This window comes from Diprion similis, chromosome 7 (assembly GCF_021155765.1).
Source record: "Diprion similis isolate iyDipSimi1 chromosome 7, iyDipSimi1.1, whole genome shotgun sequence".
Taxonomy (NCBI): Eukaryota; Metazoa; Arthropoda; class Insecta; order Hymenoptera; family Diprionidae; genus Diprion; species Diprion similis.
In genome coordinates, this window is record NC_060111.1 from 2,599,997 (window position 1) to 3,081,380 (window position 481,384).

The following is a 481,384-nucleotide window of genomic DNA, read 5'->3' on the forward strand; positions in this document are numbered from 1 at the left end:
GGTATGAGAATAAATAATACGGCCATTGTGCAGACGCGCATTGTTTAGTACAGATTACAGATTTCACGAAATTCACGTGCGAAGGAATAAGAACAAGTAAAAATAGAAGAAGAAGAAGAAGAAGAAAAAGAAGAAGAAGAAGAAAAAAATTTAAATACAACGACTAGGAAGGAAGGAAGGAAGGAAAGTAATAATTTTTGCCATATTATATGTGGGTTAAATATTGGCAAAGTTTTTTTTTAACTCTCGCCAGTGTAGACACTGTTCGTGAAACTCGCACGTGCGCTTCGCCGCCAACTCTGGTCTCTGGTCTCTGGTCTCCTCGATCATTTTTACCAAACCACACATTCGGCGGTGCCGCATGGAAGAGAAAGCTATAATGTGCCTTGGAAGGCCATGGATCGCGAACGTTGGAAGCGATCGGTGAACGCTACGAAGCTACTGCACGCGTATATACGTATCTACCTATCTTATAAACCTTATCTGCCTGTAGATATACAATATATATATATATATATATATGATGCACATACATACTTCTTATGATTCTATATATAATAGAAATATAATTGAATTTTTTTTTTTTTTTTTTTTTTTCGGAAACATAAAGGTGCAACGTAATCTTTAATGCATTCGTAATACGTCGTAAGAATCTTACAGCTTGCTTGTAATTCATGCAGCAGTACGTTATAATACGCGTGTATACAACGTAACGTAACGTAACGTAACGTAACGTAACACGTATAAAATGCAGAAAACGGGACCGTTTGAATAACGTAACGCGTCGTGCAAAAATTACGCGCTACTATATATTTGCATGTATGTATGTATGTATGTATGTATGTATGTATGTATGTACACACACACACACACACACACACACACACACATATATATATATATACACGTAAATCCATCTAAGGTGGATTTTTATAAACCCGTGTCGTTTAAAAGTTGGGCAAGCTTTGCGCGGGCGATTCGAAGGACGCTGAATCGGTGGGAAATCGTAACGGTTGTAATATTGTAATACACCCGCGTTGCGATCACCGATATGTTATATATATATATATATATATATATATATATATATATATATATATATATGTGTGTGTGTCTTGAGTCTGTGTGTGCAGACGGTATTATACATATATAGGTATAGATACAACGTACGTACAGAACTCCGGGGTTAGAGCTGCGAAAAGGGTAAAAAAAGAAAGAAAAAAAAAAGTGTAAAAACAAAAGCAAGGAACAAAGAAATAAATAATTGCATCGCAAGAACGATTATATACTACTACTAGAAAGAATACGTAAATTATGTCTAAAGAAAATGATGAATGATAGATATAATAAAAAGTACGTAGGATTACTGTGGGAGGGGTCAAAATAATAACAAGAGTACAATTGGTTAATTGAAAAATAACGTTTTTACTTTATTTCGTGGAAAAAAAAAAAAAATAAAAAACAAAATAAATATATATATATATATATATATATAATGTGTGTGTGTAATACATGTATACATATATATATATGTATCTATGTACGTCTAATCAATGTCTTAAATAATCTTAGCCTTTGTAAATAATACTAACTATAGTTTAGTAATCGTGCAGCCAGGCATTTCAATCTCTGAACAATTGAAAACACACGTATTACATACATACATACATACACACACACACTCGCGCACCAACGCATAGTTCAAATACACATAATCAGGACTCTCGCGGTCATTTTAATACCGCTTTAAAACCGGGTCGCCCGGTTACATACATATGTATATGCTTGACGATGATGATGATGATGATGATGATGATGATGACGGTTAAAATGATGACAATAATAATAATAATAATAATAATAACCATGGTGATGATAATGATGAGGATGATGACAACTACAGCTATCGATCGCAGTAACAAAACAAACAATAACAATGAAAACAAATCAACAACGAAAAACGCTAACAAATGACCACGTTAACATTAATTATCTGCAATAATAACAGTATTGGTAATAATAATAATAATAATAATAATAGTAATAATAATAATAATCATGATCATGATGATGATGATGATGATGATGATGATATCACCAGAAAACACGTAGCAACGGCCGAGGATTTATACGTTAATTAGCAAAGTTTGAAAAAATAATTGTGAATATTTATGATAATAATGTGTTATTAATTGTTATTATAATGGAAAAAAGAACTATCATCATTGTCATTGTCATTAGAAACTAATCGATCTAGAGAATTCATATGATTGATGAGAGCAAAATTAATGCCGATAATGATGATGATGATGATTCCTTTGAAACAATTATTCGTTGTATAAGATTAATGTTTGATACAGATATATGCAAATATTAAACGAAGGAATTGAATCACCGTTCACATCATAGCAAATCACAACGACGACGATGACGCAGTCGTACAATAAGTACAATAAAGTGTGTGTGTGTGTGTGTGTGATTTGTGTGTGCGTGTATGTGTATGTATCTACTATCTATGTATGTATAGTACTTAATAATTGTATAGTCTTATCGTTCTCTTTGCAAAAATTCGGTAATATGTTGAAAATTTCATAAGGCTCGATCAGCTCGCCCGTCCGCCGTTCACGATCTTTCTTTTAGAGAGAGAGAGAGAGAGACAGTTTCGACGAAATTTATAATCACCGAAACAGATTTTTTTTTACAAAGAAATTTATGTGCGTATCTTTTTACGTATACCGATTTACGACAAACGGAATTTTCTGCCATTGAAATTTGCCGATTTCTGACTGTGGTATTATAGAAAAGAAAGAGAAAAACTCCCTTTTCGTTCGAAAAATAAACTTTGATATTTTTTTTAATTTTTTGTCACGAATCGTTTTGCCAAATTTGAGCGCCACTGCCTCTCTGATTTCAGATCGATTCAGCCGTGGAATGTTTATAATATACGGGACTCACTTCGCCTAGTTGAAAACTTATGATCTACCTACACTTAGGGTGTACCTCTATATGCGAATCCACGGAACACCCTTCGTGACCACCTCGCTAAAAATCAAACCGATAATTTCTTTGCCGGAAACTCGTCCGATGCATAGTTTTTTAATTATAAACGATAGCGCTAGGCCGATCCGTGTGCAACATTTAAATCCGTATTTACCGCCAAGGAAATTGCAGTTTTGTTCGTCTGGGCAAAGAAATTCTCGTTTCGAGTTTGGCGAGGTATCACGATGGCTCTTTCGCGGGTGTTCGAATTGAGGGACAACCTACATATCTATATATACATATACATATATATATATATATATGTATAGAAAATTTACATTACTGAACACATGGGTTTTCTTTGACGCGCACGGAATGAACATACATATAATAAATAATATGCCATTTGCAGTCGAATATATATATATATATATATATATATATATATATATATATATACATATTTGTACGAGTATATAGACGTCGCGAACTTGTTTATAATATATTGGTGTCTTTCTGTGTGCGTATGTGTATCCATCCATACACCTTTAAATATTATATCATATTACCTTATACAGTAATTGATTAATTCATGATAAATATTTGACGCGACGTATAACGATCGATGGTAAAAATCTTTCTTTCTTTCCCCCGATCATTACATGTTATACTTCGGGATGAGAGAATTGACAAAAAAAAAAAAAAAAATAGTTAAATACCGACCGTTCAACCGTGACGCAGCTAATTATATAGGATATTCACACAAGTTCGTCGATCAGTAATGGCACTATTCACCCCCCCCCCCCCCCCCTCACCGCCCTTCCCTTTCCACCTATCTGTCTTTTTTTTTTGCACAACACTCTTCCCAATCAAACGGAAAGTCAAATAAGGCCCAAGATCGATCGATCGATCGATCGATCGATGGATCACCCGTTAGGAACTACCGTGCTTTCGGGACCCGCAAAACGGTCGCTTTAGTGACCCCCGACGTTTCTTAAGGAACCGGTCGCCCATTCGAGGGATTCGAAGTCGATCCCCTCGAAGGCGCGCTGGTTTAGACAGACCTTGAACGGGTCGGGTGTTACCGTGATCCCGGCGTTTCCCCGGAGGCTGGGAAGCGACGCTCCTTCGGGCAGGCTGATGTCGAAGGTGTGCAGCAGCGAACTGAAGAAGAGGAACAATTCCATTCTCGCGAGCACGTCTCCCAAGCACATACGACGGCCCACTCCGAAGGGTATGAAGTACTCTGGTTTCGTCACCTTACCCTCCGCTGACAAGAAACGCTCCGGTCTGAACGCCTGCGGCTCGTCCCAAAGCTCCGGGTCCATGTGGACGGCGTGGAGGAGCGGGACGATCTGGGTACCAGCCGGTATCGTGAAGCCGCTAAGCTTAACGTCCCTGGAAACAAGAAGGAGAAGACATCGTTGAGTAAAGAGATACCGATGGACCTTTCGTATAGACATATGTATACTGAAATCGGCGTCGTCGCAGCCGCACGCGCGAAAGTCGAAGTGATTTATAGCCGCGGAGATGACCGGGAGTGGCTAGAACTGAGCCCAGCTACGTCTACACCGTGTCACTGACCCCGGACCGTGTCTCGAACGGTGGGCTCGCGGCGGCTGGCTGGACATTGCTTTCACTTTTCATTACAACGCGGCTTGTCGAATCTGCTGTTACAATGATCGCGCCTCTAAAACTGTCTGGAGACATGTCGAATGGGGGGGCTCACCTTGTCGTCGCGTGCGTTGTTCCGAGAGGGACGATGCTCGACCTCCGCAGCACCTCCAGGATCGTCGACTCTGTTATCGGGAGGAACGGGACGTCCTCGAGAGCCGGCATTCGCGAACGACCGACCACGTGGTCGAGCTCTTCTTGCACAGCTCGGATCGCCTCAGGGTGGTGGAGCATCAACACTACCGCCCATTCGAGTGTCGTTTTTATGGTCTCCATACCCGCTGAGAAGAGGTCACCAAGGATCTGCTGCATCTGGCGGTCTGGAAGCAGAGAAAGTGACGGCTGTTATTTGAGGAAATCGAATTGACGAACATCGATTACCAGGGTGCTGAAGAGTCAATGTCTTACCGTGATTCATTCCTTGGAAGAGCTGCGCGTCCCGACCCTCGCTCTTGGCCTTCTGGATCTCGAGGAGGTACGCGTCGACTAGGTCGCGGATGTTACCCTCGTCGAAGGTCGCGCGGTGCTGGTCTACCGTCTCTTGGAAGAAGGTCGCCATCTCGGAACGGTTCTCCCTTATCTTGTCGCGGATCTTTTGGATGCCCGGGAGGAAACGGATCACCGGAATGAAGTTCACCGCCACCATGCTGCCGAACAACCTGAAGCCCTCTTCGATCAGGCTCATGAACCGTTTGAACCGGCTGTCGCCGTGGTGGAACCGCACCCCCATTATTATCGAGCATATCACGTTGCTTATCGACATTCCGAGCGACATTGATATGTTCGTTGGGGCGCCTTGTTGCACCGACAGCAAACGGAGGAAGGATTGAACTTCTTTCTGCAAGAGGGGATCAATTTTTTTTTGTTAATTATCACGTTTTTTTTTTGAGGGGGGGATTTTTCACGACACTGAACACGAGAGTCTGGGAAGCGAGGGTGAAAAACATTACTGTAAACACTCACCATTATCTTTGACTCCATCATCTTTTTCCCGGCGCCGAGATACGTCATTCCTAAACTCCTGAGGTTGTCGTGGAGGAACCTTCGCTGTTCTTTCCACATCGCTCCCTCGGAGTTTACGATACCTAAATCAATAAGCGACGGGATTTTTTTAGTTTTCGTTCTTAGTGTTGAACGGCACGACGCGGCGGACGAAGATAAGGCCTCGACGAAGGTGGTTTATTGAAAACTTACCGTATCCGCCCAGGATGTTCATGAATTCGTTGTGGGGTCTGCCGTTGAATTCCTCGCGTCTAAAAGTGTCGCGAATAGCCCTGTAATCGCTGAGCACAACGACGAGCTGGGAACCGAGTCTGGCGCTGAACATGGATCCGTACTTCTTGGCGAGCTGCCCGAAGTGGAGATGGATGTCACCCTTGAGAAAGGGCAGGTATCCAACGACAGGAAGGCCCCATGGCCCCGGCGGCAAAGAACGGGCGAACTTTAGCCACTGGGCCAGTCTGACGATCGCGAACACTCCGGCGAACACGACAAGTGTGAACATAACATTCTCCGGTGATCCGCCGAGCACCCTCCATGCCCACTTAACCGCGTACTCCACCAACATGTCTGAAGAGGGGTCGAAGTGGACGGATCACGTCTCGGTGAACACACCGTCTACGGTACAGTCTCTTATAAACGATTTAAACCGTTTAACCCACGGATTTTCAACCCTCTACGTGTACTCGTAAAAACTGGAAAACCGATACTGAACAAATACTGAGCCCGAGTTGCCGCGGTTGGCCTGATCAAAGAAGCGCGATGCTGCTCGATCGAGGATTGCGGCTAATACGGCTGAGGCGAAGAGACACGGTCGGCTGCTCTGTAACGTGCGAACTGTACGAGTCTGAGGAAGAATGAGTGTGTACTAACATACACCTTCGTGTCATTGCTGTCTTATATAGTGACTCATCAGCCGAGGCCTGCTGTCCGTGGCGGTTAAGGGGGGGCGGCCAGGGTGGAGGGGATCTATAGCATCTATAGCTTTGCGAGGGCGGGCCTCCCTGGCGCGCGACCACCCGTCCGTCTTTGGAACTGTCGATTGGAGGGGATGGTGGCGAGTGGAGGGGATGCCCGGCCAAAGTCGAGGGGCATAAGTCCCGCGCGACAGATGGGACCTGGCGCCGGGTCCGAAGGCCTGTCGCTGTTCGCGCGTCGCTCAGCCGACGGAGCTCGACGCCACGCGGTTGTCTGCTGCTGCTGCTGCTGCTGAAGCCCGTGCGGTAGGTCGCGTCGAAAGAACTCGGGCCATGTAGCTGCAAGCCGCTTCTTTGCGTTAAACGGTGAAGGGGTACCCGGGCCAACGCGGGGGACGGACGATCTCCGTCCTTCCTGATCGCATTCCGATTCCCCGCATCCAATGCCCCCTGCATCTCCGCACCCGTGGGTCGACGAACCCTGAGCTACTATGACGGCGGTGCCCCAATATCCCCCCCCCCCCCCCCCCCCCCCCCGGCTCTCCCATCAACCGTCCAGAGACGGACCCCGAAATACCAGCTATCCGTTTCACAGCGTTAAGGGGTGCAGGTCTCCCATCTGTGTCGAAATTTTTACTCCTTCGTTGGGGCCTATGGACGCGTCTATGTGTGGAATATCTACTTCATTTTTCACACGTATTCTTTCATCTTGTTTTTTTTCTTAGTTTTTTCTCTCTGAGAATGAGATGTATGCTTATACGACTGGTTTTTCGAATAAGGGGGAGGGGAAGCGAAATAATTGTTGTTATAATTTTGTTTCTTAATCCGAGTCTTTTTCTTTCTCTGCGTCATGATGACTGTGTTTTTTCACTCACGTTCCGAAGAATCATCTCGTAAATCCCATAGATATAGCTGTGTTAATCGGATATATGTATCAATGGCTTAATTTATTCACGGAATTTTGCCAAACGTCTAAATGATCTTTCATTCTTGGTAATTCCCCTTGGAAATTTATCATTCAACGTAGAAAATTTATGTATGTATCATTCTTATTTTAGGATATGATTTTCCTACGTTTCTGCTGCACGTGATTCGGTGCACCCATCTGCGACTATTTCGTATAGGTATACATGTATATGTACATTCAAAATTTCACGCTAATTGGCTGTTAATTTTGCCGCAGGACCTGCAGCCTGTTGCATCTGCGTCACGGCGTGGGTGCAGCTATCAAAAGAAAGGACGAAACCGCGACAGCCAGTTCTCACGTATTCGATGCTGACGTAGGTAGACACTGCATCGACGCAAATGATTATAAAACTCTCGGAGTTAAGTTCGCCTTTTATTTCTATCTCTGACAGTGCAGTTTACACTATTGTTATACACGTTTGACATTGGTTTTGTATAATTTACAAAACATTTTGACCGATTTGACCGTTTCATTTTCGAAAAAATTCTTATCCCACTAAAAATCGTTTTTCACGGCCCTGACTCACTGTAGCACGTGAATTTATCACGTCGGTCGCATTGATTCTACGTAATGATAATAATTCGTATGAATATCAAAGTCTAACACCGGGACCGAAACTTATTGTCACCGAAACGATCTGAGATCGGTGACGTTCGACTCCATATTATATTTATCTGTTCTGGTCGTTCACCTCGTGTCGACAGATATTCCCCGAGTGGTTCCTGATGACGAGGACGCGCTGTTGACTGATGTTTCTTCTAATCTGACCGATACAAAAGAAAACAAAAATACAGATTATTCTCTTATCGTTTATCGCAGCACTGTGAATATACCTTATATATATATATATACGTCTACCCTGAATCGTTCGGTTCACGATTCGGCAGTCGACCAAGCGAAGGCGTCCGGCTGTTGAACGGCCTTTCCTCACTGCCGAGAGAAAGAGGGAAGAACTCGTGTCCTGGGTCGAGATCCGGGGCCAGGTGATAAGTCGAACGAGACCAGGGAGCGGAGAGGCTAGACTCGCGTAAATCGCGTTATCGTCGGTTCTGGGTTCGCGTGGGTGGAGGTCGGGGAGGAGGGAGGCCGAGACAAATGAGTAAAATAATGGGGGTCATTGACCGGCGTATCGGTACCATTCAGTAAGTCGGTAGAGTCGCAGTTGCGGCGAATGCGCGGGACCCGATCGCGCCCATCCCGGTGAACATGCGGCAACCTCTCGGAATATTAAATAGATACAGTTACCGAGGGCCTCGAGCAATTTGCGATTGTTTACATGTGAGGCCGTTGCCCAGAGGAGAAGAACTTTGCTCACCACGCGACGCTCTTTCGATCACAGAGCTGCGCCTTCAGCCTTCTACCTGCACCGCACATGCTTCACACGTCCTGGTGCAGCGGCGGCTACTCGATGGAAATGCGCTACACGCCATCACCTGCGCGGCATACCGTAGAGAGTAGAGAGACTACCAACGTCAAACTCGTTTCCTACCCTGGAGCTCGTTGTTAGATTGGATATTCTCACGTTCTTCTTGTACCTTGCACCATGACTCACACCCTGATAGCGGATGGGATGAATGAACATTTCTGCAAATAGTTTTACGCTTACACCGTATCGGTTTTAAATGCGATTTTATCGCGTCACTCTGTATAACGATTAAGCCAATGGAGATTACAATCGGGATCATCGTACGGAAAAAGTGTTCACACAGAGTTATTCTTCTGCGATACTTTACTTACATCGCGTTTCGGTGAGAAAAACCAAAGCGTTTCGTGGATGGACGGTTAAAGAGGCCGAAAATCTAGACGATCGGCTATATAGCCGGAACACGTGAGGTATATCAAGGTATAAGACGTATGGCTGTATGGTGTATGTATAAGGTACGTGTAAGAGGTTCGTTCGTTGTCTTCCGTGGAGTGTGGGGCGGTGCTGGCGCATGGCGGTTTTTATCGATGGAATCGAGAACGCGCGAGGCAAATTGCTTAATTGGGTCAGCACACAGCTCGAGCAGCACTGTTCGAGTGCCATGCCGGGGCAAATTTCGAGTCTTTAAATTCCCGCAATAGGTATATACGGTGAATCGCGGTTTTGGCGAAAAAACGAAAAATCTCATTTCTTTCTTCGTCAATCTTTCATTTTTCTCTTATTTTTCTTTCTTTCTCTCTCTCTCTCTCTCTCTCTTTGTTACATTGCACTCCCGTCATCGGAAGAAACGCTCTTCCATTGTACACGCGTGATGAACTTTTACCACCGCCATCATCAACGCGTGTTATCTACAGACCCTGGAGGTCCGCAGAAGGTGCAGTATCGAGTTTCCTAGAAAGCTCGCGGTGCTAGCCGGAAATCAGGACGACTCGCGATCGTCTCTGCGGTCCGATGATCGAATTCGCTAAGTTTAAACCGTTACCGGTTCGCGTTTAGGTCGGACCGATAAATCCTCGGGCGATTAGCTCGGTACCGTGCACCCAACTCCCCATTGTTAACTCGCGAATATCCCGCATTGCGGCGATTCCTCCTCCGGGATCGAGCGAGCGTGCGCATAAACACCGACGTAAAACGGCGATAAGGCTCGTCGTCGTCGTCTCTCTGGATCTGGGTCAGCCTAGGACCCCGGTCCCCTAGGACCCCGCCACTGGCTCGGCCATCTCCGTGACGGAGGGCGACGTCGCGTACCTCGTGATTTACGGCCACCTCGGTGTGCGGAGGAGGATAGCGGGACCCGGGATATCTGGTCCTTGGAAAGGAACAATACGCGAACCGGGTCACCCGCGGGTCGATCTCACCGCAAAACGACCAGTTTAAACCAGCGCGCCCGGTTTTGCACGCCCGGTTATAAGCCGAGACAATATCATCCGATTGTACGAAAACTAGGATACGCTGGCACGTGGGTGCGGCATGCGGGGTTACTGTAATCAGTCCTTCCTTCATCCCGGGATATTTCTACCTTCGAACATCAAGACTCGCAAATCTTCCTCGAACGACGACGAGGACCATGCAGGACCTGCAGCCGGAGATCGGTGATCGGTTTGATCGGTGCGTCGGCGTATGCTGGCTTGGTTTATTCTGCTTTTAGTATTCCTGCTGAATGCACTGAAGTAAGGTCGAATTTCGCAGGAAATATGAATTCTGATAACGATATTTTGCAACCGCGGGTAATAACGATCGAAAACATTAAGTTTATCGAATTCGTGAACCGATCCGTGAAATTATCGACACCTCTGTATATGGGATGAATAAACACTTTATTTTTTTTCAATTTTTCATTCCACTGTGTTTCTGCATCGGCATAGATACACATGTATGTTACTTGTTCATTGATAAAAGATGAAAATATTTGACGACACGCTTATCTTAAATGTTTGATTTTTTTTTCGTTTATGATGCGTGCAATGTGATCTAGTATAATGTTCATTGCATAGACTTGTAACTACGTTTTCAATACCTCGAACAGTTAGAAAATAACCAGCCGTAATTCAGGATTTCGCATACATCATTACATCTTGTTAATTACCAGGATTATAATTATACAAACAAGAGAAACGTCGTGATTCTTTATAAGTTAAAATTCAACCCGTTGTGAGGAATCTTTCCCAACAATGCCTTCTATCCCTGTATACGATTGAATAATTATATACCCGTACCTAATATATGCAGATCGTAAACGATCGTGAGTTGAGGCAAATTAAACTTGGATCAGAGTGTATGATTATAAAACACGGGACCGCAGGTCTTCCGTTCTCCGTTACGTGTAGTTTCGACGTAGGAGCGCCGTTACGTAAGCTTTTACAGGAGCGCTGCGCATAGAGAAGCTCATCATCAGTGGGAACCCAACGACGAGACACACCTCCGTTAATTTTTGTCGGATCGAAACGAGAGACCTTTGGGATGTTAAAATCGTTCAAAACTAGCCAAGCGAGTGATGAAAACTTAGGCATACATATACACAATCCATGATGATCGCGAAAAGATTTCAAGTTAGAAAATAGCGCGCGGCGCTCGTTTCGCGCTTCCACACGTCACGCATGAATCGAATGTGGAATCGAGTTGATCGGCGGGAGGGGGGAGGGGGTTTCGAAACCGCGTGTGGCAGGAAGAATGCAAGTAATGCGATTTGGGCAGCATTTAAACAGTCGAAGCGCTTTCGAAGAAGCCATCTCAGCTATTAACCCGCGATTGTCACAATTGGCACCGTTCATCGAGCGAATCAAGTGTTACATAACCGACCGCTATACCCGTCTCGACCTATATTGCAAACTTGTGTACAGTCAATACACGTGCATTATTTTATTCCAAAAATAAAAAGCAAGCTAAGCAAATCGTGTACGATATACGCGATACAAACCGTGCGTATAGCGACGAACGAATTGACTTATATACGTGAGGAGCATTCCGTTCAGCTAACGAAAATCCAACACTATATCGACGTACCGATAATCAACGCTCGGAAATGTGCTTGCCCCTGCGATATTCATCACCGATTTATTCCATACGACAACTACAACCATCACCTTAAATCTCGCCCAAGTCCTGGCATTGCCATGCACTAATTGCCAAGAGTAACGCACCTACACTATAAAAAACATGGCGGTGTGATGGAAATTGAACAGGATTCGCCGGTGTCGATTACTATCGATCAATTTTTGTTGCCAATTCATCGTCCGACAGTGTTTGATTGATATTAGCTAGCATAGAAATCAGGATAGATATCTTACAACCACTCGAATAACTTCCAAACTTTCTTTCAATCTTCTACCAAATATATATATATATATACTAGATAATACTCAAGGCACTACCTAATTTCCAAACTCCACGTGTCCACGTATGCTATCTTCCGCTTAGAAGGAACCATTAATTTCCACCTCGGGCTAGGAATACTGTATCGAAATGATAACAATAGGCGTACCAAGTCTATGAGTATTCGAGGTAACGTAGTAATTTTGGAATCGGTTAAGACGTCGTACTCGTCTACGTACGTTAAACGATATAACGGAGTCTTCGAGTAATAATTAGAGTGAAAATAATATTAGTCGGTTTTCACAATCGGTATATATACATTAGACTGTATCAAAAAAATTGACTATTTTTTTTCTAATGGTATACTGAAAATATTGTTCAAGATGACGAAAAAGAAATACCATAAAAATTTCAGATTTTAATATTGATATTTAGATGTGCCTCATCGCGATTTTCTACTTTCCATAAGAATAACATGGCAAAAATGGTTCTTGCTCCTTGCGATTTTTATAACTAGATAAAGACGCGTCGTACAGAAAATTCATAAACATGTTTTTGTAAGAAATTGAACGTTTTCAAAAGTTATTTGAGGTCAAACACAAATATATGTATATATAGGCCCCTTGTTGATGTTTGACCTCAAATAACTTTTGAAAGAATAGATTTATCGTAAAATGACAAGAGACCTTTTTTGTAGAACGTTCAATTTCCTACAAAAACATGTTTATGAATTTTCTCTACGACGCGTCGTTATCTAGTTATAAAAATCGCAAGGAGCAAGAACCATTTTTGCCATGTTATTCTTATGGAAAGTAGAAAATCGCGATGAGACACATCTAAATATCAATATTAAAATCTGAAATTTTTATGGTATTTCTTTTTCGTCATCTTGAACAATATTTTTAGTATACCATTAAAAAAAAAAAAAATAGTCAATTTTTTTGATACAGTCTAATATACATATATCGAGTGTAACTCGAGTGTAATACACGATCGCTTATAATTTTTAAGCATCGAATGTGAAACTCGAGATCGGCGTAACGACGACGCTTCTGTGAAAATTGGAGAGCCGAAGAAATCGGAAAGCCTTCGAGAGCCCTTTGGCGTTTTTTAATTGAATAACGACCGTCAGCGCCCACGTATCCGAGCGTTTACGAGGCACGTCAGGTGTCAGGTGAAGGACCGGCGGTACGGCGGCGCCCGTGATCGACGAATTGGACGGTTACTCGATCGGCCATACCCGTTACCGTCACTGACCACCGCCAACGGGTCAACGACCGCACAGCCCTCGGTACGAGAAGTCGCATGTGGCACCCCTCGTGCCCCGGAGTCGAGAGTCTGGCGCTTAATTCGCTCGGTCACCGATCTCTGGTCCACTCGGATATCGGCGCGATCTACCCGCCTGCACCACGTCTCTGTCGATCCCTGCGATACGTAGGTATAACCCCGAGGTGATCCAGTCTTGGAGCGTATTCTAGACGGAGATCTAATAAAGGTCAACTTCGCCAAACGGTGATCAAGCGGACTGGAATTTTATTCATAACTTACCGCCGATCGAGAGATCGGTAAAAAATCGTTATTACTTTAGCGTGATTTTTGAACGCGGGGAAAACAGAGAAACGAAAAGTTTCGATTAACGATTATTACCGATCGAAGGTCGACCTTCGATCGGTAATAATCGGTAATCCAAAAATTTCGTTACTCTATTTTCCCCGCATTCCGAGACTACGCTGAAGAAATAACGATTTCTTATCGACCTCTCGATCGGCGATAAGTTATGAATAAAATTCTCATTATCAGGTGTTTATTTTTTTTTTTTTTCTCTTTTTCTCTTCACCCCATCGGAGAGAATCGGTTGTGAAATTACCTTATAAAAGACGCAGGATTTTCGCGCAAGGAGCAAAAGGACCGAGAGTAGGATCACCCGTTAAGCGATGGTTTACCTTCGACGTGTTCGCGGACGTGGACGTGGACGTGGACGTGGATGCCGTTTGGTTGATCAGGTAACAAGAGCATTGTGTTGTGCTCGATGGTATCGAGTCGTTAGTAGTGTTAACTGTACATAATCAACGATCGAGCAATCGACAGCTGAAGTGTATCTTTGTGATTGAACTGGGGCACGCCTTGACGAGCGGTATACATATACATACATAGAGACGATAGGTTGAGCTAGCCGTAAAGTTGAACGACCTCTCCATTAGTTAGTCGTCTGTGTGTGTATAAATACCTATATTTGAGCATTATATGCTCTTTCGGCAAACGACTTTCGGCAGCTGTTGTCCGTCTTTTGTACTCGCGGTTCGATCCTCATTCCCAATTACGGAAACGACATTAGACGCGGGTCATACAACACAACGAGATTTGTCCGACGACGCCGAGAAAATCACCGGTTAACGACCCGGCCAGACGGTCAACTTCTGGATTCCCCATCGCAGAAGAAGAATACGGCACCGCATTACCTTCACGGCTCAGCGTCGTGCTCATGTCCCGCTCATGCACCTATTTTCTCGCGATTACAGTCTCTTCGACCATTGCCAATCGTCCCCTTAATGCCACCGCGATCACTTTTTTGCGCCAAACAAATCGATTGACCATCGGCAACCGGGATTCGATTGTTGCCGTTGCATGGACGGAATTTGGCGCATTTTTTTTTTTCCTTTCCTACTTTGCATCGGAAGATCCGGAGGCGGAGAGGGAGGAGGTTGTAGTTTAGCTCATCAACTCGCTTTGGGACACGGAATCGTCAGAGGCGAGGCGTGGTCAACGGGCTCGTTGTACGTACCTACAAACCGCTGCACCTTGGATCTGGACACTCAGATCTGGGACGAATTAAACGTTTACACCCATCGATGTACTTGTCGAACCGACGAACAATCCGCCAATAATTTCACCCAGAGATATTCGGTATTCATACGTCTCAGTAGCAAGGAAGGTATCCTAAGTCGATATCTTCGATTTGATTTTTTTTTGTAGTATGTTACAATATTTTATAGTTTTTTTTTTTTTTTTTCATTTCTCGTTATGAGAAAACTTTTCCAATTGAATTGATACTGCCAAATCGCTCATTGACATGCTTTACTTTGGAGGGTGGTTTCATCCCCTTAAAATGCTTAAATGGCAGACAAAAACATATACCATATCACAAAAGAAATCAAATCGGAGAGATCGATTTTCAATACCTTGCTTTTAAGTGAAGTAATACGCGCATTCTGATCGGAGGATCGTCGTGCTGGGTCGACGAACTCGCTCGTTTATTATTGACGTAAAATTGCATACCTATATAACTACAACAATACGTTGTACAAATATATTTAACAACGGTGATGCGGTAGCAATTACGCAATGCGGAATGACCGTTGACGCGTGTATTTTACTTCTGCATTATCGTATTACTCTTGCGGTCATCTCGTTCACCTTGCCTTTTATTATGCATATCCGCTTTTCACCTGTCCATGCCTCGCGTTAAAACACCCGGAAATGTCTCCGATTGTGGAATTTTTTACCTGCGGGAGGAAGGACCCCTTGAACTTTTGGACAAGGCCCCATTTTCACCGATCGTTCTTAGGACCGGCCCACGCGGTTAAACTTGTGAGTTGAGACCCATAAACCGGCACCGTTCGCATTTGGTTTCCCTAACGGAATTTGGTTACAAACGGGCTTCCTATTCGACTCGGGTTTCGTCTGCTGTACGTACGCTGCACTAGACTGCACGATTCTATTACACTTTAGTTTTTTTTTTCAAGTGTTGGTATAACAATGTGATATATGTATATAACATTAAGTTTTGCCAAGAGTTGGGGAAATTTTTACTCGTATCATCAGTTATATGATCAGGGATCACGCCATCAACGTTGCGACTTATATCCGCCTGCGTCTGAGGACTCGAGTCGTCACTCCGTGCGAAACAAAAAGACCGTCGTCGGACGGAAGACGACGAGAGAAATGACCCCTGGATTTACGCTTTCGTTCTAGCTGCGCAAATATTTACACGGTACGGGGTGAGGGGACGACGAATTACTTATTCCTAGCTCTGCGTCTACGTCGTTTATATATATACGTACGTTACCCCCTTACGGTGTCCAGTAAAAAAATTTCTAACAAATTCAAGGACATTAATAATAGAACATTTTATACGACACAAGAAACATTCATTGATACTTTCCAAAAACTTTGAAGGAGAAGCGAAATTCAAGGACATTTCCAGGACCACTGGACACCATGAGTCGTCGTACGTTTCTCTCTTACAATTAGAGGCAAAGACCTCGGTGCGTTGGTAGCGCGGCTTACGTCGATAGTGAGAGTGAGAGTGCGAGTGCGAGAATTCCTGGGAGGGCTGTGACCGTTGACAGCAAGTACACTCATCGGCGGTGACTTTGGTTCGAGAGGAAAAGTTAACCGATCTCCAACGTTGCTCGTTTCGATATTATTGGCTAGGTATACAGATGTGCACGTGCGTAATTATAAGTGTGTGTGTGTGTGTGTGTGTGTGTGTGTATTTCGGGATGACGCATGACGCAACGCGGTCCTTCGGACGCTCTTTAGACTTGGATAAAATCAGAGCACCCTTGACATTTTCACGGTCACGTTGTTTACTGCATCGCGACAAATTCTTCCGTGTCAAAGACTTCGCGATTCCCTCTCATTCTCATTTCTTTTTTATTCATGTTTTCTTTTCTTTTATCTTGTCTCTCCATTCCTCAAACTTATTCTACTCTGTTTTATCCTCGTATGTAGGTATGGTATATTTCATCGTCTCTCATTATGCGTCGTAGCATCCGGTCTTCGACCGTATACCCCGATCGAGGACGAGGAAAACCCGAGACTCGAATCTGTATGTCTGGGTAAATATTCACTCTTACTTATACCAATGAAGCAGCGTGCTTTATATCATGCATGTATTCCGTCGAGGGAAGTTTCTCATCTTCGTTTCAATGCAGGATCAAGTTATGCTATCTCACCATCTTCCTCCAACGATATTACGCATCGCGTAACTCCCTGTTACTGAATTGACTGGACCACATATTATTTTCTCTTCCAGAGTCTTCTCGGTTACGGTCTCATACTTATACCTACGTTGCACCTATATCCACCTTCTACCTACTCTACCGATATACCTACTCATAAGGAATGCGAGCGGTTGATCGATACTGCGAATCCGTTTAGTCCTTCGTCGAATTCCTTCGCGAGAGGAGCAGATCTTCTTCCAAACCAGAACAGATCTGACCAGATCATGGTGACTTGCGAAATGATCCTCCGTCGTTATTCTTTAGTGCGATTTAATGCACCAGCTGAACCTCTTCTTTCGACTCATCATCGATCATCTGCATATACTTATACCGATCATGTAAACCGGTGAACTTGAGTTCTTCTCATTGCCAGCTTCCAGAGGTACCTGTAGCTGCGCTTTTCGCGCGTTCCCATGTTCAGTTCGTACCTTCGAGTCTCCTTCGCTTGTCCGGGTTATTAATAAACCGATCTATTCCCCTCTTTCTCTCTCTTTCTCTCTCTTTCTCTCTCTATCCTTAACTCTCTTCTCGGTCGTGTGACGGATGCGTAGGAGTTTCGGGTTACCGCGTGTCGCATGCCGCTGGTATGCACACCTGAAATTCGAACGATTCCATCGTCGAGCTCTGTAGCTCTGTTGCTCGGGTAAACACCGTTGGACAAGGTCACGTCTGTCTTCGTGAACAACGTTGCTACGGGGCTGAAAAGTCGACTTGGTTTCAATCCGAGCTGCTTTTGGTCCGAGGAAGAGGCAGTGTAGCAACAAGACGTCGGTTCGTGCACTTGAATCCCAAATTTTCATACGTTTTTCATTTACTCTCATAAAATTTCAGCATCATTTTATCTGCGGCGCGCGATGCGTACGTGCGCTTTTACTCCGACCCTCAAACACATGGACGTTTATAACGTAGCACGTATAGTATATACCTAAAACGACGTTGAGTTGCGCATGGAATCTCCAACTTGCAAGGTGACACTTGGGAGCATGAATATTCTCAAGGACTGCGCTGCAGCAGCGAGGATCGGTACAATTCGTAACCGTGATCGCTATCTGATCCTCTTCGACGCTTGGATTCTAGACGTCTTCAAGTCAGGCGTCAAACTTTGACTCTCGACGAACGACTTATGAGTTGGAACGAAGTTTCAGCAAATACATCTTCTTTCCTCGTTCAGCTCACTGAAGATCCAACTTGAGGGGGTGCGCTGATCGGTTTCGACGTTAAAGTCTATACATATCTCGAAATATCGAAATCCACGTATCTCAAACGTGACTTGCCATTTCGATATTTTTGTATAAAATAAAAGTTCATTTCGGTGTCGAGCCTTGTTTCACGTATCAGATACGTGGACTTCGACATTTGGAGATATGTAACACATGGTGTAAGGAAACAAGGTGTGTTCTTGTGCATCCACCGTCGCTTCATGACGTCATTTATGTTCAACTATATTTGGCGTGATGTCATGCGGGGGCTATCACGTGACTGTGTTACTGCGCGTCTCTCCGTTTAGAGCACGCACCTCGTTTCCTTACACCATGGATATACATATCCGTTAACCTCAAAATCGACCAAGTCACCCCCTTAAGGTTATCTGCAGCATTGACGATCCCGGGTCTGGAATTCAACCGAATCGAAAACAGATCGATCAGAAACGAATCCTGAACGTTGCAGGATTTCTGTCAACAGCAATTTCCGAGAAGAAGACTCAAGCACAGCAGGCTACCACCGGGGAACCGGACTCCCTCAAGCTCATGAATGGGACGTTCTTCGCCCGTGAATCACGCCTGCTTCTTTCCTCGGCCCCGAGGACGTTTCCAAGAAGCATTATGCGTCGTGCATTTACCGGGATCGTCCGAAGGGCGTCAGCCGAAGAAGGGGGGCTGCTGCTCCAGGCTGTGTCGAAGTCGACGTCACTCTCGACCCTGGCCTTGGCCGAGGACACGTCACTGCACGTACTACGCCCGAAGCCCTTCCACTTGCTGCGCTGTTATTGTCACGGGACGGGATATAAGATCAAACAAGGGGGGTGAGTCCGTGGTGCAAGGTAACAAGGTGTGCGTCGTAGCAGAGATGCGCAGTAGCAAAGTCACGTGATCCCCGCGTGACTTAACGACGAAGAAAATACGTTCCTGTGTCGTAAAAACGTTAAAACGTACAACATAACCTCTGTAACCAATTATTTAACATTTTAATATTACTCTCAGATCAAACCAGATTCGGTGCAATGGGACGACGTAAGATTGAATGGCTGCTTTTATAACTTTTAAAAATAGTTATCAAAATTACGTCATCTCGAGGGCAAGTTTTCATTCCCCCCTCCAAAGCCGCAGTGATGCGCCAGAACATAACCTTTTTTCATTACACCATGGGTGGAGCAGGTGAAACTGCGACGTTTTTCGTCACCCGCGATTCTCCCAGGGTTTACCTTTTTTTTTTTTTTTCTCTCACTATTGCAAGGGCGACTGACGTCACGCACTGTAAGCTATAAATTGTTAAGATCTTCGAAATATCTTCCAGAACATTCGCAACAACGCAATTCCGACGCTGCAGGGATGATTTTTTTCATCACACAGTAGTAAAGGATCAACTGCTGACTCATCGCTTTGGGTCTTCTTTTTCTGGTATTCCTTTACACCTTAGTTATCGACCTAACGTGTGCCAATTACACGTTCGGAGATCAGCTCGCGGCGATCTGGAGCTTCGCGATTCGTGCAACTCTTATCCTGAATATGACAAAAATTCTTTTTACCTCTCATTTGCATTTCTCCCTCTCTATACTTGCTTCGGTTTTGTGTGCTGTCGTTGTTTTTCTCGTGACTGTCCTGTTTATTTTTTGTGTACACACACACACACACCAGCAGATATCTCGTTTGTGCACAAATATTACAACAGGTTTTTCGTATAATTGATAAATCTATGTTTATTTATTTGCATTGTACACGTTGTCGGTATAATAATCACCAATTGCTTAATATATCGACGTATATTAGACGCGAGTATGTAGGAGCCGAACCGTGAGCGACGCTGCGATAATAACTTAGGATCGTTAAGGATTCAAAAATACGTCTATTGGATTGTCGAAATTTCGTCGATTAACATAAGGAAAAAAAAAAAAAAAAAAAAAAACAAATCGAGCCACATATAATAAATATATATTCAAATCAAACCCAGTTCAACTGTAACATATAATACGAATATCAACCCTGAACAATCTATCTCGAAATGTTCCTGTTGCAAGTGCAATAAGTACTTATTAATAATATTATATACGAAATTTCGAATTTACAGAAAATCTTTTTCGATCCGTATCTACATGTAAATTCTACAAGGTTCAACGAAACGATTTTTCTCTCGGTCTATGTTATTTATAATACAGTTTTGAAAATATTTGCTCGGGTCGATCCTCTCATATAAGTATACCCAAGAACTCTGATAATTATATATTTATAGTTTATAGTTGTATATGTCACGTGCGCTATCCAAGATATAAGACCAAATACATTGACCAGTGCAGCAAGCAGTCACGAATTGCATTTCAAATAAATGCATAATTTCGGAAAATCGCGATTAGAAAAAACACCATCAATCGCAGAAAAAGAGTACAACACAAGTACAAAGAAAAAAAAAATCACTTTGCTCCAGGAAAACTGCAAGACAATATCATTAAAATCACGTCCATTACCATGAGTTGATGTTTCTCGATTATAAAACTATATATATAGTATAACCTATGTACCACTGTAGGTATAGGTATAACTCCTCGAAGTGGCGTATAATTCGCGAAAGTTTCACGCAGACCGCCGCCGCCGCCGCCGCCGCCGCTGTGCGAACAGAGAAATTTCAGCATGGAAGCCTCCCCCCCTCCCCCCCCCCCCCTGCCGCCGCCGCCGTATAAAAATGTCTAAACGAAAAATGACTCGATCATGCCGATCGATGATCGTTGCGCAACTCCAGAGCAGCAACAACCTGCTTGAGTATATGTATTATACTATATATATATATATATAGTAACAAGTGTGCAAAGTGCGTAAATGTGCGTCTTGATGTATTAAATTTTATGTATCTGGGTATTTGGGCAGTCTCTGTTTGGTAACCTTGGGCCCGATTGTGGTGACCACTGGCACCGATCATCCCGATATTCGGTTCATTGCTATGCCGGCGATTATCGCTTCGGCTCGTGTCGTCGGCTGCCATGCGTTTGCAGACTCGGCCGCGCCTTTGCGCAATTACACGCTTTTCGACAACGCGACCAGTTTTGCTAGCGCAAACACAGCCGCGGTTTTCATCCGCGCTAGCCCCCCCCCCCCCCCCCCCCCCGAAAAAAGACAGAGAGGGGGAGAGAGAGTGAGAGAGAGAGAGCGAGAGCTTTCCAATTTTCGTTCGGGCAGGCGTCGCGACGCAGACGGAGACCCGAGACCATGTCTGCAGGAAAAAAAGAGCAGAAAACGAGCTGCGACTGTCGAGTACCGCCTAATAAGGTCTGCCTGCCACTGCCACGCAGCTCGGGAATGATCAGAAGTCTCCCCGAAGGATGTGGCGGAAAAATTATCGCCGAAAATAACCAGCAAACCAGATATTCTCGTAGCCGATGGTCTTGGAGCTGTGGGTCGTGTTTTGTCGATCAACGATCTCGATCGATGATGTTTGGCGATTTTTCATCACCGAATTGCCAAATTCCGGAAGGATGTGTGAGACGTCCTGTGCATGGAGAGTCCGCGGGTCTTTGCGCAAGACGATGGCACATGCACGAATGTCTCGAACGATTCTTTGGACGTTTGCTAAAAATCGAGGATCATCCGAGAGCTGGAATCTGTGTTTCGGTGTTTCCAAGTCAAGGTTTGCAGACGCAGGTTCTCCGAATCCAAACTCCGAGGCTCGATCGGCGATATAATGCTAATGCCGTACTGAGAATCGGGGGTCTTATCTTCTGGTGGAAAATACACAGCGTTTATATACATTTTCGACTACGTGGATAACGTATGGCGTCTGTCGTCTGTACGGTGGTGAATGAGAAACGATCCGTCGAACAAATCGGTTCTGTTACCGCGGAGGAAAATACCGTGATGTGGGCAGAGTAAACAGATGAACAGAGAAACACGAAACTTTGCCGGCTGACGTCACTCCCTAAACATCTGATTTGTTATTTTCATCGTTTTCTATACTCTTGGCAAATACTTTTCGAAATTTCATCTTGTTTGTTCATATATTTATGTTTATCGTATGGAAACACATATTAGTTATCAAACTTTTAAATATCTTCAAATTCTATACAAATTACCGGAATATCTAATCAAGGCTCTACATTCTACGTGCAAATTTCAAAATTACCAATAAACGAAAAATTGTTTTATCAAACCATCGACAAGCCATGGTGAGAAATCGTATTTTAAACCGTCATTCGACTTACCATAACCTCACACACGTTGCATTCCAGAATTTCCATTCACTCGGTCATCGTGCTCGATAAGAATTTCTCTCGGACATTTAAGTGAATCGAAAATCTCCGTTTCCAACCTAACCTGCGACTGATGATCGATCATTAGCTCAAATATACGCGAATTTCAATACATTCTAACAAACGAGTTAAAAGACCACAGACGGTAAAAAAAACTTATTAATAATTATTATGTATACTAGAGTGGTTATTTATTTTTTTTTTTCTCACAATATTTGTCACAAATTTTTCGATTGAAAACTTAAAAAACAAAAATTTAAAAAACGTACCACCCTAATGTATACCGACAACCGTTGAAGATGCTTTGTATTCCGTCCAGTCGATCGATCGTTGCAAATTCCGTCTTGATCGCGCTTGTGTAGGTATCTCGCATTTGGGGATCTGGTATACAACACACATAATTCAGTGAGTCATTCTCTGTCAGACGGTAGAACGATTTCGATAAAGTCTCAACGCTTGTATGCGTCGCGTGTCGACGCCGTTCGTTTCCACACCTATTATAATTCTGCAACGAAATTTGTAACCACGGTGGTCGCGATTTTTTGGCCTATACGTAACAATTCTAACGCTAATACCACCCGGTTCTTCCTCAAACCCTCACTTTCTCATCCCCTTTTTTACCCCCGTAGTCCTGCTGCCACCAACCCGGATCGGGCTGTCCTGCTCGACCCAGTCCACCCCGTAGTTGCTCCTCGAAACCGAATTCCTGCCCCCCGAATTCCCCGAGGAAAATCTGCATCGTTCCCCCGATTAACCAGAAGCCACACTACATACCCTGCTGCGTAAAAGTCGACGGTTTTCCCTGCAAAGCTCATCAACATCCGCATTACACGATAAGATTCAGTGACGCCGATATAGCCATGCAGTATTAACGAAAGACTCGTAATTTACTGGCGGAGTGAAGAAACTAATCAATCAATTATCGAGCAAAACGACGCTATGTGGATGGAGGAGGCTTTACGGATTCTCCATTTACTCTTAAGAATCCTTACGATTGTTTACGGCAAAGGATTCCTTTTTACATTCAGTCTTATTTAATTGTGATATAATAATTTTTCTTTGGAAAATGTTCGGGGGTGTCCCATGACTGTGAATTCAAGTTTGCCCGAGGGGGGAGGGGGATTGTTGAGCTTCAACCACCATCTTGGAAAACACGTTTTGTAAAATATCTCCTGAATCATGAATCGTACGATAAATCCGATGAGAACCTTTCTCGTAGGTAATAAAATTCTTTAAAACTTTTATGGAGAAATTTTTCCTGTATAGTGAATAGATTTTTATACACAACGCGGCAAATTTCTCCCGAAATTGTTATTGACAAACATATAATTAACGGTTAATGAAACTGTAAAAATCGCAATAACGAAATCTGTAGAACTTAAAATTTCCAATAAATTATATTTCAAGGTTTTTTCCATAAAATTTTTTTTTTTTTTTTTTAATCTAAAAATGACAAAGGTTCGGTGCGTTATAAATGAAAGCTTGAACATTATACAGAAATAAGTTTGCAATAAATGTTGTAGAAAATTTTATTATCTACGAAAAGGGCCCCTAATGTTTTTGTCGTACGATCCACGGTTCAGAAGATATTAAATAAAACGTGTTTTCCAAGATGGTGGCTGAAGGTCAAGCCCCCCGTCACCCAAATTTGAATTTACATCCATGGGACACCCCCCTAGATTTTCCACCAAGAAAATGAATTCTGCAGAATATTGAATTGCGAACTTACTTTTTCTGCTACGGCTCTCGTCCTATATTCCCACAACATGATCGAATTTCAAGACACAACTGCACGTATTCTAAAATAAACAATATTGACAATCAATACCTGCAACGTAATTGTTTATGTTATGTATACATATAATATTTGATATTCGTTGCAATAACCATAACACAAAGTGCTGAGGAAAAGTTATCGCGTCGCGAGAGTTTTCGCAACTACAAAACACCACGGCAAAATTTTTAATTATATACCATATATACATAGGTATATATGTACATATAATACGTGCAGGTATGCATGTGTGTTATATGTATATAGTTAAGGAGATTCACGTTCGGCTCGTGCAGCAGCTGCAGCTCGACGCTGTGCACTCCACCTACCACCTTATACCTATGTAGCAAGATTCTTGCACCAACGTCGATCGGCCGCATGACGTCAACGGCTGCATCATTCCGCCGGCCAAAAACCGCGTTGAGCAGGTCATGGTTCTCTTCATATTCACGTCCGCGTCGTTGCGACGCGCCGAAAACACGGAGACACGTTCCTCCTCCGACATTTTCAGGCTTTTACAATTTATACGTTATACAGCTTGGATTTTACTCATACTTATGCCATTACGCCTACATACTTGAGCCGCGATTAACAAGTCGATAAATAATCGATATATACAGGAGCTTGCGAAGTACGAACAGCTGTTCATGTAGGTATTATGGTAGGGGTGTAAATGAGAATTATTGCAAACAGACTATTTTTTTAATTTCTTATTTTATTTATGCGTGTACAGAAGGTCGTCCAGATTATAGAAATTCGAGAGTTCCAATTTTCTGCTGGATCAAGGCTACTTGTTATCTGAGAAATATAAAATAACAACCAAATAAGCCGTTTATTCTCATCTTAAATTTTTCCCACACCCGTCTGGTTTTTTTTTTTTTTTTTTTTTTACACGTGGCTAAATTTTAATGCTTTGATTTGGGAGAAGAATGGCGGAATACCCGCTTCCGGAAAGTTGTCGCTTTTCTCATCGATAATTCAGAGTCCCGGGGTTCGTTTCGGGGGACGGTAAATCGAATCACCCGTCGGTAACTTCTCCCAAGTTTTGTAACAACAGAATATCGCGCGCGTTTTCATCCCTTCTTTCGAGGAGTTACACGGGTTTCGAAGGTTAAGAAAAAGCATATTTAAAAAAAAAAATTATTTTATTTTTTTCTAATATTGTAAAAGAATTTTTTTATTCAAACTTGAGGTTTATAAAAGTACAATATTTAAACGATGTTTCATAAAAAATTTCATTCAAAAATTTTGAACACTGTCGTTCAGAACTGGTTTTTGGACACCCGGTATATTCGAGGTGGGCACCATAACTCGTGTTAGCTTTATCTGAAATGAAACAATCAAACATTTTCTGTTAGTAGGTGGAGTATAGCTTGGACTTGGACGAATGATTGAAAAAAAAATGAAATTTTAACTTTTTGGCATAGTTGTATGCAAATAAGTCCAATTTGCAACATCATATGTATCGCCTTGTGAAATAAATTGTAAATCGAAGGGAAACAAAATACCTTCGTCCAAGTACTATTTAATCCTATCTATATGAAATGTGCAAAAATTCAATAGAATCGGTGCATTAGTTTTGTGAGAAATCGTGTTCACCGACTACAAAAATATAGTTTTGAGAAAGGAACGATATAATGAGAGAAATTTCTAAGGACTCTCTCTCCTAGACTTTTACTACAATGGACTTGAAACTATCGGGAAAGTTGCTTGATTTTTTGAAATTTCCGAACCCATGTAACCCCTAAAAAAACCTCGATTTTCCGCCGAAAGTCTCCACTGCGATAATCGTATTGTAACAAGAGAGATTTTTCCGATGGTCTCGTTACTGCGCATCAACAAACCCCGCTGCACCGAAGTCATTGACTCCGGAGTTTTCGAAAAGCCGTTAATGAAGAGAGATGAAAGAGGAAGTGAAAAAAGCGGGTGAAAAAAACTGAACGAAAGGATCTCACGTGGTCGCTCGGACTAGCACCCTCGTCACGCTGAGATAGGCTGAAGCGTCAGTTTTTTTCGAGTACATCGGAGCCTCGGCTATTATACAATAAATATAACGTTATTAATATTTAAAATTATTTAAATCTTAGGCACGAACAGGTAGGAAGTTATACATAAAAATCAGTTTCACTACCTCCGAGCGATTTCCGATTCTTTTCTTTCTTTCACTCTTTCGACTTCAATTCCGCTTTACCCGCAACCACAAAAATTTTCACGGCCGTGCAAAAACGGCGTTATTTACTCTTCGACTGAAATGCGTCGGGTAATTGTATCAGTTATTGTCACGTTTAGTCCCAATTATTAACCCTCTTATTTTCCAAAATTATATAAATTTACAAACCGAACTGTGTGAATCTCGCGATATGACTAATTAACCATTTTCTAGATCATTAGACACTAGAAATTCATGTTTTTCATCATTTTAAAACTAAGGATCGAACAAATACGAGCAAAAAGCTCAATAACTGGGACAGGGTCAATAACTGGTACACTTACCACCTTACACACCGTGTGTTAGACGCAGAGTTCGTTCGGCAGCCATAGGATTTTAGAGAGATTTACTGCAAGCCGGTAAAAGAGCACGGCGGTAAAGGGCAGAGGTGGAAGAAACCACCTACCTACCTACCTCCCTACCTACCTCGCTGGTTCCGATCGCCGCGTGCAGCCTCAAGGCGAATATCCCCGCCCTGACAACCACGAGACCACAACCGATGACACAAATTGATTTCACTTGGAATTCGCGTGGCGATAATGTAAATCCGTAAGCCGTATACGCCAGCCGTGCTCGCTTCGCGTTGTTTCAGCAATTCGGAGACGAAATTCTAACGTTATCCATGATCTGCTGTTTCGGGAGGGATCTGAAATAAAAAGTGAACCCCAGACTGAACGGGGCACGTGGCGTTGGAAAACCGGGATTAGAAAGCAATATATACAGTATATACGTATAACTATATGGAGGAGCGTCGTCGGTAACCACTAAAGAAAATTTTTCAAGATGGATACACATACTATGTATATATTTGGTCGTTTGTTCCTTGTTTTTTTTTTTTTTACTTTTAGTCCAAGTGCGAGGTGAAGGAAAGAGAAGAGAAGAGTAAGATAGGGCAATTATCGCTGCTGGCCCAAATTTTTTCCCACAGTTCGAAGAGGGCATTACCTCCCCGCTTTCTTTCATTTTTATTTACCTTCTCTGCGGTGGTGGTGGTGGTGGTGTTTTTTTTTTTTTTTTTTTTTTTTCGTTTTTTTCACCGCCTTCTCTTGTCGCCGGTCTTGGGGTGCGGGCGTCGAGAAGAGCTCCCTGAGGTCATTCCTCCCGAATTCCATACCCTTGCATCCCTCCGCGTGTTGGAATGACTCTCTTAGAAGGGTCCGTGTGGTACCCAGTCTGAGATGCAGGGACCGATCAACAGATAACTTTTTTCCGCCTTTTTTTTCCGCCCCCTTTTCCTTCCTTCTCGCCGTTGTTGTTCGGGACTGACCTGCACCCAACTGTGCCGGCAGCCTGCACATTCTAAGGGCGCGCCTTTCTTTTCACGTCAGGAAGAAACGAGAGGGGCCTCAAGCCTGCGGTGGGAAAGAAGGATTCTTCGGGGCACAAAAAGGAAGGAAAAAAAGGAAACCGAAAGGAAGAAATAGAAGAGGGGTCTAGCCTGGCGTGGACTGACGTTATTATGAATGATGCAATTTTCGAACGGTCCTTCTAGGAAACCGGGCGTCGATACTCAGGCTACGGAGACCTGCGACTACGACTATAACCTCGGGCCCTCGTAAACCGGAGAAATTCCCATCCCCATAAATTGTTGTGCCGATCCAACGGCGAGCCAGCTTGTAAAAACCCGAGGGCTCCGAGAGACCCGTCTCTCACACTATTCTCATACGGCCAAAGTGAAAACACTTGTCGTTCGGGAATCGGATTTCTTCTACCACGTATAATAATTGTTCGGGGAAGATTCCAGAACCTCGGACCAGCGGGTTTTAGTTCCTCGATGAAACGTCGCTGTCTTGGTGTAGGTGGAATTTTCTAACGTGAAAATATACATCCTTCAGAGAAATCGGTACCCATCGTTTGGACTTTTCTGTTTTTCCTGGTTTTTTCGTGCCAACGCGTTCATTGTCTTGGTCAAATGAAAGGAAAGAATGTATAAGCGTTATGTGAAGGATGAATTTGCCCCCCCCCCCCCCCCCCCCCCTGGGGCTTTGAAATAATTGGGAAATCTCCCTGAGGGTATTTTCTCCTACATCAAAACCGTCTAATGCCGGTTCAATTAATTATCCGGGATTTTTGGAACCGCGAATATCGCGCCGTGACTAGTCTTCGCCGAAACCAACTTTATAGTTACGTGGATGTACGGTATAGATGGGAAACCCCGGGGTAGGTAGGCGTCGAGACGCCTGGCGCCGTCCTATCGAACGACTTGGCTCGCCTAGGAAAATTGGCCTTCCTCATTTCCATCCCTGTAAGTATGGATTACTGGCAATGCATGATTCGACGAATATTTATCACGGCTTACTTCGCGGAGAAAAACTTTGCGTCTTGGTAAAGGGCGAAAATACGTGTTATTTATAGAAACGATGATCGACCTCATTTTCAGTAATCCTCGATCTATTCCTAGACCGGAAGTTGTGGTTTACATGTCGAGGACTCTAGTTTTGATACGCGCAATAAAAATTCTAGTCCATTGCGAAAGTCTGGTAAAAATAAACGGAGGAAGGACTAGCTCTCGAATTCAAATTGCTACGGAAAGGGCTCGTCTCATACCAGCAAACACGAGTACAAGGTTGAAGGTAAATGTCAATCGGAGTCTGCTTTGAAACCTATTCAAGGCCGTTGAAGCGAGATACGCTCATCGTGGATCGGAGGTCGGATCACGTTGGCAAGTTTTAAAAAATTCAGGGTATCAAAGTGAATTTTTGTTGGGTTGGCTCCGTAGCGTCGTCGATTCCATTTGATAATGTTGATTTATGCGGAAATTGACTTTGCCCTTGTGTCTCATTGTCGATTTCGTAATTTTCTTCTGAAAAATTAATCGTCACATCGGTTAGGAAACAGCCTCTTCCGATCCCCGGACAACGGAGAGAACCCGACGGCTCAACCGGATGTCGGTCAAGGTCTCGCTCGAAGGGACTTGTGTACCCTAGATTGGCGATCGACGAGTAGGGCACAAAGTGGTCCACGGCCAAGCCCTTCTAAACCGAGCCTTTCCTAACCGAAACGGTCGACGACCCATCATCCGGCGTCCTTGCTGATTGAGTAATTGAATTACTCGACGCGTCGGTTTGGATACAACCAAGTTCGAGGGTCCCGCGATGCCCTTTTGATATCGCGCTCTAATTAGCCAGCGAAACTCGGGACCAGGGAACAATGCACCCGCGGAATCGGAGGGAACGGGTCAACGACGAAGCACAAATGGAACTGTCGAGAGGATTTCTGCCGCAGGATACCTCCGCAGCATTGACTACGAGGTCACAGAGCCATGCCAGTGTCGAACCACCGCGCCCAGTCTTCATAATGCAATCCGCCTGCACTAGCATTGACCCGATTCCAACTGCAGCGATGATCCGCATAGCGAAACAACAGACTCGAACAACTATAGAGGAGAAAAAACTCACCCTGCATCTGGCAGGGATGCACAGTCTCGAAGAAAGAACCGAAAGAGTGACCGAGCAAAGCGGTTTTTAGATCCGGTATATGGCAAAACGATAATGGCCGCAAGTCAATTTTCTGTACGACATCCGTTGCGCCATGTCCACTTAATTTATTCAAGGCCATTCAAGCCGGCGATCGGTTCGTTAATCAAAAATACACTTTCATTCAAATGACAAGTTGCACGGGTTTCGATATGGGATTTGCGAATCTGTTCATCGCCGATTTGCCAATTCTTCTAATTTATGCTCTTCGAACGGTTTCTTATCTCTTCGCTATTCACCGTCATTCCAATTTTAATGCTCACCCCGTTCCTCAACGTATACTTACGTGACGTCATCTTGACAGCGCCAAGAATAAGTACGAATCTTTTCGATCGGATCAGCATCGTCATCGATGTCTTGCATCACTGCCATCGAGTCCTAAGAAGCCTGGACGAATCGATGACCAACGGCATAGCAACACCATGCGAAAAAAGTCACTTCAGTAATCACGTCAGTCACGTGAGGTTGGTACGTCGAGGTCGAACGCACCTCAAACCGTCTCCATAAGTTTCTTTGAAAAATTTAATACATTTTCAATTGCGGTGTGTCGATTTGTTCACCTCTTGACCAACAAACTTTCGGGGTTGTGATACGGTTGTGCTAAGTCGCGGTGTTACATGAGGCCCGGACGCATCGTACGGTATCCACATACACGTCCTCCGGCTAGCGTAACGTCCTGTTACATCACGAGGCGAGTAGACTCACCGTGTCAAGGACACGAGTAAATTCTCTCTCGATCTAAAAATTCTCCTCACACGCATCACGAGGCGCTGTGTACGATGGGCAAAATGGGCAACCATGCACCGGCTCACGTGTATACAAGATACAGACGATTGATAGATTACGCGTCGAATGAAAATCGGTGGAATTCACATATATTCACGGTGTGGCAGTTTATATGCGTTTTTTATAATACCTGTTTACAACCGGTCGAATAAATATTTGCATAGATGATTTCCCAAAACCGCTCTCTACGATCCGTCAATGGAACACACATACGTGCCTTGGTGTAGAAATGAAATCCTTGCGCAGAAAGCGAAAGACATACCAAACAAACTCTTATACGCGATCACTCCGCGGGTTGACAGTTATCGCCGACCGTTAAGGTCTCCAAGTCACGTATGACAAACCATCTAACTACTAACTAAACTTCTGCTTTATTTCACTCTCGAATGTTCAAAACTATTACCGAACTACACAGCTGTTGCCACTTGCCATAGTGTGTCAGCAATTCGTACCTCATGGAATATCCGTCAGTCTAGTAAAGCCTCCGTATTTTCTCTCCTTTTCCACGACTTTCACAGAGATTCACCAAATTTGAAAATGACAGGATTCGAAGTCCTTTGATTATTTCTGAAGACGCTGTACCAGTCAATAATCTACAGTCGATCAAACGGTTTCTTGCTGTATTATACGTTGCGCAATTGGTACAAAAGGGAACGTGTGGGTGGAATACGTGAAAATATACATATTTAAAGAGGAGAGATAATAGCTGTGGAAGGAGGGAGGGGGGGGGGGGGGGGAGGATCGATCGGTAACGTAATTTATTGGCTTGCGCAAATTCGATTGACGCCGATGATGATGATCGCTTGGATGATGACTGCATATGTATGTACGTACATACGATATGCGCGGCTCACCCCCGGAATACAAACAAGGCCCAGCTCGGGCCCGTGCGCACCTATGTATAAAGTTTTGCAAGAGCACGCTTTTTCTCGCCGTGACAAAGGTTTCCCTTCTCTGCCTTCGCTGCTTTTGGGTATAGATATATCTACAACGTATATGTCTCTCGGAGAGTTAGAGACGCGGGATTCTTAATTCAAAGCCGGGTGTCGACGACAGGTATTGAAATTCGCGGTGTAACAGAAAGCTGTGGAATTTCGGGTGGGTTACGAAAGGTTGAAAATTCTCGCTGGATTTACGTGTCGAATTAATCCGCAAAAGCTCGTCGTTCAGGTATCTTGAAAGAGAGCTTTAGAATCGATACAAACTTGCCTTGGCGCCGGAAATAACGGAGGCGCTCCACGTGCATGGATGAAACTGGAATTTTTTACCTTCACCTCAGCACGAGTCGTAAAATCACTGCTTCCTCTGCTGCATAATCGAGGATAGAAATTAGTTTTCCGGGTATACCAATTTGCGAAAGAGGCTGAAATAAAAATTACGGCCTGTTGTTATACCACGTGGTGGATATGTGCAGGCGTACGCAGGTCTATTTTTAAATGCAAAAATAGACACGATGGTTTTACTTGTCAAGAAACAACGCAATAGTTATGTACCTACTCGCCGTAAGCTAAGACAGGGATTCCCGCGTTAATTGGCTCCGCGGTGGCACATGCCACGAATCCGGAATGACAAAGAGTCAGTCCCTATTGCGAAACTGAACGCCAGTTTTGAAATGACTTGTTAGCTTCTGAGCTCGTAACGACGTACACTGTATACCGATAAGCGGAATCATAGAAGCCTGAATATACCGAATATACTTGCGTTAATAGATACGAAATTATCAAGATATTTTCACCGTGAAATAAACAAGTCTACGGTGAAACGAACAAATTGTGTAAAAGGCAAATGTACCTTATAATGATCAACAAACTCGAGTTCTCCGGATCTTTTAAATAAACCTGTCACCATGCCTTGTTTTTTCGGCTTTAGAGAAACGTCGAAACTTATTGCGCTTGAGACTTGACGAGCGGTACTTTTATTATTCATTTTATCAATCCGGTGTACATTAGCCGGAGATGAAAATTTTCCTTGATTTAAAATCGATCCTCGCGAAGGCGTCGATGGACGAAGATAATGCGCGTTGATCGTTCGATTCATCTTTAGAAGATTTAATGGCGCGAAGTTTGAGTGCCGAAGCACTTGAAGCTGGGCAAGCAAGCAAGCAAGCAAGCAAGCAAGCAAGCAAGCACACGCAAGTGTGCCCCTCGCCAATCAATAGTCCTTCATTGATTTTTCTTCAAGCCCATTCTGCGGCACAGCAGCGTTGCAGCTCGTGCATCGAGCTATGTGTCATTCGAATGGTGTTGCACTCACCAGACGAGTCGGTCTTGGTCATTACAAACACCCATGGGCGTGTGTAGGTACCTGTATTCTCACGTAAACGTGCCGCGTGTATTATTCTAGCGGTTCAAACTGCATGTGCAACCGATGCAACTGGCCCCACGCAGGAGGCAAGATGCACCAAGGCTTCGGCAATGAACTAGATAAGTGGGGAACAGTGTGTCTAGGTTAGTATAGCAAGAACTGTGCATACACAGTAGCTGACGTATTAAATGTGATTGCAACGACGACCGACAGGACAGGACAGTGCCTCTCATTGTCTCAGTCACGTGCATATAGTGTCTTACTCATCGATGAAGTGCACGTTGTGTCCAATGCTCGAAGTCGATCTCGTACAGTTAACGAAATCTCCGTTATGTACATACATACACCTGGAAGCTGTTAGTCGACGACGAACAATTAGGGATTCGTTTCAGTCTGAACACCCGATTTCTTCTACGATTGTTCGACAAGATTGAGCGACGCTGCAGTCTCTTTTATGTTGAGAGCTGCAAACGACAGCGCGTGTTTCTTCTCAGTAAAGAAATTATTATTCTATATTCATCGCGGCATATATTAATGTTTATACCGTCGAATGGCAATGATCTACATTATACGTACGCTGGTACACAGTTGAATGGCGAACGTATATCATCGCGGTAAATACCGTTTAAAATTATCTCGGTATAAAGTAGTAATATCTCGCTAAACGTAGTATATACCTACTACGCAAAGGAGAAGATGATATCAATTTCACACAAATAGGTCAACCACCTGCATATTCAACGGTGCAACTTTCATTGGTGTTAAAACTGAATCACGATATTCCTTATACGGAATTTGTTATTCAACATGAACCAATCCTCTGATTAGTTCACAGATGCTTCTACACAGTGTTATGTAGTACTGCTAAAAATGATCAGGAATCTTCTTAGCATATTTAAAAGACACAAAGAAAAAACGAAAAAAAAAACAGTTGAAACTTTTAAAATAACAATTGACCTTCAATAACGAATGAAGTCAATTCATTCACGCGGAACAATTCTTCCTAACAAATCTTGTCATGTCTTGTTCGTCAGCCACACTACCAACCATTTTCCCACTCCCGTGCCTAAATGGTGCAACGAACGAAAGATGCGGGACTCGCGACGTTTTCATGCTTTCACGATCAAGTTTGAGGGGCTGGCATTGGCCTGTGCTTTAGCGAGATCTCGACACTACCGAGCGAGCAAAGCTATCGGAACTGAACTCTCACCACACGTCATTCACTCTCTGAGCTCGACCGTTCGTATTCACTCTCTTTCGCCTCATCAGGCTGCTCGTCGAGAGGCCTGCACATTCCCTCATCTATCCGCACCGTCAGCTTGGTAAAGGAACCGATGAACTATCGATGAAAGAAACTTGACGGATCGATTGCGACGCGACACTTGCGTGTGGCAGTCGGATCTTCTTATAGTCTTACCTACCAACTCGCGAAAGTCCGGAATCAGGTTTTCCCGATACGCCTACGAAGCCTAACCTGAAAGGCACGATCCGCTCATCTCGGTGGTTGGTGTCTTCTCTCCTATAACATTTGCGGAGAGGATAAGTCGGCCAGAGTATAAATAAAGGTGCAAGCGGTGTGTTGTTGCAGTCTGCTCCACTTGCAGCACTTTCATGACAACCGAGACTTTCGAGTTCTCTCGCCGTAACGCGCTTGACGCCGCGCTCTAGAGGTCGAGAGGCTCCTTTGCTTCTCCTTACTCACTTCTCTCCTCCTCGTGGACCGGAGAGACACGCGATCGCCGAAAGGTCCTCGTCAAGAAACGAGGCCGGCATCCAGCAACCGAAACGGACAAACAAAATACGTATGCGCACGTGACTTAAACTAGCTCACCTAATGGAACTCGTTCAGTATCCGATCGAACCTCCTTGGCGTCCAACAGGTGAGAAGCGTTCTTGGCACTCGAGTGCATGACGAACGATTTAGTATCCCCCCAACGCCGAATGGCTAGAATATTTCGTAATCCGACGGATCTGTTCATGCATCATGAGAGGTTGAAGACCGAGTTCCTCTTCGGTGAAACGAAAAAAAATCCGGCCAAGGTTACCGGCTAAGAAAAACGACGAACGAGGTCGTTCACCTTCTCTTCCGAAGAGGAAGGAATCGAAAATAGATACCGAGTAAATTTCCGCCCATTGGGGAAACCGAGGGGTTAAGAAGAAGAAGAAGACGACGAAGAAGAGATTGTCAAAGGTGGGGGATCACACGGATGTGGGTCAGTTGCGGGCGCGCAACAGCGTCGCTCCGCATCGTAGCGATGATTTTGAAAATGCGCGTCCCACTTGCGACGCGAGTACTTTCACGGTCAGTAACCCGAAGCAGGCAGTGCGAGTGACCAGGGATCATTCTTCATCCGAATATCAAATAGCGAGACCAACGAAGCGCCACTTTATCTTGTACACTTCTTACCGGAGAATGCGCGCGACCTTTGCAATGTCGAACGATTCTCCACACGCGTCACCAAATCTGGATCGTTGTGGAAAAATGCCTGCTTATTGTCAAAGAAAAGCGTCTCCTCTTGGCATGGAAACGTTGCACAGATTGCTAAGCAATGTTTGAACTGGCACTAGTCTTATTTGACTAAACATCGCGACGACGGTGATTTGATCTTGATTTGGTTTATTCAAACGTACAAACGTCGCGTCTCTCTAGTCTAGCATATTTGAAGGAAACTAAGGTCAGCGATTCTGAAATACGTTTCTTTTCTTTTCTTTTCTTTTCTTTTATTTTCTCTTCTTTTTCTCATACCCCACCGTCTATCTCGCGTTCTGTTCCCGCAAGGTAATTGCCACGATACGGATACCTGCTTGAGGACCGGTAACATAATAGGAGAAATTTTATTAGTTAACGAGGTAACCTATATTTATCCGGTTGATGATCGTATGGGGAAAACGCGAGTTCTTCTCCCCTCTGCAATGAAGACAAGAAAGGCAAGAAAGGCAAGAAAGGCGCGAAAGACTCAAATGACATGAAAGTTTTGGACATCCTCCGAGCAGACTGCGTCGCACTTTTGTACTGTGACTGGGTCGCGCACCAGGCACCATGCACTCTTTGTCACTTTGCACTCTGCATTGCTGCAGCCAAGATGCATACGAATAAGATTTTCATCTTGAAAGTTGGCCTACTATCCTTTGACACTATCGCGGAAAGGAACCTTCGCCACGACGTTCGACGTCAATCGTCCTCCTGAGAATCAACCCTTTTAAATCAACTCACGAGAAACTAGCTGGCTATAACCGCTGACCATTAAAGCTAAAATCGATGCAGTCCCTCTGGTCCCTCGTCACGTATGTGCTATCGAGAGCAAAAGTGGAAATGCGATGCGCGATTCGAATATTCGACTCTGCTGTCGAGTGGGTGTCAAGACTTATACACCCTCCTGAGTATACAGGATGTACCATATAGCCAGGGGAAAAAAAGGAAAAATACCAGAGAATTGAATAGCCTCGCTATAGAAGTTGCGAGGCCATGACCGAACTGCGTTCTTGTTTACAACAATTCTTTCTACTCTTCTTTTTGTTATCTGTATAGAGGATGAGGTAGGTAGGTAAGTAAGTACGTGGTTATAGTGTCCGACAAACTTATTCCAGGCAGCGCGAGACTACATTGATTGTGACAGAGTTATCAAGCCAGTTTCGCGTCAACTCCGATGGGTCTCGGCATTTGCCCAGGGCTTCGCCAGTAAACAATTGTCTCTTTTATTCTCATTTTCTTATTCGTCTTCGACTTCTTCTTCTTCTTCTAGTTCTTTTATCCTCTCGACAACTGGACGTAAACAGAACCAACAAGCCTGAAATTCACTGCTTACTGCCTCTATCTCTTGATCTTTTGATGGTCCAAAGACATTTGCCGAAAACCCTAAGCACCATAGAGGGCCAAACAGGAAGTGGCGTACGTGCGGAGAGCTCAAGGTTTCATGCGTGTATCAAGTGTTGATTATCCCACCAAACTTGAATTGGAAAAAACACAACTTTTAACCATACCTTGGACCACGAATCGTAGCACGCTGTTTGATAATTCCAGAGTCAAAACCCCCATCAGACCAAGAATAAAGTCACGTTCGTCGCCGTGTATCCCAGCCAAGATTTACCTCATATTTCTCATTCCTAGTATAGTACCAAGTGTGGAATGTAATAGAGCGAGTGAATTATTCCCTCGCCATTAGCAAGCTACGATATGTGTATAATAATTATAAGCGAACAGTCTAGCCAAGAGTCTATTCCGGGGCTTAGGACAATTAATCACACTCCTGAAAAAAAGAGTATATAAGATGTTCTTCTTCTTTCCACCAGCTTAGATTTTGCTCGTTCGTTTATCATATATAGCAGCATTACATCACATATACATGGAGTTTACCACGCGGACCGTGTTTCTCCGGTTTTGAATTTATTGTTAGCCCGATTTCATACACATTCTTACTTCAGACCCGCGTCATTAGTGTATAAATTCTACCAGTCCGCGACTAAACTGGTTCGAGACTTTTTATCAACGATTTTTTACTTTTCTCGTTTATTCGAGAAAAAACACTTGGCATGCCTTGGCTATTGACCCGGCGGCGGCGGCGGCGGCGGCGGCAGTTAATTCGTCGACGAACGAACGTTCCTAGTTAATTAATACATATTTTCGTTACTTCCTGAATAATCAGACGCTAGATCATTACCTATTTGGCAATGTTGACGCCGGTCTCTGGACACCAACGTGGCGCCAAGATCGGACGACGCATGTGTTATCTTGATACGAGAAGAGAGTATACGTCGGTGTTTGCGATACACCTATGAGTTCAGTTATATACGAGACTTGAAATTTTGTAGAACACCTATTGGGTCGTTCTAACGCTATTCGTCCAGATACCTACTTATACTTAGGTGAAAGCCACGCGGATGAGAAGAGGAGGTATCGTTTGTTTTTTTACCTCCGCCTTCTTCTGCTTCTTCTTTAATTGCCAACGATTCCTTTACGGAAAGTGAAACTGCCCGAGCTCTGCTGTTGCTGCTGCTGCTGCGTACAGGTATGAGATTTAGTGTTATAGTATACGAGGAAGCACGGGTTCTAGGTAAGGACAACGACCGGCGTAATCAATGGATGACGCAACAAGCTTACCTTGCGGTTGAGGTACAGGACGATGACCAGGCGCCGGCAGTTATAATTCTTGGTAAATACCTAACCATTTGTCGTCTCGTGTTCTGACGAACAATTAACAACCAACCAGGATATATAGTTTTGCCTTTGCCGCACGTGCCAACCTCCTCCAACGCTTCTTCGAGCAGGATTTTCTTGCACCTTGTGCCCTGAATACCGCCCTATAGTGGTCCACAAGAATTTGGACCAACACCCGAAAAGCTGCGGCAAACTTCGTCTTGGCTTTGCAGCGAATCGATAACCTACGTAACGCTGCAAACTGCTGAGCTACAGGTATGCGGGATGACCCGAGAGTCGGTCTTCAATTTGCTCTGCGACGACGGGGGTCCGGTCAATTGGTTCCGGGCTAATCACGTGACTTCCGGATTTAAACGATTTCCTCGTACGTATTATACCGGGAATAGTAACTGCCTATACCGCTTCGCTTGATAGGAATTTTTTATTGTGTATGCAAGGTGTTGATCACATTTCCAGCTGAGTCCTTGACTACTTTTTTAATAACTTGAGATGATGGTTGGCGGTGACCGCAGCTTCTCACCGTTCTTACAATTTATTAGAGCACTGGTTCCGCCCGCTTTCTATCGCTCAATTAGGACTGAGTTTTTCGAGGATACGGTCAATACCGTCGCTGCATTATTCTTGATTGCTCCTGGCCAGCGTCCCGAATACCCAGCAACATCATCTCGGCCACCCTATAATGTCGATCAAGAGGATTATAGCCGTATTTTTGGGGTTAGAGAAGTTATAACACACGTGGCTAGATCGAGTCCGAGCAACGGTTTGCGATGGCACCGTGACCTTGAGGGACGACCTCTGGACGAGCCTCGCGTGGCAGGAAAGGTGACTCGTAGAAATGGCGCAATCCAGTTTCCCCTTCGACCCAATTTTGGCCGAGCACGCGCCTGCCGTTAGAGTTGAAATAAAAATCGAAACGTCGAATGCGAGGCTTTCATGAACACAGTTTTGGAACATCCGCGTGACGAGGTTAAATCAGGACGATGGCAAATCCATCGGCGAGTCTAAATCGACTGATCGAAGCGGAAGCTCATGCATCTAGACATCAACTGCGGGTCAGCTTTTTCCGGGTGAAAAAACAACGGCGAACCTTATTCCGGCACGTGCCAGCAACTACGACGCCAGTGCAGATTCGTCCGACGAGAATCTTTCACGAATATAAAACACTTGAGGATAAGGTTCATGGCACTCGCCGCGGCTGGAAGGCCAAGAGGAACTGCGTAGTTGTTTGCGCCATCCTTATCCTCCGTGGCCTTGAGGCAAGTCCTCCCAGTCCGTCCAAGGAACTAATCTACTACTCCGATGACGCAATCAGACCTCTTGACGTTTTACAATGTGCGATCACACCTATGAGATTCCGTGATCAAGTGACCAACCGCGCAGGTCCATCATTTAGTGTCACTGAACGCGTTAACATCCATACATGCAATGATTCTGCGACGCCATTATCCGTAGAATAAGTTCTCTCTTCTCTCCGTGCGCTCCCATAAATCAGAAGCAAACAAGTTCCTGATCATCATCAGCTCGTTTCAAACATTTGAACTCCGGTTTTAAAAATAAAAATTGAAGAAAAGAAACATCTGTCCATCTCGTTTTTCGTTGGTTCCGCGTGTGCGTTTACGTTCACCTGATACATGTTGGCGTTAATCATCTTTTGTTAGTATAGTTGGTACGGTGCAATTTGCGAGTCAAGATTAAAGATGAAGGAAAATTTTTGCATCATCACGTATGAGCAAGAGGCAACGATACATGTCGCTCAGGACACCATCGTCACGTTGTCGCTCCGGCTTCGAGAATAATAGAACACCGTGCTCAAGGGACTTTGACCTCGTGACCAACTTGAAGGGCGATGTACCTCAAAGAAGGGGAAAGGCTCTACGGCGTACCTACGGGTACCTAATTGGAGGCAACGAACCTGGCTGCGACTCGTTCAGGCGTACTGACCAGGTAGGTAATTGACCACTGCACGCTGTCACACTCCCTTGTCCTACTTCGAGCCCGGAGGCACTCTTCTTCTCCGTTCGCTCGCTGGCTATGCACTACTTTCATCGGCTATCGACCCCTGAGCGGTACAATCTGCCTAGTAAAAACTGTTACCTTCTCACACCGCCGAATGAGAGGTGCCGGTCGCAATTAAGAGACCAAAATGGAAATGTACAATGTCAGTGGGATGGTTGCTCTTCAAGGAACGAAAACCGGTAACTTTCTTGGAATGAGTGGAAGAAAACTGAATTGCTCGATAGTTCTGAACAGTTTTTCCAGAAAACCGACTTCGCCTTACGGAAGATGAATGAGGTAACTTTATCTGTTTCAATATCTACTCTCTAGATTTAAACGAAAAACAACTCCGGACGCCGGGAGGCGGCTAACGTTAGACTTCGCTAACGTATTCAAAACTCTTCTAGTCATTTCGAGATGTCGAATTATGCTTTGACAAAGATTTGTTTGACGTGAAAATTTTTCACCAGAGCAACAAGAAATTAAACATTGACTTGTCGGATAGCAAAAAATTCTTATATCTACTAAATAATAAAAGCATTACAAAATTGTCCTTGTAAGAATGTCAAGAATTACCGAAGCGCACAATGCGATATTTAAGCAAGTTTCAAAGCAAAAAGTAAAACAGGTTCATGTTCTCGAAGAATCAAAAAGTCATGAAAAAGAAGTCGAACTTGACTAGCCAAACCGCATCCTTACAGACATACGTCGAACTCTCGACACTCTCGGTACGGAGTGACAATGAAAGTTGAAAGGCGGAAGACGTCATCGATGAGCGGAGGCAGCTCCGGAAGAGTCCGTAACCTTTCAGACGAATGGATTGTTAAGAAGCTCAATGCGCACCGACTCGGTTAAGGACCCCACCCACCCGCAAAGTGTACCGTAGCTAACAAGGAAGGTATCCGAGGTCGATCTCTCCGATTTCATTTTTTTTTACAACATGTTATAGCAGACCAAAAACTAAACGACCCGTTTTTTTTTTTATCTACCATTAAACACTTTAAGGGGATGATACCATCCTCCAAAGTAAGTCATGACAATGGAAGATTTTGCAGTTTCACCCAGGAGAACGTAATATTTTCAACCAGTAGTAAAAAAATGTGATTTTCTCAATTAACAAAAAAAAAAAGAAAAAAAAAACTGCCAAATCGTCTCTTGACATGCATTACCTTGAAGGGTGGTTTTACCCCCTCAAAAATGTTTAGTGGCAGATAAAAAAAAATACGTATCGCTTAGTTTTAAGTCTACTACAACATATCAGAAAAGAAATGAAATCTGAGATATCGACCTGAGATACCTTCCTTGTTGTTAGTGTCAAAGTGAGCTCCCGGACCACATTGAGTTTTAAAGGTCAAAGGAGCGCGGGCGGCAAGCCTCCCTGCGGCACCCGGGGGTGGCGTCACCCCCGCCACCCTTAGCGCAAGGGTGCGGAGCGGCAGTGCGGGTGCGCGACGCAGTGGCGCCGTAGTACCGGCGTATTCCGTCGTCCGTCTCGGCGCCACAGTTTCGCCGCATGTCTGGGGCCGGCTAGCCGCTATTCGCAACTGGCTTGCAATCGACGCGAGCAAAATGGTAAGTCGAAACCTTAAAGGCCGTTTTAACCTAACCCCGGGTGTCGCCGCCGCCGCGGGAGATCGTTTCCGCGTCAAATTATCGCATCGCTTTTAAACACCGAAGGCCGCAGAAATTTTATTCACTTCCTTTTTCTGCAAGACGACAGAAAATCAACTACTCCGAAATCGGCGACTGTGTGTGATAATCGTGCATTCCTGCGTCGTTTTGTTCTCTCTGCGGGTTACATTACTTTCTTATAAATCACCTTCCTGGTTTTTTTTTTTTTACAGTTGTTTCATTTTTATACTAGATATATGCCTAAAGTGCCCGCCCATCGAATGGTGCTTGGGGCAGAGCGATGTAGGGTAGAAATTCACATTTGCCTTGTTGGTTTAGACCTTCGTGCGATTGATCGGACGAAATGTAAGTTCGGGCTGTAATGTCGTGTTGAACGCTTGATTTGTCGCACCCAAGCTATTTCTAGGTAGTTTTTACGAGTCCTTCTTCGTCCTGTTTCCCCCTCTCTAGCATTATGCCCTGTTATCTTCTTTTCCGGTGTTTCATACGCCTTGACAACCTGATAGACTTATTACCAATGAGCGGAAGCACGCTCGGCGCACTTGACAATGTGGTGATCACAGCTGACGTGACTCATCGAACTTACACACGCGGTTCCCAGGCTTACCGCGAGATCGCACCAGCTGACGGTTCACTAATTTCACCAAAAGAGTTTCCTACGTTCATCGAGGATATGAACCATATGTTGATAATGAACATTTTAAGATCGTGTAGTATTTATCATCAAACTAATAATTACAGGAAATTAAGTTTCACCTTGGACACTTTTTGAAAGAGCCAAATTACGATCTCCTCTTTGGTTTAAGATAATCGAAAAATCTGAGTTACGGGTCTGTTATGCTGCATTGCCATGTGCAGCAAACGCGTTTCTGAACGCACTGCGGGGTTGACTTCCGGTTCAAATTGCCCATACCTTTTCCAAACAGTGAATCTCGACAAATATAACGGGGAACCACCGGACCACCGGTGCTTCGTTTGAACTGCCAATAAGCTAAAGCGAGATTTGTTACAGGTGCTCGCCGGCACGGGACTCCCGGACAACGATCGAAGCGGTTTGGCGAACGGAAATGTGGCGGCTGGTATAACCGTGACAAACTTGACTGACGGTGAGACCCTGAGTTATAGTTTGGCCCTGGTGCGAGGTCGAGCGCCGATGGGATGCGGCCGGATCACGGTGCGCAATGCGAGGAGCGGAGTTTTGGAGTGGCCGGTAGTCGGTGGTGAGTTCCGGGCGATAGCAGAGCTCACTAGAGGAGAAAACACCCTGGAGCTCGAGGCCGGGGGGCACAAGCGTCGCTTGGGGCTACGACACGAGCCGCGTACAACGCGGATGCGAGTGACGCCGGTTTACGTTATATGCGCCGGACACAACGGCCAGTTCCAGGGGCCCCAAGGCGAGGATTGCTCGGTCGAAAGCGCCGCGACGAGGATCGGTCTTGGGGCCCGTTTGCTGCAGACCCTCACCGCCGAGAAGCTGCGGGAAGCCGGACACGGCCGTAAGACCTTCCAGCTCGAGCGTGACCTGGACGGCGCCGAGTGTCTCGTGATGCACAGCATGCTCCACGTGGACAGGGCGCGCGCAATGACGCAGCGTCACCTCTGGGAGCTCGTTGCTAGGGAACTGATGACCGGCCCTCTGGCGTCCAAGGACCGTAAGTACCTCGCCTTTCTTTCCTGCACCCGCTACCGCGGCGCCCCGAGTCCCAGGACACACGAGGACACGCTCGCCCGCACCGAAGGTCACGCGGCCCTCGGAGGCGGCGGTCTCGCACTCTTCGGATCGGCTTGCCTCCACACCTGGCCCACGTGTCTGGGCCAGGTGCTCCCGCGGTTTCTCGACGCGACGGTTGTCGACACCGAGCAGTTCATGGATGACAGCAACTACCGCGGCACCCACGCTGGCTGCCTCGCTACCACCCTAGGCTCGGTGCTCCACGAGCTCGGGCACACCTTCGATCTCGGGCACACACGCGAGGGCATCATGGGACGTGGATTTGACTACGTCGACAGGGTGTTCGTCGGGCGCGCTGGTATCGACTTGAACCGCAACCCCATCAGACGCGACCCCCAGCATACGACCGTCGCCCTTAGCCGACCCCTCAGCGTCACCGTCACCGTTCAGGACGCATTCGGTGGCGGCAGTCCCCGCAGGGGTCGCCTTCTGTCCGAGACCTCCAGGCCCTCGCCTTCCCACAGTCCCCGGTTAAACCCCACACCCGGGAGGCTCTCCGCCCCCGCAAGTCCCGAGTTGAACAGATCCCTGTCACGGAGTCTCACAGCGTCCGAACCACCGCCGCAACCCGACAGAACATTTTGGGGACCATCCTGCGCCACTCTCTTGGCTTACCATCGCTGGTTCAACGAGGAAGTTGACAACTTACCTAACAGGGGAATGGACATCAGATACGACGCAAAGAGGTGAGTCGAGTTCTTCGCCTGGTATAAGGGGGTAAAAATGTAGAGATCGGAAAATTAGAGGGTCACAGTATCGAATAATCGAAAACGCCGACTTTTTCATAGGATTTAAAGAAGAAATTTAGTAAGTTCACGTTGTTTAACTGACCCTACTATTTTTCTAATTTATTTACATTTTTATCCCCACAGCACCGGTGATACAGATTTTTACCATCTGCAGTTTCTGCATGGTTCTGGAAAACGTATATCATTTCATAAAAGTTGACGTTGCACGTATTCAGAGTTATACGATTCACGCATAACATTCTTATGACAAAAAACTGCCGTATTCGAATCAACTTCGGTTCAAATGCATCGCAGATATTTCCGGTGTCTGGACTCTACGTGGTTTATTACTCCGCGGTTTTTTCATATGATAAAATAGAAATGTGGTGCGGTCGAGATGCGGCGTTCGGATGATGGAGCTCAGAGAATCCGCGGGCGAGATGGTCGTCGGATCTCGACAATTTCCGGGGCCCCGCCCCCCCATCGAAGCCCTGGTTCCGCCGCCCCCGCCGCATTGCCTCGTCCCGCTGACACTCGTCGCTGAAGACTCAGCCGGTAACATTCTAAAATACCCCATGCCCACGGCCTTTTAGAATTTATAATCTATAGCCCGCGCCTTCCACTACACGTTTCTAGTCTTGAAAATAATTTGGAATACTATATAATTTTAAGAATAATAGGTGAGAGTAGCTTTGCATTCACTTCATCTTTCCATACTCGCGTAACATCTACATACCTAATGTTATTACGGAAATTTGTCGCCTTAAGGCTAGATCAGGTACTTAACACAGCTGATGTGTACTTCTTCATACGTGGATTAATCACTAAGCCGCAGTAGAAAGATGTGTTGTGTAGTCAGTATTAATCGAGGTAAGGAACAGAGGTCATATACATAGGTATAAAGTCGGTCGTACGATAACTACTCGGTTTTTCATCTTCAAGTGTATTAAAGATTTGATTCGTCGAATCGGAAGACGGAATTACCTGTGAAAAATAGTTTTACCAAACGGTCACTAATTTCATTTTATCAATTTCTTTCCTATTTAATATTATTTCGGAAAGCTGAATAAAATTTAACCCATCCGTTTGTCAATATAGCATCCATACCCATAAGTATTTATTCACTCTTCGGACAGACGACCAGAAATTTTAGTACAGGAAAAAGTTCGCGATAATGATAAATAATATCTAATACTCACGTAATATTTTACAGGTATTATAATATATCTACAAGGTTGAATTAATTTAATAAATATAGTTAGCTATCTATTACCAATATTTCCTAATATATAAAATATTTTAATACGCATACGTATAAACGCTTGCCGCGCAGCGTCTTATAATCTCGAATCGTGATTATACCTATAGTGACTATTTACACATATATGTAAAATGATATTATATTATACTGATATACCAAATCAGCGTGACTAAGTAATGGGATTGTAAGATGGAAATATTTTTAACTAAATGCCACGCTGCTGTAGTGTGCCTCCTGATACTTAGGATTATACTTCAATCTTCCGAAATTTCGCGGTTGTATTATTAAGAATTATAACAATCTCCGCGTTGATGGGAAAATGAATTTTTATTTATTTAAAAAAATAAATAAATAAATAAAAATACCCTGAACATGCTATGAAAAATAATACTACACTGAATTAAATCTCACAAGCTCATTCAAAACCGGCTCGCAGAGGTATACTATATACAGTCACTCGATAAGCAGTATTTCGAATGAAACATAGTCATTTTCACTAACGAAATATTACTAATCCGTCGACTCACGTAAGTGTAATACAATAACGGCTTTCGCCTAGCGATGTATTATTATTAGCAATAATTTGACTACACCTACGTACACCAATGCAGGCGATACCTAACGTATATTGTAGTCTTATAGTATAAGCACTCCGTAGTTGTAAGCTATAGAAAAGAAATCGACGAGCATGATGGTAATAATAATAATAATAATGAATCAATATATTGTACTTGTATATGAGCCTCGTGCGTGTACAAAATTATTTTGTTATATCGTAAGGTAGTCCAATAATAATGATAACAATAATAATATATAATTATTACCATTTAACTTTGAAGACAATATTGTAGCACATATTATGGCATACACACAGTATATAGGTATATGACATTATATTATACGTACTTATAAACATAATAAAAGAAATGATAAGATCGTTAATTATATTACAGGTTAACCTGTGAAAAAAACAGCCTCAAATGTTCCTTGATCAAATTTCTGTGTGCTATATTTTGTAAAAAAAAAAAGTGCATTATAAAATCGCAGATACGAATTGGATACCTTTTGCTTATATCATTATTATTACATAAATTCTTCGTAGATTCGTTATCCGTGTCCGATCGAGTCGCGCTCGATACTAGTGCGAGCCGTCTACCTAAAATACACACAACAGAGCATGTTTACTTTGACTCATTAGCTATAGTCGTGCCTTAGATAAGATAAGAATATAACGACCGGACACTTGTTGCTATACTAACTAGATCTCAAAATATACGTGTGACAATTTGTCGACATCAAATCTAGTCCAGTGTCAGCATCCTTCTAGTATACATATACAGTCTTGCCGAACGGTTTGCTACTTCATTGTAAATCGTCGTTGTAAGAATTTTTTGTGTTTAATTCTGTTTAATTGTTTGTGTAAAAAAAGATTCTCTACCTGTCAGCCCAGGTCAGTGGTTCAAATTACAAATGACATTATGAAAGAGCCCGGATTAATTTGCGTGCTCTGTAATTCGAGTTGATTTGTATGTTTAATAGACAAGTTTTGCGTGTAGATATTCGTCGCGTTGTAGATTCTACCTGCACATTATTATTCTTCGTTCGATTTTAAATGCATATCTGCCATCTGGCATATTTACGCAAAAGTGTAATCTACGTGTGGTATACGTATAAATTGATAAGCGTGAGGAAAAGCGAATCTTGAAGCGTCACGATTGTTGCTCATTTTGCGACCACGGGAATTTCAAATATTTAAAGGCAATTGTTGTTAGTTGCTACGCGCGCCGAACACGTGATCCGTTTGGCTGAATAACAAAACTGTACAGATAGTTGATATTTTTTGAATTTTTTGACCCGAAGTCGACCAATCAGGGAGGTGATCTTGAGTTTAGGCCGAAACTGTATAAAATATAACACTGCCAGTCCTGATTTATTTACCACACCTTCAATTTCGTCTGAAATTTTCCTACAGAGTATAATAAGCTCTGATAATAATAATATTAATCGAATTGAGCTGTTTAAAGACCGTATTTAAACAGTTGCCGTAGATGAATATGTGGCAATAATGGTTCGCGCGATGCGCGGCTGTATATTTTGCAAGATTTACGGAGACGCGTGAATGAATGATGTAAGGCGGCCGCATACGATTAAGGCATTTGGTGGATGACTATACAACAGAATCGTTTTTAAAGTTGAAAAAATATATATATATGCATATAAATTTCTATCCATATAGGACGAGGTATACACAAATATGTCTTCATCAAACGCCGGGGTTCAACAACACGCCATTGACGCCACAGCCGATGATAATTTCGTTAAATTCCCTCCCGTTATCGACGGCAAAATAAACACCGCAGAGTTTTTAGATGCTGCGAGGGGCGTTGTGCGGATGGTCGGTAAGTACCACACCACACGTGCGTCTCGTCTCGCACAGCTGTCATGCTGCGAACATAACCTAGATTCAAACACCGAGGCGGCATTGGATTGGTGTAACACGTGCCATTATGAATAGCGATGCAGCGGTGAGTACTTACTTATCGCAATTATAACTAAAAACGGTTTTTTACTTATTTCAGATAAATTTGGAAAGCTCTTTGCACCGGTTAAATATGACATGCAGGGAAACATTGATGTGAGTTTAACCTTTAATCGATTTTGGACGTTAAAGCCTTGAATGTATCCGACTTACGTAAAATTACTGAATTCGATGGAAATCTTTATAGAAATTGAACGCAAAGTATGTGGCTGACAAAGAGAAACACTCGACGTTGCATGACATGATCTTATTGGAAAAAATTTCAGGGAAAACCTTAATCGCCACAGATGCTCTCCTCTGGCTGCGAAGGTATCAAATTAATCAATTCTATAGAATTTCAGGTATCAAGTAATACATGCAGGCTTCTACTCTAAAGTTTGTATACTTAACACATCACAGAGGCCTCCACATGATCCAGTTGTTCTTTGAAAAGATTATTGAGGACCACAAAACTGGAAAAGCTAGCGATGATCTGGTTGCTTTTCTGAAAAAAGCTTACAAGGAAGCCCTGGAACCATATCACGGATGGATGGCACAGCAGCTGTTCGGAGTATGTATAAGCATATATTTTGATGGTATAACTTAATTTTCTGCTGCAGCATTAATAAACTTGCAATTTGTTTCGTAGCTCTTATCAAGGACGGTACCGACACGATCCCAACTGCTGCACGCCCTTGCTAATGAGCAAAGGAATAAAGATGACTTGATAATACAGGAGCTAGACGTGTTTTTGGTCATCCTAAAGGAAAATTTGCAAAATCTACTCGCGTTTTACATAGAGCACAACCTGGAAAATGATGCGAAAGTATAACAAACAGTTACTTGAGCAAATTTTATAGCTACTTTGAAAAGCATCTTAATTTTTTCTTTGTGAATTCCAAGTTTGATTTAACCATGTCTCATTGATAACATATTATTATCCAGATATTCGAAAATACTTTTCAAAATTGATCTATTTCGGAATTTTATCAGGAGCTTTGAATATAGGTTCAGAAGCAAACTGGTGATATGAGGTCTTGAAACTTGACCTACAAGTTTTTCAATGTGCAGCTTTTACATTTTAGTACAAATATATTTTTACAACGAATACTTGAAATGTGTTCAACACCAGTTGTGTTTGCTGCAAAAGTAAGCATCAAATGACTGGCTGCTTTTCCACAGATTAAATTATATATTCACAGCATTGTGATGGTCGCCAAATGAAACTAGGTAACGAGTGATTGTTGATCGTAAATTTATTACTTATCTTTATATGTTCAGATGAAAAATATGTATGTTTACATATATGTTTTATCCGAGGTTAATGGTTGTATAATTGAGTTATGAAATAATTAAGTGATGAATAGTTCAACATTTCACATATACAAGCATTACTGTTCAAAGATATTTCATCGGTTTTACTCTAGTTTTTCACCAATTTCGTAAAGTTGTGCAAGATAAAATCTTTTTGCGTGATGATTGGCTGAATTTCTTAATGCGATTGTTCCGGTAATTATTTCAGTGATTAGGAAAACTATCATAACACTATTTATTACATGTTCTCCTCTACCTGGCAGCATCCTACCATCAACTAGAGTGAACATTTGTAGAGGAAATTGTATCAGTGTTGAAATCAACCAAAAACAAGCCAACTCAGGAATCTGAAATCATGCAAATATGGTCATTTGCTCCATGAAATGTTATTGAAATTTTTTCAAATTCACGCAAGTACAACGACTAAACCTTTTCTGCCAAATTCCCGAGATACCCCAGGTACAGTCGTATGCATTCCGAAACGGCAACAATTACAAAAACGCCAACAGTTATAAATTTGTAAATGTCCGATAGTTTATGATACTGAAAAAAATCATAACTTTAGTTAAGCTTGGAGTATTAGTACATTCTTGATGATGAGTTGACTACAGGTAATCAATATTTAAGTGGTCCTGTGATTACCGCGGTTTAATAGGGTTAAAATATCACCGACAGAGTTGCTATTCGTTAAGAGTAGTTACTTTTTGATCGAGAAGATTCAAACTGATGAAAAACCAAAAGGGAAATAGCCAAGTATTGAAATACAGTGCCATTTGTAGCGGTAAACTGGACTTGATCTGGTTTCCTGTAAAATAGTAAAAGTAACATAGTATATAAACATCAACGATGCTGGTCATTCAGATATCGTCCAATAGATCGCAAGACTGCGTTACCTATGTCATGAAATTCTTTTATTCGATTGTGATAAGCAAGACCTGGAAATATTCTATCTGATGCACTTATTACTGTATTCTTCCACATTGCATGGGAAAAGTTATTAATCTAAATGACGCTGTATGTGACAACAACAAAAGTTTCAGGAACCATAAACCAAGAATATTTATTGAGAGAGAGATCTCTACGTAGTAGAGATCAGTGGAGTAACCCCTTGATTTAAGGTGCCGCTGACCTGACTTGAAAATATCAAATCGTGACGTCATAAATACGTGCAGCGCCTCTGAACGTTGAACGGTGAACTAAAGCCGCTGATTTCATTGGCTTGTTCTGTTAGATCCAACCAATGATGTCAGTTACAGATCGAAACATACTTCTTGTGGACCATAAACGGGCTGCTGTCACATGAAAAACGCGTATACGAATCGAGCCATGTTTACAAAAAAATTATTGATAGTATAAGTTTTCCCGGATAACGTGTGTGCTTTTGTACGTGTGAATCTCCCTGGCGAGGGTGAAAGAAATTGTCGAACAGTGCAATCAGTGAATATTCAACATGCGGTAGCTCCGATCGGCCATGTTTGTTGTCGCGTGATTTTATTCACTTCATCATTCTTTATTATAAACATTATCAGCGATTTGCCTGAGCAGTGACTGAGATTCACACGTGCACTATTATTCAAGCTACGATTTAAAATATTTCCGAGTAAGATTCATACTCTCGTTATCGCAGGATTCGTATAGGCTTTTTCACCCAATTTCCCCGCTTCTGACGTCACGAAATATATATATGACATGCCAGGTCAGCGGGGCCTTAATAACCCCCACTGACACGGAATAGATTTTTCAAAATAATTTTCGAAGTGATTCGACGGTCTCAACGATAAATGTATGAGTAAATCTTGATATACAGTAATATATGACGGCAACCAATCGCTTGTCTATCACTAATCTCTATTACAATAGTAATATTACAATAGAGATCAGTGATGTTTATGGTTACAGTATTTACAGTAGATACCACGAAGTGTAGATACCTGTCGTATCATGAAAGCAGTGAATACTAATTAGTGGTGACACTATCATACGGCAGTTTGTTGTGCGTTTAGGAACACGTGCTGTGGTTCGCGCCGCGGTCACGTCACTTATTCGTAGGCCAATGGCCACCAATAGCCACTGCGATACATCAAACAGATCCAAACAGCGTTCCCCCGTAGATTAATCAGGGGTGTAAGTTAGGGTTCATCGTTCGATTGTTTTGTTAGTTACCAGGGTACAGTTTATCGAAGCATGGCCGATAATGTGCTGAGTTTGGATGACATAATCAAGAAGTCCAAAATGTCAGCAATGAAAGGCCGAGGGTGAGTTGAGAAATTGTTATTTTCTTCAAATCTCCAAAGTTATTCCGGGAGTAGAGCTCGTTACTTGAGCCTCACTTCACCATGTATGTTATAACCTTAAAAACACATCTACTGACCCACAGTCATATCTGATGCTTGATTTCCAAAGTCCCACCCCTTACTCATTCGTTACCGAAAAGTTTAAAATGTCTCACCAATACTTCAGGTCAAGAAGAGGCATCAACAGAGGTACTCTGCGGACAAACGTATCTTCGAGAGGTCGAGGAGGACCAGTAATTGCCGATGCTAGATTCAAAATCATCCAGAAGAATCGTGAGAAACTCACTGATGCTCGAGATAAACTAGCCCAAATAGCCAAGCAGTCCGATGCTAGGTTGAAGTTGGACAAATTACGCGCCACTCATTTGAAAACTGTCGATTTACCTCTCAGTGGAATTTCTCGTCAAACGGGCCTCAATGGTCGAATTACATTGACGACCAATAAACTCCACAATAAAACCATGCATCCGATTCCTGCTACAAATTATTTGGCTCCAGGTTCTAGAGCTATGGAGTACAGAGCACCGTCCATGGTCGAAACTTCATACGTTGATGATATGGAAATGAACTTTAATGATGGTACTCATTTTTTTTCCTATCTATTTCTGACCCAAGCTAGACTTTGATATTATATCCTTATTTTGATTGCACATTGAATATATTCTAGAGATATTCTGTAATTTCAGTCATATTCTGTATATTTTGTCAACTTCTTGCACTGATATTTGCTTTCAGAATTTCATTTTGCCAGACTTGTTTCCGAATCAATTTCCTTGAACATTCCGAAACATTTAATTGTCTCCACCAATATAGTTCGTATGTTGTCCAAGATTCTCTCCAGCATTACGATAGATTGTGTTATGACAAAATATAGATTCTTCCAACACTTGTGGAAGAAACTTGACTAAATATTTCAATATGTATCAATAATATTGATAACCAATTTTAAATGAGTCTCATGACATGCATTTTGACTGCTCTTTATTTAATACTGGTGATTCAATCTTCTCCATTCCTAGATTACATGATGGATTCAACACCCCTGAGGCGTACTGTTAACAACGAATATGTACCTGTGCCACCTCCACCACCACCTTCATTCAACTTGTCCCCGACCAATGATTACACTTGGGTGAAGCTACCTGGTAGTAGTCTTGGAAGGATGGGTTCTTCTAGGCCAGTTGAGGTCCAGAGACCACGTGACTTTAAGATTGTGGCCCGTACTTCAATGGTAATTAGAGATTTTTATTGTTTACAAACGTAGACTTTATGGATTTTGTAAGCATTTAGCTTACAAAGTAATAAAAATTCAATAAAATTTGTAGAGTTCTGGGAAAGCAGAGGTTTTAAATATTATAATTGTTGACTACTTTCAGGGCAAACCAACAGCTTCTTCAAAGGACAATTGGAATTTTGGATCAAAGGCAAGGTATGTCCTCACTGCTTCGTTAGACTATGGTTTTAATTCATCTCTTGCTGTTTAATCACTGCTGTATAAATCGTGCTCATATATTTACAGAACCATCTTGACCGAAGATACTATAAATGACAGATACTTGGACATCAGGGGTCGTAGAGATGTTGGCGTTAAATCGCGACTGGATTCATTACCAAATAAACCACGGACCATGGGTATTTTATCTCGTCCAAAGTCGAGCTCAAATTCAACATCAGTAACGACTGGTTATCGAATCGTTGTATCAAATCTCCAGGCCAATGTAACTCAGGAGGATATAAAGGTAAACCTAAAATATTCATGTCTATTTTGGTCGTAATTACGACGTGGAAGCCTAGTATTTATTATACAATGCACCTCTAGCCATGTACGTTAGATGTTAAATTCTTGTTATTAAGGAACTGTTCGAGGACGTCGGAGAATTGTTGGTGTCTAGGCTAGTGCGCCCGGGAACAGCTGAGGTGATTTATAAGACATTAAAAGACGCAACGAAAGCTGTGGAAACTTATCACAATCGACAACTTGATGGACATCCTATGAAATGTTTATTAGTTAATCCTCGACCAAAAAATAATCCAACTGGCCCAGCAGTTAGGCCATTGCCCGAGTAAGCAAAGTTGTATATTTGTATACGTTATAATGATTATTTTTGATATCTTCCAGTTCTGCTCTTAAGGATCTCGATCTTTGTTCACTTGAGGTCAACTTTTCAATTTACAGAACAAGACGGAGTGCGAGTTCGAGTTATGTGCAGCCTAGCCTTGGCGCAGTTCATCGTGCACTATTTGATGACTGAACAATGAACAACATATTTGAAGCATCATGAATTCAATACGAAACATATTTATAATTCATGAATCATACATACACCTATTCGGTATACAAATAATGTTGCTACGACGCGTCATAATGATTGTGATTAAAAAATTTTGTTACTTCATGGCCCGTAATTGTTAGAAGCGTGATATACTAATGAGTATTGAACTCTTGAATATAAACTTGAACAAAGCGATAAAAGACTTTGATCGAAGATAGAAGATAAAACTGCTCTTAGTAGTTGGTATAACTTCATGCCATCCTCGAGTCATGAACTGATCAACATCGATTCATCATTCATTTCATATTAACAATTGCAACGTTGACAGCTAGGTACACATTACTGTACATCACGTATGTAGCGATTGTACAATAAAACTACATAGCATCAAGCCATATACATCTGCGTAGTATCATATCAAATCTATGGATTCCATTACGTTATACTTATTCGTTCCGAATATTTTACATTCAATTCCAAACAGAACAGTGATTATTGATTCCAAAACGCACAATAGATTGCAAAAGAACAATAATGTGTGACTTGCAGCGTTAATTCTTTTACATCCCTCTTCATTTTAGGTGTAAGTACGAAAGTACGTTTACTCTGGGAGAAAAATAGTTGTATCGAAAATTGTAGAGAATTATATTTTCTACAAATTTAGTTATTACCATTTTTAGTGAAAAGTTGAAGATAACCGACTTATTTGAAAAGAACAAATTCTCCCTTATATTCAAGATGGCGGCCGAAGCTTGTGCCGCATCTGGTCGAAAACAGCAGAGTAGCCGTTTGGTTCACTCGGCGGGACACGAAAAGTAACCTTAAACAGCTCAATATAACATAACCTTTTGTAGGTTAAGTCAAATAGCAAAAGTTAAAAATTGTGATTAAATTTTCATTTTGTAAATTGGAATTGTTAATTTAATCGGGAATAAATATGAGCAAGGAAAATACAAGTAAATCAACGGTCGCTGCGAAACATGTCGAAGACGAGAAAAATCCATATGCATATTTGGACAGAGCTGACTTTACTTCGGAAAAATTTAAGATAGAAGTACGCGGTCTCCCAAAGTATTACGGTATTAGCGAATTCAAGAGGCTCTTGACCGAAAGGCTGGAGTTACGCTTAGGTAAGGTGAAGCCACCAAAGCGAGGCAGTGGTTGGGTGTATGTCTGTTTTCGCAATGAGGAGGACCGTAAAAAAGCCATCTGTGCCATAAATGGACTATCTTGGAAAAATTCTAAGCTCACAGCTCAGGTATAAATGCCAATTCCTGCCGGTATGTCCAGCAGCCTATAAATCGTACTTCAATTTTTTTGTACTATTTACAGGCAGCAAAACCTGCTCCAGATCCATTTGTTAAACGGAAATTGGAAAGAGCGGTAAATCCAAGCGCGAAGAAAAAAAAGGATGATGACGCCGACGCGATTCCACCAGCTGAAAGAATTAAAATGAGTACTACACCTCTGTGGGATATGCCCTATGATGATCAGGCGAGTACTTGGACATAATTTGAACCTTTATTCCTATTGGGCTGCTAAGTTACCTGTATTGTTACATATTTCAATAAGTGTTTTGCATGAATGAGTGCCAAGTATCGAACAGATGACTTAGCAATACAGTATATAAGTTTCTAACAATAATGTGTCCTAACGATAGATTTTAAAGTAACAAGGAAAAATTGTATTTTGTAGCTGAAGTTGAAAGAGAATGAGATAAAGTCCGTGCTAAAAAAATTGGGGCAACAGATGAGTAAGGAAAACAACGATCTCACAGATTGGATTGAGTCGCAAAAAGTATTGCACCAGGGATTGTTGTGCGACGTACAACCAATACTTAGAGCAGACATGATAGATGGTTACAGGAACAAGTGTGAGTTTACAATTGGTAAGAAGCATGAATATTCATCAAGTTCTGTATGAGCATCATAGATTCTACGAAGTTGCATCACAGTACAAATAGTAATGAAAATATTTTATCCGGATTTATTGAATTAATAGGAAAAAGTGAAATGAGTGACACTGTTACAATCGGATTCAGATTATCCAGTTATGCAGCTGGATGCACCGCAGTCGGTCCTGTTGAAGATCTTAAACACATTCCTCAACGAATGATTGAGGCTGTTAAAGTAAGCCACAAACAACACCGTGTAGGGGCTACCTAATTATCAAATTAACATTAAAAAATCGTGAAATAAATTTGTCAGCCAAATAACATAGGGTAGTTGTATAATACATTAGATTTTCTGTCGACGTAATAGGTATTTGAGGGATTTGTTAGAAAATCCAAATTGGATGTATTCGATCCAGTAAATCACAGTGGCTACTGGAGACAAGTTACTGCCCGAACTTCACGATCAGACCAATTAATGCTGATTGTAGCGATACACCCTCAAGATCTAAACCAAGATCAATTGATCCAACTAAAAGCTGAAATTCGGGAATTTTTTGACAGCGAAGAAGGTTCCAAAGCACGTGTCACTTCACTCTATTTCCAAACGATTACAAGAAGGTTTGTCAATTAATCACGCTCCATATCTTGAAAAAGCTGTGATGGCTGCATTTTTTTAACAACATTTGATACCAAATCCACATTTCATGTAACAGTAGCTTGCTTTTTGTCGCAGAGATGTAGGTGGTGAAGGCGGTATCGTTTTAGATCATTTAAGCGGAACAGAATACATTGAAGAAGAACTGCTAGGCATGAAGTTTAGAGTATCTCCAAGAGCTTTCTTCCAAATCAATACATTGGGGGCTGAGGTACTGTATAAAGCAGCCATTGATCTCGCCCAGCCAACAATGGATACTACAGTTTTAGATGTTTGTTGCGGTACAGGAACTATCGGCATTTCATTTTCAAAAGTTTGTACTTGACCATGCAATCTTTATGCTTTGCTTTCGCCTCATTTGGGATAAATTTATTACTTATAATCTTATAACTAACATAATGAATAATCAATTTAAAATTGAAAAAAATTTGCTTATTTCTTTTATATGTATAATAAAAATTACAGGTTTATTTTCATATCCAAAATAAAATTTACAGCACTGCGGTGAAGTCTTGGGTTTGGAGATGATAGATGATGCAATAAAAGATGCTAAACAAAATACTTTGACAAACGGTATAACAAATTGTGAATTTTTCGTTGGTAAAGCGGAAGATATTTTGTCACCGGTTATTCAGCGTGCAACTAAACCCAATCTTATTGCCATAGTTGATCCACCACGGGCTGGTCTACGTGAGTATACTTCCAGTTCTACTTTACCATTAACATTTCATTTTGAAACACACATTTGTCTAATCTCCGATTTCAATAATTCTAGATCAACGAGCCTTGGTAACTTTACGAAAGGCAAAAAAACTGCATAAATTGGTATATATTTCATGTGATCCAAAAGCTGCGATTAAAAATCTAATAGATCTAGCACGACCGACATCAAAGCAATATCAGGGTGAGCCGTTGATTCCAATTAAAGCTGTGCCTGTTGACATGTTCCCATATACTAAACATTGCGAACTTGTAATTTACTTGGAAAGGTTCTCTAAAGCAAAAACATCTGGCAATCAAACTGGATGATTGTATTTAAAGTGTAATACAATTTCTACATGTATATTCCAACTGTTTGTAGATTTTACAAAACAAGGACAACTGAAAAATAAATTTTGAATATACCGTATTGTTCCTAATATAAGCCCAAATTTTTTGTCATAGACAGCACCTGCCTGTGGCTGTGTGTGGCTAACCAAGAAAAATACCCTGAAATACTGTCTCAGAATTGGGAGACGTTTTATACTCTGAACAACACGATATGTATATATATTCTCCCTATTTAGCACATTTACATAATCATTGACAGTATTTGTATGATATATTCAAATGTGAACAGTCTTCCCCCTCAAAGTGATTAAGTTACCTCCAAGTTACCTATATTGCACAAAAAGGCCGAAATTACGACGTATAGTCACTGTGGAGCTTAAATACACACTTTAATATTGTCCTACTATACAATCGCTTTTAATCTTAAATAACATTTGAAAGTTTTTACATACCGTACTTTCTAACACAGACTATCAAATTATAATTTGCTACCTTCTTCATGGATAATATTTACAATCGGAATTCGTAAATTATTACTGTGCGCATTCTGATTAGTGGCAGAATCGAACTTATCGAGTAGTTTTTCAAGCAGTATCACCTTTTTATTTTCCATAGCAAGAATATCCTTGTGCATGCTTTGCAACAATTCCAAATGCCTCTTCTCCTGCTCTCTGTACTCTGTCAAAAAATGAGTAAACCAGAGTGGCGGCTGTTGTTGATTTTGATCAACTTCAATTCCTATCTGCTCATCCCCATTGTACTCTTCACAAACAATCTCTACCGGGCCATTCTCATCCTCTGTATTCTCAATTACATCTGTTAATTCACACGCTTCTTGCTCGTCAAGCAAGTGGGTGATTTCTCCTATGTCTACAACTTTCACGTGAACATTTTGGCCATCTGAAATTTTTTAAATTTATATTGAAATTATTAGAATCTCATTCAAATCTTTAACTGTCATAATTTCCACTTCTCAATCATAAATATTACGGAATGAAGGTATCACCACGACCTGCAGTTTTGTACTTGTGGACAACGGGGTGTTTAGGTATTGCTGGTGAATCACCAACTACTGGATGCTCAATCAAAGCATTTAAAATCTTTGGATCTTTCCCCAACACGTCTTCTAATACGTCATAATAGGTCCATTTTCCATTATTTTTGCGACGCTGGCCTGTATAAATGTCCTTAAAAGTCTTTTTCAAATTTCGCCATTTCTTGTCGCATGCATCATCCGTAACATTGGTGTAACCTCGGGCACGAAGGCAAGCAGCAATGTTCTTCCAAATTAGTTTTTTCTTTACACTTGGATCCTTGAAGCTCTGTTGGAATCGTTTGTACTCCTGAATTAAGGCTAAAGTCATGGATCTCTCCCATACAAATTTGTCTGAAAGTTGAGAAAAAAGGTTAACTATGATTACTATAGATTCTTTAGAGATTAGAGGAAAAAGCATCACAGACAAAAAAGATTATTCTAAATTTTTTCTACTGACATTCACCTCAACACGTTTGTTCAAGTTAAAGAAACGTGGTCAGAAATTGATCGAGGTAGAATAAATTTGTATTTTAAAATCTGAACGAACCGCTTTTTGCAACGCTTATAAAACGTTCGGCGAGAAGTTGGAACGTTTCAAAAATTGTGTGATTGGCTTGAAATTCAAATGGATTTTTTCTTACCATTAGAATCGAAGTCCTCATTATTTAAGATTACAACTTTATCGTTCATGTTATAACCCGTATTTTTTTAGTTTTTCATGCGATATCAATATTATAATTGCAATTAATGTCGTAATGCACCTTGCGTTGCGTCAGATTTTAGACCTAGTTTACAATTACGCAAACGTGAAGCTAGATTTACGTAAAAAGGCGTTGACTGAAGAACAAGTTGCCTATCGTCCAAAGCTATCGTCGGTAATACAGGAATCTATTCTACCGCCGTGTCGACAAAATTCATTAGGGGAACTAAACCAGGGTTGGCAGTCTTTATACGTCACAGCCAACGATTGTCAAGTTACTTCATTCGGGTTTCGTTTCACAGAAATTTACGGCCCTGCGGCCACTTACGGCATATGTCACCAAAGCGGTGTGTGTGTTCATGCCTTTTACCTCCATGGATCGTGTACGGGGGAGCGATTGAATATTAATTATATTAGGAATGTTTTTATTAAAATAACGCAAGTGGTAGACGATGTGAACGACAAGGTTTCAGCCATCATAATAGGAAATAGTGACAATGGAAGTTCGGGCTGCAAGTTTGTTCGGATCACAATTAACTTGTATCAGTATATGCGGCCATGTTTTCTTGTAGCAGAAATCTTCCCCATTAATAATTTGGAATTGTTGTTCGTTTGTGGATCTCGAAAAGGAGCCTACAGAATGCCGAAATGCGATGTGAAAACAAGATACCTGCCAGCAACGTTCGCGTGGACGCTTCTACTTAGCACTACCACACTCTTCTTCTACTTCCCGTAAGTCATCTTTCAATGTTAAATTCTACCTGGATATCGACTTTAAGGTTTACCAGAAAGGTTGAAACCTCTTCCACTTAATTTATTTTAAATACAGCTTAGCTAACCTAGGAAATAAGTAAAGAATTTATCCAACAATCTTGACTAACAGCTGACTACATCTTCTCAATAATTGAGTCATAGTGTCGTGGTCAACTCCTATGATATTTATATTTTCACTTTCACTATACCATCACCACGACTTTATTCATTAATATTCATTCATTATGTGTCACGTAATTAGCTGATAAGATGTTATGTTGAGAAAAGACTTATCTCACATCTTTCTTCGGTTTGTATATGTATATCTGCTTAATCGATAAGAGAAATCTTGTTATCAGTCTTTCACTGTAACGTTCACTATTCAACGGTTGAACAATATTTTCAGATGCCGGTATTACATATCCAATTATATATGGGTACCCGCGCTCCAAGGAGTCATTACATTCTTTGTTTTGGCAAACTTTACATTGGCCACTTTCATGGACCCTGGTGTTATACCAAAAGGTATGTTCAAACCACGGAGGATATATTGCAGATGTGCAACTCGTTGGCATCAATGATAATCTCACCTCTGCTCTTTCAATAATAGTTCATTTCTAATAGCTGTACATGAATTTTAAACTTCAGCACCTCCAGACGAAGACAGAGAAGATGATTTTCGAGCCCCACTTTACAAAAACGTTGAAATAAATGGAATTACTGTGCGCATGAAATGGTGTGTCACTTGTAAATTTTATAGACCGCCGCGGTGTTCGCACTGCAGTGTTTGCAATCATTGCATAGAGGTAAATATCGATATTCACATTTCTGCAAAATTTGAGGAAAGTGAAAAAGAAATTCACTAATCTGAGTAAAAAATATTAATTTATTACAGACATTTGATCATCACTGTCCATGGGTAAACAATTGCATTGGTCGAAGAAACTACAGGTTTTTCTTCTTTTTCCTAATGTCGCTCAGCTTTCATATGCTCAGTATATTTGGACTTTGTCTGTACTTTGTTCTCGACAAGAAAGAAAACCTGGGGGAAGTGGACACGATCGTTGCGTATCCTTTCTCGATTCGGAATTTATATTCGATTTATTTTGTTTAAACTATTGATATCGATGTAGTTTTAAACACGTTTGTATTTTAGAAATATCATGAGAATTTACAACCTTGTTCGTATCATCCTTTACCTTTAGACAACAGTATGGTATTAATGGGTGTGGTAACGCTACTTTTCATTCCCATATTTGGATTAACTGGATTTCACATAGTACTTGTGTCCAGAGGTCGCACAACAAACGAGCAAGTGACTGGAAAGTTCAAAGGAGGTTACAATCCCTTTTCTCGAGGATTTTTACATAATTGTTGTTATACGCAATTTGGTCCACAATATCCAAGGTGAGAAAGAGAGAGAGAAAGATAGCGAATAGAGATCCGAATGGAGACCGTAGATCATGTATTACACTCTTCCAGAACAAAAAATTGAAATATAAATTCCGAAATTCTAATGTGCCATACAATTCTGATAGTAAGTAACCTCAATGTCTATGTAAAATATATTTAATGTCTTACTTTATGTTTTCAGTTTAATAAAACCTGAAAAATATTCAGGGAAAAGGCGCGGAGCGTGCACCTCAGAGATATCTACTATAGATAGCGAAAACCAGGTAAAAACCTACATGGATAGCAGCAACGGTGTTAGAAATGCCAGTTCAAATGCTTACAATAAGGTAAGAGCTAGTGCAACACCATTTAATTTCAATCTCTGCACGAGGATTTTACTTAATTGGTTCTTGATCCATTTTTTCTTTTTTTCTCTCAATCCTATGCTGTCATTGCGCACAGTATCTAAATATTTTAAGGGACATATTTTCTATATGTTCTTCAATAAACATCGAATGATTCATCAATGATTCATTAATCAGCCTGGCTTATAAATTTTCACATAATTATCGTACTGTTGTAAAATTCTATAAAAGTTCTCAGATTGGTATCATGTAATTGATTCGTAACTGTGGTAATCGTCTTTCTGTACTTATATTACGATAGTGTTATTGCCTCGTGCATAGATTGATCATTGCTTTTTATGATTAAAGCTCGAGTACAGTATCAGTAGCGGCGGTCAAGTATAAATCTGTTGTAGTCGTAATCATCCTTTGATACTCGTTATCTGAAAGTAAACAATTCAAGGTATTAAAGCACGCATCAAAATAAATTGTTAATCGACATAGAATTTCAACGTACATATTTTATTGCATCATATTTTGCAGTCTTTGCTTGTCAATTAATTTATTCTTGTCAGTATCTAAAATGCTAATAATTGAATACTGGAAAAAAACGTACGAAAACTTCATTTGCTGAATGTAAAGAAACACATTTTTATCAGCATGATCTGCTTTTTTTACTTATCTCTTCGACCTTCAGCCTTAGCCTAATATTTGACATTGCCCGTGCGCTCTAGATGGATAGTAGTTAATTACATGCTACACTTAACTTCATCAGTACACAACCAATTTTGATAGAAGATTTTTCATTCATATTTTCCAAAGATTATCTCGTAGTGCCTCTGCTTCTAAAATAGGTATCTCAGCTTTCCTGCAAAATTGAATATATTTTTGTCTTCAAGTTATATTCTACTCTGCAAATTGTACTGCTAGAGCCTTTCATAACTATAATTCACAGTTGATTCACTTATGTGATCACTCAGCTACCACTTACTGCGTAATTATTCTTCTTTAGAGTCTGAGTACTACTTCACAGGAGACTCCAACGTCTGAGGACTATGGTAGAAACAGACCAAGGCACATTCTCTAGACTCCTGTTCGCCTCCCGTATCAATCCGATTTTCCATGATACACCCATGTTTAACCACAATGTGTATTTTCACGTAAAGTACCTCCTTGTCTCCTTCCCATCATATTCTAACTCTCAATAGGATATTCACGACCTATATTTGTTCATATTTCAAACTTGTTGGTTCCTCTTATGACTCAAAGGATACAATAAGTCACAGATCTAGCATGTTTCATTACTCAAGGGTTTATTATAAAATTTAGTGTAAAAATATCAATGTTTAAGCACGCTTATTTTCTAATAGAATGAAAAATTTTATTCATCTTTAAAATTAAGCTTATTACATTTCTCCAATTTATCCTTTTATAATTATTGTTCAATTCGTTTGCCTAGTTGGTGAAAATTTTATGATACTTACAACGTGTTCAATTCGTCTTCTAGCAAATATTAGTTTATGCATAAATACTGAAAATTCACGTAAATCAGTGACGCAACACTATTTTCCAACTGCAGTTGTCCCCTGGTCGAGATGGGTCGGACACAGATATGGAGCCCACTGCTTCGCAATCGGCTGATTGTGAACCAACACCACCATTACAGAGACATGGGTCTAAAAGCAACTTCTTTCTACCACCTGTAGAAGGTAGCGATTCTCCAAGGCACCCGCCATCTTCGCAACATCGTCATCCAATGCATTACCCCAGAGGCAGTCCACACCCAAGGCCAAGGTTTGAAATTTCTCCTACCGATTCTACATTTGAATTCATGATAAATAAATTATGACATAAATAATGACATCCCATGTAATACAAAGCTTTCTTATGTTCCTTCATGTTGTTCGTATATTTCATTGAACAAATTCTTTGATAGTAATTGAAACCTCATTTCGTATTCCAGAGGCATGGACGGATCCCGAAGTCATACTCCTGACCCTCTGTCACCAGAGGCAGGTGGCGGTTCTCCAGCCCAAGGACCTCAACGTGGTCAAGGACAAGTCGGGGCCAGTCCTACCATGCAACAACGCATTAAAGCTATTGGAGTGCCAACACCGCTTGCTATTTCCAGCCCTATTCGAAGGTATGTTTTTATCGATAATCAGGAGTAAATTTATCACACGAATGTTATTATTCTCTAAGAACAAGTTGCCTAATACAAGTAATGGCAATATGATTATTACTACCTAATTTCTGTTTATTTCAAAGTTATTATTCACACAGTTCCATCTTGAATGTGCAAGAAAATTTCTTTAACTAAAACTATCTTTGTGTCTACACATACGTCTTTTCACAGCTTTTTGTGTATACAAATACTTATCTACGGCAATCGTGATAGCTGTTTCACGCTTTGCTTCGTACAACGATGGAACCAATTGAAATATGAACTAACGTTGATGTTCAGTTTTTGAAACAATTCGTTTTTCTTTCATGCAGTAGTTTAAAAGTTTCTCGTCGAACGGATTATTTCTTCATTGAGTCACCTATATTGCGATCTGTGGAATTTTTATGTTTTTAAAATGAGTTTGTTCGTTCTTCAAATGGCAAATAAAAATACAACATTTTTCACGACCAGTGCACGCATAGTTATTACAACGTCGTACAGGTTGAATTTTAAAGTTATACAGATGGTATTATAACAGTGTACTATGAGAAACGAAAATATTCTAGTGCGATAGTCTGCATGTATGAAAGGTACAGGTATATGGTATATAGATAAGTTTGTGTCCCACCGCAGGGGGTGGTAACTCCAAGGAGCTGTTCTGACGTCATGTTGCGACCTATGGCAGGTAAACACGAACTTGATCCTATGAGGAACTACTGTAGTTTAAAAACTCCGCTTTCTTGTACACACTTAGGTATTGCTATGTATTTTCATTTACTTCACTAGTTGCCTTAAATTTTTTGAACAGGAATGACGCGCTGCTCCTGTATGTCTCGCCAGAGCCGTATTTGTGTGGCTGCAATGCTCAGCACTCGCATACCCGTTGGTTCACTGTACATTGCTATGTTACGTACATGGTAACGCTAGTTCACGCTCAATGATCAAGATTAAATAGGTGAATGGAATGTCTATGTTACAGATCCAACCCTGGTACACCGACGCAGGTACGCCGTCCAGATTTCATTGGCGTAACCGAAGCTCCTACGTACTATGACATACAGCAAACCCTCCACGGTCCCCAGGCTAACAATGGCACAGGGGCAGCAACTAACTACAGTCCCCAAAGACGTTTTCTTTCCGAAGGTGAATTAGTACGCCAGGGAAATGATCTCCCTTATGCCAGGACAACAAATACTGTTGACAATATACGAGAGTTAGCCAGCTCTCCACAGCGAGGTGTTTACATGTGGAAGGATACCTCGCCAGGCAGTTATCCAGTTCCGGCTGGTATTCCGGTTCATCAATCCCCCTCGCAACGACCTCCCCCACCTTACGATTACTATCGTTCAAATCCCACTAGTCCTACACAGCAACCATACACCAATGCTCCTAGGGCAGTTTATCACCCTGCAATGCGTGGCGGTGTTCCAGTCTTCCCACCTCATCAGCCCCACCAGTCTCCTCAAGTGAAGAGAAAAACTATGGCCACGCCGACAACTCCGACATCGGGCGACGGACGTCGCAGGCCAATGTCGTTCGTAAGGGCCCTGGAAATGACGGATTCTATGGAAATGGTAGCTGCGCCTGGCGACTCAAGATCTCAGAGGCCTACGACTCCTACGCCTGATCGTGCGAGTGTTTACGATATGAACTATGAAATATCGGTATAACCCACAGTTTCAATCTCCATTCCATCGTATGATTGGGTGGAGGCCAGTAACAAACCACTAGCCATATTACGGTTCGTTGACTCGAAATACACCGGGACTTATACGGGTTATGAAATATCTGTTTGAATTATTTATCAATCTGTGTCCCAGTCGGTATGTAATGATTTACGCGATGTCGTACTACGGTATAATTTTCATATCGTACCCCCCCCCCCCCCCCCCCCCCCAAAAGTAATCCAGGATATTCACATTACGGTTCATGATTTTATTGAATTCTCAACGATCATATCCTCGAGGATTAGAGACCTACACAAGACAAACCTTGACAGAAACCTAGAGTAGTTCCAGAAAATCTGGCTGTATATTCGTGCTATTCACAGACACTGTTAAATTTTGGAAGTAGAGAATGCTTCTTCACAGTTTTGGTTACACCATATGTCTTGCAACAGCAACATATTACATACCGCATTGTTCCGAATATAAGTCGACCCTGGACATTAGTCCAAGTTTTAAGCAAGACCCCTAGTCTTCACTCTGCATTTCAGGATTTCATTTTAGATACTGAATATAATTCGCCTTTTATGACAAAATTGATATCACAAGAGTATATTTACATATTAATTTATAAATTGCAATTTTCTCAAGTAAGTATGTTAATCAATGAAACTTGGGTAGATTAAAATGTGACAGTTTGAATTCCATTGGTCTAATTTGATCATTTAACAATTCATCAAAAACAATTTCAGTCTGCAAGGTAAAGTTCTCAAAAAATCCCGAATTTAAGTCGACCCCGCGTATAAGTGTAGGACGATTTTTTGGGGTCATGTTAGCAAAAAAAAAAACCTCGACTTATATTCGGACCAATATGGTACTGTACGATACAACAGAAGTAACAACGTCATACCATTGTTGGCACGAGACTTACCGTACTACACACAATTCGATTACTTTATGCGCAAAGAAAAAAAACTTTCTTTCGTATTGCAGTAATCACACAAAACTCGTCCAACTATTGTAGTATAAAGAGAACGTTGGTAGCAAATGTCATTTCAAGTAACTTTAAGACGGCAGAAGATGACTAGAGTTTTTGTAATCCATTCTCCAATTCTGCAAAGCATCTGCTCCTATTAGTATTTGTTGCTATTGATTCGAATTAATCTATTTTTAGTATTTGTTGAGACCGGTTTACACTTTTATACAGTGTTATCGTGGCTTGAAAGTAAAAACCACACAAAAGATGGATGTTTTTATTTGGGTGTTTATCACGTTGTGGTTATCATGGTGAAATGAACCTTAGCGATAACAATTCAGACAACCCTTCAAATAACATGTCTCCCTGTCCATTAACAAAGTTACTTAATCGACTCAAGTCATGATAAGAAATAGAATAACAAATTCATATGTGTAAAATAATCGTGAAATGTGTAGTAAGTTTTTAATATACATATTTAAAAATATTTATACACAAATAATAAATACAAGACTTTTTAATTTTTTTCTATTTGTTACGACCTTTATATTAATTTAGCAACGTGCCCGTTTAAATCTTAAACGATTTGTTTGGCCACAGATTCTTGACAAAGGAAATGCCAAACCATTAATCAATAATCGCGTATTCGGTATTTTCTTTATTTTCATAGTTTGACCGACAGTTTATGTGACTGGCAGAAAAGAGACTCATTTCGCGGTGCAGAAATCAATTTGTAATATAAACGTTAAACCTATATAATAGTTATAACTTCATTGTCCCTGCAATTCTTTGTATGATTCAATGTAATTCTTATTCATCCTGTACAGAACTATAAGAATCCGAATTACCTACTATTTTGTCGGCTTTAAGCATACCAGTACTGGACTCGATATTGTGTATACAAGTTGTTGAACACAAGATACATAATTGACGATAATCACTGTTCGTGAAAGGATTACAGTAATCGTTATTGTTACTATTAATGATGCTACTGTAGCTATTATTTTTACAATCATCGTCAGTATCATATTTTTTCTATTTTCCTATCAAGTTGAAATTTTCCTAATTTTTCTGTCATGATAGTTGCGTAAACAGTTATGCGTGTATAAAGTCAAAGTATTTGTTTGAAATTAACGTCACTGTAACGACGTCGTTGGATTACTCTTGTATAAACGTATACCTATGTATTAAAAGAATAATTTGATATAAAGTGATCTACTGACTTAAGTTTCAATGTGCAAGAATATGCGCGTGACTTACAATGATTACCCAAGTTTCCCCTGTATTGCTGTTGTAGTTATTGTGTGAAAAGTAGAATGTTGTAGATATAAATTCAATCAAATTCAACAAACGCAGCTGCAATGGGACCAGTCGGCTAAGTTTTTCGTTTCCCATTTTTTCTCACCTTCGCTGTTCATGGCATTATATTGATTGTAATATGCTGAGAAAGAAATATTGAATTAAATTAGACTATGTAATAGAGTAGATTAGTGTGGGTTTGAATGAATTATTTTTCGAGGCGAATAGTTTTGTTTACTGAAAATGTCAGCTGTCAGAATTTTACAAAGAGAAAATTGCGCCTATCTTGGATGCAAAAAAAAAGAGGAGCCTGATTAATTCATTTATCATCGTAAAATTTGTTTAACATTTTATTGGGCACAGAGTCGTTTCTTTACGTGCTTTGATACTTCTCTAGGGCTGTTGGACTAAATTATCCGAAAGAAATTATTGAAAGATGTGAGAAAATCGTTCAATGAGTATGAATAACAAGTTCTGTTATCTTATGTAAAAAAATTCATTTCATTTATATTATAATGAATACAATTAAATTATTTGAATAAAATGAAGATAATTGTATGAATTGAATGTGCAATTTATAATTTATTAGTAAACTGTAAGTGAGTGTAGATCACTCAGCTGTCATGTCCACACTGAGGCAATCTTCACCCATATTGCTTGGCGATGTTTCCAGTTCTCCGACTTCGTTGGACTCACTGAAAAACGATACAACTACCAGTAATTACTACTCTGCATCGAATTTGAAGGACTCTATTGCTACTACAGCCCCGAATTCAATTTGGTTCGAGATAAGAATACTTTGGAAGAGAGAGCCTTTGGAATAAAGTAAAACAAGTTTCACCTGTCCAATGAAGGATCATTGCTGAACATTTCTGTGGGTACTGTGGGTGGCGCCTTCTCTGGAACAAGTTCGAGGTATGTCTGGCGTGATTCTAAATGCCGTTCTACTTCTTCCGGTGTCATATGACCGTCGGACATCAAAGATATAGGTAGCATATTATTGGATGAATGCACCTTCACATGGAAGAAAAATTTTAGAAATTTAACAAGAATGCTGCTTTTAAACGGGCAATAAAAATGTAAACATATAAGTATTCTTTGAATACTGTTATTAATTATTTCATTATTTCACTGGTCTTAAGAGACTCACAATGAGTGATTAAAAATAAAGACCTTTAAAGGAAGAAAGATACTTACTGCAGGTGTATTCTGTGCCTTGGGTGGTTTGGGAACAGGTTTTTTCTTTTTACTAGTACTGAGAGGTTTCATGGGTGCTGATTGGTGATGAACTGAATGGTTGTTAACGTTTGCCTCAATTTTTTTTCTGAAATTCAATTATAGTTCATTTTTTTTTGTTCAGCCGTCATAAGTGATACCTAAGAATGGGAAATTTTAGGACACCTTTTGGAAGTATCAAGTCTAGAAGCTTCGTCATCGGATGATTCAGTTTCATCACTTTCACTGAATGAAGCATCAACTTTTTCATATTGTAGTAATCGATCGAGTAGAAAACTTTTGTCTCTGTTGACTTTTAGCAATTTCCGTTGCGTCGATCTCAGAGCTTCTTGAAAACATTCATTTTCCTATTAATAAACCAAGCAATTAGTCTATTACAAACTGCAATTTATTTTCTGGGTATCATGAACCAATCATTCACTTACATAAATGAGAAACTTCAGTTTACGTTTCAGGCTTCTGTATTGTGCCTTGTAGTTTGGAGCCTCTTCCTCTGGACTGTCTTCGTCATCATCCTCTGCATCTGCGTTGTTGTTTGCGATGGACCGGCAATACCATCCTTCCAACATTGATCATCTGTAACTAAGGTAATAAGTTGAAGTTGAACGGTACCGAAGATTTTGAAATATTAGAAATTTGAGGGGAAAAAACATGATTCTCTTTCACCTTCTTATTGAAATGATCGAGGTTAATTTTCATCCGTTAAACATAATTACATTATACATTCGATTAGTAACAATCGTGACGTCTGTGGGAAAGGTAAAAACGCTTATTAGATTAATACTGTATTAATTCAACTTACCTGAAACACCAGAGATATTTTCTGGACGTCGTAAAAATTTGCGCCGATTGATTATTATGAAGGTAAATAAGATATTTGTGACTGACTTCCATTCCAGGATTTGTTATCGATTCTTCCAGTATTTCAACACTCGTTGCAAATCGACCGGAAACCGGAACCTATTTACAACTGACAACAGATCACCCTCCACACCGTATACCAATATTCTGTTGTGTCGACCAATCTACCTCTATTGCATTATCTCCGGTTTTCTTCCCTGTCCATGTATTCTAGTATTTTGGCGCGAAATGTCATAACCGTAATCATTACCGTGATGAGCGAACGATGACTGCAATTTCAGGCCCCAAAACATTTGTAACAAACTAAAACGAATATTTTCTGAATTATGAAAAATAGGCTGTTAAATATCGACACGTAGCTGACGTAAGTTAGTACTTATTATATTTTCCTTACAAAAATGTTATAATAAGGCTGAAAACGAATTGTCTAAATGTTAAAAGTATCTACTGTTAGATTTCGAAGCTATTTATCGAAAATCTTATATAAATTATATTATAATAATGTTACAGCAATAAAATGACGACTACAGAAACATCAGTAAACGTTCATAGTGATTTTCAATCAATGGCTGGTGATGACTCGAGCTCAGGAGATGATGTTGTTGTACAGCGTAGAAGTAGAAGTAAAGTCTTACCTTCTGACGACGAAGGAGACGAAGGTGATACTGATTCTGCAGAACTGAAAATGGTCGATCGAAATGTTGCCAGTCACAAGGAAACAACAAGTTTAAATAAATGTGAAGTGTCAGATGTTGGAAATATAGGCTGTGAAGATAATGAGATGTCAGAAGATATATGTGGCGGTTCACAAAGTAATGGCAAAATATCTAAAAGATCCAAAGAAGAGCTAGACATTTCTACAAATTTTTCCAAAGCGATATCACAGAGTGATGATAATGTCAGAAACGAAGAGAAGTCCTGGAATCCAACTAGGCTTTCACGTATTCTAGACAGTGATTCTGAAGATGAAGATTTCAATTCACTGTTTACACAAAAAGCGACCAGTAAAATCAAGAATTCTTCTCTGCAAACTCCTGGTTCCGATGACTTTTATCAAACAATTGACGGTCATAAGAGTGCAAACGGTAATAAACTTAAAAGAGTCATAGGCAGTGATTCAGAAGATGAGAAAGTCGCTGATAATAGAGAACTTTCAAGTATTATCAGTGTGGCTGATAAAATTAAAAATAACAAAAATATCTTGGTAAGTATTTATTCGTTTGTTCTACAGTTATGTTTGAAAAACTGATCAATTACATGGTCTAGTGTTCAAGATTTTTTTAAGAATAACACAAGGGATCGTTTAGAAGTAAAAAAATAATTTTTCACCTTGTGCAACAATGAAAGTAGTAATCTGTTATCACCTATGTTTCTTGTAATTTCCTGGAAAATGTGTCGAAAAGTTTTCAATTGATTGTAAACAGAAGCCAGATAAAATCAGCGCACTAATTGATACGGATTCTGAAGATGATCTCCCAACCAGGCGTGAATTTGAAACATCATCAAATGAAAATGAGCATTCCGCCACATCGACTAATGTTATAAGCAAAAAAGGAAAGTCGGAGAAGAAACGAAGTGTGCGTAAAATTTCTATAGCTATGTATGGTAATTAAGTAATTATATTGCTAATAATTAGACCAATAATCTGGTATGTGTAATTTTAGGGATCGATCAGAGCAGCGAAGGAAGAAGCGATGCGTGAGATACATAGTGAAACGCAGAGAATGCTAAGAGAAAGCCAAGTTTATCTACCTTATCACAGACCCAAACAACGCACGCTACAAGAATTTTTGAACAGGAAGAAAAGTTTGCCAAAACTACCTGCAACACTGGCTACTGCAGCGAAAGTTAGAATGTCTGGTGAGCTTGTGGGGTAAGAATCTGAATTTTCTATTATTCTTGGAACGGAAATGTGTAATGAGCTATGCATTTAGTGTTCGGACATATATTAAATTAGGGATAATATTTGCCGGCAGCAAAGTTTTGGAGGAGAAGGAGAAAGAAGCAGAACTCTTTTACAAATCATCATCAGAATCTGATAGCGAAGACCCTGGTTCCACTGCCACCAACACACAGCTACAAGCAAACGTTGTTAATAATGATGTGAAAACTATTCCTATCGAAGACACTCAGAAAGTCACAACTAATGACCTCCAAAATTGCCAGAATAAAAAAGAGATTATTAAACAAGGAGATAAGAACATTGGTGTGCCAAGGAAATTGTTTAGCGCCGAGAATGAATTCAACGTAGCTGATTGTCCCTCACCTGTTGAAGATGATGATTTGGAAGAAATGTCAAGTGTAAATACACACCCCAATCAACGACGTAAAGAATTTAAACATGGTCTAAATAGTGTTAGCATACCAAGAAAATTATTTGAATCAGAATGTGAGGAGCCAACGGATGCAAATTTTACAACAACCCAGGAAAGTCAGGATATCAATACCGTTGACAAAGTTCAGGAAAATTGCGAGGAAGGCAGTAAGCAATTGACAATTTTAAATGAGTTAGATCCGCTGGTAGAGAGTCAAAACGCTGATCGACTTGTGGAAAATCAAAACACTAGGATAAACGAATCAACCGAAGATAAGGAAAATTTTGAACTCAAAATGTCAGAAGATCCATTTGAATTGGTGGGGAAGATGACAGATCTGCAAAGCAATAAAGTTACGAAAGTTGGTGAAAACAAATTTGAAGCTATAATAGATACGCCGTTCATTAATAATCATGAGGTTTTTGAATTGAACGACAAAAAGAAAACAGAATCTGAGATACGTATTGCTAATGAAATTTTAGCGGAGAATAACAAGACTGAATCTAATGAACTTCACTTGGGCTCATCAGAGTCTTCCGAATTGTCATCAATTGCTAGCAAGTCACAGCGCAATAAAGAAGATCAAGAATGTGAAGATGAACCAATAGGTCATGTTTATGGATTACCACTACCAGAATTCGATGGTGAAAAGCCCAGAGTAATGAAAACTTTAATTCTACCAAGCATTATGAAATTAATTCCGAAACTTCAAGGGTCACCAGGTATGATGGTTGAACTGTCGTCTCCAAAAGCTGGTCTTGACGAATTGAGGAAAAGATTTTTAAAGCACTCTGTTAAAAAAACTTTCGATTCTAGTTCAGAAGTTACTGTAATGCACACAGAGCAGACCGCAAGTGGTCTCAAAGTTATAAATGAAGTTCTACCGTATAAAGCACCAAGTAATGAAAATAACGAGGTTTCGGAATTAAGCAAACCTGGCACAAAATTCATGCGCTTGAAGAAAGAGTTGCAGCATCAGATGGCAGTACAACGCACCAATGAATGGAAACAAAAGGAAATGGAAATTGAAAACTCAAAGAACGATGACGTTTACGATGATGAGTTGTCTGATTGTGAAATGGCAGATGATGCTAACAAAGATGACGAGCTGAGCGATACTGAAATAAGTGAACCTGAAGAAGATGACATACCCATCACAGATAAAAAAGAAACTTACAAAAGTCCTTTTTTGGATGGGGAGGCTGAAGTTAGTGGAGAGGAATTAGAAGAAAACCAAGAGGAAGAGTTCAGCGAAGTGGATGATGCTGAGGACACGGACAGCAATGAAAGTATTAATGATAATGAAGACGTATGTGAAGAAGATGAGCAGAGTGAAAATGAAGATAGTCAAAACAATAAGTTTGGCAAATTAAAACGCATAAAGAAAGCTTTCGAAGATGACGATTCAAATGATTCCGAAGCAGAGGATACTGGAACTGGTCTAAATAAAGAGGGAAAAAGTAGTATCAGAAGAATGAAAACAGATGTTGATATATTTGCAACTGACAACAATAGCCAAGATGACTCAATGAGTAGTACAGAGGGTGATTTACCCGTGTATCAACGATCAGACGAAAGAAGTCAGTCCTGTGCAACACCATCAGTGATAAATAATTCACTTAGTTTAATTTCACCGATTACACAATTGACAGCTTTGAACACAGGCTCAGAATTAACTAGTACAGATTTCAGATCAGTGCACAATTCTTCGCAATCAATGACGCCGTTAGGTGTGGGAGATACCCCAATAGAAGAAAAACATTATCGTACCTACAGTCCTGAAAAACGTGAGAAGTTGCAAAAACAATTGTTCGCTGATAACAAGGGTTCACCAAACGAGACTGAATTAATGAGTTTATGCTCCGGTCCATTTTTCAGTCCAAGTGACAACAACGAATTGGATAAACTGATGCATACGTCAAGAAAAACAAGCGTATCTGATGCAGAATTACTGGAGTTATGCTCAGGAACCTTTGCAACTCAACCTGTTGATATTGAAAAACTTGAAGCTTCGCAAACGAAAGAACAGATGAAAGAAAAACAAAATGAAACAGATGATATGAAATTTTTGAGCCATAGTTCAAAGAAAATATTTCAGCAACCTCATTCAGATTCGAATGAACTTAAGATAGTATTTTCATCCGATGATGAGGATGACACTTTTTCTTTGTATTTAAAAAATAGCAAGTCAAGAAAATCAAGGAAAAAGGTAAAAACATTGAAACTATCAGATGATGAGGACGAAAATGATGGCGAAATTTCGTTGAATTTCAATGAGAAACAAGATGTTGACGAAAATTTTGTTGACTACGATTCTGAAGAAAATGAGATAATAGTACCAAAGAAGGATATCAAAAAAACTGCCGCTGGTTTCCTTGATGAAGAGGCAGAATTATCTGAGAGTGAATGGGGATCTTCGGATGAAGATGAAAAAGATTTGGATAAACTTGATATGGAAGAGGGAGATTTAGAAGACATTGATCAAGATCAAGTTAAAAAACAATTGGAGAAGATGCATATGAAACAAGTATTGGATGAAGATCAGAGAGAAGTTAGACTGTTACAGGAAATTTTGTTAGAAGATGGAGAACTACATTCGGATGGTGCAAGTCGCCAACGAAAATTTAAGTGGAAAAATATTGGTAAGCTGTTTGACACTTTTACTGTGATGCGGTTATTGTGTTTTGTTCAATTCTGTTCTACCAGGAATCTTGGTGACCCAATAAAAGTAACCATTTTGCAGGTGTATTGAACACATATTAACATGTACGATTGGCATCTTTCATTTAGATAAATTGGGGGATGATAATGAACAGCCGTTGCAGAATATAGATGAAGAAGCTAACACTTTAGAAGATCCCACTGAAGTAGAAAGTGAATTAGAATGGCGTAAACAGAGACTGGAACGTGAGCAATTCTTAAAAGAGCATAAGGTATGCAATTACAAAAAATTTTCACATGTCCATTGTACTCATTCGATATGAATGAAGATTTTCCAATGTCAAGTTATCTCTGATTTGTAGATAAATGCAGCTGAGAAATTGGAAAAGGAAATGGACGATAGTCAGTTATTCGAACTTGGCCTGAGGGCCTTAAAGAGAAACAAATGTAACAAGACTTTGAACAAAAATTCATCAATTGACAGTGAAATATCGGGTTTGCCCGTTCCGCGTAATACCGTTGCAGATTTATTTGCCAAGCCAGGTTCTGGAACAAAAACATCTGCAATCCAAGTGAGTACAATCATGTTCTACGCATAATAGGTAAGATGTCCGAGTTGGACATTCTTCTGTATTCTTTCATTTTTTCCAGACCGCCATTCACCGAGGCTCGTTCTTAGCCAGGGGAGAAGAATCCTTGGCTAGGCTTTCTTTAATAACTAAGCAGAATAGTGACCAAACCACCATTAGGACAAAGAATCCAAGGAATTTTGTATTCGCTCATCTCAGTCCCGCTATCGAAGTTTCGGCTGAAGATGATACGAAGTCATATTCCCAAGAAAATGATAATACTGCAGCTGCAAAGGTGACAACCATTTAAAATGCGTACTTTTACGATTACATAAGTTCAGTATACATGCGTTCAGTACCTCGTTCTGAGAGCTTTCAAGTAAATCTCTCATATTTAAAAATCATTACGTTCAATTCGCAATGCCGACGTTATAATGGTTTATTTTTCAGTCACGAAAACGGAAACCAGCATTCAACATGACGCCGCTTGCCTCGAAGAAATCAAAGAAAGAATTTCACAAAAATAGTAGAAGTAAACTGTTTGATTAAAATGTCGAACATGTAGCAATATTTTTTTACCCTACACAAGTGATAGTGATAACAATGTATATATAATATAGCCATTTGCATAGTGTAGTTATACCCGCGGTGTTATATCTATATATCAGTGCTTATGTGTCACGAAAAACGGCAACTCTTAAAACGTTAACGTGTTGCATGTTGCTTATCCAGAGTTTGACAGGCGCAATCTTTTTAACATTTTCGGAAATTTTTATATGACTGCAAATTATAATAAAAATATTTTCATAAGGAGTTATCGCGTTTTCGTTTGAAATCTTGTAAACGTGGTCCGTCGTGAAATTTACCGTATCGTTTCCGCTTCCTTGAATGACTTGATGGTGTATTGTGCTGATATTACACGCCATACTCGTATGTATGCGTATTACAACGTTGCACCTGCCACAGCAACCAATGTTTGGTACATGGGGGCTTCGGTATGCGAACGGTATAAGACAACTATTCACGTCTCGTTCCGCACCCATAAAGTATTAATTAGGCAGTTTTGTCATCATTGTTGACATAGGACCATGTGCGACTAGACCATCGTAAAGGCACTTGCATAAATCTGAGAAGCACGATGATGCAAACACGCTCCGCAGTTTATAAAATGATAAAGGAGACTGCTCACGAAGAAAGACAGGTAATATAGGTGAATAAAGCCTTTATTATTTGTACCAGTCATGTACTATCGTACAGGCCTATAAATCAAATCTTAGTAACAAATCGTAGATTCATTATCTTATACATATAGGTATATATTAAATGAGTAAATATATATAAATATTACATTATATTTTTTTTTTATTGATTTACAAAAGTACACCTTAGGAGAATTTGAACTGAAAAATGCAAAGAATATCTACGTACACAGGTATCTAAGTGGCAGCCACCATTCTCATCAGACGCAACTCCATACATGGAAAGGGATTTCGATATTCGGGTCCGTAAGACATGTACAGCTGAACGCCCTTTATTGATACCTAAGATATCAAAAGTTATCGTGCTCGGAGATGTGGCTGTCGGCAAAACCTCCTTGGTCAATCGGTACGCACTATAATGCCACGCGCCTTTTCAAATTATAATTTAATAACGGCGAATTTAATTATTTAATTATTACCGTACCAACATCTTACAGATTCTGTCACAAACTCTTCGACAATAATTACAAAGCAACCATTGGGGTGGACTTTGAGGTGGAACGATTCGACGTGTTGGGTGTTCCGTACAATTTACAAATGTTAGCATTTTCGAAAATTCTTTTCTTTCTTATACCCTATAGTGTATTTCCACTTGCATACTTATTTGCTATTAGTAAATGAATTTACCTTTAGATGGGATACGGCAGGTCAGGAAAGGTTTAAATGCATCGCGGCATCGTATTACAGAAGCGCGAATGGTTTGTACATATAATGTATATTTATAATGATGAAGAATAGGTGTTTTTGTTGATTATGTCTATGTTGTTTATGTAAATGTATATCACATTTGTTATTACCGATGCATGGATACAGCTTAAAGTTTGTGTAATGTTTTCAGTAATCGTCGTTGTCTTCGATTTGGGAAGCTTGATGTCGTTGTCTCATTGCCGACAATGGCTCGATGAAGCGCAGCGATGTAACAGCGGCACAAGCCAAATTTTCTTGGTTGGCACCAAGAGAGACCTATTGGTAATTAAGACATTATAAGAATACATCGTAAACTCGCACGCCTTTATACAGGTGCATAATACTATATCTTTGCGGTATTCCGCATTAAATGCGTCAACCTTCGACCCCGACCATTTTCGATTTGACCTACTTTTTGTCATTGTTTATTCAATTGTGACTGGAGCTGTTACAAAGTTTTCAAGATTCCTTCGTACACTTAATTCTTATATTTGTGAATTATCACATTATGAAAGAGGTTCGGGTCAATAAGGCTGCCCCATTTGACGGGCAATCCTGCATTTTATATTGATGTATTGATTGTAACGAATGTATTTATCGTATGTGGACAGTCAAACCCTGTTTACGAAGTGATCGAAAGACGCGCATTTGCGGTGGCGCAAACATTGCAAGCAGAATTTTGGGCCGTTTCGGCTAGAACTGGTGACGGTATTCAGGAGCTGTTTTTGCGAATAGCTGCGTTATCATTCAATGCCCTGCTTCTGCAGGAATTGCAAAGTGTTCGAATGCTTTCCACAGCGGGCTCTGACATTGTCTGTGAGTATGTTGGTCAAGACGTGTTAAGATTTACCGCATTAGAAATACGACATCATTTTCAATTCATGCCATTACGTTTCAGCTCTGAATTCGAAACAGAAAGACATTCCAGAAAAAATGATTGGTCCAAGGTGTTCCAATAGTTGTTTAAAATAAGAATTAAAAATATTTGCGTTGACTAATATATATATCATCGGTCAACGATATTTGATTCTACGATTGATATGTATTTTTATGACGGATTTTATGTGAATAAAAAATAGTCATACACATTGCAAAAATCCCTGACCTGATGCTGCAACTATTTGATGAGACTCTCATCGGAGAATCGGCGCTTCCTTATTCACAGTCAGACGCCGAATATTGCTTCGGACAAAGGTAGGGCAACTAGGGTGCGCCACATTCGACAGGCCCGTTGGGCTTATTGTTACCTGTGTCAAGAAAAAGTGCCTATTCTTATTGATCCGTTGCTCGCAGCGTATTGGGACTGCGCTCAATCGATTTCTCTCGCAAAATTACGTCAGAATAGTGCCCTCAAAAATTGATTACAGCACTTTTCAACGTCGAAATTTTCGCCAAAAATGCAAAGGGGTTAGCCTTACTTTTTTTGCGATTTTTGGAGCCGAAAATTTCTGGTCTCCGAACTGATTTGTATGATCGTTTCTTGGCTAATTAAAACCCCAGGAACTCAAAAACCACATTAAAAAGAGCGTAGGACCAACAGCAAAGAAATGACGATGAAAATCTGCAGTTTTTTGGCTGTAACTTTTGATCCGTTGCTCGCAGCGTATTGGGACTGCGCTCGATCGATTTCTCTCGCAAAATTACGTCGGAATAGTGCCCTGAAGAATTAATTGCAGCACTTTTCAAAGTCGTTGAAATTTTCGCCAAAATTCCAAAGGGGTTAGCCTTACTTTTTTTGCGATTTTTGGAGCCGAAAATTTCTGGTCTCCGAATTGATTTGTATGACCGTTTCTAGGCTAATTGACGATGAAAATCTGCAGTTTTTTGGCTGTAACTTTTGATCCGTTGCTCGCAGCGTATTGGGACTGCGCTCGATCGATTTCTCTCGCAAAATTACGTCGGAATAGTGCCCTGAAGAATTAATTGCAGAACTTTTCAAAGTCGTCGAAATTTTCGCCAAAAATCCAAAGGGGTTAGCCTTACTTTTTTTGCGATTTTTGGAGCCGAAAATTTCTGGTCTCCGAATTGATTTGTATGACCGTTTCTTGGCTAATTGGAACCCCAGGAACTCAAAAACCACATTAAAAAGAGCGTAGGACCAACAGCAAAGAAATGACTATGAAAATCTGCAGTATTTTGGCTGTAACTTTTGATCCGTTGCTCGCAGCGTATTGGGACTGCGCTCGATCGATTTCTCTCGCGAAATTACGTCCGAATAGTGCCCTAAAGAATTAATTGCAGCACTTTTCAAAGTCGTCGAAATTTTCGCCAAAAATCCAAAGATGTTAGCCTTACTTTTTTTGCGATGTTTGGAGCCGAAAATTTCTGGTCTCCGAATTGATTTGTATGACCGTTTCTAGGCTAATTGGAACCCGAGGAACTCAAAAACCACATTAAAAAGAGCGTAGGACCTACAGCAAAGAAATGACGATGAAAATCTGCAGTTTTTTGGCTGTAACTTTTGATCCGTTGCTCGCAGCGTATTGGGACTGCGCTCGATCGATTTCTCTCGCAAAATTACGTCGGAATAGCGCCCTGAAGAATTAATTGCAGCACTTTTCAAAGTCGTCGAAATTTTCGCCAAAATTCCAGAGGGGTTAGCCTCACTTTTTTTGCGATTTTTGGTGCCGAAAATTTCTGGTCTCCGAATTGATTTGTATGACCGTTTCTAGGCTAATTGGAACCCCAGGAACTCAAAAACCACATTAAAAAGAGCGTAGGACCTACAGCAAAGAAATGACGATGAAAATCTGCAGTTTTTTGGCTGTAACTTTTGATCCGTTGCTCGCAGCGTATTAGGACTGCGCTCGATCGATTTCTCTCGCAAAATTACGTCGGAATAGTGCCCTGAAGAATTAATTGCAGCACTTTTCAAAGTCGTCGAAATTTTCGCCAAAAATCCAAAGGGGTTAGCCTTACTTTTTTTGCGATTTTTGGAGCCGAAAATTTCTGGTCTCCGAATTGATTTGTATGACCGTTTCTCGGCTAATTGGAACCCGAGGAACTCAAAAACCACATTAAAAAGAGCGTAGGACCTACAGCAAAGAAATGACGATGAAAATCTGCAGTTTTTTGGCTGTAACTTTTGATCCGTTGCTCGCAGCGTATTGGGACTGCGCTCGATCGATTTCTCTCGCAAAATTACGTCGGAATAGTGCCCTAAAGAATTAATTGCAGCACTTTTCAAAGTCGTCGAAATTTTCGCCAAAAATCCAAAGGGGTTAGCCTTACTTTTTTTGCGATTTTTGGTGCCGAAAATTTCCGGTCTCCGAATTGATTTGTATGACCGTTTCTGGGCTAATTGGAACCCCAGGAACTCAAAAACCACATTAAAAAGAGCGTAGGACCTACAGTAAAGAAATGACGATGAAAATCTGCAGTTTTTTGGCTGTAACTTTTGATCCGTTGCTCGCAGCGTATTGGGACTGCGCTCGATCGATTTCTCTCGCAAAATTACGTCGGAATAGTGCCCTAAAGAATTAATTGTAGCACTTTTCAAAGTCGTCGAAATTTTCGCCAAAAATCCAAAGGGGTTAGCCTTACTTTTTTTGCGATTTTTGGAGCCGAAAATTTCTGGTCTCCGAATTGATTTGTATGACCGTTTCTGGGCTAATTGGGACCCCAGGAACTCAAAAACCACATTAAAAAGAGCGTAGGACCTACAGCAAAGAAATGACGATGAAAATCTGCAGTTTTTTGGCTGTAACTTTTGATCCGTTGCTCGCAGCGTATTGAGACTGCGCTCGATCGATTTCTCTCGCAAAATTACGTCGGACCAGTGCCCCAAAGAATTAATTGCAGCACTTTTCAAAGTCGTCGAAATTTTCGCCAAAAATCCAAAGGGGTTAGCCTTACTTTTTTTGCGATTTTTGGAGCCGAAAATTTCTGGTCTCCGAATTGATTGGTATGACCGTTTCTTGGCTAATTGGAACCCCAGGAACCCAAAAACCACATTAAAAAGAGCGTAGGACCTACAGCAAAGAAATGACGATGAAAATCTGCAGTTTTTTGGCTGTAACTTTCGATCCGTTGCTCGCAGCGTATTGGGACTGCGCTCGATCGATTTCTCTCGCAAAATTACGTCGGAATAGTGCCCTGAAGAATTAATTGCAGCACTTTTCAAAGTCGTCGAAATTTTCGTCAAAAATCCAAAGGGGTTAGCCTTACTTTTTTTGCGATTTTTGGAGCCGAAAATTTCTGGTCTCCGAATTGATTTGTATGACCGTTTCTCGGCTAATTGGAACCCGAGGAACTCAAAAACCACATTAAAAAGAGCGTAGGACCTACAGCAAAGAAATGACGATGAAAATCTGCAGTTTTTTAGCTGTAACTTCTGATCCGTTGCTCGCAGCGTATTGGGACTGCGCTCGATCGATTTCTCTCGCAAAATTACGTCGGAATAGTGCCCTAAAGAATTAATTGCAGCACTTTTCAAAGTCGTCGAAATTTTCGCCAAAAATCCAAAGGGGTTAGCCTTACTTTTTTTGCGATTTTTGGAGCCGAAAATTTCTGGTCTCCGAATTGATTTGTATGACCGTTTCTTGGCTAATTGGAACCCCAGGAACTCAGAAACCACATTAAAAAGAGCGTAGGACCAACAGCAAAGAAATGACGATGAAAATCTGCAGTATTTTGGCTGTAACTTTTGATCCGTTGCTCGCAGCGTATTGTGACTGCGCTCGATCGATTTCTCTCGCGAAATTACGTCGGAATAGTGCCCTAAAGAATTAATTGCAGCACTTTTCTAAGTCGTCGAAATTTTCGCCAAAAATCCAAAGGGGTTAGCCTTACTTTTTTTGCGATTTTCCGAGACGAAAATTTCTGGTCTCCGAATTGATTTGTATGACCGTTTCTAGGCTAATTGGAACCCGAGGAACTCAAAAACCACATTAAAAAGAGCGTAGGACCAACAGCAAAGAAATGACGATGAAAATCTGCAGTATTTTGGCTGTAACTTTTGATCCGTTGCTCGCAGCGTATTGGGACTGCGCTCGATCGATTTCTCTCGCAAAATTACGTCGGAATAGTGCCCTAAAGAATTAATTGCAGCACTTTTCAAAGTCGTCGAAATTTTCGCCAAAAATCCAAAGGGGTTAGCCTTACTTTTTTTGCGATTTTTGGAGCCGAAAATTTCTGGTCTCCGAATTGATTTGTATGACCGTTTCTGGGCTAATTGGGACCCCAGGAACTCAAAAACCACATTAAAAAGAGCGTAGGACCTACAGCAAAGAAATGACGATGAAAATCTGCAGTTTTTTGGCTGTAACTTTTGATCCGTTGCTCGCAGCGTATTGGGACTGCGCTCGATCGATTTCTCTCGCAAAATTACGTCGGACCAGTGCCCCAAAGAATTAATTGCAGCACTTTTCAAAGTCGTCGAAATTTTCGCCAAAAATCCAAAGGGGTTAGCCTTACTTTTTTTGCGATTTCGGAGCCGAAAATTTCTGGTCTCCGAATTGATTGGTATGACCGTTTCTTGGCTAATTGGAACCCCAGGAACTCAAAAACCACATTAAAAAGAGCGTAGGACCTACAGCAAAGAAATGACGATGAAAATCTGCAGTTTTTTGGCTGTAACTTTTGATCCGTTGCTCGCAGCGTATTGGGACTGCGCTCGATCGATTTCTCTCGCAAAATTACGTCGGAATAGTGCCCTGAAGAATTAATTGCAGCACTTTTCAAAGTCGTCGAAATTTTCGCCAAAAATCCAAAGGGGTTAGCCTTACTTTTTTTGCGATTTTTGGAGCCGAAAATTTCTGGTCTCCGAATTGATTTGTATGACCGTTTCTCGGCTAATTGGAACCCGAGGAACTCAAAAACCACATTAAAAAGAGCGTAGGACCTACAGCAAAGAAATGACGATGAAAATCTGCAGTTTTTTAGCTGTAACTTCTGATCCGTTGCTCGCAGCGTATTGGGACTGCGCTCGATCGATTTCTCTCGCAAAATTACGTCGGAATAGTGCCCTAAAGAATTAATTGCAGCACTTTTCAAAGTCGTCGAAATTTTCGCCAAAAATCCAAAGGGGTTAGCCTTACTTTTTTTGCGATTTTTCGAGCCGAAAATTTCTGGTCTCCGAATTGATTTGTATGACCGTTTCTTGGCTAATTGGAACCCCAGGAACTCAAAAACCACATTAAAAAGAGCGTAGGACCAACAGCAAAGAAATGACGATGAAAATCTGCAGTTTTTTGGCTGTAACTTTTGATCCGTTGCTCGCAGCGTATTGAGACTGCGCTCGATCGATTTCTCTCGCGAAATTACGTCGGAATAGTGCCCTGAAGAATTAATTGCAGCACTTTTCAAAGTCGTCGAAATTTTCGCCAAAAATCCAAAGGGGTTAGCCTTACTTTTTTTGCGATTTTTGGAGCCGAAAATTTCTGGTCCCCGAATTGATTTGTATGACCGTTTCTGGGCTAATTGGGACCCCAGGAACTCAAAAACCACATTAAAAAGAGCGTAGGACCTACAGCAAAGAAATGACGATGAAAATCTGCAGTTTTTTGGCTGTAACTTTTGATCCGTTGCTCGCAGCGTATTGGGACTGCGCTCGATCGATTTCTCTCGCAAAATTACGTCGGACCAGTGCCCCAAAGAATTAATTGCAGCACTTTTCAAAGTCGTCGAAATTTTCGCCAAAAATCCAAAGGGGTTAGCCTTACTTTTATTGCGATTTTTGGAGCCGAAAATTTCTGGTCTCCGAATTGATTGGTATGACCGTTTCTTGGCTAATTGGAACCCCAGGAACTCAAAAACCACATTAAAAAGAGCGTAGGACCTACAGCAAAGAAATGACGATGAAAATCTGCAGTTTTTTGGCTGTAACTTTCGATCCGTTGCTCGCAGCGTATTGGGACTGCGCTCGATCGATTTCTCTCGCAAAATTACGTCGGAATAGTGCCCTAAAGAATTAATTGCAGCACTTTTCAAAGTCGTCGAAATTTTCGCCAAAAATCCAAAGGGGTTAGCCTTACTTTTTTTGCGATTTTTGGAGCCGAAAATTTCTGGTCTCCGAATTGATTTGTATGACCGTTTCTGGGCTAATTGGGACCCCAGGAACTCAAAAACCACATTAAAAAGAGCGTAGGACCTACAGCAAAGAAATGACGATGAAAATCTGCAGTTTTTTGGCTGTAACTTTTGATCCGTTGCTCGCAGCGTATTGGGACTGCGCTCGATCGATTTCTCTCGCAAAATTACGTCGGACCAGTGCCCCAAAGAATTAATTGCAGCACTTTTCAAAGTCGTCGAAATTTTCGCCAAAAATCCAAAGGGGTTAGCCTTACTTTTTTTGCGATTTTCGGAGCCGAAAATTTCTGGTCTCCGAATTGATTGGTATGACCGTTTCTTGGCTAATTGGAACCCCAGGAACTCAAAAACCACATTAAAAAGAGCGTAGGACCTACAGCAAAGAAATGACGATGAAAATCTGCAGTTTTTTGGCTGTAACTTTTGATCCGTTGCTCGCAGCGTATTGGGACTGCGCTCGATCGATTTCTCTCGCAAAATTACGTCGGAATAGTGCCCTGAAGAATTAATTGCAGCACTTTTCAAAGTCGTCGAAATTTTCGCCAAAAATCCAAAGGGGTTAGCCTTACTTTTTTTGCGATTTTTGGAGCCGAAAATTTCTGGTCTCCGAATTGATTTGTATGACCGTTTCTCGGCTAATTGGAACCCGAGGAACTCAAAAACCACATTAAAAAGAGCGTAGGACCTACAGCAAAGAAATGACGATGAAAATCTGCAGTTTTTTAGCTGTAACTTCTGATCCGTTGCTCGCAGCGTATTGGGACTGCGCTCGATCGATTTCTCTCGCAAAATTACGTCGGAATAGTGCCCTAAAGAATTAATTGCAGCACTTTTCAAAGTCGTCGAAATTTTCGCCAAAAATCCAAAGGGGTTAGCCTTACTTTTTTTGCGATTTTTCGAGCCGAAAATTTCTGGTCTCCGAATTGATTTGTATGACCGTTTCTTGGCTAATTGGAACCCCAGGAACTCAAAAACCACATTAAAAAGAGCGTAGGACCAACAGCAAAGAAATGACGATGAAAATCTGCAGTTTTTTGGCTGTAACTTTTGATCCGTTGCTCGCAGCGTATTGAGACTGCGCTCGATCGATTTCTCTCGCGAAATTACGTCGGAATAGTGCCCTAAAGAATTAATTGCAGCACTTTTCAAAGTCGTCGAAATTTTCGCCAAAAATCCAAAGGGGTTAGCCTTACTTTTTTTGCGATTTTTGGAGCCGAAAATTTCTGGTCCCCGAATTGATTTGTATGACCGTTTCTGGGCTAATTGGGACCCCAGGAACTCAAAAACCACATTAAAAAGAGCGTAGGACCTACAGCAAAGAAATGACGATGAAAATCTGCAGTTTTTTGGCTGTAACTTTTGATCCGTTGCTCGCAGCGTATTGGGACTGCGCTCGATCGATTTCTCTCGCAAAATTACGTCGGAATAGTGCCCTAAAGAATTAATTGCAGCACTTTACAAAGTCGTCAAAATTTTCGCCAAAAATCCAAAGGGGTTAGCCTTACTTTTTTTGCGATTTTTGGAGCCGAAAATTTCTGGTCTCCGAATTGATTTGTATGACCGTTTCTGGGCTAATTGGGACCCCAGGAACTCAAAAACCACATTAAAAAGAGCGTAGGACCTACAGCAAAGAAATGACAATGAAAATCTGCAGTTTTTTGGCTGTAACTTTTGATCCGTTGCTCGCAGCGTATTGGGACTGCGCTCGATCGATTTCTCTCGCAAAATCACGTCGGAATAGTGCCCTAAAGAATTAATTGCAGCACTTTTCAAAGTCGTCGAAATTTTCGCCAAAAATCCAAAGGGGTTAGCCTTACTTTTTTTGCGATTTTTGGAGCCGAAAATTTCTGGTCTCCGAATTGATTTGTATGACCGTTTCTGGGCTAATTGGGACCCCAGGAACTCAAAAACCACATTAAAAAGAGCGTAGGACCTACAGCAAAGAAATGACAATGAAAATCTGCAGTTTTTTGGCTGTAACTTTTGATCCGTTGCTCGCAGCGTATTGGGACTGCGCTTGATCGATTTCTCTCGCAAAATTACGTCGGAATAGTGCCTCAAAGAATTAATTGCAGCACTTTTTAAAGTCGTCGAAATTTTCGCCAAAAATCCAAAGGGGTTAGCCCTACTTTTTTTGCGATTTTTGGAGCCAAAAATTCTGGTCTCCGAATTGATTTGTATGACCGTTTCTTGGCTAATTGGAACCCCAGGAACTCAAAAACCACATTAAAAAGAGCGTAGGACCAACAGTAAAGAAATGACGATGAAAATCTGCAGTTTTTTGGCTGTAACTTTTGATCCGTTGCTCGCAGCGTATTGAGACTGCGCTCCATCGATTTCTCTCGCAAAATACGTCGGAATAGTGCCCTAAAGAATAAATTGCAGCACTTTTCAAAGTCGTCGACATTTTTTGCCACAAATCCAAAGGGGTTAGCCTTACTTTTTTTTGCGATTTTTGGAACCGAAAATTTCTGGTCTCCAAATTGATTTGTATGACGGTTTCTCGGCTAATTGGAACCCCAGGAACTCAAAAACCACATTAAAAAGAGCGTAGGACCAACAGCAAAGAAATGACGATGAAAATCTGCAATTTTTTGGATGTAACTTTTGATCCGTTGCTCGCAGCGTATTGGGACTGCGCTCGATCGATTTCTCTCGCAAAATTACGTCGGAATAGTGCCCTGAAGAATTAATTGCAGCGCTTTTCGAAGTCGTCGAAATTTTCGCCAAAAATCCAAAGGGGTTAGCCTCACTTTTTTTTTGCGATTTTTGAAGCCGAAAATTTCTGGTCTCCAAATTGATTTGTATGACCGATTTTTGGCTAATTGGAACCCCAGGAACTCAAAAACCACATTAAAAAGAGCGTAGGACCAACAGCAAAGAAATGAAGATGAAAATCTGCAGTTTTTTGGCTGTAACTTTTGATCCGTTGCTCGCAGCGTATTGGGACTGCGCTCGATCGATTTCTCTCGCGAAATTACGTCGGAATAGTGCCCCAAAGAATTAATTGCAGCACTTTTCAAAGTCATCGAAATTTTCGCCAAAAATCCAAAGGGGTTAGCCTTACTTTTTCTGCGATTTTTGGAGCCGAAAATTTCTGGTCTCCGAATTGATTTGTATGACCGTTTCTTGGCTAATTGGAACCCCAGGAACTCAAAAACCACATTAAAAAGAGCGTAGGACCAACAGCAAAGAAATGACGATGAAAATCTGCAGTTTTTTGGCTGTAACTTTTGATCCGTTGCTCGCAGCGTATTGGGACTGCGCTCGATCGATTTCTCTCGCAAAATTACGTCGGAATAGTGCCCTAAAGAATTAATTGCAGCACTTTTCAAAGTCGTCGAAATTTTCGCCAAAAATCCAAAGGGGTTAGCCTTACTATTTTTGCGATTTTTGGTGCCGAAAATTTCCGGTCTCCGAATTGATTTGTATGACCGTTTCTGGGCTAATTGGAACCCCAGGAACTCAAAAACCACATTAAAAAGAGCGTAGGACCTACAGTAAAGAAATGACGATGAAAATCTGCAGTTTTTTGGCTGTAACTTTTGATCCGTTGCTCGCAGCGTATTGGGACTGCGCTCGATCGATTTCTCTCGCAAAATTACGTCGGAATAGTGCCCTAAAGAATTAATTGCAGCACTTTTCAAAGTCGTCGAAATTTTCGCCAAAAATCCAAAGGGGTTAGCCTTACTTTTTTTGCGATTTTTGGAGCCGAAAATTTCTGGTCTCCGAATTGATTTGTATGACCGTTTCTGGGCTAATTGGGACCCCAGGAACTCAAAAACCACATTGAAAAGAGCGTAGGACCTACAGCAAAGAAATGAAGATGAAAATCTGCAGTTTTTTGGCTGTAACTTTTGATCCGTTGCTCGCAGCGTATTGGGACTGCGCTCGATCGATTTCTCTCGCAAAATTACGTCGGACCAGTGCCCCAAAGAATTAATTGCAGCACTTTTCAAAGTCGTCGAAATTTTCGCCAAAAATCCAAAGGGGTTAGCCTTACTTTTTTTGCGATTTTTGGTGCCGAAAATTTCTGGTCTCCGGATTGATTTGTATCACCGTTTCTGGGCTAACTGGGACCCCAGGAACTCAAAAACCACATTAAAAAGAGCGTAGGACCTACAGCAAAGAAATGACGATGAAAATCTGCAGTTTTTTGGCTGTAACTTTTGATCCGTTGCTCGCAGCGTATTGGGACTGCGCTCGATCGATTTCTCTTGCAAAATTACGTCGGAATAGTGCCCTAAAGAATTAATTGCAGCACTTTTCAAAGTCGTCGAAATTTTCGCCAAAAATCCAAAGGGGTTAGCCTTACTTTTTTTGCGATTATTGGAGCCGAAAATTTCTGGTCTCCGAATTGATTTGTATGACCGTTTCTGGGCTAATTGGGACCCCAGGAACTCAAAAACCACATTAAAAAGAGCGTAGGACCTACAGCAAAGAAATGACGATGAAAATCTGCAGTTTTTTGGCTGTAACTTTTGATCCGTTGCTCGCAGCGTATTGGGACTGCGCTCGATCGATTTCTCTCGCAAAATTACGTCGGAATAGTGCCCTAAAGAATTAAGTGCAGCACTTTTCAAAGTCGTCGAAATTTTCGCCAAAAATCCAAAGGGGTTAGCCTCACTTTTTTTGCGATTTTTGGAGCCGAAAATTTCTGGTCTTCGAATTGATTTGTATGACCGTTTCTTGGCTAATTGGAACCCCAGGAACTCAAAAACCACATTAAAAAGAGCGTAGGACCAACAGCAAAGAAATGACGATGAAAATCTGCAGTTTTTTGGCTGTAACTTTTGATCCGTTGCTCGCAGCGTATTGGGACTGCGCTCGATCGATTTCTCTCGCGAAATTACGTCGGAATAGTGCCCTAAAGAATTCATTGCAGCACTTTTCAAAGTCGTCGAAATTTTCGCCAAAAATCCAAAGGGGTTAGCCTTACTTTTTTTGCGATTTTTCGAGCCGAAAATTTCTGGTCTCCGAATTGATTTGTATGACCGTTTCTTGGCTACTTGGAACCCCAGGAACTCAAAAACCACATTAAAAAGAGCGTAGGACCAACAGCAAAGAAATGACGATGAAAATCTGCAGTTTTTTGGCTGTAACTTTTGATCCGTTGCTCGCAGCGTATTGAGACTGCGCTCGATTGATTTCTTTCGCGAAATTACGTCGGAATAGTGCCCTAAAGAATTAATTGCAGCACTTTTCAAAGTCGTCGAAATTTTCGCCAAAAATCCAAAGGGGTTAGCCTTACTTTTTTTGCGATTTTTGGAGCCGAAAATTTCTGGTCTCCGAATTGATTTGTATGACCGTTTCTGGGCTAATTGGGACCCCAGGAACTCAAAAACCACATTAAAAAGAGCGTAGGACCTACAGCAAAGAAATGACGATGAAAATCTGCAGTTTTTTGGCTGTAACTTTTGATCCGTTGCTCGCAGCGTATTGGGACTGCGCTCGATCGATTTCTCTCGCAAAATTACGTCGGAATAGTGCCCTAAAGAATTAATTGCAGCACTTTTCAAAGTCGTCGAAATTTTCGCCAAAAATCCAAAGGGGTTAGCCTTACTTTTTTTGCGATTTTTGGAGCCGAAAATTTCTGGTCTCCGAATTGATTTGTATGACCGTTTCTGGGCTAATTGGGACCCCAGGAACTCAAAAACCACATTAAAAAGAGCGTAGGACCTACAGCAAAGAAATGACAATGAAAATCTGCAGTTTTTTGGCTGTAACTTTTGATCCGTTGCTCGCAGCGTATTGAGACTGCGCTCGATCGATTTCTCTCGCGAAATTACGTCGGAATAGTGCCCTAAAGAATTAATTGCAGCACTTTTCAAAGTCGTCGAAATTTTCGCCAAAAATCCAAAGGGGTTAGCCTTACTTTTTTTGCGATTTTTGGAGCCGAAAATTTCTGGTCTCCGAATTGATTTGTATGACCGTTTCCGGGCTAATTGGGACCCCAGGAACTCAAAAACCACATTAAAAAGAGCGTAGGACCTACAGCAAAGAAATGACGATGAAAATCTGCAGTTTTTTGGCTGTAACTTTTGATCCGTTGCTCGCAGCGTATTGGGACTGCGCTCGATCGATTTCTCTCGCAAAATCACGTCGGAATAGTGCCCTAAAGAATCAATTGCAGCACTTTTCAAAGTCGTCGAAATTTTCGCCAAAAATCCAAAGGGGTTAGCCTTACTTTTTTTGCGATTTTTGGAGCCGAAAATTTCTGGTCTCCGAATTGATTTGTATGACCGTTTCTGGGCTAATTGGGACCCCAGGAACTCAAAAACCACATTAAAAAGAGCGTAGGACCTACAGCAAAGAAATGACAATGAAAATCTGCAGTTTTTTGGCTGTAACTTTTGATCCGTTGCTCGCAGCGTATTGGGACTGCGCTTGATCGATTTCTCTCGCAAAATTACGTCGGAATAGTGCCCCAAAGAATTAATTGCAGCACTTTTTAAAGTCGTCGAAATTTTCGCCAAAAATCCAAAGGGGTTAGCCCTACTTTTTTTGCGATTTTTGGAGCCAAAAATTCTGGTCTCCGAATTGATTTGTATGACCGTTTCTTGGCTAATTGGAACCCCAGGAACTCAAAAACCACATTAAAAAGAGCGTAGGACCAACAGCAAAGAAATGACGATGAAAATCTGCAGTATTTTGGCTGTAACTTTTGATCCGTTGCTCGCAGCGTATTGGGACTGCGCTCGATCGATTTCTCTCGTGAAATTACGTCGGAATAGTGCCCTAAAGATTTCATTGCAGCACTTTTCAAAGTCGTCGAAATTTTCGCCAAACATCCAAAGGGGTTAGCCTTACTTTTTTTGCGATTTTTCGAGCCGAAAATTTCTGGTCTCCGAATTGATTTGTATGACCGTTTCTTGGCTAATTGGAACCCCAGGAACTCAAAAACCACATTAAAAAGAGCGTAGGACCAACAGCAAAGAAATGACGATGAAAATCTGCAGTTTTTTGGCTGTAACTTTTGATCCGTTGCTCGCAGCGTATTGAGACTGCGCTCCATCGATTTCTCTCGCAAAATACGTCGGAATAGTGCCCTAAAGAATAAATTGCAGCACTTTTCAAAGTCGTCGACATTTTTTGCCACAAATCCAAAGGGGTTAGCCTTACTTTTTTTTGCGATTTTTGGAACCGAAAATTTCTGGTCTCCAAATTGATTTGTATGACGGTTTCTCGGCTAATTGGAACCCCAGGAACTCAAAAACCACATTAAAAAGAGCGTAGGACCAACAGCAAAGAAATGACGATGAAAATCTGCAATTTTTTGGATGTAACTTTTGATCCGTTGCTCGCAGCGTATTGGGACTGCGCTCGATCGATTTCTCTCGCAAAATTACGTCGGAATAGTGCCCTAAAGAATTAATTGCAGCGCTTTTCGAAGTCGTCGAAATTTTCGCCAAAAATCCAAAGGGGTTAGCCTCACTTTTTTTTTGCGATTTTTGAAGCCGAAAATTTCTGGTCTCCGAATTGATTTGTATGACCGATTTTTGGCTAATTGGAACCCCAGGAACTCAAAAACCACATTAAAAAGAGCGTAGGACCAACAGCAAAGAAATGACGATGACAATCCGCAGTTTTTTGGCTGTAACTTTTGATCCGTTGCTCGCAGCGTATTGGGACTCCGCAAAATTGCGACTAAATAGTGCATGAACGCACTTTTTTCATTCCTTCAAATTTTGTCGAAATTTCTAACAAAAATCCAGAAGTCTTCACATTGTTTTGGCTCAAAATTTCGCCGCACATAGTCTATTCGTATGATCCTTCTACAGTATTATCCAAAATCTTCCACAATTTCAGCCAAAATTGAACAAGCCCGAATTTTCGTAGATCTTGTCATTAAAAATATGTCACCTCTGGATCTAGTCATACGACTTCTCCTAAACTACATGGATCTCAAGGATCCCAAGGGAGTTGTTCGAATCGTTGTGGCGCCAGGGGCTGAGAAAATGCTAATCAAATATGGAAAAATTCAATCATTGATTCAGTTTAATCCAGGTTATACAAATAGTCACAATACAGGAACATATGTAATATATTGTATTATGCAGAAGTGCGTTGCTCTTATGTAAACAAACCAGAACTCAAACTGTATGTTTATTAACCACGACAATGACTCTCTGATGTAATATTTTTCATATTCTGCTTAAGATAATTCATAATTGATTTGCATTCTTTTTGTCTTTCACTGATGTACTATTTGGTACCTTGTTACATTACCATACACTGACACACGAACACATGTACTAGAATTAAGGAATACTGAATAAACAGCTGATAGCACTTGGTGGCTATAAATTTGGGATTTTTTTCTTCTCTCTTTTGAAAACCCTGTGCAAATATAATGTATTTTCATTCTCACTTTTGATCCATTGGTGATTAAACATGCTCTGTTCGCGCTTTTTGAACCCAGAAACTTTTTCAGTCTGAAATCGACTTAGAAGCCATCTAGATTATCGTCGCAGTGACAGCTGGAAAAATACTGAGAAACTTCATCGTTTTTCTTAAATATGGCATAAACGCAATATATTTCACCAGACCTTACAAAGTTTATATAGGAGTTTATAACTGCGAGGAGATGAAAAACCTCACCCGTTGTTTCATAAACGACGGAATTTCATGATTCGTGAAGTTGAGTTCTTGTATTCAAACATGTTAACATTAATAATTAACAGATATAATGAAGAAAGGAAAGAAATTTACTTTCGACAAGATAAATTTATTCTCCATACTCAACACTCAGTCTTTTTTCTATCCTGTTTCTCTCTCTTTTTACGGACCAAGCAATTTTCGATCCCAATGTATGGTAGAGCATGTTCTATGTCTACATAAAGCAGGATGCGATTGGATGTCATTATATCTACTGCTACTATCGGCAAATGGTAAACTAAATGGACATCAGGGACGGAGAAGAGTAGGAGGCAGGATGTTCGATATAACTTTAATTCTCGAATCCTCGCATAGCCGAGATACGTCGGTAAATAACTTAAACTATCGTTGCGTTCATTTAGACTGAGGAGTTTCGATTGTACAGATTCGTTAGACAAATAAACAATGTAAAAGATCCTCTACTGGAAGATCAGTAACAGTTATACAAATAACATACATCAGCATAACCCAGCATATCTAAAATCACGTTGCTTTTCCTACGGAACAGAAACATAGTTACGTCTGACTTTTCGTAACTATAAATCTGCATGAGTTAGCAAGTTGAAAATTTCGAGATTTCAACAAGTTTTCTTCTTTTTTCTTTTTGATCAGTCAGGTTCATTATGATGCACGACGTTTGATGGAAATCTTTCCACGGCTGAGTTGGTATATGTATATTCTGACCTTAGTATTGTCAGATACTTTCTTTACCCAGATCTGTAAGATAAAAATTATATACGAACTCTTCGTTTAAAGCTCTTACTTAATTAAAGCAAAAATAAATAAAGTCTACTCACAACTTCAGTTCCAATCGCTGAAATGTTACCAGCGAAACGGGGTAGGTCCTTGCCTTCGACATAAACAGGTTGACCGCGGTGAAACCTGCAAATCGAATGCAAAATATAAAGTCATTTGCAAAATACAAATTTTTTGTTGCATCGCTTTCGAAAGAAAATCACGATGTGTAAACATTGATGTGAGCTCTAACCATCTTCTTTCATAGAGTAATTTTCCATCTTCAATCCTTGTCTCTACTAGAGGAGCATCAGGAGATGGAGTGACATGCTGAGTTGGTAGATTAACTGCATTGCAAGTAGTCATGACCGCTAAAAAATTAAAAAAGCATTACTAAAAGTTATTCAAAATCAAAACCAAAAATCAGTACCTGGTTTTCGCACAGTAGATAGTATTTTACAACGGCTGATCGCTTTTAAGTCATTCTCAATCTCCTTCTCATCGAGTAAGTAATTCAACTGCGCTGGAGGTGGCTTTCTACGTTTCTCTACCTTCTCAGGTACAGGGTCATTAGGTCGCCGGCGCAGTTTTCTGGTCATAGGGGGTTTCACCTGAGTACGAACGATTCAAACTAGTTATGGATAATCATTTTGTATCACATTATGAATTTTTCAAAGAGTAGGAACACTGGATAAAGGCTTTTACCTCCATAGAATCACCAGTAAGTTCCATTGTGTGACGGTCAGATTCAATCATTTTACGCTTCTCTTCCATATCGGTTAGTAAATTTTCCTTCAAGTCTATTTTTTTCTCTTCAAATTCTTTGGCTGCTGCTTTTTTCTCAAGTATGTAATCTCTTTCTACCCATTCGGTGAGGTAATCACGGTAAATTCCATTCAACCGTAACCTGAATTTAATTGCAGAAAATTAGTATTTTGCAGGATAACTTTTCAACTTCTAAAAATATGTTCTAACGTATTTCAGGAATGCCTCACCTTTCCTTATACTGCACCTCCAGGCGTTTCAGCTTACGATTGTATTCCGGATGTGTGCCATCCTTCAATTGTTGAAGTTGTTTTTTTAGACTAGCTAATTTATCTTGGTACATTCTGCAGAGAAAAAAATGTTCGGTTCAGAAGCGATTATTCAAGAGTTGTAATTAAAAATATTGTCAAAATTGTTAACTGCTTACTGTTCCTTTATTTCAGTGTACTTTTCTGACTTCCCCATATCGGGCTCACTAGCCTCTTCCGTATCTGAAAATGAAGACAAATTAAAGTTATTATTATTGAAATTTTTGTGAGTGCATACGCAAAATTTCTTCATCAAAAAATCGCAAAACGTCTGACCTTCGTCACTTTCATCCTGATCCTCCAAATCACGATCCTCTTCCAAGTACTCGTCGTTGTCGTCGTCGACATCATAATCGTCCTGACCATAAGGCGTTGAAAACGGAGAACCTTGAAACGACATGTATACAATACTATAAGCTTCTGCGCCAAACAAATCACAACGATGTCAAATTTACACTTGATAATAGTTAACAATAGTTTTCGAAACAAGTTCTCTCTGGTTAAGGTTTTCAGGTAAAAGGTTATGTTTTGTATGCACACATGCTCACGAAAGGAATGTCATTGGCTTCATCCGATAAACACGTACACGCGTCTGTCGACTTTACCGACAATACAGAAATCTGTAAAACCCCACTTGTTGTTCGCTATTCAGATAGCTTCTGTAAGTATTACATGTAATAAAATATATGTCTATTCAAACGTTTTGAAATTCCGACCAGGAGGTTTGTTAATCATTTTCTTTGCTTCTTTTTCTCATTTCTCTTTGTATCTAACGCCTCTTTCGAAATTTTATGGATCCTGATGAATTATCCTACACAGAAATGGAATCATCTTCGACGAAATCAGATGTAGTTGGAATTACTGCAAACGAATTGAGTGGAGTTTCTTGTGGAAATTGTGATTCTGAAGTCTATGGAACATCAGTAAAATCGCTGGACTATCACGTGGCCCATTTGAAATCTTCAAAAAGGAAGATAAGATCAATTACATTGTGGATTGTTAAACTAAATGATGATGACCAGGTTGTTGTCGAAGGAAATTTAGAATGGTATGTTGTTGTTAAAACCTTACATAGGGAATACGTACCTGATACAGAGACTTCCCATACATAGTTTCAATAAAATAAACTCCTATGTTGAGTCTGGGAGATATTACTGCATGTTGAATAATTTTAAATCCCCCTTATAATAAACTTTGACTGACAGTGGTACGAGAGTTCGAACTAAATCAATAGCGAAGAGAATCACCTCGTCAAGGATTTTATCCAAGTTCAAACATGCCTATCACCTAATCGGAAACATGGCTGATTTACAATGTGGTATGCATATAAATCTCAGTCACACTCACGCAAGAACTATGCTGTTATTACATGAGAAGTAATATCATAAATGTTGGATTTTTGCTGCATCATGTATACAAAATACTTTCGATTAACAATCTTATATTTATCTTTCGCTTATTCATAAATATTTCCAACCATTTTCTGCAGAACTTCCAGTATTTGTTCGCCGCAAATTTCATCACGGTTTTCCAGAAGATTGGGAAGCTATTATTAGCATTTGGAAGAGCTTCATTATTACCTCTGAATGCAACGAAGCAACACGATCATTGTGTACGCCCGAAGGTCTCTTTGTCAATGAAAAGCTCACTATTGATGGTTTCAATGAAAATTCTCGTTTTATTCAAGACGTCTCTAAAGGTACAAGGGTGGATGAGCCGACGTACCCTATGAACAAAAATGGTACTAATGGAAGCATCAGTGAACATTATCAGAATGATAAACTGGTTGATTCACTTGCCGAAACAGAGACCGGCAAGTCAATTTTGGATCATGATGTGTGTGACAAAATATCAAGAACACCAAATTATACCAAGCAGCTCACAGCATGGACACCACTCCTGCAATTTGGTGACAATGCAGGATGCTACTTGTCCTTTAGGGGAACGTTGCTGAGGTGAGTCACACAATACTAAGGATTATCATTAAAGTGATACATTACATGACTAATTGTAAATATTTACAATAGTTAATTGTATATCAAAGAAGTTGATATAATGCTGTAAATTATTTTATTACATACCTTGAATATTCGTGAAATTTTGCACAAAATACATGATAAATTTTTTCCAGTTCAATGGGTCATGCTGTAAACAGGAATCATGTAACAGGTATTGTTCGTCGAAGAATTTCTCCAAGGATCATTGAAACCATTAATCAAGAATTTTATGAATTGATGGGCGATCTCAACAACACTAAACATAGTATGTATGAATGCAATGATGTGTATTCTGAAGTCAGTAGAGTCAAACATTTCTTATCTTATATTTGACACTCATAATCGTATGCCTAATTCATTGCTGCGATTTTTAAATTCTAACGATATTGGAAGTTCTGATTCACATTGCAGCGCCCCTTAAAAATGTATATCAATTGTTTGGGGATAATAGTACTGAACTTTCACTTGGCAGGTATTCCTAAGGAGTTAATTTTGTGGTGTCGCAATGGATGTCCAAAGCAAATAAATTTGTTTTGTGAACAATGGAGATTATTGAAAAGTGATGAAATAGAATCTTCTAAACGTTCAGTTAGCGGCAAGTGTTCCTTGTATTTCACTTATTTTTCCGCGTATTGAAATGAAATATATTTTCGATTTGTCGAAACTATTATTATTCAATGACCCAAATGTTTTACCTACACATTCTAACTTCAAGTTTTCCTGATGAATCATCAGTTTATCAGTATTTAAAACAGAAATATTATTCTTAATTTTATCTAGATGGAAAACTGAAAGACGAAGACAATGATGTTTCGCATACAAATCATCATAAGGAATCAGGCAGTTATAGCAAAAAGGTTCATGCGTTGTCACCTATGCAAACTCCAAAAAACAGGATTAAAAGAAAAAGAATCTTGACAGACTTAAATGATAACAGAGACACCAATAATTCAATCATCAACTACACGGTATATACGAGTAAACACAAAGCATGCTCGATTTCTTGAGACGATTTGTAATAAGGTGGTAAATAAATATTGAATTTAGGGTCCGTCACTAATACATAATAAGAAGCAAAATCCACGGGGTTTAGTTAAATTCATGGGATACCTCAGAACTGTTTAAAATATAAAATAATCTATATACATTCCAGACTTCTAGCAAAAAAGAAGCCAGCAAAACATCGACTAGCACTTTGCAAGTTAGCAGTTTGTCCAAAATAAGACGAAAACTTTCAACTTACGGCTTCGAAAACTCCAAGGAGGATACAAATATTGCAGATATTGACTTGGTACTATTGTTCATCTATTGTGACACAATGGTCAATGATTGAAACAAAAAAGTAATTACTTTATGGTACACTATTTCGTTATACTCTCAACATCCGTTTTTATCTCCACAGGATGAGAATTTCAAGTCAATGGAAGAAATCCGTCCAACTACTAAGTAAGTTTTTACTTCGAGCCTGTAATAATTCGTCAAATCTTCAAAAGAACAATCATATTAATTCAAAGAATGTTCAACTTTACAGACACAATACAAAGCATCAGCGATTGCCGTTGAGTCAAGAACCAGTTATATCGTACATTTATCATGAAAGTTTTGAAGTCAACGACAACGATTTGTCTGATGGTGTGTAAAATATGGTATCAAATCATTTTATTCATTTTATTTATCTACGTATGCATTTAGCTACGGAAATAATTGTAACGCTTATTCCATTGACATGTCAAGGAATAATATGGTAGCAAATATAGGACGTCTTTCAATCTAAAACAATAGATATATTCCACGCTATCAAGAGCACGCACACATCTAGGCAAGTCTTTGTATACATATAATAACCGAATTCATTATTTTTTTTTTAAGCTAAACGAATGTAAAGTCCCATTACATGACCAATACACCCATGTTACGTGCTCCCACATAATATTAACTTATTTATATTACTATTATTAATCGTACCATTATTACTGTTACCATTATTGTTATTCTTATTGTTACTACTTATCATTATTTACTTTTATATAAACGGGCGTATTAAATACATGTGTTTGAGTATACATATGTAGCCGAAATAATCAGTTACACCAGGCAATATGTATAACATTTTTCTAATTTTAATACGAAACCATAATGAGCGGTTAAGCTAAATTAATTTTCATCGTACAACGGAGTACCGTCTCCGCTAAGAGACATACTCCTGGGACTCGAATTCGTATGTGGGGTTCCTCTCGGTGATTTGTATGACGGTGTACGTGCTGTTGGTGGCCTGTTGCGGGGTGTAGCTCGACCTGATCCATCGTCGTATCCCCGCGGAGTTTTTCTCGAGTCTTCATATCTAGGAGTGCTGTTCCCACTGAAATAATGTAAATATCATTTGAGCGTAGAATTTATCTTGATAACAGTTCTATCCAGAGCATTGATTGTATTACATTAGAATTCTAGTGGAATTACGATATTCTCTACAAAGTGTCGATGGGACTTGTTAAATATACTTGTGAAATAGTGGGTAACAATTCAGCAAGTAATAACGAGTTGTCAGAGTTTCAAGAAGACAAAATCGAGGAGGCACATCTTTTGGATACATACGAGATCCTGGGGGTGATCTGTTTCAGTTTAGCCCATGCCTCGGCGGCCTTTTTCCAATCCATCGGGTCCCCGGCCAGTGTGGACATGTGCGGTGTCGGCCGATGTGAAGGTGTTGTTCTATGGTGAGCAGACGTCACTGTGGTTGGCCCAGGATGAACAAACTGGCCTTGGTGATGATTTGGTGTTTGCTGGCCGTATCTGGGCGTTGGCTGACCATGGTGAGGTGTGTGGTGGGGAGTCTGATACGGGGTCATGAATGGCGTTTGTCCCGATGGGGTGTAAGGAGTATTGGGATAGGTATGCATGCCTCCGTACGGTCCAGTGCTTGCTGCGCCAGGAGTATGCGGTGGATAATGGTGCGGAGTTTGATTTGCGACTTGAGACAGAGAATGAAGCATGTGATGCGGTAGATTCTGGGCTACTCTTTGTATCGCCTCCTGATTCATACCTATTAAGAACATGAAAGAGATTACCAATTAAGTTACGTTGTGGTTCAATGGAGATGGTCTCAAATTAAGCATTACTTACTTGACATATTCACACCAGGAGTATTATGGTATGGTGTTCTAGACGTCATTGCACCTCGAGGTGTGCTTGGAGTTCCTTGACCAGGGACAGGGTCTCGGAAATGTTCCTTAAACCAACGAAACAAGGCGTTGACGTTGTCGAACATTTGTCCCCGGAATCTGAATCCCTCTGGTGTAACGGTCACATATTCGTGTCGGCAGCGAACGCGAGGTAAATAAGACAATACAAATTTTCCAGGATAATTCTGCAAGCGAATAAGAAACGAGGATAACAATTGTGCGTTTCAATTTAATCAATCTCGATGGACGTATGTTTAAATTACCTTTGCGGCGGATATGAAATAATGAATCTTTCCAGGATTCTTTTTCTTCTCATCTTTTAATAACTCTTCTGCTTTGTCCTTTAAGCCACCTTCCGTGTCCTTATAGTATTTAAAGTACAATAAATCTCTAGCATGAGCAGCCATCGGATTAACATGTCTGGCAATGATTTCGTCTAGATCCTCAAACTCTTCATTACCGATCCATAAACTCTGGCCAAGAGAAAAGGTATTCTCTTTACCTTCTTCCCGAACATCGATATGTTGACAGATTTTGTCAGTCACTTTCCACGTTACTGTGAGGTGATCTGCACCTTTGCTACTTGGTCGAACTATCGCTTCACCCTGATCCATATTTTGCATGAATTTCTCAGCTTCAGCAAAACTGATATTATGAAATGCTGGATGTACAATGACGCGTTTTATGTAAGTCTGTCGTTGTTTTGCTTTTTTCGCATCTTCCTCTATCTGCTGATCCTTCTGTTCCGCCTCCATATCATAAAACGGATCTCTTTGCGGTCTGTAAATGAAAGAATATAATTGAATAAACATAATCGATCGTTAGTCTCCAAAATTTCAAGTTGAAATTGATTAAGAGTAAAAAGTTTATCATTTTAAAACCTATCAATTTAACGAAAGTTATCGCAACAATTCGCTTACCTCCATTCATGATTTTTATCTGCAAGATCACTGCTTTTACTAGTACATTCCACACTGAATCTGTCTACCTCAATCTTTATTATACGGCAGTGAATGATTTGGCCAACTCTGACCCTTTCCTCGGGATTCGCTACATGTTTATCAGACAGATTTTTGATGTGAATATATCCTGATATATTATTTTCCAAGCGCAACCTGACACCAGTAGCTTTTCCTGGGCAGGCTCCAGCATCAAAGTGATTCCATACTTCTGACAACTCAGGGAAATCATTCTTCAAACAGAATGGACACTGCCAAAGGCCTGTCTCATCATTTCTTACCGGATTTGCCTGATCTAGTTGTTCACCTTGTGGTTTTCTGTGAGTTATGCCACATACAGTGGCTTCAACCATTTTGCCGATATAGAAAGTTTCCGGTGTCTCCTTGGTCAATACATCGAACAATTTTTCAGCGCTAAGAGTTTGATACGGTACCCTAAGGTCTTTGTACCTGCTATTTAATTCCGCTCTGATGTCATACAGCGTTATGCATTTGTTACCAAAACCTTGTCTTTCTAATTCTTCAGCAAACGCGTCTAAATCAAGATCCTTCAATCTTTCCGGCGATTCTAAGATTTCCTCCAATGCCCCTGCTGGATTTGCATCCTCGTCGTCATACTCCAATGCATCTACTGCCATTTTTCTGGCCCATTCATATGTCTCTGGATGAACACGCGAGCCATCAAGCACTTCCACATATGCTTCGGTGCTAAATAAGATAGAGAAGAATTACAGCTAGTTAACAGTATAGACTGAAATTAGGAATGATTCTCACTATGATCTTGCAAAAAAGAGAATAAAAGAGTGGGCATATGTAGGGATGTTAACTTGAATATCTTCACTCACCTATCTCCCAAACTGTTTGTGTCAATCTTGATAAAACCGGCGCAATTGATAAACACCTTAGGACCCATATGACAAGCTGTGACCAATTGAGTCCTATTCTCTAATCGTTGATTAGTTTGCTTTAGCATTTTAATCAAGGCCTGCCCTTTTCGAGGTCCCAAACCGCAGACGAATTGTACCAAGTTTCCAGCATAAGCTTGTTGGACTGCTTTGTTCACATCAACACCAACCTCATTTACTCGATTAACGAATTCCAAATACAAATTTTCTAAAAGGTCTTCCTTAGGGAGTTGATCCTGCGAGAGAAACACGTGATTTCACGCTTTTGAGTTACTGATTCAAAGAAACGATGCTTATTAAGTATTTATCATCAATAGCTGTGGGATTATTCCCACTGTGTGCTAAGGGAAACACTATATTTAAGGACAGGGACATGGCTCAGTTCTTACATAAGCTTATTGATATAAAATGTGACCACGTGTCTTAGAGTTTGACTTACTTGTAAAGGATGGTACTTTAGACACAAGATTTCTTCATCCGCTGTGCACAGCTGTGAAAATTCCACCAAAGGATCTTGCATACGCCGTGCCATTGAGATAGCTTCTCTAAGTAATTCCGGATAATCCCTGAATTCTGACTGTAATAATAAATGTGAAACATGAATGCAGACACCTGTTTTCAGTCTGTTTCGCCTAGATAATAACACATTATTTATAACGGTAATTACAACTAATCTTAGTATCAGAGATGAAATCAGATATTTGGATGAAAACTAACCACTCCTTTATTACTGTTTGAGTAGATCTGGGCGAGCTCGTTGTCACAAACTTCTACTTGAATGGAGGGAAATTGTTCTTCTTCGACCAGGTTACTTATACACTCTTTGATATCAGCAACAACCATTGTCGCCTCCCTGGATGTACCACTCACGACAACAACATGTGGTTTCTTGGTTGCAATAAAATTACGAATAGCCAGCAAGTCAGCTTCCTGAAAAAAACATGATTTAGAACAATCCTTGACAAGTTTGTAAATTTTGCAAAACCTTCCACCCCGATGGAGATGTCAGAAGCTGTGAGCTGTGCAAAATTACCTTCATAGCTTTTTCATCCTCTCTGAAACTATTTTTCTTTTTCATTAAATGTGGTAGCCGCAGGTAATCTGTACACTCGCCATCAGGTGCAACAAGACATGTAAATGCTGCTTTGGAATAATCGGGCACATAAGATACAGCCATCACACGTAACCCCTTGCTCGTATCCCACTCTTCATCTTCTTCTTCAGGGAAATCGCAGCTATACGGAGCCACTTTGAGCCAGTTATACATCTTTCGGCAGCAAGCTCGCATCACGCATTCTTTAGCTTCTGCAATTAGATTTGCCTTCAACTCCTTCTTCAATTCGGGAATCACCATTTTTGTTAAAGCCATTTCCACGCTTGCTACCCTCAATGCATTCCAGTCTTGAACATTCTTACTAAATTCATCCTGTGAATAAAAAAGTGATATTAACCAACGAAAGAGACAATTTGTAGATGATACGTTCTCCTTCTGGGATTATAAAGGGTTAACAAAATGAAATGGAATGAGGGATCAATTAATTGGTAATGAATGAAAAATTTATTTCTCACCCTGTAATAAAGTTGCTTCATTTCATCTACATAATTGTTACTAGTATTGCCCTCAATCGAATCACTGAGTGAAATGGTGATAAGTTTATCTTCTTCAGCAATACTTAGTTTCAGGAATTGATCGCCGACAAGATCTCTTACAGGTTTGTCTTTCAGATACTTCATTCTGCAATGACACAAAGAATTCAATAGAAATCAATTTGAATTACTGCCAATCAATAGAAGTTGTATCCCCGATTGTGTAAAACATTTTTCCGGCGTAACTAACAGTGTAGAAGGAGTAATTTCTAAAAGATGGTTTCATCACTGGTAAAATGGATAATGTTGCAAATACTGAAACTCACGTATATATGGGATGGTTTTCATCAATCTCTTTTATTCCTGTTTTGGTAGGTGTGACGGAGAGTTTGGCTCTTTCCATATACATTTCCCTAACGCATTTGCGAACAAGAGGTTCCCTTGCAAGCTGAATGGCAACCATCAATTGCGTGGCCTTCAAGGCTTCTTCCGGAGTCTTAAATTTCTTACCACAGAAGTCATTAGCAACTACAGAGGGTTCCGTTGGTTCCTGATCAACTTCATGACGTTGGTAGTTATCACGAAGATTCTCCGCATAATGCTCTGGTGACAAACCAAACCTCTTAGCAAGACCGTCCAGGCCAGCCTTTCTACAAATAGTGTAAGGCCCAGTTCTGACAGCTTGTTTCAGCGTCTCGTCAGCTTCTTCTTCTTCATCAGCTTCAATGTCGTCTTCTGGAGGAGGGTCCTCCCCATTTTCTTCAGCATCAGCTATCTGCTGTCTTCTTTTAGCTGCTCTTGCCGCAACTCGTGCCTCTCTCTCCTTCTTGCGGACAGCTTCTTGCATAGGTGGAATCTCATGGCTGTAATATAACATGAAGTGATGATGAACATCGTTCAATTCTTCGCTGGTTTGAACATTTCGTAATCTCTCGATATCGTCATCCTTTATCAGTCGCAGTCCCTCTGGCAGAGGAGCCTCGGCGTTTTTCATAATTTCATCCAGTTGATAATTTCTCATTTTTTCAAACAGTTGTAACAAGTTTTCTTTTCTTTGACGAAGCTGACACCATTTCACGTCAAATTTGTATACTTTCCATAGATCGTTTATGTTTAGTTCAGGTAAAACATATTCTTTTCGATAAAATGATATAAACGGAACCTCAAAGTGTTGATTACGCATAAAGTCCAAGGCTTTTTTGATTTTTCCTACTGTCTGTGGTCCCTTACGCGCCCTTTCTTTGGCCTCAGCATTTAAATGAGAATCTTGAACGGAGACCGATGGACGACAGAATGCCTGTTTATAAATCCACTCTGCTTCCAAATCCAGTTCATCTGATCCCTCTGGTACTGGGACAACAGGTACTGAACGTAGTTGCATTCGCTCAGGTATATCAGTATTACGAATCTAGGAAAATTTATCACATGTTTATTCAATAGGTACATGAAAAGATTTGCAAAGGAAAAACTTCATTTGTGGAAGATTTGTCTCACCTCGTTATCCATGTCAGTAAAGTGTCCTCGCTTGAGTTCACTGGGTTCATATATTTCAAATATACTTTTCCGTGTTGTTTTCTTTTTGGGTTGTTTTTTTGGACGACGCGGTCGTTCCCCGTCACCATCTTCGTCAACATATTCATCTTCCTCGTCCTCGTCTTCTTCCTCTTCGTAATCCTCTTCCCCATACTTTCCAAACTCGTCATAGTCAAAGTCAACGCCAAAAATATCTTGAGCTTCTTGCAACGCGCTAATTTAAAAAAGAAATAAAGATAAAAGTTGATCTGTAGAAAATCTATCCAAAATTGAGGACAATGTGGAAACTTACGCATCAGAGAATATTGGTTTCTTCTTTCTTCGCCTTTCAGCAATAGGTCTTCCATCATCATCGACAATAAAATCATCACCCTCGGAATAATCTCCATCGGAACCTTCCTCGTCAAAAGTCTCTGGTTCTGGCCTATGGCTACGTTCGCTCCTTCTTTCATCCTCCTAATACACACCATTCAATGATTATGGATAATGAGAAGGTGATCGAAATTCAAAATAATTTAAGGTAAAAACAGTAGAAAACTTTTAACTCCAACAGAACAACACTATTCCTGGTGTGGATGTTGGAAGTTTTCAGATGAATACTTCGTGCAAAAAAAAAAAAGAAACTCACATCACCAGACCCCTCGAACAATTCATTGGCAATAGCATCCCGTTCTTCTACAGCTTCGTGCTCCTGCTCTTCCTCAGACTCCTCATCTTGTATTCGACGTAGACGTTTAAAGCGTTTCTGGTCAAGTCAATAATTTATTTATCAGTACCCCAGGTGAGATAAAGAAACACTTAAATGCCCCATGAATATAGTCAGAAAAAAATTAAAACAAAAAAAGTAGGAAAAAATAACAAGTAGCAAAAAACCGTTATGCATACCCTTTCCACTTTGACGCCCAAGTTTTCCTCAATAAGATCATAGTCCTCATCTTCCAGTCGATCATCAAAGTCTTCATCGTCACTCTTTTTACGCTTTTTTGAGCCACCAGAACCATCGCTGTCCTCTCCTTCACTCTCTTCAATAGGATTATCATCGATAAGATCCTCCAGTTCTTCACGAAGACGGTCCTCATCATCTAAATACATCAGATTACAATATTACGAACCAAAAAGTCAGAAACAGAAGAACAGAGCGTCAAGCTTTAAGCATAAGGTACAAGAGGCTACCCATGACAAACTATTGCCAATACTTACCTTCATCATCTTCGTCACTCTCCTCGACAGCTTTTATTTTCTTCAGTTTCTTCTTTTCGTTGTGATCTAACTCCTCTTCCTCCTAACACGATAACAAATACGACAATAGAGTAAAAAAAAGTAAGATCAAAATCAAGAAAAGAGCTAAATTAACGCGCTGCAAGTATTGAATTGCGGATCGCCAAGCTAGATATTATGCATTTTATACTGACCTCACTTTCTTCCGCCTCAGAGTCGATGAAGTCTGCCATTTTTTTTGGGGGGTTAACTTTTCTCGGAAAAGCAAATGCTATTTGCGACTAGCCAGTTGGAAAGTTACAGGTTCAAGAGTCGACGTTGACTTAAGAATGAGTCTTGACTCGGGTAACTAAATGATTATAATTCTGGGCATGCTAAGAATATCGAACCTAGTAGAACCGCAAGCATTGCTCTGCGTTCGCACAGTCCTCAACGTGTGTCATTACCGTCCAATAACCACTGGAGGGATAACTTTTTCTCCTCGTTTCCAGTCGGCGGCTTGAAGTGAGCCCGTATTAACTAATGGCCTAGAAACACAAGGCACCCGACACCATGCCCGGATACTCAGAACCATTAAATTTATCGAATTCCATGAAATCCTGGTTTAACTTATAACAAACCACAGCAAACACCCGATATTTCCGTTCAGGCATATGAGCCATCCAGCAAACTTTGTGCCATACCACTGACCATAGACTACAAACGCGGTTGATAGGCTTGACACCTCTGACTGCTCCACCTGTTGGTGAATATTTTGAAATTGCACTCCGGTCGATAAGACAGAAACCGGATTATTTGTACGGACATGAATGTTTCACGCGTGAAGGCGAGGCGGTGATAAGCGATTTATAACACCAATCAAAAGGCAGCTTTGAACGGAAAATCTTCTTTTTACAAGTAAAAAATAGGTCAGAATTAGGGATGACATTAAGTAATTTCACTTGTCACATTATCCTGATTCAATGAAACAATGAAAAGCATTTTTATACTTGTTTGGTTATTTGTCCAGAGTTCGACTCTAAACCTAATCGGAATAGGATGAGTGAGTGAGAGGGTGAATAAATAAAGTCCCGCTTCGCTTATCGGCATAAAAACCCTCACGGTTTAGAGGAACCTCAGGTCACCAAAAGCTAGACCCCGTTCCCATAACCAACCCTAAACACACGATCCTTAAAACTAATGAAATGGAAAGAACTCGACTCCTAACCGAGCGCGGGAAGAACGCGGTAATCGCACGCACGGGCAGAATTGGAAAATTTAGCAGTACGCCCTACCTACCCGAGCGCTCGATTCTCAGTGAATTGCGCGCGCGCGCGCGCCCGTTAGCTCCGTTTTCGCACAGAGCGCCGCCATGCGGCCGGGTACCTCAGCGTCGCGAGGTACTCTTGAGGTACTACACTTTGGGTGCGTTCCGAAACTAGCTGGCAGCGCTAAAAACTCCCTAGGGCCGAGACGAAGCTAGTAATAAACTCGGTAGCGAAAAAGAGATGAAAGATAGTTGACAGCACTGGAAGCTAATTTCGGAACGTACCCTTTGAATGACCAGCAAATACCAATGCTCTAAGAAATATCAGCCGCTAGTTACAAGATTCAAAATTTACTGTTACTGGACTGCCACAGTTCCCTGGCGGAATACACCCAAGAAATACGGCCAAAAAACGGAAGGCCCATTTTTTCTTGAATCTCTGCTGCTGGTCTTTCCTTCCTAATTTCTCTGCTGTTGTTCCTACGCTATTTTTCATGTGTTTTCTGAGGTCCTGGGGTTTCGATTAGTCGAGAAAGGGTCGTACGAATTAGTGTAGATTGGGTCATACAAATCACATCAGAGTCAAAAGATTGTTGCTGAAAAAAGTGAGGTTAACTCCTTTGGACTTTTGGTCGAAATATCGACGATCTTGAGTGATGCTGAAATCGATCCTTCGATCCATCCATCTATGTAACTTTGCGATAGGAATCGATTGAGCGCAGCTCGATAGTGAGATTACCTGCGACTTATGTGAGCAACAAATCAAGGGCCGGCTTCGTGCATAACTCGCAACGTACACAGACATATATATCGGATTACCCGACAAATTATTCAATTTCTTCGGATGAATTAACATACCGCATCAAATAATTACGCGAACATAAGTGTCTTTTATTGACACGCGAAATCCTCTCGGAGAGAATCATCAATTAGTGTGAGGTTAAGTTAGGTTAGAGTTTTTTTCGTATGTTCCATTACCCTATTCACAGCTGCCCTAATTGTGTCAAAGTGTTCACAAATAGTAAGCGTCTACATGCCGTGATCTGAGAATTCGTACTGATATTGGATATTTTATCCTCACCAAAAACAACTAAGAAAGTATCACCTTATTCCGAGTTTCACTCAAAGTTATTACGAATTTTCAAAATCGAAAATCAAGGGTGTAATGAACTTGAGGAACTTCAAAGTAGTCTATGTACGTCCAAAAATGCATATATAACCTTTCAATTAAATACGTGTCTAATTTTGTACATATGCGTACAAAAGCATCTGCGATCTAAGGAAAGCACTCATACTTTAAAAACAAATCAATGTTTTGACAAATTTAGTGATTTTTTTTAATATCCCATACCATTATAATAGATACAATATTCATACATCAATTTACCCACAATATAAAGCGCTACACTCGCCAATACATGTGCTTTACATGTTTAAAATGGAAACTCCGGGTGCTTCTCAATACCCTTGAAAAATCCAAAGTCACAAATCCGGGCTGATGTCCCCTGATCCAGAGCGTTTAATTCATTGAAATCCTCCGGCGTAAGTTCCCAATCAAATAAATCAATATTTTTTCTGAGCCTATCTGGGTTAGTACTTTTTGGAATAGCAGCTATTCCTCTCTGAAGTGTGTATCGAAGCAAAATCTGAGCTGGTGTCTTCTTTCTTCTTTCTCCTATTTTCACAACTACTGGGTTTGATAACAAGTCGGGCAGAGAATCTACCTTTCCCATTAGTTTGACCAGTCCTCTCGATCCCAGCGGCGAATATGCGGTCACTGTGATTCCATTTTTTCTGCAGAATTCAACCTGTGAAAATAATTATAGTATGTAGTTCAATGCTGATACCCTTCAGCATTAGTTTCAACTAGAATCTTACCAATTCTTTTTGTTGGAAGTAAACATGCAGTTCTATCTGCAAGTTAGAGATTGGTAATTTTGATACTGACAATACTTTTGTTATCTGCTTTATATTGAAATTCGAAAGACCGATTGCTTTTGCGCGACCAGCTTCGACTTGTTTCTCCATTTCTGACCATATTTTCAAATGATCTGTGCTTGTGTCCAGTCTGATTTCTCCATTCTTGTCTACTGGATGTAATTCTTCGTTAACCTCTTCCAAACTAAATGGAGTGTGTATCAAGTAAAGATCCAAGTAGTCCAATTGTAAATCTTTCAGTGATCTTTTAATCCATTTCTCTACTCCTGAAGGTCGATTTCCAACAGGGGGAACCTTTAGGTGTTTAAATATTCACTTTCAGTACAAGTTTTCGATTACAGAACACAATGTCGACATTTTGGTTTCTCGGTGATATAACTTTATGTACAATTACAATTTACATGTAGATAACAGTTGTTTTTACCTTGGACACGACAAACAGTTCATCCCTCCTCAATTTTCCAGAGCTAAGCCACTTGTTAAGTACCTTACCAATTACATGTTCATTTTCATATACTGGCGCTGTATCTATGTGCCTATAGCCTGCTTCCAAAGCTGTATTCAGTGCAGCCTCTAATTCAGCATCTGTCGCCTGTAAGATTATTCAAATTTTTCTTCAGAATTCTTAAGCAAAATAAATATTGTTTGTATGTACAGTCCCTCCTCGCTGTATTCAATCATAATCGGTTCAAAATATATAATATCCGGCACTCGTAATCATTCTCATTTAGTTAAGTAGATATAATACAAAATGTAACATACAAATAATGTTTGGGAGCTACTAAACTTACCTGCCAGGTTCCAAATCCCAAAGCTGGCATAACTTGCCCAGTTGGCAATGTTAAGGTCATCTTAGAGGCCATGGCTGTGTAACTTGTTACCTGCTCGGACTTATATTTGGGACTAATTGATGTACAGTTATCTGTGATCCTCAATGCTGTAGAGAAATATTTTTCAAGTTCCCCACCATTCCTACCACTTAAAATGGCCGCATATAGCTGACTTTTTTTTCTGAGAACCTTGAGGGCCTCGATATTACTCCTAGAACTAACTTTCTCCTCTCCACATTCTTCTACTTGTGTTCACTCATCCAGCAAGGATACTTCTCGTAAACATTGTTATGCACGTCAGAAATGTGTAGCTCGGTTCAAGGTCATGAAAATGTTATATGAACAAACACACCATCAAAGTCTCTAAGGCAGCAAAAAGATATGTTATCACATCTTACGGTCAAAAAGATCACGGCCCTAGCGAATTTAGTAATTAAATCCCGAAACTATTTTGCTTATCTCTTGAAAGAATATAATATCAAATGTGTTTATGTTGCTGGTTAAATATAGATTTTATATTAGCATAATCAAGGGAATATTTCTACTTGGGTGTACATTCGTTTTTATCATAACTTATACACGTCTATTAACCATTTGAAGGTCTTGCAAGTAAGCAATTATAAGATATTCTATGTATATGGTTGCAGGCAGAACTGCACATGTATATGAATCGGCGTTTAGATTTTCCATGATACTAATATGTATACTTGCATAAAATGTGGCGCAGAAGTGGATGAATTGTACCGAAGGTATAGTCCAAGTGTCCTCAAGGTTTCAAAATGTGTAAGTTTTTTTACGTCCCTTCCTTTCCTACTGAGTTACCTAATTCCCTAATGATGTCTAATTAATTTTATGATATCCAATTGTTGAATTGTTTCTTATTTTAGGATAAATGTGACAGTATAGCAGATAAATACATAGAGTATGATCCAGTAATTGTTCTGGTTGACCTAGTTTTATTGAACAAGTCCGCATACAGACATTTACTGTATAACAGTGGTTTCAAGTCCTATTGGAAACTAATAGTCGTACTTGTCCTTGGAGAGTCATTTAGGATCTGGTCTTCAGTTGGATCTAAGGAGTCAGTGCAAACTGCCCTGCCACTGCATAAAGATGATAAAGATGCATACGAAGGAGAAAGAAGCTTTTATATATTGGTGTTACATACAACACTCTCACTTGGTGCATTTTTTTGCGCAGTAATTGGTGTTACTGAATTACGGTGGTTAATTTCAGGGCACAAACCTAACAAATATAGTGCTCTTGATTTAGGAAGGGCTTTGACTGTGGGGGGTTGCGCTAAACTTATTGGATTGCTCGATATGGTCTGGGGACACATTTCTCCAGATCCTCACTATGCTCTGATACATGGATACACTGTACTGTGTCTCCTAACAGCTTATTCAGGTGATTGAGAGACGATATGTTTCATTATTATATGCTATCAAAAACATGTTACAAGTTCTTCTTGAGGTATTTAGTTCTTTATTCACTACAGGATATGGTTGATAACATCACATAATAACATGGTACAATAAAATAATTAGAGACTTGTTTCAGTGGTTTGCGAAAGTGGGAGAAGCGGATCATTAGTTGGGCTGGCTGGTGGGATATTAGCATATGGATATGTTACTGCCAATATTGCATGGATACAACGAGCATTTGCCAATACTGCCAACTCTACGGCGATAAATGCCATGGTCCACTGAATATGAGGTAAAATCCTTACTAAACGTCCTTAACTGGAAGTATGCTCCAGCCTAATACCAGCCTATCAAAACCGCACGAAAATAAATTGCAGATACCTCCATCCTCTGCCCAAGCAACGGAGCAAACCATTCGTCTGTGACCCTAGTGAAATAAATTCCACAGATTAAAAGACAGTGCAATCCAAAAAACTATATCACTTGTTAACCGCAGGAAGACTCCATTGGATAATTAATAAATTACATAATATAGTACGTGTATTATGAAATATTTCATCATCATATACCTGTCTGCTCGTTCTCGGAAGTCTGGCCAGCCTTTGTCCACTGAGGTCAAAGAGTCTGATCTGTCTGTTGTCGTGCGGTATAGCTACTACACCACTGCTCGAAACAGCCAATCTGTTAGCAGCACTGTCTGCACGGATGGTTGCTAAAGGGCTACGAATATTGCGTAGCTCCCAGACCTTAACACTTCGATCGTCCGAGCTTGATACTATCTTATCTTCTCTAGTAAATACTGCAGATGTTACCGTTCTACAGAAAAATATCCGACATTAAACTCACGAAAGTGCATCACAAAGGAAACAAAGAATATGAGATACCAGAAATTAATGAATAAAAAACATACTCCGTATGTCCCTGGAAGACTGAGACTGAATGTATAGGTTCCCTGAAGTCCCATAGTCGAAAAGTACTGTCCTTGCTGGACGTAACGCAGAGCCTATGAACATGATGGGTTGAAACATGGGTCAGCTCCTGATCGTGTCCACACAGAGTATGAATGACTTCGCCCGTTTCCGTATCATACAGATTAGCAGTTCTATCCCAAGAAGCTGTGACTAGTTGTTCTGCCCCTGGTAGCCAATCTGCGGCTATGACAACTCCTGAGTGACCCAATAGTTCCCTCACAGGTGTCCTCAGAGTGGGCAGTTCCTCCTGTTCATCGATAGACCCTACACCCGTTGTCGTCCTGTCTGAAATCAGGCCTGCAATTTCCTCTGAAGAAGGTAGTTTTTTTGCTTGGTCCCAATTTACCGCAGCTTGCCAAACGTGCGCAGAGCAATCCCCACTTGCAGTTAATGCCAGGTCTCTGCTCGGATGAAATCTAACGGAATTAACTGATCCATTATGGCCTGTGTATTGCAAGAGACAACGACCACTGTCAATCGCCCAAACACGAGCAGTATGATCCGTGGAAGCTGTTGCTATTATTGGCTGACCTAACCGCCCCACCGTTACTTCCCAGATCCCATCTCTGTGCCCTACGTATTCCCTCTGCATGGTACAAGACATGGTGGGATTTTTAAAGCTGGAAACAATCTTGCTGGTTTGTGCCTTCAGCTTGTGAGAAGTCTTCACTTTCTGGGCAGAGCCACCACCCATGGCTGCAACACGTAACGTCACGTTAACATACAATGAGTCGAGCGATCAACAGGCCACAACATTTTTTTTTATTAATAGCATGCTTACATTTTTGTTTAGAGAGATTTTTCGTGTCCGGGTAATCGGTTAGATCCCCAGGGGGTAAACTGCGCTCTCCAGAACCGTAACATTCTCTTTCCAGTCTTTCATTTAATGCATCTACCTTCTCTTGAACTGAAATTCCAAATTTAATGATATGAGTGTTTTTTTCACAACAATTCACAGTTCTGTAATTAGTGTCGCCTAAGCGGAGACGATGAAGGTCTACTTACGGCCAACATTTTCTGTGTATAACATCTCAAACTCTTTTTCTATTTGCTGAAACGCCTCATGTAATCTGGAGCGTAGAAATTGCGGGACACCCCCATCGTCAGGGTCGGATCGAAAACTGACATAATGCAGGGCTGTTGGCTGCAGAGGAGTTGATCCGGCTTGACTCTGCTGAGATTGCAGTTCCGTATCTGTGCTGCTCTGTACGCGAGGAATGGAAATCCTCTTTGTTTTGCCACTGGATTTTCCTCCCGATGTGGTCGATGGATCGCTGGGCATATTTCACACGTGGGAGTAAACTATTTAATCTCAGTATCAGTAATTCGCATTTATGAATGCAGGAACTGTCACTTCTGAATTGAATAACATGAAAGTTTTTATTTTTTTGTGTGTTCAATAAAAATCAAACTGGTGTACTTATACAGTGGTTGACTTTAAATGTCAAAAATCCACCCGAAAATTAGCGAAAAAAAAAAGATCAAGCTACGCAAAACTCGCGAAGTGATTGAAGCTGGATGAAGAGTTATCACGAATTATGACTCCCTTCGTCGTTGTTGATTTTGACCATTTTAGGACAATGTCACATTGTTTCGCGAATAAATCTATGAAAATTTTGCGACACTGTGCAACCACATTTGTAGACGGGCTGCTAGCACGTCAGGGGTAAACTCATTGACTAAAGGAGTAGAGATTGCTGAAAACGGCGCTGATAGGAATTGAGATACAAGCAGTTTTCTACTATAACCGACCAACGTAATTCACAATCCCGGTTGTAGCTATACCTATATATATACATCACTGCATTGATTACAGACGCATCTTCTTTCTAACTTCAAATCGCCTCGGGATTTACATCTGAAGGCATTCCCTATCAAATAAAACACACGGCGTATCAGAATTGGTCGATTCTCATTAATTAATATTTGACGAATTGCGTTCAAGTAGACAATAACATTCCACTAGTCGTAAGTTAGGTTAAATTTAACATACTTGAAGCAGCGTGAGTTTATTTGTTTATACTCTGCTAATAATACGGCAATTGCAAACGCCGGTAAGAAGCCGAATGAATTAGTTCTAATATACATTATTGGATATAAAATATTCGGGTACCAGTGAATGTAATGCGGGTTAGAAAGACTTTGGCCGTCTTTGGAACAGGGCTGGTGTTGGCAGGATGTGTTATGCTTTATCTCATGATGGATTTGGCACTATATCCAAATGATCGGGGATCAAAACTTCCACTTAAAGATGTAAGTTATTAAACAAATGCCACGTCATTTCTATTTCACAGAGGCTTATTTCTATTTGTGTTTCCACAGAGCCAGTGGCTACATTTTGAAGATCGGCTTACCAAGCTGGAAAAGGATTTCATTCAACATCATAAAGCCATGAATGCCATTCAGATCGCTGCTCAATCTAGAGATGTGGTGAATTCAAATAATAATGTGAACAATCTAGTCAGATCAACACCGAAACCATTTTATGTGGACCACCTAATCAACACCAACAAGAAACAGTGTAGCTTTTCACCAGAACAAGTACCACAGGTCGACATTCAAATGTTGGAAGTATACAAGAAATTAGAGTTTGACAACCCCAACGGGGGCGTTTGGAAACAAGGCTGGGCAATAGATTATGATGAGAAACAGTGGCATCCCACAAGAAAGTTGAAAGTATTTGTTGTGCCTCATTCCCATAACGATCCTGGCTGGTTAAAGACCTTTGAGAAATATTATCAGACCGAGACGCGGGATATACTTAATAATTTGGTAACAAAGCTTGCTGAGGATAAAAGACGCAAATTCATATGGGCCGAGGTATCGTTCCTTCAACTTTGGTGGGATGAACAGAACAAAGAGACTCAGGATGCGTTCAGACAGTTGGTTCATGACGGGCAGTTGGAAATCGTTGCTGGCGGTTGGGTCATGCCCGATGAATCTAGCGCCCATTGGTTGGCCCAGCTAACTCAATTGACCGAAGGTCACCAATGGTTGAAAAATAATTTAGACTTTGTTCCCAAATCAAGTTGGGCGATCGATCCATTTGGCCTATCGCCTACTATGCCTTACTTATTGAAGGGTTCAGGAATGGAAAATCTATTAATTCAAAGGGTACACTATTCTGTTAAGAAACGATTAGCCAGAGATAAACAGCTGGAATTTCGATGGAGGCAACTCTGGGACAACGATGGATCGTCTGAGATGTTTACACATATGATGCCATTTTATAGCTATGATGTACCTCATACTTGTGGTCCCGATCCAAAAGTCTGCTGCCAGTTTGATTTCAAGCGACTTCCAAGTTATGGTCTTACTTGCCCTTGGAAAGTGCCACCCCAAGTTATTAGCAGTAATAACGTTGCAGAGAGATCCATGCTCTTGTTGGACCAATATCGTAAAAAGGCACAGCTGTATAAAACCAATGCATTACTGGTACCATTGGGTGATGATTTTCGGTACAATCATCGCACCGAGTGGGATGCTCAGTACAACAATTACCAGAGACTTTTTGACTACATGAACTCGCATCCAGAACTCAATGTTAAAATTGAGTTTGGAACACTTAGTGATTATTTTGATGCTGTTCGGAACGAACAGATAGCAGAAAATTTCCCAACCTTGTCTGGAGACTTTTTCACATATTCGGATAGAGACGACCACTACTGGAGTGGTTACTATACTTCAAGGTATTTAGTTTACCAAACAAATATTAAAACATTACTAATTCAAAGTAATATTATTTCATCCAGGCAAATATAAAAAAATGCATGGCATTAGTTAGAACCAGTAAATAGATTCAGGAGAAGTGACAAGTATTGTAAACTGATAATATTTTCAGACCATTCCATAAGAGATTAGATCGTGTACTACTAGGATCGTTACGGAGTTCGGAGATCCTTGCTGCCATAGGATGGGTTCGAGGCGGTGATCAGTTAGCAGAAAAAAGTCTCTTTGACAGACTGCAACGTGCTAGGAGGTCACACTCTCTGTTCCAGCACCATGATGGCATAGCGGGAACAGCCAAAGACCACGTAGTCATTGATTATGCTGAAAAAATGATAACTGCCTTGAAAGACAGTGAGCATGTTTTGCAGCAATCAGCTATGCATCTATTAAAAAGTCAGCAAGAATTTCCTATTGACCCTAAAACAACATACTTCACTCTGGATGAAGCCAGGTTTGTATTTCAATCGTGTCATCTGTATTTAGCATTAAATTTTCTTACTCTTTCTACTCACACAGAAAAAATTATCTATTCGATTACAATTATATTATAAAAATAATTATTCTTTACATCCAATTGGTCTACTCCTAAAGATTGGATCACACGAGTCCTGGAAGTAAACATCTGCTCACTTTCGAGGCAGAGAAACTGTCAAAGAGAGTGATATTCTATAATCCACTACCCAGACAAAGGACTAAAATTCAGACATTGCTTATATCGACGCCGTACGTAAAAGTGACTGATCGAATGGGTCATCCAGTCCTGTGTCAACTATCTCCAATTTGGGTGGAAGTGGGAAGTTTATCTCCTGCGAAATTCGAACTTTCTTTTGAAGTTACTGTACCTGGCCTGGGTCTTAGCACATACCTAATTCATGTTCTTCCCAGTATTTCGTTAGCACCGTGAGTGAACCAGTCATAGAATTATTAATTAATCATAATATTATACGGCTATTTGGCAAACAAAATACATCAATGAATAATCTAAGTTATTGGTTTCATTTTCTATTTCAGACAAGTTCACATCGCTAATGTTACCTTATACAATGCTGCAGCCCGACCGTCAGTTGTCCCAGGATTTGCTCATCTTCAAGCTATTCCACAGAAACGGGAATTTTCTATTCAGCAGAGGTCAGAAATTGTGGCATCATTTACAGAGTCAGGACTTCTGAAAGCAATGCGAGTCGGCAACAATACAGTTCCGATCCATCTTGAATTTGTAAAATATGGGACGAAGCCCTTTGGAGACAAAAGTGGGGCATATCTTTTCTTGCCCAACAAACCAGATCCTGATGTGATTCCTGTACCACATGACACGATTGTTCACGTTGTGGAAGGACCTTTGCTATCAAGGGTTTATATACAATTACCTCACCTCTTTCACACCTGTACCCTATTCAATTCCCCTGACAGCGATGGGCTTGGTCTACACATACAGAACGAAGTTGACATTTCAGAGACACAAAACTTTGAAATTGCTATGAGATTGAACACAGGCATTGCATCCAGGGACCAGTTCTTCACAGACTCGAATGGCCTCAATGTAATTATTACTCTACCAGTTCCAGTTTACGCATTTCAGAGATATTAGAATTTGACGTACGTTGAAATCCTGAGCTCAAATATGAAACATTTCACAGATGGTGAGACGTCAGAGATTTCCTAAGCTACCAACACAGGGAAATTATTATCCACTGCCTGCAGCTGTATATATTGAAGATGAACAAATGAGACTGACAGTAGCTACAGCACAGCCGCTGGGTGTTGCTTCGATGGGAACAGGTCAAATTGAGGTAAAGTAAAGAAGTGATCTGTAAAATTTTGAAAAAAGATGTTTTAATTAAAGTTGTGAGGTCTCGATGACTGATATGAATTAATTGAACAAAAACTGATCAAATGAGATCATAAATGACATTGGCAGATTCGGAATCATATTTAAAATTTTTTTGTTTTTATTCGTTCATATAAAACCAGTCGCATGTTACAGAGCGACCTGCATCTTATTATGTGGTTATGGGGATTCATCTACTTTGTAATATCATATTACAGATTATGCAAGATCGACGACTCATGCAAGATGACAATCGAGGCTTAAGCCAGCCGGTAACGGACAATCTCTTGACCAATCATATATTCAATCTGGTCTTGGAAAGACGAACTGCCATGCCTTGTTCTGGAGCGTCACCAGCCTCAAACCATCCAGCAGGTTTACTGTCACTGGGTGGTTATTTGGCTACTCAAGGATTACTACATCCAATTATGGCTCTCCATCCTTCAAATTCGACATCAACTGAATTGCGTCCAGAGTTGTCGTCCCTAAGTTTTGATTTTCCTGCCGATATAGACGTAGCCAATTTAAGAGTTTTCCCAGTTCCCGAAGGGGCTGGCAAAGGTATGGGACTGGTCCTGCATAGGCAAGCCTTGGATCTCTGCTGGGGTGATAAGTCTTTCGCACACCGGACTAGAGTATCAGACGATGGAGAAGTTGATTTGGGAAAGTTCCTCGGAGATATGGAAGATTGGACAATAAGTGAAGCCCCGCTGACCTTCACTAGTGTTGGACCAACTTTAAAGTCCCCAATAATTAATTTGTGTCCACACGAAATACTACCGATCTTATTTCACCGGGCACAATCTTAGTTTTCATGTATTGTTACTTGATGGAATGAGTTTAGTCTGTCTTAGGGTTGACAATGCACAAATTCTGTTTGCTAAGAATGATGTAATGTACCTTTTCTGTGGTATAAGGGTTTGTGCTGTCAAGCCGGTACCTGAAATGACAGTGGGTCTTCTGTTATGCAATACTCTTGTGACGAACAAAATCTCATCAACTAAAGCATAGTTTTTAAAGTTTTAAATAATAATACAATTTGAATACCCAAGAGAATGAGAAAACGATATTGCTGCAGGATTGTGTTTGAAGACAGTCATAACAACCTTTTGCATTTGGGTTTGAAAGGCCATTGATTCCAATGCTTGCATCATAAAACGGCCTAATCCTCTGCGCCTGGATGATGGTTCAAGCTGTATTTCATAGCTGCACAGAGCAGAGAAAATGAAAGATTACGGTCCAAAATAAAATAATATTAAATATACAACCATGAACACAAAGTAAGATATGTGGGTTACACAGCTCTTCGAATTTAAATGATGAATAAAATTTGATAAGTGGATGCAATTCGATTTCAATGTATCAGTAGACTAGAGGCTTTTAGTACGAATTCATCATTCACCACTTTTCTTTCACCATGGAAATTCTGTCTCGATCACTGATAAATATATCATCTATTGATTTACCAGTACAGCACTTCTACACCATAGTCTATATCAAATCTGAAGTGGGAAAAACCGATTGGTATGTCGTCAGCAGATGCCACTAAATACCAAGCAGCTGGTTCTAATAATTCAGTCTGCTTAGCCTCAAGGTCCCAGCCCCATGCAGACTGCTCGTACATTTGTTTCATGTTGCGTTCCATGAGATCAAGAATCCAAGATACGGTCTGTTTTGACAAATCTTTAACCCTCTGACATGTGACCTCAATTAAAGCTCCGTCTTTGGCTTTGTATTTGCGAAAACATTCTAGAGTAGCAAGTGGATCTATCAGAGCATTTGCTTTTTCTACAAGTTGTTTGGCAGTTTTTTCTTTTTCTGCCTGAAGTTGGCGTCTTGTCTTATGTGCTCGTCTCTGAAAAATGCAACCAAAATTTGTTATTCCTCAAGAGTAATAAGGGCGTGAATTCAATACGCACCTTCATGTTTACAATTTTGCGAGAGAGGTCGATCAATTGTCTCTCAAATTAAATTTCGCAGTCAAATGCCTGGTGCTGCATTTGTGGTATTTATTATTTTCGTGAAATACTAACAAATACATTTCCAGAAGTATGTAGCAGCTTTTTAAAAACCAGCAAACATTAGTGAAACGATTGAAACTAACTTTGGCACATCTTGGTTTGGGGCAACTGGTATAAGTGGAACCTGGGTTAGAAATGCAACAATTCAGAAATGTAGTACGATACTCTGTGAATTTCCACGTTTGAAACCAACAATTGGAAAAGTACGAATGATCCTTTGGCATGCGAATGACTCTGAAATAAAGTAATACACTTTCATCTCGGTGGGTGTCTCGGTTTTTCTTACTTTGTCGAGCCTATGCTGACTAAAAGTTAAATTGCTATTGTTGTTATACTAGTTTCGGATTACACTGTGATATGCCACATCAGAGCATCAATTTTAGCATCGAGTAACCACATTATTTCAGTGTATAGTTTGCAGTGCCATAGATGCATTCCATCGTGACCTCATGATGAATCAATCAATATATGCACAGCAGTGAGGGGACGCTCAGCCATGCCAACAATGGATTTTGATGAGATCTGGGTATGTTGTGGAGGTATTTGCCCTAAGTACCAAGCTGACTGAAATTCATGCACCAACGTTTGGTTTCCGAGCAAATTGACGATGAAATTTTACACGGGGTATATACTATTTTTTTTCTTGTTCATGTACTCAATCTTACTAACTATTAAAAACAAACATTGCAATAGAAACGTACGGGAAAAAATTACCGTACAACATACGGTTATTTAGTAATTTCAGTTATTTTATATTATATATACATGCAACAATCATGTGGGTGGTATTTATTTTGTGATTATTTAGTAATCTCGCGCTGTCTGATCCTATGACGTTTTTTTAATCGATCAACCCAAGTCGAGCTAGTGGTGAAATGAAAGAAATCCGATAAAAATGGAAGCACAGCTTTCATTGCCCACTGATGTAAAGTCCGTGTTGTCACCTGAATAAGAATAAAATTAATTAATCGTAGCATATCAGACGCATGTGATTCTATTGTTTTTAATAATAAGAATACTCTACACTTTTCTCCAATGTGTTATTTACATTTTATAAAAATGTTTACCTGTTCCAAATTTTTCCGTGCTTCCAGAAATCGTTTGTATACTTTACTATCAATAGTTTTTCATTTGTTAAAGTGAGTTCTTTCTTTTCTTACATCGTCTCTCAATCGATAAAGTTGTGTCATATGTTTCAAGCGTTTCAAACATTTCAAGTGAGAGCATCCTTTTGTTTGCATGGTTTTCAAGGACCACTTTGGATGGGCTGCAGCAAGAGCAACTGTTCTTTCTTTGTATGATAATGGAATGTAATCATTTGGCTCTGGTGCGATTTCTTCAGGAATGTATTCCTCATCATTTCCCGCATCACCCTCGCACTGCAAGATACATTATTGGGAATTTTAATACATTCGCACAAAATGAAAACCAACTCATACTCGTAGAAATTCAACTTACCGCTGAATATTCTTATTATCCGTCTAACTCATCAATGCCCATCACTTCCTCATCGGTAATGATTTTTCTGTCTTCTCTCTTTTCTGTATTCAATGTGTTCTCTAATTTTAACAGACCTCGATCTAGTGGGTCTTCTTTTATTGTCAGAGCATCAGTTTCCTCCATCTTACACTTTTTTTATTTTTGAAATTTAATCGATATAGATTATTTGATATAGTGACCCCTACTATTTGCGTTACTTCATACACACTCTGTTAAGACAGGCTGTGAATGACTGGGGAGCTAGAATTACGTTAGGATCTTCACGGAATTTCCATGCCACCACCATGAGGGGGGGGGGGGGGGGGGGGGGGGGGTTAGTAAGAGTAAACGCAGGTATTTAACAATGCCGAAATACTTGGAATTTCCAATGTGTTTCCCCGCAATTTTATAACGCAATCTTTGTTATTGATATTTAGTAAGATTGAATACGTGATCGAGAAAAACAAATAGTGTACATCCCACGTGAAACTTTACCGTCGATTTGCTTGGAAACCAATTCCTAGTGCATAAATTCCCAGCAGCCTGGTATTTAGGGTAAATATCTCTGCACATACCTGAATCCCATTAAAATCCATTATTAGCATGTTTGAGGGTCCCCGTTGAGCTGCGCTCGTTGAACAGTGAGTAATTCTTTCCAAAGAAGAGGTTCTTCAAAACAATTTTTTGAACTATATTAATCGACAATTAACAGAACGGTTCTTTCAAAACAACACAGTTATTAATCATCAGAGAGAGGCCAATCGCTCACAAATAACTTATAAGATGTAGCTGAACGCGCTCTACAGCCGGTCTTCTAATCAGGCTCCACCACTAAGGAACGCCGCCATTATTTTGACCTGATAGAAACATGCCGCGACAGCGCTTCGCCGTCGGCGCCAAAAGTCGCTGATGGTAAGTATGGAGACCAGTGTTACCGACGCAACGATGAAATGACATCGTCAATGCATTTTCATGAGCGATTTATACCGCCGCGAGAACTTGCCACCCATGGAAATTCAGCCAGATGGTGCTTGTTAGTTTTCTCGAAAGAGGGTTCAATCTTTTTCAATATTCAATTTTCATTGTGTGCGCCTTCTGGAAAGAATATTTTATCCACGTTTAACGATGGCCTCCCGTAAATATTTTCAAATTTAAAACGGCTCTGATAGTCAAAGACGTCCATCTGTCGATTCAAGGTTATGGTGAAAGTCACTTGTGTATTTATTTAGTTTAACAGACGTTTTGTGCGGTTCCAATAAAATTTCCCGATTATGGAATTCAGGGGAAATTCCAACAACGGCGCGGAGACGAATTTAATCGACGTTACGATTTTCGGTAGCCCGCCACCGCAAGCCTCGTCCACTGTTGAAAGAAGGCCCAGGTACGTTATTACCGATGATTTTTTTTTTTTTTTATTTCTGAATACCATGCATAATTAGTTAAAGTATCGCATCAACGGCTATTTTTTGTTCCCATCTTTTCCCTCGTGTGCTTTTCTCTGTGTCATCCCTAACTGAAAATATTCCTGATACTCGTTTCATATTTTGAATTACTTCGATTTTGCAGCTTAAAAACTTGGGGAGTACGCCAAGCAGCACAGGACAATAACAAAACCAAGTATTCCGTTCTGAATGATACCGATGTGAAACAAAGTACCGTGAATTCGTCGCTAGGAATCCTCAATAACATATCATCCTGTAAGTTTCTTGGTATTTTTTTTTCAACTAGTACCATGTAAAGTGAAGCGAGATTGTTTCATTCTTAAAGTGATGACAGTGATCGATTGTTATTTACTAATAAAGGTTGGTACAGAAAAGTTTATATTGCTTAACAAATATGTAATATCACAGTGCTCGAAGACAGCGGTGTTATGGAAGGAAAAAAGAATTCCAGCATTTCTAACAAAATAGAAACTGAACGAGAACTTGCTCGAAAGCTGCTCCAACGATGTAGCGCACCTAGAGGAGCCACTCTAACATCGGGTAAATATTAAATCGCGTGGCATTCTTTACTCCAAAATAGATCTACAGAACTGATAAAACTAATTTACCTGCAGACTGGGACAAAGAAAATGATGGGAATATTCAAAACCTATCAAAGGATCATACTCCCTCCACTTTAATGGACTCAGGGCAACAGAGTTTACTTAACAACAGCGATACACTTGAAGAAAATACAGCGGCTAATCAGGTATGACGATCTGAATTGATTTTGTGGGTAGAATTTTCAATATAATCTTTATCTTGACCTGAACTTTGTTTAGATAATTTTCAAGCCTACTGAAATATCCGCACGTTCCTCAGTGCTGAATAATAGTTTCGATAAGAGCATTGGATCATCTACCTCGTCGAAGAGCAGAGATGGCATTAGTTTTGATACATCTGCTGCTGCGGAGCTTATTGCTCAGTTTGGAGACGAAGATTTCCAATCTGGATCCAGAGTTGAAAGTCGAATGGTGGCAGATGAATTGTCATGGAATCAAAACTATCCTTATGCTATGCCGATGAATACTTTAAGCAGCGGTGAAAAGGAAAGATTAGAGTTATCTTGTTTCTCGGGAATCGTTGGAGATTTTGATTTGTCATCAGCGTGAGTTTTAAGCGCATTTTAGTAGAGCTAGATATTCATTTTTTCATTACCTTTTTACATTAATGATGAGTTTTATCTTTATCTATTATGATTAAATTTTGATTCTTTACCCTTTATTTTTAGATCTTCTACCGGCCGTAGAGTTTCAGTTGGTGAATTTTTTCAACGTAAATGTGGTAATATTGGACAACTCCAGGAAACTGATTCGGCGCCAAGACCAAGTTTTGGTGTAACAATTAATAGTCCAATAAAGCATCGTCCTCTAGTGCCATTAGTGGATGAAACAGCCATGACTGCGGGTAAGAATTCGGTATTGCATTCAGTATTCGGAATTCATATTTATCAATCGACACGCCGTTGCCGATAGTAAATGGTAGCAATGTGTCACCAGGATCTTGATCTCAATCTCAACCATTAATATTCTATACTTTTGCAAATTATAGAATCAAGTCTGAGAGAAGTAAATAAGGGAGACATGGAATCTGTGAATTGTACAAAACAACACAGTTTAATGAGTTTGAGCAGTATTGCACAAGTACTTTCTGATGTCGATAATGGTTCTCCACGCCGTTTGGTGGACGAACTTATTAAAGCCAAAAGAAGAAAAAATCTTCCCCCGTCTCAGCTACTCAATGAGCCAACGACCCAAAACAGGGAGACTTTTACTTGTCCGCCTCATAGTTTGCCATTCAATTCGTTGGCAATGTCTGTAAATGAAAAACCTGAAAGAGACACAACAATGAAAGGGCATAAATTCCCATTAAATTCTCCTAAATTGTCACTGGATAGTAAAACTGTACAAGAATTTCTGACCAACAAATCAAAATTAAGTAGGATGTCTCTGAATGTGGGATTGGGTGCGATAGAAAATCATAACAAAAGTGACACTTATAATTTCATGGAAAAATGCACTGATGGCCAAAAAAAAATGAGTAGTGCAAAATTGGAAAAGACTTTCAACGAACCAAAAGACACAAATAAGTCTTGCATTTACCGATCCAGTGCCACTCGTAATTTATTATCTTGCTTGGATGATTCAATAGATGCTCAGAAGCCGAATCTAAATGTTCAAAGTTTTGAGCAAGACCCAAATATTTCTGGAAAAAACCTGTACGACAATCAGGATTTTTGTCAGACTCCCAAGAAATCACAAAGTATGCTTCAGAATTCAATGACATTCCAAAATATTACATCGGCACCGATACGGACTTCTGCAAGTTTCTTGAAAAATATGAAGATTGAAAATAATAAGACGGCAACTCCAGGGTTGACTTCAAGTTTTAAGAGATCCTTTGAAAAAACTTTGCACAGTGCAGGGACGTCGTCTCTTGAATGTAATGCAGATCCTGAATCCAGTTATGACATTTCTCAGTTCAATCAGAATGAAAAAACAGGATCACACGGTGAGTTTAGAGTGAATTTAATTGCGTCACTTATTACAGAAGTCGATTGAACATTGTTACATAATGCAATTGTTTCTGTAGGGGATGATGTAACGGCAAAGAATACCAACGAATTATGTAGCTGCATTGTTGGTGTACCAAGGGAAGCTGAAATTGAATTATCGAACGGTACTGACCGTTGGATGAGTTGTACTCTAACATTATATCAAATACAAGGAAGCAAGGAAAACATAGTGTTGAAAATGCCGAAAGATGCTGTATTGGTAGCACCCAACGATGGAAAGCTTGTCAAAGTCTGGAAAATTTATACAACAGTAACTGCGAGATTATGCAGTACTAAGTCATTTTTTAGAATATGTATCTATACGTACATATCTATCTTCCAGATTGGTGTGATCGTGCGTCAAATGAGAGAACCTGTAATCGTGGTGATCAACATTGCAGTATCAGATGTGGTGACGCGGTCCAGCAAAGTAATCAAACACGTCATGTGTTTTGTACCTGAGGAACCACAGGTGCGTCAGGCGGTTCTTTTAAAACCAGACAGTTATACATGCAGCAAATTTCCTTTCATTATTACATCTTTCCACAGATTGGAGTCATGATTCATACTGGGCAAAATAAAATTGATTTTCAAATCGTAGCTGAAAAATGCAGCAAAACATTCCCCGTCACATTAGAAAACAAAAACAATGCTGAACTTCCCATAAGATTAATTATTGTAAAGGTGAGCTAATAATTGCACATCAGTCAGCTGCGGAACAGTACTCGGAAGTTATCACATTACCAAGTTAAAATATATATTTATTATTTTCAAAATTTTCAGCATCCTAACCAACCTCAAGTATTCAGTATTGATTGTTCTGCTGACGAAACTGCGTGTAGTCTCAACGAAAATGAAGTCAAGTACAACTTGACTCTTAAGCCTCATCAACAATCTACTGTCAACATTCAATTCAATGGAATTTCTTTGTCCTCATTCAACGGTAAGAACAATTCATGAATACTGTAAGAGCAGTCTAATGCATTTCAAATTTCGTTCATATCGAGCTTTTACTTTGTTCTCAGAAAGACATGTATAGAGGTATGATTTCAGTCTCATTTCCATTTGTTACAGTACAAAAGGCTCTCTGTCATGCTACAGGAAAGCTTTTCGTCCAGCTTCGTACAGATGATAGCAAGGGCTTACTATTCAGAGAAATATCACTGGCTGGTTCTATTGGTGTATCTAAAATAGACTTGGTCGATACGCAACTACCTATAGTTGTTCCAAAAAGAGATAGCAAACCGATAGGCCTTGTGAACTCAGGAGTCCTTGCAGTCACTTTAACTACCTCACTTGTTGAAAATGACAAGTCGACCAGTTCTGCAGGTGATTTTTCAATAAAACCAAACACCCTATTCCTTCAAGCTGGTGAAAAGGGCATTATCCTCGTTACACACAAATCCCGGATGAACGACTCTGGAGAAAGGTAGTGATTTGAAAGATTGGTTATTCACACATTCTGTTATAACAAATGAACATTTTTTAACGAAAATATACCTAATCTATTTCTTACACAGCAGACAAGCGGTCATCAAAGTAATTGCCGGTGGCAACGAATACTACTATCCAGTAATAGGGGATAGTACCCATCTTCGTGACCAACTTTCTCCAAGCAACATGCAGCGCAGTACGACACCACTATCTCAAGAAAGAAAATCGAAATCACCTACATCACCACGGAGTTCAGCATCTACTCGGTAGACGTGATTGATAAACAGTAATATTTTTACAGACTGGGACGAGTACTATTCATGTTCTATAATTTTCCATGTCATTCTACACCCGTAGCTCCGGTAATTCTGGACGGCATTCACCCTGCAGTACTGGTTCAGCATCAACGATCTCAGGGGATGTAATTCCAATTCAGGCAACACATGCAGCACTCGTATGGAGCAGTATTAAAACTGGAAAGTCGGATATCAAGGAGTTTTCAGTTTTGAACAAGAGTGAGAACAAACTCAGACTTCAGGTCAACATTGTTGATAACAACAAAAGTTTCAAAGTAAGTTTCCCACCTGCGTAACTTACAGAGGTTGAGGTTCGCACAGGATATATTGTATCTTCCTGTGGAGAAACACAAGGTTTAGTCACTAAAATTGTAATTTTTACTCCAGTTTCTCAAGGATCGTCACACAGTTGGGACAAATATGGTGTTAGCTTTGCAGCGCATGACAAGCAAAGTGATATCTGTTCAATTTAGCCCAAGCAATCCCGGAGCATGTGCTGGAAAAATATTATTCTCCCATTACAGCGGTGGAAAAGAGCCGGAAGAATCTTCACACCGAAAAACAGTCTGTATTAAATCTGCATTTCATTATTAAAATTCAATGGGACAATTTATTGTTAAATATGATATAATTTTAGATATTTTTATATGGCTACGGAGGTGTTGGCAAAGTTGAAATTTCACAAGCATTTAAAGATACCAGCGGGTTGATGTGGCTTTCCCTTGGTCATATGGATACAGTTGGGAATCTAAGTGCAAGAATCAAACTGCAAAATACGGGAAATTTATGTTCATATGCCGTTGTCAAGGTGATACCAAAAGGTCAGTTTCAGAGGTCGTGTAACTTTAAATTTCAAGTAAATATAATACCCTTATTTTTATTTTACCATACTATTTTAGCTTTGTACCCGGAGATGATATCCAGTTGGCACGTGACTCCTTCAGAGTTGTTACTAGGGCCTGGCGAGATTCAGTGGATAAGATTAGAGTTTCATCCGAGACGAGAAGACCTCGCTTTACTACGGCGTGCAGATATATCTCAAGTAATTGGAACTCTGTCTATTACACACGGAGATGAGCCGACAAGATGGCGTATTCGTAGGTAAATGATCCATCCCAATTGACTCTGAAAGTTTGGTTCTAGTTTCATGCTTCGGGGCTGACTGATTTAATCTTGGCGTATTATTTGATTCAGTTACCTTCTAGTAGATAATTGATGCAATGTCAGTATATACTATCAATATTACGTACATTACATATACAATAGACAAGTTATCGTTACATGTAATCAACCTATGTGAAGCTGGCTCTCAATTTTTTAATTGAAATTTTAACTCAGTATTACGGTATTTTTCATTACAGGCTGTATAAAAAATTGAAAGAATCCGGTAAATTTAGAGGACAAGAGGACGATATATTTAAAAATATTGTTTATCCATTGTGCAGAGCATTCCCAGGAGAGGAATTGGTACAAGATTTGAGCATCATCAAAGAAACAGTTGTAAGGAATTTTTATCTCATATCTATTAGTAGATCTAAACATATAATATGTGTGCCAATACATACCTATATTTCAATTTGTTTGGGTTCTCAAATAATGCATCTGTTCTACCGGGTACAAGAGACTTAGTAATCAGTATTCAAAAAATGTCTTTGTTCTGACATTGTCTAAAACATTCCAGCAACATCTTGGTGATCTCTGTCGTGGTGTCTACCAGCATCAAGTAATGTTGACGGTGGAAGTTAACGCGGATGATACGTTGACAGTGTTGAATGACAACGCTGATGACACACAGATGTTTAATTCTGTCTGCAGTGACAGCAGTAGTATATTCACTGCTGGATGCAATAGTTATATGCTATCAGAGTAAGGAAATATTAAAATTTGCAGTAGTAGCTTTTATTTTGAAGACCATATGTAAGTGGATAATTAAGATACATTACCTAAAATCTTTCAGGACAATCGTAGATGGAAATGGGAGAGAAATGTCTGAAAGTGATTTTACGGTGACACCGTCAGTTGTAAACTTGACACCGCCGTTTAGAACTGAAGCAACTGTAACAGTTTCCAGCTTTTGTAGCGTCGCACAGCCATTTGAAACAGTCTTGTCCCACAGCGAAGGGGTAAGCGTTGTACCCACGGAAGGCATGATTCCAGCTAAGAGAAGTTTCCCATTAAAAGTGCAATGCAGCAAGCAAATAAAGAAAAATACAGAAGCCGTACTTCAGATATTTATGGAAAATCAGAAACGATCAGTTTTAATTACCATATCGTCCAGCAATTGAAAGTATCCAATTTTAGTATTAATACCATTATTTTTGCACGTTCGTAATATAATTTTTTACTGCATTTTTATACTATACATATATTATACATTCCTGTATGGTCATGACATATTAACTTCCAGTGGTGAATATGTCATAGCTAATGTTGATGTAACCAGTAAATTGTGCTTGAAAATTTTCAAAAGAGGAAAAGGAATTTATTTGATACAGACTAGGGTTTGCTTAGTAATAGAATACAGCTGTTAACATTGGTTTCTTTATTCTCTAATCATCCATACATTTCTCGTTAATGCAAAATATGTTTAGTACATCAACGAGCAAGTTTCAGTTTATAATCTTATCATCTCAATTCCCTAGCTCAGTTGTAATCTCGAAGTCAACTTTACAACCCATTCCCAACATTTGAATTATTCTAGTCATGTTGTAGGTGTCATCTATTCCCGAATGTAGGTGACCTGTGTGCGGTAAATCAAGGTGTCTAAGCATATCCGCTAAACTTTTCGGATAATGTCCCGTCGCAGTATAAAATGATGTTTTCAAATTGATCCATTTATGAAAATAATCTGGGATGACCGTTTCAGTGATTGCGCATTGCTCAGGTAGCATTACCTTCAAGTCCCAATTACCACAAGTTACAAATGCACCGTTACTGGTACCCTTCAAAAAATTTCCTTTGTCCAACCATTGTTGAAACTTTAAAAATATTTCAGGAAAGTGTTGACGATCATCCACCATTTCTTGTATAATACCGGTTAAATTGGTACAATGGGAAGTCAGTACAGGATGGATCCGAGGCTTGATATACTCGTGAAATACATCTTTGACTTGCCAAGTTCTAGTGCACAGTGCCAAGCATGGCAGTTCTATTATCTCTTGAGGACTTAACTTCACATCTTTTGTGCACGTTGCCTCGAAATCGAGAACAAGCAAATGTTTAAAACTTTGTGTCACATTTTTGCTCTTGTTTATTTTGAATGCCGGGTGAAATTGCAGGAAACGGTGCGCCATCATATGAATATATACATGTGTCGGCTGTGCCTAACCTCGACGTAACCTCAAAACTATGTCAAAATACGATTGAAGTTTCCGAGTTGAAGTATCAGCGAAAATTCATTAAATACCTAGTATCCAAGTTTCTCAGTAATACAGAAAATTGCCTCTGTTCGTTACATTTTGGGTAAATTTCTTCGCAATAATAACAGAGAGACTACGGTTTCTCCTTTGTTGTATTTCAGTGTCGTACTACAGTCTCAACACACCTTGCAAATTCGAGATACAATACATTCATACCTTATTACTGTATCCATTAACTTTTCAATCTTTTGCAATTATGTCAATTTTAATCATATGATGAATAATTTTGCATTGTGAGGTAATAATACTACGTTAATACAATGCGTAAATATGTATTAATAAAAATTTGAATCCACCGGGAAACAAAACGCAACCGGTAGTTCTAAAGGAATTTAACATTTGATTAGCGATTTTCCAGGAATTATAAAGTATTATTCAGTGATTTTGCGTCTAGATGAATTTATTTATGATTTTTGCGATTAATAGGATTCGCTAGTAGATGCCAGTATTGCAAAATGCTTATTGACCGGCTGGTTATGTGGACGTCGGTAAGTCATGATTCAATTTTTTTGATGCCAGCTTGGACAAACTCTGAATCGAGTTTCGAATCTTAGTTCACTTTGTTGTTATGGCTGTATTTCGCGCGGCGAATTGGTGGCAAGTGCGTCCGTCGACAAGTTTTTGAGGTTGAAAGTTGGAATAAACGGAATAAACAAAGTAATAATTAATAAACAGAAAGTAGAAGCTTGTATTCGTAAATTAATCGGCGGTCATTATGACGCAGGAAACACCAGCAGTTGCTAATCTTCCATGGTAATTCTTAAGCCACCCTATCTTTTTCAAATTTATATAAGGTGAAAATTTATACATGCTATAAAGGTGATTTAATGCTTTCGACAGGGTTGAAAAGTACCGTCCAACAAAATTAGAAGAACTTATATCACATGAGGAGATAATAAAAACAAGTAGGTGGCAAGTTTTAAGATAATTAAAACGCATGCTGTCATTACTGCAGCTATTTTATGAATATCATAGAGATTTATTGGATTAGATTTTCAGATACTTAATTTTTTTTCAGTCAACAAATTTATCAAAGAGGACCAATTACCTCATCTTTTGTTTTATGGACCACCGGGAACAGGAAAAACTAGTACCATACTGGCATCAGCTAAACAGCTCTATACTCCAGCTCAATTTAGCTCAATGGTCTGTATGATTTTGAAAAAATGTACCAAGTGATTTTCAATTGGGAAATTTTTACAAAACATATCTGATTTATTGAAAATCATTCGGCAATATATTATGACATTTTTATCAGGTATTGGAATTGAACGCTTCCGACGACAGAGGAATCGGTATAGTTAGAGGACAAATTCTAAACTTTGCCAGCACTCGAACAATTTTCAAACACGGATTTAAATTAATTATTCTTGATGAAGCTGATGCCATGACAAATGATGCTCAAAATGCTCTTCGAAGAAGTAAGACGAGTTAAAATTACTCTTTCACTTGATGCTAAATTCAACGATCGACTGAACGTAATTTCATATTCTTACAGTCATTGAAAAGTATACAGAGAATGTCAGATTTTGCGTGATCTGTAACTATCTAAGCAAGATTATTCCAGCAGTGCAATCGCGTTGCACTAAATTTAGATTTGGTCCTCTGGCACCTGAACAAATAATGCCTCGTCTTGAGTACGTGATTGACAAGGAAAAGTAAGAGATATTTTTCTGCATGAAATTCTTTTTTTTTTCTACATTTCAACGGATTCTTGAGTCATAGAAATCATAATGTACAACATTTTTACAAACTCAAATATCGTATTACTCAAAGCCTAACAGTCGAAGAAGATGGAAAAAAGGCGTTGATGACGTTGAGTGGCGGCGATATGAGGAAAGTCTTGAACGTGCTCCAAAGTACATGGCTTGCTTATGGATCGGTAACTGAGGAAACGGTTTACTCTTGCGTCGGACATCCTCTTCCTAAGGACATTACGAGCATTGCCAATTGGCTACTGAATGAAAACTATGTACTCGCCTATTGCAGTATCCTTTCACCAGAAAAGTGGCAGAAGTTGCCAATCGTTCATGCTTTTAATAGTTATTGTAATTGGATGGTACCTTAACAAATTTCACAGAAATACAGGACTTGAAAATGAAGAAAGGATTAGCTTTGCAGGATATTTTAACAGAGCTTCATTCCTTTGTGAATAAAAGTGAGTTGCAAAGGCAAAATGCGATAACTTCTCAAGTTATCATATTCGAATAGTTATGTGCTAATTTACTGCATCGTAAACGTGCGTATAATTACTACAAGCATGATTATTATTTTTCAGTCGAGTTTCCCGATGATATACTCATCAATTTGGTGGTGAAAATGGCTGATATAGAGCGAAGAGTTGCGACTGGATGCACAGAGGCTGTGCAATTGAATGCTCTTGTTGCAGCATTCCAATGTGCTCGAGAAATCGAATGTTAATTTAGGTGCTATCGAATGAAGGTGCATTCGTTATTTCAAATATTGTGTCATAAGCTCGTTAAGAATTAGGAAATATATATGAATTTTGATACGTAGAGGTGAGAAAAATTCGGTATCACTATAATTTGACAAAGAGAACTACATTCGTCTTGAAAAACTATAGTGTTACCGAAGTAATCGATGATTTTACAAAATGAAAGTGTTTATTTTTTTTGGCAATTACACTCACTTTAATTTACGTGAAATTCGCACGTCTCTCTATCTCCACTCTTGCACAGAGGAGATGAGAGCATTTGGAACGGAAAGTACAGACAAGCGTAATTAGTAAGTAGGCAGTCGTCCTACTTTCGTGAAGCTTTTCCCGAGTCTCTGGTTCGGGCCCGTCCGGCGGGTTCCGCTAACGGGCTTAAGCCGTGTCCACCATATCTATTTGCGTGTAACTTACTACGTGAAAATTATCCACCGAGTGTACAATTTTTGGAAAGAATCGAGCGGCAGAGAAGCTATTTTTAGCTCGGGACTGCCGCAATGAGTTACGTTCGGTGTAAAGATTTTTCTGCAATGCCGGAATGAGGGGAAGAAAAAAGAGGGATGAAATTCTCGCTCAGACTGCAGGACCCTTTCGGGTTGGGGATATAATTAAGTTCACGAGTAGTTATTTAATACGCGCATACGTGTGCAGTTGCAGCAATGGAAGAAAAATAAGGAAAAATAATTAAATTAAAAAAATATCAACACATTACTGTACAACTTTCAAAAAGTAGGGCAATCGCAAGTGAACCGACTCGAAACCCGCTAATGTTCCCATTATTAGACCATCGTGTTTACCACAAACCCACGAGCGGCCCGCGCACTCTGAATCATTCAAACTGCATGTCGCACCTCAGCAGTAGAAGCAGGATTAACCGGAGTAGAAAATAAGTATGTATCTACTGAAGAGACTCAAGAAAACTTACAGCCTCTAACATCGACGTAAATTACAAGGAACATCGGTATAATCGAGTTGCGAAAGCCATTAATAATCAAGAATCCACGATCGAGTGGATGTATGTTATAGACGACCGGTATTATAGTTACAAAGAAACAGACATACATCCACGCGGTGTGATATAAATTGGAGAAATTCAGGTTAAACTTGAAACATCCGGGGTGAGAGAAGAAATAATCTTGTAAATTCCTTTAAATTCCGACTCGAATCTCTCTCTCTCTCTCTCTTTTTGTCTATCTTTCTTCTTCTCTCTGTGAACTGGAAGATGAAAAATTGAACAGAAGAATCACGGAAGAAATTAGCCATTAGTTGTAGAATCGTTCAGCGGGTGAAAACTGTAACTAGAAAAAGAAAAATTCAAGGACGCTAAGGAAAGGTGATCAACCCTGACCTCGCGTCGACGCGCAACGGCCGCTCCGTTCCCCCATGTGTGATGCGAATGACGCGAGTGACGGATGACACACTTTCGGGGTTCCCAGCCTCCCCTCCCCCCCTCTCCCCCCCGCCCTTTTTCGGAAGGGTCGGACCTTTTTTCTCTCTCCCGCCGCCCACCACCGCGGCCTCAAATTTCCCCCTCTTCCGACGTCGCGGTTTCCTCCATCTACGATTGGTAGGAGTTGCTTCGCGTCGTCGCAACAGCGGCCTGCGAGAGAGCTTTTCCTCGACGACGAAACGAACTCGTCGGCACTCTGTCGCGAGAGTCCCGCTCTGCCGCAGCTGATTTGGTAGCGTGACGTTTAAAAGGAAGGAAGGAAGGAAGGAAGTCGACGCGACCGACGTCGTCTTTCTTTGATAGTTTTTGTTATTGTTGTTGTTGAGTTTTTTTTTTCTTTTTTTTTTCTCCTTCTTCTTCTTACCTTTCACGCGTCGTGAAATCGCTTCTTGTCGTAATATGTTATTGATATAATATCCTCGCGTTAATTATACACGTTTCGATAATACGTCAAGTTTTTTTTATAATTTGACTTATATGTTACCGATTATTTCGAGTTTATAAAATATATCGGCACGTTTCGTTGTTACAATAGTTGTTTGTTGAATTAATCTTATTGTTGCCGTTTTACGCGTGCACGAGTTTGGATACTATTTTATTTATATATATTTTTTTCTTTCTTTCTTTTCTTAACTTCAGTGCGTCTTTAAAATTCTGTACGTATACAACTGTTGTTGCTGTGAGGAGGAGGAGGAGGAGGAGGTCTTCGTACAAGAACGAAAGGAGGGCGTCCCTTTGAGAGACGAGCTCCGTTACTCTCGCCGTGGTTCTCAACGCTGTCATTATACTTGTGTGAAGAATCTCGCCTAGTTTCAGGTAAACAGAAAAACAAAAACAACGAAAGAATTGAAATAAAAAAAAAACTAACAAATTTAATCAGAATAATATCAATCTTGTATGATTTTTCAATTTCATTAGGACCGAAGATTCTTGATATATAAAAATTTCAAATTCCAATGGCTCAGGTTGATTTTTACTTTTATCGGTAGAACGATATACTTGACACAACCAGTTTTTTTGAATGTGTCATCTTGTGACCGTTCTTATACGTGTACTCTTAATCCGATCCCCGATATCCTTTATTTTCATATGCATTTGTGTACAAGCAACCGGTACTCCTTTTAAGTGCCGTGTCATCCGTTTGTTGAATATCAATTCCAAGGATATATACGTATCGTTGATACCATGCATATATGCGCTCAATCGCTTTATGGACTCGACGTGCCTCCGTTAAGAAGATCAGGTTTAAGCGATGGAAGAGTTAAAAAGCTATTTTTATCCATCTGGAAAAGTTATGATGATAATAATAATATAATTAACAAAATTAATGAACGAGGTCCTGTTTTTATGAAAATTTTTCATTTCTACAGGAATGTGAAATATATACTCCTAAGGATCTTGCAGATTTTTTTATACAGAATTATTATCATTACTTATTGAAACAGCTGTTGTTCTTTTTCTTTCCTCTCGGATTTTATGAAAACCTGATCAAATTCCACAGCCATTAATGTATTCCTAATGACGCGTCATCGGCTTCTTTCTCATCCTGTTATATACATACACGATTGTATATCTAATATCTTCTCGGGGCGAAGAAATTTCTGTTCTTTATCCGTGCAGGGATGTAACTAATCGATTGTGTCACTCAAAATGGGGAACACTTTAAATAATAAACGCGCGCGTCAAACTCTCCTCACCGAGAACTATTTTAGTATACTAGACCAACGTTAATGAGCCATGAATGTCGATCAAAACCCGTAAAAAACTCGCTGACGTCGTAAGTTTTTTTGTTTGTCCTTTTTTTTTCACATGTATCAAGCCATTTTTAAAATGCGCCTATGTTGATCTATAAGGAAATTATTTCAAACGGTCATTTCGTCATCTCCGAATCTCTGTTCGATATTCTATCACTTGTACATAAATAATAATATAGAGAGTCGTTATCGCTTTCGAACTTTGAACTTGAACCTTCGAATTTGTATTGCAAAAACCTGCACTTGATCCGAATGAATTATGAGCTGTACGTATACAGTGTTACGTATTTGTGTTTTTTAGTTCGTAACAATCAACAAGATATCGTTTCTCAGAAATGCTTGTATCAATTCGTTCGTAGAAAAATTGCTATCTAATTTTTTCACTTTATTATTCTCAGCTCTTATATTATTTTTTAATCATTTTTCAAGCTATATAACTGCGTATTTTATACTCTTTTTTTTTTTTTTTAATCTTTATTGAATTTCGAATCGTCGTTATTTTCGATTGTATAGTCAGAAGATGTGTGGGAAATTTTATTTTTCAATGTCATCTTGACTCTGAAGAAGTTGGCTGTAAAAAAACATAATTATGTTTTATCTTTTATGCTTTAGTAAATCTTAGGCAATCCTAAAGTTGCGAAATAACGATTTTTCTTCAACACGCATCACTGCAGTAACAAAACGTTACTATAACTTCAAAGTCATTAATTCTCACTGTATATCGCAAAAATCGGCGTGTGGATTTGTCGTATCTTACAGAGGAATCACATGTACAATGTATACGGTATAACGTATAATTAAATCTGGAGAAAGTGTTGCCGTCGAGATTTGCCTGCGAGTGTGATGATTCCTAGGTGCACATTAACATCATATTATAACTATATCTATTTCCACGTAACTCTAACATCGCAAAAGCAATTCTACTCAGTTGTTAAGTACAAATTGGTTTTCCCTAAGCGCACCGATACGTCGAAATCGTCATTTTCCTAATGTCCATAAATGTGTTTACACTCATGGTCAGAGACAGGATCGCAGTGTGCTGATACACAATGCTAATTGGAAAATGCACAATTAGTTTTTATCTCGCAATATTGTCTTTGACGTGAACCTATTGCGATTGTAACATCGTATGGAAGTGATTTTTCAAAATATGAACAAGTTTTTTTTATTATTATTTGCCAATGACCACCGACCAAAAATCAGCTATTGGCTGAGGAAACGTTAAGAGTACACTCTTTATTCCGGGAATTTCTTGTACCTCTTCAGTATGGAACGTCTTTGGATTACGATTTTGTTGGCTTGCTGCACGACGTGGGGTTGGCGCGGAGTTTTTGCGGAGGATTCGGCTGCAGGTTCGCAAGACGAACTTGCCCGGCACTACAATTCAAGATACTCAGTTTTCGACGAACCGTACAACGTCGAGTTCAAGTATCACAACTATGATCAGATGAGCCGATTTCTGAGGGCCACTTCTCTTCGGTACCAAAATCTGACCGCTCTCTATTCCATAGGGAAATCAGTGAAAGGTATCGTCGCCGTTTCTTCTTCTTGTTTATCGTACTACTGCTGGACGTTTATTCATTTACTTAGAATCGTTCTGCGTACAATCTTTCAGGCAGAGATCTTTGGGTGATCGTTGTTTCGTCTTCTCCATACGAGCACGTCATTGGTAACCCGGATGTCAAATACGTTGCCAATATTCACGGAAATGAGGCCGTTGGTCGAGAGCTTATGCTGCATCTTGTCCACGTAAGTCAGTTATGCAGATTTTAATATGACTGTTAGAAATTTTTTTTTTCTTTTACGATTCATTCTCAATTTGACCTTCTGCGTATTTAAATAAAATTGTGTTTATAGACCGTCAAAATTTGAAGGAGAGAAAACTAAGTTACTTTGTAATAAATGTCACATGGGTGGGTGTGCAATGGGTGGATAAAATTTATTACTCTCAGTTATACGAAAAATATTATAATACCGTATGCCCGTATTATCGTTTCGATCATTTAAAATATCACCAAGCACGAAAGGCTAACACATCAAACACAAAGATTTACAATAAAGAATATTTCGCTCAAAGGTTCTCAATTATTTCAAATTCAGCGAACAGCATTAATTTAATAACACCGATGGTATGTAATTTCTCTAAATTTATGTCCATTTTGTCTGGCCGGGTTAGCTCTTGGTGACCAAATACGGAACCGATCCCTACATCACCTGGCTTTTGGACAAGACGCGAATTCACATATTGCCCTCCATGAACCCTGACGGTTTCGAGGTGTCGAAGGAAGGAACTTGCGAAGGTGGCCAAGGAAGGTGAGTGATCGTTAAATTAATTGTACGCAATTAAGCCAATTCGATCATTCTCGTTTTACTTTTTTTTTCTCTCCTCCCCAGGTACAACGCTCGTGGGTTTGATCTGAACCGAAACTTCCCCGATTACTTTAAACAGAACAATAAGTGGAGTCAACCAGAAACGGAAGCCGTCAAGGATTGGGTCTCGAAGATACAGTTTGTACTCTCCGGAAGTCTTCATGGCGGAGCTTTGGTCGCCAGTTATCCCTTCGACAACACCCCAAACTCGAGTAAGTTTTCAAAAAACATTACAATCAACATCCATTCTTTGGAAATAATTACATTATATATTACGCGTTGCACAATCGTGGGATGTTTGAATTTGTTTTTATTTTTCTTTTTACAAACATTATTACGATGCAGGTCATACAGCTGCTGTGACTATTATTATCAGAGTTAGAAAGTGTATTATATGCATATTAAGTTTCGTTTGACAATGAACAGATTATCATTGCGACGCGCCACGTGTATGGTGTTATTATTATTATTTTTTTTTTTTAATTCTTTTCATCAGTATTACGTATTCACCATGCGAGTGCGGACTGAATGAAAACGTTATCCTTCGCGTGTGATTCCATTTTACATAAAATGTCCCTGTGAACGCATCCGGTAAGTGCGAGGACCGTAACAGGTCATACAGAGTTTGATGATAATCTTGATGATTGTTTTTACACCTCGACAACGCAGTTGAGAACTGTGGGGAAATAATTTCGCAATGAAAGATTTCCAAGGAAGACATTTCGTTTGTTCAGTGAGTCAATTGCATCCGCAATGACTTTGCGTGTATATTTCTATATATACTATATACTAAATTTTACCTGAAAAATACTTTTGCATCTCCACCTGATATTTGGTTAGGATATTTATTATTTACGTGTGGGTTTCACGCAACAAGGAATTTGTCGTTCGGCCCCGTTATGCGCAGGTATGCTAATTTCAAATAAATCGTAATAATTAAATCCTCAAATAAGTATACGTATAATTTTCATTATTCCTCATCTTATATAGACATCCGTTAGCGAATATATCCATTATACATATGCATATACATATAGATGTAGGTGTGGTAGGTACGTTGATTTATATTTATAGCAGTAATAACCTTCCCGATTGATTATATTATAAATGGCTCGCGATGAGGAGGTCACTGGGTCATTTATATTACATACAGACATACGTCTAGACATCGGCGACTCTCATTTTAATTTACTATTAACAAGCCGATTTACACAGTGTTCCAGAGCTACAGCTCAACGCCTAGCATATCACCGGACGACGACGTCTTCCGTCACTTATCCCTGACGTATTCCCGAAATCACGGCACCATGCATCGTGGTGCTGCCTGTTCACCGACCCAACCGGGATTTAAAAACGGCATTACGAACGGTGCCGAGTGGTATCCGCTGACCGGTGGAATGCAGGACTTCAACTACGTGTGGAACGGATGCATGGAGATCACCCTCGAGTTGTCATGCTGCAAATATCCACCAGCCGAGGATCTTCCCCGTTACTGGGCCGAGAATCGCGACGTAAGCGTCTCCATCCTTTCATCCGTCGGCTATTGGCCGTTTCAGCATTTACCTTTCTCTTTTTTTCTGACGTATTATACATGTATGCGTTTCTTTTTTGTAATTTTTTTTTACTTTTTCCCACATATGTAGGCACTCGTCAAGTTTCTAGCCGAAGTTCATCGCGGTGTCCAAGGCTTCGTTGTCGACGAGAATGGCAATCCTGTAGAACGTGCCTCTCTCAAAGTGAAATCGCGGGATGTCGGTTTTGTCACCACTAAATACGGGGAATTCTGGAGAGTTCTTCTTCCGGGAATCTACAAACTCGAGGCATGATCATATTATTAGACACACGATTAGAATCGTGAATGTTTTCTATATTATTTACCATCATATTCTGTAACGTAACCATCAACGTTCTGACGCATTTCAGGTCTACGCCGACGGTTACTTGCCGCGAGAGGTCGAGTTCATGGTAATCGAGCAGCATCCCACACTTCTCAATGTCACTCTTCGCGCTACCAAGGTACATAATAATTTAACTTTTAAAAATTAGTAACGATTTTCGTCGTGAGCGACGATTATTGTCTTCGTGCAACGCTGGTTGCGGCCCGTAAGGCGGGCGGACTTTACCGTTAAAGTTACCGTTAATTGTCTCGCGTATATATTGACCGATTAGCCCACCTTCAAGCAATATTGAAAACTGTGCTGGCTTACGGACTGGAACGATATCTACCTCCTTGATGTTTTGCAAACTACCAGCAAAACTTCCCTACGTACATACGTTACCGTCTCCTCTTGTTGACTCTGACCTGTGAATTCCAACTTGTTCCTCTACTACACATACCTACAAAGTCCTACGTATCAGAGAAACTGGATTTCCTTATTTTTATAACGACCAAGAATTATTGTGGCTGCTGAGTCGTTGAAAGGCTCGATACTTGGACGAAATACGTATGACACGCAAATTTTCTTTCGGACAATGTGTCGATCGAAGGTGCTAAATATTGGTGAGGGTTGAATGGGCAGAGATGGTCGTGTCTCGTTTCAGAGATGGGAGTATAATAGTCAGCCCAATCGAGCGAATCAGGAATCACCTCGGGACTACATACACGCTACTACTTCTTACACTGTTTCGTCAAATCCAACTGCACAACCTATCCGAGATGTTAAGGAAAACGTTCCGAATCAGGGCGACGAAACCGTTCACGAAGCAATCGCCGTGCCCACCGCAACGGCCGGAGACTTCGTATATCCCTCCTCCTAATATAACACTAATCGTCTTGATAACAATGACCCCCTAACTTCGGCTAATCTCACAAATTATGTAAGTATTTTTCTCTCACATCGCGTTCGAAAGCGAAAATTAACGAAACGGCGTTCAAGCTGCCGCTGCTTCTTGTATAATGTGCAATCTATTATCTCATCTCATCATATCACGTTCGGGTATTGTTGTTCTCTCATTTCTATGTGAAGCTGTTATGTGCCTATTTCAATTACCGATCTCAATTTGAATTATAGATTCAGAATAGCTTGATCGACTTGAGGATATCATCTTTATGTGTACGAAAATACGTTGTACGTACATTTGACACCTCGTCGATGACTGATCGTTGACTCGTGATCCCGGTTCAATCAATCATATCCAATCTCAGCAAGATCGAAAAATTACTCCTTCCGGAAAATCTCATCGTGCGTCAAGATACACGAGAAATCCGTTGGGAAATCACCAAGTGAAAAAGATACGCGATGATAATAAGAGCCGCGCGGTTTCGAATTGCTATATACGGGCTTACCATTAGCTGACATACTATACTTATACACGTATATTGCATATACCTGTATATAACGCGACCACTGATAGCATTTTATACCAATACCCATACCTGAACAGTAGCTTTGCGTTACGTCAGGAAGTTTATACACTAATGAAAAATCATTACTACTTTGTTCATCCGTTCTGCTGCACAAATATTTTTTTTCCATTATACCATCCAATTTAAATCCGACGTTCAATACCTGATTCTATTTCTTCTCTCATTCATAATTCATAAAACCACTGCTTCTGCATGCATCTAACGTGTCTTTTTTTTTATACACCATGCGTTTGATGTCACTAATAATAAAACTGATATACGTAGTGAATGTTGTTTTATAATAATAATAAGAAGAAGAAGACTAAGAAGAAGAAGAAGAAAAAGAAGAAGGAGAAGGAGACTAAACATCGCAAAATAATCAATATCATTTTATAAATTATTTCAACAATTCTTTAACTGCAATTCATGCGCAGGTGCTGAATGAAACGGATAAACTTGCAAGATGAATTCTCACCGTCTTGCCGTATTTCTAATTGTTCTTTTTCGCAGAGGCAAGACCACATTGGCGGGAACCAAGGGACCGTGGGCGTATACGCAGGACGACCATCTGAAACCCACCGGGAGCAGAGACCATCGCCTTATTACACTCAGGGTCATTACAGGCCGAATTCAGGCGCAAACACGGCAGCCGGTGACAATGGGAATGGGATTTTTTCTTCCATCAGTAGCGGCTTCAACTCGATTGTTACGAATCTTTTCGGCTAGTTGGAGCAGCATTGAACTGTTATAAAATTCAGACAAATAGCCACACTATTCAATTAGATATTATTTTTTAAAACCGCCACTGACGATCGCGTATATGATGATTTATTCACATATACGTGGATTTACGAATTTACCTACGCGTACCACAATATTGTTTATAAGGTACATACGTTAGACGCGTTACGTATGCATGTTGTAAGGATTATTTACCCGTAGGTTGTTTTACTTGTTGTTAATTAAATATAGGGGGACCAATCGATCGAACATCCATGGATTCGATACATAACGTGAATTTTTCGGTTATAATCGTAAATCACACTTGATATTAACCGGTGAAAACCGAAAGAAAAACGTGTGATGATGATCCGTGGATTCGTCAATGTGCTACGTACGTTTGTAGAAGTTAATTTCACCCTGCGGCAGAGTATCTCATTGGGAAAATCTTTTTCATTGTTGTTTTTCCAATAATTGTCTCAATTAACTGCTATACTCACGTGGTTCACCGTTCTTTAGACTACTGCCTATAATTATTTATTTTTATTTATTTTCTTCAACTAACAATTATTCAAATCACGATACTGCAGATGGTGATATATATATATATATATATATATATACATTATATATATATATATATATATATACATAATTCAAGTGGATGCTGCAATGCATTTCTCAATCTTAACTTTCGTCTAATTATATGATATATGCAGTTTTCGTTACGTAATATTCATGCTGCAAATACGTTTGCAATGAGCGCATGTGCGTAAATTGATGATAAAAATCAATATCTACAGAGAATTCTTTCGTTGTAACTATATCTATAGTCTTCCGATTTATTTTCACCCCAGGTCGCATGGTCATCGGCATTAGAGAAATTCTTATGCATAGATGGAAAATGGTAGTCGGATGAACAATTAAAACGATTGCAATATTGCGTAAATGTGCTTCAGCTTCGTGTACGCTAAGAGAGGAAAAAAAGAGTAAACAATAGAAACAACTGTATCATTACCGAACTAAAATAGCAACACAATTAACAGTTCTCATCTCAGCGATGACGGTAATAGGTAAAATATTGAGTAAATAACGATTCCCTGAATAGATCCGAGAAAGCGCAAGATTGATAAAAGGAAAAAGAAAAAAAATCGATGTATAAAGAGGAAAGATATAGTGGAGTACCTGTCGACTCTTTCTCTCACATTCCATTTATGAAAATATTTATACATATATACAAACATAATATGTGTGTATGCATTCAAGACAAAATCAATACATAGATACCTAGATTGGACAAAAAGCCAGTGATTATATTGACGATCATTCATATAAAACGATATACATATAAAGACGAAGGAAAATCTATGACTAAATCTAGTATGAAAATAATCGTTGTTTAATATTTGAAACAAAAAGTGAAAGTAAATACAAAAAGAAAAAGAAATAAAAATTAAATGTGAAAGTATTTTTTTAATACGCTATCGGAGCAGATTACGCGCAAAGTATAATATATATAGGTTATAAAATTTTCATTTTTAATGATCTATAATACAATATATTGAACTGTTCATTCGTTACGTGAAAATATAATACGCAATTGAACTACGGTATACGTATAATGTATCCGTACATAATATTATATTTATTGTTAAGTACAAGAATTATCACAATAAAATATTATTAATTATAACAATAAATGAATATATCTCAAAACAATTCCTCAGTCGTTCTTACGGTCTATTGTACAAATTGAACGGGTACTTAGTCGCGACTATAATTATATCTACTACATTATATTTCTAGATCAGAAAAACGGTCGGATACGTTATAATCGTCCATATTATGTCTAACACGCTTCAAAAATTTATTTGTACCTGTATAATATAATACTTCCGTTGACATTATCACTCGAAGATTTACTTACTTTTTTTTTTTTATCGTATATATTTTGTGAATGAACCTTTACTATAGCCTGGTTTACACTGCATACCTGTGCACCACTGTGCTAAGATATAATACTTGAACATTGTGCGTTCGGTTCAGAATTAAGTACACAAATAATCATCCATACATTAATTTGAGCCAACTATAGCGTTACTTGAGTTCTGCAAAATACTTTTAGAGCTCAAATAATGATAGTTTACTACGCATAATATCCCAAATGAAGTTTGAAAATTCTTCGTTCGTGATATATTATATTCTTATACGAAGAAATGAAATTTCTTACTCAATTTTACTAATTCAAATAACATACACATGCATACGCACAACTCTATAGTAGGTACGTATATACATGATGTACACACGTATTGTACAGGTCTATTCAATTATTATAATAATCATACATGGGCGCTTACTGTATATAGTGGAGGGTCGTCTCTACACGTCGATGATGCTGTTTCGCTTCTTATCAGCATCCGTGACATCCAAGTCGTTACCGAGACTTCCAACGCGGCTGCGCATTCCAATTCCACCCCCTTGCCCTGTTGCCTTAAGTTTTTCCTGCATCTGGGCGAGAATGTCTTGCATACGGCGTATCTACAATAGATGATAAAAAGAAACATGAAACGTCGCGATGATACTCAATCATACCGTAATTCTCACCTCCTCGTCTTTTTGCAACAGCAGCCTATCCGTGTCGGATATACTGTGCTCAAAGTGCGGTCCGGAGTCCCGTTTAAGTTTGCTTGAGAAAATGATCAAACAGTTAGTAAATCGCCGGACAAAAAAAAGCTGATATGCTGATTTATTATAATATAACATATATACCTCCGTTCGCGTATCGCTTGTTGCGAAATTTGCGATATGCACTGGGCGCGAAAGTTCTCATAGTGCACGTCCTGCGTTACGTCTTTCAAGTCCTGCATGTGAGTTGATATCAGCATAGTACGTAGCTTCACAAAATCGCTGTGTTTCGGATTTTCGACTGTAATGAATTCGCAAGGACAAATTAATCGTTAATTTTCGATCAAGCTCAGCTTACTCGTTTAAAATGCATGTAATTTTATGTCCTGCGTATTTATACCTTCAACCACACCCCAGGGATACTGTCGACCGCGTACTTTTCTTCCGGCAACCTCGAGGACCGTTGAACTTCCGATAACAGCAAACGGGGTGCAGGCCTTCAGCTCTTTGTCCTGCTGCTTGAAATCCTCATCCTCGTCGCTGTCGCAGTCCGGAAATTGGTATATCTTCGATTGAAATGACAGAGGTGTGTGAGAACTGACACTCAAGAATTACAGTGCGAGGTTTATGATCATATACGTAATTTATCACCTGGATTTCGTGTTCGTCTATGTCGGCCAAAATTCTCTCCTTCAGCTTTTTAACTTCGTGGGCTGTGAGCGTGTCCGCTTTTGCGATAACCGGTACTATATTCACCTTCCGATGCAATCGTCGCATTACTTCCAAGTCCATTTGTCTCAAGCTGTGGAAACAAAAATATATAAACCGCGATCCTTTCTAGAGAACAAGTCCAGGAATTAAGACTTGTTCGAATTTTCAAATGCAACTGCATTATGCAATTCCTGCTATGATCGTTCATTCTCAATCAGGCTGAAGTTTGTAACGTTATTGTAATGATGATAATGTTTAGAAAAATACGTTCTTTTGCAACTTTAGGATTACCTGAAATTTAGCAATACAGCGTCAACAAACTGAGATTTTGGAGGTGCGAAATAGTCATTTTTCGCTTCAACGTTTCGATACGTTAACGTTATTAACTTCAGCCTCGTCAATCTCACACGACTTACCGTGAAAAATTAAAAAAATTAAATAAAATAAAAATAACCCACCCGTGGCCATACGGCGGTATGAAGTACAGGCAGCAATGCACTCTGTTGTCTTGGATATTTTTTCTATTCAATCCACTTTCGTCTGTGAAATACTGACGGAATTGTTCGTCTATGTAAGCTGAGCAGGCCTTCCACGTGTCATCACAATTTACAGAATCGCCAAATCCTTGCGAAATAATCAAACAAATAGAAATTATTAACATAACTGAATGAAGCAGCGTTAAATCCTTAGCGAAATCGTAATTACAAAATTGAAAAGACGAAATCATTTATTTCGATCTGTAAGTAGAAAAATTTACCTGGCGTGTCAACAATCGTTAGTCGAAGTCTCACTCCGCGTTCTTCGATATCCATAGTTTTTTTTTCAACCGTTGTAGTTTTCTCGACACGTTCTGTAATTATTTAAAATTTCGTAACGTACATATACTGCGTTTGACGATGTCATATACGTGTGCGATAAACGCCCGCGCGAATTATAAATATGTTATACCCAGAGCGTCGGGAATTCGACGATCTTTGTAGAGATCCCCAAGGAAGAGACTGTTTATCAGTGTTGATTTACCCAGGCCAGTCTCGCCCACAACCATTAACGTAAATTCGAATCCTCTTTTCACAGACTTTCGGTGAACTTGCTCCGGCAAAGTCGCAAATCCAATATAGTCCCTGTCTTGCTGAATGAAGTTCAATAATTTTCTTTAACATTTTTTACAAGACGTGCAGGCTATGATTAAGCGATTAACACAAGATTATACCGCAATATCTCTTAACACATGATCGCAATCTCGCGGCGAAGATAATTATATTACGCAATAGTGTTTATTACATCTGAAAAGAACGCAATTTTCAAAATATAACGGATAAAAATTGGCTTATTCTATTTCACTTACCGCCAGACATATCGAAGATGTTATACGTTGTACGTCACTCAGATGCAACAACAATGAGGACAACAATAACACTGCGACAATCAACTATACCGTTTTCAATTAGAGATCAGTTCACCAATACGATTTCATCGGTATATACCTTACAACTATACGCACAGCCTAGCCCAATGATGTTTCTCCAGGCCTTTATCTCCTGACAATAACGAGGAAGTAGCGGGATATGCCCGCCGGCAGGGCAAACTTGCGAGGGGTGAATGCGTTGAACTGCGTCAGCGCACAACACCCTCGCAATCACGCAACCTCCCGCTCTCGATCAATATATCCAGTTCTAATTTACCTCCTCGCCGTCACCGGCGACGATACCTCGATGCAAGATCTACCATTGAACGTATATATGCCCCCCCCCAGCCCCCCCCCCCCCGCGGGTATAATGCTCGAAAGAAACCTTTTTGAAGAACCTCAGGTGTATTTGCTGTTTTTAGGTATATTGTATACCTGTACGGTTATTCATAAAAGTATTGCATTTACGCCTGAATACGTTATTTTTCACAACTCAAAGGGATGAAAACTGGGGGAACTAGTGGAGAAATGGTTCGTTATTTTTCAACGCGCGCGTAATTCGTTGAGAAATAGCGTCTTTTGTTAGTTTTTAACTCTCTTTTATATTTTTATATTGTAAAAAATATCGTGTATGTACAACTCGTACAGGGCAATGATCACGATTCTGAATTCGCGACTAACTTCGCGCTTACTTAGAATCGTAACTTTTTCCCACTCGTTGCAGAATATACTATTTCCGTCTTCATATCGATTGACTGTAATTTCAATTCGTCAAAATCGGGTATATTTAGTTGGTGACACCAGATGCACCAGATCATAGATAAAAATACTTATATAATAACACCAGTGATTTATTTCACTATTGGTGAATAAATAACTGCCGCAGTTACATAACAAATTCAAAATTTTATTGAAATAAAATATGGCAGATAAAAGTTTTTTTCTGTTTGTTTGTTTTTTTTTTTTTTACACTTGTTTTAGAATACTGTAAATTCTATTTGTGATATTGTGCAAGCCCATTCGCAGAATCGACGAAAGTTTTGGCAACAGTCGTGATCTGCAGGTTGCTGATGGAATGAAAGAAAAATAAAAGAAAAAAAAAGTCTAACAATGAAATAACATTTATTTTATATTATCACTGTAACACATACAAAAGCGATTATAGTTTTAACAGTGCGTAAGCTAATATTGTATCTTTTGATTTTTAAATTAAATTAAAAGGAACGATCAATTTGCCTTATTTTCACTGCAAAGGACAAAAATACTTATCGTGAATTACATCCACATGAAACGACATTATGTTGAAGCTGTATTCAATCCTAGTACGAACAAGGAATACCCGCAATATCAACGCCACAAAAATCGTATTAATACCGGTAGCGAAATTTCATCCGCGTGGCCGTACAATTGCATAAAAGAATGAACACCTCGCTATTCTAACTATACATTGCACTACATTTTGACTACAATAAACTCTGCGTGACAATTTACGTGGAAAGTATATATCTCACAGATTATTTTGATTGCTTGGATACTTGGAAATTAATCAATCTTTTAACGGGGAAAAAATTGAACTTTTTACAAATATCAAATTGTGCAGTGCGTGTTGTATACGAACACTCGAACGGTTCTCGGTTCGTCAGTAATAAATACAGTAATATACTTGTTATTTTTAGAACGTAAATAATCGAGGTGTGGCGATTGCTGGCTGCAAATCTCGACACATTTTCTAGGAGGTTTCCTGCAGGCTATGACCAGGAGAACCATGAACGATTTGCTGCTTCCTTTGCGGTTTCTTGGCTAGGCGATGACGGAACAGAGGTTGAAGGTGTAGTAGTTGCGGTGGGTGACATAGGTTCGGTAGGCTTGACATTGACTTTCTTGTTGGTTTCGGATTGCATGTTTGACTCGTATTGCCGTACGTCTTCCAGTGTCATTCCATACCAATCGTCTATCCACGCGAAAGCTTGTCGATGTCCAAGTAAAAGTATATCCCGTATGCACTGTGAAATATTTTTGAGCGTTAGAGTTATTTTTACAGTTCAATGTTGGGTTTGACTGTGCAGCCTTTAGCTAGAATTCTATTTAACAATTGGAAGGGAATAATTTCTCACTCTGTGAATGAACTCCTCGACTCGTGTCCTCATTCCCCACACGTCGAACGAGGCCTGGACCAATTTATACGAGCACATTATAGGCTGCGTAACATCTCTCCATCCTTCGACGAGAGGCCCTCGTCCAGTTACTTTCGATTTGAAGTATTTTGGATCCTAAGTAAAAAATGAGAGGTTGCATTCAGTTTCATGCGAATAACATATGACAGAGAGTAAAAGTCCAGGCATCATACCTCCTCCTCTTTGTAGTGTTTGGCAGCTATTTCGTCATACGCGATGTCAATGAAATCAACTTCCCGATGAATAAGTTCCACAGGAGTTAAATCTAAACACTATCCATTGACTAGATCTTAGCATCAATGACTATAACAGTGAAATATATATCATCCAATATTACAAGTGCATAACTCACGTTTTCATTCGAGCCATTGTTGTTTTCGTATCTGGTATTGATAGATATGTGAAATGTGGGTATGAACGAACACTGAAATACAAATACACCCGTTGTACAATGCATATTGGTATTTTAATGAAATTTTAATACTCACTGTGTAAACTGTGAAGATCGTCATCGCCCCATGCAACAAAATATTACATATTATTTCATTTGCAGGGAATGGAAAATTTTTCCAAGCAAATAGGGTAACGTTTGTGTGTTTTAAGGCACTTGGGAGTTATTTGTTGCCGATTTGAATTGAATCACCTTTAATTTCCAAAAAAAGTCAAAGCATCTCACCTGTAATTGTGAAAGGATAGTAGTTCCAAGCTTTTTCAGTAATGTAAAATATCTTCGGTACAAATGATTGGATCCAATACGGTAGTTTACTGAAATGAAGGAGAACGGATGACGGTTGAAACAATATAAAAGCACAGATGTTGAAAATTCCTTTGTTATTCATGAAGTAAGAATAAATTACTTTGAAAGATGAATCCTCTTCTCCGTAAATTGACCTGTTCCATGAGTGGCATGTTCGCAGGGCGATGTCTCAATAACTTCGACACCTTCATCAGAATCAGATTGCTCGTGACTGTGTCGCGCAATCATATACAATTGTCCGATTTGATACTAGAATGATAAACGATGAGAAAAATTTTTCAATCTTATTTCTCGAACATTATTTGCCAAATACAGTAACTAGGTCGTAGTTACTTGAATCGATATTTGAATTCTCACTCGTGAATGAATAATTGTTGATGCAAAATGTTTGGATTAATATATTTGTTTTAATGCACGATTATTCATTAAAATTAAATATAATAATACATGCAAATCAACATGTTTATATAGAATTACCGATAATCGTTGTGATATCAATTTTATTCATAATTGATTCGTGCATAATTAAAAAAAGAATTTTAAATTATAATCTCATTACCTCCTCCGTGGTAAACGGCATGCATATCCGATATTCCTTAGTCAACACCATCGTAATCTCGACAAGTTATAAGTTATATTTAATCCGACACGATTAGAAGTTAATCCTCCGATGTGAGATTGGTATATTTCAGTTATAAAATCGTAATGTAAATTGGGAAAATTTACCAGACGAAAAACAATTTTCGAAACTATGTATACCGCAAGTTCACATACGTGGTCTGCTGTGATGGGACGAACCATAGACGACGAAACACCATAAGATAAACAAACGCGAATAAGTATCAAAAGCAGCGTACTTCAAGCCGCGCTTATCTCGACAAGAATCGACGTGAAAGAATCGATACATCGTTACAACTCATACGTAGCTCACTTCGCATTGTACGTAATATATGTACTACGTGTGTATTTATATTACGTGTACCAAATTGAAGTGACTGACAAGTTTTTCTGTGATGTGGACAATGATTACGTTATGATAACGCGAAAAGATGAACGACAGGCAATTGTAAAATAGGAAAGAGAATAGCCTGTCAGAGGGTGGAAATATAACTGTCATTAAATGGCTTATCAAACGTTTAGGCAGGAATACCTGCAGATGCCCGTGGTGACACGGGCTTATACGACTGCTTGTGTCATCACAACTCTAGCCGTGGTATTAATACGTATTTTATTATCGTCGTACGAAATTTGATCTATTGGCGAATTATTTTCCATCAGAGTTTATCCGATTCCCGATTTTATTCAGATTGCATGTTACCCTCGCGATTCATGTACTTGCTAGTATTGACAAAACGTACTTCATTACGGCGAGGTTAAATTTGTGAAAAATTTAATTTTTATTCTTTTTCTTACAGCAATTGGACCTTGTCTCTCCATTCCAATTATACTTCAATCCGATTTTAATACTGAAACAATATCAGGTAATTTTCTCAAACAGTTTCTATGATAGAAAATATAAATATCGTTTCACAGAGAGTTAATATCTCTGTCTTGTTAATTATACTTTTGCAGTTATGGCGACTGATCACAGCTTTCCTATTCTTTGGGACGGTTGGATTTAATTTCTTCTTCAATATGATATTCACGTATCGCTATTGTCGGATGCTGGAAGAAGTCTCGTTTCGCGGTAGAACCGCCGACTTTGTTATGATGTTCATATTCGGTGGCATCTGCATGATCGTATCCTTGTCTATGAACGTTTCGTCTCTGTTTCATTTTGTTATTGTTTCATTTATATTGCCTTAGTTGAGTATTATTCCTCAATTTCTTACAGATATTTGCATTTTTTGTTAATTTATTGTTTCTTGGCCAAGCACTCACCATCATGTTGGTGTACATATGGTCAAGACGGAATCCTTTTGTCAGAATGAACTTTTTTGGACTTCTCAACTTTCAAGTACGCTTTCAGATAATTAAATTGGGAAAATAGAAGCAAATTCGATTTTGATTTAATCGACTCATTGCAATTTTTTACATTTTACACAGGCGCCATACTTGCCTTGGGTACTCTTAGGATTCTCCGTTCTATTAGGCAATGCAATTTGGGTCGATTTGATCGGAATGGCGGTAGGACACATGTACTATTTTGCTGAAGATGTATTTCCACGACAAAATGGTGGTTTTCGCATACTCAAGACTCCTCAGATATTGTGAGTTATTTGGATTTACCGACTGTCTTCAAATTAAGGTCATATTTCTCAAAATAAATTTTTGTGTTCAGAAAAACGCTGTTCGATGCACATACAGAGGATCCAAATTACACACCGTTACCTGAAGATCGGCCGGGCGGTTTTAACTGGGGTCAAGGTGCTAACGTGCAATGATTCGTAGACGAGTTCGCCGAATTAACACCATATTATTATCATCACCCGAGCGTTTCAAGTAAATCCTTCTGTTATTTTCTTGTCATATATAATCGTTACTTCAATTTCTAAATATCTTGTTCCACGTTGACATTTTCTAAGGCCAATCAAAAATTGAGTAATAACGGAAAACTACTCGAAAGAGTTCCTGCCGTTACTTTTATAGAATCACTAAATCCATTGGAACGACAATCTTATGTTCCGATTATACCGTAAATCTTACGTACAAGTAGCATAGGTAGTTATGGTAATAGAGTATGATTGAATGATCGAACGTTGTGTTGCTGCCATAATTGGATGATATTGAAGGCATTAGGAAACAAGTTTCCGCAATTTATCTTACATGCAATTCTCAAATTATATAATTAGATGTTGGTAGTAAACTTGAATAATCGTTTGGAAAACCTGATTGAAAACATGGCAAGTATTAGTTTGCATCTCAATGGTCTATGTAAGTTTTGTCATAATATATTTATATTTGTGTAAAATTTCTTACTATCTGTGATTTAGCTATAAAAATAAAGTATCAATTAAAATTTGACACGCGAAATGAACTCGGAAGTTTTTGCATCAGATAATGCCAGGATGATTCTGAGGCTTTAACACTGATAGTTATGAATTCATGTGCACAATGTCTAACTAGAAATAGAATCTTTCCAATTAACCATTAGAGCTCAGCTACAAATGTAAGCAGTATATTTTATTGATAACATCAGTCCATGACTATAATTTCTTAAAATCAAACTTACAGTGCAGAAAATAAAAAAAGGCAATCTTCACATTCTTAAAACCATTTTCCAAAGATCACCTTTAACACTGGTACAATCAACAGCACCTTATCAAAATATTTAACTATTACCGTGTAAGCGTTAATTTGTTCATACCTCGCAACATTTGGTTTTTGCCGTTAAACGTTGTGGATATACAGTTAACCGGAGTCTATTATATTTTCGATTGTCTTTTGAATAGTTAAGGTAATTCGACATTTTATCAGACTTCCATTATTAGCTATTTAAATAACGATTTGCCCACTATTCATTTTTTACATGCATAACACGTTCGTTGTATAGTAAACGTTAATTGAGTGTCTGAAATGAATTCATTAGAGTGAATCATGATTTGAAAAATCATTTATTTAGATTTAAATAGTAATAGGTCAGAATATTGGGATAGAATGATGTGCAACTTAATACATATATGCAATGACATGGACTATAATACAATGATCAGGGCTCTATTATACACATTTTTTAGTTATATCGCCACTGTTGCTAGAAGCACCGTGATATCATCTGGTTTACCACCTGTAACAAATAAATATTTTGTTTTTCATGTTCTCTGAAGTGAAAATATTGCATGAAAGTTTCGCAAGAGCAAAGTACGTGTTGAGATCGGTGCAGAGTGAGCGATGGCTTCGTTGAATGCCGAGTACTAACCTATAGCATCTATTCCATTTTCTCTAGCATTTTGGGCAAATGGTGACATAAAAGCCCCGTCGAACGCAAGACTGCGGGCCATCCAGGCTATTGAATTGGCAACACCCTGCAATTTCGTAGGATCACGCTCTCCTTGGACTTTGCGCATCTCAGTGACTAACAACTGGTCAGGTACATTGTCGAAAACTCCGTCAGTTGCTAAAAGAATAACATCCCCATCTTCCACGCCAAAGCTGGAAGTGTCCGCAGCTTCGGGCCTATAGAAATATTACTAAACTTGTAAAATATTGTCGGGTTCAAACTTCTAGCAGGGAATCGGCATATCATACACGCATATAATTGTTTGTATTTAAAGTTTAGATCCCGAAATTATAATCCAATTGTAAATAGCGTGAAGTTTGTTAAAGAAAGAAAGGTAAAAAGAATAAATATAAAATAGAGAATAAAAACACCCTATTTATAATTATTCAAAGTCTAATTATTAATTATGTCAACTGTATTTGGGATTCAAAAATGGCATTTAATGTAAATTAATTGTTTCTCACCTATCGCTAAGTACCAACCCACTGTGGCCAGGAGGTGGTGACGACAATTGAAACGGAGTGTTGAAGTAGTGCTGCTGTTCCGATGAACGATGGACTACTTCTCCTCTCCTAACGACCACGAATCCACTGTCTCCTATATTAGCTGCATAAATGCTGCTGGTCTCTTTATTTAATACTATGACGCACGCGGTGCTGCTGCCTAAATTTAATATGTTTAAAAGGAGATGCATTAGTGTCTGAATTTCAAGTATAAAGTTTGACAATAATATTGAGTATATTTTTAAATAATCCTTACCGGGTATGGGCTGCTTATTTTCCAATAACTCATAGTAGCTACGCGCCAGTAAACCTGCAGGCTCTGATGGGGTAAACCTACCCATTGTGACTAGCCTTTCACAGGTTCTCATTAGAAAATTTGAAAACTCTCCAGGATCAATTCCATAGTGTCTCCACCCACCTACGCCGTCGGCGACACCTGGTATTAATAAATAATTGCATGATAACTTAGAATTATTAACTGAAAGTCCTACATCGAATTTTTGTTTGTATGATACTGAGGTAAAATTTCATGTTGGTTGAAAATAACAAAAATTATTGCAGACATATAAGACTCGGTAAAAACAAGTCGGGGAAAAATGGTTGGCAGAAATATAGAGTATATCTAATTCCGTCGTGTTTGTGTAATAATATAGCCACGTAACGAGACAAGTGAATATCTATACATATTTCACTGGTCACAGGATCGCATCTGTGCATCGCTCACGTGCCGCGAAATAACGTTTGATGTTTCTTTTTTAACAGAAACTAAAAATAAACTGACTTGTGAATGTGAGTCAATTTTGGCAGCGTGCATTTAAGGTAGAGGGGAGGAGGGGTAATATTTATAAGTTTTGAATGGTTGCCACAGTGTCACACGCTTGGAGTTTCATTGTTGTCACACTTTTTTACTCTCTCCGAATACAGTATATATGCGTATTCTTAGACAAAACAATATTTTTTTTCAATCCTAGGTTACATTCGACGAGCGAGATTCAACATAAGCAGATGCTATTATTATTACTATTATTGTTGTTATTGAGTAATTTTGTAAAAATTAGATATTTACTGTGAAATTATTATTTATGCGCTGAATATGAGTCAAAGTTTATCAGCATTGCTTGTTCACATTGAATGGACTTTGGAGTGGCAAATCTTTCTACAGTCCTGAATTCTTCTACTTTCGTTCTAAAATCTTTTTATTATTATCAAACAACTTTGAAAACTCATAGCTGTGAATCTTCATCGTAAAAACACATTGAATTCCCAATCAATCGGATTACAGAGGATATCGTAGCTGCGTCAGATAAACAGAGACTAATTAAAATAATCTATTTCGTCCAATCGTGTAGAACATGGGCATTGATGCTGTTGAAAGTCATCACTGTTGTGCAATAGGTCAGAATAATGTTTGTATACATTTTGAAATGCAAAATTAGATAATGTTTGAAAAATACGTATTGGTAGTCGGTGGGCAAAGCACTATACGGAAAACGTATCCAATTATCGGTATTACAAGATTTTATTAGTAGGTAAAAATCGACGATCAGCTGACAAGATCAATCTAAATACATGTAGACGAGTTTCACTGACAAGTGTGATGATATGCGTGATTATTAGGTTGATTCGTATCGCTTACCAAGCACTTCGACAGTTTTGAATTTAGCGTTGAACCAAGCATCGTCCCCGAATTGTCCTTTACGTATTCTGCCGCGAGCAAAGTCTTTCGGAAATCCACATACCGCAGAGACGAAGGATGCCTCTCGTCGTTTATTGGCGCAAGGGTCGGTGCATGCCGTATAATTTGATATTCCGTTCCATAACGCTCGAGACAGCAGCCTCCCAGTCCAATAAATGGACTGCATTATACAATTGAATTAAAACTTTGACACACGCATGTCTTCAGGTTCCAAAGATTAACGTTGCATAAGAAATCGAAATTAATTAATATCTCATGTTTAATCTCGTTGGTTATATTTTAGGCTTCGTCAGGTACCGCGGTTCAGCGTAAATAATTCAATCGACACTTGCAAATTTCTCGGACAAACAACCTCCCCGATGTTACCGTTTACTCCGACAACGTTTTCTTTCCGTCGCAAATCCCCAGCAAAGACAGACCCAACCACCACCACCCCCGCTAATTTCCCTTCGCGATTCTCTCTCTTAGATCACCAACAAAACATTATACGAGATCGAAATCGCTACTAGAAAATCCAGTCTTAACCTTGACAAGAATTTTCAACAAAGGGCATACACGTGATGACAATGAATTGTCAACTAACCTAGATACTCGTCAACCGCTGATTTTCCGACATGTTATACTTGTGACTACCGTCTAACTAGTCGGCTAAGTATGTATCCACTTTTGGGGCGACGTGCGTGTCTCGTCTGTGGAGGAACGTCGTGTTTTATTGCGTAAACGTAAAATTATTCGAACTGATTTAATTCGAGCGATAATATTGCACCGATTCTTCGATATACGTTGCGGCAGAATGGTAATGGTTAGTGGATTAATGCGAGGATCTGCAACCAATTCATCGAAACAATTGTATAAATATTTACTGCGAGAATGGCGCAAGCTTCCTCGGGGTGCGCAGGAATATTATAAACACTCAGTCAAACAAGTTAGTGTAAATTTTCAGCTCGTGTTTTCTTATCATTTTTCCAGTATACACTACTCGTATAATTATCGAGCATAACCTAGAATTGGAATTCAATTTTAACAGACTTTTTATTTACAGAGCTTCAAGCAACACGCGAACGAACCAGATGCTGAACGGGTCAAAGAAATCATAGAAAAAGCTTACGCAGACTCGAAATGGGTTATGAACAAGGTAGAATTAACTTTAGTTGCCGTTATAGTCATTGCATTTTATTAGATTTCGCTTACCTCTTCAACAGTATGATCATTTTTATTTTTCAGTATACCAAAGATTCTGGACAAGCCTAAAGTGATGTTGAATCCGAACTTCATCCATCTACTTTGCTTCCTTTTTATAATTGCGAGCCAATAATCTCGATAGGACAGGAAAGATGAATTATGAATCAGTAGTTTCTCACGACGGTGTTGGTACCTGCGACTTCTGGAAGGCAGCAAAAATATGGCTCAACAATGCTCATGTTGTGAACCGCAGAATATTGACAGTAAAAAAATTGCTTTTTTTCCAGTCAAATGCCGAGATTCAATCTATCCATTCATCTCAATGGATCAAGAGACTGGCGAGTATTGCACAACTGTACAAGAATTGTGCAGCCCCTAGCGAAACAGATCATTTACTAGCATTAGAGTTGGAGGCACCGTGCAGTGAATTCTTAAGTGATGGACTTGACGATCCCTTAAACAATGGATCATTTATATCCCTTCAAAAATTACTTCCCCGTAATCCAGAGAAATTTTCACATACACTGCAGTTGGCAATCATTAACAAAGCAAATGGACGAATTAGCTTTTTTTCTCATTTCCTCGAGGAGTCTAAGCAATCTTTAGGACCCAAATGGTCGTACAGGATGGAACATGATGCAGTACTTAGTAAACTTTCATTGTATGTTGATGGGAAAGAAGAAGTATGCGAAGATTCTAGCTTTAAGTGGCTGAAGGAACAATTTTTTCCACGTTTTGTCAAGTGGGCAAACTCTGATAGTCCTGGTAGTAGTCTAATATCAGGCTCCTTGAATTTAATTTCCGCTGAGAAATATGCAATTTTATACAACAAGTTGAAAATAAAATATGGTACTGAAATGGTTAAAGTCTGGCCTGAAAACACCGATCCTGCAAAGTTTGTCTACGAAGATGTCGCCATCGCAACTTATCTTTTGCTCATATGGGAGATGGAAAGAGCAACGAGAGATATTAAGGAGAAGCAATCGTTTGTTGATCTTGGTTGCGGAAATGGTTTGTTGGTGCATATATTGGCCAGCGAAGGGCATCCGGGATTCGGTATCGACCTACGAAAGAGGGGAATTTGGGATTTATATCCTAAAAGTACTCGCTTAGAGGTACATTGACATTTATATGCACAAAACTTAATCCAGAGGCTAACAAAGCATTTATGCTTATTTTTCAGGTCCGGACAATAGTACCTTCGGCATCGAGTCTCTTTCCTGAAATCGATTGGCTGATAGGAAATCATTCAGATGAACTGACTCCATGGATACCTGTCATAGCTGCACGTAGTTCTCATCGGTGTCGATTCTTTCTTCTACCTTGCTGTGCCTACGAGTTTAATGGACGAAAATACCAGAGAGATAGCGCAGCTAAGAGTCAATACTTCGAATACATGAATTATATAAAAAATGTTTGTCAGCAATGTGGTTTCAAAACTGACATGGATAAACTAAGAATTCCATCCACAAAAAGAATTTGTCTAATTGGTAGGGACAGGATATATACCAAGGATCGAACAGATGTACAAGAAGCTGCTATTCGGGAATTGATCAATGCCAGGTCTGCTAGTAGAAAAGATAACGTAACGGATTCTTCTGATCCATCTGATCAAAGTTTGTGGTCAGCAGATTTCAAACCTAGAGAAAATGTAGAACGAGTAAGAAATTGCACTAAAATTGACAGAGGACTTATTTCTGACATAGTTAACTTAGTAGCGGAACAACTTTTGTGCAAAGTTCGGATGATAGATATACAATCGTCAAACGAAAAATGGAATGCTGGGGGTCAAATAGAATTGAGCGAGGTTGCGCGACTGTTACCTCAAGAAGCATTGAAAGAACTAAAGAGTGAATGTGGTGGCGTACAAACGTTATTGAAAAATAATAGCCATATATTTCAAGTGATACAGGGAAAGGTTCAGTTCAGAGTACCTGGCACTCGTATAGATGTAACGCCGAAAAAAAATAAGCGAAACAATTCTAAACTTGCAAAGAAGACAAAGCCCTGTTGGTTTTACCTGAATCACCCTAATGGATGCCCGCTTAATGAGGAAATATGTTGTTACAAACACTGACTGGAAATAAATTGAATCAATGTATGTGTTTTTTACTTATTAGCATGAACTATATCATAAGTAAATGATTATATGCTGGTCAGTCGATGTGCCGACTTTTTAATGTCCAGATTCCTGACGGCAGTTTTAAGAGTTTACTGAATTTTTCAGTCAATTCAGAATTTTAGAACTCGCCAAAAATCAGTCTACTCTGCGATTTTTAGATCCATGAAAAACAATAATGGTACAGAGAAAGAAAAAAACTTGAATGACCTGTGAAGATATTTATTATCTTGACAGTGTTTTTTCAATTTTATACAAGTACACAATTAAGGTGTTTATATGATGCCGATTTTGTTAGCAACATCAAGGGCATCGTAGTCACGTGCCAATCGAACGTACGCTTTCTTCTTGCCATCTGGCCTGATTAAAGTGTTCACTTTAGCTACGTCGATGTCGTAGAGTTTCTTGACAGACGCCTTGATGTGATATTTATTGGCGCGCGTGTGGACAATGAAGACCAAGGTATTGTTGTCCTCAATTTTCTTCATCGCAGCCTCAGTTGTTAGTGGAAACTTGATGATATTGAAAGCATCCATGCTAAAAATAACGAATACATTATTGAATACCATGTTTAAGTTGTAAATTGACCGTTCTCTTACAATCAAATTGCTCAGAATTGTGTTTATTTTTTCTATTTCATGAGTATCAAAGAGATTCCCACACGAAAAATCATCATCAAAAAACGGAAGACAAATTAATGGACAAAAAGTAAAACGTTTACCGGTTTCTGTTGGGCACAGATTTGCGTGGATACTTGGGATTTCTCGGCGGCCTGAATGTCTTTGGCCGATGGAAGTGCACCGACGTCCGAATCTTTCGAACACGGGAACCGTGTACACCCTTCAAGATCTGGAAAGAAAAAAAGTTAGGATCAATGATACTGCTTAACGAACTGAAACATTGTTATAAAAGGTAAGTAAGCATTTAATCAGTTCTGTGTATCAAATTTTGTTTTCATACTATCTCAAAGAGATTCCCACACATGAATCATCACGTATTATAATCATAAACAAAGTTTAGACTTCGCCGATAGATATCAAACACATTCCAATCCCACATGTCTTACCTTCTTTTGTGCCTTAAGCGCCTTCTGCACTGGCTTGGAAGGAGCCTTCCCACCTTTGGGAGTCTTTTTCGCAGCGACATTCTTCTTCGGCTTGGCGATAGCTGGCTTGGATGCTGCAGGTTTAGCAACAAGCTTAGCAGCAGCTTTGGCAGCAGGCTTAGCACTCGCTGGCTTCTTGGCGGCAGGTTTGGCTGCAGGCTTGGTCACCTTTGACGTCGAAGCAGCTGCAGCGGGCTTCTTTTCTGTCTTCTTCTCTGCCTTCTTCTCGGCAGGCTTGCCTGGACATTTAGAAAATATATTAGATATGCCTTGCTTCTGGGATTTAACATCAAACAATTTGAGTTCGTATAATGTTGGAAAGGAGATGGTCGATGTTGCCTCTAATGCGGTCGGTAAATGACGTATGATTTGAGGGTTAGGACATATCGCCTCATGACGCCAAAGAACGATAGTTTTGTTCTTGATTTTTGATTCGAGCTGATATTGAAGATTTGCGTTGACTGGTTTTTTTTTTTAAGTAAACGGCATAAACAACACTTCGAGAATTACCATGTGGTTACAAATGAACGACCGCGTGGAGGAATATTTGTCAGTATATCATTCGCGTTCGATTGAATCGTTTTTGAATATCTACCGATGCGCATTTGTGACTAAGAAAAAATCCTTTTCAAAACCTTCGCATCGTCCATTCGCAACGCATACATTATTAACCATAAATAAGGTAAAGTCTTACTTGGTTTTTCCGTGGGCTTCGGTTTCGGAGCCATTTTGATGAAAAGGACAAGAACACCGAGCGGAAGAGACGGCGCTGATTGTCGCTCTATAAACTCTCTAAAATCTTTCGACTACGCAAGTTGTTGACTAGCTAAAAAGTACAACTGACGTAAAAAGTTGTAATAACTTGATAAATTAGATTTCACGCAACGGGCTGATTAGGAAAAATATTTATTGCGCGAATTTATTCTCACAATTTTCATCAAAATAAAGGCGCGATGCATTTGATGTGGAATTTTGCACGCCACTAGTGTAGTGTATGAGGAGTGGAAATTTATTAGTTAAGTCAAAAACATTCGCCAATCAGATGTTACACTCATACAAACCATGAGCATCTATGGCTAGTAAATTAATCTCCAATTTTATTCAATCCAAAGTATTGCACGGACGTAAATTCTTTTAGATTTTTGTTTATCAATGAACAACGTTATGGCAGCAGCAGCAAAAATATCTAAATTGCACACGATTCAAGCCACAGCCAATCATACTGCTACATTGATTTTTTTTCACGGTTCAGGTAATAATTATCTCAAAGCCGGAATACGATGCAAACTGTGTAACCTCAAATCTGATTAAACTGAATCATTAGCTACGCACCGCAAAGTACTTTCTTAATATTATGCTGTATCGATCGACTTACAACTAGGGCTGAAATATTTTCATAAGATTCCTAGCTATGCTTAGGATTGCCAGTCATTTTACAGTATGAATGTATTTTCTTCCAGGAGATACCGGAAACAACGTGAAGGATTGGATAAAGCTTTTAAATAAAGAGGAACTGAAGTTTCCACATATTAAGATCGTCTATCCTACCGCACCACTTCAGCCATACACTCCCAATAACGGAGAGGTGATAAGTTGACCTAAATCAACGACCCTTCTTTTCAACGCGTCATTTAACGCTACTTCCGTTTTCAGCCAAGCAATGTTTGGTTCGATCGTTCGGCAATATCCAAGTTTGCTCCGGAACTACAGGATTCTATCGATTCCATGTGCTCCGAAGTGTCGGGCTTAATGGAGAAAGAAATCGCTTCCGGAATACCCATCAACAGAATAGTTCTCGGTGGTTTCTCAATGGGAGGAGCTCTGTCGTTGCATATGGCTTACAGGCATAGGACATCGGTTGCTGGGTGCTGTGCCATGTCATCTTTTTTAAATGACAACTCTTTAGTTTATGATGTATGAAAGTAATTACTGCAAGAATAAGTTACTCAGTTATTTATAATCTCTGAGATATCCTACGGTCTTTTACTGCCGCCGTCTCATTCGATAACTTCAATTTATTCTGTTACAGGCTTTGAAGACTGCCGCTACTGAAAACACTCCGCCACTTTTACAATTTCATGGCGTACGTGACGATTTAGTCCCCATTGAATGGGGGGAGGAAACATTCAAACTTCTTACAGACTTAGGCGTAAAGGGGGAATTTGTACCATTAAAAAATGCGTATCACGAACTAACTAAGCTTGAAATTCAGAAGTTCAAAGAATGGTTGCTCAATGTTATTCCAGAAGAATCCTCTTAAGAATCTCATTATTTTGTAAACCAGCCTGAACCTGTCTACATAATGGAAGAGAGTTTAAAGTAACAAAGGTAACCTACTATAACTAGATCAAATGTTGTAAAGAGAGAACTCAAACTTTAATTCCGATACGAAAATATTTAAATTGTGTCAGGTACAGTTCATCTTATATTTTTCAGGTTCAAGGATCGTGATATTTTACATCAATAGAAAGAAAAGCATTAACTTGCTTGCACCTCGCAATCCTATAGTTAGGAAAAAATATAAACTTGCACCTTGAAGAATACCACAATTTTTATAAATTTTCGGCAAATCCTTTCGTTTTCATTTCTCATTTCGGTTGATGCACGTATGCATATATACGATTGTACATAGAATTTTCTGTGAATTATTCTAAGCGGAGCAACAATTGTGTACATAGTAGCCACGAATGATATACAAAATAGGATTAAAACGGGTTTTCTAAACACAATACACACCATGTACAGCAATACAATCCATGTCGTTTCCTTAATCTTTTGTAATTTTTAGTACCTTTGAACTGTGAAACGGTTGACAAACCGTAAAAGTGAAAATTTCATGGTGAGTAAATATATTACGAAAATCGCTCACGTTCGCGTTATAAATTTATCACGTCGTAGCTCGTTTAAATACAGCAGTTTGTTTTTCAGCATTAAAATCACGTAGAGTATTCAACAGAGCTGTTCAAACTTGGCTTTGGTATGGCATCTTGAATCGATCTGTTGCGCAATTTGTTCAATAATAAATTTGACAAATGATCGGTGTATGTAATTACAAAACAATCCGCATCACGGAAATGGAGATGACAGCATAACGAGTGTTCTGATTACACAGCATTTGATTACGAAGTTGCATACAACTGTAATAAAATTCTATCACAATACGTAAAGTTTTTTACGATTGAGAATTTTGCGTAGCTGCGGTTCAAAGTATAAAAAAAAAAAAAAAAAAAAAAAAGAAAACGAAATTATCATTTGCTCACCGAATGATAAACAAGTTATTTGTTATTCAATTAATTAACAATCAGTTATACCCTCGACGCGATTAATCGGGCGTTTGAATGCTCTTTTCTATAAATCTTAGGTCAACGGAAGAAATCGACCCCTGCGCAAAGTGGTAAATACGGGTTGTTAAATAGCGGAGTGGCACGACGCCGGCGTCGCGACGTCTCGTCGACGAGACGAAGAGGAGGAACGACGTCGGTTCAACGCCTACGAAAAAGAAAGGGACGGCGATCGACCAACGACGCCACCGCGAAACTACCACCATTCTAAAATACCGTGACGACGACGCAGTTGGACGCAGTCAGAACTCCAAGTCGCTTGATAAGTCAGTCGGTAGTTGGTGGTGGCTGCGGCCTGCGGTAGTTCTGGATTCCGGTCTCTGATTTCCGATCCCGATCCCTCGGAAGAAAACATCCCCCATCATCTGAGAGGAACCGGAGCCGAAGACGCGGCTGTTTTCGGTTTTCGTTATGTAACAGGATCCCTTCTCCAGGGAATTCACCCTGATATCATGGAGGAGAAGCCTCCACCCCTAGAGGAGTAACATTCGAGTGTTTATAAAGACATAATCGAGGAGGTGAGTGACTGATATTCCTCGTTTTCTCACTCTCATACATACTATTGCAAATTATTAGACAAATTTTATTACCCATGAGACTCGAGGGTTTAGTTTTATCCGAGGTGTCATAACGTTGAAATGGAATTTTTTTTTCTTATAAACGTGTCAAAATATTCTTCCTTATTCCTATCACCGTTCACTTGGTCTCTTATTATTTGACATGCACATATCTACGTATAATGTACGTGATGCAAGTACATACTGCACATGAAGTTTATTCAGCTGACATCTTAGACATTTCATATCATCGAACTCGTGAAAAAATTGCCGACCTTAAATAGCTGCAGGACAGCTGACATGACTGTAGAAAATACGATTATCAAAAGGGTGCGAAATGAAGAAATTGTGCTTTAATCAGTTTTCAGACAAACTGGATTATGATGATTTCAGCGGCTTCCGTAGCTCGAAATAAAACTGAAATTATGACCGCGTTAAAACTGACACATAATCTTCGATCGCAAACTCGCCAGCTGTGTTTTCTGTATATGTTTGTTTCTTATTCGTGAGGCTTTTTACAGTGTGGATGTTTGTATATGTATATATCACGTAAACTATATATGTAGGATATGGTCAGTTCACCGTAGTCTTATCAGTCATAAGGTGATAAAACGAATTATTTTTTTTTTAATTCTTATTACGAATTAGCTTGAAAAAGAGTCAAATAAAGGAGGAGAGAAAATTAGAATTTGAAAGTGTAATAAATCGTGGGTGATAATCGGGAAGGTGAAAGGTCTGATAAAACATCACTGCTATAACGATAAATTCTGATTACCAATATCAGTTACAATTCTTACACGTAGATTTTTTTTTCTCTCCGAAGAATGTTATTACGCGCGTCTGTTTGTATTATCGATTTATATATAGTTAAAGCGCGAATAACAATTTTCTTTGTTCTACGGGTGAACTGCTAATTAACCCAACTATGTATAATATTCGCATTGATTATTAATAATACTCATGTAAGTATAAATTCAAATATTATTAGGAACGCCAAGGGCTCACGGGATGATGCATATCCGCTTGTTTGACGCTATTTTGGCGCTCTATAAATCATAACATTCATCATTCTGATCACGGACAAAAGTTTGGATGAAGTATTACGTTTCTAACGCTCTGAAAATCTTAATTAATTAATAATACCGACACAGCAGCAATAGAATCACAATATGCGACTGAATGCCGATCGATCGTTATGAAACCGTGTTAGGAAACACTGTAGCTGCGTCGATTGTAAAATTGTAAACAAACCGTATGATCCCACCAAATCCGTATAATTTATTAACGAATCTATTAGCCTAACTATGTATATGTTATGTTAACGTGAATTAGTAATTTCACAATTCTGAAAGCCTCGGTTCGTGCACCCTGAAGCGAAATATCCTAAATAATAGATGATAATAAACGTCGGATAGTATTCCATTTATATTAACGTTAACATGTATGTTAAGGTTAACTAATGATACGTATTTATTCGTCGGCTTGATTTTTTCTTACAATTGTCACTCGAAACGACAGCGAGACGATATAATCAATATTCTGCGGAACAATACCATCATTCAGGAATGACAACGCGGTCATTTTAAATTTCCATCACACTGAAGTTAGCAATGTTATCGTAACGATTCATGCTGAGGAAAAACCGTTATTTTGGAATTATGAAATTTTCTGTAATTCACCTAGTTCCTTGAAAATCATTATATAATTAAGAAAACAGCGATTTATTCCCCAATGTTTCGTTACGATAACGTTACTAACTTCAACCTCGTAAATTTACAGCAAATGCTGCTCCATTAAAATTCGTTTTACAAATGAGGTTGAAGTTAGTAACGTTACTGTAACGATGCATATTTAGCAAAAATCATTGGTCTTCACACCTTTAGGAATATTTGAAATTTAACAAACCATGATAAACAAAATATAATCTTATTTTAAAAAGCCAAATCCTTGAGAGTCGTTCTAAAATTGCGCAATAATGATTTTTTCTTTAATGTTGCTTTAAATCGTTACGTTAACGTTACTCACTTCAGCTTCATTTTTACAAAGCGTCTGTCTACTCTTCGCACACTACAGATTATGCGTAATTTCTACATTAGTAGCATTAATTGGTAACTACCCACGCCATAATTCTCGCCCATTCTTGTCTTATGCGTGTAATATAATTACCGTACTTATGTATGTACGTACGTAAAACATCACGTATCGTAATGAGACTTGCGATATCGAGCAATTGCAGACATTTTAAGAAAGCCGATCAGCTAATCGACTCACGTATCGCAACGGCTGACATCGGACACAATAGTCACTTTCACTCGCAATATAATCTATCCCTGCGGGCGTAGTGAAAGATCTAATGAAAAGTGCATTAATAAAAATTAGCCCAAAGCTTAAATCATGTTGAAGTTAGTAACCGTACCGTAACGATTCGTGCTGAGGAAAAACCGTTATTTTGGAATTATTTGAAGCTCAGTAAACCGTAGTAAAACAAAACATACTCATATTTTGCAATCTTAGTTCATTATAAATCATTGTAAAAATATAAGTGTTTTTTTTTCCCAATGTTTCATTATGATAACGTTACTATAACTTCAACCTCATAAGATTCACTTATCTTTAAGCGTAGAATTACACAAAATCTGTAGTGTGTAGATTATTGAAACAAACGCACAATGCCCTGTATTTGAATTCCATGTAACACGGTCCAAAGATAACGTTAATATTGTACTAATGCGGTTATTCCAAATTCTCGTCAGTATGTATACATGGTACAATGAATTTCATCATGGGGGCTAAATCAATGCCATGAGTAAATTTGATTAACTCATCGTGTGTTCACTTGGATAGGTTGTATATGTAGGTCTCATTGTTGGTTGGATTACGTTCGTACACATCGTCGATGCGTTTTTGGCTTGTTCACACGTTAGAGAATATTCGGAGGAAGTAACGTACGTACGAGCAGTGTATCTATTTTTATCCACCAGTTCAATTTTCACATTCCAGGCTTCGCGTTGTTCGTTTAAATTTTCGAAACGAACCACGATTCGGTTTCGCCAAAATAGGTACGCAGGCTTAGTTTATTAGCGATACTGGCAGATAGCCATTTGGCGCCTTTGGTACTTGTGCATTATACCCACGTGTCTACACACATTTACCTCTATACGGTACTACATTTGAACCGCATTGCGGTTTGAAATCAGCGGTCAAGGTGAAATTCGATCGCCTCGTGGCGAGAATTTTGCTAAAAAAAAAAAACAGAACAAAAAACTTACGGGTGTACGTATGTGTTATATAATTATTATTTATGCATGAGCACGGTCACACGGTCACATGCGTGATGGTATTTCAGTGGCCTACAGGGTATCAATAATTGTGAGACGGGACGTGACCAATCCAAAGAGGTTCTCGTTTAATTGCGGCAAACGGTAAACAAATGTCGTTAGAAAATATCTTACTTCACGATGGAGTGAAACAATCGCATTTTGCTCTTTTATATTTAATGCGTTACGATATTTGAAAAATCCTTCTTGAATTTTGATGCATGAAACTGACCTCAAATACGTGACAATTTATATACCTGGAGGATTCCTTGAGGATTAATGATGCGAATGATATTTCGCCGACAGATAGGCAACTAAAGTTACATTGGTGTAGTTATCGGGTATGAAACGTATAAAATGTAACTTCGGTTGCCTATTCGCCGGCGAAGCATCGTTCGCATCGTTAACTCTCCAGGAATCCTCCCGGTATTTACTTCAGAACGAGCAAACGAACAGAAAGATAAAATGTCGGTTTCAAATTTCAGGTGAGATGAGCAGCAGCAGCGGTGGCGGAGGATTCGGCGTCGGCGTCGGAGTCGCGGGAGGTCCGGGCCTCGCCGCCGCTCAGCAGGGTCAGGGTGTCGCGGCGCTTTTAGTCATGCTGGCCGTCCTCTGCTTCATATTTGCCTACTGTTGTTGGGGCGCTCCGTTCTGCAGGTCTTTGTGCAGAAAGCACTGCTGTTGTCGCCTCGAGGATCCGGAACCGGATCCACGGTTTGGTAGCACGGATCAAGCGATGGTCGCAACGCCGACGATCATCCTCCTTCCACACGGAAGAATGCTGGTCGTTGACGGGACTGTTTTTACGCAGTTTCAAGCCGATACCACAGGTAATTTGTAATTAAGCTTGTAGAGGTAAAATCGAACGACGTATGTATTTTTTTTTACCATCGTTTAAAGGTTTGGATCTCGTCGAGCTCGGGGAGAGCGTTATTCGAGCTCAACGAAATCCCAGGAGTTTGAACCGGCACCAACTCAGGAGCAGTCAGGGTAGCATAATGGAGATGGACGCTGAAACACCCAGCAAGGAGAGCCTCGGTTCTTTGGGAGGCTGTTTCGCTCCGCCTACCTACGAGAGTATTTACGGAAAGGACGAAGGAGACATGCCGCCATCCTACTCGGACATACTCTTGCATAGGTGGGGTGTACACTGGGTTGGGTTAATTTTTCGAATGTAAATAACTGTACGCAGTCGTTTTATAAACGTTTTATGCAACATTTCAGGTTCGGGAACCTCCCCTACGAGTTAGACGTGCAAGAGTTTGCTCAGGACGGGAAAGAAGAGATCGAAATGCAGACGCTGGAAACGCGGCCGCGAGTGATTGAGAACCCAGCGAACGTGCAGGGGAATAATTTTTATTACGCTGGTATTGGCAGTTTTTCCACGCCGAATTTCCCCCAGCAAAATGTCACTAGGAATCCAACTTTGACAGATAATCCACTGGACGAGTATTACGCCGACGTTAATTTGAATGCCTATACAATATCCACTGGCATGATCGGATCTCACGATTACGACCGCGAGGCCGGAGAAAATTACGTACTTCGTAACGAAAGTAGCAACGAAAGTTTTCATAATATTGTGCACAACGAAACTGAGATACTAAGTGCAGATCATCAGTTAGGCGTTAGCAGCTTAAGTTACGTTAACGAAAACTTGAGCAACAACTCTGCCGGAGCCGGGGAATCATTGAGGAATCGTTACTCTTCGCCGAGTAGAGATACGAGATATGATCATAGATCGGTCCTTTCGGAACCAGGTTCATCCGACGAGGGTGAGCCTGCAGGAGACTTTGGTACACTACCTGACATTCGAGAGAGCAGAGTGTGAACAAACAAGAAACAAATAAGATGAACAATCGATATTATTGCATTGAATTTAATATTTATTATGAGATTATATAACCCGTATTGATTATAATATTATCGAAAGAGGGCGAAAGAATATTGAAGACACTCGTTGCATTACATTATTATAATACTACAAGGGCGAGAGTGGACTCAATGAATGGTCGGATCAGCATCGAAACTTTGTTCGGAGGTACAAGGTACCTGGATTTTTACTTTCGTAGATTGAATCGTTTTTACGTTCCTTTTTTTGTTACTTTCCGCAACATCGCTGGTAGTCGCACATTACCGAACGGATTTGAACGGCATCTGTTACATGTGTGCAAGCTGCAATACTGCAAACATCGTAGCTGTTCCGTATATCGAGTTGCATACTCGTTAGGCACTGCCGTGCTTTGTTTCTGGGTCAGATTCACGGATCCATATAAATCGCATGTGTGCATGCATACATGCGACTAGGCGCGAAACGTGCCGTAGAGTATGAATTGAAACCATATTGTGAACGCAGAAGTGGTCGATAGTACTCGCAGAATAATTTCATTTTCACGAGAGAGTGATGGTAGCTACAACATTAATATTGTGAAATATACAAATATATATTTTGGTATTTCATTAACCGACAGTTCGTAGTATAATTAGGTATATGCGGCTGAATATGCTTAGGAATAATAGGTATACATACATACACATAAATTCATCCACCCAATGATATTTGTTGATACTCAAGAGTTGCTCGCAATCATGATCATCATTCAATTAATAGGAAAGTTCGTAGAATACAAACCGTGTGCATTCCGAAATCCGAGGGTTGAAATCTGTATATTTATTTCTTCGTTTTAGCCGATGAGAGAGGAATGATATCCGTATGGATGTTATACGTTTACAAGTATATTCGTACGATTTGTTTTGCGCGATGGATGAATGACCCAAGGTCTGAAAAGATTGTTGTAAGGCATTCCAGTTTGGCAAATGTGTCACGATCGTGTTTCGCCTGGGTGAAATTTGGCTGAACTTAATTATCGTATTCCATGAATCAAATACTCTTTCGGTCGAATGGTTGATTAATCAGGGCTGAATGGTTGATTTGAAGTAATTTAAAGTTTCGTAGTCATGAAAGTTTACGAGAATGGGCAATGTGTACAATCGTAAAGTCTGTTACCAAAAAATTAGATATACCCGATCGAAGCGTAATTTGAGAAATGTTACGATTTTAATGTTCATCAAGATGTTACAATTATAAAGACGAGAATAAAATAATTATGTATATTAAATATTTAATATCTAGCTGTACTATATTATACATACACACAATAAAATCAAACTGAAAACGTTTGTACAAATAGCGATAGTATACCTTGTACAAAATTGGTATACATTTCTTTTCAACATTGAGTGGTTCATTTAGGTTTTTTTCTTTGTGAATAATATATTTCCATCTTTCTAAATACTTGACGTACTGGTTGCCCAAGCAAATTCTATTTCATCATTGTACGCTGTTGTTGCAACGTCAATATTTTAATTAATGTTATTTATTCGGCTTTGATATGAGCCTTGTAGTTCTTCACTAATTGTTTATGGTTTAGAAGACTCAATCATCGCTGTCCATTTCTTCAGGGGCGGACGAATCCGCTTCATCGTCCTCTGCATTTTTGTCCCAATCTTTCAACTTTGCTCCCATCATGAAATCGTCCCTCAGAACATTCCACGTTTTTTCGTTATCGTCCTTTAACAGACATGAAAATAAATATCTCAGATTTCGATACGCAGGCGATTTGGCTGACGTAATTCGTACAATTACATGGACATTTCAAAAAATGATACCTTTTCCATTTGCATGTCGTTTTGTTTTTCAGTTTTAACTGGACCGTCAACGGAGATGCTCTTAGTACCACCCATAAGAACGTCTAAGAATGCCCGTTTGTCAATATTTTTCAAAACCATTTCACGTTTCCTTTCCAGTGGTCCGGCTTCTTCCAAACGTTTGTCGATATCCTTTTGCTGTTGGCGTACAGCATTGAATAACTGTACTACACCCCTGAAATATACAGTAAAACTTTGTAGCGCTGCCTATCAGCATAACATAAAGTTGTTCATCCGCTATAAAACTTACTTTGTCGCTATTTTCTGTAATGTTCTTTCTCGTTCTCTATCAAGCGGCGTAGGTTTTACCCTAATTCCAAGATCTATCTCTCTTCTTTTCCTCATACCATGTTCCGCCTCTTTTTCTTGCTTATCTTGGCTTGTTTTCAATTCTTTTGATGCTTCTTCCGTAACACTCTTGTCATTCCCGTCGACTTCAAAACCAGGGCTATCTATTTTAGCTTTCGGTACTACATCGCACAATTTTTTCGCCTTTGATAAAACTATGGTTGTCTTGCGTTTGGGCTTTTTTGTTCGTAATATTTTTTTCATCGCGTCTGCCCACCCGGGATTTCCTATGGATTTGTCATTATCGCTGTCGGAATTTGGGGCAGTCAAATCGTCCTTTTCTTCCACAGAGTCTGATTCTGCATCATTACTCCCCGATGCATCTTCTATGTCACCTTCATCCGCACTCTCGACAATATTTTCCTCGGTGTCCTGACCTGAGTCCACGTCCCCATCGTCCGACGATTCAGCCTTATCGCTTACGAATCGTAGTTCAACTGGATAAAACAGAAAATTTTCTGTTAGACTAGACGTTGAAAAAATAAAATGTATAACTCCTACTATTTCATTGAGTTTTATGTGTAATTCGAAGCAGTCTGCATTGTGTATGTTGATTACATATAACCTAAAAATTATTGATACGATTAAAGCAAGCGGCTTACGATAAAAACTTACTTTTCGGTTTTTTAGGCGACTTGTTCATTCTTTCTGCCGTTTCTAACGCAATCATTGTTTTAATGATGTAGACCTTGTTCTCAAATTTGATCCTACGACATTCACGCGCGCATTGATGCCTGTTTTAACCGCAATCTACCACGTGGAGTTGACAATCGCTATCGAGCATTTTCGATATGTGCTCAAAATGTGTATGTCGTGAAGTTCGAATGAAATTCAAGACGAGTCATTGATAAATTTACAGTTGTTTTACCCGCTTTCTTTTACCTCTAATTGCAAGAATGTCAGAACGCTTTTATTAACAATATCAACAACGTGCAAATCGTATCTTGACTTCCGATTACTTGTCAAATTTAAACGAGTTTGAAGTTTACTATTTTCAAGTCACTATCTCCTTGATTCAACAATAATTTTTAAGGAACTATAAGATTCCGAAATAAGAGTGTGTTTTGTTTTATTATGGTTTGGCTGATTTTCAGACAATTCAAAAATCGTGAAATAACGGTTTTTCCTTAGTATGAATCGTCAAGATAACGTTACTAACTTCAACATGATAAATTAAAAAATTAAAATATTCTTAATTTAGAAATTGTATCATGCACGCTTTGTAGTAATTGTAGTAGTATTAATATCAAGTCCGTGCCAAGGCTAGATTATAAATGTGAACGGTTCACAGGAGCAAAATGCAATTACAGGTGAGGACTGAGAGTTTCAAGCCACATCAAGTTTTGCTTCATGACACAGACATTCCAGGATCCTCAATCTATTCCAGATCCTTGATTGTTACAAAATATGCTCAGTGTTTACGTGCCCAGGGCTGTAGCTGCGGTTCTTACGTTTTTTGAATCCAAATACACGTAAAACAGACTGAGGGTAAGATTCCCATGATTAATCATCGATACAATTGACTGTTACAACCAATTTCTATGACAATTGAAGAGTGCCGTTGAACATCAATGTTCTTTTAACCACTGGTAGCCAAAAATTAGGACACGAAGAAGCAGAACTAAAGCAATGCAATTTTCAATTTGGGTCTGGCTTCAGATTTTCCATTTTTAAATTTGTCATAATGAAAACATACTTGAGAACAAAGATAAGTTTCTGTACAAGTTGAAGTTATAAAAGGTCCTGGAAAACTTTATGAGACGCAAATATATTTATGGGAAATTGCGAATTAAAAAAAATTTATTCACTGCAGCGGGTAAAATTGAGACAAACATTATAACGGGTAGGTATTAAACATAATATTCTATACTATCTCCAATATTTTCTATTACGCATCGGTATGTAAAACCCTCATCCTGAACGAGCTAATTAGGGTAAAAAATTTTTGGAATGAAATAAAAATTTTCATTCATATATTTGTGTGGAATTAATAAATAATAGTCTGATCGAAATTCGGAATTTTTGTAATTCAGCATATAAAAAATAACAATTTTGTCGTGTAATATAATGTAATTGTAATTTTTTATATGCTAAATTCAGATGAGTTTCGACCAGATTTACAGTCGCTTCTGTCATCATCTCGAATTTATATTCCTATATCATTTTTGTGTGATAGATGTGAAATTGACAATTTTAGTTCGATATTACAGCCGTTAGGGTGGCGACGCGAAGTTGGTCGCGAGTGGTTCTGAAAGCGCGGTAAACAAAAGAATAGCCACGCTCGATTCAAACCGGGCAACGAACTTCTCTCCGTGCGAAGATCAGAACTGATCGAAACAGTTGATACGCGACGGTCGTGAGATACGGATCTGCTCTAGTCTGTATTCGTACACAAATACGTTTTCGCGTATTGATAAACGTATATCGAAGTTTATTTGTGTGCCTGAGATGCTTGCGAGTGATTAATTCGACGCATTACGTTGACTTGACACGGATGCATGTCGGCAAAAAAAAATGTAATAATAAAGTTCGAACGGACAAGGTTTATGCATGGTGCGTGAGACTCATACGTGCGGTTTAATTAGTTTTTACGAAGTGTTGCAGAATTATCGTGCTCGTATATCTTTTTACGATATTTTTTACGTCTGTACGAGATAAGTATCAGTTCATTTTTATATTTCGCGTGTGAAAACGATGGATATAATATCTTTGTAAACAATTGACGTCTAAACGCACGGCGATAATTAAAACAAGTGAAACTCGGGCGATTGTTTTTTGTTCAGTGTTATTATTGTTTTTGGGATTCTTATCCCTGAAGATTTAAGTTTTGTGAGTTTAGTTTTTTGTTTCATTAGTTGTGGACAGAAAAATCAAGTTCAACGATGAAGACTTTGGAATAAGACTAGATCTAAGTGCCTGGATAGATTCGGAGAAAGAACAGATCATCTGCAGAGTCGTCGGTGAGTTTCATGACTTAATTTCTAAATTAATACACATGCTATGACGATGATAAATAATACTAAGTATATATGTGAATGTGCCAGATGAAAATTCGGGGGGGTAATGATGTCACAAAACAATGCATGATTAAAGCACAGAACGGCAAAAAACTCTGCTCATTTATTAGCTTCGATTACATGGTTTACATGATTTTCGTTTGACTAGCAGCCACTGGTAATCGTGAATAATGTATATTTCCATGAAAGAATCGCTCAAATGTTAGTTTTGTGAATTAAAAAGATAAAAGTTGGTATCTTAAAATCCAAGCAAATAGTTGATACCAATTGCTTTGGACGAACGTTAAAAAATATTCAAATCCCCGATTACGAAAGGAATTTTGATTTCTATTCGACAATCGTTTCTTAGCTTAACTAAATTGGTAAAGCATAACGTAATTTGTTAGGACACCAGCTAACGCATATATTGTATACTCTTTTTAACGTAGATTCAACATCGAATCCGTTTCAAGACCCAATATTATTTTTCAATAAATTTTTCGTCTCTTTCTCCTGGTAACCTGTTACAGAATTAATGTTTTTTAAATTTCATTATATACCTAATCAGAATTCTTCAACTAATTTAAAATATCTTTGACTTGTCGAACGTACCACAGGCGTTGCTTCCTCCTCGCTACTTGACGGTCCGTGACGATGTGTCATTCTCCTGCTTTGTTTTTCATTTGTCGGCGATTTATTGACCAATCTCTTGCCGCCCCTCCCGTTACGTGTCTAAAATTAGAAAGAAATTAAATTTTGTATACTCTGATTTGGACTATCGATTATAATAGTTCAGATTCGATTATTTAGAAGATGAAATCTGATAGACGATGATAAACCGATGCGTTATCGTTACCCATGAGTGGTGGCTGGTTGATCCCTGGTTCTCTGTTATTTCTGATAGAATTCTCGCGTTGCCCAAACCACTTCTGTTTCTATGTTCAGTCTCCAATTGCGACGAGTCTTTTGAGACTTTTGGTGTTCTGTTAGAGTTTTTAGCAGTGGCTTGTGGTAACGTTGGTTCAGAGATCGTTGTTTTATTCTGTGTCGAAGATAAAATCATCTGTCAAGTGTTTTGTATATGTACTATCGAAAATCTAACGATATGTTGATATAACTCACAGGTGAGGTCAATAACTTTTTCGAAATAGTAGAATTTGCTGATGACAAAGTTGCGTCGGGCATGCCTGGGCTGTACACTAATTTCTGATCTCTTAGGAAAACTCTTTCACCTTGACGACAGAAGAAATATATTAAAATTAAACAGGTTCAAGTTTAATATTAACAGCTTCATTTACTCTTCCTGATAATTTTCTAAGTTGGGTAAAAAATTTTATAATAAAAATCTACCGTTCCAATAATCGAGGCGTGGTAGTATACGACGGCCTCGAGAACTCATTCGCATGCTAAAATTCTCTGAATCACTATCAGGGAGTCTCTCGTTCTCACGACCGTTGACTGCAATAAAATTATACAGGATATGAAAAAATGTGCTGATTTTAAAGTCAGGAACATAATACGTTGATATAGATGGCTACCAATTATATTTCAATCTCACGGAACACAAGAGTGCGACAATAATTGCGGCATATTTACCTACTTTACGACGCTTCCGTAAAGATGCTGTTTTCTCTGATCTAGAGGGTGTGCCATTGTTATTTGAACTGGCGTTATGCTGATCGAGGTTTACTTTAGTTAACCGAACTGTGCAAGAGTTAGCGATGAGTTCGGGTGTAACATTCGGATTACTTGTATCGACTGATTTTTCAAGATCTTTAGTTAATCGAGTACCAGTTTGAACATGATCGTTGCATTCGTTGTTCGCAAGTTGCAACTTTTCATTCGGCGTTTCCTTCTGATGATTGTGTTTGCTCGAATCGTGTGTTCTTTTCTCAATGTTAACTGCCGTAGTCTTTTGACAAGGCCCGATACAAGAATCAATAATCGAAATATCAGAATCAACCTCACCAGATATACCTTTGCCTTTATTGACTATTTTTTCGGTAGATACAGACGAATGTTTTGGTCCTAAGATTCTTCTGAAAGCTTTGGTTCCTGGAAACGAGTGATTAACTAGACCAGTTCTTGCGTTATTTTGACTCGCTATATCCGTATCAGAATCGGTAGTGTCGAAGATTAATTTTTCATTGTAACGACGTTTTTTACTTAATTTTCCTGGACTTTCAACTCTAGATAAACTTGGTGTTGCCCGATAATCTCTGTTTTTCTGGTGGTTACTATCGTGTATGGGAGTTGTTTCTCTGACCAGATTAGAATCGCTTAGGTTATTACTCATGAGATCGCTACGTTTGGGTGTGTTTTTTTGTGCAATCGAAGAAACTTGGGGTTTCAGTGTTTCCGGTGATTTGCAATTGGTAGTTTTATTATTTCTCAACCTGGTCGTTTCACGGCACATAAATGTGTTTTTTATCGGCGGTAATTCTGGTTCAGATTCACTGGAGCTAGCCAAAGACAAAGAACTGCAATCGGATGTCGCCCGTGCTGTTTGTTTTGTATTTTGAAACTTGGAATTGCTTCTATCTCTTGAGCCGGTGACTTTTTCTACATCCTTGTTATTTACAGAAATAGCTTTATCGGGTGTAATTTGAGTATTATCTGTGGACGACATGGTAAACAATTCGTTGATACAATTAATAGCTTCGATAACTTTGTGAATATATTCCTTGGAACAATTTTTATCCATCAGATTATCGATTATGACATCAATTTTCCATTTTGGAATATTGTTAGCAGACTTTTGTGAGAAAAGTTCCTCCTTCGATAATGTATTTGTACTTGACAGTCGATTATTACTTTTCGAATGATCGACCAGAGTTTGGCTTGTTTGTTCCATAGAATTCTTACAACTGGTTTGCAATGCCTCTGTCATTTTAGCTCGAACACTGGAACTTTCAACTTCCGTTAACTGAACCGACGCGATGCTCACATCTATTTCTGGAACATCGTCGATCCTTGACCTGTTCGTTGTTGTTTTCGCGGCAAATTCATTGGACGGTACAGTCGATAAAGGAGTTTTAGGTAATGTTTCAGTCTTTGTTGAACGGAAGATTGGTAAGTCTGTGATATCGCTTAGGAGATCATCGTCACTATCCGCTATCGGTCTTGGCCATCTAAAGCGTTGGCTGCAGCCCGACGCGACATAGCTCTGCCATATTTGTCGGACATTTTCCCAGTCCGTGGGAAAGCCGTTGAAAAATTTGCCACGAATGTACTCCGGAAGTTCTGTTTAAGAAAAAAAAAAAAGAACATTTTTGTATCAACTTGTGCGTGGCTCGCTGATGCATATTTTAATCTGATGAAAATTATTACTAATTAATGAGATGTTAAAGATTGTTTTTAAGATTCTTACCCTCTTTTAAATCGTATATATTTCCCAACAAATGATACTTGTGATGCATTACAGAGACGACCGTCGTTGCATTCAGTCTCTTTTTCACAGCTTTGCTCCGCACGTGTTCTCCGCTGCGTTTAAAATCATATTGTATCAGTCACCCTATTTAAATGGTTTAGAAGCATTTAATATCACTTGAGAAAATAGCTCGTATCACAAGTATCGACGAGCGTTGAAGGAAAATAATCTCACAATCAATCCGTCCGAATAACTTGGACTATCTTAAAAACCGTCGTACCTTTCAAGTTTTCCCTTGATGCATATTTGCCCGTGATCGTTTAATCTGACGATCCAATTCATGAAAAGTCTACCGTTTCGTTTTGAAGTTTCGTTACTTCTATTCCCTTCTTTCGGGGATCCAAAATTTACCGCCGCGTTAGGTTCGGTAGAAGGCGTTTCGCATCGAATAAAGTTATCCGAGTTACGGGCACCGCAAGAAGCTTGACCGTCGTAATTGGGCAGTGGCGATGTACCGGTCACGGAATCGATAGCCTGAGTCGAATCGTGATGGTGTTTTCTCTGCTTTGCTAGTTGGGATGATTTTTGTTTATGATAATCAACGGCCAGTGACGACGACGACGGTGGCGGCGGCGGCATCATGGCTCTGTCGTTATTCATCTTTTCACTATCCAGACTCTGTTCCATTACCGACGAGGTACTGGGATTGACCAATCTTTGGATTTTTAGATTATTCGATAGAACTTTTCTGAAATTTATACTCGAAGTTATGACGCTTCCTGCCCTAGACGAGTTGAACGACGGACTACAATAGCTAACGTCTGACAACGCGCTGTCGCCTTGGATGCTCGATATGACTGACATTGACGATTGAGGAGAAGATAATAGCCGCAACGAACCGTTGAGTCCTTTAATTTGATTCAGTTTTAAACGACGTTGTAACTTTTTCAGCCTCTCGTCATCCTGCAATGCCTTGAAAGATTTTTCCTGAAAATTTCAAATTTCAACAATTAGTCGATGAGGTTTAAATATTTATACTACGATTCGGTGCGATAGACTGTAACTTAGTTGCCGGTGGGTAGGAATTTTAGGTTAGAATCGTACCCGCGCGGCAATTTCAATCTATTTACAAGACAGAATTCAATCCGTATTCACTCACGTTTGATAATTTTTAAATCTATCGTTACTGCGCCGGATATTTCACCCTTAAATCGACGAGGGATAAACTCGTCAATTTATCTATAACGGTAACACGGCTTTGCTTCAATTATTAAATAACGACTTTTACCTGCTCAGCCATTTCCAATCACCATTCGTACAGTTCGTATCCAACCTTTTCTCGCCTATTTATCTTGAGTATAACTTTTTTCAACCCTTCTCGGTAAGAATCTCGATTATCGTGTCGACAACTCATCTGTACACATATTGTATACATACATATACCAACTGTATCAACTATGCATCGAGTGATTGATACAAATATCTTGTTTACAAAATTGGAATGGAAAAAACCGGGCTGCGCCGTGATTCAGGCAATTTGATACACGCGCGTCTCATGCCTCCCCCCCCCCCCCCGCCCATTTGAAACGCGATTGTTTATAAAATTGAAGTGGAATAAGCCGGGCTGCGCCGTGATTCAGGCAATTTGATACACGCGCGTGTCATGCATGCCTCCTTCCCCCTCTCCTGCCCTGGCGTTGCGAAACGTGATCCGCAGAATGACTAATAACAGAGATTTGCGGTGTGCTATGATTGAAATTCAACATTCAACGTGAGATCTTTTTACTTTTCATTATCTTTGGTGATATAACCCTGGTGAAAATGATTTTCACGAATTTTCTACGAACTTTTGGGGAAATTGAGAAATTTCGTAAGATTTTTTTTTTTTTTTTCACAAAGAATTGTTTTAGTACAAAATCCGGACAGACCGACAGACTCTTATTCTCTTTTACTTGATGATGATAAGTATAGAGCGAAAAAAAAGTGTTTTTACGGCTTGTTTTCTTATAGGTATATATTCTACGTACTTACTATACTCGCTGGGTTGTTATCGATTAATTATAACAATGCGGAAAGTTATAATAGAGTTTTATTTATTCATATATATACGGTCGACCGGAGTGTCACGATAAATCTAATAATACAGTTTTATTAATTAATTAATTAATTAATTGATTTATTTTTATTTCTTTATTTATTTCTTTATTTATTCATTTATTTATTTATTCTTAAATATGTACGTGAAGGCGAAATAAGATTATACATCTCAAGTTCTGATCGTCCTGAATTATCAGATGGCTTATATATTAGTAACACAGTATATCATCCTGTAATGTATAATAATATATAGTAGGTATACGTATACAGATTTCTACCAGAGTATTATTTTCATTCTATTTTTCATTCCCCCCCTTTTTTTTCTTCTTCTTCTTCTTTTTTTTTTTACTTGTTTTTCTTTTGCCTCTTATTATTAGTACGAGCTGAACAATTTTAATTTCACCAAAAGTTTTACAATAAATATATTATAAGGAATTATTACTGCTTGCATTATCATTATTATTATTAATATTAATATTAATATTATTACTTTGTTTATTTATTTATTTATTAACGTTATTATTTGTTTTTTAAAGGGTAGTCAAGTTCATTATGACATCACTTACGGGTTTCTTTTTTTTTAATTTTAATTTTTTTGTTTTTGTTTTTAAGGGTATATATATATCTCTATTTATATAATTATACGATGTAAATAAACACCAAACGAATACTTATATAGGAAGACATTTAGTATAATAATGTGATAAAAATAATGTGAACAGTTTAACAAGTTTGCGCATAGCGCTTGGCCGGGGGGGGAGGGGGGGGGGGGGGGGGGGTGTGTGATAAGAGAGCGCTAATATTATACGGATTTGGCTGCATTTTGCTTTTGCTTTTGCTTTTGCTTTTTTTTTTTTTTAAACTTTCTTCCTCTTCTCTTCGTTATACATAAATACGAAAGTGAAATTGTATGTATATGTATAACAGAGTCGTACGTCGTCGATTAATATGATCGAGTAGACTCGCGAAGAGCATCATAATAATTAGTTAAATAGTATAGTAAAGAAATTTTGAAAATATGTTTAAAGAAAGTTGAATATTGAAAGATTAATTATCATTCCTACGCGTGAATCTCAAACTATATTTAAAACACACAGTATAATATATTATTTATATTTGCTATAGATTTTTCATATTTTTTATATGCATATTGTATAGATAATATATACATAATAATAATAATAATAATAATAACATTATCCTTGATCCTAACAATGTCGAGTTAATTACCTTAATTGTTATTTATTTATTCATTTGTTAATTTTTTTTTTTTTCCTTTTTTTAAATCCTCTCCTCACAATCACAAGAGCAACTAGTTTAGGTATGGATGTGTGTATATATATGTATATACATACACACACACACACATAACAAACATCGTGTTGATTCGCATTTTTATTTAAATATTATATTTTGAAAAATAGAAGTTACGATTTGGAGATTTGCAATCGATTTTCTTTTTTTTTTTTTTTTTTTTTTTGTTTTTCATTTTTCCATTTTTCTTTTCAACCTTTTTCTTCCTCTTATCTTTTAATCTAAACAATTTTAAATATTATATATGTAAAAACATTAAGTTTTTTGTATGCATATACATATATGTATATATATATATATTTATTAGTATTTTGAGAATGTGTCTATAAGGATGAGTTATATATACTACGTTAGTCGTTCTCCATATATATGTATGCATGCTCTAATCGAATTTTATTTTATTTTATTTCTATTTTTTTTTCCTTCTTTTTCTCTCTTGTTGTTTTCTCCAATTTTTTAATAACCAATTACAATTTGTTTCTTTTTTTTTTTCTTCTTCTCTCTTTTTCACTCTTATTTTCAATATACATTATATATTAAATGCATATCATACTTATTCATATAACAGACCGATAGTGAGTAATTTTTTATATTTTTCTTATTATTTATTATTCATATATATGTATATATGTATAATATGGTTAGCGTGAGAATTGAGCTCGTATTTTTTAACAGAGTGATGGATTTTATACGAATAGATCATGTATGCAGGGGTCGTTATATTCATTTACGCACGTACGTACGTACGTATGTATGTATGTATGTACGTACGTTTTACATACACGGTTTAAACGAGGTCTACGTATATATATGCATACGGCTATTTATGTAGATTATTACATTTCATGCGTAGAAAGAATCGGGTATATACGGGGGATATTCCACGACAACTCGACTGCAGTGTTAAACTATGTGTTTTCCGTGATTCACTGGATTTTTGACAATATTTTTTTTTTCAGATTTAAAAAAATCGGCATTCGCAATCGACTTGAAATATTTATAAAAAAAATTTCAAAAAATTGAGGTCGCGTTTTTTTACCGAGTAGAATGTTGGTAAAAAAAAAAAAAAAACAAAAAAAAAAAAAAGGGCACGAAATGATTTTGAGATGCGGTCGGGGTTCAAATACCGGTCGAATTGGCCATGGAATACCCCATATATATATATATTTTTTTTTTTAATTAGATCATTCAAGTCGTCATCATGTATAGTAGAGTATATCAATTATGCAGTATTACAATGAAGTTGTAGACGTGGTATGTATTATAAGATCACGTATACACGCAACAGCACTTTCGAAATAAGAAGAGCTTGGAAGACTTGAGACTTTTGAGATGTGTAGTTTATAAGAATAGAGATTTTGAACGAGAATTTAATATAGTTGTTTTTTTTTTTTTTTTTTTTTTTTTTTTTTTTTTTTTTTTTTTTTTTTTTTTTTTTTGACAATGCAGGTGTATGTCATTATATATATATATATATATTTTTTTTTTTTTAAACAATAAAAACCGATTACAGTGGATAGTTTATACGGTTTAATCAACACTTTGAGTCACACATTATTATTGTGCCGAGTAAATTTTTATAACAAGATAGTATTCTATGGTTTTTTGAAATCGCTGCTGATTACGAATCGGAGAGCGGATTTAAAAAATTAAAGATGGCGGATCAAATATGGCGGCCAAACAAAAAATTTAAAATCTGATCGAATAAGGTCAAAAAACTTTGTGCAGGAGTTTTCCGGGCTCGCTGATTGGATTTCAGATTCGTAATAAACGACCCCGAAAATCTTTGGGCAGAGTTTTTTCTCCGGCTAATTTGATCGAGTTCAAAATTATCGTCCGTCATATTAGATCCGCGATCTTATATTTTTAAAATACATTTTACAAATTCGCTAATCAGCGAGTCGAAAAACTTCTAATTTATGTAAAACATGCAGTCGAGTAATAACATTTCTCGGAAATGACTTATTCCTTGAAATATTTTTCAAGATTTCTTATTTCTTCCATCAATTTCCTTCTAACAATAATAACAATTTACATTATATATATATATATATCGCAATAATTACTCTCGAGTATTTCAAAAATCTATTATTATTATTATTATTGTTGTTATTATTATTATTATACTATCAGAACTATATAGCCAAAAAAAGTCGCAAAGAAATATCTTGGAAAGTTCTCTTAACTAATATAGAAAAAAATTTATATTATAATATGTTTATATATATATATATATAGGTGACGAAAATACTTGCTACTACGACTCAAAGGGTTAACCAGTGGTTTAAACATTATGTAATTAATAACCTTTAACGCGGGTGTTAAGTTTTTTTTTTTTTTTTGTTTGTTTGTTTTTCTGCTCCTCTGTTTCGTTTTTTTTGTTGGTTTATTTGCTTTTTTTTTGTTTTTTTTTTGCTTCTCTGCCGCCAATCGTTAGTTACAACGTGATGATAATCTACAATGATTCAAATATATATATATATATATATATATGACGCGTCATCGCGGTTTTGGCAAATTGGACAAATTCGAGGTGCGTTTGTTCGTTATGTGATTTTTTTAGTATTAATTATTTATTTATACACACACACACACGTATTTTCGTGGACGATCATTGCTGCAGGCTCTCATCGCAATCGCGAAGGGATGGATCATGTATTGTATTGCCACTTAAACGATTGACTCTTAATAATTTATATTACATACGTAATATGTATATCAGTTTTAATTCTACACGCACAGGCACACGCACACGCACACGCATCTGCATCTGCATAAACGGTGTACACACAATTGTATGTATATTAACGATACATGATATGTTTGGTGGTAGAATACTTTTTTACTTTTTTATTATTTTTTTTTGTTTTTTTTTTTCTTTCTCACAGGGGAATTTGGAACAATTAGTTAAATTGACGTATGGATTTATTTTAAAGCGATAGTATCGTTTAAACAATCATAGACAATTTATAACGCGTGTATTATATTGTAACGGAGTTATATATTTCGTAGAATTAAAATACTTTGACATGATTTTTTTTTTTTTTCTACAATTTCATTCACAATTTGTGTATATATATATATATATATATATATATATATATATATATACATATGTTACGTACGTGTAACGCTTGTAATGTGTAATACGTGTAACGCGGAGAATGTTCGTTGAAACGTGTTTTTAACGCACGTTGTTTGTTACATTATTATGGATATTATTATAATTCTGTAAAGTGACGAGAAACTGTTTCATTCGTAGTTGAATTTTCTCTCTCTCTCTCTCTCTCTCTCTCTCTCTCTCACACAGTGAACTCCGTTATTCAATTCTTCAAGCTTCTTCTCTATTATATAGAAAAGAGTAGAAATTTAAGGTGATAAGAAATTTACAAGTTACAAGTTTTTTTTTTACTGCTTTTTTTTTTTTTTTTTGTTTTTGTTTTTGTTTTTTGACAATTAAAATTTTTCTCTTCTCTATAGGCGTTGACAAAGATCATGATGATGATGATGATGATAACGGTGATGATGTTTTTTATGGGGCTGTGAGGATGGGTCCTTGGAACATATTGTTCGTAAATTTAATGAAGATGATGCGCCACACTTGTTCCATTCTCCCCCCTTTTATACTTATAATATCAATGTTTCAATATTGTTTTATTAATTCTATTATTGATTTGCTCGCGCGGTTAGGAAAAATCAGTTACGATACGAACCGATGTAACACACACACACACACACACACACACGCACACACGATAATATACGAGATCAAGAATTAATACATACCTCTGACGTATAATGCATAGTTGATTAGTTATGTTATGTATTGGTTGTGAAAAGACTATACACTATATGCATACAGTATAATGTAGTAGATATAATATTATTTTCTTTGGATATCGTATAGTATATATATATATACATATTTTTTTTTTTTTTCGTCCTGAAGTAACTTCGTCTTTTTATATATATATATATATATATATATCATAGCTATAGCAGATTATACAAGTTTGAGATGAATAATTGAGGAAGAAAAACGTATTAATTTTACTTCTATCACTGCTCGTTCTACCGATATATGTATACGCATGTATATATATTAGACTGTATCAAAAAAATTGACTATTTTTTTTTTTTTTATGGTATACGGAAAATATTGTTCAAGATGACGAAAAAGAAATACCGTAAAAATTTCAGATTTTAATATTGATATTTAGATGTGCCTCATCGCGATTTTCTACTTTCCATAAGAATAACATGGCAAAAATGGTTCTTGCTCCTTGCGATTTTTATAACTATATAACGACGCGTCGTAGAGGAAATTCATAAACATTTTTTTGTAGGAAATTGAACGTTCTACAAAAAAGGTCTGCTGTCATTTTACGATAAGTCTACTCCTTCAAAAGTTATTTGAGGTCCTTTGCTGATGTTTGACCTCAAATAACTTTTGAAGGAGTAGACTTATCGTAAAATGGCAAGAGACCTTTTTTGTAGAACGTTCAATTTCCTACAAAAACATGTTTATGAATTTTCTCTACGACGCGTCGTTATCTAGTTATAAAAATCGCAAGGAGCAAGAACCATTTTTGCCATGTTATTCTTATGGAAAGTAGAAAATCGCGATGAGGCACATCTAAATATCAATATTAAAATCTGAAATTTTTATGGTATCTCTTTTTCGTCATCTTGAACAATATTTTCCGTATACCATTGAAAAAAAAGTAGTCAATTTTTTTGATACAGTCTAATATGTATATATATATATGTATATACGCACTATAATACGTTATAGTAGTGAAATTCATAATAATTACAATATACGATGAATAGATTCAAGTTATTCTCTTGGTTTCTATACTTTAATCATTCTTATTATAATAAATATAATTACTGCTGTCTGCACTGGATAATAATAAATATTGTGTACATATATATATATATATATATATATATATATATATATATATGTATATATGTATATACGTATATGTTATACGTATATTATTCTCTTCACTAATACGCTCATTTTATTATACCTATCAATTGCTAATAAATTTCTACGCAACTGCATACCTATACATATATATATATATATATATATATATGTATATATATATGTATATATATATATATATATATATATATATATATATATATATAATAAGTGTATACGTATATAATATTAATAATAACAACAATAATAATGATAATAACGATAATAAAAACAACACAATATTATATTAAATGCTCGTAAAGAAAACTGTCGTCTATACATACAATAATTCATTTATACAACGAATCTCAATCAAACAATTTATAATAACATTAACGATGGTCAGTAGAGAAGATGGCAATATATATATATATATATATATATATATATATATATAGTTTTGATTTGGGTTGAGAAAAGAAGAAATAAAAAAAAAAAAAATTTAATAAAATTCATAAAAAACGAAAAATAAAAAACATAAAATTAAAAATAAAAATAATACGATGAACTCGTAGAGTAATATCTTTGTATACGTATACCCATACCAATGGCGGTTCGATACACAACTCTGGAAGGCAATGGTATGTATAGGTATATATAACCCGTATGGTATAACTACTGATGAGGTAAATGCATGCCGGTAGTAGGCATGTATACATATATATATATGTAATATGTAATCTAAATCGGAGCTTCCGACCGAGGCGTCGTCTCTCCGTCCGTTTGGCGTTGTGGCTAATGTGTATAACGATGAATAATATTATCGTGGCAAGTAATTATAGTAGTAGTAGTAGTAGTAGTAGTAGTAATAATAATAGTAGTAATAATAATAATAATCAAATATTATTGTTATTATAATAAGAACAACGATAGTGGTAATGAGACTAAAACCCAATGCACGAGACTCGCGTAAATGCGTGTGTATTAGGGTGGCGCAAAAAAACAAACTATTTTTTTTTTTTTTTTGAGTCTCGTGTGACAAAATGTTAGTTTTTGATGTTTTAAGAGCCCACTCCAAAGGACAGTTCAAAAAAAAAAAAATTTAAGAGGTCACTCCACATTTTTTAAAACGTCAGAAATCGTCAAAAACCAATTTTTTTTCTAATTTTTTTTCTCGGCACGGTATAATTTTATAGAAAAAGAAAAAATAAGTTTCCGAAAGTTTCAGTTCAAAATTTGAATCTTGAAAGGTCGCTCATAATTTTTTTTCAATTTTTTGGTGCATTTCTTTAGATCTTTTCGAACGACCTTTTAATATTCATATTAAAATTTCATAAATTTTTTTCTTCAATTTAGTAAGAAAGCATCGATAACAATACACCACGACATGAATTAAAAATCAAACAAAATACTGAAAATATAATTTTTTTAATTTAATTTTTTGACGATTTTTGACATTTAAAAAAATTTGGAACGACTTCTTAAAATTTTTTTGTTTTGAGCTGTCCTTTGTAGTGGGCTCTTAAAACATCAAAAACTAACATTTTGTCACACGAGACTCAAAAAAAAAGAACAGTCGGTTTTTTGCGCCACCCTAGTGTGTGTATATATATACTGTATATGTATATAGTAGAATTGTATAGTACATGTATAATGTATATATAAGTGTTGTTGTACATGGAGGTATAGGTATTTTACAATTGGAATTAAATTGGCAATTGGCAATCGACGATCGGTGATTCGTACTTATAATACACGTACGATCAGCTGTTGGCAGACACCAGACTGCAAAGATTCTCACGAGGGTATCTCTATCGAGTTGTTTTTTAGGTGACAATATACAACCTGCAATTTGTATTTTGCACAGGTGTATATTCGCAATATACCTATATATATGTGTGTGTCTGGATATATAGGTATAGGTATGTAGATACAGAGTCGGGGAAGATGATGATTAATAATTAAATGTGCTGAACAAACTCGGGATTTAGGAAAGAGAAACCCATGAATTCTGTTTGATCCAAGTTCATCATGAACAACTTGTCGGTTGGTGTGAGATCCGTTTTTTCCGATGTAAATTGCTTGTCGAAGTTGCTCACGTCCTTACGATGTTTCTGATGAAATGGACGAAACACGTGTTAAATTTGGATTATAAATATTGTTGGGATGTTGAATTACAACGAGGACGAGAAACTTACTATTTTTGGTTTGAACGGTGGTTGAACCTCTCGATTTTCGATTCTGTCCCAGTCTATGCGGCGGAAAAAGGCGTGATTTCGAACGTCCTCTTCACCGCGTAATCCGCAACCCAATCTCTTGTTGGGATTCTTCGTGAGAAACTGAAAGCAAAGCCGTGACGTTATATATATATATATATATATATATATATATATAATTATATTTATATATATATACATTAGGGTGGCGCAAAAAGACCGATTTTTTTTTTTTTTTTAATCTCGTGTGACAAAATGTTAGTTTTTGATGTTTTAAGAGCCAACACTCAAGGACAGCTCAAAAAAAAAAAATTTAAGAGGTTGCTCCAAATTTTTTAAAATATCACAAATCGTCAAAAAGTTAAATTAAAAAAATTATATTTTCAGTATTTTGTTTGATTTTTAATTCATGTCGTCGTGTATTGTTATCGATGCTTTCTTACTAAATTGAAGAAAAAAAATTTATGAAATTTTAATATGAATATTAAAAGGTCGCTCGAAAAGATCTAAAGAAATGCACCAAAAAATTGAAAAAAAAAATTATGAACTACCTTTCAAAATTCAAATTTTGACCTGAAACTTTCGGAAACTTATTTTTTTTCTATCTATAAAATTGTACCGTGCCGAGAAAAAAAATTAAAAAAAAAAAAAAAATCGATTATCGACGATTTCTGACGTTTTAAAAAATGTGGAGCGACCTCTTAAAAATTTTTTTTTGAACTGTCCTTTGGAGTGGGCTCTTAAAACATCAAAAACTAACATTTTGTCCCACGAGACTCGAAAAAAAAAAAAAAAAATCGGTTTTTTTGCGCCACCCTAATACATATATATATATATATATATATATATATATTTCTTTATTTGGTCATGGGAATAAACTAAAATTATATCAGTTTTTTATCATGGTGATTGTTTTTTTTTTCATTTTTGTACATAATATTTTTCTTCAATTCGATTTGAATTTTATAGTAATTTATTGAAAGTTATTTAAGTCCTGGAAATACTTGAAATGTCGTGAAATTTTTCGCATCACCATGAAAATGCGAACGACACACGTAACGTATCGTGTCAGCACTCTTTTGTTTCAATATGATCATCGAAGGCTTCTCACCCCTTTGCAGGCCTCTTTCGCCTCCTTCGAAAGACTCTTGGGGTAGCTGACGTTGTGATCGGTTATCGCGGCGAATAATTCCTCCTCGTCTTCACCGTCGAACGGAGGCTGCCCGACGAGCATCTCGTACAAAAGAACCCCGTATGCCCACCAATCCACGGATTTTCCATAAGGTTGATAGAGTATGATCTGTACGTATTATACACGTCGAAGGTTCAGACCTTGCATCCATAATTATGCTAAATATTTTTCTAACAAGTAATTCGTGCGGATATGCAAGTATAGCTGCACCCTGGTGGAAATAATTTCGACGTCTAACTATTGTTTTTTTTTTTTTTTTTTTGGGGGGGGGGGGAATCGAAATTGGAAAGAGTTTACTTTCTAAAAATTTTACGCGCCAATGACTTATTCCTATGTACAGCGATGCGAGTGTAATGCGGTAGAAACGAAGGATACGTTGATCATATCTAATCGTAAGGTGGAAATAATATCGACGCGTGGCTACGGGATTTTATTTTACGATTAAGTAGAGAAATTTTGACGCTCTCGTCATTTTGGAATACAATTATAGTCGTATTTTATGGATAATTCTGTCATAGAATGGCTCGCATTCGGGCGATTGTTTTCCTTGTATCAAACGTTGAAATGGATATGATTTTTTGTGGAATATCGTAGAATTCATAGCTTAGAAAAATAAGAAACGTCGATTCATACGACTCGCCTGTTGAGACGAGGTGAGTTCAAAAATATACGACAGATTCTCGAAATTTGTCGGGATCATACTCGAAAGATGCGAGAATCGATCTTCGAACGTTGATCCAAGTTTTTGGAGGTTTACTTCACTTGTCTGCGATAAGTTTTCCTTGCGAGAGAGACGCGACGTTATAAGGTGGTTCAGAAATATTATTTCATACTTTCTCGTCCGTATTCGTAATCTCGACGATCTATAATCGAATTCTAAAATTGTCGATCGTCGCAATTTCATGTAAAAATTCGCACTCTTTTACGAGAATCCACGGAGAATTTACAAAAACTTGCACTTTTCATCGAAACTCTAACAATACCACAAGAAAAAAAACATCCATGTCGTCTCTGTCCGAAATAATGTAATTATCTTTCATAGAAGAATTGTGGATTTTTTAAAATAATTTTTCTCTATAAATTGCTAGTTATTTTTACAAAATCCTACGAGTTTCTACGGAAAAAAATCCATCTTGTCCGTGTCGGAAATTGTAACAATCTTCTATAGAAAATAGTATATTTTCATAACTTTTCGTAGGAATTTGTAACTTTTTATTTAAAATACTAGGATTATCGAGGATTTTTACACAAAGTTGTACGCTTTTTAACGATTTTTCCAATATTTCCTACAACTTTCAACGAACTGCTGCACTTCGTTGCAGTTTAGGGGTAAAAATTATTTCCACCAGAGGGTATATAGTCCAAGGCTTCTAACCTCCGGCGCAATGTAGTCGGGTGTACCACAGAACGTTTTCGTCGTTTTGTCCCCGGTTATTCCCTCCTTGCACATCCCGAAGTCGGCGATTTTTATGTGACCGTCCTGATCCAGCAGAACGTTGTCAAGTTTCAGATCTCGATAAACGATTCCCCTCGCGTGAAGGTAAAACAAACCAATCGCAATCTCGGACGCGTAGAATCTGCGGATTATTTGTTTCGACGATCATTCAGGATAAATTTTAACCACAAAACAAGTAGCGCAGTTTTACATTGCAAAAAAATTGACGGTGTCAAAACTGACCAATATAAGCCAGTCTGGACTACTACGGAACAATGTTTTTGTAGTTAATTTATAACTTGAGCGTCAGTTAGTGTCAGATTGACACCAAAAAATATTCTACAAAAGTCCACACCGTCTTTTTTTTACAGTGTACCACGACCATCAAGGTTGCTTACACGGCCACTGGTTCTTTGAACTTTCCACACTGCTGAATTTGGAACATGAGATCACCACCGTTGACGTATTCCATGACGAAGTATAATCGGTCCTGTTGTATTTAAAAAAATTTCAATAAATATGTGGTGTAATAAGGTGTTGGTGCAATATTCTGCGCGATTATAAAAGAATCGAACCATCGTCTGAAAGCAGGAGTGAAGCTGAACGAGGAACGGTGGTTTGCTGGAAAGTGCCAGGACTCGCTTCTCGACCATTGTACACTCCACGTCATCGTCCTGAATGATGATGTCCTTTTTCAATATCTTTATGGCGTATAACTCGTCGGTCCCCTTTCTTTCCGCCAGCATCACCTATCGGAACAGAGACGGAAACGTTAGTTAATCATTAGAAGACTGGTAAAGATTTGGATTTTTTATATTCTTTTCTTTTTTTTTTTCATCACCTTTCCGAAACTCCCTTTGCCGAGGACCATAAGGAAATTGAAATCGGTAGCTCGTATCACGTCGCTCTTTCCCATATTGTGCGGCACATCCTTGTCTTGTGTCATTGGTGTCTTTTTCGTGACTGATGTCTTCTGAAAGCAAGCCGAGACGCGATTTTAAACTCTGTCAAACGATACCTTTTTGCGTTTTTATAACGCGCGAATTAGTTATGGAGAAATTGGTCCAACCCGCATTTTGGTCTTCAGTTCGGCAAGGTCTACGCCTTCCTCCGGTACCGGGACGTTGTAAAACTCGCCCTCCTCCTGGGTCAGCAGTTTGAACCATCCGGAGGCTGGTGCCTTGATGATCTCCGATATTCCGAAGGATAGCGAGCCCATAAAATCGTTGCGAGAAGTACGATCCCAATCCCATATTTCTAACAGAAGTCGACGGTCCTTGTCTTCCGGTCTTAACTCACTGTAATATCATCTGACTGTGAAAATTTTGATCAAAATTGATCATCTCTATACATAAATACTTATAAGCGAGTGCAAAAAGAGGTGTAAGTAGAGTAATACGGAGATTTTTATGTACAGATCCCGATACCGACATTTACCGACATTTTAGCCACCTCATAGCTCAGACGCAAACCCTTTTTTCGGGTGCGGGTTATTCCTACTCTACTCAGCTTTATCGACCGTCGGGGAAAAAAGGGTTCGTGTCTGAGCTGTGAGGTCGGTAAAACGTCGGTATTGGGATCTGTAGGCAAAAACGAAATAAAAAAAGAGAAATAAAATAAAAATCTCTACTGTTTTTAACAAGATAAGCAGCACCAGCGACAAGCATTGATGCGTAAGGTTTCTTCCAGCCTTGATAAACAATAGCATACATAACAACCTCTAAAATCATCGCGGTTGATTAAATCCATTGTCTTTAATATAGCCGGATGACTGCCTATGACAATGAGCCAAAGTGAAATGTCCGATAATATGCCGACTAGTGCGGAACGGCGAGAGGTGAAAATTAGAAAATTATCGGAACTGGGTCAAGTGCCAATATCTGTATAGACGTATTAATAAATCCGCACATGCATGTGGATGCATGTATACACACACGTGTCTCGTCTCGTCTCTCCCATACATCTGACGTATGTATATACAAATGGGTGTTTCATATGCGGTAAAGTGTGCACGTGTTAACACATTCACCCACAACCGGGGTATAAGTAATTGGATCAGAGAAGACAGTCAACATAATATAATGGCTGTGTAACGTATGACCTGTATAATAGCTCTCTATAGTCCATGCTAGATAATCTGATAATGCATTTATTCATTCCGTAGGCATCGTTACTATATGCTTTATACGTGTAAGTATATAATCTCGACGTTGTTCCTTAAATATCTTCATTCAAGTATCTCGGTACGAAAGAGAAGAGATGAAAGAAAGTCAATGACCAAGAATTTATTTCTCGAAGATCGGTTCGCAGGATTAATAATGATCGTTGAGATTATATCTGAAATATATTCTTTCATTATTTTTTTTTTTTTTTTTATATTCATCGATTCGACGCAGATACTATTTACAAGTTATCTTATTTCAATCTGATTAGGTGGTGAGGTGAAGACGAAGATGAAAATTTCTTTAAATTTAAAAAGCAAACGACGAATGCGATTCAACAATAAATTTACTAATAAATGTATGGATTTTTTTTTTTTTTTGTGCATTTAAATTATACTTACAAAGTTAGCGTTTCATTCCATTCAGGATTTAGCGAAGATTTGATTGTTTTAGTTTTCTTCTTAACGTTGTCTGAGTCTGGAATTAGTTTCAATTTTACGTAAGGATCCGACAGTCCGTTTGGATCCATTGGGATAAGGTTTCTCCCCTGTTTTACTGCGAATAAACAGGACCAAGAAACAAATTGAGTTAATAAGTACATTAGTAATGTTAGGTATATGTATGTATGTACATAACGCTGCGATGAATGTTATCCAAGGCTTCTCGACCTTTTTAAATTCGTAGGCTAGGTTGAAAAGAATATTTCAAAGGAAACCAACAAAATATCATAAGTCTCCCGTGTAATTCGTCGGACGGTAATTGAATAGGTATAAATAACCTGGTATACATATAAGTATAACGTAAATATATAATGATAATATATATATATATATATATATATATAACTACGTTACGTTTGTAAATTCGCTTTCCTATAGGTGTATATATATATATATATATATATATATATATACATTATATGGTATGTATATATTGTTTATCTTTATTTTTAAATATTTGGTCAAGAATAATACGCAGAAATCGTCGACGTCGAAAGAAATTTTCTAATTCTGAGATGATTCGTTATTCGTTTTTCCTCTTTTCTCTCTCTCTCTCTCTCTCTCTCTCTATCTCTCTCACTTCGACTATCTTTTTGTCTCTTGTTCTTTTTTCGCACGGTTTAACCCTTTGATTTACTCACTGATTACGAATCTAAAACCAGATTTTAAATATTCAAGATCGCGGATCTGATGTGGAGAATGAAAATTTCAAATTTCATTGAAAACTTCTCTAAATTCAGACAAAAAAAGTATATATATATATAAAAGAATTTATATCATACAAACGGTGAGAATACTCACCATCACTATGACTCAAAGGGTGAATGCCAAGTACTACGTTATAATAGCAAGATTAAGAAAGAAAGAAAGAATGAAAGAAAGAACGAAAGAATGAAAGAGAAAGAAAGAAAGAAAAAACGCGGGGTAAGCAGGTACGCGATCGATCCACGGAACGAAACGCCGGTGGTTCTTTTATAATCCGTATACCCACATATATATAGTAATACGTTCCATATTTCATTATCTTCGTCTTATAAAACCTAAATTAAGGCTAACCGTTCCACGTCAAAGAAAGGACCTCGTGACTCAACTCGACTCGACTCGACGACTTTGGATCGTTAGAAATAATCCACCATGCATAAAAAGCGAAACAAACCGAGTTCATTATATAATATATATTACTCTGAACATTGATATTAAATTTTACCATCAGATATTGAGCTCGGCGAGTCTCTTATTTTATTTATAATTTCGCGATTAAACATATACCCTCAACGAGACCGCGGATCGAATGACTTATTAATTATGTAACCTGTTAGGTTAAAGGCATTACGACTCGAGAGAGAGTGAGAGAGAGAGATCCAAAAAGTTGAAATTCCACAGCGTCGACTCGCCCCCCCCCCCCAACCGTTAACGTGTAAACAGAAATTATTTTTCTCATTACCGCTTTCCTGCGGTGTAAATAATATTCTCTCTCTATATATATATATATATATATATATATATATAAATTAACCGTAAATTTTTCATTAATATTTTTCAATACGAACCTTCGACGGTGAGTTTGTTGCCGATACAGGTAATGTGCAGCTGGATTCTACCTCGGCGCTCGGTGTGATCGCAACCGCAGAGATTCGGTACGCTCTCCTCGCATCGTTTGTGCACGTTCATGTCACATGCTGCGTATATATTCATATATAGAAGAAGAAAGAAAAGAAAGAATAACATTTTTAATTTGTTAAACACTTTTCAAGACAATTTTATACATACGTTGGGTTTTTTTTTTTTTTTTTTTTTTTTTTACAAGTATAAATACGAAGATATTCTTCTCATTATGCGGATAAGTTTTTGGAACAAAAGATTATGGATTCGCTGTATCAAGTGAATATATGATTATGATTGAAAAAGAGATTTTCGAAAAAGTGAGAAAGATATTGATATTTGATATCACTGAAGGAAAAAAAAGTCATTGAATCGATGAAAATGTGTGAAGTAAATATTGATTTTGTCTTAATTGAAGATCTATCGGTCTGAAGAAAAAGTAAATTGTTTAGTTGATTGAACTAATTTTTGTTAGACGAGAAAAAAAAGTATTTTGTTGAATGATCAAGTAAGTATATTACGTTCGGTGTGTTTAGTTGAATGAAACGTTTATCATTTGATTCAAATAATCCTTTTCCCTCTGTGGAGTAATTGAGAATATTTCTTTTTTACGATCTTGAGATTTAAGATTTGGAAAGGATTTACAAGGAAATTAATCTTCGGTGATATCAATAAAGGAAATTGTATAATTATACACTAATTATCTGCAATTTTTTTTTTGGGGGAATAATAACACAATTATTGGTAACGATCTTCACTTGACCGTGGATACTTGGAAATACACTGTTCGAGTTATATACTACATATGGAGAATATTTTATATGGTATATATACATATATGTATGAATAATGTATAAAGTATATACGTGGAATTAAGATGTGGGAAGATATTGGCAGTGATTGTATTTAATTGGAAGTTAAACGAGCATCGTTTGAACGGTGAGAAAATGAAGTAACAGATGAGGTTGAATCAATGACGATTCTGATCATCGGTTGTTACCTACTATATATATATATATATATGCATATTTATTGTATGATAAATTCTTGATAAATTTGATGAAAGTTTTAATTAAAGAAGAAATATTAAAAAATAAGATTTTGACAGAGTCAAATAGTTTGAAAGTTGATTCTTGAGATCTCACGGTATGATAAAAACAGGGTTGTTTTTTTTTCTTTTTTTTTTTGAAATGAGGGTGAAGTGATACGAAAGAAAGAAATTTTGCTTACGATTTTACCCTACTCGGAACGACTTATTTTATATTGTAATTTTAATTTATTATCCAGAACCTTATACCTAAATTTCAAATCACATCAACCTAAAGTCTTCAAAATTATAGGAACCATTGGTAAGTTGGCAAAACGAATAATCCGACTATCAAGTCCTGAATATGACAATAAAAATCTAGACCTTATACCTAATGTGTTACGTTTGAACGATTATCCCCAAAAATATGACATCCAATTTATTTGTTAGTACTAATAACAACGATTTAATCATTCTGATTCCGATAAAGTTAATACGCTTCCAAAGAATAAACGTTAGAATCTCGTTTACAAAGTACCTTGTAAATATTGCAGCCAAGTGTGTATTGGACAGAGGAAAATACACACTAACAATAAGATTAACGAACATAGTAGGAACATTGTTGAAAAATTTATGAAAATCACACTGTTCTCACTAGACACATATGTTAACGACTGATGGAAGAATCTATCATAGAAATTTGCAATATTATGGGTCATTCAAATAGTGTCGAATTACGGAAAGACATTGAACGCCTACGTGATACGTATGTGCATACAGTCTGTACTCGGTCGGTAATGTTCTGACTACTCTTACCGACCGATATGCAAATTACTAGTTACGCAACTGATTGTGAATTCCAATGGTTACTCTGTTCGAACATTATAATTCTATGGAGATCATTTTTACCGCTTGCCTCTTGCGTTGTTTATTTAAAAGAAGAATTTTCCAACCACGAATATTTGGGAGTGGCGTATTTGCCTTGTATTAATCTTTAATAACTATTTTAAAAGTGAATAATAATCAGTTAAATGTAATTCTATAAATAATGTAAAGAAAATCGACGCTGCCTATAGATAACGAAGGCAATTCAGGTTAAAGTTCACACAAGTATTATGTATAATACTATGACAATCTTTTTTTTTTTTTTTATACATTGTAAATCTGTTTTTTATCTCGTTGAACAGATAATTTTCAATACAAATAATTTATTCCGAGTAGGGCTTAAAGGTATACAAAATTTCTTTCGTATCAATTCGACCTTCATTTCTAAGAAAACAATTCTGTTTAAAGAAAAAATTATATTTTCCTCTTTCGGCAGCTGCATCGGCGTGGGAAAAAGATAAATTTCGAAACTAGTAGTGTAATATCTAATATAATGTATGAAGCTACATTTGAATTTCAATTCGTAAAGAGCTTTGCACAAAGGTTGCCTGTATATACAAATATATATCTATATCTATATATATATACATATATATATATATTTGTATATGATATGGATGCCGGATGTATTCGACTGTGAATTGCACTGCAGCTGCAGCACGAAAAGCGAATGAAAAGAGCAGCTCCGTGTGCTCTTGCCGAAACAAATATTGAAAGTCCGGTTGGCCGGCAGTTTTCTCTATATTATGTGTAGATATTCCTCGAACTTTTCCATCACTGGCCAAGTTACCGATATAACACATATATATATATATATATATATATATATATATATATATATATATATATATATATATATTGCAGTAGGTATACTGTAATGTATGTTCAAGCTCACTCAGGCAAGTAAGGTTCAAAATACATAGAGGTATATATGTATATATATATATATATATATATATGTATATACAGGGAATTCCATGCGAACCCAACCAACGTCTGACCCTCACCATGTGTTGAAAAATTTTTCTGCAATTTTCCAAACTCGTGAGATATTACCCTGAATTATTTCACATTTTTTTGTTTAACTGGTTAGTTGTTTTTTTTTTTTTTTTTTTATTTTTATTTTTATTTTTTTTTTCAATTTTTGAAAGAATTTTCAAAAAGTCGTATTTTTTTTCAAACATTTCAATACGTTGATTGTTTTATTTAATTTTTTTTTATTTTTCGTCCATTATTTTCCTACCACCCTTAATTTTTCTCGATCGACTAAAACATTGTTTAAAAACGGTCTGAGAATTCGCCTGAAAATAATTAATTCTCCTAAAACTTTTGTTTATCATTTAAAAGACTTCTAAACCGGTTTCGTCGCGAAGTCGATAAGAACAAAGGAGAAATGAATTTTTTTTTTTTTTTTTAATGTGCCAAAAAAATACGCAAAAGATGAAACTGGTCTATAAATCTTTCGAGTGAAGAATTTCAAAGTTTTCAGATTTTTTTTGAGAATATTCAAACCGTTGAAACAACGTTTAAGTAGACTAAAAAATATTGACGGTACAGTTTTTGGGATTTTTTTTTTTTTTTTTTTTTTTTTTTTTAAATCCAATTGCAAAAAACCTTCACTTCAATACCACTTTAATAAATATTTATAAATAATTGAGTAGTTGAATGAAAAAATTTAAGTAAAAATTCCGGGTTACCATTGTAGATTTGGGACAATTGCAGAATAAAATTTTAAATAAATTACTCTGAAATGGCAAGGGTCAGTCGTTGGGCGGATTCGTATGTAATTCCCTGTGTATAATTGATTGTTAATATATTTGGTTGCAAATGACCTGCAAAAGGTCTCACCACTTGTCAATATTTATTAATATTATAATACCTGTAATACGCGTTTACGTATAATTATATGTATATATCATGCGAAAGGATAACTATCGACTTGTATAAATAGAAGAGGAAAAAGGTGGTTTTTTTTTTTTTTTTTTTTTTCTTTTCTTCAATTATTCTATAGTTGCACAATATATGAACCGAGCTTATGAATGAAAAGAAAAAAAAAAAAAAAAAAAAAATTACTGTTCTACGCCAAACGCATGCTTCTCTATAATAATAATAATAATAATACGTAATAATTATCAATTTTATATGTTTATTTAGTTTAATTTGATTTATTTTTTTTAATTATTTTTTCTATCTTCTTTTTTTTTTCGACAGAGAGAAAATCAATCAATCAAGTCCAAGGTATATAGTATGCATACATGTAAAATAGCAGGTATAATATTGGATACATACATATATATATATACATATATATGTGGGGCATTCCAAGTGAAATCGAGGAGTCGTTTGCCTCATGTCATCAGATCCTTGCGTAACTCTTTTTTTCGCATCGATTCCGCTTCAAAAGAAGCGTAATTTTTTTTGAAAGAATTTTCTCGCCACCCCTTGAGGTTCAAATTCTGCAATTTTTCCACAGGTTTTGGGTCAAAAATAAAGAAAAAAATAAGTAAAAGTAAAAGTAAATGTAAAAAATAAAAAAATATGAGGCAGCCGCAGCCGACTTTGTAATTATGATAGATATTATTTATTTTTTATCCAGAATTGGTGGTAAAAATTGCAGAATTTTAATGATGGTGTTTTTTTAGTTATCCCTCCCCCCCCCTGTTTTTTTTTTTTTTTTTTTTTTTTTACACAAAAACGATCATCGCGCCACCCGAAGGGGCGGTGAAAAAATTTAAAAAAAAAATTAGACTTCTTTTGAAGTGGAATCGATGGGAAAAAAAAGTTATGCAAATATCTGATGACATGAGGTATGTAAATGACTCCTCGATTTCAATTGTCAGAATGCCCCATGTGTATATGTATATGTATTATAGCAAAATCAATACAATATAGGGAAAAGGATAATAATTTATATATGTTTAATCACGATCTTGTATTTACTGTTAATTTTCAATTCCAGTACGATTTCGTATGTTTCAGCGGAATTATCTTAATTATAAGCTGCTTTTTTTTTTTTTTTTTAATCATTCTTTGGCCGATCGTATACCGTGAATTATTATTATTATTATTATCATTCTTGATGTTATTGTCGTTGTTACGGATCTTGGATCTGGATTCTATAAAGACATTTTATTGCCCAACCAAATCGCGCTAACATTAACGAAATGTGGCCATAAATGAACAATTGCTTTTGGTCTCGATTTATCAATTAATAACAGTGAAAGCTCGTCGGGCAGTTCGGGTCAAAGTGCACGTCACACGTGTACATTTTATGCCGTTTTTATTTTGGTAGACGAGCCGTTTGTGGTGTTTATTAGAATTTGGAAACGGAACGTGTATTTTTTGCTTCTTTTTTTTCGTTTTTTTATTTTCAATTTCTGTCGTGCTTGAGTGGCGAGTTTTTTTTTTTTTTTACGAGGTTGAAGTTAGCAACGTTATTGCAACGACTCGTGTTGTTTAGGGAAACTTGTTACTTCATATATTCAGGATTGTTTGAAAAGTAAACGACGATAAAGGAGAAAAAAAGAAAAATAATTATATTCATATTTTGAAAAGCCAAGCTCATTGAAAGTTATTGTAAAATTAAACAACAACGAAGTTTTCTTGGATGTTTCGATACATGCAGTGACGTTACTAACTTCGTAACGTTTCAGGGAAATTTTTGTCGATCCTGATCGATTAATTATCATTGAATATATACGTTATTGGGAATAGTTGGAAACACAGAAATTCTCTTTAAGCCCGACTAAATACCGGAGAACTGCTATGCGGTTGCAATTGTCGTTATTGAGTGTGCGTTATGTGTAGTATGTAATGCATGTAATATATCATAACTGGGGCATGCATTATACTAAGTATATCTCTTAAATAATCAATCGAGACGCTTAATAGACTAGTTGAGTCGAAGAAGTAACATTTCGTATGCAAGAGGTGTTGTTATTATAAAATAGGGGTTTGCGAGGACTGAAATTCTTCGGCTCAGGTCCGGGAAAATGGATTACTTTTGGCTTGGGGATCCAAAAATTTCGGATACTCGAAAATTTCGAGTTGCCCAAAAATCCCAGGTCGGCTTTACCGAAAATTGCGGACTTTTAGAAAATTTTTATTGCGGCTGTTTTCGTTTCTACAAAAATACTTATATTTCTAAAACTAACAAAAATTTAAAAAATTTTGGACTATCCGAAGATTTTGGACTACTCGGAAGTTTTCGGACTACCCAGAGTTTTTGGACTAAGAGAAGTTTTCGGACTACCCGAAGTTTTTGGACTACCCGGAGTTTTTGGACTAATCGAAGTTTTCGGACTACCCGGACTTTTTGGACTAATCGAAGATTTCGGGATTGCCAAAAAACCCGACCCGAACCAGAGTTCGAGCCCGCACACCCCTATTATAAACCCTTTGAGCCATGGTGATAAGTATTCTTACCACCTATTTTATATCCATTTTTTGTATATTTAGAGACTTTTTCAATACATCTTTTTGCCGTTTTTTCCCCACTTCAGATGGTATTATAATAGGTTTTCAATACTCGAGACTAATTGTTGCGATACAACGTAAATTCAAAATTCAAAATGGCGGATGAAAATCTCAAACTAGATCGAATCCGGAGAAAAAACTCTGTTCCGGGGTTTTTGGGGTCGCTGATTACAAATCTGAAATCGGATTTCGAAAATTCGAAAGATGGCGAATTCAATCGGTGACACCGAAAACCCCATGTACAGAGTTTTTTGACCGTATTCGATCAAGTTTGAAGTTTTCGTCAACCATATCAGATTCGTCACCTCAAATTTTCGAGAATCTAATTACGGGTTAGTAATCAGCGACCCGAAAAACTCTGGATTACTATCTTGTTTCAAAAGTTTACTCAGCACAATAACGCGTGACTCAAAGGGTTAATGGAAATACAGTAACGTATAAAGGGTCGTTTCGAATTTGCTTCAAGTCGTAGGTTAGGTTAGTATGCAAAATCGAAGGGAAAGATGGCGGGTTGGAACTACGTTATAATTAATATAAAATGGTGGTATAAAAACAACGTATAAATCACCTACGGAATCACAAGACCTGGAAGATACTAATTGTAAGAAATTCGAAATACCGATAACCTCCAAACTCTAAACGATCTACAAACTCTAACGTTTATCATATATACCTACACTTATTTATAATAACAATTTTAGTCGGATCTGGAAAACATGGCGGCTTTGAGTATACAATCTCACAATCGGACACCAACGAAAGTTTAATGAGTGGGAGGGGGGGTGTAAAAAAAAAAAAAAGTTAACAACAACAATGTCCATACGCGAAAAAATTCATACGCCATGTATAGATAATTAATGTGATCCTAATTTTTCAAACCCTACGATACAATGTATACGCATGACTGATGAAATTTACGCAAGTATAACGTATAACGTATGTACATACATACATACATACGTGCGTGCTGCTCGACGTTTTTAATAATAAGGATCGTTAACGATAACACAAACATAAATAGCAATGATATACAACAATAACGAAAGCGACGATGCATATACAATAATAATGTGTATAATAATAATGAATATATGAAAAAAAATAATTACGCCGTCTGTACGGATGAAAAATGATGAGTTGAATATCAAATTATACGTTTGATATTCATTTATATAAATATGTATGTACACATTTAACCCGGCATATAGGGGAGGGTGGGTCTTAACGGCTCCCCTAAACCGGTTGTTACTTTTTGTGCCTTTTTACCACGAAGTTAATTTATTTTTATTCTACTACTTTGAACAAATTCACCGAAATTTTACCAAAACTATGAATGAACGAACATTTTTTTTCTCTGGGCCGCGACGGTATCCTTGTAAAAAAATGGTCACAAAAAAATGGTCACAAAAAAAAAAAAAAAAACACGACATTTTGATAACATTTTTTTTTTTATTTTATTTTTTTTATTTTTTTTTTCATTTCTTTCAAAGGTCCATTTTCCCCAGGATACGGTAAACTTGACTTAAATATCCCGTAAGTGAATGAATATACATACTCGTAAGTTTACGACAACTTGGCAGAAGACAAAAAAAAAAAAAATAAATAAATAAAAGAAAAAAATGTTTTTTTGGCCAAGTTTTTTTAGGGAATCGTCGTGCGCCACCCTCCCCTACCTACGCAGTTTTTGACTCTTTGAACACGTGACGGATTTCGGTACACGCGGCAACATCGATAATGCGCTGCTTTCATATATTCAACTGCGAACCGGGGTGATGAAATTTCTGTGATTATAGAGTTTGGGTGCGATGAGGAAGGAGGGGTGCGTTAACTGAACGTTACTCTTCAGGGTTAGGCTAGTATTACTCCGAAAATTTGATGAAATCTTTGGGACAGCCGTACCTACGCTAAATATTAATTCAATACAATATACACGCATTATTTCACGCCGGTCGAAAGATGATCGTGAGTGTTTATAGTCATCGTTCGGATTATTAAGGATCTGTCCAAATTGACGACACGAATTTCTCCAACGATTTAAACAATTATGAGATAAGCTAAGTGTACCAGTTATTATCGACACGCTTAGAACCAATTATTGACACTTTTATTTTTCAAGACTGTATAAATATTTACGAAAGAAATTGCAAATTTCTCGATAACTAAAACCAATATTTTTATAGACGGTTAGACATTGGAAATTTAATTTTTTTTTTTTTTTTTTTTTTTTTTTCCCGCCAATTTTCGAACTCGGGATCGAACAGATAAAACAAAAAAATGTCAATTATTGGGAGACAGGATCGATTAGTGATACACTTACCTTAGTACTTGATTATGATTCCTCTCATTGACATCTTTTTTTCTTCTGTCAGTACAATATGCACCGACTACCTGTGATGCATGTATATTGCATATTAGGGTGGTCGTTGTTTTTTTTTTTTTTTTTTTTTTTTTTTTTTTTTTTTTTTTTCTTTTTTTTTTTTTTTTCTTACGTTTTCGGAAACTCAATGCTGGATGGTCGTAGGTCGGCCTTAAATATGAAAAAAAAAAACAAATCTCTAATTTTTCTCAGACTCTTATCTCGAGCTCTGAGAGTCTCCCTGGTGGTCTTTTTTTTTTTTTATTTTACTTAATAATATGAAATAACAACGATTCGAAATTCAACCAAAATTAATAGAAAAAAAAACAACATATATATACACAATTATACATATATAAAAAACGACGTTGTGTAGCTTGAAAAATGATGGAAAAAAGTAATGCGATAAATTAAAACACCGACAATTTTTGTGAGGTATACGATTTGGGGGGGGCGGGGGGGGGGGGGGGGGGGGGCAAGAACTGAGAATATGAAAAAATTAGAGAGCAAATTTCTTCTACATATCGAACCTTTTTATCACCATCCAATATGATCTTTTATTTAACGACCACCCTATAATGTATATCATAATGTAATGTACGTACTTGTGAAGCGTAAGGGTGTATAGTTATTAGGAACGAAAGATATGAATGCAAGTACAGAATACACTGCGAAACGTGGGGCTAATTGATGTCAAAAGTAATTAATATAATCAAGACTCTCCGAACGTATGAGAAATAGTTTATTTCACGAAGCAAGGTTGTTGTTTTTATTATTATTATTATTATTATTATTATTGTTTATTTACAATTTTCTTTGTTACGTGGAACGTAAGGGAAAAACAGAAGGTTGAAGTTAGTAACGTTAACGTAACGAAACATGTATAATGTAAAAAAAAAAAAACTTTACTTTTGCAAAATATGAGCAAGTTTTCTTTGTTGTTGTTGTTGTTATTATTATTATTATTATTATTATTCCGCAAACTAAATTTTTTAAAATCCTTCTATGAATCGAATTAACGATTTTTTTCCCAAAGTGCATCGTTAAAGTTGCGTTAATAACTTCAACCTCATATGGAAAACGCGACATGATGACGAGCCCACGTTTCACTCTGCACTGCATTGCATTTGCATTGCACGTAACTAATTGATCCGTTATCAGTGTCTCTACTCGTGTACTATGATTCTTCCACCTGTAATGGCGGTTCACGACCTGGTCTTCTCACGGTGCATAGTTGGATACAAAGTCACGTTTAAGATTGCGCCATTCGTGTTGGTACCTACATGTCATGAGGTTCTCTAGTGTTTACAGTAGGGCTATCATTACCATTACCATTATCATTATCATTATCATTATCATTATCATTATCATAATCATTATACGTATTGTGTACGTATGTGCATAGATGAGATTGGTCAGCCGACTACCTGAGCATTTGAGTCCCTGATGCGTGATGCCGTGCAGCATCGAACCACAATGGTCGCAGAAGGTGGGCGTCAGGTAGGTGAACACCTCCCATTTGTGATGCGCGGTCACGGCCTGAGAACACAAACACGGGACCCAGGCCCGGTTTTTCATACCTTTGAATATCACACATGGTATCACATGCCTACCACCACCCAGCACCATTCCCAAAGTCTACATTTCCACTTCCACTTCCACCTCCTCCATCTCCTTCTCATCCTCATCCTCATCCTCAACCTCGTCTCTTCAGACCAATACTAACGCTACCCGCGTTTCATACATTGCACCTCAGTCAGCGGTTTCTATCGCCTGCCATTCGCTCTTTTCACCCTTTACTTTACACCCCCATTACACGCCCCCTTCCGATTATCCTTATCTTAAGATCATACGAGGGACCTAATCCGAAACCCTGCAGCACAGGAACGATATGCAACAGTTTTGATGGGTTTAGAATTTTTTTATACTATTATATATGCTAATTTTCTTCCAGCAGCAAAAACCATACGTAGGTACCATGTAGGTATACATACAAGTATACAGGATATTTATTATCCGCATTGTGCTGGAATAATTTTTTATCATCGTTATCATCGTTTTGTGTTTTATACGTTATATAGTTGACGAGTGTTTAAATACTATTTGTAAATTATAGACTAAAATGACGATTATGCGATGATATACTTTTGAATGTTATATATGTATATTATTATTTGTATGTGTCTGTGTCTGTGTGTGTGTGCGTGTAATGATATTTGAAATTATTACGATGTTTATGAGATCTTCGTTTACCCGCCATATCTGTGTAACGGTAATACGATATTATTATCCTATCAAATATCAATATGTGTGAAACGTTAACCATTTATTACAATTCATTTCGGTTTCTGCCGCCAACCGCACCACCACCACTCGATGTTAAGATGATAATAGCAGCGTTAATGTTAGCAGCGTTATACCGGCCTGCGATATTGTAGGTACTGTACTATACATATATCCAAGGTTTAACGATTATAACGGAACTTATAGAACCGTTTTGCTTCATCTCAATAATTTTTCCCCGATATTGTCGGTATTATGTATCGCAAATTTTACTTTTCCCAGGATAAAAATAATCCTCGGAGAGCTTTTCACCAAAACTCTGCGTTTATTCTCTCTAGAGATAATTTCCCAAAAATTTTATATACGTATACATATATTAGGGTGGAGCAAAAAATCGACTATTTTGTTAGTTGAAATGTTAGTTTTTGATTTTATAAGAGCCCACTCCAAAGGACAGTTCGAAAAAAAAATTTCAAGAGGTCGCTCCACATTTTTTAAAACGTTAGAAATCGTCAAAAATCGATTTTTTTTTTCTCGTTACGGTATAACTTTATAGACGAAAAAAAACAAAAATAAAAAATAAGTTTCCGAAAGTTTCAGTTCAAAATTTGAATTTTGAAATGCCGCTCATAATTTTTTTTCAATTTTTTTGATGCATTTCTTTAGATCTTTTCGAGCGACCTTTTAATATTCATATTAAAATTTCATAAATTTTTTTTTTTTTTCTTAATTTAGTGAGAAAGAACCGATAACAATACACCAAGACATGAATTAAAAATCAAACAAAATACTGAAAATATAATTTTTTCAATCTAATTTTTTGACGATTTTTGACGTTTTAAAAAATTTGGAGCGACCTCTTGGAATTTTTTTTTTTTGAGCTGTCCTTTCGAGCGGGCTCTTAAAACATCAAAAATTAACATTTTGTCACGCGAGACTCGAGAAAAAAAAAAAAACAGTCGGTTTTTTAGCGCCACCCTAATACATACATATATATATATGACGTTCGATTCTACAGTCGTCGAGTATTTGTTTTTTCTTTTTCACTTTTCTTTTTTTCTCATTTTTTTTTTTTTTGGTTTTGTTTTTAAGCAGAGAATTTAACAAAAGCGAAATAAAATTTGGATAAACGAAAGTTGGAAATAATTTTTTATACGTCGAGAAATAGACGCGGAACTGAATTCAATTGATTATGATTATTGTTTATTTATTTATTTTTTTTTTCGGTCTCTTATCAATAGTAGGTATAACAGTGAATAGTAGCAGTAGTTGAAGTAGTGAGTGGTAGCAGTAATATAGTATAATAAGGTACACCATAAAAGAATTGGATAATTGAATCAATTATCTGTAAAAGGGTGCAGAAGGAGTGAGAGGAGTTGAGTGAGAAGATCAGTGTGTGTATACATATATAGTTATATACATATATGTATATATATATATATATATAATGATATTAACAACAATTTTTCAAATAATTCAGGCAAATAATTATTTCTTTTATATATATAGGATGACTATAGTAACATCCAACTATACGAGGCATACAAAAATATTGGATATTTGCATATTATAATATATATGTATCTTTATCGTATATCTTTTATACGTAAAATGTTTAAAATTATAAAATCGTTATTTGCATCCTTTTAACAAACAAGCAATTCAGTATTTATTTACAAATAGTATTTATTTTATTTTTTTTTTCATTTATTTGTGTTTATGTGTAAATTATTATTTCTTATAAAAAATGCAACAACAATACAATTCTGTAATAATGATAATTTTTTTTTTTTGGCCAAAACCTCACACAGACGACGAGAGATCCACGATACATGGGTATCATAACATAATATATTATATATATATATATAATAACGAAACTAAATTCTAACATTTATATTGCGTGATCAGACGAGACGAATCTCCTCAAGAGTATAAAGCTGCATTATCACCACGGACACATCATTCAGCTAATAAATCCATTATTTAACAGTACATATCTGTGTGTACGTGTATGTGTGTATATATATATAGGTATATAATAATAATATTGTACGATGCACATCTTCCATTGCAGACAACACGGAAAAAACAGAATAATGCGAGAACGAGAAGAGTTTTTTTTTTTGTTTTTTGTTTTTTTTTTGAAACTAACAGTATAGCATAAAGGTTTATAGGTATACGTATAGATTCGTGAATGTGTGTGTATAAATAATTATGTAGTCAGTCACTCGAATTCATCTGTCGTAATGCCGATCTGCAGTCATTCCTGTATTTTTTTTTTTTTTAAATTCTAAACATATCCGCAGTGTTTCGAGTACATATTTCATCCGCTATCTAATCCACATCTGGTACTGGGAAGTATCTTTTGTAAACAATCATCCAGAGATCAAAAGATCGGATCTGATCTCCAATCAGCACTTAATCTGACTCGTTCCAACTGCTTTTAACTCCCACCGATTATCAGTTCATGAGAAATATCCACAGAGAGACTTGAACGCGATATTATTTTCAAAGAATTTTACACGTCATTTTGGTACAGTTATGTTCATTAATAAAGGTTTTCAGTGGATTCAAAAATTTTCATGGACAGAAGGCTTGTTTTGGTTTTGATTCCGAAATAAATGAAAGAAGAAAAAAAAAAATAAAAATAGCAATCCAATGGGAACACGTTAAATGAACATTACTGTACAGTAAAATGCATGAATGCCTTAAACTTTCGGCTGTAACTTGTTTTCGATCCTAAAACAAAATGCGATTTTTGATTCTATGCGAGATATGTAAAAAAAAAAAAAAAAAAAAAAAAAAAAATGACTGGCGATTTTGGATCCTAAGTACGTTTCGTTAAAATATCATTAGTTTTGATATTGTTTATTTACGCACTTTATTGCCTAGAGATTGGAGTTTGGTCTTTGAAGTGAATGTTGTTGTTTTGCTTTTGTTTTTGGTTTTTTTTTTTTCGTTTCTTTTGATACGTTTGTGTTTTCAAAACGTACGAAAAACTTACGACATGAGCATAATAACGTACTTGTTGAAGCATTATTCCATCTTGCTCGAAGCAAAGAGAAAGAAAAAAAAAATCGACTCGAGACAAAAACTGTAGTGTGGAACATAAAAGATCATTCTTTTTTTTTAAAGGCTCTGCAACTTTAGTGAAAAAGATTTTTCTCGAATCGTATGATAAAAATTTGTCGATATAAGATAGAAAAACATTTAACAACAAAAATCAGTTTTTTTTTTTTTTTTTTTTTTTTTCAACGAATTTTGACCTTGAAAATGAAATTTGCGGTTATTTTCATTATCGCATTCTCGATCAGCAAAAGTCAAAACACACGGATATACGTAAGTTTGTGCAATTTTTTTTTCACATAATCGGTATACTACAAATCGAAACTGGAATTTTTGTTTCGGAATGAAAATAGGTAGCCGGAAGTAGGTAGGCATACATGAATATCACTGTGTACATACATACGTGTGGATCGGAAACAACAGATGAATCTCGGCTTGAGAGAGATGGTGAGATAGTGAGATAGATAGATAGATAGATAGATAGATAGATAGATAGATAGATAGATAGATAGATAGATAGAGAAAGAGAGAGAGAGAGAGAGAGGTGTTACGGGTACATGAGCGATACCTTGGCACTTCATGCCCTGGTGGATGATGCCATAGAGGAGACTACCGCAGTGGTCACAGAAGGTTGGCCCGCTGTAGGAGTGCTGCTTGAACTGATGTTTCGTCCGGGTGTCCTGCGTGTGACGTCCATTACACCATTACACTATCTCACATCATGGTCACCGCAATCACACCACCACCATCACCACCAACACCACATAACATGCGTTCAAACCATTCATCCTGTTCCTTTTTCCTCTTATATAATCTCACACCCTGAGTTCATCCCCTAAGTTTCTTACGGCGCTTTAATCTGTCCTTATATCGTGTGTCCATGAGGAAAGTGCGTACCTTATGAGCGTACGTGCATCGAGTCGTTCGAATTTTATTCGCCGACAGTTATCGCCTGATTGAGCACCCCACGTAATACTAATCGCGATTGTAAGAAAATGTCCCTAGGATCCTACAACTAACGTTGGGGATATAAAAGGGACATTTTTGCAGTTGCAATTGGTAATGTGTCGGATATTCAATCACCCAACGGTGGGCTCCTAGGGATATTTTCTGACAGTCAAGATTGGTATTGCGTCGGATGCTCAATCACCTAAGGGTGGGCTCCTAGGGACATTTTCTGACAGTCGTAATTGGTATTGTGGCGGATGTTTAATCACCCAACGGTGGGCTCCTAGGGACATTTTCTGACAGTCACGATTGGCATTGAGTCGGGTGCTCAATCAGGCGGTAACTGTGGGCCAATAAAATTCGAACGACTTGACTTCCTCATGAACACAGGGTATATCGACGCATGCACGGGTAGTTATGATCGAATCGATTGCAGCCAACCTCCAAGTGTTACTTAATTACTATTTATTAATGTGTAATTATGATACGATTTGTTGTGTGTACACACGGAGGAGGTGTTTCCGGGATGATCGTGGGTGCAGGTCGATGCAGCGTCGTGCACGTTTCATGATTATATATATATATACATATATTAATATTCTATACATCGTCGACGTAAAATGAAACGATTTTACATATTTACCAAGAAATTCCATCGATGATTAATCATCCGGTAAGATCGTATGATCCAAATTCGCGGAACTGAGTACTGGATCGATTTCATTCGTGTATAATGTACACCTTCCGACATAGATTCTGACCGATTCAAGGCCACCGGTGTCGTTTAATACGCAGGTTGAATAAATCGTAGCAGACTACACGAGTGGCCTTGAATCGGTCAGAATCCACCTCGGAAGGTCTACCACCTTACAATAATTAAACTATATCCTTTCCTACAGTGATCATTCAGTTTCAAAGGTTTTTCCATTACTTGTTACAGACGAACAGTAGCCGAATTGTAAAACTGCAAGGTGACGACGCAACGCATCCACACGCCATTCCGGAATCCTCTTAATGTGAGTATCATATATATATATATGTACGTTTATGAATGGATTTATGCATTTATATCACACGTATATGTACAGTACACTGCATAGATGTTGTACATAGTATGTGTACATACGATTACACGTTTTCACTCTGTATTTAAACGTGATGTTATAATCTATGTATGTACGTATAGGCCACCATCGCACGTGGATAACTATATAACATGTGTAATTACACTGCAATGTCACAACAGAATGCAGAATTATTTATCAAGCGTTTATATACATATATTGACGCAATTTATGATAGCGGAAAACTTGAATAAGCGACAGCCATGCGATACCTGTATAAATTTATATTTACTTATATTTATCCTGTAACGATTATACGTCATCTTGGTAACCTGACGGTTAAATATTTTCCACTATTAATCATCTAAGGACACATAACCGTGCATCGATGTCAGAGATTTAATTACAATTGACGAGTTGCAGGTTCGTTGAGAAGAAATTCTTTAACATCGTCATTTTTTCTCATCACACACTGTATGTATATTGTTTCTCGAATTTATATGCAATCGTAAATCTAACAACGGTTCAGAACTTTTCGAACATCTTGACTAATCGTTTCAACATGTCTATAGCTCGACTTATCTACACTTGACAAACAAAAAAAAAAAAAAAAAAAAATCACTAGTTAGGTATATAATATTGTTGAAATGAAATCTGGTTGTTATAAAATTCCCCCAAGACACCGACCGAGTTTTCTTTCGTTCAACGAATAGCTCCTTTGTATACGCGATACAACGGCTGCCTCCTTGAATATAATCACTTCCGCCCCCCTTTTTACCGACTGCTGGTAAAGTAGCTTTAGCTCGTAATCACTGCTTCTAATTGCCACATCGTCGTCCCTAGAACAGGACGCATGGCCAGCAGCTAGACGATAGATTCAAAGTTCTAATTAAAAATTAATATTCGGATCAATATTTTTTGTTTACAATAAATAATATCAATCATAACCTCGCAATGCCAATTCACGTCTATTATTTTTATCCGTTGCGGATCTATATAACTATAATGTGTACACATACATAGAGGTATTCCTATTTGTTCTTACTTTTCCGTTCGTGTTTTTTTATGTTGTTTTTTTTTTTTATTCATTCCTAATTCTAGACACAGTGTTTAGTTCAACTTTACAAAGATGAAGTTAGTGAGTAACGTTACCGCAACGATTAATGTTTAGGGGGAAAAAAAAAAAAAAAACAAACAAACAAAGCAATTTGCTATTATTTTGCAAAGTTAGCTATTTGAAGAGAGTCATTTTAAAATTGTGCAATAATTATTATTTCCTTTATATGTTAACGTTACTATATGTATGTATACGTAAACTTAAGCCTTATTGAATTTAAAAAAAATATGTATATTTCAAACAATTGTTATACAATTGGATTGATTTGTACGTGTTTACCTGAACTGATGTATATAAACGTGTACACACCTACGTGAGAATGGCAATGAAGTATATTATTATTATTATTATTATTATTATTATTATTTGAGGTCGGGAAGGTATTTCCTGTCAGGACATAATCTCGTGATTATTATTTTCTCTTCATTTTCCTCTCTCTTCTTTATCAAAGTGTAAACGTGTATGTATATATGTATATTGTATAACTTGTTATATATATATATACACGGTATATTGTATACAGTGTATCTGCAATTGTTGCATCGAGGTAGGCGGCTTTCGGCTTCCATTGGTGTTGATTGATTAATTAATTAATTAATTAATTAATTAATTATTGATTAGAGCAGGCGTAATCGTAATGCGTAAATCGTGATCAGCCACGATTCGTATTATGTAACGAAGCACGCTGTATAACACGTGAAACGTTACACGGTCTGTATAAATTTTCTAATCATTTATAAATGTATACCCTGTTCGCATTGATTTTCTTCTTTCTTTATATACATATATGTATATGTATATGTGTAGAGTTTAAATAAGGTTTCGTTTTTTTTTTTTTTTTTCTTTTTTCTTCTTTTCGTGAAAAGAAAACTTCACGTATATCGCTATATACTCGATATATATAGATACTTATAGAATAATTGTTAATTAAATCGTACGAAATATCGGATACTTACGTCCGAATCGGCCCCCTTATCTGCTCCTGGACACGTGAATGTGACGTATTCGTGACATCGTTTGTGAACGACGAAACTGCATACTGTAATCAACAATATTTACCGACTGAGTATCATACTCCTTTGGTACTACTAGAACGTCATTAATTTTTTATTTATTCTACGATTTTATCCTATTTCCAGCCAATACCGCGTTCCGGTCGTTTATAAAAATTCTTTTTCGATTTTATGTCGTTGTTTGATTTTTTGAACACGTTTTTCGCTCACCTTGACACTGGTAACCCTGCTTTCCGAATCCCCTGTAACAAAAAGAATAAATTGCTCGATATACATATATATATATATCTATATAAATATAGGAGTATAAATTAATAGAAAATAAAAAAAAATTAAAAGTCACAATTTTCGCAATTAGCATCGCTGATTCTTTTTTTTTTTTTTTTTTTTTTCTCTCGTTTCGCCAACCAATTTCATATATTAATACGTAAAGAGAATTATATCAATTTATCTTCCGCGAGTACCAGTAACCCCCCCCCCCCCCCCCCCCCCCCCCCCCCCCTCAAAGGTTTTATTCGCGCGCACGTGTTTCAATTGCACTTACGGGGCATGATGGAAAACGTGATCGGGTTAACTTTCCGCGGAGAGCTAGTGGAGTACAAGAGTTACGTGATCAATTATATACAAGAATACCCTTCGATTTAGCTACACACACACACACACGAGCGTGCATACCGATGTACGCCTATATTCAAGAAAATAGTATCAAACTACCTGCAGTTTGTATTGTAAAAATTGATTAAATGATGATATTGCGTGTCTATAGTTAGGATCTGAAAAAAATGTGTTATAAAAATATATAACCAAGGAACGATTGTTAAAAAATTTGAGTTGTGTGACACGATTTTTTGCACGAAATTTTTCAGCTTCTCATTCCGTAACGTAAGATCTTTAGATGTGCTTCGATATAGATAGAAAGCAAAACGAAACTAAAGAGGATATAGCGAAAGAGAAAGGGGGGAGAGGGAGATAGATAGATAGATAAATAGATATTTTTATTATGCCTTAATCCAGCCAGGCCTTGAGGCAAGTAAGAAAGTATAACGTATTATAGTTAGAAAAATTACAGGATGATCAAAGAGTACAACACAGAGAAAGAAGTTTATATATATATATATATATATATACAAGATGTGAATACTATACTAAGTGCAAAAAAGTTGAAAGAAGAGAGAAAGAAAGAAAAAAAAAAAAAAAAAAAAAATCAAAGGTAACATCGACAAAGAATAAGTAAAAATTAAGAGAGGAAAATGGCGAGAGAGAGAGAGAGAGAGAGAGAGAGAGAGGTAGCGATAAAACTGGTGCATGAGCCTTGCACGGCCATGTGATTTAATCGGGTTTTCCCCGAGCAGCGCGGCGGTTTGCAGAAAAGAGAAAATTTACCAGAGGAGGTACAGCGAGAGAGAGAGAGAGAGAGAGAGAAAGAGAGGGATCTGAGGGTGGAGGGGGAGGTGAATCCCCGAAGAGAGTCGACTGGGCTGCTGGGGTGGTTCTCGCTTGCTTGCTCGCTCGCTTGCGCGGAATCTTCAACCGAGCATGAACAACCGCCAACCAACCCCTGGTCTCTGACGTCACGCGCGCGCAAACCGTTTTCTCTCACTCTCACTCCCACTCACACTTTTTCTCTTTCTCTTTCTCTTTCTCTCTATTCCTCCTTCGACGAGATTCGCCCTTGCTCCTATGGTATGGCTGCAATATGCGTACAGACTCCCAATTTTGATTACACAGGCACACAATCCAGCCGAATGAATCAGACACGTCTATTATGAGCGGATGGCAACTTTCGACTCGGAGCACCGCAATTTGTCCGAGATCTTATGCGGGTTTACAACGCAATTTGATTACTAAGCGAATTAATTAATGCGCCGAGGCATTTGTAAGTAGCTAGACTTTAAGAATGTATAGTGAAGGATATGTTCTCGGTTCCATGCTCGTGGTGTGTATTGTACGTGTGATGTTCAGTAACAGGTTCCTGCTGACTAGCTGTATATATATATATATATGTATATTTTTTTTTTCTTCTTTATTTTGGAATTAAAAGTGAAGTGAGTTTTCTTTAGGTAGAAAATGAAGTTTGGTGAAAGTTGTGGGAAAATATTCGAAGATCGAAAAAAACAAAAGGATTATTACAAAAGTGTGGAAGATTGAGGAAAATTGTCGGAAAATCTTTGTATTTTATATAGAAAATTATAAATTTCTACGATAAATTATGAAAATATACAATTTTCTATAAAAGGTTATTACAATTTACGACACGGACGAGATGGATTTTTTTTTTTTTGCCGTAGAAACTCGTGGGATTTTGTAAAAAAAAAAACTAGCAATTTATAGAGAAAAATTATTTTAAAAAATCCACAATTCTTCTATGAAAGATAATTACATTATTTCGGACAGAGACGACATGGATGTTTTTTCTCTTGTGGTATTGTTAGAGTTTCGATGAAAAGTGCAAGTTTTTGTAAATTCTCCGTGGATTCTCGTAAAAGAGTGCGAATTTTTACGTGAAATTGCGACGATCGACAATTTTAGAATTCGATTATAGATCGTCGAGATTACGAATACGGACGAGAAAGTATGAAATAATATTTCTGAACCACCTTATAACGTCGCGTCTCTCTCGCAAGGAAAACTTATCGCAGACAAGTGAAGTAAACCTCCAAAAACTTGGATCAACGTTCGAAGATCGATTCTCGCATCTTTCGAGTATGATCCCGACAAATTTCGAGAATCTGTCGTATATTTTTGAACTCACCTCGTCTCAACAGGCGAGTCGTATGAATCGACGTTTCTTATTTTTCTAAGCTATGAATTCTACGATATTCCACAAAAAATCATATCCATTTCAACGTTTGATACAAGGAAAACAATCGCCCGAATGCGAGCCATTCTATGACAGAATTATCCATAAAATACGACTATAATTGTATTCCAAAATGACGAGAGCGTCAAAATTTCTCTACTTAATCGTAAAATAAAATCCCGTAGCCACGCGTCGATATTATTTCGACCTTACGATTAGATATGATCAACGTATCCTTCGTTTCTACCGCATTACACTCGCATCGCTGTACATAGGAATAAGTCATTGGCGCGTGAAATTTGATTAGAAAGTAAACTCTTTTCAATTTCGACCTCCCCCCCCCCCCTCAAGCCTCCTTAAAAAAAAAACAAAAAAAAAAAACACATGTACCTGTAAACTCTGGCAATGAAATGTGTAAGAAATGTATAAAACAGAGGTATAGAAAAGGATGACTTTTTTCCGGGATGTTCAGGGTGATGAAATAAAGCCCGAAGGTTAAATCCCGGGGAACCTTTATCGCGAATGTAAGGAAGGAAGGAAGGAAGGAAGGAAGGAAAGAAGAGAAGAATTTTCCAGACCCTCGGCAATCTGCTATACCATTATAGCTACACACCTGCCGGGATTGAATTCATACGGGGAAAGTGACCCTGGAACCATGGATTCCAGCGTTATAAGGTACATGTACTTGTACATACATACCTACGTACAATGTACATGGATTCCAGCGTCCGTTGCACATACCTCCTACCCATAACTATGTGCACAGGTTCCACACACAATGTGCCCACATAGATATATACCTACTCCTAGTTCGACATAGGTATACCTAGTATACCTAGTATACCCAACACCTGTCGATGATCGCTTCGTATTTCAAGCAGCGTGCAAGTTGTACGTGTATATATACGTATGTATGAATGCATGTATGTATGTATGTATGTATGTATGTATGTATGGCATTGTATAAGAGGTAATAGAGGTAGGAGGAGTACTGCACACATAGGTGGACCATGCAGGGAAACCCGCCGCGGAATCGATTGCGGCTTTATACGAGGGCAACTCAGGCGAACCGTTGCGTCGCGTCGCGTCGGGCTGGCCGCCCCGTTTTCAACCATGCCCATCCGACCCACACGCGACTCTTATAACTGCATATGTCTGTGTCGTAATATGTATGCGTGTGTGTGTGTGTGTGTGTGTTTAAAATTGATACGTAGAAAGCCGCCCACCCCGTATACCCCGTATACCCCGTTTACCCTGGTCTTCAGTGGGCTGCTGTTACTGTTACTGCTGATGCTGCTTTTTCTGCTTTTGATTTTGCTTCTCTATCCGTTCGCGTATATATATATATATGTATATATATATATATATGTGTACACGTAAGGCATAATGTGTATCGCATGGTCTGCAGGTGTAGCAGAATTGGTTGTATTCACACACATCGGCCTGCGACTTCTTCCATTTCGCTGCCTGATATATGTTATAATGCAGCGTATTTAGTATAGGTACACATATGTGTGTATATATATGTATATATATATATATATATATATATATGTAGGTATTTAATGTTTACGATTAGGTAGGTGTATCCACATTGACCAGAGAGAGAGAGAGAGGAGCCTTTCAATTTTTTGCACACGTTAAAACTAGCGGCACACGCGTTCACTCTTACCTACCTTATACCTACCTACGCGTGTTGCCAGAACCTGTATAATTTATTTGAAATTAGGAGAAAAGTGTAACGCTGTATGTCCAGCTGGTTGTATGTTTGCCCAAGTATAATTGAAATCGTTTAAAAAATATCGTTTAAATGTGTATATATATATATATATATATATATATATTCATAAAGTCGTAATAATTTGCGCTAATTCATGATAATAATAAATATTCTATTAATTAAACAATAAGCGAAATAGACATCGTTTATTGTTTTAGTCAATACAGAAATGAACGTGCGGACAAAAATTTTTAACAACGCAAACCCTGAGATACGAACGATTTGAAAGTAGATGAAAAAAACACAAAACAAACAACGAAAAGAAAATATATTTTATTATTATAACGCGAAAATTGAAGAGAATCATATTCGCTTGTTTTTCCTACCATTCCAATGTTTTTTTCAACCGGTTGTTTGTTTGTTTTTTTTTTCTTCTTCTTCTTTTTATCTCTGTTCAGATATCATTCTCCTCCCGTTGAAAATCTTATTTCCCTATATTGTGTTGAGTTTACGTATAATTATTCAAAAGGGTAAATTTAATCATCTACAAACATATCTCGATACCGTCAATTAATTAATATATTTCACGCATGGTATTTGGAAAAAAAAAAAAATTTCCAAATTCCAATTCACGTCAAGTGTACAGGACTTTTCCACCTACGTGCGTGCATCGCGGATGCGCATTTCAACTTCAATCGAATCACGGACTATCTGCCCCCCCCCCCCCCCCCCCCCCCCCAAATTTTCTGACCTTCGGATAAGATTCTGTAATATCCAATATCTTTTTCCGTTCCTATATTATTCTCTTTTATTCACGTTTTACGAGAGCGTCGCGACGACGACGATGGAAGCAGCAGTAGCAGGAGAAAGAGGAGGAGGACAAAGGGGAGGGGGGGGGGGGAGCAATTTAACGGCTCGGTTATCGTTTTAGGCAGACGTTTCGTGCCCGTGTTCTTTATATAGGTATAATAAATCTCGGCGTATGTAATACTAAAAGTATATAGATATATAGATATTTATATAATATATATATATATATACAATACAAGTACGTAAAACACATATACACTTGATATAGTTTATAAAAATTATACGGCATCGATACCTGTACAAAGATTACGATAATTATCTTCACCAGCGATCAAAGCCGATCGAGAATAATGATTGAGAAACAACGGTAGGATTAATTATTATTCGATCTATTGGTTTAATATTGGATTATACTTGTACATACATACATACATGCATACATACATACATAGAAGCAAAATAAGGAAGCCATGCTCGTGTTCTCTCGCGGATATTATGTGCAGAGGCAAAGGCCAAAGGAGACGTTTTTTTTTTTTTTTTTTATTATCCGAGAAGAACACGGCTCGGGGGGATGAGGAGGAGAAGGAAGAGGAAGGGGAAGGGGAAGGGGAGGCTCGTCTATGTATCGCTGAAGAGACGACGAACAGACCGAGTGGCGACGACGACGACGACGGACGGGGGTGCGGAACGAGCGAGCCGAGGGAAACTAATCTCCGATTAGCCTACATTGCTGCTGCTGGCTGAAAGCTTATGTGCCTACCGGCGAGAGAGAGAGAGAGAGAGAGAGAGAGAGAGAGTGAGAGAGAGAGGGAGAAAGGACTCGCCAAAACGTCCAAAACACTTTTCTCCTTCTCCTTCTCCTCCTCCTCCTCCTACTTTCTCATCCATATCTTCATCCCTTATAGTGTCCATTCCATGCATGGCATTATACGTTGTATGTACATATATACATCATGGATGCTGGGATTGATAACGGAAAAATGGACGTAAAAATTGAATGTGAAGTAAATAGTAAAATCTTTAAAGGTTTTTAATTGAATACTTTCAGTGGGGGGGGAGGGGGGGAGGGACGGGTCAAAGCTTGGATGGGTCGATATACCGAAATTTTAAAGATGAGATAATAAAGTAAGGAGAGATGATTTGTAGTATGTATGTACATAGGAAATTTTTATTGTCGAAATGAGTTTCACGTAGTAGGTATACTGATTAGAATGACTATAGTGATTATCTATATATATTTTTATTTTTATTTTACCTTGTTTGAAATTTCTATTTATCGGTTATTTTTCTTTGTTTTTTGTTTTTACTGTTTTTTTTTTTTTTTTTTTTTTTTTTTTTTTATTTTATTATTATTTTCGTTTCCTTGCATATTGAAACATAAGGGGTCGTCACGAATTTGCTGTTTCGGTAACGTCAAATTTTCGCAAACGGTTGCAAGAAAAAATCTTACGCTGTATATACATATAACGTTACCCACAGAATTTGATAGAATAAAACATAATGAATAATAATAATAATAATAATAATAATATTAATATATAAAACACGTAGGTATACTAAATTTTGCCCGATTATATTATCAAATATATCCAAAAGTAATTTTCATTTTCTAACCAGAATAAAAACGTTCATTCGTTTGTGATGAGAAATGAAAATTGACTCAAGGATTCTATTATTATAACTATATATGGTAAAACCGCAACAATAGACATTTCTCTCGGTGTACGTTATTATTTTATACAGCAGCATACGCGAAGGGTCACGCGAGCTGGTGGACCGACTAAAAATAGCTCTCTCTCTCTCTCTCTCTCTCTCTCTCACACACACGCTCTCTTTCTTTCTTTCTTTATATCTTTCTTTCTCTCTCTCACCGATATTTATTGGAGTAATTTAAACTCGCGCTTTTAGCAATCGTTTCATTCATTTATTAGACCTCCGAAATATTCGAGTTTTCATGTATATATATATATATATGCGATGTATATACATATAAGAAAACTCGAATATTTCGGAGGTTGAATAAATGAATGAAACGATATATATATAATATATATTTCATCAGATGTGTTTCTATTTCTATTTTTCTTTATCAAATTCAACGAGTCTCGAGTGCCGAGAATTTAAGATAGTTTCTTTTAGTGATTTATCTTAATCATAAATACGAGTGACACGTATAATAATCATTCTAGACAATCAACTTAGCGATGACTCAAACATTAAGACCGCGACCAATGTACAGACGCACACACACACACACACACACATAGATCCGAGTATCTTTAAAATATGTGTATATATATATATATATATATGTATAGAGACGTTCGTTCTGTTTTAATTGACCTTCTTTACAGTATATTACAAAGCCGTGCAAAATTCTAGCGGTATAAATTTTCTCAATTCACACACAAAGTTTCAACTTATATGTATTATAGATATATATATATATATATATAAATTATAGGCACGAGGTGAAAATATCATGAATTGTATGGATGGATACACACACACACACACGCACACATTTTATTCTTAATTTAAAAATTTTTCAAACTTCAACCGTACAGCACCGATTCTCATTTTTCATATTATTATACAATTAATTCTCTCCCGGGCAACTGGCTTGAAATTTAAATTCAAACCGAATGTTGTATAAAAAAAAAATTTATACCACATTACATCTCGAAAACTCGACGTAGGTAAACGATTCTCTATTATTTTTCTTTCATTTTATTATCTCTCCCTCAGTTATAAAAAAAAACAAAAAAACTAACCATTTTCATTCCTCTCTCGCATTTCATATATATATATATATATATATATATATACATATATATTATTATAGATACATGTATACACATACCTATATACCTGTACATACATATACATAAAATATTCTGCTGAAAAGTTCGCGGCGAAACACAGAGTTCAAACTGCAAATGTGTGTGTGTGTGTGTGTGTGGGGGGGGGGGGGGGGGGGGTAAAAAAAAAGAACAAATGAAGAAAAACCAAGTATGATAATAATAAAAACACACAAAAAAAAAACAAAAAACAAAAAAACAAAAGAACGACAAGGAAAGAAAGAAAGGAAAAAGATTTAAGAAGAAGAGGTGTAAAAACTGTGTTCACCCCGCGTCACAGTTTCCGCTTTAATTCCTATTGATCTTTCCTCTCGCAGCAAGGCTCTCCTCCGGTGTGTGCAGAGTTCGCGCTGCGTGGATATATCGACGCGCGCTGGTTTTCCTCTCTCTCTTTCTCTCTCTCTCTCTCTCTCTCTCACTCGGTGTATATGAGGTATAGTACGGTTAGGTACGGTACGGTACGGTACGATACGATGCGATGCTGCGGGAGAAACGGGAACGGTAGCGCTCTTCCCGTAGGCGAAACGGGAAGAGCGTAAGAGCCCTCGTCTCATAATTCATACCTATTAGCCACGTGTACCTTGCGTTAACTAACCGAAGCGTAATATGCAGAATATTTGGACGACAAAGGTCGCTTTCCTTCTCATGCGGGAGGGGGGGGCGTAGGTGGTCGATATGTACGATGGAAGAGTCACTTCTAGTGTATCTCACAATCGGCCATCCATCCATCCATCCATCCATCCAGCGTGCTGGAAGCGCAGCTGGACTGAACTGCATACAATTAATCGATGTTCAGAATCGTGTCAAGTGGACGAGTCATTGTAGGTGGTATATACATTATACATATATATGTACGTGATACCAAGTGTTATACATATAAGTATGTAGGATGTAGGTTCAGATGCATTCGTAGATCGTAAATTGCACGTGAAACGAGGAAATTTAAATTTTGTTGTATCAGCCATTTTGTTGAGGAGATTGCGAGTTGAGCGAAAGTAAGAAGTAGTATACATATATATATATATATATATGTATGTATAGAATTTTTTAAGATTAAGGCAAAAGGCAGAATCGATAGTTTCGAACCGAGCTCCTGAGAATTATTTTTGCAATGAGGGTATGTCACGCGGTTTTTCATCAAGCACGAAAATTAGGTTAGGGTTTTGCGACAGCGCGGAGTGCGGAAAATACCACTTTCAACACTCCCGAGGATCTAAGAACGCTCCTTTCCGTACTCCGCGCATGCAGTGCGTCGCAGACTGTGACTCTACCGTCGTAGAAACGCGTGCGTTTACTTTGTGTATGGAAATTTCGCATGAAAAAATCTGTAAAACATACTTGATTCATGTAAATCATACATTTCTTGACGAGTATGGATGAGGCTTTTTACACGCGAGTTTCGACACGTCATTTTTATTACGAGAATCAAGAAATGGTGACGAAATCGCGATTTAGAGGTTAGAGTGCTAAAAATAAATACATTGTGTGTGCATATTAGGGTGGCGCGAAAAACCAGTCTATTTTTTTTCTTTTGAGTCTCGTGTGTCAAAATGTTAGTTTTTGATGTTTTAAGAGCCCACTCCAAAGGACAGCTCAAAAAAAAAAAAAAATTTTAAGAGGTCGCTCCAAAAAAAAAAAATAAGTTTCCGAAAGTTTCAGTTCAAAATTTGAATTTTGAAAGGTCGCTCATAATTTTTTTTACAATTTTTTGGTGCATTTCTTTGGATCTTTTCGAGCGATCTTTTAATATTCATATTAAAATTTCATAAATTTTTTCTCTTCAATTTAGTAAGAAAGAATCGATAAAAATACACGACGACATGAATTAAAAATCAAACAAAATACTGAAAATATAATTTTTTTAATTCAATTTTTTGACGATTTTTGACATTTTTAAAAATTTGGAGCGACCTCTTAAAATTTTTTTTTTGAGCTGTCCTTTGGAGTGGGCTCTTAAAACATCAAAAACTAACATTTTGTCGCACGAGTCTCAAAAAAAAAAAAAAAAAAAAGAAAGTCGGTTTTTTTGCGCCACCCTAGTGTATATATGACATACACCAACTTTATATATACCTATATAGACATCATGCTCTCGTTTTCTTACTCCTTGTAAATCTTACGGGTTCATACTGCCCCCCACACACGATTCTGACTCCACGAACAGATGGAGACGAGAGACGTTGTTGGAAAGTCGCCTGAAGTGAGATGTACTTCTTCTTCGATCGTTATATATATTTACTCATTGCGCTTCCAATCAAAAAATCTGACACGTAGTATGTCATCAGAGCCTTGATATTAATGGCATGACTACGTGCTGTGAGACGAAATTTGGACGGATCGATGGATGGATGGATGGATGGATGGATGGTGGAATGGGCGGGTGGGGGGGGGGGGGGGGGGGGGGTTGAAAGCCTTCTATAAAATTAAATTACACGCGGTAGTGGAGGGTCGGTGCGGCGGTCACGGATGCAGGGTCAAGTATTTTACTTAATTATGGATTGGATTGTACACGTGGGACTTGACGTTAGTAATTGTTCGTTAGCGTCAAGTTCTTTCTGTTGGTATTTAAACGCATTATACACGCGAGTGTAAGTTTCATTGATCGCATACGTTTTTTTTTTTTTTTTCAAGCTGTACTGAAAATATTGTTTCGAATGGGGGGGGGGGAGGGGGGGGGGGATGTCCCCCAACTTTTTAGATCTTGATATTATAATATTTAGAGATGCCTCGTAGCGCGATTTACTATTTTCCGTAAGAATAACCGTACGTGAAAAATGTTTTTTTCTTCTTCTTTCATTTTTTGATATTTTTTTTATAACCAAATAACGAAGCGTCGGACATAGAAAATTCGCATAAACGTTTTCTGTGGTAGATTGAATGCCTGTATTGCAAAAAAAGTTCTCCCGTGACATTTTACGATAAATCTACTCGCTTTCAAAAGTTATTTGAGGTAAAAAGTAGAAGAAAAGAAAAAAAAAAAAAAAAAAAACAACAATCAACAAAGGATATCGAATAACTTTTGAAAGCGAGTAGATTTATCGTAAAATGTCACGGGATAACTTCGTTTTATATATAGAGCGTTTGATTAGCGACAAAAATGTGTCTGTGAATTTTCCGTACGACGGTGACGTTAGCTATAGTTATCTAACTAAAATCAAAAGAAGTAACAAAAAAAAAAAAAAACATTTCTCCCGCGTTAATGCCTATGGAAAACAGAAAACCGCGATCAGGTATCTCTAAATATTAATATTGAGACCCAAAACTTGAAGGGCATTCTTTTTTCCTCATTTGGAACAATATTTTCGGTATAATTTTGAAAACCCCCCCCAAAAAAAAAAAAAAAAAGAAATAGTCGATTTTTTTCATAAAGTCTACTATCGATTCAATTTTTTTTTTTTGTTCTCTTCGCGTCTCTCAACATCGAGTTATGAAAAACAGCGCGATTTCAATATAATATATACGCTCATACGAGGCACTGTGCTTGTTCTACCTGCCTGCCTGCCTGCCTGCCTGCCTGCCTGCAGAGAATTTTCTTCCATGCGAAAAAGCATGGCCAGTGTTCCAGAATATCACCCACTCCGGAAACTCTCTTCTGTTTTACACATATTATATACCCTAGAGCGCGGCATACGAATTTTTTTTTTTTTTTTTTTTTTTTGTTGCTTTCTTTTTGCTTTTTTTGTCAAGGTGTTTTTTTTTTTTTTGTTTTTTGGTCTCGCCCATCCGCCCCGCTTTCCGAACCATTAATTATTACGAAAGGCAGCACGTATTTACTCGTTTGTGTTTTTTTTTTGTTTTCTAGGTTTTTGTTTTTTGGTTTTTTTGGGGTTTTTTTTTTTTTTTTCATGAAAATGAATAATTCATTTTAAGAATATTCGTCGTTTTGACGAAAAATTTGTTTTATTCATACACCGACGAGCAGAGCAGAGATAGTACGTATACCATGTATTTTCCATACGTGATCACTCAATTAACCAATTATAGTCGCTTCGATTCGCTTTGAAAAATTTTGACGGTGCCTGGTATGCGAGGAAAAAGAAAAAAGAAGAAAAAAAAAACACACAAACACACACACACAAAATAATAAACAACAACCTACAAAGTTTAAATAAATAAATAAATAAATAAATACATAAATAAATAAATAAATAAATAAATTGAAAACACTGGTTTAAATTTATCGGTATATTTCGCGGTGACGTTTATTCTATATACGGGCAAATTTTAACATTTCTATTAAGGATAAATTCATCTGCATATATTTGCTATTTTTACGATCGAAATTCGTTCTTTTTTTTTTTTTTTTTTTTTATCACGATTTTTCACACTGAATTGCATAAATGCAGGCGACATGAAAAATCATTGTCACGAAGAAGAGTCAAGCATTTGACAATGATTCAAATTCGAATTGAAGATGAAATGATAAATTTCCATCAACGAAATCGTTCGTTTGTTGTTTTTTTTTTTTTTTTTTTTTTTTTTTCCAACTCGGTTAACAACAACCTGCAATTTTCTTCTCCCTGCAATATAACCTCGATTTTTTCAATCCGTCAGGCTGTAAGAAATAGAAAATCGATAAGAATGGAGAAGAACCCGATCAAAATCGTTCGCCCTCACAGTCTCTGCTATATTGGAAAACGTCCTCATGACGTCAGAATCTGTTTCTCGGCGCCATTTTATCACCACATAACCTAAGTATTTCGTTTCAATGGAGGCAAACCGTATAACTATTCGGCTTCGAAATTCTTCATGTCACATAAATTAATGATATCTTATCAATGATATGTATGTACTTGTTCTATATCATCCACACGCGAAAAAATACGCTCAACGCTCATCTTTTAAGACTCGTTACAGTAGTTCGGTTTTTTTCCCACCAGATGACGCATCGCAAAGTGACGTAATTCCCAATAAATATATATATATATATATATAAGATTCGACTCTTTACTTCTCTTTTAGTGTTCTCTTATACCTTTACCTACTACCTACGTACGCCTCCTGAATTCTCGATCTCAGGAAATACGCTTCCTTGGGGTACAGAGTACTTTTCCGTTTCAATTTCATATTTAAATACGGTCTTGAAACTTTCAAGGAAATTCTCTCTCTCTCTCTCTCTCTCTCTTTTTCTCTCTCTTTCTCTTTAGGCATATCATACTTGTTTTTTCTACGGTCAAATCGTAGTTGAATTTATTAGTTTTCTTTACGTTTCCTCAGTTCCAAACTAACCAAACAACGTTTCTACATATTATAACTGATGATTATAATTTACGATAGGTTAGTTATTACTTTTCAACCGCGCTGCCGGATCGTAAAAACCCTGACGTTAGAGCTAGCTACTACAGGTTATAACAAAGCGATCCTGGCACTTCGCCAAAACATCTTCCGATTATTATACCTATGTAGTAGGTAGCTAGGTAGGTATACACCTATTCTCTCTTCTTCTTCTTCTTCTTCTTCTTCTTCTTCTTATAAAGGTGCGACTGTTCAGTCTTGTTTTCCTTATAAAGCGGCTCGATCAAGAGATTCACATTATTAACCGCTATATGTCATAATATCACGAATATTCTTGATGTATTATTTATTCTAGTATTGTTAAAGTAACGATCGGTAATGAGTATTGTTTTTTGAATAGATCACGATCAATGTAGTCTGTTATACATATATTATAGATAATTGCACGTTACGTTCTTGCGGAATATGTTTGAATGAAATGTTTTTTTTTCTTCTTTTTTTATTAACCTCTTTTAACTTCACGTTTCTCTGGTTTCAGAGATAAGACGAAGTTGTTGTAATTAACCCGAAAATGAAAAGTTCAGTTTTCAATAGATCTCCACGAGTTTGGAAAATAAATCAATTGATCAATTTTTTCGTCCGATGATCAAACTTAGAACTGATTTGATTTTGGATTGAATCGGTTCGGTACTTTTTCAATAATTTAAATAACAAAATTCTTCAAAATTATATAACAATGATAACATTTTGAGAATTTAATGGATGAATGGATTTTCAAAGAAAATTGGTATCCTGAGGTTTTTTTTTTTTGGGTCTCTAATCACGAATATAAGGTCAAATTTGCAAAATTTACATTCAGTGTATTTGATAAGCTGAACAAACGTATTAAAAAGAAAGTTTGGATTTTTATAAAAATTGGTACATACTCGTCGGTTTGTTGAATAACTGATAAAGAATTTGAAATCAGATCGCAAAATCCAAAATGGCGGTCCAATATGTTGGGGAAAAAAAATCAAAAGATATTCAGATTTTGGTAGAAATTTATAGGCGGACGTTTTTTGGCTCAACGATCGACGAATCCAAGGTTAGATTTCCAAAATTTATCGCGATGGATTCATTCCAGTGGTTGAAAATAAAAAAAAATCGTCATATTTTCATCCAATACGGTATCCGAGGGTCTTAAAATCGTTAATCAGAAATCTAAATTTTTATTTCGAAATTCAAATTCGGTGTTATTCTTCTTTTTATTTTTCTCTCTTTCTCTATGAACTTGGAACCTGCAGCGTGAGAACGTGAAGTTCAAAGGCTGGCTCGTGGCCAGTCTAAAGCCTCTTGTTTCCTTCTTTCGTTTCTTTTTTGTTTTTTTTTTTTTTGTTTTTTTTAACGCGAAAACGAAAGACTTATTATACCGACGTAGTAGCTGTTCTTGTTAAACCGGGTTTTAATTTGCACTTGTTAAAATGAGTTAAAAACCTATGGTATATATGTACAGGGCGTTCCACGCCAAATCGTATACGCTTCGTAAAAACTTTGATTTCTTGATTTCCTCAATATTTTTTTACATATTTTTAGCAGATACCCCTGAAAAGAGCCTTTCTAGTAAATTTTTACATTACTTCTGATTACTTGTTGAAAAAAAAAAAAAAAACCAAGTTGTCAAAAGAATATCTAGTAGTTTGAAATAAAAAAAATTTCAAAAAAATCCAAATGTAGACACATTTTTCAAAAAACACGATTCAACACTTCAAAAGCAAAAATCTTAATCCGCAAATACTGTGAAATTTTTTTTTTTTTCCCCCGTAAAAGTCATCTCAAAACAAAGATTTTCAAGCAGAAAGATAAAAAAAAAAAACTGACAATAATGATGAATAAAAATAAGAATGAATGTACAATTTTCTACTATAATTACAGAGTTTTATGTAACGTGAAGAGAATTCTTTTTTCCATGTAACCTGATATATCTTAATTATCCTTAAGTACATTATACGTGTCTCTCGTGTTCTTTTTCGATTCTATTATACAGACTATACGTACGTATATATATATACAAGCTCTCCGAGACATTGTATACACAAAATGTGAGACCGGCCGAAGTTTAATTCTGCATGAGATTCTTTGACGGTGAGATAATACGACGTTGGTATGCATGATAATGCCAAACGAAAGAAACCGATAAAGACGGTCAATTAGTCACACCGAGTGGCTGATATTCGTATATGTATATATATATATATATATATATATATATATGTACATATAGTGTGGATGTTATACACGCGATTATCTTTGGAAACATACCTGTTTCAGCGATAAAAGATGTGCTGACTAACAACGCGATATGTTTACTCGTACGGCATGTATATATGTATGTATATTAGGGTGGCGCAAAAAAACAGACTATTTTTTTTTTTTTTTCGAGTACCGTGCGACAAAATGTTAGCTTTTGATATTTTAAGAGCTCACTCCGAAGGACAGCTCAAAAAAATTTTTTTAAGAGGTCGCTCCACATTTTTTAAAACGTCAGAAATCGTCAAAAATCGATTTTTTTTCTAATTTTGTTTCTCGTTACGGTATAATTCTATAGACAAAAAAAAAAATAAGTTTCCGAAAGTTTCAGTTCAAAATTTGAATTTTGAAAGGTCGCTCATAATTTTTTTTCAATTTTTTTGTGCATTTCTTTAGATCTTTTCGAGCGACCTTTTAATATTCATATTAAAATTTCATAAATTTCTTCTCTTTAATATAGTAAGAAAGAATCGATAACAACACACCACGACATGAATTAAAAATCAAACAAAATACTGAAATTATAATATTTTTAATTTAATTTTTTGACCATTTTTGACATTTTCAAAAATTTGGAGGGATATCCTAAAATTTTTTGTTTTGAGCTGTGGAGTCTTTGGAGTGGGCTGTTAAAACATCAAAAACTAACATTTTGTCACAGGAGACTCAAAAAAAAAAAAGGAATTTTTTTCGCCAGTCACCGTGAAAATATCTTTCAAGATGAAAGAAGAAAAAAAAAAAGTTCCGTAAAAAGTTTGAGCTCTCGGTATTAATGTTAAGAGATGCTTGGATTTGCGGTTTTCTATTTCCCGTTTAAGTAACACGGAGAATTATTATTATTATTATTTTTTTTTTTTTTTTTACCAATTATTAAGGGTCACCCTAATATTATACATACATATATATATATACATGTATATATGTGTATACAGGTGTTGAAGTAATATTTACACTTAACGGTGGTAAAACGAAACCAACGTTTGATAGATTTAATTAATTGCCGAGTTATATCGCTCGTTTCTGTCTGTTTATACATGGTATAATAACATATATATATATAGATATATAGATATATAGATATATGTATATAACTCTCACGTTGAATTTGCGGATACGTTGGTTACTTTTGTACATATACACATACGAATTCAGCGTGAGGTACTTACGTACACACATTAAACCGTCCAACGAAACCGATTATACCGAATAATCCAATTGGGAAGGTACACCGCAAAACCTGATACCTACTATAGATATTCGCGTGTTGTTAATACATAGTATAGTATAATATAGTGAAATATGTAAAATCCTCTGAGCTGCGATGATTGCGAGTAATATTCAGGTATACATACAAAGCAGAACCCATAATATGTATTTACTATATATATATATATATATATATATATATATATATGTATATATATAAAGGAGGGGGGGGGCACTTGAGAAGATACCTCATTTTCGAGGACTCAAGTACGCTAAATCTTTTTTTTTTCTCTCTGTCTCTGTCTCTCTCTCTCTCTCTCTCTCTCTCTCATTGTAACCAAAGAAAATAAAAATGATTTTCAGATGTGGGGGGGGGGGAGGGGGGGATAATTTTTTGGGGAAAATTTTAAAATTAAAATTCAAAATAATACTCAATAATGTGTATAAAAGTTATTTTTGACTGTTTACAAAAAAATATTTCGGAAGAGAAAGGCCCTTCCGTGTATAATACATACGCGCCCGTTAATTCCATATTTTTTGTTATTTTTATATCATACGAATAATCGAAGAAGGAGAAAAAATTCATGATCCAATTGTGAAAACATTATTATTATTATTATTATTATTTATTATTTATTATACCGCGAGAAGCGGAGGTAAAAAGAGCAGGAGAAGGAGGAAGAGGATGGACAACGAATAAGGAAGGAAAATTAGATAAAAAATATTAACGGATATATGTATGTGTATAATGTATATACATATACATATATATATATTTTATACATTTTGTTTTCTTTCAAAGTCTATTATACGTATTATTATACGTATATAGGTATAGCGTGTAATATGGTATTAAGAATTGAACACAAGTTGAAATTATACATTCAGTGTTTATTACATATACATACATATATAATATATATATATATATATAAGTGACCGCAATTAGCTTACATACTGTGCATTAAAATTGTGATAAACAGATTTTTCTAATTAATACCACCGATTAGTTAATTAATTATATACATACTTATACACATTATATACAAACACAAAAACACAAAAACACAAAGACACGCACACACGCAGCACTGCGAAGCTCTGTATGGATAGGTATGTATAGGTATACCTATACGAGAGTAGGTATAGTATAGTTCAAAACTATTCGTTATAAGAAACTTTCGCTCTCTTGTATATGTATATAGCGATTCTGCATGGCTTAATACTATTTTATTTCGTGCACGTGTACCAACTGTATACAACTATACAACTCTATCCCATAATATCCTAAAGTGCGTGCGCAATCGGTGATATACATATATACATGTTGTATAGATGTCTGTGCATTATATATATATATATATATACACACACGCGCAGTCGGCTATATGGATAGACGTAGAGCTGGCTACTTCTTCGATTATACATATACACCCGGCTAGTGTATATGGGGTATTCCATGTCAAGTCGAACGGTGTTAAACCCTGACCATCTCAAAATCATTTCATGTTTTTTTTTTCTCTAACATTCTATTCGGTAAAAAACACGACTTCAATTTAAAAAAAAAATTTTTTTTTTCATCAACCCGTTAATTTTTTATAAATATTTGAAGTCGATTGCGAATGACCGTGTTTTTTTTTTTTTTTTTTTTGAATCTGAGAAAAATTCTCAAATGCCGAGTGAGAATTTTTTTCTGTTTTTTTTTTTATCACCTAATTCGGAATTTTGAAATTTTTAAACACAAAATTATCTTTATCAACTAGAGTGGTGTATCATTGAATTGGTGAAACCGAAGATTTAGAAGTAATTTGACCCTTATTTGACGCTTTTCGATTTGATCCTGTGTTAATTTTGATTTTAAAAATTTTCAAAATTCGGAATTAGGTGATAAAAAAAAAAATAGAAAAAAATTCATAAAAAAATAATAGAAAAAAAATTCGGCCCACGTTTTCCTTAGCCGAGGGGGGGGGGTTTGTGTCATTTATTAAATTTTTGAGAATTTTCTTAGATTTAAAAAAAAATGGAAATATTTGTCAAAAATAAACGGTTTAACAAAAAAAAAAAAATTGACAAAAATTGAGGTCGCGTTTTTTTACCGAATAGAATGTTAGCAAAAAAAACATGAAATGATTTTGAGATGGTCAGGGTTTAACACTGGTCGAGTTGGCTTGGAATACCCCATGTATACATACATGGCATACATGTGTACATATATATATGTATATATACATAAGCCTACAGTCGCGGCGTCGTGCTACTGAATGAGCGACATCAGTTGCGATGGGAAATTCGAATGACGTAATGCTTATTTATACTATATATATAGAAATTTTTTATTTTTCATAAACCAATATTATTAAGGGGTTTCTACCCAGTCAGGTTTTACCGAGAAATCGATTTCCTTTTTTTTTTTGTGAAATCAAGGCGGAAAATGTTTTACGGAGAATCGAAGATTTTTTTTTTTGTTTTTTTTATTACCTTCCCATTTCAATTCTTTTGAGAGAATTTTTGTCAAAAAATTAATATTCTGCTTATTCCCTCGATTAGATATCAGTTAATTATAGCTTGTATCAAATAAATAATTTTTGTTTTCTCATTTCGGATGATCCAGTGTCCAGAGATATAGATCATCGCTCATCGCATGACGACTTTTTTTTTTTTTTTTTTTTTTTTCTTAGCGATGCTCCCGTATATCGCGGTTATAGCAGTTTTAGAAAATCGTTATTTTTACAAATAAAAAAATATCAGAACAAAGTTGAAATGTTAACCTTCCAATATATATATATGTATAGTATATAAAATTTTTCTATTAATCAATTAATTAATCGAAACGTTTCCTGGTGGAAAAATACTTGTAAAAATTGCTTCTTTTCGACCTTCTGACCTATTGTTTTTTTCCTTTTTTCTTTTCCCTGTTTCTGTTCCATTTCACGGTAAATGCGGTGGTGAAGATTTTTAATAAAAAAAAAAAAAAAAAAAAAAAAAAGAAAAAAAGAAAGGCCGTTGACTTATTAACTAATTATATCAGTTCATCTCTTGTATTACAAGTTGGTACATATACGTAAATTGTAAAGAGTTGAAAAAACTTTACGAGAAAGATTATGAGTCGTATTTAACACATATATATGTGTGTGTGTGTGTGTGTGTACAATTATTACACGCATAAGGAAACCGCAAATTTCCGTCCACTGCGCTGCATCCGTATTATACGGATTTCGTTTAACAAGAAAAATGAAAAAACTTTTTTGTAAAAATTGTAAGGCGACTTATCAAACCTTATACTTGCGTTTATCGCATCACATCGCATCGCATCAGATACGGAACACAAAATTCCTTGAATTCTTGTCCCAGAGATGTAATAAATTTTTCTCGTCTGCACAGAATTTTAAGCTTCGACGATTTAATCGTAAGCAAAATAAACTTGCAGTCGAGTTTTCTGTGAATGTGAAGTAACAACTACTGTTCTATACATATATATATATATATATATATATATATATATGTAATTCTTGTAACAGTTGAGCGATCGAATTGATAGTCTCTGCATCGAGATCAGCTGCATCCGGTATGAGAAACTGTTCCTCTTTCAAACTTACGAAGTAAATATTTATACATATATGTATATGGGGTATTCCGCGCCAACTCGACCGCTGTTAAACCCCGACCATCTCAAAATTATTTCATGTTTTTTTTTTTTCCAACATTCTACTGTTTTTAACCGTTTATTTTTTTTTATAAATATTTCAATTCGATTGCGATTTAGTATTTTTGAAAAATCTAAAAAATTATCTCAAAAATCCAATGAATGATACAGAACATCCCAATTTTTTTTCCCATATTTTTTTGTTTCTACGACCCAAATCGGAATTTTGAAATTTTTAAACCCGAAATTTATAATTAATTTATATGAATATATCTTTATTTATTCAAGTCATTTAATTATCATTCCTTATTTAATTTTCTCTAGATAAAGTTTCATGTTTCGAACGATATAATTCAGTTTAGATTCTCCATATTTTTACAGACTGTATTTCCAAGTTCGTATTGCATGTAAATATTATTCGTAACTTTCAGTACAAGTTTATCCGAAGCGTAACAAGAGTAATCTTCTAGGTACTCTGAGTAAAAAAAATATGCATGCGTAGATAACTTGTTGCACGGCTGACCGAGAAAGAGATTAGCCGAAAAGTCTTTACATCTCGACACTGGCCGATCGCTATGCACGTCCTCCTATGTAAACCGGGACATTAATGACAACAGTAAACATGATTTATCTCCTCGGCTTCGGTCTATGTCGGGCAATTTAGCTGTCGTGCTGCAGGATTCGCCGTGCAGAGAAAGAGAGCCGGTCAAGGCCGGAGCGTTTAGCACCGGCGAACTTGCCAATATATATATATATTATATACCTATATATACACACGCACAAACACACACCATCTCCGTGGCTTTGAGCAGCAATAATAATAATAATAATAATAATAATAATAATAATGGTAATTTTCTGGCTTATTAAAGGTAGGAATCGCTTCCGAAAATTTTTATAAGAATGAGAGATTCGATCGGACGAATTAAATTCGTGTATCAGATCCCTAACTTACCAAATAAAATCCTTGCAATGGCTGCAGAATGTCGGCTGCTTGAAGAAGCGCGGCATGAAGCTGTGGTCCTTTACCATGTACACATTTTTCTTCTTCAAGGCCCCCTTTCGACCCCTCAGCTTTTTCGCAAAGGCCGTACTCGAGTCGTTCGGCCCTAGAGAATTTTCGCACATGCTTCCGTCCTCGTCCGCCATCCTGAGAGACAGGATTCAATCCTCTATCTCTATCTCTTTATCTGTTTATCTCTCTTATTACGATCTGTCAGATTCCTTTTACCGCTCTTGTTTTATAATCAACCTTTTCCCGCACTTTCCGCACGGTCTCGTTACACGCGTAGGATAATAGAACGATTCGACGCAAGATATTTGGCCTATTCTGCAACGACGAGGCGTTCGTGTTTTGTTACAACAGTCTTTTTGAGTATCTCACGAGTTATAAAATTCAATAGAAACGTGGTGATGGTGATGGTGATGGTGATGCGCGATCTGCCTAATTTCGTCTGTTACACGCGCTGCTTACAAATTCTTTTTATTATTTTTATTATTTCTCTTATTATCGCTTCAAGAATTAACGATACATTATACCAAGTTTCATTAATAACAGGCAGATACAACCGCTGATTGACTCTCACGCAACAAAGTGGACAAAGAAAACGAAAGAAATTATAACGAAATTTACACACTAGGGTGCACACGTAAGTATGTATAATATGTATATATCCGTACGTATTTATTAAATGTACATATGACTAAGCGTACTTAGGATCGATCCGTATTAACACAGCTTCTCGAAATAATAACGACCATAATAACCAACACCTGCACTGATAGAGGAAAATCGGCCGACCCTCGGTTATAAAACCGCACTATGCCGTCGTTTACTTCGTGCTCGACGTCCGCGCTGTTTAGCCTCTGTCTCTGGATTAGCTGTCACCGCTCGCCGCTACCCGATAATTTTAGAATCTCGCGCAGTCGTTCGGCAACTTCCATATACCTGCGCACAAACGCTCGAAACGAGTTGCGCACTGGAATATCGACATTCATATCCACGCTGTTGTACCTACCTACCTACTCTACCTACCTACCTACCTACATACCTACCTACTACTTACTTACCCGCCGGCTTTAGCGCAGCCACGACAACGCGAATGGGCGACGCGCGTCGCTCGAATGCGCCGATGTGTTATACGTTAACCTATGCACGTGTGTGCACCACTTACACACACAGCTCGATCTATACCTCGAGCCATTCTCAAAAGGGACGATCTCCACGCACTCCACGATGACCTGCGACCCGGGACTCCCCCCCCCACCACCAACCATTCTCCCACCTAACCCCAAAACCCTTAAGCCTGGTTTATGCGCACCGGGCAACTTTTGGAATTGGGAATCGAGATCAAAGCCTTGTTTCGATTTTAATTTCTTTTTTCTTTTCTGCTTATGATCTTTTATTATTATAATTGTTTTTGTGATTGTTGTTGTTTGTTATTGTTATATGTATAACGTACCGCGAGAGGGAGAAAAGAGAACATCCTTTCATCTTTGTCTACTCTTCTCGAATCTCGAAATCACTTTCGACGTACTCTCTTTTTTTTTTTCTTTCTATCAGTTTTCAAATCTGTAAAACGAGATTAATTCTTTTAACGGAATTTTGCATTGGATATTACACAAACTGTTTAACACTTCGATCATGAAAATTTAACCGTTCGAATTTACGGTTCATTCAACGTAGTTGTTTAAATTTCTTCGATGATGTTGAGTTATCGGGATTAAGTCCGTTTCGAGTTTTTGAATTTATTTTTTACTTTTTTTTTTTATTCGTTGTTGTTGTGCTTTTTTTTTTTTTCTTTCTTTCGCGACACGCGTATGTTGTCAGTTCTCGGTTTTTTAAACATGTAGGTATAAATATTTCATGAGAATAAGCGACCAAAAGTATGGTGGCGGGGGGGGAGGGGGGGGGGGACGGAATATGAAAGTATTACACCTTCTACAGTTATTACGATGTATATCTTTTTTTAACCGAAAGGTTACATCGCGAGGAATACAGAAAATAGTATGTCGTACTCGTATGACGACGTGGCAAACTCATTTTTTCTCGGCTGAGTGTATAAGTTTGCGATATGTGTCGTAGGTGAGCTGATGACAAATATTCCAACACGCGAGGCGAAAAAACCGTTGCCTCGTTTTTGCACACGATACTTTACATAAGAAGAGTATGATACGTGGTTTCTTCACGAAACACGAAATTGAGATTAGGGTCGCGTCATGTCAGACTTGTTCGCGACAGCGCATGCGCGCAGTGCAGAAAAGACTACTTTCAACACTCCTAAGACTTGAACGTGGTAAACGGGTTCTTTGTATACGGAAGACGGGCATGAATGAACACGCTATACGTAATACGAATTTGTAACGAACCGTCAGCTTTTCGATACGTCTTATTGGCAGTAATTAAGCGTAACGCAAAATGAGAATCTGCTTATTTTGTAGCGGTATTCGATACAGGATTATTACGTCTCGCGAAAACGGGTTTTGAGTGTTTTTCACGTGAGCCGAAAACACGCGCGTATTCAACTTCACGTACATTTATAGTCTGAAAAAAAGATAAAGAATTTGTTTTTCTCGATACAAAAGTTGTGTAAAAATCGTCTGTACTTTTTATATTAATTTACATACACACGTGTATTCAGAAGTATGGATAGGTCGACGGAATTCGATGAAGCCTGCCGAAGGCCAACAAGCACATTAGCTGTCTAAATTTTAACATTTCATTATGTTACCTGTGTCCCGGAGCGGCAATTTTTTTATTGCTAAATTTCACGTTATAGCGTCGTCTGATTTTATTTTTCATTTTATTCTTCTCAATTCAGTTAATAGATTATATATTTTAGACAAACTTTTACTGAATTCACGTATTTTTACAGTGGTACTCCTTTATACTGAGTTCTTTTATTTCTAACCATTTTTTTTTTCCTCTTTAGTTTCAAAAATAATTCAAACCTCGTGGAAGAAACGTTATGATTCCGTCACTTTATTTTCGATCTGTCGTTGAATTTCATCATCACATTAATTTTACTGACGCACGAGGCGACGCGTGACGAAAATCAAACTAGACTTTGTCACTTTCTCAAATGAACAAAGTCTTGAAATTATATAGCAATGATTATATTTATCGTTAATACTTTTTTTGATAACCTATATTGTGCACAAGCTGCATTGGTACCGAATGTTTATCAGCTCGTTTTATTTATTTACTTATTTCTTTTTTCATTTATCGTCGACTTTCGTTCAAGTCCGAAAACTCCCGGAAATTACTGATTATTTATCAGAGATATCTTATAATTATAAACCGAGCATGGTTTATTGTGGTTTCCAATTAAACTGTAGAATATTTTGAATGTTTACGTTCAGAGATACATATGTGTTTTATATTATTTTTTTAACATGGATTATACAGGATAGATTAATAATGATAATTACAACAAATTCGATGGTCCTAAACAAGTTATTTATTCTATCGTGATTCTTTCTCACAATTTCATAGTCAATTCTGACCGATTTGCAGCTGCAGGAAAATTCAAATCATTCTTAATCTAGTGTAAAATAATTCGCACTGCGTTGAAATCATGTTATCAAGTGCAGCCGAAAAAAGAGCGATTACATTTTATCGTACGTTTTCTCAATCGTGCGAGAGGCAATGCTTTGAACACTGCAGGCACGACATACCAACTCGTTGAATTTATTCATTTTCACACCGCTTTTTTATCCAGCTCCGCGTGATCCGCATTCAGCGATAAATCTTACTTTCAGAGTGATGTTAATTCGACGACGCACGTTTCAATGGCGGTTATACACTTGGAAAGGTTGTGCTCGGCTACGTGGAAATTCCTTAATGCATGTACGTCGCGAGCTATTAGAGCGAACACGTGGGTCTTTGTCTCTTTTTGATGCGTCCCGGCTAGGGTCGTATTTTTGTAAAACTTTTCATTCAATAATTTTTTTTTGCAAAACTCCGGTAGATACACGAAAAGAACGCTGTGTTAAAAAGAAAAAAAAAAATCTAATCATTTTAGGACATATTTTATATCCAAAGTAAGCCGCTGTTATCGTATATAAAATAATTCATGCAACAGACGAAAGCTTCTTACGAGACTTAAATTCAGAGTTATTCGAGATAGAATAATATCTCAATTTTCTACGTCTGTGTAACAAATTGTATACAGAGGATTGAGGAGGGAGGAAAGAATAAAAAACGAGAGAAAAAAAATAATAATAATAATAAACAAGCAAAACATAAAGCTGGAGGAAATTTTACTTTCGCTTCTTCTTATACTTTATTCATTGGATCAGTCGTCGAGATAATGGGATACATATTTAATATACAATGTATTCCAGCGATCTCGAATACGCCGGCAAATTACACGGCTTGTTGGCGCATGCGTTTGATCGATAATCGATCGGTAAAAGCGGAACGCAACATCGTCCAGTTTCGACGCATCTATGTGACTTCGCTAGTCAATGCCAATCTCTTCGGGCCACCGAATTTCTCCTGGGATTTTGCATAGTCTATGCTTGATTCACCGAATTGTAAATTCACGTGGGTCGCGGTGTGACTTGGAGAGCCTGCAGATTGTGTCGTCGTTAGTTGCAAATTCGTCGATGCAAAGATCAGCAGCTTAAAGCTGAGGGTAACCAATCATGGGTATACTCGAAAAAATATCGGAAATCGAAAAAGAGATCGCTCGGACGCAAAAGAACAAAGGTTCGTTTAGATTTGAGGTTATATCCATGCAAGCCGCAACGCCTTGACCGGCTTGAAAATGCTCCTCGTTTGGAGATCCATTTTTCCTGATTTTCTCAGCCGTTGTTTAAAGGTCGTCATTTGTTTTTACAGCGACGGAATACCATCTCGGTCTCTTGAAGGCAAAGTTAGCCAAGTATCGCTCTCAGTTATTAGAGCCGTCAAAGAAATCTGAAAAGGGAGAAGGATTCGATGTATTGAAATCAGGGGATGCGCGAGTCGCGTTGATCGGGTTTCCCTCTGTGGGTAAATCTACTTTACTCAGTACCCTGACTCACACCGAATCCGAAGCTGCGTCTTACGAATTCACAACGCTTACGTGTATCCCAGGTGTAATCGAATACAAGGGAGCAAACATACAACTTTTAGATTTGCCTGGTATTATCGAAGGTGCCGCTCAGGTACTAACATGAAAAAAAGAAAAACGTTGGCAAAGTACTCGGTTATATAGAATTTTCTAATTATTTGTAATTTTCTCAGGGAAAAGGAAGAGGGAGGCAAGTTATAGCTGTCGCGAGAACGGCTGATTTGGTATTGATGATGTTAGACGCTACGAAACAAGATGTACAACGACAATTATTAGAGAAAGAATTGGAGTCTGTTGGTATAAGACTGAACAAACAGAAACCCAATATATATTTTAAAATAAAGAAGGGCGGGGGGCTGTCTTTCAACTCTACTTGCCCGTTGACTAAAGTCGACGAGAAGTTGGTTCAAATGATTTTACACGAGTATAAAATATTCAATGCTGAGGTATTGTTTCGCGAAGACTGCACCGCCGACGAACTCATCGATGTTATCAATGCAAACAGAGTATACCTACCGTGCTTGTACGTATACAATAAGATTGATCAAATATCTATAGAAGAGGTCGACAGAATCGCGAGGCAAAGCAACAGCGTCGTAGTTAGGTGAGTTAAGCATACGATATATAGTCAATTTGGGAAGCGTTGACGCACAATTTTACCAACATAACTTCTAAGCAGAAATATTCTTGCGACAGTTGCAACATGAAGTTGAATTTGGATTACTTGTTGGAGGTTCTGTGGGAATATTTATCTCTCATCAGGGTTTACACTAAAAAACCTGGTCAACCGCCAGACTTTGACGATGGTCTGATTTTACGGAAGGGAGTCACGGTCGAACATGTCTGTCACAGCATTCATCGCACTCTCGCTGAACAATTCAAATATGCTCTTGTTTGGGTGAGTTTGGTGGATGTGAAAATTGTTCGGAACATTAGATATTTACTGCGTCTAAACCTCAATGGATATTCTCTTTGCAGGGCACGAGCACAAAATACTCACCCCAAAGGGTAGGATTGCAACATATAATGCATGATGAAGATGTGATACAAGTGCTCAAGAAATAAATTAATGCAAATACTTTGGTTTGCCCGATATACCATGGTATGATGTACCAATAATCATGGTGAACGATATCATCTGCTTTCGCAAAGCCTAATGTATATTTTATATATTCTAAAAATAAGCACTCCACAAAATGGATTAAATAACGTCACTTCTAAATGATTCTCTAATATCTAAACTATAAAAAAAATTATGCGATACATTATTTAGGTGTCAAGTCTTTTGTCGTTAAGTATCCGGCGAATTTAGTTCATTTAATACATCGTTTTTAATGAAATTGTACTGTTAATCGATTGATAAAAAACATTCTTGTCTTTTAACGTTGTTCGAATGAAAATACTCGCTGCATTATTTCGAAAACAAAAAAACCGTTATCCCTACATCCATCATACCAAAGTCCCCATATTATTTAGGGACCAAAGTTAGCGACCCTAACATAATTTCTTCAGATCTAAATAATTTTGATTTCTCCCGACGGAAAAAGAAAACCAAAATTCTTTCAAAGAATTCTGTCTACTGGTATCATAATCCAAAGAAACTTTTTCACTTTCAAAAAATTTCTTTTCCCGATTTCGGATTCCTATATTTTTCAACTTTACATTCATATATGAAAAAAAAAAGTTTCTGAACCAATTTTTTATATTTTTTAGGTATTATTAAGATGCATCTGTAATATCGGTATTGAATTTAAAAAAACAAGATCAATGAGTTCATGTAACATTAAACAAAAATTATCCTAAAGAAATTTAAAGATTCGCTTCGGCGGCTGGTAACGCCGATTTGAATGGTCGACTTAAGCATGGTGTAAGGAAATAAGGTGTCTTCTTGCCCATCACCGCTGCTTCGGCCAATGAGAACGTGTCTCTAGATGACGTAATTTTGAGCACTATTTTCAAAAATTTATAAATCATAAAACAACCATTCATTCTTACGTCCACCGAATCTCATTTGATAGGGGAATAATATTCGAATATTAAATAATTGCTTACAGAGGTTATGTTGTACTTTTTAGTACCTTTACGGCAGAAACGGATTTTCGTCGTGACGTCATGTCGGGATCACGTGACTTTGTTACCGCGCATCTCCGCTAAGAACACGAGCACACCTTACTTCCTTACATCTTTGCCTTACATCATGAATTTAGGAATTGCAATTTCGAGTCAGTGCGACGAGTATCGCAGCATCGTAGAGTGGACAACAACAGCGGAGTTCTTTATACGGTCATTCTTTTGCTAAAACACGTTGAATCACTTTAGTGTCATAATACAACGATTATCCACAGCGTCAGCGACTGTTATTCGTACCTACAAATCGTAAAATCGTACGGTACTAATTCAAGGTTAGCTGTTGCACAGTAATAATGAACCTAAGGGCAGTCATTTGTATTGTAGGTTAGCTGCCGATGAATGTTTGAAACTTAATTATACACGCTTCGTAATTAACGTTAATTTGATAATGCGATCGTTAAACCTCTTTATCATATTTACCTCCATTTATCTTCATATTTCGCATTTTTGTCAATTCGCCAAACTGATTCTGTAGCTGTAATTCTGATTTGTTTGACAGGTATGTACGTCAATGCGTCGTCGTTAAATTTTTCACTTCATCGTATATTTGGAATTGATTTATGTACGAAAAAAATTACTGATTATTAATTTGAAAATTAATATACAAAACCTCAATCGAATAGAATTCCAAAAATTATGGTAAAGAAGATCAATGACGATGAATCTACGGACATCGGAGAGAGAGAGAGAATTTATCATTACTTGATAAAAGATAAATCTGTACAAACCAAACACATTTATATGAAGAGCGAGAATGAAATGATTATAAGCTGTATGAATGTGAATAGTTTCAAAGCTATTAAAAAGTTATTAAAATCCAATCTGTCAGCTAGTGCACGTAAAATGCAACTTGATCAATTAATCAAGAATAATGAATATTCAAAGTGATTATGAAATTATAACTCCGATTTACAACAAAAAACTATTTTAAGCCCTGCGCTGTTTTTAATCTACATCAATGCACCATTATACGATATATCTGAGCTTTAATGAGAAGAAACTTTAACAACGAATTAGAATCAATGTCTTTGTGGTAATGGTATGAAATTTAAATTAAATTAGGCCAAATTAATCAAAATTTTACTTACTGATTAAATACATATCAAATTTCATTGAAACGTTGATGATTTTTTAACCAGCGTAATGTTAATACTCACATTGTCGTTTTGTTTCAGATGTCGGGCAGCAAGTGCCGCAATTGCGGATCCACGGATATAGAAACCGATCCAGCACGTGGAGACGCAGTTTGTACACAATGTGGTTCTGTGCTCGAGGATCAGCTGATCGTCAGCGAAACAGCTTTCGAAGAAACTGCGACTGGGAATATTATGCTTGCGCAGTTTGTCGCCAGTGATAGTGCTGGCGGCGCAACAAGTTTCGGTGCAGGTATGCCTAAATCTTCTGCCTACTTTCGTGATTATTTGAATTATGAGTATGTAAATAAAAAAAGACAAATCCTTAAGTAATACTGTTAGCGTATTATAAAAACTCACAGTTTAACGCAATTCTATCATTAATTGTAGCCTACCATGTGAGCGGTAAAGAATCTCGAGAAGTCACTATACAGAATGCAAGGAAAGGCATAACAAACCTTTGTACTCAACTAAGGTGAGAATATTTTTGTGCAAATAAATATCTAATCGATACATTAATAGACTTCGAATGAATCTGTAACGATTTTTTCCAACACCTAGATTAAATCAACACTGCGTGGACACGGCTGTAAATTTTTATAAAATGGCATTGAGTCGGCATTTAACCAGAGGTCGGAAACAGGAACACAATCACGCAGCTTGCGTTTACATCACATGTCGAACGGAGGGAACAGCACGTATCCTTTTCAAAACAGACCTATAATATATACGATCGATGCAGTATCGCTGCGTAAACTCAATGGAGATGTTGAGAATATCTATATATTTGATACTCACGGATTTCATTATGGTTCAGAAAGATTTGTAGAAACTTCTCTGCGACAAGAAAAATATTTTTCCTTAATATTACATTTAGATATGTTGATTGATATCAGCGATGTACTACAAATTTGCGTGTACGAATTGGGACGGACATATTTGAGATTCACTCAGGCGTTATGCATCAACATTCCTTCAATGGGTAAGTTTTTGATCTTATCTTATTATAGTTTATTTTTAAATTCAGTGATTATAATGTGTTGGATGGTAACGGGGAAAAATATAGGAATAATAATACATAGAGTTTTATGTTTTATGTGTTTATAGTATGAAATAACAATATACATATTAGAAATGATAAATTTCTATACACATGAAATGGCAGAAGCAGATCTAACAATATAACTCATTATTTCAACAATATTTTAATAGTATAAGAAAGTGCCTACAGCCTAAGTGCTGATACGTATAAAACGTAACTATATATTCTTCTCATACAGAGATCTACGGGGTTTCATTATTTTTTTTTTTTTTTTCTCTCTTCTACTAATTAGCTAGTAGTTTATAATATCTCATAAATGTCAAATTCTATGAAGATTTCGCACTTATTGCATAATAAATTTTACAACCTTCAATACAACGTGTTCGAAGTGAATAGTTTTTACATTTTATTTGAGAAAAACAATCACAGCATTGTGCAATCTTAAGCTGACTATCATAATGAATGTTAGTGGTTGTACTTCAACTATATAGGTATACAAGTAAGTGCTGACTATTTTCTGACTTTGGCTTAGGTGCCGAATTTAATAAAAATTGTATTAAAATTGTCACCACTGAATCATCGAAGATATATATAAATATATATATATACAAACTTATTCGGAATAAAGTAGTAAAACACTAAATCAGGAGCATAGTTTTTGTCATGACTTGTGCGTTGCTTAAAAGGTGAAGAAAGTATGAAGTTTTCTCTTTTCTCTTCTATTTCACATTTGAAATTACAAGTTTATAATATTATTTGATACAGTTGCCGTGATTAAAAAATTCTATAGAACGAATTAAAAGACTATTTGAAGACGAGATTTTTTTTTTTTTTTCTTTCAGTATTTAATATTTTGAATTTAACGATGAAATCGTGAGCATGATATTTCCTAACAAGCTACACAACTTTACGCTTTATAAAAGTGATGAAAACTAAATCCGGAATGATTTTATATTAACGATAGTCTATCTCCGTATATAATTATAATTTTATGCAATATTGTTATTTTGGCTGTTATAAGTAAAGTGAGAATAACTTTTATACATAATAAATATGGGATGTAATATCATTGTCCGATAATTAACAGCTCCCCTAAGCGCAGTGGCAATAGGAAATGGGAGCAGTAAAACCATTAATGAGAAACATTGCCGATACAGTTATTGCAACGGGTAATTACACCATTGTCTCTGGGATAAAGTTGCGTCAATCATCCGTAGGGGGTCCGTAAAATATAAGTTCAGGAATTTGGCCTCCCTGAACTCCAGTTCCATTTGTACTTTCTGAGCTACATTGGAATTGAAAATTAACACTGCCAATGGTCGCTTCCGACATACCTTCTTGACCAAAGTAGCTCAGTTCACCACCGTCCAATATTGCGCTCGCTGTATAAAAACACTCAGGTTCTATTTGTATAGGATTTTCGAAGTACACATGAAAAGTATTACTCGAACCGTCGGAAAAGAATTTCGTATTATTCTCCGATAATACACGGCCCAATCGTTTCAATTCTATTTTAACGTTATAGTCCGCTGCTCCTGATGAACTTCCGTATAACCCAAAACCAACAACAAAAATTCGCTTATCAACGCTAAACTGAATCGAGTCACATCTCCCTCTGTAGCGCCATTGATTAGATCTGTATGCACACGACTGAAACCTGTGGCAGACCTGAAAAGAGATAATAATTGGTGTTTTGATGGCGTTTACATTCATTAAGGCATATAAGAAAGATAAAAGCACATATTTGTTAGTGATAGAACTTAGAGTGTATCGATTTTAGCCGTGAGAGCAATTTGATCAATTTTGTATCACTTCAAAGATTTAAAAATTTCTCTTAAAATTTTAGACTTGTTCATGTAATCGAAAAGCACAGCACTCTTAGTCTATAGAATAATGTCGTTTATTTTTAGCAAAGATCGTTACGAGCAGTTTTGTTCTCAGTAGAGAAAATTATGAACACTCTATCGTTTCAGTGATAATGTCTTCGTATGTGTTTTGGGATAAGGGAAGTCCCAAAGGAAAATATTAATAGCGATAATGATAGTGTGCATAGCGGGCAAACAAAAATTCAGACTTCTCTGTAACGTCCAACTTCAATTTTTTTGATTTATAGTGATGTTAGTGGCAGTTGGGGGAAAATAATTATCAGAGTTAATAAGTTGCTTCTAGGCAATACCGATTATTTATAACCAATGAAAAATTATTAGTCCGCAGCATGAGGACATTTGACGAGTTTGGAATGAATCATAGAGAAGAAAAAAAACTATGAATTTCATATCGTTGTTCCAACTTTGTTCTCGAATTCATAAAAGGGCCAATTTAATGATGTTAGATAAAGTTTGGTGGCAAGTGAAATACAGAAAGTGAAAATGTAATAATATTAAGTAAAAAAAAATCAAGGTACGCTTGAAATTCTCCAACAAGTAATACCAGCTACCAGCAAAATATACGATCTGCGAACATTGATAGAGAATATAGATTGATAGAAACCATCAAATAGAGTAGAAACAAAAATCAAAAACGTTGTGATTCACCTGAGTCTTCAGCCCTTGTCGAGGTTTGATTGGGTAACAAAGTTGTGGCTTGCTACTTGCAGTGAAATGGAGAAAAATGTCTATTGTTTCCTGTGGGTTTAGAATCCCAGTTTGTGCTACACCATTAGCAAACTCCTCTAAGCTCATTGCCGGGAGTCTTATTAAATTTAAGGCAGGTCCTAGAAGAAAGAAATAAAAGTTTTACATCCGTAGCTAAAGGTCTTTGCAAGGTGAAACAAAAAAGTAATTATTTTCTTATAACACATAGTATTGATGTGCGATGGAACGTTTCAGAAAAGTTTCATGCAATTCGTGAGCCAACTATTGGCCAAAAACACGATCAATCATTATCACTTTGACAATAATATACCTGTTGTGCTTAATATTATTGTAGTCACCAATCCGTTATACTTTAGATTCACATATGATGAGGCGCTGAAAAAAAAATAGGGATAAAACTCACCTAATAACCGTCTCTGATTAGCGGGTGTAGCCTCTAGTTCGCGGCGAGCGCATTCAGCGGAAGCCCATCTGAGAGCTGCATCCCATAGGTGCGTCTCCTTGCAGTTTAGGGTCTCTCGAGAAAGGACAGACTCAAGGGTGTGGATGTCTATATCCACAAAACCGTCCGATCTCAGGGCCATTTCTGCCTGCAGGCAAATTATTGTTGGAATGTCTCAAAAATTGCATATTGTATTAGACGAATCATATATTCTGTTTCATCAATACTAGGGGCATTCGGTATTTTGATAATTTTTTTGAATAATATGACATTGTTGAATATTAGCTGTGAACAACAATAGCAAAATAGTGAAATACCAAAATATCAATGATTAAAATAAATTTAAAAAAAAATTATTCTATATAATTTAATTTTGTGATTAGCTATTCAATTTGCAGTTCATGCACACATTCTGCGATTCCGTTTTTTCCTACCAGAATTAAAGTCTCGTTTGAGTGTCAAGTTTCTTTGCTAATATTACAAAATCGGTATGAAAAATCTTTACGAAATATTTATTACCAAACAGTTTCAAGTAATACCGAAACGAAAGTAAATATCGCAAAATGATACCGATGTGACGTAGTTAAATATTGTACCGAGAAGCAAAAATGATATAGAACTTAGAAGTCTTCTGCAGAAGAATCAAGATTTTCACCATATCAGATTCAGCCGGATAAAATCGAAAAATAAATAATTCGATACTTGTTGCTCAGGTGACCGTCGTGCCGCGTTATTCCGTTGCACATGATACAATATACATATATAATAAGTGGCAATTAACTTGTCAATATTCATTTATTCTCATTTGTCATATCAAGGCAGTGATATTCAATATATATATATATTATATATATATATATATATATATATATATATAATATATATATAATACTTAAGTACGGTATACAATATAACAGTAAGCTTTGTTACATATTGGTCAGTTCTTTCTTGCATACTGATATAAGTCGATATAAGTACAGAAAGGGACATTGTAATGGCTTGGCTTATGGTGTTGAGAGCATCTGATGATGGCTTCGTCAATACATACTAGCAACGTAGCGAATAACCAATACTGTGTTTTTTGTTCGCGCAAAACTCTTCTCTAATTCAATAACAATTCATTGGATATGTATAATTATGTCTATACACGTTGCCAGTATAGACAGTATTATTCACCTTTGAGCAACATTTTTACACTTAACGTACCACAATTTCTTAATCAACACTGATTCAGTTCAATTTTATTCAATCTACATATAAGCTGTGTATGCCTATTAGCTATTTGAACTGGCCAACTTTTATGGTGTCAACTATAGCTTGAAATATGCGTTGATAGGGTCTCCAGAAGAGTGTTCAGACACACCAGCCAATCAACATTGTGGCAAAAACAGTGATATAACCCAATTAAGTACAGTAAAATTGAGTTTAAAATCTTCAACTTGACGCTTAGAGAGTTGTATTAAACGATCACTGCTATCGGCATTAGCAATCTATGGAATGTGATCATCACAAAGAAAGAAACTTTATAGCACCTTATATGGAAGTAGTTGAAGAGATTTTTTTTATGTACGTCTTGAATAGTCGTCACAATCATTATTGCAGCACGCATCCAGATTGATATTGTTTTCGTTACTTTCATAATCGTCAGCATAGATATCTTGATAAGTTACGTTCTCTGTGACTTCAATGCCTAATCTGTTATCTGGAAAATATGGTTCACTTCTAGTTCGACTGAGCGAAAATATCTGATGATGATAGTTTAATTTCGTTTCATGAGGTGAACAATCACTTTCTGAAAGACAAAGAGAGTATGGAACTATTTGAAATCTATTGCCCTGGTAAAATCCATTACTGGAATTCAGCTTGTAATTTTTATAAACATTCTGACTCTGTAAATCAATGAAACGACTTCTGGGAGAAATATTGTCACCGTCGCTGAAACTAAAAGTTCGATAAACACATCGGTTGTCCGAACTCGTTTTATCGTCCGTAGAGCTATTGGTGTCGCTTTCGCTTAAGCCGAGAGATCCCGGAACCCGCTGATTCTCACTTACTTGAGCATCAATAACTTCCCAGCAGCGTTGCATAAGGTCTGGCTCTTCGAATAGTCGCGACTGGCTCAACAGAAGACAGGCATTCTTGGCGGTTAAACTGGTTTCTAAATAATTGACACACGCTCGTGCCAGGTGGGGGACAATGTACTTCTTTGCTACGTACAAAGTAGCCAGGACCGTGTCTGCCTCCAATTGAATCTCGTCGCAGTACATGTACCTTGAAAAAATTTTATCCCCGTTGCATTTAAAAAATTTCTTGTTATCGATACTCGGTAATTTCCTCATTCGAAGCGTCAAAACAGTTTGATATTGTTCCAACAAGAAATGTTCTCAATTAGTTAAAAGTTGTTTATTATTCATTGTGCTTACTTCAGTAGAGTGAGAAACGCGGCAGGTTCCACATCAGGTACTTCGATATCTTTTGTATTTTCTGCCAAACCCCCGTAAAACATGGCATAGAATACAGAACTTCCCGTCGCTAATACATATTTGTGGGCTGGTATGGGTTGAGTGTGTCCTGAAACAGATATGAGGTCAGAATACACCATCTTTCGTTACTCTTAGCGATCCTTAATTTTAAAAATTACTCTGAATTAGCTATCCGTGCCAATGAGATGAAACATTTTATATTTACCCGGACTTCCAACGATGAACTGTACATCAGCCATAAGATGGTTGTTGAACATGGCAGCATTGCGTTCACGGACGCTTGACTTTGTCGCTTGCCAATTCGGATCTTGGGTACAGTCTTCCGGCGATGGAAGATTTAGTTGCGTTATCTGGGAGGAAAGAGAGGATAAAGGCGAGGCTGGGGTACTCGCTGGCTGTGTGATAGCACCCTCGCGCTGCAATATCATCGAAGACGATAAAGGGCTCACTGACGGCGGGGAGCCTGACACATTGTTTGGCGACTCGGCTGAAACACATTATAAGAAAAAGTAAACCTAATTGTGCCGATGCGATACCTCGATTATTAGTTCGGATTGTCGGTGTAACTCTTTGCTAATAAGTTTAGTTGGTAATTTCCACGCAACTTTACTTGACGTTGGATTACTCATACTTTTACTATTTACTTGATATTTCTCTGATTCCAAACAGTCCTTTGTTATACATGTTAGTGGATACAGATCGTTGTACTCAAGCAGTGATATGCGATCAAGTGCAAAAGTTATTGTAACGACGAGTTAAAAGGTGAAAGTTGGTTGAAACAAACACAGAAAGAAAGGAAACTCGTGGGTTGTAAGAAATCCCGCGATATCGCAAGTCAGCGAATTGAACAAAAGCAAACTGTGGGTCACAGACAGGTCGTAGTTCCGTATTCAATGTTAATTAATTCTAAACCTAGTTTAGTCGCACCTCATCACGTCATACTTAGTTCATTAATTACGCAAACGTTGACTGATCGATGCAGCGATCAGTAGGTACTTAGGTGGTTTAAATAACCAATTTTAAAGTTGTAGACTTTTTTGTCCTTCTGTCACAAGTTCCCAGATGCGATCAAGCGAAACTGATGGAACGAATAACCCATACACAGTATACACAACCAGTTGTAGCAGATTAAGGTTATAATACATATACATGGTACGGTAGAGATCTAGAATTAGATCCTGTATAAAAAAGGAAATGAATAGCCGAAAGGTGAATGGACTACTGTAGTATATGAGGATGTATCTTAAATGAACATGCATAAAAAAAGGGTTAAAAAAAAAAAAAAAAAATCATACGTAACGATGATTGAAGAAAGGTTCATAATATTTAAAAAACAAACTAACAACTCCCTTCGATTACGGACGTAGCGGAAGAAGGAAATTTTCATAGTTACCGTCAGTATACATTATTTTGTATGTGTTCTTGCCGATTTGTTTTTTTTTTTTTTTTGTTTTTCTATCGTTGTTTTCCCTGCTATGTCCAGCAGTTACTGTATTCGTAGGTTTTTGAAAACGACATCGTGTATTGTAAATAAAATGAGAAATCTGCTGGTCGTACACTCGAATCGACCAGAAGAGAGTCCGTCGTTCGGGGGAATTAGAAAACACTGAAATTGCCGTCGGTCGCCGCCATCAGTACCACTTTCGTGACATCACTAACTCATGCAAAAGAAGCACGCGTGTGTACGTGTCGTGTATGTGTCACGCATTGTGGAACCACGCAACGATTCTTTACGAGAGCCGTGAATAATCCGATGCATAATATAACGTCACGTACAGTATGCGTCAATGCAAGCATAAATTGTGTTGATCGGTAACAACGGAGAAATTGTGATTTAAAATTGACGAGGCTGAAGTTAATAACGTGAACAAAAATGATTATTTTCCATCTTTAGAATATCCGAAGAAATTGAATTTCCAAAATTTGAGTAAATTTCAAGTAATCTAAAAGTTTGAAAATAACAACTTTTTTCAAAGATACATCGTTAGAATAACGTTACAAACTTCAGACTGATTAAAATCAGTATGTTTCAGCCGGTACGCAGGCAACTCTCCTTGCATCGGTGTTTTGCGGTGCGACGCAATACGGAGCTTACAAAAGTATGCGTGTGTATTACGCATTGCATGTTGGTTCCGATATTTTATTTCGGTTAAAAAAAAAAAAAAAAAAAAATCGCTAATCGTTTACTCGCTAGAATTCTGGTCAACATCTGATCGTCATTTATTATACTTGCTTATTTTACACCAGTTAAAGGTATGCATGTGCGACACTCACCGTTCACCCAGGCATTTGTCTGTGTCACGGATATGTTATCCTGGAAACGTTTCACCGGCTTTGGAGCGATTTTTGAATATAAATTAGACATCGCCATGTTGTAGAAACTTTTTATAATCTGTGTATACTTGTACTTCGGTATTCCGTATTTATTTGTATTATCATATACCCAATGAAATAGTTAACGTGAAAACGATTTGTACAAAGCGAGGGCTATTCTAGACTGTTGAACTGGCGACAAACCAACTAGACAACCCGTCCTGACGCCGCAGGCGACAACGGTCGATATAATACACCTATAATTCAACGTGCGCAACTCCGTTTTTCGATCTCCGTCAGTTCGCCTCTAGCGAGCCTCTCCCTTTGTATATGTACTTTATAATACCGTCACACACATGCGCACATCCGTCTCGTCGTATCGTTATCCTTCGTATTCTCGTGTCGACGCATCGGAAATGCGCAGAACTCCACTCTTAAAATACAGCAAATGCAAATGTATTGCATAAAAAAAAAAAAAAAAATGAACCAAATTAGTCGATATCAATCTTTCCACAAATATTCATACAAATGCGGTTTCTCCTATCTTTCGATTGATAAAAAAACTAGTTTCTATAACCGTTCACCTGTTGGTCCAAAAAAAAAAAAAAAAAAAAAAAACGAAAAAAAAAACGACAACAACAACGAAATGCAAATAAAAATGATGCCTTAAGTTATAGCCGTGATATCTACACCCGAATTGACCCCATTTGCAACTACATTGCAGTATACGCAATAGTTGCCAGTGGTTGAATAAACCACGTGCAGCGTTCTCTTTGGCTCATACCACATTGTGATACCTCGTTGCACACATGATATCGTTCATTTCTTTTTCACCTCAGTGCACAGATTACTCTTGCGTTATACCTATATATATATGTGTGTATTACAGGTATGTCCTAAGCGGTTACGTAACGTGTAATCATGTTCTGTCTGCAAACAGGCCGCGGGCGCACGTGGAGTGCTCGGCAGAGAAAGGTTAAATACGATTATATACCGGTCGTGCATGGATGCATTTTGTATGCACATCGTAAGGACCGTGATGATTAAGGGGCCAAACTGATCGCGTCTCTGTTCATCTATCTTCGGTCCTAGGGTTTCATTATACTTGCCGGACGAATTAAAATGGTTCAAAAGCATCGCAGAATAATTGTCGTTTGCAATTTGTTGCATGATCTCGTGAGATGTATAAAATCGTGTAGATATACAAGTTGAGAAAGAATTTTTTGCTCCTTCGAAGGTGATTCGCGGTGATTCCATTTCAAAAGATCTGTGTACCATAATCTGTCAGTTTACATGTAAGAAGGATGACATTTTATGAGGTTGAAGTTAGTAACGTTACTTTAACGATGCATGTTGATAAAAAAATTTTACTTCGAGATTTTAGCCAGTTAACAATAACAAAGAAAAAATTTTGATATTTTGATAAGTCAACTTATTGGAAATCGTTCGAAAATTGTACGATATCTAACTGTGTTTTATACGATGTTTCGTTAAGTTAACGTTACTAACTTCATCTTTCTGAAATTTTTCAACTTTTACCTCCCCGTATATTCAAGCCCCTTCTACGAAGACTTCCGTTGTTTTGGCTGACCATGGGTATCCTGTCTTCGGCACCGACTATCGCATGATTTTCTTCAATCGTTGCCGACTGCAGATGGAATCTTCTTTCATCCGCGGACCCGGAGGTTTCCTCCTCTTCGAGGATCAGCGCTGCCAAATTTGCAATTCCTCTGTGGAGGCCGTTTTGCTCGCATCCAGGAACGATTCCCAGTCCGATTCGCGAACTGATCTCACTCACGACGTCGCGCACCAACATTTTCCTATCAAGTAGCCTCCGTTCGTCCTCCCGCCGCCTTTTTCTTCTTATTCAATTATTCACTTTCTCACTTTTTTTCTCCACTCACCGGTCGGTCATCATTCTTTTCCTTTCTCGTCGCATCATTCGCACAGAATCACCGAATCGCAGTTTCCTACGCTACCGATCGGCGCGGGATCGTTTTGATGTTTCACTAATTATTTCCACTCGTCATGACAACTTTTTGCCATCAATTTCGTCCGGGAATCACTCACTAAGGTACATTTAATCTTGCAATAATTTAACAGTTGTTTGAGAAATTTATTAGATTCTCAATTATCTATCTATCATCACTGTGCTGTGGAAGGTTCAGTCTTTATCTATAATAAAGTGTAAAATAAAATTGCAGTCGTGTCGTAGACATAAAATTTGCCAATACTGTACAAAATATAGGTAGAGAACATGTTTTTCTTTCATTGCCTAACAATGTTACCAGCTGTAGGTACATACGTGTGTATATATGTAAGTAAATGTAAACTTCATACACATTTACGTGTGTAAGGTATGCAGTTTTTGTATTGCAACACCGAGACGGCACAGCCACCTTTCCCTAACATTGCCAGCGGTCCTCCGTCCCCACCTGAATCTCGTGACACCTTATTTCGCGATTTTGTTATCCGATTCGACTTATTTTTCGCAGACTTGGTCTTGCTTTTAATTTCACAAATTTGCTTTACTGTCGGTAAAGGAGTTTTCTTCGCGATATATTACCCGTTATTATCCCTTCATAGAAAACGTTATCCCTTATACGAATCACCCATCAACTCTATGACAGTTGAAACATTTTATTTTCAGCTATCGACGAGTCATTATAAACCGATTTTGGGTCCTCTTTAATTACATATATTATGGAGATTCGTTATTGTTGTGGAAAAATTTACAATTGACAAACCCGTTTGGGAATTCACGGCGTCGCATCTTTTTGTTATTCCTACAGAGTTCGGCGAACGACAAGTATAACAATGCTTATAATAGTATTGTTTTTCATCTCGGCTGGTTAGTTCAGTTTCTGCATTGCGCAATGTTGCGTGTTTCGCAGAATCTTCGCTTCACTCTCTCCTTGGAGCAAAAGTAATGAATTACTTTTTGGAAAAATCGTTATTTCACAATTGCACGGATGTCGTGAGATGTAGTAAATTATAATAAAGCAAAACTTAATCATGTTTTGAAGATTTGACTACTTCAAAGTCACTATAAACTTGAAAAACAGTCATTTTTCCCCTCAATGTTTCGTTACCTTAACGTTACTAACTTCAGCCTTATCTCGGAGTCACGTATTGTGCCTTTTTTTTTTTTGTTGCCGTTTTATTATTATTGTCGATTCGTGTAAACAATAATACGGTCGATAATAATGCGCGGTAAAACGAATCCAATTATATTATACCTATATCTGGTTGTTTTTCAAGAATATCAGTACATAAGGAAGTAATCGTGAAAGAAGATTGATCTACTGATAATATTTGAACAGCTTTGTCAAGTTTTTAAAGAACCGATAACAGGCAAACTTTATGGCTAAATCACATCGGAATGAAGGATAATTGAATTTCAAGGTGATCGGCGTGTCTAACTTGTACGTCACTCCGTCGGTCAAGGTTTTTCTTACGATTTATAGTGTCACAAAAGCAGTATCTCGACTAGCTATCACCTGTGGAAAAACTACGACGAAAAAAAAATTTCCCCAATATTCATTTCGTATATTATTGCTAAAAATTAAACTTTCACATTTTATCTCTAATACGTGTTATATGGGTATGTATAGACACGAATGTTTTTACTGTTCTATTATAAGTTTCATAAGAAACTAATCGTTATGGTTGATTCACGTTGAAAAATTCATTTAAATTAAAATCAGGCCGCATTTCGTAATTCATTGAAACTCAATTTAATTATAAACTTTCGCTCTTATCTTCTTTTTTTTTTTTTCAAGTTTAGTTTATTTTTTTTATTCAGTTTTATCGAAATCAATGCAACGAATTCACGCCAACACGACTATAATATATACACTAAAAAAAGACATCGCACTGGCTTATTTATGCGTGAAGCAAGATTCCACTTGACAAAATTATTATCACAAGCTTGACCCTCTCTGACCCAAATCACGATTACTAATCACGTATACCTATATTTTTTTTACATCGGATTTCATTGATGTCACATTACACCAAGTACACATATCGTATTATATTCTCGTCTAGCTCGTCGTTCGTTATATACAGTCAAAGTGATCATACCATAATATCATTTTTAATACAATCACACATTGTGTACAGTAATAATACTTATCGTATCACAATAACCCTGACACAAAACCTGTCGTATATAGTATCGACTTTGTTACTATACTTTAAAATAATTTATAAAGAAGAAAAAAAAAAAAAAAAAAAATCACATTCTCCATTAATTAAAGGTAAAATTTGAAAGAAAGTAGAAGAATAAATATATATATATCACGTTCACTGAACACCAAAAAAAAAAAAAAAAAAATAATAATAGAAAAACTACCAAGAAGATAACACAAATTTCACAAAAAAAAAAAAAACAAAACAATTATTTCGCACTTTTGTTCGAGGAAAAATTCTTCTAAGCTGTGCATGTATCACGTACTTTATTCCTTACGACGAAATGACTGACTTGAAACTATAGTTTGCCGACCACCGCGTTCTTTGGCTCCGGCAACACTTTTACAACGACTTTACACGATGTCATGTCGCTACCAACCGCTGCCTTGATTCAAGCCTATACCGAGGTCTTCGGGATTTTCCCCCCACCTTCTGCTAGTTTTTTTTCTGCCTTTTCATCTCCCTCCCCCCCCCCCTTTATCTCTTTCGTTTTTCATCTTCCTCCAGCCGCCCCCCCCCCCCCCCCCCCCCACAAATTTCTGTAGCCGCAAATCACTCTGGTCACGTGTCTTCACTGTGACAACATTATTGTAAACAATGTTATTCGGTCGTTTTTTTCTGCGGGAAATTCATCGTCTGCTGGGCATAATAAATACATACTATATATATTTATGCAGTGCAACCGATGATGAAATGTGAGAGGAGAGATTTCGACTGGCAATGCGTAAAATTTTAATAGGTATGATCGTAGCTTATATCTACCTATATGAGGTATAGAATATATTTAATATAGAAATTGATTTTCTTGTGTGTTACAAAAAAAAAAAAAAACAAAAAAAAAAAACAAACTTTGCTCTCTCCTTGTAAATTAAATTCAATAAACTTTGCGCGACTTGTCCTTTGTTGCTAAACGAAGATATAATCGTATAAGACATTTACTTTCACATCGATTGGGCGACAACTTATAAATATATATACCTCTTATACATATATAGAAAAGTTTGCTGGGGGCCGAATATTTACGTTGCCTAATTATAATCATTGCAAATCATCTGCATACCGTACAGCGTGTGTGTATAAGTATATGCATTTGTATTGGTTACCAAATGAATTCATCTGATCTGTAATAACGGTATAGAAAATTAAGAAAATTAACTTCTATAATTCTACATCTTTCTCATTGTCGGAAAATTTAATTGTGGATAGAAGATGCAAATGAATTTTTTATAGCTGTGTTAAGAAATAATAATAATAATAATAATAATATAGCACGTTTCATTATTCTTTTTGTCTATTGTCACTCGTACGATAGATTTTCTAACTATTGCAATGAAATTTACGTTACAATAAAATTTTACTCTATATGCAGTAATGTAAATAAAAATTTCCACACCTATAACTGTGCCTGTACAATGGCCGTTGGATTAGAATGCTTATACATATAGTTGGCAAAAGATAAGAGTTTATAATAAACTTTCGTCCGTGATCTGTTAGTGCCGCATAGCGAAAGTCTGCGCCTTCACTTTCAGTAATTCACTGTGTTCTACTTACGTTGTAGTATAGTGACCAAGAACGCGTTAAAATTTGAAATTCATCGACACGCCCGCACGAATCTATACAAGAACGAAACCTTCGATTTTTCATATCAATCCCTTCCTTCATCCGCCTCTCCTGCGAATCGACGTATATAAACTATAACTATATAAATTAAAAATTATAATACGTCGTTTGTCGTTATACTTTTTTGTCGGAAAGAGCTCCGCAGAATCGAATGTCTGTCATGAAACGCGGAGGAAATTTCTAAATACACAATTAATCACTTACAGTTTCCTTATTGCCTATTGTACGTACATTGTATATATATATATATATATATATATATATATATATTTAAGCAAATGGCCTTCTATTTCAGATCCTTGCCTCTACATCATGCGGTTTGCAAATAAACTTGAGTTTGGCGAAAAAAGCCACGAGGTTTCGATGACGGCACTCAGGGTCGTGCAAAGGATGAAAAGAGATAGTATTCACAGCGGTCGGAGACCTTCCGGTTTATGCGGAGCCGGTAAGTTCAAGAGACTTCCTAGTCTTCCTTATTATACCTGTCTCCGCATGGTGCACACCTTTACATACTCACTACTCATACTAAGTTAAGGTGCATGACACAGTGCTCAGGCATATGATTAATACCGAGGCATAGTAGCCCTAGACTTCCGGGAACGGGCATAATATTTTCATGTGGCATCAAACGTTCTACGAATGTGTTCAGACATTGTGGTTCCAAAGTTCGGGGTCATCGAGTTTTCTTATTTTACTCATTGACGCCTTTTTTTGCCGTTTATTTATTCTTATTCCTCCGTTGTTTCTTCACTAATGAAATATAAGAATTTTTCAATCTTAAACCTTTTTGCATTTATCCTTGAATTACAGCCCTGCTTATGGCTGCACGACTTCACGAGTTCAATAGATCTCCGGGTGACATTATAAAAATTGTCAAAGTACACGAGTCGACTTTACGCAAAAGGTAAATTTTATACAACGCATTGATGTTTATTCGTGCTTATCATATTGTTAATTTAATACTCATATTTACTAATACAGGCTAATAGAATTCGGTGATACACCATCCAGTGCTTTGACACTTGAAGAGTTCATGACGGTCGATTTGGAGGAAGAACAGGATCCACCTGCCTTTAAAGCGGCTAGAAAAAAGGATCGGGAACGTCTACAGAAGGTATCATCATCTCACATTTATAATTTGTTTCAGGTGTTTCGTTTTGTCACTTTTTTTTCTTCTTCTTTTTTATTTAAAGGAATTCGTAGATTTGCATCCGATTCAAATATCGTTCCAGTTGGTGATCTGAAACATTCTTGTGTACTTATTTCTTTCTTCACTTTTTACTCTATATAGTTAGAAAAAATGTCCAACGAGTTCAACGAACTCCAAACCGAAATTGACAAGCAGCTGGAGGAACAGAAATCTGGGAAAGCGAAACGGAAGAAAGATGGTAATGTCAGATGGAAATATTTCAGCTTGATACCGCATTTTTTTTTTCTTTTTCTCTTCATCATCAACTACTTTCTATTCTCAACAATCGTAATAATATGTATTATTATTGTAATGTAGTAACAGTTGCAATTTATCGTTTAAATTACCCGTTAAAACTTGACTTCCTGTATTTTTATTTTTCAGCATCAAATCCAGAAGAACTGGACGCTGACAGGTTTATAAGACAGAGCAATTTAAACATCATACATGACTGCTTGACTGGGATGGTCGAGGGTTCTGAAAATGCTACTGAAGATCACGACGATCCTCCATCCATCGTCGAATCCGGTCCAGGTACTCGTTCTTCGGAGTATTTGGCCATGGGCTTAGGTAAGTTTAATTTCCTTGATTCAAAATAGGTTTGAAATATTTACGTAAAATCGAGCATGTCAGAATACATTTTCGAATATATATACATATATTTATTTTGATTAGTGGTAATTCCGAACATTTCCTGTCAATAAATTTTATATCGTTGAAAAAACTTTTTAGGTCCCGATATAGCTTCGATGGGATTAGCATCTTCCTTGGACGATAAAAGCAACGCCTCGAAAGAAAAGGACGTCTCGATTTACGAAAACGTAAGTTCGAGCTTTTGCATAACGCTATTTTCGCATCCTTACGAGTAATGGCTCTTATACCTATGATTCGTGGATTTACTGCTGCAGGGTTCACTGGAAATTGATATGTCAGGAATCGATGATGACGAATTGGACAGCTACATTATGTCTGAGAAAGAGTCGCGATATAAAGGGAAATTGTGGAATAAGGTGAACGCGGAATACCTTGAACAGCAAAAAGGTAACAAGGAAACAAATTATGAGAAAACCAAGTCTGGGGTATACCTGCATATACATTTGTGCACAGTTTCAATCCCCGAATTTTGAATAATTCTCATTTTACGATTACCGAGTACGTATTCAAAGAGAGTGCAAAAGATGAACGAACTTATTCTTAGAGGTGAATGGCTACTGAAGTTTAATCGGTAATTTGCATGGCAGAAAAGGAAGAGAAGCGCAAGAAGGAAAAGGAGGAAGGGAAACCGGAAAAAAAGCGCAGACGAACTGCTCCGCGTAAGCAGAAGAATCAAGGGCCAGCAAATAGTGCGGGTAAGTTTATAATACACACTGCAGTGTTTTTAATTAACTCAAGTGTGTCGATTACTTCATGACAGTTCATTGTGTTTTACAGGCGAGGCAATCGAAAAAATGCTACAAGAAAAGCGGATATCTTCAAAGATAAACTACGAGGTACTCAAGAGCTTGAGCATCGCCGTGCCTGCACAGACGACTGGAGAACAGTGCAACGATTCAGAGATTTTACCTGTACCCGCTTCGCCTTCGGCTCAAGATTCTTGTCAAGCTTTCAGTCCTAGTCGGGTGTACGTAATTTTCGATACTCATCCGTTCGTCGGATACGCGTTTCCTTATGCAAATTTTTCTCTGTCGTTATCACCAATTCTAATAATGACCATTGTTCTTCACAAATGCACATTATGTATATTGTATTTACAGAAACAGAACACCGGGAGTTAAGGTCGAAGAATCGGTGGTAAAACAGCCTCGAAAGTTTCAAGGTCCAAAAGTCAACGCAAAACGTACGCGGAAAACTGGCGAGGTCGGGCTTCCGCTTGGCGACACGGAAATTGTCACTGATGATGAGCCGCTAAAGGTTGAGGTAGCATTGTCCTCGACACCAGTCGGGGCTGAATTCACCTCAGATGCTGGTAATTCTTACATGCAATTTGTAAAAGATTTTTTTATCTGGGAATTGCTGCATACATGTACAGTTCAATACGATAGCAATAGACGTGTGTTACGTAACACTGACAAATTACCAATACTTTGGTTAATTTGTAATAATTTACCTATACAGTCGGGGACAATGAGGATTACGTAGACGAGGAGGCTGACGTAGATGCCGAGGTGGATGAGTTATCTGTGGGTCAGATGTTGGGTCGGTATACCGGTGACGATGATTACGGATACGGTTACGAAGATGAGGATTATTGAATATCGTTATTAGTGCGGACATGTAAGCCTTTTGATACATCTGCAATATGTAATGACGTTATTTATAGAATAACTTTGTATTCATTAGATACTTTACCCATGGACATTTTTTTTAAGGTCGCACGTTTGAGGAGATACACCAAGCCGAGGATGGATGCATCTTGACGCAAAATGAACGTGAGCTCTCGACAAATAATCTTACGCCTTGTATGCGCTACATTGGGTTAATCGACATTAGTGTATCGATAACTGCATCAGGCCTGATTATCTGAAGTTGAGACAAACGAATTTTTCCAATGTTCATTGCAGTGGTGGGCTGGTAAAATTCGATATTATTCGGACCAGTCGGAAGGCGGAAAACAACATCACAACGCGTGACAACCACGTCAAATTCGTTTGTGTACATTTACTCGATTTCTTGATACGTCTAGATGGTGAAGAATTATGCATTTATTCGCTCAACTTTCGATATTTAACTTCAATGCATACCTATCTGCTCATATGTATAAGGGACAGATTCAAAAGGAATGAAAATTAGAGATACGGTATTTGAGAATGAAAATTGGACTGATTTTCGTGATATTCAGCAAATATATGCTAGCCAACAGTGTATGGAAAAAGGTGGCACATAAATTGCAAATGAACGAGAAAATAAAGACTAATATACTATTGTTCATATTTCACACTCTTCTTCGTCGACCTGTACATAAAATTTTGACATCTTTGAATAATCCGATGCATTTTCAGGCTGCTCTTTTACCATTTAAGGCAAAACTAATATTCCTACTCGCGTCGTAAGGCGTCGTGGTAGTTTATGACAGAGCGTTCCTGGGCGTAGGTTTCAATGCTACCGGGGCGCATTATTCTCAAGTTTGTAATGGCCCGTTCAGGTGCAAGATCTTGGAATTTAACCAAGTAACAGGCCGCCATCACACCTGTTCGACCTCGACCGTGATAACAATGCACACAGACTACCTGAAACTTGCAATTCGGCCAATTTGTCAAAGAAAAATCATCACATTCTTAAACCGCGTGGATGTCCTGCTCATTCGGAGGATCATAAACTACGACAAGATTAATCATCTCAAAGCTACAAGAATTTAACAATAAAAGTTGCCAAACATTATTAGCGTATTCTAGCACTGTGAGAGCAAACGGATGCTTTCTGAATTTTTACTCACGCCACCGTCGACCTGAGCTCTTCGGCAAATATCCATAAATCGATCAACTTCTGCGAAGGTGGGCACTTCGAATTCTTCTATTGGAATTTCTGTCCAATTCATGCTATTCGGTATAGCTTCAAGTGGGGGTCTCCTTTCTCGGCTTAAAGTAACCAGATGCGTGATGCCTTTATCTGCTAGGAATCGTATATTCTCTTCAGTTTGGGGCCATCCTGTGCAAGCAAGTATACCTGGACACGTGCAGGCAGCATGATGTCATGTGTTGTTTTGTACACTAGTGCGGAAATTGAACGACGTCTTACTCACCCGGTACAACCCAGGAAAAATTAAACGGAGCAACAGAAACGTCGTCTCTACTCATTTCAAGTGTATTTGCTAATATTTCACCCGTTTTATGTATGTCTGTACATACAATGCAAGGGAAACTTTGATTTGGCTAAATTACATTTCACCACATTTCCTAGGAATTGTTGTACGAACGATAACAACTGTACGTATTGAAATCCTTCGATGGACGCGTGCTTATCTATTTCGTACGGAAGGATGGATGCATACGGACTGAACGCGAGGTGGATACTCACATTGAAATTCTAGAATCAGTTCTCGCAAGTTCGCAGAGCTAAAAATATACTGTGCCATGCTACTAGAAGTCCGCATAACTTATATTGGTGTTATACCTGTATATGCATTCGACTCCAATGCGTGAATTATAGAGCTTGAAAATAGGATTTTTTGGGCTGCAGCAAAGTGGCTACGATAAGTCATTAATTTTATCTTTGTACTGATGTCTATACATTTTCAGGTAATGAGCCAAAACGGCCAAAGTTTTCAATCGATTGTCAAAAAAATGCACCGTAAAAAGTACAAGCATACGTCGAAGTAAGAGTACCGAGTTTTGCATTTTTCCAATGGCGAAAATGTTTCAATTTCAAGTGGAAAGATCAATTTAACAGCGATGGATTGTAAGCTACATTTCATAGCGTTATGTACTCAGTTACTTTCTCTGAACCCGGTAATTAACGGTAATTGATTGATTCTTCTTCCAACGATTACCACCTACAGCGATTTTACGATAGTCCAGTCTCTCCATCACTGGATTTGGTGAAATTTTTCTGGAGTGACAAAGTACCATGTTGAGAGACAAATGCATGATAATACATTATCGCATGTATGATAGACGTACCTACACATGCCTGTTGAGTATCAGTAAGAACAACTACGACAGAGTAACTTAAAGCATAAATGTGGGAGCAACATAGCGATAACTCCGTATTTAATATAAATAGATAGAATTTCATATAACTAAGCGTGAGTCGATACTGTTCCGTTGGTGTGGTAAGAGACTTCTTCAATTGCGTGCTAACACTGGTTGTGAAATAAATTTCTTATTCTACAGGAAAATTGTGTACGATGTTGGCTTGCAAATACTAGTATCATTTTTGCAACTGTGGACAATGGTTCGTCAGTATGACAGTTGGGAAAATTCTGCCTTTACTTCTTACACTGGTAAATAAATGTGTACACGTGATATACTACAACGCATAACGAAAAGGAATAAAAACTTGTGGTCAGGAAATCGTGCGTCAGTAAATGTTCCTGATAATACACCATGTGGAATGTAAAAATAAATACGTCGTTGAGTGACGCCCAGGACAGATGTATACTTGGACGGAACATAGTTAATTAATTCGTTAGTGAGAATACAACAGTAGATGAGAATTTTAGTGCTGCGATCCACCAAGTCAAGATCCATCTCTTCTTGATGGTCAGGATGGTATCACATACACCAGTCATGCTAAGGTATGCTGCATATTTATTAATTATTTAATATATAAAATTACAGTATTAATAATTAATAACTGAAGTAATATAGAAAATGTCTTATTATGATATTTCCTCTTGTATGAAATTTTCTCAATTTATCGAATAGTAATGTAAATCGCCTATATCGGCATTAGAAAAGTTTCAGATTCTTTTTTTCCTTTTACATCACTTTGACGTCAATGTACATTTCAATGAAAACAAGTAATGAGGTCGTGTGCGGAAAATAAATCCATAAATCCTGGAAAACATTAAGGATATTCTAATTCATTTAATCGCTGGCAATGTTACAATGTAACAGTATCGTTTGTCTATGGCACTTCAGGTCCATCCTCCAACATCTTATTCTGTCGTCAATGTGGATCATCGCAGTTACATCCAATGGAGAATCAAAAAACCACGTGAAAATCTACTTGTCCCCATCGGAATATGAAAAATTCAGTCTGCACGATTCAGAGCCAGATTTGCCATCAAAAACAGCCTCATATTATCAACACTGCACCCAGAACCCTAGCCGCTTTACTGGAGACAATCAGATTACCACTCCTCCCAATTCCACCTGCAAAGTGACAGAAATGTATTTATACCCACGATGGACCCATTTATGTGATTTATACTATACCTATACGGTGTATACGCGAAGTATTGAAATAAAAATTGTTTATTTTCGATTCGTGATTTTCTACTTTGGATTTCAGATTCCTGAACAATCATGAAATCGAAATATTGAGAAAGGACAATTTGACTGAGTATATCAGCTCTCTGGAAGTAATGTGAGTACAGGCGATATATAAACTGAATACGATATTTTACTAACGTGACTAATGATCGTTATTTCAGACACTTAGACAACGTAAATCGTTTCCATGGATTTGAGCCAGGAGTTTTCCGGAACGGCGTTAAGTTACACACGATGCAAGTATATCTTCTAGCTAATTCATGATGTTGAAATCATTTTTAAATCCCATATATGACTGACAGAATGTGAAAAAATTGTATTTGGAATGGAATCTTTATTTAAAAAACGTCTTATGTTGTGTTCAATTTAAAGTACGACATATTTTTTCGCCTATACTGTTACAGACATGTCTCAGGTGCCCCAAAGCTTAGGAAGATTGACGACAAGGTATTCGAGGAAACACTTGATAAGTTGCAGTTCATGTAAATATACGTTGCAATTTCAATTATTTAAAAAATATAACTGTAAATCTGATACCACGATGCGTCTACATGCAATAGCTCTAACATTTTTCGATACTGTAGAACAATTATGCGAAGTGGCCTGTTCACTCTGCCGTATCTTGGGGACTTAAGAAGTACATTATCAAGTGTGTAAGTATGTTTGGTATCGTACATTTGTTCGCAGAAACTTGGGCACTTTTTCATTCCAAGGTTCATTTGTACTGTATGCGTGTGAAAATTTGACTGGCACGTTTTAGGAACTTTGAGCACAACGCTATACAAGGCATTGAGGCGAACCGCCTTACCAATGTAGGAATTGATCTATTGTGAGTAAATTTGTATTACCCTAGATTAAGCTAAGCCAAATTTATGCATATAATTGTGTTCGGAGATTGGTTCGAATAAGGTGAATACCGAGCTCACCGATTCTGTTGCAGGGATCTCTCGTACAACCAAATCTCTTTTGTGCATAGTGAAGCTTTCCAAGGATCTCGAATCGAAACTTTGTAAGTATTTATTCTCAAAAAACACATAAAAAATTATGAAATCATCGAAAGACGATATTACCTTACTGATGTTTTAATTACACGCTTGATGCTCAAAAATGCGATCTACATGTTCGCATAAACTGTATCACCAATTATTTTCGGTACTCGTTGAAGGACGCTCAAGGGAAATAGAGCGTTGATAAATATTTCCGAGGATGCGTTCGTCGGACTCAATAATTTAAAACATTTGTAAGTGGATAATTATATATTATTATTTTACGTACAAGAATGCAATAGGGTTTAACGGCTTGAAATAAATTATCAGGGATTTGTCGGAGACATCAATAACATCGCTGCCGACCAACGGCCTGGAAAATATCGAATCCCTAACGATCGCGGATACGGAAACCCTCAAGATCTTCCCCTCGGTTACCATCTTTAAAAGCCTTGTTAAGACGAAACTGACCTATCGTTATCACTGCTGCGCATTTTTGTACCCCGAACTGCATAACCAGGATGCGTATGAAAAATACGCGGTAAGTCAGTTATTGGTATCTAAAATGTCGTATAAAAATCCGATCTTCAGGTTTCAGAAAGTATGTACATACAGTCTTGAAAAAGAGTCATATTCACTTATACAAGCCTCAACTTCCGCGGTGATATTTCAACTACTTGTACGAAGTCTTCTTTGTATACAGAGGAAAACGAACGAAAGCAGGAAAAATTGCACGCAGGTATCGTCGAGCCATGAAAAGCCCGACAGTAGTTCTCATCGATCTAGAAGATTCGATCCGTACAATATTGACGAATCCAAACCACCTTACCCAACACCCACGTCTATTTCATTCATCAGTAATTGTTTGGAGTACGGCAAGTCTTTCAGAAACGTTACATGCGAACCGGTGCCCGATGCATTTAACCCGTGTGAAGACATTATGGGCAACTGGGTACTTAGAGTATCGGTAATCATCACTCGACGTATTCTTATAGGCTAATTGGCGTAAACAGTGTATATACCGAACCATCATTTTCTTATCACCTTTGTAGGTATGGCTTGTGGCGATCCTGGCTATAGTTGGAAACTTTGCCGTCCTGATCGTCTTGATAGCGAGAATTCGGATGTCCGTGCCAAAGTTCCTCATGTGCAATCTCTCTTTCGCCGATTTTTGTATGGGGATATATTTAATCCTTATCGCCGACAGAGATGCGCGCAGCATTGGTGCGTATTTCAATTACGCCATCGACTGGCAAAACGGTAAGAGTCTATTCATATTCTATGTAAAACTGGCGATTACAAGTTTATTGAAATATTATGCTTGTAAATATATGTAATACTTCTGATTTCGTAATTAATTACTTCAAATTTTTTTTTTATTTTGCCATTTAACAACGGGTCTAAAATATAGTTATATCATTCTTAAAGACTAGTAGCCTACATAATACGTGATACCCTGACTTCGAATACCGCATAATTGCGCGGCATGCCAAGAAGCATCTGATTTTTGAGTTATGATTTTTCCCCTCGCAGGGTTGGGCTGTCAAATCGCTGGGTTCCTGAACGTATTTTCTACGGAATTGAGTATATTCACATTGGTGGTAATAACAATAGAGAGGTGGTACACAATAAACTACGCGATACTGAACCGGCGACTCAGATCGAAGACGTGCATGAAAATCATGGCCGCCGGGTGGGCTTACGCTTTTATTATGGCACTCCTTCCTCTCTTTGGAGTTTCCGGGTACTCAACAACAAGGTAAGCTATCCTAGATGAAACCTGGAGCTGAATTTCACATTATGTCAATTACATTTATAATTCATTTTGACAGCATATGCCTGCCGCTCCAGAACAAGGACGCGATCGATCTCTCGTATCTTATAATACTGTTAGCCTTCAGTGTTATTGCCTTCATAGTGATCGTAGCTTGTTACAGTTTGATGTACTCGTCAATAAGGTTTGGCGGACGTATCACAATGACGTCGAAAGACCATTCCGATAAGATCATTGCCAGAAGGATGGCGCTTTTAGTATTCGCGGACTTTGCTTGCTGGGCCCCGGTAGCTTTCTTTAGTCTTGCCACACTTGTCTCCAGTGAGCCATTAATATCGGTGACTGCTTTAAAGATCCTCGTTGTATTCTTTTATCCGTTCAACAGCTGCGTAAATCCTTATCTTTACGCCTTGCTGACGCATCAGTATCGTCGGGACTTTTTCGCTCTTCTTACAAAGTGCGGCATGTGCGAAAGCAGGGCGGCACAGTACAACTGTGCACCGTGCGGATTGCCGTTGGCGCATCGTCGAGATGATCCCAATACAAGGGAAAATAGTGCAACGTACAGAACGCAAAAAAGTTTTAGCGATTACTTGACGATGCAAAATGGTAATCATATTATACCTAGAAAAGGTGAAAAGTGAAAAACCATTGATAATTGTCGGCATACGGTGTGTACGAAAATTTCAAGTTTCACGGTCATTTGTCTTAGCTTATCTGTAAGATCTTAAAATTATTTTATCGTCAGTATTAATTATCGAATACCGAGTTAATCAGGTATAACGCAAATGTATGTCTGAGCTTTATTTATTATTCCTGATCTCACCTTTTTCGATTCCCGTCTGTTTTCGTTCACATATCAATATTTAACGATAATGCTTTACTATAGCTATGTATATTGTAGGTAAATTAAAAACAACATGTTTTCGTTCTATACATTTTAATTCTCGTTTTATTTTCAATTATATAGGCAAGTAAACAGAACAGAGTATGGTAAATCCGCCTGTGTATAGGCAATAAATGCTACTTTCTTGTGTAAGCACTTGTTCCTGATAAAGGGGCAGAATGAAACTATAAATATCGATCATAAAGAGTAACGTGAAATGCCTATACACAGGCGGATTTACCGCATATTGATTTCCTGTATGGTGCATCCACATACGTGAAATAAGCGTGAAATTCAATTCAACTATCCTTACAGCTCTATTCGAATGCATACCGGCCTCTATGAAGTAAAAATCTAACGACTAACAGTAAAATAAAAATTATATTGATAAATCACGGATGTTCTACGAACGGCCGCAAGATGTCGCTATCGACGACTTTTGTGTCTCGAAACTCGCTAGTTCGTGGCCGATGGGGTCAGCTGGTAGAACTTGCGCGCGCATGTCTAGTTCGCCACGAAAGGGGGGGGGAGACAACGAGACGAGTTTCGAGCGTCCCGATCACGGAGCGTCCCGAGTTTGTCCGAAAAGATATCGCTGTCGCGTAGAACGGTACTGCAGCACCAGTCGCCATGCTCCGTGATTGTTAATCCCCGATGAAAACACTCGCTCGTGTTGTTACACACGCGCATACAACGGACCTCGCGTCCATAAGAGTGAACAATTCTTGAACAGTGTTAAAGTGATGGTGATCCCGTAACAAGTGAAGGGACAGAGATTGAACGTTTTCAACGAGTTTACCGACAGACTACCCGCATCCCCGCAGCTCCCCGTTTCGTGCGCCGAGTCGAGCCGTCGTCGGTGGCTGGACTTGAAAACTGAAATCATGGATCACGACAGTTCGAGGGCGTCCGAAGAGTCCAACACCGCCCATTTTATTCAGTGAAAACAACGTTTTGTTACAGTTTGACAAAAGTGGATTAAGCTCCTCGTCCTCGATCCAAGTTTTTTCTGTCTAATCGCATTGTTTTCCTTTCTCTCTTCCCTTCCCCGCCGTTCATCCACCCTGCTCGCTTTCGCTCTCCCTCTTTCCCTCTCCTTTTCTCACTCTCTCCCACGTACACATCCACCCACACATTCGCGCAAAGTGCACACACAGTAACCCATTCTCTTTCACTCACCCTCTCCTATCTTTGTCCTTTTGTTTCTTCGAGAACTCGTGCAAGTTTTCTTAGACGTAAACGTTATCAAAGTGGCCCCCGTTACGTGTGCCGAACGAGGCAGCAAAATTGGCTCAAACGCGGAACCTGCGATGGTGATAAGGTAACTAAACAAAATATTTATACTTTTAAATAATCACTTTCTACTTTGCATGCACGTCATATGACCTGCGTATACCTGCATCGAATGACTTTAGTCATATTTTTTACATTGAAATTTTATCAGGCCTTGCCAACGTTCCGCGTATCGGTCTCGATTGCGCTTGACTTATCAAGTCTTACGGCTTGTTTCGACACGTCTTGTCACCCCTCAACCGTCAAACTATCCACTCATCGGCATTACGCACACCACTGCTGTATTGCTGAAGACTAACATAACCTAACTTAAACTCAAAGAGAGTTTAACACTAACGTCATTCGCGCGATTCCTGAATCATCGAACGAGAATCACCGATTTCTGAACAACGTGTTCCGACGTAACGTCAATTTATTGAATGTGATAAAATAAATACCTACTATATAGATTCACCGGACAAACAAGGGTATGTTGATTCAGAGAAATGAATTTTCAAGAGCATTCCTTTGTACTCTATAAGCGTACTGTTCTTGGTGAATATTTTCCCGGAGCTTTGAAGTCTTGTGTTTATTCCGTATAGCTTGCTACATACATTTTGCAGACGGGAACAAGCACAGCATCAATATTGATACAGTACATCAGCGTCGTAGCCATGATCAACTTATATTTTCATGGTACCTGACATATCTATAATCTTAAATACATACATATATTGAAAGAAATATTTTACGAATCTGCAAAACGTGAAATGTGTGATAACGCACGCTGCATCCAGGACGGTTTTTATTGTTCATTTTTTGCGGTTAAAACTCAATGGCGTTGGTTGGATGGTGAATGTGAAGAAAAATCAGTCGACTGAGAAGTACTTAACTGCGGTAATTGTTCATTTTTTGTTTCATCAAACTAAACGCTTTACTAATTTTCAAATAGTTTTAAAAATGTGCGACGTGTGACGCGATTTTTCTCTGCTTTAGAAGCCAAAAAAAAAGCGTTTTTTCAGCAATTTTTTTGAAAGGGAACGAAATGATTGCGGTAAACGAAATTTTTAGACGATAGTGTATTATAATCATGCTTTAAAAAACAATTTTTATTATTAAAAAATATTGAAACTTTTCAAAGTTGTAACAATTTTTCTGGGGCGCCTGGAGTCTGCACTTGTAAATCGGTGCCGGTGATGGAGGTCGTGCGATGCATCTGAAACAGTCGAACCAAATTTTTTTTTAGTTTTTATAAGCTCCTTTTCTATGTGAAATAAAAAAATACCGAAGAAATGATGAAATTCCAAATTTTTTCGAAGTTGAAAAAAAAAATTCACCTTAAGTTGCAAAACAAGTAATTAAAATAGTACTTTTGTCCAACTTTTTTAGTTCAAATAGAAGATAATTTAATACTGAAGCTAGATCACTTTAATTTTTTTCGATCGAACATATATTGTTTTTGCAAAATTGTTACAACTTTGAAAAGTTTCAATATTTTTTAATAATAAAAATTGTTTTTTAAAGCTTGATTATAATACACTATCGTCTCAAAATTTTGTTTACCGCAATCATTTCCTTCCCTTTCAAAAAAATTGCTGAAAAACACTTTTTTCCGGCTTCTAAAGCTGACTACTGCCTTAAACATGCATCGTTACTCTAACGTTACTAACTTTATGCAGGGATTTTTAGTTCTTTGCTCGTAACTGACTGTGTCGGCTCATTTGCGATTATGCCTTGAACCCGGATTACTGGAGAACAATGAAGGTTGGGGTCTATTTGTCCAATAATAAGAAGTTTGCTCTGACTCGACCTTTTATCTATATATATATGTATATATATATACCTATATAATGTTATATTTGTCAATATTTGAGTGTTTCCGAGCGAGTTGTTCTCAAGGGCGAACCAGCATTTTCACGCTCTGTGCACATACGATGCCGCTTGCAGAATCGATCATCTGAAACAAACCGCATGTTCGGCGTAAATCCGTCGATTATTAGCGCAAGATCCGACTTCAGAAGGTGGATTTTACATTGAGCTGAAGTATAGTAACGTTGTTGTTACAGACTCTCATTTCATAGTTAGAGGAATGTTGTTCAAAATGCAGTAAATTATAACAGCGCTAAACATACTCATGTTTTGAAAACTTGATTACTTCAAAGTCACTATAAGTGACCCCCCCCCCCCCCCCCCATGTTTCATCACGTTAACGTTACAAATTTCAGCCTTTTCGATACAGAGCCGTAAAAATTCTTTCATTTTCCTGCATAGTTGACATACAAAATCTACTCAGCAGTGAATATATACATATGTTAAGGGTTCCGTTTCGTTTTGCATCAAGTGGATTGTCAATCCACTTTTGACGAGCTTCGCGCTGCTTGTCACCGAGGGTTTTCGGTAATTGAACCTCAGGTCGCATACCGTTACGCATATACACTCACGTGTTTTTCAATCGACATATTGTCACCTACGCGTTGAACGTATTATACACATGTGCAGTACTGGGAAACCGTATAAGAATTAAAGCAACCCGACAAGTACTTCGAAAGTGTCGTGTGGCGAGGGTTACTTCTATAATTATTCGTTCTTCGCAGGATCGACGATCGGGAATTTCTCCTTTCATACATTAATAACAAACTTCTTTGAAACGAACATTAACGATAAGACTTAATCTTTGTCTCTCGCTATAACTGCAGACGGAGAAGGAGGGTGTAGATTCTTTATCGCGTTTACTCCGGCTCGTCGCGCTGTTTAATATAAACGCTGTACAAACATTACGCTGGAGCGTCATAATATATATATAATATATATATATATATATATTATCAAGATATATATATATATATATATATATTAGGGTGGCGCAAAAAAACCGACTATTTTTTTTATTTTGAGTTTATTTTTGTCACACGAGACTCAAAAAAAAATAGTCGGTTTTTTTGCGCCACCCTAATATACATATATATATATCGTCTTTTCCGTACGATGTGAGGAAAATTCGCAAAAAAATTATAACCGAAGTGAAATAATTCCTAGCGTGAGGATACCGTCTCGGAGCTTAAAATCTCAAGTCCACTTCTCGTCGCATAGCACCCGCCGATCCGTTCGTCCGTCTTTTATGCGTCCGTCCGTTCGTTCATCTATCTCGGCTTGCCCGGCAATGGGCGGAAATGCGGGTCATCGGTTACCCCGGCTAATTATAGTGGTCGTTCTGCAGTCGGAGACGCGTCTCATCTCATCGTCTAGTCCGATATAAGAGTACACCTTATATGATAATATATGAATAACGCGTTGCACAGGACTTTGTCTATTTTGTGTGTAAATGTTTTTTGTAAAGAACGCGAGCATGTCTTTCGCGTTTTTCTAATCGTTTTTTCTGTACGCAAAGTATCACTTTCTATGACGCTCCAGTGAGTCTGCGAATGCGCATGCGCGGAGTACGGAAAAGATCACTTTTAAGTCACACGAGGTAAAATTGGTATTTTCTGTACTGCGCGCATGCGCTGTCGCGAACGAATCCGACATCACGTGATTCTAATCTCAATTTCGTGCTTCGTGAAAAAATGCGTAAAGTACTCTTTTCATTTTTCTTTCACGCATAACAAGATTATTTTCAGAGTTGATCCGACTCTTGTCATCTACGAACAATATACAATGGCATACAGTGTTATATTGTTGGTTCTTCTTAAATATATTCCTATACTTGTTCCCTCGTCCTCGATCTGCGTCAACAGGTGTTTTTCGCGGCTATGTTTCGGCAACGCACGTGGTTCACGCCGTCGACCGTAAATCCTTGGAGACCGTAGAAATTTACAAGGCCGAAATTAGTAGCGTTAACGTAACGAAACGTCAGGGGAAAAAATTTCTGAATGGCTTTCAAGGAGTTGAATTTCCGAAATATATGAGTATGTTTTATTCATGATGGTTTATAAAAAATTTCATACAATCCTAAATGTGCTTCGGTTACTATAATGTGACTAACTTCATCCTCATAGAAATTATTATATTATAGTATATTTCTTATTACTGTTATGTGAGTTGTGATAATAACCATACATTTGTGCCAAAATTTGAAGGAATTGTCACACATACACGTATGAAAAACCGTGTACCTAGTAGAATCATGGTATCTACACATAAGTCACTAATCTCGAAGCATGTAAAATTGTTTTGAGATTAGCGCATAGGAAATGCAAGACGTAACTTGTAAGACCATTTTGAAAGCTAATTGTATTATGTGATGATATACACAATGCGAGTCCTTCACGCCTATAATGCATACAAATAGCTGGAGAGAATTTTCTTTTCTCCCCTGCGGCTTCTCACATGCGCTTATAATCCCATTACGGCTTACTGACCCGAAGAGTGTAAACGGATTTAAATACAGCATTTCATCGGCACAAAAATCCTTCATTGTACTTGTTGTTATTTACACATTTCCACGCTTCGCCGAAGGCTGACACACGTTCATGTGCTTTTTCTCTTCTTGTATAATATAGTAATGATGTATATATATATAGGGCAGAAAACGTTGCGTCATCGTGTAGCACGTGCAATTGTATATGCATTGCACGAAGAGCATAGCCGAATGTGTAATTCTGTACTAATTCAACTATCATCATCCAACATTTTGCAATCTCTATCACAGGTATCATGTGTTGTGTTTCAGATCGGATGGCGGAAGCAGCGAAAGCCCGCTTCTCGTTGAAGAGGGCGAAGCAGTTGGTCAACCGCACAGTCCGCACCTGAAGCATAGCCATCCTCATGTCGGCCACGCTCACCAGCCCCATTCTCACCCGCACCCGCACCCTCACTCTCATCCTCACCCTCATCCCCATCCACACGCTCATGCCCACGGCCACGGTCACCACGGGCAGCATCACCACGACAAAGCCAAGCAACCCGTGAAGTACGGAGAACTCGTCATTCTTGGGTAAGTTGTAATTAAATGTATTACAAAAAGAATGAAAAAAAAATAAAAAATTCTCAAAGTGAAAAATCAATTAACCGCGATCTTCCACGTAACGTCGAACGTTCATCTTTCTTTTAACTGTAACAAACGTTTTATGGAGGAAAAAAAACCAAATTATTATTATTATTATTTTTTTTTTGAAACCTAATATATATTTAAAAAAAAAAAAAAAAAAAAAAAAAAGAGATGATACGGTGACACTACCGGATGATGAATTTTAGGGTGTGTGTGTGTTATAAGCGACGAGAATTCATCACCAATAGCTTTTCCTTGTCGTTTAGTATATAGTTATCTAAAAACAATGTATATAGCATACGGTTTAGCTAGTCGAGCGTTCTTTATGTCAGGAATGCAACGGCAACAAACGGTAGGCCAAGTCGGTGGATCTATAATCTCAGGTTGGCTAGGCGCCAAGTCGCAGTGCGGTAACTCAGTGCCCTGTAACTTACACCTTATATACTTGCACGTGTGTGTGTATGTATGTATATACAGACACTCACATACACACATATACGAGTTCGCTGTATATCGCTTCGAACAATCGTCTGTATAGGCCACTTAGGTTTCAGGCTGCCCTGCAGCCGCTTATCGCCCCGTTGAAACGTCGCCGAGGATATTTCCGTTGAAAGTGAAATAACCGATAAACAACAAGAGAGCTCATCGTCAGGCTTGCGAGTAGTATAAACAATGTTTGGGTAACTTTCGTATTTTACCTTCACTCGTGGAAATTACCTGTCGCTTATCTTCCAAAGCGAAAATTTTGTAGTAATTATAACCCGCGGCTAACAATATTGTTGAATTAATTTGGGGTAAAACATCCACGTGCCGCTGCACGCTGGTAACGGAAAAATCCAAGCATCAAGGTGAATATTATGTATGTGGATGCGCGCTCGCGTGTGTGCGTGTGTGCGTATGTATGTATGTATGTATGTATCATAGTACATTCTATAAAAATTGTTAAACGCAGATACAATGGATTTCTTCCACCTGGTGATCGTGGCCGTCGACGAAGCAAATTTGTTCTGGTCAAAAGGCAAACGGCGAGTGGTGTAAAGCGGAGCAAACACTACGTTGTTAAAACACCACACAGTTCAAAGGCTATCCTCGATACAACCCAGCATTCGATATCGTACACGCTGACCAGGACACAGGCTGTCATTGTTGAATACACAGAGGACGAGGATACCGATATGTTTCAGGTGAGAGTTTGTTGAACAATTTTTTTTTTTTTTTTTTATATATACAATAAATTATTGCTGTGTAGGCGGTGCTCTAACTACTCTTCGTCTTACTACCCTACAGATAGGCAGGTCTTCCGAGACGCCGATCGACTTCGTAGTTATGGACACTTGTCCTGGTGGCGCAGAGGGCGGATCGGCTCCGAGCAGCGAGGGTCGCGTAGCACAGAGCACAATCAGCAGGTTCGCTTGTAGAATTCTTGCCGATCGAGCGGATCCGCGAACCGCAAGGATATACGCCGCTGGATTCGACAGTTCGAGAAATATCTTTCTAGGGGTAGGTTCACACCTGGACCAGTTGAAGAATTAATGTGTCCTTAATTAGGCTCCCTCTCCGTCTCCCCCCTACGCACGCCACCTCTATCCCGCAACCATAATAACTGGACTACGGTTTTCTGCATTCGTTGCACGACCCAGGAGAAGGCGACAAAGTGGCAGGAGAATCGCGAGATAGACGGACTAACGACAAACGGTGTATTGATCATGCATCCGAGGGGTCAGTTTTGCGGCGGCGAGGCCGAGTGCGGACTTTGGCGAGAGGTCAGTGTAGGCGGTGGGGTTTTTTCACTTCGAGAGAGCCGGAGCGCCCAGCAAAAGGGTTGCGTCGTCGAGGACGAGAGCAACGTACTTCAGGATGGTACGCTTATTGACTTGTGCGGTGCTACCTTGCTCTGGAGATCGGCCGAGGGACTCGCCAAATCGCCGGTTGGTATCGTATTATGATGAATGATGATATTGCCGCTTTGCAGCGGTAACAGTACGTAGTAGGTATTACTGTATGTGCCTGAAATCGACAAATTCCCCCCCGAAACTTCGAATAGACAAAGCACGACCTGGAAGAGTTGGTCGATGCGATAAACGCGGGACGACCGCAATGCCCGGTAGGACTGAACACCCTCGTTATACCTCGCAAGGCTGCGACGGATTCGGCACAGCAGCATCAACCGTACGTCTATTTGAAGTGCGGTCACGTACAGGGACACCATGACTGGGGTCAGGAAAAGGACAAGGTGACGCGAAGGTGCCCCATGTGTCTCGTCGCTGGTCCTATTGTTAAACTCTGCATGGGCATAGAACCGGCATTTTACGTCGACAGCGGACCACCGACCTATGCCTTCAGCCCCTGCGGTCACATGGCTACTGAGAAGACTGTCAAGTGAGTTTTCACATGTTTTTCAATCGAACGGACGTCAATCCAGTATGTATCAGTGTCAATGATATTTCAATACGCAATAGTCTCAATGTTATTCTGATATCCAATATCGCTACTGTTATTGTGCTGTCTGTCATGTTATTATTAATATCATCATCATCTTCATATCGATAATGAGTCAATCGTCATTGGACGTATCAGGAATTATTAATTCGATCCGACGACATGTATATATACTAATTTGTGGCATATCATCGAAGCATTAAATGAACAAAGACCATTTGTTAGGTACTGGGCACACGTCGCGATACCGCACGGGACCAACGGATTCGATGCGGTATGCCCGTTCTGCGCGGTACCCTTGGAAGGAACACCCGGGTATGTCAAGCTCATCTTCCAAGACAATGTGGACTAAATGATGCCGTTGGAAATGAATCTTTAAACGTTATTTTTTCACCATTCGAAACGATCATTCGACGAGACAAGAACTGGCATTGTTATTGCAACTCCTGGATATTGCTCACGATCATCGTTGTTGCATATGAATTCGAAGACTGCAGTTACGACATGATAATGAAAAGTTATTATACGGCTCATACATCGTCATGGGTGGCAACAGTTTGCACTATTTGTCGACAATAATAATATTATTTATCTCCATGAAACTAATTGTAATACTTTTCATCGACTTTTTTTTTTTTTTTTTTTTTTTTTGTGGCACGAAGGAGGGAAGAATGTGATGCAAATAGTCTCGGGTGAAGATTAATTTTACCGTTCACGCGTATACAGTCCAACTACTTACAACTTTCATGGACTTTTACGTATTTTCATGGGGCTCAAGATAACTTTTTCATCCCCTAAGCGGCCTTTTATTATAGGAAAATCAATCGGCTCAATGCTGAAAAAGACCGCCGCGTATTTCGAATACGAATAACAATGAAATATATGCTCTCAGTTGCTCCGAGGTCAGTAAAGTTGTCTTAGCTGCCAGTTTACTGTAGAAATGAGTTTTTAAATAAATTAACTTATTTTTATGGTAATCATATGGCTGTATATGTATGTACGCGAAGGGAATGTAAACAAATAATCAACGGCCATGAAATATGAGCGGTATGAAGAAATGACAGGAAAAGTTCTTACGTATCGTTTTCATCAGTATTACGAGTCAGGTAACTGTTTATGCTTGTTTCTTATCGTCCCTTCCAATACACATATCGCATCAAAGTTACATTACCTAAATTATTGTATTTTGGTGATCTGTCATATCCAAATATTCGTCTGAGAATTCTTGTTTATTACAACATAATTAGTTGCAAAAATTCAGACGGTCGATGTTGTGTGATTACTTTTTTTTTCTCTCTTTTTTTTTTATGCAAATAATTTCTTCATACGAATTGTGCAGCGTGTTGTAATATCAATTGAACATTTTCTAATATAGTCGAAATTTGGGTCGAGATGATGAAAATATTGCGTGTTTATACAAATATAGTAATCTTGAGTCATGTCTACGATTACGTTTGCAAATATAGGCCGTGTATCAAGATGGTAATTGTATTTAAAACTGCGGTGAAAAGAGGAAGGGAAGGAACGAGAGTGCGTTGTAATGGCAGAAATAATGAAAGTATTCCGAAATGAGTGTGTAGTATGCTCTAGAGGTATACACATATTACGTGAAGTACGGTAAACGTTAGGATACGATGATAAATTATCGATTTAATTGATACGGCGAAAGAAATATTTAAGAGTGATAAATTGTATAGTAGAACAACAAGACTGTTTATCCGTCTCTGCCATACGTTGGGAAATTTTTTGAAAATTCTACTACTCATGAAAATGTTGAAAAAAACGTAAGATTTCGATATCCGTGTGGCAGGGGCCCAAAAACCCTGTAGTAAGCGAATGGGGCTAATGTCCAGTTCCATAATTATTATAATATAAATATATAATCGAAATATCTGATCGAAGAAAAGAAAACAAAATAAAAAAAAAATAAAAAAAAAAAATAAAATCACACGAATAAATTGGTAAGTAAATAAGGGGGAAAAAAGAAGGGAAATAACAAAAATATTTTTTTATACAAATCGTGTAGGAAACTTCATTTCTCACGTAGGTTCAATCTCAATTAGAAATGTACTTTGGCTAGCATTTATGAAAATGGACACTAGCATTGATTATTTAGCCAAGTTGTATAGTTATATTTAAAAGTAATATGTATATTTATTCCACGGAGAAAGATTTATATCTAGTGCTGCCGTCAAATCCACACAAACAACAAAAGCTTGTTCAAGATTGTGAATTTTATTCAATAGTTGAACAGTTTTTCATAAATAATGTTGGGCTTTATCAAATATAATTGTATGCGAACTGAAAGATCACATTCGCGTTTAACTTGTTAACAACGAGGGGTTCTCATTCATTGTATATTTATTTTGATGCGTTCTGTATTTCTGATGGCAGCACAGATTGGCGTTCACACGTTTTACACAAGATGTTGAAAATAATAGAAAGAAAGAAAAAATACAAACCGCCGTCAGTATATGTTTTGATACGTTTCTTAGTTGAACTTAGTTATTAGAGTATAGGGATATATTATCGCTTGCGCCATGTAATACCCGAGACTCTAGTTACTGCTGAGGTTTCGTAAACAAGAATGTCAGCGTTTTTATTATTATCTTGCGTTATTTTTGAATATGGTAGATATCGGCGTACAATATGATAAGTGAATACCTATATAAGATAGAATAATTGGCTGGTGTATCATATTTGAATTTTTATTATAAATTACGAACATGTTCGGACTTCAATTGCAGTCTATCTGCCTACCGCATATGCATAGAGAAGAAATTATTTTTCAATATCCAAATCACTTCGAACTGAAACCATTTTCCTGCCACAATGACGTCATAAATTTACAAGTATTTCCAAGTTGGTTCGGAGGTCATTTTTTCAACATTCTACTTGGGAATATTTGAATTTGATAATTTCATTCAAATAGGATCTCAATGTTTGGTACAAAATTATAACGGGTAACAAAAATTCTATTATTGTTTACCGAGTATAATGGAATCTCTTTTTGTTATATTAATATGTTTCTAAATCATAAAATGAAGTAGCATATATTCAGTCCAGACCTGCTTTCGCGGTAATATGCGGATATTTGCGTATTAAACATTTATACATAAAAAAATAAGTGTGTACATGCACGTAAAGGTAACAGCAGTGTACCATGCAACATCCAAACTTTATAGCTATTATACATATTACATACCTATAGTAAATTATATTATTAAGAATATTTATATGATTGTAGATTTAATTTAAGTACTTTAATAAAGTACTTTCTTCGTCTATTCAACCATAACTACAACAATTATTAATAACAAATCACATTGAAACCAAAGAGAGGCATTGCGATTGTCCATAATTGTATATCGATGCAAAATGATTATAATACATTATGTATCTTACCACATTGTACGGCATATTACATTCGATTCGTGTGTAAAAAAAGAAGGAGCACTTATTCGCGATTTTGAATAAATATGCTGCTACAATTACTTTAAACTTCTTAAGGCGAGATATTTCCTAAAACGTTGCGTGAACGTTTTCTCAACTTCCCCTGGATCATGCTGTGAAAAGGAAATTGATATTTTTTTTTATATCGTCACTTACGTGATACATATACTAAAAAGAATATTCTAAATGTAAAAAGAATATCTTATATTCTTTTTTAGAATTTTTAATATTTGAGCAAGCACCTGTAAAACATGAACACCCCTCTGCGTCAGCACAGCCAACTCTTTCATTCCATCTCCTGTGAGATCAAGGTAGGCCATCGAATGTACAGGTGCGTCAAATAATCTTCTCTCTTTGAATTCCCAAGCATCATCGACGAGCGTGTAAACCAATATTTCTTGATTATACGTTCCAAGTAAAATTTCATTTTTACCATCCATATTTATGTCGGCGATACAAGAGCACAGTATGCAATCGGAAGAGTCACTACCAGCTAATTTAACATCCCTTTCCATATCGTTGTGTAAAATGTCCCTATTGTTATGATACTATCAAAATTTTCATCAGGACTTTACGGTGAAGTGCCTAATTACAAATGTCACTTACATGAAGACAACTGAGGCATGAACTGTATTAACAACGAGAACGTTTAAAGCTGGTTCCTCATGTCGCTGGTCAGTATCAGTTTCTGTAATACGATTTGTTATTGCAAGCGTATAATAATTATGTCAGAGTATGCATTAATATGTGTCATAAAAGGAGAAATTTTTACCGTCACCTCCTAAAAATTTAGGTTTAGGTACAACGTTTTCATTGCAAAAAATACGGACACTTGATACAGGTTTGTCATATCTCAGTGTCCAGTTTTTGAGGATGTTCGTATTTGCCACGTCAACTAAACTGACTTTTACCAAACCACATTCACAACCCACAGCTGTTACTCTTCTGCAACAACAGTTTAATTGTCATACAACTTGACGTAAGTTCTTGAGGAAATTATAATTATATAAATGAATCAATGTTAGACAATACTAGATAAAAAGGTAACAATTGTTATTAACAATTTTCTAGACCTGGTGGCAGGCGATACCTTGTTTGGTTCTTGTAATAATATATATCAATCCATGTTGCTATAGCTTCTAAATTTTCTAATTCAGGAAAGTGTTTTTCAAGGGAGGATTCAGTGTAATCGTGACTTCCCGGGTCTTCTCTAATCATGTGGATGTTGTAGTCACTCCCTGACAATAGCCAGACCATCTGTAAGTATGAAAAAACTTGTCACATTTCAAAATTATTATCTTCTTACTCTCAAGGAACCTTACCTCCTGTACAGAATGTCTGCCACAGGGTATAGTTGTGTGATACAGATGATACGGGGTATAAGACAGTTCAACCATGAGACAGTTCTGTGCGACAGTTTCGATAGTGCTATTCTCATCGTTTTCTCCATCACCCTCGCCTTCCGTGTAAATATTTAAATATCTCTCAACTGTAGCGTCATTGCTAGTCTTCATTATTGTAATTCCAATTACAAACTCGTCTCCTCTTTCAGATTTGTTATAAGCGTCTATGGAGATAATCTCTGCCCCATCTGTGGAAAACTAATCAATTACAGAAAAAGCATGCTCAATGTACACTTGACCTTGATGAGATAATCTCGGTTTCATTAGGCCAGAAACAACAATCATCATATACAAACTGGGAATGTAGGTGAAGAGTAGCTCTTTGACCAAAGGTCTCAAGTGACGATGTTTTGGTGCTGAATTATATTCGCAAGAGTATATTTTCCTTTTCAAAGATGCGACTAATATCTTATCCGAACCAATAGCCGAACATAACTTCGTCATGGAATAAATGTTCCCTTGCGATGTTAAGGGAAACCAATGCGCCTCTGTTAAACTGTCCATGCTTTTGCCTGCTTCAATGATAATACAATCTTCAATTTACGGCAAAAACCAAAGATCATCCACCCTTGGCCTCGGCTCGACCACACGTCCGATATTCACGTCTTTCCATTTCTACAGATTCTAACGATTCTCATTGTGTGACATGTGTCGCTCGGGCATACAGTTAATAATTTCATAAATGATGACGTCACGTATCACGGAATAGTTATTTTGGGTGCGTTCCGAAATTAGCTGGCAGCGCTTAAAATTCCCTAGGACAGAGGCAGAGCTAACCCACGTACTCGGGAGCGCAAAAGAGATAAAAAATTGTTGACAGCACCGGGAGCCAATATCGGAACGCACCCTTTACCTACGATTTTGGACTACGATGTTTGGTACTTTCCGAAATTTTTCATCTCTTTTGCACACACGAGTTCTTGTTAGCTCTGTCTCTGTCTTAGGAAGTTTTTAGCACTACTAGCTAGTTTCGGAATGTAACCATAGGTGTCGCTAGTAAATTAGTCGATTATGAATTCCCCAATGTTGGCATCTTGAGATATGCTAGAACCAATTTTCTTTAGCGTTTATGTTGGCTCTACTGGAGTCGTGAGAATCATAATCGAGTTCTGACCAGTCCAACATGGCTACCTGTGCCAATGAATAATGATGTACTAGCGCGCTGTAGCTTTGTAAACAAGTAAAGAATATCCTTTGACATTGTATAATTTCGAAGTGATTTTTTCACAAGGTTGTTACGACAACGAAATTGTTATACAACGTTTAGTTTGATTTACTGGACGGCTTACGGGTAAACGGCATACCGTAGGTTTTTTTTGTCAAACTGTCGCACCCAACCTCTAACGCGTCAATGGATATCAGCGACACGGAGGAAATCGCGCGGCACCCGAGGTCCATCGTGCACTTGGACATCGATTGCTTCTACGCCCAGGTAGAAATGTTACGGCATCCCGAATTAGATGGCAAACCTCTGGGCGTACAACAGAAGAATATTGTCGTCACCAGCAACTACTTGGCGCGGAAATTTGGCGTTGGGAAGTGCATGTCAGTACAGGAAGCGTTGCGCCTGTGCCCCGGACTCTCTCTTATTCGAGGTGAAGACCTGTCCGAGTATCGCAGAATCTCGACGAAGATATCAGAAATATTGCATCAGTTCACACCTTTGGTCGAGAGGTTAGGTATGGACGAGAGCTTTGTGGACGTATCTTCGATGGTAGAACGATATGAGAATGATAAACGGGACACTGATTGTCGAATGAAGGACGGAAATTCTTGTGATGATGATTACGATGATTGCGAAGATAAGCCGGAGCAAGTCGTTGGCAACATTTTTGGCGCCACCGAAGAAGAATGTCCTTGCGGATGTCACGCTCGCCTTGCTGCTGCCTCCAGAATTGCCGCTGATATGAGAGCTCGCATCTACAAAGATTTGCATTTAACGTGTAGTGCGGGTATTGGTACCAACAAGCTGGTGGCCAAGCTGGCTGGCTCGCTGCACAAACCCAATCAGCAAACCGTGGTATATCCGTGCTCCGGGCCAGCTCTCCTTACTAAGATTGGACCTGTCTCTAAAATACCTGGCGTAGGATTTAAAACTGACCAGCTACTGGCAATGAACAATATTAGAACAGTTGAGGATGTGCGTCGATTATCATTGGAAGATTTAGAATTGAAGATTGGAAGCGACTTAGCCAGAAAGCTTAAGGATAGCGCCGAAGGTATTGACGATAGTGCTGTAAAACCATCTGGAAAACCTCAGTCGATAGGTATAGAGGATGGTTTCAAACATGTGTCATTGGTAGCAGAGGTTGAATCGCGCCTTGGAGCCTTACTGAGACGACTTACAGACCTGGCAACCGAAGATGGGAGAATACCGGTGGCAATGAAAGTAACTGTGAGAAAACACGATTTGAATAAACCGAGTACGGGTAAGAGGGAGACAAGACAGTGTGCTCTACCTCAAGCTCTTCTACCATCTACAAAGGGAGGCATATATGACCATGGAAAAATGCTAATCCTTGCCATGAAGCTGTTTCATCGAGCGGTCGATGTCTCCAAACCATTTCATTTGACACTACTAGGAGTGGCATTTACAAAGTTCGAAGAACGTGTCTCTGGAAGAAGCAGCATCACCTCGTTCTTACGAAAACAAGTCGCGGTGCAGTCGGTACTTGACATTAGTTCAGAGGAAGGCATTTCGGAACTGGATTTTGGATCTGCTGGAACTAATGACACTTCTACAATTTCCAATGTTGCCATCAGTACTGCTGCAATTGCAACTACAGCTACTGCTACGACGACTGTAGTGAGCGACGTTCTTGTCGCAGTAGACAGCAGAGACTCAGGTGACGAAATGACCAAGTGTTGGTCAACTCCCAGTCCAGATCGCATGATTACGCCGCCGTTGAACTTACACAGTCCATCCATGTCATTTAGTAGTGCCGAAGCTACCGCGGGAGGTCACTCTCACAATCATCTTCATAATCACCACCCTCATCGTCATCATCATCACCGTCACCATCCTCGTCATCACCACCACCATCATCATCATCGTCGTCAATCCCCGGAAGAAGAGGACTCTTCGGGAGAGGTAGAGCCATCTCCTAAGAAAACGAAGCTTGAGGTTTGGTTAAGTGGCCGCAGGGAGTCACCGAGCAATGAAATGGCAAGTCTGAGGCTTAGCCCATCTTCGCCTATGTCATCAGCATCACCACCGCCAGGAACAGATCCAGCTGTTTTCAAATCGCTCCCCATTGACTTGCAAACAGAAATTAGCCAATCATGGTCAACTTCTAGCAAACCAAAACCAAACGATATACTTAAATATTTTATAGCAAACAAGTGACAGAGCAACACAAGCTGGTATACAACGAGAAATGTCCGATCAACTTGAATCTGAGGATGACCTAAATAAAATTAAAATGAATATAGAAAAGAAACAATTTCTGTCGGAGACGTCGATTTGAGCTTAACAGGTTTGATTTGCTCTGTGACTGATTAAACACACAGTCACTCGATGAAAGTCACTTGTGATATAATTCTGTAGAAATGGTAAATCGCTACTGTTTGTTCGGCTGATTCTTTCCCTAAAAACATGTCTAATATTGAACTACTATTGTCTCATTTTATGTTTTCTTACTCAATGTCCAATAGTTTCTGGAGCAATTTTCCTTTTTCTTCTAAGGCAATAATTGAAAGTCTGTACCACACAATCGTTGGACAAACAATATATATTGTATATATCTGCACTTCTTTGAACAAACCTAGTTTTTAAACGAAAGTGAGTTTTTATTTTTATAAGATTACATGCTGTTATCACGATACAATATTACTATATGCATTAAAAATTATTATACTGTAAGTTGGGATTGATATGTATGTACATAAACAACTGCAGATATTTGAAGGCTGTCCACTGTAGTAGCAAGGGTGGGTCGTTAATAAATTTATTGTTGAATACAGAAACATTTTCCTGTTGCAATCAAAACAATACCAAAGTCTTCATGTATCAATTGATTTGTCAGAACAATAGAGCTAGTCAAGTGTGAGAAGAAATCGATTGACTTTTTAGATTATAGCTACAAGTCATTGCAGAGACAACTGAATTGTTGCATCCTTGTAAGCTCTCCAGAGATGATTACACACTTGGGTGTCTATGCACTTGGTACATTTATGAAAAAAAACGAAATTGCAATTTTTTAATACTATATACACAACATTTGCTGTTCGTTTAATCCTTGACTTTTGATTCAACTCAACATGTGTAACAGTTGCTGGTCCATAAATGTTATATAAATGTATTTTGATTTTCTGGCAAATATCACTAATTTCAAAAGTTGGCGGGCAACTGTGTAGTTAAGAAGATTCACACAGATAAGAGGATGCGCCACTAACCATTTGAAGTTAGGTCGCCTAACGAGGTTTGAAAAAAAAAACAAAAGTCGGAAACATTGCCGGGTTACTACAATGCAAATACTAGTAAATGACACGAAGTGTTTGACAAGTACTTCCCTGTTCGAGTTGACAGCAAAATGTTCGGTCACACGTTGAGGTACGGCTAATTTGGATTCAGATAAAGATACAAATTTTGTTCAAGACCTGATTGCGGAATGTTGATTGACACTGTAAAACATAACCTTTACGATATCTATGCGAGATGCAAACGTAAACATTTGTAGAGAATCCGTAGAGTTTCCACCCTTCGAAAAATCATTTTTTTAGTGACAAATAAACATATTTGTACTTGCTAAATTTTTTATTGACAACGGTGCTAAATTTACTCACTGTTGATCGTATTTACCGCATTTGTTTTGACAAGCAGGGCTCCGGAGTTATTGAAAAACAAGGGCATAACATTCGAGGCATGGAAGAAGTGGGACAAAACTGCAGAGACGTTGCCGCGCAAAGGCCAAAAGCAGTATGAACCGAATAACTCTTGGCTACAGAATAAACAGATAGAAAAGGGACTTAAGGATCGCAAGGACTTACTTGGAATAGAGAGGGTGGAACGCAGTTCTCAGCTTGCCACAGCTGAATGGTTACCACTCGAATCAAGGGCTCGTGTCACCAAAAAGTCCGGTCAGGAGTGGACTAATTTTGGTCTTGAAGAAAATCTTGAACTGTATCTGATCCCAGAAGAGGCATTGCTTCTCCTTGAGCTGGTATTGAACTAATTTGAACACATTAATCTTTACCTCTTACATATACCAGATGGGTGTGACAAATTTATTAAGTTATTGTGCATATTTATACAGGCATGTCTAGAAACATAAATAATCTTCAAGTAACAGTGTGCCAAAAACTGTGCGCTTACCTTGATTTGGCCGCAGCCAACACATTTCTTATTACAGTTTACTATTAAAGCTGTGTTTCAATGATTACAGAATCGTCTGGAACTAACATGGGAAGGTGTCCCTCTTTCTGTCCAACAAGCATATGCAGTTCTTTTGGAATCGAATCAACCTAAGTGTAACATAGATGAATATAGGGTATACAGTCACTTGGTACGTCAAGGTTACCGACTACAAAGATTCCGTTATGAAGATGATTCAGTCTTATCTGACATGAATACTTCTTCTCGGCGATCGGCGAAATTAAAACGAAAAAAACTGATTCATGACCCTCGGGGGGGTTTTGGAATGACGAGAGCTCGCATGAGTGTAGCTGATTCTGATGAATCAACCAAAAATGATTCAACCATGACTACACAGGACTTCAACTCAGTCGAGAGAGATCAGGGTATGGTTGATGATACAAATGACAAGCAGATTGGCTGCAGTCTTAGAACGGAAAAATCATACGAATGTCCGAGTTCAAGCCAACCTGGTGATGATGTAGAGAGCAGGTCGGAAATAAACGTGTCTAACACTTCAGAAACTCACACTTGTGAGGATAGTGCAGGAACCAATGAAGTTGAGAAAATAATAACACCACTTGGGACAAATGTGGAAACTGCATTTGTGTCAGGAACTGGAAAATATACTTTGGATGGCGCCACAATAGGTACGAAAAAGTTACCGAGTGAATTATATGACAAAGGAGTTGAAAATCTACCGGGTCCTAGTAATGTGGAGGCTGATAAAAGAGTCAACAACCAGGGACACAGCAAGAAATTGAAAATCATTTCTGATGAGACTATTTTAGGTGATATCAAAATATTATCGAAATGGCCTGGTACACGAATACAAAGAAATGTAAAATGGATGCCAAAACGAAATACTACCGAAGCTCTGCTACCAGTGACCGAAAAACAGTCCAGTGGTTGCAATACAATCAACCATACCAACATTGATGGTATGTCACCACTGGCAAGTCTACATTTAAGGCTCGGCGGTGTAACAAAATCCCCTCGCTCAGATAAGGACCTTGAAAACGTAGAAAGACCAAAGAAGGTCGTGCATGAGGTAACAAATCAATACAAATAACAAAATTAACTTCTACCGAATACTTTGTGTAGATAATTTGTTATTTTTTCGTTTTGATTGATTATTGTGGATTAAGCTGGTTAAGTTTTCAGAATTTTTTACTACATATTGTACATAAACTTTGATCTACAGGTGATTGAAGTTTCTGATGATGAAATTGAGGAGGTACCACGGAAGATGTCAAGAATGGAAATGCTAAATCTCTTTCCAAATGTCATGTCTGAAGCATCATTACTTCAACCGATTCCTAGAAAGTATTTACCCTGTAATGTCCGACCACAACTATCATCAGTTCAAAGACAAGCCCAATACTACGCCCGTTCAAAAAGCAGGAATGACGACTCACATGAAGATAACTATAACACTTCACCAGAGGGCCGATCGCGATTGGCAAGTGATACCCCTGGACCACTCTCTTGTAGAAATACAATTTCTCGCAATGAATCTACTCAGGTTAATTTCAATGGAATTTCAGTAAATTGTAGAAATGAAGTTTCGTGGCAAGGTTTAACCTTCTCCAAAGAATCATATGAAAGTCGAACGATGTACCAACGATTCTACAATCAAGGAGCACCCTGGCGAAGTTTGCCTAATTACACAGTATTCAGAGAACCAGAACACGTCTCCGTACATTTGCGAACTTATACGGACATTGCCATAGCGCAACATATTTCGGGAAGGTCACCATTTCTTAGACGCGGTTTTTCTCATCGTCAAAATATTTGGTCCAATATGAGTTATTATCATGCTGGACAAAATTTTTTAAATCTCACACCTCGAATTCTTTGTGATAGAGTGTCCACTTACAATGGTTTCAGCCACTTTGGGAATCCAGTGACTCAAAGACCGACTTATACTCCTAAAAGAGGGTGCGATATATCTAGATATTCAAACCGCAAATATTATTCAAATCGGGCCGCAGAAATAGGTAGGCCATCTTTTAAAGTTGTTCCCGGCGCTTCGTCATGGGCCGAAACTAAAGCAAAATGGTTAGAAGAAAAGACAATAACAATAGATGACGAAGACTGTGTAAATAAGAATTCATCAGGCGACGAAAGTGAAGTAGAAGTGGTGGCGCAGCTGGTGAAGCCATTAGTAGGTCCGCAGAATATGACTAGTTTGGCGAAAGTTTACCAAAGTCTGCAAATTATAAAAAATATTGCAAATAGAAACACTGTACGCCCAAGAAAGCTAGAAAAAGTTAACTACAAGATCTCTTATAATTTATACTCAACTGGTCAGCATTACAAAAAAGCAAATCCTGGTACCCCTATGTATAGGGTAGTCGTATTCAGGTAAAAAAAAAAAGTTTTAATTTGTTTTATTTTTGGTTCTCCGTGTATCCAAATGTCTAGCATTGTACTTAATTTTTTGTTTCAGACCTGAGTTGACTCCGTTCATTGAATTGGCAGAAATAATACGCCTACAGAAAGAAGCCAAGGAGTCACCCATAGTTTTCGCGTGTGCGTCGCAAACTTCGGTCACCTTTGCTGAGCTGGAGACTATAAGGATACCTGATATCCCGGAAATCTGATTTTCCCTAGGCATTACCTTTCTTCAACACGAGATATTGTTCAGTACAGTTGCTAAAAATTCGATTACGTTCTTGATGTAATGATGTTTTATATACATGTACCCTGTATGTAGAATAATGTCTGATCCTTAATTGTAAACAATATGAACGTTTTTATATTCACGGTTATAACTTCGGCTTTAGTTCGTATGTAACTGAGAAATTCGTGGAAAAGAGCAGTAAAAAAACAAAAAATAAAACTTTCTATATTGGAGAAAAATACTTAGTAGCGTTATCACCAATTTTTAGAACGAATTAAGATCAACCAGATATGTCTGGTTGTATGGGTATATGTGATGAACATTGAATTCAAATTGCAAAGAGAAAATTTTTTTGCGTTCGGAAGAAAAAAAAATGCAGGTTCACTTTTTATTTCTAATATTGAAGAGAAGTTTTCTGTGGTTTAGACAAACCTTAATTTTTTCACGAGAGCCAAGTCAAAATTTAATCGCTGAATTCCCCTTCATAAATCGAATGAAATGTACCTATTTATGAGTTCATTAGGATAAACTGAGATGAAGTCAATGTTGAACAATACATTGGTTGGGTTTTCAAAAGAGTTTGACGTAGTTCTATTTCTAATAAGGTATACCCAGGAACTCAGAAATCACCGCTGACATGTGATCGACTAATGTGGAATAAATATTAATATATGAGGAATTGAACATTTATGTTTTAAAATATTTTGAGCAAAAAAAGGAAAGATACGCAAAATCTAGGTGAATATAATAACTCAGTGTGTACGTAACGACCTATCTTCTATTGAGCTTCTTTCTGTGTCATGATGTTATTACATGCGTGCGCATTTTATTGATGAAAATGGTTACATGGAAGCGAAAAAGCGAAGAAGAAAGAAGCCCCGTAGTAACCATTACAAATCGGAAAGAAGCTTTTCAGTCCGAAAGAGGTAACGATTTAGTCCGCGCTAAAAGACTGCAAGAGTAGAAGCATTTGAAGAAGGGTTTGCCTTGAGTTTTTTGTCAAAACAATTTTTAGTCCCAGAATCGATTTTTGCCATGCTTTCTGGACTAGTTGTACCCAAAGGAGTGCAAAACTGAGATCTAGAACAGCGAACGACTAATAGTAGAAGTAATGCGAAGAGAATACGGTAGGAAATGATCTTTTAATAATTTCAATACAGGTCACATAAAATAGAGACACTGTGATACTATCATACTTCATACAGCATATCCGAGCGGAGGTGTGTTGCACTTGTTTGCAGCCCAAAACGGCTATATGTTGAAATTATGATGATAACTATTTCATAAAAGTATTTTCCACATTCTACGTAAGCTAGTTCCGCATAAAAATCATGCTTCTAATGTAATGTTCGATCCCATTTTTGTATTCATCTTTCTCGTCTGTTTAATTTCGATTTACCAACTTGGTGAATTGTTATGCACTGTTATGAATAAACTGAACCTTTCAGTATTATATTTGTGATTTTTCTTCCCCACCCTTTCATGATCCCGATGGAAAATTCATGTCTTTCTTGCTGTTGCGCAGTCATAGGGGCTACTGGGATTCTTAAAGATATTGTGAGAACATATAAAATAGAGATGGACCGACAGCTGAAGAGTTACAAGGAAATGTTCTCGTTGTTCGGCTATACCTCTTGATCCGTTGGGACTGCGATCATTCGATTTCTCTCGCAAAATGACGTCGGAATAGTGTTCTAGAGAATTAATTGCAGCACTTTTCAAAGTCGTCGAAATTTTCACCAAAAATGCAAAGGGGTGAGCCTTGGATTTTTTTTGGCCGAAAAATCTTTTGTCCGCAAATCGATTTGTATGACGCTTTTTAGACTAATTCAACGCCCAGAAACTCAAAAAACACATTAAAAATAGCGTAGGACCAACAGCAGAGAAATAACGATAAAAATCTGCAGTTTTTCGGCTGTAACTTTGCAGGTGTTGCTCGCAGCGTATCGGGACTGCGATTAATCGATTCCTCTCGCAAAATCACGTCGGAATAGTACTCTAAAGAATTAATTGCAGCACTTTTCAAAGTCGTCGAAATTTTCGCCAAAAATGCAAAGGGGTTAGCCTTGGATTTTTTTTGGCCGAAAAATCTTTCGTCTGCGAATCGATCCGTATGACGCTTTTTAGACTAATTCGACCCCCAGGAACTCAGAAAACACATGGAAAATAGCCTAGGACCAGCAGCGGAGAAATGACGATGAAAATCTGCAGTTTTTCGGCTGTAACTTTGCAGGTGTTGCTCGCAGCGTATCGGGACTGCGATTAATCGATTCCTCTCGCAAAATCACGTCGGAATAGTACTCTAAAGAATTAATTGCAGCACTTTTCAAAGTCGTCGAAATTTTCGCCAAAAATGCAAAGGGGTTAGCCTTGGATTTTTTTTGGCCGAAAAATCTTTCGTCTGCGAATCGATCCGTATGACGCTTTTTAGACTAATTCGACCCCCAGAAACTCAGAAAACACATGAAAAATAGCCTAGGACCAGCAGCGGAGAAATGACGATGAAAATCTGCAGTTTTTCGGCTGTAACTTTGCAGGTGTTGCTCGCAGCGTATCGGGACTGCGATTAATCGATTCCTCTCGCAAAATCACGTCGGAATAGTACTCTAAAGAATTAATTGCAGCACTTTTCAAAGTCGTCGAAATTTTCGCCAAAAATGCAAAGGGGTTAGCCTTGGATTTTTTTTGGCCGAAAAATCTTTCGTCTGCGAATCGATCCGTATGACGCTTTTTAGACTAATTCGACCCCCAGGAACTCAGAAAACACATGAAAAATAGCCTAGGACCAGCAGCGGAGAAATGACGATGAAAATCTGCAGTTTTTCGGCTGTAACTTTGCAGGTGTTGCTCGCAGCGTATCGGGACTGCGATTAATCGATTCCTCTCGCAAAATCACGTCGGAATAGTACTCTAAAGAATTAATTGCAGCACTTTTCAAAGTCGTCGAAATTTTCGCCAAAAATGCAAAGGGGTTAGCCTTGGATTTTTTTTGGCCGAAAAATCTTTCGTCTGCGAATCGATCCGTATGACGCTTTTTAGACTAATTCGACCCCCAGGAACTCAGAAAACACATGAAAAATAGCCTAGGACCAGCAGCGGAGAAATGACGATGAAAATCTGCAGTTTTTCGGCTGTAACTTTGCAGGTGTTGCTCGCAGCGTATCGGGACTGCGATTAATCGATTCCTCTCGCAAAATCACGTCGGAATAGTACTCTAAAGAATTAATTGCAGCACTTTTCAAAGTCGTCGAAATTTTCGCCAAAAATGCAAAGGGGTTAGCCTTGGATTTTTTTTGGCCGAAAAATCTTTCGTCTGCGAATCGATCCGTATGACGCTTTTTAGACTAATTCGACCCCCAGGAACTCAGAAAACACATGAAAAATAGCCTAGGACCAGCAGCGGAGAAATGACGATGAAAATCTGCAGTTTTTCGGCTGTAACTTTGCAGGTGTTGCTCGCAGCGTATCGGGACTGCGATTAATCGATTCCTCTCGCAAAATCACGTCGGAATAGTACTCTAAAGAATTAATTGCAGCACTTTTCAAAGTCGTCGAAATTTTCGCCAAAAATGCAAAGGGGTTGTTAGCCTTGGATTTTTTTTGGCCGAAAAATCTTTCGTCTGCGAATCGATCCGTATGACGCTTTTTAGACTAATTCGACCCCCAGGAACTCAGAAAACACATGGAAAATAGCCTAGGACCAGCAGCGGAGAAATGACGATGAAAATCTGCAGTTTTTCGGCTGTAACTTTGCAGGTGTTGCTCGCAGCGTATCGGGACTGCGATTAATCGATTCCTCTCGCAAAATCACGTCGGAATAGTACTCTAAAGAATTAATTGCAGCACTTTTCAAAGTCGTCGAAATTTTCGCCAAAAATGCAAAGGGGTTAGCCTTGGATTTTTTTTGGCCGAAAAATCTTTCGTCTGCGAATCGATCCGTATGACGCTTTTTAGACTAATTCGACCCCCAGAAACTCAGAAAACACATGAAAAATAGCCTAGGACCAGCAGCGGAGAAATGACGATGAAAATCTGCAGTTTTTCGGCTGTAACTTTGCAGGTGTTGCTCGCAGCGTATCGGGACTGCGATTAATCGATTCCTCTCGCAAAATCACGTCGGAATAGTACTCTAAAGAATTAATTGCAGCACTTTTCAAAGTCGTCGAAATTTTCGCCAAAAATGCAAAGGGGTTAGCCTTGGATTTTTTTTGGCCGAAAAATCTTTCGTCTGCGAATCGATCCGTATGACGCTTTTTAGACTAATTCGACCCCCAGGAACTCAGAAAACACATGAAAAATAGCCTAGGACCAGCAGCGGAGAAATGACGATGAAAATCTGCAGTTTTTCGGCTGTAACTTTGCAGGTGTTGCTCGCAGCGTATCGGGACTGCGATTAATCGATTCCTCTCGCAAAATCACGTCGGAATAGTACTCTAAAGAATTAATTGCAGCACTTTTCAAAGTCGTCGAAATTTTCGCCAAAAATGCAAAGGGGTTAGCCTTGGATTTTTTTTGGCCGAAAAATCTTTCGTCTGCGAATCGATCCGTATGACGCTTTTTAGACTAATTCGACCCCCAGGAACTCAGAAAACACATGAAAAATAGCCTAGGACCAGCAGCGGAGAAATGACGATGAAAATCTGCAGTTTTTCGGCTGTAACTTTGCAGGTGTTGCTCGCAGCGTATCGGGACTGCGATTAATCGATTCCTCTCGCAAAATCACGTCGGAATAGTACTCTAAAGAATTAATTGCAGCACTTTTCAAAGTCGTCGAAATTTTCGCCAAAAATGCAAAGGGGTTAGCCTTGGATTTTTTTTGGCCGAAAAATCTTTCGTCTGCGAATCGATCCGTATGACGCTTTTTAGACTAATTCGACCCCCAGGAACTCAGAAAACACATGAAAAATAGCCTAGGACCAGCAGCGGAGAAATGACGATGAAAATCTGCAGTTTTTCGGCTGTAACTTTGCAGGTGTTGCTCGCAGCGTATCGGGACTGCGATTAATCGATTCCTCTCGCAAAATCACGTCGGAATAGTACTCTAAAGAATTAATTGCAGCACTTTTCAAAGTCGTCGAAATTTTCGCCAAAAATGCAAAGGGGTTAGCCTTGGATTTTTTTTGGCCGAAAAATCTTTCGTCTGCGAATCGATCCGTATGACGCTTTTTAGACTAATTCGACCCCCAGAAACTCAGAAAACACATGAAAAATAGCCTAGGACCAGCAGCGGAGAAATGACGATGAAAATCTGCAGTTTTTCGGCTGTAACTTTGCAGGTGTTGCTCGCAGCGTATCGGGACTGCGATTAATCGATTCCTCTCGCAAAATCACGTCGGAATAGTACTCTAAAGAATTAATTGCAGCACTTTTCAAAGTCGTCGAAATTTTCGCCAAAAATGCAAAGGGGTTAGCCTTGGATTTTTTTTGGCCGAAAAATCTTTCGTCTGCGAATCGATCCGTATGACGCTTTTTAGACTAATTCGACCCCCAGGAACTCAGAAAACACATGAAAAATAGCCTAGGACCAGCAGCGGAGAAATGACGATGAAAATCTGCAGTTTTTCGGCTGTAACTTTGCAGGTGTTGCTCGCAGCGTATCGGGACTGCGATTAATCGATTCCTCTCGCAAAATCACGTCGGAATAGTACTCTAAAGAATTAATTGCAGCACTTTTCAAAGTCGTCGAAATTTTCGCCAAAAATGCAAAGGGGTTAGCCTTGGATTTTTTTTGGCCGAAAAATCTTTCGTCTGCGAATCGATCCGTATGACGCTTTTTAGACTAATTCGACCCCCAGGAACTCAGAAAACACATGAAAAATAGCCTAGGACCAGCAGCGGAGAAATGACGATGAAAATCTGCAGTTTTTCGGCTGTAACTTTGCAGGTGTTGCTCGCAGCGTATCGGGACTGCGATTAATCGATTCCTCTCGCAAAATCACGTCGGAATAGTACTCTAAAGAATTAATTGCAGCACTTTTCAAAGTCGTCGAAATTTTCGCCAAAAATGCAAAGGGGTTAGCCTTGGATTTTTTTTGGCCGAAAAATCTTTCGTCTGCGAATCGATCCGTATGACGCTTTTTAGACTAATTCGACCCCCAGGAACTCAGAAAACACATGAAAAATAGCCTAGGACCAGCAGCGGAGAAATGACGATGAAAATCTGCAGTTTTTCGGCTGTAACTTTGCAGGTGTTGCTCGCAGCGTATCGGGACTGCGATTAATCGATTCCTCTCGCAAAATCACGTCGGAATAGTACTCTAAAGAATTAATTGCAGCACTTTTCAAAGTCGTCGAAATTTTCGCCAAAAATGCAAAGGGGTTAGCCTTGGATTTTTTTTGGCCGAAAAATCTTTCGTCTGCGAATCGATCCGTATGACGCTTTTTAGACTAATTCGACCCCCAGGAACTCAGAAAACACATGAAAAATAGCCTAGGACCAGCAGCGGAGAAATGACGATGAAAATCTGCAGTTTTTCGGCTGTAACTTTGCAGGTGTTGCTCGCAGCGTATCGGGACTGCGATTAATCGATTCCTCTCGCAAAATCACGTCGGAATAGTACTCTAAAGAATTAATTGCAGCACTTTTCAAAGTCGTCGAAATTTTCGCCAAAAATGCAAAGGGGTTAGCCTTGGATTTTTTTTGGCCGAAAAATCTTTCGTCTGCGAATCGATCCGTATGACGCTTTTTAGACTAATTCGACCCCCAGGAACTCAGAAAACACATGAAAAATAGCCTAGGACCAGCAGCGGAGAAATGACGATGAAAATCTGCAGTTTTTCGGCTGTAACTTTGCAGGTGTTGCTCGCAGCGTATCGGGACTGCGATTAATCGATTCCTCTCGCAAAATCACGTCGGAATAGTACTCTAAAGAATTAATTGCAGCACTTTTCAAAGTCGTCGAAATTTTCGCCAAAAATGCAAAGGGGTTAGCCTTGGATTTTTTTTGGCCGAAAAATCTTTCGTCTGCGAATCGATCCGTATGACGCTTTTTAGACTAATTCGACCCCCAGGAACTCAGAAAACACATGAAAAATAGCCTAGGACCAGCAGCGGAGAAATGACGATGAAAATCTGCAGTTTTTCGGCTGTAACTTTGCAGGTGTTGCTCGCAGCGTATCGGGACTGCGATTAATCGATTCCTCTCGCAAAATCACGTCGGAATAGTACTCTAAAGAATTAATTGCAGCACTTTTCAAAGTCGTCGAAATTTTCGCCAAAAATGCAAAGGGGTTAGCCTTGGATTTTTTTTGGCCGAAAAATCTTTCGTCTGCGAATCGATCCGTATGACGCTTTTTAGACTAATTCGACCCCCAGGAACTCAGAAAACACATGAAAAATAGCCTAGGACCAGCAGCGGAGAAATGACGATGAAAATCTGCAGTTTTTCGGCTGTAACTTTGCAGGTGTTGCTCGCAGCGTATCGGGACTGCGATTAATCGATTCCTCTCGCAAAATCACGTCGGAATAGTACTCTAAAGAATTAATTGCAGCACTTTTCAAAGTCGTCGAAATTTTCGCCAAAAATGCAAAGGGGTTAGCCTTGGATTTTTTTTGGCCGAAAAATCTTTCGTCTGCGAATCGATCCGTATGACGCTTTTTAGACTAATTCGACCCCCAGGAACTCAGAAAACACATGAAAAATAGCCTAGGACCAGCAGCGGAGAAATGACGATGAAAATCTGCAGTTTTTCGGCTGTAACTTTGCAGGTGTTGCTCGCAGCGTATCGGGACTGCGATTAATCGATTCCTCTCGCAAAATCACGTCGGAATAGTACTCTAAAGAATTAATTGCAGCACTTTTCAAAGTCGTCGAAATTTTCGCCAAAAATGCAAAGGGGTTAGCCTTGGATTTTTTTTGGCCGAAAAATCTTTCGTCTGCGAATCGATCCGTATGACGCTTTTTAGACTAATTCGACCCCCAGGAACTCAGAAAACACATGGAAAATAGCCTAGGACCAGCAGCGGAGAAATGACGATGAAAATCTGCAGTTTTTCGGCTGTAACTTTGCAGGTGTTGCTCGCAGCGTATCGGGACTGCGATTAATCGATTCCTCTCGCAAAATCACGTCGGAATAGTACTCTAAAGAATTAATTGCAGCACTTTTCAAAGTCGTCGAAATTTTCGCCAAAAATGCAAAGGGGTTAGCCTTGGATTTTTTTTGGCCGAAAAATCTTTCGTCTGCGAATCGATCCGTATGACGCTTTTTAGACTAATTCGACCCCCAGAAACTCAGAAAACACATGAAAAATAGCCTAGGACCAGCAGCGGAGAAATGACGATGAAAATCTGCAGTTTTTCGGCTGTAACTTTGCAGGTGTTGCTCGCAGCGTATCGGGACTGCGATTAATCGATTCCTCTCGCAAAATCACGTCGGAATAGTACTCTAAAGAATTAATTGCAGCACTTTTCAAAGTCGTCGAAATTTTCGCCAAAAATGCAAAGGGGTTAGCCTTGGATTTTTTTTGGCCGAAAAATCTTTCGTCTGCGAATCGATCCGTATGACGCTTTTTAGACTAATTCGACCCCCAGAAACTCAGAAAACACATGAAAAATAGCCTAGGACCAGCAGCGGAGAAATGACGATGAAAATCTGCAGTTTTTCGGCTGTAACTTTGCAGGTGTTGCTCGCAGCGTATCGGGACTGCGATTAATCGATTCCTCTCGCAAAATCACGTCGGAATAGTACTCTAAAGAATTAATTGCAGCACTTTTCAAAGTCGTCGAAATTTTCGCCAAAAATGCAAAGGGGTTAGCCTTGGATTTTTTTTGGCCGAAAAATCTTTCGTCTGCGAATCGATCCGTATGACGCTTTTTAGACTAATTCGACCCCCAGGAACTCAGAAAACACATGAAAAATAGCCTAGGACCAGCAGCGGAGAAATGACGATGAAAATCTGCAGTTTTTCGGCTGTAACTTTGCAGGTGTTGCTCGCAGCGTATCGGGACTGCGATTAATCGATTCCTCTCGCAAAATCACGTCGGAATAGTACTCTAAAGAATTAATTGCAGCACTTTTCAAAGTCGTCGAAATTTTCGCCAAAAATGCAAAGGGGTTAGCCTTGGATTTTTTTTGGCCGAAAAATCTTTCGTCTGCGAATCGATCCGTATGACGCTTTTTAGACTAATTCGACCCCCAGGAACTCAGAAAACACATGAAAAATAGCCTAGGACCAGCAGCGGAGAAATGACGATGAAAATCTGCAGTTTTTCGGCTGTAACTTTGCAGGTGTTGCTCGCAGCGTATCGGGACTGCGATTAATCGATTCCTCTCGCAAAATCACGTCGGAATAGTACTCTAAAGAATTAATTGCAGCACTTTTCAAAGTCGTCGAAATTTTCGCCAAAAATGCAAAGGGGTTAGCCTTGGATTTTTTTTGGCCGAAAAATCTTTCGTCTGCGAATCGATCCGTATGACGCTTTTTAGACTAATTCGACCCCCAGGAACTCAGAAAACACATGAAAAATAGCCTAGGACCAGCAGCGGAGAAATGACGATGAAAATCTGCAGTTTTTCGGCTGTAACTTTGCAGGTGTTGCTCGCAGCGTATCGGGACTGCGATTAATCGATTCCTCTCGCAAAATCACGTCGGAATAGTACTCTAAAGAATTAATTGCAGCACTTTTCAAAGTCGTCGAAATTTTCGCCAAAAATGCAAAGGGGTTAGCCTTGGATTTTTTTTGGCCGAAAAATCTTTCGTCTGCGAATCGATCCGTATGACGCTTTTTAGACTAATTCGACCCCCAGGAACTCAGAAAACACATGAAAAATAGCCTAGGACCAGCAGCGGAGAAATGACGATGAAAATCTGCAGTTTTTCGGCTGTAACTTTGCAGGTGTTGCTCGCAGCGTATCGGGACTGCGATTAATCGATTCCTCTCGCAAAATCACGTCGGAATAGTACTCTAAAGAATTAATTGCAGCACTTTTCAAAGTCGTCGAAATTTTCGCCAAAAATGCAAAGGGGTTAGCCTTGGATTTTTTTTGGCCGAAAAATCTTTCGTCTGCGAATCGATCCGTATGACGCTTTTTAGACTAATTCGACCCCCAGGAACTCAGAAAACACATGAAAAATAGCCTAGGACCAGCAGCGGAGAAATGACGATGAAAATCTGCAGTTTTTCGGCTGTAACTTTGCAGGTGTTGCTCGCAGCGTATCGGGACTGCGATTAATCGATTCCTCTCGCAAAATCACGTCGGAATAGTACTCTAAAGAATTAATTGCAGCACTTTTCAAAGTCGTCGAAATTTTCGCCAAAAATGCAAAGGGGTTAGCCTTGGATTTTTTTTGGCCGAAAAATCTTTCGTCTGCGAATCGATCCGTATGACGCTTTTTAGACTAATTCGACCCCCAGGAACTCAGAAAACACATGAAAAATAGCCTAGGACCAGCAGCGGAGAAATGACGATGAAAATCTGCAGTTTTTCGGCTGTAACTTTGCAGGTGTTGCTCGCAGCGTATCGGGACTGCGATTAATCGATTCCTCTCGCAAAATCACGTCGGAATAGTACTCTAAAGAATTAATTGCAGCACTTTTCAAAGTCGTCGAAATTTTCGCCAAAAATGCAAAGGGGTTAGCCTTGGATTTTTTTTGGCCGAAAAATCTTTCGTCTGCGAATCGATCCGTATGACGCTTTTTAGACTAATTCGACCCCCAGGAACTCAGAAAACACATGAAAAATAGCCTAGGACCAGCAGCGGAGAAATGACGATGAAAATCTGCAGTTTTTCGGCTGTAACTTTGCAGGTGTTGCTCGCAGCGTATCGGGACTGCGATTAATCGATTCCTCTCGCAAAATCACGTCGGAATAGTACTCTAAAGAATTAATTGCAGCACTTTTCAAAGTCGTCGAAATTTTCGCCAAAAATGCAAAGGGGTTAGCCTTGGATTTTTTTTGGCCGAAAAATCTTTCGTCTGCGAATCGATCCGTATGACGCTTTTTAGACTAATTCGACCCCCAGGAACTCAGAAAACACATGAAAAATAGCCTAGGACCAGCAGCGGAGAAATGACGATGAAAATCTGCAGTTTTTCGGCTGTAACTTTGCAGGTGTTGCTCGCAGCGTATCGGGACTGCGATTAATCGATTCCTCTCGCAAAATCACGTCGGAATAGTACTCTAAAGAATTAATTGCAGCACTTTTCAAAGTCGTCGAAATTTTCGCCAAAAATGCAAAGGGGTTAGCCTTGGATTTTTTTTGGCCGAAAAATCTTTCGTCTGCGAATCGATCCGTATGACGCTTTTTAGACTAATTCGACCCCCAGGAACTCAGAAAACACATGAAAAATAGCCTAGGACCAGCAGCGGAGAAATGACGATGAAAATCTGCAGTTTTTCGGCTGTAACTTTGCAGGTGTTGCTCGCAGCGTATCGGGACTGCGATTAATCGATTCCTCTCGCAAAATCACGTCGGAATAGTACTCTAAAGAATTAATTGCAGCACTTTTCAAAGTCGTCGAAATTTTCGCCAAAAATGCAAAGGGGTTAGCCTTGGATTTTTTTTGGCCGAAAAATCTTTCGTCTGCGAATCGATCCGTATGACGCTTTTTAGACTAATTCGACCCCCAGGAACTCAGAAAACACATGAAAAATAGCCTAGGACCAGCAGCGGAGAAATGACGATGAAAATCTGCAGTTTTTCGGCTGTAACTTTGCAGGTGTTGCTCGCAGCGTATCGGGACTGCGATTAATCGATTCCTCTCGCAAAATCACGTCGGAATAGTACTCTAAAGAATTAATTGCAGCACTTTTCAAAGTCGTCGAAATTTTCGCCAAAAATGCAAAGGGGTTAGCCTTGGATTTTTTTTGGCCGAAAAATCTTTCGTCTGCGAATCGATCCGTATGACGCTTTTTAGACTAATTCGACCCCCAGGAACTCAGAAAACACATGAAAAATAGCCTAGGACCAGCAGCGGAGAAATGACGATGAAAATCTGCAGTTTTTCGGCTGTAACTTTGCAGGTGTTGCTCGCAGCGTATCGGGACTGCGATTAATCGATTCCTCTCGCAAAATCACGTCGGAATAGTACTCTAAAGAATTAATTGCAGCACTTTTCAAAGTCGTCGAAATTTTCGCCAAAAATGCAAAGGGGTTAGCCTTGGATTTTTTTTGGCCGAAAAATCTTTCGTCTGCGAATCGATCCGTATGACGCTTTTTAGACTAATTCGACCCCCAGGAACTCAGAAAACACATGAAAAATAGCCTAGGACCAGCAGCGGAGAAATGACGATGAAAATCTGCAGTTTTTCGGCTGTAACTTTGCAGGTGTTGCTCGCAGCGTATCGGGACTGCGATTAATCGATTCCTCTCGCAAAATCACGTCGGAATAGTACTCTAAAGAATTAATTGCAGCACTTTTCAAAGTCGTCGAAATTTTCGCCAAAAATGCAAAGGGGTTAGCCTTGGATTTTTTTTGGCCGAAAAATCTTTCGTCTGCGAATCGATCCGTATGACGCTTTTTAGACTAATTCGACCCCCAGGAACTCAGAAAACACATGAAAAATAGCCTAGGACCAGCAGCGGAGAAATGACGATGAAAATCTGCAGTTTTTCGGCTGTAACTTTGCAGGTGTTGCTCGCAGCGTATCGGGACTGCGATTAATCGATTCCTCTCGCAAAATCACGTCGGAATAGTACTCTAAAGAATTAATTGCAGCACTTTTCAAAGTCGTCGAAATTTTCGCCAAAAATGCAAAGGGGTTAGCCTTGGATTTTTTTTGGCCGAAAAATCTTTCGTCTGCGAATCGATCCGTATGACGCTTTTTAGACTAATTCGACCCCCAGGAACTCAGAAAACACATGGAAAATAGCCTAGGACCAGCAGCGGAGAAATGACGATGAAAATCTGCAGTTTTTCGGCTGTAACTTTGCAGCTGTTGCTCGCAGCGTATCGGGACTGCGATTAATCGATTCCTCTCGCAAAATCACGTCGGAATAGTACTCTAAAGAATTAATTGCAGCACTTTTCAAAGTCGTCGAAATTTTCGCCAAAAATGCAAAGGGGTTAGCCTTGGATTTTTTTTGGCCGAAAAATCTTTCGTCTGCGAATCGATCCGTATGACGCTTTTTAGACTAATTCGACCCCCAGGAACTCAGAAAACACATGAAAAATAGCCTAGGACCAGCAGCGGAGAAATGACGATGAAAATCTGCAGTTTTTCGGCTGTAACTTTGCAGGTGTTGCTCGCAGCGTATCGGGACTGCGATTAATCGATTCCTCTCGCAAAATCACGTCGGAATAGTACTCTAAAGAATTAATTGCAGCACTTTTCAAAGTCGTCGAAATTTTCGCCAAAAATGCAAAGGGGTTAGCCTTGGATTTTTTTTGGCCGAAAAATCTTTCGTCTGCGAATCGATCCGTATGACGCTTTTTAGACTAATTCGACCCCCAGGAACTCAGAAAACACATGAAAAATAGCCTAGGACCAGCAGCGGAGAAATGACGATGAAAATCTGCAGTTTTTCGGCTGTAACTTTGCAGGTGTTGCTCGCAGCGTATCGGGACTGCGATTAATCGATTCCTCTCGCAAAATCACGTCGGAATAGTACTCTAAAGAATTAATTGCAGCACTTTTCAAAGTCGTCGAAATTTTCGCCAAAAATGCAAAGGGGTTAGCCTTGGATTTTTTTTGGCCGAAAAATCTTTCGTCTGCGAATCGATCCGTATGACGCTTTTTAGACTAATTCGACCCCCAGGAACTCAGAAAACACATGAAAAATAGCCTAGGACCAGCAGCGGAGAAATGACGATGAAAATCTGCAGTTTTTCGGCTGTAACTTTGCAGGTGTTGCTCGCAGCGTATCGGGACTGCGATTAATCGATTCCTCTCGCAAAATCACGTCGGAATAGTACTCTAAAGAATTAATTGCAGCACTTTTCAAAGTCGTCGAAATTTTCGCCAAAAATGCAAAGGGGTTAGCCTTGGATTTTTTTTGGCCGAAAAATCTTTCGTCTGCGAATCGATCCGTATGACGCTTTTTAGACTAATTCGACCCCCAGAAACTCAGAAAACACATGGAAAATAGCCTAGGACCAGCAGCGGAGAAATGACGATGAAAATCTGCAGTTTTTCGGCTGTAACTTTGCAGGTGTTGCTCGCAGCGTATCGGGACTGCGATTAATCGATTCCTCTCGCAAAATCACGTCGGAATAGTACTCTAAAGAATTAATTGCAGCACTTTTCAAAGTCGTCGAAATTTTCGCCAAAAATGCAAAGGGGTTAGCCTTGGATTTTTTTTGGCCGAAAAATCTTTCGTCTGCGAATCGATCCGTATGACGCTTTTTAGACTAATTCGACCCCCAGGAACTCAGAAAACACATGAAAAATAGCCTAGGACCAGCAGCGGAGAAATGACGATGAAAATCTGCAGTTTTTCGGCTGTAACTTTGCAGGTGTTGCTCGCAGCGTATCGGGACTGCGATTAATCGATTCCTCTCGCAAAATCACGTCGGAATAGTACTCTAAAGAATTAATTGCAGCACTTTTCAAAGTCGTCGAAATTTTCGCCAAAAATGCAAAGGGGTTAGCCTTGGATTTTTTTTGGCCGAAAAATCTTTCGTCTGCGAATCGATCCGTATGACGCTTTTTAGACTAATTCGACCCCCAGGAACTCAGAAAACACATGAAAAATAGCCTAGGACCAGCAGCGGAGAAATGACGATGAAAATCTGCAGTTTTTCGGCTGTAACTTTGCAGGTGTTGCTCGCAGCGTATCGGGACTGCGATTAATCGATTCCTCTCGCAAAATCACGTCGGAATAGTACTCTAAAGAATTAATTGCAGCACTTTTCAAAGTCGTCGAAATTTTCGCCAAAAATGCAAAGGGGTTAGCCTTGGATTTTTTTTGGCCGAAAAATCTTTCGTCTGCGAATCGATCCGTATGACGCTTTTTAGACTAATTCGACCCCCAGGAACTCAGAAAACACATGAAAAATAGCCTAGGACCAGCAGCGGAGAAATGACGATGAAAATCTGCAGTTTTTCGGCTGTAACTTTGCAGGTGTTGCTCGCAGCGTATCGGGACTGCGATTAATCGATTCCTCTCGCAAAATCACGTCGGAATAGTACTCTAAAGAATTAATTGCAGCACTTTTCAAAGTCGTCGAAATTTTCGCCAAAAATGCAAAGGGGTTAGCCTTTGATTTTTTTTGGCCGAAAAATCTTTCGTCTGCGAATCGATCCGTATGACGCTTTTTAGACCAATTCGACCCCCAGGAACTCAGAAAACACATGAAAAATAGCCTAGGACCAGCAGCGGAGAAATGACGATGAAAATCTGCAGTTTTTCGGCTGTAACTTTGCAGGTGTTGCTCGCAGCGTATCGGGACTGCGATTAATCGATTCCTCTCGCAAAATCACGTCGGAATAGTACTCTAAAGAATTAATTGCAGCACTTTTCAAAGTCGTCGAAATTTTCGCCAAAAATGCAAAGGGGTTAGCCTTGGATTTTTTTTGGCCGAAAAATCTTTCGTCTGCGAATCGATCCGTATGACGCTTTTTAGACTAATTCGACCCCCAGAAACTCAGAAAACACATGGAAAATAGCCTAGGACCAGCAGCGGAGAAATGACGATGAAAATCTGCAGTTTTTCGGCTGTAACTTTGCAGGTGTTGCTCGCAGCGTATCGGGACTGCGATTAATCGATTCCTCTCGCAAAATCACGTCGGAATAGTACTCTAAAGAATTAATTGCAGCACTTTTCAAAGTCGTCGAAATTTTCGCCAAAAATGCAAAGGGGTTAGCCTTGGATTTTTTTTGGCCGAAAAATCTTTCGTCTGCGAATCGATCCGTATGACGCTTTTTAGACTAATTCGACCCCCAGGAACTCAGAAAACACATGAAAAATAGCCTAGGACCAGCAGCGGAGAAATGACGATGAAAATCTGCAGTTTTTCGGCTGTAACTTTGCAGGTGTTGCTCGCAGCGTATCGGGACTGCGATTAATCGATTCCTCTCGCAAAATCACGTCGGAATAGTACTCTAAAGAATTAATTGCAGCACTTTTCAAAGTCGTCGAAATTTTCGCCAAAAATGCAAAGGGGTTAGCCTTGGATTTTTTTTGGCCGAAAAATCTTTCGTCTGCGAATCGATCCGTATGACGCTTTTTAGACTAATTCGACCCCCAGGAACTCAGAAAACACATGAAAAATAGCCTAGGACCAGCAGCGGAGAAATGACGATGAAAATCTGCAGTTTTTCGGCTGTAACTTTGCAGGTGTTGCTCGCAGCGTATCGGGACTGCGATTAATCGATTCCTCTCGCAAAATCACGTCGGAATAGTACTCTAAAGAATTAATTGCAGCACTTTTCAAAGTCGTCGAAATTTTCGCCAAAAATGCAAAGGGGTTAGCCTTGGATTTTTTTTGGCCGAAAAATCTTTCGTCTGCGAATCGATCCGTATGACGCTTTTTAGACTAATTCGACCCCCAGGAACTCAGAAAACACATGAAAAATAGCCTAGGACCAGCAGCGGAGAAATGACGATGAAAATCTGCAGTTTTTCGGCTGTAACTTTGCAGGTGTTGCTCGCAGCGTATCGGGACTGCGATTAATCGATTCCTCTCGCAAAATCACGTCGGAATAGTACTCTAAAGAATTAATTGCAGCACTTTTCAAAGTCGTCGAAATTTTCGCCAAAAATGCAAAGGGGTTAGCCTTGGATTTTTTTTGACCGAAAAATCTTTCGTCTGCGAATCGATCCGTATGACGCTTTTTAGACTAATTCGACCCCCAGGAACTCAGAAAACACATGAAAAATAGCCTAGGACCAGCAGCGGAGAAATGACGATGAAAATCTGCAGTTTTTCGGCTGTAACTTTGCAGGTGTTGCTCGCAGCGTATCGGGACTGCGATTAATCGATTCCTCTCGCAAAATCACGTCGGAATAGTACTCTAAAGAATTAATTGCAGCACTTTTCAAAGTCGTCGAAATTTTCGCCAAAAATGCAAAGGGGTTAGCCTTGGATTTTTTTTGGCCGAAAAATCTTTCGTCTGCGAATCGATCCGTATGACGCTTTTTAGACTAATTCGACCCCCAGAAACTCAGAAAACACATGGAAAATAGCCTAGGACCAGCAGCGGAGAAATGACGATGAAAATCTGCAGTTTTTCGGCTGTAACTTTGCAGGTGTTGCTCGCAGCGTATCGGGACTGCGATTAATCGATTCCTCTCGCAAAATCACGTCGGAATAGTACTCTAAAGAATTAATTGCAGCACTTTTCAAAGTCGTCGAAATTTTCGCCAAAAATGCAAAGGGGTTAGCCTTGGATTTTTTTTGGCCGAAAAATCTTTCGTCTGCGAATCGATCCGTATGACGCTTTTTAGACTAATTCGACCCCCAGGAACTCAGAAAACACATGAAAAATAGCCTAGGACCAGCAGCGGAGAAATGACGATGAAAATCTGCAGTTTTTCGGCTGTAACTTTGCAGGTGTTGCTCGCAGCGTATCGGGACTGCGATTAATCGATTCCTCTCGCAAAATCACGTCGGAATAGTACTCTAAAGAATTAATTGCAGCACTTTTCAAAGTCGTCGAAATTTTCGCCAAAAATGCAAAGGGGTTAGCCTTGGATTTTTTTTGGCCGAAAAATCTTTCGTCTGCGAATCGATCCGTATGACGCTTTTTAGACTAATTCGACCCCCAGAAACTCAGAAAACACATGGAAAATAGCCTAGGACCAGCAGCGGAGAAATGACGATGAAAATCTGCAGTTTTTCGGCTGTAACTTTGCAGGTGTTGCTCGCAGCGTATCGGGACTGCGATTAATCGATTCCTCTCGCAAAATCACGTCGGAATAGTACCCTAAAGAATTAATTGCAGCACTTTTCAAAGTCGTCGAAATTTTCGCCAAAAATGCAAAGGGGTTAGCCTTGGATTTTTTTTGGCCGAAAAATCTTTTGTCTGGGAATCGATCCGTATGACGCTTTTCAGACTAATTCGACGCCCAGGAACCCAGAAAACAGAAAGTTTCACCGAAAATTCTTAGGGCTTGGTCTAATTTTTTTTGTGACTTCCGTAGTCGAACACTCCGTCTCGGAATCGATTCACATTACGCTTTCCAGACCAATTGGACACCCAGGATCGGAGAAAGCCTACAAAAACAGCGTAGGACGAACAGCAGGGAAATTTTGCAACATCAAGCAACATTTGAATATTCAGAAAATAGCTTTCAGAACTATCGGTCAAAAGATACAAAAAATGAGAACTTTGCTGGTATCAGAGAGCATATGCTGAACGGCGTCCCTACTCTCTACCAATCCATCAATTATTTACCTAATACGTACCCATTGTTCGTAAAAAATGAACAACTTATTACTGGTCTAAAATGTTCCGATTGATAACAAAAAATTACGTTCAGTAAGCGAAAACCCTCTCGTTTTTTGGAACGTACAAAAAAACCATGAATTTTGACCAAAATTGGTCCGCAACTTGAGAACTGTCCAGGCCTGCCAGTTTAGACCTACCACACTTGACAAATCGGTTCAGCACATCACAAAACATAAGGATTCCCTGATTCAATTCGAGTACAAGTGGCATGTTACTTTCATAAGTTCTTATTAAAAAAAATGGATGTTACAGAATGTGAAAGCACACTTTCTCGTCAGCACATTATATATACAGTTTACGTGTCACACTCACACATACAAAATTACAGAAACACATTAGTAACATAGGATCTACCGTAATCACTGAGTGAACAATTTTTTCGAAATTAATGCACATGTTTATCGTATTACGTGTGCAATTCCTGTATATTGGAATATGAAGGCGTGAGAATAAAAATAAACTGAATTAATATTATTAAATTCCTGCCTATATCTCATCGGTGGAAAGTTATTTCGGCTTAGCAGCAAATTTAGCTGCTATCTGTTTCTTTTTCTTGTCAAACTTGTTGAACTTTTGTTTTTTTTTCTTATCAGCTTTCTGCCCTTGAAAACCATTGCCTGATTTGCTGCCCGGCTGCTCATTCCCTTTTTGCCTCTGTTGTTCCCCTTGTGAACGCTTCTGTTGTTTTGTCTCTTTCCTTTGTTGAGCATTTTGACTATTGTGAGTCTGAAGCAAAAATACATGATTTAGCAACAGTATAGGTTCTATACTATGTTCAAAATACGTATATTGTTATGGCAATAAACAATACGAGTCGATGTCAACTGACACGATTTCATAGTAAATGGAAAACGAAATCATGATGCTGTCTGATATATATATATATATATATAAAAAATACTCACCGCTAACGCAATTGGGTCATTGGAGTTGTCCTTACGTCTTTTGGGTGAAGTACCTTGATTGGGTTTGGAATGAGGCCTTTTTTGACTTAATGGTCCCTGTTTCTTTTGAGACGAAGGTTTATCTGTGCATGTATTCACCCTGATTTCTCGATTGAGAAGAGTAGTGCCGTTAAGCTTGAGTGCTAGGGCAACTGAGTCGGAATTTTCGAAATTGATGTATCCAAAGCCCTTGCCTATTTTCGTTTTCTTATCTCTGACGATTCGTACAGATAAAATTTTACCACAATCCTCAAAGTGGGACCAAATCGAGTTGTCATCAATTTCTGCAATAGAAAAAATTACATTGCAATGAATAGAATGAGTTACAAAAAAATAAAAAAAACAGTAATGGCCGACCTCTTTATATGTTCTATATGTTTTTGGTTTAAACTATACTCACTGAAAGGCAAATTGCCCAGGAAGACAGCTTTTTTTTGGTCAGGTTTAGGACCGTCGCCGCTAACCAAATCAACCCTCAAGAAAAATTCATTAAACTTGTGTCCGTTCATTGAAAGAGCTTTCTTTGCTGCATCTTCAGCGTGGTATCTGATGTATGCATGTAACGAGGATACAACTGGATGAAGTTGATCTCTCTTAATAATAGAAAGTTTTTTCGAAGTTTTACCATCTTTTCCAATGCCTCCCCTTATTCTGATTACTTCAATAGGTCCAAACTTTTTGAACAGTTTTATCAACTGTTCTTTTACCACATCTTTTGGAAGATTGCCGACGTATATCGACCGTCTATTTCTAGCCTCAATTTCCTGTGGCGTGAGTTCTTTACCTGAGTCATCTAAAGATTTACCATCTGCCAAATCCTCATCATCATCTTCCTCATCGTCATCTTCCTCCTCGTCATCATTGTCAGAATTATTTTCTAGCAATGAAAGCTTAGAAGTTTCCGTATCATCTTCAGCATCATCGCTATCCTCATCTTCTTCATCATCATCGCTGTCCTCTTCTTCATCCTCGTCATCCTTTTCCTCAGCTACTACTTTCTGTTTTTTGATTGGCGAAGTGTGATCTTCATCCTCCTCTTCATCGCTGATATCCTCATCATCATCCTCCTCTTCGTCATTATCAGTGAAATCTTCGTCGTCATCATCATCTGCCAGGCTTTGTCCCAACAAGGCTTTCAATCCAGGTCCAGAATCATTGAGGGAATCGTCTTCATCATCCTCGCTATCAGAGTCTTCCTCTTCTTCCTCTTCTGCATCGTCGCTCTGCTCAATGCTTGGCTTAAGTCCTTTAAACTGTTTAACTCCTTTGTTGACAACCTCCTCCTCCTCTCCTTCTTCCCCATCTCCATTGTCGTCGAAATCCGAATCATCATCATCCGAGTCCTCAGCTAGACTGTTGCCCAATATATTGTTGATGCCAACATCTTCGTCAGATCCTTCATCGTCCTCGGAGTCGCTGTCAGCCTCCTCATCGCTAACATCCTCGTTTATTTCAACACCTTCGTTGATATCCTCATCAGAATTATCAGAGTCATCGTCGTCATCTTCGGTAATTTTAACAATTTTTTGTTCAATTTCAGAAAGTTTCTGTAACGGCAATTTTCCTACAGGACTTTTTTTCTTATTCCCAGGTGAAGCCTGTTTGTTGTTTGGAGTATTAGGCTTAATGTTACCTTTGTGCTTAGGAGTGTTTAATGGTGTATTCACCTTGCCTTTGGGTGTGTTGTTCTCTGTGTTTTGATTACCTTTGCCTTTGGGTGTGCCATTTATCAAAGCGACCTTGCCAGTTGGTGTTTTCTTAAATTTTGGTGTTTTGTTCTTACCAATAGATGTGTTTTTCACCCCTTTCAAATCACTCTTCGGTGTCGAGGTCTGACTTTTTGGCGTCATCGACTTTGCCTTAGTCATTATGAGTCTGTTCTTTTGACTCGAAAGTTTAAAACGATTGATAAGTCCTTCTGGGATTTCACTGCGAACATTGACAGAAATGGAAATAAATTTTCGTACGAAAATGAAAAAAGTTTTAATCCTATTGTAATAATATTTTGACCACGGACATATTAACGGACGCTCAAGGACTATGAATACCGTTTCTGAAACGCAGTCTCAAGTCGATTACTTAAATTGACGCGAATTCAACTGACAAAATTTTGCGCGGAAAGTTGAAAGAAAAAATTAAAAATGGTGGCGCCACGAATCATCTTAACGGCCGGCGTTATCGATTTCAAGTGCGAAAAAGACTGGAAATACCCTGTGAAAGTTCGTGTCTGAGGAAAGAGGCAATAGATCTGTGTCTCATTGATCTCCGAACAATTTTGTACGCGGATCCCGCATTAAGAAACCAGGTATTACAGATTTGCGAATCGGTTAACCTCCCACGTGTGGCGGGGAAGAGATATTCTGTATATTATGGCAATAAACATTTTCACCTAAATTAGGGGTCGATTTTGAAAGAACTAATGCTCGATTGTTGGGGAAATATTTGAATTTGCAATATCAGTCGGTACTTACCTTTTGATGTTCAGCTAAAATTTAAATTGAAAACTCAAACAACGCAAATCTTTCAACTTTCTCGTAGCGTGGCGGTAACAGGAAACTCAATCCTCACCATTATCTCTTGGACCGGAAATTCGATGTATTCGACGCTCGTAGTTTGCGCAGATGTCTACCGCGTCTCCGTATTGAAAAAAAATCTGAAGAGTTTAGGGAACCGGAGTGAGCGTCGGTAATGGTAGTGCCCTGTATTAAGACTTGTCCATGGACTAAAAAGTACATGGATGGTCCTTATGGACCTTGGTGTGTAACCGCACTCCACAGAGATAATACAATGGTGTTAATTCCATGGTGTAAGGAAACTGAGTAATTTCGTTTTTCAAGTTTTTCAACTCCGAGTCAATGCTCGGAGTGTTATCTACAGTCGGTATGTGCTAAAAACTTTTATGCTCTCAGATCCACCTGAGCCCACCTCCTGCCGAAAACTGGTCACGAATATTTTCCTAGGGTTATCAATCTGTTAAGATTGACCACTTGACCACGCACCTTTTTTACCCGCAATTAGGCAGCCCAAGCTTCTCGTCCATCCATGTATGTTTGGTTGCCTCCTCAAACTCCGATAGGTGCAGTCGTCACGTGCTTAAATTGAACTAAACCAATTAAAATCGATTCACGTTAGCAGATACTTTGTAACTTTTAAAAATGACATTCAGGATTTCGCAGTCATTTCAATTGGACTACGCTTTAATCCGATTGTATCACGCGTTTGATAAATTATTTTCCTAGCTTCGTAAAAATATTCCCGAAGAATGTCTATTAAGGGTATTTTTATTCGGGTATATCTATAAATATTGTAGATATACGTATGACATATACATGTGAATTATTATGTATAAATATGAATCTTTAACTGAAGATACCATGAGCATGTATAGTTTATGCAGGTTTAGTTGAATATACGTATTAATGCATTTGTGGACATGATCACTGAATAAAAGTTCACATGCCTGTAATAAAATGTGTGAAATCTGTTCATTATCATATCTTATTACTTATTGCTAAGTTATCTTGCATTTGGGGTCGCTTCTCAGCGACCGGGACGTGTTGCAATTATCATATGTTTACTCCCAGCTTAGTGGCATTCAGAAAGTCGCATACATTGTCATGAAAAGCTGATTATCTTCATAATAGTGTTGTTATAATTCCATTACTTGTAGAGCGACTGCCTGCATGCACATACCTGTAGTTGTACAATCACGTACTTTTGAGATTCAATACGCGCACGCATAACGTTCTCCGTCAAGATTCCAAACTCGACAGTCTTCAAAATTAAATGAACAGTACAAGTACAATTTCCTTAATTGCACGTGAAATTGTATATTAATCAAGTGAATTAGTTCAAAAAATATATTTACTGCTACAATTGTTGAAAAATTTTATTTTACAAGTCATACTGAATGAGTTTCATTTTCAACAAACAAATTTTCCGTTGAACGTATTAAATCGTGTAATGACTTTTTCTGGTAAATTGGGAATTTGTGTACATAAAAGAAACGTGTATCGCCTTGAATGAAAGAGTTTCATTCAATGGATAGTGGATACATATTATTACGTCCACACAGGGCTTTTTAGGAGATAAGATATCTTTATCTTCGAAGGTACTTCCGTTCCTATCTTATACGTATACAATTGTGAAGTCAATCCTCGAGTCAATCCACGTGCACATATCCATGTGCTAGACGATGTTTAACAATATTCCAACTATCTTTATCACCATTCTGATTCACGGTCTTTCCATCCGCACGATTCTTACCTCGCACGAGTGATTCACAATTCGGTCCACGGTAACGTAACGTGATAAAAACGTCAGACATATGTGTAAACGAGGGAAATCACGATCGTAATTAATCTTCGTACATATAATAATTGCGACATATAAATGACACAGGAAATTTTTCAATCAGAAAACTGTGCGTATGCATCGAGGGGACTTTGGCTGCATGTATCAGTGAAGACATGGACTGTAACGAAATGTGAGTAATATAGACACAGTGCGAAATTGCAGTAATCATTTTCCAATGAAACTGCGGCTCCGTCACAGCTGGAGAACTGAAAAATTGCTTCGCACAATCTGTGCCCATAAAAGCATCACGACTATCCAACTTCAAATCTATCGTGAAAATTGGATCGTGCTCCGTACGTTTAAAGCCGCGAATTGTAACTGGCAAGTGATCACAGGTCTGCCGTTGCTCTGCAGCTCTTGAATATCACGGCCGGCTGTTTGGACTGTCGGTGTCACGCCGTACTCCAGCACGTTAGTAATAATTTCGTTCTCGAGAGCAAACGAGCCAGATAAGCGCGGGTGTAAGGCGCGAGTGGACGAGGCGGGGATCTAAGAGCGAGGATCACCCATCGACAAAGCTCAGAATCATCATCAGTTGAACGGCGATCAACGAAGCGCACTCGTCACATTATATAGAACGGCTCTAATTTAGCCAGCAGCGCGCCGAGGATGGTCTCGTTGGGCCCCGGCTTCTAACTTCTAATCACACCCGTAGTCATCGGCTTCAATATATCGCGGTAGCTTATCTGTATCTGTTCACGCATCTACTTGCGGCCACCATCAGACGCACGAATCACTATGTCCGAGTGATATTTATTACTAGTATAGTAGATCATCGATCATGATGCATTGCACCAACGGCCCTCTTCACGACATGGAAGAAAGTATAGTGAACCCTCAAGTCGCTGCAGATGATAAACTGCCCGAAGACCTTCCTCACAGGCGTCGAAACGCTGCGGTTAATATCACGCGGACGAAAGAAGCCCTCCAAAAAATTGATCGTGAGTTGTTGTTTTTTTTTGTTGTTTTTTTTTCTTGTTCTTGTTCTTTCCATGTCTAACGATGATCAGCACTGCGTACTTTTACTTTGTTTATGAGTTATATCACACCGTAATTGCGGCGTATACCAGTTAATACAATTAGTCTGATTGTATGTCGAGTGTTCGCGATAATTTTTTTACTTTCGTTGCTACAGCTCATCGTTTACTGAGAGATGAATTTATACTAATTTGATTTGTTGCTCAACAGCCGATGAGGACCGTAAATCTTCTAGATCTAATGAAACCACGGCCGTCGGTGATGATATTCGGCGAAGCATATCGGTTGACAAAATACGGGATCTGATGCAGGTGCGTGATTCGTTCATCATTCCTATAATTTGATATTTTACAGAATTATATGCTGTTTTTACCTATACGTATATACAGCCAAAAATTTAGGAACTAGATATAATTTTAGAGATTGAAAGATGGGCAAGTAGCATCGCGAAGATTGCTAGTATCGATACCTAACTCTGAGGGATTTTCACTGACCCTGAATAATTGATCAACATGAAAGTTCCTCAACTCGAATATTTACGCGAGATGTAAGAACTGAGTATGTATATACATACATACGATCACGTTGGTAAAGTTCTTTGTTTTGTATCAGAGAATCTAACGCCTATAGCTGAATGAAAATCAAAACAAATTATTACGACGGATGAGTATTTACGACATCCCCGGGATCAACGCAAGCGACCCGCATGAATGACGATCATTTCTGTTATATTTTTTTCTTATTTAATTATTTGTTTTCTCTGCAAACCGCACTATTGTCTATCGCACTGTCGGACTTTGCACGACCCTATATAATTGCACGATGCTCGTTCTATCGCACGTAGATACATTTCACCACCTATAGTATATAAGAACCGAGATGTTATTACCGTTTGAAGAGAAAGAAATGAAAAAGGCACACATTAAACCACTAAAGATCATGTCCTATCGACCCAGGCTTACATATATATGACCCTCCGGTAAATGCAAAAATGCGAAACGAGTTTTAACCGCGAGATCACAGTGCGTGGATGTATAATAATACGATATGCTTAATAAAAGTATATTATTTTACTTGCAGCAAATGGAAAGTGATGTTATGGAACAAGTCGGCAATCAAATCAAGCTGATGATGTCCGAAGTTTTGCAGCAATTGGAGGAAATGCAGCCTGGGAAACAGGCGGACGATTTATTTCAGGAGACAACAAAATATAGTAACAGGCAGTGAGTTGGAGATATTAATCCTCAAACTATTACATTACCTGTATCAAGTTACCTTATACTGTGCTAACCATATATCAATGGATTTTTTGGATCTATAGTGGTTAATGTATGCACTGTTACTATCTTTGTTTGCAGAAAATCGTTGAATGATGGATCCTTACCGGAGAAGAAATTTTTAATGAGGAATTCTTTACTCACAGACTTATTTAAAATCAAACATATAAAAACAATTTATCACATATTTATAGTCATTCTAATTATTCTATTCATAAACACTGCAGTCTATGACATCGTGGATACCGGTTCGTAAGTACATGAAGTATAAATGCGACCTATTGTAGGATCTCACGGTTATAGATCCTCGAATCAAAAAATTTCGATCATTTGTAGTACATACGTGTAATTGTTGATATATTTTTTTCCAAATAATACCATTACTGGTTCAAATATATATTATAAAACGACTGATGCAATGAGGATGAAAGACTTTAGGTGGTTTGTAATCTTTTTTTTTTTCTTTCCAGAACTAATTTTGGGATATCCACGATAATGACGGCTTTTGGTAAATTTGATAAAGTACTTTGGATATGGTCCGGTATGATGGTTTCAACGTTTGGAGTTTACGTCGCCTTCAATACTTGGGCTCATCAACGGATTCATATTGCGCCAAAATGTATGTATGTACAAATTACATATTTACGCTTCATGCCGCGAGATATGTGTTTATTTTCAAATTTTCATCTGATATGCAATTAGTATAAAGAATTATTAACGCAACCTAACGAAAATTCTAATTGTGTATTTGTTCTTTTTCCCATCTTTCTTTCTCTTCTTACAGCTATTCAATTAAAGATGTGGGATTATAGCTGGTTGATCGCTTTAATCATCTATCAGATTTTATTCATCATATTCCCAGCAAAGTCATTGCTTATAGAAGATCTGCCATCAGCATCCAGTGTTGCTGTACTAATGGAACAGGTGTAGTTATCAAATTTTTATTTTATAAAACTCCACCACACTACGCATCACATACTTAACGTACTGTACTGTTTAACCCGCCACTCCATTATCCATTCAATAATCTTTATATGTCATCGCAAATTCAACTGCACACGCTATCTTTGCGATTACAACAGAGTTAATTCTCTCCAAACATGTAATTAAGTATACGAATTAATCGTGGTAACTGCATTTCGGTGCACCGATTACCGCAGGTCAAAATATTCAAGTGGCAAGTTGGATTAATGAAAACGACGCATATTGCATGCACAGAAGTTGATGATAATTTCACGAATGTACCAATTTTCAGGTTCGTTTAATTATGAAAACGCACGCGTTTGTGAGAAGTGCAGCACCGCGTACTTTAAACTACAAACCACACACGGAACAGACAATCGCAACAATCTGTCCTGGATTCACAAAGTTTTTGTATTACTTATTTTGTCCGACGTTGATATATCGGGACGATTATCCACGGTAAATGGTCGTTTTACAGCTAAATAATCAACTTCGATTCTTTAATGCAACTACCGTGAGCCATAATATCATATTTTTCATTTTCAGGACGAAAGTAATTCGATGGCGAGTCGTAGTTTGGAGTTACACGGAAGTCATACTGGTCGTGTTCTACATGGCATTTATATTCGAACGTCTTTTGATACCAGTTTTTAGGCAATTCGGCGCAAGTCCACTCGAACCGCGAGCATTAGTGCTGAGCGTGTTTGGGACGATGATGCCAGGAACATTGGCGTTCCTTTGCGGTTTTTACTGCTTACTTCATTCCTGGATGAACGCCTCTGCAGAACTGCTGCGATTTGCCGACAGAATGTTCTACAAGGTAGGCATTTAGGCGTATTACAGAGTATCATATGTTTCGCGATTGTATTTCACGAGCCGAGTTTTTGGAACTCTAGAGTATCATTAAGGGTGAAGTTGCGATAAAACCACTCTTGCCATCGTTTGATTTCACATGAAATACCCCGCGATTACTGTTGAGAACTGAAAATGAATATATAGTCGAAATTTAATCGCAAGTGGCGTGTGATCAAAGTCGGCCATGTTGATTCATTGCGCCAGAGTTTGAATCCGTAATGAAATTGGCAGATTGGTTTGAAAAACCTGTTTTCATTCAATTTTAAGCTGACTGAGCTGCTTCGCGTGAAAAATTTATAATCCATTGAGTCATTGCTGCACATTCTAGCAAGTCCTATTTCAATTTCGATACTTAAATAATATCACACCACCTTTTTTCCCCAACAGGATTGGTGGAACTCAACGTCGTACGGCGCGTATTACCGTACTTGGAATGTCGTAGTGCACGACTGGTTGTACACATACATATACAAAGATATGTATGAAATAGTTGCTCCGAGAAACAAGATGCTTTCAACATTGATGGTCTTTTCAGTATCGGCAGTTTTCCACGAATACATATTAGCATTCACGTTCAGATTCTTTTACCCGGTATTGTTAGTAATGTTCGGTGGTATCGGTTTAATATTAGTATTTCTGACCCGAAAAAATGAACAAGCTGGAGGGAACGTTTTCATGTGGTTAACGTTGTGCATGGGTACCGGAATGATACTGAGTTTATATTCAATGGAGTATTACGCTAGGATTAATTGTCCGCCTTACCAAGACGAGTTTTTCGATTTATTTATACCGAGAAGTTGGACTTGTCATGGCTTATCTAATTCTTAATTCTTGAAGTGTTGAGATATTTCAAAAGGAATAGTACGGTCTTGGCTGATCAGAATCTGAGAATATAATAATGCCGCTGCTATCGCTTTAGATAAAATACAATTATATCTATACCTAATATAAGCTAGTAGTAAGTTATAGAGATTGAAGTTTTCTCCAGAAACAATAACTACGTCGTAATTGATAGTTCTTATTGGATTTATCTATATTTCGATTAGATCTTCTTTTTTTTAAATCAATTGGTTTTAGTTGTAAGCTTCACGAAATTGTAAAGACTGTTATACCTAAGCTGGAGAAAGCCATGTATAAATATACAGAACGGGAATGATACATATGATAAAACATATTTATAGTGTATGGGAATAGTTATGTTACTGGAAATATATTTGCAATAATCATAATTGGCATTTCTGTCTGTTTCATTTTTCCGTACTTTTTTTTTTTAAGCCGATATAGTTAGTAATTATATGTATAGGTTTGTAAGTATAGATTTCTACAAAAAAATTAACATAACAAACTGTAAGGTACAAAAGCTATTGTATTTGACAAATAAATCTATCAAAATGTAACACTGTACTCGTTATATGTATTATATACCTACTTATTCTCATCGAAATTAGTTATACCCCACTTGATTACATTTCTCATTCAAAATTATCTCAATGCAACGAGTGTTTCTTTTTTTTTTTTTACCAGAAGTAAGGCTTAACAACAACATTTATTATCAAGTCTTATACATACATTTCTTATACTCATTATTGATACAATAGAACCTCTTCTCTATACAATATAATTTACGATTTACATACTGTATAAGTTGTATTTTTTTCTTTTCGTTAGTTTCTTTGTATTTCGTTTTGCATTCTCAACCATCAGAAGACAAAAACCAAGAGATGAGAATTATTGTTCACTTGATTAACATTAACGGCATATTTTAAATGAATCCTAAATTGAGGTAAATAAAAAAGGAAAATAATAATAAGTCCGCAGATGAAGCGAGATAAGCTAATTACATAAGGTAGTACTAATAAATTAATCAACATATATGATACTACTAATGGTAATGAATTTCAATGTCTCCATATTTACAAATCGTGCATCATGAATGACTAAATGTTAATCTTATTATTGTTATGACATGAATGGTGCATTTAATAAAAAATAAATAATAATATTGTAAACATAAGTTATAATTCTATTTTCTTATTGTTACCCCCCTTTCCTCTATTATGTTTAATAAAATATCCTTCATCTCGTGGTTTTTATTGCTTTAACAGAAAATTGGTATTCTTTTTTCAATGATACTGTACAATTCAACATTATTATATTTTCGTATTATATCATGATGAGTAGAATGTGGTCCAACCAATAAAAGTCTGGTCTACATTCCATACCCAACCACTTTACTTCTCACGCCAATATGTGTCTGTGCAAATATTACGTTTGTACCAGTCATTAAATTACTCTTAAATTACAATTAATCAGAATTATTCATCATCTTTTCCCCATACAATGTCTTTCTCGGAATAACAATTAGTGTTTCATTTTATTTCACTTCGTTAATTCATAATTACCATTATGGCAGCACTTGATTACTTAAAGCTAATATCGAATATCGATTCTTGATTTTATGTGAGCCTGTGATGTGTATATATATGAGTTGGCGAGATAGGTATACATACACATACATACACACACACACACACACGCACACACAAATACACGTACGCACACACACCTTAGCTACAAATGAAAAGCTTTGCTGAAATTTTTCAGCTAAAATAAATGATTGACTTCCATTTTTCTGTCCAGCAGTATCTGGTAATACCTGATCCAAATACTATTTGAAAATCAGTTAGTTTCGATTCTAAATTTACATGGCAAGCGGAGACTTTCACCATTTGACGATACAATTCTATCGATGGGCTTAAGACAATCGTAGTTCCTTTCAACACTGGCACTTGATGACTTATTTGCCGCAGACATAGATTCCGAAAATGATTGTCTAGGAGAATAATGGGAGAATTCTGCGTCCGAATTGCAAAACTTCAATGTAAAGGGAGCTCTTTACGTCAATACCTATGCAAGTGCACTTTGGTCACAGATTATTTAAAAATTATAGAGAATGATTCTTTAGTAAAAAAAAAAAAAAATAAATAAAATTTGTAAATTTATTTTCAAGAAATAGATTACCTATTAATCATTCAGCACTTGAGAATTCTAACTGTGAAAGAGGACCTGCTCTATATTGGTTAAATCTTTAATCTGGACCAGAATATCCGTGAGTAATAATTAAGTAGCTAAATTTTAAGTAACCTTCATTTGCCTATACCGACAAGTGCTTCGTCCATTAACTCGTCGTCGGTTATACAGGGAGAGGCGGAGTGAGGAGAAGGCGGTATAACTCTTGGAGAAGGAGCAGGACTTTTTACAATATGAACACTGACTGATGGACTTGGAGGAAAGGTGGGAGGTGGAGGTGGCGGTGTGTTCCTTCGTACAGGAGCAGCTTGCGCCATAGCTCTTTCAGGGACAGTAGTCAACTTCGGTACTTCTTTAGGTGTAGAAAAGTCCAGCAGCATTTCAGCAGCCTCTTGAGAGGATGGTGGCGGTTTTATGGTGGTATCAATTGAGACGCTCCCTGGCTTTTTCTCCTCTTTGTACTTATTCAACGCGGCATCCGCCGGTTTGGTGCTCAAATTGAGACTCTCAGTACCGCTGTTTGTTAGAGGATAAGATTTTTGTGTCGATATGGGATCGGTTTTTGATACAGTGTCATCTTTGCTGGCAGCATTCAATGGAGCACAGTTGAGAAACTGCGACGGTCTGTTAGCAATCTCTTTAATCTCTCTGGATTCAGTATCTGCTGGCTGCATAGACAAATTAGTCGGAACGTCAGAATCATGAGGACTGACAGTGGGCGGAGGCATAATCAAGCTTGGACTGCTGTTTGCAATATTAACAGGCATCAAAGCAGTGCACAAGTTATCTGGCTTTGATTGAACCTCCCTTCTATCGTCCGTTGGCTTTGCATTGGACAGAGAAACAGCTTGGGTTTTCGCAGTATCTGGTTTACTATCTAACAGTTTGCTTACGTCAGCTCTATTATTACTAGTATCTGATATCGACAGTTTGTCGACTGGTTTTTTATCTACATCTGTGTTAGTACGCGCAGACAATTTTGGTATCTGAAATTTGGTATCCAGTTGTTTCATCAGTCCCTCGACAACAAGTTGAGGCGGTAGATTAGGTAGATTTGACATTGATGCATGTGCTGCCAATAGTTTAAAAGCTCTTTCGCTCTCGCTCTCTTCCCGCAATGCCGATGGGCTGGAGGTTTTTCTAACGTCTGAACTTTTAGAACCAAAAATATTCTTCTCCCCAGATTTTGGTGGTCTAGGTTTTTCCCTGTTACGACTCAGGTCTGTTGCACCTGAGCTATTCATCTTGGGGGAACCAGACGACTTCGCTGAAATACCCTTTGCTAGTAAACCACTAGATCCTGAGTTAGATCCAGAAGCGGATTTTTGAACAGAAGGCACTTTTTGACCAGCAAGATTCGCTTTGTTGCTGCTGTTCCCAGATCCTGAACTGCCAGGCAATTTCGGGGGGACTTGTTGCTGTGGTTTCTTAGACGCAGGGCCCGAATTCACTCCTGGTTTAAGACCAGTATGTGTCTTTGGTGACCCATTGCCGGAGCTGGAGGAAGATCCTGATGAAGATTTGAGATTTGGACTAGACTTAGAGTCTTTTGTCCCTTTTTTATTGATCGTGATTTTCATTTCAGAACTATGTTTTACCATGTATTCAGCTGGATTTTTAGTATCCACAGGTGTTTTGCTTCCGCTTTTACCCTCACCAACTTTATTAGAACTAACTCGATCCTTTTGACTACCCTTAGACCCCCCGTTACCATCCTCTGTACAATGTTGGGCATTCTTAAGTTTGTCAATAACGGCACTAAGTGAGCCTTTTCTATTCCTCGCTTGCTGTTGAGCAGTAGCTGATTTTCCAATATCCGAGCCACCAGAGGGAGGCGTGCTGCCTCCACTGCTCGGTAGAGACGGAGGAGTCTCGGCGCTAGGATTTAAATCCAATTGTTTTAACTTTGCGCTAGACGATTTCATTTTTGGACTCTGGTGACCCGACCCGCTAAAAGTCAGAGAGGATGCTTTCCTCTCTTTATCTCTATTGGAATCTTTATTAGAAGACTTTGCTTTTGGCATACCGTCGCTACTCTTGCTTGATGGTGAATTAGCTGCAGATTTTAAAGCTGACATGCTGGGTTTTCCGGCACTGGCTGAGCTCCCGTGTTTTGGTGATGAAGTACCATGTTTTGGGCTGACACTCGCCGGTATCGTCGTATGTTTAGGGCTATTGTAAACAGGTGAATGTTTGGGACTTTGTATTGGTTTGTTAACAGGTTGCTTTAGGGTAGGGCTCGACTTTCCAACAAGAGCTAACGGACTAGTATGCGTAGGAGACGGACTAAATTTTCTGAGCGTAGCTGCAGGTGACGAAGGTCTTGTTGTCAGATTTGGAGGAGATTCGGTAGGTTTAATACTCACCGAAACAGGTTTTGACAGAGGATCTGGCTTCAACGGTAGCTTGTCGGGAGGTCCCATAGGACTGTCTTCTCTCTTCCGTTTTCTCTTCTTCTCTAGTTTATTTTTATCCTCTGTCTTATTTTTTGAACTCTTCCTGTCCCTACGCTCATCTGTCAAGTTTTTTGAAGCCGGACCGGCAATCGGAGTGATGGTGATCGAGCTAGGAAGGCTAGTTTGCGGAGACGAAGCTATAGGTATAATCTCAATGCCGGGTCGCCTTTCTAGCCCCATTCCTGTCAATACAGAATTATAATTTGATGATTGTGCAATTCCGCTGCTGGAAATAGGCGTTATACTAACTGACGGTGGAACCAAATTTTTATTGTCCTCAAATATATTAGGGCTCTTCTTGTCTTCGCGTTTCTTAGACTTTCTCTCCCGCTTCAATAGTTCCTCGACATCTTGCAAGTCGTGAACTTCAACGATTTCACTTTCGTTCTCCATATCATAATCTGAGCTTTTATCAGTCCCTAAAATATCAGCAGGGTCTAGATTAGACAAATCGAGACCACTCGCAAGACTAGCAGCGGAAGTTGGTGTGGGAGTTCTAAGCTCGTTTGGATTATCTCTACTAGTAAGTGTGCCTAAAGGTGTCGAATCAGAACTAGAACTTTCCAAGAGGATTTCGCTCATCTCCTCACCTTTCCTCTTCGGACTTCTCCACAGCCCGTCAGCTGTTTTTCTTTTTCTCGCTTTCTTAGAAGGTCGCTCTACTAACGGATTAATCAAACCTGCAGAGTTTTTAGCTTGACCAAGAAGCGCCCCAAGTTGCAGAGGATTTAACATAGCAGTGGTTGTATCGGAATGGCCGGAAAAAGACGGAAAACCGATACTATTCTCCGTTCCGGCTTCTAAAAAAGACTGCTGCGACGATTGTTGCCTACCGATACCTCCGCTACCGTTCAATCCCGGTTCTTGCTTGATCTTTACATCTCCACTGTTGAAATCTGGCATACCCGTACCACTGTGTCCATTTTGGTCTCTGCCAGGACCGAGATTAATATTATAATTACCGCCATTGCTATTCATTGCGTTAGAATTAGCAGGATTCCTACCCTCCCAAGTCTTTATCAACGTTCTCATTGTTACAGGGATGCTAAGGCATTTCTGCAACACTTTACCAGCCAGTTCTGACGAAGACTCGCTGTTGTTCATGCTAACTCCGTATAATTTACATTTCAAGCTTGATATGTCCGAGAGATCGAGTTCTGCAGTTGCCATTGTTTCTTCAAAGGGGTGCTCAAGGCTGACCGAAAGATGTTGCCAAGATAAAGCACTGACCTCAAACATCACCGTGTGTTCAGGGTCTTGCCGTGCCATCGGTCTAACGCAGCTTGCAAGTAACGAATTGAAAAGTGCCTGCTGCCTGAGGTACACCAGGATCTGGGGAACGTGGGCAGGATGCGTAAATGGAATGCTGCTGACCAGCACCCCTTCCATATTCCGGTTTTCTGTCATGAAATAGCAATGCTGCTGATCCGGTAACGTCTGTTAACAAAATACTGGATGAACATGGCATAATATGTAAAATGGATCGTATTCACGAGTAACGACGAGTTTAGAGAAAGTTTTATGATTTCACAAAAAATCTGTTTGACTACGGATCATTTTGAACTCACCACAAAAAGGCCTTTGTTATTGTGACAATCCAGTCGACCATCGCTTGCGTGTTGTACTACTAGACTTAATAACGGATGCGGAGATGAAATATCACCACATTCTAGTTCCGTCACTTTCTGTATTCTGTGAACTAATTCCAGGCACATTGGCATCTTTTTCGCCAATTTCAAAGTGAAACAAGCAGGTAACATTGAAGAATTTGTTCCAGTTAATAGAGCGTATGACGGAGTGCTACAGAATGAGGAAGAAAATCAAGTGTTAAGTTAAATTCATGTCGACAATTTGTTGAATTAGGCGTGTGCGGAGACAGTGATGTAATCGCTATTCGTATGAAAACTATGTCTTTAAAGTAGTCTAACCTTTTTCCAGCCGGTGTTTGATTAACAGTGATGATACTGGAGGTCGGTAGCTTATGAGCCGTCGAACCTTCCATACAAACTGTGACAGAATGACCAATTTTCCGGGAGATAATAGCCTCAGAGCTGAGGATATCACAGCTTCGATTTCCCTGGTCAATTAGGTCGTATGGTGAAACGAAATAAGTTAGTTTCATTGCGTGGCCTCCTTTTCTCCTCTCCAAAATTCCTGAATTAATAAAATGGGATGTTTAATCTAGTATAAGAATAGGTAAACAATAAAATAAACACTAACCAACAGGGCTTTTGTGTACAAGATTGAAAGGTTCCTTCATAAAGGTCTGTAATTGGGCCAGGATACCCAAGTCTGCTTCGAGGGACTGCAAAGCACTGAAAGCCTTGCATTTGACTTTTTTTTCAGCATTGAGCTGATAGATAGAGGCCAATCCTTCCAGTTGAGCCGTAAAGTCAACAAAATCTCCTCGGGACAAACAGGTGACCAATTCTTCGCAACTCTGTCGAATTATGTTTATCTTTATTACTTTTCGCAGCATTAGATCTAGTTCAGATAACTCTTTTTCATTAAGATATGTCATAAGAGATTAATTTTAACTACTAAAACAAATTTGTACCTGCTGCTCGTTTTTCCCTTCATGATGAATTTTTACATCTTTGACAGCACCAGTTGATTCCAAAAGAACTTCAAGATAAAACATATCCGATGATATAAACAGTTGTGTACCAGAAGTCCCCAACATGAATTTGAGTCTGAAATAAAACGTTCAAAATACGATGAGTATAAAATTCCGAAATAGCAGCACATTGGTTAAGTTTTGCAAGGATTGAAAATCTATGAAGATGTCACACGAGAAATTTGGAGAACCACTTACCCTAACTGCCTCGTCAGACTTTCTAGTCGCTCTACCATAGACTGCAAAGATGTGACCTTTATGGAATGTTGCAAAGTATCGAGGCATTTCTGTAGTTGATTTTTTTCAACACTATCAAGGGCGAATCTTTTATCCTGTGAATATGGTAGGTACAATTAAATTAATCTTCAGAGACGAAGACGTTTTCATTAAAAACTAACATCGAGTGGAATTAAACCTACCAGCATGGCCATCCGCAGATTCTTGGCAATTTCAACGAAGGATTTGAAGGAAGCAGCCTTTGAACGAAGCTTCTCCATAAGGAGCTCCATTTGCCATTCTTTTCCCTTGTCCACCGCCGGGCTACCACCAGCCCCTGGGGCTGCTGGAAAATTCAATTGATTTTCATTAAGATTTTCGATCGAATTTAAGAGGTACGAGTAATAAAACCAGCACAATTGACAGCTAATGACAATAATGACGCAGGCATAAATTTACACGAATGCTTGTGTAACAAAGGTCTGTCCCATAGTAACACATAACTGATAAATAAGCATGTCACTGAACATTATGCACAACTCCTGGCAGAAAAACACAGCATCAGATAGGGTTTTTGGAAAACGAGGACGATTCACGTAGGTAAAAAATGAGTGGAAAAGATCACGCGAATTTGTTATTGTTCAAACGTGTGTGTGAAATAGCGTAGCAATCAGCGTAATCAACTAATTTCGTGTCCCCCACCAAAGCGTACGCATGTACTCTATCTCGGTCAGCATCGGATGAGCCGTGGATTATCAAACATGGATCTGATCGAAATACTTACGAAGGCCCTTCTGAGTGTTCCCCGCATCCATGTATCCTTTTCCGGATAACACGGATGCCATAATACGCTTTAAACACCGTTTCTTTATCCGCGCGAGGTCAACACATTTTACATTCCAACGGCAGCATCTTGCTCGCTTGCTGCTTCACTCCACTTAGCTCAGCAGACCTCGCTTTCCTAACCTTTGCGCCCTCTTTGCATTAGACCTTTGCGCATCGCGCGTCGACCTTTATCGAATCAGCTGATCAGTCGATATAGCCGTCTGCGATAATCGATCTATTGACTACTCCGACTACTCCTCGCGAATCTTTACGGGGATACCCGAAGGTAGATTATTTCGGTTGCGTTCCGAAATTAGCTCCCAGTGCTATCAGCAATCTCTTATCTCTTTTGCGCTGCGGATTTTGTGACTAGTTCTGTCTCTGTCCTAGGGAGTTTTCAGCACTGCCAGCTAGTTTCGGAATGCACCCGACGTTGACGCATATAATATCCAAATATCGAAACCAACGTATCTCAAACGCAAAAAAAGCCTAACAACCCCGTTCTTTGCGAAATTCTAAATTCAAACAATCAAATACTTTTTCATTTGATCTGGAAATAATAAAATGGCATGGACTGTCCGAAATCACAATAGTAAAATCTACAATCTGCGTGCGGTGCCTAAAATTTTTATTTTTTGAAAATGTATTCTCTGCGAAAATTCTTCATAAACAGATCATAGTTCGTTATATTTATCACCAAATAAGTATTGTTGAGATTAGCAGTGTACTTCCGAATATCTAACTATTCGTCATTTGGGTAACATTTTACTTCACCCGACTTCCCTTCTCTGTTGATCTACAACCATAGGTATTCCAATTTCCACACTTCCACAGTTACTTGCAGTCACTGCCAGTCACTGCAGATATTGACGCTGCGGTTGCGACAAGACGCCATTACCCGTGGAATTGGAATTAGATGTGATATTATTTACCGTTTACAATAAGTTATTGTGGGTAGTTTACGACTAAACAACAAACACTAAACATCAATTCCGCAATGTATACCAGGAGCAGGAATAGTCAGGGTAATTACCCAAATGGTAAGTCATTCTTGGTAGTTTCTTTTTGCCGAATCTGAGCGGCATACTACAAAATGGATGACGCCAAATTTGTCTTTTTGAGTAAATGTCTGAGCTCGAAGTGACGCTCAACCCTCGCTGTAGATCTAGTCACTCAAATACTACACAGTACAGATCCGATTGTATAACATTCGCGACTTTACATAGATCCGACAACAATAGCCTTTGATTTATTGAATATTCGAGTACCTGTGTGGTTATTGATTTTTATTCGTTCGTAATTATTTGCTGAAAATAATCCAACCAATTAATCGAAAGAGAAACCCTGAATAATGCTAGCAACTTCCCAAATTTCAGCAAGGGCACAGTCGGGAAATCTACATTCTGGACAAGGATTCCAGAATTCAACGGTAAATACTTTTGTCTACTGAAAATCAAAATCAATGAAAATAATTTTTACATCACTATTTGTAAATTATCTATGATTAAAAAGCTCTTCAAATTACTTCGAGTTCCTTTGGATGAGTATACTTTTATAACTTATGTACCATAATTGAACAATTATAAATTTAATAGACAAATTTTGTATCATATATGTGTAACACTCTAAAACGTTTAAACATCGCAGATCTTTTCTCTTGCAAATTCAATTATTTCTGTTTCTACTCATAATCACTGAGTATTACATATACAAGGTTGTGCACTTCTCGAGTCTTTAACTAATTTCTAATAAAATAAACAATCAATCCCATTGGAATTTACTAGCAAAGATTTAAAATGCCTAAATGGCAAGGTATCTCGACAGATGTTTATTGTACCTTGAGAGCATAGATGTATGAAAAATTATTCACTTTAAAGTATCGTAGGTTTAATGCAACGTTATTTATTATTTGATAATGAAAGCTTAAAAATTTTACGGTGTAGGCTTGATTTTTCCTTATCTACTTCTCTTCTTCTCTTTTATTCGGTTCGCTTTAAGTTTGTACAGGAACACAGGCTGAAAGACTGATTGGACAAGCTGTAATTGAATATCTGAAATATTTGAAATGTTTTGCAAGAATCTTTGAAAGTATACTTTTTGCTAGAATCATATTCCACTACCTGGAATATCAATATGGAATTACCTACACATTAGTTACCTACCCATGCAAATAATGAGGTTGTAGAATCACCATAGAGTGAAGAAACAGATCTCATTTTAAGGCCAAAACTAAATTGGTAGCAGTAAAAACTGCACACATATATGTTATACATACCTGTTATTCAATCTCTTTGGCATTGTAGATGCTTGCTATATCTACTTCTTTGCATCATAGTAATTAATTTTTAACAATTAAATGCTACTGTTAATGGCAACAGTTAATTTTTATTTTTAACAGTTTGCTTTAATCAATTTATGAACTGTGCCATTTATTCTTTAGCACTATAGTCATCTCTAACAGAAGTTTTAGAATTGAATTTTTTCATTTTAGTTCTAAACTATGCAGTACATGAATTTAATTGAGATTTTTTTATTGCCACTATTAATCATGTTTCCAATTCCAATGAATTTTTTTTTTTTTTTTTTTTTTCATTATCTAAAAGTAGTGATATTGCTGTCAGTACTGTTTTTATTGAAAATGAATGATCATCGCTGAAAAACTTACAAAGTACATTTGTACGATCAAAGAAGTAGGTTAGTACTATTCCTGTGTTCCGGTTTCCAATTATGATAAAAGTGCAGAAGTCCGCCTTTATTTGCATGTACTAATTAGTGGTTCCCATCTTCCCCTCTCCTGCAAAGCAGGCCCTAGTAGCTATACAACAATACCGAGGAGGTGCGCCCCGCCAGGGGCAGGATCGCCAGTTGCCCTCATAGCATAATGCATCCTGAGCCATTTCCTTATTGATTCGTTCTAAACTCATGTTCTGAACATCTTGGCGATACATGGTTTTTTGCATCTGTTCTATTCCATTGGGTGATGCTACTGACAAGATATAAAATCATAAGCATAGAATGAGAACATGTTTTTACATTGTACTCGATTCGAGTTTACCACCACAAATTTTACAAACTACTCGCTGTTCTGATATTATGAAATTCTTCATTCTTATTCAGACAGGACCAAATGCAATTTTTAATTGGGTAAAAATTATCAGAGATAATTTGTTTTGTAAGAAAGTGCAAAAATTTGTGTATCTCTTGATGAATTACATTGATGTTGTTTTCCAATAGCTGGTCATGGTTTAGTTATGAATTGAGAAACGTCTAGCACTGTTTAAAGGAATATCGGCAGGTGTAAGCTATAGGGGTAGCGTCAGATTACGTTTGAATACGTGTGCGACGTCGGGCCCTGGTGGGGTAGCACAACCGCAGAGGTTCCTTGTGTAGTGGCGAGACCCACCCTATGATTTACAGTATTCGCAACAAGGGAATTTTCAACCGTCTCAAATGTCGGGACAGAATCAGCAGGGAACTTACAAGAATAATCCGGTGCAAAACTCGTCGCAGTTTAAACTTGCAAATCCAGTACATCAACAACAGCAACAGCAACAGCAGCAGCAGCAGCAACAACCAGCCAGAACAACGCAGGCCTCTCAGCCTCCAAAGACACAGCCAATTACTCAGGCATCACCTCAGCAGCAGCAGCAGCAGCAGCCTGCCACTCCGCAAACTCCACGTCTGAAGCCAATCCTGAAACAACCATCGTCCACTCCACCAGCAGTTACGAGTGCTCCTGTTATCGCTAGCAGTGTACCTGCTGCACCAACGCCTGTAACTCAGGCGCCACCTCCGCCACCTGCTAATAACAATGAGATTAATACCGAGGATACTAAAGAAAGTATGGATATCGACAATCCGGAACAACCGAAATGGAAACGTGGACGGGTATCCGGATGTAAGTATGAATTTGAATTTCTTAGTTTTCAGTTCAGGAAAATTATTTTTCTTTTACTGGTGTAAGGAGTTATGAATTGACAACTAATGATGAAAATTCACTGCGCAAATTTGAAAGTTGTACATTAGCTACATACTCCAAAGGTTTATTTGTCGAGTTGTAGCAGTTGAACGACTCGTGTGAAGATCAGGACTGATTGATTGTTATTTTTCTGAGACTTTTATCGATTTTACACATAATTTAATATACTCACTTGAAACATGTTCGTTAAGATAAGGTAAATAAGAAGCTGAAGCGGCTTAGGATGAATCAACGACTGAGGAAGGCTCTACAGCCTAAAAATGCAATTATGGTATTGAATGAAATGAAGACTGGAGTACAATTCACTTTTCCGGAGTCACAAGCAGCCATGCCAAATTCACTATTCGTAGTGCATGCCGAGGTAAGTTTGCACCTAGAAACCGGCACTGGAAAAAACATTCACTAATATATTATCCAGTGATCATCGGAATATTGGATACCTGCACACAAACATTCACAATTATTTTGTGTTATCCAAAATTTTAATTACAGATTGACGGGAAGACTTATGTTGGCCAAGGATTGTCCAAGCCACTTGCCCGACAGAATGCTGCTGAGAATGCATTGAAGTGTTTGCTCCTTGAGAAAATGACAACAGCCACAAGTAAGGCACGAATTGATGCAGAGTCGGACGGGCAACCGATACAACCAGAATCAGTTCAACAGATTCCACCTGTCACAGAGGAAGGCAACGAAATGGCAATTAGCCCTCCGGAAACAGCTACTGAAGAACAAGACGAAGTTCCCTGGAGTTCTTTGGCTAGTTTTGCTCTATACAAGCTTTTTTTGGAGTGGCAAAATCAGGGCACTGTAGTCCCTGTACCAAGACCAGGTGTCTCTGCTGGGCGTGGTAAGAAGGAGCCAAAGGCTCCGGTTCAAAAAGATTTACCAGTCAACGCGATCAACATTCACCCTGTCATGTTGCTCAATCAAATGAAGCCTGGCTTGACATATGTGGAAGTTAATCGTACCGGAAACCCACCAAACACAATGTTTACTTTGGCTGTGGAAATTGATGGAATTGAGTATCCTGGTTCTGGTAAGAAATTTCGTAATGACGGATTCGCTGAGTATTCTGCTGTATTGATCTGATTCGTTTATTTTTCACGATAGTAACAAATCTATTTTTTACAGCCAAGAATAAAAAGGATGCTAAGAAAATGGCGGCTAAAACAGCTTTGTCAGCGCTTTACGGTTTGATATATCCTGAAGAAACAAAGATGGATCATACAGAAGACATGATGTGTTGAATTCTTTTACAAACATCTTGTTGAGGTGATTCGATTTTCCATTTTACACTTGACTCTCTTTTTCTTTTGCTTGGCATCGACGTTTATGTAGATTGTAGAACAACTCTGTGTTCATTTGACACCAGAGATTGTTCAAAACGTGAGTAGTACAAAGGCATTTATGTTAATACCAAATCATCCGTTAAATTGATCCACTTTTATTCTGTTTATTTGCTATTTTATTAGCAAGTACTCTACTTTTATTGCGTTACTTTAAATTTTAACACAAGAAAGTATTGAAATTAGGTACGTATTTTATCGAATACGATAATATTACATACGATATATAATAATTAATAGCTTAAGGACACCTAATTCTTGCGATGTTCAGCATAGAATATTATCATTGTGCCGAAACCTGCTTTTACTTTTCTCACATCATTTTCTTTTGGAAAAACTTATTTCACTCATTTTTACCGCTCATTGACAAAGATAATGTATTGAAATGTAATTCATTATACTATTAATTACTGTTGACTGTAAATCACATATTAATGCCAAATACAACTTACAACAATTAGGTGTTTCATAATTCACTTACCTTTACATTCAATTTAGTAATTTACTTTCAACTATTCAAGTAGTAACGCTAATTCAAGTTTAAATTTTCCTTTTAAGCAGCAAACAATATATTATCCCGCATAAGAATCATTTCTTCCTGATCTGTGTGCTCTTGCAAGTTGCTGATCAAAGTTCCCAAAAACGAATGAAAATCAACTTTTAATTTATTAGCACCTTCCTCAGTATTACAGCTCACTTGTGATATTCGAGACAACTTAGGCGCTGTAATAAAACAAGAAGTTGTAATCAATAAACAGTTCACATGAGAAGAAAAATGAAATCACTATGTTATTGCTTACACATCTTTTTAGGAATTTCGACACTGTTATTATCTTGATCGTGATGAAAGATGACACAATTTGTTGGACCAAGCCCAGTTTGATTAACGAAATAATCGTACAATTGTTCCAGCTCACGAACATAGTCCTGCGATTTGCCGTTGTGTACAAAAATCACACCGCGACTTTTGTTTCTTACGGCTGGCCAACAGGTCTCAAATCTGAAAAAAGATGAAGAGCCATAGATGTACATACACGATGCATCACAGGAACACCGGTTAATTTACCTGTGATCTCCACTGCAATCCCACAATTCTATTTCAGCTTTGACAAATTTATTCCTTACATTGATGCTTTGCGTTTCAAATTCAAGGATTCTAACACCTTTGGTAGGCCTGTGTTCTGATGAAATTTCTGTTGCATCCGCAAGAAAATTTGATATTGTAGTCTTGCCGCTCTGCAAAATGTATGAACGATAAATATTTAAATTACAACACTTTTTTTGGCCACTAAACATATCTACATACACAATATGCGCACCAAAGCAAAATTTGAAATAATGGTACTACAAAAGTTTTGTTTCAAAAACTCACTCCGACTGGTCCTACTACTACAATCTTCAATTGCTCAACGTTGCTCATCATTCAAGAATTGTCCACACAGTCTTTCTGCGTCCATACAAATTAGTATTCTGTTGCCATGGTAACCAGTAAGTCGCAACAATTGCCGGACGATATACATTTCACTGCGAATTTTAATGTTTTCCTGATACTATTTTTTTTTTTTTTTTTTCCAAACCGCCTTTCTCACCGACCAATCAATCACTTAACATTTTTTGATTGATATATTACGTATAAAGAAATTTGAACTAATAAAAATATGTCTGGGAAAGGGGGCGGCTATTCATGAATCCTCGCGCGAAAGTTCTGCGAATCTAATCCTTATTTCATTCCTGTAAATCGGAAAAGGTACGTAACCTCTTGCCAGCATTTATTAGTCTAAGCTTAGACATCTGAAGCGTGGTTTTAACGAACGAACGTCAATCGTGACCCTTTTCAAGGGGATTTATCGAAAGATAAAAATAGCCCTCGCGCGGCGCGTGTGCGTCACAAATCAGTCCAAATCGTTACACTTCATCCGCAGCAAAGGCTGCAATAGTCAGAGTAAAATGACTGCATACGATTGGTCGCAGAGGTTTAAATGACACTTTCAGGCCAATCAAAACCGCCGACGATTTTGGCCGTGAGTCGACCGTCAATTGCGTATCTGCCTTGACTCAATGAAAACAGGCGAAGGGGTTGATCACACACACGTAGAGGGGGAGGCATGTATCGTGTGCAGTCCACACAACACTGGTTACAAATGAAATACGGTAGAGAAAGCATTAAGCAACGTGTTCGGGAATTAGAGATTACCTCATTGTGGTCTGATCTTTGTTCGTAACAAAAATAGTGCAGTAAAAAAGTCAACTTTACAGCTGTGATCATCGGTTCTTCGCTATATGAAATGCAAGCTAACGTGTTCCGGTAATAACATAATCATAATAACCGTAGTGAATTGACAATTTGACTCGGTCCAATTAATCTTAAATTCTTAATTTGCACGTTAAAAAAATATATACACAAATAAAATAGCATGGCCGAAAATGCCAGTGGATCTTGCACGGAGTCGCCGAAAGCATCCTCAACGGCGATGACACAATGCTATGAGAACTACATACTCGTTGATGTTGGCGCTAATCTAACAAATAAAAAGTACAGTCGTGACTTAGACAGCGTTATACAGCGGGCAAAGGATGCCGGTGTCAAGAAGATCATGGTCACCGGAGCAAGCATCAGATCCAGCAAAGAGGCACTGAGACTGACGAGAATATACCCAGGTACCTTGTACTCAACGGCAGGAGTTCATCCTCACGATGCCAAGTCCTGGGAGGACGACGAGACGCTGCAAGAGCTCGAAAGTATTGCCAGTAATCCGGAGTGCGTCGCCATTGGGGAATGCGGCCTAGACTACAACCGTGACTTCTCCGACCCTGAGACCCAGCGCAATGTGTTTCACAAGCAAATCGAACTTGCCTGCCAGCTCAACAAGCCATTGATAATCCATGAACGAAGCGCCCAAAGCGATGTACTGGAAGTTTTGAGTCATTACTTGAACAGGTTACCCCCGGTTCTTGTTCACTGTTTCACTGGGACGGCGGAAGAGGCCCAGCTATACCTGGACCAAGGATTTTACCTCGGAATCACTGGTTATCTCTGTAAGGACAAATCAGACAGTGGAGTCAGGCAGCTTTTGGAAGGGGGACAGGCTCCTTTGGACAGAATCCTTGTTGAAACGGATGCTCCTTTTATGTACCCAAATACAAGGGCTAGCAAACTGCCTTCTCACGTCAAAGACGCTTTGACGGAGCGCTCCATGACCTTCCTTCATCGGTACTGCACATTTCAACGTAACGAGCCATGTGCTTTGCCTGCGATAGTTGAAATGGTTGCAGCATTCATGCGCAAGTCGCCGGAGGAAGTTGCCCTAGCCACTGCCTTCAATGGTTTGAAATTATTTGGACTCAATCAATGATGATTTTTTCTCTTTTCAATGCGTCACTCAGATTTTCTTCAAAGAGCGGAAAAATGGTGCTAGGAATACGGTGCTCCAAAATGTATTTCTCCTTGTATCAATAGGCAGCTTTTAATCTGCTTCTATGAAAACAGCCAATTTATTTCCTATCGTATTTATTTCTCATTTGTATGTGTGCATTCTCTCATTGGATACCCTTCAACTGTACGATCGTACAGTTTCGATCTATCCGTTACTAAATAAACTTTAGACTTTGACCATTTGAGATATTGCAAGACTATTAAATTATCCGTAATAATGATTATATTCGACAAGTATTTCCTAAGAAATGATTTTTTTTTTCGTTTCTAAATTCTCTCATTATTCCTAAAGCCAGATAGGAGTCCAAACTCTTTCTTCACAGTCATGCAGATTTTGACACTTGGCTTGTACGTATGTTTTATGCTTTTAACCAATTACAATATGCTATTTTTATCAATCGACAAACTTGTCGAGTAGCAATAGATTGACGATTATATTCCTGTTGATATATTATATATTTTGATATAATAAACTGTTATACATCAACATCTCACTTTTTCATTGGAACAGCTTACTTTGGTTCATTGTATATTCCTTCAAAGATAACATTCCTTCCTTTCAAAACTTACATCTATACAATTAGGCATCTTGTTTTTCCATTTTCGTTTTTACATTAACTACCGTGAAGATGTCACATTTCATTTGGGAGAAACTGATAATTTTTGTAAACTTTTCAATAATATTTGTTATTCATAAAGATTTTTATTACATTCTCTAAAAATCCGATGAAAATTCATTCTGTTGCAAACCAGTTAGACGTAGCAAAAGTAAACTAAAATCTTTCATTACGAGCAGACAAAAATTCATTATCTCGTTTACATTTCTGAAAACAGTTCAAAGTTTTTGAAACCTACATTCAATAATAGCGTCAGTTTATTTTGATTCTGTTATTTATAAGAATTACATGATAATAGAAAGTCACGCTACTTATCAAATGTTTGTTGATGTCGATACTTTGTCGCACTTTAGGCTAACAGCTTGCACAAGATAGGGAATTTTCTGGTGATCTATAAGATTATCCCACATTAGTGAACTTATGGGAATAATCATGTGTCCTGTATGTTTTTTTAAAGTTTTAAGCAGCAATCTCCAAGGTCCTTTTAGGCGATGAGTATTAATACTGTATGCATGGTCAGGCAAACTGAGCACCATGATGCTGAAATTACAATAAAATTGTTGAATTGTCAAATAATTTCGGGAATAGGAGATACATCTTTGTTTTCTGTACGAGTTAATGAACACTTTCTAAGCATTAGTAAATATTTAAAATTCCTATCCTTACAGTTGGCTTTCAGGAGGAAGTGGAAGTTCTTCTATGTACGTTACAGGTTTGTATTCTTGTGCCTCTTGTAGCGAATTCAACGCAACTGGGTATCCATCTTTTCCCATTATCAGAACGTGATCTGAAACGAAAATGAAATTTCTTGATATGCTCACAGCTTTGGAATATATATTCTAGAAAAAGATTCTGGTCTTACCGATATAATGCCCGAGCCTAGTCCTTAGATTAGATGTAACAAATTGTGAGCCACCCATAGCTTTTTGTAAAGCAGGTAACAAAGAGGATTTTTTGACAGATGGTGTATTGTAACTTATGGCAATTTGCAGTAGATATTCAGGTGGAGATTGTCCGACTGAGGTAGAACAGAGTGTCTGTATGCTTTGATACAACAGTAATAAATTCCAACGCGTCTGCGATTTATTTTTGAACATTTTTGCTGACAGGAAATTTTCGCTAAATACTTCTTTTATTACTTGTGAGTTATAGCAATCGAATACTGCCATACTAATGGCAAAATCCAGAAGTAAGTCTGACGATTTGAACTGATTATTGTCCAGAATCTTTAATACGATTTCTTGCATTCTCTCCCAAAAGATAGGCTTGTAATCTGCAATAGCCAGGGATATAACCAAAGCCTGGATAGAAATTTCGCTACATTTGATCAAAACATCAGGGTTTTGAAAGCATTCAACAGCAAGATAATCGATTAATCGGATTTGTGCATGGCCCATATTGGACATTACTTTGAGTATGCTAACTCCTTCTTCAAACTCGATATTTCTGGCAATAACAGCTCTTCCGCAAGCGTCTATAAGCTCCTCATTATAAAAAATCTTATTCTCATGAAATACCACTTGTTTATACATTTTGCTGAGAATAATTTTAATATGATGAATCCGAACGCAGCTCATATGCTTTACGAGAAATTGTTGTACATTTTGAACTAGTTCTTCATATCCAGGTGGAAAATACCGGAGATCGCACATATACGTGAATATTTTAATTGCATATGAATTCGTCATGTCCTGTGGTATTTTGCGTATGCAACCGACAACATTTTCTATCACTTCATGATGATCAGATTTGTTGCGTAAAAATGCAAGCGCGTATGTCAAATCACCAATATCCTCTTTATCAAACATATTATTCTGCAGTCGAATTTCACACAATAATGGCACCGCGATCTTAAGAGCATTTGACAATGGACTGCTCTCGAAATGCTCCAATTGATATTCAAGTTCCACCAGACGATTAAAGGAAAGATCATTCAGGGATTGTCTGATTACTTGAAGCAGAGATTGAGATATCAAGCTGGTGTTTAAAATGTCAATGTATGTAAGAGTCTTCAAAATGTATACAGCGTCGTTTACATTCAAGGATTTGATATCATTTAACAGAACTTTACAAAGCTCAAGAAATTCGGCCTTCTTTGCAATTGTCGAATCAACTTTGCTCTCCTGCCTCTGCTTAGAAGCCAATATCTTGAAAGCTGCTAACGAGTGTTCAATTTTCAACAGCGGACGATATTTGCTAACAATTTCAAACAGTTCTTCTGTTGTTTGCACCGTGGCTAAGGCCTGTAAAACCGCATCGCTATCGCTGGCTCTAATCGACGGCTGCTGATTCGATCTGTAATCTGATATTGTAAGACACAACTTTTATTCCTTAGAAAACAGTATTGTCAAAGAGTTAAGTGAATCATGGAACTGTACCTTTTGAGTACGAAGCGTAAGAGAACGAAGTATTCGAGGTGTACAAAAACCTGGTTCTATTTGGTAACGAATTTCTAAGATTACTGGTAGCTACATGAATCCGGAACATCAGTCTTCCAGTTTTGTTCATGATTTTTACCGTTGATGTCGATTATCAACACTTGCGTTCGTATAAAAGACGCGCGGTTTAATGCTGATGAAAATTTGTAGGTTAGAATCCGCTATATATATAATTTCAGTACTAACGAAACTGTTTACAGAAGTAAATATTACTTGAAGAATAATAACGACGCGAAGCAACCAATAACGGCACGATATCCAATAATTTCCTTTCTCTCATCACCAGAAATACCTGAAGAAAATAAGCCGCAGTATACGTGCGGAAAATCAGCTGTTTTCATGAATAGCTGGGAGAAAGTTTCGACATTGGCCAACATTATTGGGACCACTGTCGCTCATTTCGTGTCCTTGTTTATCACATGCATTACATGCTAGATCGACAGCGATGATTTGAACACATTTATCTCTTCCTAGAGAGATCAATGATTAAATAAGTCATGGTTGCAGAGGATAGGAAGGCTGAATTTGAGAAAGATGGTTCTTTCTTTTTTTTCGTACAATAGTTAAATATTTTATATAATAGAGTTTTACACTACTTATGATACATTTGCGGCCTCGGACATATAGTCACACTTTAGGCGAATAGCTTGCATGAGATGTGGAATTTTTTCGTAGTCTCGGAGAGCATTCCATGTCGTTAAATTTATCGGAACAACCGCGTGTCCCGTTTGTTTCTCCAAAGTTTTCAATAGCAAAATCCAAGTGCCTCGAAGATGTTGAGAATTATGTGCATATGCCGCGACAGGCATTGGTTTCACTATAATGCTGAAATCGTGAATTTATCTTTGCATCATTTACAGTGAATGATAATTTATTTTATGTAGCTTCATGTGACTTTCACAAATGTGTGAAATCACTCTCAAAGTGGTTACAGTTTCTCAGCATTTGAAAACCGATAAAAAAAATATCCTTACACTTGGCTCTCAGAAGGCACTTGAAGATCTTCTATGTACGTTATAGGCTTGCATTCATTCGTCTCTTCAGATGACAAATTAAGCGAAACAGCGTATCCACCTTTTCTCATTATAACGATATGTTCTGAAACGAGAAATGGATGAATTGGAACGTTTTTGAAAATTAAAATTGCTGTCTTACCAATATAATGCCCAAGTTTGGTCCACAGGTTACGTATGACATACTGTGAGCCACCCATAGCCCTCTCTAAAACGGGCAATAAAGAAGAATCTATGTTTAAAGTTTCGTTGACTTTCATGGCATTTTCAAGTATACGTTTCGGTAGAGATTTTTTTACTGGGATTGAACAAAGGGTGTGAATGCTTTGGTACAATAACAATAAATTCCATAGTTTCATAGGTATCTTTTCCACTTCTGCGGCTACAAGGAACCTTTCACTGAACACTAACTCTAAAATATCTGTGTCAAAGCAATCCAAGATTGCTAAACCGATGCTTAATCGTAGAAGATTATTCAAGTTATGTAGATCTCTATGTATGATCTTTAATATGATTGGTTGCATGGTGTTCCAAAACGTTGGTTTATAATTGAAGGAAGCGAGGCTTATCACGAACATCATGATAACTTGTCCGTCATATTTACACAAATTCTCTAGGTTTTGAATGCACTCAGCTGTGGCATAATCCCTCAATGGTATGTGCATATAGTTGAGTTGCTGCAATAAATACAATATCAGAGTACTTCTTGAAAATCCCTCATTTCTAGCAATGATTGCATTTCCAAAAGCGTCCATAAGCTCCGCATTACGAAAAATTTTATGCCTAAGACATTTCCTATCTCTCATCATGCGGACCATACCATGAATATCATCAAACTCAACACAGCTCATATACTTTATGAGAATTTGTTGTGAATTTTGAACTGCTTCTTCGTATCCAGGTTTATGATACTGGTGCCTGCACAGGCTTCGGAATCTTTTAACTCCATACGAAACCTTCCTGCTCTGTCCTATTTTGCGTGTCTGACTGACAACATTTGCTATCAATTTATTACGACCAGGTTTATTGTGTAAAAGTGTAAGTGCGGACGCCACGTCAACAATATTCTTTTTATCCACCACAATATTCTGCAGTCGAAATTCACACAATTCTGGCACCACGATCTTAAGAGCAGTTGACAACGGACTGCTTGCAAATTCCTGCAATTCGTGTTCAAGTTCCACAAGACGAAGAAAGGAAAGATCATTCAGGGAATTTCTGATTACTTCAAGCAGAGATTGAGATATCCAGCTGTTGTTTGAGATACCAAGGTAATTAAGAGTCTTGAAAATGAATACAGCGTCATTTACGTCCAGGGATTTGGAATCATTTACCACAACTCTACAAAGCTTAAGAAATTCCGCCTTCTTTGCAATTGTCGAATCAACTTTGCTCTCCTGCCTCTGCTTAGAAGCCAATATCTTGAAAGCTGCTAACGAGTGTTCAATTTTCAACAGCGGACGATATTTGCTAACAATTTCAAACAGTTCTTCTGTTGTTTGCACCGTGGCTAAGGCCTGTGAAACCGCATCGCTATCGTTGGCTCTATTCGACGGCTGGTGGCTCGATCTGTAATCTGATATTGTAAAACACAACTTTTATTCCTTAGAAAACAGTATTGTCAAAGAGTTAAGTGAATCATGGAACTGTACCTTTTGAGTATGAAGCGTAAGAGAGCGAAGTATTCGGGGTGTAAAAAAACCTGCTTCTATTTGGTAACGAATTTATAAGATTACTGGTAGCTACATAAATCCGGAACATCAGTCTTCCAGTTTTGTTCATGATTTTCACCGTTGATGTCGATTATCAACACTTACGTTCGTATAAAACACGCGCGGTTCAATGCTGATGAAAATTTGTAGGTTAGAATCCGCTATATATATAATTTCAGTACTAACGAAACTGTTTACAGAAGTAAATATTACTTGAAGAATAATAACGACGCGAAGCAACCAATAACGGCACGATATCCAATAATTTCCTTTCTCTCATCACCAGAAATACCTGAAGAAAATAAGCCGCAGTATACGTGCGGAAAATCAGCTGTTTTCATGAATAGCTGGGAGAAAGTTTCGACATTGGCCAACATTATTGGGACCACTGTCGCTCATTTCGTGTCCTTGTTTATCACATGCATCACATGCTAGATCGACAGCGATGATTTGAACACACCGTTACAATTTTCATCGCAAATAATTAGACATTAAGCCGCATCGTGGGTACCAGAAATTAGCTGTATTCAACTCGCATCAGTGTTGAATGCAACTACATTGACAATCACGTCATAAGTTACACCGTACCGTAAACTTGTGCATCTAAACAAGAAAATAGTTAGATAGAGTTAGACACATGATAGGTCGATGTTGTTTTTTTTCATCGAGTGTCGTCCAACTTTCATCTGTCATTATTTTCTCATTTACCACTGTCATTTACAGATATGTCATAAATTGAATTTGTATTCGTTAAAGAAATTAAAAATCGCTGTCCCTGTACGGATCTAACGCAATATTTGAGCACGTATAATTCAGGCGTCTATCCGGTTTGACGAATATAATTATTTTTCGTTCGAATAAAAAAGAGGATCGAGGAAAACTTGCAAAATATTCTGCTCTGATCCCTCTCTCTGTACGTTTCCTTGTTCGTGTTAATGAATACACGTGGCGGGCTCGGTGGGGAGTCACGCAGTGTCTCAGTTTTTATAATAATGCCAGTCAGCTGAAGCAGCAAAATAAGCGTGCTGCCATACAAAAGATGACTCGTGTAAAATGAGCATTAGGAAATAAGCAAGTTGTTACATATCTTCAGAATGACGCACGATTCCGCGTAGCCGTGATTAGTGTCTTCCTTACAGCCGTTCTACGAGGATCAGTATAACAGTTGATCCATTATCACGCGTAGGATAGAAAATACGGCCACAATAAAAAGTCAACAACAGGAGGCAAAGGAAAATCAACAACAATACACATACCTTAAACAATGGACGAGGACATGACGGATAATGATTTTGAGGACGAGTTAACCATCGACTCGTCCGGTGGAAGTTTGAGGTTTCAATCTCAGAGAGAGATATTTTACAATAAACTTTTACCTTATGCTAATGTCATCGATGCCGAAGCCCAGACTCTGTTTGAAGAGATCAAAGCCAATCTTGGACGTGCGATATTGCTGCGAGAGCTTGATGTTGGCTGTAGCATCTGGACCGCGAGACTATACAAGTAAGACAATTTAACATACCTCGCATATCTCTCTTCATTAGCATCTCGCAGACTAATTTTTACCCGAGAATGAATTTTTCGTCCAATGTGATTAAACTGCATTTTCTATCAAGGTACATCAAGCTCTACGGGATGAAGTTTTCCAAGGAAGATCACATTGTCCTAGTCAAACTGATGTTTAAGTTGATAACCATCCCTAACTTGGAACCTCATAAGGTTGCTGAATTTGGAACAATGCTGATAGTATTGCTGAAGTATGCTTCAATTATCGTAATGAAGAACAACAATTAATAATTTTCCGATTGGTTTATTATCCTCCAATTATATCAATTTTTCTTTATGATCTCCAGAAAATGTCGCTAGTTAAAAATCATACGTCAATTTGACTTTTACCGATCAAATTGAAAACTTTATAGCTAGATAGCTTCGTATTGATTCATTGTAACAAAAACAAAAACAACCAGCTACCGGCTATAGCGGTAAACTGTTGAAACAATCCGTGCCAACTCCGCAACAACATCAGAGCCAGAGCCAATTGCCAAGCTAACAGCGAAGCTGCCAAGCACAATCATGTCATGTTGTAACGTATATTGTTGGCTCAGATTAGGTAACAGAAATTTTGTTCAATTCTGACTCGTTTAGAAAGAAGAAATTAATCTCTCGAGAGGAATTGGAACTGCCATGGGAACCGCTTTATGATTTGACCTATCGCATCATGGCCACAGGAAAAACGGCGATTGGGATATACCGATATTTTCCATCCGTTCAATCAACCCTTGATGTTATGGTTCACGCGGCCAAAGTCTACTTTCCTGTGACCGCGACCCAAGAAATTCTGGACAAACTTAGACCGCGCCTCTATCCTCTGGATTCTTCTACAATGGCAACGACGATGGAAACCTTGGAATGGTTTTTGCCACTGACGTTACCTTCGAAGTATCACTCGTTGGGGCACGAGTTGTGGTTTGAGGAATTCATGAGCCTGTGGGAAGTTTGTCACAACGCGCCAACCTGGGAGTATGAAATAATGTGGCTCATGTCGAGGCTTGCTACATGCAATATCGGATACATTGATTGGGAGCCATACGTTCCCCTCATGTTTACAAGATTTATCCGCTACTTGAACCTGCCAGTCACATATAAGCACATACAAAGCAGTAAACATCACAAAATGGATACATCCGCTATTGCTATATGGATCGTCTCAGTGCTAGTTAGTCTCTGTACTTTAAATTTTTAATCCCAGTGTGTGAATTATCAGAGAAGTATTTCAACACAATCAATGAGCATTGAAAAAACCCAACTTTAAATTTTTCTTGATAAAACTGACCAAATCACTTTTTGTTTCTTCAGGGTCATGGATCATGCGTGCAAGATTATTTAACCAAGTTTTTAAAAACAATAGAGAGCTACATTCACCCTGCTAATTATGGTCAATGGCACTCAAAGTTGCGGGAATTGCTCAGTAAACTTCCTCTGCATTTCGTCTTACGTCTGCACAAGTAAGAGCATTTCATGTTCTCAACTTTTTGGCAGCATGATGAATAACTGTGTCTTAACGATGATTTTAATGATGAAAATGGTCCGTTCAGGGAACGTTATGGCAAGCAGACATGGGAAGAACCTGTACCTGAAGCATTCAAGCTTACCGACGAAGATGTCGATCGATTTGTTTTGAGTATAAAACCGCTTGTTATGACGGCAATGTTTGGAAAAATGGGTGGTTTCGAAGCTAGTCAGGCGCTGCAATATTTGGCTACCATGCGGCCCAAATTAATCATTCCAGACGTTCTAGAACGGCTGTACTCAGTACTGGATTCACTCACGGAACCTCACAAATTAACGGCATCTATGAACTGTGTTGTGGCAGTAGCTCGGCCACTAGTCCAAGGCATGAGAAATTACAACACGGGTAAATAGCCATAGTCCTCTGATACAATCAAAAAAAGTTGGAACAGTTCCAATCTTAATCCTCATTTTTTGTGGGCAGGTTACGAATATGCAGAGGGGCCATCCCACGTCTTACATCTCCTGTTCTCAATTCTGCCTGGTATAGATCCTAACGACGTGAGAAAATCATTTATCACATTTCGATTGATATCTGTATTTGCTGGGATAATTCCAATAGTGGATTCGTCAAGAGTGCCAGACCCTATCAGTGAAGAGGATAGACTGATCTGCGAGTCAACATCACGTTTTGAAGATTTTGTTCTTCAGTTTTTAGACAAAGTTTTCAGCCTGATAGATTCGAGCTCTCTAGAATTTGTGAGGCATGAGAGTCATGGGGAGGATAGAAAGAGCAAGCTCGAATCGTGGCTTGAACATGCCTTAGGTGGTGGCTGCAGAGGTCTTCTTGATCAAACTAGCGATGCTATTTTCGATTGTGCCTTACGAAAATTTCGTTCCCTTGCTACCGAACGTATTCTAGAAACTCAGGTTGCTGGTCGACTGGCAGCTGTTCTTTGCCGTTCATTTTCTCATGCTAATGGACAGCAAACCCTGCGGGTGCTTGTTCCACCCCTGGTTAGGAACATATTAGATGCCGTCGGGCAAAGCGACGATATTGCCAAGGAGGAAAACTTAGATAATCAGCTTTTGTACAGTATGCAACTACTTGTTGCAACTCTTGAAACGAATGGAAACTATCTGTTACCTTACATGGACACACTGATGGAAGTTCTTGATAAGACGCTATACTTGAAATCTAGGGAAGGAAGCCAAACCGCTGCTCGGCTTTTGAGGATAGTTCTTCTGTGTTTATCAATGGTCGGACTTGCCGATTCTAAGACATCTGTCGGCGATTACAATGATCCTGAGTACATGTCAATTAAGGACTGGGGACAGGCGGTGGATAAAAAAGATCTTAATGCCAAATGGTACGTACCTGGAGTAGATGAGGTGGCAGCAATTAAAAAATTTTTTTCAAAGTATCTACCGCCTGTTCTGGAGAAGATAAAGCGTTTTACTGCAGACAAAAACACATTAACCAGGTAAGCTAAAACATCCCTAATTCTTATTTGTATCGACCATTTGTTAATGTTCACAATGAATAATTACACAAATAAAATTGCAGGGAGGAGCTTTTGACAAATCTCAATATAATGAAGGCTATTCTCACCAGTTGTGAGGCGTTTTTGCCAGTTTGGTCCGAACCGCCCATTGAAACGGTGGAATCAGCCCTAGAGTGGACTTTTACACCAGAACTCGGAATTCGAGGGGAACTGTCAATGCCAGATGGAAGTAATGTCAGGAAGCATATAGCGAATATCTTGCGTGACTTGCAATTAAGTATGTTGAGGGATGCCGAAGACGATATAAAAAGTTTATTTGTTGTAATTGAGGTAATTATAGAAGTAAACTTTTAAAACTGATGAAGAATTGACTCGGGACTGTTGCTAAAGGATAGTTTGCTACAAACGTTCTTAGATCTGGGGTTCTCTGCTGTTGGGGAGAATACGAATAGGTGAAGACTACGAAGCGAGGCGAAAGAATTTCTCGATGACTCATAAACTAATAGAGGATAAATTGAAGGGGAAGCAAAAGCACATGAGAATAACGATGGTGCAACGTGCGGCGATACAGCACGAAATTCGTTTTATGGAAAGTGTGGTCTGTCTCACAGAAACGCACAAGTCTATTATGTTGGAACTATTCAAATTAGGAACCAGCAGGTATGGAGAAGTGCGATCAAGGGCGCAGAGCCTGCTATTTACCGCCATGCAATATTTTACGTTCTCACATAACGTGATTGTTCCCGAGATAGTAAAAATATTGAGCAAAGACAGCGAAGAACATCATGAAGCATTCAAAGTAAGGCACTCACCATATTTGCGAATAATCCTTCAAATATCCTAAACATTTTTTTTTAACGAAACGTGCTTCCTTCTTGCAGGGGGTTTTATACATTTTGTTAGGTCCAAAGCCATCCCCGATAATGACAAGGCGAAATTGGTTGTTATTGAATACACTTTGGCCAGCGTTGGTTTTATCTAAACCTTCGGAAAAATTGTCTGTAATTCGTTTGAAAGAAAAGTTAGTGGACACGGTACGCAAGCTTTTTCCAACAACTACTATAGAAATTGAAATACCACCAACGTGTATTGAGACAGCTAGATTATTATGGGATAATTATCCTAAACCCAGTTTACCACAGCCAACCGAAATTGAAATCGAAAAGGGAGTGGAGAGCTTGCGGAATTTAGGACATAGAAATCTAGAATATTACAATAGTCTGTTAGATAAATTACTTAAAGCCATTATCGAACAAAGTCTCCATTGGAGGCAAAGACTGATGGCTATCAGTCTCATAAGAGATTTGGTTCACCCCGATCACATATATCCTGCGAAAATAGTGCGCTTCTTCCTCAGCTCATTGATACACGAGTCTTTGGAGGAGAGAAAAATAGCCATCAGAGCCATGCTTTTTATTTTCAAACAACAGAAGAGAAAACATCAAAAGGTATTTGAAGTGATTAATTCTTTGGCAATAAAATTAACAGTTTTTACCAAGTGTAATCGAAATAAGTAGATAAAAATGCTGACTTTTAGGTAACGATAGATCACTCGAGGTTTGAGAATCAAGGCAAGTGTAAAAAATTGAGCCCTGGGAAAAGGCCTGACAATGCTTGGCTTCAATACAATTACGAAACCCGTCCTTTGACCTCAGAGCAGTGGGAAGAGCCAAGATTCATGCACCACCCATGGGTAGGATATTACACATGGCCAAAAGAGGTTAAAGTCTACGCTCCATCTTCTCAGCAGCCATCGCTAGACCCAAATGTAAGGATATTAACTGACGAGGAAAAGGAGATAGACATTTTCTTCAACGACCCGTCAAATATCTCAAAACTCATAGGATATCTTAGTTTGGAAGAAAGAAAGGGGAAAGACAAATTCGATGGTTACCGTTTTGTCCTTTTCGAAGGCTTGTTCAGAAACCACGGGGATGTGCATCTCAAGCACTTTCTACCTCACCTGCGAAGGTTGGTAGCGGAAAAACAAGAGAGCAGTCAGCGATGTGCCGCAGAGATAGTTGCAGGTCTTATACGAGGCGCAAAGCACTGGACATTCCCAATGACAGAAAAAATGTGGGAAGACTTGCTACCTATTGTCAGAACAGCGCTAAGTAATTTGACTGTCGAAACTGTTACGGATTGGGGAATCTGTTTTGCCACGGCACAGGAGAGTCGAGACCCTAATAGGCAACACTGGCTGTTAGAGTGTCTCATGGAAGAGCCTCCACTGGGTGAATCTGAGGTATCATTTGTTGAGTGTGGAAGATTGTACGCTTTGCAAGGGGCACTGAGCCAGCAGTCCTGGCGAGTCTCAGAGTTATTGAATCGTCTGCTCGTTCGTTTGGAGGACAGATTACTAGCAAATCCTTTCCAAAACGTTCGGGAACGTCTCGGATCTCTGTTAGCTACAATTTTTGACTCAGATCTCGTGTTTCCGGATTCTCTTCAAAGAACAAATTCATCTATTCTCGTACAAGAATTTATGGACAAAGTGATGCCACGACTACAAATATTGGCCCAAGATCCTGCCACTCCAAGTATCAAGACAGAAGAGCCTACCGAATTGTCTTCATTGGCGAATCAAGTCAATCTGAACGAATTGTCCAAGGATCCAAAAAACGAGGAACGTGAAGGAGCAGTTAGATTGTTGAAGACTTTATGCAAGTGGTTGATTGGCGGCATAGTTCGATCTCAGTACGGTGCGCTGCCAGCCCATTATCAACTATTTCCAATAGTCTGTCAGCTAGAAAACAGCGAAGTTGACGAAGAGTTGAACAGAACCTGCACTAGCACGCTGGCTGTTTTAGCTCAGGCATTTACACTGCCCCAACACATTCCAACTGCTCTCGATACAGTTGATAGAATATCGAAAAGTACCTCGTGGCGGACCAGAGGCACATGTCTCGAATTTTTACAAGTTTTAATATTCCACAATATGAGTATTCTACTTAGCAACCCGTTGTGGGTCGATCAAGTGTGCAGGCTCGTTCTTTGCCTGCTAGAAGACGAATGTCTTGAAGTACGTGAAAAAGCTGGTCAGGTACTTGGCGGGCTTCTTCATTGTACACTCATTCCAGATCAAGAGATTCTCTTGGTAAGTATCATTACTCCCACATAAAATGAACTTTCCATTGGGTCAGGGAATCTTATTCGGATTGAATTTTGCAGTCAGATCTTAAGATCAAAGCTAAGACGAAGTTGAAGCAAAAGAAAAAACAACAGTCAAAGGATGCAACCACGAACCACGACAGATCTGCTGAAGCTGCTTCGATCCGTGTCCGTCACGCCGGTGTTTTGGGACTGTGCGCATTCATCAATGCTCATCCCTATGACGTACCTCCTTTCTTACCTCCAATATTTGAAGAGCTTGGACCTCATCTAAGCGACCCTCACCCCATTCCCGTGAGTATTTTGAAAACTTTATCGAATTCGGAGGACATGATGAGAGAGTTTCAATTTGTGATTTCAAGTGATCTTTGTCCCTATCGTCGATCATCTGTGTCAGAAGACGAGATGCTATTTATATTTTCTTTTCGAATTCCAGGTAACAATTCGAAAGACATTGGGCGACTTTAAGCGAACGCATCATGACGGATGGTCAGGTGAGAACGGGCACGAACAACGTTTCACGAAAGAGCAACTAGTCGTTTTTCAGGATCTTGTTGTCCCACCACCATATTTTGCTTGATTTTAGACACGCCAAGTCAAAATATATATATTATATCTACAATTATATTACATCGTGATGATAGAGACTAACTCTTAATCAATTTAACTTTATTTGTCTGAGGGTAGGTGAGAATTGTCGAACAATTATGCGGGTCTTAATTTGTTTTTTCGTTGCGCGTGATATTAATGGATTAATTATTGCACTGACAAACATTCGACACGTTCGCTTATATAAATGTAATTTCGGTATGTATAATAACATAATTTTTTACTGAAAAAAACGAGTACTTGAAGGGAAAATAATTATACACGGATTTCTGTAATTTCATCGCTACTGTAAAAAATTGTTTGTAGGAATAATAATATGCTCTTTGAGATAGGCGATTAACTTATGGAAACCTCGATTGAAACAATTGTCAGTCAGTACGCGGTTTTACTTAATCTCTTGATGTGGGCATACAATAATGTACACTTAAACTTCTTATGCTAATCCCAAAGTTTGACACTGGCACTGACACTCTCACATACACATACACACACACACACACACACACACACACACACATACACACTCCGCTTGTTGGAAAATGTCGTTAACTGTGACTAATTGCAGGTCAACAAATATATTATTTTTTTTTATATGCAATAGGTGCCGAATTACGCATAAACTTTCTCGTACTTGAACTATTTTTGTTAGTTCGAACGTGCAATTTACCTTGTACAGCTTTTGTGTAATAGCAAGATGATAAATAAAATTTACCACGATGATATGTTGCATCCGTTACATTTACACCCAAAAATGTAATTTCCTTACCCTTCTGTAAATTTTCCGTAGCTGCAAATGCATTCCGGAAACATCGCGCAAACTCGTACACAGTTCAATTCAATACTAATGTATTTTATAGTATTTTCTTTAAATCTGTCATTTTTAATTGTGTAAAAAAATTATCGTTTCATCGTTCTACGAAGTGGTATGATCGTATTATAAATCGAGATGAAATGCCAGGTTTGAAATGAGGTTCACGAAGCGCCTTGTTGTATGCAATTCGTTGTTCATTTATTATAAAAATTTAGATTGAACATTCTATACGGTCGTGTTACGGATTTAATCAAGGAGTTGCGCTCCCCCTCATGAAAGTGAAAAACCTGAGAGCAAAGGGACTATTCTTTATATGAGAGAAATTTTTATACCTCTGATTTCGTATCACCCTCTGACACAAAAGGTTTTTGAAACTAATTTTCAAGGTAACTAGATGGTAAGCGTACATACATCGGTTACCGAGTCGTAATATAAATATATTAATGTAAAGCATGCTTACCATAGTGAAGTGCAACTGTAGTGGTCGAAACAGAACACATCACAAATATTCACAATTGATGTTGTTGCGGTACGATTATAAATTTGGGAACTTTTTGCGCTTAAAACTGATTGCAAAACGTTGTTTATTATTTATCACAGGGAAAAACATAAATTTACGCGGCAGATACACCAATCACACGAAAAACAAAACTCACTTTCAATGTTATAAACACATATCGCAGTAGTAAATTCGTAGAATTTATGTCACGTGTACTTTCTCTCCGGCTGCTCGGAAACGACTGATGTCGCGCGGTGTTCAGAAGCAACTGAATCGCCGTGAGCGCTGTGCGCCACGCGGTCAGACGGTTAACTAAATTGCCGTGGCTGGCGGCGTCAGGCGTAAATTTGAATTCTCTGACGCCCTTCTGTTGAATAGAGTATACGTAAAAGTAAATGAAAAATGAGAAAAAAAATCGCATAGCTTATTTTTTTACGAGCTATGAATACGGAATTGAAACTAATAAGATGATTTTGTCGGCAATGCGTCTGTACACCACTAAATGTGTACATTGTCAGCGTGAATGAGTACCCTAGATTGCCTATAATTAGGGGTCTTTACGTTTCACATCCACGTTACCTCCCGATATGTATGAAGATGTTTAGATACCGGTACTTGGACATGTAGATTGCATAATAACGGCTTGTGATTTTTACAGAGCGTAGCTACTTTTCGAGTTGATATTAGGGAGAAAATTATTTTATCAACGGTATGAATCTTTGTTGCGAAATCCACAAAGTTTGCAAATGATTTCTTCATACAGCAGTAATATCGGTTGTCGGTGTTTTAAAGTAGTTTAGTTTCAACCACGACAGTGGGACTTTGCTATGGTAAATAACTCTGCATTATCTACTACTTTCGTGATGCTAAATACGACAAAGTACTAGTCGGTTATGGACATGTACTTACCATCGGTGACCACCTCAAAAATCAGTTTCAAAGACTACTAAATCGGGCGATAATCAGTACGAACATTCTTAATTGTTTCTGGTCTGAGTGACTTATTAGTATTGTCACAACAGGGAAAAATGGGACTCATACCGGTAAAGCTTTATTAGCCGTGAAAAATTTAACCGCGAGTCCTCTAGTACATCTATACTTATACATAAAACTAACAAGGAATTAAAAAAGAAATGAGAAAACGAGTGAAATTTGGGTTTAAATTATATATGGCGTGACAACTAGGAGGGTTGATTCTGGTGCAAGCTGACAAGGGGAGTATCAAATATTTTATACTCGGTAGTTAAACGTTGTGTTGCCTGTTAATAAGAAGCCTAGCATTAGTGCGATGCCGTCGTCCCTCGACTCTCGGAGCGGCACCTGGTTCATTACGCCCTCGTAAATCATAGCGCCGTATACCCGAACGTTATTAATCGTTGCAATTACCGCGTGTACCCCTCAGCTTCGGTGGAGCGCAATAGAGCGCTGCTTTCTAGATGAAATTACATGCTGTGTTAAAAATACAAAACTAAGTAAACGCGGTAAGGTCAGTCTGGCGGCATCTTCTTTATATTACAGCGATGGGGTAAAATGCCGGTGATCGTGGGAGAAGGAATCCGTTCTCTTTACGTATTTCGAGTTTAATTCCAGTTGGAATGTAGACTTGAAATCGCATCTTTACGATATTGCTGTTTTCTTTTTATAATTTTAAGGTGGGATGCTCGTCATTGGTAGTCTAAATCCAGAATATCTACCAGATTCTGCAGTAACTTCCACCGCCATCTTGAATTGATGGTTCAAGTGATAAAAAATTGTAATTTTAGACGTTCATTTTTAACGTAACAATTTGGCTATTTCAGAGCTATAATAGCTGTGTTATTGATGTTTATTTATTACGGTTTATTCTCGCCGTCATATTGATCCTCGTTATATTTGTTGCGGTGGGGTTGAAACTTGACTAAAGTTTACCCTCGGCAAGCTGGTGCTATTATACTAGACCGTGGCAAACGGATGGATTTTCAGGAAACTACGTAAGCTATGTTAAAGCTCGCAGAATCCCAGAAAATTGATACTGCTAGGCTGTTCCCGCCAGCTTATAATACCAGAGCCAACAATTAGACGACGATTAGGTATACATCGTTGAAGAATGTATTCATCTTCACATTTCATTATAAGTTTTCTGAATCTGTGGGTTACCAGAGAATCACAGGAAATCTGTGACACCTAGTTAATTACAATTCCAGAACACCCCAAGCTCTGTGTTATTGGGATTGTCACTTTGCAGTGTGACATCTGATGGGAAAAAATCAAACTAATGCAACCAGGCTCACAGCTGAGCGTTGACCGTTTTTTTCCGCGTTTCGATAATAGAACAGGTATATTATTGATTACGATTAATTAATTTATCTGACATGAGTTATTCGAAAGCCTATTAATTACGATTTGCCTTCATTAAAATTAAAAACTTAGGTTATGTGGTGATAAAATGGCGCCGACAACGAGGCTCTGACGTCATGAGGACATTTTCCAATAGCTTGGCGCAAAACTTCAATATATATACCTAACAACGAATAGTGAAGCGTGTAAAAGTTTCCTCCATCTAAGGTATTATAACGTACACTCCAGAGACGAGTCACTTCCTTAAACGTAATTAACGAGTACGTGCACGTGCAAGGGGGACTTCGCGTTTTGCAATCTTCAACGAGAAACGAAACGACCCAGACAATCAATCACAATTACCGACCCGGAGCAATTTACCCCGTTTCAAAACACACGCATAATCGTAATGATTGCAGGTGCTGCACGTGACGTGGAAATAACGCACAGAAATCACAACCCCTTTGTTACTTGAAATTTAACCGCGTCCATTACAGCTCTGTTATACATACAATAGGTATAATTAATTACTCGTCAACTGTCTCAATGCAAAATCATTGTACAAGGTGTTTGCGTTATTATACTTCTAATTTTTATCTCTCGCAACGTTGTTGTTTTTTCAGGTTTTTAGTAACTTCAATATACAAACGATAAAATACATCACGTCGCGTCGGAGGGGAAAAAGAATTGTGGGAATTAATTCTCGACGATTATCGATCATCGTCGACGGATTCCTCGCTTGGTATGAACGGCGGTGAAGAATTTTCGCACCCCGTTATATCAGCTGTACTGTTCGGCGAAATGGGAGGGGGGGGGGGGGGGGGGGCTGGGAGAATATGAAGAAATATTTGAAATATTTTGGCCAAAATTGCGAGCGTGACTTATTCCGTAGCTACTAATTTATAAGAATTAGGCAAGTGTTTTAAGAGGTAAAATTTTCAACCCTCAATCATTGTATTCGCTTGTTCAGTTTCTATATAATAATTTCTGTTCGTTATGAAATTTCGTCTCGTAAATTCGTAGAGATTTTCATGTCAATTGTATAATCCGTAGCATTTCTCTATTTACGATCTACAAAGGATGCGTGCAAATATATATATATATAAATATATATGAATATATATATATATATATATATATATATATATTCATAGCTGCTATAGTCGACGACGAAGAAACGGAGAAGTAGAAGCAGAGAAAGGGGCTTCCGGGTTTAATTTCTGGTTATATTTTGCGGCTAGGTAATTAGTTTCGCTCCGAGTTACGAGGTGAGTTGAACCCGTGCAGGATGAAAGAGCTTCGCGGTATTAGCTATGATGGATGGCTTCGTCGGACATTTCTCTGCACGGCGAAGGCTGCGAACCCGAGACCGCACAATATACAGGCCGTGATAATGAGATTTTTTCCAAATTTTTTACACTCTACTTCGTTTTTTCCTCGCAGCCTTGTGTTTTTTTCTTCTTTCCTTTCCAACATTCAGTACATTTGTTTAAAACCGTGACTCTTTGTTAAACCTGAACCCTCTAGTTGTTCTCCGTGGCGTATTTATTCGACGTCGCAAACATCCAGGCTGATACTTGCAACTCACTCGACGTTTTAATTGAACCACAGCAGTAATTAATGGCCTCTAGGTACACTAATCTCGGTCCGTGGATAATATGAAAATTGTATACCTACGCAGCGTTGTATAAGTTCACCCATTATGATGAATAGAAAAACAGAAATTCCAAGCGTTCGCCCCATAGTAGCGATTTTATATTGCAAATAATGTATAATAAGATTCATTTTATCATAATAAACAAATTTTTCAGTACGTTGTAAGAAATAGAAGGATATATGTATATAGAGTTGACATAATCGAGGGACACAATATAGGAATTGAGTAGTAAATTGTTTATTAGTACGAAGTCGTGATAGAGTTATCTAATTGTTAGTCTAAGTGATATTTGTGATTTTAAATCGTAACTTCATACACATACGTTATATACTATATAACGCCGTATCTGGCACGGATTTCAAAACGACGCTCTTACGTATATAATAATGTGTATGCTTATAGCATTTGTATATAACATAATTATATACGAATAGTTGATGCGGTGAAAAGTATATCATTCTTATTATTATTATTATTATTATTATTATTATTTTTATTATTGTTGTTATTATTATCATTATGTGATAGTTTATATGATTATAACATATTTTTAAGAGACAGATGTTAGAACTAGTTACCCTGTTCAGCGAGCTGGGTTTTACGCAAAATCTCTTCCATCGCACCGTTATTTCTTAATTAATTATTATTATTATTATTATTATTGATGTTATTGTTGTTGTTGTTGTTGTTGTTGTTGAATACCTAATACAGTATACCGTGACGTGTATACACTATACATATGTATATATATTGAGCTCTTCTTTACTAATTAATTATTAATAGTCAGAATTTCTCTATGTATATACGTATTATATACTTTAAACAATTATAGATGTTTCGATAATTTTATCAGAATCGTAGCGTTTTATTAACGCTTCTCTTCCTTTCCGTTATTTCTATTTCTTTCTTTATTCGTATTCCTTTTTTTTCTAATACCGTACAGCTATAGCGATATGATTATGGGATGGGAGGAGCAACCGTGTGTGCCAAGTGCTAATTACAAAACTTTCAAGAGTACGTGCTAATTATGGTTAACTGCCGCAGGTTTTCAAGGTACTCTAGTGTATATACTATGTAATAATAATAATGATGATGATACTAAAAAAAATAATAATAATAATAACAACAATCAAAATCAAAATAACGATAACGATAATTCTATGTAATTTATTTTATTTATTGTTCTCTATCTAAGTCTAGGGGCTCATTGTATAAATGTAGAGCTATAAATTTACTTGGGAATTTAAAAGAAATAAAAACAATTTGGGTATAACGTTTATTAGTCTCTGACGAGCAATAAATAATAATAATGATAATAATAATGATAATAATAATAGTAATAATGATGATGATGATAAGGGTAGTAGTTAATAGTTAATATAAATAATAGACGTAATGAGCGGAATAATAATAACGATAATACTACTAATTATTCTGACTATGATATAAACAAATTCAGCCTCATTATGCTATTCAGGGTTTCCGCGTGTTCAAATATTAAACAGATGTGTATTTGATTATTGGAAGAATAAAAAAAAATTTCCGTCATATACGTACGTATGATTGTTAGGATATATTGACGTGTGTTAGCCTGTACGGATCAGCAATTTGGAATTGCTAAATATATGCAGGTTAAAAAATTCTAATAATATATTTGTATAGAGTTTATAGGATGCACGGAATTTATAGGAACCGAAGATACAAGAGGAATATAAATTTTTGCACTGATTTTGTCATGTTTTTTCAGTTTGATTTTTTTAGAAATATACCGACAATGACTTTTCTTTTTCTTATTTGGAATTATCATTTCGAAATTAGTTCCTTCGTTGAAGAAAAAGGGGCTTAAGTACCATCGTGTGGACATGAACACGCGTATACATAAGTTTATTTAGATAATTATATTATAATAAATAGAAATTATTCAACATGGACGCAAGATTTACAAAAAAAGCGTTTCTTTTTTCTCTTTCTTCCGAAGTGTTTAAGTACAACTATAAATGTATAGTACAAATGTGAAACATTCGTTTTTGCCTCACGTGTTTTGATAATAAAATCCGAGGAAATATTGTCTCCAATTATTTCTTTGTGTGTAAGGTATGTAAAGTTTGCAAGTCGGACGCGGTTATACAGTAATTGAATTACAAATTAATGAAATCCTTGCATTCCCGGAGGAATCTCAAGGCTGTCACCGAGGATGTAATTCTATTCTCACGTATAGAATTCTCGATGCCATTAATCAGTAAATGGATTTATTATAACTATTAGTTAAATGATGTATGTACGTATGTGCATACATCTCACCCTCAGCCTGCAAGAAGGCCACGTACTGAAATTAAACTGTATGAGATACCTGATCGTGGCAAATAAATAAAAATAAATAACATGTTATTTATCACCTTGTGAAAATAATTGCGTTCCCAAAAAACCTGCTAATAAAAATAGCAATAAGAGAAACCCTAAGATTATGCAAGTGTACGAATAATGATGTCATAACTCTACGCAGATCATACAATATGCATAACTAAATTTATTTACAACGGCGAATTAGCGAACCACCGTATATAATATATGTATGTGGGTATGTGAATTACCTGACTTAGGTATGGAGTGCATTACTACCACAGTAGCTGCATGGGCACGTAGAAAAATTTATTTACAATAGAGTTTAATATATAATTTACGTTTCGAGGTAATCGATCTATATATTAAGTTTAGTTATTTAAGTTATATGTATTCGAGTTTGCTATGGGGGATATACAGGATCACATATCAATTGAGATCTGCGCCTCGTCGCTATACAACATTTTATATGATTATTAAAATTTAGATTGACGTGTAATCGCAAATTCAATCATTAATAGAGTGAACCATGTTGTTACACTAGGTAATTATACTCATGGTCAGTTATAACAAAGTTTGTGAAACACCGTCGTAGCGGTCGACGCGAAATCAACATGGCTGCAACTGGCACGCCTGCGATTTTATTTCGGCTGTGCGATCAGTTCTAGTGCTCATTATCTACTAAACGCTATTTCACGTCATAGAGAATAATGGCAAGAATCGTTTGAGCGTACTTTTACTTTCAACGAATTAACTAAAGACGTAGAATTTAGCTTATGGATTTACCCGATACACGTGTCGCCTCTGTGGTTCACTTCTGAAATTATACGCAGTGTGTCTCTGCTCATCGTTAGAAATACTTCGCATTATACAATGAGTATATGTATACTGTTGTGAATCATATTGAAAAATTAGTACAAACTATATTTATTTCTTATATATATTTAAATATATAATATATTAAATTTCATGATTTCTCTCTTATTTATGTCTGCGCGTTGTATGTTTATCTTATATTTTATTCGTTTATATATAATGTATTGGTTACCGACAACGATATGGTACAGCGCTATGCTACTTTCTATTAGAAAAAAAAAAAAATATATTTACATTACAAAGGTGTAGAGGGGGTGTTGGTAAACCCGTCTTTGGATTTCACGTTCTTTGATTTATACAATGCACTTAAAATTATCCTCACTCGTCGATATAACGTCGCAAAATTATTACACCTCACTGCACACAAGCTCGTGGATTCCAACTCCGTATCTACCTGTACAGATCTTATAGTACGAATTATAAATGTAATTATACTAGTTCTGGTCAATCGTCGCGTGACTACAGAGCGTGTTTACGTGTGTGTGTCTTTTTTTTCATTCCATTTTCCGAGTCAAATAAATTTCTGATAAATCAGTGTAAAAATACGCAACGGTCCCCTAGAATCGCATTCAACAACTATGGACTCCTCGTATTCGGATTGAAGATGAGAGAAATATGGCGTCGCACCGGGCAGTCAGCTGATCGTTCCAGGCTAATATCACCGACGTCGCGCATTAAAATACCTCGTGCAAGCTGTGAGACTTTAATTTCGTCACACAGAATTGACACCATGCAAAATATCGTGTAAAAGTTGACTTTTATCATTAAATACGAGCCAGTTAGAGTGGCTTTTTTCCACGCAGGTGTGCCACCTTAGATCCCGGTAATCCGAGTTTCGAACTACAAACGATAGGAGATAACAATGCCATTCCCGGAAAGCGAGACCCTCATCACTTCGCACACGAAACGTTCCTTACGAAACAACGTAGTCGATCGAGTGATGGGAGTTCCTGTGTTGTTTGTCCTTCCTGTGATTGACCCGGGAGCTGCTCCCACGGGTTCCCGTCGTTCCCGTCGTCCCGGAGGTGTGATGACTGTAGCCGCTGTCACTGCCGAAGCTGCTGTCCGGCTGACCCTGGTAGAGCCGACCGGAAGAGACGTGGTCCGGTTCCCTAGGGGTGTAGTAGACCGGCTGGGCATACTTCTCCTCGAGGTAGAGCCTGTCCGTCGGCTGGGAGTAATCCGAATAGTCACCCCCTACCTGGGTGTAGACCGGGCCCCCGGCCCCCGGAAGGACCTCCTGGTTTTGGAGGCCGTAATACTCCGAAGTGTACCGAGGGCACTTCACCCCCCTGTCCTGTTGCCGACCCCCACTCCGACCCAGCGTCGTGTACCGGTGTAACGGGCCCAAAACTGGGACCGTCTCGTAGGGGTTTTCCTCGACCTTCAAAACCTGCGCCGCCGGAAGTTGCGGCACGAAGTAAGGCAGCCGGTGCGCCACCGATGGGACGGACTGCTGTTGGCGCTGGCCATTGGACGGCCTGGAACCAGCGACTCCTGAGGGAACGAGAAGGTTTGTTAAGAAACGAATTATGGTAAAATTGGACAAATCAATGGGGATTGATTTACGATTGACACGGCAGATACGTGACTCGTTTATCGTTTCTTTTACTGAGTAGTAATTGTTTTATTTTAAGAGGGGCTCCACGTTTCTTGTTGTTTCTTGACGAGTTGTACAAAACAAGATAAAAAAAAAATAACTATTTTTAGAAAATTTGGACAGGGCGAATGTTGAAAACGTTTCAACAATAGTGGCGATTGCAATTTATCGTGTGTTGCATTGTTACAGTGTGATTTTAAACACGTGTAAAAATTTCCCAGAGAGAATTTTATTACTTGGCGAGAATTGAGATTTTAGCGAAGATATTTTTTAGAACGATTGAATTTCTGCCGGGTATAATTTCCGTCAACGATATCCAGGAATATTGATCGTAGAGTGAAATGAAGAAGATGAGATGAAGAGAGATGGAAGAACACGAGACTGGAGTAAATCACGTTAAAAACCGATAAAGACTGATTAAAAAGCTTTAATAGGAAAACCGACAAACACACGCATACATATATATATATACATGTATATAAGATGGAGATTCAACAAGAATGAAAACTTGGATAAAAGCGTGATTAAGGCCGATGCAAAATTTCTTGTCGGTTTGAATAATTGTTTTCCTCAATCAGCGTGCAATCCACATAATCAACGCTTTGTTAAAACTCGTTTAACGTCTCCTGATTTTTCATCATTTCTTCGGTTACCGGGAAGAATGAATTTTCGGTAATTCAACTATTCTATTTTCAACTAATCGCACATTCCTACTTCGCAACTCTTACTCTTATCTATGTACCATCTTTACATCTCCTACTATGTTTCTCGCACTGCAAGACGAACATAATTTTTTATTCGTTTATTTCTTCTGTCTGTGTTTTCCGCATCATTCTGCCTATTTCATGTATCGTCCAACATCCTCATGGACATAATAAACGATATCCATCCATCTGTCTATATATTTATCACCTAACTTTAAATTGAAATATATATTTGTCTATCTATTGATCTATCTATCTGTCTATCTATCCACCTATCTATCTATCTATCTTTCTGTCTAACTATATATATATATATATATCTATCTGTTTATGTTATATATCTAACTATTTAGCAATTCATCTATCTACTTACATATTTATCTTGTTATCTATCTCTGTACCTATCCATTTTAACCCCCCTTCATCGTATCCAACTAGGTACAAACTAACTCACCCGCGACGCTCGGATAAAGCTGCAAGAGCGCATCGAGGAGCATTCCCTCGTGAAACTCGCCGACGTCCTGAGCCTTGTCCTTTCTGCGCCTGTCAAGGCTCCTCGGACTTCTGCCTCTTCTGCCCTTGGGGGGTTTCGGAGCTGCAGGACACGTGCCCCAGGCGGGAGCGCCAGTGGTCAGCATTCTGGCCTCGGATGGTTCCCCGACGGACAATTCGTCCTCGGCAAATTCGTCCTCGCTAGCAGCCTTCGAGCTGGCGTGAACGCGCCGATGATTCGTTAGCCTGGTCCTCGCGCTCGGCTCGTTCTCGTCGTCTGTATCCGGGTGGATATCACCTGCGAGAACGGAAGTTTCGATCAGACTCTTACAAAGTACCTACTCGAGAAAATTCGGACAGTCACAGCCGTTCCTCGCGGTTAGTTGCGGCGAAACATCTTCACTCTCAAACGCGTCGAAACGTGTGTTAGTCGAAAAGAAGAAGAAGGCAACGGGATTTCACGGTTTGCATGTATTTTATCGGGATTGGCAAAAGCATGGGAAAACAGAGCACCGCACGCCGTCTTGAGTACCTGGAGATGAGGCACCTTACGGACTCCAGGGAGCCGGAGAAACTCGCCGACGATCGGCGAGGTCAGAATCGACTCTCATCTAGAAGGAGCTTTGCGTCAAATGAAACGTTCGGAACTCGGTGGGGTCTGTAAAAGTAAGAGGATGTGGATTGGGGGCTGCGGGCTTACCGTTGGCCAGTTCCTCGTAGACGGGGTTGTACGAGTCCTGGGAGTTCTTGTAGAGGTCGGATCCAGACGGGCTGCTACAGACGAAGACGCCTCTGCCGCCATCTTGGACGTCCAGCATCTGCGGGGCAGAAATATGGACGAAATGTATAAACTCGACCGCCAAGAAACGTCCGATTTCCTCATGCCCAATTATCCCGGATTTATTTAATAGGAATAAATATCATTTGAAGGTTAACTGATTCAAAATACGCGCGGATTTCACGTTGCAGAGAACGATGAGCTGCTGCACATGTTTCGCGTGCTTATTACAGGCTATAAAACTTCCCCGTTTTATTGTAACACGTGTAATAACTTCCTCAGGCGCGGTTTACAGAGTTTTCAAATAGTTAGAGCCCTCCGTGGAGTCTGCCGTGTGATAATTTGAATTTCCCGCGAAATTCAGCGTTCTCGGTTTTCCGACCAAGGATCCAACCGCGAGTTTCAAAACTTCGGTGAAAACTTTTACTCTGCGGTTTGCGGTTCTCGCTCAATTATTTTTCGTAAGATAGATATATACGATATGTGTTCTTTTCGTAATTTTCGAGTGGCGAAGGCCTTTTTTTTACCAGAGGTATATACGACACGGATTTTACTGACGATATACTACCGGCTGTTCTTCTTTCCACTCTCTTTATTTTCGTTTATTTTCTTCTCAGGCAGAAACATTTCACCGTATCTCCATTCCAGTCAGAATATACGTATAGAAAGAGAACAAAAGACGCGACTTCGCCGAGTTAATTACTCGACGACGCACCAGCTTAAGCCTCGCTAACCTCGAGAATTGGAATTAAACTTTTCAGGACTGTTTACTGCGAGCTCGCGGCAGATGAACGCGGGACCGTATTTAATTTATATATACGGACAAGCTGAGAGGGGAGCAGAAATTAGGGAAGAGCAGATACAAAGGGAGTCGGAGAGAGAGAGAGAGAGAGAGAGAAGAAAGAGAGACAAACAGAGACACATCGTTGAATTGCAATATGCCGAGGCTGTTTTTACGCCAATAATACAGCTTTTCTTAAGGCAGAGATAAATGCCGGTGAAGCTCGATTTCTCGAGGTTCAAACCAAACGTGAAAACGGCCGGAAATGCGGTTGCTTAACCGACGTTCGATAGTGTATTTTGACTCGAGCTATAACTAACGCGTTAAATACTTGAGGTTTTTCCAAGTATCTCGAAATGGCCATAAAAGATGAACGAAGAAGAGAATAAAGAGTGGGTCCAACTAACGCTTCCGGATATTGAATCAGAACTCTGATTCGATTTAATCGCGCCTGAATCGCATCAATTTTTTTTCTCCAATCGAGGCAATCAGCCTCGCCGGGGTAAATTGGTTTTCCGTTAACGAGACACGTCGTAAAGCATTTAACCCACGCACATATCTCGCGTTGAGGCTTGAGCGAGAAGAATTGGCTGGATCTCCTGACCGAGGAGGCGGAATTGGAGTCGGAGGATCTCAGCCTCCCCCGCATTATTCTAGGTAACACAACGCGGTTTACTCATCTCCAGTATCGTGCCACCGGGAATATCAAGGGGAGAATTAAGTCCTGGGATGACAATTGTCGCACTTGTACAATGAAACGACGCCACGTTCCTTGGCTCGGACCGACTGCCCATGTCCGGAACAGAGATTGTGTACAGAGTTTCGAAACGGAATGGAACGACCCTTGCACAGACTAGTTCGCATGTGATTGTCGCTAAATAATACCCGCCTAGACAATCGGCCTTTGTATAACGGCTCATAATGTAACCGGGGTTTTGGAACTCCTGAAGCCGGAGGTACCTCTACAGAGCTATGATCATCGGAGTGAAGGGGTTCTCCCGCGTGTTTGGAAAACTGATCAATTCCGCACCCGACGGCCATAGTTTGCTCTGATAAATTGAGAGAATTATCCGGATCGGTAGTCGCATTGTCTTCGATTTTACGACCAATTCAAACAGACTAGGAATCTGCACATCCTGAGAGAAGGACGGATGTGAGGACCGAGTTGGAAAGCAAGTGGTTCGTTTTGTAAAACTTTTTTTTTTTTTTTCTTCTTCACTTTTGTCACAAATTTTTCGACTGGCAACAAAGAAAAGTTAAAAAATTAACCACCCTAGAGTCCGTAAACGCTGCCCTTGAAAAATGCTCCGGGTTCCCCTTTCACCGGATGATTTTATTCGTCCTTCCATCTGTAATCCCATCCTCCGATACTGGATCCGTTTTGTTATCGGTGTAGGTATGTACCTTAAAATTGGACAGAGGACTCGACGGCAGCAGGCAGGCAGCAGCGGCAGCAGCAGCAGGCGAAGAATAGCCGTTGATGATGCTGAGCATGGTGTATGCATGGGTGAATCGGGGTCTAAGTTGGACGTGAATCATTACCGAGCAGACTAAATAAACGGCGTTAAAACCCGGGGTTGGAATAATATAGCGGGTATTCCAGACGCCTTCTTTGCTCCGACATCTCGACTCCGTTGCAGGCCGACTGGCTGGCTGTCTTATCTCAGTTTGTATCAGCAACGAAGGAACGAAGGAAGGAAGAAAGGAAGGAACAAACGTCCAGCTCGACGTCAACATCCATTTGCGAAATTAGAGGGAGATATCTCTTTGCGAGAGGACATATCCTTCGGGCGGAAGTGTGAAGCACGGGTCAGAGGTGACAGCGAACAATGAACAGAGTACATTTTCCTACTTTAGAAAGTTGCTTCGCTCCTCCAGAGCTGTTACACGACGATATCTTATACCATCGAGTTCTCGCCTGCCGTTGCATTAGCCTCAAGTTTGCTATCCGTTTCACTATGCAAAGGTGTTTTTAATATAAATAAAATAATTTCTTTTGACAAAGTGACATCTGACGGGAAAAAATCAAACTAATGCAACCAGGCTGACAGTTGACCGTTGACCGTCTTTTTTCGCGTTTGGATAATAGAACAAGTATATTATTGATTATGATTAATTAATTTATGTGACATGAGTGATTCGAAAGCCCGAGAATTACGATTTGCCTCCATTAAAATTAAAAACTTAGGTTATGTGGTGATAAAATGGCGTCGACATTTTACAATCGGTACGCACCTGAACGACGCCATCTTTCCTCGGAAAAGCTTGATGCAATTTCGACTTGGCTCTCTTCACCTTCGTATAATATAAGTATACATATTTTAATTAGATAACAAATAGAAGCGCCTACGTGTTTTACCCTGGAAAACTTTGAACCCAGAAGTGGTTAATCCGTCTCCACGAGTTTATAAATTGCATAAGTAAAATGTCTGCATCCAAACCGAACCGTGTGAAAATCGGTTGCAGATATGTTATTTGACTGGCAAATTTTTCATCTGCATATGTGCATGTATAACACTAATAACAAAATCGAGAATAATCAGTAGCGTCGCCGATTTTTTAACTTATCGTTAAAATTCAAGACCCTCGAAGAGCGGAAAACTCCTACAGGGGAGGAAATAGTGAAACGAGTATCGCGGGAAGAGGGGGTTAAAGAAGGGATAACGGGACGGTAATAAGACCGGGATTAATAACCACTTCTATTCAAATTTTTCATCAAAGTAATTTTATTTTATCAATTTTCTTTCATATATATATATATATATATATATCTATACGTATACATATATATATATGTATATATATATTTTTTTTTCGTTCTCCGTTTTCTTTTTTCTTGCATTGTGCTCTTAATACACATACATAAATTCACTTCTATATATCTCCAGATATTCTCTCTATTATTTACAAAATGTTACACGGTCGTCGCTAATCTGCGTCTAAATAATAAATAATAATAATAACGATAATAATAATGATAGTGATAATAATAAGAATAATTGTAAACATAAGAATAAGAATAATAGAAAAAATAATGGTACTTGTAATAACAATAATAGTAATGATAATAATAATGATAATAACCATAATAACAACAATAATAAAGATAATAACAACAGATCTATTTTACAAAAGTTACAAAAAAAGGAAAAGTAAATGAATAATGTCTGTGTGGTTTTTGTTTCCGGTTAACCGTTATATATACACCTATATGTATAGACGTGTGCGTACACCATATAGAATCTATAGTATGTACATGTTACGTGATATACTTTTTATACGACAATTTAAACACGTATTTTTTGTTTTGTTGTTTAGTACAATATTTTTTCGCATATTCTGTATAAGTAATTAACGCACTTTAACTCGTTCTAGTTTTCCCCTTTAGTTTTATTTTTTCATTTCTCTCTGTTACAACCGTAGAGCTTACGTGTTTCATTTATTTATTGATTTGTTTGTTGATTTTTTTTTTATTTTTTTTTTTATTTCTCTGCAATCGGGCGAACGTTCAGGTGCAACGGCTGCACACGCTTTAGCAATAATTAATACCTATACATTAAATATTTTCGCGTGTGATTATACGTATATAATAATGTGTGTACTTTTGTATGCGTGTGTGTATGTGTATGTACCAAAGTATTGTAATAATAAGTATTATACATTGTACATAGGTATTGCGTACCTACATATATATAATGTATATAATATGTGTTCAGTTTGTATGTTCAGTGCCCGCCTGATTGTGCTGCTAAATTGTATGTATATGTATAGAGGTACACGGTCTGCAAGCGGTGGAATAATAATAATAATAATAATAATAATAATAATAATAATAATAAATACTGACTAGTCTGCCTGACTATACCGCACTTATTACTGCCTTATTACATACCTAAACTGTTCTACATAACTTCAACTTAAATACAATGAGTTTATCGTATATTTTAAAGTTAATATTTACATTGACAATGAGAAGTTAATACGGATCAGAGAAATGATCGAGATCGAGATATATTCTTCCTGATGGAGTGTGAGAGAGAGAGAGAGAGAGAGAGAGAGAGAGAGAGAGAGAGTAAGAATTCACAATCGAATAAAACGGTCCTCGGTTATGGAAATTTACAGGATGAGGTCTAATAACGGGATCGGGATATTACACAAGGAAAGTCGCGTCGAACGTACCCCGGAAAACGGTCCGTTTAATAGGCCGAAGCACAATTTAACTCAGAGGTACGTAACGGCGCGTTTTGGGGGGGGGGAGGCTCGGGTCACGAGGACTGGAGGTTGTAGGCGTCGGCTGGGCGGGCGAGGAGGCCGTGGATCCTCTGCACGGTGCAGAGAGGGCAGACCTCCTCGTCGGTGGCCCGATCGCCTGCGACAAGGACCCTCCTGGGGGGCCCGGCGGCCGAATCCGGGGCCCGTAGGTGGCCGGCGTCGATATAGGAGTATCCCTCCGAGTCGACGGAGTCCGACCGCGAGACGGGCAGGAGACGTTTACCGACCGGGCTGCAGCGGGGGTCGTTAAAATCGACGAACGCGTAACCCTCCGAGTCGACCGAGGGACGCCTGCCCCCCGTTGGGCCTTGTGGGGGGGTCGGGGGTGGACGGTGGGTCGGGGTCCGGAGTCGGGGGCGGTGGGTCGGGGTGATCGGGCCGCTCGAGAGCCGTCGCAGACTCTCGGAAGTGTGCAGGGTCCGTGGGTGGGGGTGGGGGTGGGGGGGCGCCGCGGCCATCGCTAAGGGCACGCCTTGGGACTTGGCGAGAAGGGCCCGCGGCGTTCGGTAACCACCCAGCACCGCTCTCGAGGGCTTGTCGGCGACGCGGAGGATCGCTCGGGGGTCCCGGTAGTCGAGATAGTCGAGGTGATGCGGAGCCGGTGCTCGCGCGATCTGCGCCCCCCCCTCGCGGGTTTCGCGTACCTCGATCGTTGGCTGGCTCGCTCGGTGACCCGGCATCAGCTGCTGCTGCTGCTGCTGGAGATGGTGGTGCGCAGGGGCCTGAAGGTGCTGCACGTGGTTCCCCGATTGTTGCTGCTGCTGGTGCTGCTGCTGGAGGTGGTGTTGGTGTTGATTTCGTTGCTGTTGCTGCTGCTGCTGCAGCTGCAGTTGCTGCTGTTGGAGACTATCAAAGTGGCTTCGCACCCCCGTCGACATCGCGTCAGGCAGGTCTTCGTACAGCACCGAACCCCCCGCGTGCTGTTGACCGTCCCCCAGGACCCCCACGCCTCGACCCCTGACCCCCGACGCCCCCGATGACGCCGCCGCGACTCCTCCTGCGCTCTTGCAAGGCAGAATGTTCTGCACTTTTCGTTTATGCCTGGAACAGAGATTTGAAATTTACCGTTTAGACGCGGTACGAACATTTTGCGAAGTGATGGTTTTAATCGCAGGCTTACACGTGACCGATTTAACGATTCTTTCGTATAATACTGGTCAGATTTGTAATTTTTTTTTTTTTTTCATTATATCGAGATCATTCAGACGTCTTAGGGAGTGTACACAGATTTACTTTGATCGATGAACTATCGTTTGAATTGACCCTCCGTCGGCAAGGTGAGTCTGTAATATTTTTTCAATGTAATCGTTACTTGAAAAATCTGAATGAATTTACTAGTACTCTCTTGGATCTGTAGGATATTTTTAAATATTTCATTTGTTATCTATAACTTGAATGAAAAAAAAAAAAAAAAAAAAAAAACACAACGAAATAGCGATTCTTCAAAAAGATAGAAAGGCACTGTTCCCTTAAAGACCCACGTTACCGATGGAGAATGAAAACTTCGAACCCCGTTTCGACGCGGAATGAATAGCTTAAAATTCGACAAAATAGTTTCAGAAGTTATTTCCAATCGATGCGAAGTTTTGAGAGAAAATTAAATCGATTCTCGTAAATTGGTACCTACTCTTGAATCGATCACGTGATATCCTGTGATTAAAATTCCTTAAGTATAATAGTAACGAAATTATGACTAAATATCGCATATTAATCTACTGGGATTGATCATTGGTACTCTTTTTGACCGTGCTATGTATGTACACAGGTTAAAAATTAATTTTTTACAATTACAGAAGTTGACTAAGCATTTAAACATTTTAGCAGATATTGGCCTTATACGGTAGCGAATCATTATAGGTATACGTCACGTGGAGTGATGAGTATTATACACATATAATGTAGAGAGTATTTCATCCCTGCGTTTAAAAGCCGCGTAATTCTTATCTCGAGTTAATATTTCACGAGGCTCATAAATTTCAATTATACTAGGATCGTTTTTCAGTCGGAGCTCTCTCTTGATACTTACTCCTACCGAGAGAGTTAACGGATCGTGAAGAGATCGTTCAATCACCAGATCAAGAACCCGGAGTTGAAGTGTGAAATTGTGTCCTGCAGGTTTCTGGTTATATATCAGGCCTGATTTTTATTTCCCAAGAGAAATGTGTGTGTGTATGTGTGTGTGTGCGTGTATACATCTATAACCGAAAAATTGACTGACTCTCCGACTCTCAAATATTTTGCAAAATAAATCAAGTTGAAAATTAGTCAAAATCTTTTTGCTTTTCATCATCTTTGGCGATATAAGACGATTATTGGTTTCAGTCGAAAATGTTTTTTTTTTTCAAAAATTCTTATTTAGCTCAGAACCTAATTCTGGCCAACTGCAGATGATTGATATGTATATACCATTCCGTAGAAACAGTTCCATATCGAGCGTGTACACTCCTCGGAGAATATATTACTCTTTGGTCGAGCAGATTCGCAATTTTGATTGCTTGTTCAGAGGGTAATAGTCTTTATGTGTGCGTGCGTGCCTCGGCAGAAGAGTTTTGCGTTATCTCTGAAGGTTAATGAATTGCCGCAGGCTACAGTCGGCAAATACTGCGCAGGCTAGTTTTAGTACGCTGTGAAACGATTGCACGAGCGCCTTTCATCCGTTACCCATTTCATTCCACCCCCTTACAACGGTCAGCTGAAAGGCGGGGTTGAAAAGGGAGGGAGAAAACGCGAGCGCGATCTGCACGGATGCAAAACTTGAAGACCGCTTCGCGAATTCCCAAAGATTTAAAAAGTCACGTGATTAATTCGTACATACATGATATATGCCAGCATGCAATAATGACGTTAAGAGACCATTTGTGAAAATGGGGATGAAGTTGGTACTAGTAACGTAACGGAATTTTCTAGCAGCAAAAATTAGCAGCAACCTAACCTAACAACCTTAGTCACCCAATCAGAATGCTTAAACGGTAGGAAATGCCGCTGATGAAATTCGACTCTAACGGTTTTAACGAAGTTTCGAAATAAAGAGTTATTTTCCAAAAATGGAGGGCTAAGTTGAACCTGATGTTTCAAACGACTCCCGAACGACCTGACGTCGCGGTAAACGACGCGAAAGGATATTCCAGCGATTTTGAGGCCAGCTCGGATCCTCGAAACGAGGACAAAAGCGTCGGTGGGCGCGAATTGGTAAGGGATGAGAATGGCCTGGCAGGAGGAGATAATGCGAGGGCAATAGCAGGAATTGTGTGTCAAGTAATAACTGGCGGATTTCACCTCTCCAGGCAGCTGAGCTCATTTCTCCAAAATACAGTTATACACGGACTCCATGGAGCTGGGGGTACGAAGCGAGCGGGTAATACCCCGCATAATCCCATAACCCGTGACCGTAAGACCCCCTGAATTTGAGCGGACGTTAATCTGGACTGTCCCTGACAAGTCGAGCCGTCTCCACGTCACTCGAAACGGAGACAGTGGCCGTAGAGAAGAGTTTCCCGGTGGTTATTTTTTTTTTTTTATTTTTTTTTTTTCATTTTATTTTATCTCTTTTTTGTGTTCTTGTCTTTTCTTTTTTATCCATTTGTCTTTCTTGCTTCAATTTTTCCTGCGGCAAAATTTACAACCCGAGTAAATCGCGTCTACCACCGTACCTTTCGCGATAGACAACGCGTCACCGTTTGAATTTATTATCCGTTAAATTTCATTCCATTCCATTCCCTGGTGTGGATTTATCGGCTGCAGTGATTTTCTTGGTTATACAGACGGATCCGTCGCTACCTGAATGCGAATATTTTATCAGTACTTTCACTATCTTTGGGTTAAGAGAGTTGGTTTCTCAAAGAATTAACCCTAGAACGGTAACAGGGTGTGAAAAAATAATCCAGCAAGGATTTAAATTTTCCGCCGGAAGAGAACAGCTTATCGGTGCAAATATGTGGGTGAAATAGAATTTGAAATCGTTGTGTTTCATTGATTCTAAAGAAACTAGTATTCGGAATAAAATTCTAACAGAGTTGATTAAAAGTATTAATTTTTGGCCGACCGAATTCCTCAAGGATTCCGTTTTTCACTTTTGCGAGTTTAGGTTTTACATCCGATTAATCCAACCGGGGCTCGATAGTGTTTGCTTTGGGTTCGCTTAATCCTCTTCATGCCAGTTCATGAAATAGTTAGCCTCTGCAGAACTCGGCAAGGGCCGTTTAATGGTCGTCAGGACTCGCTCAGTCACTCAGTCACTCAGTCACTCAGTCAACGAGGCATCTCCCGATTTTTCACCCCCATCCAGGATTTTTTCTATTTGTTTTTCAACCCTTGAAAGCCAAGTTGGCAAAATTTGTATCTCACGGATTCGTTGGGTGAACGGTGAATAGCTAATTTTGCAACTGAGCCCTTAACCCCGGCTAATTAACCGGCCCGAATGGGCGAATCTTCATCCCTAATTTCCAAAGTCCTTCTAATTTCCCAGCGAGGCTGGGAATCGCACCGTTATTCCAAATTTCCCTGTCTTTCAAATACCCGATGGGGGGGGGTTAAATGCTGCAACATTTTTCCTCCCCGCAGAAAGAAATAATTTCTAATTAAAGATCACCGCAAAGCCCTTAACTGTTATAATTATTTATCATAATCAAAAAATGAAAATGAGTGTTGCCGTTTTTTATTCCGTTCTGTGATTTTTTTTTCTTTTTCTTTTTTCTCTCTTGTTGTTTATAATTTCAATAATATTAAAACCGTTGAATCGTAACGATAGAAATTATCTAGTAATTTTGAGATATGAGTATTTTTCTTCTTCGCAGTCTAACGTTTGCTTCTCTCTCTCTCTCTATATATATATATATACATAGTCGTCGTCTCGATAAAGGTATTCAATTCGCATTCGGCACGACGAGAATAAGCGGGCGGCGATTTTCCGAGGCGAGAAAACTCCGGAGCGCCTTGGAATATTTAAAACGAATTATATTGAATCACGCTTGGAAAAACACGCGAGAAATCGACTCGTTGCAATATTCGTGAGGCGGTTTCTCCTTCGAGTCCGATAAATCTGAGACATTTGTTCGAAATAAACACGCAACGTCTGTCTTCCCGAAGACGAACGAGAGGTGAAGAATAGAAGAAGAAAAGATTTAAAAAAAAAAAGAAAAAGAAGAAAGAAAATTCCTTTGGAATCGCAATTCCGCGGGATCAAGTTCAAGCGAAAAAATCGACTGCCTTTAAAGAATGAATGATCTCAGCCCTAAATGGGAGGGTGAAATAAGAAAAAAAACTCGTACTAACTAATTTTTCTTTTCCTTTCTTTTTTTCTTTCTTTCTTTCTTTCTTTGTTTCTTTCTTTCTTTAGGGTAAAGCGAAGCGAAGATGGCGGGATATTTGAGCTGCAGGGGTTGTTAGCGGAAAAGCTCTAACGAGCAAATATCATTACGAGTACCTACCGAAATATATTACGACCTCGATCAAAGCCAAAAAAGAAGAAGAAGAAAAAAGGGCGGAGGGGCTGCTGCAGGTGGCTCGGCTCTTTTTCAAAAAGTTGTATAGAGTTTTTAATGGGATCGTCGGTCGGAATGAAGCAGCGAAAATTTTGACCTGGATAAATTCCCGGCTCGGTGGAATATTCGCTGCAAGGATTCACGGGAACTGGGTCAGAAAACCACCCTTGCGGAGCTTTCGGCTCGCATCTCGCCTTTTTATACATGTATATCTACGTATATATATATATATATATACACATATATAGTATCAGCCACCACCTCTTGATTGAAACACCATAGATATTTAAATGACCAAAGTTTCGGAATAAATTTGTATGCTAAACCACTTTTAACTTGGAAATCCACTTTTAGAATTTTCCCCAACCCCACGCCTGCGGCATCCCGCCCTAATTTCGACTCGTGTCTTTTCCCGTGTCGGGATAAACATCTCGTGAAAGTAAAGCAAAAGAAAAAAAAAAAAAAGGAAGGGGGAGACGAGAAGATGAAAACAAAATGCAACGCCTGACAAATGATCCGGAATTGTATCGTGTAATGTTGAAATAACTATTTTTATGAAAAACTTTCTTTTCAGCGATAACAATGTAACTGAAAAATAAATCGACGATGATTCAACCCTCCGAAGCTTTTATTTCCACTTCCCAGATACTATAGATCAGTCCTCTAATTCTGTAGTAAGATTTTTACCACCGAGAAATACATATACGGAAATATTCCCTTAAATAAAATATAGTACCATTAGAAAAATCTTTCTAAACAATAATCTTTCATCTTTAATAAATATCTATCTATTAACCCCTTTATTTATTCTAACGCCCCATTCTGTAAGGGTATATAAAAAATCTTTGGTACGAAATAAAAATTCCTACAGATATAAGAAATATATATTTTTTTTTATCGCGAGTATTGCAGTAAATATAACACTTGTTGTCCCCCCACCCCCCTCCCCAAGGGGAAACGTTTTCCGGCAAATTTCCGGCATCACTTTGAAATCCCGTGAATCCCCGAGAGTCTTCGGAGCTTCTAATATCGCTTCAAAGGCGATCGCTGATTACACAGAAGTATCGGGGAGTCCCTCTCTGTGCCAACACAATTACAGCCTGCCTGCCCGGCAGCATAAAGGGGCGAGGGGTGGGAAGGGGTGGGGAGGTGGTCGGAGGGTGAGATCCGTGGTGTGAGTATACATGCCGTGCCTAGAACTCTTGCGACACGCCCCTTTTTTCGAGGTTAAAGCCTTTAGGTGAAACGTGTACCAACTCCAAAAAAAAAAAAAAAAAAAAAAAAAAAAAAAAAAAAAAAAAAAAAAAAATCCCTACATTGTTAGGGAATTATTTTTCTGACGTGCGCTACCCTGCTCGCTCGATAATACCATCACGTATATAGATATAGTTGTGATGTGAGTCACTCAAAGTCACATAAAAAAAAAAAAAAAAAAAAGACCACCAATCTAGGGTATTTTCGCACCGTTGGTACAAATCTTACTTACAAGTCTAGTCCAGCGTGAGAGAGAAACTTTTTAAAGACAGAACCTCCACTCCTAGGTACACCATGTATACTCACATTGGGGGTGAGGAGGAGCGTCCTGTGTGCAGAGAGAAGAGATGAGAGGAAAGGAGAGGAGAGGAGAGGAGAGGAGAGTGACTAAGGTCGTCGTTTGTTTTTGGACGGCTGGGGTCTCTATGGGTAATTTAACCCGGGGCAGCATGAATGGGTTATGATTGGTGGTGACAGACCGTCAGGCTCGGGGAGCCATTCATTCAGAATTCACACCAAGAACATGGTGGAACGACTCACGCCTGCCTGCACGGTACGTTCGACCTCCTCCACCCTGCCTTCGCCCTTCGGTTCGCGTCGACGTCGACGCGGTTCCTCCTTCTGGGCAGGACTTCCTGCACATACTTCATACGCTTGCCTAGCTAGTGAGGCCAGAAATCACACGAGTCGTCACGTTCGCGCACACCCAAATAAGTAGTAATTCGATTTTCACGCTGACCTGATATTCAAATCGCTCTTTTCGTACGACGGATTTTTATGCATTTTTCTTTTTTTCTTTCTTTCTTTCTTTGTTTTCTTACCGCAGACTGTAATGTTTTTAATAATTTATCGGCAAGCAAAGTGCTGTTGTGATTTAACGATCAATACTCACTTTTCACAGATTTTATTCAACCCGGATGGTAATTTAGATTTTCAGAATTTTCATCGAATCATTGAACTGAAAATATGTGACAAGTTTTCAATCAGCTATATTCATCAGATTTTCTTACGATTTCAAAATTTTCTTTTTACAATAAATTTAGAAACTTACAAAAATATACGTATTTTACAATTCTTGATTGAAAAACGAGAACGATATAGATTCAAATTCGTTAACGTGAAATACTGCACGTATGGTATATTTGGTATACATATATATAATATGAGACAACGGAGAACCGGAAGTTACGTGGGTTCCTGCAGATTCCACGATGCGGGGGCAGTGGATGATAACTACATTATCAGTGATGCGTATAAGGTACGCGTGGAATGCATGTCAATCACATTAATATATGGTGCATTCCCGACCAGAGCCGAGTAAGTCACAACTGGGGCTCTTAAACTGGTGAATTTTGGGAATTAATTACACCTCGACAGTCAATTTTTCGATTCGACTGATGGGGTTCGTTTTCATCAAAAATTAATTAGCATCGGTTGACGTTGGATGAATGAAAAAAAAAAATGAATAAATAAAGTACTGTATTCACGAAAAAACAATTTTCAATTTAAACTATCCAAGAAATACTTTATCTCCAAATTTCAAACGATTTACTTTACATATTTGTCGATAAAAATGCTAGATAAAAAAAAAAAAAAAAAAAAAAAGAAAGAAAAGAAAGAAAAAGAAAAAGATTGAAACGAGCCCCGATAGAATTGAATAACCGATTTTTGACATGCGAAATCCGAAAATTGACCGACTTTTTCAGTCGATTTATACTCGCCTGTGCATCTCTATATCCTACCTACCACCTACCCACTTAAATAATTCATGTCGCGACTGCAGCAGGATTTCGAGTTTCGTTATTTCCTAAACGGAACAGAGAAAAGCGCGGTGTCGGCGAAAACGAAGCGCAGTTCAAGTTGGAGGGAATTTCCTGCTGCTTCTGCTGTACGTATGTACAACAAAGTGCCAAAGTCCGTATAAACTCGGCGTACACACTCGACCGAGTTTTCTTCTCTTCTTCTTCTCTTTCCGCGCTTTATCTCGTTAGCGAAGCCTCCAAGAAACGCCTGCAAGCGCTCCTGTTTGCTCTTCTCCGACCCGAGAACAATCCGTTGTTTCGAAACGTGGATTGCTAGGATCTCGTCATTGATTTTTTCTTCCCCAAAAGCACCGGTAATCAAATTTATCTCATACACTATATTTCTGAACGGTATTCCGATGCGAATGATCAATAACGAAGAAATCAAAAACGAACCGTGCACTTTACGGTAAGCAAAAAAATAGTCGGAATAACAATTTTTTCGCGATACTTTTCAGGGATGTAATGAAAGGAGAAAAGAGTCTGACGGTCTGTCCAACAAATTTCTGCGATGATATCGAATCAAACCGAATGAAAAATCTAAAACTGATAGAAATAGGCGGTCAAATGAAAAAGTTGAGAAAGGAAAAAAATTGGAATGAAAAAATTTATGAAAAACAATAAATTTATACATTTTTTTTTTCAAAGTAAGTATATAAACTGTGAAAAATGTAATCGTTTATTTCGAAAAAGTGATAAGGAAGAAGGAATATACGTATTTCGGTAAAATATTGAGAATCGATTTATTTCCGGTAGAACCGGAAGTTCAAATTAAACGAGACATGGCAGTTTTTCACGTCCATCATTTAGTTGTAAAATCCTGTAAGTTTCAGATTTTTTTCATCGAGCCATTTCCGAGATTATCGCTAGAGTTTGTCGGAGAGACCGACTGACCGAAATTTTTCCAAAAACCTGTTTTTCGGATTCCAGATGTACGAAAACGCGAAGATTCGTTGAAATTAGAAAAATTGACTATCTTCCGAAACCAATACCTATAATTTTCTCACATTACCAAAGATGATGAAAAGTAAACAATTTCCAAAATTTACAAGGCATAAATTCCATTTCGCCAGTTTTGCATTTACAACTGATTCATATATTCAGAAATTATAGAGCAGAAAGAAAACAACGTGGTTAATTTGGTATACATGAGTAGATAGATATTATACATAACATAAACCTTCCGAATATATTCAATCTATTCAGCGAGGAATTTCAACATCCCGAATTTCGGTGGCTGATCGGAATTCGGAACTAATATTTGAACGATCGCTATAGAGTCGTCTGTGTGAGGGCTTCTCTGCACTCGCAGTTGCGGAACTCTCAAGATTATACGAATATAGTTGGTTTACAGTATAACGTCAGCTGCACCTGGGTATAATCTGCAATCTCGTCGAACAATTATAGTATGCAAATCAGCGTTCTTGCTTCGCATCACTCCCAGGTCTGTTTGAATTTATACGATGATTGATTTGCCAAATGGATTCGGTTCGCTCCTTTCTTACGCTCCTAGACGCTTAACCCCCTTAAAGGAGAGAAAACTCTGAGCGAAAATTTTCAACAAATTTATTGTGTACCACAAAAATGACCAAATGATTAACTACGATCAATCGTGGTGGAGTAAGAAAAAAAAAAAAAAAAAAAATTCTGCAACGGTTTGAAAATTCAAAAATTTGTAAATATTTAAAAAAGGGAAATTCAATTGCTCGCAAAACTTGCAAAGTAGCTGCAGGTAACGAGACACCAAAAAAGCCTTATCGCAAACCGGACTTGAACCCCGTTGGATGACGTAACGTGGGGTGGAAGGAATTGTTGTTTGTTTTTTTATTTATCGCAAAAAAACAAAAAAAAAAAAAAAACGCCGGGGATTCTTGAGGTGTGCGAAGGGGATTGCAGAGCTGCGATATTTGTATCGCATAACGTGAACGAAGGGGAGGCCATCGCTAAAAAGGGACCGTCTGAAGTGTGACGCGCGGTAAAAATGCCAGGCGAAAAGGCAAATAATGTTATACGATATGCTTCAACCTGTAACCATTTTTCGAAGACGTTGGTACTGGAGTGAGACGTGGTTTGACTTTACAGATATATATATCCGATCCACCCTAGTTGTTTAAAAAGAAAGTAGAAACAACGATTGTCTAGGATTGAGGTAACCCTGGTGTTCAGTTTTTGGTTTCGAAATTGTTGGAAAGAGTAAAGAAAAGAATTTTAAGACAAATTTTCTGGATTAATTGTTGTTAGGATAATTCCTGAATTTATTTATTTATTTTCTTTTAATTTCAATTTTTTCTCTCTATTTGATTACTAGATCTTTTAGATCTTTGTCAGAATATATCGAAACAAGAATCGTGAGAATTTGGAATTAAGGAATTATATGCATATTGAAAACTGGGGAAATTAAGGGTGAACAAAAATTTTTTATTTACGTCGTCGGAAGTGAGGAGAATTAAAAAGGATGAAGAAAAACGGTGGGATCCTTCTGCGAATCCTTCAACGTTCTTATTTCGTCTTCGGTAGAGTTCAATCGTCGTCGTCAGCTACAGTTTACCAGAAAAGAATCAAACTGCGGTTTAGTGTTACTGCAGGCATCGATCAACCGATACACCGACTGAGGTTCAGTCGTCCGAAGGTAAACTGAACTTAGGCACATAAGACCGCAAGAATTCTTCAATCCGCCTGGACAACCGGTCGAGGGGATCGAATTACGGTATTCCAGGAGTATCCGAGCGTGAAATGCGAGTATCCAAAAAAGAAAAAGGATGAAAAAAAAATCGAACGCGGTTGAACAGTCTTTGTGAAAACTTATGGTTTGTAAATTTTGTAAATTGTTTACTTTTTATCATCTTTGGTGATGTGAGAAAATTATAAGTATTGGTTTTGGTCGATAGTCAATTTTTCTAATTTCAACAAATCTTCAAGTTTTCGTACATCTGGAATTCGAAAAACAGGTTTTTGGAAAAAATTTCGGTCTGTCGGTCTCTCCGACAAACTCTAGCGATGATCTCGGAAACGGCTCGATGAAAAAAATCTAAAACTTACAGGATTTTACAACTAAACGATGAACGTGAAAAACTGCCATGTTTCGTTTAATTTGAACTTCCGGTTCTACCGGAAATAAATCGATTCTAAATATTTTACCGTAAAACATGAACTCCTTCCTCCTTATCACTTTTTCGAAATAAACGATTACATTTTTCGCATTTTATATACTTACTTTAAAAAAAAAAAAAAAAATGTACAAATTTATTGTTTTTCATAAATTTTTTTCATTCCAATTTTTCTTCCTCAACTTTTACATTTAACCTCCTATTTCTATCAGTTTCAGATTTTTCATTCGGTTCTTCTCGATACCATCGCCGAAGTTTGTCTTACATACCGTCAGACTCTTCCCCCCTTTCATTACATCCCTAAAAAGTATCGCGAAAAAACTGTTTTCCCGACTATTTTTCATCCCCTTTAAAGAATTACCCCGAGCTTAGAGTCTGTGTTCTGTTATGTTATATATCTCCGAGTTCACAGTTCTACGTAAAAACACGACATGTTAACGGGAATGTAAACGTCAAAAATAGAGACACGATCGTGACGGGAGAGGAGTCCCGACGTTTCTGTCTCCCTGCAGTTACACTTTTTCATCCCGCCTGACTGCGGGAGGAATTTAAGCTCATATCCTATACTGATTTAACCTACACCAGTAGGTATATAATAAGACCTACCAGTAAATTAGTTGAAGAAAAAAAAAGCTACGCGTGAATATATCGGTTCAAAAAAAAAAAAAAAAAAAAAAAAATTGTTTAAAAAGAAAAAGAAAATCAACGATAAAGTGACAAACGGTGACCTGGATTTCTCGAAATTGAGGAGATGAGATTTCGGGGGTCAATTATCGAAGCTGCGCTGCGCGGTAATTCTTTTTAAATCTAATAGCTGGTTGATAAATCTATCCCCCGAACTCGGGGGTTCGTTTCTGCTCCCGCAGAGTCACGTATGGGCGGGTAGTTACGGGTAGTAGTTAAGGGGGGGGCTGAGATCCTCGTCGAGCTGTTTCTAAAGGGAAAAACATTACTGTCAGTGGCACGCGGAGGCACTAAAACAACCCCCCGATGGTGCTGGACTATTTTTGGCTAATTTAAGAGCTACTCGAATACCAATGATTTCCCATTTCTCGCGTGACGCGAGAACTTGGTTCAGCAGGGGCGGCGAATAAAGAGACCCGATCATCATCATCGTCGCCGTCTCTTATATCGATTAGATCTAGGCACGTGGTGGTGGTGTATGGTTTTTAATGTGTTTAATGTGTGTTTGTGTGTTTCTCGTACTCACTTCCAAAATACGACGGAAATTATGGCGGCCATTAGCAGCAGGATGACGGCGCTCGTGATTATCAACGCTGTGCTTTGGAGCGACGGATTTGTGTGGTAGGAGGCGTCTATCATCTGTAAACAGAACACAACAACGATATTTACTCGGTGAGATTATGATGATGATGATGATGATGATGATGATGATTATTCATTTCAAGTAATTTATCGAGGAACAGATTTTGCATCTTTCGAAGGTTGTTTTTTGATCCGTTTTTTAACATTTTCTTTTCAATTTTTTCCTCCGACGATATATGAAAACGAGTTAACGGATTTCAGTGATTTTCGTCTCAATCGACGCGCGTTTTTTAAGCTTAGTACTGATTAGATTTTGGCTTTGATCGGTTTGATTGCTGTTACAATCGATTAAATAACAAAATTCCAAAAAATCAAATTAACAATTATAATAACCTGAGAACGGATGTATCGATTTGAATAAAAATTGTTACCGTGAAATTTTTTGGCTCTCTAATCACGGATCTGAGGTCAGATTTGAAAAATTTAAATTTGGAATTTTCAAAAAACTGTAAAAATAAAAAAAAAATAAGAACATTTGGATTCTGATGAAAACTAGTCCTCGTCGGTTTGTCGGATGGCTGATCAGGAATCTGAAGTCAGATTACAAAATCCAAAATGGTGATCCAATACGATAATATTTCATTATAATGGATAACATATTACTTTCCCATACTTCAAAAAAAAAAAAAAAAAAAAAAAAAAAAATTAACGCAACAATCTATTCGTGCGAATTTAGCAACGAATTAAAAATACAAAAATTTCACGACAGTCGGAACCAAAAAAACGAAAAACAGGGAAATTCACAGCAGAATAAAGGAGAGAAGGAGAAAAAAAAAAAGATGTAAAGGGCAGGGGGAATAAGGGGAGGGGGGTGAATTTCAGCGAGGTTCAAGCGCCAAGTTTAGTTCAAGGCTCTTCGCCGGAGAGGAAACTCCGTCGAAAGTATATGGAAATTTATGTAAGCCGAGTGCTATGGTGGCGGGGTAATCTTTACCACGCGCTTTCGGCGCCGTGGAGTTATATTATACAGACACCGGTTATTCGTCCGTTGTAGGTGTATATATATATTATATATATTATATATGTGTATACCATACTACATAGTATACATAGATATCTGTACGAAAATTTATGTGTGTGTGTATGTCTATATATGTATATAAACGAGTGCAGGGTCCGATCGGATAAGTTGTTTGTTTGCTTTGGGGGTAGTAATATTTGTAATTAATAATGCGGTTAATAAGATCTAAATTTTACCTGTAAATTTTCACCGCTTCCAAATCCCATAACGAGATTTTATTCCATCGATTAATCATCCCACCGCGAAGTAAACGGAATGAAGGAAAATTTTTTTTTTTTTTCCACTCAAGAGTGTTTAAAATTACATAATAACGGAAAAGTTGTTACTGATTTTTTTTTTATTGCAAAATTCCCCAACTTTACCACCACGTTATATTTATTTTTTTTTTTGTTACATTTTTGGTAATTTTTTATATGCAAAATTTTCGCTTACTCACTCTTTTGTTCACTCGGTTTAGTATTAAAAATTGAACCTCGAACCATCGAGGAAAAGAGAATGTTATCTGTATTTATAAATTGTATTTTATATTTTGTATGTAATTTTTACGTGTTTTGAAACTGACTGATATCCGAAATATTAAAATTTACGCGAGCTCAAGATTTCAAGAGCTTGGATAATCTGATAACTTTTTTTGGTTTTCTCCTCTCGACTCAAACGCCGAATCTTTCGATCTTACGGGACGAGGATGACGAGGGATCGAGTTTTGGGCTGCTGGCTTTTGCCCCCCCCCCCCCCCCCCCCCCCCCCACCCCCGTGACAGAGATCCCTGCAGGGGTGGTGATTCGGCGTGTATACAGTGCGGATCGGTTGTTTGGTAGTTTGCCAAGAAAAGCAGCATTTATCAGACGCTACCGAGAGAGAGAGTGAGATAAAGAGAGAGAGAAGGGGGGTGGGAGAGCGAGAGAGAATACCCGAAAGATCTTGTGTGTGTTCGCTTTTCTCTCCTCCTCCTTCTCCTTCTCCTTCTCCTTCTTCTTCTTCTTCGCAGTGAGCCAGCGTTGCTCATCACTCATCATTACGGAGATATTAATGGCGTCCGCTAATGGATTCAGCCGAGACCCCATCCCGCGCCAAACTAAGAGAATCCTACACTCCCTTTCCCTTTCCCTTTCCCTCTCCCTCATCCTTTTCCTTTTCCTTTTCCTCTTCCTCTTCCTCATCCTTGGTTCTCCAGCTTTTTCTTTCGAAAAATTGGAAAGCCACCGACGAATCGTATCACCGAGCTTTTATACCCAGCTTTCTTTTATACTCTCCTCACTCACTCTCTCTCTCTCTTTCTATTTCTTTCCTCCCTTCTTCCCACCCCCGTTTCATATTCCAACTCACCCCGCCAAACTCCGGGAAAAAGAGAGAAAGAGAAAGACTCTCGTCTTCGACTCGATTCGTGTCATAAGGCTGTGGGTTGTCGTATTGATCGGTCCCTCGGTGTCTCTCTTCGTCTTATTTCTTCCTCTGCATTTTCTCTTCGTCTTATTTTCGAAAAGCAGACGAAAAAAAAGAATCGGAGAGAGAGAGAGAGAGAGAGAGAGAGAGAGAGAGGGAAGTGGTCGGTTTTCAACCGATCCTACAACTAAACGAAATAATAAGGAACCTCGATTCAATCCCTTGCCGTGTAACCCGGGGCTCTCAGACATTACCCGATGCCAATTAAACGATCCAATTAACCCAAGCCAGCGAGCTGCGAGCGCAAGAAAATCACGAACTTATACTCGAGGATGCCGAGATGTTCCTCGATTTCATCGGTGAGAAATCGATTGATAATTGCTAAATAAAAATAGTGGGAATCAATATCTCCTCCCCCCCTCCCCTTTTCTTTAAAACTTTTTTCACAGTCTCAAAACGGGACGAAACTTCAACCCTTAGGTGAATCGTTTAAACAAAAAACACCGCAACAGCAAAAGGAAAGAAGGATTTCCTCAAGAAGGAAAAAAAAAGACAAACAATTAATCAACAAAATATTTACAACTTATGACTATCGAAGAATAAAAAAATTCTGAACGATATAAAATCAGTGATTATTGCTAATCGATTGTAAAAAGAATAATATTATTTTTCAAATTCATCTATAAATATATATATATAAAAAAAAAAAAAAAAAAAAAAAAAAAAAAAAAAAAAAAAACTTTTTATGCAAGCGATCAGATCGTAATTATCAATTTATTGAATTATTTACAATTTAGTAATTATATTACATACCTATCAATTAAATAACTGGACCACAATTTCTATGTAATTTAAATTCGTTGGTGAAAAATAGTAACAAACTGCAGTGCACAGATAGGGTATAGGTATAGAATTTCGTTCGCAATTCGTCCCGCAGTTTTATTAGCATAAAGTGAATTTCGAATCGTCAACAATGTCGAACCGAATTGAAAATTGTCTCGTCGATTTAGCCATCGAGTTCACGCATACGTATACCTACGCATAATAGATAGTTATAATGTGTATAACTATATGTATGTACATGTATGTGTTAGTTGATACGCGTTTTCCCGCACCCGCTACTGTTCCTGTTCCTGCACGTTCTCGCAATGCCGGCAATCCGTAATTACACGATTGTCCAAAAATTTGCATAGGTTACACGTGCCGACGTTTCGATTCTGGACTGTAAACAGGATCACCGAACGGATTCTGCGCAACCTTTACCCGACCTCCTCCCCCACCATCCCCCCAAAAAAAACCCTTTTCTAAACGCCCCTGAATGGCATTCAAAATCGCGGAAAAAGTTCGTGGTTATCAGGCGAGGCACGCGAGACGCGTTACGCTTGCGATTTGTTGTTTTCTTTTGCTCGTTTATTGTCGAAAGAAAGACGGATAAATTTTATTGTTCATCGTCATTCTGAATTGACTATGTTCAATAGTCTAGGTTCGTATGCGATTAATCGATAAACCGTAAAAAAATTCGTTTCGATACGTTTTTTCCTCTCTCACCGATATCATAGTTATATACACAGAATATTACCGACTGGGCTCGACTTGACCGAGCTTGCGGCAGCCATTTTGTTTCTTTATCATACTAAGATTTATTTATCAACGTAAAAAAGACAAAAGCAAAGATTCTGTTTATTACTCGATGTATATAATCAAAATTGATTTTCTTAAATATAACCTCAAAAAAAAAAAAAAAAAAAGTATTTTTTGTTGACCCGTGTTATTAGTTAGTAAATAAATTACAATTGTGAATCCATACGATCGATCAATTAATCATTCAGTTCTATCGTTAACTGATTCAATTTTTTTTTTTTTTAGATCAGGTTGTTTTTTCGCATTTACGCACAAGATCGGTATTACATTGATGTCGTGGGTAGGGTGCTAATGAGGAACAATGAGGTTACGTTCACCTACTACGAATCTGCAGCAGGGAATGTTTACCCATTCCTGCCTCCCCCCCACCCCCCACCCCCTCCTTGAATTTCCCATCCCCTGCCTTACCGGAGGAGAAATTACTAACGAACGCTGAAGCCGAGAATATTGTTCACGAGGGATTAAGGTAAAACCGCAGAATCTGTCCTGAGCCTTGCAGCCAGCAGCCACGGGCTTCTCGTTCTTTGCAGGGACTTCATGAGATAGGCCTCTCATTTCCTCCTCGAATTAGTTCCCCACAATTTTCAGCATCCCCAATCGGAACGCGGAATTTCACTTTCACCCCTCGTCTCACTTATTACGATAAATATGTGCGTGTTTTGAAGCGTAATTTTTTTTAGAAAATAAAAGAACGGGAATTGAAATCGAAGGACAAAATTGCGTTGCTTATTATCGTAAGATTAATTATATTGATGTTGTGTTATTTTCTTTCTTTCGCACGTGAATGTACGTTTAAATTTAGACGACGTTTCGCCGCGATGTATGTAACCCAAAAAATGTTGACATTTTTTAGGTTACGTTCATGACGGTTGGTCACCCTTTAACGCATGCGCATTAAACTACAGCAGAAAACGGAATACTAAATAAACTAAAAGCTTTATAACTCCAAAACTACTGAACCGATTTTGATTATTTTTTATTCTGTGTGTAGCTACAACGTCTGGTCAGATTTTAGGCTATATCGTATAATTTTTTCTCGAAAAAAATTCGACTCTTTTATTTCTCAAAATTAAAAATTGACAGGACAAAATGTGAATTTCTCCATGTTTAGAGCCAATTGCCAGAGAGTTAAAGGCTGGAAATTTATTTTTTGGTAATTTTATAACCAAAGATTAAACAGATCGAATCAAAAAAAGGTCAATAATTGGGAAGGGTCGATAACTGGTGCACTTGCCTTGTGGAGGTGTCTAATAGTTTTCCTACAAGAAGCGTTCGATGATATTCGAGGGCGAAGCCGCGACGGGTTTCTAGTTCATACTTACATAACTGTAAGCAACGATGATAATTAAATAACTACGAAATCCTGATTGAAAGAAAAGAAGAGAGAACTGATCGGGCATATAAATTTCCGAGTGCAGAGAAGACGGGGGAGAGAAATTCGGACACGCGCGTGATTCGGGTGAAAATAGCAGGATAGAAGGGGGTTGAAAACGTCAAAGAATCGGGCCGATATATCCGGGAGGAAGTGAGCCGGGAGGGTTACATAATTCAGGGTCCTTTACCGAGAAGGAGGGAGACCAGGATCTCGTTCAAAGTCTCCTCTGTACAAGCCAACAGAAGATTTGACGCCGGGTTAGACATCTAGATCGAGATCCGATCGAGCGGATCTTTAAACGGGAAACGAGGAGGACGAGGACGAGGACGACTCCCGTCTTTGCACTGTATCCTTTGACGTTCTTCGATAGTTCAAAGGACCCCCTGCAACCTCTTGCGTTTAGAATAAGTCTTGCGAGCGATCGGGAACTCGCTTCAAGGGGTTGCTGCAGCAAGGGGTAAAAAAAAAAAAAAAAAAAAAAAAACGAAACTGATCCGTAATCGAAGGTTAGCTACAACCAAAAGCCTGCAGAAAAACAGACCAAACGTTTCCAGGACAGATTTCCGAGCGATGCAAAAGGAACCGCAAAAACGTTAAGGAGGTTCATCGGACAAGATTTGATTGTTTCAAATATTTTTCCTAAGTCTGTACATAATATATAAAAAAAAAAAAAATTCTAATTAGTAAGAAATTCGTCGATATGTAAATGACGAATGAAAGTTGATAGAAACGTAAAAAAATAAAAAATAAACTAATAAAGTGTATCTTTGGATCTTGTCATTTGAGTACCTAATCACACGCTTCACCGTTTGAGCGATTAGAATTGGGGCCACGCGGTCCCTTCCTTGGGATTGAACTCTGCCCTGCACCGGTTTTACTTGAAAGTGTAAACATCCCAGTTTCCAAGCTCTGTAGAGTGAGCGAACGCCTAGTTATAGTTTCTATACCGAGATTCGTGTTGTCTCTGGTCTGTCGCTGGGTATACATACATGTTTCATGTATACACGCGACCACGTCTAATTATAAACCCGCGGTGCCACTGCGGAGAAACTCAGCGTCTGCACTCTCACCCACGAATTACGATACCTATACTCCATATAACGGCTAATGGTGGGCTCCTAGGGACATATTTTCTTCTTCTTACTTTCATTAACACAACTGACTCAATACCAATCGCGACTGTCAGAAAATGTCCCTAGAAACCCACAGCTAACAGTGGAATCCTAGGGACATTTTTTTATTCTCTCTTTCATTGAGCAACTGATTCAATACCAATCGCAACTGTCAGAAAAAATATCTCTAGGAGCCCACAGCTAGCGTTGGGCTTCTAGGGACATTTTCCTTTTTCTTTCTTTCACTGAGCAACAGACTCTATACCAATCAGGCGATAACTATAGGACAATAAGGTTCGAACGACTTGACACAAGTGCATAAGGTGCACACTCACACCTCACGGACACAGAGTACTTACGATAAAAATCGGAGAACGAAGCTTTGTGCAAATGCGAGAGCTGGGATTAGCCGGATTGATTTATGCAAAGCGATAACCGGTAACTCGAGGCCGAGCTGCGGCATCGACACCACGCTGTATGATTTATTTCCGATTTTCTATATGCATGGTGGTATACCTGCTGTACCAGTTCAAAATGCACTCTGCATTACAGGCGCTAGGTGTGTTTGTGTGTGTGTATGTCTGTAGCTAAATAATGCATGATTTTCTGTTGGCTTTACTCTGTACGTGTATTAAATAATAATTCTATACCTAATATATAGAAACGATAATGAATGTTTAATACTTTTGCAAATGTATGACAACGTAAATGCGTATCTATATTCTGTATATCAAATGTAAAAATTTTTTAGTGCAATTTTTGCATTATTTGATTCTCTGTTCTTTTCCAAGCTAACTAACTAAGTATTTCCCTCGGTATTCCGATTTGCCCCCCTCCCCCCCCCCCCCCTATATCAGTTTCCGAAAAAAACAACACAAAAAATAAATAAACAAAAATTTCCATGCTTTATACAAAACACCGTGTAGCTTGAAAACAAAAAAAAAAAAAAAAAGGGTAGAAAAAGAAACAGCTTTGTAAATTGAAATTATTGAGTTCTCATAGAATTTTTCTATTATTTTCAAATCCGATTACAATCGACGAGTAAGCATGACCGGAAATATGCCGCAAGAAAATTTGAATTCTTCATAAAAAAAAAATGAAAGTGAAATTTGACAAGAAAAAGTGATGGTGAAATAGTTGGAAAAATTGAGGAAGAAATAAAACAAAAACAGAAAAAAAAAATTGGTATTAAAAATGAATATAAATCGTTTTCCAGTATAAGGGATTATTCTTCAACTTTTAACGAGTAAAACACAAGTGGCTTTATATCCAGATATATAATAAAATAAGATGAATAACAATGGACGGTAGGATTTAACCGGTAGCGGCAATTACGGGATTCTATAACGTTATAGCCACGGTTCTAGCTGGATCGTCCTGTAGTTTATACCCTGCACTTCTGCAGTGTTTAAGGGTGCATGTACATATATATATATATATATATGGGCTGACTGTCTATTTAGCTATATACGTATAAGTTTGGGTATAAACTGCATCGCAGCCCCAAAGGTGAGATAAAATTTTCGTCTTTTTCTCGATAATTTTGGAAAAAGGGATCTTTTCGTTTTTCAACCCCCCTCCCCACCGTCTGTATTTTTCTCTTCCTCGCTTTTTTCTTCTTTTGGACTAGTTTTGCGTGCCCTGTTCCAGATCCCGGGGGTCTTTCGTAGGTAGTCGGTAACAAAGCCTGGATTCCCAGGCGCAATAAAGCCACCCCCGAATCGCTTTAGCGCAAAAACGTATCAGGGGCGTCGGGAGTGCCGTTTGGTGCCTCCGGCTCTCCTCCCCCTCCTCGTCAGTAACCTGCAGCCGTGGGGTTAGTCACCTGCTTTCCGTGCTGTACAACCTCTGTTCGTGACGTTTGCACAACCGCCGACGCACACAGAGACACAAACATCGCGTTATTATAATACACCCTCAACGACTCTGCAGGAAACTCGAGGGTTCAAAACTTACCCCAACTCCAACCCTCAACGTGTCTGCTTTTGCGGTGCTAAAATTTAAATTAAAATTTCACCCAGAGAGAGAGAGAGAGAGAGAGAGAGAGGGAGGGAGGGAGGGTGAGAGAAGAAAATGAGAAGAATTTTAACTCGAAGAAGAAAAAGAAGAAGAAGAAGGAGAAAAAAAAAACTGCAGCCTATAGAACGTAAAATATTTGAAGAAAAAAGTGAAATGCAAAAACGAAAGAAGGTAAAAATTTCACAACAATTCAAAGAATAATAAAACCGATAATTTGCAAATTAATTATTATTACACAGTATAGGTAGAGTAAAACTTTTCTGCTACATATAGGTATAGTATTTGATACAATATATACCTAATTCTTATTACAATACCGTGGAGGAATTTTCTGATACACGTACGTCTGATGCATATTTCAAAGTTTGAAATGTGCGCTTGAATATCAGACGGGATTATTTTGTTTGTCATTATTTTTGAACAACGAGAGGCCCGAGACACGACCCGCGCGTGTATTTTGACTTTTTCGATATGCGTCCCTCTGTTTTTTTTCCCTCAGGTTTTATCTTTATAGCAGGAAGGACGCGATATCAATATTTTATACGCTCAAGTTAAACCGGCCCTGGCCTGAAAAAGGAACGTAATATCCGTCTACTATACGATAATACGCGCGTATCCAGCTTTGCCGTTAGATATAAGAATATGTGAAACATAGATCAAAGAGATACGAGGAATATATACGAAATCCAAGTTTTCTTCCTGTTCTTTTTTTTTTTTTTCTTTTTTTTTTTCACTCTTCTTCTTTGCTTTTCTTTCCTGTCTCTTTTATTTTCTCCTCTGTTTCTTCTTCTTCTTCTTCTTCTTCTCATGTATCAATTTACCAACCCCCCCTCTCCCCCCAATTTTTTTTTCTACCCCCTCTGACGATCAGGCGATATTAAAATATACTTTTGTTTTTTTCGCGTCAATATTTAAGAACGATATGAAATTCTTATTTCACCTTTTTTTTTTTTTGGTAATCACGTACCCGAATATTAATTTTATTTTTTCGATTAAAAAATTTTATTTTCGAATCGTCACTTTCGTCTCATCATTCTTTTTATTGAGTTTGGAAAAACGAAATTTAAAATAAACGCATGCTAGTTTCTATTTTACATGAAATACGAAAATTGAACAAATTTTTTGAAGATCTAGTTGTAAGAAGAAGAAGAAAAAATAAACAATCTTTGTTACTTCGACGATATTATCCAAACAAATTTTTCTATTTTACATTACATACACTTGTCGTAATACGAAAAATCGTGTCGATTGATTTTCTTATAATTGATTAAAAAAAAAAACCAGGGACAACGCAGTAAAAAAAAAAAAAAAAAAAAAACAAATAAATAAAAACGATCAACCTCCAAGAGAAAAAAGAAAAAAAAAATAAATAAAAATAAGAAAACAAGACGCGGCGATGATCAGGCAAAAAAGCTCGCTGCCTCCAATTACTGTTAATGATGTAAAATTGTCAAGCGATAATGGGACCTCAGTAGATGATAGTTGCGGCTGAACGACCGACACGTGTTCCATCTATTAATAGTTAAAGTATAGTTTTTACTCCCGCATATCTGTATGCATGTACATACGTACATTCGAAGAACTACTAGGTAGATTAAAGAAATGCCTGGGGCTTAATTTTTCGGGAGAATTTTTGTTCCACCGTAAATATTTATAATAATAATCAACCGAAAGAGAGGGAGAGAGAGAGAGAGAGAAATAAAAAAAGAGACGGATAAAAGGGATAAAACGAAAAGAAAAAGAAGGAGAAAAACCGGAAACTCGACGTCAACGCTTCCGCGAGCACAACCCTTTCTTTCTCTCTCTATCTCTCTCTCGTTTTTCAACCCAGTGAAAAAGCTCGGAACAATATAATAAGTGTGTAAGTCACCTTTTGTGGATGAATTGTGTTTTTATTCAAAGCGAGCGCCGTTCGTTCTGCAGCTCGCTCGACTAATTATTGGACTTGAACTTGCAGCTTTGCAGCAACGGAAGCAGAACAAATTCAAATCATATTACAAGTTGTATTGTTATTATTATTATTATTATTATTATTATTTTATACACCGTCGCTTTTATTTTACTTCACTCTTTATATACTCATAGGTATCTGTTTGTATCATACTTTTTTCTTTCATCTCGAACTGACTTGTTTATATGCAAATATATGTAGAATAATATATTTATATTTTTTCTCTAAAGGCCATCTAAAAACAAAAGTTAAAAAAAAAAAAAAAAAAAAAAAAAAAGCTTTAATTTAGATCATTAATAAGAAAGTTATGAACAAAAAACTAAAAAAAAGAGTAATTTTTTTGAAAATTGTAAATTTTTTTTTAACACGTTATTAAAAAAATTTCAAAATTTACCAGAATGGCTCTTTTGAGGGGTACTAAAAAATATTCAAACCGTCCGATTTGGCGTGGAACGCCCCATATACGTTATATATGTTATATACTGAATTATACTAATTATTTAAAACCGTGCATTATTAACTTATTCTACGCTTACGGTATAGCATATAAATTAATTATAAATGACTGCAAAAAACGCGTCCATCGTGTAATTTTCGCGTTTATAATTTGCACCTGACGAATGATTAGCGAAATCAGATATATTTTTTCCATTTTTTTCTTTTAACCGAAAATTTATCATTCCATCTATCATTTTGTCCTTTTTTTTTTTAAACACAAAATTTATTATTCCATCGAGTTAATTGCGTCATCTTTCTGATCGAAAGTCGCCATTCTCGCGAATCTACTTTGCACGAGGAAGCTCAACGATTCCCTTAATTCTTCTTGCCTGATTTTTTTTTCTTTTCTCTCTTTTTCTTTTTCCTCCCCTGCGATTTTTCGTCAAGAGAGGGCGTAGCAATGTTCATCCGCGAGTGGTTCTCCCTTATTTTACCTCGCCTCGTGTACGTTTTATCACCTCATAGTCGAGAACACGGGTTACAGGAATCTTTTTGCAAACCGCTGGCCTTTTGCTCGAGCGATTATGTCGTTTATTTTTTTTTTCCTCCCCCTTGTTATACACACGCGGCAACGACAAGATGATTTTCCCTCTTCTTGCAGATCCTCTTTCTGAGATTCTTTTCTTTTTGTTATTAGACAAAAAACGCTTATATCGTTTTCTTCGTAATCTTCTTCTCGCGGTTTGCTTTTTGTTTTCTTTTTTTTCTTCTCCCCCTTCCCTCGCGGATATCAAAGAGCATTTTTGACATTCTTACGCGACATTCTTTCCACGATGAAAAACTTCACCGGGGGGTATCTTTTGACTCGGCTCTAAGGTCCGCAGTTATAGATCTACAATGATCTACAGCTATATCTCGGCAACTGTAACACGCTTTTAGAATTTTTCCTCATTGCTATGATACTTTCTTCTCTCTTTCACGATCTACTCGACTTCACTTTTGTCCCTTCGAGACAAACGCGCGTAGCATAATTATTTATGTGAAAAGGAGTAAAATTTTTTTTCAAAAAATTCCGACGATATTAACCAAAAAAATATTTTCTACCCCTGTTTTTTCACCTTTCAGAATTTTTTTTTCTCTTAATTCGTGCTTCCAACCATAGAGGGATGTACGAAGAACATTTCCACTAAATTTCAAGTAAATCGGTCCATCAGAACTTGAGACATCACGTCAACCGTATCGAAAAAAGTAGTTTCGAAAAAAACACGTTCAAAAATTCGTTCCAACCAAACCGGTTTCGTCGGCGGGTCAAAAAAATAACTCTTAACTTCGAGAATAATTTGAATTTCGAAAAATCCTCTAAGAGGCTTATTCTTAAAGGTCTAAACTTTGAAAATATGAAGTGAAAAAAAAAATCAAAACCCCATAAATTTTTCTTTCATTTTTTCTCTCGGTGCGATTTAAGCAAACTTTTTCAAAATCTTTTTTTTTTTTCCCAAATCGGCAATATCACTCACCGGAATCGCGACGCAATCCTCGAGTTCGGCGAGGGGTGCCTCGGAGCAGAATGTACCCTCGGTTAAAAATGGCGGCCGAGGCGGTGGTGGCAACCGGAATTCCGGTGGAGGTCCTGGACACTCGGGGCACTCCGTACCTTCCAGCGTCTCCAGCTCCTCCATCCTCCTCGTCGGCGTACTGAAACGATTTAAAAAAAGACTATTTTACTTAGGCGTTCAACAAAATTTCAGATTCTGAGTGGAATTATTTATCGGGATTAATTTGTTTCTCACGAGGTCAAACGATCGATGCTTCATAATTATATTACTATATATATATATATATAACATATAAAAATATACGTTATATTCATATTTTGAATACTTTCGAAAGTGATTCTCTTTTTTTTTTTTAAGTTACTAACTTCAACCTCTTACTTTTTTTTATTTATTTTTTTCCTTTACTCTATTTGCATTTGTCACTTGCATAATGATATTTCGGTATTATCTAAGAGGAAATATAATGTTTGATATAGATCTATACACAGCATGAATTGTGAATCGATCGAATATAAATAACATTTTAATAATTTTCTAATTTCATCGTACATATAATATTGCGCGATATGCGATCCTGTTGCTGCTGTTACTGCTTCACGCCGAATTCAAACTTCTACTTTTCTCTGTTTTTATTTCTCCCCCTCCCCCTTTTTTTCCTACCCTTTAAACAGGGATAATCGAAAATTCGTCAACTGGATTTAATTTCGGAGCGACAGATTCGCAACCGTATCGCAATGGACTGAAATTTTTTGTGAAAATAATCTACTTCGGTATTAAATTTAATTTTTCACTCAATTTACTCTGTACAATACATTTCAACGTTAATGATATACGTTTGTTAATTAATAATAATAACGTTCTTCAAATCAATCCAATTTCCTAAGAAACGAATAAGAAAAAAACAAATTTTCTTTTTTTTCCCACATCGCTGCACGGTTAAAGAAATTTTAGCAATTAAATTTTAATTAATAATATATATCTTTGAAACGGATAAATCTATAGTTCAATATATAAAAAACCATTTCCTCAAATCAGTCGAATCCCTCGACGGATATATATAAAAAAAAAAAAAAAAATACACCGATTTTGTTGCAGGACGTAAAAAAGTGACTATTTTTTTTTTTGAATTTTGGAAAAATGACAGAAAACAAAAAACTTTTGACTAATTCGTCGACAAGTGATTTGAAAAATGAAAGATAATATTCCGTTAGAAACAATTAATGAATGCTAATTTTTTTTTTTAAATTCGTGCTTCTGGTGGGATCGATGCGCGAATGAAACGGAGGATAATAAAGAAGCGATAAATTAATAGTAAAATAGCGATTTGAATTTCAAGAGGTAAAATCGAGACGAGAGTTTCAAACGTTGGGGTCTCGTTAGTCGGATGACAAACTACCCTGTAATCGCAGCTCCGTACGAGTCTGGGGGTGGTAGGTATATGCTAATACAAATTCTAACCGTGTACAAACGGTTAATTACCGTCTTATAACGAATCGGTCACGCCTGTCTTGACCGCGTTGGTAACCACCGCGCAAATTAATTGCAGGCTCTCGCGTTTCAGGGCACTCGGCTCGATTCGACTATAAGTACAGCACGTGGATGATGATATTCCAACAGCCACCCTCTGGGGGGTGCCATAATCAAAAATGGCGCCTCTTTCAACGTTATCATAATTGCCGGTTGTCGAGAAACCGAAACTCGCGACGCTATGCTATGGTGTTGTAAATTTAGGGGGGGGGGGGGGGGGGGGGGGTGTGGTTTTTTTATACGCAATAAAAAATTTATCGCTCGTCTATCAGGGTGTCCAGTTATTTGGTGAAAACGTGACTCCCTAAGAATTCCAGATTTTTTTTAGATAAGAATCATTATTTATTCGGTTTGTTATCGTGTAAACAATAAATGAAAAATACAATAGTTATACGAACAAGAATATTTTATATTCGACTAAAGCACAGTTTATATTGCGAGCTGAATTTGTAAGAGCTTGTTAGAACGTACAATTTTTTTTTTTTAAGAAATGAGGACTTGGTTCATGATCATTGCCTGAAAGTTGATATGATTTTCCAACAAATTTTTAACTCAATGCTGCGATTGTAAGGAAAAAAAAGGTGTTTTGAAAAACGTAAGAAAATGTTAGACGGTTTAAATTTCATTTCTTTTTTTTTTTTTTCGCCCATGATTTTCAAAGTTTTCAAATAAACTTACGACGTGTATCGACAATTTTTAACGATCAAAATTGTGAAGGAGTTTTTTTTTTAGACAGTTTTAATTATGCGATCGACTCGAACGATCGTTTCATAATATTTCTTCACATTAGCTATTTTACACCATTTTTTCATTAAAAATTTAACCAAATTTAAACAATTTTCTAAGTGGATAAATTTATTTATTTTTTCTATTTTCCCCGAAATAGTCAATCGTAGAATGAGAATATGAAGAAGAAACTTACTAGTAAGAGTTCGATTTTTCGTTGAAAATAATATCGTTGTAAAAGCAAACCGCAAGCTTATATATGTATACACATAACAGGATATAACAATTTAAACACTGAATATAAAAATGTTGATGTAATAAATTACACTTCACGCAGGCGTATTAAACATACACACATACATTAACACATCAAAATTTTTACGAGCATTGATGTATATAATAACTTGAAAAAAGTTATGACATATCCAGAAAGAAAAAAAGAAAAAAAATCAAGAAAACTAATCTTTCAAAGAATTTCAGCAAACTTAGTTATATTTAATTTCCGCTTATAACAATTTATTCAAAAAATTGTAAAATAGCTTAACATTTTACATTATAAATATAAAAAATTTCGAAACAAATTCAACCAAAAACGTATTACTTGAGCTTTTGCAAATTTCCTGAAAAGCAAAATAACGGTATTGCAGGTTCGCGTTTCGCGAGGTCCGAGGCAAAATTAGTTACCACCCAACCACCCCCCACCCCCGGAGGGCCTAAGTTAAATTTTACTCCCCCTAGATTTAGTGCTACAAAGTTGTTCAGCAGCTACTGGCGGAGCTGCGCTTGGGTCGGTTCAAAGTTGCAAGGTCTGGTTTATGGAACCGCTCGTAAATCGGTCGACGGGTTTCGAGTTGCTGTTGTTGATGCTTCTGCTGCTGCTGCTGCTGTTGCTGTTGCTTGGCTGGCTGGATGGAATTATATGGGACGAAGGTGAGGAAACTTTAGGGACGGCTACTCCATTTAGGACTGGTGAAAAATTTGCAAAATAATTGGAAAAAAAAAAAAAAAAAACAATCGATAAGAATTTACCTTCACGAAAAACGGAAAGTCACACCTGCGTAATACCTTTCAACCCGTTTTGTGGAAGAGAAAAAAACCGAGGTTAGTCCTACGGGATCTGGTTTATTGAATTGCCCGCGACACAATTCCTCCCCGCGTCCCAAGCCTCTCTGCCTCTGCCCTTACACGCTTACACCTTAAACTCACAACGGCTTTTACGACATTCCTTGTCGTCGTCGAAAGTTTTTCACCGTTGACGTTGCGAACGAGCGAAGAACCCGCACTTTTACAAAAAACGACTTGCAGGTAGGTGCGACGTGAATTTTTCTTTTTTCTTTTTTTTTTCACCCACTTTTTTTTAGGTCGAGGAGGGGGTTAAAGTATCGCGTTAGAGAATGAAATTTTTTTTTTTGTTTTATTTCATTCTTACAATACGGGTATAATATTACATTTAAGTATGTTAATAACGATTTTGTAAACCTGTAGAATTTTATGGTGGAAATTAGAGTTTCCTTAGTTCATCATCGTCGTCGTCTGTGTAGTAATAAAAATAATTATTAACACAATAAGAAAAATGAGACTGTGACAGATTTTTGTACATATATCTACATCTACGTACGTGTATGTAAATTGAATTTCATTCGTGGGTAAAAAACGTGGTTTTCCAGACTTTTCCAATGCAGCTGTTCGTGGATATATGAAGTTGAGACGAGAGGCCGAAAATCCGGTATCCAAGACTTTGCCTTCGCTAAGAGCTTTCGTGAAGAGTAGAAAGAAATAAAAATCATTACTCCGGTGCTTGGACGTAAAAGCTCCATTTCCGATGTATAAAGCTACAGCTCAGTAGTGCGGATGTAGTATCAAAGAAAGTTTATTCGACGACGCTGCCGCTGGGTTGAATTATTATAGAGAGACTTCTGAATACCTTGAAACGATTTCGAAATTTCATAGGCATTTACAATAACAACAACAACAACAATTATAATAATTATTATAATCTTATTGGCAGACAGTTACCGCCTGATTGAGCGGTTGATGCAATGCCAATTGCGACTGTCAGAAAATGTCCCTAGAAGCCCATAACTAACGGTGAGCTCCTAGGGACATTTTATTTTTCTTTCTTTCATTGAACAACCAACGAAATACCAAAATATGTCCCTAGAATCCCACAGCTAAGGATGAAAAGTCACGATTGATGGACACACACGGTATACATACTATAATACGCAGAGTACGAAATTTTTTTTTATCACAACATTAAAAAATGTTGTGTGATCAGCGTAGTTCTGACGCAGGTAAAATTTCATTATGACAAATTACAAACTGACGTGTGCTTTACAGGAAAAGCTTAGTGAGAGTCACGCTCGCTGCAGGTGGAGGTTGAAATTTGCCTAATTTGCAGGGTAATGAGCATACGTAATTTCGGTGTGTCCCACGTGGGAATTTAAAGGCCACGTCGACGTTCCGTTTGCGCGGAAATTCGACGCGACATTTCTGCATGTGTGCTTGCAAGCACACGCGCTCGATGCAGCGGTTATACATGTGGGAATGTACGCGGTCCGAGAGCTTCTGTTTCCTCTTTGGCCACCACCTGCAGTTTTCCGCGTTCCCTCGGGGGCGGTGTGGCAGCCAGAACGTAATTTAATTATCAAAATTTTTGCCCGTCTTTTTTAGCATTTCAAAACTGCCGCTCAGCTCGACTTATGCTCGACGTGCGGAGTGAAGAACTTCTAACCAGCGTTGCCAACCTGCCGGATCAGTATCGAGTATCTCTTTAAATGGCGCCAAAACGATTTTTCAGATATTTTATTTAAACTCAATAATTACAGGAATACGTGATATATTTTATTTTTTCATTTTTTGACACGAACAATTTAACACGGACAGATTTATATCCTTTATATTTAGGGCCGCCATTTTGTCAAATAAGTACGTTTCAAAATTACAGACGTTATCTATAGCTGCTGAATATTTTTTCAGAAGTCTCACGATTGATAAATATTTAATCAATTGTTCCGATTTCACAGACTATATTTAAAAATTTCGTCATCAATCTTGAGATTTCGTCAGAGATTTTCAGATTTTTTCAAGATTCCTGCTTCAAGCGATAATATTTCTTTAATTAATGAGAAAGCAACATTTATTTTTCCTTTAGATGGACTCTGTAATTTCTTTAATTCTACAGAAATTTCTTTAGGGATGGCAGCGCTGCTGATAACGATTATTAATGGCTTAATGCGCATGCGCTAAAATTCGTGAGCAAGAGCAGTTGTTTTGTCAGAGTAACCAACATTCACAATTCAGATGACCGTTAGCTGCCAGACCAAGTACTCGGTCGGTAAAGCAGATTGAATCAGAACATGGTTTCATTAAAACTCCGATTGATCGACTGCGCTAAAAAACAAAAAAAAATTGAAACGAAGAAAAGATTATGGTAATAATAACAATAACAACAATAGTCAGAAGCTCAAACAAACAAACATTCGCATACGATATTGATGTAGAGTTTTTTTTTCTCTTTTTTTATTTTTTTTTGTGTGTATTACGGAAAACGGAGAATCCAATTAAAATGCTGCACCGCGGTTGGAAAAAATGGACGAGAAATTCAACGTCGATTCTGTTGCAATTCGCGCGCGTTGGAAATTCGGTGTTTAAGTTTAAAATGAAAGCTTTTGCGGTGCAGTAGCTCGAACGCACACCTGTTCAAAACTCTGCGCACAGTGTTATACCTTTGTATTTGCACATACACTCAGGTATGTCGTCTATACGTGGGTGTGTGTCTTTATATATATATATAAAGAATATATAATACAGAAACGAACTCTGCAGGTGAATTTCTCAGAGAAATTACCGCCGCGCAGCCAGGACGGCATCATTTGAATTATCGAGCAGCGGTGCAGGAAGTGGGTAGAGAAATACGGCCGCAATGAAATTTCAAGCTTAGTTCTAAACTCCGTCGACATTTCTTTATCAAATTGCGCTAAAATTGTGTAGATATGCTGTACTGTAGAGACACACGTATGAATTGCGAGTAGGTACGTAAGCAACGCCTCAAAGGAGAGGAAAAAAATAAAAATAAAGTGATGAAAGGAGCTTTTTGATAGAAGTATAAATACGATGAAATCGGATTACAGCATTTTATAAACATTATACGTATACATGTGTGAGTGAAACTAAAACTGCATTAAACTAGAGCGAAAAACGAATGAATTAGTGAACGTTATAATGTTAGGGCCTGGATGAATATACAGTGTTGAAAATGAAGAAATATGTAAAATATATAATATAGAATTAAAATTAAGAAAAAAACTATAAATAATAACTATTTTCGAATAGATATTTTGATAATTTATGTAAAAATAAAGTGTTTTTCTATTAGAGAATAGAGAATCATTATTTTTTACTCCATACTTTTTCCACAAGTCTATCGGGCCCTAATAATAATCCTCAATTATTAGCGAATTCACCCTTGATATGTGATGATTTGTAAGCCAAGGTGATGAGGAGAGGAGGACAACAAACAAACCTATTAAAAGTTCTTCTGTATTACTTTCGAATCACCGGCAGCAAATCGTCTCGTCTCCGGAGGTGTGGTTATGTAATACATACGTTTATGTATCCGTGGCAGCGGTTTTTCTTCCGCGCACGTTTTTACCCTAAAATCCCACGAGGGTGATCTCTGTCCCTTGGCGACGTGCGTCCAAGCTGACCGACATATATATATATTTATATATATATATATTTTACGTGTCCGTGGGGCGATTTTTTTTCTCCGCGAATCTCGTCGCGTGTGGAAAAAAAAGTTTTTTCGTTTTTTTCACTTTCATTTAGCAAGGTCGAAAATTAATCTTTAAAATTTCTTTTATATCATGCTTTTTGGACTGAAATTTTGAGACTTGCAACGCGGCTGAATCAAGGGGTTAATCACTGTTCTAATCTGGAGTAAATACGTCACGTAATTTCTAGTAATCTTTGTAATCTCTCGTAATCCCTTGTAATCGTTTTTAATCACTTTGAAATCTGTGTAATCTTCGTGTAATCCTGGCAGTATTTTGGTAATATTTTTAATCTTTGCTTTCTCTGAAATCTTGGTACTTCTTGCAATGCCTTTGTAATCCTTGTAATTCTTGTAATCTTTTTGTAATCTTATCAGTCTTTCGTTAATATTTATAATCTTTGGTATCTCTGGAATTTCAGTAATTTTTTTTTTTGATCTTTGCAGTATTTCGAGAATCTGAGTCTATCTTTTCATTCGTTTTTTTGTCCAATCCTTCGGTTAAAACAAAAAAAAATATGCACAGGTGTATCAAGAGCTTGCGTGAAATAACGCGTAAAGCATGAATTTCAGTTCGTTACGATAGTTTTGGTAAAAATTGCGAGAAACGGAGTTACGGTAGGTGTGTAGAAAAAAAAAAGAGGCTTACGATTATTCTGCATATTCGCACTCTAACTGCCAAGATAATGCTAATAAGATAAAAATGGTTAAATCTTTAGAAAATATATAATCTGCAACGGTTATTATATTCCACTCATCAGCTCGTTAAACAATTTATCAGATTAAATTCAATACCGGAAATTAGATTCTCACAGGGAAGGAATTAATATCCGTTCCAACACTGAACAGCAGCAGCAGCAGCGGGATAAAGATTGTTTTCTTTTTTGAAAAGCAACGTTGTGTGAAAAGATCAAGAATATGCACCGAAGAAGAAGAAAAAGAATGAGAAGAGAAGAGAAAAATGAGGAAGAAAAAGAAAAGTCAAAACGAAAAAAAAAAGAAAAAAAGAAAGCATAACTTTTGGTCACTTTTGTAGCGGCTTACAAGAGGTGGAGAAAAAATAAATGTTTTGTCACGATTCTTTGTCCCTCTGTTGTTCGCTTTCTTTTTCTCTACCAGATCTTCTCGACGGACATCTCTGTTTCGGTTTCTTCTTAACTGTGCTTGCGCAAGCAAGCTTCCATATACCGATACGTGACATTAGAAAAAAAGCACCAGAGAAGATGGAGGTGAGGGGGGAAAGAGGAAAGAAAGGAAAGAGCGAAAAATTTGTACCGATTTGTCTCAGAATTATATACCTCCACCCTATATATACTATAACTCTCCTTATAAAATAAAAAAAATTTTTTTTTTCTTTCACCCCTTAAATTCACTCGTAATACTAAAAAATGATTTTTGAACGTGAAATCCCTTTTCAGTGAGTTAAAATCGATTAGGAGTGATTACTAAGGTAAAAAGTTTGAAAAAAATAAGTTTCAAAAGCATTACTTTTTTTCTGCATCGAAATATATACGAGAAAATCGAAAAATAATTAGATCTAAAAACCACAATGCTATATTGGCAATAATTATGTTCGGAGATGTCACATTAATTTCCAGTTCATTTTTCTACAAGTTTCACATTTTTTACCATTAAAAATCTTCTTCAAAACATTCCTAACTTCTGTTTCTTAAATTCTAATCAAATAATCTCTCATTTTTATCTCTAATTAAAAACGATTCTTTTATATTGAATATTGTAAATTAATTGCAATAAATTTTCAAACGATTTTTATTGACGTAACAAAAGTCGACGTGTTATTAACTTCAGCCAGGACTTTTCTCCAGGATTGGATTGACCTGAGACTGTGGTTTTCGAAAAATGAGACAAAAACCGAGTACCAATTTTTTTATTTTTACTACATGAGGGTAAAAATTTGCATGCGTATTTGCAGGCGCCGGGTCAGCGGCACGTTTAAGCAATAAAGAATATATCTGGGGGAAAATACAGCCGGGTTATCGATATAATAAAGCATTATGATAAAGTTTAGGGAATCGCGTCGTAAAACGGCCATGTTTATTGCGCGAAGATCCCGGGAATATTATACCGAATTCAACGTATGTTATTACATCTAATTTCTACACACATGGATACATAAAACGGAGAATTGGAGGATCAAGATCGGCATATTGTATAAATCGAAAGCGGAGAGTTGAGTTTTCTTTTTTTTTTGTTCTTGCTGTATATATTATTCAGTCATTTTTCTGTTTTTTAGTTTTTCTTTGAATTATACGGCAAAGAAAAATTGCAGATCTAGAATAAAAGAATTATCGATAAGAATAAAATTTTTAAAAATTCGCAAGTCTAGAAATTTGGAAAAATCGATTTTTTTTCTCCATATTATCAAAGTTTAGACCTTTAAGAATAAGCCTGTAAGAGGATTTTTGGAATTTTAAATTATTTTCAAAGTTACAGTTATTTTTTTGACCCGCCAACGAAACCGGTTAGACCGGAACGAATCTTTGAACGAGATTTTCTCGAAACTACTTTTTTTTCAACTTTAAGACAACATAAAGAGATGGAAAACCTAATTTGAGAATTTAAAATTTTATTCTAACGGTAAATCCTTGTTACACTGCAGCGTTGCCCAATCGTTGGACATTCGGCTGTAGAGACGACACGAGATTCTCTACGTAATTTATAATACCAGTTTATAAGAGACTGGGAAAAACGATTTCCCTAATCACATCGTGCATGATGCATCTCTGTGGACAGTCTGCTCGCTCCGACAAATAAGATCTCAAGTTTGCTGCTGCAGTTGCGATACCAGAAAAGATAAGCTGATTCAACGCCGCGCCGGAAGCTGCCGATTTTTTTTAGATCGGAGGAAAAATGAAGACGAAGTTAGCAACTTTGCATATTTTTTTTGGAATCTTTGTAAATCGTTGTAAAGAAAATGAAAAAAAAAAAGAGAAATACATTAATTTCGAAAAGCCAAATCCTTGAAAATCATTTTTAAATTGTCCAATCATATAATAATTTTTTTATTTTTTTTTCTCTCTTTCTGTACAGAATTGTCGCGGATATTCAAATATTTTTTTTTTTTACAATCTTGATAACTTTTTAAGCCTCGTGTTTCGGAATTTGCGTTAGTGTTTCTGACTTCAGTCAACCAACCACGTTGCTTGTCTGATAAGAGAATCCGTCGCTTTGATACTCGAGACCGCAATTCTCGATAAGCCAAGAAAGTAATTGTTGCTTATCGTTTTGCGGCCTGCGACATAATTACGGTATTATTTTTAAGCGACAAATTGTAATTCATTTCCTGAGAAACCTAAATTCTTCCGTATATATATATATACGCTTCTCGTAGCATGAATTCGAATTCTTTGAAATTCTTTCTTTCCTCGGTAATTGAATTGGATAGAATTATTAATAAAATATTTATAATTATCAGATTCGACTGTTTTGACGTAAATCTTTCAACAAAACGGAAAAACAAATAATTTATTCCGATCGAAGGATATCAATATTCATTTTTTCTTTCCTTATCTGTACACATATACATTATTCGAAAAATTATTCATCATCCTGGACTGAATTTTCTGTTCAACAAATTAGCGCATATATCGTTTTCCATTATAATTCGATTATAACAACGTTTATAGTTTTTCCGTTTTAATAGCACAAATTTCGTCGAGCGTTGACGAAACATAAGAAACTTCCGTTCAGGCGAGTAACGATTGAAATGATATTTTCTTGAAAAAAAAGAAAAAAAAAATTCAGGATCATTATAATTATCCAAATCATAAAATCTGAGATATTCACCTTTTTATACGCAGCTTCTTATAGATATGGTGAAATAAATCCGCTACGATGGTTGCATTTTTAATTATAATAATTATCCACTTCCTTTCACACTCGAATTTATTATTATAAATACACACAGCTAATCACCGTCGGCTATTCATTGTGTATTATTATTATTATTAATATTATTATTCTTATTACTGTTATACGTAACACAGGCTGCACCGAAAATCACAATTTTTCATCATATTGCAAATGCAGGTTGAGATTTTTTTCACAATTCGACACGTTTCACTTTCGTTGAAATTATTGAGGAAAAAAAAAAAAACGGAAGGTGATGCAAAAATATTACTTTGCACTATTCCGTACGTATTACGTAGTTTAATATCGCATATTTTTTAATGAATATTTTCAATCTTCTTCTCACTTCCACGAAACAGGATTTCGACGTTAAAAATCGATCTCATAATCGTAATACATTCGAAAAAAAACCGCACGTCCGCACATCGAACAATTGCAACACATCGATGCAATTATTTTACAACATCCACTGCATTTCCCCTCATTCGTCGCACGCGTTACGTTTCCTCGATCATCAATAATTCTATCGCACTGTTTTCACATTTCAAATTCCCAAATCCAAACGATAATCATACTCCGATAAAACGTCGAAAACAAGTTATTCACAAATTATAAAAATTTCGAGTAATTATTTATATACACACGTTCTAAAAATCACTCCGCAAAAAACCTCGACTAAACCCTGCGTGTAATAAAAAAATAATCTCTACCCTCGACGAAACTCTTCTTCCGTCGATTAAGGAAGGAAATCCAAAAACAAAAAAAAAAAAAAAAACAATCCGATCCTTCGTCCATGAAAAAAAAAAAAAAAAAATCAAAATTTATCTTTTCAAAAATTCCACAAGCTCCGCTATCGCATATAAATTCGCATAATCACCGAGGCTCGTCTCGCGTTCCTCGCACCTCGGGATCGCGGAGCAGACTGTTGCTCCGAAGCTTCGGCTCGCAAGTCCTTCCTGCCTGCCTGCCTGCGGTTCAATTTCTCTTTCCCCGCCAGCAGCCAGGCAGCCTCTGTCGGTCTTCTCCTCTTCGTCTCCTCCCCCCACCCCTATTTTTCCATTCGGCGTCGGAGGGGCGGCAGTGGCGTCGTTTGTCGGTGCGGCACGCACGCCCCCCTCCCCCCTCAAGCCACCCCTCCGGGGGATTCTCCCGCGGGATATGAAGAAGGTGTGGTGGGGGGTCGTCGGACTCGGGCGTTACGGAGGAGGCTGGAAACTTATCGCGCGGACGGTGCATGAGGAGTGGGGGGTGGGGGGCTTGAGGGGCGGGAGGGAGGGAGAGGCGGCTCGAATTTGTCCCTGGAGGTGGGGGGTGCGAGTGGCCTCAGGAAGTGCCCTCTACCCAGCGCCCTGAGATCACGGCGCCTCTCTTCGGTCCAGAAGCACGCGACCCGTTTGTCGGCTGACGTAGGAGGAGGTGGAGGAGGTGGAGGTGGAGGTGGAGGTGGAGGAGGAGGCTGACCGACTCCCGGTAGCGAGTTTCAGCTTCCAATTCATGGTCTGCGTGCCGTCGGGGAAATGTGATGTATGGCGGAGGAACGAACGAGGAGAGAATTAGGGAAGTTTGAAATTTTTGGTATGAAAATTTTTTTTTGAGATCGAAATAATTAAAGGGATTGAAGGGGAATGGGAATTGTGAAAAAGATGTTTTTAATATGCTGGTACTGAAGTCTATATCGACTCTGAATGATGATACAGATTTTTTGATGTGCGGGAGAAAGTTGGGAAATACGGGTAATGTTGTTGGGAATTAATGTATGGGTCATTCGATTGTTATTTCAATGGAAATCGAATCAGTGATTTCGATTCGTTGACTTTGAGTTTGACTCGATTATACATCGTCGGGTGATTTTTGATCATTTTTGATGATTTTGTAATAATCATGTCCGAGCGGTTTTGGTGATTTTTGTGATCTCTTGGAAAATCTCAACGAATCATTTATGAAACGAAAGCTTATATCGTAAGTTGAAAATCAATGGAACGTTAAGGAATTGGAACCGTTTAATCAAGACTTCAAACGTTTAGCACAATTTCTTCACGTAAAATTTAGAAATTCGGAATGATTTCATGTTTTTAAAAACCAAAAATCGAAGTCATTCAAATTCTTTCGATTCATAATTTCACATTTTCGTTTTCAATCGATAAATTTCCGCTCACTTTATCAATTACATAAATCAGTTTTCGTTAGGAACTAGGAACAGTTCCACAGAATATTAGAAATTAAATAGTCTTTACTACATCCTATTAAAATTTCGATAAACTCTCGATAAAAGTGCGAAATTTTTTCATGCCCAAGTAAAAATCGATCCGTATTACCGATCACCTCATAACGTATTGGAATCCGTACGGATTAAAACGTATAAAAAAAAAAGTGAAAATAAATTCTCCATCATTTGTATAGTATAAAAAAAAAATTTCCTCCCACACCTTCGTTGTATGCGGAATAAAAAAGAGCAGCCAAAAATTCTCATCGTTTTTCTTTCCATTCGACCTGAGATTATTTCTCTCGTCGATGCCTCTCGACATTTTCCTCCTTCTCCTCCTCCCCCCTCCCCCCCTTGCTCGTGAGCACGAGCGGAATATCTAGACACTATTATCTACAACCTACGATAGAACAGAAAAGTTCTCGAGTGGACGCGTCAACTTGGACGTCGAGAGGTGCGGCAGAGTTTTTTGTAACACAATGGGCTACCTGTGCCAGTCGATGGAACGGGAAAAGGGAACGGAGGTGGAGATCCGTTAAGCAAATATCGGTCCTTAATTAAATTTGGATGTCTCTTGGTCGCGTGTTGGACACGAGGGGTCAACGCGCCTCTCGCACCGGCCAATTCTCTCTCTTTTCGACGTGAAGAATCTCTCGGAAATTCTCCGAGTCCAGGAACTATGACCAAACATCGTTAAACGTCCGGAACGTGGGTTGAACCGAGGTTTTAAAACCTGTAGGTCTGTACTCACTTCATCTCCGAACCGCAGTCGCTCTGCATGGGAAAGACAAACTTAGTACTCGAAAATCTGCAAACACTTTCGTCCCCTTTTCTCTCTTCGCACGAAACGCCACACATAGGGAAAATAATCTCGATTCAAAGAAGGGTGAATTTGCGGCCCTTAAATCCTCCCGAATTTTTTTTTCCCTTTTAACCAGGTACGAGGGACAATTTTAACGATTAGATTTTACCCCAGGGCTTACGATCGTTTTCAGATTTTTCCAGGCACGAAATATACGTACAGAGATTAACACTGTTTTTTTTTTTGTTGTTGATTTTTTTTTTTCTACGAAATACTCTCCAAGGGGTTAAAGTTCGTTCGAATCGTTGCGAAGAACGTTTTTCACGCTATTCCTTTGAACCAGTATCGCTGATGTAAGAAATTTCAGCGGTTTCTAATTTTTTAAATTAATAGTAACACGATATTGCATATAACTTTTGTATATTCTGAGCCATTTTTTTATTTTCTTCCGACATTATCATCGTGAGTTTGATTGTTGCACTGTTTTACCAGTATCCGAATTTTGCATTCTTATTTAAAATCTCAAATCCTTTGGCAATTTCGTTGTTTGAATCTCATCGAAACCAGAAAAAAAAAAAAAAAAAACAACACAATCAAATCCAGAGCACAGACAAAAAGCTTCGCATCCGAAATTACAACGAAAATAACTTCTCCTGTTTACGTGAAAAAATTCGCGGTCTCTGAATTTTTCACAAGGATCGAATGAGTGGAGGAGAAAGAAGAAGAAGAAAAAGAAAGGAAGAGAAAACAATCATCCGCTTCCCTTCCCTTGTCACATGTTTCGATTTCCCATCGTTATATATATATATTTCCGAAAAAGCTCGGTGCAAGTCGATCAGTGTGCAGCGAGTCCCCCCCCCCTCCCCCCTTTCCTTTCTGTTCCCGTAATTGGTTCGTTCCGTGATTCTGTATGTGCCCCACAACCACACGTATCGAGAAGATCGAATTGGGGAGAAAATACGAGGCTGCGGAACGGCGTCGCGACGCGGGACAGAGTTAAGCTCGTTAAGCTCTTGCGCGGCTCTCGCCCTCCAGGAATTGAACCTCGGTGTTTATTTTTCGACGTGAATTTTCAGTTTTTTTTCCTCAGGTATCCTTCCTGGTGTCGAAATTTCTTTGATAATTAGATATGCAGCCTTTCTGGTAAATTTTCAGATTATTTTGATTACTTGGTACAGAAAAAAATCGCGCTTTTCTTCGTTTTTTCTTCATAACTTTATTAATAATGGACCAAATTGAACGTTGTTTTTTTTTTTTAATCATTGTTTTTAGATGACCTTTGCAGAAAAAGATACAACAAAAAATACACAAAAGTGTTTTTCATCAAGATTTTTGAGTTTGAAATGTTGAATCGTGTTTTTGAAAGTGAGTGTATCTGACGATTTTTTTTTTTTTTAAATTCAGATATTTTTTTAACAAGCCTAATGAAAAAAAATTTCAAACTTCACCGGGAAGGCTCTTTTGAGGGGTGGTAAAAAATATTTAAAAAAATCGAGTCCGATTTGGCGTGGAATTGGACGGTTTGAACGATATTGATTTTTCATTTCCTCATTTTTTAGATATTTTCTACTACCCCTGAAAAGAGCCTTCCTGGTAACTTTTGAGATTTTTTTTATTACTTGAAAAAACTATAAAATTTTCAAAAAAATCGAAAGATAGTGTCACTTTCAAAAACACGATTAAAAATTTCAAACTCATATACGTTGACCTTGATGGGGTTGTTTTTAAATTTTTATGCTCTCAAAGGCTTAAACGCTTTTAGGATGATTAAAAAAAAACAACAAAATTCCGAATAAAATTCACAAAAATTCAAGAAAAAAAAAAAAAAGAAATGTAAAACACAAACAGACCGAATGCTGTAGATTTTCGTGTTATTGCATCAGCGACGATCCTCGCCTCGAGGAGAATTTCGCTCCCAGAGGTTTCTGTGTTCAGCGTTTATCAAGTCCGGGAATGTGAACGTGAGGTCTAAGCGCACGCGTGCCCGTGTTGTGATGTTGTTACGCACATGCGTTCCTGCATCACGGTTTGCGTGCGTACAGTTTGTCAAGCGAACAAGGTTCAGAGATAATTCAAGATAAGATTACGCCCGTCGCCGCACCGCCCGAAGTCTTAACGACCCATATACACCACTGCATATAGAGTGACTCATGTCAGAGAGAGTTTCAGGCCTCCTAAGCCACTCTCCAAGATGTTAGGAACCGCCGCCGAGACGCAGGCTCGAAAAACATCTAGACGAGAAAAAATTAGGGGATCATCAAGTTAGGGACGAATAATTGTTGGGTGGTTTTCACCTGCAAATGGTTAAAAAATTTAGAAAATTTTCGATTGTTTTATTCTCGTTTTTTTTTTTTTTCGATGGAAGGTCACAATGGAGGGAAATTTTTTTTATCCATCGTATTAACTCAAGGCCCATATATTTGTTAATTTAAAAAAAAATGATTGATGTAATAATTTACATAAAACAAGTTTAATATATTTTTTTTCATTAGTTATTCTCGTGAAAAAAGTTCTCGAAAATCGTTCATCGCAGCGGCCTTCACCCTTAAGGTTAACCTTATCAAGGCGTTGAGGGTTGACGTACCTAAATCTGCTTTGAATTTGTCCTCCCGGAAGGATATTATACCTATGTCTTAATCAGCGTGGCACTCAGGGTTTGATAAAATCATACGTAATCCTGAACTTCTCTCATTTTCTCTATAAAACAACGTATACGGGGATGATTTCAACTCCGGCTGATAACTTTTTAATTAAATAACGGCTTAATTAAGCTGTATTTACGAGCCGAGGGCGCGGATTTCGTTTCACTGAAACTTTCGCGTTTTCTGTACACGAAGACACATAAAACATACGTGAATACACGTGTCATGGAAAATAATTTTCCGTTGCTTGAAGAATTTTCAACCCCCCCTGTGTAATTAATAAATATAAGGTCAAAGTTGTCTTCTTAAGTCAAAGATTTCAAAGGACCATGATTTTCAATTCTTCTGATTGCAATGAGAATGAAAATAAATGACTAATATAATTGCTGAGGGTAGTAAATTATGGAAGCAATTAAACATTTTTGTTATCTGTATGTATGTATATTTGAACACACTTCAGTTCAAATCCCCGAAACTTCACCACTTCACTTCACTCGGAATTGATGAAGCTCTCTTTACGGTATAATTTTGAGTTAAAAAACAAAATCTGGTTAAATAAAAAAATGATTCATTATTCAAACACGAATATCCAGATATTTTTTGAATTCAACAGTTTGTAAATTGTTTTTAAAGTTTTCGATTCTGTTCCACATTGTCAGGGTAAAGTTTTGCGTGATTTATATACTCGTAAATGTTCCAGTCTTTATTTATTCTCAATACTATCATACAGCCTGAACGTTTTTCCTTCAAAATTCTACTTTCTTTTCTTTTCTTTTCTTTTTATGGTAAACGAATAATTTCATCAAGGGGTACAAAATTCCAGGGGGTACGATAAAAAATCCAGGAATCTTTATATTCTTCGGACTGTCATATAGGTACTTCACCTGTTCGTGAAAATCGGTTTGATAATGAAATTGTGAAAATGGGTAAAAATGAAGAAAAAAAAACTGAATGACGTATTCCAAATGACATATAACGAAGAAATCTCAACGTAATAAATACGGGAAGGGTTGTTTGGGGTTTTAGGCAAGGTGAGAGAGCTGTAAGCTGTGTAAGGACGATAATGACCGGCAGGACCCGAGAGTGATTACCAGGTAGATGATGACAGGGGCGTAGAAAGAAGAATAAGACGAAGACACAACCCGCCTACATATTGCAATCCTGAGGAGGATGAGTAGCGTTCGGTAATAAAACGGGGCCGTATAAGGCAGCCCCAAGGAGCCACGTCCTTACTCCGCTGCATGGTCACGGCCTGCGTAAGGATAAGGAGTACACGTGTACCTTCATCCCTGGGGTACCTGCTGCTTGCATCCCGGGTTGTTCACGCTGTTACCAATTAGACCCCCGAGGGCCGTTCGACGCGCAATAAATCCATCTCTCGGTCCCAAAATTACCCGGGACTTCTGCGGGCCCCGATGAGTGCCGCCGCGGGGGGTTGCCCTGCGACGCTGAGCGTTTTGTATGATCCTCGAAGAAGAAACAGAAGAAGAAGAAGAAGAAGAAGAAGAAGCAGCAGCGATGATCTCCGACATGGTTCTGATCCCAGGACCCTTTCTCGGAAGGCCCAAGACAAAGCCGCTCCCGTTTTCCTCCCCCTCATTCTCGACCTCCTTTTTTCGTTTTTTTTTGTTTCGGGAATTTTCTAAACAAGAGGTGAAGGGCGAAGGGCGCAGGGCGCGTCAGTTGGCACGCGAACCCTCGGGCGAGACTGTCTGATATCTAAATTATCTCCCGGTGCACCAGACTCACCCCTCTGGCCCGTGTTCCACACTCGTTCGTTCGCGCCAGTTGGGAGAGACGTGGGGATAATTGGCGGGCCTGGCCCTTCAGGTACCTCCAGGGCCTTCGTCAGACCGAACCCTCATGGAAACGGACTCGTTATTTAGGAGGGGGTGGGGTTACAGCTTGGATGATCTAAAATCATACTTATTTTTAGGAGTTTTCTTTTTTTTTTTCTTAAGACAATTAAATCCATTAAAAATTCCAAAATCTTCTTGAAATTCTAAAAAATAAAGTCCTCAAACTCAAATTACTCTCGGTGTATTCAATTTTACTCGAAACGCGTTGAAAAATGGAAAGAAATAAGGGCCAAGGCGCCAATGGTTTTCAGAGCATTCGAACCAACCAAGTCCAGGTACTTAAAATCGAGAGGACTGACGATGAGGATCGAGCTCCATCCAGGACCATATGGTCAGGAGATTGAGCGGTCTTCATTACCTGCTGCCTCCTCCTCATTATACTCTCAGCTTGAATCCTCCTCCTTCTCGGTTCCCGGGTTCCTGGAGCTCCAAACAATGCTCGGACCCGCCGCACGGCTTAAGCTCATCGTCAGACCAGACGCAGTGATGAGGCTCTCGCCACACGACTCCGTCCCTCCGCCTGCCGTCTTCCCACTCCACTAGACACCCTGAATTTGCAATTAGACGAAAAGGGCCCGTTTGGGCCGCATGGAGATCAAACAGGAAAATCGGAACGCTGCACCGACTGTCGCGTGAAACGTTGTCTGAGTAAGTCAAACTGTTCCAAATGTGTCCAAAGCAACGCGCGTGTTCGAGTTGAGGAAAGACGTGAAACATCGAGAGTGCCGGCGCGGCTGAGGCTGAGGCTGAGGGGTGAAATTACAAGTTGACGAAACTCGAAGATCGATACCGTGACAGGTTCTTCGGTGTTTACAAAGTTAGTGCCTTAACGTCGTTGGTGGCAGTTTCGACAGGCTGAAACTTTCCCGGTACCATCCGATATTGGAACTTCTCTCTGCTCTCGTACTTGGCACCCAAGTACCTGCCACCCACTTCCTGTTAATCGTCCTCCATGTTCACGAGTAGGTATAATATTCACTCGACTAAACTGGACCTTAAAAGAGCTGTATTGGAGGGAAAAGGAGGATAGTCGACCAACCTACTCTGCCAGGACCATCGTCCAGTCCTTGAAGGCTCTTTTCCTCCAAAGGGATTCACCGGATTCCAGCAATTCCGTCACCGTCAACCCTGTGCAAACGAAGGTTACTCAGGGATCAGCGTGTGGTCATGACGAAATTTTCGCTATCGTGTACTTCAAGTCTTCAACTACTTCATATGTTGGACAGGATTTCTGTGACTTACCTACTTCTCGGAGGTCGAGTACCTCGATACAACACCGAATCACTGACAAGCTGGATTGGATGTGTTCATCAAGGTAGCGACGACGTGGCGTGTCGCTTGTCATCTCACAAGTGTACGTACACAAAACAGTTGATCTGTTTCAAGAGAAACTCTGTCTGTGCTCACCCACGTCGTCCCGGATGAGATTGGAAACAATGCTGTGCATCCGTCACTTTCAGAGGTGAATATACCTACACGACGTGGTGTTTCTAAGCTGTAAGATGACTCATTGTCAGTGCCGGTGACATTAACTCTCGCTTTTCGGACCCCACCTCTACGGTAAACTCTGGTAAACAATTGTAGAGGGGTGGTTTTGTCGCTTATAGAATTTAGAGTGATGGCTGTGTACTGTCTCAGATATCTCCGAGTCTTCAGAAACGGGCCTTGAAACCTCACTCTGGGTCTAACAAAGAAGACATCCCAGATTGACCTCTCCGATTCGATTTCTTTTGTAACATGTCATCGTAGAGTGAAAACCAAGCGATAAGTGTTTATTTTTACCTGCCATTAAACACTTTGAGGGGTTGAAACCACCCTCCGAAGTAAGGCATGTCAGAACAAGAATTCAACCGGAAAAGTTTTCTCATAACAAGAAATGAAAATTGTCATTTTCTCAATCAAAAAACAAAATCAACTACCAAATCACCCGCTGACATGCCATACTTTGGAGGGTGGTTTCAACCCTTTACGGTGCTTAATGGCAGATTAAAAAAAATAAGTATCGTTTAGTTTTGAGTCTATTATGACATGTTAAAAAAGAAACCAAATCGGAGAGATCGATCTGAAATACCTTCCTCGTTCGAAATGGTTAAATGCGATTCAACAGCACCATTGAGACAATCCACCAATCACAGATCTCGACTTTTCCACCCTGCAGTAAATTCTGCACCAACATAGAGGGTGCGAAGTTGATCAGACGAAGAAGGTGAGCATCTCCGGTGTAAGAATAAACGCAGGGATGTTTATAGTGAGGCACTAGTTGCGACGTGATGTAGATTCCCGCAGTGCAGGCTAAGCGTATAAATTTCCTTATTTATACTGTTTATGTCGCGATGCCGTTAGCCGGTGCCGTATATCGTCTCGCTATTGCAACGGCATCCTCGTTTATGGGCATTTCCGTATCAATTCGGCGGCGTTTTATACGTACTCGGACTGCCAGTCGAGCCAAAATTTTGACGTGTCTGTAAATTTCATCCGGGCGTGGATTTCAACGGGCGTAGGTATACGCTTCTGAAACTTTGCCAAGTTTCAAACATCCACGATCCAAGGTAATATACACAACGTTCCCGTATCCACCGTCCACGCATGGCGAGAGAGAGAGAGAGAGAGAGAGAGAGAGAGAGAGAGATAGAATATGCCATATAATGAATTTACTTACTCTTATCAGATCATCATTTACATTTCCTCTCCACATGGTTTTCGTACTGTAACCCAATGACACGACGCAGCTGCCGTTCCGTATTTTTATTCAATTCATTTCCCATGCAAGAGAGCTTCAACTTTCAAACTCACGTGTAATATATATTCATTATCGAATACCGTATATGCTAAAAAGTAGAAAGACGCCAGAGAAAAAACGGTTCTTAAGACAGATTGAGAGGTCAAGGAAAGGAAATTGGTTTCAGGACATCAGCTGTAACGATACCGAATCAAGTTGTTTTCCCAAACTTCCCAACAACCAAGACTCCAGACTTTGGCCCCAGCATGATGGATCAATTAGGGATATATTTTTCGCGCTGTGAAATCTGACCCCTCCCCCCCCCTGCAAAAGCGTGCGCCATTTGGCTAGCGGGAAGAGAACGGCTGTACCTGGGAGCGGTCAAGGGTAAGCCCCAGTTTCCGGTTCCGCGAAAGTGAGAGCTCTGCAGGCTGCACCATGAAGTAAATTTCGCTGATGGTCAATTGACGGAAATTCGCTTGGCTGCTCTAGCGCATATCCTACATTAGAAAGTTGATCGTTGGTGGAGTTCCATGATGAAGGAGTAAGGATCGAGAATTATTGGAGTATGCTTTCGCCCACCACCTGTAGCGCGGATTCACTGATGATCCAAATCCAACTTCCAGCACTTTTGGAAGAGAATTAACGTCGCGTAAACGACGTGCGTGTGGCCGGATGATGAGACCGCTGGAAGTAGGTACGGAGTGCGGAATTGGTATGTATATACGTGCGGGGACAAACCTCGATGTATCCATCGTTCCATCCGTCAGTTGAGGCACGCGAGCTGTCGTCATAATTACCGGGTTCGCGGGCTAATGTCTTTATGGAGTATGGCATGTGGAGGCCATGACTGTGTGTGCTTGTGCGGTGAAAGCCGCGGCGCTATTGAGTAATGGAATATCTCTGGTATAGTCGGCCATTCTCCATTATACGCCCGCACGCACGTTATCCCTAGTATAGCTGGCTACGGAGCCTCTGCTCACGCCCTATCTCTGCCATTGTCTTCTATCCACAATTGCCATCTCTGTGTGTACCGGGTGGCCGTAGTCGAAACGTTGTGAGAAGGACCAACATTCGACGATTCAAGTCCAACCAGGCGTTCGCCGATCAAACGGACTCGTAACATTCCCAAACACTTCACCGAGCCAAAGGACTTTTTGTCACTTTGACGTATCCAGTCTGCCACGTAGGTACACGATTCTAGACAAGTTCGAGTCGATGCGTGATTGGAAAGGGTTTCAGATTTCAACCAAATTACTTGTCGGACCAGTTTACTTGACTTGAAGAAATTCGTGATGCTTGACATTCGATTGAATCGTCTGAAGTGACGCTTACCTACCACTAGGTATAGACTATCATTCTTCTTGCCTCGAGAATGGACAGTCTCAAGACCATGAGACTAATCTTCATTCCACAACATTTCGTCTTCCTGGTCCTCTTCGAAGTGAGATTGAAGAAAGAATATAATAATTTCACCACCCAGAGAGCGATGTCATGGTTACGAGGTAAAGTGAGGTTGGCGAACAAAAGCCTAGATCAAGCCACAGCCCCCCGTAGTCCTGAAGACGAGGACCCGTAGAGTGGGAACGTCGAGACCGGTAGTGGCAACGACCGGTTCTGGATACAGGAGCAATACGACGGTAGCCCAGGGCTATTGACGAGTCATGTTTCATGCATTTCGGTGTATAGATCGTCGCGTGTGGTAGAGACGACGCCGAGTGTGTATCCTGGCCAGTGTATTAAGCCGCTCCAGCGTTAGTCCTGGACACACACCGCAGGGAGTAGCCGGTACCCACCACCGTCGGATGTTACACCAGCCACTCTGTGTGCTCTAACTGTAAGCTCATCCTTTGGGCTCCAGCATGTCCAGAGAAGTGAACTGAACAGAGCAAGCCACCTTATTGATGCAGACTCCTTCCCTTCTCAGAGGGAATTTCGAACCAGTGGGTTCCAAGATGGCGTAAAATCGAGTTGCTTTGCATAAACTAGGTAAAAATTCACCGTCGCCTCATCGTTCGTTTCTTGCCTCTCACTGAAATCGGTGAGCCACGCGAAAGTTGGCGATCCGGGTTTCCAGGTTTTGTAAGGTCTTGAACCGTCGACCTAAGTAACCTCGATTTATATTGTCCAACGGTACGTGAAGCCTTGACAATGGTCGTGTTGCGATTTTTATTCACATTGGTGGGGGGGATGAGGTAAAGAAGAAACAATTCGTGAGATTCCTAACCGCGCCCGAAGGGCAACCTATGAGCTGCTAGACTGTAATAAATGATTATGATTATGATGATGATAATGATGATGATGATGCTGGTAATGCCACGTTGATATTGCCTGTGACGATATGCCTATAATGACCAGGATATTATAATAATTACTAACTGCTCTGGGTGTGTTCGTAGGTACGTACGATGATGATACCGTAATGTTCGACACCTGGCTCGAATTATGTCCGAGAACATGTCGACCGACCGTCTTCCAAAGATCGTTGAACTGTGAATTATACTTATACGTATAGATCACGCTGCTTTGAGACGAGCTCGAAATCCGTCTGTAGACGATCGCCAGGTTTCCTGCAACTAGTTCATTGGAGGTAAACGCAGATTCTAAAGGACCTGCCAGTCTGACGGTTCTTTTCGAGACCAGTAACGCGGTTATCGGTTCATTTTACTGCACCAAGATTCAGTGAAACGAGAAAAAGAAATTCCACTTTGAAAGGCGATTGCCCGTTTGATAATTCTCTTTATTTCCCGATCTTTTCACGAAGCAAAGAAGCACGTTTACCTCTATTTTCTCTACTTCAATATCTTTAGCACCTATCTTGGCATATTTTTCGCACTGCTAATACGACGTTGCTCGGTGCGAAGAGGCGGAAAAAATATTATAAAGACGTTGATAATAATAATATTAAACATTAATAAAATTATTACATTACAAGGCGACAGTGAGTAGGAAAGGAACTTCTTCTACACCGTATAAAAATTCCATAAAAATTCAAGTCTAAGAAGAGTAAAGACATCTCTCTTCACGGTGGACTGTCTGCTAGTCTTTCAATGTGTATTACGTACACGAACTATGTGCCTGCAAGTTTGAGACCTTTTGAAACTCGGCGAAGCGCGATAAGATGTTTAAAGACAATCCGGTGGAGTTTCCGAGTCTGTGATTGGTGGGAGGGGGAGGAAACATCGAAGAGGAAGAAAACGAGGGGCAAAGAGTGTCTGAAAGCTGCTGCCGGGAAAAGTTGACCGAGTCGAGTGACCGTCGAAGCGTTCGCGAAGCGTCGATTAGCAGTGGAACCGTGAGCACTGGCGAATGTAAGGTTGAGTAAGAGATAAAAAAAAAAAAAAAAAAAAAAAAAAAAAATGGTGGGATTATTATTACTTACGTATAAGAAAGAAGACGCAGCGATGGCGGCAGTCAGTCGAGTGAAAACGAACGTTGAAATACCTCGGAAGGACGAAGCCCCTTTTTACCGCGGTGGGATGAACTTTAAACTTGCGCGGCCGCGTCTCAATACCTCGTGAAACTTAAAGTCCTCTTTCCTTCGGCGAGGCTCTCCTTCTTCTTCATAGCCGCACGGTGAGGAAAACTCCAACCGAGTATAACTTTCTTATTAAGTATTTCGAGTGTTTTAAATACCAACTCGTGAGAAAGTTGCCTGCCTCCCTCGTTTTCTCTCCGCACTGGGAATCAGCGGGGGTTGCAGGACCACTTGTCGACGAAACTTTTGCACTCCCGGACCATCGTCGGGAAAGCTCCTGAAATTTTCACGCCGAAAGTTAAGGAGCCTCGAAAATATTACCCCCTTCTCGATGGATCTTTAAAGTAGGCAAAAAACAGAAAACAAAAAAACAAAAAAAAAAAAAAAAAGCTCTGCGAATAATTCAAGGTTCCAGCAATGATCCCCACGTCTGGTAATCAAGCCTCTCAACCTTCTCAGTCTTTCAACACCTACTGGCAAAATTACAGAAAGAATGTGACGATTTTTCCGGAATCGGTAAAAGTTTTTTGCCCCGTCGTCTAGACAGCTCAGGTGTTTCTCTCAAGTCGTTGCAGTTCCGTTGTAATATATCCTACGCCCATAGCTGTTGGCGCGGAATTTCTTCACGAAAATGATGTATAGTTTGGGAGTTTCTCCCTGCATTGCACAGAGATTTTTCATGGTGCCGGAGAGACAGTGACGTTTCCATAAACCGTTTCTTGGCTCTAACGGCGCTAACGTGCTTCGTCGTAGTCGTCGTTGTCGCATAAATCACAGGCTATTCTTTTAAAAACCGCGTCCTGAATTTCCGCTGGCTTAAGGCTGGCCGCGTCGCGACGCGACGGCTGCATGCACTTGGAATACCCACCCCTAAATCATGCAGGACTTCGGGGGATGATGCAAAGTTCGCATCCACCTGCACTCTGCTTTCCGATTTTATGCTCTTCCGTCATCTCGTTGTGTTTCATGGACGACTCTTCTATACACGCTCTATTCACTCTACGCCTGTCAAACTTCGTTAACTTAATCATCAGTTCACCGAAGAGTCTAGACATCAGACAGACACTTCTCCGTTCTTTGATTAATCGTTTCACAGCCTGTAAGTAAACTTTGTGTAATTATCATCTCCACTGTGTTTTTACCTTGGAATTTAATCAACACTTTTTCCACCTCTTTTACTGTCCAACAAGTTTAAACTCCACACGTTCGAAACCCTATCAATTGCCAGTATTAATCTAGCCCCCAACGATCGAATGTCAATCCGCCAAGTTATCACGAAACTTTTTAGTCCAACCTCGATGGTCACGGGCTTGGATCGATTTCCGGATGATTCAGAGGTAAGTGGATAAGCGAGTCGCGCTGCGTAGTCCCAACAAACACGACTCGACAGGGACAGGGTGTCGGCTAGATGTAGTTACAAACGTGGTTCATGTCGAGCTTGGGTGAAGTGGGTGGATGTGGCCCGTTGCAGAGGAGTGCAACACAACGGAGAAAAGACGGTGGTGTTGGTACGCCTCGCCTCGAAGAAGGCCTCGTGCACTCGAGCAATTCGCGAGTAAATCCACTGAACATGAAGTTAGCCGAGAACTGGTTGGCTGTCTCGCTGTCCACGCTGTACCTACGTGTGGGCGGTGCGGAGGACAGAAAGAGAGAATAAAGAGAGAAGGAGAGGAAGAGAGATAAAGTACGAAGAAAGAAGGGGGTAGAGGAGAGAGCGAACGGTGTATATTTAGCCAACACTGTCACCAAGCCGAGTCAACTCCGACGTCGACGTCGACGTCGACGTCGACCCTCCCCCTTCCCCGGCGAGGCTGCATGTATCTCTCCGTGTCGCGACGAGCTTGAGCCCCTCTTCTTCTTTCCCCTCTCTTCACGAGGCACCACACGAAAGCGTCCTGCGATATTATTAAACCGTCGTCTTCTGGCGCTGATGGTGCAGAGAGAAGGACCCAACGCCGCCGGCTGGTTGACGACGACGTCGGGCACACGACGTCTTCTTTCCAATTCTGACGTCTAACACACCGAGAATTTGCCAAGCAGAAATAAGGAGCGGAGAGAGAGGATAAGAGAGAGAGAGATAGTAGAAAAAGGGGAACTGGAAGAGAGAGAGAGAGAGATCCAAGGGGAAGATCAAACACTGTTCTGATCGTGAGTCCGAGGAGCGATATTCTTCTTCCACGTTTCGTTTACGATACTCGGATGGCTCTCTGACGGCGCCGCGACAGCTGGTCTGGTTTGTTACTCTCCTCTCTCTCTCTCTCTCACTCTCATCTCTTCTTTCCTTCCGTCGTTTTTCTTCTTCTGTAGTAATATCGTACGATTTCATCTCCTCCTCGATACGCCCACGCCCAGTGATCCAGCGGCAGCAGCCACCGCCGGTACCACTAAACGCGATCGTTTATATCAGAGAACTCGTAACTGTCCGGAGATCTAGATTTACGCACTGCAGTGGCACAACGCTTTCGGCCCATTCGATACTCTCGATCCTGGTTAAACTAGTCCTCGGACACCCGTGACCATTCGAAATTTCCATCTTCATGCGGCAGCTCGCGGCGATTCAAATTCGGTTTCTCAATCCGTTTGCGGTTAGAGAGACCATCGGTGCATCGGTGAATCGACAACCCATCGAGCTTTGGGCTCTTTGAGAAGCTCATTTAACTCACGAGCTTCGAACTCTCACCGATATTTCCGGATCCCCTGAAGCTCATTTAAACTCATCCAAAATGGTTCCAGCGATAGTAATTGGGAAGCCAATGAGAGTCACGGCGTCTCTAATTCTGTGAAAATTGGGATCATCTCCTAGCGTTGGATCTATTTTAGATACCAACTCAGTGGGCTTCTGGTTTTTCGGGGCGAAAAATTACCGGCTAGTTATTAAGCCTGTAAATAATTAAGAACAACGCCGGAGGGGCAGAGAATTGAGTGGATATGGTTCTAGTGTCGAGCCAAGCGAATGCGGCGAGTCAAGATGCGGCAGGTTGGCTTGATTTATGGAAGCGAGTTGTACGTCTGGGGTACAAGGCTTGCCTAATCGCGACAATAGCCGGGTTACAGGATACGCACCGCGGTCGTCCGGCGTGCGTTTAACTGCAAGCCGCAGTTCGGAATCCATTAATCCTACTAATTGCCAGACTCGACTCGAGTCACGCCGCAGTGGCCGCATGCGGCCGTGTTTTTTCTGTCCGGACCTTTTTCTCCGCTCTACTCGAGCTACGGGGCAAGCTTGAGCGATCTGGAACGGTCTCGCACAGTTCCTCCTCATGGAACCGGACAAAACGAACGAGACACATCATCGTCATGGTGTACGCGAAGATGCCTCGGCTACCCATCGTTCCATGATGCTGATGGTCCTGGGTACACACCGCCAAGAACTCATTCTTCCAACCGACATTCGGCTCCCAGATGTAGTACCCTTATTTATCTCATTACTTCCCTCGTTAATCAAGACTCTCTTTCCCCCTTCACTCAATCTTTGGATCTCTCTATCCATCCTCCGCCAGACTCTCATCCCGAGTCGGCAAACGACGGCTGCAAAAAATTCGCATGCGAAACCGGCGCGACAATCACAGACGCAATATAGCGTGTCGCTAAATTAAGGACGTGGTTGGTTGGTTGTCTGGTTCTCGGATGAATAATCATCATCGTTCGCACACTTGCTGCACAGTGTTAAAGTTCCTATTCTGCTTATCATTGATGGGACTCAAACTTTTGGACGATTACGGACATAAGGAGTACCGAATCGATGATGGATCAGTCTTCCTGGAATCACCTCGATCATAGATACCCCGTAATTACCACTCGACTGTCGCTCGATAACTCTAAGGTCCTCGTTGGTGGGTGAAAGTGGTCTATACGAGTTCAGTGGCGAAGGTGGAATGAGACAAGGAAATCGAGTGTGGGGGAAATAGAACGAGCCAGCTATCCTTTAGGAAGAAAGAGATGGCGGCGAGGAAGCAAGTACAGCTCCACAGTTATACGTCGGCAGGAGTGAATTATGGGACAATTAGTTCCGGCAGATATATAAGCCTCTCTGCCTCGGAAGCAGAGTTCGGATCTCGGCTCCTCGTCTTACCTCTTCTCGCTCCCTCCTCCCACGGCACCATCCCGCAGATCGGAGTCCGGAGGGATTCCGTAGTCCGCAACCTGCAGGAGGACCCGAACGCGACTCATTAACTACCTCAGCCCCCCTCCACGTACCGTCTGCTCCCTTTGTGTCTGGTCCAGATAGCCGCGTAACCAGTTGTCGGAAATCCTGAATGAGAATCCAAGGTGCCTACTGGAATTGTTTCTTGATGGTCATGTATGGTGTTTGGGGTAAAAATTCAACGACATTAAGGACCAATGGATACCACCATGTCACGTTAACGTAACTCCTGTGATCCTGGACTGAGACACTTGCTGGGTTTCGATTCTTTTCATTCTTTCGGGTCTTTGTAGGATCGATCCGTAATCTTCTCGTCTTTGTCAATGAGAAATAAGAAATTACAAGCAATCGTGGAAGCCCTCTTCGTGAACGTTGCCACTGGTTTAGACCTGATCCCACCGCCTCAGGCTGCACGCCAGGTTGCGTGCGAATTAGTAAGTTTTCCGTGCAGGTTTCTGCGGACATCAAATTGTACCCGGAGGGATTTCGAGCCATTTCCTGTCCCGTCGAATTACCTTATCGCGATCAGACGGGGCCGGGAAATGGCTGCATCGACGCCGTACTTCCAGGCTCGTACCACTACCGAGCGGCGAGATTGCTCGGTGTATATTTACAGATTAGGTAATTGTAACAGGTAAGCGAAAATATCGAATCGTCTATCAAGAAATACCTACGCATTCCCATATCGCGATGGACTTCGTTGATTGGCTCTTGCTACTCGGTTTTTTTTTTCTACAAACGATACCTCGCAGCTCCAAGTGTAATTGGACAACACGGGGATGAGTGACGACGTAAGAAGAAGAAAAGAAGACGTATTTGAAAATGGAGAGAAGATGAGGTCTCTTCAAACCTATCCAACCTACTCTTGTCTCTTATGTAGGTATACGACAGTAAACCCTTGCGGCTAAAGCACGCGTTTCCGTTGTTCCTGCAGGTGTTTTGCTACACCCTTAGAAGCTCCTCACATTAACCAACGTGAATTGTTTCACCGTCAGAACCGAGCTTTTATTTCGTTATAAAAGCTTAACCAATGAAACCTTTCGTGGAAAAACTGCGACTAGCTTTCGGTTGTCTGGTTACATATTAAGGTAAGAAGTCGAATTAGGAACTTCAAGGATCAGGCTAAGAAAACTTTTCCAAGATGTACATTATCGCTTTCCTTATCAATCTGTGATATCTTCTAGTAAACTAAGAAAAACGCTAAACCCATATTCTATTTTACATGCTAGTTTAGTCGTTTAAATGGTAAAAATCATTCCCAATAATCTTCACCACCGAAAACAAATTTCTTTAGGACCTTTTCAATGGCGGAATAAAATTTTCGCATTAAACGAATTGTACATAATTCACTATCAACCCTCCGAGGTTCGGCCCTTGATCATTCTTGTTGCAAATTTTCCTTTTGAATCGCAGAATTGGCATCTAAAAAAGTAAAAAAAAAAATGAGTGGAAATTTTCTTGCGGTGTCCCCACGCAGTTCGTGACGATGACGGATTCCAGTCCTCGAACCTTCAGCCTTCAGCCAGCCAGGCACCACCCGCACAGTAATTAAGACAAGTACAGTTGCACGTATATATATATATATATATATATATATGTATGTACGAACCTCCACGTAATTTATAACGTGGTGAATATTCGATTCGTGTTATGTTAGAAAAGGATTCCCAGAAAAGGTTCGCGTGTCGTTAACAACCGGCATTACGGCACAAGGTATACTACCTGTGTGTTGAAAAAGTGTGTTGTTACCGATCCAATGAGTTCCTGAAACACTTGCAAAAATCCGTCGCTGTGTACAACCAACTATCGACGCGATGCCAGCACGCGTATAATTTACATTCACTTTATTCCCTGATCGCGATCTAATTTCCACCCGTTATAAATTCCCGGATTAAGCAGCAGCAGAATTTTTCGTTTTTTTTTTTTTTTACATTTCTTCTCTCTCTCTCTCTCTTTCTCTCTTTTTTTTTCAATCAGCACATGGTTCAGGAATCGTGGCAGATTGTTGAAATTCTTCGTTCACGTACATGAAATGATTGTAGGTATATTTTTTTTTCTACTTGACGTTTTGGAATAAAAAAAAGTTTTAGAATTTTTCTCCCCCCCCCCCGTACACACAAACACACACACACACACTTTCAGTTTTTCTTATTCTGCATTTTTCTCTCCTCTCCAACGACAGTCGAGGCTAAGTAATGACTCGGGAGACGCTCAGGTTTCGAGGAATCTTGGGAAAGAATCGTGCAACTCGGTTTGGCAAAGAAGCTTTCAAAGGAAGGAAGGAAGGAAGGAAGGAAGGAAGGAAGGAAGGACAGTTGGAAAATGGTAGAGCCGACTGTACACAAGGTGGAGGAGGACGACTCACTTCGGTAGCAATAATTCTAACGAGCTCATCTCTTCTCTTTCCTCTTCCCCATCCCCCATCCCCCATTCCTCATCTTCCATCCCGCGCATACGGAAGCATTTGAGAGTAAAGTCAATCTGCCGCGCGTATGAATATCATTGTTGTATTGTTATTATTATGATCGTTGTTATTATTGCGACATAGGCATCTCGCGTATCACCCTTACCCTCGTCCTCCTCCTCCTCCACGTCATCATTTCCCTCTCGCATTTCTTATCGCGTAATTTCAGCCCACAAAGGATCCGCGATCTTGATCCTTATTCCTTTCTCTCGACTTTCGCGTCATCTCTCTTAATCTCATACTACTTGGTTCTCGTTTCATTTTTCCCCGTAAACCGGTGACCTATATATTATGAAGAACATAATGTAATCGAGTTGGAGCAATTGAATCATCGCGATAACCGCGAGATGGGTTAAAGAGAGAGAGTAAAATAAAAATAAAAATGCAAATAAAAACAGAAATGAAGATAAATAAAGAAATAATCGTATCAGAGGGTGGAAGAAAATTTCTCCAAATTTCACTTTATCCTTCATCAGATCTGATATACGCTACAGACTTTCTCTTTCTATTATCATCACCGTCTGGTGTTGTTGTTATTATTATATTCTTTTCGAAACGACCACGCAATTCAACAACGTTACCGACGTCTCTTATCCGCTACGGGAAATCCATATTCCATTTCGTTCGTATGCGACTTTTACCCGGGATATAATACCGGAAACTGCATACCCAACGTCCCCGGAGAATCTTGGGAGTTGCATTTTCATACAGGTATAAACAATACACGGTGCAGAAAATCTCCGAGTCGGATTTCTGTCCGCGTTTGCATATTTTAGTTTTTTTCCGGATCACGGAGGAATCCGTGCATTATAAGCTTGCGCAGCTATACTTACTTGCGTGGTGTGGCAAAAATTTAAGGGGACCCGCGAGTGAGTTTTTTATTTATTTAAAAACGCATCTTGTCCTTCGATACTCGATATCAAGATTCGCAAATTTTTTCACACGTCCTTTTGACTATTTAATCAATTTCGAAAATGGCGAAGCCATCACTTCTAATCGTTTCTTATCAAAAAGCAGTTTTGAAGTATAAATGTATCGTAGGGTTAGAACTTGACTTTCGGGTGCCCTTAAAAATCGTACGAATTTCGTTTTTCTTCGATTTCGACGCCAAGTGGAAAAAACTTCGCGACGTTTCTCGTCCGCTGAAAAAAAATCCGGATCGAAAAAAATGGGGGCAGAAGAGGAGACGCGATTTGAATGTGAACCTGGAGGGTGAATCAATGTGGAAATAAGCAGAGGGATGGGGGTTGATTTGAAGAGTGAGTCAGAGCGCGATCGGGTCTCTCGATTTGATTAGCGTCTGACAATGAGTGCTGATCATCCGCGTGGTGCAGCTCGCCTGGGTCTCACAATGCCTGCATATGGCGTCGAACATCAACCCCTGCCCATAAAGGGATCCGGGCTCGCCATAACCACCCTTGCAGAGCCTCCACCTGACGCGGCTATAAGGTGTCGCGATATAATTCTCTACGTGATATCACCCAACTATTGTATTCATACGTCACGCGTGGAGTCGCCATATGTTGCAATTCCTCTCTCTCTCTCTCTCTTTGTATCTCCGTTTGGAGACATATAAATGTCAGTATTTGCACGAGGCTCGTACCGGGAATCAAAAATTGTCTACATTTAATATACTTGCTTGTGATTTTTGATAAAAAAAAAATAAATAAAAATAAGTAAAACGCATTATGTCCCAAGGGAATCAAGTCCACGATTAAAAGGGAATAATTGGAATGCTAGTTTCGTCCCGATTTTGAGGTAAAAAAAAAACGTTATCATATTTTTGAGTTGGGAATAAATAAAGTAAAATAGAACATCTTAAAAATTTGGACTCTCAACACTCCGGAACTTTGACTTTTGGCTAATTTCGAACGGATGCTGGGGCTCCGGTGTTTATTGTGTGTACCTCTCACATGCTCTTGGTAATCAAGTATACATTACACGCACCGTAATTTCGCCGCTCGCACGCAGAGGGAAACCGGGACTGCGAAATCTGTAAACCTGGTATGTATAACCCAAACCTACGTGTCTCGTAATTAGACTAACGGATCGTTCCTGGATCACAACGCGGGCATTGTTTCATCCCGTCGAACGAGAATTTATAAGGACAAGGTACAACGTATCAGTTAGAGTAAGAATATAATCGTTTCGTGTTTCGGGGGTTTGTAATCATCCCTTGTATGGGGGGAGCAGAATATAATGATCATTCGGTAAATCATTATTATGATTTCGATTAAATATTGAATCATTATCATGATTATAACTGACAAGGAACATCTTTGGAGGTAGTTTTCACCCCTTTAAACCGTTTTTTCACAGATAAAGAAAAAAAAAAAAAAAAAAAAAAAAAACACGTGTCTCTCAGTTTTCAATGTACCACAACATACACGAGTCTCAACGAAATCAGGGGTGGAAACCAAACTGATGTTCCTTGTCAGTTTCTACAATCTCAAAACCCTTTCATTCGAATCACAGAAACGAGTTAGAATAATGGTTTCAAAATATTTTTTACCACATGAGGTTTTTGGGACTTTGATTTTCGCTCGTCCTTCGTTCTCATCCATTCGTAGGTAGGACAATCAAGTAACGTAGAGTTGTTTTAGACCGTCGATCCCAATAAACGGATTCGATGCTCTTCCATCCAGCTGACTTCTCAATAATCGAGAGGCCGCGGGCTGCGCAGAATAAATGTGGATATACTCACGGGGCTTCCGGAAAGTATCAGAAGCGGGAGGGGAGGCAGAACTTGATCGGGAATCTGCTTTTTTTACGACGAACGTAAACTTTCGGACGCGAAATTTCACCTTCTGAAACGATCGGAATCATCCCTACCTCCCTCCCACCCTTGCTCATAAATCGTAAATGGCTACTGCGGATTCCCGGATCCTCCGAATAACCTGGACCCACATACCTAATTTTACTATTTTCCAATCTGCCCTATTTCTCTCAAAGGAGCAAAGAGCGCCGCTTTTCTTTCCGATTCGATGCCCCTCGATATCGATCTCGCCTTATTTCCGTCGCCAGATCTCTGATGCAGATGGTTGGTACATCCAAAGAAGAGAATTAAAAATGCTGTCGGTACGGTTTTTTTTTTTTTTTTTGAAAAGGATGTGCAAACGTTTCAAGGTCAAAAAAATAGAGGGGGGGGGGGGGGAGGGGTAAAATGGAGTATCCTTAAAATTTTATAAAATTTTCTTCTTCAAAATATTTTTTAAACAGTTTAAAACATTTCTGAGCATTATTTTGAATTTTGAAAAAATTTTCAAAAATTTTTTTTCTCCTTTCCCTTACATCTGAAAATCATTTTTATTTTCTTTGGTTACAATTGTAGAGAAAAAAAAAAATGATTTGAGTCCTAGAAAAATAAGTATTTCCTTAAGTACTCCGTTTTACACCCCCTCCCCCCCATGTCACTTGCAGCCTTTTTAATTCTCAGCCTTGTTTTTCACGTTTGACGTAAGGATAGAAAGAAAAAAAAAAGAAAAAATTGTTCGAGTGAGGAGAAAAAATCGGAAAGAACCACTGCAGCGATCGGTTTAGAAAATACTGTAAACACGGCCTACGATTTAGTGTGTAAAGTACGCCTCCGTGGCGACGAGATCGTGGCTTATCTTTTGGATGGGATGCGTAGGCTGTGCGTGAGCTGGGACAGATAAACACAGACACTTGAAAAACGCCTCTGAACCCAGGAGCGCTTCGTATCTTATCGAAATTACTTTGTCCTCTCTGCTAGCGGCAAAGCTCCGCGGATATGAAAATTAAATAATAAATCTCCTCCACCCCGTGTTTTCTAGAGGCTTGAAATATTTTTCAAAAAATTATACCGAGACATTCGCGTCACGAGCAGAGTCGATAAATTTTCATCAAATTCTCGTGCGACATGATTTTAGAAAGAGTGATCGTCAAGTTCAGACTTTGAAGTTGTCTGAATAAAAACGCTTTTGATCTTGAGTTTTTTATCTCGAACTCGAAATATGGACAGGAAATTGGAAAACCTTCTTTTACTTTTCACCGGCTCGTCGTAATCCAAGCTTCCGACAGAAGCAGAAGACTTTTTAACGCGTCGTCGCGAAGTGATTGGTTCTTGCAAAAACTGGTTACAACCTCGCGCTAATATCAACAGTTTCTTTTTTTCTTGCAATTTTTCATCACCTATACCGATGGAAGACAAGTTGGTATTGGATTCGGAGGAAAATTACTTTTCTAATTTCAACGATTATCCGATTTTTCGAACCTCTAGAATCCGAGAAACAGGTTTTCAAAAAAATTGTCGATCAGGAAACTAAAAATAATAAATTCATATTCGATGTTTGCTCTTCGAGTACCAAAAACCACATTTCAGATGACGAAACTCCTGAATTGGTAGATCGGAAGGATCATTAACGCACAATAATTTCATTCGCAATTTTTAGACCCCAAATTCCTCAGGATTACGGAATGTCCAGAAAGCGTTAAGAATTTGGAGGAGTGTTTAGCGATCGGTTGACAAAGACTCGACTACTTGGGTTCAAGCAAGCATTCGATCATCGCGGTTGGTTAGGTACTCCAGAGTTTAGCCTGCCGGAGGTGGTGGTGAGAAGACGGGGAAGTTCTCTAGGGTAGTTGGCCGCTTTTCTCAGGGATAAACTTTCCTCCCTCGACATTGAACGACGAGAGCTGAACCGAAATCACAATTAGTGATCACGTCATGTCAGGCAAGAGGTCCTTAGACATCGCTTTTACGACGAAGGTACCCCAAGTGGATCTCTCCGATTTCATTTCTTTTATACTATGTCATAGTAGACTGAAAACTAAGCGACACGTGTTTTTTTTTATCTGCCATTAAAAATTTTAACGGGTTGAAACCACCCTCCAAAGTAAGGCATGTCGATCGGTGATTTGACTTGTTTTTTTTGTTTCTTTTTGCTATTCAGAAAATTACAGTTTTCATTTCTTCGGAGGGTGGTTTCACCCCCTCAAAGTGTTTAAGCTTGATTTCGATTTACATTAAAAAAAAAACAAGCTACATGTGTCTCATCGTTTTTTTTTAACTGAAAACGAGGTGAAGAAAAGAACTTTTAAGAACGACAAACTTTATCCTTAATTTTTCCTTCTCTCCTTATTCATCCTACGTTCAATCCTCGAGATGTGTGTGCAGTTATATCCGCTTATAAAAAACTTTTGTGTAAAAAAAAAGAAAAAAAAAAAAAAAAATCAATTCATTTTACAATTACCTGAGCCAACGATGTATTTAGAACAATTTTTGATTTTCGCTTCTCTAATCATGTTCGTCAAACTTTTATTAATTGCGATTTTCAATACGACTCAATGCTTGAAAGCTTTCTCGATATTCCGTGTAAAAATTAGTTTATGGTAGAGATTTTTTTTCTATTTTATCCAACTATGTCTATATAATTCGATTTCTTAAATTTTCAAGTACATATATTATATATACAGAAAATCCAAATCAAAGCCAGCTTTGATTATCCAAAACTGCACATCGGGTGAAATGAAATTATTTTCTCCTCATGCAGGGTGACAATTAATTAGAATCAAGCTTCCTGGCCTTTGGGTTGGCGGACTTTCACGGACGATTGCCAAACGCAATATATATATATATATGTATATATCCATGGAAACACACACGCGTAATTATAGAGAGAAAGAGAGAGAGAGAGGACGCATTCTCGGCGTAGTCCACCCCCCTTTAGACTTAATGGGCCCGCGGCGAGTATTTTTGCGTTCAACGTGAAACGACGCGAGGCCAATTTACGTTACTTCTCGCCAGGATCCCTGAAAACCGTGTTATGCCTCTCTGCTTTTCTCGATGAACTTTCCAAAATGCCAGACAAAGTTCGGATCGAATCGCTTGTCTAATGAGCCGGATTTAGCCAGCAGATATACCCTGCACGCACCCTCTGTCAAATGAAAGCAAACCAAGGGAGCCGTGTGGCCGGTCAATTATCGTTTAATTGCCTGATGAAGGTACGACGACAGGAATCCACAAAAAAAATAAATAAAAAAAAAAAACGAATATAAAAAAAATCTTGCCAACGTTTCAATTTTCGCTGGAATTTTCAATTTCACTGCCCCGAAATACCGCGAACATAATTATAAAACGACGGAGAAAATCATAAGAAGACGAGGAGAGAAAAAAAACTTGAATAAAAATAAACAAATAAACAAATAAATAAACTAAAAATGTATATACCTATATACGTACTACTCGACGATGCGATTCTCGAACGTATGAAATTTGCTCAGCGTGCTTGGCGACATACAAGTCTCTCGGGATAAATATTTGCATTTCGTCTGTACACATGAATGTGTAACTATTTTTGGAACCGCGAGTCACTTCTCAATTTATTTAACCATTTCTCCACTGCACGCTCAGTGAAAATATTCCGACAACTTGCGTATAAATAAATTGTTTAATCGACATTTTTGTCCTAACGTTTCTGAGTAAAGTTCGTTAAAAAAAACTCCCCCCCCCCCCAATCCGAAAAAAAGAAAAAAACCAAAGAAAATCGGATTACAAAAAGCAAAACAATAACAAAAAAAAAAAAAAAAAATCGACAATTTCTTTCTCGTTCATCATCCCTTCATTTTTTGTTTTTTATCTTCACTCACCCCTCGGTCGGAGGCATAAGCGATTCCCAGTGATCGGGGCCACGTGTGGCCTGCATCACGTGGTCGGCAAGGGGTGAGGATCATGCAAAGTTGGCTTTGCAGATTCGGGCTGGCTGCGACTTAGGGGCTAACGAGTGTTTGACCATTCGGATTCACCCCCGCGGATTTCGAACGCTGGTTAAACCCCTCAGAAGTATCAAGTAGGTACATAACGCATTTGTAATATGAAACGAACGAGGCAAACCTTCAATATTTGGTCGTTAGAGCCAATTAATAAACAGAACTAACGATCCGCGATGAAGGGAAAGAAAATATTAGTAAAAAAAAAAAAAAAAAATACTCGTCGTCTTTTGAGTCGTTGAGAGAAATTTTCTCGGACCCTTTTTTTTTTCTTCTCCTCTCCTTCGCTTTTTATTTGTTTAATTCAATGTTTTACGTCGAGGCTTGCAAATACTCTCTCTCTCTCTCTGTACGGTATTTAAATATTATTTGCACGAGCTAAATGTCGGAGAAGAAAAAAAAATATTCGGGTTAATCGATTCCTCTACCACATCGGTATTCAAGTTTTTCAACCCTTTGAATCGCGCTTTACTATCTCTATAACATAATATTCCATGGTATTTGGGGGTCGCTGATCATAAATCTGAGATCAGATATCAAAAATTTAAGAAATCAGACCCAATATGGAGGACAAAAATTTCAAATTTCATCGAATATCGTCCAAAAACTCCATGCATGGGTTTTCAGGAGTCGCTGATTGGGTTGGCAATACTGAATTTTCAACAAAATATTTTCAAATTCTTCAATCAGCGCCCCCAAAATTCCCTCGACAGTGTTTTTTCTCCGGATTAGAAAGTTTTTTTTTTTTTTTTAGGGCGCGGGGCGGGGGGGGGGAATTGATATTTTTCCCTTCTCGTCCGCGTACCTGAAGATTCACCCCCCCCCCCTCCCCCCCACCCCTGTTTTGCCGGTGTAAGGATCGGACGAGGGCGCTGCTCTTATTAGGGTATATTCCAGGGCGTTGAATCAATTCCTTTACCTACTCGAAGATTTCCACCCCCACCGCACCCCGCATCCCTTAGACAGGCAACTCGCTGTCTCAGCACTGCCTGCCTACCTACCTATCTCACCCCCGATTCCACGCTTCCTCTGCTCGCTCAGGTTGGCTCGCCTCCACCCCTCAGCCACTTCACTTTCTACCCCATCAGCGAGCTTGCAACTTTTGGAAAACACCCTGTGTATATATTTTATATACTATATACATATATATATATATATATATATATATATATATATATATATATGTTGTTATCATTATTATTATTATACGCCCTGCCGCCTGATAGAATTCTGGCATCGATTCGAGCATTTGTATAACAACTTCGAGGACTCTGGTGAATTGATATGCTTACAAGTCAAACTTCTCACCTCGTTTATTTCACTCAGTTTTTTATACTCATCAGCGATTAAAGTATATATAGCTTGTAGCCCTGAAGGCATTGCATCGATCAAATAATAATAATAATAATAATAATAATAATAATCTGTTGCAGAACTAACTTTGCTTTGTTACAGCAATATCTAAGCGATTTCCTGTATAAAAAAATCGCACCAAAATCGGATATATTTTATTCAACAATCGAAACACACAATTTTTTTTTTTCAATTGATAAGGGGTGATTTGTATGGGTATGGAAAAAAATATATCTTACGGGGGTTGAATGACAGAAAAAAAGGACAAAGGAAAGAAAATGTCGCATCTCCCGAGATCAGAATACAAGTTAGAGACGAAAAGAAGAAGAAGAAGAAGAAGAAAAAAAGAAAAACAAAAGAAGTACTCATCGAGTCTCGAATAATTGCCTACATTGTCGGAATTTTCAAAGCTTCGATCTCTAAAAATTTTTTGCAAACAAGCTTTTTTTCGCGGATTGAAATAAAATCGAGAAATATATATGCGTAACTGAAGACTCGCTCCGTTTGGTATAAGGTGTAGAAATCTCGATGGAGGAAGAGGAGGAGGAGGAGGAGGAGGAGGAGGAGGCGAGGATGGGAGTTCGGCGTCCGTCTTCGGCGGCAGGGATTCCCGCGGGATTTTAGAAAGGACTTTGGATAATCCCCCTTTCGCTTCGCCTAAGCGCATCTCACTTATCGGACTTGTATCTCAACTCCTTCTCAGCCCGAAGGAGGACGGGGGATGGAGAGCGGCGAGTCTGCCGGCGACAGGGATTCCCTTCCTCCCTTCCTCCCTTCCCTCCCTTCGCAGCTTCTCCCCGACTTCCAGACTCACGCCTTTCTTCACCCTCTCCGCAAATCCATCCGGAAATCCACTGGCTGCGCCCGCCGGAAGTAAGAATGACCAAAAGAATCGATTTTCGACAAATCGATTATTTTTCAAACTCGATTAATCAATCGACCCGATTATTTTTCCCCACAATCGTTTTATTGCTTTTTCAATATCAATCGTATCGATTATTATCACCGTCTTACTTTTTCAAGTACGATAAGTGATAAATAAATAAATATTTTTATCTGAAATTCAAAAATATTTTCAACGAGATTAAAAATTATCAAAAAACTTTTTCACTGTTTCACAGACTACACATTGAAAGTTACAAAATAAAAATAAGAATTAATCTATTCATCGATTAATTTTTACCGATTCGTGTTCGATTGTTTTGTTTTGTTTTGTTTTTTTTTTTTTTTTTCAAATTGCCGGAACTTTCGCTCGCGGTTACGGATGCTTTTTTTAGTCGACGGTGTTGCAGGTGTTTGCGATCTTCATTATTATTTTCTTCTCTCATTAATCGTATCGTCGTTTACGATTTATTCCTCTTTTATTTATTATTTATTTATTTTTTTTCTTTTATTCTTCCTTACACTTGTCCCTTTACAAGGAAAAGCGAAAAAGAACCCACTCGAACAATATTCAATCCTCATTACGCACAAAGGATGTCATCCAATTAAATTATATCACAAGTACGCAGGTGTACATAATATTATTGCTTACATCTCTTAACCGTACATCGATTATATTCTCTTCATTTCAATTTTTTAACCCCGAATTCAAGCCAATATAATTTAATTCGTCAAATTTTTAATTATATTTTCTAAAATCGATTAGAAACGAGTAGAAAAAATTGCCAATTTATTATATTTCATTACGTCGAATAGAAATCGTAGATTTTTAATCCAAACCGGACAATTTTTTAAAACCAAAAACTGTCTGTAAAAAAAAAAAAAAAACCGTATCTACATTTATTAATTTATTTGTCTAATCGAAATGAAGAATCTGATAATTAAATAATAAATAAATCGATAATCGGTATAAAATATCGATCGATTCAGTCTTTATTTCAAATTCCGCAATAACAAAAATATGGCAAAAATTTTCTGTTCATATTTTGCGAACGATTTAGTTTTTTTTTTTTTTTTTTATTTCTGTTGTGTGATTATTTTTTTTCTCTCTCTCTTAATTATTGCTTTCTTTCTTAAAAAATTCGCTTATTAAGGGCGCTAGAGGTTTTTTTTTCTTTACGATTTTCCTCGGTGTTTGTTTGGTTTTTCTCTTTTTCTTCCCACAAAAACGTTCAAGGCTTCAGAGGAACGAAGCGGACGAAGCGACGACGCCGCCGATTCGATTGATTATCTCGATTCAATTGAATCAATTAGCGTCGAAGAAGAAGCTGGCCAAGTCTCGCCTCCCTCCCATCCACCCCCTCCGACCACCCCTCGATTTGACCCCTTCGATCGTTCCTCCCTTTCCACCCTCAGAGAAGTACGACGCGGGCGTCAGAGAAACGGAGGGGGTTGCACGGAATTTCCCTCGTTACTTTAATTCGGGTTCCGTTTCAATCGTCGGTTGTTTGTGGCGAGCGACAAACCCCTGCGCATCCCTCCCTTCCATTCGCCCCGGAAACGAATCGTCTCACGAAACGGAAACACGTATTTCTCGCGAATACTCGGGATGCGCGCTTCGGGTTTTCTTTTTCCCGAAAGAAGATTCGAAAAACGATAAAAAAAAAAAAAATCAGCAAAGAAAAGAAAAGAAAAAGGGATGAGGAGAAAAAAAGAAAAATAAAATCCACCCCGCAAATCCCAGCGCGACTGCAATTTCACATCCGAATTTCAAACGCGGATAAAAAATCGTTGATAAGATTATTGAGAATTTTTATACTTGAAAATATAATTATTTAACCTTTAGCTGGCACCTTTATCTGATATAATATTGTTGGCATATTGGGGTCGTTGAAGACCCCAGCCGAAAATTTTTTGCTGTAACGAAAGAAATTTAATATTTTGACTTAAATTTTTTCGAGATTTTTGACGAGATAGAAAAGGTGACGACAATAATTTTTGATTTTGAGGTATTGAAAATTGACGAAAATTAAGTCACATTTTCAAACTTGTAAGTTACGAAAATCTTGATTAATAACATCTGCATGTCGTGAACGAGTCCGAAGTATCAGTTAGAGGTTAAAAAAAACTGTAGCAGGGTGGGCACAAATTTTTTGGAAAAAAATTCCATAACATTTCCAGATTTTTCCAGAATCTAAAACCGAGTTTTTCCTGACATTTTACCAGTTCTAGTAAATTACTAAAACCTAAATCGTTCAGTTCACTGACTCTACATTCGGTTAAAATTCAATTCGAATTGACGAAAAATATGACATAAATAAAAAAAAGTCAGTTTGAGCCAATTTGTTTTCTTGATAAAAAAAAGTAAACTTATTACCTCAAAAAATCATTTCTAATTCCCGTGATAGAAAATTGATATTTTCAGTTTTTTCCATGACGAAATTAAAAATTCCCCCAAAAATTCCAGGTTTTTCATGACCCCTACTGAATTCCCAGACATTTCCAGGTTTTCCAGAATTTCCACGTGTGTGGCAACCCTGTGTACGTGCATCTAATTGGCATTAAAGATAAATTTGGCAGAGAAAATGTTCCCGACGATATGAAAGCCGAGTAATCGAAGAGTGCAGACGTACCTTCAAAGAAGAAGGTCCCCGAATTTCGACTCAGGTCGACTCGACCTGCCAGGGATTAAAATAAATCCATAACATCTTGGCCGGGGTTGATAAGAAGCGGCGAGAAATGAGGGTTGAGGGTGGAGAAAGAAGTGTCGCCTCGTAACCGCAGCTAATGAGAAAAATTCGTCACACACAGACACACACACGTGTATACACATATACATGCTTCTGAGTACCAACAGACATTTCCCTTCCTAATTTCCTCGCGCCGTTTGCCGCGAATGAAGGGGGCGTGTTTTCAACTTTTATTGCCGCAATAAACGCAAGGTGTTATCCTTGCTGGCCCCTTGCGTCCTTGCGTGGTGAAAACGGCGGGCTTTGCGAATTCTTCGTTTTTTTTTTCTTTTTCAGATTTTTTTTTTTTTTTTTTTTTTTTTCATTTTCTTGTTACCTTTTTCTCGTTTTTCATTTTTTCTCAAAAAAATTATTTCGAATACAGAAATATTCTTTCGTCATTGTTCTAAGACTGTTATTAAAAATTTTTAAAAGAATCGTAGCACTCGTAGCCAGAGTTTTTAGAAACGAGGTTACCGATGACAAGAACAATATAAAAAAATAAAAAAATTTTAACAAATAATAAGAATAATAATCATCTAAAAGAGGTGCGTCGTATTATTGTAATTAAGTATGAAGTTACGATAAAGTTTCGATGCCTGAATTGAATATAAAAAATTTTCATCCCCTCTCTGCAGGATCGAGAATCAAAGAAATATCGAGCCTAAATCAATAACCCCCCCCCCCCCCCCCACCCCAGGTACTACAGTGATATTTTCATTCACGTCAGCTTTTTGCTCGTCGTCAGGTTCATTTTTACCGATCGCCTCCGGCGAGAGAGCAAAAACCGAGTCCAATAGACAGGAATAAAATTGAGGGGTTTCCGGTTATCGTCGCATAGGTCCGTTGGTGAGTCGCGAAAATTGGCGAAAGCCTCGTATATACATATCTCGTTCGGGGTAATATCGAAGCCCGAAGAAGTCGGACACGCGGTATTTTCTCCGAGTCTCAACGCGGGGTTTAATATAAACGCGAGGCACGCTCGCCTCTCGGGGGGTGAAACCCTCGGCCTGCAGAAACGGTTACTACCTACTGTAATTTGCGTAAACGATGCGCGTGGCTCGAGGTTCTTGCTCCGACTCCGTGGAATTCAATTAAACCCTTAACGCATATCTAGGGACCATCTCGTCCCGTCCGTCCGAGGGTCCCTCGATCCCTGAAAAATTCGGCCACCCTTAACGAACAGATTTTTATTTTACAACGATTTTGTTTTCAACCCTCGTTTGGGGTCCGCTTTTTGTCGTCGTCGGGACGAAGCTCGTTCGATCTTTAATATTTTAACGGCCTGTGTAGCGAAAAACTGGAGACCATCTTGTGCTCGGCACAACAGTTTAGATGAAAAATCTGGTGGCTCTGATTTTTTTATTGTCCATATTGTACGCACGGAATACTAATTTTCGCACAATATAACGGTGACAACGATGAAAATTCAAAAGGCTTTTGTGTTCACTGCGAAAAAATTCTCTGAAACATTACTGCAACGATTTAGAGGAAAATCTGCAAGCTCTGACTTTTTCTTTGTAATTTATTTAAATGTATTTTTAAAACGTATGGGGTATAAGCTCCGACCATCTCAAAATCATTTCATGTTTTTTTTTCTAACATTCTACTCGGTAAAAAACGTGACCTGAAATTTTTTCAAATTCTTTTTATTTTTTTGTAAATATTTGGAGTCGATTGCGAATGCCCATTTTTTTTCAAATCTGAAAAAAATTTCGAAAATCCAGTAAATGACACAACCCTCCCCCCGTTAAGGAAAACTTGGTGGGCTGAATTTGTTTTTTCGACTTTTTGTATCACCTGATTCGGAATTTAAAAATTTATTCAGGGTTGGGATTTAACACTGGTCGAATTGGCGTGGAATATCCCATATATTTACTCGACAATGTTTTATTTTTCATTAATTTGAAAAACTTAAGTAATGTTTTCAAATCATAAGAGAATGGCAAACCGGTTTCACGGGTTAAACTACTCGAGGCCGGTTCTCGTGTGTAAGAACCCGTTTTGTACTCGTAATTGTGTAACATGAAACAGGCTGCATCGACCTGTGAGAATCAAGTTTCCGGTTTCTCAACGAACCGACATGTGACAGACCAGCGATACGGATAGGAGAGCTCGGTGCACGGCGGTGACGGAACCTCGGTTCACTCGAGTGACGATGATGCAGTTCCGGAAGTGTTTTCCACCCCGATTAACCCCGGCCAGGACTCCTTAATCTGCACTTCGGTTACCGGCGACAAACGGTGGTTAATTTCTATCCCCCCCCTTCTCTGCGCTTCTTCAACTTGCTGCTGAACTTTCGCAGCGTGAGCTTGCAAGATCTCGACATTAGGTTTGCGGGATCTTGAATTTGGACTTTCGAGACATCGAGCGTGAGCTTGCAAGTACTCGAGATTAAGTTTGCATGATCTTGAATTTGAGCTTTGAAGATATTGAACATGAGCTTGCAAAACCTCGAGCTCGAGCTCGCGAGATATCAAGATCCTGTTTGCAAGATCTTAAATCTGAGCTTTCAAAATCTTGAGTCTGAGCTTGCAAGACCTTGAGCTGGAGCTTGCAAGATCTCGAAATTAAGTTTGGAAGATCTTGAGATTGAGCTGGCGAGATTACGAGACTAAATTTGCAAAATCTTGAAATTGAGCTTTCAAGACCTTGACCTTGAGCTCGCGAGAGCTTGAGATTAAATTTGCAAGATCTTGAATTTGAGTTTTTAAGGCGTTGAGCTTGGTCTTGTAAGAGCTTGAGACTAAGTTTGCAGGATCTTGAATTTGAGCTTTCAAGACCTTGACTTTGAGCTCGCAAGACCTAAAGATTAAATTTGCAAGATCTTAAATTTGAGCTTTCAAGACCTTGAGCTTGAACTTGCCAGAACTCGAACCAGAGTCAGCAAAATTTGCCAATTATTGCATCGCATTTTTTCTCCAATTTTTCCCCTTCTTTCGAATCATCGAGGTGAACGAAAAAAATGCTCAAAATCAACAAGAGCTTCGTCCGTTATTTCGCTCATTCTTTCATCTTTTTTTTCGACAAACTTTAATCCCGAAATAACGAATCCACCATCTTTCAAGAAGTCCAAGCTCGCGACGAATTATCGCAAGGACAAATTTCCGAGAAACCTCGATTCCAATAAATATATCGCAACTTTCACCGCTCAAAACGTGATAAAAACGAGCTTTATTCATATTTCAAAACTCCGTGAACACACCTGATTTTAAATAATTAAACAGCAACAAATTTTTCTTTCCAAATCCAACACCATCAATTTTCCTAATCCTTTCTAAACAATAAGTGAAATTTCCTTCGGGAGAATCTTCTCGAGAGTATGAAATCCTCTCGTACCAAAAACGTACAAACAGTGATCCGTGAAACGCTGGTCAGTCCGTTGCTCTCACCGAGAGTTTCCGTGCAGGACTACGAGCTGCGGGGAGAGGAACCAGATGATTCGTGATGGCGAGTTTCCGGTGTAGCTCAAACGGGATTGGCCCAGGACTCCTGTCTAGGTGCCTAATGTTAGCCCATTTCCCGAGTGGACCGACACACGCGGGTAATTGAGAGCCTCGAACGGCCGCCAGCGACGCGAGCCAAAGGGCTCGTCTCCCTTTCCCTTTCTCTTTCTCTTCTCTTCTCTTCTCTGCGTTCAAGCTTCGTTAGTCTCCTAATCGGCCCGATGCTCCCCATCAATGAAATTAGCCACGATATGTCGCATCAACGCGACCCTTTTCTATTTACCGTCGCTCCACCTCTCGACCTTTCAGGATAATTGTATCACGTGACATTTGGAATTCGATATTTATTTCGCGGATAAATCAATTTCTCAAATCCGAGAAATTCGATCGGTCAGTGAAGGTGGATTTTTTTTTTATCTCGAGTGAGTTATAATTTCAACGGTTGACACGAATTTTGAATCTGGTTTCTAGATCTCAAATTTTTTTTACGTATACTTAACTAATGCATGAGAGAATAGTCTTATTCGTTAAAGTTTATTTTTTAGTTTTTTTTTTTTTTTAGTTAAACCAGAACGATATTTCGGATTTTAAGAAAAATTACCAATTTTTTCAAACATTTATATTCTAAATATAAATTAAACGAATTTCAATTCTGCATTTGAATGACACTTTTATTCAAAAATAGTAAAAATTAACAATAAACTAAGAATGTAAAAGAATTCATAAACAAAGTTTAAAAAAGAATATTTGACGTACTTTTTTTTATTTTCAAACGTGATCTCCCACCGCGATCTCATTATACTACCCCTGATAACGTTATTAACGATAAAGTTCATCACATCTTGGTGAAAAAGTTTTTCTTATTAATAGGCACCCATATTAGCTGTGAAGCAAAAACTTTACGACTTATTTATCAGCTTAAAGTTGAGAAAAACAAACTTTATAGATAATAAATAAGGGTTTTGGTTATTATTCGATGTATGGAAACTCTGATTTTTTTTTTCTTTTTTTTTGACCTGTGTTATTCAACATCGATTTTGGAAGTTCGATATGTTGTAGTTGACATAATTTTAATTCTCAGAATAATAACTGCGAATGTTTGATGAAGACCAGTTTTTTATTTATTTTTTTCTACAATTTCGAGTAAATTTTAATAATTATTCACCATCGATTTCGATAATTTAAATTCTCAGAATAATAACTCTGAACATTGATGAATAAAATTTTTTCTTTTTCCTTTTATTTTCAAGTTTCGTGTATGAAAGTTTTAGGATAATTAGAAAATCAAACTTTTTCGACACAAGTACAATCTTCGATCCTATAATTTCTATTCCAAATCAACCAGATATTGAAAATCGAGTGTATTTCGAAATGATCGTAAAATTATCAAACAAGCTTGTCAAAAGCCCTGACAAATCATAAAAGGATAATTTTGAAAAAATTGGACGCACGTTTGTATTCCGAAAAACAAGGGATGCGGATCGGTTCGATGATATATTAAAGAATTCGGCGTGGCTCGAAATCATTGTCAAAAAAAAAACTCGCCGTCCGAGTTTCCGTTTTTGTATATCATACATTTTACAGTTTCAAAAACAAACGCCGGAGACTTGACGGTACTGTTGAGGGTAATTTGAATGAATTTCGCGTTAGCCACGGAAGAAGGGTGAATTCCTGCACGGCTATGCGGACGAACCGAGTCGTTGGTCATCGAGTTCGAACCCCGGCATTTAAATATAACGAGTTCGTGGGCGGTTGGCCGGGTATTGATTTCGCAAAAATTTACATGGAATCTCGCGGTATCCCGGTTTGTAACAATTTGCATATATACATATAATTGAATCCGTCTGTGCATGTACGTATACATATATATATATGCATATATATCCGGGGTTTTGGCAAAAACGCTAATTTATCGTTACCGAAATCCCGACTCGAGTCTTTTTGATGATCCGTTTGAAAATCGTAAGTCCAGTCGAGTCGTTTTACTACATGGATGGTTGCTGAAACATTTTCATATTCCACACCAGATTGTCGTGAATTTTTTTCAGATTTTTCGCAAGGCAATTATTTTCCTCTTCGTTCCGAAAGAGTCTAAAAAAAATTTCAAAAATCCCGTATGACACACGAAAATGTTTCAACAGTGATATATATATATATATATATATATATATACTAAAGTGACGTCCGCTTCTAATTTTTTAACGTTTTTTTTTTTTTAACCAGAAAAAGCTTGAAAACGTTGAGCTTAAAATTTTTGATACTACTTTTGAAAAAATTGTGGAAAATTCGAGCCGTGTAGAAAAAATATTAAAAAAAAAATAAAAAATAAGAACTAGTGCTTTTCAAAATGATAAAAATCATGTAAAAAAATTGGGGGGGGGACGTAGCTGGTCGAAGTGAGCTGGAATCTGCCTCATATAAATATATATCTTTCAAAAAAATAATATAACAATCATAATAATCGAGTGTTTGGATCAATTTTTTTCTTTCCTATAGAAAATATCCAGATGAATTCATTCAGTCAAAGTGAATCAATTTCCGGCTTCTCGGGCGAACGGTTTTGAGGATTCCACGTGGGTTCGATATTGGCATCACGAATCGTTTCTTTTTTTTTTGTGTGTTTCTGTTTCTCATATTCGTTTAACGGATTTTTTTGATTTTTTTTTCTTGCAACCTGCAGGTGAAGGTGTATAAAGTTTGTTGAATTAGGACCGCGTGTTTCCTTCCTGATTGCTGGCTTCAATTTCGCCAAAATCATTTCCGCAGCTCGTCTAATCTCGAGTGAAAACAATGGGACACTGACCAGCCGATTTCGAATCGCCTCGAAGCGAATATCGAAATTAATTCGTCGATTTTTTTTCTTTTCTCACATTCGGTTTTCGTTAATTAAACTGATTGAGAAAACAATCGATCGGAATATTTCCGGGGATTTGAAGACCGATCGAATTGGGTTCCTAGTAACGAATCAAGATCCAAGAATAATTCGCTAATCGATTAGTTGGCCGGCAGTTTTCGACGAATCCTCCCTACAAGAATTTGGATTGCTCCTTACGATACGCCAATCCGTTTTTGACTAATAAAATTCCAAAACGCAAGAAAAAAAGAAAAAATTCTTGCATAATTTAAACGGGCAATAGAAAATCGCAAATAAGAAACTCTTAATATTAATATTAAGAGCTCAAACAGTAACAGAATTTTTTTTTTTTTTTCCTCAATTTTGAAGGATATTTTCACGGTGCCTAACGAAAAAAAAAAAAAAAAAAAACACGGTAATTGCGGAAGCGAATTTTACGTAGACAGAATGTACTGGAAGAAAATAAATCTCCGTATTACGGTTGCGGGTTTGAATGATTTTCGGCGCAACTCCGGGAGATAAATACAGAGAGGAATACCGAGAGAGAATGAGAGAGAGTGAGAGATAGAGATAGAGATAGAGATAGAAAAGGCGCGTATAGCGAAAAAGCAAATTCGCCAATCACTCGACGCTCTCATTTTTCCAAAGGCTTTGCAATTTCCCGAGCTTTTGCAGAACTGACAGAAGCTCCGGCGCTCGCGGCGAGATGGACCGGAAATAACGGGGCCAATCATAGATAAAAGATCCCCCCCCTCCCCCTTCATCTCCGCCCTCTGCCGGTCCATTCTTAGCGTGGCTTTTCACATTCGCGAGTTTCCTTTGACCGCTGAGAGAAACTCGCCGGCTCTTCTTCTCCTCCTCTTCGAAGCAGGGTGATCGTCCAACCACCGAGCAACAATCCTCGACGGAATTTCTCCTCAAGAAGACCCGAGTCCGACGGATTCTCTCCCTGTGTGCGTCTTTTTTACACACGTCGTCGGATGAATGTCTGGTCTCAAAAGATTTTCGTCGATCGAGCTTTTTTGTCAATCGGTGGAATTAAAAGTAAGCGTTAATTTTTCAAATCTTAATCGATCCACCCAAATTATCTCGATTCAACGTTTTTAAAATTATATAATTAAAAATCCATTTTTTCGAACACAAATTTTTTTTTTTTTTTTTTTTACCGATTAACAGATTAATCCTACAGTTTGAATAAATCCAGTCATTCTTAGGATTGTCGATCGAGCTTTTTTGTCAATCGTCGGAATTAAAAGTAAGCGTCAATTTTCCAATTAATACTCAACTTTCATCAACTTATTGCTTTTCAAAATTTTAACAGATCAACCCAAATTATCTCGATTCAACGTTTTTAAAATTATATAATTAAAAATCCATTTTTTCGAAGACGAATTTTTTTTTTTACCGATTAACAGATTAATCCTACAGTTTGAATAAATCGAGTCATGAATCGGATAATCGAGGTTCTACTGTATAACGTTAACGCGTGCAGCATATGGCAGAAGATCGCGCAGAAAGCTCCGATCGTCGAGTGGTATCTGGTTTACGGAACGTTAATTGAACCCGTCACCGCTGATCTGCGCCGTAGAAGCGGCGCGGCGCGGCGCGGCGCGTCAGCTGGCAAAGCGATTCGCGCTAGCGAGTGAGCTTGTGACAACACATTAGCCGCGACAGGCAGACGTCAGTGTCGTCTTCTCTGGCCCCGGACTAGCGAAGCGACTCGACCCTTGCCTCGGGGCAAAACGACACGTCACTGTCAACCCGGGACGATATTATATTTAGAACTTGTTCTAAAACGCCTCGGTGAGAACCTGTCAATGTACCTTGAGGAGAGAGAGAGAGAGAGAGAGAGAAAGAGAGAAGAAAAAGAGAGGAAAAAAAGAGATATCCGGGAACCAGAAGTGAAATGTTTTCATTTTTCGTTATCGCGTTCCGGTTGGGTGGTCCAGGACTCCTGGGAGTTCTCTCGACTATATGTCTTGAAAGAAATTTCCCTTCTCACGATTCGCTCTTTCCATTCTTTCCACCATTTTTCCCGTAAAAATTTAAGTACGAATTTGTTTTGTTTTGTTTTTTTTTTTTTTTTTTTTTTCATATTCGACAATTTTTTGTGAACTGAGTCAAATGTTGCGATTTTCAGCCTGTTATTAACATTAATTTGGTAAATATTCCCTGCGATTGTATTTTCCGATGATTCGAGTCAAGGGGTGGAAAAAAATTAAAACAAGGGTGGAAAAAGATAAAAAGAATTTTGAACAGCGGAACGGTGTATGAAAAATAAATGAAGAGTCGAGGTTTTGAGGATTGAAAAATTGCGGAGGTGGTGACAGACCGACACGTAGATTAGGGATCTTGTCCAAACAGCTGAACTTGACTGAAAACGCTGCAACCTATTTTGTCTCACCTTCCGAGAAGACGTAACTTATATACAATATGATCATTAGGGTGGTTAACCCTTGATAGGGTTGCTTTTTAATTTTTATGCTCCCAGGGGCTTAAATTCTTTCGAATTGATGAGTAGAAAAAAAGTTTTTGAAAATTTGAGCTATCTATATATCAGCTATACGATATTCCGATTTGTGATCGAAGTATTTTATGGAAATAACTTGGGAAAAATTTTCTTTGCTTTTCGAAATTTTTGACGAATATATAACGACAATAATGAAAAATCCAATATGGAAATATATTTTATTGGACAGTTTTTTTATTTCGTATAGCTATACTTGACGGAATGATAATTTTTTATAAATTAAACTTTGATCGTTAATTAACGAATTACGAATGCTTTGATTTACGAATTTTATACTTCGGAGCTTTTTTATTTTTTGTAGAGCGTTCAATTGATTCTCGGCAATATTCGTCAACGACTTATAAAATTTTCAAATAGCAAATAAAGTTTTTCCCATTTTATTTACAATTTAGAGTTCATACAGAGAGGTTAAAAATTCTCAGAGAATATCTTTTTATAAATTTGAAACCGTTTAAGGGAGCACATCCGAGTAAATGGCTAAAGAAGTAGGCGAATTTTGAGAAATTTTAGAAAACGTAGTTACGAGATAATCGAGTTTAAAGTTGGACGAATCGGCCGTAACTTCTACAATTTTTCAAATTTCATTATGCAATTTACACACAACATTCTTCATACTTGAAACTTTTAGAAAAACGAATAAACGAAAATCGATTTTCAAAATATGCTGGGAGCATAAAAATTAAAAAACAACCCTGTTGAAAATCATCTTAATCATCTTCTGATACTTTCCACTACATCTGCAGCGTGTAAACGCCGCCATGACACAGCGAAGCTTTCTTTCAAGTTTCAAGTTTCGTTCCCTTAAAAATCCGGTGCTTTTGTGTCTCGGTCCAGCCGATATGAGGATGAAAAAAGGTAGCAAAATCGCGATAATTGCCAGCCTGATCAGCTTAGGCATATATTCTTCTTCCAGCCAGGGCTTAGAGAGTTTCCGAACCCCGTCGTGCTATCTTTCACCCTTAAAATCCCCCGACTAACTGCAGCAGGCGGCGGCGGCGGTTGTGCAGAGTAAGGATATACCTACAAGATAACCGGGTTAATCCTGTATAAATTAATCGCCCAAGATCCGACCGTTGCAGTTTTGCGGGCACTATTTTCTACTTTTTCTCTAATTCCCTTCTTTTTTCTTTTTTCTTTTTTTTTCTTTCTTTCATTCTTTCATTCTACTTTCCACATCTCGCGGGAAATCTGCGCTGGAATATCCTTGTAGGTTGTATGCACGTTGCGTTTCGATTTCGAAATTTCTCTACTTCTGAGATAATTCGTTTCGGTATAAATTGTGACGTTTTTTATGATTACAAAAATGAAAAATGGCAATAAAAGAAAAAAAAGGAAACCTACACGCGTAATAAATAAGAGACACGAGATTGGAAAGTAAAACGTGAACAAACGAGTAAGTAAATCTTTCTTTATCGATTCGATTCTAGAACCAACATTTATTAATTATTATTATTATTTTATAGTTGATGTAATAATTTTTCTTCAGTCGTTATTCGTACCCTCGTAGCTTCTTTTTTTTTTTGTTTTCTTTTCTTTCTTTCCCTTTTGTCGCCAGTAATGAAAATTGTGATAAAATTTTTTTCTCTCAAGTACAATTCAACAACTGAGATCAATGATACCAGACTTCGCGTTTCCCGGATGATCCGAAAGATCGTTATCATCCCGTAAATACAGATTCTGGATCTAAGTATGAAAAACAAAAACTAAAAAACAAAAAAAAAAAAAAAAAAAAAAGAAGAAAAGTGGAAAAAAATCTTTTCTCCGATGACTAAGAATATATAAAATTACAAAGTAAATATATATTTTTTTTTTTTCAGCTGACAAATTACGGAAATTATGTATACGAGAATGAGAATTTATAAATAAACAACGCTTGATGTATCCGAATGGAAAGAAAGTTCAACTTGTTAGTTTGAGTCGTATATAAAAATGGCAAAAAATCCGTAGCACGAGGACAAAAAAAGAAAATAAGAAGAAAAAAAAAAAAAAACAGAGGGGAGGGGGGGAGTATAAAAAAGAAAGGAATTGAAACGAAATAAATACGGGGCATTTATCACCCCACGTGGGTGTATATAAAATCCCATCGAGTCGGTGGATAAGTTGTATCATTACAACGACGACGTAGGAAGTAGAGTGAAAGAAGGCATCTGGCAAAGCGGAAGTGACTAACGGGTCGAGCCGCAGCGCAGAGGCATGAAAACCGGCGTGAAAACGTATCGGCGTGAGGGTAAAACGTACGTAAAACGTTGCGACGGTGTGACGGTGTTACGGTGTGGGAATGGCCGCAGGGGAGATTCCTATCAGCGAACTGCGTCTCGGCGAGGCGATAAATCCGTCGACGGGGTTTTTCCGCGTCCCACCGACGCTCTTCCGTATTGTGTTTTAATAATTTAAAGTTCGGCGGCCCCCCTTTTGGGCCCTTTTCAACCCCCACCTCACCCCCACCCCTATCCACGAAAGAAGAGAAAAACGCGGTACATCAAAACTCGAGGTGATAAATATAACGCGTCAACTTTTCTCCCCTCTTTGTGGAGATTTCACGGAAAAATTTTCACCCCTTTTTTCTCACCGAGGCAAAAAACCGTCCCGGATAACTTATTTTCCTAGCTGCACCCTCGTTTTTACTCGCGACAATAAAAATTTCTACCTAACGCAACTCGTGCTTCGATTTTCAATTAATACGATGGCGGGTGTGTCTCTGTAGTTTTATTGTATGTGTGGTTGTTTCAACGATTTTTCTTTGCTGCAGGGGTTTCGATTCGAGGGGTGAAATTTAGAGAAACAGAGAGAGAGAGAGAGAGGGAGAGAGGGAGAAAGAGATTTGCGAACGGAAGGGTTACAATTAAGGGAGGCGGGGGCAAAATGGGATACTCTAAAAATTTTGTTTTTCCAAAATGTTTTTTGAATAGTCAAAAATGACTTTTATAAATATTATTGAGGTGATAAAATGATTTTTGCGTAGCAAATATTGGGAACGGGGTTGAAATTCTGAATTTCAAAAAACTTCGGGCGCGCGAAATTGGGATTTTGATTTTTTTTTTTATACGGAAACTCTAAGTAAAGAAATTAAAAATCTGCATCGAAAAATCTTAACTTTTAGGAACTTAGCTTTACCGTAATTTGAATTTTTGTAACTTTGAGCCGTCGTCGGGTTTTTCAGCGCCAAATTTTTGCGACACTTTTTATAGGTTGTAAAATCGCTGGATCATACAGTCAAGCAGTATAGATCTACTAAAATTCATGTCAAGGCATTGACGATAATTGTCCAACCGCAGTCTGCGGCCAGTTTTCACGATCCGATCTATAGAGGGAGAGGAGATCAAGAGCGGCATGTGCGCCTGCATATGGCACGCGTGAGGACATGACATGACGTACGTATGGGACATTCTAAGCCCCATACATACCCCATGCAATGCACAATATATATGCAGATAATATAGTTGCGGGTAAATGGCAGTTGGCTAACCGATTTTGCAAGGTGTTGCTGTCACAACGAAATGTATTATGGGTACCTTGGTATGACACGTGTATAGTATATTCCATGGGGTGAAAAAGCATGGGAGATACTCATTTGCGTGATGATTATATTGTTTTGTTAAAATTTGTTTGGAAGGGAAAATTTGATGATTTGGAAATCTGAAAATTTGGGAATTTTGAAAAAATTACATTTCGAAAAAAAAGATACGGTCAAAGTAGTTTTTCCCCATATTTTAGTTGTTTATTTATTTTTTTATTCATTTTTCTCTATTTGTTTTTGTTCTCGAAACTATTCGGTGAAAGATTCTAACGTTATTAATACTTTTACAAATATGTGTTTTTCTTTGGGGGGGGGGAAATATTTAGACCAAAGTTACGATTCTTTTTTTTTTTAAACACCGTTTTTGTGAAATGATAAGTAAAAAGAAATTTAGCGTTAATGTTACGTTTCATTGTAACGCGAAGTGATGAGAAAAAGTAATTAATTGGATATTTTTATGAGATTTTTTGTTAACTAGTTTTGAGTACCTTGTAATAGATACCGATAATGAAATTAAAAACTGCAAAAGAAATTCACGGAGCGCGATGAAATTCCGTCTTTGATGAAATTTCTGCGTTCCAACGTCGAGGAATTTTTGTATTTTGTAAAATATTATCAAAGATCTGTACGCATAATAAATCCACGGTGTATATATATATATATATATATATTAAGTAAGCTTTATTTGTTAACCTGAAAAAAATTATACCGTATTTTATACAAAAGGAAAGGTGAAAATATAAAGAAACGGTAATTTAATTTGTAAAAACAAATATTCTAAGCCATAAAAGTTCAAAAAAAATTTTATTAATTACAAATGTAGCCAAATGAGAGTGAAAATTTTTTTTCTAAATCATTTAATTTTTCTTTTGCTTTTATCCATTTCGCCCCGTCTTCACTCTTCTTACAGTTCAATTTCCAATTATTTATTTTTATCTTCATGTAGCTTCATTTATGGAGTAATTTTTATTTTACGTTTCAGAGCAAAACTTGAATTTTTTTTTTTTTTTTTTATACGCCCTTTTCGCGTTGGTGAATCAAAAAAATTTTTTTTCACCGATCTTTACATTTTCAGCGATTCTAATTTAAAAAAAAACAAATAATAATTTTTCATCCACCCTTTTGGCAGAAAACCCTATCAAACTTCTGTAATACGTTCTTTTGTCATTTGGCACGCGATATTCGCGGTAAAATCGTAGAGTATTCATAAAATGATGAATAAATCGAAAAAATCAAGGAAAAGAAGAAATCCAGGCTCGTGCAAGGACGAAGGATAATCTGTACCCTGGTATAATAATCCCTGCAATACGGAGCGTCCTTGCATCGCGTATATGTAATGCATGTATAAAATAATCCGGATGTACATAAGTTGTTGGAGCAAATCTCTGCAGCTTGGCCGCGATTTTTGGATTTACTGTGCATCGGAAATCGGAATTATGTATACGTGTATGTAGAGAGAGAGAGGGAAGGAGGGAGGGTGGAGGGGTTGAATCGGAGCTCGAAGCGGAGGACCGAAGGGTGCGTTTCGGCATCCCTGATAAATTTGAAGTTTCATCGAGAGGTGGAATTCCGCGAGTATATCGAGGCGGTGGATTGTTAGCGGAGTGGATGCACGCAGCTTGAGGGTCGCGGAAATTCCACGATTCGCGAACTACCGCGTCGCGTCGCATCGCATCGCATCGCATCGCAGTCCTTGAATTAAGGGCTGCTGCAGACTCGGTCGGCAACACGGCGCTGTTTGCTGCCACTAAATACCAATCAGCGGCTAATCTTGTTACCCTGGATTAACGGATCAATGGATTAAGCCGAACGTAAGCCTGGTTAGCCACGCGGTTATTCCCCGACGATGGTCTTATACCTACATATACATATATGTATATACATATATAGAGTATATAGATATCTACTCTGATATTCTCCACGATTTTCTATGGGGAATAGAAATTTTTCTTCGCAATGAACGATGAGATTAATAAATGGCGGAAATCGAAAGACCCGAATAAATTATGGGATAAAATTATATCGATTTGATTATACCAAATGAATGAAGAAATCTCGTCGTATTAATAGTTTAAACCAAGCGGTTGAAACGTGGGAATGAATTGTTAATAAAACAGATCGCGTGAAACAGGCTCGCGTTGTATAAACGATTTTTTAATAATAGCGAAACAAATTTGGAAGAAAAATTAATGAACTCAATCCCTAATTAGAACGAAGAAGCCTTAAGTATACGTCATCGAATTGGGAAAAGTTTTTGTGTTATATCGAAACCGCATTATTTGTTAAAAATTTAAAAAAATTCTGCCTGAAGAAAATTAACGACTGAAACAAAATCTTTGCAAAAAAAAAAAAAAAATTTTTTGTAGCAAAATATTCTGTCGAACAATATTCACGTAGAATAAATCATGCGGAATATATTTATTGACGCGAATTTCAAGTTCCTCTTTGCAGAAAACTATTCTGCAAAAAAAAAAAAAAAATCTTTCATATAGAAACGAGTCTGTAGAACACGTTTTGTAGAACATTTGCTCTGTAGAACCGATTTTTGTAGAATCGAACCTCACTCGGCTGATAACGCTGCAGGAGATACCGTTGCCAGCGATATTCCCGAGCCTTCCGATTCCTCTCTGCATATTGTGCAATTATTGCGGGTGATTGTTGTTCCGTCACAACAAGCGTTTCGCGAAAGCTGTTCGCGAAATTCGTCAATGCCTCCTCGCCTCTCTCTCTCTCTCTCTCTCTCTCTCTCTGTTTTATCAGCTAATGCGTTTAGCTTCCGGATAATCAAACAAACTCTGTTTGTCCAGTCGGCCAACACGCTCGGCTAAATGGAGTTAGAAACGGAAATTTCGACCGGCACTGCAGCTGCTGCTGCTCCACTTCGCTTCCCAAATGGGACCCCCATGCCATCGTCATGCGTCACCCCCCTCACCCCCCCAAATATAACCGCCAATGTTGCCCTGAATTTCACCACCGTTACTCCATTTCACCTGCCGCTACGATTCGGCTTTGGTTTTCCACTTTTTAAATTCCATGTATATACAATATTAGAGTGGCGCAAAAAAACCGACTATTGTTTTTTTTTTTTTTTTTTTGAGTCTTGTGTGACAAAATGTTAGTTTTTGATGTTTTAAGAGCCCACTCCAAAGGACAGTTCAAAAAAAAAAATTTCAAGAGGTCGCTCCAAATTTTTTAAAATGTCAAAAAATTTTATTAAAAAAATTATATTTTCAGTATTTTGTTTGATTTTTAATTCATGTCGTCGTGTATTGTTATCGATTCTTTCTTACTAAATTAAAGAAAAAAAATGTATGAAATTTTAATATGAATATCAAGAGGTCGCTCGAAAAGATCTAAAGAAATGCACCAAAAAATTGAAAAAAAATTATGAGCGACCATTCAAAATTCAAATTTTGAACTGAAACTTTCGGAAACTTATTTTTTTTTTTGTCTATAAAATTATACCGTTCAAAATAATATTAGGTCATTGTTTCATTAATGTTTTTTATATTATGGTATTATTATGTTATTTCATCATTATTTTAAACAGCTCAATGATCGAGGCTTGATAACTTCGAAACGGCTCGCCTCGCGCAAATCTTCATTCAGACCTTTTTCATAGAGCGTTCAATTTCCGACAAAAACCAATTTTGTTTATTATTGTACAGTGATTCGTTTACGAGTAATGAAATTCCAAAGTTGAGAAGAAAATTTCACCGATGTTATTTAAATGTAAATAGAAAATTAAGAATAATCACCCTTAAATAATAACATTAAAGGGTAATATTTCAACAGGATCTTTATTTAGGGATGCTCTGACGATTTTTCAATCTTCTTTGAAAGAAAAAAATACCTCATATTTTTTTTGTTTAAACACTCTAACAATATATATCAACTATTGTTCTCCAAGCACACGACGTAGAGTTTGAAATTTTTATTTCACAACTGTGATATATATATATTCCTTGAGTAAAGTTCTTCTTCTCTGCAAGACCTCCAATATTTAGCAATTTAAATTGACGAAGCGTTTTCGTTACGTGAATTCTACTTCATATAAAAATCGAAGGGAATATCATAGGAAAAAAGTTAATCAAGCGTGACTTAATTTATGTTATATATATATATATATATATTATAATAAAACCTACCTATATACAGTACTTAGTAGAAGCGGTCGGTCGTAGGATACTTTTATCGTTGAATAATAATATTAATAATAATAACAAATCTCCACAGGCATGCCGACGCGATATTTAATAAGAAATATGTTATGATTAAATTTCCGCGAGCGAAAATATAGCTATAATCGTCAAATCAAATATCTGCACCGCAGTTTAGCCCGAAGCTTTTCCCCGAGCTTGCGGAGTTTCTTTTTCCCTAGGGAGAAAAAAAACTTTTTCAGCTGTATTAACCGTGTGACATTAATATAATAGTGTACACAGTTGATGTTGTGGAAATGGGGTGACCTGTATAAAATTCCAAAGTTTATAACATTCCAGTTAGTATGTATATACACACATATATATACATATATGTATGTATGTGAGGGGTGGCGCAAAAAAACCGACTGTTTTTTTTTTTGAGTCTCGTGTGACAAAATGTTAGTTTTTGATGTTTTAAGAGCCCACTCCAAAGGATAGTAAAAAAAAAAATTTTAAAAGGTCGCTCCACATTTTTTAAAACGTCAGAAATCGTTAAAAATCGATTTTTTTAAAAAATTTTTTTCTCGTTACGGTATAATTTTATAGACAAAAGAAAAATAAGTTTCCCAAAGTTTCAGTTCAAAATTCGAATTTTGAAAGGTCGCTCATAATTTTTTTTCAATTTCTTAGTGCATTTCTTTTGATCTTTTCGAACGACCTTTTAATATTCATATTAAAATTTCATAAATTTTTTTCTCTTTAATTTAGTAAAAAAGAATCGATAACAATACACCACGACATGAATTAAAAATCAAACAAAATACTGAAAATATAATTTTTATAATTTAATTTTTTGACGATTTTTGACATTTTAAAAAATTTGAAGCGACCTCCTAAAATTTTTTTTTTGAGCTGTCCTTTGGAGTGGGCTCTTAAAACATGAAAAACTAACATTTTGTCGCACGAGACTCGAAAAAAAAAAAAATAGTCGGTTTTTTTGCGCCACCCTAATGTATATATATATATATATATATAAATATAAATATTTATGCTACAGTGAAGCCTTTGTCGAAGGTATAGAGAAAAAGCGCGTAAAGAAAGCTGCTTTTCTACTTTTTCTTTTTCTTCTTCTTCTTTTCTTTTTTTGATATCCTTTTTTTTCCCTTAACTTCGCCGCTGCACCACCACGGGGTTGAATTCCCTCGGGCAATGATACCGCCCCAATAATCCCGCAGGAGACCCACACGGTTCCTCGATCTTCGCTCTTGAGTTGTGTTTGCGCCGAGTAAACCGTCCGCGAACTTTATACTTACCTATATACATACTTATATTATACATATATAGGTATATAAAATAATATATGTATATATATTAGTTAGGGAGGGCCAAAAAAAATGACCATTTTTTTTTTTTCGTCAATCACCGTGAAAATATCGTTCAAGATGACGAGAAAAAAAAATTCTTGTTCAAAAGTTTGAGCTATTGATATCAGTATTAAGAGGTGCTCATTTGAGATTTTCTATTTCTCGTTTGAACAACACAGGAAAATAATTTTTGGGGGGGGGGGGGGGGGGGGGGAATTTTATTACTCAACCACGGATCGGCGTATCGTAAAGAGCGATTTACACTCTTGTAAGAAATTCAACGATCTACAAAAAAGGTCTCTTGTGATTTTTTCGTAAATCTACTGGTTCAAAAGTTGATGAAAATATAAAATTTGTACAATAGTTTACGTTAAAAAATTTATTGCTTGTTAAGTAATTGGAAATTTTGTGAAAATTTTCATGTTTCACAGTAAAGAGAAGATAACACGAACCTCAAGAAATATTATATTCTCATCATTTTTCTCACCCATTATTTAACAGTGGAAATGAAGAAGAAAAAAAAAAAAAAAACATCATGAAATTTGACTTAACTAATTTTTAACCTCAAATAACTTTTGAATCAGTTTATTTACGAAAAAATCGTTAAAGACCTTTTTTGTAGATCGTTCAATTTTCTACGAAAAATCTATATCGCTCTTCACCATACGCCAATCCGTTGTTGAGCGATAAAATTCCGAAATAAAAAAAAAAAAGACTTCTTTTTTCTCGTCATCTTGAAAGATATTTTCACAGTTATTGACGAAAAAAAAAAAATATGTAATCATTTTCCTGACCCACCCTAATATATAATAACTTCGATGCTGTGCACGGCGACGGATCAATTGCAAAACTGTATGAAAAATCGCATGAGAAGCAGTTCATGCAATCGAAAGCTGAACGTGAAACTGATCGAGCTTTACATATGACTGCAACATCTCATAAAGACTCAATTTCGAATTCAGTTTAACTTCCCGATTAGTTTCGAACCCCGTGGTATTAGCTGTCAAAACTGTCACAAAAAGGGCTGCCACCCCCATCCCTCGTGTTCACCCCCTCTCATGACTTGATCTTATCGCATAGCCAAGAAGCTTGAATCGGCTCGAATCGATCTTTTCTCTGCACCTCTTAAAAATCGGCGACGTTTTTTTATATATATTATAAATGTTTAATTAAATTCTAACGGTAAAAACAACAACGATAATAATAATAATTTTTCAATATCATCCGTGGACCGGATATTAGGTCCAATCATAAATCCCTCGTAAAATCCTCTCTAATCTCTCGACGGGGATCGAAAACTTTTGGCTTCCGGTCAAAATCACAGACTACTCGTCAGACTACGATAACAACAACAACAACGATAAAGATAATAATAATAATAATAATAATAATTACAACCTCGGAACAACGCTGTTGGAGTTGCAGGATGTATTGTGTTTTTATTTTCTTTCATTTTCAAATTCGTTGAAGTTTTTTTTTCTTCTATGCCGTGTTATCCCGTTTTTTTGAACAGCGCGTCCGTGCGTTTGGTGGAAATTCGACAGAACCGGAAATGCAACGGCTGGGGTTGTGGAGGGGCGTTGTTTCTGTATCAAATCCGCAGTGAATTTTCATTGTTACGATTTCGTCTCCCTGGGGCTTGCAAAATTCTTCTATATATACAGATTTTCGTTCGCGTTCCGCTTTGTTATACTATACCTGTCGGTGGATTTTTTATTTATTTATTTATTTTTTTTTCTAGCATGACGAACGAAAGCGATTTTTGATACCGCCGTATACGTAGATTTAAATAATGAGAAAGAAGTGACGGAAATCAGAGAGAGAGAGAGAGAAGATACTTAATATTGTTGTTAAAATTGATTTCTCGAAGCGCGGATAAATGAGATTTGTTGTTTTATGAAAAGTTGCAGATGTTATTACATATTCTTGAAAAGTCGGTATCAACTTGTCACTTGTCACAAATTGGCATATAAAATTTCACTTGAAACGACTTATATGAATATTTATATATCAAATTCAATATTTTTAGAACAATCATATATATATATATATATATATTCGCCTGCGTTTCCATGACTAGCAATAGCGGTTATTGATCCACTGACCGAATCGCGGTTCGTATATTTCAAAACCGGCGCGACACTGTCAAACGAGAATTATCAAGGGAAGAGAACGAGAGAGAGAAAAAGGGGGAGGGGAGGGGGAGATATATGAAGTAGAGGGTTACGAGGATGCGGGGATGCAAATCTATGGAAATCCTGGATAGCGCAGCACCGAAACACAATCAACCGTTGCATTCCTGCACAGGAAAGATGTATAATTCAGGTTCGCATTCGAAAAGCTGAGCATCAGTTCTGGAATATGGTTTTTTTTTCAATTTTTCACAATATTTTCTCACCGAGTCCTTTTATACCCGTCTAACATTTCATTGAAATCAATGTTTTCTCCCCTTTTCTCTTTTAAAATCACGTACAAAGCACTTTAGTAGTAACGCGAGGAGATTTGTGATTACAGATTCCTATTACCGACACTTACCGACTCAGGCTCAAACCCTTCTTCGTGTCGGTACAACAGGTTTGTTAACCGCTGTGACGTCATTGCGTAGAAGGGCTTGAGCTGGGTACGATGTCGGTAAGTGTCGGTAGTAGAAATCTGTATCCAGAACTTTATTCTTGTTGTTACTGCTCACCTTCGTTTATACGCAGGTGTGTGAATTTCCTCTGAGCGAACTGTGCGTTTTTTAAGCATAACGCGAAGCCATTATATCATCTCGAACGTTTAAATTACTATAGTATAGGGTAAAAACTGAGTTCTTCTTCTCACGTACGAAGCGACTCGCAGGCTGGGACCTCGGAGAAAAGAATCAACGATTTACAACGAGCCTTTATTATACGTGTCAAGCGAAAGCAGAAGCTACTCGAAATCGAGAAGAATGATTGCACTTGGACGCGGTGTGTATAGAATAGAAGAAGCACATGCCCAGAGGGTGAGAGAGCTTTTCAAATCCGGTGGCAAATTCTGATATGCAAATTTCACGTCGGGAAGGCGTGAGCTTTACCTCGGCTGAACGTTGATATAATGCTTAGGGAAAAAATTTAGGGGGGAAGTTTTGCGCGGAAACCGTAAGTAACAAAGTTTAAAAAATTAACTTTTCTAGGTACACAGACGTAATTAATTCTCCTAGTCGGGAAAAGTCTCGTTTCTCACTCTTCGTAGTGCAAAACAGTCTTCGCAAAACGGCTTGAAACAGATTGTCACGGATATTATAATTATATTCTTCGTCGTGTCGACTGCAGTCGGGAGAAAAAAGAAAAAAAAAAAAAAAAAAAAATACTACACCGTCTTACGATGCGCAGAAGCTGAAGCAGGTATGGATATAAGCAATTATACGTATCAGTCAAGACGAGTAAGAAAAACTGCTTATTTATACGAAGCAACAATAAAAAAAAGGGGGGGAGGAAAAACTCGCTATGGAGACGGTGATAATCATAATTGTGTATAAGCACGCCGCCAAAAAAAAAAAACAATAAACATTTTCGCAAGAGTAAATATGTGATGCTCGTTTTTATAATTACCTGCAGACTGATGGCAATTTTCTATTGTTATTATTTCTATTTTGCATACAACGTCCAGTTTTAATTATGTCCACGGGGTAGTCATATAATGAAAGTGAACGAGGTTTGACACTGACCCTCACCGAATTGCTCGCCAATTTTTTCCTTCTTTCAAATGCATCAAATATACATTCTCTAATTTGTTTTTTTTTTTTTTTTATAAAGTTTTTCCACCTGCCCTTTGACTGTCAAGTGTTATTTCAAACTATATCTTTCATAACTTCGAAAACTGTGCATTTGGTGGGAAAAAAAAAAAAAAAAAGTTGCAAAGGGGGCGTAAAAAAAAAAATTTTTTTTTTTTTGTATACTGGATGAAAATAATTTCGTCCACATTTTTTTTGTAAATCGCGAATCACCGTTTCTACCGAAAATCAAAGAAAAAAAAACAAAAAACAAAAAAAACTTCTTTTTCACACAAATTTTTCCGACTTTTCGTGAAATTTGTTTGTTATTTCTTTTTTTTTTAATTTTTTTTTTTTTTTTTTCTTCTTCTTACACACAGTCGGAAGCAGTTTCCGCAGGACTCGATTATCACGTTTCGCGAGCCTCGTGTGTAGGCAGGTATATACATACATATATACCTAGCAAAGGCTTCTGTAAGGTAAGCATCGTGCAGCATGAAGCGAGAAACTGCGAGACGAAGCGATGCGAACCGGCGGCGTTTTTCTCCTGGGGGAAATCACATGCCCCCGGTTTTACGAGGCCTCCTCCTTTTTCCCCTGCACAACTCCTGCAGGACTACCCACGGGATCATCTCTCTCTCTCCCCCCTTTACCTCCCCCCCCCCCCCCCCCTCCTCTCACCCTTCTTCTCTCTCTCTCTCTTTCGCCCCTTTTATTTATCGTCCTCGTGCCTTAGTCTCTCTATTTCTTTCTCTCTCTCTCTCTCTCTCTCTCTCAACTTCCATCGTCCGCTATCTCCCCCCCCCCCTCTCCCGGCAGAAAACCGTGTCTGCGGCCACGCGGAAAGCCGCATTTCCTCCGTCGCCTCGGGAACCCCGCGAACGAGTTATCGCCGATTTCCTCCCCCTCTTCCTGAAGGATTATCAACCTTCCGAGGAATTTTTCCCAACGTACCTTATACCTAGGTATACGTGACTCTGCAGCTTCTCGCTATAAGTATTCATACCATATTCTTGTCCGTACACTCAGTGGATAAGAATCCAAGAGAAGAGAAGAAGAAGGAAAGAGAGAGAGAAAAAAAAAACGTTCTTAGTTTATTAAAAATAAGGATAAAAACGTTCCAAGGTATCGAGGTATTACGCGGCAGCAAATTATATACAGAAAGAGAAAAACAGAAACGAAGATTTCTGAAGAAGTTTCTTTTTTCTCTCTCTCTCTCTCTCTTCTATAATATAATCCGACTGAGAGTGTATAATTTCTGGCAAAATTCTGGGGTGAAAATCGCGTCAATTTCTAGCCACCCCTTGCCCGGAAAAATATCTCCCGACTAGACTCAAGGATTCGGACTGCTTATTCGGATTACAAAGGACGAGAGTTTTCCCCGCAGCCGGTATGCAGGATTCGAGTAATTCATTCATTCGTATTCGAAGTTTTCAACGAGGGATGGAAAAGGGAGCGGAGAAAGTTTCCGCAGCTTTTACCAGCCCCGCCGCAAATGCGGAAACTTTATTCCCTTTTTTTCTTTTCAAACAGCCGGAAATTATTTAGGTATAAACAGTCGCGGAATTAAAAATCTTATGATAAAATTCTCCTTAGCGGTGATAAAATTATAGATCCTGTATTTCAACGCACGTGATGCTCGAGTTCTCCCTTACGGGGCTGCGGAAACTCACCCCGAGATTACCGGAAGTCATCAACTCGATCAGGATCAGATAAAAAGTATACGGAAATATAAAAACCGACGCTTTGATATAATAAATTCTTTAACTTGCAGATATTTTTCATATCACGTTCCTTCAAAATCACTCAATTTTTCACTCTAATAGAAAATTTCAAAAAGTAGAAAAACAGGCTCAAATTTCATACATCATTTTATACTCGATAGATTGATATATTTCGCAAAATTAAGTGAATTGATTTGCAATTCTTTTCCGATCATAGTCGCGTGAAATTTATAAAAAAAAAACATCAAAAATATAAAAAATGAAAAAAAAAAACCAAAAAAAGAAAAAATGAAAATAAAAACGAATCGGTTAATCGGCGGCCGCACCGAAGATCGCGGAAGCAAGAAGCATCCGGTGGTGGTCGTCGGTCTCGGTTTTTTTCCCTCTTCTTTCAGGGGATGAAATTCCTCGGCGGAAAGGGGGACGCGGCCTTCTGGGTTTCGGGAACAGCACGTAAACAATATCCCTGTGCCTCTCAGGCTCCGGGCTCCGCCGATCCTGTCACTGCTTTTGGTGTGACTGTATGTCGAGCACGTACGGGTTTGATGTCCCCAATATGGCGGCCTCTTGTACGCCCTGACACGCGCACCCTAAGTGATATTTCCCCCTTTCCACCCTCCGACGTTTTGCGGCCCGACGAAGAAAGGGGTGCGTCGGAAAAAAATAATGAAACCAAAAGCACAGGTAAAAACAATTTATAAATATATTATGCTTCCGCTGTATCGGTTCTTGAGTTAAGGGAGTATTTTGATCTAGAAATTTCAAAAAATCTTTTGTTTTTTTTTCTCTATCCATATTTTCGAAGCTTAGACCTTTAAGAATAAGTCTTGAAGAAGATTTTTGAGATAAACTTCACCCCGTTTCTTACTGCGAGATTGTTTTATCGCGTCTTCCGTTTTCTCACCCCTTTCAGATATCAGTGCACAGGGTCTAAAATTAAAATGAACTCACAATCAGTTTGCGTAGACCTTGAATCGAGTTTCAAGATTACTTTAACACAATCTGATATGATCAGAAATAATAGATTAAAGTGTCTGAAGGAAGATTTTCAATTTCATAACAGGGGGGCGGGGGGGGATTGAAGATATATTTGAAATTTTAACGGGTGGAAGGTGGGGGGAGATGGGACACCCTTAAAATTTCATTCTTCAAAATGTTTCTTAAACAGTCAAAAATGACTTCCACAAAAATGATTGAGAATTATTTTGAATTTTGAAAAATTTGTAAATTTTTTTTTTTTCTCCCTCACATCAGAAAATCATTTTCATTTTCTTTGATTAGAATTAAAAGTAAGAAAAAAAAAAGAAAAAAAAGGTTTGGCGTATTCGAGTCCTCGAAATCTAATATATATAAACATCATACATCGAATTACATGTTCTTTTGGAAACTTTGAATTGCAATATCGAGCGACGTTGATCGCGCAGAAAGCGATAGAAATGGAAATAATTTAACTTCAAATATTGGGACGAAGTAACGTAACGTGTGTCAATATAATGGTGACTCTGAAATTCTGTCAGGAATTTTATCTCTGGAAACGAGACGATACCCGACACAGTCTGCAATGTTAAATCGTACCGCAGCTGCACACATCACGTCTCGAGAGATACGATGGCGGTTTTGAGTTCATGCAGTTCTTTACCAAGCGCATGCATACTTCGAGGTAAACCAGCGATCCTGTCGAGATGGTAGGGAGGCTGTTTTCCTATTTGCTTAATTTTACTGCCAGACTTTATTACTTTACGGCATGCATATATGTATAATGTATGTATGTATATATATGTATATATCTGTATCTATACGACAGCTTTGCCTGACTAGAGATGTCGACGTGCTGCGCTCTTCCATTCTCTGTGATCTTCGTCACAGCTTCTTCTTTTTCTTTTTCTTATTCTTATTCTTATTCTTATTCTTTTTCTTCTCACAAGGCGGATTTCACTCTAAGAAACACAAAGGAACCGACGTCTGCAGGAGGTTTGAGGTCCCAGTTTTTTGTCTACCAACATCGGTGACGTTGCAGGTCGGTAATTAAGATAATTAACAACACAAGACGGCACGAGATGAGTAGAATCGTGAAGATTACGAGACAAAAGCTTTACGCGACTGCGTAAGTACTGAAAGAAATAAACTACCCACAGCTTGTGATTTTTCTCGAAATTTTTGGTGTAATGACTGAAATTATCAATAATTGAGATTCGTTCGATTTTTTTTTTTTTTTTTCACGGCAAAAAATCACGATTACATTGCATCCCCGGATTTCGTATAAGGGTGAACAAATGGACCCCTGGTTTCACGGTAAATTTTACTTTAACCTCGAGGCTTCAGAAAGAAAGAAAGAAAGAAAGAAAGAAAGAAAAAAGAAAGGGGAACAGCGCAAGATGAATAGAGACTGCAGGAAAAGGGGGTCGAAGATAAGAGCGGGAGTAAAGTAAAATAAAGGACACGGGAACAGGTTTTAATTCCCGAATAAAACGTGTATATTTTATCCGGGGTTGGGGGTCGGGGGTGGTGTTGTCGCTATCAGGGTCCGTCGGTCTCCGAGAGGGCGCCGGGGGCGCCGACGCAATCATCCCTTATCTCGCACTTCCTCCTCCTCCTCCTCGGCAAAGTAACCCGCGCCACTCTATTTAATTTAAATAACTTTTAAAAGTTCCGTAGACAGTTTTATACGTATGTACAGTACATACACAAGCATATAGATATACATATGTACATACTTAGCACCGAGAGCGTAGACAGATATCAGCACCAGATCTCCGATGCACTTCTCTCGACTTGCGTTTTACTCTGATCCGACAATAAAAGCTCGACAAATCAATGACCGAAGGTTGACCATCGAACGAAAGTGTTGGTAAAAAATCTGGTCGATTGGATGTCGGATTGGGTCAAAGATCCGGTTCGACGTAAATCTTTTGAAGCTACAACCATAACCCGGTGAGAAGAAACGCGGTGAATGTACCTTTCTAATGCACGGTTCCTTGTAGTTGAACTTTCTCACCTTTCATGAACTCGACGAGGCGACGCTTAAACTATGCCAAGAAGCATGTCGTCTCTAGGATTTGACATGACAGGACAGGACATGGAAGGAGCATCCGGTAATATGAGCGTTATGCATACACATCGATTATGCTTCGGTTTCAGTTGATGGTGGTGGTGGTGGATGCGCCGCCGCACCGTAGTTTCGCCTCAGGGTGTGTTCACGTGGTATGCACAATATAAACAAATTTGCCACCGATAGTTTATGAAAATTTACCCACAAACCGCAACGTCGCTCCGCCCGGAGCAGAGGACGAGAACCTCCGTTCGTTCCATGATCGATATCGCATTTGCCATAGCGTTTTCCTCTCGTGAACCCTGCAGGCAGTGAGGTTATGGATATACATATACGGACAACCGGAAGCTCCTACGATCCGCTCAAGTCGCCTTTGTCGCACTTTGGAAACGGGCATACAAAGCAGCTGATACGAAGGAAACGATTTCGCCAGATGAATTAACGAAAAGGTTCCATATGTGGACACAGTAACGAAAGTGGTGGAAGCTACCGCAATGGAACTAAATATTCATGGTCAATCAGGAAATTTGACACCCCTGATAGTGTTCAATCGACGCAGTTATTATGGTCTGTAAAATGGAAGTACAGTATCGGTAAAAGTCAGTAAAACACGCGATAAAAGATTCTCAAATTTTTTGTCACCCTGACGAACCTCACCGTGATATTCACAAAGCGAGTACCGACGCGACTTCACTTCATGCCCGTCTTTCGTCGGTAGGACGAGTAGCTAATCCGTTATCTGAGGCACGAGACCATTAAACATTAAAATCAGCGCAACGCGGCTCGTCCCTCGTGTCATTTGTGCTTTTGTTACGGCGAAAGATAGCCACTTTGTTATTCACCCGGCAGCAGGGAAGAGACCGAGGAACAGGGGTGAGAATCCCTCCTCGCTCATTCCGTCGACATTAAACCGCCCTCGGTCCTTCCGTCGCCATTCGGGCTACTCCTGCACACTCGAGAGTCCTGCAAGTTCAACTCCCAACCTCGGAACTCGGATTACAGCGAACGACTTACGCGATGCTTTATAGGTACACGTATCTCGATCAGGTTACATGAGAGAAGGGCTTAATTCTCTCAACGATCTTATCCTCAGATTACTGCATCCGAAACACTGTGTCTGATACCGTTGACTAAACTGCAATCAGGGTTATGCGCTTATTTTTGAAACGAGGTAAGTCACTTCTAGAGACAAGTGGATACTGCAAGGGTGCCACAAATATCTTCCAATGGGTTGACAAAAAACAAGTCGGTACGGTAGGACGCGGTAACGACGTCATTGAAAAAAAGGGTTCGAGTCTCGGCGACATGTCGGTAATTGTCGGTAATTGTCGGTAATAGGAATCTATCGAAAAATCTCCAAGTACCGCTATCAACGAGTGAGACATCGCGTATCGAGAAATCAATCGCATGATGCAAGACACTGGTAAAATAGCGAAAGATGAGACACGAGATTTCGGATGATACAAGCAGACTGCGTGCCTCCAAGATCAAAGGGGAAGGACTCCGTCGATATAGGGAATGATCGAGGGGGTTCAGGACATTCTCTGCGGCGACCAGCGACCCAGCTGACGGGATTTGACCGGCATCGAATTACCAGACGTGTTCTCTAAGGACCCGAAGGAGGTGGCTGCTCCTGTCCGCAGCAATATTGTTTGTTCATGGAAATTTCGGCCGTTGCATCGCGCTTTCGACCTTGCTGTTGAGCTGCAGTTCTGTGTACCCAAAACAAGAGGTCATGCATACGCATAAGATCACATTACTTTGAGACTAGCTCGCCGCCATTCTCGACCCTAATCGCTGCATTTACAAGTCCTTAATCAGTTGATCAAATGGAAGGCCTTCCAGTCTAGCCAACGAATTTTTCAGGAGAACAAAGTAAGAAGTATCACGATGAAAAATATCGGCGGTTCGATGTTCAGACATCCTTAGAGAGCTGTTTCGAAGTAAGGTGAAACCGTTTGGGGTGATTTGATGTTATAAATATAGAATCAGGGCTGGCACTGGGCACTTGGAGATGAATCCAAGCTGTAAAAAACCCTTCCGCATGCGTGTGATAGAATATTTTGAAATCTGCAAGACCGTTGACATTTTTTGCTCCACGTACGTATAATGGTTTGGAAATTTTTGCAATTTCGAAATCTAGGGGTTGCCTGAAAAAGCATGACAATAACGATGATAATCGCGGGGTTTTTATTCACTCTGTTTTGGCGACGGTTGTCCGTTCGTTTCGTATCTCTGAGTTTTCGGTTCGCCGAATGAAACGATACCTAATGCGGAGTGACGTGTTTCCACCCCTATTCAGTAGCGGGATTGAGGATCGCAAATTTTTATTCGAATTTCATCACAAGCTTAACGACGCGTTATTCATACCCGAAAATGGACAAACGATTGTTCCGGGCTTCTGAACACTCTCTCTCGTTTTCCATATCTCGATTTATTTCACCCGTTTCTATCTGCACGATAGAGGGAGAGAGAGATTTTTAGGCAACTTGCACCCCCCCATCCCAGAATCGTCTCGTACAAACGCTGATTCTCCGAACGAGTTGTCGGATTTCAAACCCCCGGCGGGTGTAACAAAATGCGAAAAACATGCTGCAGGTATCCTGCTGCAGGTTTATCGCTCGATATCGCTACTAGCTTCTACAAAACGTATATATATATATATATATGTATCTGTAAACTGTATCCACACGCGATTTTTCACGCTCGGTACTCGACTCTTTGTGCAACGCGTTACTTGTTTGCTAGAATTATTCGTCGTCGTGGTTCGATCAAATGGAAATAAAACTCTGCGTCCAAAATTCTCCCCGCTGGATGTAAAAAAAACAAAAAACACTGTGTGCTCAATGCAACCACTTTTTTTTATAAAAAAAAAAAAAAAAAACAAACAAAAAAAACAAACAAATAATTAAATAGATTACTTGTGACTAACTTCAAAGCTTAGGGATGATCCTTACGGATAAATAGCCGGGCTTGAACCCTTATAATTCCGACAGTGACGTCTCTCCTCAAGAGGGATAAATAGATAAATAGATAGATAGATAGAGAAAGAGAGGGGGAGGAGAGGGGGAATAAGAGAGAATGAGAAGGGAGGGGGAGGAGTTAATCGGTGACGCGGGAGCAAGAGGCAGAAATGCAAAGCCGATAATCTGATTATTTGAAAGCTCCGAGGCCCAACAACCGCGAGTCCGTGAAGCACATGCAGCGGCATTACAGCGACGGCACTCCGTCAATTATACATTATAAACAGTCATAAGTATGCAAATTTTGCGAGCCCTCCGAGCAAGCCTGAAACTCCCACGGGATTAGCCAGACGCCAACCATCGCGATCGCTCCGTCATCCCTTGCAGGAGAAACGTGGTTTGGCTTTACATTGCCCGAGGGGATTCGCCCGCATGTCGCTTAAAGGAAAAAAGCTCGTACTTTGAAATTTTTTTGCCTCTACAATTTTTTTTCGCTTTTCACTCTTTTTTTTTCTTTTCTCCTTTCATTTCTTCACCGCCGCGAGAGGAAAAAAACTCGTCGAATTATAGGATGGCGAATAATGTTTACCAAATAAAGAATAAAGAAAATAGCCAAAAAAAAAAAAAAAAAAAAAAAACGAACGAAAAACAAAGGGGGGGTTGAAAATGGAAATTCGAGTCCGATTTTTAAGTGCGTGTGCAGCAGTTCCTCGAGGCAATAAAATTGCGGAATCGGGCCAGTCCGCACCGTGTATCCCGTGCTGAAAACGAATCGTTTCTTCCCAAGGTCCGACTCTCGAGTCACGCTAGGATTTTATTACCGCCCTCTTGTTCGCGTTTCTTTCCCCCCCTCCTTCGCTGCTTCCTTAACTCCCCCCCCCCCCCCCCCCCCCCCTTATTTCTGTCTTACCAATCAACGAACACGAACGGAGATAATACGCGGCCGCATGGACGGAAACATCTGGCCGATATATACACGGTGGCGAGAAAATTTTTTTTACAAAATTAAATCTGCGATTTGGGATCGTACGTAATAGCTGCGAGTAAATTTATTTCCAGAAAGAGTAAAAGAGGAAAGAAGAAGAAAGAAAAAAATGGGTGGGAGTCTAAACTCAAAAGGGTTGATATTTCGAAATTTCAAACATCTGAAAATAAAATAACGAAAGATGAATTGTTCGAAATTTTGATTTTCGAAAGTGTAACTGGATTGGAATGACTGCTAATCGGTGACACTTTAAAAAATCAACGAACAATTCATCTTTCGTTATTTTATTTTCGAATTTTTGACATTTCGATACTGTATCGGGCATTCGAAATATAGACCCTTCCAAGTTTTGACCCCCGCTCAAAAGCGAGAAAAAAAAAAAAAAATCAAACTCACATCCATAAACGTTTTAGAACGGAATACTGCTCGCGACATTTTTCACTTGTAAAATTTAACGTTCTCCAACGTACACGCGTACATGTAACACCCACCATGCAGCTATAACGTGTTGTATTTTTATCAGTGTCGTCGTTTAATCCGGTTATGAATTGCTTTCAAAGAGGTAAATTCCCGCTGGTTTATCGGTACGGTGTGTTATTTTTATTTTTATTTTTTTGTTTTTGTTTTTTTTTTGCATCGTTCTGTTTTCGTGTTTCTATTTTCTTCTTTTTTCTTTTTATACCATTTACCGCGATTGAGTTGGCAAAAAGTTGACAGACGGACTGATAATGTTGTCAAGGTGCGTATGTATATCGCATTCGGTGTGAATGGGTTACAAATGGCGCGCGATTCAAAGTTTTTAAAACAACGACGAGTATATTTAGGCACCCCATATATACGACAGTATATTCGTATCAATGTAATATATGTGTCAGTTTGATCAGATTGGATAGTAAAGTTGGTTAATATTATTATTGTTTGTTGTATTGTTTGAATTTATCTAAAAAAAAAAAAAAAAAAACACCTCATTCGCGAACATTACTTTACTTCACGTCATATTTTTTCCATCATTCGTTCATTTCGTTTCTTCGACAGGTTAAGAAAAGTTTCGTTTCGTTCTTTTTTTTTTTTTCTTTATTTATTTATTAAATATTACTATTCGCGGTGCAACCCTTACGAAAAAAAATAAAATAAACCTCGACTTTGGTGTAAATTCGTATCCTCGAACTTATTCCCTTATGAGGAAAAAAGAAAAAACAAACAGACAAATATAATATTTGTCACCGAGTTAAAAATTTCGAATCAAACTGATAAAAAAAAATTGTCTGACATTTTCTTTGGACGTAGGAAAAAAAAAAAAAAAAATATAATATCAAGAATGAACTTAATCATCTTGTTAATATAGTTAATAATTTAATAATTGATATAATTTCGGCCTGTTTTAAGACACGTAGATTTTAATATACCTGCCTGCCTATGCTCACGAAGGGGAAAAGGACATGTTCGTTAGGTCATGGGGTCTGGGGGGTGGAGAGGGGTGAACCGGAGGTGGGTTCAGAGAGGCGGGTGTTCGGTTCGATGGACAGGGTATAACGGTAGAGCGTGGCGGTGGTTCATATCCGGCGACCAGGACGACCCGACTTCATCCAGGATCCAGGATCCAGGACTCAGGATATGAGCTCCGCTAATATATCCTACTCGCGTGCTCAGCTCGGCTCGGTTCGGTTCGGTTCAGTTCAGCTTCGTCGAATTCCAAATTTTTTCACTCATCTTTTTCCTCTTACATCGTGCCTCGATAGATTCGTTTATATTCGTTTGTAAAAGTGAGGTAAAAAAGGGGATGTTAACGGGTATATCCAAAAAAAAAAAAGGGTTTTTTTCAAGAATTTTCTTAACAAGTTTTGACTGTAAATATTGATACCAGGATTTCTCGAATTACGCAACAAAAGTGTTTTTTATGTAATGCTTCTAATTTTGAAAGGCGCTGGTTTTTTTTTTTTTTTTGTTTTTCCTAGATTTTTTCCACGCGTTTCGAATTTTTAACAATTTTGAAAAAAACCATCTTATCGATCGACACAATTCAGGAGTCTGAAAAAAATTCTCAAAAATCATGTGTCAGGTATCAAAATTATTAAGCTTAGAGCTGAAGTGGGGAAATTTTTTTTTGCTGTTTTTCAAGATTTTTCGGATATAAAAATTCAAAACAATTAGAAGTAGATTTTCATGTTTCACACTAGATTGTTTAGTTTTTTTTTAGATTTATCGCAAGAAATTTTTTTTTCTCTTCATTTTGGTGATAAAAGACTTGAAAAATTTTCAAAAATCCTGTATCACATATAAAAATGTTTCAGCAATGACACACAGTAAAACGACTTACGCTTTAAATTTTTTTCAGCGTTTTTTTACCAGAAGAAAACTTAAAAATAATAAAAAGAAAAGAACCTTCCACTCCGGTTCTAAGCTTAAAAAATTTTGATACCTGACAAATGATTATTGAAATAATAATTTTTTCGGATTCTTAAACTGTATCCATCAATAATACGGTTTTAAAAAATTGTAAAAAATTTCTAAAAATGTAAAAAAAAAAAAGAACTAGTACGTTTCAAAGTGAGAAGAATCATGTAAAAAATTGCAGACCAAAAATGAGCTGGACTACCCCATATATACACACACATATATATCAAGGAAGCAGCGACTCCGTCCGACTGACTGAATTACGAATTCCGCGGGGGGTTGAAATCTATACAACCTAAGGTGTAGGCACGAAGAGTATATTTGTAGAGATAGAAAGCATGGGGCGCGCCTGCAGCAGGCCTTAATTAAACCCATCAATTCGCTGGTTGATTAGGTTGCCGGTCCTGTAAATACTTTCTCCTTCGGCCCGCCGCGCCGTCGTTCTCTTACCTTCTCAGCTGGCTGCCGCTACAACCCGGGGTTGTAAAGTAACGCGAGATTTTAAGGGAGCAAATTTTAACGCTGTCTCCATCCCCCGCCTTCTTATTTTTCCTCCCTTATTTCTACGGGGAGACAGTGACAGAACAAACCCGTTCAAGATCCCTGCGGGTCCTTTTTCTCCGCCTTCTTCTTCTTCTTCTTTTTTATTATTATTATTATTATTATTATTATTATTACTGTTATCATTATACCTACCCCCTTTGTTTAACCCCGACGAACTGCGCCCGCCTGCCAACCCTCAAACCTCCCTAAAATACGATCTCGTTTAAACGTTGCTGTACCAACGAAACCCCCGACTAAATTAGAATCGAGAATGCGAGGGCGTCTGCTGCACGCGGCTATTAAACGGAGAGTAGAAAACGGCTAAACCCGATCCTCTTGTACGGCTTAAGACTAATTTTTTTTTTATAGTAAGTCACCCCCTGTTGGTGAAAATCGTTTAAAAAAATCAGTCGAATTTTGTCGTTTTCTTCGATCGATCATTTGCGAATCGCTTAAGTCTCCACGAAGCTTGTGGGATTTTTAAATGTTGATACTTGTAACATTTCTGGATAAAAGGCTCGAGGGTGAACCTGCCCCCGAAAGATATTTAAACGACACTTAGAAGGATTTTTAGTTACTAATAAAACAATAAGAACCTCAAAGTTTCAGATTCTTAGCTCGATTGCTTTTTGAGAAAAAGGAAAATATATAAAAAAAATAGAAAAAATCTTTTTGCTCGGGATTGACTGAACCGATTGGTGTAAATTTTTCATCTCTTTTGGGGACTGATAAAGGATCCTTAAAAAAAAAAAAACTATCCTTTTTCAATTTTAATTTTTAACCATGATACAATTTTGGCACAATTAGGAAACTATTTTTTTCGAACATTATCGATTCATCCACAACACTGTGAATTTTCAAAATTTGAAAAAACAAAAACAAGAGATGTACCATAGCAGAAAAAAATAAAACCCGCTTTTTCGCCAAAATAATGAATTCATTTATGTGTTTGGTGCTTAACTTTGTTATTTTAACGTCTATTCACATAATTTGTATCTATTCAACAATAACAATGATATTTTATCCAGAGTCAACAATTAAAACAGCCAAATATTAATAATCAGTAAATCATTTTACCAATTATTTCTAGAAACAAATTATTATTATATAAAATTCGATTGTTTATAATAATAAATTCATCCTCAGGACCTTTAACCCCCTGAAAATTCGATTCACTCGAATATTTATCTCGGAACCTATACATGAGCTTTGAAAATATTTGCGCAAGTTCAAGACGCGTGAAAAAAGAATAAGGGAAGAAAAAAAGCAGCTGCGGATAGTAAACTGGCGTTGATTCCAACTTTGACTCGTGATGTTCGATGTGACTGCAACGTTCAACTCGCACGTCACGGTGATCCCAAAGTTTGCGTAATGGCGGGGGCGAGAAGGGGTGCAAATTAATACCGAAAACTGTAATAAGCAGGGGTGGAACAGCCCGAAGTGCACCAGTTGCCGTAATGAATCCCCAGAGTCAAAGGAGTCGGAGGTTGGGTTTGGGTTCTTAGTATGCCGGCCGAGTCTGAGGGCCCGCCGCAAAGTTATAGGTACGTGGATAGAAGAGGACGTGGATGCACGAGCGGATAGATATTTATACATAATTAGACACGAAGGTAGAATAAACGCGGGAAAAACTAACGCCATCTAGATCGAGTCAAAAATGTGTGCACAGGTTGATTTTTTTTTTTCAATTTTCATACCATAGAGATTTTTATCTCAACCCTAAACCCTCGCGCAAGGGATGTAAAGTTTGTATTTTAGCACTTGAGCGGTACGGTAAAGGGAGGGATGAAAAAACATCCCACGTGAATTTAAATTTCCCACCACACGAGAAGAGCTTTCGTTTTTGTTTCTCGATACGCATCGATTTTTGACCACTTTTTTGGAACTTGCATTAAAAAGTTTTTAGATCCAGTCGATTCTTTATTAAAAAACGAAGAAAATGAAACCCTGTAGGACCCTCAATGATATTGTGTACCTGAGAGATGGAATTTACAAGATTGGGGTGTTTTTTCACCCCCCGTTACCGGAATAGGTAAAAAAAATAACGTCATTATTCTAGGGTTGAAATACGCACATTTTAGTTGAAATTTCAGTATGAAAGTAGAGAACAAAAAACGCCTTAACAAATATTTCGTCAATATCGGTAAGATTTTAGCATGATTAGCAGCAATGATTAGCAAATCTTGTCACGATTTTCTCCATATTGAAATAACGATAAAATTTCAAGATAATTTCTTACCTTGACGCCGTGATGTCTGATCGATTTGTTTCCAACGCCACAGGACTTTGACAGCAGCCAGAATTTGACACACGCGCACATTGATCGTGATAAAAATATAATGGAAAAGAGTCAAAATGTCTGACGTTTAGACCTGAGGGGAGGCCTTCCTCAGAAAACTATGAATTTATTCAAAACGTTGACGACAAGAATTAAACGAATTAAACGAATTAAACAAATAAACGTGAAAAAGTATGAAGCGAGAAAATGTGAAGACTTACGTTAATTTACTAAAACCTCTTATGCGAGGTGAAACTGCCGATGGACAGGAAAATTTTGTTTCTTTTCTTATAATAAACACGGAAAACACATAACGCCGGTATACCAAAACAAAAGAACCAAAAGCCGTATCATTGTCCGTGAACGGGTAGCCGGTTCGTCACCTTTAAATAAGGAACGGAAAAAGTTAGGTTTTCTAACACATCGTAATCCAATTGATCTGTCATTCCGATGAAGAAACGTTAAACTCACCATGTCATAAAGACGATTCAACGGCCTAGTCGGGTCCTATTGAATAAGTATTTGACATACTGGTGTGAGGATGAATGCGACCAGAAAAAACAAATGCAACCAACAAATTTTCAATCGAAGCGTATCAGCGCGCAAGAGAGCGAGAAGAGTGAGACAATCGATCCATCCATCGATTACGCGATGTGTTAGAAAACCTACCGAGAACTATTTCTAGGGACAATTGACTCCATGCTTGTGTGTGTTAGAAAACCTACCGAGAACGAATCTAGGGACATATTTGTGTGTGTGTGTGTTAAAAATCCTACCGAGAACGAATTCTAGGGACATGTTTGTATATGCATGTTAAAAATCTTATCGAGAACGAATTCTAGGGACATGTTTGTGTACGTGTGTTAAAAATCCTAACGAGAACAAATTCTAGGGACATGTTTGCGTGTGTGTGTTAGAAAACTTATCGAGAACGCATTCTAGGGACAATTGACTCCATCTTTGTGTGTGTGTGTGTGTTGAAAATCCTATCGAGAACGAATTCTAGGGACATGTTTGTGCATGCATGTTAAAAATCCTATCAAGAATGAATTCTAGGGAAATTAACTCCATGTTTGCGTGTGTGTGTTGAAAATCCTATCGAGAACGAATTTTAGGGACAATTGACTACATATTTGTATGCGTGTGTCGAAAATCCTATCAAGAACGAATTCTAGGGACATGTTTGTGCACGTGTGTTAAAAATCCTATCGAGAACGAATTCTAGGGACAATCGACTCCATCTTTGCGTGGGAGTCTAGGGATAATTGACTCCATGTTTGTCCCTAGACTTGTTTCTCGGTAGGTTTTCTAACACACACATAAACAGGCATTCAATTGTTTTAGAATTATTTCTCGCCAGGTTTTCTCATCGCACACACGAACATAAATTAACGTAAGTCTTGATATTTTCTCGCTTTACACTTTTGAAACTTCACTTATACATATAATTCGTTTAACTCTTGTCGTTAACGTTTCGAATAAATTCATAATTTTCTGCGGATCGCCTTTCTCAAGGCAGAAACGTCAAGCACTTCGTCTCTTTTCCACTTACCTCCGACACCAAGAAGAATTCCCACACACTCTCATCAAAATCAAATCAAGATTACTACAAAACATTATTATTACTAACTATCTTCGGTTTAAATGCACATTTCGCGAGTTAAATATATAACTAAACGTTCAATCAATTGTCTCTTCTCACTGCGCGGATACAAACAAAATGAACACATTCAGGAGAAAAAAATCCACCATAATTTACGATTATCACAATTCTTCAAGACAATTTCATCACCAATCGTCAGCTCTAAAGGCGCGTCAGTCGAGAACTATTCGAGCGAGTTTGGTAAACGAAAACAAACTTACGAGAAGCCAAAATCGGGGTGGAAAGGGGGGGGGGGAGGCTAGGAATGGAGATTGCGACTAGCTGCCAGTTTAATTACGACGTTGAACAGACGCGTACCTCGCGTATGTCGGAAAGTGAAGAAATTCGTCGAACGATGAGAATCTCGTGGTAATGAACGGCGGTGGCTGTGTGAATCGTCAGAATTTCGTGGTTTCGCGATGGTGGATTTTGAGTGACGCGAGTGATTATCGTCAGTGTTTTAGTGACAGTGTTAGTGAAAAAGTGCTTTTTTTGGCAAAAAATTTTTTTTTTTTTGTGTGCTTCGTGCGAGAGGTCGTTTACTTGAAAAATAGAGAAAATAATTCTGATTCATTGCGACGGTGAGTTCGAGCCATTTTTTTCGGTTGGAGCTTGTCGATGATATTCGGTTTACTAAAAATAAGTAATTTTCATTCGCTAATTCAATAGACTTCACTGATTTCATGATCGGTTTAATCCTTTGAGTCAGACGTTATTTTACCGAGTCAAATTTATGGCAAGATAATATTTTGTGGTTTTCGGATCACTGATTAGGAATCTGAAATCAGATTCTGACAATTCAAGATGGCGGATCAAGTATTGCGGAAAAAATTTTTTAATTTTGTCGAGTAAGGGTAAAAAACTTTATGCAAGGACTTTTGGAGTCATTAATTGAATTTTCAAAATTCAATTTCAGATTCGTAATAAGCGTCCTAATAAAAACTGACAATTCATCTAACCGAAGACATGTACGTAACTTTCTCGTAAATGATATATTCCTTAAATTTTCACGATTTATGTCAGTCAATTTATTTCCAACGATAATAATTCAAAACTTCAATATAACAAATTCCAATAATTTAAAAAACTGAAAGCTTAAAACTTTCATTCTATACACAATTCTGACCAAAATGAGTATAAAATTTTTCTTACATATAATACAACAATAAAGAAACTGCTTCCAAACTACGAAATCGCAAAATTCATATCAAATTCATACTTTTCTCCCCATTTCTTTATTTTCGCATCAAGTAAAAATATCTTAAAATATTTTTCTTCAGAATTGTGTATACCTATATAAAACTGGTCTGTCGAGCCCTTTTTGCGTTTAAACGACACGGACTTTCCCATCTGAAGACACGTACTACAACGTTAAAATCGACCAAAATCGCACCCCCTTAAATCAAACGAGGGACACGATTCTGTTGATATCAATTCACACACACACACACACACAAACACACATACATATAGAGACACGAACACAGTACATCCTCGCAAATCGTCCGGGTAAACAAAGTTTGCGGATGACGTTCCTCGTGTTGTTATCTTTGTTATCTTTGTGGCGCAGTGACGCGTTCACTGATCATCCCGGTGGTTTCGAAGTCTGTATACGCTCCGCGGCTTTGTTAGTGTTTGGATAATATAACCGGACGAGTGTTTGATTCATCGAGCAAGCAAAATGTGCCCTGGTCCTCCCCCCCCCCCCGCCGCCGCCGCCCCTCACTCTTCACCGCTACTTTGCTCTGGTGGCTGGCAAGAACTGATGCATGATGGTGAGTACATCAACCACGTATCTGTTATTATAACATAAACTTGACCCGCCCATTTTTTTTGTGTCTGATTCTTTTCGTTTTTTCATTTGAAAAAAGGGGAAAAAAATTAAGAAAAGAATCGTTGACTGATAGTTGAGTCGAATTCGCTGCAGGGGAACTCGAGAATATGGATAAATTCGTTCAGGGATTGAAAATTTATAAAAATTAACCGATAAACTGTGATCGGAGAGTTTTTTTTTTTTTTTCCTTTTTTTTTTTTTCTCTCAAATTTCAATTCACGTATGATTTTGTTTTATTGAATGTTGTGATTTAACGTTAATTTAATCAGCAAGCTGAATTATTGTTTTCATTCGATGATATGGGTGAGATTTCTGTTTTCTGAAGTTGTGTTTTTTTTTTTTTTTTTTTTTCTGGGGCGGGGGGGGGGGGCTTTTTGGTTTTTCTTTTTTTAACAGAATTTTCTATTTCATTTACGAAGTTTTTATCTTGAAACGATATTTTCATAATTTTCCCGCGAAAAGTAAGGATTTTTCATATTTGTTATAATAATAACCCTGAGGAATGATGAAGCTTAAAAAAAACTTGATTCTTTCGAAGTGTAATCTTTCGATTTCACATCGAAAATACTTAAACACCACATTATTCATTCAAGATTGACGTCGTACAACGAGAAGTTAAAATACCAAGTTTTGTGACAAATTACCAGCGATCTACGAAGATCGATGTAACATCATACTCGAAGACTGATTGCGAGAGAGAATAATACATATCTTAAATATAATTCGCGTTTTGTTCGAATCGATAATAGCAGAAGTTTTTCTTTCCATCTGCGTTGTGAAAAAATTAGCGTAAATAAAATTTAAAAGTGAAAAAAAAAAAAAAAAAAAAAAAAAAAATCAACAACTCGACGGGAAAAAAACGGAAACAAGTAGAGAGTTTCGTGTTTTCCCGTTCAAACTGCAGTTTTCCATATCGTCCCCGGAAACGTTTTTGCTTCGCCGCTGCTGGGATGAAACTGAAACTATAGATGCCGTGGAGGAACGTTAACTTGCGAGTAAAATTTTACGTTTCGATCCGTTCTGAATATGTCCGAATTATTCCGTTGTATAACCGTTCATGTATAATGTATACGTGAGAGAGAGAGAGAGAGCGAGAGAAAGAGAAGAGAGATAAATAGAGAGAAAAAAAAAATTCTTCCCACAGACTCGAAACATATTTTTTGATCGAACGAAAATTTTCCTTTAAACATGGAATTCTCATTTTGTAAAAGTTGAAAAATTTGATTTTCATAAAGACTTTATTTCCTAATATTTTTTTTTCTATTTCTTATACTGAAGTTTTTTTTTTTTTTTTTTATAATCCTTTGAAAATTACACATTGCTTAAAACAACCTACGACGGTGATACTAATTTTGATCGAACAATTATGAAAGTTTGCGGTCGCCTCGAGACCTCGAGCATTTCATATCATGCATAGAGCCCGAGGCTGACGCTGCAGGGTTGAATTAGCATAATAAGATAGAGGAATTGCGGCCAGAGGCATAAGAAATAAGTGTCTTAGGTGTTTCATCGCACAGTTTCGCGTTAAAACCGAGCCCCTCACCCCCCTCACCCCCTTTGAGGGGCTTCGCGAAACTCGAAATGTTTCCATGCAGGGATTAGCGAGTTCACGTGAAACTGCGCGGCGGCGTCTCTCTCTCTCTCTCTCTCTGTCTGTCTTCTATAGTTCTATGGTACACCAACCCTCATCCCATGAGTCCGGAAGTTACCGCGCCCCCATTTCCGCGTCTATGGTTTCACTCTCCTAGTCGAATTATAACGCTAGATCTTAGATCCTCTATTTCTATACGCGCCGCGTTGTCTATTATCCCTGCACTTGGGGAGTCTGTACGAAGAAGATGTCGAATTATAGTTGATGAGAAAATTTCTGTCGGTTTTTGAAATTATGTTTTCTTTGAAGTCGGGGAAATGGGAGTTATTGTAATTAGCCTGGAAATGAGATGTTGAGTTTTCAGTGTTTTTTAATTATTTGAATGATAATGTTTAGAAAAATTAAATAGAAATAATGATATTTTGAAAATTGATTAAGGGATTTGAACGAGAATTGGTTTTACGTGGTTTTTTTTTTGTTGATAATCGTGAATGTAAGGTCGAATTTCGAAATTTAAATCTTGTGTATTCGAAATTTTGACAAAATTTTATCAGGCAAATGAAATAATTTTGATTATTTAGAGTTTTTGTTTCACACTTATTAAATACGGATGACATAGATTTATTTTTTTTAATCATTTTTTAACTTTCCGTTTTGTTTGTGTTCAGGGATGAGAGGAGGTTGTAGGATTTTTCTTTTATTATTTAAATAACAAAATTGAAAAATATAAAATAAAAATTATGATATCTTGAGAATGGATGAATGGATGTGAATGAAAATTTGCACCGTCAAGTTTTTTCAGTCGCTAATCACGAATGTAAGGTTCGATTTGCTAAATTTAAATCTGGTGTGTTCGATAAGCTGGAAAAACGAACTGAAAACATTTGGATTTTTATGAAAATTGGTAATCGTCGGTTTGTCGGTTGGCTGATGACGAAACTGAAGTCAGATTGCGAAATTCAAAATGGCGATTCAATATGGTTGGAAAAAAAAATCTAAAAATATTCCAATTTTGGTAGAAATTTGCAGGCGGATATTTTTTGGCTCACCGATAACGAATCCAAGGTCAGACATCCAACATTTGTAAGGGTGGATCCATTTTAGCGATTTAAAACAAAAAAATCCTCATATTTTCACCTAATATGGTATCCGAAGGTTTTAAATAGTTGATCAAGAATCTGAATTTGTAGTTCGAAATTCGAATTGGATATCATTCTTTTTTTTTCTTCCTCTGTGAACTTGGAACTTGCAGTTTGAGAACGGGATGTTCGAGGGTTGGCTAATGGCGAGTCAACAGCTGCGTTTTAGGAAATGGAATTGATCGTTCAATTGTCGACTGCTGTTCGTATTTAATTTTATTTTCCATCAAGTAAAATGAATAAAAAATAAAGAGTTTCCGGAGAAATATTTGAAGAATTCACTCCTCGATCTACGATAAATTTCAACCTCCGAGAGACTTTTCTCATCCTCCCTTTTTTTTTTACCCCCCCCCCCCCCCCCCACACACATTCATGAATGTATATTATACGCAAATTTATATGTCGATTTTCGTTTTTCTCCGCGATGTATATTTTTTTTTCCTTGTCTTTCCTTTTTTCTTTTTCTTCTTCTTCTTTGTGAATCGTTTTTCTTCATCTTTATACCTCAGGCTTCGTTTCAATTTTGACCCTTTTTTATTCACCCCCGCGGATATCGGGTCGAGTTTTTTTTTTTTTTTTTTTTTCTAGGGGTTATATTTAATTCCGCATTTTGGCTCGCCGGAAAGCAGTACGCATCCCTTGCAGCACTCTTTCGTACACACACACATTTCTATCGTTGTGCGGGGCGGATAATACACGGAGAGATTCGCCGCGGGGTTTGCAAGCTTTAAACTATCCTCCTCCCCCCCCCCCCCCCCCCCGCCCTTCGCAACCCTTGATATAGGAGAATACCTTCCTAGGACATCGATAGCCGGTGAAAAGCGCCTCCGGGAAGTGATTTCTCGTTTTTCGACTTACGGCCCAGTTTTTTCGCGCCCACGTTTCATCCCCGTCCCAATTTTTTCAAAACCTCGCTGTGTTATGTAATGCAAGTATAAACGGTTTGCACTTCTACCCCCGGTTTCAGAGTATTAATAAGAAAAAGAGGGGAAAAAAAAAACCAGAAAATAAAATAAAAAAACACCAGAGGTGGAAACAAAATATCAAAATTTCTCTGTTTTTATTCGCGGGTAAATTTTTTACCCAAGAAACCAAGAGACCCGATTCTTAGCTCCGGTTGTTAGGTAATCTGAGAGAACGAAATACGACTATTGGATATATATATATATATACGTATCGCGAAATCCCGTGACCCTCGCTAAAATTCCCAGCCACAGAAGAACCCGCCCCGTTTTTATGTCATCCCTTAAAGGTTGCCCGACTGAGGCATGGATTTATGCGTTAATAAATCAATAATTAGATTAAAAAAAAAAAAAAATAAAAAAAAATGGATAAAATCAAGGTCATTATTTACTGACTTTAAACCTACGTGTTCTTCAAATTTTTTATTTTATTTTTTTTTGTTTCAAATTATTTTCGAACTCTATATATGTATTTAACATAACGTACTTAAATCGTATGAAACGAAATGTGTGAACACAAATGTGTGATAAAAATGATAAAGGACGAGATTATATTAAATTCTTGAAGAAAAAAGGGATGGTTGTTGAATTTTTTGGTTTTGTCCCTCTCCCCCCCCCCCCCCCCCCCCCTGCTTTTTGTTTACATGTAATAAATAAGTAACCAACGCAGTGATGTCTGTTAATATTAACTATTGTACGTATAATTCTTTTCTATTCGATTATTTGAGGAATCGTTTTTTTTTTTTAATATAAAAAAAAATTTTGTTTCTCGTAATCAAATCGCATAAAAAAAAAAATGGCGACCTGGACCCAGTCGGTGATTCATCTCAGTTATATTCCGGGTCCCTGACACATTGCGGGAGGCACTGCAGATTTAATTCGACTATATTTCCAGACGAGTTAGCTAGCGAGTCTTCTCTCTCTCTCTCTCTCTCTCTCTCTCTCTCTCTCCTCTTCGACTAGAACTTTCATTAGCACACCATGTCGCTGCACGGCAAAGCACTGCGGCTGTCCGTGATAAATTGGACGATTTTCGTACATACGGTGATTATTGTCGCCTGCAGAACCTCGCATGGCCATTTCAATGTCCGGTCCATTACTTTCGGACTGCCTTTCAATATGTGCCCTGATACGATACGATACACACTTCTGTATACAGGCCGTTCTCTGCCAATTGTATACACCCTTCGATTCGTACTTTCGAATTCTTTTCGATGCATTTTTTTCCGTCTTCTTTTTGTTTCTGATGATTTTTTGTTGCATATTTGTTAGTACAGTTGTTCACGTATAAGCTATTATTATTTCAATTTATTTGTTTATATGAATTTTTTTTTTTAAATAATTTATACACACACAGCGTTTAGTTATGCGGTGCATCGCAAAAGAATATTTTTTCGAGGTGCTTAATACGAAGATTTGTCGCCGTTGGCTTAATTCTTAATGATTTTCAATAACAATTTAACACTATATTCTCAAGATGTTACTTTATCGTGTACTAATTACGTGAATTAAATTGTGTTAACCCTATTCTCTAAAAAAAATGATCAAAAAATTGCTTTTTTTTTGTTTTACCTCCAAGAACCTACCCCCCTCCGCCCTTAAAAAAACGTGACCAACCCTATGCAGAGGGTTGTCGAAATTGTCACGGAACGCGGCAGGCAGGCAGGCAGGCAGGCAGGCAGCCGTTCGCTGTTTCCTATAATTCAATCTTGTCAAATCCATTAGCGTCGGTGCGTCCGAGAGCCGGCGATTCCGGATCCGATGCAGCTGCGGAGGGTGGATGCAGGCGGGGGTGTGTTTCCAGGGTAACAAACCCGGGGCCCGCACGTATAAGGTACAATT

The 481,384-nt window shown here is 38.5% G+C and overlaps 53 protein-coding genes and 1 long non-coding RNA gene across 89 annotated transcripts in view; 28 read left to right on the forward strand and 26 right to left on the reverse strand.

Annotated features, from left to right (window-relative positions):
- Positions 1 to 6,381, reverse strand: part of LOC124408135 (cytochrome P450 18a1) — an 8,023-nt gene extending 1,642 nt beyond the window's left edge. The window contains exons 1-5 of the mRNA XM_046884859.1: positions 5,848 to 6,381; positions 5,617 to 5,738; positions 5,062 to 5,491; positions 4,709 to 4,973; positions 3,835 to 4,377 (exon numbers count right to left, since the gene is read on the reverse strand). Coding sequence (XP_046740815.1) covers positions 3,954 to 4,377; positions 4,709 to 4,973; positions 5,062 to 5,491; positions 5,617 to 5,738; positions 5,848 to 6,220 — 1,614 coding nt within the window. The 5' untranslated portion in view covers positions 6,221 to 6,381 and the 3' untranslated portion in view covers positions 3,835 to 3,953. The remainder of the gene's footprint in view (positions 1 to 3,834; positions 4,378 to 4,708; positions 4,974 to 5,061; positions 5,492 to 5,616; positions 5,739 to 5,847) is intronic.
- Positions 6,382 to 41,768: 35,387 nt separating this feature from the next.
- On the forward strand, positions 41,769 to 46,115 carry LOC124408090 (putative zinc metalloproteinase YIL108W). Its single transcript, XM_046884770.1, has 3 exons — positions 41,769 to 42,000; positions 43,073 to 44,478; positions 44,900 to 46,115. Exons 1-3 carry the CDS (start codon positions 41,998 to 42,000, stop codon positions 45,111 to 45,113), a joined length of 1,623 nt encoding a protein of 540 aa, XP_046740726.1. The 5' UTR covers positions 41,769 to 41,997; the 3' UTR covers positions 45,114 to 46,115.
- A 752-nt stretch (positions 46,116 to 46,867) lies between these two features.
- Positions 46,868 to 49,517, forward strand: LOC124408091 (glycolipid transfer protein). 3 transcript variants are annotated; one of them, XM_046884773.1, is made up of 6 exons: positions 46,868 to 47,148; positions 48,018 to 48,180; positions 48,361 to 48,416; positions 48,508 to 48,629; positions 48,720 to 48,870; positions 48,949 to 49,517. In XM_046884773.1, exons 2-6 carry the CDS (start codon positions 48,036 to 48,038, stop codon positions 49,129 to 49,131), a joined length of 657 nt encoding a protein of 218 aa, XP_046740729.1. In that variant the 5' UTR covers positions 46,868 to 47,148; positions 48,018 to 48,035; the 3' UTR covers positions 49,132 to 49,517. The 3 variants fall into 3 exon arrangements, with proteins under 3 accessions (XP_046740729.1, XP_046740728.1, XP_046740727.1); XM_046884772.1 differs by having other exon boundaries at positions 46,869 to 47,231; XM_046884771.1 differs by lacking the exon at positions 46,868 to 47,148 and adding an exon at positions 47,886 to 47,909.
- Positions 49,518 to 49,651: 134 nt separating this feature from the next.
- On the reverse strand, positions 49,652 to 50,671 carry LOC124408092 (transmembrane protein 17B-like). Its single transcript, XM_046884775.1, has 4 exons — positions 50,507 to 50,671; positions 50,315 to 50,418; positions 50,043 to 50,156; positions 49,652 to 49,960 (listed from the first exon to the last, which is right to left on the reverse strand). The coding sequence occupies exons 1-4, from the start codon at positions 50,592 to 50,594 to the stop codon at positions 49,718 to 49,720; spliced, it is 549 nt and encodes a 182-aa protein (XP_046740731.1). The 5' UTR covers positions 50,595 to 50,671; the 3' UTR covers positions 49,652 to 49,717.
- A 951-nt stretch (positions 50,672 to 51,622) lies between these two features.
- Positions 51,623 to 54,568, forward strand: LOC124408289. The gene is made up of 7 exons (XM_046885135.1): positions 51,623 to 51,868; positions 52,074 to 52,486; positions 52,927 to 53,138; positions 53,284 to 53,336; positions 53,427 to 53,646; positions 53,762 to 53,970; positions 54,084 to 54,568. Exons 1-7 carry the CDS (start codon positions 51,798 to 51,800, stop codon positions 54,157 to 54,159), a joined length of 1,254 nt encoding a protein of 417 aa, XP_046741091.1. The 5' UTR covers positions 51,623 to 51,797; the 3' UTR covers positions 54,160 to 54,568.
- A 416-nt stretch (positions 54,569 to 54,984) lies between these two features.
- LOC124408288 (tRNA (uracil-5-)-methyltransferase homolog A) lies at positions 54,985 to 57,823 on the forward strand. The gene is made up of 9 exons (XM_046885134.1): positions 54,985 to 55,029; positions 55,109 to 55,438; positions 55,513 to 55,674; positions 55,876 to 56,068; positions 56,182 to 56,309; positions 56,442 to 56,692; positions 56,808 to 57,042; positions 57,227 to 57,419; positions 57,505 to 57,823. The coding sequence occupies exons 2-9, from the start codon at positions 55,118 to 55,120 to the stop codon at positions 57,756 to 57,758; spliced, it is 1,737 nt and encodes a 578-aa protein (XP_046741090.1). The 5' UTR covers positions 54,985 to 55,029; positions 55,109 to 55,117; the 3' UTR covers positions 57,759 to 57,823.
- On the reverse strand, positions 57,335 to 59,653 carry LOC124408290. Its single transcript, XM_046885136.1, has 3 exons — positions 59,457 to 59,653; positions 58,792 to 59,166; positions 57,335 to 58,679 (listed from the first exon to the last, which is right to left on the reverse strand). Exons 1-3 carry the CDS (start codon positions 59,503 to 59,505, stop codon positions 58,258 to 58,260), a joined length of 846 nt encoding a protein of 281 aa, XP_046741092.1. The 5' UTR covers positions 59,506 to 59,653; the 3' UTR covers positions 57,335 to 58,257.
- A 54-nt stretch (positions 59,654 to 59,707) lies between these two features.
- Positions 59,708 to 68,033, forward strand: LOC124408287 (palmitoyltransferase ZDHHC8). Its single transcript, XM_046885133.1, has 9 exons — positions 59,708 to 60,247; positions 60,675 to 60,793; positions 60,917 to 61,074; positions 61,164 to 61,336; positions 61,481 to 61,675; positions 61,863 to 62,007; positions 63,584 to 63,798; positions 63,968 to 64,147; positions 65,148 to 68,033. Exons 1-9 carry the CDS (start codon positions 60,066 to 60,068, stop codon positions 65,836 to 65,838), a joined length of 2,058 nt encoding a protein of 685 aa, XP_046741089.1. The 5' UTR covers positions 59,708 to 60,065; the 3' UTR covers positions 65,839 to 68,033.
- A 381-nt stretch (positions 68,034 to 68,414) lies between these two features.
- Positions 68,415 to 70,291, reverse strand: LOC124408291 (INO80 complex subunit E). 3 transcript variants are annotated; one of them, XM_046885138.1, is made up of 6 exons: positions 70,146 to 70,274; positions 69,769 to 69,919; positions 69,509 to 69,690; positions 69,305 to 69,431; positions 68,949 to 69,121; positions 68,415 to 68,802 (listed from the first exon to the last, which is right to left on the reverse strand). In XM_046885138.1, exons 2-6 carry the CDS (start codon positions 69,910 to 69,912, stop codon positions 68,718 to 68,720), a joined length of 711 nt encoding a protein of 236 aa, XP_046741094.1. In that variant the 5' UTR covers positions 69,913 to 69,919; positions 70,146 to 70,274; the 3' UTR covers positions 68,415 to 68,717. The 3 variants fall into 3 exon arrangements, with proteins under 3 accessions (XP_046741094.1, XP_046741093.1, XP_046741095.1); XM_046885137.1 differs by having other exon boundaries at positions 68,416 to 68,802; positions 69,769 to 69,925; positions 70,146 to 70,291; XM_046885139.1 differs by having other exon boundaries at positions 68,704 to 68,818; positions 69,769 to 69,925; positions 70,146 to 70,291.
- Positions 70,292 to 70,402: 111 nt separating this feature from the next.
- Positions 70,403 to 76,497, forward strand: LOC124408286 (claspin-like). Its single transcript, XM_046885132.1, has 9 exons — positions 70,403 to 70,568; positions 70,715 to 71,408; positions 71,629 to 71,781; positions 71,869 to 72,077; positions 72,181 to 75,161; positions 75,310 to 75,452; positions 75,543 to 75,752; positions 75,832 to 76,044; positions 76,200 to 76,497. Exons 2-9 carry the CDS (start codon positions 70,722 to 70,724, stop codon positions 76,296 to 76,298), a joined length of 4,695 nt encoding a protein of 1,564 aa, XP_046741088.1. The 5' UTR covers positions 70,403 to 70,568; positions 70,715 to 70,721; the 3' UTR covers positions 76,299 to 76,497.
- A 92-nt stretch (positions 76,498 to 76,589) lies between these two features.
- LOC124408292 (ras-related protein Rab-34) lies at positions 76,590 to 78,723 on the forward strand. Its single transcript, XM_046885141.1, has 7 exons — positions 76,590 to 76,950; positions 77,182 to 77,354; positions 77,446 to 77,547; positions 77,642 to 77,706; positions 77,847 to 77,977; positions 78,307 to 78,511; positions 78,594 to 78,723. The coding sequence occupies exons 1-7, from the start codon at positions 76,888 to 76,890 to the stop codon at positions 78,665 to 78,667; spliced, it is 813 nt and encodes a 270-aa protein (XP_046741097.1). The 5' UTR covers positions 76,590 to 76,887; the 3' UTR covers positions 78,668 to 78,723.
- A 15,266-nt stretch (positions 78,724 to 93,989) lies between these two features.
- LOC124408308 (sin3 histone deacetylase corepressor complex component SDS3) lies at positions 93,990 to 102,068 on the reverse strand. Of its 2 annotated transcripts, none has more exons than XM_046885163.1 (9): positions 102,058 to 102,068; positions 95,467 to 95,646; positions 95,310 to 95,373; positions 95,113 to 95,226; positions 94,823 to 95,024; positions 94,548 to 94,728; positions 94,371 to 94,485; positions 94,180 to 94,264; positions 93,990 to 94,099 (listed from the first exon to the last, which is right to left on the reverse strand). In XM_046885163.1, the coding sequence occupies exons 2-9, from the start codon at positions 95,588 to 95,590 to the stop codon at positions 94,004 to 94,006; spliced, it is 981 nt and encodes a 326-aa protein (XP_046741119.1). In that variant the 5' UTR covers positions 95,591 to 95,646; positions 102,058 to 102,068; the 3' UTR covers positions 93,990 to 94,003. The 2 variants fall into 2 exon arrangements, with proteins under 2 accessions (XP_046741119.1, XP_046741118.1); XM_046885162.1 differs by having other exon boundaries at positions 94,371 to 94,488.
- On the forward strand, positions 95,979 to 99,217 carry LOC124408305. Its single transcript, XM_046885159.1, has 9 exons — positions 95,979 to 96,238; positions 96,396 to 96,508; positions 96,680 to 97,145; positions 97,322 to 97,452; positions 97,660 to 97,782; positions 97,968 to 98,155; positions 98,341 to 98,478; positions 98,590 to 98,633; positions 98,719 to 99,217. Exons 1-9 carry the CDS (start codon positions 95,982 to 95,984, stop codon positions 98,825 to 98,827), a joined length of 1,569 nt encoding a protein of 522 aa, XP_046741115.1. The 5' UTR covers positions 95,979 to 95,981; the 3' UTR covers positions 98,828 to 99,217.
- LOC124408304 (transcription elongation factor SPT6) lies at positions 99,296 to 107,165 on the reverse strand. The gene is made up of 17 exons (XM_046885158.1): positions 106,763 to 107,165; positions 106,551 to 106,632; positions 106,236 to 106,432; positions 105,979 to 106,095; positions 105,643 to 105,806; positions 105,312 to 105,564; positions 104,144 to 105,225; positions 103,800 to 103,965; positions 103,264 to 103,656; positions 102,948 to 103,160; positions 102,670 to 102,807; positions 102,171 to 102,466; positions 101,287 to 102,033; positions 100,630 to 101,146; positions 100,308 to 100,551; positions 99,780 to 100,227; positions 99,296 to 99,546 (listed from the first exon to the last, which is right to left on the reverse strand). Exons 1-17 carry the CDS (start codon positions 106,799 to 106,801, stop codon positions 99,342 to 99,344), a joined length of 5,301 nt encoding a protein of 1,766 aa, XP_046741114.1. The 5' UTR covers positions 106,802 to 107,165; the 3' UTR covers positions 99,296 to 99,341.
- Positions 107,166 to 108,744: 1,579 nt separating this feature from the next.
- LOC124408310 (protein ARV1) lies at positions 108,745 to 112,394 on the forward strand. 2 transcript variants are annotated; one of them, XM_046885166.1, is made up of 4 exons: positions 108,745 to 108,763; positions 111,230 to 111,365; positions 111,470 to 111,989; positions 112,143 to 112,394. In XM_046885166.1, the coding sequence occupies exons 2-4, from the start codon at positions 111,282 to 111,284 to the stop codon at positions 112,289 to 112,291; spliced, it is 753 nt and encodes a 250-aa protein (XP_046741122.1). In that variant the 5' UTR covers positions 108,745 to 108,763; positions 111,230 to 111,281; the 3' UTR covers positions 112,292 to 112,394. The 2 variants fall into 2 exon arrangements, with proteins under 2 accessions (XP_046741122.1, XP_046741121.1); XM_046885165.1 differs by lacking the exon at positions 108,745 to 108,763 and adding an exon at positions 108,886 to 108,909.
- Positions 109,209 to 110,990, reverse strand: LOC124408309 (aldo-keto reductase family 1 member A1-A). Its single transcript, XM_046885164.1, has 4 exons — positions 110,544 to 110,990; positions 110,177 to 110,344; positions 109,693 to 110,046; positions 109,209 to 109,622 (listed from the first exon to the last, which is right to left on the reverse strand). The coding sequence occupies exons 1-4, from the start codon at positions 110,613 to 110,615 to the stop codon at positions 109,248 to 109,250; spliced, it is 969 nt and encodes a 322-aa protein (XP_046741120.1). The 5' UTR covers positions 110,616 to 110,990; the 3' UTR covers positions 109,209 to 109,247.
- LOC124408307 (WD repeat-containing protein 37) lies at positions 112,045 to 114,616 on the reverse strand. The gene is made up of 5 exons (XM_046885161.1): positions 113,983 to 114,616; positions 113,759 to 113,884; positions 112,917 to 113,673; positions 112,576 to 112,822; positions 112,045 to 112,433 (listed from the first exon to the last, which is right to left on the reverse strand). The coding sequence occupies exons 1-5, from the start codon at positions 114,257 to 114,259 to the stop codon at positions 112,311 to 112,313; spliced, it is 1,530 nt and encodes a 509-aa protein (XP_046741117.1). The 5' UTR covers positions 114,260 to 114,616; the 3' UTR covers positions 112,045 to 112,310.
- Positions 114,617 to 115,006: 390 nt separating this feature from the next.
- Positions 115,007 to 120,813, forward strand: LOC124407997 (alpha-mannosidase 2). Its single transcript, XM_046884633.1, has 7 exons — positions 115,007 to 115,230; positions 115,300 to 116,666; positions 116,819 to 117,157; positions 117,298 to 117,606; positions 117,718 to 118,246; positions 118,344 to 118,496; positions 118,753 to 120,813. The coding sequence occupies exons 1-7, from the start codon at positions 115,102 to 115,104 to the stop codon at positions 119,341 to 119,343; spliced, it is 3,417 nt and encodes a 1,138-aa protein (XP_046740589.1). The 5' UTR covers positions 115,007 to 115,101; the 3' UTR covers positions 119,344 to 120,813.
- On the reverse strand, positions 119,335 to 120,594 carry LOC124407998 (N-alpha-acetyltransferase 40). Its single transcript, XM_046884634.1, has 4 exons — positions 120,454 to 120,594; positions 120,001 to 120,389; positions 119,582 to 119,740; positions 119,335 to 119,474 (listed from the first exon to the last, which is right to left on the reverse strand). The coding sequence occupies exons 1-4, from the start codon at positions 120,457 to 120,459 to the stop codon at positions 119,375 to 119,377; spliced, it is 654 nt and encodes a 217-aa protein (XP_046740590.1). The 5' UTR covers positions 120,460 to 120,594; the 3' UTR covers positions 119,335 to 119,374.
- A 2,283-nt stretch (positions 120,814 to 123,096) lies between the features above and the next one.
- Positions 123,097 to 130,270, forward strand: LOC124408088. 4 transcript variants are annotated; one of them, XM_046884767.1, is made up of 20 exons: positions 123,098 to 123,415; positions 123,601 to 123,731; positions 123,885 to 124,016; positions 124,091 to 124,224; positions 124,298 to 124,623; positions 124,747 to 124,922; positions 125,067 to 126,026; positions 126,108 to 126,319; positions 126,413 to 126,541; positions 126,619 to 126,753; positions 126,853 to 127,012; positions 127,144 to 127,498; positions 127,590 to 127,769; positions 127,861 to 128,074; positions 128,187 to 128,363; positions 128,437 to 128,620; positions 128,699 to 128,900; positions 129,161 to 129,299; positions 129,481 to 129,665; positions 129,807 to 129,981. In XM_046884767.1, exons 1-20 carry the CDS (start codon positions 123,306 to 123,308, stop codon positions 129,841 to 129,843), a joined length of 4,278 nt encoding a protein of 1,425 aa, XP_046740723.1. In that variant the 5' UTR covers positions 123,098 to 123,305; the 3' UTR covers positions 129,844 to 129,981. The 4 variants fall into 4 exon arrangements, with proteins under 4 accessions (XP_046740724.1, XP_046740723.1, XP_046740721.1 ...); XM_046884765.1 differs by having other exon boundaries at positions 123,099 to 123,415; positions 129,757 to 130,270; XM_046884766.1 differs by having other exon boundaries at positions 123,099 to 123,415; positions 127,593 to 127,769; positions 129,757 to 130,270.
- Positions 130,271 to 130,358: 88 nt separating this feature from the next.
- On the reverse strand, positions 130,359 to 131,335 carry LOC124408089 (ERI1 exoribonuclease 3-like). Its single transcript, XM_046884769.1, has one exon. It carries the CDS (start codon positions 131,093 to 131,095, stop codon positions 130,430 to 130,432), a length of 666 nt encoding a protein of 221 aa, XP_046740725.1. The 5' UTR covers positions 131,096 to 131,335; the 3' UTR covers positions 130,359 to 130,429.
- A 431-nt stretch (positions 131,336 to 131,766) lies between these two features.
- LOC124408074 (replication factor C subunit 5) lies at positions 131,767 to 133,731 on the forward strand. Its single transcript, XM_046884739.1, has 8 exons — positions 131,767 to 131,971; positions 132,059 to 132,123; positions 132,237 to 132,364; positions 132,477 to 132,639; positions 132,717 to 132,876; positions 132,995 to 133,206; positions 133,299 to 133,376; positions 133,497 to 133,731. The coding sequence occupies exons 1-8, from the start codon at positions 131,934 to 131,936 to the stop codon at positions 133,637 to 133,639; spliced, it is 987 nt and encodes a 328-aa protein (XP_046740695.1). The 5' UTR covers positions 131,767 to 131,933; the 3' UTR covers positions 133,640 to 133,731.
- A 2,029-nt stretch (positions 133,732 to 135,760) lies between these two features.
- On the forward strand, positions 135,761 to 143,602 carry LOC124408073 (carboxypeptidase M). 3 transcript variants are annotated; one of them, XR_006929396.1, is made up of 11 exons: positions 135,761 to 135,936; positions 138,141 to 138,400; positions 138,490 to 138,623; positions 139,051 to 139,187; positions 139,269 to 139,456; positions 140,122 to 140,151; positions 140,460 to 140,755; positions 140,888 to 141,064; positions 141,168 to 141,260; positions 141,786 to 142,061; positions 143,101 to 143,239. XR_006929396.1 is itself a non-coding variant. In XM_046884737.1 (10 exons), the coding sequence occupies exons 2-10, from the start codon at positions 138,142 to 138,144 to the stop codon at positions 143,314 to 143,316; spliced, it is 1,530 nt and encodes a 509-aa protein (XP_046740693.1). In that variant the 5' UTR covers positions 135,764 to 135,936; position 138,141; the 3' UTR covers positions 143,317 to 143,602. The 3 variants fall into 3 exon arrangements, 2 of the variants coding, with proteins under 2 accessions (XP_046740693.1, XP_046740694.1); XM_046884737.1 differs by lacking the exon at positions 141,786 to 142,061 and having other exon boundaries at positions 135,764 to 135,936; positions 143,101 to 143,602; XM_046884738.1 differs by lacking the exons at positions 140,122 to 140,151; positions 141,786 to 142,061 and having other exon boundaries at positions 135,764 to 135,936; positions 143,101 to 143,602.
- Positions 143,603 to 144,936: 1,334 nt separating this feature from the next.
- On the reverse strand, positions 144,937 to 148,301 carry LOC124408186 (septin-2). Its single transcript, XM_046884936.1, has 9 exons — positions 147,995 to 148,301; positions 147,598 to 147,774; positions 147,407 to 147,499; positions 147,108 to 147,273; positions 146,590 to 146,740; positions 146,339 to 146,504; positions 146,083 to 146,239; positions 145,918 to 145,999; positions 144,937 to 145,851 (listed from the first exon to the last, which is right to left on the reverse strand). Exons 1-9 carry the CDS (start codon positions 148,002 to 148,004, stop codon positions 145,693 to 145,695), a joined length of 1,161 nt encoding a protein of 386 aa, XP_046740892.1. The 5' UTR covers positions 148,005 to 148,301; the 3' UTR covers positions 144,937 to 145,692.
- A 945-nt stretch (positions 148,302 to 149,246) lies between these two features.
- LOC124408344 (cytoplasmic phosphatidylinositol transfer protein 1) lies at positions 149,247 to 151,852 on the reverse strand. Its single transcript, XM_046885219.1, has 9 exons — positions 151,760 to 151,852; positions 151,545 to 151,601; positions 151,086 to 151,234; positions 150,905 to 150,993; positions 150,717 to 150,724; positions 150,581 to 150,652; positions 150,402 to 150,500; positions 150,169 to 150,324; positions 149,247 to 150,057 (listed from the first exon to the last, which is right to left on the reverse strand). The coding sequence occupies exons 1-9, from the start codon at positions 151,784 to 151,786 to the stop codon at positions 149,803 to 149,805; spliced, it is 912 nt and encodes a 303-aa protein (XP_046741175.1). The 5' UTR covers positions 151,787 to 151,852; the 3' UTR covers positions 149,247 to 149,802.
- An 86-nt stretch (positions 151,853 to 151,938) lies between these two features.
- Positions 151,939 to 155,259, forward strand: LOC124408345 (derlin-2). The gene is made up of 7 exons (XM_046885220.1): positions 151,939 to 152,198; positions 152,401 to 152,466; positions 152,558 to 152,725; positions 152,820 to 152,942; positions 153,032 to 153,195; positions 153,267 to 153,427; positions 154,872 to 155,259. Exons 1-6 carry the CDS (start codon positions 152,106 to 152,108, stop codon positions 153,367 to 153,369), a joined length of 717 nt encoding a protein of 238 aa, XP_046741176.1. The 5' UTR covers positions 151,939 to 152,105; the 3' UTR covers positions 153,370 to 153,427; positions 154,872 to 155,259.
- Positions 154,521 to 157,648, reverse strand: LOC124408343 (protein phosphatase PTC7 homolog). The gene is made up of 5 exons (XM_046885217.1): positions 157,065 to 157,648; positions 155,685 to 155,864; positions 155,390 to 155,588; positions 154,845 to 155,101; positions 154,521 to 154,712 (listed from the first exon to the last, which is right to left on the reverse strand). The coding sequence occupies exons 1-5, from the start codon at positions 157,288 to 157,290 to the stop codon at positions 154,663 to 154,665; spliced, it is 912 nt and encodes a 303-aa protein (XP_046741173.1). The 5' UTR covers positions 157,291 to 157,648; the 3' UTR covers positions 154,521 to 154,662.
- Positions 157,649 to 157,821: 173 nt separating this feature from the next.
- LOC124408335 (probable tRNA (uracil-O(2)-)-methyltransferase) lies at positions 157,822 to 160,407 on the forward strand. Its single transcript, XM_046885203.1, has 4 exons — positions 157,822 to 158,049; positions 158,167 to 158,259; positions 158,349 to 159,421; positions 159,490 to 160,407. The coding sequence occupies exons 3-4, from the start codon at positions 158,459 to 158,461 to the stop codon at positions 160,381 to 160,383; spliced, it is 1,857 nt and encodes a 618-aa protein (XP_046741159.1). The 5' UTR covers positions 157,822 to 158,049; positions 158,167 to 158,259; positions 158,349 to 158,458; the 3' UTR covers positions 160,384 to 160,407.
- Positions 160,408 to 160,631: 224 nt separating this feature from the next.
- On the reverse strand, positions 160,632 to 162,293 carry LOC124408347 (60S ribosomal protein L23a). Its single transcript, XM_046885224.1, has 4 exons — positions 162,225 to 162,293; positions 161,492 to 161,769; positions 161,147 to 161,274; positions 160,632 to 160,962 (listed from the first exon to the last, which is right to left on the reverse strand). Exons 1-4 carry the CDS (start codon positions 162,256 to 162,258, stop codon positions 160,701 to 160,703), a joined length of 702 nt encoding a protein of 233 aa, XP_046741180.1. The 5' UTR covers positions 162,259 to 162,293; the 3' UTR covers positions 160,632 to 160,700.
- Positions 162,294 to 162,599: 306 nt separating this feature from the next.
- Positions 162,600 to 164,296, forward strand: LOC124408346 (lysophospholipase-like protein 1). Of its 3 annotated transcripts, none has more exons than XM_046885222.1 (5): positions 162,600 to 162,782; positions 162,991 to 163,115; positions 163,184 to 163,444; positions 163,560 to 163,858; positions 163,967 to 164,296. In XM_046885222.1, the coding sequence occupies exons 1-4, from the start codon at positions 162,683 to 162,685 to the stop codon at positions 163,788 to 163,790; spliced, it is 717 nt and encodes a 238-aa protein (XP_046741178.1). In that variant the 5' UTR covers positions 162,600 to 162,682; the 3' UTR covers positions 163,791 to 163,858; positions 163,967 to 164,296. The 3 variants fall into 3 exon arrangements, with proteins under 3 accessions (XP_046741178.1, XP_046741177.1, XP_046741179.1); XM_046885221.1 differs by having other exon boundaries at positions 162,601 to 162,782; positions 163,560 to 163,849; XM_046885223.1 differs by having other exon boundaries at positions 162,655 to 162,782; positions 162,970 to 163,115; positions 163,560 to 163,849.
- Positions 164,297 to 164,877: 581 nt separating this feature from the next.
- LOC124408339 lies at positions 164,878 to 170,588 on the forward strand. The gene is made up of 4 exons (XM_046885213.1): positions 164,878 to 165,389; positions 169,231 to 169,575; positions 169,646 to 169,883; positions 169,970 to 170,588. Exons 2-4 carry the CDS (start codon positions 169,236 to 169,238, stop codon positions 170,574 to 170,576), a joined length of 1,185 nt encoding a protein of 394 aa, XP_046741169.1. The 5' UTR covers positions 164,878 to 165,389; positions 169,231 to 169,235; the 3' UTR covers positions 170,577 to 170,588.
- Positions 170,589 to 172,016: 1,428 nt separating this feature from the next.
- On the reverse strand, positions 172,017 to 173,571 carry LOC124408342 (RRP15-like protein). Its single transcript, XM_046885216.1, has 4 exons — positions 173,417 to 173,571; positions 172,704 to 173,238; positions 172,415 to 172,628; positions 172,017 to 172,316 (listed from the first exon to the last, which is right to left on the reverse strand). Exons 1-4 carry the CDS (start codon positions 173,469 to 173,471, stop codon positions 172,182 to 172,184), a joined length of 939 nt encoding a protein of 312 aa, XP_046741172.1. The 5' UTR covers positions 173,472 to 173,571; the 3' UTR covers positions 172,017 to 172,181.
- Positions 173,572 to 175,666: 2,095 nt separating this feature from the next.
- Positions 175,667 to 263,369, forward strand: LOC124408331 (transcription factor IIIB 90 kDa subunit). 4 transcript variants are annotated; one of them, XM_046885194.1, is made up of 18 exons: positions 175,667 to 175,761; positions 212,606 to 212,681; positions 244,785 to 244,995; positions 245,133 to 245,217; positions 245,304 to 245,440; positions 245,620 to 245,724; positions 259,726 to 259,875; positions 260,241 to 260,334; positions 260,412 to 260,544; positions 260,722 to 260,818; positions 261,004 to 261,189; positions 261,352 to 261,440; positions 261,528 to 261,660; positions 261,861 to 261,968; positions 262,051 to 262,240; positions 262,374 to 262,585; positions 262,735 to 262,893; positions 262,989 to 263,369. In XM_046885194.1, exons 3-17 carry the CDS (start codon positions 244,785 to 244,787, stop codon positions 262,869 to 262,871), a joined length of 2,067 nt encoding a protein of 688 aa, XP_046741150.1. In that variant the 5' UTR covers positions 175,667 to 175,761; positions 212,606 to 212,681; the 3' UTR covers positions 262,872 to 262,893; positions 262,989 to 263,369. The 4 variants fall into 4 exon arrangements, with proteins under 4 accessions (XP_046741150.1, XP_046741149.1, XP_046741152.1 ...); XM_046885193.1 differs by lacking the exons at positions 175,667 to 175,761; positions 212,606 to 212,681 and adding an exon at positions 243,747 to 243,881 and having other exon boundaries at positions 262,735 to 262,892; positions 262,986 to 263,369; XM_046885196.1 differs by lacking the exons at positions 175,667 to 175,761; positions 212,606 to 212,681; positions 244,785 to 244,995; ... (1 more) ...; positions 245,304 to 245,440; positions 245,620 to 245,724 and adding an exon at positions 253,536 to 253,556 and having other exon boundaries at positions 262,735 to 262,892; positions 262,986 to 263,368.
- Positions 175,891 to 180,517, reverse strand: LOC124408329. The gene is made up of 9 exons (XM_046885190.1): positions 180,456 to 180,517; positions 179,448 to 180,154; positions 179,168 to 179,280; positions 177,394 to 179,040; positions 177,148 to 177,255; positions 176,920 to 177,029; positions 176,654 to 176,839; positions 176,410 to 176,529; positions 175,891 to 176,318 (listed from the first exon to the last, which is right to left on the reverse strand). The coding sequence occupies exons 1-9, from the start codon at positions 180,465 to 180,467 to the stop codon at positions 176,286 to 176,288; spliced, it is 3,036 nt and encodes a 1,011-aa protein (XP_046741146.1). The 5' UTR covers positions 180,468 to 180,517; the 3' UTR covers positions 175,891 to 176,285.
- LOC124408332 (protein kinase C, brain isozyme) lies at positions 189,423 to 236,660 on the reverse strand. Of its 4 annotated transcripts, none has more exons than XM_046885197.1 (14): positions 236,376 to 236,660; positions 215,070 to 215,101; positions 214,803 to 214,885; positions 211,286 to 211,397; positions 196,570 to 196,698; positions 194,921 to 195,074; positions 193,427 to 193,655; positions 193,199 to 193,330; positions 192,933 to 193,106; positions 192,756 to 192,847; positions 192,298 to 192,499; positions 190,842 to 191,030; positions 189,713 to 189,853; positions 189,423 to 189,628 (listed from the first exon to the last, which is right to left on the reverse strand). In XM_046885197.1, exons 1-14 carry the CDS (start codon positions 236,567 to 236,569, stop codon positions 189,476 to 189,478), a joined length of 2,016 nt encoding a protein of 671 aa, XP_046741153.1. In that variant the 5' UTR covers positions 236,570 to 236,660; the 3' UTR covers positions 189,423 to 189,475. The 4 variants fall into 4 exon arrangements, with proteins under 4 accessions (XP_046741153.1, XP_046741155.1, XP_046741154.1 ...); XM_046885199.1 differs by lacking the exon at positions 211,286 to 211,397 and adding an exon at positions 206,793 to 206,904 and having other exon boundaries at positions 193,199 to 193,327; positions 236,376 to 236,658; XM_046885198.1 differs by lacking the exon at positions 211,286 to 211,397 and adding an exon at positions 206,793 to 206,904 and having other exon boundaries at positions 236,376 to 236,657.
- Positions 233,905 to 242,675, forward strand: LOC124408340 (developmentally-regulated GTP-binding protein 2). 2 transcript variants are annotated; one of them, XM_046885215.1, is made up of 6 exons: positions 233,905 to 233,917; positions 240,992 to 241,133; positions 241,266 to 241,573; positions 241,653 to 242,083; positions 242,176 to 242,377; positions 242,458 to 242,675. In XM_046885215.1, exons 2-6 carry the CDS (start codon positions 241,070 to 241,072, stop codon positions 242,542 to 242,544), a joined length of 1,092 nt encoding a protein of 363 aa, XP_046741171.1. In that variant the 5' UTR covers positions 233,905 to 233,917; positions 240,992 to 241,069; the 3' UTR covers positions 242,545 to 242,675. The 2 variants fall into 2 exon arrangements, with proteins under 2 accessions (XP_046741171.1, XP_046741170.1); XM_046885214.1 differs by lacking the exon at positions 233,905 to 233,917 and having other exon boundaries at positions 240,944 to 241,133.
- On the reverse strand, positions 246,796 to 255,639 carry LOC124408336 (BTB/POZ domain-containing protein 3). Of its 5 annotated transcripts, none has more exons than XM_046885204.1 (7): positions 255,156 to 255,639; positions 251,509 to 251,790; positions 251,244 to 251,391; positions 250,875 to 251,091; positions 248,782 to 248,968; positions 248,319 to 248,497; positions 246,796 to 247,452 (listed from the first exon to the last, which is right to left on the reverse strand). In XM_046885204.1, the coding sequence occupies exons 1-7, from the start codon at positions 255,430 to 255,432 to the stop codon at positions 246,988 to 246,990; spliced, it is 1,755 nt and encodes a 584-aa protein (XP_046741160.1). In that variant the 5' UTR covers positions 255,433 to 255,639; the 3' UTR covers positions 246,796 to 246,987. The 5 variants fall into 5 exon arrangements, with proteins under 5 accessions (XP_046741160.1, XP_046741162.1, XP_046741165.1 ...); XM_046885206.1 differs by lacking the exon at positions 255,156 to 255,639 and adding an exon at positions 253,578 to 253,826; XM_046885209.1 differs by lacking the exon at positions 255,156 to 255,639 and adding an exon at positions 252,805 to 252,939.
- A 165-nt stretch (positions 263,370 to 263,534) lies between the features above and the next one.
- Positions 263,535 to 264,513, reverse strand: LOC124408348 (dual specificity protein phosphatase 23-like). 3 transcript variants are annotated; one of them, XM_046885227.1, is made up of 3 exons: positions 264,359 to 264,502; positions 264,053 to 264,264; positions 263,535 to 263,852 (listed from the first exon to the last, which is right to left on the reverse strand). In XM_046885227.1, the coding sequence occupies exons 1-3, from the start codon at positions 264,411 to 264,413 to the stop codon at positions 263,655 to 263,657; spliced, it is 465 nt and encodes a 154-aa protein (XP_046741183.1). In that variant the 5' UTR covers positions 264,414 to 264,502; the 3' UTR covers positions 263,535 to 263,654. The 3 variants fall into 3 exon arrangements, with proteins under 3 accessions (XP_046741183.1, XP_046741181.1, XP_046741182.1); XM_046885225.1 differs by having other exon boundaries at positions 263,541 to 263,852; positions 264,053 to 264,282; positions 264,359 to 264,513; XM_046885226.1 differs by having other exon boundaries at positions 263,544 to 263,846; positions 264,053 to 264,282; positions 264,359 to 264,512.
- Positions 264,514 to 265,638: 1,125 nt separating this feature from the next.
- Positions 265,639 to 270,227, forward strand: LOC124408350 (lutropin-choriogonadotropic hormone receptor). Its single transcript, XM_046885228.1, has 14 exons — positions 265,639 to 265,852; positions 266,199 to 266,450; positions 266,572 to 266,646; positions 266,714 to 266,788; positions 266,957 to 267,034; positions 267,137 to 267,205; positions 267,313 to 267,381; positions 267,493 to 267,561; positions 267,718 to 267,792; positions 267,869 to 268,079; positions 268,242 to 268,505; positions 268,591 to 268,798; positions 269,072 to 269,297; positions 269,371 to 270,227. Exons 1-14 carry the CDS (start codon positions 265,815 to 265,817, stop codon positions 269,954 to 269,956), a joined length of 2,295 nt encoding a protein of 764 aa, XP_046741184.1. The 5' UTR covers positions 265,639 to 265,814; the 3' UTR covers positions 269,957 to 270,227.
- A 503-nt stretch (positions 270,228 to 270,730) lies between these two features.
- On the forward strand, positions 270,731 to 279,395 carry LOC124408337 (protein pellino). 2 transcript variants are annotated; one of them, XM_046885210.1, is made up of 7 exons: positions 270,731 to 271,519; positions 276,140 to 276,403; positions 277,410 to 277,641; positions 277,745 to 277,957; positions 278,098 to 278,385; positions 278,502 to 278,836; positions 279,122 to 279,395. In XM_046885210.1, exons 1-7 carry the CDS (start codon positions 271,509 to 271,511, stop codon positions 279,246 to 279,248), a joined length of 1,470 nt encoding a protein of 489 aa, XP_046741166.1. In that variant the 5' UTR covers positions 270,731 to 271,508; the 3' UTR covers positions 279,249 to 279,395. The 2 variants fall into 2 exon arrangements, with proteins under 2 accessions (XP_046741166.1, XP_046741167.1); XM_046885211.1 differs by lacking the exon at positions 276,140 to 276,403.
- A 1,992-nt stretch (positions 279,396 to 281,387) lies between these two features.
- On the reverse strand, positions 281,388 to 284,437 carry LOC124408338 (KICSTOR complex protein kaptin-like). Its single transcript, XM_046885212.1, has 7 exons — positions 284,049 to 284,437; positions 283,672 to 283,940; positions 283,440 to 283,606; positions 283,122 to 283,294; positions 282,956 to 283,037; positions 282,592 to 282,883; positions 281,388 to 282,462 (listed from the first exon to the last, which is right to left on the reverse strand). Exons 1-7 carry the CDS (start codon positions 284,254 to 284,256, stop codon positions 282,388 to 282,390), a joined length of 1,266 nt encoding a protein of 421 aa, XP_046741168.1. The 5' UTR covers positions 284,257 to 284,437; the 3' UTR covers positions 281,388 to 282,387.
- Positions 284,438 to 284,853: 416 nt separating this feature from the next.
- On the forward strand, positions 284,854 to 287,183 carry LOC124408334 (DNA polymerase iota). The gene has a single exon (XM_046885202.1). It carries the CDS (start codon positions 285,104 to 285,106, stop codon positions 287,096 to 287,098), a length of 1,995 nt encoding a protein of 664 aa, XP_046741158.1. The 5' UTR covers positions 284,854 to 285,103; the 3' UTR covers positions 287,099 to 287,183.
- A 1,012-nt stretch (positions 287,184 to 288,195) lies between these two features.
- Positions 288,196 to 291,908, forward strand: LOC124408330. Its single transcript, XM_046885192.1, has 5 exons — positions 288,196 to 288,304; positions 288,575 to 288,914; positions 289,137 to 290,156; positions 290,310 to 291,472; positions 291,558 to 291,908. The coding sequence occupies exons 1-5, from the start codon at positions 288,285 to 288,287 to the stop codon at positions 291,709 to 291,711; spliced, it is 2,697 nt and encodes an 898-aa protein (XP_046741148.1). The 5' UTR covers positions 288,196 to 288,284; the 3' UTR covers positions 291,712 to 291,908.
- An 18,355-nt stretch (positions 291,909 to 310,263) lies between these two features.
- On the reverse strand, positions 310,264 to 313,576 carry LOC124408119 (RNA-binding protein 34-like). The gene is made up of 4 exons (XM_046884835.1): positions 313,481 to 313,576; positions 311,410 to 312,938; positions 310,971 to 311,293; positions 310,264 to 310,791 (listed from the first exon to the last, which is right to left on the reverse strand). The coding sequence occupies exons 2-4, from the start codon at positions 312,875 to 312,877 to the stop codon at positions 310,573 to 310,575; spliced, it is 2,010 nt and encodes a 669-aa protein (XP_046740791.1). The 5' UTR covers positions 312,878 to 312,938; positions 313,481 to 313,576; the 3' UTR covers positions 310,264 to 310,572.
- Positions 313,577 to 315,646: 2,070 nt separating this feature from the next.
- On the forward strand, positions 315,647 to 320,835 carry LOC124408128 (sterol O-acyltransferase 1). Of its 3 annotated transcripts, none has more exons than XM_046884851.1 (9): positions 315,647 to 315,651; positions 316,554 to 316,654; positions 317,424 to 317,566; positions 317,702 to 317,872; positions 318,091 to 318,239; positions 318,405 to 318,544; positions 318,876 to 319,042; positions 319,130 to 319,403; positions 319,826 to 320,835. In XM_046884851.1, the coding sequence occupies exons 2-9, from the start codon at positions 316,649 to 316,651 to the stop codon at positions 320,264 to 320,266; spliced, it is 1,491 nt and encodes a 496-aa protein (XP_046740807.1). In that variant the 5' UTR covers positions 315,647 to 315,651; positions 316,554 to 316,648; the 3' UTR covers positions 320,267 to 320,835. The 3 variants fall into 3 exon arrangements, with proteins under 3 accessions (XP_046740807.1, XP_046740805.1, XP_046740806.1); XM_046884849.1 differs by lacking the exon at positions 315,647 to 315,651 and adding an exon at positions 315,837 to 316,306; XM_046884850.1 differs by lacking the exons at positions 315,647 to 315,651; positions 317,702 to 317,872 and adding an exon at positions 315,837 to 316,306.
- A 106-nt stretch (positions 320,836 to 320,941) lies between these two features.
- On the reverse strand, positions 320,942 to 328,754 carry LOC124408125 (mediator of RNA polymerase II transcription subunit 1). 2 transcript variants are annotated; one of them, XM_046884843.1, is made up of 9 exons: positions 328,542 to 328,754; positions 327,961 to 328,100; positions 327,740 to 327,873; positions 327,482 to 327,617; positions 327,145 to 327,364; positions 326,853 to 327,078; positions 326,493 to 326,724; positions 322,001 to 326,361; positions 320,942 to 321,011 (listed from the first exon to the last, which is right to left on the reverse strand). In XM_046884843.1, exons 1-8 carry the CDS (start codon positions 328,600 to 328,602, stop codon positions 322,585 to 322,587), a joined length of 4,926 nt encoding a protein of 1,641 aa, XP_046740799.1. In that variant the 5' UTR covers positions 328,603 to 328,754; the 3' UTR covers positions 320,942 to 321,011; positions 322,001 to 322,584. The 2 variants fall into 2 exon arrangements, with proteins under 2 accessions (XP_046740799.1, XP_046740798.1); XM_046884842.1 differs by having other exon boundaries at positions 327,961 to 328,103.
- LOC124408126 lies at positions 327,891 to 343,481 on the reverse strand. Of its 3 annotated transcripts, none has more exons than XM_046884847.1 (5): positions 343,064 to 343,330; positions 341,554 to 342,987; positions 341,373 to 341,496; positions 340,987 to 341,223; positions 327,891 to 327,907 (listed from the first exon to the last, which is right to left on the reverse strand). In XM_046884847.1, exons 1-4 carry the CDS (start codon positions 343,191 to 343,193, stop codon positions 340,995 to 340,997), a joined length of 1,917 nt encoding a protein of 638 aa, XP_046740803.1. In that variant the 5' UTR covers positions 343,194 to 343,330; the 3' UTR covers positions 327,891 to 327,907; positions 340,987 to 340,994. The 3 variants fall into 3 exon arrangements, with proteins under 3 accessions (XP_046740803.1, XP_046740802.1, XP_046740800.1); XM_046884846.1 differs by lacking the exon at positions 327,891 to 327,907 and adding an exon at positions 343,337 to 343,481 and having other exon boundaries at positions 340,910 to 341,223; positions 343,064 to 343,256; XM_046884844.1 differs by lacking the exon at positions 327,891 to 327,907 and having other exon boundaries at positions 340,910 to 341,223.
- LOC124408133 lies at positions 328,397 to 337,835 on the forward strand. The gene is made up of 3 exons (XR_006929398.1): positions 328,397 to 328,408; positions 334,631 to 334,635; positions 337,647 to 337,835. It is a non-coding gene; the product is annotated as an uncharacterized LOC124408133 (long non-coding RNA).
- On the forward strand, positions 329,565 to 334,368 carry LOC124408129 (mediator of RNA polymerase II transcription subunit 15-like). 4 transcript variants are annotated; one of them, XM_046884852.1, is made up of 6 exons: positions 329,565 to 329,622; positions 329,959 to 330,011; positions 332,000 to 332,480; positions 332,753 to 332,922; positions 333,054 to 333,600; positions 333,696 to 334,368. In XM_046884852.1, exons 1-6 carry the CDS (start codon positions 329,580 to 329,582, stop codon positions 333,809 to 333,811), a joined length of 1,410 nt encoding a protein of 469 aa, XP_046740808.1. In that variant the 5' UTR covers positions 329,565 to 329,579; the 3' UTR covers positions 333,812 to 334,368. The 4 variants fall into 4 exon arrangements, with proteins under 4 accessions (XP_046740808.1, XP_046740809.1, XP_046740810.1 ...); XM_046884853.1 differs by lacking the exon at positions 329,959 to 330,011 and having other exon boundaries at positions 329,609 to 329,622; XM_046884854.1 differs by lacking the exon at positions 329,565 to 329,622 and having other exon boundaries at positions 329,960 to 330,011; positions 331,388 to 332,480.
- On the reverse strand, positions 333,887 to 335,366 carry LOC124408132 (intraflagellar transport protein 22 homolog). The gene is made up of 4 exons (XM_046884857.1): positions 335,283 to 335,366; positions 334,977 to 335,146; positions 334,711 to 334,910; positions 333,887 to 334,633 (listed from the first exon to the last, which is right to left on the reverse strand). The coding sequence occupies exons 1-4, from the start codon at positions 335,331 to 335,333 to the stop codon at positions 334,464 to 334,466; spliced, it is 591 nt and encodes a 196-aa protein (XP_046740813.1). The 5' UTR covers positions 335,334 to 335,366; the 3' UTR covers positions 333,887 to 334,463.
- Positions 335,982 to 337,835, forward strand: LOC124408131 (3'-5' ssDNA/RNA exonuclease TatD). Its single transcript, XM_046884856.1, has one exon. The coding sequence runs from the start codon at positions 336,325 to 336,327 to the stop codon at positions 337,261 to 337,263; it is 939 nt and encodes a 312-aa protein (XP_046740812.1). The 5' UTR covers positions 335,982 to 336,324; the 3' UTR covers positions 337,264 to 337,835.
- Positions 338,027 to 340,757, reverse strand: LOC124408127. Its single transcript, XM_046884848.1, has 5 exons — positions 340,612 to 340,757; positions 340,339 to 340,531; positions 338,823 to 340,262; positions 338,627 to 338,747; positions 338,027 to 338,500 (listed from the first exon to the last, which is right to left on the reverse strand). The coding sequence occupies exons 2-5, from the start codon at positions 340,466 to 340,468 to the stop codon at positions 338,275 to 338,277; spliced, it is 1,917 nt and encodes a 638-aa protein (XP_046740804.1). The 5' UTR covers positions 340,469 to 340,531; positions 340,612 to 340,757; the 3' UTR covers positions 338,027 to 338,274.
- A 549-nt stretch (positions 343,482 to 344,030) lies between the features above and the next one.
- LOC124408124 (proteasome activator complex subunit 4-like) lies at positions 344,031 to 352,084 on the forward strand. The gene is made up of 12 exons (XM_046884841.1): positions 344,031 to 344,626; positions 344,740 to 344,880; positions 345,269 to 345,839; positions 345,980 to 346,128; positions 346,219 to 346,538; positions 346,617 to 347,616; positions 347,700 to 347,967; positions 348,053 to 348,436; positions 348,519 to 349,085; positions 349,175 to 350,734; positions 350,809 to 351,042; positions 351,185 to 352,084. Exons 1-12 carry the CDS (start codon positions 344,388 to 344,390, stop codon positions 351,326 to 351,328), a joined length of 5,577 nt encoding a protein of 1,858 aa, XP_046740797.1. The 5' UTR covers positions 344,031 to 344,387; the 3' UTR covers positions 351,329 to 352,084.
- Positions 352,085 to 358,401: 6,317 nt separating this feature from the next.
- LOC124408281 lies at positions 358,402 to 473,120 on the reverse strand. The gene is made up of 9 exons (XM_046885118.1): positions 473,100 to 473,120; positions 472,846 to 472,881; positions 472,336 to 472,493; positions 393,910 to 394,087; positions 381,337 to 381,449; positions 369,128 to 369,524; positions 363,353 to 363,470; positions 362,615 to 362,950; positions 358,402 to 361,353 (listed from the first exon to the last, which is right to left on the reverse strand). Exons 1-9 carry the CDS (start codon positions 473,118 to 473,120, stop codon positions 360,770 to 360,772), a joined length of 1,941 nt encoding a protein of 646 aa, XP_046741074.1. The 3' UTR covers positions 358,402 to 360,769.
- Between the last annotated feature and the right edge of the window lie 8,264 nt (positions 473,121 to 481,384).

What these genes read in the sequence shown, in the direction of transcription:
- LOC124408308 (XM_046885162.1), bottom strand. Translation starts at nt 95,590, where the DNA reads ATGTCGTTTCAAGGTTCTCCGTTTTCAACGCCTTATGGTCAGGACGAT. An exon ending in GAGGTGCAGTATAAGGAAAG is followed by an intron (nt 95,025 to 95,112) that starts GTGAGGCATTCC and finishes AATTAAATTCAG; the next exon opens with GTTACGGTTGAATGGAATTT. An exon ending in CAGCGATTGGAACTGAAGTT is followed by an intron (nt 94,100 to 94,179) that starts GTGAGTAGACTT and finishes TTTATCTTACAG; the next exon opens with ATCTGGGTAAAGAAAGTATC.
- LOC124408090 (XM_046884770.1), top strand. An exon ending in ATCAGATACGACGCAAAGAG is followed by an intron (nt 44,479 to 44,899) that starts GTGAGTCGAGTT and finishes ATGATAAAATAG; the next exon opens with AAATGTGGTGCGGTCGAGAT.
- LOC124408126 (XM_046884847.1), bottom strand. Translation starts at nt 343,193, where the DNA reads ATGAACAAAACTGGAAGACTGATGTTCCGGATTTATGTAGCTACCAGT. An exon ending in CAAACTTGGGCATTATATTG is followed by an intron (nt 341,497 to 341,553) that starts GTAAGACAGCAA and finishes TTCTCGTTTCAG; the next exon opens with AACATATCGTTATAATGAGA. An exon ending in GTGCCTTCTGAGAGCCAAGT is followed by an intron (nt 341,224 to 341,372) that starts GTAAGGATATTT and finishes TCACGATTTCAG; the next exon opens with CATTATAGTGAAACCAATGC.
- LOC124408073 (XM_046884737.1), top strand. Translation starts at nt 138,142, where the DNA reads ATGGAACGTCTTTGGATTACGATTTTGTTGGCTTGCTGCACGACGTGG. An exon ending in CATAGGGAAATCAGTGAAAG is followed by an intron (nt 138,401 to 138,489) that starts GTATCGTCGCCG and finishes ACAATCTTTCAG; the next exon opens with GCAGAGATCTTTGGGTGATC. An exon ending in ACTGGGCCGAGAATCGCGAC is followed by an intron (nt 140,756 to 140,887) that starts GTAAGCGTCTCC and finishes CCACATATGTAG; the next exon opens with GCACTCGTCAAGTTTCTAGC.
- LOC124408305 (XM_046885159.1), top strand. Translation starts at nt 95,982, where the DNA reads ATGGATCCTGATGAATTATCCTACACAGAAATGGAATCATCTTCGACG. An exon ending in GTCGAAGGAAATTTAGAATG is followed by an intron (nt 96,239 to 96,395) that starts GTATGTTGTTGT and finishes TTTGACTGACAG; the next exon opens with TGGTACGAGAGTTCGAACTA. An exon ending in GAAATCCGTCCAACTACTAA is followed by an intron (nt 98,634 to 98,718) that starts GTAAGTTTTTAC and finishes TCAACTTTACAG; the next exon opens with ACACAATACAAAGCATCAGC.
- LOC124408337 (XM_046885210.1), top strand. An exon ending in AGGATACCGATATGTTTCAG is followed by an intron (nt 277,642 to 277,744) that starts GTGAGAGTTTGT and finishes ACTACCCTACAG; the next exon opens with ATAGGCAGGTCTTCCGAGAC. An exon ending in AGGGACTCGCCAAATCGCCG is followed by an intron (nt 278,386 to 278,501) that starts GTTGGTATCGTA and finishes AACTTCGAATAG; the next exon opens with ACAAAGCACGACCTGGAAGA.
- LOC124408338 (XM_046885212.1), bottom strand. Translation starts at nt 284,256, where the DNA reads ATGGACAGTTTAACAGAGGCGCATTGGTTTCCCTTAACATCGCAAGGG. An exon ending in ACTCTTCACCTACATTCCCA is followed by an intron (nt 283,941 to 284,048) that starts GTTTGTATATGA and finishes AGTTTTCCACAG; the next exon opens with ATGGGGCAGAGATTATCTCC. An exon ending in TATTACAAGAACCAAACAAG is followed by an intron (nt 283,295 to 283,439) that starts GTATCGCCTGCC and finishes CTGTTGTTGCAG; the next exon opens with AAGAGTAACAGCTGTGGGTT.
- LOC124408291 (XM_046885138.1), bottom strand. Translation starts at nt 69,912, where the DNA reads ATGTTGGAAGGATGGTATTGCCGGTCCATCGCAAACAACAACGCAGAT. An exon ending in AACTGAAGTTTCTCATTTAT is followed by an intron (nt 69,691 to 69,768) that starts GTAAGTGAATGA and finishes GTTTATTAATAG; the next exon opens with GAAAATGAATGTTTTCAAGA. An exon ending in AGACTTGATACTTCCAAAAG is followed by an intron (nt 69,432 to 69,508) that starts GTGTCCTAAAAT and finishes ATTGAATTTCAG; the next exon opens with AAAAAAAATTGAGGCAAACG.
- LOC124408290 (XM_046885136.1), bottom strand. Translation starts at nt 59,505, where the DNA reads ATGAACGATAAAGTTGTAATCTTAAATAATGAGGACTTCGATTCTAAT. An exon ending in TGAGGACTTCGATTCTAATG is followed by an intron (nt 59,167 to 59,456) that starts GTAAGAAAAAAT and finishes CTCAACTTTCAG; the next exon opens with ACAAATTTGTATGGGAGAGA. An exon ending in CCACAAGTACAAAACTGCAG is followed by an intron (nt 58,680 to 58,791) that starts GTCGTGGTGATA and finishes AAAAAATTTCAG; the next exon opens with ATGGCCAAAATGTTCACGTG.
- LOC124408124 (XM_046884841.1), top strand. Translation starts at nt 344,388, where the DNA reads ATGGACGAGGACATGACGGATAATGATTTTGAGGACGAGTTAACCATC. An exon ending in TGGACCGCGAGACTATACAA is followed by an intron (nt 344,627 to 344,739) that starts GTAAGACAATTT and finishes TTTTCTATCAAG; the next exon opens with GTACATCAAGCTCTACGGGA. An exon ending in GCGACCCTCACCCCATTCCC is followed by an intron (nt 351,043 to 351,184) that starts GTGAGTATTTTG and finishes TTCGAATTCCAG; the next exon opens with GTAACAATTCGAAAGACATT.
- LOC124408332 (XM_046885197.1), bottom strand. Translation starts at nt 236,569, where the DNA reads ATGGCGGACGAGGACGGAAGCATGTGCGAAAATTCTCTAGGGCCGAAC. An exon ending in CATTGCAAGGATTTTATTTG is followed by an intron (nt 215,102 to 236,375) that starts GTAAGTTAGGGA and finishes TTTTTGTTACAG; the next exon opens with GGGATTCGGAAAGCAGGGTT. An exon ending in CCAGGGCATGAAGTGCCAAG is followed by an intron (nt 196,699 to 211,285) that starts GTATCGCTCATG and finishes ATATATACGCAG; the next exon opens with CATGTGACATGAACGTGCAC.
- LOC124408345 (XM_046885220.1), top strand. Translation starts at nt 152,106, where the DNA reads ATGGCTTATCAAACGTTTAGGCAGGAATACCTGCAGATGCCCGTGGTG. An exon ending in TCATCACAACTCTAGCCGTG is followed by an intron (nt 152,199 to 152,400) that starts GTATTAATACGT and finishes TTTTTCTTACAG; the next exon opens with CAATTGGACCTTGTCTCTCC. An exon ending in CTCAAGACTCCTCAGATATT is followed by an intron (nt 153,196 to 153,266) that starts GTGAGTTATTTG and finishes TTTTGTGTTCAG; the next exon opens with AAAAACGCTGTTCGATGCAC.
- LOC124408334 (XM_046885202.1), top strand. Translation starts at nt 285,104, where the DNA reads ATGGATATCAGCGACACGGAGGAAATCGCGCGGCACCCGAGGTCCATC.
- LOC124408092 (XM_046884775.1), bottom strand. Translation starts at nt 50,594, where the DNA reads ATGTGGAAGAATACAGTAATAAGTGCATCAGATAGAATATTTCCAGGT. An exon ending in TGAATCTTCTCGATCAAAAA is followed by an intron (nt 50,157 to 50,314) that starts GTAACTACTCTT and finishes GATTTTTTTCAG; the next exon opens with TATCATAAACTATCGGACAT. An exon ending in TCGGGAATTTGGCAGAAAAG is followed by an intron (nt 49,961 to 50,042) that starts GTTTAGTCGTTG and finishes GCATGATTTCAG; the next exon opens with ATTCCTGAGTTGGCTTGTTT.
- LOC124408281 (XM_046885118.1), bottom strand. Translation starts at nt 473,120, where the DNA reads ATGTCCCTAGATTCGTTCTCG. An exon ending in ATTTCCGTCGTATTTTGGAA is followed by an intron (nt 369,525 to 381,336) that starts GTGAGTACGAGA and finishes TCTCTGTTCCAG; the next exon opens with GCATAAACGAAAAGTGCAGA. An exon ending in GCTTTATCCGAGCGTCGCGG is followed by an intron (nt 361,354 to 362,614) that starts GTGAGTTAGTTT and finishes TCGTTCCCTCAG; the next exon opens with GAGTCGCTGGTTCCAGGCCG.
- LOC124408128 (XM_046884849.1), top strand. Translation starts at nt 316,147, where the DNA reads ATGATGCATTGCACCAACGGCCCTCTTCACGACATGGAAGAAAGTATA. An exon ending in AAATACGGGATCTGATGCAG is followed by an intron (nt 316,655 to 317,423) that starts GTGCGTGATTCG and finishes TTTTACTTGCAG; the next exon opens with CAAATGGAAAGTGATGTTAT. An exon ending in TTGCTGTACTAATGGAACAG is followed by an intron (nt 318,545 to 318,875) that starts GTGTAGTTATCA and finishes ACCAATTTTCAG; the next exon opens with GTTCGTTTAATTATGAAAAC.
- LOC124408310 (XM_046885166.1), top strand. Translation starts at nt 111,282, where the DNA reads ATGTATACTTGCATAAAATGTGGCGCAGAAGTGGATGAATTGTACCGA. An exon ending in TCCTCAAGGTTTCAAAATGT is followed by an intron (nt 111,366 to 111,469) that starts GTAAGTTTTTTT and finishes TTCTTATTTTAG; the next exon opens with GATAAATGTGACAGTATAGC. An exon ending in TCTCCTAACAGCTTATTCAG is followed by an intron (nt 111,990 to 112,142) that starts GTGATTGAGAGA and finishes GACTTGTTTCAG; the next exon opens with TGGTTTGCGAAAGTGGGAGA.
- LOC124408129 (XM_046884852.1), top strand. Translation starts at nt 329,580, where the DNA reads ATGTATACCAGGAGCAGGAATAGTCAGGGTAATTACCCAAATG. An exon ending in TCAGGGTAATTACCCAAATG is followed by an intron (nt 329,623 to 329,958) that starts GTAAGTCATTCT and finishes CCCAAATTTCAG; the next exon opens with CAAGGGCACAGTCGGGAAAT. An exon ending in AAGGATTCCAGAATTCAACG is followed by an intron (nt 330,012 to 331,999) that starts GTAAATACTTTT and finishes TATGATTTACAG; the next exon opens with TATTCGCAACAAGGGAATTT.
- LOC124408131 (XM_046884856.1), top strand. Translation starts at nt 336,325, where the DNA reads ATGGCCGAAAATGCCAGTGGATCTTGCACGGAGTCGCCGAAAGCATCC.
- LOC124408329 (XM_046885190.1), bottom strand. An exon ending in ACGCCTCGATTATTGGAACG is followed by an intron (nt 177,030 to 177,147) that starts GTAGATTTTTAT and finishes TCTGTCGTCAAG; the next exon opens with GTGAAAGAGTTTTCCTAAGA. An exon ending in AAAAGTTATTGACCTCACCT is followed by an intron (nt 176,840 to 176,919) that starts GTGAGTTATATC and finishes TCTTCGACACAG; the next exon opens with AATAAAACAACGATCTCTGA.
- LOC124408074 (XM_046884739.1), top strand. Translation starts at nt 131,934, where the DNA reads ATGACGCAGGAAACACCAGCAGTTGCTAATCTTCCATG. An exon ending in TGAGGAGATAATAAAAACAA is followed by an intron (nt 132,124 to 132,236) that starts GTAGGTGGCAAG and finishes ATTTTTTTTCAG; the next exon opens with TCAACAAATTTATCAAAGAG. An exon ending in TACGTGATTGACAAGGAAAA is followed by an intron (nt 132,877 to 132,994) that starts GTAAGAGATATT and finishes TATTACTCAAAG; the next exon opens with CCTAACAGTCGAAGAAGATG.
- LOC124408186 (XM_046884936.1), bottom strand. An exon ending in TCCCTGGGGTGTGGTTGAAG is followed by an intron (nt 146,240 to 146,338) that starts GTATAAATACGC and finishes AATTCATTACAG; the next exon opens with TCGAAAATCCGAAACACAGC. An exon ending in CAAGCGATACGCGAACGGAG is followed by an intron (nt 146,000 to 146,082) that starts GTATATATGTTA and finishes CATTTTCTCAAG; the next exon opens with CAAACTTAAACGGGACTCCG.
- LOC124408350 (XM_046885228.1), top strand. Translation starts at nt 265,815, where the DNA reads ATGGTCAGGATGGTATCACATACACCAGTCATGCTAAG. An exon ending in AATGTAGGAATTGATCTATT is followed by an intron (nt 267,382 to 267,492) that starts GTGAGTAAATTT and finishes ATTCTGTTGCAG; the next exon opens with GGATCTCTCGTACAACCAAA. An exon ending in CTCAATAATTTAAAACATTT is followed by an intron (nt 267,793 to 267,868) that starts GTAAGTGGATAA and finishes ATAAATTATCAG; the next exon opens with GGATTTGTCGGAGACATCAA.
- LOC124408346 (XM_046885222.1), top strand. Translation starts at nt 162,683, where the DNA reads ATGAACAACGTTATGGCAGCAGCAGCAAAAATATCTAAATTGCACACG. An exon ending in GATTTTTTTTCACGGTTCAG is followed by an intron (nt 162,783 to 162,990) that starts GTAATAATTATC and finishes ATTTTCTTCCAG; the next exon opens with GAGATACCGGAAACAACGTG. An exon ending in ACAACTCTTTAGTTTATGAT is followed by an intron (nt 163,445 to 163,559) that starts GTATGAAAGTAA and finishes ATTCTGTTACAG; the next exon opens with GCTTTGAAGACTGCCGCTAC.
- LOC124408289 (XM_046885135.1), top strand. Translation starts at nt 51,798, where the DNA reads ATGGCCGATAATGTGCTGAGTTTGGATGACATAATCAAGAAGTCCAAA. An exon ending in TCAGCAATGAAAGGCCGAGG is followed by an intron (nt 51,869 to 52,073) that starts GTGAGTTGAGAA and finishes CCAATACTTCAG; the next exon opens with GTCAAGAAGAGGCATCAACA. An exon ending in TAACTCAGGAGGATATAAAG is followed by an intron (nt 53,647 to 53,761) that starts GTAAACCTAAAA and finishes CTTGTTATTAAG; the next exon opens with GAACTGTTCGAGGACGTCGG.
- LOC124408088 (XM_046884765.1), top strand. Translation starts at nt 123,306, where the DNA reads ATGGAATTCAGGGGAAATTCCAACAACGGCGCGGAGACGAATTTAATC. An exon ending in ACTGTTGAAAGAAGGCCCAG is followed by an intron (nt 123,416 to 123,600) that starts GTACGTTATTAC and finishes TCGATTTTGCAG; the next exon opens with CTTAAAAACTTGGGGAGTAC. An exon ending in CGGAGTTCAGCATCTACTCG is followed by an intron (nt 127,770 to 127,860) that starts GTAGACGTGATT and finishes CTACACCCGTAG; the next exon opens with CTCCGGTAATTCTGGACGGC.
- LOC124408304 (XM_046885158.1), bottom strand. Translation starts at nt 106,801, where the DNA reads ATGGCAGACTTCATCGACTCTGAGGCGGAAGAAAGTGAG. An exon ending in AAACCAATATTCTCTGATGC is followed by an intron (nt 105,565 to 105,642) that starts GTAAGTTTCCAC and finishes TTTTTAAATTAG; the next exon opens with CGCGTTGCAAGAAGCTCAAG. An exon ending in AGGATGAAAAAGCTATGAAG is followed by an intron (nt 103,161 to 103,263) that starts GTAATTTTGCAC and finishes TGTTTTTTTCAG; the next exon opens with GAAGCTGACTTGCTGGCTAT.
- LOC124408330 (XM_046885192.1), top strand. Translation starts at nt 288,285, where the DNA reads ATGTTCGGTCACACGTTGAG. An exon ending in CATTGCTTCTCCTTGAGCTG is followed by an intron (nt 288,915 to 289,136) that starts GTATTGAACTAA and finishes CAATGATTACAG; the next exon opens with AATCGTCTGGAACTAACATG. An exon ending in CAAAGAAGGTCGTGCATGAG is followed by an intron (nt 290,157 to 290,309) that starts GTAACAAATCAA and finishes TTTGATCTACAG; the next exon opens with GTGATTGAAGTTTCTGATGA.
- LOC124408335 (XM_046885203.1), top strand. Translation starts at nt 158,459, where the DNA reads ATGAATTATGAATCAGTAGTTTCTCACGACGGTGTTGGTACCTGCGAC. An exon ending in CTAAAAGTACTCGCTTAGAG is followed by an intron (nt 159,422 to 159,489) that starts GTACATTGACAT and finishes CTTATTTTTCAG; the next exon opens with GTCCGGACAATAGTACCTTC.
- LOC124408286 (XM_046885132.1), top strand. Translation starts at nt 70,722, where the DNA reads ATGACGACTACAGAAACATCAGTAAACGTTCATAGTGATTTTCAATCA. An exon ending in ATGTCTGGTGAGCTTGTGGG is followed by an intron (nt 72,078 to 72,180) that starts GTAAGAATCTGA and finishes ATTTGCCGGCAG; the next exon opens with CAAAGTTTTGGAGGAGAAGG. An exon ending in CAAAAACATCTGCAATCCAA is followed by an intron (nt 75,753 to 75,831) that starts GTGAGTACAATC and finishes CATTTTTTCCAG; the next exon opens with ACCGCCATTCACCGAGGCTC.
- LOC124407997 (XM_046884633.1), top strand. Translation starts at nt 115,102, where the DNA reads ATGCGGGTTAGAAAGACTTTGGCCGTCTTTGGAACAGGGCTGGTGTTG. An exon ending in CAGACTCGAATGGCCTCAAT is followed by an intron (nt 118,247 to 118,343) that starts GTAATTATTACT and finishes AACATTTCACAG; the next exon opens with ATGGTGAGACGTCAGAGATT. An exon ending in TGGGAACAGGTCAAATTGAG is followed by an intron (nt 118,497 to 118,752) that starts GTAAAGTAAAGA and finishes ATCATATTACAG; the next exon opens with ATTATGCAAGATCGACGACT.
- LOC124408344 (XM_046885219.1), bottom strand. Translation starts at nt 151,786, where the DNA reads ATGGTTCGTCCCATCACAGCAGACCAC. An exon ending in ACAATGGCTCGAATGAAAAC is followed by an intron (nt 150,501 to 150,580) that starts GTGAGTTATGCA and finishes GTCAATGGATAG; the next exon opens with TGTTTAGATTTAACTCCTGT. An exon ending in TCGAGGAGTTCATTCACAGA is followed by an intron (nt 150,058 to 150,168) that starts GTGAGAAATTAT and finishes AATATTTCACAG; the next exon opens with TGCATACGGGATATACTTTT.
- LOC124408125 (XM_046884842.1), bottom strand. Translation starts at nt 328,602, where the DNA reads ATGGCATCCGTGTTATCCGGAAAAGGATACATGGATGCGGGGAACACT. An exon ending in GAACACTCAGAAGGGCCTTC is followed by an intron (nt 328,104 to 328,541) that starts GTAAGTATTTCG and finishes TGAATTTTCCAG; the next exon opens with CAGCCCCAGGGGCTGGTGGT. An exon ending in ATAACAAAGGCCTTTTTGTG is followed by an intron (nt 326,362 to 326,492) that starts GTGAGTTCAAAA and finishes TTTTGTTAACAG; the next exon opens with ACGTTACCGGATCAGCAGCA.
- LOC124408347 (XM_046885224.1), bottom strand. Translation starts at nt 162,258, where the DNA reads ATGGCTCCGAAACCGAAGCCCACGGAAAAACCAA. An exon ending in GAAGCCCACGGAAAAACCAA is followed by an intron (nt 161,770 to 162,224) that starts GTAAGACTTTAC and finishes CTAAATGTCCAG; the next exon opens with GCAAGCCTGCCGAGAAGAAG. An exon ending in TCTGTGCCCAACAGAAACCG is followed by an intron (nt 160,963 to 161,146) that starts GTAAACGTTTTA and finishes CGTTATTTTTAG; the next exon opens with CATGGATGCTTTCAATATCA.
- LOC124407998 (XM_046884634.1), bottom strand. An exon ending in GGTGTAGAAGTGCTGTACTG is followed by an intron (nt 119,741 to 120,000) that starts GTAAATCAATAG and finishes TGCTCTGTGCAG; the next exon opens with CTATGAAATACAGCTTGAAC. An exon ending in TCGTTTTCTCATTCTCTTGG is followed by an intron (nt 119,475 to 119,581) that starts GTATTCAAATTG and finishes CTGTCATTTCAG; the next exon opens with GTACCGGCTTGACAGCACAA.
- LOC124408287 (XM_046885133.1), top strand. Translation starts at nt 60,066, where the DNA reads ATGCGGCCATGTTTTCTTGTAGCAGAAATCTTCCCCATTAATAATTTG. An exon ending in CCCTGGTGTTATACCAAAAG is followed by an intron (nt 60,794 to 60,916) that starts GTATGTTCAAAC and finishes TTTAAACTTCAG; the next exon opens with CACCTCCAGACGAAGACAGA. An exon ending in GAAGTGGACACGATCGTTGC is followed by an intron (nt 61,337 to 61,480) that starts GTATCCTTTCTC and finishes TTTAGACAACAG; the next exon opens with TATGGTATTAATGGGTGTGG.
- LOC124408091 (XM_046884771.1), top strand. An exon ending in GCTCTCCTCTGGCTGCGAAG is followed by an intron (nt 48,630 to 48,719) that starts GTATCAAATTAA and finishes AACACATCACAG; the next exon opens with AGGCCTCCACATGATCCAGT. An exon ending in TGGCACAGCAGCTGTTCGGA is followed by an intron (nt 48,871 to 48,948) that starts GTATGTATAAGC and finishes TTTGTTTCGTAG; the next exon opens with CTCTTATCAAGGACGGTACC.
- LOC124408132 (XM_046884857.1), bottom strand. Translation starts at nt 335,333, where the DNA reads ATGATGAGCAACGTTGAGCAATTGAAGATTGTAGTAGTAGGACCAGTC. An exon ending in GATTGCAGTGGAGATCACAG is followed by an intron (nt 334,911 to 334,976) that starts GTAAATTAACCG and finishes ATCTTTTTTCAG; the next exon opens with ATTTGAGACCTGTTGGCCAG. An exon ending in CGAAATTCCTAAAAAGATGT is followed by an intron (nt 334,634 to 334,710) that starts GTAAGCAATAAC and finishes GTTTTATTACAG; the next exon opens with CGCCTAAGTTGTCTCGAATA.
- LOC124408342 (XM_046885216.1), bottom strand. Translation starts at nt 173,471, where the DNA reads ATGATTGCGTTAGAAACGGCAGAAAGAATGAACAAGTCGCCTAAAAAA. An exon ending in GTCGCCTAAAAAACCGAAAA is followed by an intron (nt 173,239 to 173,416) that starts GTAAGTTTTTAT and finishes TGTTTTATCCAG; the next exon opens with TTGAACTACGATTCGTAAGC. An exon ending in TTACAGAAAATAGCGACAAA is followed by an intron (nt 172,629 to 172,703) that starts GTAAGTTTTATA and finishes TGTATATTTCAG; the next exon opens with GGGTGTAGTACAGTTATTCA.
- LOC124408119 (XM_046884835.1), bottom strand. Translation starts at nt 312,877, where the DNA reads ATGACTAAGGCAAAGTCGATGACGCCAAAAAGTCAGACCTCGACACCG. An exon ending in CCTGGGCAATTTGCCTTTCA is followed by an intron (nt 311,294 to 311,409) that starts GTGAGTATAGTT and finishes TTTCTATTGCAG; the next exon opens with AAATTGATGACAACTCGATT. An exon ending in ATGACCCAATTGCGTTAGCG is followed by an intron (nt 310,792 to 310,970) that starts GTGAGTATTTTT and finishes TTTTTGCTTCAG; the next exon opens with ACTCACAATAGTCAAAATGC.
- LOC124408309 (XM_046885164.1), bottom strand. Translation starts at nt 110,615, where the DNA reads ATGGCCTCTAAGATGACCTTAACATTGCCAACTGGGCAAGTTATGCCA. An exon ending in AACTGTTTGTCGTGTCCAAG is followed by an intron (nt 110,047 to 110,176) that starts GTAAAAACAACT and finishes AAACACCTAAAG; the next exon opens with GTTCCCCCTGTTGGAAATCG. An exon ending in ACTTCCAACAAAAAGAATTG is followed by an intron (nt 109,623 to 109,692) that starts GTAAGATTCTAG and finishes TTATTTTCACAG; the next exon opens with GTTGAATTCTGCAGAAAAAA.
- LOC124408348 (XM_046885225.1), bottom strand. Translation starts at nt 264,413, where the DNA reads ATGAGTAGAGACGACGTTTCTGTTGCTCCGTTTAATTTTTCCTGGGTT. An exon ending in TTTTTCCTGGGTTGTACCGG is followed by an intron (nt 264,283 to 264,358) that starts GTGAGTAAGACG and finishes GCACGTGTCCAG; the next exon opens with GTATACTTGCTTGCACAGGA. An exon ending in GAGCTCAGGTCGACGGTGGC is followed by an intron (nt 263,853 to 264,052) that starts GTGAGTAAAAAT and finishes CCGAATTGCAAG; the next exon opens with TTTCAGGTAGTCTGTGTGCA.
- LOC124408127 (XM_046884848.1), bottom strand. Translation starts at nt 340,468, where the DNA reads ATGAACAAAACTGGAAGACTGATGTTCCGGATTCATGTAGCTACCAGT. An exon ending in TAGGCTCGGGCATTATATCG is followed by an intron (nt 338,748 to 338,822) that starts GTAAGACCAGAA and finishes TTTTCGTTTCAG; the next exon opens with ATCACGTTCTGATAATGGGA. An exon ending in CTTCCTCCTGAAAGCCAACT is followed by an intron (nt 338,501 to 338,626) that starts GTAAGGATAGGA and finishes TTGTAATTTCAG; the next exon opens with CATCATGGTGCTCAGTTTGC.
- LOC124408340 (XM_046885215.1), top strand. Translation starts at nt 241,070, where the DNA reads ATGGGTATACTCGAAAAAATATCGGAAATCGAAAAAGAGATCGCTCGG. An exon ending in TTATCGAAGGTGCCGCTCAG is followed by an intron (nt 241,574 to 241,652) that starts GTACTAACATGA and finishes TAATTTTCTCAG; the next exon opens with GGAAAAGGAAGAGGGAGGCA. An exon ending in TCAAATATGCTCTTGTTTGG is followed by an intron (nt 242,378 to 242,457) that starts GTGAGTTTGGTG and finishes TTCTCTTTGCAG; the next exon opens with GGCACGAGCACAAAATACTC.
- LOC124408331 (XM_046885194.1), top strand. Translation starts at nt 244,785, where the DNA reads ATGTCGGGCAGCAAGTGCCGCAATTGCGGATCCACGGATATAGAAACC. An exon ending in ATCGGGAACGTCTACAGAAG is followed by an intron (nt 260,545 to 260,721) that starts GTATCATCATCT and finishes TACTCTATATAG; the next exon opens with TTAGAAAAAATGTCCAACGA. An exon ending in ACGTCTCGATTTACGAAAAC is followed by an intron (nt 261,441 to 261,527) that starts GTAAGTTCGAGC and finishes TTACTGCTGCAG; the next exon opens with GGTTCACTGGAAATTGATAT.
- LOC124408307 (XM_046885161.1), bottom strand. Translation starts at nt 114,259, where the DNA reads ATGCCCAGCGATCCATCGACCACATCGGGAGGAAAATCCAGTGGCAAA. An exon ending in ATACACAGAAAATGTTGGCC is followed by an intron (nt 113,885 to 113,982) that starts GTAAGTAGACCT and finishes TTGGAATTTCAG; the next exon opens with TTCAAGAGAAGGTAGATGCA. An exon ending in AAATCTCTCTAAACAAAAAT is followed by an intron (nt 113,674 to 113,758) that starts GTAAGCATGCTA and finishes TACGTGTTGCAG; the next exon opens with CCATGGGTGGTGGCTCTGCC.
- LOC124408339 (XM_046885213.1), top strand. Translation starts at nt 169,236, where the DNA reads ATGAGCAGCAGCAGCGGTGGCGGAGGATTCGGCGTCGGCGTCGGAGTC. An exon ending in GTTTCAAGCCGATACCACAG is followed by an intron (nt 169,576 to 169,645) that starts GTAATTTGTAAT and finishes CATCGTTTAAAG; the next exon opens with GTTTGGATCTCGTCGAGCTC. An exon ending in TCGGACATACTCTTGCATAG is followed by an intron (nt 169,884 to 169,969) that starts GTGGGGTGTACA and finishes GCAACATTTCAG; the next exon opens with GTTCGGGAACCTCCCCTACG.
- LOC124408343 (XM_046885217.1), bottom strand. Translation starts at nt 157,290, where the DNA reads ATGCAGTCCATTTATTGGACTGGGAGGCTGCTGTCTCGAGCGTTATGG. An exon ending in GGGTTGGTACTTAGCGATAG is followed by an intron (nt 155,102 to 155,389) that starts GTGAGAAACAAT and finishes ATATTTCTATAG; the next exon opens with GCCCGAAGCTGCGGACACTT. An exon ending in AAATGGAATAGATGCTATAG is followed by an intron (nt 154,713 to 154,844) that starts GTTAGTACTCGG and finishes TATTTGTTACAG; the next exon opens with GTGGTAAACCAGATGATATC.
- LOC124408336 (XM_046885204.1), bottom strand. Translation starts at nt 255,432, where the DNA reads ATGTTGGTGCGCGACGTCGTGAGTGAGATCAGTTCGCGAATCGGACTG. An exon ending in TAATCAGAGACGGTTATTAG is followed by an intron (nt 248,498 to 248,781) that starts GTGAGTTTTATC and finishes TCTTTCTTCTAG; the next exon opens with GACCTGCCTTAAATTTAATA. An exon ending in GACAAGGGCTGAAGACTCAG is followed by an intron (nt 247,453 to 248,318) that starts GTGAATCACAAC and finishes ATCTCTTTTCAG; the next exon opens with GTCTGCCACAGGTTTCAGTC.
- LOC124408292 (XM_046885141.1), top strand. Translation starts at nt 76,888, where the DNA reads ATGATGCAAACACGCTCCGCAGTTTATAAAATGATAAAGGAGACTGCT. An exon ending in GTTCCGTACAATTTACAAAT is followed by an intron (nt 77,548 to 77,641) that starts GTTAGCATTTTC and finishes ATTTACCTTTAG; the next exon opens with ATGGGATACGGCAGGTCAGG. An exon ending in GTATTACAGAAGCGCGAATG is followed by an intron (nt 77,707 to 77,846) that starts GTTTGTACATAT and finishes TAATGTTTTCAG; the next exon opens with TAATCGTCGTTGTCTTCGAT.
- LOC124408288 (XM_046885134.1), top strand. Translation starts at nt 55,118, where the DNA reads ATGAGCAAGGAAAATACAAGTAAATCAACGGTCGCTGCGAAACATGTC. An exon ending in CAAGTGTGAGTTTACAATTG is followed by an intron (nt 56,069 to 56,181) that starts GTAAGAAGCATG and finishes TTGAATTAATAG; the next exon opens with GAAAAAGTGAAATGAGTGAC. An exon ending in GAATGATTGAGGCTGTTAAA is followed by an intron (nt 56,310 to 56,441) that starts GTAAGCCACAAA and finishes TCGACGTAATAG; the next exon opens with GTATTTGAGGGATTTGTTAG.
- LOC124408089 (XM_046884769.1), bottom strand. Translation starts at nt 131,095, where the DNA reads ATGATGGCGCACCGTTTCCTGCAATTTCACCCGGCATTCAAAATAAAC.